At 42.1% G+C, this 576716-nt stretch overlaps 12 protein-coding genes across 42 annotated transcripts in view; 7 read left to right on the top strand and 5 right to left on the bottom strand.

The window, feature by feature from the left end:
* LOC115020102 (male-specific lethal 3 homolog) overlaps window positions 1-140743 on the top strand; it is a 411372-nt gene extending 270629 nt beyond the window's left edge. Inside the window, exons 2-15 of one of the 4 annotated variants that reach the window (XM_029450009.1) lie at window positions 3097-3244; window positions 132209-132291; window positions 132498-132593; window positions 132907-133001; window positions 133086-133183; window positions 133559-133687; window positions 133811-133968; window positions 134169-134327; window positions 134421-134656; window positions 135040-135129; window positions 135692-135801; window positions 136054-136153; window positions 136298-136382; window positions 139038-140743. In XM_029450009.1, coding sequence (XP_029305869.1) covers window positions 3212-3244; window positions 132209-132291; window positions 132498-132593; window positions 132907-133001; window positions 133086-133183; window positions 133559-133687; window positions 133811-133968; window positions 134169-134327; window positions 134421-134656; window positions 135040-135129; window positions 135692-135801; window positions 136054-136153; window positions 136298-136382; window positions 139038-139137 — 1572 coding nt within the window. In that variant the 5' untranslated portion in view covers window positions 3097-3211 and the 3' untranslated portion in view covers window positions 139138-140743. Of the gene's footprint in view, window positions 1-3096; window positions 3245-101527; window positions 101568-130679; window positions 130923-131867; window positions 132115-132208; window positions 132292-132497; window positions 132594-132906; window positions 133002-133085; window positions 133184-133558; window positions 133688-133810; window positions 133969-134168; window positions 134328-134420; window positions 134657-135039; window positions 135130-135691; window positions 135802-136053; window positions 136154-136297; window positions 136383-139037 lie in introns of those variants that run through there. The other 3 variants (XM_029450017.1, XM_029449991.1, XM_029449999.1) reach the window with 3 other exon arrangements.
* LOC115020080 (E3 ubiquitin-protein ligase Midline-1-like) lies at window positions 7706-54114 on the bottom strand. 3 transcript variants are annotated; one of them, XM_029449971.1, is made up of 11 exons: window positions 54091-54114; window positions 53902-53984; window positions 28636-29429; window positions 21427-21522; window positions 17022-17129; window positions 15268-15416; window positions 14602-14729; window positions 13328-13471; window positions 10572-10733; window positions 10138-10345; window positions 7706-10044 (listed from the first exon to the last, which is right to left on the bottom strand). In XM_029449971.1, the coding sequence occupies exons 3-11, from the start codon at window positions 29359-29361 to the stop codon at window positions 9696-9698; spliced, it is 2070 nt and encodes a 689-aa protein (XP_029305831.1). In that variant the 5' UTR covers window positions 29362-29429; window positions 53902-53984; window positions 54091-54114; the 3' UTR covers window positions 7706-9695. The 3 variants fall into 3 exon arrangements, with proteins under 3 accessions (XP_029305831.1, XP_029305824.1, XP_029305839.1); XM_029449964.1 differs by lacking the exons at window positions 53902-53984; window positions 54091-54114 and adding an exon at window positions 40264-40505; XM_029449979.1 differs by lacking the exons at window positions 53902-53984; window positions 54091-54114 and adding an exon at window positions 29813-29919.
* Window positions 75245-127994, bottom strand: LOC115020065 (rho GTPase-activating protein 6-like). 3 transcript variants are annotated; one of them, XM_029449934.1, is made up of 14 exons: window positions 127334-127994; window positions 87734-87893; window positions 85494-85565; window positions 83316-83473; window positions 83066-83194; window positions 82763-82958; window positions 82602-82657; window positions 81332-81482; window positions 81082-81230; window positions 79330-79509; window positions 79106-79197; window positions 78771-79021; window positions 78515-78598; window positions 75245-77997 (listed from the first exon to the last, which is right to left on the bottom strand). In XM_029449934.1, exons 1-14 carry the CDS (start codon window positions 127826-127828, stop codon window positions 77408-77410), a joined length of 2763 nt encoding a protein of 920 aa, XP_029305794.1. In that variant the 5' UTR covers window positions 127829-127994; the 3' UTR covers window positions 75245-77407. The 3 variants fall into 3 exon arrangements, with proteins under 3 accessions (XP_029305794.1, XP_029305804.1, XP_029305813.1); XM_029449944.1 differs by having other exon boundaries at window positions 83325-83473; XM_029449953.1 differs by lacking the exon at window positions 127334-127994 and adding an exon at window positions 105338-105694.
* A 34140-nt stretch (window positions 140744-174883) lies between the features above and the next one.
* Window positions 174884-196012, top strand: LOC115022028 (FERM and PDZ domain-containing protein 4-like). The gene is given in 17 exon segments (XM_029452821.1): window positions 174884-174930; window positions 176136-176258; window positions 179456-179607; window positions 180563-180665; window positions 181333-181378; window positions 182469-182573; window positions 182809-182916; window positions 183991-184122; window positions 185486-185605; window positions 186077-186213; window positions 186609-186735; window positions 189186-189275; window positions 189423-189605; window positions 189730-189868; window positions 190273-191292; window positions 191611-191987; window positions 191989-196012. Coding segments are annotated over 17 exon segments (6015 nt in total). The 3' UTR covers window positions 194995-196012.
* A 1053-nt stretch (window positions 196013-197065) lies between these two features.
* Window positions 197066-200814, top strand: LOC115019944 (uncharacterized). Of its 2 annotated transcripts, XR_003833519.1 has the most exons (7): window positions 197066-197494; window positions 197806-197910; window positions 198236-198366; window positions 198522-198683; window positions 198971-199197; window positions 199594-199675; window positions 199976-200814. XR_003833519.1 is itself a non-coding variant. In XM_029449701.1 (6 exons), exons 1-6 carry the CDS (start codon window positions 197428-197430, stop codon window positions 200076-200078), a joined length of 795 nt encoding a protein of 264 aa, XP_029305561.1. In that variant the 5' UTR covers window positions 197068-197427; the 3' UTR covers window positions 200079-200814. The 2 variants fall into 2 exon arrangements, 1 of the variants encoding a protein (XP_029305561.1); XM_029449701.1 differs by lacking the exon at window positions 199594-199675 and having other exon boundaries at window positions 197068-197494.
* A 2031-nt stretch (window positions 200815-202845) lies between these two features.
* Window positions 202846-447292, top strand: LOC115018292 (interleukin-1 receptor accessory protein-like 1). Of its 9 annotated transcripts, none has more exons than XM_029447255.1 (14): window positions 202846-202930; window positions 218756-218831; window positions 254822-254909; window positions 269200-269293; window positions 325882-326161; window positions 342619-342805; window positions 343904-344057; window positions 370255-370329; window positions 423379-423511; window positions 429055-429200; window positions 432748-432894; window positions 438664-438834; window positions 441448-441492; window positions 443822-447292. In XM_029447255.1, the coding sequence occupies exons 4-14, from the start codon at window positions 269212-269214 to the stop codon at window positions 444556-444558; spliced, it is 2157 nt and encodes a 718-aa protein (XP_029303115.1). In that variant the 5' UTR covers window positions 202846-202930; window positions 218756-218831; window positions 254822-254909; window positions 269200-269211; the 3' UTR covers window positions 444559-447292. The 9 variants fall into 9 exon arrangements, with proteins under 9 accessions (XP_029303115.1, XP_029303132.1, XP_029303096.1 ...); XM_029447263.1 differs by lacking the exon at window positions 202846-202930 and adding an exon at window positions 217413-217560; XM_029447272.1 differs by lacking the exon at window positions 254822-254909 and having other exon boundaries at window positions 432751-432894.
* A 6854-nt stretch (window positions 447293-454146) lies between these two features.
* On the bottom strand, window positions 454147-455305 carry LOC115019938 (nuclear receptor subfamily 0 group B member 1-like). Its single transcript, XM_029449687.1, has 2 exons — window positions 454768-455305; window positions 454147-454391 (listed from the first exon to the last, which is right to left on the bottom strand). Exons 1-2 carry the CDS (start codon window positions 455303-455305, stop codon window positions 454147-454149), a joined length of 783 nt encoding a protein of 260 aa, XP_029305547.1.
* Window positions 455306-464832: 9527 nt separating this feature from the next.
* Window positions 464833-500648, bottom strand: LOC115016988 (peripheral plasma membrane protein CASK). Of its 11 annotated transcripts, none has more exons than XM_029445157.1 (28): window positions 499102-500647; window positions 489608-489720; window positions 484912-485017; window positions 483721-483798; window positions 483526-483598; window positions 479095-479197; window positions 478771-478946; window positions 477733-477873; window positions 476989-477072; window positions 476655-476754; window positions 475676-475693; window positions 473971-474092; window positions 473731-473808; window positions 473452-473532; window positions 472017-472205; window positions 471699-471777; window positions 471375-471460; window positions 471113-471181; window positions 470960-471028; window positions 470793-470828; window positions 470322-470360; window positions 469654-469850; window positions 469429-469544; window positions 468036-468101; window positions 467709-467789; window positions 467412-467614; window positions 467246-467329; window positions 464833-466697 (listed from the first exon to the last, which is right to left on the bottom strand). In XM_029445157.1, exons 1-28 carry the CDS (start codon window positions 499164-499166, stop codon window positions 466521-466523), a joined length of 2829 nt encoding a protein of 942 aa, XP_029301017.1. In that variant the 5' UTR covers window positions 499167-500647; the 3' UTR covers window positions 464833-466520. The 11 variants fall into 11 exon arrangements, with proteins under 11 accessions (XP_029301017.1, XP_029301027.1, XP_029301010.1 ...); XM_029445167.1 differs by having other exon boundaries at window positions 468036-468116; window positions 477733-477855; window positions 499102-500646; XM_029445150.1 differs by having other exon boundaries at window positions 468036-468116; window positions 499102-500645.
* On the top strand, window positions 480485-483611 carry gpr34a (G protein-coupled receptor 34a). The gene is made up of 2 exons (XM_029445228.1): window positions 480485-480843; window positions 481306-483611. Exon 2 carries the CDS (start codon window positions 481350-481352, stop codon window positions 482607-482609), a length of 1260 nt encoding a protein of 419 aa, XP_029301088.1. The 5' UTR covers window positions 480485-480843; window positions 481306-481349; the 3' UTR covers window positions 482610-483611.
* A 23-nt stretch (window positions 500649-500671) lies between the features above and the next one.
* On the top strand, window positions 500672-505310 carry cenpl (centromere protein L). 3 transcript variants are annotated; one of them, XM_029445251.1, is made up of 6 exons: window positions 500672-500699; window positions 502777-502810; window positions 503572-503746; window positions 503853-504104; window positions 504254-504841; window positions 504933-505310. In XM_029445251.1, exons 1-6 carry the CDS (start codon window positions 500687-500689, stop codon window positions 505005-505007), a joined length of 1137 nt encoding a protein of 378 aa, XP_029301111.1. In that variant the 5' UTR covers window positions 500672-500686; the 3' UTR covers window positions 505008-505310. The 3 variants fall into 3 exon arrangements, with proteins under 3 accessions (XP_029301111.1, XP_029301102.1, XP_029301119.1); XM_029445242.1 differs by having other exon boundaries at window positions 503850-504104; XM_029445259.1 differs by lacking the exon at window positions 500672-500699 and adding an exon at window positions 501991-502009 and having other exon boundaries at window positions 503850-504104.
* A 542-nt stretch (window positions 505311-505852) lies between these two features.
* LOC115017074 (FUN14 domain-containing protein 1) lies at window positions 505853-509705 on the bottom strand. Of its 3 annotated transcripts, none has more exons than XM_029445272.1 (5): window positions 509539-509705; window positions 508910-509078; window positions 508630-508705; window positions 507917-508051; window positions 505853-507131 (listed from the first exon to the last, which is right to left on the bottom strand). In XM_029445272.1, the coding sequence occupies exons 1-5, from the start codon at window positions 509561-509563 to the stop codon at window positions 507054-507056; spliced, it is 483 nt and encodes a 160-aa protein (XP_029301132.1). In that variant the 5' UTR covers window positions 509564-509705; the 3' UTR covers window positions 505853-507053. The 3 variants fall into 3 exon arrangements, with proteins under 3 accessions (XP_029301132.1, XP_029301149.1, XP_029301141.1); XM_029445289.1 differs by having other exon boundaries at window positions 507923-508051; XM_029445281.1 differs by having other exon boundaries at window positions 508910-509075.
* A 326-nt stretch (window positions 509706-510031) lies between these two features.
* On the top strand, window positions 510032-533006 carry LOC115016978 (histone demethylase UTY-like). The gene is given in 31 exon segments (XM_029445137.1): window positions 510032-510657; window positions 510795-510858; window positions 516905-517013; window positions 517203-517252; window positions 517720-517778; window positions 518187-518307; window positions 518443-518497; window positions 519645-519679; window positions 520217-520310; window positions 520394-520520; window positions 520686-520784; window positions 520913-521132; window positions 522481-522618; window positions 524735-524866; window positions 524964-525035; window positions 525124-525231; window positions 525619-525999; window positions 526407-527263; window positions 528110-528239; window positions 528437-528542; window positions 528628-528833; window positions 528938-528999; window positions 529124-529198; window positions 529320-529329; window positions 529331-529469; window positions 529592-529706; window positions 529797-529984; window positions 530339-530480; window positions 530563-530689; window positions 531156-531326; window positions 531786-533006. Coding segments are annotated over 31 exon segments (4401 nt in total). The 5' UTR covers window positions 510032-510478; the 3' UTR covers window positions 531816-533006.
* Window positions 533007-576716: the final 43710 nt, after the last annotated feature.

Here is a 576716-nt window from a genome sequence, read left to right as displayed (position 1 = left end):
CCTTATATATTTTTTCCAATTACTTGAGTGCACAAAAGCCTGTGCCCATTCGGAGTGCAATAAATTATCGTCTCCTAATTAGGCAGGGAGGCGGTAAAAGCATGTCCGTCCAAGTTTGTTTCAACCTGACTGAAGATTTTATGATTGAGAGGTGCAAACTAATTGGATTCTTGACTGGCTGTCTGGGTAAAATTGCTAGACTATCAAAGTGGGATTGAGTGAGTGATTGAGAAGGCACAGAAATGCAACGTGTGAGTGAGTTTTAAAGAAGAGAAATACAGATTGCGAGAAAGGAAAGTGAGACATGGCAAAGGATGGAAGGACATGGGAAGCAAGAAAGATATTGGCATAAAGATTTACAGCATTTAGACATGGAGAGAAAGAAAACATTTTGTAGCTCTTTGGACTCAGAGTTCAACTTTTTACTTCCTTGCTGAACTTTTTCCAAAAAGCATCATTAGTAAAGTGATCATTCCTTCCTTTGGGCCTAATTGTGCCACGGGCCTTCTCTGATCAATACACTAAATTGTTTATCACAAAAGCCTTTGGTGCTTCGTCTGGTGCAACAGATTAGAATGCAAGTCTGGAGCATACATAACAAGTGTCTGATTAAGATCAAATGCAATGAAGAAGAAATGAGACGTCTCATTAACAAAAAAATGCTATCACAAGATTTGAAATAGGTTTTGGCAAGAAGGGGGTATGGTTGCGTGTTGTTTGGGAGGTAGGGGGAGTTAAGGAGAGACCTGATAAGAACCTGCGCCAGACCCCATTCTCATTAACGACCATATATATCTGTTTGCTTTCCTCTCAGGGGATGGTGAGCCTGGGAATGAGACTAAAAGTATTGTGGGAGTAAGGAAGTAGCTGTTTTTATTTAAGAAGCTAGTGTTGCTATTAAGTCATGAGCTCCATAACTGAAAGGGAAAGACACATTTGTTGAATTGCATTGATCTGAAGCAAGGCTTAGTGGTGCTGAAAGCCAGGATGAAAAGGCAACACTGGGATACCTGATACCTCCAAATCCCCCAACATCTAGCCTGCAATTAGCACGGACTGGGTGAGGGCTAATTGCAGGCTAAAGCAGTGGACTGCTCACTTTTTTAGCTTTCCAACCCAACATCTTGAGATTAAAGCTAGGCAACGGAGGATTTTCCTGAGGTCAGCAGTAGGTATAAATGTCCAGACAGCCTTTGGGCCCTTGTGGCTACTCCACCTCCTCAAAGGAGAGGCCCAACTAGCAGCCGAAAAGCCTCGCAGCAGTCTCCCAGATGTACTTAAGCCAAGTGAGAAGGGCGACTCAAGATCCAGAACAAGCCCTGAAGCGCTAGCAACCTGGCCTTAACGGATGTCAGCCAAGATCCTGGATTCTTGATGGCAGCAAACTCCGCAGCTGACCAGAAGGTGGAACAGTTTGGCAATAGCGTGTCAAAGGTCAACAGTGACTGTCTTCAGTGGTGAAACTCACAGCAAACGGCAGACCATAACGCCTTCCATTCACTGTCGGACACTGCATTGTCTCCTCGTCTCTGCTAATCATTGACCTGAAACCTGACAATGATAATTTAACAGTGTTTCCATGCACACAATGGCATTTTTGAAGGTGGTATGGATTCAGTTTGTTGCTCAAGGACATCTCAGTAGTGCTGTATGCTGGAAAACTGCTTGCATAAAGATTGAAAACACCCCCATTTTCTAAATAAGACTTATTAATATTGCACACTTGGTTTTGTAATTTTGTTCTATGTGAGCAACTCAGCCACAGGCACACAACTGTGTAAATGCAAATGATTCACCTCTCAGTTACTGTTTGCATAAGGTGATACTGATTGGCTGGAATGATGAAGTTCTTCTGAGTTGCGAAGAAGTTCTTCACCTCACTTGTTAGGCTAGAAAATGTATGCTAAACTTGCTTCCAGTTTAGACCAGACATATATGCCGTGTTCCTAGAATGCTACGTACAATTAGCATGTTAGTGCAGGTTGAGATCGTACACGGCGACACAAACACACTTAGTGACTGAATCCCCTTTAGAAATAAAAATGACCAACAACCTCCTGATTGCATATTTATCTTTCACAACACTCATGAAACATTATGACGACAGTCGAGGCTTATGACTTGCTCTGGAACATTTTCCTCCGTCAATGCCAAAATAGACACAACCATGGTCTTTATTATTGCTTGTGAATAATGGATTTAATAGACAGTGACGAATGCTTGATGGAGGTCCAAATGAGTTACTGACACTTGCACATAAGACCTGCCCACATTTCATTTATGGATTTTACCCCCTTATTACGTGCAATAGAGTTGAAATAAAGGTAAGACATGTGATAAATGGACCTAATCGATTTTTGTTTGCAAAAGCCAGACGAGAGGCCTCAGAAATATTGAAAGACATGACTATCGTAGATTATCGTAGATCAATACATTTGTCTCCTTGGAAAATATCTTTTTCTTTGATAAAAGCACTGACACACACACACACACACACACACACACACACACACACACACACACACACATCAGGTCTATCCTTTGAACAGAGAAGTTCAATAATCATTCTCTTTCCAATTACTGTTCAATGACATTTATGTGGAGGGCTTGTATGCTTATTTTTCTGAATCTTAACAGTGACATCTACTGGGCGTTTAGAGGATTGATTCTTCCATGCTACAAGGCAGCATGGAGAGAAAAACCTTTGCATAGCCTTGTATCTAAGTAGTTCTTTAAATCACAAGTATTTGCTACATTTAAAATAACATCTGTTATAGTCAAAAAGCGAAAAACTTTGTGAGAATGAGACCAAAGAAAGGAGACAAATCAGCATCTCTAGCAGCTGCAGGTGTGCCTACGGCTGCAGGGCTCCATGTCCAGACAGGTGACAGGTGAAGTTGCATACACCTTAATTACTGATTAATGTATCAAATGGTGAACACGATGTTGCGGGACCGCATGCTGTGTTTAGGTAACATGCTAAATGCAAAAAATACTCATGATCCAGCCGTGATTTCTGATTTCACTGACAAACTTTTACCTTTAGTGAGGTGTGTGAGGACTTTCTACCATTTAAGATGTTATTCTTTGTTACAGCTGTGACTGCAGACGTTCAGGACAAACGCACAGTGGGACCGGGAGGCCGATCGGACTGGTTGTATTCTGGATTGAGACGATCCGAGAAGTTGATTCGACTGTGGAGGACTTTGCGATGCACGAGACTCGCAGAACGACCTTCAGACAGGTGAGTTCAAGAACAAAGTAACTTATTGTTGTAACTCACTGTTCAGAGGAGAGCGTTAGCAACCGCCGCGTTGCCTAGAAATGGTGTTTATGTGGGTTTCTTGTGTTTTATGTTGCTGTTGATTGTAAGTGTCCTATTTAATTAATGTGGATTAATAATAATAATATATTTTATTTGGAGGCGTCTTTCAAGACACCCAAGGACAACGTACAAAATACAAGACATAAAAACAGCAGGACGTTGGAAGGGAGAGCAAACAAACAATACGATATGAGATATGGTTGAGACACAGGAAGAAAGCAATAAAGAGAAAAGGGGGGGAGGGGAGGAGGATACAGGATGATTGATACTACAGAGGGTAGGCCAGTTTGAAGAGGTGAGTTTTGAGTTGGGACTTGAATGTTGTAACAGTTTCGGACTGTCGGATGTGTGGAGGGACGGAGTTCCAGAGCTTGGGAGCAGTGCAGCTGTAGGCCCTGGCACCCATGGTGATGAGGCGTGATGTAGGGATCGTCAGTAGACCAGCTGAGGATGAGCAGAGGGAGCGGGATGGAGTATACTCCTGATGATGATGATGATGATGATGATGATGATGATGATGATAATGATAATGATAATGATAATGATAATAATAGTAATAATGCTTGTTGCATCCAACATGTGGTGTCCATAGGTATTTTTATTTATTGTTGGTCATTTCTCTATAACTTTTGTGGTTGATTCTAGAGTAGCAGGATTGTATATTTCTAATTGTTAATCTGTTGTATGCAATCTGCAAAACTCTATAGAGGAGGAAATTGTTTAGGTTTTGTGTTGTGATGATCAACTACAATTTAACAGAGCGAATTTACTTGTATTTGAGTAAAAAGCACTTTTAATTGTGTTCAATATTCTTATACTCTCAACAGGTGCCGTGTTTAATTAATGTGGCTTAATGATGCTTGTTGCACCCGCCGTGGTGTCCATAGCTCTTTTTGTTTGTAATTATTTTTCATTGTTGTTGTTTATCAGTTGTATGCTCTGGGTTGTAGACGTTGTCATTTAATGCAATTTACTTTGTAACCTAAATCTTAAATTAATATTGCTATCATAGCATCATAAAAAAAAACATTTCTACATGCTTTTACTTTTCCTTGAGTATGATATTCTTGTATTCTTGTCATTCCTGATAATTGCTGATCAGAATTTCATATGCACACAATTTTGAGAGCAAGTGCATCATTTTCATCGAAAACGGATGAGTTGGACCCAGTCTTGGAATAGTTAGACTTTATTTTGTCTTTGTTGTTACCGTGCTTCTTTACCACAAATATTTCCCATGTTGCACTCCTGAGGGAGTTACTATTGCTTCTCTGCTAATGCTGCCATTGCCTCTTTGCTTGAAATGCCACATTGTCACCAACTAGCTACTGATACATGTGTTTGTTTACCACATAAATATACTGTACATCAGGACCTCAAGGGCCAATGGAATACAGGCTCAGCTCCCCCAGGAGCACAGATACTGTGTCTCTTGAAGTCTCTCTCTATGCTGTGGCTTGGCTGTAAAAATCCTCTGGGGAAGGCAAAGCCTCCAGACTGCCCATACAAATGCAGTTGAAGTGGTAGCAGCACAATTGGCTATGTTCAAAAGTAGGCCAGTGTTTGCCTGAAGGAGAATAGAAGGTCAGTGGTTCAAATTTCAAGATCCACGGGGAAAAAAACAAATGACTAACAGTTTCTGCTTCTTGCTAAAGAAGGTGCCCTTGAGGCACAGAAAGGAAAAAAAAGAAAAGGCCTGAGCTCTTTAAGCTGTTGGATCGTCACAGTTCTCAAGTGTGAATATATTGGTGGTAAGTCATTGTATTTGAACCAAGGTTGTGTAGAGAAAACAACCCACAAACTCAACCCTTGATAAAGGTCATCCCTAATATAATAGTTGATTCTCAACCTTTGCGGGCCGTTTCAACCAAACAGCGAAATCCCAAGAGACAATAAGTTACTGTATCGATTGTTTGAAATGTCACAAAGTCTTGCATGTGAACACAAGAAGGTCAGTAAGCACTTTTAACTACTGCACATAGCTCAAATTGGAATACATTGGTGGAAAAAGTAAGAATTTAGGGTTAGGAAATTCTACTTTTATTTAAGTAAATACTATTGTTTTACAATCTGAAGGCATCTTGCAGTAGGCCAACAAGGAATTAATTATCTCATGTCATGTAGGGAACAACACGTCATTGAAGGACAGATCCGTGGCATCCTGTATATGGAAGGTAGTATCCGAGGCAAGTCTTCGGAAGATAATTGCTCTCTATGGACATCAGCATATCAAGAAATGACACAATTCATGCTTGGCTTACTCCCTTTAGAGAAGCACAGATGGTCTAATATTCTGACTCGTGATTTTATAGCCTGCATGCCATGTACAACAATGATAAGAATGATAATAAATCATGGTGACGTACATAACAAACTGTATAAAATAAAAAAGGATGAAATAATAGTAATAATTCCTATAGTAACATCTTGCAGTTACTGTGACTTAATAATAATAAATTGTATTTGTAAAGCGCCTTTCAAAGCTAAAGGTAATCTCAATGCGCTAAAATGTAGGACAACAACAGCAACAACAACAACAACAACAACAACAACAAGGTTTTACGGAAAGCTTTTTTGAAGAGAAAGGTTTTTAGGCCCTTCTTAAAGGAGTCGGTGGCCTGTGGAGCCCTCAGGTGTTCTGGGAGGGAATTCCACAGGTGAGGAGCGGCTGGCAGGGCCCATGAGCTGTCTGTTGAGGTATGTGGAGGTGGGGGCACTGGTGTCAGCGGCAGTAGGGGGAAGTTGTTATTAGGTGGAGGCTATGTCGTGTGGTTGGTGTTGAACGGGTAGGTGAGTGATCTTGATATATGGGGCCCAACATCTGTGAATTTAATCGATTTGGCTGTTTTTTTTAATGCTACTTTTCTTTCTGTTGAAATGTTACTTGGATTGTAAAAGGTGTCACTATACAGTGTGTACAGGTGTCGTTGTCTGAGTCCCATTGTGTGTTGTTTATATTGTGTGAGGTGAAATCTCTGTTGAAGTTTGGAGTGACGGGTCATTGAGAAGCCATTATTGTAAATGTGCATCTAGGAGTTGCTATCAATGGTGACAGCAGGACATGGTTGTCTGTCAGCTTTTCTGAGTGGCTCTGACTTTGAGTTGGTCGAACAATTGGGCTGGTTGGAGAATGTTGTAAGTTTGCTGATTTTTCCTTTTTAAACATGTGAATAGTTACAGAACCTGTTACCACTGATGTCGTAGCTCTGTTCTTGTTTCGGAATAAATGGCTGAGCTGTGATCAAATGAGTGTTCCAGATGTTTAATTCCAGCTCTTTTCAATGAATTGCTAATGGTTTGTTTTTCATCTGAAAGACCGGGTTGTGCCAGATTGGTGAACATTTATTTGAAGTGTCTCATACAGCAGCAGTTATAGAGAGCTGCACTAATTACTGGTTTCAATGCTTTTGAAAACAACAGAGACGTCTGTCCATGTTATCTTTACCCTCTGTATTACAGGTTCAATTACAGACAAACACCTCTATTATTTGCAGATGGTGACCTGGAAATTGTCTTTATGGTTTGCTCAGTGGAGCGCTTGTCAAACTCATTTGGTCCACTCGCGCAACTGAACCGTGTGAACAACTCACACAAAGCTACAGCTAACGCTAGGAGTTCAGCGGCAGACCCCCACTGATGCCTGGCATCTAAGAGCAATTGCTCCTAGAAGAATCCGGAAGAGCCCCCGACGGGAAGTTCACATGATAAACTCAACAACCTCCTCTTCCACAGGACACTGAAGTGAACTGAACAAGTGGAGGTCTCAACTTAAAGTGACATGGTGCCTGGATGATTCATCATGTTGCAGTATCTTTATTTTGTAGTTGAAGTATCTAATAATGTGGTTACACAAAGGCTAATTACATTATCCCTGTATAGTGCAGTCATGGGGTTAGACCCCACTTTGCTAGATAAATCTAGCCACTGCAGGTCCTTTGTTAAACATCTAGGGAAAGTGGATGAGTGACGATAGCAGTGTTTTCCAACCTATGGGTTGAGCCCAGAGTTGGGTGATGATTATCGAGGGACCGCTTTCACATAGATGTAGTCATGTGATCCATTGTTAATACAAGAATATTCATTATAGCAGCTTTAAATGTCGGATGATTGATAGTGTCTGACCTGCTTAGAGCAAATAATGCAGTTTCTGTCCAAAGAGCACAAGTAACTTGACACAAACCAAAATGGCAGAGTCTAAACTTATTGAATATGGAACTGATTGAATCTCTTCATATTGTGATATTTGTTTGTTCGTGCCCCTAGAGAGAAAACCAGAAATGACTCCTGGCATTTCACCCCGTCCTGCTTTTACGAGAGCGGCTCTTGACATTCTCACACCGCTGTTTTGCCTCACCGGATAAAGAATTGCACACTTAAATGTGAAAAGGAACAACGTTTATTTTTGACCTTCTCATAGACTCATCTCGGACGACAGTGATGCAAGCACTCGTATCCTGTTTTCCATTAAAACGTCCACAGAGACTGAACATAAAACACCATTGTCATAAAGTTGAAATGGAAACGTTAAATTATGCACGACATATTCGTATCAGGTACAATGAAAACATACAGTTTTATTAATTTCCAAGGAAACACAGAGTTAAAGAATAGATTATTTGTCTTCATACTTTTAAGTGTACCAGGTATTGAAACAAAGCGACATTGAGAAATACAACTAAATCTTTGTATTTACACTGAGGAGTGCCTTTGTTCTCATTGTCATTTAGAACACTATAGCATTATAGGATATAGTATTGACAATATTCCCATGGGAGGTTTTGTTGTAACCTTTTGATTAATGATGGCCGTTTTGTCCCTTTTTTTTTTTTAAATAACCAGCCAATGAGTGAAGAGTGATGTGCAACCTAGTGACATCATCAATGTGCAACAAGTCTGAGGACAGCCCCCTGTGCATGGCTGTCTCCATAAAGTGAAGGATGGCGTAATTGAACCTTTTTTAAACAATAAGCTGCATGTAGATTTTTCCCAACACCTCAGTGTACCTCAACAATATTTTTGAGAATGGGACACTCTTTGTTAAAAACAAGTTAATGGAGTAGGCCAATTGGCACACCAGCACAAATATGTCTCACTAAACAGGAATATGCTTGTTGTACACAAAAGTGAGAAAAATCACACCCAAATGTACAGTTTACCCCTCAGCTCCAATAATAACCTGGGGCTACAACTGTAACACAACTCGGCAGGACTTGTCCGGCTGCCAAACAAAGGAAATTAACACAATAATTCAAACAGAACACAACACTTTCCAAATATAAATGCATGTTAACTGCACCAACATATTCTTTTAAGCTACAAAAGCATGAATAAAGTATAAACAATGTGCAAAAACAAGGTCTACATTTAAGGGAATCCTCCATTTAATATTAGCATAATTCTATTTCTTCTGTCACTTTTAAAAAATAATTCAGCATTTTTTAACTCATGTAAAATGTATGTAAAGACATCTTTACAGACAGCAATGGCTACTTTGGTTCCTTTTTAATGAACGAGGGAAAGATAAGGGGAGATGTGCGACGAATTTACAAAATATACATCTGTTATTCTGCTCTTTCCAGCAACCATGATTGATTAAAGTTGGGGTGTTGTGAGTGTGTGTTTGCACATTTCTGTGTGTGTGTGAATGCAGTTTATGTGTTTGTACTTTCAGGGATTTTTCAAAGTGCTATATCTGATAAGAGAAAGGAAGGAAAATTAAAAATTGATTTGTGGCTTGTTTCCTGTGGTACAAATGCACCTATCGTGGCCCAAAGTGACTTAGAGTAGCAATTTCTGGCTCAACTCTGTCCATTTCTCCTGGTTTCTTCTGGATTGGCTCCAGTTTACTGTCATCCATCTTGAAAAGTCAAAGATGGCCTGAACCAGCGGCATATTTGCAATAAGAAATCATAACTGAAAATCACTTTTGAGAAGCGTGATAGAAGATAACACTCCAGGCATCTCTCCTTCTTTCTTTTTCTTCGTATATTAAAGCTGCACTAGGTCATTTTGCACAAATGGTAGCGAGTATTTCAATTATCTGGATTGAGAAAGAGATGTCATTGGGCTACTCGAATGCTCATCACAACAGCCGGTGTGATGGCGGAGAAAACCAAATGAGAAAAAGAATATCAGACACAGGCATCAAGCTTTGTTAGGACAGTGTGCCTGCTGTTTAGGAGGCCGTTTGTATTTCACACATTGTTTTGTCTCGGCCTCTGGGTGCAAAAGTGCACATGTCCAGAATTGCATTTTGGTAAATAGAGCAGATCTGACATAAAAAGGGACACTCCTCACAAATCCTGCCCAGTGCAGCTTCAAGATAGTTACGACCAGTTCACGCTTATTTATTCTCCTCCGTCCGTAGTTTTCAGTTGTCGAGCTCCAGTTCCTCGAGATGGTCAGGGATAGGTAGACCCGAGAGAATCGTCAGACATTTATTCCACACGTTGAACACAGGACACACGGGCTGAATGAAGGAGACGTGGAATGTGTGCAGGTGCTGGGAGCCCACGGCGTCGTAGAACGTCACAGAACCCACGTCGTAGTCCAACAGGATCCCGACGCGACGCAGGTGGGGCGAGGGCTCGATGGCCAGCTCCTTGCTGTTGTGGCGAACCACCCAGGAGTTGTTGCAGCGGCAGAGCACCCAGGAGGCCGAGTTCTTGCCGATCCACTCGTGCTTGGGGGCTGATTTGTAGGCTATACCCACAGCGTACCTGAGGGGGATTGGAAGATTTTGTTAGAATTGAACCTTTACGAACAGACTTCGCGAAACGCTGACTAGAAATGTGTGGTTCAGTCAAACTCACCATGTGCTCCCTCCAATTAAAGCCTCCCAGTAGTGACGACCGCTGTCGATGTAGACGTTCCCCACCACGCCGTAGCTGTTCTGGCTGGTGAAGCGGTCCTGGCTGTGGCCTTTCTTCGACGTGGTTTCGTCCCGCTCCACTGTCAGGTTATCGTGGGACACTTTCAACTTCTTGTGGGCAGATTTGGGGTCCAGCTTGAATGGCTGGCCTTGTAGAGAAGAAAGTGAGGAAATGGAAAAATAATTTTGAAATGTATTGCGCAACATTCTTTACAGAACAGCTCATTTATTTTCGGGTTTTTTACGGGGGAAAAAATCTTCACAGCAAGTGAAAATAATAAAAACCAATAATCTACGTATGTGTGAGTGTTTTAAATATAAATGGTAAAGGTCAATCTGATATTTAGTGATCTTTTTCAGTCGTCTTGTGCTTACTGTTGGTCTTAAGAGTCCCCGGTTCGCTGCTCCTGCTTCCCGCTTGGTTAATGGCCTTGACAACAAAGATATACTTGGTGCCGCTCTGCAGACCGTGCACCGTGTAGTGGTTCTGCTTGATGTTGGGAACAATCATCCAGCTCTCCAATGAGTTACACAGACCTGGGAGGAGAGGGGAAAGGAGGGCACGATTGGGAGAAAGAGGCACAGATGCAATTCTATAAGAAATTATATTTTCCATTCTTTAATGTTGCTCAAAAAATGCATTGATTTTTAAAGGACACTGTCAGAAAAACAACACCCGAACACAAGAAAATGTATTTACTCTGTAAGTTTCCTGGAGGGGAGTAATGTACAGTACAGTGTGAAAGGATCGTGTACTCGATGATCGGTAGTGTGCGAGCCTGTGGCAGTGGGAACAGGTGAGAGGGTGTGAAAAGGCACAAGAGGAAACCGGTCACACCTCGTTGGCTTCATGACTGCACAATGCTCTATGTTTGGCCTGTGATTTATTCAATGGCACTTCTGTAGTGCAGTACCGCCTCCTAAGGCTTTCATGTATGCATTTTCCTTCCATGTCGGGGATTCGTTCGCCTCAGGAATTTAGAAGGCTACCACCATACTCTTTGTTGGCCACCCAGAAGTGAAAATAATCTTTCATAACTCTGTTTTCCTTTTTGTCAGAATGTCACATAAAGATGTGTTCACCACTTTCTCCTGAAGAATTCAAGAATCGACAAGAAAGCTAAAAAATACCTTTTGTAGGCAGTTTCTCTTTCTATTCTGGGAAGCCTGAGCACTGTCTACATTGTTTATAGCAACGATTTCTTTTGGGGGGGGGGGGGGGGGGGGGGGGGGGGAGTAGAATAACAGCCTGAAAATTAATAAATACATTTAGTAGAACTTTTTATATCAGCCTGAAAACTTTAATGCATGTATCCTTTCTTGTCTGTAGTTGAATTCCTTGTGAGAAAGGAGGACTATATATATATACATATATATATATATGTGTATATATATCTCGAGCAGATGCATTGAACAATAGTTGCTCCAAAAATGCTCTAAATAGTATGAACATTTTTGCTTAATTATTTTGTAAATCTTAAGAATTACAACTTTCTACTACATATGCTTTTATGTGTTCTAACCAAGCACGACACTAACAAACAGTGTGATGAACACAGATGAGGACATTATGATTACGGCGTCATACTGCGTACGCGAAGTTGATTGTGACCATTAAAGTAACTACTGCTACTATTCCTACTGGTATGCACTTAATGTAAATACATTACAATCAAACAAACTGTGATAGACTACCTCTTTCTCTCTCTTTGTTTCATAATCACACACATTCCCCACAGGAAATCTAATTTAGAGGGCTGCGCCAAACAATTATGCATAACAGTTAAGCATGTTGTTTTTCTGTTTTCTTTATTAAATCAACAAAACAAGAAGACTTTCACTTCTTGCATCGTGATTCATCTGAATTTCCCCTGGGGGAACTTTCTGGCGTGTGACTCGGATGCCAACAGCAACACCTCTGACATTATCAGATGTGAAAACAGGATGTGAGAAAAATCACAGCGTCTCGGCGAACAGAAGGAGACGGGATGTGAAGAGGGGAAAGAAAAGGGAAATGTCACATTGGCTTAATGGCTGTCTGTTCTAAACACGCTTTAAACTGTAAAGTAATGAGAAGGTGATGACAAAGGTGTGACCTCAGGAAGATGGGAAGAAAGATACAAAAGGAGGAAGGAATCTCTGAGCATGCACACTCCATCGGTGCTACTTAAACATCTAGCATGTATAGACGTAAGAACTCTTTTTCATCCGCTGAAGTCGTTCACAAAGCCCAATGTGAGTTCTCTGCTGCGCTATCGTCAAACCTCATTCTCCTTTTACACACCACAAGCTACTGTCACTTCATGTGTGACAACATCTGAGGGTGATAGTAGCATGAAGGCCAGAGGCTTCACTTCAGGAGGTTCCACTTCAACTACTATCTCGGCTTTTAGAAAAGCACTTTAACTCCCAGCTGCCTTAGGGTAGCTTGTGGCCATCAGTACAGCAGTGTAATTGTACTTGAGCACATCTCAGGGCTGTAAAAAAAAAGGTTTTTAAAATGCAAAAAAAAATGTAGTCTGTGTAGCACGTCTATTGCAGATGTTTGCACGCAGGGAGCGGGACATTGGCCAGTCCACAACACGTCTTTGATTATTAGAATTGTTATGCTTTATTTAATTTATTCGGTCAACTAATCGATGACTATGTAAATTTTACTTCCCATGGTCTAAATGCTGTTTCAAAGCCTTCTCTGGTTGCCTGATTTTCCATTTTACTGTCACTTCAATGGTCCCAATGGTTTCCCATCTGGGAGGGGTTGGATTTGTCACTAATGGTTGATATATATCCATCCAATCTCTGCAACGTTCAGTCCACAGGAAAGCTGCAGTCTTGCTCTCTATGGGCAGTTGGCATTTTTTACATTGATCAAAGAAATATGTCGATTTCAGAGTTGTTTCTTATTATTTCTTGACAATCTCTTGCACGCTAGAGGCCATTTTCATGGTAATTATTTTGCCCCAATTTTTGCGGCCATGGAACAGGAAGAAAAATTCACCTGCAAAACCCCATATCTATTTGAAACACCCGAACAAATCTGAGATGTGGAATAGACTCCCACCGGGCTGCTAAACACATACATGTGTTTTCCCATCTGATTGGAGCATTCTTTCACAGCCACACATACTTACTGGCAATATTAGACTGTCCGGTGAAGATGGCGTACTGGAGCTCATAGGACACCACTGTGAACTCGTCATCAGACGTCCAGTGGACAGAGATGGTGTCGTAGGAAGCCGTGCACAACTCTTCCCTTATGCACGGAGCATTCGGAGCTGCAGAGGGTGAGAAATAGGAAAGTCATGCAACAAGACCTAATGCCAATTGAGTATAATTGCAAATTACACTATTCCAAAAATGATAACGCTCTTGTCAGTTGTTACAGCAAACAGTTGCCCCAATTAACCTCGTACGTGTTTGTTTGTTTCCATTTAAGAGTGCAAAGACTTCATTACACACAGCACTGAAGATGTTCTTTCCACTAGAGTGGTAGGTTGAGCATTTGAAAGCAGTGCAGAAGAGAAATAATGAAATATTCACATAAAAAGAAACTCACATTAACACAGCGGGAAGAGTAAATATCGCAATCCTTTTTGGCAGTAACAAATGTAAGTCGTTGCATAAGCAGAGACGCAGGATTGGCTTTCTTACACTCGTGTTATTCACTCTTCATGTGTTCTTTATGTTTTAGTTCAATAGTGGAATAAATTCAATCTATTCACAAAATCTTTGGTAGAAAGAGAGTGGACTGAGGTAAGATACAAAGACACAGCTTAAATTGATTGTCAAGTCACTTACTATCTCTTTCTGTGTCCGTCACTCTCCCCCTCTCTCAAGCTTTCTGCCATGAGTGGCTGCACATAGTGGACTGATTCACTTAGTAAAAAGGCCCTCCAGCGAAGCCCTCATGCATCGCAGAGAATAAATATGAGCCAGCCATTTTCACAGACCTTCAAATCCACTACACAGGATGCCTTGTATTTGTCTCTGGCGCGCTCATATTTCACACTGTGACATGTTGATGGGCCCCTCGCAAATAGGACACCGGAAATTAATGTTGAAAATTAATTTTTCAGTTAATGGGCTGCTCCTTCAAACGCAATGCTTGAAGACGGCAGCAACTTCAAAAGAGCGAAAGGGAGGAATTGAAGTGTGATTAAAGGCAAGGTTTGGATTCATGGTCAGTGAGGAACTCAAATGAAAGGGCTAAACTGTAGATCTGACAAAGAGCAATTTATTTTAACCGGGGGGGAAAGTAAACATCAAACGTTTACAATGCACACAAATTAAAATGGCCACTCATTTTGACTTCGCATTAGTCATGTGAATTAAAAAAAAACAAGGAGCTTAAATCGACGAATGTCCCTCTGAAGGGAAAGACTTGGATGAAAACATGAAGGTTTACCTGTGAGGTAATCCAGATTCTCCAACAATTTCTTCTCTCTGGTGAAGTCCAGGGCGACGGTGTCGAAGGAGTCCGTTAGGTGTATCTCAGGGATCAGCACTTGGGTTGATGCGGTTGCCATGGAAACCCTAGATAATGATCAATCAAAAGAAGTGTTGTATATTATTTTATATTATTACATTACTCCAAGATGTAGAAATAAGGAATTTTAGCATGTTTAGCTGATGGTGTAAGATATATAAAGTATTTACAAACTGCCCCAACAGTTGCTTAATTAAAATATAATACAATCCAATTAAATCAGCCCCCTAATTAGTGAGACTGCAGATTAAATTCTGATTGAAAGACTGCTTTTGTTTGAAGGACTAAAAGATAATGATTTATCTTTATATTGCTCGCTCCTGAGGATGCATGCATTGGACACCAGGTTTTGTTCTCAACTTTTTAAATCAATGAGTCAGAAAGCGTGAGCAGTGAAATAAGAGCAGGCTAAATAACAGATGGATTCCCTCTGCTTGAGTTTGCTGTTGGGTAATTTGAGTGCACAAAGTTCTAATTGTTTTTCAAATTATACGTGTGCACTCTTTGCCCTATCCCTAAAGCTACACTTTAGTTTGCTTGGCTGAATCATTCCAACATGGATGCTCAGTGTGGGGGCTTTCTGACCTCTCATTGATGCACTTGGCAGTCTGCAGGAAGCGAGCGTGATCGGTTTCCTTCAGTGTCTGATCGGCCTGCGTGATGAGGGCAGAGGACCTCTCGATGCACTGCTTGCAGTTGGAGATCTGTTGGGCGAGCTTCCGAATCCTTTGTGCCTGGGAAAAGACGGGATCAAGTAATCAAACCAAGAGTGCATGAAAAAGCTCTCCTCCAGATTAAGATGTTGCGGATCATTAGGGATGAGAACGTAATCGGATCTGACGACAGGAAGTGACCCAAAAGAATGGGGTTTTATTGGTACAAGACGATAGATGTTAACATTTCGAAGTCACTCATACACGAAAAGGTCGTTGGATGAACATAGTCATGTATTTCCTCATGTTTTTTTAAATTGGTATGAACATCAAAGATGGTGAATTACAGCAAAGGCCATGAATGCGCCCATACTGCTTAGCTTAAGAGTCGGGGACTGACATGTTTTGGCCTTTCTACTTGTTTTTTTTTTGTCGCGGTTCTCTTGTAACTCTGATGATAAACGAACCAGACACTTCAAGGTTAACTGTTTATCTCTATTTTGTAGAGCAAGTAAAATAATCTAAGCTTCATATGAAAGTTGAAGTCTATTGAAAAAGAAAGAGAAAGGTACATAAATTAAGCTTCTCCCATGTCCCTGCTGATACTAGATTTTTGTGTTGCGTTTCAATGATTCTATTGCACGCAAATCTTGGATTTCATTTCCTCTCATTTGCCCCCCGGTTTCATTCGCTCTCCTTACAGTATGAGAGGAAATGTTAAGAGACAGATTGAGGTCAGTGGTTGGATTGAGGTTAAAAGACATTTCATCAGCAGTTTGGCTTGTGAAGAACCCAAAACACTGTAATCTCAGTCCAAATCCATTGAGAGTGCAAAGTCGTCATTGTGTTAAAAAATAAGGACGACTAACACAAACTTTGTCTCCGAAAAGATCACTTTGAGTTGGTGTTGCTTATGATCGAGCACTCAACCAAACCAAATAAATCCAAGTCTCGGTACACACAGCTATTAAAAATGTTTTATCCGGGTTTAGAGTACAAGTACACGTGCCGTCCCATATGCTCTGAGATCTACTTTTGGCCGGTCTGAGTGGTTTTCCCTTCTGTTCGGAACGTGTTGAAGGGTTCGCATTTTAGGCAGCTGAACAGTTTGCCTTCTGTTCACAATATAAGGTCAAGTGGCTGTAACAAAGTATTGCGTTTGACAGAAAAATGGAGTCTGATGGTAACTTAGTGTTTTCAGTGCATGCGTTTAAATAGTGATGAATAAACGAGATGACGTTAGCAGTCTGTTGCAATCGAGACCTTTTGACTGTGAATGCCAGATACTGATTCGTACCACATTTGCAGATTACATTGTATATATGCAGGAATATTGGTTTTTATTTTCATGCACATGACTGTTCAGATCTGCAGACAGTATTTGCCTCGTGCTGACCATTATACCTGCTGAAATGGTGATGGAAAATATGATTCTTAACACGTAGGGTGACGTAAATGAATAGCTATAAAAACATTGCTTGTTTAGCATCCGTAAAGAAAGTGTATCCAGCTGTTTTTGTGGCAAGTGGCTCCATAGTAGCTTTATAAACGGACTACACATTTGAGCTTATTCACTGTTTGCCAGAGTGACGGATGTGAAGTGAAAGATGGGTATGAAAAGCAGCAAAAGAAAATAAATGGTAACTGCTGTCCCACTCCTCGCCCCCCGTCGAGTATTCACTTCACCTTCCCCTCCTTGATCTTGTTGCCGATGATCTGCCTCCTCTGCTGAATAATGTCAATCAGGACATCACACTCCTCCAGGAGCTTGCCCTCCTGGCGGGACGCGTTCACCTATAGAAGCAATTCACAGGGATCATTAGATAAATAAAGGAATTGATGGATGCTGGGAATATAGAAGGATGTATAAATTAAGTGGCTCCACATCATGTCGGCCGAGGGACAGGATGCCATTTCCATCCATCAGCCGGCCCTCCTGTCTGAAGCAAACACTTGAGGAAGATGAGGCATATTCAGCCATTTTGCTTCCCGCTGGCTTGAGTGCTGAGTGACAAGTAAAACAGGCAGGAAGCTCTGTCGCTGTGAGAGAGCAGACATGACACTCAGCTATATGCCGAAGAGTGTGAGAAATGTATTCAGAAATGCACTCAAGAATTCCCAAAATAGATTTCAACGTGTTGCATTTTATAGATGGGAAATGACCGTTGTGACGCTCAACGGATGATGAATGATTGAGTGATAAAGGAGGAGTCCTCTCTCCCATGGTAACCATTTTGAAGTTGGGCAATCCTACTTGTTGACATGATGGGAATCAGACATTTGGCATTTTACACATTAACCATTGGAAACCATATTAAAAATAAATCTGGCTTGATATAAAATCACATTGCAGGGTCATATATACACTTTTAGAGGTAGAAACTAGCTAACCTATATATATATATATATATATATATATATATATATATATATATATATATATAAAGGCCATAGCTCTCCTAACTTTGCTTCTAAAAACATCTTTGGTTCTGTGGCAGTGGGTTCAAACACGTGTTTGGCTCAAAATTGAATACTGATGGCAATTGAACTTAAGGGAAATGATTTCACTTTGTTGGAGGGTGTTTGGGAATGTGCTCTGTTGATTACATTCAGGGTTGTTCTACCATGAGGGTCTTTAGAAGGAAAACAGCATCCAGCTGCATTCTCCGAGGTGTTTGATTAACTTGGAACCTTTACAGCCTAAGCAAGACTATAAAAGTTGTTCAACTGCAATTATAAGACTGCAGGTCCTACCATAATGTGTAATCTTTCATTGTGGTCATTTCCTCGTGCTCCTTTCAGCACCTTGTAAAGTGTTTTCTTTGCCGCGGCAAAGCGATAGCACAGGGAGCAATGAAAGGGAAGTCTGCTGTGAGTGTTGCCAAGCCAACAACTTATTCATAGACTCTCTCTAACACACACAAATGTTGACAGGTGTTTTAATAATGACATCACAGGGAGGCATTTGCCTTTCCTCCACAGAGCCCAACAAGGCTGGAAAGGACTTCCTCAATATCCTCAAAGTGGCCCCTTAAACAGCATTTATGTGGTTTTCTGGGCGTGTGTTGCCAACAGAAACAATTTGCCACCTGGATTACATCTCGGTGCGTGCAGTGTGTGCAGGCCTGCTAAGCTGAACGCCTTAGCTCTGCTGTATAGAGCAACGCCGGTGCTTCTGCCTTTTCAACACTGCTAATTGGTTCCTTCGGCATCACGGTGACAGCTCTGGGGGAAGCTTGAGATGTAAAACTGCTTACTCTGTGAAAAGCTTGTATATATGTTATCTCTTTGTGGCATTTTGTACACCAATTAGCATACTTTATACAACTCTTAATATAATGGGCTTTGGGGATGTGAAGCTTCTCTGAATGTAGACCACAAATACACACGTTGAAGTTCATCTGTTTTGGAAGTCAGCTCTTTTAGTTTCCAGCAGATTTCGCTTATTTTGCTGTGCTTTTTAATGCGCCATTGGGTCGTAAATAGTTTCCAACAACACTAAAAATAAAATGGAACTGTAATGAAAGTGTTCTTGACTGATTCACGTTCGCCGACATTTCATGACTCAATGTGAGAAAAAAAACGATGTGCCTCCAATGAACAGCCGCCCACAAGTCACAGACACACACACACACACACACACACACACACACACACACACACACACACACACACACACACACACACTGTGTTCACTCCAAATGTATGCATTCCACTAAGAAAATTTATTTTAAAATTCAAAAGGAAGATGTTTGGCAGCGTAACACATTATAATAGTCAATCTGGAGGGAAATGGTTGACACAGTAAAATGATAAACTATCTAAACGTATACACACACACACACACACACACACAGTCTGTGACCAGAGTACATCATGTGCCATGTAAAGATGTGGAGCATCTAATGACTGTGGGCAGAGCCCTCTGGAGCATATGATCAGTATGACAGATTGCACCCTTGCAGGAACATTAAGTGATTCATTTAGTCACAGAAACACACACGCATACAAAAAACGAATCAGTTCTCGAGGACATCCAAACTTTGGGAAAGGCACACAAACTGAACTATCCTCAAGGGGAGCTAACTTTACAAGCCTGAAACATTCAGTGACGCGACGCGTGTTTGTACAGCAATAAGCCATCAGATATTTCTTCTTCTTCTGTTGCTTTTGCGACAATATAAGTATTAATCATTTTCTTTATTGTGTTTTTTTTTTATAAAGAAATGACGCCTCTTTGACTATGTTATTATAAAATTAATTTGAATTAAATATGATACCTCTATTTTTCATCATGCAAATGGAGGCATGTGTACTTTACGTAAATTATTATGCACATACGTTAAAATAAGTCAACGTTGACTTTTGGTTCAACACCAACAGCGTGGGTGAAAGTCTTAGGTGTGCGGACTTTGTTGCTCTTGAACTACGTCACTTGACTTCCTGCTTAGCTCCTTTCACAATAAGAGGTTGCCGCCTCACAACATTAAATGTAAATATGGGTCGGAATAAGCCGTGCAAATAAACAACCTATTTTTTTTTTTGCTTGGGGAGGATAGTCTGATTGGTCGACAGTTTGCCAGCATTATTTAATAATGCTGGGATTTGACGTAATGCGGTGCAGGAGCATTAAATTGTGGGTACGGCTGAACCACAGCACATTTTTATGGATGGACATTTTTAGAACACTAGCCTTATTCAACTCGAGTTTTCTTTCCTAAGTTTGAATGAACAGTGTGCATTCTTTTAATACAATAAATGGAGTCTAGGAGATGTCTGAGAATATCTGCAGCCATCACCGGAGGAGCTTTGGAATAGATTAATCTGATGTGAAATATTCAGAAAGCTTTCCGTGTAATGCATGACACTGTCACATTCATCCCTCTCATGGAGAACTGCATGCCAACAAGATCACCAGTTCCATCCTCTACTCTGCAATATTATTATTCTCACCTTCAAACAAAGTGTTATCACTGTACACTCCACAAGCTGCTGTATGTGTATAGCTGTGACCGTAATGCACAGGGGGGGGGGGGGAATATGGGTCAATATTTGTTTGCCCTTTCACATAGGCATCATTTATTCATTTCTGATTTTGTGTTTCCTTTTTTTTTTTGGTCTGGAGGATTGAAAGGATCAAAGAGGGTGTTCTTTTTATTTAAAATCCTTAGCTCACCGAACAACATCTGTGCAGGATTGAGACACATACTCGGAAAATATGCACACAGCTTTTAAGCAAAACAAAATAAATAAATAAATATATCTCCTTCATAAATCACAACCTCTTTCCTTGCAGTTTGTAAATGGCTTGCCATGCACAGAGGCTGTTTCCATTATTTCCAAGCTAAGATGTCACTGCTTTTTAACCCTGTGGCATTGCTTTATTTAAAGCTTCTTAGTGGGCCAGCGTAACATGAACAGGCAGGCTTAACAAAGAGTCGCCTTCAGTAAAGCTAAAGGCACACATTCACACACTTTATTATTCTAATAACGAACATATCAGACAAGCCAGGGTGTTCTACACAAATAAAGCAAAAGAAAGTGTATGCCTGCCATTGTTTTTAATATAAAGCTAAAGTCCATATTTTCTCTACAGTTTATCTTGCACCATGTTCACATCTGAAGTTTGCAGCTAACTATTAATAATATTGTTTTGTATTAATAATTCATTGGTTAGTGTTGTCAGCAAGCACATAGTCCCAGGGACTAAGATGAGATTTTACAATATTTGTATAACAAAAACAAAAAAAGCAGCAAGTCTTCAAATCTGAGAGGCTGAAACCAGAGTTTTGGCCAAGCGTTGATAAAACCTTTCATTTTTAAATTGTATAATTATTTCTTATGGCCTTTTTTATAATGTTCTAGTTTAGATGCTAACCGTAGCTACATGCTAAGCTAAAGGATGCTGCTCTCAGTCTTGAGTCATCGGAGATGTTTCAGTCTCATAATCACTGCAGAATAGCAAACTAATGTTATTTGTAAATAAATGAAAATATAAAATGAGATTTTGTATAAGAACAGGGCTAAAAATAAAAATGTAACATTTAGACCAGTCAGAGACGGTGACCTCAGAGGGACCACTGGGACTCACCTCTACATGTTGGCAAGTCTGGATCAGTTTCCCCATAAGAGACTCCAGTTCATTGTTCCTCTTGATCAAATTGCTGAGGTTGGAGTCCAGGGCTTGCTGTAACAAACACAAAACAACACAGAGAGTGAGAAACAAAAATAAATAGTTGGGACATAAATGCGAAGACACAGACGTGGAGGGCAAAGCCGTAAATCAAAGGAGGATAGAAAAAAGAATTGTTTTTCTCCTTTAGGTTTCTCTGCTTACAAAGGCCAAAGAAGTTGTAATACAACCTCTGGCGCTGCATCACATAACAAAGTTTAAAAGCAACTGGAAAACAACTCCATTCTACAAAACGCAAGACAAATCAAAAGATGTTTGATCCCTCAGCAGCAAAGAGAAGTAATATTTTCCCTCAACTCTTCTTCTTCACAAGCATCCCCAAGAGTTGCACAGTTGTCTTGTTTTTTTCTGAAGAGGTGCGTTTAATGTCCACGTACCTCTGAGCGCGGCTGATAGCCCTCATCCCTGTACTGCCTCCTCATCCTGCCCGTCCAAGCCTCCGACAGAGGAGCCTACTCTAGGAGAGGATGTGACTGGGACAGCCACTCCACTGAGCACCAAGCCAAGCGCAAACCCGGCCAAGCAGCAAATTAGGCATCAAAAGCTTTCCCTATGAGAGCACGAAGCAGTGCTCTCGGCTAACGAACCGGCAAACAGGTGACAGCGCGTCAGCTCTGTCCCCTTAACGCTCCTCCCTTCTTCTTTATCTTCCCTCCCCCTTTTTTTTTTTTTCTTTTTCTTTTTCCTCCTTTGCTGCTTTTCATCCATCCGGGCACAAGCTGTCTACTTTGCTTCCCAGACCATCACATTATTGCCAAACCGAGCGTGCTTAAGCCGCTCCGATGCCCCGTCTCCACTGTCCTGTTCAAAACTGTTTTCCCAAAGAATTTCAACTCCGACTCGCAGAATGCTGAGATTTCCTGCATGTCTCGAAAATGTGTTAACGGGCATTGGAGCAGCAAGGCCGGACTGTCAAATGCCATAGATGGCTTTCGTGGGGAAAGCACAGGTCTTTCGAATGCATCTTGCATTTGGGTAAATCCTTTGCTTTCTTAATTTAAAGTGAAGAGATGTGCAGTCTTAACGGAAGCCAACTCGCTCAATATGCTACATTCCATTTCAGTTAACCTTTAACCACATCTTTGCAGCCAGGTTCAGACGTTATGTGGAGGATTAAAAAGCAGTTATCTCCAGAGGGAATATTGAATAAACAACAACATCAGTAAACACAGATAAAGGCGGTGGGGTTTGTGTGTGTGTGTGTGTGTGTGTGTGTGCTGTTGTGGCACGAGGGGCTTAATGGGTGGCCTTAATACAGTGATGACACACAAAATCAAAAGCAGCAATAAAAAATCTCCACATGCACACACACACACACACACACACACACACACACACACACACACACAATCGTCAGTACATGAAATGCACTGTGACATGTGCACATGGCAATAACGTACAACATCTCAAGGATTTAAAAGATACTACCTGCTGTCAGTCTCCATGCCTCAAGTTACTCTTGTGAGTGTTCATCAGGATTGGACTAGAAGGGGTTAACCCACATCTACAGTGTCTATGTTGCCGACTAGTATTAATCTTTTGGCGCTGAGCTGCCCGCCTGCCCGCCCGTCACCAGCCAATCATCCTGCTTGTTTATTCTGAGAAAAGCTCTCCATCTCTGTCCTCCTGAAAAATGTGCTGTCAGTTGGAGGCAGATTTGTACCTTGTACCGTGTTGATTTGATGAGCTTTCAGATACACAGTAAGCCAATGGATTCGGATTAATTAAGTGTTAAGCTGCACGGATGCAACATCATTTCTCACACTAAAACCAGTGGTGCCAAATACATGTACTCAAGAGCAGTACTTAAAGGAGCAGTGTGTATGATTTAGGGGATCTATATGTAGAGTGTATAATAACCTGAAACTAAGATTAGTTGTGTATTCGTTTTCTTAGAATGAGCCTAGATTACTTGCAGATTTTATAAAATACTCTGCTTTTTTTCTTCTTTTTTAATGTCATAAAAAATGATTGGCATTATTGGGAAAAGTATTCAAATCCATTACTTAAAAAGCAACTTAACAGCAGCTAAAACGTTAGTTTTTTGTGACCTCCAGTGGCCACTGGAGTGGTTGCTGCAGTGATGTACAAGTGTACTCCAGGGTGTGTAAGTACACTGTGACATAACTCTAGAATGTGGTTACCTTTTTTAATGAAACGTGCACATGAAAATACTCGTAAAAAGAATAACCTGGCAGGTCTCTAATGCTCAGTGATGTTCTTGGCAGCAGCCGATATTCTCCTGTGACTCAACTGTGGCTGACGAGACGAGAAGTGAAAACGCTCGTAATGTAAATATACGTCTAAAAATAAGAGTTGTGCGGTCAACTCACAGAGGTAGAACTAGCTCTGTGTGTGTGTGTGTGTGTGTGTGTGTGTGTGTGTGTGTGTGTGTGTGTGTGTGTGTGTGTGTGTGTGTGTGAGATCAGAGAAGCCTGAGTCACTCAGATGAAGACAATGAGACAGAGGGAACAAAGATGGACAGTTAAACATTAAGACAAAAACTTTAAAGGGGGCAGATGAAACTTTACTGTCGTCCAACCATCTTTACACACATCACATACGGGCTTTGTCATTAGACTAAAAGATATTTGGCCCACAAGTTATAAGCCTGTTGCACCTCTGACCACATCCAGCACTCGTGTGTGTGTGTGTGTGTGTGTGTGTGTGTGTGTGTGTGTGTGTGTGTGTGTGTGATGTCACAGTGTACCGACACACCCTAACGTACACTTCCACATCACCCAGTAAGGTGAGAAGTTGCAACACTGGAAAAGTTTTTCCGCTGCTCTTTAAAGATTTACTTTAAAGGCACGGTTGAAATGTAAAGGTGAAAGTTGTCAACACAATAGCATGGACTATATTAAGGAAGTGGGTAAGGGAATGTGTGTGTTCGCGATATGACAGATGAATGAAGACGGCTGGAGGACATTAAGGTTAATATCGTGCTTATCGGCAAAGCTGTGAATCACGTCGTGTGTCCGTTCATGTTTTATTCTGCATGTTGCCGCTTGATAACCCAAAGTATGTTGTTTCAACACTGAAGGGCAGATGAAATTGATTACTACATAAACACAACAAACTTATGATTTGAAACTAAAGCTGACAACGCGCACCCACACACACACACACGGCAGAGTCCATCTTTTTTCCTCAAGGTTCTTTCTCCTCAGACCCAGAGCCAGGGACTTTAAAAGCTATTTCCAGGCGCCTTCTTTGTCAATTTCCTGTGACGGGGGTAATTTTATCTCTGAGAAAGGATGGGTGTTCCCACAATAACCTCCACGGTTCTTATCAGACACTCCACCACTGCCACTGAAAGAGGGAACTATTCCAATCATCTGATATATATATTTTTTCTCCCTCCTTGTGTCGAGTGGGGATATCTCAAATTCCAGCAGATCAGTGCAAAAAGTGATATGCATGAAATGGTCCAGGAAATATGATCAAAACAGTTTCTACTTGTCAGACTCCAAAATGAGAGAAAAGCACCACATACGAGTTAAAAGAGGGGGGAAGAGGGGGCCGCCTGTAACATCTTAAGCAGTTCAAGTTCGAACCGTTTGGATTACCTAACAAACAGGCGGCCGTGCCTGTTCTCCGCCTCCTCTTTTAATAAGTTCCCCTAAAGTATTCTGTCCTTATGAATTAAAAATCAAATGTGTTGTTCAGCATTAATATTGCAGGGTGTCGGGTTGTTTTCCGTGGTAATTAGTTTAGATCGAGACGTCACTTTTATTTCCCTCCCCGTGTCTGTCGCTTGTTCAAACGGCCAACCATTTACCGCAAAAAACTTTGAAAGGCTTCAACGTCATTGCGCATGGAAAGAAATTTGAACATAAACGTGTTTAAAAGATAATGTTAAGATGACTTGGGTTATATAATCATAATTGAAGATGAGATTACTGTTTCTGTCAAGACGTGTTTGCATGTTATTGTGTGCGATGAAATGAAAAAATCCCCCTAGCCTTAATGAAAAGAATTAAGGTTAAATGAACTGACATGTACAGAACTTAGCTTTCTACTTTGAAACTGAGTTTACCCCGAGGCTGAAATATATTTTATTGACGATGCAGCAAAACAAGTCAGTGATTTTAATAGATTTTTTATATTTAATGTTTAATGTTCTTTTCCCACTTAAATGCTGAGCCTGGATTCTTAAACTCTGGGCTAACAGGCTTTAAACCCGTGGTGTGTACCAAACGCACGTCATGTGCCAGCTGGCTGTCGTGAGGCTTTTAGGGGCCTAACAGGTGGTCAAACCCCCCCTCAAGCTACTGCTACAAAAAGCACATTTGTTTTCCGTGTGAAAAAGGAGTTGCTGCCCGTGTCTGTCAGACTATTGTAACGGTAGAAGGCAGATAGGGGGGTCTCTGGTGTATCTGTGTGCAGACACGCATGCCTGGGTGTGCATGTGTTTGTGTGCGAGACAGACAGAGGGCATGCTTCATGAGTTAATGAAGCAGTCATATGTGTTTTTGTTTCTCCATCTGCGCTCGCTGTCCTCATTATGACTCCACATATAATCCTCAAAATAAATAAATCATAAATAAAGTAATTTCACCTGTACAACAAGACCTACAAACTAAATGTCAAAATAGTCTGTGTATTTAAATAATAATAATAATAATAATAATAGCCTCCTTTTTATCTTGAAATCAATATAATAAATCAATCTAAAATCCTATGTATTCAAAGATTGTGATTTAAAAGTAGCTGAATCACAACATCTGCTACTCTGCTAAGCTACGTAGCTTTAGCAAGAGCTGGGTGTTCTTCACTATTGTGGTTGCAAACTGCAATCTCATTCAGTTATGACATAACTAACTTAAGTTTGTCAAAATGCATACTTTTCAATTATGTATGACAGCTAAATTAATAAGTAAATGTAGTTTCAGCTGTGGCTATCTCACCAGCTAGCTTTAGTTTGATACAGCTCTACATACAGTCTTTCTTTAGCTCACTAGTAAGTGCATCTCATTTCTAACCGCTTTAGATATTGAAGGATAATAAACTGTTATTTTTCACATTCTCCCAAAGCGGTTCACCCAAACTGTTTTATTTCAAAGTGGCTCAAACTGTGAAGGAGCCACTAAACAGGAATGAGTGGGTCCTCGGGCTATTCATTTAAATTAGCACGTATAGCGTGAATCACAAGTGGACCTGCTCATGCAGCCTTTAATAATGAGATTAATTCTACTGAAAGTATTTCTTTGGTGGGAGGGAATCAATATGTACTGCACGTTATAGTACACAGCGAGGATTCCCAGTATGTCACATAATGCATCTAAGAGGTGTTATGGTTGTGTGCAACCTGTGAGCATGTCGGCGAGGAGAAATCTGCTATTGCTTTGCTTTGTGTGTTACAGCAGATAATAAGAGGCTGGGTGCGCTGACCTGTGCTATGTTACGTTGTCTTTCTGGATGAACGGAGGGAACATGATAATTAGAAGACGCACTGACCTGTAGCTTACCTGCTAATTATTTCTCCTCTGCGTACGTTTGCTGATACACGCGAGATGAAAAGGTACAGACACTTGTCATCTGTGATGACAGGACATAAAGCCCGTCGTTGGAAGCAGAAAGGGCGGCTACCAGCAGCGGGCCTGTAATAACCACGATGTGTGGGATGTTGCTTTGCTTTTTCTTGAGAAAGAAATGTGCAGACGCTGAAAATAGATGCTTTTAAGCATTGCTTTTAGTTATTGTTTGGTGTTTTATTACTCCTTCATATTACTACTTGGAGACAATGAAACTATCTTATTACAAAGCTGCTATTTTCATATGGAGCCCTCATGTTTCAGTAATAAGTACATGTTCTTCTGTGGATATCACCCAGACGTATTACAAACAACCTCACACTTTTGAACATGTGTTTCAAACCTCTGGTAAAAGGAAAAACCTGTTTGTCATAAAAGTCACACCGCAGAATTTAATTTAAGCACGCTTAGCAGGGCTGAACAAACATGTTTCCGAGTGAGTGTGCAGGAGAGTAGCCTGCTGCTGAAAATGTTCCCCGGGTGGATGACCCTTTGGGAAAGTTCGATGCATTTTGCATTGTTCTGGGAGAAAATCTGTAATGTGTGGGATAATCAGAACGGTCCAAAATGTTTACGTTTGAGTTAATCAGCGCAGTGTCTGAACCTGAGGAAAAGGTCTCACTTTGCGTTCACCTAAATGGTCACGTTTGACCCTAATCGACTGCATCTGCTGTAATGTATGGGTTACAGAACTGGCATCAAAAGACACGAGTGTACATATTAGCCTGTGCTAAAGCTAACGTAGATTTTGCATCGTTTTAATAAGAGATTACTTTTAACGGCATTTGCGTTTGAGAAATGACTGAAACGTTTAATTATCGCAATTGTTGCCAATTCATTTTCTGTCAAATGGCACTTTGTAACTTTGCAAACTTCACCAATTGTCAGTTCACTGCGGTGACAATTCCCCAAAGTCCTTAAACTTTATGTAAGGCCTCTTACTCTTCAAGGGCACACTATTAGATTATTAGAGGAACAGCATCCGGTGGACATTTCCTTCTGCATGAGGTCTGATGTAGCGCACATCTCTATGCACGTACACACACACAGACATACTGACTCTATGGCCATTACCAGCAAACTCTAATAACCATGCTCAATTAAGCACACCTCCACCCTGCAGGCAATTGGCGCTCGTTAACCTGCAACCTCATTGAAGACACCATGCCTCGTCACTAATGACACTCCACATATTCCCTGTGTGTGCATACCTCCGAATACCCTCCTGCACACTGGCGGGGTGTAGTGATTATGCTAATTACTTAATTATTCAGCAGAGATAATAAGTCAGTATGAGATGATAAAATCTCACTTGATAATCGAGTAAGATAGCTGGGTGAGGATAATAGGAAATTTCATACTGCAGAGCCGCATAAAATTAAAGCTTAAAACACATTTCTTGTGTGAATGGAATAGAAGGTATTTAACTTTGATGTATCTGCCATTAAAGGCTGCAGGTTAATTAGAGTTCAGGTTTTGGAAAATTCTTAAAAAAGCTATATTATTCACGTCGAAGAGAATGTAAAGGAAATTGCAACAAAAGAAACGTTAATCAACTTGCTGTGCTCACCTTGAGTTTTTCATAACGGTCGCTCAGTGCTGCCACCTGGTGATCTCTGTGCCGTCCGACCAGCTTGCACAGCGAGCAGATCAGCTGATCGTCAGTGACACAGTACATGTTCACCTTCTCCTCGTCGTGCTCCAGGCACTGGAGCCCTCGGAGGTGTGAGTCTGGCATGGGCTCGATGAGCCGGTGGCCGGTGAACGGCTTCTTGTTTGGGTGCGTCGCTCGGAGGCACTCCTCGCAGTATGACACCTCGCACGTCACGCACGTTTTCACGGCATCCTGTGGCGGGTCCTGCTCACAGAACTGGCACTGGACTGGCTCAGGAGGCGTGCCAGGGCTGGACATGGCGGCACTGACTGGGACCAGGGCCAACCGGTTGCTCCCTTCCTCGCTGGGAGAGTTGGGCCCGCTGTGGGGCGCAGGCAACGCCAGTGGTAACGGGATCCCAGCTGAAGATGAGGCCCGCTGAACTCTATCAATAATGTTCTGCAGTGTCACGTTTCTCTTAAGTCCTTCTAGTCCACGCTCAGGACTCAGGGAAATGACATATCTACAAGTGGGGCACTGGAAGGCGCCGATGCTCAGAACAGATTCGTTGGTGGCACAGTGAGAGATGAGGATGCGATGGGCACAGCCGAAGCACAGGCTGTGAGCGCAGGGGAGCAGCAGCGGGTCTTCAAAGAGCTCCAGGCAGATTGGGCAAGTCAGCTCTGACTCCAGAGTGTCCATCCTGCTCAGTGGAGGCCAGGCGGGACCAGGCGCAGTGTCAGCGAAATCCAGAAGAGCCGCTCAGCTGTCTGCAGGCCACAGACAGAGAGATAGATGGTGGAAGGCAGAAAGAGTGGAAAAGGGAAAAAGAAAGCACAGGGATTAGTGATTAAATGGTGTGAAACGGCTTACTTCTCACTGCTTTATTTGGAGGACTTATATCTCAATGGGGCAGACCACTGAGTGGACTTAAAGAATGGCAGAGGGTTAACTGCTGGGTGGTCTAAGTCTGTGTGACATCCGAAAATGATGGACAATTGAAGACCAGACTTATCAAAAAATAAGTTGCGTATGTTTTAGATGAACAACAATGGTGCAATAATGACGACCAATGGTGGCCTAAACCCTTTTTCCTGTGGAACACCCAAACACTCTGAAAATACAAACACCATCATCATTCACCTACATTTACCTCCGCCTTCTGTTTCAGCCACATGCTATAGACATGCTGCGTGGTATCCCATTTGTGCCGATATCAGCATTGTTATTGTTGCTGACTCGGCAGTTGCAACGCTGTAGTTTGGACTAAGATGGGGTTAACGGGATTGCTGACTCTGTGCACCATCAAGCCAATGAAGTCACTTTGCCCTACTCTCGGTAATGGATATGAAATAGTTGCAGTGATATTGGGACAAATGGCTTGAGGGCATAAAGTATTTAGTTTTATAGTTTGTCCCCCATGTTGCCAATTGGCAATTATCGCTTGGTCATGTATTCCCTGCAGTAAAGGTGGACCTGCATGCCCTCTGAAAAACTTCTTGCTTTGATTAGAAGGGCGGTTAGAAAGTCAACTGTGCATGTCATTCATTCAAAACACAACCACCGGGGGAATAATTATGTTCATTTTAATGTTTAGTTTTGAACACTTAGCAGTGGTGTGGCAGTGGGGTGTAGTTTTGTTATTGGGTGCAGCAGTGGCAGCTGCAAGCACAGCTGTAGTCAACTGGTATTTAGTGCACATGTCCATATATTCCACCTCAGAGGAGCTCAATCTCCATTTCTGTATGACCCTGCGTGCCGAGAGTCACCTATGCTAAAGTGGTGGCTGCTGTTTATTTAGTTTGTGTGTCTGTGTGTCTGTAGATTGGAAGTCAGAGTGAAGTCCACACATTCAAAAATGACTTCAAGAAACACTTGTTATTATCTTGTAATGTAGTTATCAAAGCATTGGCGATGTTAGAAGTGTTAAAGGGAAGTTTAGATGTTTAGAAACATTACTTTTAGTGTGATAAGTTCAACAGTAAGCCGATAAATAAGAGTGGCTGGGGATCTTGATTGCTTCGTTTCCAATCACCCTCTGACTGGAAGTTTTAAAAAGTCTCTTCCTTCATGTTTGAACTTGGCCACAGGGCTGTTCATAATGTCAGTTACTGTGTGGCAGCAAATGGGAATTTCACAACTGCTCTCCCCCCCCCCCCCCAAAAAAAAAAAAGCTTTTCAAGATTAGATTAAATTCATACACACGCTTCAGGGAAATTGCATCATGTTATCACTGCAGAGGCAAAGAAAGCGATAGTTAGATAAGACTAGCACAGAAGGAATTATTATTGAAGATAACACAATTAGACTTGTTTGTGTGAATGTATGAAAAGACGAGCAGCAAACATAATGAAACTGTGTTTTTCTCAATTGGACATGCAAATGAATGCTATAAACAAAGTTCATTCCAGTAGAGAAACCTCCTGCTAATAATAATAATAATAATAATAATGACAATAACAAAAAGACACACTGCTTCCTGAATCAAATGCATGCATTTCTGAGGCAGGACAGGCATCCACTCTGGACGCAAAACGTTCAGTAGATGTCACTGTTTACTGAGCTTTAAGTCTTGTGTGCATCTGAGTGGACCGCCACACTCTTTATGCATTGGTGTCCTTCCATCCTCTGTGCTGCGATATCTGAGGCCAGATAACATTAATGTGCAGGGCAGATGAGCTGCAGGATCAGAAAACGGATTGAATAATCTTGGATTCATCGTAAAAAAAAAAAAAAACGGTTTGAGTCGAGCAACTTTGAAGTCTAAATAAAGAAAGGAAATGCTACATTTTGAAATGAAGCAGAGAGGATATAGAGCGAGGAGAGGACATAAATTGAGTGGGAGAGATGGAAGTGATTCAGCAATCACACGCTTCAAATGCAATGAAATGTGTTCGGAGGGACTGTAAACACAACGCATCCTCCGAGACACTCACATTTACACGTGTCCACACACACTCAAATCCCCTCAAACACACAGCATTAAGCACCAAAGAGGCTTCCTCAGGTGCTTCTGTTTCCACAGATATTTTGTCAGTCCAGTAGAACTTGGAGAGAACCGTGCTGTTAAAGAAACTTAGTATAGCGTTGTTTGCGTGCATGGTTACAAGCGTGCAGTGTTCTCTGCGTCATTATAGCGTACCTTAGCATGTTGCCACCATATGGTGACACCATTGGCCAGGACTGTGCCACTCGTAGAGAAACGGCCCTATGATGCTCACTCTGCAGGGAACCCTTAAGCAATGCGTGATTAATCATCGGGGACAAAGATGTCAGATGTCCTTAGTCATTTTGTACCCAGGCTGGAGCCAACAACACGAGGAGGTGCGACTGAAAAGATGATAAATGGTATTTAATGTCTTTTTAAAGCTGCATTTATCAGTGTTTTATGCAAAAAAGGGATGAAATGGATATATATAATGTTTCATATTTCATCAAAATCAATTAATGCACCTTATGTTTGATTTGAAATTCCAAACTTAAGGCGAGTAGTAGTTCTGTCGACAAAGAAGTTGATATTAGCATGTCTGCTCCAGCAATAAAATGCACCAGCAATGGTTCATTAAGTTGCCCTGCTGAGTACTGTTGAAATTGAGAAATAACCTAAAGTTAATGTTCTAACACCTGGATTTAATTACAACAGGTTTAATATGGCCAGAATCTTACCGAGCTAATTTCCCTTCTCACATTCTAACACCCTTCTTTAACTTGTAAAGTCCTGTTCCACAGTACTCTTATTGTATACCACCTTAACAGTGTTTCTACTTCTTTTTTTTATTTTAAACCCACGTCTGTAGCCTGATAATAAGGAAACAAATGTAACTCTTTATGAAAACCAGAGAAATCCCATGCAGTAATTGTAGGTGTATTCATTTTAGTTTTCTGCAGTCCATGCAGGAGGGGGAATCTTGTACGCGCTAAAGCACAAATAGAATAAACCCACCTCCATTCTGACGAAACGAAACGCACACGTAGACCTACATTTCACATACATACTCGTAGAAATCCAAAGTGGCAGGTGAGACAGGGTGAAATGCCTCGTAGCACACCATAGGTGACACTGTTGAACCACGCATTGATGTGTCAGAGCACAAAACGGAGAGGAGGAAAGAGAGGAGCATGGAACAGGATAAAAAAAAGAGTGGACAAGAGAACAGGGATGTGAGGAGACAATTCAGACTGGAGGAGGGAATCAAACTCAAGTTGTTTATTTTTCCCACCATGCCTCTTTGCAACATGACTTCTGTGTTCGCAGCATTGAAACGTCAGTACCAATAATCTTCAGTGGGGGGCAATACAAAGCTGAGTGAGCAGTGGAAGCATGCTCCAGTCCTGCTGTATCCCTCCTTCTTTCCCCCTGCAGCTGAGCAACATGTCTCACCCATTTCTACAATACATAGTCTGTATATTCTTAAGTAATATGCTAAGAAAAGTATATTATGTGAAGTGGTCATAATCATGTAAGAGAAGATACAAAGTGTCTGTATTTTGTACTATGGTAACATACTGAACATTTTCATTTTCTTTCATTACTTCCAAGGCCAATGAGCGTATCATCGCCTAACTTCATGAATCCCGTTCACAACCACTCCCGTGTAGTATTTCCCCCACTGTGTAGCAGCCGGGTCTTTAATTGATGTGGGTGAAGTTTTTGACTCCAGTAGCCCGAGCCAATAAGATGGCGTTACATTCGCCAACACATTTCTTAGTCCTCCTCCTATAAAATCCTTTTTTTCTTTTGTCCCAGTACGAGTGGAAAACACGAGATAAAGCAGCCAAACGGTGTCCTTACTGGTGAGGATGCTGAGTCTCTGCCTGCATGCAGCTTTAGCGTTAATCTTTTAACACAAGATCATATTTGTAGCCATCTAATGCATATTTAAGATGCCTTTTTTTTTTTTACAGGAGTCAAACTCAGCAGGAGTTCAATTATCTAAAGCCTGTTCTGTTAAATGTATACGTTGACTGACTGTTTTGTTCTCTTGTGAATAACTGCATGAACTAAAACCAATTTCCTGAAAGGAAAAAAAGAATATGGCACAGTATGATACTGCAATAAAATATACACATTTTACCGTTCAATGGGAAACTATACCAGGACAATCTAATCACTTAATCCACAAGAAACATTTTTGAATCCACTTTTACATTAAACCTTTTAACATGGCTGTAATCCAAGTTCCCTTTCTTCCAGTACACAGATGACAAAATCATTTCTGACGGATATGAAATGCTTTAAGTGTGCCTTAGACGATCTGTGCTGGAGATGCCCCTCCTTTTCAAAAAGAATCAGATTACTGTATCATCTTCTTTTCTATTCCTGGCTCTCTTTATTGCTCTGCTTCTCTCCTGTTACCGTGTAACCCAAGTCCAACATTTCTATTTTGAGGCACAAATGTCATTTTCCCTGACGCTTCCTTTCAAATGGTGTTTTTATTTTTGAAACAAAACTTTACTCATGGTCTCTGATCCATAAATGTCAGCGAATAACCTTTTGTATGGGAGCGTTTCCCAGCGGTAGAATGAAACCTCACTTCTGACAAACAAATGAGCACATCTCTAACTGTTTAAGCACTTTTTGTCTCTCTTCCTGTTTGTATTTGGGCAGAATACCCCATTAGTCTGCGCTCTACTCCTAAATATTTCATTGACTCCGGGTCAAAGGAGGTTGCGGCTCTCCCTTCCACTCGCAGTTTAAGCTGTTAAAACTTTCATAGGAGCTCTTTCTGTCCATTTTCTAAAAACTGATTGGACAAGAGCACGACGCAGACAAAAGCAGAGGCTGTGTTTTTGAAATGGCAAAGGAATGCGAGTGGTTCCTGCGGTTCTCCATAATACATGGAGCGGCTCATAATGCTCTTAGCAATTGTTAATAATTGTAGGTCTACTCGCTCTTTTTTTTTCCTTCTGAGTTTATAATATTTCGTCCTCTTTAAACTCTATTTCAGGTGGATTTTATTTCACTTTTTTCAGCTCAAATTAATATTTCAACCACATCGTTGCTGGACAAATTGAGCTGAAAAAGCTCTATTTCCAGATCACTAAATGATGTGACAAGAAACCCCTCGCATAATAATTTTAGCGAGCCGCCAAAAACTATTTAACCTGCCTAAAAAAAAAGATTTTGTTGGGTGGAGGGCGTCCATTTGGTGAGTTGATGTGAGCGGCTGTGGCAGTCCACGGAGCAGATTCTAGAAGTAGGTCATCCCCATTGACCTGGCTCACACAATCAGCATACACTGTGTGTGTGTGTGTGTGAGTGTGTGTGTGTCACTGTATGATTATGCTGTTCCAATTCTCTCTTAACTCACAGGAGGCTGAAAATAGCAAACGCGCAGCGAAATGTTGGTACCAAGCGAAAGAGGGCAAAGCATCTGAAGCTGAGCGTAAACACGGTAATATCTGACCGTCAGCTGCTATAACGCCACTTTGTCGGACCAAAATGTTCACAGTGGATCTAAAACGAGACTTTTAAAGAAAGAACTTTGGACATTTTAACACGACAGCTTATTGCAAAGATGTCAATATCTTGAATAACGGTTGCATAAACATCTTTTAGTGATTTTAGTGAAGTTTACGTCCGCTCTGTCGAAAATTTCTTAAAGATCCCTTAATCTCTCATGTGTTTTGTGATTCAGAAAAAAAGAAAAAAACATAATCTGCTTTTATAGCAGAGGCGGATAGCTCGCAACGAGAGCTTAACCTCGACCTCGCGTAGTCGTCGAGAACACGCCATGTTTTTAGGGTCATGCTTTCCGTGCCAACGTCGACGCACGTTTTCCTTGCAAAACATTTATTTCACGAGAAAAAGGATGGTCTTCCTGCGTACACTGTTTGGATGCAGCCATGCAGAAAGTGTGGAGGAAAGTAAAAATGTTATTACAGCGTTTCCTTCCTTAATATTTGTCTTGGGCACTGCTTGTAGGAAGTATAAATCATGCTGGAAGAAATTCATTTTATGTCAGCTTACTGGCTTGCAGGTCTAGGTGCTGAAAGTCCAATCAGGAGAGAGAGAAAAGTTTACTTTGGGGATGAGCCCAGAGCTAAAGTTAAAGAAGTCCAAACTACACTTTTAAGGTAGTGATAAAAAGCTTGGAGGTTTTAGATGTCAGAATCAAAGGAGAATTAGATTTCATAATCTCTCTCATCTCTCTTCACATCCCTCCTTTTCATCTTCCTCTCCTCTCCCCTGTACGGTAGCAAGTTCACAACACTAGCTGTTGACACACACTCACACACACACACACACACACACACACACACGCACACGTTATGTCTTTGTCTGATTCCAGACACCCTGCCATGTTGATCCCTAATCCGCTTCCTACCACACTAGCTGTGACCAATCACGGCCTTTCATGTTTTAGAAGCCGTCAGTCACACCTAACAGGATTGGCTGGTCGTAGTCCGGGATGCCGAGGCTATTAGTGATTAGGATGAGGGGTGACATTTGTGTGCGTCCGTCTGTCTTGTTGCTCGTGTGACCCAGATTGGGGATAGTGCCGCATGTGAAATTTAGATGTGATGTTTTTTTGTTTTGGGGGGGGGGGGGGGCAAGAGATTATACAACAGGGGACAAAAACAAGCCTGGTGTTGTCAAGGACATATTGGATCAGGGTGAAGGATCTTCATTCCCATGATGCAAACACACACGGTGATGAGAGAGTGCTTGTTGCAGCTTGAATAAAGCGCCACGGTGGTGGAACACAGCGACAGTTCGAGGTGTCAGTTATCGTGTCAGATGGGGAAAAGGCCGAGCACGACGCACTTCAGGATTTCACTTGTCTGCCTCGTATGTGATCTATCACTTTAAACAACGATCCAAACAGATACAGTGCCGCCTGTGATGAAGTATATTTCCTTTTTTAAGATTCTACTGATGTAGTTAATTGCCTCCCACTGTAATCACAATTATTCTATAACGCATTAATGTTGCCTCAAAATATGTGCTTAGGATCCCCTGCCGGAGATGAAAGTGATTAAACGGTGGTTATTCCCCAAAGTGCGAAATTATAATGGCAACTTCTTTAGATAATGAAATGTTTTCAGCATTAAAGCGGCCCCAGAGAGCTGGCGGCTGAGGTAAGCTAGTGAACGCATGTATGCACAGAGCAGGAGTTGGATAAATGGAAAGCATGCAGCTACAGTACAGTTTGCAGTTGCAAAGGGAGTCATGTGGCATATGAGGTATATCTTCTCATTTGAAGAACTATTAAATGCAAAAAAACATCCTTTTTATCAAGTTGTATTTGTTTGTACTTCTACAAAATGATTTTTTTCCCCCTGTGTTGGCAGAAAATAAGGATTTTAAGTCTCAATTATAAACAAAATCTGGATTTTTTTTTTTATAAGAGTGGTCAAGGAGTTCACTTAGAGTTCAATCTCCTCCCAAAAAAAGAAACAGTTGTGCGACCTCAGTTTAACCTGAGCATGCCTGCAATGACCCTGCTTCACAGAGCACCGTGTATGGTACGACAACACCCACCATATGGACGGCTTTGGAATATGCTTACAATTACACAGGCTTTTGAACCGCGCATTTCTTTTTTTTTTTTTGAGCAAGAACGATGACTTCTCCGAGTGAAGTGAGACTTGACATGATCTGTGTTTACATTCAATCCGAAGGCGAAGGAATGTCAAAAAAAAACAAGATGATATTGAATTCGAGAGGCCCCTCGAGTGGCAGATATTCCGAAATGATGTGATCTGACTTTTTAACATCTGCTGGTCTGCAGCAGATTAACCAAAAAACCCTCGATGCATATCAAATGGCCGTGACACATCTTCAAACTCACAATCTGGAGAGGGAAACCACCAACACGGAGCTGTGTCTTGACACCTGTAAAAGGTTGTTTGTCGGGCAGCAGCGCTCTCAAAGTATCTGTTGGTTATTTTTGCTTCTAAAGGAAAAAGTGTCATGTTTTTATCAAAGATTTCAAAGGAAGTGAGTTCTGCTTTGGTCACGTTTAAGGACAGGATTGGATGCTGCGCAGGTAGTTCTGCAAGTAGTTGCAACTTCTTAGCACTTATGCACTCAAGGAAGAAACAAAAACAACAATTACGTGGATTTTAAATTATACCAAAAAACTGTATTGGAGCCTTTATGTTTGAGCAATGCATGTAGTAAAGCAAAGTCTGCTGCTTTTCTGCCTTTTATCTCTAAAATTAGCATAAAAAGATCAAATATTGAAAGTTCAAATGTTAAGTTTTGGTCAATGCCACACTTTGAAATGTGCAAAGCTGTTCCAAAAGTTTGAGGAACAACTCATCGTGGACACAGGGCTGCACAAGCTGCCGAGTCTCAACCCAAGCAATTTCACTCATTGTCACAAGTTTCCATGGCAACATCTCACTCTCATCTTATTCGGTTGGTGATTAAAGAAAGCGCCGGGGTGAATAAAATGAACTGGAGTGGAAGTAGATGGGGGGGGGGGGGATGAGAGAGGAGAAAAAAGTATTCCAGTCTGTCTTTGTCCTTTTTTTTTTCTTTTTTTTTTGAAGGATGTTTAGATAGCAATTAGCAGTTTGCCCCTCAAGCATCTGAAGTGGGAGACTGCTGACGCTTTGAAGATCAAATTAGCCAATTATTGAGAGATGGGAGTCTCACCCCCCCATTTTAACATGTAAGCTACACGCTGGTGAGATAACAGGATATTTAGGGGGCAGCGTAGGAGGCTCATGCTATCAGCAACCAACAACAAGGTTTTTTTTTTTTTGTTCCTGGTGATTAAAGCAACAACACTCCAGAGTGCACATTTCCCTCCTACCAAGTCTAAACAAACAGATGTGCCCCCACGCAGGAAAAACAAATGACAATACCGCCATGGCTATATCTGTCCACACGGTTCCCACAGTCAATCTTCAGGTTTAAAATAACAGAAGGATTCGAGAGCTAAGATGCTTTTCTCAAGCCCGCCCAGGCTGACAATGCCACTAAAAAAGTGTCGGGGGGGGCGGGGAAACAGGAAAAGAAACAATACTATTGTTGCTATATCGGTCGGCATCGTGACGACTGCGAACCAAACATCAAAGTCTTTTTTACTTCCTAGTCTCTATTTGTCAAAGCAAATGTGGAATATGGCAAACTTCCAACTTATATGGATTGAAAGTTAAACTAATTATGACAAATTAAACTCTGTTTTAGAATAAACACAGTTGCTGTAGGGCAAATTTGATTATTTTTGCCAAAAGAAATATGAATTTTCAAACCTTTAGTACAAAAATGGTGCAATATTTGGACTAGAATCTAAGGGAGTTGCCACGAAAGTCGCACATGCTTCTATTTAGTGCATTTGCTCCGGTCGACAATCATCCTTCCTTAAACTCTTCCCATAAACTGCACTTAGAGTACAGTGGCCTCGCTTCCTTGAGTCTCCCATTGTCTCGCAGATCAAACGCTGAATCCTTGATCCCTGTGACCCGTAGCAGGTGAACAAGGATCAGTAGTAGCACTGAGCCTGTGTCAGCCAGCTGTCACACACACGCTTCGCCGCCCACGCGATGCATGTACACTCATACACACACACACACACACACACACGTGTGCACAGATACTGTATGTATACCAAGCACGCCTCAGCACACAGGAGATGCTGTGAAATTGAATAATCTGACATCCCGGAAGCTCATTTAAACTCGGAGTTGTACATGAGGAATAACTTGCACAGTGTATAGCATGCACTCATGTGGATGTATAATCGTCACGCTGTGGTACCTTCAAATACCCTCACAAAAAATTAGAAAAAAGTGCCGTCCAGCTCTTCCTGGTAAATTAACACTGTCAGACTTCCTGCCTCTTAAGTGCATAAAAGACCATTCGAGACCTTTTAATGCCATTCATATTCATACACACACACACACAGATGCACACTCACACACAGCACTTTCAAGTGCACACACATTTTAAGCATCCCTCAAGGCACTGTCTCCTGTCTTTATGTATCTTGGGCTTCAAGCAAGCACCAAAACACAGTGGCTCTTTGAAATTAGGTCACACAAAACAGACTCTCACACAGGACCTAACCCCCCCCCCCACACACACACACACACACACACACAGCCACTCACGCACAGAGAATCTAATGTGTTATTCGGGTCAATATTCAAACATACCACAGTCGATACCTGTGAAACCACAGTTCCAAATTTCACAAAAACACAACCGTCGTTATCGTACATTTAGAGGGTGAAACATGGAGGATAACGCACAAAATTAAAGTTTTCGTGAAGCTGAAGTTGCTCAGAACTCAAAGAGTCGTAATCATATCAGAAAAACGTACTCCTTGTTATAAAAATAAATTGTGTTACTTCAGAAGTTTCTCCTCGAACATGCTACAGATGGCTCCAGAGCACTCATTGGCTGAGTCCCGAAGCCACTGCTCTATCATTATCATTCCAGTAATGCTGGCACTCAACGCTTCTTCTCCTCATTTCTACTGAGAATACAATCTGAGCTGAGATGGAGGGTAAAAGCATGCAGGAATCCCCCAGGGACTCAGAGACTCAAGTAAACTAAGAGGAACACAAACTCCCTCAGAGACAGGCCCCTTAGACAGTCTGCATAAGAAAACAAAACGTGCTCTCCACTCCTCCTCCTCCTCTTACCTTCCACATGATTACAATCCCATCATCCACAAACAAAGTGAAAAATAGAGGAAGAGAGAGAAAGTTGGGGAGAGAACTGAGGCTATCTTTGGCTCTCTCTCTTCTCTGTGGGACGCAGTAGCAGCAGTAGCAGAAGCAGCGGCGAGCGGCGAACTTGGGAGTCAGTGAGGATGTGGATATGTCTCCGTGGCTGTGTCATCACCTCTCATGACATGTTTCCTCCCCTGCCTGTGTAAGCCTTTCCATCCTGACCCGGCAGAAAGAGAGAGAGAGAGAGAGAGAGAGAGCAGGGACAAACTAGTGCACCGCCCCCCTCTATCTCCCCTCCTCCTCCTCCTCCTCCTCCTCTCTGTCCATCCCTCCCTCTCTGTGTCCCTGCATTCAAACCTGCCAGTAGGCTGCCCTGCCTCTAAGTAGGCCAATCACTGAACCACCGGGGGTGGAGTCTGGGCCGGCCGTGTGCAAGTGTGAGTTTGCAGCCATACGTGAGTAAGTGTGTGTGCATGTCTACTTGTCCTCGCTTAAATGCCAGCTTGCATGCAAACTCGTATGTGGACATGTGTGCGTACGAATGCGGGCCAGGTTACATCATCATTTGGTGCTTTGAGCAGAAGGACCTTTGATCTTCACCCCCTTTTACCGCATATTAAATGTTATGCCCAGCACAAATAAAGTACAGCCAGTCCCCAAGTCCTGAAAGTATTTGCTCAGTCTCCCATTCACTTTAATTGAAGACCAAATGACAGATTCCAGCACGTCTTTCCCGTTTTAGTTCAATCTCCTTTTTCTTGAACTTTTACCCGCATTTGCACAGCATCGCTCTCTCACGCTGTTTGCAGTTTGAAATCTCTCCGATCAGTATTCATTACCCACATTGGAGTCATGACATCCATTTTCAGTGTGGGACAATTTTGTTGAACAGAAGGCTCGTGTCGCATCTTTAAAAAGGCAGAACATTGGTGGGGTTGAAAGTCTGCACGACTAACGGCTCACATGGTTGATTTAGAATAATGCGCTAAACTCGATTTTACTGTATATTACACTGCCTCCACATTTGCATCCATGACACGTCATCAGCAGCAATTCAGCCTCTGTATTATTTAATGTCTCTCTGCTGTCTTTCTCTCTACCTTTTTTAAAACTTCAGCTGTTCTGGCCGTTACTCATAAAAACAACCCCCCTTTTTTTTTTTATTGCGGCCCACGAGGAAAGCAACTTAAATTAATCTCTAGTCAGTCGTTCACCCTCCCACACAAAGCACGCTGCCCTGCCAAACCGAGTGCAATGTTTGATCAGAAATCTTGAGCAGTCATCAGCTGTCTCGCGGTAAACGACACCTCCCGGTCATGTCTGCTGCACTGTGGATGGTGTTCTTTGTCCTGCCAATTGTGCATAACAGAAAGCAGCACAAAGCCAAACAACTAAAAGAATTGTCTGTGTGATGTGAAAACTTTGAAAGCCGGCTGCTCATCGGTTGCTAGATCCCAAATAATCCCTAAAGTGTTGCCCTTGGGGAGTGAGTGCTGTGTAGAACATTGCAAAGGTTTAATTCCATCCTGCGTCCTGGACTGCAGGATCCCAGAGACAGAAATGGCCTTTTGGAGAGTTTTGACAGAGAATTTGACTTATTCCAATGATCAATGGAGGTACATTATGTTCTAACAATAGGATGGTTAGTGCTCTGTGTGTGGTATTGTGTGTGTGTGTGTGCCTACAATATGTCCATGTAAAGTATTTGGATGTGTGTGCCGTGGTGGGGATTGTGGCCGTGTGTTTCTGGCAGTTGGACCGCGATCAGTCGAGGTGAGGCTGCCGCTAAAGAATGCTCTTCTGGAAAAGGACAAGGAAAGAGTTTCCATCTCGGGTCAGTTCTCGGCAACAGCAAGACCGCTAACTTTCTGAACACTCTATCAGTTCTCCAAGACATGATCCCCCCCCCCCCACCACAGCAAAAAGGAAAATATAGGCACACACATAGTTATGATATTAATGTCATTTTTCTTTTCTTTTTATATAAGGATATTATGTTAGACGTCTAAAAGGCTGAATTTATAACCTGAATTTTTCGAGTTGGTAATTTGATATTTTGGGTTTATGCAGGAGCTTGATTTTACAATGTTCCTTTTTTTTTTTTTTTACTTTAGTGTAAGTTGGCAGGTATACTAAATAAATAGTTCATACATACCTTTTTTTTTTATTATTTTTTTTTTTTAGTAAAAAAAAACCAAGGACAGACCTTTGCAAAAAATAAATATTTTTCTATCTCAATGTGACTTCCTGATAAAAATAAATAAATAAAATTAAGTTTTACCTGCAGGGTGACAGTTATGGAGGCTGACATTATTTCATTTATGCCACAATGCAGATGAGATGCCGCACAGGTCTTCGGTTATTTTTCCTCAAGGTTGGAGTTTATCCAACAGCACTCTTCAGAATTAAAGCCCACAGATGCCTCTTGATTCATTCAAGTCTCTCATCATCCTTCGCAACTGAAGCTTTGCCAAGCGCCCTCTACGTCAATACCGCAAAGTCAAGTTTTTCACCTTGAACTATATGTTCCTGTCTGGCCCCGGGTGATATTTCGGTTGTGCTCCAGATGACATTGTGCAAGTAGAGATAGAGGGTACTGAGTTCACAATCCTCATTTGTCAGGCAACAATGGGGCAAGTTTATTTTTTAAGGATTTTTGAGCTAAAGGAAAACTCAATACCAGGAAGATGTTGTTGCAGTTATTTTTGCATACTTTGTCATGATTTTCACTTGTAATGGAACCAAAAGAATGAAAGAGGTTGTAACATAAAAGCTTTAGAGAGCAAAACCTCTTTAAACCTTTTATTGTTTGCTTAACTTTAGTTGCTGCATTTCTTTGTGCCATGTAGGGGAAAAAAAACCTCCTTTTCAACCTTCCAATGACCACTCTCTGAATTTAGGAAAGCTGGCCTCCGCTGACTTTCGAGAAGTCTTATTTTTAACAACCAGGAATGAGCGGAATGCAGTGGAGTCCATCTCGCCTCTCAGGGTGAGACCATTACAGGGATAAAGCACGACAGGGTTACGACCAAGACCTTTGCAGAGGTCACCGACGCTGTGGGAAGTCTGGGATTTGAAGGATTTACGTCACACATATGTGCAGATACACGTGACCACAACACTCATCTTTTGAAATGGGTTTTAGTTCATCTCCCTCTGGTAAAATACATGCTATAAGACACATACTGTAGGATATCCATGCAGGTCCTCATCACTTGATTTGAACAACCACATAATTTACACATATGATCTGCATATTATCTTTGTGACTCAGATGTACAGTGTCACTGATCACTATCTTGGCCAGCACGTATTATGCATTCATATCGCATGACTCATGGGATGCTGGGAGATTTTCTGTAGAGTCGTTCTTACATATATTAGCTTCGGAGTGCCGCTTGAAGTGTCTCACAAATGTGACCTTTTTCTAGCCTCATGGAAGTAAGTCAGCGTTCAGGCCCTTTCGGCAAATGCCAAACATTTTTTCCCCTCAAACTGACCTCTGACCTTCTAAGTGGGTTCACATGCGGGCAGGAAAAGCGCTGGCTTCAATCAGCGAGGGGAAGATGTACAGCTGGTACCAGCCGAGCCGAGACACTGCAGCTTCAGATTTTGTTGCAGAATCTGCGAGCTATCTGTCTTGGTCAAGTGACATCAGTGAATAAACTGATCTAATCTGAGAGAAACTAATACAGAAAGGCCCCGAAAACAGATTTTAAGAGGGGGAGAGAGGGGGAGGGGGAGCAAGACAGACAGATTAAGAGATATGGAGAGAGAGGGGTGGGGAGAGCAGGAGATAAAGGAGCTGCACTATTTCCTCTGAAACAGATATTTTTTGGTATGCAGTGAAGAAGAAAAAGGTAGAAGAAAAGTGAAACAATCTGGGAACTGACCCTTTAAATTTGCCCAATGAGAGTAGCTGCAAGCGTGTGTGTGTGTGTGTGCAATCAAACCTGACAAACATTCCCTCAGGTGCTTCAAGAGTACAGACCATTAGATTCTCAGAAAACAAAAAACGAAGCATTGCTCACATTACTGTGAACGCCATTGTGAGTCAGAGAATCAAAGGGGTCCGCCGATCAACGGGAATATTTTTGAATCACTGCATTTATTTATTCATTTCCCTCGGGATGAATCTATCTATCTATTGTTGCAATATAGCAAGGAACGCGAGGCAACGGAGGTCAAAGTGAGTAATGATAAACTCGACAGTAGACGTAAACATCTTCACTCTGCCGGCTCCTTTCAACTGTGACACCAAAGTGGACAACAGCATCATCCAGGACGATAAAGAAAGGGCATTCTGTGTCACGTCTTATGACAAATTTGGTAGCATCCAGTAGTGCTTTTTATACATTATGCATGCATGCACACACACACACACACACACACACACACATCTAGGTCCATTGCCTGAATCTGACACATTCACCAGCAGCAATGGCTCAAGGTCGTTCTCTGTCACACCAAATACATTCAAAGCAGCCTCATTGATGCTAATGCAAATCGGCCCATACACAGTCGAGCCCAAAGACACATAAATACCCAAATGCGCGCACACAAATCCATGCACGCAAGGACACACACACACACACACACGTAGATACTGATAAACATAAACACAGTCACAGATGGACATAAAGACGCGGATATATATGGGTGTCAGGCAGCATCTTCATTAGCTGTCAGCGGGCCCAATGTGTCCTCAAACTGTCACAGAAGCAGTCACATACTTGCCGCTCGACTTCAACCCAAACCAACACCAGCTGGCACAGCATGACAATACTACATAATCCCATAGAAAACAGACTCAATATCATAAAAATCAACCAGAAAATGCATGACTGCATTAGAGCAAGTATCAAGAGAGCTTGAACAAAGAAGATAAAATAATTTAATTGCAGGTCAGGTATCATTCAGGATGTTTCTGACATTTTCTAATTAAAGCTAATTTTAAAAAATGTGCAAAAGTGAGATTATTTGACCTGCTATATGCCTATTACCAATCCCAATCAATCAATAGACTCTTGCTGGTTTAACACGAGACGATTGCACACCCACTGCATATAATAAGTCACTTGATATCAAGCACAGCGTGGTTAGAATCAACTGTCACACACAGCTGAGTTTGTCTTCAAGCTAATGTGCTATTTCAGGCATCGCTGCATTATCTATTAAAATGCTCACACAGAGTAAAGTGCAGTATAGCTGCCTTGTTGTACTCAGTGAAATAAGGGTGTGATGAAGCATGAGAAATTCCCTTCACTTCTCTTCCTTTGAGTCCTGGGTATAAGCTAATCTAATTTAAAAATCTACGTGGGTTTCATGGGAGAAAGGAAGATCATTGTGTTCTTCTCGTATTCTCCTGTGACGTATTGTCATATTCAAACTAAAATCCTAATTATGTCCAGCGTGAAACCCTCCAATTAGTGCATGACACACACCTCTCCACAATGCTCTGCTTGTTTTTTTGCACCCAATCACCTCACCATGTGTCCCTGGAAGTTGTGTAACTCGAGCTAAATTCATAAAGGACAGCAAACATCATTGGTCGGTGAACAAGCGTTGCCTTGTTCCTCTAGCAATGCTTGTTCGTTGGTAATAGCATATCAGGCTTAACACAACACTGTTAAGAAGAGATGGATAATCAGAGCTAACTTGAATGCTACAGGTTCCGATGCATTTCTGCAGAGGTGTTCATGACGCTAACCATTCGTGAACTCCGATTTGAATGATTTCTATTGAGGAAGTTGTCCAAACTTCTTCTTCTCTGTTTCGACTGGCTGATAAGAAGCACTGGTGACCTTTTCAGGTTGGATCTCTCCAATACAGAGCCAATGATTCAATCAGCCGAGCCTGAAACTGCTCCAGCTGCGACACGGATTCCTACTATTTGCTCAAATATGCATTGATAGTACCATACCACACTTTAGAGAGTGCAACTTCTTTCCATGTGGAGCCCTGAAGGAGGTAATAGGAAATACTACTTAATGATGTTTGATAGCCAGCTGTTATTTTAAAATCACATACTGCTGCTTAAGATGATCGTCCCCGTGGTGAAAAGACTTTTTCCCAGTTGTGCTGAATGACAGCGTGAAGCATGAATAAGTTATAAGTGTCAGACTCTCCGACCTCCCCTGCTCTCGTCCCTGCAGTGTGTGTCTTGTATATGTGTGTGTGCTTAAGGTAATGTTAAGGTTAATGTACGATAGTCCACCTGGCAGTGAGAAAATATTCAGATTTATGGCCCTGCCATCAGCTGTGACAGGGAGAGTGCACACACTCACGCGTCACACACATAAAAAGAAGGAAGTGGGAACATCTCCCTTTGCTTACAGTGAATATAAAAGCTTGTATCGTCTATTGCCATAAAAGGAATCAGAGGTAAGCTGGGAATACAAATGACTGTGAAGATTCAGTGAGAGAAATTGAAAGCGGGAACATTAATCAAAGGACATTCATTTTGTATGAAGGTGGGGAGGGGGCTTCAGTGTGATGGCAGTGTGACTACAGTATAACACAGCCATGAATTATATATAGAATAAATGATGGTCTCAGTTGGATCGTTAATAGTTTGAATTATTGAACACAACCCCTTTGGGCTCAGGTGTGATTTGAATCATTCCTAATGAGGTGTTTAGTCGGTTTAGAGATTTTAAAGGGCATCTGAGATCCAAATGTAAATACATGTGTTTTTCTGACTGGAACCTTCTACCTTCTAGTGCATATATAGTCCAACACTCGTTAATTATTTTTTTGAATGACTGAATCAGGGAGTGTAGATATCACTGCACTTTTTGATGATTGATGCAGTAGCGAGTCGGTGAAAGAGAATCTTCACGACCTTATGAATATGCGTGCATGCAAACCTGGTCGCCTCGAAAAAGCATTTACATATTCCTAATTTGTACCTCTATTTAGGTTTTGATGGGACACGTTCAGTAGTTGCATTTTTACAAAGTGTTAAATTAATTTTCCTGCACAAAGCGTAGGATGGTGAGAGCAGGGTTCTCATCCAGGTTCCTGCTTGCTGTTAATAAAATAAAGAAATGGAGAAGGTTATAAATATATATGTCACTTCTAATGCAATATTTAGACAGGCAGACAGTCAGGCACACAGACAGGTGGATGTGCTCGTCCTCCGAGGTGCATCCCAGCGGACAGAGCTTCTTAAAGTGAATGACATTTGCCCTTTCTACAAGTCTTGTTTATCTATCGAGCTCGAGCTGTCCCCTCAGGCTGAGCTCACACCTCGTCTCTATTCTTCTAACATCAGCACAGATAAATACTGCCAGCCATGGACACACGGGGCCAGTCTCTCTCTCACACACACACATACACACACACACATTGACCTCAGAGGTTCAATCAATAAACTACCTTCAGCTCTTTTCCAACGCTTGGAAACAGACATTGTGCGACTGCTTGTGTGTGCATGTGTAGTTACTCCTCTTTAAAAATAAACAAAGCAAACTATAAGACCATTAGTGATATTGCAATGCTCTGCCTTGAAATGTGCAACTTCATACAGCTCAGCACGCGCTATCTGTTTGCACAAAGCAATCAGTTCTTAACAATGTGGCTAAAAAGAGAGAAATCGGTGTTCTGTTCAAGTGTTTGACCCTTCCATGGAAAGAGCGTCCCCTCCGAATGTAGCATAGCATATGTCATAGGAATGCACTTAGTGGTCACTATAAATATAGTACAGCTCAAAAAATAATAAACCCATGCCTTAATCTACTCAGTAATTTAAAAGTCAGAATGATTTTCTACATCATATGGGAAATGCATTTGTATCCACTGTAGCGAGTTACACCCTAATTTGGCCGATGCAACATTATTCTAGATGCTTTTACAGTTCAGATTGAATTTAAATAGCTGTATCATCCTCCAAGATATTGAGCTTAACTCCCTTTTTTGCAGTGCATTTGGGTACAGTTTTCCCAAACAATGTGGTTTCTAAGTGACTGTGATCCTGCTGACTAGACACATTCCTTCTGTGGTTTTTCCCTCAAGACCAAAAGTGATCAAATCTCCCCCGACATCTATCGGACCGCTTTGCTTTGTTCAGACAGCACACAAATCCAATAGTTTTTGTATGACCGGTCATAAAGGCTGCCTTGTCCACTTTGTATTTTTACAAGCCTCCACATTTTGATTTCTCTGTTTGGACAGCAAGTGTCTGTTCGGCCAATTGTCTGCTTTGCTATTGTCGCTTGTAGCTTTCTCAAGAATCGCTCATCCAAACAACTTCACACTCAACGCTGTACTTCCTTGAGTCCTCTGCAAATACACTTGGCAAGTGTGAAGTAGATCAGAACAGACATACAGACGGGGACTCCTTCCATTTCAGTTAGATATAATCTTTTGCTGTTATTTCTATATTGCTTGTCTTGGTAACAATATATTTGTACATGCTGACTATGATCGTGGTGGTCCTTGGTGTGCCATAATGTTGGCATAAATTATTTTTGTCTCATTTGCTGGCTAGTCTTCATTTTTGGCGTTTTAGTTCTTTCAGTTGAGCGGAACAAGTCGAAGCACAGCTCGAATTTTTGTCGTCACCCCAAAATATATAGTTGTCATGAGAGCACAGTGGTATGCTTTGAGCTTTTGGTTACAAATGACAACGTTGCACTTGGAAAAAACCTGCTCCCCATAATTAGAGAGCACCTTCTTCTGGAATCAGCCTGCTGTAATATTATAATACAGAGATAAAAGTGCTCGTTTGCAGCTGCATTTGTAACGTTGAACTCATCTCTTTTAAACTCTGAAAACGGCTCTCTTGACACTGCTCTACGAGTTTATGAATTCTCCACGCGGACACATCGATCCACTTGTGCTTGTCGGCCAGACATTGACTCTGAGCTTCAGCTAATCAAAGAGCCAATTAATGCAGGCAGCAGTGTGCACACTGAGCTGCAGCGTTAATCAATAGCTTACTAAGCTGCACAGGCACCGATTTTGTGAACTCGATGAGACAAATAGTGTCAGCTTTTATGTCGTTGAGAATGATCTTCAAATTACCTTTTGTTGGTATTTAGGAGGTCCTTTCTGTTGACTTCAACAGCTACGATAACGTTCAGTCAAATCAATGTCTTTCCTTCAATGCTAATACTCCAGACACTGCTGATCATTCGTTCAGTGCTTTAACTTATTCAGGGTCACATGGGGCAGCATCCTATCGCATGATCAGCAAATAGGCAAAGAAATTGAGACGCATGGAAAGGTTTGTAAATTAACCATTTTGACAGAACTTGAAAAATAATGATTGATCAAGGCCCCACTTTCCGATTTTCCCGTATGGACATGAATCAATAAATGAAGTTTCCTTTCTGTACACTCCTCATGGAGCCTTTTGGAGAACTCTTTTTGTCCAGTACATTTCTGTAATTTATCGCCAGAATATGTTTTCCTTGATTTATCGCCAAGTAAAGACCGTCTGTCTGGCCACTGTGATCTGACAGTTGGTCCTGAGGACAGTTTACACTGCACAGGAGGTCAGAGAGCGGGGTGGATTGGACAGATGGATGCTTCAGTAGCACTGACATCTTGTGTCTGGTGTGAATTCATTGTTAAGCTGTCTCTATCCACTGTAGAGAACAGCGCTGTGTAAAAAAACGCACTAAATCATTTGTCACCGCTGAGTAGGCTCAGCAGGGGTTCTCTCGCGGATGGCTTCGACTTAGACATACAACAACTGTCAACTTGGCTCCATCTTTTCGGCAATACGTGAAATTGCACATTCCTGGTAGATTACTTTGTAACATGAACTTTACTTTTACCTGGCGACTGTGATTACTTTCCAGAGTTGTAAATTCTGTCTCACAGTATTATTATCACTGTGTAGTGTCTTGACGTCTGATTCAAAGCCATAAAACTAACACTCAAATCTGCCTACCTGGATTGTATTCAATGTCTCAACGGTACCAGAAACTGCATACCCCTACTAGCACAGCCCTTTGCATTGCTTCAATGTAGGGCTGGTTTCTGTCTGAATGCCCGCTTACATGGTAAAACTACATTCTTGCATGAACTGCGTTACAGAATTGTAAAGCTAACTAAATTCTCTTCAGGGCTAATGTAGAGAGCAACTCCTGAAATATTATATTGTACCCTATTCTATTCTATTGCAGATTATTGTCATTCTGTGTGTGAGTTCTTGTAGCAGTAGTGGCATCTTCACATGGTTCCCAGCACATTTAACAATAGTAAGACTCCACTGTTGTCCTGTAGTGGCTGGCACCAGCACACAATGTATTGAGAGAAGTTGGATCGCCTACACAGCCAAAGCTGCAGAGGAGCCAAAGCTGTGAGTTTAGCAGAGACGGAACAGAACAGGGCACTTGACTAGTTCACGGTCCATCTCATCACCAAGTGTCTTTGGCTCTCTCAAGCTTTGTCATTGTGCAGATAAACATTCAAGTGCCATGTTTGGTCACCCGGAGAACAAACCAGCCCATTCATACAGTCCAATACCCCGAGGGTGGATGAAAGAGGGTCATTGCAAATAAAATGCCTCTACTCGCATTTAAAACTCCCTTGCTTTTCCCCCAAAAACTCCCCCCCCCCTGTCCTTTCTCTCTATTCAAACTCATTTTCTTGAGCTTTGGTGTAAGACAAGGAGGTGGCAAGGAGCCATAGTTCGGCTGCTGGGGAGCTGAAACGTGAATGCCAAGCTCTCCAGTCCTCAGCAGAGAGATGGGATTTTATAGCTGGAATGTGGGGGGTTTGGCTCGGCATGAAAAAGATTGGACACATTGGCAGTCGCTGATGCCAAGGCCTCCTAGCTCGAGACCCTGCTGAGCTCCAAATATGGCAAAGAGGGTGTTATAACGGGAAATAATTGGAGCATACTGCAGATAGTTAAGACTTCAAAAGGAACATTTTTATGTGTAATTAAATATTTTAATATTCAAATCCACTGTCTTTTTCATAACGAAAAAAAGTTATTTGCATTTATACATGTTTTGTTTTTTAATGTGAGGAATTAAGAGGAAAGGAACTGCTTAGCTCGCAGCAGCAGCAGCAGCTATCTAACAAAGGAGAGTGTTTCCTCCAGAAACTCAGCCACAGCACGATTGTGCTCGCCAGGAACCAGAATCTCGTAGACGATTGATTTAATATACACAAAGTGCTTTTAATGAACTATCTAGCAATCTTTGGCTTCTCCAACACCTTTACTCCTCACTGTGACAAGCCAGGAACTCACATCTATGCTCTGGGAGTCTCATGTCTCCAAACCTTCCTCCACACACCGTTTCACTTCATTTTAGCTCAGTGCCAATAGCTCCAGGTACGTAACTGTCACATCCTGCTGCATTCAGCAGCACCTCACTCTCCACATGTCAGGACTGATAAGGGAATGGAGTGTGTTGAATCCATAATGGGGAAGGGAGGGACTGAGGATGTTATGAACTGCGACTACGTCCATGACCACTGCGGTAATGGATACCTCAAACGGTTTCTGTTTGCTCGGCTAGAGGTGAATAATGAAACATTTCATCCATCTTGAAGTAAAAGGTCAATGCACTACCAGGACTCCTGAAAACGTAATGTACAAAGAATGAGCATAATTTAATGTGTTTCGGGCTTTATGAATAAAGTAAAACAATTCCTCAAAAGATTCATCGCCACTTCCACGTAAAAACCTCATAAATTAGACACATTACTGTCGGTGATTCTTCAAAACTTTCTTCTGGCTCACAAAACCATTTCCAAATGAAAGAAACATGAAATGCCATTTATCTAAAAGGCAAGGTTGTTTTTTCCGAGTTTCTGGAGAGGAAAAGACATTTCGATGATGCATAGTTTTTTTTTAGTCCACAGCGAAGATATGTATCATGCACTTAAATTTTATATTCATGCTGCTCAATCAGCCGAACCCACCGGCGACTAAATCAATTTTACATCATTATTCCATATTTGGAGTTGTGTGTGTTTGTGTGACGGCCTCTAATGAACCAAGCGCTTAGCAGTCCGAAAATAACCCCCACGGTGGCGTTCAAAGCAGAAAATGACCAAATGTACCTGCTAAGGAGAAGTGTAGGTAAACACACATGCTCAGCATAAAGCTCTATGTTCAGCATTCAGCCTAGTTAAGTTGTCTATAATTGATAAAGGAGTGTATACACTATTTGTATTATTCATTGACCACGTCCGTTGCGATTCACTTCAGACACGTTGCATTGCAGTGAAGCATGAGGAGGATGCTTAGTGCTGAAACCTCACAGAAATTCATGCAGACCTGAAGGAATTTAGACTGCTTATGATATGAAGTTGAAGATGAACTGTACTTTGCAGAGAGTGAGAACATATTTGCATTTTAAGCCCGGCAGCACAAAGCAGTGGAGGAACTTTAATGGAGAATTCTCAGTTCGGAGGCATCCGAGAGCACAATGAAAACTGAATAATTCCACAGAAAACATCATTATAGTACAATATAACGAGAAACATAACGCCCTGTCTGTCAAGGCTGTTGCTTTTATAGAAGAGTTAAGTGCGCTTGGGCATTCAAAACATTTGCTTACATTAGTTAGCATGTGCAACTCTTGACAGCTCATGGAACAGAGCGAGGAGACTCCTTCAAGTTTCTACTTTAGTTCCAGACACGAAGACTTAAATTGATACGCATCTTCTGTTTGTTTTTGACTAAACGTAATAAAAACTCATAATTTAAAAGTACTCTGAGGTCACCACGGACTAAGAAAGCCAACAAACGAGGCCTTATTAAACTGACAAGCAGAAGATTTAGCTCTATGATAAATCCAGTTCAAATGTGGAACATTGGCTTCCATTATACGGACATGAGTCCAAACAAGCATGGTGTCCATTGGGTCATGTACACAGAGAACGCAGAATGAATTGGATGATATGTTGGTATATATAAACGATGGCCTTCTGGAAAAGCTAGTCTTTAACATGCAGCACAGAGCAGAGAAGTTGGCTGAAATGTGTACAAGTACTCAAACACACACTTGACTATGTTATTGACCTTGACGAATAAATACTACGCAGGTACAAATGCATCGCAACCCGATTGTTTAGTTAATGTGCAGGCACTTAATGCGGACAGATTACATTTTAGTACCCTTTTAAAACTGTGTATAACCACTTTGAAGTAATAGCAATAAGGCATTAAAGTCCCTAATTTACAGTTCTGTTTAGTTTGTTTACATAACAAACTACTGAATACATAAAAATGGTTGTTTTTGTGTTCTTCTACTTACAAGTAAATGAAAGACCTTGCAGATCTATGACGAACCATTTTGATTTCATGGTTCCCAAATACAAAGCCAACCAAAAGTCAATGAACAACACATGCAGCAAATTAAGTTGAAGACTAAAGGACAAAGCTGAGCAAAAGCTGCGCTGAGACAATGACAGCAGCAGAACACGTGCATACAACTCCCACGCTTGGACCACATGGAGCAATCAAGCCCCCTAAACACCCCCACCCTATCCCATCCCGACCCACTCCACCTCTCTAATGTATGACATCCCATTGTGCATGTGCTATGAGGAAGAGAAAGAAAAAGACCCTAAACCCATTGCCTCTAAAGGAATGGTCCCAATGAAAGTGAATTAAGCAACAAAGGAGGCACTTACATTCAAGAGCCTCTCATGGTCCTCCGACAGAAAAGAAGAGAAGCGTGCAATGATTCCAGTCTGAGCAAACAACAGTGAGTAACCTTGAAAAGAGAAAGAGAGACGTAGAGAAAGTGAGAGGAACAGCGAGAGAGCATAAGAGATGGAAAAGAAAGGTGAGAGAGGACGCAGATTCATGCATCCACACACCCAGCGTACTCGCAAATCAAAACACTTAGGATCTCTCCTTGCATCTCCCCTCCTCCTCCTCCTCCTCCTCCTCCTCCTCCTGTTCAGCTTCGCCCCTCACCCCCCAACCCATGCCTTCGGGTTTTGCTTGTCATGTGTTCAGGCTCAGGCGAGCGTGAAGCAGGCTGAGGAAACCAGCGCTGCAAGTGCTTTGTCCAGCGGTTGGGAAACTCATGCTTATAATACGTGGAACGTTGAGCTTTTTTTGGAACCTTCTGTGCGTTTGATCCTGAGCAGATGGATTGGTGAGGCAGGAGACGATATCCAGCGTCTTGGCTCGTCCATCACACCTTCCTGAAATCTCTTCCTATAAATGTGGAAAATGTTTATAAATCTCGTTCACAGGCAAAAACACTTGGCAACAACTTTACATCTCAGTAAGTTGGTCCTAAACTGCAGATGCGTTCAAATCAACTAAATTAAGAGCTCCTGTTGCAATCGTTTGCTGAATACACAAACTATTACACTCCTTGTATCCATTTTTCCTCTCTTACCAGAAATGCTGATGCAAACTGCCTCAATTGTTTGTAATGTTTGCAATTTTCCCCAGCTTTGAGTTGCATTTAACTTTTAGTCGTGTCCCAGGAAGAGAAGCACACATAGTCCAAAACTGTGTTTTTAAAGACTAATATAATATTTGAATTACCAAAAGCTGTACTTTGGTCTTGGTGGGAATGAAAGTCATGGAATCAGCATGTAGCCCATCATGGGGACACTGAAGCTCAGGCAAAAATGTCCCAAAAAAGTGTCTCTAAGATTTATTAGAATGCTTTTAATTATATTTCACTGCTCATGTCTTTAATTAAGCTGCTCTTAACTGGACAATAACTCCAACAACTATACAACAAAAGTATTTTTATTCAAGACTAAGTTGTCTCTTCTTTTATTGTTATTATACTTATTACATGAATAATACAGTAGATGAAAAGAGGACGAGCACCTGCAGTATTATTCCCATGATTTAATTTTATGTGTAACCTCAACTAAAGGTCCCCCTGTGAGCTTTTCCTGAGCTTCCACCCACATAACCTCACGTCAGGTCATGTGGTAACAGGTGGTTGTGTATATGGAGAATGTCCTATAACGGGTGAAGGTGAACTGTAACACTTTAAAATATGATGTATGTATAAACAGATTACAAATGTTACTTACTAGTATACTATAGTAAGGGTTGAAAAAGCAGTGTGAGGGCATGTTTGCTTGACTGACAGATGTCTCAGACTATTGCAATCAACCGTGGCATATTACTCCACCTCAGCGTCTCCTGGCTTTCAGATTATTTTAGTAGATGGTGAGAATAGATCAAATCCAAGCTTCAAAAAAAAACCAACATTTCAACTTCAAATATGTCAAAACGTCTAAAACGTTCCTCTCCGCTGTATTTTTACTCACACTGTCCTCCCCTCTGATGTCTCCGATGACAAAGAGGCCTGGGGAGGAAAAATCAGGCTGCAAATCAGTGTACGGATTTACCCACACTAACCTGGCCGATGACATGAATCTCAACACAAATGCGTGAATGAGGATCCTGTTTCTTTCAGGTTTGCATCGTTTTACTGTCATTAGGACAGGAATGCATATGGCTAAATAATCCAGATTAACCCATTTACCCATATTGTGCTTCAGGAAAGCAATTTGGACCCCCCCTGCTGACGGTGGTTAGGATTTCAATGACCTAAGCTGTTCCAACAGCCCCTAACAACCCGATTAGCAGCTAAGTCAAGCCTCAGCAGGGAGCATAAGACCTGCTGATGAGGGCAGACATGCCTAATCATCTGCTGCAGTGCTAGTGGGGGGGAAAGAAAATCTGATTAAAGCGAATATTGAATGTGCAATGCTTTAAAGAGACGACTATACCATACTCCGTAAAGATTAGAGAGGAGCTGATTTACATGTGTGTATCTTCTCTCCCTCGTGCCTGTGGACATGCAGGGACTACAGAGATACATTTAAGTGCTGGTTGTCAGGGAAGTGGTCAAATAATCGTACAAACTATCCAGGAGAAGGCATTCGGTTCTCCCTCGTTAGAATTATGCATGTGCATCCATTTTTGTATTTGTGCAGCAAGGGAAGCTCAAATAAATGGCCCCCTTGCTGCACATTGCTTTGTTAAGGGCAGTGCTCGCGTAACTGTAAACAATGCCGAAGGAGAAATGATCGTTGAGGGAGGGGTAGTTGACGTACAGTGTAGTTCTCATGAGACATTCAAAGACCTTTCAAAGCATTGTATTGCTTTTGTGTTTGTGTGGGTTGCAGCTGTCTCAATATCTCCCCAGAGCTCAAAGATCAGTCCTAATATGTCCCATGCCAACCTCTGGCCCTTTTTTTTAATGCTTTCATCCTTGTTGCAATGGAGCATATTACAAAAGACCTGTTGTGTCTTACGTTACTTCAACCTTGAGGTGAGCGGGGTAAGTTTTCTTTCATTCTATTACCAGCGTACCAGCTGCGTCAGGCTGTTGTGGTTTAAACGATTGGCACGTGTCCAGTTCGGGGTAAAGATGGGAATGGTGGGGGGGGGGGGGGGGGGGGGGGGGAGGGGAGGGGAAACACTCAAGGCAGATGTACTCTTCAAAAATAAAGAAGATGTAAAACGTCTGCAGGTGACGTTAACACTGGCTGCGGGAATCGCACCACATGCCATATAAGGTCAACCCGCTGTCAGGTATCATTTTCACGGTGAAATTCTCCGAGATATTTGTATTCACACGAAGCCAGCCAAATGTGAAGAGGTCTAAAATAGAAGAAGAACATCTTTTTTTTGTTCAGATGCACATGAAAGGATTGAAAGATGCGGCTGAAACGCATCTGTAGACATGAGTTACAGCATGCAGATAGCCAACAGCTGAATAAGTAGTGATTTTACTGTGTGTGTGGCTCGACCTCAGGGCAGCAGCTACACTGAGGTCGTGTCCTCTGCGTATCAGAGCTACACATGCTGGGTATTTAGTCTAATTCCATTATTGTTAGATTTACTAGATCTGTTCTCCACCAAGCTCTGTGGATGAGCCTTTGAAACGGCATTTACACTTTCACATTAGGAGATTAAATCGACCAAACATACAGCTGTACAGTTGACTGAAGGAATACAATTATTTGATAAATTGATCATCGGTGCATTAAAGGGGATTTAATCGCTCTAAAATGTCGGCTTTGGCTTTGTGCTACGTGTTACCAAGGGAAACAGGAGCTCCTGGGCTACTGCACCAATTTCTTATTTAAGGGAATCACATAGTAAACGTGCCTACCACGCAACCAACCACATCTAATCAGGCATTTATCGAGCTTTATTACACTCTGGATAATCTTTGAAAAGCTTCTCAGATTTAGCACATGGTCTCAAATTCAAAATCCAAAAGAGCTAGGACAGAAGCCACGAGGAAGAAACTTTGAAGACGATACAAGATGCAGTTTAATCACATCTTGGTGAGTGACTTGTGTTGGTTACCTCCAGGTGTAAACCTGCGCTTATACAGCAGGAGTTTGCTTTTATAACCTCTTAAAATACTGCACATCAAAGAGAATAATTAATGGGTTCAATATCCAGACTTGGTTTATTTCCAGCTGTGTACTGTACACCGTTTTGAAAGTGAAACAAACGGGTCAAGGCTGCCTTTTAAAGTGAGCATCAGCAGCTTTTTCTCTGCTGAATCTCCACAGGCAGGAGGTCAGCTCCTGACCACAAGGGAATCACTGGCACACATGCACCGTCTGTTGACCCATTTAGCCCATCTGTACTGTAGGAACAAGCACATTACTGGTACTCGGTTGGTTGGCCGTTGTCAACATTACGTCCTAGCGACTGCTGCCTAATGAAAATGCCAATTTTAACAACATCCAATCGAAATCCATCACTCTTAACAGCAGGAGGGCTGCATGTTGGCTCAGAAGGGAAGAGAGAACATTGTGGAGACACACTTTTAAAACTCTTAGTTTGAATGTGTAATGCTGTAATTTAACATTTTTATGTTTGAAGTTTTTATGGAAACATTTTCTCTTCCTTATAGCAACAAATAAAAACAACTAATGCTTCACTACAGACATGTGTTCCTTTGTTTGTCTTCAGGGCAGGAGGAACATTAATCCTACGTGTCGTCATATATATTTACAGTAAAACATGGAAGGGTTACATTACGCCACTGAGTCATTTAATAAATATGTTCCATACTGTATCAGCTGAACCCCTATTAATAATATGTTATGTTCTATCTGAAGAGCGAGGTCATTGCTGCACAGCCATAGGAACATCACGGCTCGAGGGCTGCTCGGTGCAACAAAGGAAGTCAGAAAGGAAATTGAATGTTTGCTAATACATTCTTCTGATGAATTGTGGAAACAAATAAGGAGATGTTTTACATAATATGTTCTAACGAGACAGATGGACTGTGACCAACAACATGGACAAACAAAACTCTCTGTTTGCTCACTCTTTCCGTCAAGGGATCTCCTTAAATAACTCAAATAACTCAGCAGGAGTCAAAGGCCATGATAGCTGAGGGGTGAGGCAGAGCACAGAAGTCGCAATGTCCTCGTCATAATAGGTAACACATGAGATGACTGTGTTGCCTGTGGACCATGTAACAATGCATGAGTGACTTATTTGCTCTCGGTAGTACGATATGTTTACACGTTGAAAACTCTATGAAATGAAGTGACGCAATATGTTCTATTTATACGAAATCGCAGAACATAAAAAACCATTTCATAAGCAGTCAGACAATAATACAGGTTTTGAACAAGCCGAATGTATTTGGAAGAAGCGAACTGAAGGACTATCCATTGTACAAATCCTTCTCATCTCTTCTCCTGGTGTCTCATTAACATTAGATCAAGTAGCAGACGTGTTGGCGATCAGCATTGGTTGATTGGGATGTGTAATTATCATGTTTTTCCTCTTTTTCTTTCGGATGATTAACAATTAACATTCATACTGAGCTATTTGCTGCCTGTGAAAATCTCCACTAGAATTTAAAATACATTTCCGTGACTGCACAGCATTGGTTTGCAATGACTGGCCCACTGGCAGATCGGCGAGGTTAAATGTATGTTTTGGCGTTGTTGCTCTCTCATGGTCCATTGCATTTCTCTTTCCCAGCACTGTAATGCAACTACCACAACAGAAACTGGGCATTTACGCTCTGCCTCTACGATGCCCAGTCTTCTGTGGCTTTTCCACTCGCCGTATTTCTCGGCATGCATGCATCTGCTTCTTCCCTAAGCCTTCATGACATCGGGCCATGCCTCTGGGCTTTGGAACATGTGTAGGGGGAAGGGCATACATGTCATGACCGCTTACTCAGCTTGTCGTGCCCAACTCCCTTGACCCTTGACTGTCTTTAATTATGCTATATGTGACGGGCTAACGCTAGGCAGCGAGACTCAGCTGTGAGAAGCAAACGAGCGAGCTGACCTGGAAGGAAAAAAATGCCTTTACTCTGAAAGGGCCTGGAGGGTTTAAAGGGCACTATATAGGAGAGCGGCTGGCAGGGCTGAAAGCGTTGGCAATATCGCTCCCATCAGCCCCGGTTGTGTTCGCTCACAAGGATGCTAGCCTTCATATTTAAGACCGTAGCAGTGCTGCTGTTTTGCTAGTTGCCAAAAGACTTTGACTTTCTCTTCACTAAATCCAGATATTATAAAAGTAAGTGAAGGACTCAGAGGACACTTAAAGACCTTTGAGCATCCCTCTGGCTGTCATTCTCATTAGATAAGGGATTGAACGCTTGCAAGTCTCTGTTTTACGGGGCTATCCTACAGCTTCCTCCTCGAAGCGTGGGTGGTAATTTAATTAAGTCCACTGACTTTTCTAAAGGGCAACTGCTAGAACCAACACAATTAATAAAATGGGTGACTCCTCTGCTCTTTGCTCTTTGTTGCTCTTTGTTGCTCTTTGTTCCCCCTTTTCTTCATTCGAGTGGCTCAGCACAATCGCCCCACGGCCCCAGACTTCATTTGCATTTAGAAAAGTCAAATCTCGCTTCTCTCCTGTAATTATTCATAAACTTTAAGTACAAAGTAAATAGCACATAAAGAATTCAGCAAGTGGAGTTCTGACAACTTGTCTTTTACAAATGCATACAAGTGCATGAATAATTTGTGTGCCAGAGGAAGGACATAGAGGCTATAAAACTGTACGTTTCTGATAATATATACAATAAAAAAACATGTAAAATGTGCTAACTCTGATTTTAAATGTATTGGCTCAATCTCAAGTGATGGTGTAAATGCTGGTGTGTCAGATTGTGGCTCCAACACATCCATGTTCCTCTGGGAGTCTACTTATCCTTCTCAAATGTCAGTGTTAAACTGAAGATGTCGCTTCCAAAATGGTCGCTCCTCTTTGGGATGTCTCTCTGAAGCAGAGGGTTATTAGCAGTCTGGCTGCGGCTCATAGATGGCTCAGGGGTCCCATAGGACAGTTCAAAGTGTAACGAGGTTAATTAGCTAGAATCACGACCTAGACTAAAGAAACCTGCTCATAATATACAGCGTGGAATGTGTGTGTGATTTATGACGCGGTGATTTAAGATTTGAGAGAAAGAACTATATAAATCGAACAATATCGTTTTTTATTAATCTATGGTAGGGTTTGACTGAAATTGGTTTGTCATGGCTACTGCCAATATATTTTAATAGTGATTTACTTTGAAGAAAGTCATATTTGATCAGATTTGACCATATAAAATTCTCAAATCAAACCTCAATCTGATGAAAATGACAAATTGCGACCAATTCTCACTAACGAATGTGTAGTTTTGATTATAAATATGCATCTGCAATACATCATATCATTGCACACGATTCTTTCTTTTTTTACACATTTGGGATTAATCCATGGGCAAACCAGGAGAAAGTCCACACTTCCTACTGGACACACATGACATTATAGAACTTGCTGTTACACTTCTGACATCCGTCATAAGTTAAATTTAGAGCTTGACATGCAAAGAGGACAAGTAGATTTGGATTTCTATAAAAAAGCTTTAAAGAAATCATGCATACGGTCAGACAGAAACATCAACAAGGATGAAAAAGAATCTGAGCACACACAAACATAAACACACACACACACACACACACACACACGAGTCAATAAGGGTGGTTTGAGGATACATTGGTAACGCAGTCACCAGTAGAAGGTCAGCGTCTAAAAGACTCCCCACGGCGGTAAAGAGAAAGGTTCTAAGGTCAAACACAGAACAAGCACCACACAGAGAAACAGACAAATAAGCTGTGTGTGTGTGTGTGTGTGGCTGGACGGTGCATGTATGTGTGGTCAAATGTCAAATATTAACACAAATACAAATTACTGCACGTGTGGTCTTGTCGTTAGTCCTAGTTGCTGAACATTTCATCATCTTTTCTTTCCGCCTGCAAGGCTTTATGCGTTGCACATGTGTGGCACTGTTGACACTCTCGACCTCGCAGGATACCAACATCTGTTTTCCATCGCACGTCTTGAATTTTCTATCTCCTCTCACCTGCTTTCAGCAGAGAGTCAGTCGCACTGCCTTGCAAGCATTCAGTACATATGGCTCGCGTGTGTATTTCTCTACGTCGGTGAATTTTTGATGTTGCAGTGCACGAGGAGGTCACTTGTGCACTTCATTATTTAAAATGACAGCAGTCATTTGTCTTTAAGGTCGTCAATCAGCATTTGGGAAGTTTAGAAATCTAGTAGCAGATATAATCATATTTTTATGCACTGCACTGTAAAGTCCACCCTTTGTTCCTGTAGTAAAACCATAAAGGTGTTCTGTTGTCCCATAGCATAAAATAGAATTTCTATATTCGCTTTATCGTCCGCCTCGAATTTCCCAATTGAGATCATGTTGAGAGCTTTTCAAATAAAAAGGCAAACCACAGCATCCACTTCCCTCCATGTATAATTAATGCTCTCTGATTCTTTTACTGTATTTCTACATCTGTATAAGTCTATATTTTTACTTTTACCAAGCAGGTCCTCTGAACAATGCAGCCTTTCGCTCTTAGGAAGCATTAAGGTCTGTCAGATGAATCGGAAAAATCACGCTTGGAGAGAAAATGAAAAGCTCTCAAAAGCCACATGAAATCTTAAACACTTTTTTTCTGCTCTTTCTCTCTCTCTCTTTTCATTCGGCGAGCGCTCGCACTGAGGAAACTTCATGGTCTCCCTCGGTGGGCGTACAACCTTTATTTTTCTGTTTGTAGCTACTTTGACTTGTTTTCATATCGGGCGAGTTATGTTGACTGGCAGCGGCGCACAAAAACCCAAAAGTGTCTAAGCACGCTGAATGTGCTGAATGTAAGGAGTTTGTTTTTTGTCACTTAGAAGGTGTGAAACCCCCCCGTGCATGGTTTTATGAATAAATTGGAGATTGTACTGCACTCTGTCACATTGATGCCCCAGAGAAATGTAATTTGAACTTTTTCCTTTTTTAAAAGGTACTTCAAGTCTATTGAGAGCGGAGTCTACTCATGTGCAAACCTTGCACTTCACTGTCACGTTATTCTCTACCTACTTGTTCTGCCTATCGATACAATACAAACCTTTTTTTATTATTATTTTCCTTATAGTTCAAGCCCTACTGTTTAAGCTCTTCAATTTGGTAGTTGACCTGTTAAATGGAACACAACTTGTCAGCACATTTTTAAAGGAAATGTACAATCTCAGATGCTCATATTAGGAGAACACAGGAGAAAATAGTTTGTGTAGGCATTATGTTTTTATAGCTGCCGGTCAAATGTTAACCTCCAGACCTTTTCTATCAATAACCCTTCAGAGGTATGAAGTGAAACTGCTCCAAACCAAATGCTTTACTTGAACTCAAGCTTCACACCATCCATGAATTCTAAATCCTTTTTTGAAATACCTCAAATATCATCAAAAACGTGGCTGGCAGGTCATTCAAAGGGCAATTCATGCAAACCTGTCCTATAATTAGTTCCACCACAAAGTTTGCAGAAAATCCTCTCGCAAGAGTTGATTTTAATGAGCTTATATTTTGGTGCTGTTGCCCCTGATATGGAAATGTCTTTGGCAGATGGTGCGCCCGAACACGTTGCTCTTTCTCCGGGCATGCTGGTCCTGTGCGACAGTGCAGTGTGCTGTTTGCACCGCTAATGAAGATGACACATACACACACGTGCAAGAGCATGGTTTGCGTGTGTACATGCCAGAGGACAGAGGCGGCCTGTTTTTGAAGTAAACACACAACTTAAGTAAATGTGGAATTGATGTTCAGATCTGTTTGTTTCACTACGCAGAGAAGTATCACGGTGCTCTGCTCACTTTTGAAGCATGTGGGACCCAGAGCGAGGAGAGAGGATGCATGCAAAGCTTTTTCCCCTCAAACACTTCCAATCTGTGAAAGATTAAAAAAAAAAGAAAGTAATTACAGAACAACTGAAAGGTAAAATCTTTCAATGAAACCTCCTATCGGTGATCAGAACAGATCATGAGGACGTAATCCTTTATTGGAACTGATCCCAATAGAGGATTGAGATCTTTGGTTATTTGGGCTCGACTCAAACACACACACTAGTCACTGTTTCCACTGTATTACCAGCCTGTGGCCATCTTAAGCCGTTTTCTGGCAAGTCTAAGGCCAAACAATCTTCATGTGCTCCAACTTTCCAGTTGTCATCTTCGGTCTACATGTAGAGTCTTAAAAGGGAAATTTTGAACCCGGCTTTGTAGCGTTGCAATGTGGGTGGTGGATTTCAAATGAGCAGCGTTTGGCTTCCCTCTGTGTTGCCGCTGCCTGGAGCTCATGTGGTGGCGCGAAAGTCAACAGTGTGACCAGTAACAAGTGTGAGATGACTTTTAAATGTTTGCGACATGACTGCCCTTTACATGACTGGAGCAGAGTTCGCCTGTCTGATGGTTCACACAATGGTAGGTGGATAGCATTTGTTCTAGTGGTATGGCTCTCGGATGAATGGTTTTGCCATTCAATATTGAATATACTTTTGAAAAACTATTTGTCCTGTACTTTGGTTTATTGCTAAATACCTGCAAAAACTAATGTAATTTGTGTTCAGTGCTGATTAGTAAAACTATGACGGTGAACACAACATAAGCATGTCAGCTTTGTCATTGTCTGCATGTCGTCATGCTGATGTCAGCGTTTAGTTCAAAGCACCACTGTGCCTCCGGCCTCAGAGCCGCTAGCTGTAGACTCTCCCCCCCCCCCCCCCCCCCCCCCCCCCCCCTAAGGCCGACAACATGATTCCAAAATAGTTATAATGAATTCAGCACTGCCACCTAATTATAGTGTGATATATTGTATCAGAACTCAAAGTAAGCAGAAAAATATGCCTTGTAATGTTGCCTCAATAGTCTGCTTAGCAAACAGGAAAACTTTCACCGTAATTCTATCCAAGTAGCTGAGCTTTTCTCAGCATCTATAATTACGTTAAGTAAAAGCTTGAACTATCACAGAAAAATGCGAATTTGCATGAAATTGCTCACTCTTTGGGAGTCCACAAAGACAGTTTCTCATTCATTGTTAGTATGTTAAACAGATACAGAATCACACAGCACACTGAGGTCCTGGGGGAAAAAAAAGCACATTGGACACAAATCGTTGGCAGATGTGACTTGAAATCTATGTTTGCTGTCCATAAACTGCGACCGAATGATCACTTTGGATTTCCATCAGCAATTGACAGACTGAATGTTTGACACATTCGAAGCTACAGAATCATATGACTGCGGCCGTGGTAAACAATAAAACGGTTGCGCTCCAACAGGGAAATAGAAAGGCTTGGAAGCCGATGCAGTCTCTTCTGACTCGGTGAAAGACCACAGATGTGGACCGACACACCCCTGCTCAAACCGCACACTGGATATTTCCACTCGCTGAGGACACGAAGCATCTTAACAGGCACCACTGAAAACAGTAAAGAAGCAGGACTTTGTTTAACATTGATCATACAACTTTTGCTTTGATGCATGAAGGTGATAAATAATGCAGCAGTGTTCTTGTAATGCTCTTAAGGTATTACAAGTGGGGGGGGGGGGGGGGGGTTCTAAAAGCAACTGTGTTGGAAGAGAGAAAAGCATCTCTGCTGAATGTGCCTTTAGCAAACCGGGTCTTTACACAATACTTAAATCGGCTCTGCTTTCCTGTCATTCATCGTCCAAGGATGAAATTCTGTCTTTGGGAATACGGCGAGCAATATTTAAAAAGTCTGTCTGACTAAAAAACAACGTCACGCTCCATCAGCCCTGAACAGCCCTTTGTATTCCTTTTAAGCTTTGAGGTAAGAATCTTCAATAAAATTAAAGAAGGTTGGATGAAGCCACAGGTTGTGTTGGATCTGAATCCACAGTAGATATATATTCTGCTTCCGTACTCTTTAAATCCTCAGCTCCTGCTGCTCATTCCTGCTACAATTCTGTCCAATCGACACAGAGCTGTCCGTAAGAGCTGTAAATTGGTGTTTTTATGGTGCTGTGTATAGCATTTTAATGTCAAGACATTCATTCTAAGACATTTGTAAAATTGCTGTATACTAATTAAGCCCTAGCCTATAAGATCAGCATCCATTAGTCATCTCGCTGGCTTCATTGATTGACTTAAAAGAAGCACGCCCTAGCTGCTGAGTTTCAGTCTCACATTTGCTGACCTTGCAATATCTACTGCACTCTTGTCTTTTTTTAGCGTCTCAATTATCGTCCTTGTTCTTGCTCTTTAAACAAAGAGCAAGACATGGGGCATTTATCTCTCTCTCTTTGCGTAAAAAGAGCATTTATGGTTAATGCAGTCCTATTTTCTTTTCTTTTTTTTAAACACATAAACCAAAATACCTTCTGTGTTGACGGTTTGTTTCTTTGCGGGGGATCTGAACTGGATCTGAAAGTGGTCTGTAATGTGCGGTGTGCAAGGGAGCGATTTAAATTATAAAGGCACTGCTGGATCTTATTTTGAAACGACAAATACAGGGTACCAGTGTCCCCCGAGGGGCTGTGATGCTCAACACAATGGAAAATAAGATTGTTGGGTGTTTTGGACCGACTTTGTTGCCTCTACAGCCACAAGAGTGTCTCGAGATAACACGACAAAAGGATCGTATAAGAGATCAGACTCCCAGAGGCCAAAACTCCATGTGTAGTGAAATGTGCCATAACCAGAAAGCAGTTCAGTAGATGACAAGCTTCTGTGGCTTCTTTGCCTCACAGTTAAGTAATTCATGAGGAATCCTTTTCTTCTCTTCATGTGAGAACGTGGCGGCAAGACACTTGGGGAAAAAGACAAATTAAAAGGAAAAGTGGAGGTTGGAAAAGATGAAGGAAAAGGAGATGGAAAAAGTGGAGAACGGACGACCCACAGCAATGAAATATTAATATGCCCACTGTGTATGGCATGGGCATCTCTGCGCTTCTCTGTTGGACTCATTTCCTGTTGTAAAAAATGGAAGCGTGCTTATATTACACTGCACGTATGAATCGGGTTAAATACATTCTCACAGAGCCACATTTTTACTGCAGGAATGTACATTTCTGTGCCGTTTCCTCAGACTTTATAAACACAAGCCCCGACGTGGATGTGGAACAATGAAGATGTCAGTAAGTTTCCCCCCTTCCCAAGAAAAGCAAAAGGTAAACCAGCAGTGTGACGCTTGACTCTTCTGATATGCTGGGCACAGATAGTGGGAGGAATGGCATGCTAGGAAGAGGAAGGTATTGAGGAACAGAAATAGAGGCGCACATCAACGATGAGCGGAAGCCATACGCTTATTTGACTGGTACAGCTAGCTTTATCATTAGTGTCTCTTTATGCTTGTCAGTATTGTGAAATTGTTATTTCTGAGCATGAAAATGAAGGAGTAGGAGAGGAGAAGCAACAGAAAGTGTACCCTCAAAAATGACTGTTGAAAAAGGATCCTGTAAAATAAGGAAAAAGGCTCTGGAGGAGGAGGGAGAGGGAGCAAGGTAGCGCTAGGCTAAAAGAGGAGCAGCAGTGACAGCCAGGTTCTCATATCCTGTAATTATAGCTCTGCCATCACTTCTCCTGTCATTCCTCCTTTTTAACCCCCCAACCTCTCCACAATCGCCGTCTCTCCCTTCCTTCCACCTTTGTCGTCCGTCATTTCCATAGCACTCTTCCTCTGGCCTCCCCCTGCTCCTCCTGGAGGGATCTGGGCCACTCAACGTTTGTGTTCACCCATGGGAAAGGCTCGGCTGTTAGCTCACCCAGCGGAGGACTCGAGGACCGCTGTTTAGTCAGACACAACTGATCTAGCGAGGCAAAAATCCAGCTGAAGAGGTGCAGTTAACTCTGCGGGGATATTTCCTTTTGTAGTTTTCAAGGTGCCATGTGTCACATTTTGATGTAGATATATACGCCATTGCCAAGTTGTTATGTAGTATTATTATTATTATTAGTAGTAGTAGTATTTATTATGTATTATTTATTATGTATTATGTATTATGTATTATGTATTATTTATTATTATTATTATTTATTATTATTTATTATTATTTATTAATATTTATTATTATTTATTATTATTATGAATTATTATTATTATTATTATTATTTATTATTGAAACGGTACATTAAAAGATTATACACGTATGTAAATAATCATTACTAATAAATAAGACAATAGAATACAAATTATTCTCAACATGAAAAAATAATATTTATATATTCACATAGTATATACATATACTCCAGTCTAATACAATAAATCTGCCTTCATGAAGTTTTCAATGTTCTATTTTTGTTGACATGTTGTTGATGGTCGTTCGTTGCATTTACTACATTTATAATCTATTTATCAGATTTCTAGATTTCTGGGATTTTCTTTTAAATCAAACTGCTGTTTTTAAGGTCAAGAATAAAACTAGTCAAGCTCCACTTTATGTCTGCCCAATTCATACACAATATTCCAAGTACATATTCACACATATAATATGTGCAATTATCTATTTTTCACTTTACATATTAGCCCCATTTACTGTAAGAGTATATTCTTGTATCTTGCGCCTCTTTTGTTGCCTGTTAAAATGCAGCTATCCTGCCAAGTTTTGAAAAACCAGTCTTGAAATAAACGCCCCCTCGTGACTTGTCAATGTCCAATAATGTTACCACGTGCCATAATATTGCAACGAGTCCAATCTTAAGCATCGTTCTTGCCGTCTTCGAGTATGTGCAACTTGAGACAAAAACCAAACAGCTGTTCTGTTAGCTTGTTTCTAACTATCAAGTATGGTGTATTTCTTTCACCTGTTACATTATGTCTTGTTTTGAAGTGTTTAGGAAATACAATCAGACGTGAAGCTTGGATATCAAAGCTGAAGCGTGTCCGTCTGTCCAGAAAAGAAAAAAGGGAAATCTCTATTCACATCCTACAAGCTAGCCAACATGCACACAACAACTTTTAAGAGGTGAATCAATATTTCACATAGTCCCCTGCGCTGCGCCCTGGGCTGCAGAGGGCCTTCACCAAACAATAGGATCCTGACCTGCATTATTCATCTCTCACTCATTCACTCCTCTTTACTCGGGCACAGCACACACAGGAGGATTCAACTTTCCCAAACTAAACTTCAGATAAGACAACCTTTCAAAGCATGTGCCCCTCCATCCTCGAATCTCTGTGGTATTTGGAGTCAACTCGTACCATCCCTAATAATGTTAACCACGTTGAATAATGCATCGCTGATTCATATCACACCGTCGGGCCGTGCCCGAAGACCCTCGGTTCGACTGAATGTCAATGAGTAAAGCCAGCTAAATTCATTGGGAAGTTTAACTACATCTATAGGAATTACATTCCCTAATGGTGATGAAAACAAACCCAGCATGAACCAAAATTGCATCACAAATCATATTGTATCAGAAATGTGTAAAAAAGACTCTGAGTGTTGGATACGGATCTATATTTAGAAGTGCTCTAATCATCATTAAATCTAACTTTACGTATCCAATATGCGTAACTCAGTTATTACAAAACGGCGGCAGATTTTTAATGAACTTGACATTTAATGCTTCATGGCTTTTAGTAGGGTTCTTCTAATGTCTTTTCATAATGTGTAATTAGGCACAGACTTTAAATAAGGTGCGTGCGCAAAGGTTCCTAACAGAGGGGACGAGGATAGCAGCCTCAATCAGTGTATTATCTCTCTGCTCCAGACCATTACTGAAGCTGGCTACCTAATAGCCTCTGAATTAGATGTGGAGCTGATTGCACATTGATTACAAGTGAATGAGGGCAGAGGATGTCGATAGCGAACATCCAAAGTGACTTTCAAGAGCCCAGACGGAGACACCAGAAGGTTTTGTAAACGCAAAGATATGGCAGGTTGTATTATACCCTTCAGGTCCGTCCCCTAAACTTAACCTAATCTTAAGAAGCATGCTGTAAAAGTGAGGCCCCGCCAGAGTAAAAGCACCTATCTTCTCTCTGGAGGTCTTAACCTCAAACTGGTCTCATTTGTATAACTTCATGAACTACAGGTGTGAAAGCACCTCATTTTGTATTATTATCAATGCGCTTTTGTTGTTATACACCAAACTGTAACCACAGATTTGCAGTAGTTTTTGAGTGTGCTGTGCTGGCAAAGTGGATGGAACGAAAGAAGAAGGGGAAAGAAAGAGAGAGATTTCATGGAGGAACCATTTCAACCCTAATCCTGCTCTATGCATCAACATTTTTCCTTTTTCTCTTTCCTGTCCTCATCGCAAACCCACCTGAGAAGTACTTTAATCCCCGGTGAACGTTCTCCACAGCCTGGCGCTATGAACAGGTGTCACTCATGAGAAATCATAAAGGACCAAAAGGGAGACCGATGGGAAGCGGTGGTTCTGTTGCATCAACATGGCACCGGTCCCCGTGTCCTGATTTAAAAGCCAGCAGGTGAAAGAGGGGTGAAGCGACCTCAGCGGAGCTCTCTTTGGATGGCGGTATCGCACGACGCAGTGCAAATGGAAGCCAAATGGTCATCTGTGATGATGTGCCAGAGAGTAACTACAGACGGGATCTTCTCACTATCACAGCTCTGCACACAGCACAGCGGAGGATTCAACAGAAACCAGCTGGCAGCCACGCTCAGAGGCTCATCCGTCACTTGGATGCTCAGTTCATCGGGATTTTCAAAAGGTCCTTTTGGAGACTCAAGACATCAGCCCGACAATGTTTTAACAACAGCCCAAAAAGGGCTAAAAGAAAACGTTTGTAGAAATTGAAATACAAACTCTTTTTAAGGTTTATAAATTGTGTTAATTTATAACATTTTAAACTTTAGCTGACACATTAAACAGCCCCTAAAGTAAGCTCTTCATCTGCAATTTATAAATCAAATGTTTAATTCAGCTACTTAAATTTATGAATGGCAAACAAAGATCTTCCACTTTCTCTCTCCCACACATGTAACTACAGTATGAATCACCCGGCACACATATTTTAACAGGAAGTGGAGTGAAATTTCAGACTTCAAGGAGAGCAGCGTTTCAGTGTGAAGTCCTTCACATCTGGTTTTAGTATTCTCTGAATACGTTCTCGTGTTCTGGATGGAGGTAGTTGCACGTATGTCTAAAAAGTCACTCGACTCGAGAAAGACATTTAAAAAGCATTGGCATTGGACCTTTAAAATACTTACAAATCTTCCCCCTGGTGATAGGATTGATACTTTCTGTGTCTAGTTACATCAGGACAATTCATTCGACATTATTCATACAATCTGACATGCCTCAATGCTATCGTTGTGTGTCACTCTTCTGCATTTGCGCATGTGCGACTGTGAGTCTCTAAGCACTGAGGGAGGGAGGGATGTCTGAAATGTTTGCAACATTTCTGCATCTGCAAAAAGCCGGATCAGAATCGATGGCATATAAATCCGTTGCATGACGAGACCGTCGCTCGCCAGCACAGAAAACAATGAAGCATGACCTCGTTAGAAATCCAGCTGAACGGAAATAACAAATTGACTGTGACAATTTATCCGTCAGCATCCTCTTATAGATCAGGGCCATGTGGTTAATTCATTGCACATTACTTTCTATAAGCATGAGCTGCCGAGAGACTGTGTGTGTTGATGTGTGTGTGTGAACGTGAGTACAGCGTTCCAGAATACTCCCCAGGGCAGATCAGTAAGTCATGGTTGGTTGGAGAGTGTCCTCCTGTCACATGGCTACAGGAGTCACACTCATGACTGAACAAACACTGGGCAGAATGAAGCATCTTCGCCACATGCACCGGCCTTTTTCATCACACCATTATTTTGTTGATTAGTTTCCCATCTTTTTTCAAGTTGTGACATTTGTGTATCATCTGTCATCCCAGTCATCTCGACTCGTCTGCAATGGTGGCTCATCAGATCGTCGTTTTTGAAGCCTTTTTCCATCAACGGCAGCACCTTATTGTTGAGTGACACATGGAGTTCAACCAGGAAGTAGTCCATTTTGGGCTAATTTCTCTTCCTGTTATAGGTTTATGTAAGGATCATTACCTCGACCAATGAGGTTATAGCTCAGGTCCAATTGTCCAAGGACAAGGTGATGAGTATCTGTGCACATCAGGGAATTTAAAGGTTTAAAGGGATACCTCAGTGCCTTTAATGCCAACAAACACATGACAAGACCAAATTAACATACTCACACATATTGTAGGATGGACTTGTTGGTTTTGTTTTTTGTATAAGCGATCTCAAACTTTAACATTTCAATAGGGCATAATTGAATTTCTTTGCAGCTTGGTGGAGGTTTGCAATCTCTGAGTACCTTTTAAGGTAAATCACTTGATCCTCCTCTTGGTAGTGATAAATGCATGAGGGAGAGAGCGCTGTGTATATATGAAGCGGTGATGGGTTAATTCAGGTCAGAAACATTTTGTACACACAGTTTGTGCACTGCGTAAAGCAACACACGATGATAATGAATGGAACTGTGTCTGTTAATGAGAACCTTGTGCGGATGAATTCCTTTCAGGATGTGTGTGACCATGTGTTTCTCAAGTAAACAACAATTGTAGTGCTCATAAAACATGCACTGCCTCGCATGCCTGTCCAAAATGTGATAAAACAAAGTGAAATCCACATTTTGTTTACTGATGAGCTTGGATTCTTAACTCCCTCTAGGAGTGGGCCTGAACTATTGTACTGGCAATTACAAGTGTCTCTCTGTGGATGAGTTCATGCATACCTATTTGTGCATGTGTATTTTTCTGGCATATTGTCTTTTAGCTCGGCCAACTGGATAACGTTACTCCGGGCCAAGTCATTAGCCACTGAAATAAAGCAGCTTTGTTTTGTTGTCATGGTCCACAAAATTCTATTTAAAATCAGGCTTCCTTCCAAAAAACCGACAAAAAGGGGACAAAAGAAAATAGAAAAGGCGCACTCGGAGTACTGTATCTGAAACCAACTGCCTCTCCGCTTTCACTGATCACAATTAATCAGAACCTCCTTGAGCAGAACATGACATGCTCATTTCAAACATCACTGGCACACAGCATAGGCTTTAATTGGTGTTGTGAGGGATGGACGCTGGAGTGCATTTCCTCAGATAAATAGTGGGCGGAGCTAAGGGGAAATGGGTAGCTAACGAAAAGAGAGGAAAAATGCAACTTATATAAAGGTGCTCCGTTTGCTTTGTGCTTTCCAAAGTTTCCAGATTTAGAGTTGATCAGAACTCTGATAAGCTTCTTGTAAGAGAATAGTTGAATTGTCATCACAAGGAATGAGAGAAAGCAAGTGTCCCTCACACACAGAGTTAAACACGCAAATGCTCATTCATTACCTTTTTTTTTCAATGTGTCTCATGGTCTCCCTGCAGCTAATTTCACTTCTCCGGGTGTCTGTAAGGTGATTTAATATGCTATCAGCAGGGGCCGAGGACATTTGAAACCAAAAGCCATAAAATCTATTTAATCTTTGTCTTTTATTTCCCCCGTTTCCCTTTTCTTTTCTCTCTCCATCACCATACATATTCCTTTTTTAAACTTTGCTATAGACTTACCTGTATTTGTCACCTTCTTTAACTAGTTTTGTGCAATTAATTCTTTCTAAAAATGTGGTTTGGGTGAAAGAGAAAGATTAGTTCATCTGGCCTAGATCTCAAACATACTTCAAGAAGCTATCCAAGGCTCTTGACTGACCTCTAGTGGTGGAATTGGGACATTACAGGCAACACAAAATTCAGTTTTCTGAGCTATAAAATATTCCAGATATTTTCCCCGGTACTACATACACATTTAATGAAGGACAGTTGCCCAAAGAATGAAAAATATACTTTATTTAGCTACCACATACTGTACAGTAGACCAGTGGCTTTCAACCGTTCTGTGGCCAAGGCACACCAAAGACCAAGCTAAAATCTCAAGGCACACCTGTTTTCATATCTGGTCACAGTGGTTGAAAATCACTGCAGTAGACCACCACGACAGCTTCATGAGGCTTGCTTGAGTTCCCCTGCAGGACTGTGACATGTTTTTATCCACAAGAATCTCAATTATTTGGTATTTTGGATGTATTTGTTGGATAGGGTTACCACTCTTGCCAATTCCCACATCAAATGATCCACACTAACATAACAGCCTTGTGTTTATTAGCATGCGCCTTTCCTGTGAAGGGGTAAAACTAAACAGTCGGACGTTAACTTCTCTGCCGGGAAACGATCTTCAAGCCTTGTTGACTTGCTTTGGTCCGAGCCCTGCACATTCTTCTTCTGCCTTCTTTAAAAGATGACTCATCTGAAATGTTTCCATTGTGCACCAGACCGCTGTGTCCGTTCTCTGCACCCCTTCACTGGCAGACTTGTATTTTTCAGGTGTAATAAGGGGTTTTAAGCACGAAAGCTCAACCACTGCTGCGTCACGCCTGAGCAGAAGAAAGAACCTTGTGACAGAAATGCACAAAATTCACCTCAATGCACATAACGCACAGAAGCAAGATCAAACACATAATGAATGTGACTGATTGTGTGTGGGGACATTGTGTCTTCAACAATTGTACAGGTCACATATTGACTTATATTGCATTATGTCATATATGTATTAAAACATGACATGCAGGATCAGTTGCATCTTGTTAATTGTCCGTGTAGCTGGCACGTTGTCCTGACTGCAGAGCATGTTCCCTCCAAACGGAAACAGAACAGAACCTTAAAGCAAGGAGGTTGATGTTTATCTTTAAAAAAAAATTAGAGATAAGTGATATGTCTGGATCCCTGTATGTTACCTGAAGGCCACCGTAGGTTCTCTGACACGCCTGTAAAGGCAGGAGTGAGCGGAGGGGTATTCACTTGAGTACAATCTGCAACCTCACCACTAGATGTCACTAAATCCTACACACTGGACCTTTTAAGACGTCACATGTTGTGACGGGAAGATAGTGTCACCAGGGAGCACCAAAAGCAAGTTTTGTTTTTTGATGTTCCCGGCCGAATTGTGGAGCACACAAACCAATGGCTTAGTGTCTGTTTGGAATAGTCTAAAGCGCTTACAAATCAGAAACTGTGTGGAAACAATAGGCTATGACCGCAGGATTAACTATATGCAAGCTCAGCTGCAGCCGATTGGTTCAAAATGAAAACACAGCTGATTACCGCTTAGGCTACTTTGTGGTGTTCATGATGCATCATGTTTTAGATCTAACCTCAGAATCATCTGTGAAGTTAACGATGTCATCATTGAAAGAGTTAATACTTTGGGATAGAGATTGATGACCTGCTTCAAGTTCAATGCATGTATAAAGTTTACCTTGACCTTGAGTACTTTCTCTGCACGATGGTTACTGCCACTCTTTAGGGATCTTAAACAGATGACCTAACCTTTGACCTAAAAATAAATAGTGTCATGTGCTTTTATAGAAAATATAGCTACAGCCCGTGGTTACATATCTATAAAGAGAATAAGACTCACAGAACTCAACACACTGCTCATTTACAAACCGCCTTATCAGATAGAAATGGCGGAAAGCTTCATTAGCGCACCGAAGCAGCACTGAACAGTAGAACAGGTCTACATTGACATGTATGCCCGTGAGGAAGAATATCAACAATGCAGCGAGTGTGCCACACGGCGTGACAGAAGATCTAAGTGATGTTGAACATGTGTGACGACGGACAGGTTGGTTCCAAGAGGTCATAATATCTGATCATTACTCTAACACATGACGAAGACATACAGTGCAGCGTAAACTTTATCATATTTAATTCCATTGTAGCATATTATGATGACACGTGGTACAAAAGCAATTACCAGACTTTCCATTACAACTTGGACCCAGTAAACCCCACCACAAGATATTCACAATAAACACCATAACACCACATTTCTCTCAGACAAAGTTCTTCGTCTTGGTTTCGGGAGACAAAAGCGAGGCCCTGTTATTCCCTCTTCTTTCTTTTTTTTCTTTTCTTTTTTTCCACCCTACCTTGAATAAAAATTGTTATATTGTATTTATATATTACAACACTCGACAGAAAACGGAAGTAATACAAAAACAAATTCACAAAATATGAAACCTTGAGCAATGCACGGAGAAACATCTTTTAAGAGCGAGACCTATGGCACGTTTATTTCCTCGTACGGATTAACACATTGTCACAAAAAGGTGCTTATAATCGCAAGCTGAACGATTCGTAACTGAGCACAGATGGATCCCGTGGAAACGGTGAACTGTGGAAAGCTGCAAAATGCTAGTACACATGGTCTGACACTAGATGGCGCCACAATCCTTCCACTTCTTGCACTTGTGAGGCTCTCCTATTGACTTTTCTAAGTGACACGCAATTTAAAAGAGGCTGAACCATCAATAACGTGTCTCTAGATTTAAAGCCGACTTCACATGAGCAGATATTACACCATGACTTGGGACAATGTGAAATATTCGCCAGCAAATACCCACTTGACTGACGCCAGAGAGGATTTGGTTGGTTTGTGGGTTTCTAGTTCTTCAGTTGGTCTTGCATGAGAGGTGTAACATTATGGATCAGTCAGAGAGCCAGTTATGTAAATGTGTTGCTGTTGATATCATCATGCTATATTGTGTTGTTATGGACCATAATTGTAGAGCTGCTTTTTTATAGCTTCTTGATCAGGTTATGATCTCATACACTCATAAACTTGGGAAATGAAGTTATATTGATGTAACCAGGTCAAATAATACATTCAAATTAGAAAACCAAATGGACTAAATGTATAGAATATGTTTTACATCTAATTACAATACATTTACACACGCGACAATGATTACCAGCTATCATATATCTGATATCCCTAACCCAACATTTTTGATATTTATCACACGGGCTAATTAAGGCTTCATCTTTCTTTACCTTTATTCACGATTCAGTCATTTTATGTCTGAGATATGATCCTGATAAAAGATCTGAAAATGTGCTTCCTTACTCCTTACACTTGTGCGCTGACACTCCCGACAAACACGCGCACCAATGTCACAAGCTCTTGAGTCTTTGCTCTGAAATGGACAACTGGATGAAATGAACACAACAAAAAAGAGACTTTTTGGCACATTTTGCAGCAAGTGGCAAGAGCACAAGCAAAGTTACAGCCGAGTGAAGTATTCAACATTACAGACAAAAACACCAACTTGTAGACCGTTTAAAGGGCTGACTTACTTTTAGTAGTTTGGCAAATTATATACTTTACATGTCAATTTACATATATATTGTTTATGTTTGTCTATATACACCAAACACTATCTGTAAAGTAATTCCACATTTGATCTTTTTAAACAGGTGTGGCTGCACTACAATACCAGTACGCACACAAAGATTCTACATTTAGCAGCAGTTATTAACGGGTACATCTTAGTCTGTATGGTGAAAAAAAATCTAAAAATGATCCAATAAAAATATAACAAACCAAATGCACAAATGTGTTCCTATTGTTCTCCATTGAGATGTGAAGACTGAGCTCGCTCTCGGTCGTGGTTACACTCTGAGGAGTTGTGAAAGGATCTTTTTTTGAGGTATTTCTGGTGGGAAATATTTTTAATGCTCCCAACTCAAGAAGTCATTCTGGACAACACATATGGGCTTAGGAACAGAAGCAACTTTTTCCAACATCCATTTTAAACAAGAAATACTAGTGGCTCTTGGATGTGAAAGTCTGAATAAGGCAGCAGCTGCACACGTAAACAACAACGCCGTGGCGCTAGGATGCAGGAGGAGCGCAGAGGGTTCATGGAAAGGATGAAATGCACGGATTTATGAATGGATTAAAGGCCGTCTGAGAGAATGAAATGAAGGTAGGGGTAAGGAGTGATTGTCATTGGAGGAGTTTGATCATGCTCGCAGAAGGTTAAGTTTGCGGTGCGAGATCACACCAGTGTTTCTGGCAGTGCGTCAGCACTGTCCGAGGACAGCAGCTGCCAGATCTGCCACCGGTCCCTCTGCCAGTCCTGCCACTCGGGGCTATGTGGCACCATCTGGTTCTCTGTCATTGAGCCGGAGTTACTCTGCGCTACACTCAGCCTCGCGTGCTGCGGAGGGGGTAGCTGACCTGTTGCTAGCTGAGGTGTACTTTGCGAACTAGCCAGTCGATGGTGGGCCTTGTAAGGGGGAGGAAAGCGGCTGTCGTTTAGCACAGCAGGGCCACCGTCGCCAGTGTTCCCCCCGCCTTGAGGTCTGGAGGTCGGGTTAAGTCTGTGCCCGCTTGCTCGATGGAGGTGCGTGCTGTTGAGGTGAGACGTCACAGAGGGGTTGGTGTTGAGCTGCAGGCGTGGTTGTCCCGACTCCACGTGAGGGATGGCACACACTCTGGTGACCGGGGGGTGGGGTCTGCACTCGGCGATGCCAGGCGCCGTCTGAGTCCGTTGCAGCATCGCTTGCTGCCTGCCATCGCCATGGAGTCCGTCGAGGCCTTCCTGTGAGCTGCGGGAGCTTCCCTCTGACATGTTGCCATGGGAACCTAGAAACAGTGGAATTAATTAGAGCTTAATGAATAACAAGGGAAACATCACTACATAAAAATGTGTAAAGAAAGGATTTCATTGACAAACCTTTCGGCAGGCCTTATTGCATCTTTTATGGACAGATAGAGAAATAAATAAAATCCTGTTTGGTTTTTTAATGCAAGGTAAATGAACCTCTTTGGAATTGTTTAGAAAATTCACACGTTGGTACTGTATTCAGACAGTGTACTGGTGATTTTCTGCCCTCCAAGCTTGATAATCAGTGAAATGCATTCACCTGGTATCACAGCTGTACATGAGTTGCTAATTAAATGGAAAAAAAACAGCAGGACTCTGGTTTCTGACGACCAGCAACAAAAGAAATCACAGAAACTGCGGTGATGTTCGGTACTCAGAGCTGCTCCTTGATTTTTAAATGCCCTGCAGCTTTTTGTTCCTTCCTGATACTTATTAACCAGCATCACGTGCCAGGCACTTACAAGGCAACCACTAGAACTGGAGCGAACAGTTTACCTGTGAATGCTTGGTCCTTGAGTGTTGGTTTCAAAGTAGTGTGCCACGTCCCCCAAATGTTGGCATGCTCCTCTGATATAGCATCTGAGGGAAGCAGAAGACTCACACATTGAACAAAAGCACATAGAACGGACTTACATCATCATATCTATTTTTGTAAGCCAAGTAAGAAACATTGAAAATCAAAATTCTAAAGTGAGAGAAGAGTATATTTCTGATATGAACATCCAATGAGTCCTAAGCACTGTACATTTACCTTTGGTACCCCAGGCGTCAGCCCCAGGCTCTCTGCTCCAGCCGGCCACTTGCCCCACCAGAGTGTACGGTTCCGGGACATGGAAGAGCGTCTCGCTGCCCGGGCTTCCTGGCTCTCCTCTCCGCTCACTCAAGATTGGGGAGTTGTTGTCATAAGGGGACACCTCGCCGCTAGACACCTTGTTGGAGTCGCTGGAGGAATGGCCCTCGTTCGGGGTGAAGGGCTCGTCCGACTGCAGCAGGTCGGGACTCCTGTGGTTAACGAGGGACACAAATAAGGAAGGCGGGCAGAGAGGGAAACGACAGACCACATGCATGTGAGCGCCTTGAACTCACTGTGATGCTTTTCTTCTCAGAAGGTAGTCCACCACATCTGGATCCGTCTCCAGCAGATTCATCAAAACCTCATTCTGCAGATCAGGAGGCACCTGAAAATATGTTCACTATTAACAAAACAATTTGTGCGTAAGTGAATGTAAGACTGTGTGTGTGTTCAGCGGAGGAGTGGACCAATGAAATGAGGAAGTGAGAATCAATGTCAGCAACAAGAAATGACTGACCATGAAGAGAGTTTGGTAGCTGGCGATCATCCTCTGCAGCACGGCGATGACGGCCGTGCTCTCCTCGGCCCTGGCCGAGCTCTGGACGCTGAACTCCTTGTCTGAGTTCTTCTGCTTGTGGAGCAGGTTTGGGCCAAAGATGGTGGCCAGGTTCAGAGACGTCATCTTGTTCCCTGTGATCTGTATGTGGAGAAACAGAAACGGGCAGCCATGTTAACGCTTGATCATTGTAACCCATTGAGGAAGCCTTAAAAAACGTAAGTCGCTCCCTATATTTACGAAGTTTCTGATCCAACCGACTTTATTTTCAAAATAAAACCATATTTTGACAAAGACAATATTTACTTTAATGTGTTTTCTTTCATTTTATTACAACAAAATACTAAAAGGCATATGACAAGTACATCATCTGTCCCTAGTACATGCAGTATGCATACACTCGGGGCATACTCCTTGCGCAAAGGATTGTGGGCCAGAAAAGTGTTATGGCTTGAATGCTCCAAAATATGACTGGATGCGTACTGCATTCGACATACTGTGTATTGGGACAAGTGTGCATCTCCTGGAGAGTCTGTCCTACAGCCATGCAAGTGGCTCTGTGAGGGTGTAAAACCTAAAAAGTACTGCAGACATGACATCACACTGTTTTGCTGCAATGACATGGTTCTTGGACACATTTCCTCTCCTCCCTTCTGACTCTTCTTCTCTCTTATTTCTCCTCCAGTTCCCACTTACATCTCCATCATCATGACTTTCTCACCTCTGCAATGTTCCGTCTCTTGCCACGCCCCCCCCCCCCCCCCCTGTTTTTGTCACTTTGAGCAAAAGATGGATAAAGAGTGGCATGTGAGGTTTGTAGGAGTGTGTGACAGCTGAATCTGTTTCTACTCGTGTTGTGTAATGTTGTGTAACATCCTGTTGTTAGAGAAGAGAGAAATTAATTTTTGATTTTCTCCCAGTTTCCTCCCTTTCCACTCCCAGTCCCAAAGGAGAGACTGGGAGCCATAAGCGGACAAAAGTATTGATGTGTTGTTCCCGGGGCGAGTGTGAAATGCTCCTACTTCCTGTCACGATCTCAGATACTGGAGACGTGAAGTCGTGAAGGGAAAAAACAAACACACATCAATGTTTGAGTCCGCAAAACACACTTCCATCTGCGCACAGAACACACTCTCTGCTTCTCTCTCTCTCTCTCACACACTCCCTTGCATTGCAGTGGTGAGATTTATACCCACACAGATTCTTTCCTGACACACACACACACATGTGTGAATCCACGGTCTGGGAATTAAACTAGGCTAAAGGTAGCGTGTGGCTGGGAAAGAACAGAGTGAAATATAAAACAAGACCATGATGTCACTTCCTCTATCCTGACCTTCCCCTTGTGTCTGCTATCACAGGATCAAAACAGTTTAGTTTTCTAACTTGTAGTCTTCAGCACACACCCATGCTGACTCAAGTTACATCACTTGAGGCAATTTATCAGATTCAAGTCCCCCGGGGGCCCCAAAGGCTTGACTTGACTTTCTTTCACAGTAGTACTCCCTAAGACCTGAAAACAGACTGCTCGTGCTGTTTCAGGCCTGACAGGCATGAAGTAGTATGTGTACATACCAGGCACACTAACTGATGACTATCGCCTCTTTGGTAATTTCCTCCCAATGAGGTGGAAACGCAAGGCAAACAAAATGCTCGTACGCGGCCCATATGGACATGCTTGCACGCGACTAAAAGCTAAAAAACGGCGCTCACCTCCTGACAGTCTTTGTCCTGCCGGTCGTGGGCGTGGTCCGTCACCGTAGACAGAAACTCCAGGAGGCGTTGAAGAGTATCACTGTTGCATGCTGGGAGCAAGTAGACCAGTAGCTGAGTAACATTGTGCTGCTCATCTGGATCCAACACTGCAACAGAGATTAGAATGGACCGAGGTTAAAAAGGGAAACTGGAGAAAAGAGAAACAGAAGGAAGAAACAAAAGGAGGTCAGGGGAAGATAAAACGTACACGTGGTATTGATGAAGGCCGTGTAGAGCTCCTTGGTTAGAAGAGGGTCGGGCATGTCCCTGAGGAATTCCTTAAGCAGAGCAGCCACATCGTGAACGCTCTGCTCCTCATCCAGCTGGACGTCAATGGCGCGATCAAACTCCTCACGTAGCTGAAGTTGGGGGGAAAAAAGGAAAGAGGGCCAAGAAGAAAGAGAGGAAAAAGGGGATTCAGAAACATCCTCCACACATAACAATGGACATTATATTCTAGCTAGTGCACACACACACACGCACACCCACGCGATCACTTCCTGTTGGTACTCCAAGTGACCTGGTCGACTAGTTCTACCAGTATGCATCTTAATCTCTACCATGTGACCTTTGGATGATTTCCAAAGAATAAGTTTATTGTCGGCCATGATGATGGATATATATATATATATATATATTTATATAACCCTAACCCTAACCCTATATATATAGGGGTCGTCTGCGCCGCATACTCACGGTAGGCTGACAATGGTGGCAAATGCATAAGTGTTGACACTGGATTATATCAACACAGACCAGTGGAGAATGCAACATGGATAGTTATACTTGTCACATGAAATATACAGATGTGTGAATACAAACCATTTCATTTAGTGAGTTTATAATAAAGATGAGGTGTGGTCCATCTAACCATAATTAACATATTACTATTATGTTTATTGGAGCCGAATATGTAAATGTTTATTTAAAAAAGCTAATTTTAATAAATAATTTCGTCTTCTATTTGCATCCTATTTTAAATGTTATTATTATATAATAAAAGAGACAAAGTGATTAAATCAAAGGAATTAATATATTCAAAAAAATGAATGTATTAAGTGTGGCCTGTGCTGCTTTTAATCAAATGTTATAATTCAAGTGAGACATTTACCTGAAGGTCAAAGAAGTGTGCTTGTTTGTGTGAGAAAGAATAACCTCCCCTCCCACAATAGCAAATAAGTGGCTCTACTCCCCTGTAATTACTACAAGGGGAAAACAGTGTTCTAAAAACATGAAACAGAAAAGATTATGTAAAAATGTTGCTGCCCACACTGATTGTTCCATGACCCTGATGTATCTTTTAGCTGTGTATTCACTGGAGTCACAGGCGATGGATAATGAAAGGTGTAGGAGGAAGTAAAACACCTTCATGCAACAGTGTGAGTATTGGACTGGTAAGAATATATTTGCTTGGAGCCCAACCCATTTGAACACCTGCGGGAGATTTTGAGTGTCCGTGAGCACTCAAGAACTCTCACCTGTCGGACTCTCTTCTTGGAGCTTCCCACTCGAAAGATCCCCACAGTCTGCAGACCTGAGTAGAAAAAGGAAAACACGAGCTGTCTCTAGCACCTGTTGTTGACACAATAGAAGACGAATGAACGTACATGTTGGTGACAGTGGTAGAGAAGCATCTCACCGTATTTCTCGATGTGCTGACAGCAGCTGTCGACCACCCGGGGCACCTGACGGTAAATGGGGTTGAGACTCAGCCTTTTGTCCCGGTGCTTCTCCTTTTTGCTCGGCGTTTCTGCCGGCAGAGACAGCTGCAGGGCCTCGAGTAGGCGGGACTGGTTGTCGTCCAGGTCGGTGATGGAGTCCACTGACATGCCTCCCTGGAGGTTAACGATGCATTTCATTCAGACACCTTCGTAAAACACAAGCGCCTCAAGCTAACTCTGTAAACTCCCAGAATGGGATTCATTATCATATTTTGTCTCACCCTCCTGCGTGCTCGTGGTGCAGCTTCAGGCGTATTGGGCGACGTTGACTCATTGGCTGTCTCCGATGTAGAACTCAAAGAGGAGTTACTGCTGGATAACTCCTTAGTGGACGGCCGCTTGGTGGCAAACTGCAGGAGAGATGATCCAAGTTAGATTTGTTTGTAACAAATTCTTATTCTATATAGTTCAAGATAGTAATATGCGTCTTTTTAAAAGGAATTATCCCAACCAAGGGGGAGGCAAATGAACCTGATAGACCTGTAAAATGGACGAGACGAGGTCAGAGGAATCCTTGTGCTCCTCGCGCTGTGGAGGGTCCTGGCGATAGCTGTCCTGACGCTGCCTGTGCGTTCTGTCATTAGCAATGACCTGGGAGAGCACTATACTGAAGGCCTGGGGTATGCATTCTGGGGTGGTGGGGGGAAAGAGGAGGAAAAGAGAATAGGAAGGGGATGAGGGCAAAAAGATGGGACAGTTGAAATAAAACTTTAATAGTAAATAAAATAAGCAACTTCCACAAATAGCTCATAGACTCTTTGAAATTGCAACCGGAACATCAAAAACATCTCAAATAAAGTTCTGTCGGAGGTCACAATTCACATGCGATATAAAAAACCTCCCAGCACGTTTACTATGTCAGTTAAAACTCTTACGGCCCTACTGCAGTACATCTGTTTTCCAAAATAAGACATCACAGGAGGAAAGCTGGCAAAATAAATGTGGCCGTGACAGACCACTAACTCGACTGCCTTTGACCAAAATAACACAAGTTTGATTCCTCTCACCCACAAGCCATGCCACGGTGCTGCTCAGCACTGACACACGTGTGTACGTAACAGCTAGATCTTATTCCTTTGTTCTACTTGCTCTCATTTTAAAGTATGACGAGAGGTGGAATGGCGTTTGTTTTGGCAAAGAGTTGCAACAGATGTATTCTAAATTGAGCAATAATTTACAATCTGGTGAAGCAAAACTATAGCAATTAACTTGGGACTTGATGTCATACTGGGCCATCACAGGCCATATATTCCATTATACCATTATACAGAATCCCAAAGCCCGAGCCAACAGCTGAGAAAAAACAGTCCAGCTGTTCAGTGTGTGTGTGTGTGTGTGTGTGGAAAAGAGGCGAAGGAAAACTGAGGGAGAGAAAGCAAAATGCATTCCACAACCACAAGTGAAAGGCTGTGTTCATGAACAACATGACCACTAACACTGTGACACAATGAATTTGCTCTGCAGCCTCACAGCGTTTGCAGTGCTTATGTAACCCACCCACCCACACACACACACAGACATGCACATACACACACTCTAGATGTACAGTGCATCTACAGACTGACCATATGTCAGATTTCGGTTTCAGCTCTTTTTCTTATATACGATGGGTTCCCAAGTGAAAGTGCCAAAAAGTGTTTTAGCGACCAATTTGTAATCTTAACTTTGGCTGGCTATTGATACTAACTGAGGTAAAACTCACCCATAAAGTACTCAAAGCATAGTACATATTAAATCTTATTTGCAATTATAGTTTGACGGAGGTCTGGTCACAACAGCTCAGATTACTGTGGCTGCATCAAAGAAGCCAGCGTTCTCCTTTTTTCTCTCTCTGTTTCTCTCTTGCAGAGAAAGGGCTGAGCCTTCTTCAAAGTGAAATGCAGGGCTGGTATTCAGGCACCCTGGGAGAAAAATTCAACTTAAAATCCACTTGGCAGATTAGACCATGGGTACATCTGAGCCATATGCTCTGGAGTGTTAAAGACAGACATGTAGTGGAGGTAAAAAGCCCACCTACACAAGACTTTAGAGCGTTACCCTGACATAAATGAAACATGAAATATGTCCTAATGTCCTACAAATGGATGTTTTTCTGGGAATTAGACTGATTGTTTGCCTCATGATAATCAACTAAAGGTCAGAGTCTTTTTTTCAGACAACACAGCTGCGACATACTGTAGCAGCATCGTCATCATTCCAATATAACACTCGACAGCTGTTTCTCATAGCCTACTTATTGGAGCAGTAACTAAGATAGCGCTTACAAAAAGTCCAATTTTAACAGCTTAATGCTCCAAAATATGAATGAACAATTGACCTCTACATGTGTATTTGTTGTAAATTAGTCGAGAAAAGCCCGATTCATTCCACTTCCTGCTCCTCTGTGCAACTGGGCTCCTTTTGACTAATATGCTTTGCTTAGTGCAGCAGAGTGGCTGCTTCTCAGTGCCAGACCCCTTACAAGGAGTCCCTCCACTTAAGCTAAATATAAACTGTCAAAGCCCAGTAAACAGAAAGTGTGTTTTTATAACCTCGCTGTTCACCTGCCTGAGAGCGAGATGTGACAAACGCAGACTGAAAGGAAGAGTTATAGAGCGGAGAGAATACCCTGCAAAAACTGGCAAAGTGTAATTGAAGAAATTGGCGTACCTTTGTCTTTACTCTTCTCTTTCGCTAGCGCGTCCAACTTCCTCCGTAGCGACTTTTTCCTCTTTTGTCCATCTGCGCCGGGGGGAAAAAACAAGAAAATAAATCATCTGAAACAAATGCGTTCCATATCTGCTATATCTTATCTCGCTTATTATATCGGATAAGATTATGTCAGGAATGCAGACATAAATTAACCACGGGGGGAAACCTGTCTGAATCCATTTAGCTGAAACATCAGATGGTATTAGTCATGCAGCAGAAAAACATATTAAACGGCTCATATTGACCACACTATGTGTTAAGGTATTGTACTGCAATGCCATCCACGTGTAATACCGCATGTGTGACCGCTTTACATCCAGGATTTTGGGCCCAGCTGTCTGCTGTCAACATGACAAATGCCTCCTGATTGATGATGAGGGAAGTCTGAAAAATGTGGCACATGCAACTTTAAAGTCTCCGAGTCTTCGCCTCAGGCCAGGATGTCAGTTTGTGAAATCTCAGCAGCTTTTAATGCCATAATTCAGTCCCTGTGCTGCTTGGTTTTCTTTGGTATCCGAAGCCAACTCTTTCACACATCAGATCATTGTGAACTTGTTCTTTGCTTTCATCTGCTGGTTTAGCAACCTCAGTTTGAACCCCCCCCCCCCCCACCTCCCAGATGTTCTCTTCAGCTGTGTCAAAATGCATCAAGCCCCAACAAACACGCCTGATGGTAGCCTGTTGCGCCACGGAGCAGGTTAGATTCCCCCATGTGTCCAATCGTGTCTAACAAAAGTTTAACATTGCTGCCGTTGTTTGAGAATCGATTTATTGCCACTGCAGTGATGTACGAGAAACTTGCGTGTCCTTGTAAGACTCCGAGCTGTAAATAAAACCGCAGGAGGACAATAAGTGAAATTTTAGAGAGAAAAATAGGTGGGGAAGGGGTGTGAGATGAGGGAAAGAAAGCAGATGTTGTGATGGAGAGTGAGTGCCGAGAGAGAGAAGGGAGAAGCAGAGATAGGAAATGGTTTGGATTTTTGACAGATGGCTTCCAAAGCCGTACGGAAATCCCCCAAACCTCAAACCCTCCCCAGTTCAACTCCTAACCAGTCTGATGAACCTTTGCTTCTTCTCCGTCTCATCAAACCCTCGTCCCGTCCCACTTTGTCTCTTTCGCTTTTATCTCTCTTTAATCTGTTTTTCCGACGAACACTAGGAACATGACCCATGGACTTGGACAAATATGAGAACCAGCAGGTCTGAAAAGCCAACATTAGCTGTGCTGAACACACACACACACACACACACACACACACACACACACACACACACACACACACACATGCACATGCACAAAACTCTTACACACAAGTTGAAATATTTCCCTAGCTAGCACATGGCGGCCGTTAGGGGCTCTGGAATTCATAAGCAACGCAGACAAGTACGTATTAAATCATGGTGGGGAGAGGTTTAACCTTCAGCTGGAATGCAAGGCCCCGGATAATCCACTGACTGCACTATACTGCTGCTATGGCGGTCACTCCACTCCCATACAGTGCAGGGGAACAAAGCTGCACACTGCGTGATGTGCATCTGTGTGGGCACAGACTGACCAAGCTAATACCAAGAGTAACACTATCAAGAAGTCCGGCGGGGAAAGAATTAATGGTGCAGACTCTGGTTGTAAACAAGCCGATCGTTCAACCAGACTATCTCAAGCAGTGGATCCCAAACTGGGGGTCAACCCCCCAATACTACTTGTTCAGTACTGAATCACTGGAGTATTGATTTAACAGCTGAGTCATCCGCTGTATGTTATTCAATCTGATGAGAGAATTATGAAGGTTGTTAACTTGTTGTATCGTGCCCACATGTTTACTTTAAATGGAGTGGGAATATGTTTATTTTCCTTTTCTATCTATAAACTGTGATTCATGCAGACATTTTTAGCATGGGCGGGCCCAGTCGGAAAAAAACCACCATCTCAGAGCTCTGCCCATTTCTGGATTAATGTGTCTAATTGTGTCATTTTCTAAACCCACATTCAAATAATGGTTTGGTTTAACATTATGGTTTGATTTTGTAACATTTAGGACTTTTTGACTGCACTCGGCGGAAAGGGAGTCGCGTGTCGTTACGAGGAGACGTCTCCTGTCACAGTAGATGTTAGGGTGTTGAAAAGCTGATGCTATCTGAAGCAGTAAAGCTTAACTCGGGGGTCTGCAATATGCGTACAAACACACACATGCTCCCACCTTTTGGCATGGTTATCTGACATCCGAGATCATAGTCCTGGTGTAAACGGGTGTAGGCTACTTCCTGCAGCTTGGCCCTCTCCAGCTCTGACAGGCTCTGGATGGCAACCGGCGCCAGACGCACGCTCCGTCCCGACAGGCTGCTCCAGGTGAAATCACCCTGGGGTGGACAAAAGTCAACACAAAGATTAGGACACACACACACACACACACACAAAGTGACCGCACTATGTATTTTTTTATCTTGAAAAACCATTAACGGAATAATTTAAAAGTAAAATACACTTTTTTTAAATCTTCAATAGCACATTAAGGCTCCCTGGGATTGATGCATGTGAAACTAAGTAAACCCTTGGCCTCTGCATTCTTTCAGTAGTCAACAAATATCATATTTGTTATGTGATTTTTATAGACGATGAACTTTGTAGTAGGTTCTATTAGATAACATGAAGTACAACCGACGAGTACAAAACAATATGAAAAATCTGCAAAATCCAACACGTGTGCGGGATGTTTCTTTTACAACCGTGCATGAGCCAAACTAAATATAATTGAAGTATCCTCCACAGACAGACAGACAGACAGAGACGGCATGTACCTAGGAAAGAAGGAGCAAGTGAGGCCAGTACGTGGCCTTGCACTGATGGATTTGCAATATGCTTTCCACACACGTGAACCAGAATGCATATGTGGCCAGAGCGTATAGAAAGCAGTCACCGCACTCATTCTTCAGCCGCAGACAGGTTTACTTTGCAGCTTTGGCTTAATCCGTGATAGAGGTGGAACTGAATTGAAGTGAATTGCAAGGAATTGCTGTAAACCCGGAAAAAGCGCGTTGGCTTTGATGAACATTTCATCTGAATATCTGTTCCTGCATTCCTCTGTGTCTACCGAGAGAAGAGGTCAGAGAAAGAGAGGGGGAGAGACGGAGAGGAGACAATTTATCTAATGCCTTATCCAGACAGAGGGCTTACAAGTGTACTCTAATGTGTCTGTGTTTATATGGCCTTTATTTTGTGCTGCTGCAAGTAGCGATAAAGCATCAGTTTATATCTTGAAACAATTTCATTTCATCACGCTGCCCCTTGAATGATGTTTATTCTGTCTCTCTCCGAGACACACTGAAGACTTTGTGTCACTTTGGCCTCCATCAACATTATTTTTTTGAAATCATTCCTCCTGCTGTCAACTCTCTTGTTATTTGACCCCGGTCGGTGCAGTGAAGCAACAGAGCCACGATTCAGCGATGGGTGGAAAACGAGATGTGGACACAGGCAACCTGGAGAGCCACCTGAGTGTGTGTGTGTGTGTGTGTGTGTGTGTGTGTGTGTGTGTGTGTGTGTGTGTGTGTGTGTGTGTGTGTGTGTGTCACGAGTCCAAAGAAAAGCAAGTTCCATGTTGTCCTTTTTAATAGAGCATTTCATCCAGCTGTTTGTGTGTATGCCATTCCTGATCGCTGGCTGAGGAAACCCTTTTGCCTGACGCTTGACCTCACACACAGCTTGAGGGGGCACACGCACATGCCTGTACACACACACACATACACACACATGTACACACACAGCTAAAGAAAAGACAAACAGTTGGAAAAGTTAAATAAGAGGCCTCTCCTCGGTCAAGCTGGTTCTGTCCCAGCAGGATTTCTGAAGGGGATGGATGAGCTTCAGTTCTTTAAGTGTCAACCTATGAGACCCGTGGAATGCTGACAGAAGAGCGAAGGGGCCAGACTAAAGCCTGGTATCATTGCTGGACTCTGGCAACAATGAGCCAAAAGCTCGTGTGACCTGCAGGGACGTTCCAAAAGCAACCCGAACAGTTGAACTCTTGACAAAGTAGATTCTTGTTGAATTTAAAGGAGTCAAAAAGACACACCACATCTGCAAACCACTGTCTCGTATATTTATACCCACTACTCTGGGTAGTGCTTTACTACCTTTGGCTCACAATGCACAACCGTTTTGTTCAAACCTGTTGCACGTGTCAATTTAGTCATTTCGCACATTGAAATCGGCAGCATATTATAATGTGAACATAAAATAGTTTTTTTTGTATAGCTGCATATTTTAACTTTTGAAACGGTTGATTAAATTGAACGACAGACTTCAATATCTGACCCTCAGAAATGTATTGTATTTTTAACTGTTCTAGTCTAAAAATACTCAAATCAGCCCAAAAACACGCACCAGGTTGTTTGTTGTAGGATGAATAGAACTTTCCCGCAGGACAAAACAGTGTTGGCAGCGGCCTTGTTCAACACCGGAGAAACAAAAGACGCCTCTGTGGAAAGGGAGGGACAGAGAAACTGTACAAAGACAAGGATGAATATTGTTTTAGATTCAAGCACGTTGCAGAGGTACAGAGTTTAGCTTTATATAAATCCCTTCTTCACATTATCGCTCCACTTAATGGAGCAAAAAACACTGATTCATGTTTTTTCTCATCCTCCCCAGTAAGAAAGCACATCCAACAGTCATCAAAGCTCATTAGTTTGGCTCCAACAGTGGAGTTAATAAGCTACCAAGCGTACGTAGATGACATTATCATAACCAGTTTTCTAATGTTGCACTCAACAAGGTCAATGAGACCACAAACCACATTCAAAATCCATCCGTGCATTTCATTCACTGCTCACAGATGTCACGCGACAGCGCAGCGTTACACCGAATGCCTCTGGAACATACAACCAAAGCATTCATTATCTCGGACCTCAGTGTGACGTGGACGCTTAGTGAGATGTAACACTGTTTGAACAGCCTGTATAGAGACGGATCTGCCATGCAGCGACTGTTCCAATCCTTTAACTGCGAATGTTTGTCTCCACAATAGAGGTGGTTGCTATGCCTTTACACAACTGCCATCATCTGTTTTCCTCTGTATTTATTAGAACTATCGAACCCCACACACACACACACACACACACAGATGTTGTTTGTTGGAATGGCTAAGCAAGATCTAATAGGATAATCCCAACTTTAATAAATGGTATTTACTTCCAGTTTGCTACACTTAATGCAACAACGATAAATCATGAATCTGCTTTTGGAGCAAAGAGGGCAAAACAAGGATTAGACACGTCGGGTAAAAGAATGCAAAGAGTGATTTAAGTGCGGGGTTCATCAAAGCAAACGGCTCGGTGAGAAGAGTGTGGGTGTTTATTAAATGTACTGCTTATAAAGGCTGAACGGGGGGGACGTGAAGTAAAGTGCATGTTATGTATATACAATGTAATGTAAAGCCTTAGTTAAAAAAAAAAGCATCGAGTCAGCACTTTGTTGTGTTGTCATTGTTGCGTCTGACAGATGCTCCGCTGGAAAGATTAATGACTTTGCTGACTGGACTGGCACCGTGCAGTTAGATGACTAATGCCATTTGGACATACAGCATGTGGTTCCTGTTCTATTTTAGATGAAGGGACAAAAGGAATAAGTCAGTTTCCGTGGCAACGCATACACAGAAAATCAAAATGGGCAGGAAGTGAGAAGAATATTACTATGGTAACCTGGAACACACACACACACACACACGCACACACGAATTACTTGCCGTAATGCACTGCGTAAATCATTTAAAATGCAAGGTGAGTAACATCCCTGTGATGGAGACCTTACAAAAACAACTAGCGCTGTTAATAATAAGCATTATTAGTTATAAAGTAGAGCGTTAATATATACATGTCTTTCTACAGGGTACTCGACATGATCGTCCTCTCCTGATCATTATTGTACTCGATGATTTATCGACAGCACCATGCAATAATGTAGCCAATACTAAAGCACGCAGACGTCGAGTGTGAACCATTATCGGCCTGCAGTGGAGACGCGTTGACATGTGTGTCCCAATAGCTTTTTATATAAAGCAATCCATTGCTGTGGTACGGTGAAAGTGAGGGATTCATTGACTTCCACACGATAATATTGCTTTTAACAAGATCACCATCACCTTGCAGATTGAAATATCCCAATAACTTCTATATGGACTGCCATGAACTTCTGTGCAGACATCCGTGGTTCCCAGATGGTTACTAATTACTTTGGTGATCCCCTGACTTTTCCTTTTCGCGCCACCATTAGATCAAGCTTCGCTGACCTGTGTGAAGCGATCGTTTAACTTCTCCTCTACTGCTACCGTGAAGTTGGCATTTGAGGTTTTTTACAGATCTGCCGGTGGGAAGAAAATGTCTTTTCTACAACCACATGTATGGATACTCACACATGTGTGATGGCAAAAATCATGCCGGCTGGCTTCGTACACACTAAAATCAAGACTGACGTGCGTGGTGGTATTCCAGGAAGGTATCAGAGGCCCAGGAAGAGATCACTTATAATACAGACACTAAAAGAACATTCCAAAATTCTTCACATCGAACTTCTGGTTTGTTTTTCTTTTCCCATTTGTGTTGCAGCTGGCTTTTAATGACCCTTGAGTCGAGTTTCTGTGCCACAACACTGATCCAGAGGAATGCACTAGTATTTTTCAACACTTTTCTTTCTTTTTTCTTGCCTTTTTACATGTTGGCTTCATGCATGCATGTAATAGATTGCTTTCACTGACCTGGAACCTCCTCAAGGTTTACATCTGCTTGTAATTAGTGACCACCCTCACTTGTCTGTTGTGTGTGTGTGTACATGTATCTGTCACACAGTAACGATTAATAGGCTTCACCTGTTTTGTGTTGTCGCTGACGCTGCCTGTGGGGGGGGGGGGGGGGGGAATAACCAGCGGATTATGGATCCCTGTTATCCACACACACGTGTGTGTGATGTATGGGAGGGCATGCAGAGTGTGTGAAGAAAATAAGATGTTATGGTTGTAAATGTCCACAGTACATGCAGCTATACGACACTTTTTAATGTTAATTAGTGCTCAAATTATTGATTTTTATACCATAAAAATTGCAAAATATTTGCAACTTTTTCTGTTTTGAATGATTGTAAATGAAACATCTTTATACTCACACTCTGGGAAACTGGCGGAATTCTTCTGGCATTTTAAATGACACGAGGGGAAGGTGGGGAGTAAATAATCCAGGGACAGGTCCAATAAGTATTTTTTCTTATGGTACATACTGTATGGAAACAATATTTACATTATGGTTACATAAATAGCTTTTGTTCTAGCCAAGAGTAAAAGTGAGCATGCTGCAATAAAATACACGTCCATAAAATCAGCAGAGAGGAAAATGAACTTACTCACACAATTAGCCAAGTTACACAACGTTCAGCCAGCGTGTCCTGTGCAGCGCGCGGCAGAGAACAATCTGTCCAACGTTTTCATCTGAGAATCACATTTTGACAATAACAGTGCTGTTTACTTCAGCACATTGTGGTGGCAATTCATCTCGTTTTCAGAAAAAGGAACCGCAAAACTTGGCCGAGCGCAACTGTCAAAACAACTTTTGTGTTGACTTCCACACTTGACGCTTTTGATAACACAACTTGTCCCAACAATGCACCGCTTGCAGAGGCCTTGCACTTTACAGAAGTACTCATTTCTTGTGGATAGAAGCATACATTTAACTACAATAAATGTGTGAATATTAAAATGTTTCTGGCTGTGTGTGTGTGTGTGTGTGGGGGGGGGGGGGGCACCACCATACATGAGGGTATTATCTTTCACTGCATATTGTTTTTTTTGCCTGTCTTTGCATTTAATGAGGGTTTCCTGGCTCAGTCGCTACAATGAGCAACTTGGAGTGTGTGCTCCAAATATTTCCCCCGATCATTGGCAGGCACATCTAAAGGCTCGGGCCAACTTCAAACATTTTAAAGACAGATTAATATGAAGGGCCTTCAGTAATAATTAGGTCCGACCTTGAAGATTTAGGGTCTTGCATAATGGTTACACAAGACGCAAGAGCAAAGAAAGTCAGGTAGTGCATCAACACATTTGATAGTAGAAGCAGAAGTTGAGGTAATGTGTGTGTGTGTGGGGGGTTGTATGTGTGTGGGGTATTGGCGCAAAGCAATGTGTGGATGGCACTCCGACCACAGACTACATCCAAAAATGTGTCAGCTGTAATTGGCAGACTGGGTTTTTGTTTGCAACAGTGAACTTTATGTACACTAACCTCATGTCCGTGCACAGACTGTACTAACCTTTTCTCCGATTATGCCCGAAATTACAACTACTTACTATTTCTGTCTGGTAGAAGTTGTCATGGCATGAAATATTCCTTGTTTCTGTGCCGTGATGCTGCACAGTTCTTTCGCTTTATGTGTGAATTGTGGGAAGTGAAACATCAGAGCTCGAGTGTGAATGTCGGCTCCTGCTTCATATAAACTCGTCATTTGTCTTTATAACTCTATGCATGGTATAGAGTGATGTGTCAAAGCTACAATGCTGATTCCTGTGTTAACATAAGGTTAAACCAGGGTACGGTGGAGGAGAGCACAGCTGTGTTTGACGTGCATCCTCCCTACTTTGCCTTGCAAACCATTGATTTGCTTGCAAAACGTGTTGGGATTGGGAAACCTTTAAATATCTTGGGATGGTCCAGCAGCACTTTAGTGTTTCCTCTCCTGCACTTTCTTCCATATCCACGGTTGTCGTTTGAGTAAAGCGAGTTTCAAAATCCCCTTTTTTTTTTTTGTCCCTCCCAGTTTCATAGTTTAAGTTAGATGTGTTTACTTAAATTTCAACAAAAAGACATTGTCCTCTTACTGACTCCATATAAGGCTTGTTACAGTGCGCACACAGCATGACAGTGATGTCTTGTTGAGGCCACATGCAGCCTGATATGAAGACAATACAATTATATCATATAAAGATGTGGCATGAAAAGACACAATCCAACATTATCTGTCATTTAAGCATCAGGTTTCTAGTCGTTAAACTGAATGTTGTTTTAGATTTGATTTGTTTTAGGGTTAATAAGAAACTCCTACAGCATTATTCTCTTAGAAAACACAATACCTAATCTGCTCCTAATGTGTTATTTGCTAGTTTAAAAAAAGTATGAGGAAGTAGAACCCATGACTTGTATCCTGGCAGTTCTGCATCCTTATCCATATCTATTCCCCTTCTGCCATTATGTCCTCCAGCATTTAATCTCCCTTTTTTGTTGGACACACACGCATCAAGCCCTATTCAGCTGTATACAAGTCTATAAATTCTCCTGCTTTCTCTCTCTTACCAGACTAGCCAGCTGAGCTGATGAAGCTGGTTAATCATTACTAATCCTGTATGGAGAGTAGAGCACTTTAAATTATTGTGTGTGTGTGTGTGTGTGTGTGTGTGTGTGTGTGTGTGCGTGTGTGGAAGGTAGTGTGGGGATCATGTGTGTTTTAGTGGAAAGTGGAAAAATGCTTGCTCCACTTGAGCAGAGACAAACTGATTGTGGCCTGATGGCAGCAGTGGAGACGGTCTGCGCAATCAGACCTGTGTGTGTGTGTGTGTGTGTGTGTGTGTTTATGTGAGTTCCTCCAGGGCTCCATCTGTGTTGTGGAGATATTTGAAACTCAAATCAAGGTCACAACTCAGCAGTAGCCTGACCAGTGCCAAACAGAACTGAGCAGATGACAATTGCAGTTGTTCTACCACGAGGAGGTGAGCAGGACTTTAGTCCACAGACACTTAAAGCTGAGGAAATGGACGGATTATATGTCAGGAAAACACAAGAGCCTGTGTCTGTGGTGATGATAACCATACATCTTTTCATCAATCAATGCTTAATTCAGATGCTGATTATACTTTAACAAGTTGCAGACTTATTTGGTGTCTGGCATTTCAAGCTGCTTAAAGAATGTTTTTCTGTGATGGTAATCGGCTCCAGCCAATCAGGAAATAGCATCCTCACAAACTGGTTTTACAGTTAAGACTGTAGACTGTGCACTTATTTTTCTATATAAAATTCCAAAACCAATTGTATGGAGAGATTCATGCTCCCTAGTCCACTGACAAAAATACGATCCCTCAAAGGCTTCCCAACTGTGCATGTGCTGCGTCTAATAACACTCCTGAAGTGCAGTTGCTGCATACTGTAAATGTTACCAAATATTATAATAATCATAACATTTTGTGGCCAGATATTCTCCTGTATATGTGTGTTCAGAGGCCAAGGTAACCTATTCAAATTGCTTCTTTTGTCCAACCAGCAATGCAAAACCTAAAAGATTCAGTTAACTATGATAGAACGCAGAGAAATCAGTCAATATTCAAATTTGGGAAGCTCGACAATACATTTTGGGGATTGTTTTGCCTAAAACGGGCTGAAAGGAATCCATTCACACATTTGATGTTATATTCTACAGTTGCAAATGAATTTTCTGTCGTTCAATCGACAGTCGTTTCTGCTCCATGTACAGTTATGGAAAATAATTGTTGAATTCAGTTTGTCTCCATTAACACGGATCGACATGCAATACACACGCAGTACGTCGTGTGTTTGTGTGTGTGCACTTTATCTGTCAATCAGTCAAAACGGTCGTGTAAGTAGCCCCATGGCAATTACTTTCCCATCAAACCCTTTGCAGTCTGAGCGCTCTACTATGTCAGCACCGTGAGAACGGGCTCACACACACACACACACACACACACACACACACACACATACACACACAGGCTTCATAAAAACCACTCCCAGAGAAATAATGTACCACTCCATCAATCCTGGAATGTTAAATAGATAGACCCAGAGATTAGGACTGGCATCTGTGCCAAAAGTCGGAACGCATCGGGCCTCTGATGCAAAGTGGGAATGCGACTCATGTAGCGATGGCCGTCATGGTTCCTCATATCTTCACACCTTCTGAGCAAGAACTTTCTGACAGTTAAAATGTTGAAATATTTCAGCACACCCATACACGAAGATACACATTAACAGTTAAACAACAACCATACCAGAGACCCAGACAACTTTGTCCCATAGCTTCCTGCTGTCCAGACAGACACATGACAACTATGACGTTGGACAAAAGAGGGGGAAGCCTTTTCTTTTGTTTTTAAAGTGTGCCTTCAACAAACAAACAAACAACTACAGTTAGAATGTTTGTAGTGACCAAAGGTCTTCCAGATGTCTTAAGCACTTAATAACATTTATGGTTCCAAGCAAGTAGTGTCGTTAATCTGTCATTTCTGAAACAGCTGCTGCCTCCCGAACATTTTTCCCTGCATGTCGAATTTCAGCGACAAACCGGATTTCACACAGTGTAGCTGTTTGAGTTGAAGGGCGGTTTTGCAACAAAGCACTCGGCCTTCTCCTTGCCTAAGAAGATTTCCTCACTGAGAACGTCCACGCAAATAAACTTTGTTTGTCGGATGAGTTGGTGTTTTTTGAGGAAGTGGGGTTGCAACTGTCTTTTAAGATAAGTCTGACTTCTGACTGAACCATCTCACAAGCCCTATCTTGAACTGGAGTTTGCATGTTATCTCAGTGCCTGCGTGGGGCTCAGGTTTCCTCCGACAGTCCGGCTCATGGATGGTGGATTCTTGAATTGATAAATGCCGGAACTTCAGCTGTTTCAACTCATCTGTTCTGCATCTATGTGCCTCCAAACAACCTCCATTATACCAGATCAGAGAACATTTACTCAACACCTCAGTCTTTGTTTTTCATGGATGTCAGCGTGTGCAAGATTATATGTTCATCCTATTAGGGAATAGTTAGTTTATTTTTCACCCCAGAGGCAAGAACATGAGCCGACGAAAGTACAGCACATTCCCCTTAGTTTTTTCTCTCTGTGCTTCTTCCAGCGTATCCATTTAACACAGCAGGATCAGAGCAAAGTCTCCATAAGACTCTTTATTTTCCACATGGGTGCCAGATCCCCCCACCACCCCCAGTTAATCCTGCGAGGTAGTTAAAGAGCGGGGGGATTATAACCTGCTGGTCCGCTCCTCAGAATCCGCATGGTGTTGATGGTGAAGATGACAGAGTTAAGGCAGAGCCGTGGTCACTTTATGAGACACATGGCAGCGTTTACGCACAACTTGAATGCAAAGTGCGCACGAGCCACGCGAGCAGTAGCGTTCAAAAGATTGCACTACACTTGTAAAGTCAGACAAAACATGTATGTGCGGAGTAAGAGACTGTAAAGAAGGAAGCTTGCATGTCTGGTCCGAGCTAACCTCCTTGTCGCTGTTTTTCATGAATGGGATCAACGTGTTCTATTTTACTTTTGACCACAAACTATTTAAGGGGCCCTTTTTATACCCCAGGGCTCTTCCTGGACTGACTTTTGAGAGGGGATTGAGAGTCTTCCATGACCGGGCTGATAAAACGGCAGATTTCAGCCTCCGGGGTTACTGATTGCTGAACATCGACAGAACATGTTGTTCTTGAAGAAAATTGGTAAAAAGCTGAAAAACAAGTCTTTAATATAATTGAACCGCTGACTGTTCTCAGCTGAATCACAAAGTGATGTAAACCCATTCAAAAGCAATGAACCACTGCATATAAGAGAGAATCAGTCCAGGAAGTTTTAGCCAAGTGTGACTTCCTGGAGACCCGCGCCACACCCATCACTGCCCAGCGATGCTTTGTTCTCTCTTGACAGTGGATGGGACACTGCGTGTGTGTATGTGTGCATGCCTCTGTGCATGTGTAACGCAGGTCGTAGTCGGGTCAGCTGGTCTATTATTGATTTCCTGGCGGAAAGAGAATGAACACAGCACTCCAGTGCCGCTGTCCTGCCCAACACATAAACCAACTGACCGAAACGTGTGTGTGTGTGTGTGAATATGTGCCAGTAAAGAACCCTATAATGACGAGGTGTAGAACACTTTAAGCAGAGGCTGATACGTGCTAATGGGGTGTTTAATTAACACGGTAAACTACTTATCACCTTGCCTCTGGCACTGCTCCGGGAGAGCAATCAAAACTCAAACAAAGTCTGTTTCTCACTGGCTGCTGTTAAGTGCAGGATTGATTGGTGGTGAGTGTTGGGAAACTAGAACCACAAAGGTTGTACCGCCAAGGGTTCCAACAAGACCCAGCACTGAAACATTACATCCAAACGTCGCTGCACAGTTCTTTTGCCGACACTTTGACAAACAGTGAGTGAAAGTAAATGGAATGATGCTTCAAAGGGAGAACGTGTGAATCTATTATTTCTGTACTAGAATTTTTTTTTTTATCTGGCAAGGTGAGTGAAGTTGACACAAAACATCTCTGTACTTTCCAGGAATTACGTTTCCCCGTTTTCATCAGAGCAGCAGAGTGGGTTAGTTAATCAGATATTTTCAAAACACTACGAATGAATTGGTCAAACTTACAAAGTCTTACGTTGGACAATGCTTCTTGTAGATGCCAACTGTCAATCACCACACGTGAAATATTTGCAAAGGACATGGCTGCATAAATGAGTGAAGATGAAGCCTTGCAGAAGTGAAACGCTGCAAATACAAACGCCACTTGATGGATGGAGTCATTCATCCACTCATCCATCATTCAGCGCGTGCAGGTCCTCATGTTTCCTGTTTACATACTCTCGTCATTTTACTATAAACAAGTGTCTACCAGCGCACATGGTGATAACGCTCCCTTGAGGATTTCCCATTGATTAAGCTTCTTCATTCATTCGTCCTTTATCGTTTAGAAAAGACACGTGGAAAAAGCACACTTGTAATTGAATTGACAACTCTGTTTGCGTGCATCGCTGCACCTATGTAGCTCTCTGTGACTTTGAGAAATGATAAAAAAAAATGCCTCCTGCTCTGGTTTCATGAAATCCAATTTCGCCTACACTCCCAGTGAGAAAACAGACGGGGGATATTAACAGACTGTAATAGACTGGAAGGTAAACAGTGAGTGTGCTACGAGTTGTTGATCATCACATTCCGACTGGCAGCCTTGAGAGCAGCTAATCCAGTCTTAGTCAAAAGGACCCTTGAACCTGGGTCACACTTCTTCTGCACACACACTCACAAGTTAAATGCATGGGCACACACATTAAATGGGTTTGCAAATATGTGCACACCAGGCACATGAATGCACACAGTTGTTGCACATATTAACAGTATGCATGGTGTCTTCAATGTGTTAATCCTGGCATCATCTGTGTTAGTCCTTGTCTGAGCCAGGATATTTGCTTCAGCCAGGCTCTCTGAGATGCCACCTGACTGGAAATGTGACTTCCACCTTCCTGTCAGTCAGCTCATCTGTGTCTATCTGTCTGGACTTGATAACATCAGTCCATCTGTCTCCATAACTCTGCCTGAGTTTGTTTGTGTTGCGTATGTGACCTGCTGACGGGAAACGATCTCCATCAAGGCACTGACTGGGAATAAGGCTTCTTATTTATAGCAATAAATGTTCATGGGTACCTGCTCACGTGCTTATTATAATAGCTCTCTTGAAAAGCTTAAAACTGCATTCTGCAAAAATGCAAATGGTAAAAAGTTATTCCGGTTTATAGATGATGACCTGCAACTTGCCAATTTTCAACCCATTCCAAATCTATTCGCTATCAAGTACGTTCGTCATTGCTGTTCATGAGAACTAAGCTACGCAAATCAAGCTTCACATGTTCGTCACAACAGCTGTTCTAGGCTTTCTTCCCATGTTGTTATGGGGTTCTGTCCCAATCCCGCCAAGCAAAGAGCTCTGCTGTGCTGTTGCATCAACAAAAAACATCCGCAGGGCAGTGTCATACAGTACCACAGGGGAACATTGTGTGTGCATGCTTCTGAGGTTGTTTGCGCTTCTTTCCAATGCATTGGCTACGTTTTATTTCAGGAATTGTGCAGAAAGCATTGTGAGATAAATGCAATTTCAGCAATGTTAAACTTTGGGGACACAGCACATTAGCTGGGGAGAGCTGAAGTAAAACCACAACTTCCAGTTTCTGTTCCAAAAGTAAGAAAAAGCCTCATTCTAACATGTGACATAATGCAAATGACTAAAAATCATTTCCCTGCGACCGAAAGCTTGTTCCTGGAAATTTCTAACACCCTACAAAAATGGGATGGCTAATTTATTTTTCTCTCTGCAGCCTCAAGTCTGCAAGCATTACTAGTCCTATTAAGTCTGCTTTGAGATGCAAATATGCTAGTTTTTGGCGTAGCTGTGTTGCTAAGGTCAACAGAAGAGCAACAGCTGTCTAACGTGTTCAAAACAAAAGCAGAGATCTCTCCATCGGACAGCACAATCCGTTCTTATTATTAAACCTCTAGTTCTGCTTTGTGTGCAGGACTCCAGTGCCTCCACGTGTGGCTGTGCGGGTATCAGTGAACACATCAGGGTGTTTTGAATTAGTGGATTATAAAACTCTTAGCGCCCAGGATGGTAAAATGGATTAGTTCTGTATTTGTTCCGGTTCATTACACCGTTTTTTGCGGCAAATCAGGGAGAACACGCTGTTATGGTTCTTTCAAAATCCCCAAACTGTGATGTAATGCCCTCATGGCTTACATGTCTCACCTTTACTTGAACCTACTGACCAACTCCTTGAACATTCCCAGAAGCAAGAAACCCTTCTGGATGAAGTAAAAGGAAGAAACAAGGGCAAGAGCTTCAGCTGTAAATCAAACTCCTTTTAAAACATATTTTGTTCAGGCCCAGAGAAAGACTCCTGCCTCTGGTAGCACATCCTCCTCGGCAGCGGATCAGATCTTGCCAGAACTTTCTCTTCTGCGTTTCCTCCGCTCTATTTTCCCCTCAGCCTTCGACCATCTCCATAAAAAGACAAGTCTTAGGGAGGGCGGACTTCTCTTTCGCTGTTGATAATAAAACAAGTGCCTTTCCCTGACAGGGTCTCGAAAGAAAAACGAGGGACGGACGGAGTTGTCATGACGAGCCAGACGTGACGGCTGTGGAACGTGGAGAGGCCGTGGAGAGGCCGTGAAGGAATGGGACTACACATGCAGCACCGGAGCAAGGATCCTTTTCAAGTGGCAGGTTAGCGACTGGAGAGGGCCGAGTGTCTCACAACACGACGTGCATGATAAGAGGTCAACATTGGACTTGCCTTCAGTATCTTTGTGCGCAACAAAATGCCCACTCAAGCGAAGTTCCCCCTCTGGGTCAGAGTGTGCTTAGGAAAGCTTGTGATCAATATAAATAAACTCTCTAGGCTGATGACTAAGAAGCCGCATGGACGGTTGATGCCGTCCACCCACACACACACACATGCATGAGCACAGCTGTTCATTACAGACGCTAGAGCATCAAGAATGGGCATTCGCGCCAATTACCTTTCGCATAACACTTCACGTCGATTTATTCATTCATCTGTTTTTTATAACCTCCTTTCAATTTGCAATACCACGGAAGGCTTTGTGGCTTTTTCTGCCAGAGTTGTTTGTACTGGGAGTGGCAGGGGAGTAAAACAAACACACCTACTGCGTTAGAACAAGGTCAACAGGTAAAGAGAGGGGAGTGTGTTGTAAAAATGTTTGCTCTTAGCATTAAGGAGTTTGAGAGGGAGAGCAGGGGAAGAAGAAGAATTTGACGTTTCTGAGTGAAATGTTGAGAGAATCTGCAAAGAGGAGAACAATTGGAGACAAAGGGGGGGGGGAATCTGATGCTTGTCTAAACAGGTAGCTGCACTCTGGCGGACAAGGGTCCCTGGATGGCTCGAGGAAGACCGGGCAAAGATGGACAGAATCAAAAGAGTGGAGGAGGGTAAATAGTTCCTCTGTCTGCCTTCTTACTCCTCCGCCACAGCAAGGGCACATCTCTCAATTCAGATAGTCTGAGATCATTTTAAAAATCTATTTCAAATCTTTTCACACTCAAGATACTCTTTGGTCATTTCTGCGGAAGGATGCAGCATTGGATTCCTATATAAATCCTCCATTTGAAGCCTGCACAGAGTGGGGAAGTTAAACAGTTTGCCAACACCTGTAAGCACAAAACAAGGTTTCAGGACAAAGACTATCATTATTTGACTATTGGCAAAAAGCCTCCGCGCTGGCTGGCTGGCTCCGCTCCAGGATTAGCTCACTTACACCAAACTCCTGTCTTCTAAAACTTCCTTGTTCATTCATTTCTCTGTCGTCATTATGTGACATCCATACGGCATATTGCTTTACGGTGCACTTGTATCCTGCTCCAAAACATCCAGTGCAAAAAGCTTTCCCCGGCGTACTTTTAAAAGGATCTGTTAAGTAACTCGTTTATCATTTCTGTGTCTGCAGATGCTCATTCCTTAACAGACAACTGCACGGATATGATGATGATAAACATTTGTGTTATGAATGATTTGTTCCTCGTTCCATCACCCTTGCACGTAAGGAGTCTTGCTTACGTCGACTTAAAAAGCTTGCCTGTGTATCATTCTTATAATCCTCGTGATGCTGGAAAACAAATTCCTTCCAAGACGGGACCTGAGCGATCAATCTGTTATATGTTATCCCTGATGGTATTCCATTAGTACAATACTTTGGCGATATAAGCAGAACACATAACACGTCACTAGACATGGAATAAATGGACGTCCGCCTCGAGGGAGGATTAAACGTTTACGCACTGGCAGCCGCGAGGTGATGTTACGCATCTCTCTCGCTTCTCTCTGGCTCTGTCTCGCCGTCTTCTCCATCCCCGTGCGTCTACAGTCTGGTAACCTAGAATCTGAAGTATTTATCTGCCTTGGCAGGAATGACGAAAGCCCGCCCGCATTTGTTTATCATCGGCGGACGACGAGCGGCTTGAAGGGGCATAATCCTCCATAAACACAAATGCAATTTTATTTGGAACTGCTTCTTTGTCAACAGCATTCTCGTACCAAATTCCAACTAAGTGTTGAGGATTGATGAGACGGCAATGAGCATGACTTCTGTTTTAAACACATTTTCCAAACCATATTCGCTTTTGCTGCTTTGCAAAGTCGCAGTGCACACTTCGGACGTACTTTGCCAGATACAAGTGTTTTACTGCTTGCCCATGACATGTAGAGCATCAACGGAATCTTCGCAGACGTGTTCATAAGCCTTCGAAACCATTCACGAAACAATCTGATCAATCACAGAGCTGGGACACTGTCTCTGAGAGGTTGCCATATTCTTGATCCAAAGCTTTTTTTTAATCTACTGTAGACGAGCATTTTGAGCCGTCTGATATCCTGCCACAGTCACCACAATGCTGACTTGGAAAATTGACAAAGAACTGACACAAGGAATCGATTAGTCCATTAAAAGCAAATGAATCTGCAAATATTTAGAGAATGGATTAGTCCTTTAAGTCCTTTTTCAAGTAATAACACCAACATTTCACTGGTCTTAGCTCCTATATTGTGAATATTTGCTGGTTTTCTATGACATTAAACTAAATATCTTTGGGTTTTGGAGCTTGAAAAGATGCCATAATCGTATTTCTACACATGGTGGCTGTTCATAAATAAAGCTGCCTTGCTTCGCCTTAAATGCTATTAAGTCCAATTAGATCACCCATTCTGAAGGCCCTTAGTATGATTTTCCATCATGTATTAATAGGATTCACAAAAGGAGGCCAGAACTTGAATAAACAAATAAGAGCCCCGATGCATCAAATGTAATTTCTCCAGAAAAGATGACACGCACTGTAGTGGAGAATGCATCGGGAACAATTTGGCAAGTGCGCTGAAGCCTCATCAGCCTGTGTTGGATGCATTTTAGACACAGTTAATGTGGGCATGATGTGGCGACGGCTTTCACACCACACAGCCACGCTACAAAGCACAAATCCAGACCACAGCGTGCCGCCAGCCGAAGCCAAAGAAAATTGTATTGTTTTCCAATCAATGCTTGTAGCTTTATGAGGCCTTCCAGCCACAGAAACATTGCTCATAAAGAGGAGACAGACCGCTGGAGCACTCAGCAGAGGATTCCTCACCACCTGAGAGGAGGAGAAGGGGGGAGAGATGGAAACAGAAGGAGGGGGCCGAGAAGAGAAGGCGGATGATAAAATACTAGCATGTGTGCATGTTTAAATCTGTGTCCAGGACACAACTCGATGCTCACATTTGCATGAACCTGTTCTGCAATCTGTCAAATAGCCAAATATGAGCTCCAGAATGCTGAGGATTTCATTTTCAAAGTGCAGTTCTCATCAGAGCCCTTATCGGTCCTCACAGCCTTGACCCATATCTGTGTGTTTTGCCCTCATGTGGCCAGGGAGAATTGAGGTGTAAAGTGTCAAACACAACACCTGTAGCTAGCAGCAGTCTGCTGCAGCTTGCAGTGTCTTTGCTGAGCTGCTTTTCATACCAAAGGTGTCCTCTTCAAATCGGGAAACGTGTGTCGTCTTGTGTGTGAGCTTTATACACCACATGTCACTTAAAACGTTTCATCACACGAAGTGTTTGCTTGTTGAGGCTCCTTTTCTCTGCTCAGTGAACAAATGCTGTGTCAGAGTCACTGGTATAGGAAATACCTTTAATTTGTTAAAACACTTCATATTTATTCATTGCACATCCTAAAATGCAAGCAAGTGTGCTTACTAAAATACAGAAAAATAATAGGACTTCTGCAATGGCACAATTATAAAGAGAGGCTTTAAATTCAATATGCAAAGATTCATTTTCTTGCAGGAAATAAACATCTCTGATCCTCACGCAAGCACGCGCACACTTACATACAAGACATGCACGCGCGTTACTTGACAAGACAAGATGTAAGCCCTCAAGCCGCGTTATCAGCACACGTCCGAGTCATTAGAATTCATTAAAGGCCAATAAACCGAGTACTTACAAGATAGGAATTTTGCCTGTCGAGGAACACGGAGTCTCCCATGGTGCCGAATAAGTATCCACATATAGTAAACGCCCAAAAATATAGATGCAACAAATGATATCCCGTTAGAAAATAAGTCCAAAAAAAGTGTGTGTGTGCGCGCGTCGGAGCGGAGCGTAGAAAAACAAAAGTCACCTTCTTCTACAAACAGTTTTCACTAAAAGTCAACACAGTTTTAAGAGTTAATGTCTTTGCACCAGTTAGAAGCGCGTGTCAGAAAACCATCTGTGTCAGAAAAGACACCATAGTGCGTAATGCGTAACTGATCCATACTGCGCGCTCCGTGGACTCTGCCGAAGACAGATGCTGAACCAAGCGAGGAGAGGCAGAGAGAGAGAGTACTCAGGTCAGCGACAGTATGAGTTAGGGCTTCCGGTAGAGATTTTCAAAATACAATCACCTTTGGTCAGGGTTGTATTTTTGAAACACATATCTCAAGACGGAGAGGAAGACAGAGAATTATGTTCAACATGTAAAATAAAGTGAAATCCAGAAAATAATAGCATGAGCATGAATCAATGCAAATTGGAAACAGAACAATAATAACATAATAATCATAATAGAAATATTGTTCGTTTTTTGAGTAACAAAAAATGAGTTTTTCCAAATGCATGTTGTGTTTGTAACTTTCAGGCAGCATGACATGTGTCCAGCATGTTATATCTTATGCTCCTTAACATCCAGCAAACCTGTCGGCCCTACGTGTTTGCATGTATTATGTATTCTTTGCATTTTAGCTACATGTTTATGGTATTTGGCACTGAGAGAACAGTGAGGCGACGGTGGGGAGGGGCGGGGCACTAGAGGAGGAGGACTAGCAGTCGAAGAAGCTTTTGATTATCAACAGCAATGTTCAAATGTTTTCATGTCAGTGACCCACAAATGGAGCTCCACAGACACAGTTGATAAGATTTGACTCTGTAAACTCCATATAGGGAGATTCTAGTTTTGGGATAGTTGATAGTAAAGACCTATAACTGTTTTAGCCGTAGGTGAGGAGGAAATAGTGTGAAGAATTACACATGTATGTTATTTTGCAAGTCTATCTTAAATGAAAACCATTTCCTTCCCCCTGCGGGAGTGGGGTTTATTGAGAAAGATGCAAACTTACCTCTCTTTTCTCTCATTTTAAACGGCACGTGTGAACGAGTGAGTGGGTTTATGAGCGAGAGGAAGGCAATGAATCCCTCTTTGCTTATCAGACAGCCCTGAGAAGTTAAGAGGAGCGCTTGCTTTACTCTGAAATCCGACTGAGCCACAAACCAGGCGCTCTGCTCCATGTGTGTATCTCTCACACAGGCGTCCTCACACCCTCTCGCAGTGTTATAAAGTTACAAGCAACAGAAAACCTGTTCTTGCAGAGAATAGCTCTTTGATGGCTTATCAGATCTTGTCTAAATGAGCTTAGTCAAACATTTGAGGTGTTGTATAAAGTTGCTTGGAAAATATTTGTCTTGAAGGTGAAGCCTTTAATTCTCTATTTTGGGTCACTTTAGCCGCATGCGAGTTTCTTTGGGTTGGGAATGACTTGTGATGTGAGGATATAAGGAAACAGTCTTGTGACAATGCACTATTTTGAACCTGAGAACCAGTTATGTTTGCATATATGGTTGATTCAATAACACTACAATAATCATGGACATCTAATCCAACATGTAAAGCTTGAATTAACTTAATCAAAGTGGATCCTAGAAGATGGAGTTTTATCAGACGTGTGATGTATGCAGCTTTGTGTCTTTGTGTCTGATGCAATTAATCTTTTAAGAATAACAACAAAAAAAACTAAATTAACCCGTAGAAATAAAATGAACTGACAATAAATGATTGTCAACTGTCAAGAACTTGCTATAAGAAGAAAAAAATAGTCCTAAAAAAACACACATGTGAAGAATATTTGGCTACATTCCTGGGGATGACGTGGAGGGAATACAGGAGAGGAGAAAGATGAATGTAAGCTTTTTTCATCTTAAAAACACTGAAGTTCAGTCGTAAGGTTAGAAACTGTGTTTAATGATCCTGCAGGAGGTCCATTGTCTCCAAAAATGGTGTTTACATTGTCCCAGTATGACCACGGCACACACACACACACACACATATTACACAGAACCTGTGGGAGAGGGAGGGAAGCCTGGAGGAGCGGGGGCACAAGAAGAAGAAGAAGGGAGGAGAGGCCAAATGTGTGTTTTTATGCATGTTGCAATTGGCAGGAATCAGCTCCTACTGCACGTTAGAACACGATGGAGTTGTTGGCGAAGGCTCGCTGCAACGCCAAGTCTGAATGTACACGTCCCGTCAGCTGGCCATCACTTCTCATATCATCTTGAATTTGTTAAGACGATGCTGAAATGAGGCCCTCTGTGATCGTATATCAATTTGAAAAGCACGCTCAGGATTTTCCACTGTTGAATTTGGCGCGGCCTGTTTGTGTTGATGTATCACATCGCTGCTATTAAGTGTCGATCTGGAGAAGAAGCAGCTTGCAAGTGACAGTGAGGAGTAATTACAGCAAGTTAAATCTTAATTTTTCTCTTTGTAAGCCCAAATAACCTATTCTCTTTTTGACATGAATTATTTGTACCCACACTGCTTAAACGCACACTCTTGTGATTTCCAACATTATTTTTCAGCGAACACATGAGGCCAGCCTTCAACTCCAGAGCTGCGTGGTGAAGGCGGATCTGCAAAACGCTAATGTTTACATCGTTCAGGCGGGAGGAGCAGCGCCCTCCTTCCAAAGGCCGAATGCCTGAGTGGTGAAATCATTCCGTCGGGTGGAAAGTATTCTGTTAAAGTGCTTTAAGACGATCCAGTAAATGACAGAGAAAAATCCTGCGAGTCCTTCGATCTGTTTAATAAACACTCGTGAAATAAATGTCGCAGGGAGCCGATCGAAGCATTTGCGTGCGTTGCATCACATGGGTGAAAAAAAACCTGTGCGCACAGGGTCAAGAACCATATCTCAGTTGGAAACGTTATCCTCAAGTAACCTATTACATGTTTCCAAATAGCAGCTGATAGAATAAACGTGCAACTTGATGTCTCCGATTCAGCGGTACCATCATCCGTATATGTTTTATATTACTTGACCCGTATGATCAACTCAACAACAACTTGAACGACCAGCCGTGCCAGGAGTCACCACGCCAACAAGCCTCCAGAACCAAACATATCGTAACGATGCTCTGCTTAATGTTGCTATGCACGTTTGTGCCTTTTAGCCTGGTTTCCACAATATTCACAAATATAACTTCCTGCCAATAGTCGTGTTTATGAGTGAGGTATCTTTAAAATATTCCTATCCGTAAGAATCTCGTAAAATATTAATAATTTAATAATTAATAATCCCGTTCTATGTGATCTTATGCCAACAGTTGCCTAGTAAATAAATATATGACCATCATGCGGAGGATAAAAAGCACAAGAGAGCGAAACTACGGATGTTTTCCTTCTTATTAGCTTGTGGTCTTTGGGTTTTATCTCTTTTTTCTTTCAGGCAATGAACTTTGACCTCGGTTTCACAAGACATCCCAAAGAATGGGTATGGGAGAAAGCAAATGAGAGAAAGGGGAGAGGGTGGGGAGGAATGGTAAAAACTGGGCCCGCATAAACGGATTTACAGCAGGAGCTGCACAAAGCAGCTCTGGGGGATGACCTCAGAACTGGGGAATGTGAGTGTGTGTGTGTGTGTGTGTGTGTGTGTGAGTGTGAGTAAAAGAGAGAGAGAAATAGACAGTACTTCACTCCTTCACTTGGGAGGTAAATACAGAAGACACACATACGCAAACAAATATATTAACAAATGATGTCTTGTCAAGGTTCATAGACCACAATCTCCCGCCAGAGACGACCACGTCCAACGGAAAACATGTTTTTTTTAGAGGAACTGATCACTCAACATCCTCAAAACAAAGAACACACAGAAAACACACACACACACACACACACACACACACAATATGACGACAGCGCGGGTCTGGATTCAATCTGGATGCTTCTATCAACAGGCCAACCCAGTTGTTCTAAATCCCCATACTCTGTCCTGGGGGCCAATACACAGAGAGAAGGGGAGACAGGGGCAAAGAGGGGGAGGGGGGGGGGTACTACCCCAGCTTTGCTATATGGCTTTCATCTCCATACTACCTCCATTAGACCGTGCTTAACGCGTCTGCAGGTCAGGACCACTCTGCAGTGGAAGTGCTTGGCACTGACCTGAGGGCTACTACATTTTGGAAGATTAAGAAATACGTTTAGCAAGAGGAAGCATTAGAATGTGGAAATATCAGAGTAGAGAGGTGCGCTTTGTTGCATTTTATGTTGCAATTTGGATGAAAACTGTTTACTCAGAATACAGTTTCCATTTTTCATGAGAAAAACTAGATTTTGACTTTATTCCTTCGCATATGTTGGAATTTTCAATATATTTGTCGCTTTTGAACAATTGGAATCCTTCCCTATGTCGACACTGTTGATTTGCAATGAGTGTGGTGTCGTGCGTTGTGGTGTGCACTTCCAATCCAATTGGTTGTAGCTAAATCTAAGGGTGGGACTCTTTATTCAAGAGCCTGAGTCTGTTCGATACCAATCTGGGCTCGTAATGTTGCACCTTTCTTAGTTTAATGATAAAGAAATCTTAAAGAAGCACATGACTATGTTCCTTTTACTCCGTACCGGGACAACCAGGACACTGTATGGCGTCTAAGGAAGTTCCTTAACATCATAATCCAAAGATCCACCATGGTCACAAATATTGTATCTAAAACTGACATTCAAAACTGCATTTAGAAATCTCCTCATTTAAGGAAGCATGTGAAGAAACAATAAGTCTGCACCCGGACGGCGAGGGCCAGCAATTCATTTGAGTAATCTCACATCATCTATTTTAGTAGCTGGTGATGAATAATTGATTGAAACCAAGTGGTGCGTTAGGAATTGGTTTTGGCAAAAGAAAAGCAATAAAACTTGCCAAGTCTTATACAAACTTTCTTATTGTAGTTTGCCTGTTTTCCCATTTTGTTTCGCCAAGCTCTCCAAACATGAGGAACAATTTGCACTTCAACATTCATCCTCTTATACCGAATGCTTTTCTGTTTTGGGTCATTCCTTGTCGTTGCTTTGGCATTTCGTTGCGTGCCCTGAATGCACCATCTGAGAAAGCACTTTCAGGGTCGACGTCAGATGACAGTCTTCCTTCTTAGATAAGCGATAAACGTTGTTTGTTTTCCAAGAAACAAGCGGGTAAATGTGTTCCTGGAATGGGTCCAGTTGAAACACAACTCTTTTAAAGCAGTAGTGTTGACTGTCACCTGATGAGTGCATGTGTAACAACCTCTCAAACACTGATCATAAGGGCAGCGCTTCAAGTTAAGTGTTCAATCACAGCAGATTCAAATAGAAGTCACGCAAAAATGGATAAATGTGTCCTCAGAACTTACCAGAATGTATTTCAATACTTGTCGGTGGTCAGTCCCAACTTTCCAGCACGATATATATATATTTATATATATATATATAGATATATATGAAACGAGTCTGACTGGCGGTTGAAGTGATGACATGTTCTACTCACAAGACCAGTACCAGCATGTGTTTCTCAATGTTTTCTGTGCGCGTGTGTGTGTGTTGGCCTGTTTTCATCACCAGACTTTAAGTAACGTCATCTCCAAGGACTCAAAGAAATCAGGTTTTTGTTTGTGAAGTCGGCCTGCGTGTCAGTCTTTCCACTCATCTGTGTATTATGTTTATCTGCGTCTGGCCTCATCTGTCTGTGTCATTGTCTATGTATATATGTGGGGATCTGACCTTCCACCCCTCGAGCAATCTATCCATCTTCCAGCCTGCCGCTCTGTCAGCTTGTTTGCTTGACTGGTCGTCTGGCAGCTTTCTCCCTGAGAATCCCTTAGTGATGCTGGCTCGGTTTTCTGTTTTGGTCAGGTGCTTTAAAGAGAGTGCTATTACTTCACATTATTATCTGCTATTTTGCTATCTAACTCTTTCACAATGGTGGATTGAATTTTACAAATGTTCATAGAATAAATATAGTTATAATAGAATAGAATATATATAAATAATACCTTATAATCATTATTTTGTTGTTTTTGTGTGTAAATGTTGGGTTATAAGGGTCTCTGATCCTGCATGCAGATCATGTTAAATATTTTGTATATTTAGTGATTATTTATATTTTTAATAGATACATATATATATCTATATATTTATTTATTTTATTATGTACATATTTATTTGTATACATCACAAACACAACCTGTTGGTGCCTCAAGTGCGACTGAATGTGTCTTGCTGTCTCTGTGTAATAAGGACTGTTTCACATGAAGACACCTCGTCGTTCAGCTTCAGCTCCTTCACCTTAATGCACACACACACACACACACACACACACACACACACCAACACACACATTGTCCTCCACCTCCCACGCCTCCTTAATGTTTTCAGCCCCAACAGTTGCCATGGTGTCTAATCTCGCCAGCTGTGCTGAACAGCACAATAACAAGTACGTGTGTATTTCTGCGATAGTGTGTGTGTGCGCGTGTGTTTGTATACCCACATGTCAGCATATAATTTGATGTGCTAATGTAGCTAAATGTTGCACAGTAATGTGCCATGATCCCTCAGAAACCAGCAATTATACATTTCACATGTGGTCAAATATCAGCGTAACGTCAAGTCTGACAAAATAATAAATGAATAAATGCAGCTTTCATTCCTGCCATTGAGAATTATTTTCACATCAAGCCAAACTGTTGAGAAAACATTGCAAAAGGGCGTGGGAAAATAATTGCAGAGATTTCTTGTATTCTTATGCTGTGTGATGCATTCGCTGGCAGCAGGAAAGCAGAAAATAGCCTTTACTTGTTGCCATAGCACCACAGTGAAAGCGTCTGGATCATTATGGGAAACAAAGAGAGCGATGTGAGATCAACGTGCTCACAGGAGCTGAGATTTGCAGGGGAAAAGTCACAAAATTGGTCTTAAATATTTCTTTAAATGAACAAACTCTCAATTTGTCCGGACATGAGACTAGACATATTCTTTAAAAAATAACGTTAGGTCAAAATACGGCGTACTTATTATCTCTCTCTTGCAAACTAACACAAAACATGGCTTTCTTACAGTCAGACATTTTTCTTTAACAAAAGGTGGCAGTACTTAAGAAAACCGCAGCTTCACACCTGCTTTAATACATCAAGAGATCCACGCTTTGAAAAACAACAACACAAACTCATTTTCACTTTGTCGTCCTTTGTCACCGACACAGTTCTGCCTGACGTAGAAGGTTTAGACCGAGAGTAAACTAAAGGAACAGCCGTTCATCTCTCTCGCTCTCTCTCTCTCTCTCTCTCTCTCTGTGTTGAGCAAATCTCCAAAGACGTCTGACAGGAGGGTTTGGAATAGCTTGAACAATAGAATAAAATGCCCACCGAGTGATGTGACGTCGGTGTGTTGGCTCTGCCTCCTTCAGCTGAAGGATAGCATCTCTCTCGGCACATTTATCCAAACACTTTGTGTGCCCGTGTGTGTATTTGCACGCAAGCGATTTGTTTGTGTGAATCTGCCATCATGGATGTTTGAGATGTATTAACGACCATTCTGGGACTCCTGCTTAGTGTTTGAATCTGAGTTTGACTTTATGAGTATATTAACTGGTTTTACATAAGCTCTCTTAAACTAGACTTTGCTTTTTGGTTTTAAGTATTCCAAGTTCAAGATGTCGGCCAAGGCATTACGTTACATTAACAACTGTGCAAAGCGGCAAACTGCCCAAGACCCCTAGAGGCCCGAAAAGCTCGAGATTCATTGTGTGTCGTATAGTTTTTAATAATTAAATGTATTGCAAATTTGCACCACTAAAGTACATTATGAACTGAGGCAGAGTCGACAATTTTGCTTAGTTTTGAGGCTGAACAAACCATGAATTATCTGTTTCCAGTGTTTGTGCGATGCTAAGCTAAACTTCTGCTGCCTGGAACCTTATATTTAACAGTGGGGGGGGGGCGTTACATCAAGTTGTGTCAGCGGGATCCCTAACAGTTTAATCCAGTCATAATGTTGAATCTCAGGACTTAGAACATAATGTAATCAAAGTGCCTTAAAGTGATCAAATGGCCCTACTAGCTAACAGCTAACAGCTAACAGCTATCAGTGCCATAGTGTGGACAGTGACGGAGCCATGTACAAGGAGGGGGGGGGTGATGGCACATCCAATTGCTTGCTTGCTTAGTAATGTAATGAGTTTGCGTAGTATTGCCAACGCTTTGTTTAATCGCTTTGTTTTTTTAAATGCAAATCCAGTTTCAATGAAATCACCAGAGGCGAGGACATGTCGACAGTATGAATGGTTGAGTATAGCATACTCGACTGCCTTTTATTATTCTGCTTGTTTTATGTGATAATCAGCTCAATCTTGGCAAACATTTTACCTGCTTACGATGCAAATCAACTTGTCTCGTGATTTCTCAGGTGTTTCTCGCAGCTTTTACTTAAATAGATGCAAAAAAAAAACAGTACGAGACAGTACTCAGAAAATCAATCAAAAATCTAAAGACTTGGAGTACCTGGAGTCATATCTCTTTGTCTTCCACACCTTCTTCATATTTGTACCTATATGTCTTTCTGTCTTCTTTCTTTAGTTGGTTGTGTTTTCGGTACAGTCAGTCCCACCCTTTACCCCATTTCACCCCATCTCGCCTGACAATTGTTTCTCTTATTTGCAGAATGGAGACCAGCAGATGTAGTGTATGTCAGTGTTAATCTGTCAGTGTTACTTTGGTCAGGCCTACTACGAACTCATTTGAACCCTTAGAGCCATAACAAACGAGCACATTGCTTGGACGTACCCTTCATCTGTGTTTATCACAGTGTATGTTTTAGATACCTAAGATATTTTTACAAGAATGCATGCATGTATGTATGTATGCACACGTTCAGTACATGCATACATGTGCTTGTGCATTCACAGACACTGTTTGCATAGCTGTGTACACAGTCTATCAATGTGGCTATGTGTGATCTCTGCAGCATGTAAGTCACCTGGCCTAAAGCATATCAAACCTTTATCAAAGTCAAACTGAGCAGCCTCACTTCTTCTCAGTTCAGGGTGTAAATATTTAGTCTGCAGTATAAACACAGCAGCCTTCTAGGAATGCTCTGTTCTCGTATGACAGCAATGACCTTATCGTTACACTGATAATATGGGTTAAGGGACAAAACTGTTGATTCATCCCAATATGCAACACGTGCAGCTATGATGTGATATGTTTGCCAGATGCCTTGAAACAAAGCATGCATCTATCCTCGCTATCATTATTTATTGTGCTCCATACTAATACCTTAACATACGATTCATATGAGATGGCTTAAATATGACTCGGTGTAAAACTTTGGGATTACCATTATCTTTAAAGTGATAAAATGTGAATTTGTAGCAGTTATGAAGCAAAATGTTAGGGAATCATAAATAATGTGTGGCTAAGTTTTGCTGATGTGTGAAATAAATTGCTGAATTACATATCTGCATCTTTTACTGCTGCCTGTCATTGCACAGTGCTTATTTTTCATTTAAATGTGTCACTAAGAATTTTTAGGGACTATTTCCAGCTGTGGATGAATACACATGTAGTGCTCCTGTGTGGGAGGAGGACAGTGTGTGTGGGATTGACTCAAAAATAACTAATGACAGAGGGGAATAAGATATATTCAGCTTTGGAAAACTGAATATCTTCTTCATGGGATTTATTGACAAAAAGAAAAATATAGAATATCGACAAAATTGTACTTTAACAAGTTAGTTCACCTGCCAGCCAACCCCCTGAAACATTTAATTTAAAGTACACACTTGAGTTTTGTTATGCACTGAAACGCATAGTATTTAAGAAGAAGAAGAAGATTTAAGCTAGATGGCGTTTTGCACCTCAACGTCTTTACTGCTATTTTCTATTTATAATTTCACTCGATGTTCTTCATGTCTGAGTTTTCCACCGTCGAGAAACTTGCACTAACTGCGTCAGAGCCTTTTGAACATATAAACTATCTCCTGATGCTTACGTTGGAGAGAGGACGCTTTCTTTGTTCTCGCTCCTACAGCCGGGGTCAGCGCCGCGTTTGCGTCACTGAGACAGAAGCTCACAGTCACAAAGAGGAGAGTCTGCAGAGATAGATTCGGGGGAAATCCTTGAAAGTAATGTGCAGTTCATTTCAAGTAACCCTCATTCAACATAGTGCAACAAATGCAGCTTTTCAGATATTAAAACACATGCTTTCCAACCACCCAAACTTTGTTTCATGCGTTTATGTTGTAAACCCTCTTTCATTATCAGATTTTTAAAACTCTAAAACATCGATATAGGTCTCAAACGCCACGAGGAACGTAATGTCCAATGTAGACTCCCAACTACATCCTGTAAACACACCCAATGAACCAAACCAAACATCTCTTTTGTGCCGTTGTGATTGCCCAGAATGTTGGATTTTCTTGGATGTCAACTGTCTACACTGTGCAAAATGGAAAGATGGAATAACTTCATGAAGCCAAAAGACATGAGGACATGCAGGTAAAAGTTCAAAACACAAATCCAAGCACACACTCTGCACACATACACACACCCACTGTAGCACTGCGGTAAGTCATTTCAGCACCTATTAAATCTCCATTAACACAAAGACTCCCTGCGAGCCTGAGCTAATCCAACCCAGGTGTGTGTGTGTTTGTGAGGGGTTCATACCCCATCTCTCCACTGCTCCCTCGTTTTCCTTCTCTGCCGCTACTTTCTCTCCGTCTCTTACTACTGTAATCCCTATTGTATCCCCCTTTTCATATCTCTGCTCCACCGAAACTCTCCATTTCCCACGCTCTCTTCCTTAAACCCGGCAGCTCTGCACTGAAAACCTCCAATTAGGTCAAATTAAGGCAAATTGCAGCTCTCAGCGGGAAACCAGACTGACACACCTCTTTGTTAATCATATTAAGCACAGGCATCTCTATAGTCACCTACAGTCTGGAAAAGACAGACGTAGATTTCTCCTCTTTGAGTCGATTCGTCTCTCTTCCTCATCCGCTCGGGTTGTGAGGGCTTCCATTGATTCTTTAAGTGTGTATCCCACATGCTAATTGACACCTGGGCTGCTACATCCATCTGTGAGCTCTTTTTTGCCCCTTTATGTTAATTTAAAGTGTCTGAGAAGACAAAGCATCTGCTTTCTATTGAGCAAAGTGCTTGAATAATGAGGCTGAAAGATGATGCACAGTGACAACAGGATTATAAAATAGACGAAGCGATGAACTGAATAGAAAAGATGAAAAGATGAATGCTGCCTTTATCCTGGGAACAATAAAAGTGGAGACACAGTAGTAGAGTTTCTCTCCTTTTCTTTTAAGCCACGGTGGCCATCGCTTCTCAAGTCAACCACCCGCTTCTTCTTCTTCTTCTGTTTATTGCAAATAAACCGCTGGTGCGGCTGTTAGAACTGTAAAACGCATCACTTCCTGCACTAATGGAATTTTTCCAGGAAAGACCTACTTGACACCAGGTGTCCAGAAAGGTAAAAACCCTTCCTGAGCTGGCATTAGGCGGATTTGCTCTTGTGTTACAGCAATCATCCATGAAGAGTCATAAAAAAAGAACATTTAATTATTAGAAAAAGTACTATAAATAGGTTTTTAGCTTACTTTTCTTTCAACTTTAGATAAAGAAAACATATTTTTCCCAGTCTTAAGTCCAAAAAGTAGGTCAACTCTACTGTTTTTATTAATGTGGGAGATTACTGGTTCTCAAAAACGAATATCTTGTGCACACACACTCCCTCTCTCCATCTAACACACACACACACACACACGAATATTCTGGGAAGGTACTCTGCAGGAGAGAATATGATCTCTGCTTGGAAGTGACGCTGTTCCCTACTAAAGCAGTACAAACACACATTGTTGTGTGTGTGTGTGTGTGTGTGTGTGTGTGTGTGTGTGTGTGTGTGTGTGTGTGTGTGTGTGTGTGTGTGTGTGTGTGTGTGTGTGTGTGTGTGTGTGTGTGTGGATATGTGGGTGTTGGTGACAGTGTAAACATCTCTCACCAGAATACTTTGCAAGTGTGTGATAATAACAACACACATGCCCACATTTACCAGAAGGTTTTATTGGCTAAATTGTTTTAACAGGAGGGGTGAGGGGGGGGGGGGGGGGGTATTTATAGGAAATCTATGCATTGCATTGGTTAAGCGCTCGACAGACGACAGGTCCATTAAGGTTTATAGATAAATGTTTGACGTCAACAACATATTGTCAGCTTGTAAAATATCCTTTTAAAGTGAACACATTTCAAGGACTAGGATCAAATTGTTCCTCCCTGTCCAATGCATTTTAAACAGTTTTATTTGGCCCCAGCGCTGTGAAATATGCTCTGCCTGTAGCTTGTATCAGCTTTTGTAATGTTTTTGTAAGATACTTATGACATAGAGAGGCCGTGGAGACAGATGTGCGCAGCTGTGACGGGTCACAATGCAGCCCACCCACATTTTTACAGTGATTTATTATTTGTGTCCAGATAGTGCTGAATGTTCCCGAAATCCGTTCAACTCGTGGGATGTTTATTAGAGGCTCACCGGCGCCCTCTGGTGGCAAAAACAACTGATTACATTCACTTTTAAACTGCACTACATGATGGAAGGTCATGAAGAGATTTCTTTTTAAATGTCCACTAGGTGGCGTTAACACATTCTGATAATAACTCCCATTCAACATTCTCATCATAATGTCTGATAAGTTTATGCTTTTTCATTAACTTTGCCCTCAGCTCCTCTGACTTTAATGAAACACACATCACATTTGAAGTGGAGGTTTATGCATGAGCTGCACAATCCTCAACACACACACACACAGACACACACACACAGACACAGACACACCTGCAACCGATATGACTCTCCCTGCCTCGCTTCTGGAACTTGAGTGTTCCTCCGCTGAGCTATTTTTCTATTTATAGCCGCAGAGCTCCGGCTGTGTCTAAAATGCCTGCTGTCTCATTCTGTTTCGCTCCCTCACTGGAGCAGGGTGAGAGGTTTATATCACTTTTCTTCAGGGGCACAGAGTCATATTCATATATCATAAGGGTTCGCTTTCATAGAGGCTGGTGAGATAGGCAGTCACAAAAGAGACGAGAATCAGAAGAGTCGTTTGTCTAACCGATGCTGAACAGATGTTCAAACGATCCATAAGAAAGTATAGTGTATCTGCGCCTGTGTCACTTGAGTATCTGCCTTTACATGACTTCACTTCTCATCCTTACACCCGACTGACCTCTTGACCCTTAAAGGAAACTAAAAGCCAACGTTTGTGTTGTGCTTCGTTACATAATTGAGTTACAAATCAGTGTTGTGAATCACTCCCAAAGACAAGTCCAATTGAGTCCAGTGGCGGCCAATGTGTTTGAGCCCGAGTTTGCTCCCAGCAGATAACGGTGACTCCTGCCAGGCCGGCTGAGAGGAGCAAGGAGAGGAGATAAGACGCTGGGAAGAAAATGTCTCTCACTGACGTAAACACAATGTGTGTCATTGTGGGGAAATCACAGGAGACAAGTTACACTTGATTATTTGTAAAAGTCTGATTGTCTTGTCTAGTTGTCCCCCGAGTGCCGTCTGCCTTCCTCCTCCTCTCTCTAATAGAAGGGAACATTACGATTCATCCTCTGGGGACTAGTTCTTTACATGGAAATTGAGTTTAGTGTAAGAAAATATGTGGAAACTACATAAACACTGAGTTTTATGCAGCAGTTTAAAAGATGACACTGATTTAGCCGCCCTCGGCTCCTCGGGCAGGTCAGCTCAAAGATGCCTGCGTGTCGGAGAACAAATTGCTGCATGCTTTCAGGACAGTCTTTGAAAGGGCAAAGCTGGACCTGTCCAACAAACTCAGGCTGTGATCCCAACTTGTTTTTTTGTTTCCTCAAAAGTCAAATCAAGCTGGTGTGATCTCATGTTTTTGCTTCATTTGCTGCACGAAGCATAAGCTGGAGAAAGAAAGGGGGTTGGCCGTCCTAATGAGATGGAGAATAGAGCCTGGATGTGTATAAAAGTTGGACAGGAGTAAGCTGTGAAGAAAAATTGAACCAGGCAGAAAAGAGATGGGTGGGAGAGGAGAGGAAGTTAAGGGGTCACTCGGTCAGTAGCAACCCTTCTTTCAGTAGGAGCCCTCGGGCCTCTGCATGAAGCTCTGACCTGGAATTCCAAATAAATAATTCCCTAAACCTCCCCACTGAAGAGGACTCACACACAACGCACACGCACACACACACACAAAGGAAGGGGGTGCACCAAGCAAAATGCACAATTACTCCAAAAAACAAAGCTTATTTAAACTAGTCGTCCAAGTATGTGAGGGTATATTTGATCAACGTACTTGATAATTCAGCGAGGTAAAATCACACACTCATGCATGCAGGAAAGTGTACGCACTCACAGGTATTAATTCTCAAAGCTTAGCTCTCAGAGCAGCCTAAATCCTGCATGTGTTTGCAGGAACATTCGGTTAAGCCTTACTAAATACAGCATGAAACCGTTTTATTCTGTAATAAATGGACAAAGGGACGCAGGACACTACGGTGAAATGTTCTGCAGAATGTGCAAGTAATTAATATGCACAAAACAGAGGAGAGACATGTTGGACAACAGAAACAACACAACGTTTATAGCACATCTGTGAGAGCTGTGAGCAGCATGTCCAAGGCTGCACTGAGATGTACCAAGTTCACAGACCAACATTCAGTAGCTTGATAAAATCAAAAGCAAAATTGGATTTTATTCCTTTGGGCTCATTTTTCAGCAACGGGGGCAGGATATGAACATGCAGTGTCCTCTTGATATTCCTTATGAAGAAACACAGACCTACATCCATTAACCTGAGCAAAATGTCGGCACGGAAGAATCATCTCGGTTGATATGATTCGCGAGATCAGCTTTGTTGTCCACATTCGGGATGAAGGTCAACTGTGGGACGGAGGTGGCAAATTCAGACAGAACAACAATATAAAAAGACTGGCCTCGCTGAATGGTTTGTCATCATCCTGCTGGTACCTGAAACACGCCCCCCAATACGTTTAGCTGAACTTGGTGGTTGTTTAAAGCTGTCTGATAGTCTGACCGCTAGTGTTTCTTACCCTCTCTGAATTCTTTCTCAGCAATTACCTTGGGAGCACAATGCTATTATTACTGACAGAAATGATAACTACAACAATATGACCCTAGCTGTAATAAAAGTGGACCAGTAAAACAGTGTGTACTTGTAAAACAGGTGTTTCTTGAGGCTTGGTGACTCATTGAACTCTCGCGGAGCTAGTTGGTGAACTACTGTAGCAGCTAGCGAGCAGGCGGCTAACACGCTAGCACGCCTGGAAACATGCTAGCACCAGTCAGTCACCAAAAGTCTACTTCATATCTTTCAAATCTCATTATTTATTATTAACTTGCAGGAAGCACGTTTCCATTGCTACTGTTCGTATTGCGTGTTTCTTGCTAAATGTATGGCAGGGAACTTAAAAAACCCTTAAAATAATTCTGGGCTCACTAAATATACTCAACCATTTTTTTTTCGCTTTCCATCTTCCTGTTGCTGTTCCAAGACTAGACAAAGAGCAGTTGTGTTGGGGATGTTGTGAAACGTTTTCGCCCACTGAGAGTATCATATCACGACAGTTTACACTGATTGAGACACATACATAAATGGGAAGTTGTAACTTTAACACACCATGGCAGATGTGAGAGGATCTTATCCATGCCTTCCCTCTGGCCTGTGACAAACCACATTAGAGAGAACATTAGTGGACATAGGGGTCACTGTAATGCACACACACAAATACACAAGGGAATGGCCATTTTTGCCTTGAAGACTGAGAAGTGTACAATTAGATCATCCACCCACTGGCCTCGGATTCTCTCCCACACACACGAAAACACATTAATACTCACTAAAAGAAACTGGACACTGCTGCCTGCTCACTGGAGGAGAGGTTTAATCTGCACCAGGCACAGAGATTCTGACTGAGGAAATTAATGTTTACTTCTCAGCCGTCTCTATTTCAAACTGCTCTCTTTTTCCTTCATTGTTGAGAAAACATCCCAAAGGACATTGTAAGATTGCTAAACCAAAACAGTGCCAAACAAACCCCACTGTTTCATATGGTTCTTTTCAGCTGAATATCATGAAAACTTGTCAAGAAATTGCCCTGAGAGGTATTATGTTTCTGTGCACAAATGAGAAGAAGCTTAAAATATTCTTACATTTACATTATGGTGGGGTCTCTAGTACATCTCATTGGACGTCATATTATATTGGCCTATAAACTGCATTGTATACTGTGTTTTACCTTGTTAGCTTATTAACTGCATCTGCAGCTAGCTAACATCGCCGCTAAAGCTACACCAGAGCTGATGTGCACCTTGTTTAAAAAGTAACTACACATCGGGGCTGTAGGTCTACAGAGATGCCATGTGGGGGCTGCTTGTGTTTTCTTCAACAACGGGTGAGATCTGTCACTGAACTTTCAATCAATATAGGTATATACTGCAGGGCTGCTGCTGCTACAACCAGGCCCATTAAACTTAATAAGGACCCTAATCAAACTACAGCCCAGGCAGACCCACATGCTCTCTTCTCCCCAGAGGGGGACTGTACTAGAACATGCCGCAGAGGTCATCAATGCCATATCTAAGAATGTTTAGCAGCCGGATCTAAAACGATTTTGCAGAACAAAGTGAACACATTATTTCAACAGGTCACATGTTCACATGCAAAGATGAAACATCCACCCTAAAACCAGTGCTTTGTTGACATTTCTAACAACTGCATGATGCTTTGCTGCAGAAATGATCTTTAAATCCTACAAGTACGACTTGAAGAGTTTACAGTGAACAGATCAGAATAAGAAATAAGATAAGAAATAAGAAACTTCTGCTGTAAGCCTTAAAGTCACCCTGTCCAATGTGATGACATCCTATATTTGACTCCTTGATCTACTCGCTCTGCGCTCTTGCTACAGTGATACTGTTTGGTTTGAATATAAAAAACAGTATCTCTAGATTTGTAATAGTTTTTCCCAATACTTTGTTTGAACTGTGTGTGTGTGGGTGTGTGTGTGTGTGTGTGTGTGTGTGTGTGTGTGTGTGTGTGTGTGTGTGTGTGTGTTAGTTTTTAGATTTGGTACGAGCATTCCGAAGATGTTGAACGATCAAGGTCTTGTTCCTCCAACGCAGCCTCCTCTCTTTGAGGGAACTTAGGGAGGAAAATCAGGGAGGAAAGGCAAAATGGATGGCTGTTGAGTTCATGAAGTCAAACCAGAGAAAATATATTGCATATCTGAATTTCCGATATACAGTATTAACTGTAAATAAATGGATTTTGTGTGTTTGAGTTTTGATTTTCATTGGAGTCGTTGAACCAACTCAATAGTTGGATGTGTCTCCTTGCTGAGTGTTTGTGATTGATGAGGCATGTTTTCCTAGAACACTGGGAAACATTTGGATTAGTATGAATTATATACTGTATGTGTGGCTGATTTTGTGGCAATGAAGGGACTCTTTGATTAACTTCCTCCATTAATCGATCAGCAGGAAATTAATCAGCAACCTTTTTTTATTTTTATATAAAGTTACTTCTCAAATGTACTTTTTAAAAACCATTTTCTGATATTTTATAAACTGAACTGTAATAATTGGAGAAAACATTTCAAAATAAAGTTACAAAAAAATGGTTTACAGCACACAAAGATACACAAGAATGAAAAGGCACATTGACAAACAACGATGGACAATAGCAGGGGGGGACTCTAAACAACAGTATTGTCATAAATAAAGAGATTTAAAGGAATACTCCACCGATGAACGCTCACTGTCTGTCTGAAAATATGACTGTGTGGTACATGTAGAGCATAAAGAATCTCACGGTGCAATACAAAAGTAACAAAATCTTAAAATTCACTTTTCTGCAGCATTTCTTTCCGATGCTCAGACCATGTGTTGCTTTTGTTCTAAACACTTTGATGTGGACTACTTCTGGTCAACAGCGCGACTGTTGGCTCCTGGCAGGAAGCCATGACCCGTGTCAACGCACCAGCTTGTGTGCTTCATATCGCAAGCAATGCGCCAACATGTTGCAGCAGTTCATACGGAAGGCTTTCTGGAAACATGGAGAGTCAATCGGAATGCATGATTTCTGATCAATGAAACGCAACGGCAGCAGCTTAAAAAAAAAAGTTTTTACAAAATGAGTACGCTTCCAAAACAGATGTTATTTTAATTAGATATTTCACATACCAAGTGGGAGATTCTACACGGGCCAACAAACTGTCTCCAATCGATTTGGGATTCTGGTTGTGTTGAGTTGTTAACATTGGAGGATGTAGAAAATATTACCTTTTTAAAGGAACGACTTCAACTTCAATTCATGGTGCATGATGGCGCGAGAAGAAAGGTCAGTGGATCACCAAAATTGTTTGGGTTCACCCTCGGGGATATATGGATGTGTGTACCAAACTGTGCGCCAATCCATGCAGTGGATGTTGATATATTTCAGTGGTGGACTGAATGCCCCACCAACATTGCTATATGGAGCCGTGGAGCTAGCGTGGCTTAAAAAAAACACATTTTACGATCCTAAGAAAGCAAACGATAAACCGATCTCCAAGCGTGTTCTTCTCTGAGCTCTGAGTACTCTGACATAGTTCAGCAAAGACGCATAAACATAAATCAACACGGGGGCATCTGGAGAATTTTAAGAATGGTAACAACATGTCAGCAACTGGCATTCTAAATGTTTAGTATTCCAAAGGAAGACCCTTGTCAAATACTGACACTTTGAGAAACACTCAAATGATTTGTTTTCTCTGCACCGCACATGTCTTTGCGAGAGTGATTTGTGCTGCTCTGGAAGCTTCGTTAAAATGCACCTAAATGGAAAACAGTGAGGTTCTCTTTGTACAAGCACACAGAAATAACCACCTACTGTATCATCGTGGGTGTCACTAAACCAATCAAAACAGATAGGGTTCAGGATTATGCACACTAATAGCAGCTCTTTAGCCTTTACGACTAACATTACCTCACTTGATGAGATTACTCGAGAGGCCAGAACAAGCAGACAATCTTTTAGAACAAGCAGACAATCTTTTTTTCCCCTTTCCTTCACTTTTACTGCAGTTAGTAGCTATAACATTTTTATCGCGCTTGTGCATGCATGCAGATTAGCAGAAAACAAAGCTCTGACCTCAACGAACCCTTGCTAAACTCCTCTGTTATCAATCATTTAGAAACACGTCAAAGGTTTTTTTTTTTTTTTATGATGCAGATCTCATTTTGGAATGATTTTCTTCACTTGGTCCTTCTTTTAAAGCATTAGGGTAAGTGGCTCTAAAAATAGACTGTACAATGTCAACATTCTGGCGTCCCATAAACAACCACGATCGAATTAGCCGACTACTGTTTCATCTCCGAGTCCTTGTGTGTGTGTGTGTGTGTGTAAGTTTATATGAGCAAGGTATTGTGGGAAATACTGTTCAGTGTACGTTTCACACGCTAAGGTTACAAATTCTAATTCTTCACTGTTATTTCACTGTTTATATTATTCAGCAGGAACATGTTGATATAACACCCGACTCAATCACTCCACAAGAAGAACCACTTCCAGTCACCGACTCTCCTGCTGTAATAACACCGAGGGTACTTTCTGAAGATTTTTTTTGCGTCATTGTTCTTTCAACATCAACAACCTGACCATGGAAAAATGGCTATTAAGCAATCATGGCCAATATAACTGTCAGACGTTGCTTTTTGTGTAAACTATTCCATCTCCACGTAGTCTCTACCTCTCCCTTCCACTCTTTCTCTCCATGCCTCTCTCTGTCCATGTCTCCCTCCTTAAAAAGGCATAGCACGAGACTTATCTGCACAGGTTCCCCTACACAAACACACACACACACACACACACACACACACACACTCAGTGGTACACATGCAAATCATTTAAAGTGCTACCTATTCGTAGAACTTGTCTATCTAATGTATATTGGAATAATTCAGACAATGTCTTTAGCTGATAAAGCCGCTATTTTCCTTGTTCAGTGAAATAGGATTGGGGATTTGGGATATTGTATTCCTTTAATCTATGAACAGTATTTTATTTCCAGAAAAGTTCATAAAATAACATACATATTGGCCACCATAGCAGCTATTGGCTGCCATTAAGTTAGGACACTATGAAATTGAACTTGCAGAGATTTAATTCATAATTTTACCACCTTCATTTGTTTGAGCTATCTCCTCATCAGGTTTGTAATGGAGTTTACAGCTGGGACCATTTTGGTAGCCAGACAAATGAGCACTTATTACGCAAACAGGCACAATTTGAAGTACATTGCACCTAAATCAGTCTACTTTCACTACATTCCTAACATAAAGTCTTTGTTTAGTCTTCATTTTTAGGATTTTACTTCACACCAAACAGTGTGTGAAACCTCCCAGCAGACCAGCAACACTTCTTGGCTCAGTATTTTAACAAACACTCTGAGGTGCAATAACTTCACGGTCCAGATTGTACTAATGACTCCAAACTGATGGCCTCATGTTGTCCTCGGTGGGCCGTAGCAGGGGGTGAACCAGCATGGAAAATAGAGCTGCGTGCGTGCGTGTGTGTGTGTGTGTGTGAGAGAGAGAAAGAGTGGCACGCTGCAAGGAAGTGAAAGAGTGAGTCGCTTTTTTTTTTTTGTGATAGGAAATGTTGGGAGAGCTGTTTTGAGGGCTGCATGTTTTTGACCCTGTGACCACTTGCAGTCGTGAGAACCGAGTCCCAGGGCCATGTGTCCTTAAGTCCCTTACATTAGCGCACGCAGGCGCTGCTGCACGTACACACATACTTACACGCTGTGTGCAAAGACGAACAAAATACGGAGTTCACACAAGAAGCAAGGAAATTATCATACCTTCTCACCAGTGCATGTGGACCCGTGCCAACTATGCAGCCTATAAAGCCCCCCCGCTAAAAGTAAGTCGCTCAAGTATGTTTTGATAAGGATTTCATACGCTGCCTTTCCCTCATTCACACTCAATTTGAAGCCTATATGAAGACAAAAGACCAACCTAATGCCCAATGACAACAACAGTAGGAGGGGGGGGGGGGAGGATTTTGAGGGGGAAAAACTTTTGTTGGATTTATTTAATCTGTAGATCTCCATAAGAGTTTCTTTAGCTTTCCCAGAAGAGCCTTTTAGCAAGGTGTGACTCTCACAAGGACTGAAAACACAGGAGAAGAATCCAAGTGGGAGACGTGAAGCAGTGCTCTCCCTCCCCCCTGTTAATTACCCATGTGCCCTTGGGCAAGACCAGGACAACTGCTCCAGTTGTAGTAGTTTGATACTGGACGGCTTCCAGGTGCAGATGTCAGTGCAGGGTCAACACTCCCTCTTCAAAACCCATAAATCTTCCAATTAGGCTCTGCCATCTCCATACACCTGGAGCCATGATGTCTGATTTGATAAACAGCGGAATTCCACATGCACAGGTAACTTTCTGGGTCCAAGACTAAAGAGTCAGAGTCTGGCTGTGCTGAAAAGAGATTTTCAGCAGATGTCTTCTGGCATGCCTTGCTCCTCGCAGAAATAAACAGTGTGCAAAGTCTGCTGATTGCTTTTTCTAATTGTTCCAGGAGCTGGTATGTAGTTGAGATCAAGGGATGGAGTTGGACCTAAGTTCTGTTTAGCCACTTTTCTACACTAACACAGCATTTTAGTGTGTAGGATATCCATAATAAGGAGGCACTGCTGTTCATATACAGTTTCTATTTAGCATCGCACTGAATACAAACTCTTCACTGCAAACACTGTGGCACACATTATCTGCGTGATGAGTGGATTAAAACCACAGAAACGTATGTACTGCATTGTAATCAAAGTTTTAAAAGTTTACCTCTGATTTCCACACAACGTACGCGTGAGAGCTGGACGGCTGCACTTTCTTCTGAAGCCACCTCCGCGGGGAGAACAGAGTGCCAGTGCTCCCGGACGGCGTTGCCCCGGTCCCCCTCACCAGAAACGGTAAATCCCCGGCGGTATTCCTTTTGGCACGCTTCACTATATCATAGTCAAAGTGGAAGTTGGACGATGGAGAAACATCCAAAGGTATGGAAGGAGAGGATAGGGACGGGGTTATGGGCTCCTTTAGAGTCGGAATCTTGGTGCGTAAAGCCGGTTTCACAGCCAAGCGCTCCGAAGACGCACCTGCGTCCGCACCCGACGTTCCAAAAAACCCTGCGCCACTTACTCCCTCTGTCCCGGTGTCACAGTATCTTATAATAGCGGGGTCCAGGCTCCGGGTTTGGCGTAGCCTTCGTTTGGTTATGGCTTTTGAGGCAGGAGAGGAGCAGGAGAAGACGCTGTTGAGAAGTCCTTGAGCGGCAGACATTATGTGGGCTCTCACATCAGCGCTGCTCAATGCGTCCCTCTAAAGCTCCCCGAGAACTACAAGACTCGACTTTACGGTTTCCCCATTAAAAAAAGAAGCTGGAATGTTTCGCATCTGGCTGCACACGCTGCGCAAAGGGGAAAGTCTTCTTTTCCTCTGCACGTTGGTCATGCTGAAACTAGAGTGAAGGGAAGTGAGAAGACAGTTTAAGAGAGAGAGTGTGTGTGTGTGTGGGAGGGGGGTTCTTCCGAAAACGTGAGGTCATTGCTTGCATACTGTAATTTTTGCTTATTTGACCAATTTCTTGTCGAAATATATTATTGTTTAACACTTTGATTTTACTTTTCAACTTTTCAGGTGTTTGCATTTATAGTGTCAACTTTAGATCCCCCATGGCTCTTATTTTTCCTTTGTTCATGACGTGTAAATGACCTCCATCAGTGGGTGATCACTATCCACCAATTTCCATTCAGAAAAGCATAATTTCATCCTCATTCGCCTGGAACAATTTGCACCACTTGTCCTGCTGTGGGGTAGGATATGTTTCTATAATTAATAAGTTAATTTCATGAGGGTAATTAGGAAAGTAGACAGACACAATCATCAGACAGGCGGAAGGTCACGCACAGAGACAGACGAGATGATTTAGCAAGAGATGAAAATAGGCCTATTATTCCCAGACAGCGAAGTGGATTAATGGGAGACAAGGATTAATATGCCTATCAGTGAAGCCTGCTGTGTGCTATTATTATCTGAACAATAAGTGAGCCATAGGATTAATAGCCAATGCCTTTCTTTATACACTTGTACAAGAGGCTATATTCCAGACATGTGTTTACACAGATGCTTGTGGAGGAGCTCAGTTATTTCAGTGTGTTAAGAGATGACTGTGTGAGTGTGTGTTTAAAGAAGAGAGTGTGTGAGAAAGAGGTAAACAGAGAGAGAGAGAGAGAGAGCAGGACCCAGTGTGTGAAAGTATGGGAAAAATGAAAAGGGACAGGAGGAGTCTGGAGAGGAGGGTGCCGGACGGCTGATAAAGGAGCTTATGAAGCTGCGCCGCATGACACACTCACACACATACACACAACACAGCATGACATGACACTGATAACAGCTGAGATAGATTCGACCCTTCTAAAAACAGTCTGCAGGGGGAAAGAATGAGACACAGACTGAGTGAAAACACAGAAGCAGGAATTATAGAAAGAAAACATGGTGTTTCGCATTACTTTATAAAAACATTTATGGAAAGAAGCCAGCACCTGAGGCATTACTGCCCTGAACTGTTCCTATATTACTCCTCCATTTGGGGATCAAGCCAAAAACAACATGCATATGGAACAATAGTGCATAATTGAAAATATATTATGTTCCCATTCCACAGATTTAGAAAATATAGTATCAATCAACGGGGATTCACTTCAGCCAGTCACGTTCAGTGTTATACACACACTGTCCATATTTGGTATACAATAGTAGAGCAGCTCTGCCTGAAACCATTTAAAACTAAATGGGCCTAGATTCAGCTACAGCTGTAGAGGCATGGTTTCCTGTGCCGGGGATCAGTGTACATTTCATTGTTCAAGTCTGTAAGACAGATATGAATGAAAAGGTTGCAAGGTCAGGAAACAAAATAAATCAAATTACTTGTAGAACTAGATGTGAAATATGAAACAATAAAGCAGTGATACAATGTCTATTGTTATCTGTCAACGACCATTAGAGAAGTAATATATATTTGCAAACATGCAGGACAGTCTAAATGTAAAAACACACACAGTACGCACACTTATTGTAGCCTCGAGCGACGTTTCTATACAACCAAAGAGTTCACGTGTTTCTTGCTGCACGTGTAAACATCCCCATACTGTAGAGCCACCATATTGTTCCAATAGAGGAAGATTAGATTATTGAGACATGGGGAATTTTATTTTACTGTTTTATGCCTCAAGGAAAAGGGTCCTTCCCTAAACTGTGTTGACTCAATAACAAAACATGTTTTGCTCCTTATATGGGCTGTATGATACCCGAGTTGCTTCTTTTGTATAGGGTGGTTTAATGTAGATATTGTATCTTATATTATAATCAGCGGACTTGCAATTGAGGCCATTTGCAATAGTCCAATAAATCGCCCGCAGGTTCTTAATAATTTTCATTTGAAATGGACCCCTAAACAAACACAGATGGCTTCCCTCTGTGGTGAGATTTTATCCAAGGGACCCTTGTCGGACCTATTTTTTCATATGGATGTGGAGATTACTCACCTGTTTGTTAGGCAATACAAGGCGCCCTTTAAAGGCCCAGGTGTCGTGATGTCACTAATACATATGGTGGCAGACATACTGTAATAGGCTACCCTTTTAGTGTCTACCCTCAGTGTTTTGTGCTACTATACTGACATCTGCTGGACAGTTATTGAAAGTGCACTACTAGTACGGTGTCCGTGAGGGACCCTTTCAAATTGCTTTTTTCATGCTGCCTTCAGTGTTCTGTGAAACCTCGTTAATATAAAATGTTCATACATAAATTAACCAACAAATCAGCAAAATGGTACACGATGAATAAGGATGTGCATTAGTAGTGTATTTGCAGCCAGCTACACTCACACATGAATGGCATGAAAATAATAATTTAATGAACTCTTAAAAATGTGGTGCATTTACTTATTAAACAATAAACTTAATGTTGAAATTCACAAAGCGAATGTACATGTATGTTATGTTTAGTGTAAAATTGGTTTTGTAGTGAATGTGTATTGCACAAAAAAAAAATCTGTTCTATTGCATCTAGAACTATATTAACCCAGTGCCTGAAGCATGTAAGGGGGAATTACGAGGAGTCAGTGAAGGCAGCAAGAGGATGCTACAACAGCGCCATCCCTCCAAAGTGTGTTTTGGTGCGAGACTCCTCACAGAAAACTGTTTGGCAAGGAAAGGGTTACGGAGCTTATAGGGTCCAGATCGATGCCCCTTCTCCCACACGTCGCCATGAACAAATGAATTCGCGGGGAATTAAATATCCATTTCACAAAGGAGAAAGACTCCTGTGCTTTGAACCCGACCCCTCCAAGGCTAAAGTGTTATATGACGCTAAGGTAATGTTTTGTGCAAGTAATTTAGCTCTTCGCTATTTCGACTTTGTCAAAACGAATACTTTATATTGGAAAAGCCGGGTTGTTTATGTAAAGAATGGGATATATGAATCGACCGTGACGACCACTTAGGCCTCAGAAAAATAAACTTAACTGTGATTACAACGCCAACCGTTTGTTGCATTGTTTCCGGGTACGTTTGATTGCACGTTTCTTCTTGAAGCTCATTATTTAGTTAAGTAACAGTTATTTAATAATTATGATATGTTGTAGCTGTTAGCTAACCTCTAAGGAGGCTGCTTAATAAAAGCTAGCATTTCAGCCAAAACTATAAATAAGGCATGAAATAACGTATTATAAACTAACGTTATATATATTTTATAAAGCAGTTAAGTACTCGGGTGCTATCATCTGAAGTAGTTTAATGCTAACAATAGCAATAAACAAACACACCCACATATCTGCCACGCTAATTTGAACACTAGCCATTTTCATGTAGTTATCACCTATTAACTTAGTTACTTTCTATTTTAAGACCATTACATGATAGTTAAGAATATAACGTAATGGTAATGTGTTTCAAACTAACACAAATGCTTTAATTTCTTCTATGTGCGCAATGTCGTTGTCACTAGCTAGCTAGTTAGCAAGCTAACGCTAACAGAGGGTTTGTTTACATCGAGATTTCAGCTTGACTTTTGCTAATCGAGGTTAGCTAACAGTTAGCATTAACTGCATGTCGGACAGTGGCTGTTGTTGTAAGAACATTTAAATATATAGTATTTAAGTACCGATACTAACGTTAACGTTTTAATGTAAAATACCAATTAGCAACTGTCTTCTGCATTCAACATTTGTGCAGCAACATGTAACGTTAGCCACGAGAGACCTGCAGCATGAACAAAGCTTAGACTTTACATCATTTTTCATGAGGTTATGATCAATCTAAATTGGCCCTATAATGACTAAACGTGAAATCAGGAACCAGGCTAATGTTATGTAAAATAGTGATTTGCAAAGTAACTAGTAAGTATAGCTAGTAGCATGAACATAGTGCAACAAAAACTATAATGCTTCCTGTTGAAATGAAAGTATAGAGTCTCAAAACATGGAAATACTCAAGAGAGCATGCTGCAGAACAGTACTTGAGTAAATGCACATACACCACCTCTGCTGACTGGACCAAAGTGTTTGAGTAATGACATTTATCTGAATTGTGATTTAAAATAACTGTTCTTCAAACCACAGAAACCTTGAGCGAGACTGTTTTTAATGTGTTCATATTGCAGGTCATTGATGTCTTGATTGGTACAGATGAACATGGAAGAAGAATCCCAAAGTACTTGATTCATTTCAACGGTTGGAACAGAAGGTAACTGGCTCGCTTTGATTAATATTCAATGAACATGTAGTCACTGCCACCTACCTAATTAAATATATCATACTCATTGTAGTGTTTATCGTTGCACAATCTCATGTTCATCGACTTGTGTGATGATAGCTATGAAAACACTTCTGTCAAACCATGCTGGTCTGTGTGATTTTCTATTTTTTAAATGTGTGTGTGTTTTTGGGTAGCTGGGATCGTTGGGCTGCAGAGGATCATGTCCTAAGGGACACTGAGGAAAATCGTAAATTGCAACTTAAACTGGCTCGCAAAGCTCTAGGTCGCATGTAAGTTCATACTATGTTCATTCAGTCATGACCCCATCAAAATATATAACCATTGAGTATATTTTCTTGTATGTGGATCACTTGCTTGTAGGCCTCTTACTAGAGAGAGTAGAATTGTTGAATGGCTTGTGTAACTTGATTATCAGGCTGTAGAAAAGTCTGTACATGACACCTGTAATTTTAGCCACAAGTCAAGTGTACTTCATGTCAGGTCTGTTTCCACATTGTTTTGGATGTGACCTTTCTATTATGTTGTTCTACCTTTTAGACGAGACTGATACAAATGGTGCTTTCTTTTCTTTTCTGTCCGTAGGAAGAGAAAGGGATGGGCGAAGAGGCGGCGTCGTCAGTCTGGTACTAAATCTTCTCTGAAGACTCTCCCTAAGGAGGACGACAGTGATGACGCATGTGAGAAGTCTTTCTCTGTCTTTTGTATTTTGCTCCCAGCTTCCCTTAGCAATCAAATTAATCCCTCCAAATTTTTCCGTCAAGGTTTGATTTCGTCTTCGGAGAGCAGTGACGGGGACGACTCCGACCCTGAATCTTCCAATAGCGGGGACAGCACCTTCTCTGAGGATATCAACAAAATGGTGAAGTGGATCAGTTCAGTTTCAATCTCAGACAAAGGCACCCAACATTTACATTTAGGCTTTTAGCTGATGCTGTTATTTGGATCAACTTGCAGTGAAAACCTACCAGAAAATAACCTCATTTTCCTTTTTTCCCTTGTAATGTCCATGCATAGTACATTCATCGCACACCTGTGGCCTTGCAGGTCAACCATGTTCTAGATCTGTATTCACATCAGTTCGGAAGACCAATATTATTTTGCAAATTGGCTGATAGACCCACAATTTAATAAGCCAAACATGGCTTTTATGACCTTGACTTCTGTCCACTTAACACTGTATCCTCTTAGTTTCTATAGACCGTGTACCTGAAGGTTCATGTCTTGTTTGTTTCAGCGGGTTGATCCAGACATTACTGTTAAAAGGGAATGTGAAGAGAAGATAGTCCACGTGGATATCAACATCCCCGATATCCTGAAGAAGAAACTGGAGGATGACTGCTTTTACATCAACAAGAGGAAGAAGGTACATGCAGTAGATATCAAGCATCGTTTAGATTCTGATACTGGTACTCCTGGTGGCATGGCAAAATATTCTTGCTTGAATTGACTTGAGGCTCGCCCATAATCATCCATTTTTCTCTCCTAGCTCGTGATGGTTCCCTGTCAGACGAATGTCGTGCACATCCTCGAGTCCTACGTCAAGCACTTTGCCATCAACAAAGCCTTCATGGCCAATGAGAGGTACCGACGTCAGCAGAACGCCACACAGAACACCAGCCCACAGCCAATCCCTCCAGAGAAGAGGTGAGTCTCAATATTATTATTATTCATATTATGGTATTTCTTATATTTGTATTATGTTTAACAGTTCCATGTCTACCTAAATCTACTAAAATGTTTTTTAATGTTATTTAAAATGATGGGATTAATCTCTCCAGCCCAGCTCAGACTGCATACGTGGTTGTGAACTTGAACTAATCCTTAAATTCCTTTTTTGTTTAAAGTGAGGAGTTGTGTAAAGAGATGGTCGACGGGCTCAGGATCACCTTTGATTTCACTTTACCCATGATCCTTCTCTACCCCTGTGAACAAGCTCAGTTCAAAAAGGTCAGCTCCTCCAGGCTTTTCCTGGCCGTCAACGAAAGCTCCCCCTGCTCCAGCAAGTAAGTGTGCCATGACAAATCACGCTTATGACTGCTTGGCTGTGATATACGCTGCATTAAGCTATAAGCCTCTTCTTCTGTTGTGTTTTGAAGCGCCCAAAGAGAGCGCAGCCCTAGCCCGATGGGGCACAACCCACCCACCCCCCAGTCCACAGACAGCCAACCAGCACTGAGTGACATATCTGCCACTACGCCCACCGCCCCAACACCCACCCCGAAGCGCCGGCGTCACCCTGACATGGACTGTATCTCATTCCAGTCCCAGTCACTCAGACGCTCCACCAGGAACACATCTGGAGGTGACCGACCAGCTGAAGGAAGCAGTGGAGGTAATCACTTTTCACTGCATTTGGTGCCATTTTGAAAATGATACAACAATACAGTACCAGTTGTGACTTAATGAGAAGGTGTGTCCAAACTTTCCCAATTTCCCAAGTGACACTCCGATTGGGCTGCTTTTATTTGATGTATTTGTGGCAATGCAAAACATTATCGCATTAACACATAATGTGAAACATTCTGGAGCAATCCACTCGGGGGTTCTTCCCCTTTCACCAAGCTTGGGTTTACTGTCAAGATGACGATGTGCAGAAAGTCCTGATCTATTATGTTTTAGTAGTTTATATGCTTTGAGAAACATATTGCAACGATTATTACGCGTGTGATCTATTTATACATACTGTATATTAATACAATGTATTTAATGCTCCAGGTGGAGGCAGTGCCACAGCATCCCCGCAGCTCAAACGCCGTTTGATCGACACCTCATCGCAGCCCAAGTTCTTCCTCAACCTCGACAGAAGTAAGATGACGCTCCATTAAAAAATATATAACGTCAAATGAAAGCTTATTGTGATATTACGCTAACTGTAACATTCAATGACCTTTATTTTGATCTAAATAACAGTATTCTAGTCAAGCTTTCACAATGGTTGGTCATAGAATAGTTCCATGTTCCTGTTTACAGCTCATCCTTAATGTTTTTGTGTTTTTACATGTGCACACAGAGTATCGACCTTTTTAAAAACAACACACAGTTGGCTTATCCTAGCAGGGAGATCACAGGTGCAATTAATGACCTTAACGATGGCTCTGTTGCATCGTTAAGGTCATCAGCTTCACCTGTGTTTAAGTTGAGAGGCACACAAACATTCAGTTGTAATAACCAGGTTTGGCCAGTAGATGGTGCTATCCTACTTATTTCCTCACACAATGTAAAAGCTCTCAAATCACTGAATGTTTTGTGGCTTGCTTAAATTCTTGCTGCAATTTAGTTTTATTTTGTTAGTCATTGTCCATAAGTAACACCTTTTTTTTTTTAGAAGTTTATCTATCGTTGTCGTCTTTTGATTCTCTTTACCCAGAAACCCCGGTGCACAGTGGCTCATCTTCCCCGTTGCCCTCGACGCCGAGCAAAGAGCGAAGCGGGCCTTTCTATGGCCTTGAGAGCCGGAGAAACAATGAGCTTAATGAGGTGATGAACTTGTGTGTGTGATGATCGTACTAATAACTGGAAGGGAAACAAAGCGTTGCTCAAGGACACGCGGACAGTTACATAAATGGCCTTCCTCATTGCAGGGGGAGAAGTTAGGCAACCTGTAAAATACCCAGTGTATTCACCCAGGCCCATGGCACAACATATTGAACATTGACTGTAACCTTTGTACCATGTATGGCATTTCAAGTTTCAGTTTTTAATGCTTTTTTCCTTTACTCTGTCTACCAGGTCCTAAGTTGGAAGCTGACTCCCGATAACTACCCTCTGCAGGACCAGCCTCCCCCACCCTCCTACCTGTACGGCTCACAGCACCTCTTGCGTCTTTTCGGTTGGTGTCTCGGATCATTTTCCTCCTTCGTGTTCACTTGTTAAATGATCGTGGTGGAGGGGCAAAATTCAATCTTATTTTAGGATTTTTATATAATTCTCGTCAGTTTCTCGTCCCACGCTCACTGTCTTGCTATTCTTCCAGTGAAGCTTCCTGAGATCCTGGGGAAAATGCAGATCCCTGAGAGGAATCTCCGAGCCTTAGTCAAGCATCTGGAACTCTTTCTCAGGTAAGTGATAATCAACTGTATCAGTACTTTTACTTTCACGTATAAGGGGTCTCAGAGGTAAGCGCTTTATTAAGCATTGAGAGGGACAGAAACTATTTAATTAAAATGGGCTAAAGAGATTAAGTACTCGTTTCAAGTTTCTTCACTCGGGCCGAAAGGCTTACAGTTTCTTCACTTAAACATTCAGGCATAATATTGAAATCTCACCACCTTCTTGAAAAATGGATTGTGCCGTGGGGCGGACAGGAACTGTGTGAAATCATGTGTAATTTCGATTGGGGGATAAATCATTAAAAAGACAAGGTGCTGCATTCAAATGATGGGACATTAAATAGCACTTTGACTTAAAATGCACCTTGGTGGCTCATTAACCAAGGGTTTGATCTAACTAAGCATTAAAGCTCAATAGTAACGGCCAGAGTTGAGCTGCAAGAGGTTCTAATTTCACAGGGAGGGAGGGGCTGGAAGCTATGAGTCTTTAGAACACCCTTGACAAATAAGTTTTATGGCCAGTACCCCAATGTAGTGTTTGGTCAGCCCGCTTCACTGCAGCATAATAAAAGCAAGACGATTAAAAGATGGAGGACAGCAGTAGAATCCATAGAAAGACAAATATAGTGATTGTCAGGAAGTGTTTAAAGAACAAAACTAACCCAGAAACACCAAAAAGGCAAGGAAGAGTAAGTAAATGAGAGCATGGAGGGGATGGAGGGGAGGGTGAGAAAGAGCATGTGTTAGAGGGAGGGAGATGAGTGGGCGTTACACAAGCGCGGGAGTCTAATCTTTAAATCCTCCCTAGCGATCTTCAGTTCAGCCGGTCCCAAACCTGGGGGATTTAGGTCCTCTCGTTCTCTAATCAAGCACACGCAGTACTGCCTTCTGCCACCAAGCAGTGCTGTGGAGCAACACCTCTACTCACCGTGGAGTGGGCACAGGGACAAACAAGTCTGAGAGCCAAAATTACCTCTATTCCACTACTCGGCCACAAAATGTATATAAATAAATAAACTGGTGCTCAGTACTCTGTGCCATACAAATGACGACGGGGGCTTCTGAGAATAGCTAGAGCTGGCATTCATGTCCGTTAGTGGGAAGAGAGTGGTGTGCAGTATGATTACAGCATTCAATTACATATGTGATGCACAGTTGTTGTTGTTTTCTCACGCCGGAACATAAGGGCTCTAAAGCAACATTGTCAACACGGGACTATAACTACTCGGCACAATAAAAAAAACACCTCAGTCTTTTCAGCAGCATTAGCACTTCCTCTTGGCAAAGCATATTGTGCAGTGTCATCAGTAGTTGGGGTAGAAAGTCTTTTAATTCACTCCAGTGAACCTGCACTGCAAATCCCCGGCGCATCTCTTGCTATGGGATATTATTCTGCAACATGGCACAGACAATAACGTAGATTCACATAGGAGCGAAGTGCTTAAAAGTAAATTACTTTTGCACTTTCAATCTTCTCTGTGATGAGCTATAAGTCGCTAAGGCAGGATAGATGGTGTTCAATATATATATAAAAGAAAAAAGATTCTCACCAACTCATTAATATTTCCCCCGTGTTGGAGACTGAAGGACACAAACCTTAAATACTGATGTGTTTTGGGAAAGCCTTCAGGCCTTTTACTCTGAAATCAGCCTCATGGCAGATTGTGCAGAGCGGGCAAAAACTGATTGATGTCGCACAGACTGAAGTGCAGTGCATTCTGGGATTTGGCCACAGTTGATCTCTCACTCTCCCTTTCTCCGCAAGAATGATTAAGTGTGTGTGTGTGTGTGTGTGTGTGTGTGTGTGCACATGTGTACGCACACGTTATGCTGATTTACAATGTGTATGCCGAAAGCGGCTTGCCTTGTGTTATTACTGATCTAACCGCTATAAAGATTAGCACAAGCCGGAATTTCTGGCACTAAAGAACCACAAATAGAAATATGAGATTAATAAATATGCATTGAACCCTGCCCGTTGCTTTTCAATGAATCTCTTTTTTTAATTTGCGGTAAAGAATTAAGCTTAAATAAAGTTGACTTTTATACATTTTACAGGGGGGGGGTACTGGCAGATTCCCTTTTATAGTCCCATTAGGTTGTCTTGTTGTTCGTTGTCAAAACGTTCTTAAGTTATCCTTCCGATGAAGATAATTTGTTTGCATTGAGATTAGGAAGGCCGGTGGAGCTAAGATGAGATGGCAAGATTTAGAGGATTTGGCCGAGTAGCGGATACTAAGAAGATTCCGGATTAGTTTTCCCCGCTACTGATTAGATGGGAGGAGGGGGGGGGGGGGGGGGGGATTTTCACTCTTCCCTCCCTGACTGTTAGTCCGTCGTTCTCGGACTTTCTGTCACAGCGATTGGTTCTGTGATGGTATAGGGATGGATGAGGGGGGCTTTGTGTCCGACATATATACCCCGTGCAGAGGGCAGGGGGTCCGGGACTTATGTGAATGAGCCAGGGATATCTAGGAAAACCAGAAGTGGACGTGAACTGGGATGTGACCCTCCAGATGCTTTACTGTCATTGCTTTGTGCACGCCTATTGAGTCCGATGACTGACAAACCGCTTATCTTGAGTATTTAACGTGAACAGAGGGCTTCACAATTTCTCACCAGATTTCCATCTCTTGTGCTTCCCCACCCCGCCCTCTCTCTTAGGTTTCTGGCAGAGTTCCAGGAGGATTTTTTCCCTGAGTCCGCATATGTGTCGGCATCAGAGGCCCACTACAGCATGAAACAACCGAAGCCGATTTATTGAAGGAGACGTCGGCCATTGTGTTTCCTTCCCTTTGCTTGTCTCTCCCCTGACCTCCCCTCCAGCTGGTCTAGACTGACCTGTCTGGGCTCGTGCTCAGACGAATAAACTGCAGCTGTCTCTGGATTTTTATTAGCTGTATTGTGTTTTCCTGGACTAACCGTTCCTTGCCTCTGGCCTAACATTAGTTTTCCTGCTGTTTCCTTGTGGGACCAGTTACTTCAACCATGCCACTAACCCTCGCCCACGCTCTGTTTGTGTGTCCTGCATGTCAAGCGTCCCCGGGCCTCACTTTGCTTTAACGTACTGTTTCAAGGCATGCCAAGTGCAACGTGTTGGCATGCGCTACTTTTTCTGTCCACCTCCCTTTAGGTTTTTATATCAGAGGAGACCGCTACTGCCGACTCTCCTTTCCAAGTCTTTCCTCGTTGACATGTGCGTTTTTGTTACACTTTATAAGACTGGAAAGTTCTGTAGCTCTAGTTCTCCAGCTTTGAATCACTCAGCTGTGGAAGCACACACACACACACACACACACACACACACACACAACACGGCACTGCTTAGCAAAGCCTCTTTGTCTCTCGCTCTGACACTATTGTGGCCTGTTCATCGAAGGGAAACGGATCCAGATTGAAACCCGTGTTCTTGTTCTGCCCGCCCAATGAACACATCTTGGATACTCTTTAGGGCATCGCAGGTTTACCTGTTTGGTAGCTCCGCCCCCCGGCAGTGATTCCTCTAAAGCTCCTGTAGGACTTTCTCCTCCCGTCCTGGAGATGCATCGCTGCTTTCGCTGAGCAAGTTGAATTTACTGACTCTTTAAAAAAAGAAATCAGGAATGTTTGTGTTTCCTGTGTCTCTCTGTAGTATTACACTTTTCAGTGTCCATGAGAAATGTTTCTCCTGTGCATGTCTGATACATGTCTAGCTCCTTTTTTTTTTGTCTTCATTTGAAATGTTCCTCTCACCGTGGCTACCTTCTAGCAGACAGGATGAGGCACAATGGTGGAAGAATAAAAAGACGATGTTCTGTGTTCAACATATCTGTTGCTCCTTCACCTTCACAGCATCTTGTTCTGAAGGTGATCTTTGGCAACAGGTCATGTTAATATACCATTAAAGACCGTAGCCTGTTATTATTTGCTAACATTAAAGATTGTTTGAGACCAGCTCAGTTCATTGAGCACCAGGAAGATTAGACAATCCCTTAAATGTGTCGACTCGTGCCATTTTATTAGAAATAATGGGGTTAAACAAATGCCATGTTTCTCGCCATGACAGTGTGAAAATGTAAACACAAAGCGCCAGTATAATATTTATTTTTCTTTGCACACCACTGGATCACTCTGTTCATGTGTTTGTTGTTGACACGGCTCATTCCAGACCAGTTAATACACTTTGTGTCTTTTCTCTTGAACAAATGCATCTGTCTGCACAGTATCATAGAAGTGACTGTATTGTGATACACGTGTATGTGGAATACAATGGATCTATGTATGTTTCATGTACAGAAGCTAAGATTTGTGTAGCCTTGTTTTTTTTTAATATTTGAATTGTCAAGCTCTGTTTTCTTCATAGAGTTTAAATAAAGACTTTCTGAAGCTCATCATCTCATTCACATTTAGCGCCATGACGCCTACCTTCACTGATTTCAGTTTCCTAAATGTGTCGCACTATCTCTTGCTCATTCCTTGCTGCCTTTTGTACTTTATCACTGTGAGATAAATCAGCTGGGAGCATTGATTTGAATCACCAAAAAAGCTCTCAAAGCTCTCCTCTATTAAAAGTTAAATGCAGACAGGAGTTTTTATCAGCTACCTTGACCTTCCGTGTCCCTGCACTATAGCTGAGTAAAACTTAGACCCGTAAAATGTTCTGACATTTTGAATCTGCCGTCCTTGTTAACACGGCGCCGCTGTATTTTGAGCCAACCTTTGTGAATCCAGCGGTGCTCATTTAAATGAACTTTGCACTACTTTGGCTTTTCGTCAATCATCCTTGGAATAAATGGTGACAAGACGGACGTGTTGTTGACGTGGTAATGATACTGTTCCCCTGGTGAGCGTCAGTGAACAAGAATGTACCCGTGTCTGCCGAAGGTGGATTGTGAGTCTTCTAAGTGGGGTTGTCCTGAAACCCCACTGTGCTGACGGTTTATTAAAAGTCTAATCTAAACTACTGTCACGCTTCATTTGTAAGTATTCAGTGGAGTTAAAGAGTTTGAGGTTATAGGGTGACCTTGTCTCACTCGCGTCCCTCCTGCAGCAGCCATTGTTGTGTAAACCAAGAGCTAGATGTGTGAGGGGGTGAGGCCCTTAAAGGTCAGTTCCAGTGAATAATTTCCTGTTAAAACGCTAATTGACATTTCTGTTTGTGTACGCGTTAAACAAATGAGATCCAATATGTTTTATTAATCGGCTTGAGAGGTGCTGCAAGTCATATTTTTGAGCTTTAGCGAGCACCACGGGAGCCGTTTGCCCCTGCTACCAGTCTTTACGCTAAGCTAAGCTAAGCCAAGCAACTCCAGGCTTTAGCTTCAAAGTTAATGAACAAACACGGGCGGGCATCAATTTTCTCATCGAACTCTCCGAAGAACAAAGTGCGACCTTGGGTATCCAAACATAATTTGAGTAAATCTAGTGTATGATGCAGTCGTGGTGCACCTATATACTGTATCTCTACACTCTGCAGAACAATGCTCTTAGTCTATTCCCAGTGTACCTATGGGAGGCTGGCTAACCTGGCTTTCCCATTTCAGGGTCCTAATGGGTGTATGTGGTGAGCCCTAATTGCATTTGGACTGGGTCAGACTTCTTGTAATAAACTACTTATCACTGCAACCTGAGACAGCACTCTCTTGCCTGCTGCTATCATGTAGCCACAAAAGCCACCAGTTCAAGCCTCTCCTCGCATCTCGCATCGATTTCCCGTCCTGCTCCGTCTCTATCCACTTACCACATGATTCAATTTTTATTTTGGGGGGGGGGGGGGTAAAATGGGATGTAATGAGATGTGAGCCATCGCCTCATGAGTGCTGCTGCTCGCACCTTTCACCTGATTCTGCCTCTTTCTGTTGTTTGTGTTCAACCCTTCCCTCTGCCCATCTCTCCACCCCACACTTTGGTGTCTGGCTTCCTCTTCAGTCCCTGAGTGGTTTTCCTTTCCTGCCCTCACATCCATATCACAATCTCTTTGGTCTAGTGTTTCCTCTGATTGGTCTTTTGTCTTTCCGTTCCTCTCCTCACTCTTCAGAACTCTTGAGACGGACGGGAAGAGAGCGAGAAGCCTTTGGCAAGTAGGAGTGTGCCGAAATCTCTTTCCATTTATTTATCTAATTTTGAAGTGTTTTCCTTTATTTTCTTCCACTCGAAGACTTTTGCTTTATCAAGCCACACTGTGATGCATTCATCTACTTACCCGTCTTCATCCAAGTCTCTGTTTGTCATTCATTCTCCATTTTCTTTCTTGCGCCATGGACCAATGGAGATGGATTGCAAGAAGAGAACTCGGAGACCAGCCCCTCGGCTTCCTCTGACTCTTCTTGGACGTCCTTTGACATCAGCACTGACCTCACATCAGTAAGCTCTGACCAAATCTTGACTCCTCTGACGGCTCCCGTTGGCTGTAAACTGTTCGAGGACCAGTGCCCGAAGAAGTCCTCTTCGGCCATGGTCTCTTCCGAATCGAGAACTAGGGATGTTGCAGTGGAGGGAGACGTCTTTTCTCGGAAATGATGAGTAAGCACATTATTGTAATAACTAGAGAATCGGGGACGAGCGTTGTCTACGTGGGTTGTGTAAATTACAGATGGATGGACAGGTATCACCATCTCTAAAGTCGCCATGCTTAAGCACAATCGGTGCATTGAGTCGGTTCTTAATGATCACTTCCTGTGTCGTGTTACACTGACGTGGACTCCAGCGTGCTGTAACGAGTCCCTTGATACAAACATAAGGTCTGATCGATATGTTTTCATTAAGCCCGTCAATATCAAGATGTAGTTCTGCGTACTTGTGATCGCCATTGACGTTTTGAAAAGGCTCCTGATTGTCTCGGCCATTAAAAAGAGTTTCATTTTGTCCGGTGAAGGTAAGGTTTGTTCTTTCCCTCCCTGCGCTTGAGAATGTAGCGGCAAGCGACATAACGCCGACCTCTCTAGAAATGGCGGGAAGAGAAGAGGATTAAAGACCTCCACCGATGCGATGCGATGCGCTCACTGAGACTTTGCTTTCAGCCCACAGTGGCGATGATTATCTGTTTCATCTGGTTTTAAGCACGAGAGGTTCTGTAATGGGACTCTGATTCCCAGTGGCGGTGACTGTGAGAGTGTATAAAACAAGCACTGCATTAGTTTCTTTAGATGGAGACCATAAATCACCTCCCCGTGAATTCTTCAGAGAGTCTCGGGAAGAAACGCGGTGTTGTTCGTCACGCCTTTCTTTTTTTTTTCTTTTCTTTTCTTTACTCCCCGATGCCCCGATAACACATAATTACCCTTCCACAAAAGTCTGAACACACTCGCAGGCTGACACTCTCACCGTGTCTTTAAATCACCCAAGCTCCCCGTGGAGCGTTATCTCTCGATATCTTCACACGGAGATTGATTAAACTTTGGTCGAGGAATATTTCAGAGCCAGCTGAGGAACATAAATGCATTTGTGCTCTTTTTTTTTTATCTGTCTTTGTCAGTAGCTGGGGTTTCCATCTTTAAATTGTAGTGTCTCAATAGAAGAAGAAAACATTTTCACATTCAGGTGTGAAGAAGCACAAATGTAAATCTTGCTGACGATACATTTTGCAATGCCCTGTTGTGCATAATATATAACAGGATATACAAAAGTTACATTTGCAACATAAACTTCATTATGTTTTTTTTTAATAATGCTCCCTAAGCAAAACGTTTCTCTTAAGAAAACCCATTGATTCCTTTATTGATACAGAAATGGCAAGATGTTTCAAAGGTCTCGGGAACGTCGGCAGTGACTCTCCACTCTTTCTGTGCCTCCTTCCGTTCGTCTTCTCCAAGCCCTCTCTTTTCCACACTCTCGTCTGTGACTCAGCAACGTGCAGGGAAACAGTTAATGTTCTCGTGCCGTATTTAAAGTCTAAAAAGGTTACAGCGGTCAGTGCACTTAAACCCTGTTGCCTGGTGCGTTTGGGGGAAGCTTAGCCACGATTGGACCATCTGGAAGCCAAGATGGGACGCCTCACGTGAAAAATAATAATATAATTACCATTTCTGGACATAAATGACTTGCAATTGAAGCTAAAAAAGCATCTCCCCAGATGTAAAAACAGAGAGGGAGAGAAAGAGAAGCAGCCCTGAGGATCATACCACAGAGGGACGAGAGAATAAAAGCATAAAGTGTGATTGAGCCAATATCTTGCTGCTGAACCACCTGACCCCATCACCAATCCTTTGCACCCTCTGCCCTATATTCCAATCTTCTCATTGTGATATTCTCTTCCACTTTATGTTATTTCAACTGCTTCACAACTCCAATTTTTCCCCCCATTGGTCACCCCCACCCACACTGACCCAAACATAAAGTCATTTTGCTGCAGTTGTGGTTATTATTTTTATTTGAGCCTGCCCCTCTGCTGGTGGCAGCCTGAGGATTAGGATACAGTCGGGCGGAGAGGTGCAGCATGATGGCCATATCGAGTCATGAGGTAGGATAAGATATAGCATGTACTCGCGTCTCGTGCTCCGTGTCTATATAATGTAATGATGAGTGTACTTCTATACGTTATCTAGTGTAGTGAAGATGCACGGGATGTTTTTATGTCTCTCTGGAGGGAGTGAAAATTGGTTCTGATTGAGTTTTTTCCTGTACATTGTTTTAAGATTGAACTAGTACAGATTTACTTGCTCAAAGTGCTATTCAATTTTCCGCCCTTATGGAACAGCCTAGATAATCAAACATGGCAGCGTATCTCCATGTTCCAGTGCGGAGGCTACAAACGGTTCGGTCTTCTGGAGAATTTTTGGAGGAAGTTGTTTTTTTAAAATCTGTGTGTGGCAGGCAGACATTTTCACAGTTGGGTGGAGGCACTCCCTCCCACTTATCCTACTGGAGTAACTGTGTGTTGTACATCTTTCAAGCTCTGTGGTTTTGACATTAAAACATTGAGAAGATTTCTTTCAGTTCGTTGTTTTGGTTTTTACGTCCTTCAACTTTACTGTTTTAGCTCGGGCGTGTGTGCCGCTCATCATCAACCTTGTTTTTAGCTGCAGCAGGTAGCCGTTTCCAGCACAAAATGTCTACACACCCACTGTTCAGTACGTGCCCAGTGCCGAACAACAGGCAGACAATGTTAATGACCAGCCGGTGAACACAGTGGAGCACGACGCTACTAAAGGGAGAAACACCAGGCCTGCGAGGAGACTGGATATTGGACACAAACATAACTTCAAATGAATGTTGGACCCCCGTGTGCAGGATGTGTAAATAGATAGGGATAATATGGCCAATGAATGATGGCAGACAATATATGAAATGACGTCAAAGAGAAAGGAGATTGAGCATTTCAAGGCTTTTCTTATCTGATTAGAATTATGCAACCGCCCTTTTGAGCATCTGGCTCCTTTTTAATTAGTCTATGGTTACACCATCGCTTTGGTTGCACAGTAACACGGTTACACAGTAATGGCAGTGTGGCCTTTACGATCCAGTCACACTAGATAACGTTGTGTTGGTAGGTCTTGATCCGTTAAAATCACATTTTGCTCACACTGGATGCTTGAAACCACATATGGAATTGGCAGAGAGGTATGTATTGATTGATTGGTCAGACTGGAAGCAGCCCAGCCACAATACAAATGAAGCATTCGAGAAGTAATGAGATAGAGCTTTACTAGAACTCAGATATCAAAATGTCTAAATCCCTCCAGTGTTTGATGCTACACATTTGGGTGTAAAATGTTGCCCTTTAATTGCCCCTCAATGGACCACCAGTTAAATGTGTGAGCATGGCTGGATGTGTGTGGAATACAAACTGTTGAATGTTATTTGACTCTCAAAAGTGACTTGTCATTAGCCAATTACGTGATTTACACAGTAAAAAACCCGTCTTTTTCTTTTTAATCTCATTAATACTTGATGCTTTGGCAATATTGTCTCCATTCATGCCAATATAGTGTTGAATCCTGTGCTTTTATTGGGATAATACATGCAAGATTCATCGAACTAGAGCAATGCCGCATGAGACGGCACATTTAGTCTTTTTGACGAAGTTTGGACTTTCAAGCAATAATTAGATTTGGAGGAACGTTAATGAACTCACGAGTTGTTGAGCAGCTGTAATGGTGCAAACGAGCGACAATATAGAAAAGTGAAGCAACAGATTGTCTGTACTGGTCAGCTGGGCCGGGGCGTATTATGACCGATGGGTGTAATTAAAGAGAGTATGAATCCCTATTCTCTTTTTAATGAAACAGTAAGGACTTTTGGCATTCAACAGGGAGCCGTCTGTTTCATCAAATCCACCAGATGAGACTTTTAGCTGTGAATGAGATGTGAGTGATACGGATGAGAAGTGATCACAGGTTATTGCTTTTGTTCTGAATAGGGATGACGTCGTATTTTGCCAATTAACAATCCCTGCACCCTGAATTTAAAATCCATCATTTTTTTCATGTAGCACAATGAGTCATCACCAAGTTCTTCTTCCTTCCCTTCTTCTCTGAATGTATTTGTTCCTCCCTTCTTCCCCCCATATATTCCCGTCCTTTTTTCTCTCCTGCATTCCTTGTGTCCTGCCTTTCCTCCCGTCTCTCGCACCGCCGTACCTTCCTCCCATCCTCTACTTTCCCCTACAATCGACGTACTACACATGAAATAGAGCTCATTGTAGTAAGTGGATAAACAGATACATTGCCTTTACTTGGGAGACTCTTTTGCTTGCTTTTCCCAGTAAAAGAAACCGGCTTACATAAGGTCTACAAAGCCTCCAGATGGACACGATGGAGGTGCAGTCATTTTGGCCTTTCCAGCATTACATGCACACACAGACACACACATATGCGTGTGTGTCTGTGTGTGTTTTTAGGGAATTTAGAATCTTATTCTCATTCCTTAATCCCATATTTGTGGCCTACACGCTCACCTTTGCCCCCCAACCTTCATTGTAACCTTGGCTTCACTTTAATTCCAAATCTTCGAGCGAACACATTTATTTCCGTTCAGGAGGATATGTAAGAACAATTTGGGGAGAAAGAAATGGATTTATTTGCAGTTTTTAAAACTGGTTCATGTAGATGTGGCCAGGGAAACACTTACACTACATTTGATATTGACACAACATAACAGATGTTTTAGTCTAACATGCATTTTTTGTTTATTGTGCCGTATATAGAATTAGACACACAGGGGTCATGTACAAATCAGTAGCCATGTCTACAGGGATAGCTTGGCCAAGAGTCGGTACCAGGTGGCATCTCAGAGGAAGCAAACTGAGCTGCCAATGAACTGGAATGTGCACGGCTAGCATTATGTCATCATGTCATCGTTGAATTTTGTAATGCAAACAAACTCATATTGCAATGTACAGAAGCCACATGCAGCTCTTGTAAGAATGATGTACTCGCCCACACAGGGTGACAGTAGAGGACATTAGACCTCGCCGTCATACATAGAGGAGGATAATCAGACGGGCAGCGCTTCTCACCTTCATACCGGCCAAAATACTGTTGGAGGCTTTTTACTGTGAGGTAGGATGCAGAGCACCTCAGAGCACACAGGCAGTGTGTAGCATAGGTCATTGACAGTGTGTTCCAGGTCATATGGATGATGAATTTGTAGACACGTGGAAAGATTTAGGGATGTAAATGCAGAGGGAGTGAAGCCTACTCTGCCTCTAATATAGAGCCAGTGCCCTACTCCCCCACATACACCAGACAGATCTTACAGTGTGTTTAAATAAGTTCCTATTGTTTTGAGAGGCCGAGACACAAAAGGGAGGATAGAAGTAGTTAATGTGATAGTGGTGAGCATACATTTCCTTTCTCACTCTACACAATCAGATTGTATTGTCCCCAGTCCTTGTTTATCTCCTCTGACTCAGCAAGGACGACGGCACTATTAATTGTATATACATTATTGCTGTGTTAATCTCATGCTGTATGCCCAAAGGCACAGCTGACCTCTGCCTGCTCTGACAGGTCAGAAGCATGTCACAATTATTGCTTCTCATTCATACGTCTATACACATATATACAAGAAATGTCTGCTCACACACACACACACACACACATCCTTGCTCTGTGGCACCGGGGTTTAAGAGTGCCATCAGACATCTTTGTGTCTGAGATACACACATACATGCTCGCGCGGTAAGTACAGCTGCTGATGTCTGTGCTTAGTAGCAGCTCTGAAGTTGGCACACATCTGTTCATGCATTGATCCACCCCGCTCTGTGTGCAAGCTGTGTGTGCGGGACAGAGAGTGTGTGTGTGTGTGTGTGTGTGTGTGTGTGTGTGTGTGAGAGTGTGCTAGTCATACTGTATATCACACATCTTGTCATCACTCTGATGATGCCGTGTGGGGGGAGGTTTTCCCAACACTGTCCCCTTCGATCTCACACCGCATGACACTCTCTGCATGCATTGTGTGTATGCCGTTGTCCATGCATTTGTGTGTGTGTATGTGTGAGTGAATGAAGTTTATCCCCGCTGGCCCAGATGCCCCGGCTAAATCCATCACCAGCGGTGCTGCACAGCGGTGCTAAGCTGGAACATTTGGCACCAAGCTAGGAATGAAAAAAAAAAAAAAATCAGGAAACACACTCAAACATACACATATGCACACGCACACACAGAAAATTGAGTTTGGGGATTTTTCTTTAAAGAGATTCAGAGGAAGTGTATTTTTTTAGTGGAGGAGTTGGACTCGGGGACAAGGACAGGAGCTCTCTCTCCGACGCTCTGAGCCTTTTGGTGGTGGTGGGGCCGGGGCGTCCATCCCACTCTCTCCACCCGTTCATTCCTTCATCTGTCCGGTTCGGGTGACAGGATGGAGCCGTGCGACGACGATGACGAACTGGGGATGTTAAACGCTTTCCAGTAAGTTCTGGTGTCCCTCGACGCTTCTTTTTGTCCGTTTGCTGTGGTCTTCGCACAGAACGCATGGCATCGTCATGTTGGACTTATTTGCATACATTTTTAACCTTTGCCACCTCGTTCAGTACTTCCTAATCAGAGTGTTAAAGCTCTTTAGCGAGGGCTTTGTTGATTAAGCTCCATGGGAGGTTTACATGGAGGTTGCTGCTGGTTGTTGGAGCTTGTGAAGGGCCTCTGGCTTGGGGTCACATATTCTTTATGAACATCTGTGCTGTTTTGAGGCCCCTTTTTGGGGATTGATCTTTTGATGCCTTTCCTAATTACTGTTTTTCTTTTAGTCTAAAACGTGTATTCTACATGGATTAAGTGTTTTGCAGATTCATTTTGTGTTTGTTCCTCTTCTTGTTAGCCAAAGTAAGCTCTGCATTTTTTTTATAACAAAAGTTAAGGAGTTATATTCAGTACTGGAATAAATAAATATAAATATACTAATCCTTTATTATTATTTATTAAGTAGCAATAACAGTATTAAAGTGTTTGCAACAATATATACTTATTTACTTACTTAAGTATTAGTAAATTATTATGTGTTATATTATCATATTATTGGATTATTAGCGGCACTTTGATGATGTAATTGGTCAAGGTGTAATTGCATCGACTTCTTATACTGTTTTGAACTTGAATCTACATTAATTCATCTTATTTTTTAAACATATATGATGTAGTGCAGTATAAAGTACAGCATCTCCCTCTGAAATGTGGTGGATTAGAAGTATAAAGTAACACAAAAACACAAATACAAATGAAAATACTTAAGGCACACGCTTACTTTCTACCACTGGCTATAAGCGAACAAACTCCTTTAGGTCAAAAAGCATCCCCACTTTTTACTTTGTCATTTCTTGAATGTCACCACAGCTGATCCGCGCAAGTCGGTGGATTTAATGTCCGACTGTCTTGCTGCAGGCTTTAAAGCAGCCATATTGTAATCTTGCTCTTTGAATTGACGGCACGTGAGTGGTCCGTTACATAAGGCTGAGGTGGCTCCAAGCAGTAGAGGAATCCAGGCCCTTGTAATTACTGAAAACACTTAGAGATTACATCATGGATTGAGGGGTTTAGCTAGCTGGCTGCTGGGAAGTGTGGCCGTGTGTGTGTGTGTGTGTGTGTGTGTGTGAGGTGTGGTCGCATAGAATGTTTTATAGAAATATTCTGCCCTTATATTTGTATGCATGTCGCTTCCTACACTGTGCACATTCAGTATGTTAATGCAGGCTGTACAATATGTATGCATGCTGCATGTGTGCTGATGCTAGGTTAGCGTACTGAGTAACTGAGGGTCAGGAGGGGAATTAATTGTTTCAATATCGTCCCTTGAACAGCTGGATGGTGTGTTTACTGATTGTCATTTGAAGTGATAATCCACATATAAACCCCTACACACTTTTGAATCATGTGATGGACTTCTCAGCTTCATTTTTGATTTGTAGTAAGACTTTCGATATGGCCTAGCAGTGAATGTTGACATGTGTCTAATAGTTAATTAAAAATACTTTTCTCAGACGCTTCCACTGACAATACAACCCAAGTGCTTTAATCCTGAGAATCACAATGTTGTCTTGTGGCTACATATTAATTTAGAAAAACGCAATAAAACTTAATGTCAAGGTATGTTTTTTCACAAACAGTTGGGAAAGAAAAGAAAGAAAGTGAGCTTCCCCCTTTTGTCTCCTTTACTTTCTTTCTACCTAAACATAAACCCATGCTGCTGCTCAGAAGTGGACTGTGGGATTGAGGAAGCGCCAGATCGCAGCATCATTGTCGAAGGATTACAGCAACGAGGTGATAGGTCATTGGCCAGGAAACATGTGGCCCAGAAAGCAGACAAATGAAATTTGATTCAGATTCAGACTTGGCGCTGCTGTGTCAGTCAGACAGACAGACAAACAGACAGACAGACAGACATACAGGCAGGCGTAGACTGATTTATTTTTTTCAATCTCTCCTCCTGCTGTTCCTGGTTTTCAAACCACTGATATTCCAAATATTTAAATGTTGACTAAGCACCTGCAGAATGAGTGACACACATATTGGGATACAAGTGAAATCAAGGGAACCTGCTGTGCTGCTTTTCTCATTCCTCTTGCACTAGTGACGGCTTTCAACAAAACTAAAATATGTAACTTCGTTCTCTATTCTGGAAAATGTGTCCAATAACCTACCAAATAAGTACATAACACAAACTAAATTTGTTTGGCTTTTCATTATTCAAAGGGGAAATATTAGGTTAACACCAATATTGTTCCATCTGTTAGGAAGTTGTCGTACTGTAGAAACTATGTTGGTCACATTTAGTTAATAATTTATATAAATAGCAAAAAATAGGAGCCCGAGAATGGAACCCTGGGGCACACCTTTTTACATACAAATGCTGTGTCATGAAAACAATACTTCCAGAATTTCACGATCTCTCTTTTCCCATTTCACCAATTTCTTTCTCATTGCATTGTATATAAGAAGGACATCTAATCCTTAGCATTAGTCATACCTCACATCCCGAGGTATGGCAAACTTCTTATTAAGATTTGGGTCCGAATTGAATGTGATGAAATTCAGTTGTTTCGTGGAGACACTGTCGCTTTTTTTTATTATGCGAGCACTAATACACCTTGCCTGCTTTGTTAGAGACAAAATCCAATTATCTCACTCTCCAAAAAAGTGCATGGATTTGTGTGTCTATTGAAATTGCTCTTCCTTTTATTATAATCTGCTGTCGCTCCACCTCGGTGCCCCTTTGCACTGCAGGATGTTTGTGCTCAGATTGGTCGGGTCAGGCTGGAAGGGACTTGAGGCCAAATCGGTCATAGGCCGATTAATTTGCTGGCAGGTGCTCAAAGTCTAGTCCTCCTCCTCCTCCTCCTCCTCCTCCTCTTCTTCTTCTTCTCCTTCCGCCAGTCAGATGGAAATTCATGTAAATTCCCTTTTGGCGGCAGAGAGCAAAAATAAATTATTTGAAATGCATCATGAAAAACACCACAATAACAATCACATGCTTGGCTCTTCCAAAGATCCAGCATCCCGAGAAGGAAATGTAGAAAACAAACACAATAGCAAAGTTTTAAAGGTTTGCAAAATAGTTTTGTATATTGTCGCTTCCTGTAAAGTACAAGTACAGGGTTGCAAATCTGCCAAAAGAAATGTGGTGTCAGCTGCAATTTGATCCAACAGAAAATGTCTAGTAAACTATGTGCTGCTGTTTGCATCCATACAGCATGTGGCTGACTAAAGTTTCTGCATCTGTAAATGCTTATATTTTAATAATCGTTATGTAAGATGAAAATATTGCAACGTGTTCTCTCCTTTCCTTCCCTTCCCAGTGTGACACGTTATCAGAATTAAAAGCAAATTCCTGCATGCACCAGGCTCTATTTAATGTGCTGTAAACACTTCTGCAGTTGTGCTGACGTGTGTGTATGTGTCCTGTAAAAAGACAACACACACATCTGACCACATCATCGACCAACAAGAACCATCAATACTACATTACCAGCCAAAAAGCCTGTTTGCGGCTATGCTGTCCGATATTGACGAAGGCGTCGGCGGGATGTTTGCTTGTTATTCTTCGTTGGTTGTTGGAGCTGTGCATTTATTCCACTTCATTGTTGTTTGTGCACGAGCTAATGGTAGCAGATGTTGATAATCTTGCTGGGAATATCCACTTACACACCACAGTTATCGTGTGCGTCTGGACCTGCGGACCAGACGTGTTAACCGCATGTTGCACTAAGTGGGGATTTGTGGTGCAAATCCATCATCTGTTTCTAAACAGTCAGGGATCTTTCAAAAAACGTCACATGAGCTAATGTGAAAAGCCACAATCCTTTAATGACTGAATGCAGATATGGCAGCAGTTAAAGAACAGTTACAACAGGGTTATCACGTGATGTTTATCTCTGCATGTTGATCGTAGGAACTGTTCGATGTATACCACGTGTGCCACTCAGTTGCATCCTGATCTGTGTTCTCTTGTATGTTAAACTACAACAGATGGATGAGATTTGGATTAACACGTGTTTGTTTTTGTCACCCATAATGTTGGTTTGTTACATTATATTGTGACAACTATGTGTAGTTGCTCTGAATCTTGATTGGAACCTTCAGCTGCATGTTGCAGGAATATGTTTAACAATTATGTCATTTTGCTTTATTAGCATTTAGACGACCTTTTTAATTCGGCATCAATGAGCCGGTAGCAATAGTGTGTTTCAAGACTTTTACAGCCAGTTCTCAAAATCTGTATTTGTGAACATGCAACTGTGATTTACCATGAGAGCGGTATCAGTTTATAGTGAATATTTCCCAAAATATCAAACTATTTGTTTGAATATTGAATGCCATAGGAATGTATTCATCGGCTAATGTCGATTGTGTTTTCAATCAATATTTACAGCTTGTTATCACCTTCTCTGCACGCTCTGACGGTGGTGCATTTTACAGTTTGCCGCTTTCTGATGCAACCCTCCATGGAAAGTTTCCATTATTTACACTATCACAATGCAAACACATTCAGCATATAAAATGGCTTTAAATGTGCAACACAGGAAAACACCACAATATGGCCTCTCAGCTTCTGTTCCATGGAGGGGGGGGGGGGGGGGGGACTGTTCCCATCACTGGGAGTTCTGCCCAGTTATGTGCAGCAACATTGGGACTGTAGCCCAATCAAAAAGCCCCTCGAGCCACTTTGCCATCACACATTATTGGTCCTTAGCCTGGTAATCACACTCTATTTCTCCTCAGTTGAAAATGTCAGAAAACGTTGAAATTGTTTCTCTATATTTTCTCCTTTTTATTTGATTAAGCTATTTTCTTTTTGCTTTACGTAGTCATGGGGGTTTTTGTTTTCTGCAACAGATTATTACTGCAGTTCTATAAAGAAATGTACCATTATCATGAGCTCGTCAACAAAATGTGTACATGTGTGTTTGCAGCCGCATGCTTGTTTATTTTGTTTGTGTGCGAGTATTTGGCAGACAGACTATTGGCTTTGCTGGTCCCCTCAAGAGACGTGGCTCACGGGGTGGGGGGGAACACATCTCTCGTCAGCATTAAAGCTTAGTTAGTGTGTGCGTGTGTGCGTAATTAAATGTCACGCTGGGCTTCAAGAATAGCTAATAGCGTCGATCAATTTGTCCAGTCTGCACATGGGTCTGCATCTTGATGTGCGTGCACGCCAGGCACGATGAGAATGTGTGCAGGGCATGCAGTCAGCCAGTTAATATATACTCCAGAGGAAAACGTGTGCTCTTTGAATATGTTATTTGGGTGTTTACAGCTCATGCTTGCCTGCGTGGAAGCCCATAAAAAGCGTACTAATATGCAGTAAGCAATGCTGACAAGTTCGGTTATGGAAGAGGGACGTTTAGTAGAATGACAGCGGGACGCATGAGGAAAGAGGGAGAGACAGAGAGAGAGAAACAAAGAGCCAGATTTATCATTTGTTTAAACCCACATGGAGCGCTCAACAGGTTTAATGCTTCAGAAACAATCTGCTTGCTGCCAGGTACAGCAGCTATGCCAGGCAGATAAAATAGCTCAGCTGCTCTGGGAGAACATGAGACAAACTTTTTAATATAAAAACACAGTTCAAGTTTGACATGTTATGTACATATATCTTCTCTTTTCTCTTGCCATATAGTCCCTTCCCCTCCACTTCATCCTTCAATATCCTTCTCTAGCAATCTATCATCAACGCCCACTTCACACCTTCGTCTTACAACCCCTCACTTTCGAACATCCATCTCTCCCTCCATCCATTTTCCCACCCTGACCTTCACCCGCCTCCCCTCCCCTCCCCTCCCAACCCTCATCATCTCTCCCAACATACACCTCCCTCGCTCCCCCTTGTTGTTGTATCAGTCTAGTCCATTTCTCCTCTTTCTCACACCCTCCCTCCCTCCATGTCCCCTCCCCGCCCTTCCTTTAGGGTTGTCTGCCCTATCAGATTAGGCCTGTGTCATAAGGAAAAGAGAGAAAGAGAGAGATTGCCGCTTGGATTAAAGGCGGACGGGAATGAAATTCTATGATCTCGTTGTTTAGACGAGTCACATAAAGTTGCTGTGTGTGTGTGTGTGTGTGTGTGTGTGTGTGTGTGTGTGTGTGTGTGTGCGTGTGCGTGCGAAGGGTGGTGTCCGCTTTATCCCCTGTAATGACAGCGAGCTGGCCAGGAACGCCTGGCCCTGCACTGTTGCATGCTGGGAAATCACGCATGTATCTTTGGTGTGGTGACAGAGAGTTTAATGTCTGATGTGCACTTTTATCATTTCTCATACATCATTATGATTGAGTCTAGATCAGACAGCGTGTTAAATTACTGTTTGGTGATGGATTGAGCTGCAGAGGCGAGACATTACAGAGCAATCAGGTATACACTCAACGAGGTGATAATGTCATTGTTTTACCATGTCACGTTCAGAGTATGACATATTTTATTTATTCTTTTTAAACAATAAATCACCTGTAAAAAATAAAAATGTACCTACCTGTGAAGTAAACACACAGCGACAAAAAAAAAGCATTATGTGTATCCTTAAAGACTAACACACGCGTTATGACTTTCCTTCCCTTCCTATCGCAAAGCTATTTTAATGTTTTAAATGTGCTGTTTTCTTCTTCTCCTTTTTTAATTAGTGCATTGCTTTTTACGATCAACTTGCATCACGTTACTCATCGAAGTGGTTGCTCGACAGCACAACTAGTGGTTGAAAACTCCACAGAGAAGCTTTAACTGAAATATCATATTCGTTTTCTGTACCGGTATAAATTAGTATTTAAACAATGTACTTAAGTAAAGGTGATCCGCTTGAGGTTACTAAAGCATGATTCATATTTTTAGGCAACTCAAGGACGCTGGTTAAGGTTCTAACTTGAGGCATAAAATAATACACAATGACTTTGTGTTTTAGTTGCCTCAACCCAACCATATGCAGGATGCTAATCCTCAGTCTTGTGATTCGTATGCTGCTTCATCCACACTGTCCTCCTCCCTGTGACACTATAAAGATGTCACTCTAAGGCAGTAATAGCGTTTTTCATCAAACCATACCATTTCTTGTAGCAGATAGGGTTGGCTCTGTATAAATTTGTCCGGGGGTCTGCAGAATACAAAACAAGTAGTGAGATGTAAGTGGCTGTTGCAAAAGTGACAGCGATTTATGTACGAACACCAGAACTCGCACTCAAAAGAATGTCTCAGTCATCAATGTCCAAATTCCACAAAAAGAAACGAAGATGATCTGTTAATTTCCTATAATCAGCTGATCGGCCATGTGTTTATTATATGATCAACTTTATTGTTCTTAAAGCAGCCTCTAGATGAATACCTCTATTACGATGCTTATTTAGTTAGACATGCTTAAAGGAGACAGAAGAGATGTCTAGATACACACACATGCAGGGTAATGATTATCTCTATGTGTGTGTCATCATAGACCACAAGGTGTTGAATGCCAATGTGATATGCAATAATGCAGCACACATGCTTTGTCTATCTCCTTTTTTTTTTCCTCTCTCACACTTGAATAGTGACCTTGGGCTATATTGTTATTCATTAGTGGACTGATGCTTCTTATCTCTATAGGACACAAACCAGCAGTGGGATGCGAGTGGCGTGCCTATCTGTCCTCACTGAAATAAGAATCGCTGTTTTAAATCAGCCGAGTGAAGAGATCAGACGGCAGCCTTGAAAGATAAATGAGAGGTCCCGCTGCTTAACACCTGGACTGTGAAGATTATTGCTTTTTAAAATAATATTTTAATTCACAATTTGAAAAAGGAGAGATGAACAAAGGACAGCTTTGGATAGGTCGGCTTTTTATCTGGCTGAATTGGCAGAAACAGTATTTTGGCAGAATTGGCAGAAACAGTATTTTCTATTACAGAGATGCATTATTATGGACTTTTTTTCAAATGTATTTATATATATATATATAACATGATTTGTCATTTCCGATCGCTTTGACATTTCCGTCAGTTTTTTTTGGTTGATCATCATCAGAGTCTTTGCATCCAAATGTGACAATCTGAGGAACCATCTGCTGTCTGTCTGCTGGCCTGCACTGCCAAATGCACCTTCCCCTCTGCTCACAGAACACGAGTGAGTGCTGTTGCATTGATTCATCAGTTGACAGGAAAAGTGTTTTTAGCATTACTTTTGGGGCTTGGGGAAGGATATCAAGTCATTTCAAAACAAAAAGGATAAAAAGTGAAGTCACGAGTCATTGGGGTTAAAAGTCAAGTTGCTTGTATGTGTTGTAGTAGTGCACCGTTTGAGTCCGTCCAAGATGGAACACAGAGATGCTTTGATGGCCAAGTCCTTGGAGGCTAAATCAGTGAGGTGTTGAAAATGGCCATCTTAGAAATAAAAGGTCCTGCACGTCCTCCTTGGGGGATAAGTGGAAAATATCATGGGTTATCAACTCACTCGTTGTCCTTTCCTTCGCATCCCTTTATGAAACAAGTTATAGTAATAGAAAATGGAAATTGGTGGACCCTGGCAGAAGCTCATTCAGTCCTTCACGTCTTCATTCATCCGCCCCTCTTAGCCCTCATGCGTCCCGGCCTCGATTCCCCTCCCATACATCCCCCGCTTCCCTTTATTATGCTGTCAATTTCAAATTAGGCAACTCTTTCCTCAATCACTTTATCCAATCTCTTAAGCCTAAAGGTACCACTCCTCTCACTTACTCACACAGGAACCAATCGTTACTCACCGTTTCCTTTGCCAATCTAATTAGCTCCTCCTGCAGTGCACTGCTTCTAACTCCTCCGGGAACAAACTTGCATTTTTATTTTTCCATCATGTTGCAGAACGTATGCATTGCACACGATGCTTGTTGTTCTTTGCTCTTTCTGTCAATATGTCAGACCAAATATATTGATGGAGGATCAATACGTTTGTAATTCAGTCGGAGCAGATCAACTGAGTTGCTGCATAGTTGGCTCATTAATTCCAGCCATTCAAGCCAAAAGACCAGGATTGATACCTGAAGAATATTATCCCAAAGCTCCCATTGATACACAACACTAGATATCCCAAAATAGCTTCTATCAGCAATAAGTTCTGACAGGAAATTGAATGTACCAACAGATAAAAGGAGTCCTCATTCATTTGTCTCGACCTGAGAGGAGATGTGACGAAAACCAGTATGGAATTATGAAAGGGCGGTAAAGCCTTTTATATATATTGCCACTCACAAAGTGCGTTTGATGTATGTGGATGCATGTGCTTCTGTGTGTCCCTCGGGGTAGGCGAGGGTCAGCAAAGAATCTTTGCATCAAAGCTGCCTGATGTAAATCTGCTGCTTTCTGTGCTCACTGCTTTGCACTCAGAGTAAGAGAGGGGACAGATGAGATGCTTTTGTATTTACAGACACACAATGAACAAGAGTTCCTAAGATTTGTGAGCTCATGGTTTGAATGAAGTTCTACCTTCAGGGAAGCCACTGGTTTCCATTGAGTTTGGGTCATGTGAAAATCTCCTCGCAGAGACTTAAGATAGCTATCATTGTCCACATCTTGTTGTCTTGTATTTGCTGTCAATGGATTACATGTCTATGAAAGTATCTTTAACAAATATACTCATAATACATAGAACTACAACACTTTTACGTATTGCTTGGTCGTTCTCCCATGGTAGAAGCGCGTCATCTGGTGGACTTTACAAATGAGCGGGGAGCTATAGGTGCTAGCAACCTTGAGTGAAGTGACATATTGTTCATTTGTATTATATATTACCTACATTGTAATGATTCAAAGCTAGTTGAAAATCGGTCCACCGGTCGTCCTGTATCTGTATCACTGTTTAAGATGGTTCCTGTATCCCGGGACAGTCTGCGCAATATTCTTAAAAACTTTTCTCTTAAAAAAAGAAAGTCTCAAACTTTTAATGTGATCAAGTATGCAGTCTAGCATTGCTCTCTGGAGAACCATCCAGGCTCATAAATAATGATTAGGTTGTCCTCAAACATCAGAATAAATTGTATGAATTCTGAAATCTTGTGGCGTTCAACTTGAGGATTTCTGCTTCCATGTCTCCTCTCTGCTGTCCTGATCTGACAGCTCTGTAACTACACATTTAAGAAAATGGCAGGATCCAATCTAGTGATTCTCGTCACGTAAGACGTGTCTGTTTACATTGGGCGACAACAGGCCCCGTGGATAAAATATCCCGCTTGCTGTCTTGCAGGTCTGTAGCAACCGATATAATGAGAAAGAAAATGTGCTCCTTCCATTCATAAGATAAGTGAAAATCATGCACTGTCCTTTCTTTAGTTGAGAGTTGAGATGGATTACATGGGATGCTATGCATACTTTCCGCTCTTCTGCGTTCAATTAAAATTCTCAAAATGTTGTTTGTGCTTTGGAATAACATCCAATACAGTGTTTCATCCATAAATGCAAAAAAACATAACTAAAACCAAATGTTCCTCCTGGATGGGCATGAACAAGGAAGCTGTCCGTGATCTATCAGACTAATGCATGCTTGCATCATGGTGATGGTGTGTTGGGTGCATACAACTCACTCAGTAGTGGGGAGAAAAACCTGAGAGACGGGGTCTTGCTCCCATCAGCGTCTCATTCTGCCGAGTCAGCTTTTCCCTTCCCATCCCCGCGCTCTCTCTCTCCCCCCCTTCTCTGTCTCTCTCAGTTGCTTTTCTCTTTTCAACCAAAGCACTTTTACTCTCCTGTTTGTCCCTCCTCCATTTTTCATCTTGACTCTTGTACTTGTGCATCCTCTCCTCTGCCCTGCAAGGAGACTTGCAGCCCAGATGAACGGAGGGCAAAGCCGGAGCCAGAGAGCATCCGTCATCCGTTCGCTTCGTCCCCCCCACCCCCCTCCCTCCTTCTCTATCCCATCCCTCTACAATTCACTGTCCCTCCCTCCTTCTCTCTATACCCTGCTTGCCGCGGCTAGGATCACTGCACTACTCCATGCGTTGAGATGAAGAGCACACACAGTGGGCTTATTGCAGCTCAACGAAGCCAGGTGGAGAGCAGCAGAAAGGGCTGACTCGTCCCAGAGGGTGGAGGGGGTGGCCCTCACTGTCTATGCCATCACTTAAGAAAGACAAGGAATTGGACTGTCTGCGCACCGGATGGGGCATTTGGGAAGGGTGATTCCTGCTGCCTTTTGAGTGTATTTTCTCAAACTGTGAGAAATTCTGAATTCTGTGTTGGAAAGGCTTTTGTTGGCTCTTGATGTGGATCCGGGTTGAAACTGGATTGTCTTGGATTTGGATGTGGATTAGAATGCTGATGTGGAGCACCTGAGCTTTGGGACTGAGCTTGCTGTAGCAGGACCACATGGACATGTTTGGTTTCTCCAAGATGCCAAAGCTGTCTGGGTGAGTTTGTGTGTGTGTGTGTGTGTGTGTGTGTGTGTGTGTGTGTGTGTGTGTGTGTGTTTCTTATTCCAAATTCCACTTCTTTGGGAACAAAATCACGATAATCCATTCCAAAAATATTCCCTGTGAATTTGTGTAAACAGTGGAACATGTATTGCTGTGGTTGTCAGTTGTTGCAGGGTATACAAGTCATGCATCCACAAGTTTCTGCTTGTAAACGCAGAGAAATGCACTCGACAGTCAGGTTGTCCACTGGTGTGTGTGTGTGTGTGTCATCCATAAAGTTACAATGAATGAAATGAAAGTGTTTTTAGTGACAAGACTAGAAAGTGTTTGATGATGGAAAAGAGGAAGCTGCATCTGATGTGTATATATCGCACAACACAGATTTATATTTGTGCTCTGCGCTGGTAAAAGTAGTTACAAGTGAAAGTCCTGTGTTCAAAATTCTTCAGTCAAATATAATTAAGGCAGCAAAATGGCTCCTTTCAGAAGGTTTAATTCTGCAGCCTTCACTTCCCCGAAAGATGATTTTATGCACACAATAATAATACATTTTTATCCTGTGCTACACAATGTAAAAATTGTGTTGGGGGGGACTTCACAGCCTCTCCCAGGGATGTGGGCCTTTAATCTATAACAATAAGTTGATCATGTGTTCTGTTGCGCTGCCTGTGGTGCCTTAATATGCGAGGCATTGCATGATGGGGCACGTTAGGGGTTGCTACTCGTGTATTCTGCTCTGACTATGACAGCATTTTTGTCATTTATCACGTGTTATTTTAGTTGGCTAAGAAATGTCGCGATCTAAGATATGCGTAGTGACAACAACAACAGAGCGAATGTGGGAAATAAAAGGCGGGGAGTAGACTCAGAGTCCAAGCAGCGACCAGATAGTGCGAGTGATTAAGGAAGAGACAAAGAAAGAAGAGAGGACGGACAATGGTTACTGAACAGGAGGGCAAAGTGAGCCAGTGGAGACCACAGAGCAAAAGGAAGACTTGTAACAAGACTACCAATTACTTCAAAAGACAGAGGTTTAAAACTCTGTTCCAGAAAAGGAGGTTTGACCCTATCCAGACCCCATCCCGCACAGCCACGTCCACTTACGGAAAGTAAACAATAAGTGCACTTAATAAATAAAAAAAAGTATTAAGACAGAGGAGACTCTTTAAGTCGGAGCTGCAGCGATAATGACTAAACATGGACACACATGTACGTAAATACACGTGTGCATGATCCCTAACTCTTGTGTGGTCACATCTCTAAGCCCACTAAACATGGCTCATGACAAATCTCTTAAACCTGCACACTCGGAGGCTAGCATCTGGAGTGCATCTTTTACTCTTCGAAGGAAAGTGAGTATTAGTGAGCATAAATAGTCCAGTTTTGAACATATTTTGTGAACGCTTGCAGTTGTTTTTCTTATTTTATTTGAGTCGTCCTGATTCATGTCAAGTATATCAACACATATGACTCTTGCACGCTATGGCGAGACCGTCCTCTCGAGAAGAACGACAGCATCAAGTGCCCCAAAACGACATATTGACAAAGCCGTTTAGCACCCTTAGTAATTACGCTGGGAGCAAAGAAGGAGGTCAGGTTGTTATAGAGCCATAAAGTTCACGTAATGAGGTGTTTGGGGGTGGATATGTGGGTCAACTAACCTGTCGGCTTTAACACAGTAGACTGCTGTTTCATTCCCGGTTCTTACGTATGACTGTTCCCTTAAACCTGTTTATTAGTGTAACCATGATGACGAATGTCCCCTAATCTCAGAGAAGTAGCCCTAACCTTAACCATTGTCGCATCATATAAAATGGATTTGTTAGAGTTTTGAAAGGAGCGTCAGATCAGAAAACACTTGAATATGTTGAGGGTTTACAGGACAAGGACAAAAAACATATCTTGTGGTTTAATTTGGAGGACACTCCATCCTCCTGTCCTTATCTCGCTTTGCAGTGCTGTTGGCTTTGTTGTAAATAAAACAAACATCGAGTGCCAAAGCGACACCCTGTGCTCTCCTGTCCCTTAATGTGAAGCACAGTGTTAACATCCAGAATCTTCCCCTGTAAATCACGAGGAGATAAACAGTCGACGTGTTGTTGAAATGACTTTTTCCCTGGACTTCATTTTCAATGACTATTACACACAACACATAAAACACAGAGGCAAATGCCTAAAGTCTGCATCTGCTGCACATTATCACAAGAAGTGATTCCTCTCCCCTTGATCTCCACGAGTTTCACCCTCCTGGGAACGTCTTGCACTTCTCCTTAAGCCGTTCATAGTGTTCACCACACCCACTTACACACGTTTGGCTCCACACGTTGTGGACAGACTGTAAAAAGGGCGAAAAATTAATAATGGCATAACGCTAACAGGCACCGAGAGGCATCACTGGCAAGTTTGCCGCGCTTTGCCTGTACCCAGATGGCCCTTGTGTATCCGTGAGCTGTCACAATGCAGTTTTGGAGCCTTCTGTTTGCAGATAAGCGTACAAGCCAAGTTTGCTTCATAAACCTTAATGAGAAGTTGTGGCTCATTCATCACCTTTTAATGCTCGTGATAAATCATTCATTGTACGAGGGGAATTAAAACAGCTGCAGCAGGTGAGACAGACCTGTGATCCTTCTTGTTGGGTTTGTTGTTTTTATCCCGACGATGGACTAATGAGAGTTTTGTCATCACACATCTGGCTTTATTCCGGAAACATTAACCTAATCTCTCTTATCAATGCACCCAAAGCACAAAGACGGGACCTGAGTCTGTGTTTGCAGTGTGGGAACATCTTGGCTTTAGTGTGTCGGAATTTGGCAGTGAAACTAGCAAGCAGGGCTTGTTTGTGTTCTGAATATCAGATTACAGTAATGCATGCCAAATTGCCTTCTGCTTTATGCCAACGCGTGCTGCTACTTCAGAGGGCAAAGTTCCGTTGCACCGAGAGCCATACGACAAGTCGTGGCTTCCTGAAAGATATGTTGTTTCATTGCTTTAAATGTCAGACATGTAGTGACACGTGGAATCTAGTCAAGTATATATATATAAAGCTGTACCCAGGACACAGTTAGCTTAGCTTAGCATAAAGACTGGAAGCAGGGGGAAACAGCTAGCCTGGCTCTTTGCAAAGTTAAAAAAAGAATCCGCCCTATATCTCTCTACCTTCGGACAGGTGAGCTGTTTCCTCCTGCTTCCAGGCTTTACGGTAAGCTCTAGTTTTATATTTAGAGACATGGGACATGGACATCGATCTTTCAAAGTTGAAACAAGCAGTTTGAGCTGGTCAACTAAGTCTGCGTCATTACATAATAACTCTTCCAATGTACATAAAAGCATTTCATGTTGTCATCCAGAGCAGCACGTCTCCCTATAGCTCGTAACACGAGTACACTTTTCCACAAACTATTCGGTGCAGCTGGACAAACTCATAAATCAGAGGAAAAGTAACATCAGGCGACAGCGTTACCCCCCCCACTCCATTTCTCCCTTTTCTCACTCGCTGCCCGCAACCCTTAAAGTTGCACGATTTTCTTGATTTGAGTCTGGATAATCCTCCTAAGGGATTTGGTCGGTGATCACTGCAGGAGGGGGCTGGCAGAGCGAACACACTGTTTTATTCAGTATATGAAATCACAACACACAACTGTCTCTATCTCCCCCTTAACCCAACCGTCTACTTCTATGACAGCTCATCCATCCACCTCCCTGAGTATCCCTGTAATTTAAACCAGGCACAATCTGCTTTCAAACGACTGATTTGTGATTGTGTCAGGATGCAGATATATATATATATATATATTTAACACATTTTGCAGCCACAGTTGCAACTTTAATTTTAGAATAACACATGTGTTATATTTCAATGCTTATTTGATAAAAGATACCAGCTCTGACAATACTTTAATCAGTCATTCCTTCTTCTGCAGGGATTCATTTCCTGGTGAACACTAATATTCTGTTATTTTATGATTACCACATTTTACTTCCCATAATTCCAGTCATCTCTCACAGCAGACGATACCGGAGCGATGCGCTTCATGCTTCCGCTCCCCTTTCACGAGAGAACAAAATTTGATCAATTATGCAAATGAAGCAAAGCTCATTTTGTTTCCTGCTCCGTTCAGATCCCAATTTCCTTCCGTCTCTGCTTCGCAAAAAAAAAAAAAAACTTTTTGATCAAGCGTCGTCTCTCAATTACGCTTTAATTCTCAAACAGTGAGAGCTGTAAAGTTCAGACACAATACGCCAGCTGATCATCAAAAGGTGACGCCCACGGGAGTGCGTCATACACCATGTGTTTCTCTGTTAGCACTTTTATGTCTCATGTATTCTGCATGGAACCTGCTAAGTGCATTATTTAATCATACAGTGGTGCATAGGCTTTTGCTTCACAAATGGATCACTGCGTTCAATTCAAAAGCGTTTCTTTTCCTTCTCTTTTCCCTCACGCCCAACATAACAAGGCACGTAATGCTGTTTGCCCTTAGGTTGTACTCCATAAAAAAAATCCCTGAGAACAAGGCGCATCAAAATCATCCACGTGTCCCACGATGACTCGCTCAAGTGACTGATCTTCTTTCTGAAGTGTTAACTTCATGCTAGCACTGCAGGCTACTATATGTTGAGCTACCAGCTGGCTGCAATGCTGCATCTTTTAACTGAATGATCTGGAATTACTTCAGGCTACGTTCTGTACAGGGAGGTGACAAATTAAACATAATAAAGATGCGTCATATGTGTCTTGTTGTCAACGTGAGGATGCCAGTCAACCAGCAGAGAATCCATGAATCCAGCACATAACCACCCCCCAGATTCCCAATGCAACTTTTTTTAAATGCAGACATTTCCAGTAAATATCCGGTGTGAAGTGAATGTTCACTCTCCACACCGTTTACCCTTACAGATGCTGTTGTTGCCTTTTCAGATACATGCTCATGGGTACATTTACTTGCATAGTGTTGGCATAAAATGCAAAGGACAGCTGGGTGATTTTGGCATCTGTGGTTCTCATTACGTATTCTAAGTAACTCCTGCAAAAAACTGTGCATTTCTTTAAGTGATCTCTAAGCTTAAAATACATGCACGTCTTCACAGATTTGACCGCTCGCATACTGTCAAGCTAGAATGCCGCGACGAGTGTATGCAGGTTGTTTCACAAACGCAGTCACACTGTACATGCCTCTTAGGAAGTGCATACTCAATAATTGATCGCTTCGGGTTTTACTACATATAGTGAGCAATTCTGTCCTTGTAGGACAGAAGGGAAGTTAAAAGTTAAGTTTCTCTCCCACACACACACACACTGTTATTCTGGGTGAGGTTAGCAACAGGGAAGAAGACAGCACTGTGAAAGAAATTGGAATGAATTAATCCTTGTCATTTATCTTTAATGGCAGTTGTCCAAGCTGAGAAATGGTATTTAGTTGCAGCCATTTGTATTGAGGAAGTGGTTTCATACGGCGTCACGTAGTTGTCTCCGCCAGCAGTGGACATTTGTAAATGCAATAAGCAGGATGGCGTTACATTTCTGGAATTCAGGCGATGGAAAAATAAGGTTTAACGAAATATAGTCACCAAGAGATGTACAATGAACTGAGTGACGAGACACATGATGGATGAGATCACACTGACTTCACCCAGTTTGTTTGCTGATACATCTGTTTGCTAAAGAGGCTAGCGGAGTGATTAGTTCTGCTCCAAATGCTTTCACATAAGTGCCACTGTGCATTCTCGGGGCAACACTGTCACACACACACACACACACACACACACCCAATATACTGTAAACCTACATACAGTACAGTATGCATCACTTACGCATGCATGCACTTGCACTGGGACGCATGTTCGATCGTGGCTTACAGTATATGTGGGTCCTAAACAAATGACTTCTCTTGCACTTTTTGTGTATTTATTTTTACAGCAAAGATTTTCATTCCAAATTGATGATTCAAGCAGACATGAGTGTTTCCTATCCATCGTAATGATCGCCATCCTCCTGTGTAATCTTATATAGCATCTGCCGTGGTATTTTTAGCCTGCGGAATTACGCTTGTTCTACCCTGTGTGTGTTTTTTGACATGGACTGAACGCACCCAGCGACAAATGAAGTTATTCCAGTGTGTTTAGCGTACGTTCACTCACTGGATTATGCGACACACAAGCAGATATGAATGCACACACACACACACACACACCGTGCTCTTTCTTTAACCTTTCGGATTGACTTGAACCAAATGGACGGAGGTAGTCAATGCTCGGTCGTCATTGCATCACGCGAGTGCAGTCGACCAACCAGAAGCTAAGTGGTAGTTAAACTCCCCATAGGCATGACCTCAGTTAAAGCACTACTCCCCAGTCCAAATATGAAGATTAAAGGGCTTTGACACAGGAAGCAACAAGATTAAGAACAAATAATATTATGTCATGGATACAACTGATTTTAAAATTTCATGTGAACAAATCGAGATTCATAATGCAAGACCGTTAAAGCCCCACTTGACTCGTGTCTTCGTTATGATGCCTTCACTGAAACCAGACATCCAAAGAAACATCTAAGCCCCGACTTTTCGATTGTTTTCTTCATGACAGATGGAATTCGGTGTCCTAATATTAGTTCCTCTGAACTGTATTTGACGTGCTCAAACTGCGATTAGAGACATTGACACATATTGTAAGTGCAGACCGGCAGAATGCAGAAGAAGTTGCTCTACTCTACTGTGTGTTTTGCCCTCGACAGTGACTTCAAGTGCTGTTCCGGTGGGTGCTTTGGGGTTTAGGGTTACACATACAGCATCAACATAATTCAAGGAGACACTCATCAGATTTATTTTAACAACATAATTAAAAAACTGTGCTTTGCTGCCCTTTGTGTTTTCTGCCGCCTGGTTCCACTGGGCTTTCTGTGGCATTTACAAAGAAATCAATGGGGTGTTGTGCTGCGGACTGTGTTGTCGAACAGAAGACGCACTGCTGTGCCGCAAAGGTTAAAAAGCAACACTGTAAAGTGTTTGAGTTCTGCCTTTGATACAGAGGCAGTGGCGCAGTCACAGTTTGTAGACATGACTGACCTACACGCAAGATGACCTATTCCTTTTGCAAAATATATTTCCTCCCTTTCATCCTTTTCCTGATACAAGTGAAGGCCATTTTCTGGTCCCTTATTCACCTAATCTCTCTTTGTCACATTCCCAAAATTATAAGTGTGTAAAAGAAAGTTTATCCCAAAGACAAAAAGGTAATCTGTCATCTAAAGCAACACTGCTGGCTGAACAAACCCGACGACCATTTGCATTATAAGGGTCAGGCTACTTATTGATCTTTCTTTCAGCTTCACCGTTTTCATCCCACCGGCAATCACGTCTGTCAATCAAAGCTTTGACTTACATGCTTCCCAAAGGGCAACAGCACAACGCTTTCATTCATTCATGTCTAAAGTGTCAGATTAAATGTTACCAAGTGTTTCCTGTATTTTCCTCTATTTATACTCATAAGTACTTCCTTTAGTTACCCCCCCCCCCCCCTTTCTTATTCTTCGCTACAATATCAACCTATTTGGCAGCATACATGCAGGTAACTCCATACATCTTTAAACATCTCTTTAATTGATCTTCTTTTTGATGCTTTCTAACTTATTTATATTCCATTTTCATCTCGAGGTTTCATCTGATATCGTCTTATCTTATAAATGAACAACACTTGTAGCTGCACCTGCTGTCCTCCAGCCTATAGCTGCTCGCGCCCCTGCGGAGAATTTTCATTCTGAAGACAGATGTGACGTTTGGAAACACTCACTAGCTCGCCTCAAGCCGTTAAATTGCCATTTGGCGGTGGAGTTGACGACTTTGAGTGGAGATGTGTATGCGTATAGGCGCATTTTGCCACGGTTAAGAGTTTGGCAATCAGTCTGTGGAATAGTCCAAATCTTTGCATTGGAGGACAGTTCTAGTCCGGTACACTCCGTGTGAGTGGGTGAGAAAGAGAGCGAGAGCAACGCGGGGGGAAAAGTCAAAGATAACGAATGAGTGAACAAATAGAGCTGGAGCCTTTAAATGTCTTTTCCAGATGGAGTGTTTACAGGCTCCGCTCATATACTCTATGATGGGAGTTTGTGAAACGAGGACGCAGTGACTGGAGCTTTAACTGAGCTGGACAGCTGTGATTGATGCAGCTGACTGTGTACTTATTGACCTAACCCTGACAGCTCTTTGTGCTCGTATATTGCTGTGTGTGTGTGTGTGTGTGTGTGTGTGTGTGTGTGTGTGTGTGTGTGTGTGTGTGTGTGTGTGTGTGTGTGTGTGTGTGTGTGTGTGTGTGTGTGTGTCAGTAGATAGAAACATGATACATTATTTTTTGCACTGTCAGTCAGTGCAAAGGAAATCAGTATTCCCATCCTGAACAGTGCCGCACAACAGAAGGGGAGCTGTCCATGGTGCTGAAATGCACGCTGCATGAAAGCCTGAATGGAGCGGCTCCCTCGCTCACCTACTTTGCTGTCTTTGTAAGGAACAGCTTCTTTTTCTTTCTTTTTTTTATGTGGGCTTTTAATTGATTTCATCACCACACGCCGTTGGCATGTTTCCACATCAGTGAGAGCAGCCAGTGTTTGTAAGGAGTGTCATCTCTAGAGGATACAAAGATCTAAATCCCACTAATCAGCTCAAGTACAGTTCAGTCTATATTATGATCTCGGAGGACAGTTGATTTGCAGGGGGAAGACTTTATAGCAAACAGTGCAGCACAGTGCAACATGACAAATGCAACATTTACCCGCAACCATAAAATAGCATAATAGCAGTGACTCAGTGCCTCTGCAGTTAGTGCTGATGGACTACGGTCTCGGTGGCTGACGGGGAGGTTCAAATCATTGCATAATGGTGGTGTACTGTAGCCTGAGCCAGATGTGAGAGGACAGGGGACAAATGCATTTACATGGTTTAACAGAATCTCCGTTTGAGTCATTCAACATCAGCATTTTTCCAGATTAATGCCATGCTGAATGTGTATACTATATCATTTCCAGACTTCAGAATGATTTTTTCAGATATTCATAGTTCAAAAAACAACCAACCAATCAGAGCTTTGTTTGTGGACTTAGCCATGTACATCCTTTCATTCAATAAAGAGTTAACGAAGAGGTATAAAAAGCTCTTTAAGCCAACGACCTTGCTAACTGATACTTAGTTGAATGACAGTTTACAAGCTACCTAAAAGGACAATAACTCAATGGGACAAATAGTTCATTTAAAACACGTATTTGTACCATTGACTCGTGTTTCATCAGTGCCTCTTTGGTGGAGTAGTTTAAACTCCAACAGAGAAGGTCAAACACAACTGAATGGTCTCCGTTTCCACAAACGTCTGCGGCACCGTCAAGACGGCTCGCTGTTAGTCAATGATGCAACATTCGGCAATGTTGAATCGTGTGGATTTACTTGCCCTTGTCAGACAATTCACTGATCGAAGCAAATCCATTGAAATGACTTGACTTTGCCTCAATCTAATCTAAATGTGGTGTTTAAACGGTAAAGTTTATGAGTGAAGAAGATTGCTGCAAATGAACAACTTGGTGAAACTCTTGCTGTTTTTGTTCTATTGAGTTCTGCTTGTTTAGCAAACATCTGCACTCTGCAAGATGTTTAGAGTGCATGCAGACCTGGAGCTTAATGTGCAAGGGGTTACACAACAAAGAAACCATGTGTGCATGATGTTTTCATGTGTGTGTGTGTGTGTGTGTGTGTGTGTGTGCTCGTGTGTATATGAAGTGCACTGAGAGCCAAAACATGTTGTCTTTAGATAGTAAAGCTATATAAAGTAAGAGCACTTTCATGGCAACTTTTAACAACGTGCACCAATGTTTCATTTATGAACTGCGCAAAGTCGTAGAGGAAGACTGAGGGAGTGAGGGAGAGTGGAAAAGGACAAAACATGGAAAGAGGCTGTGCAGAGGATGTGGATCGGACAAGAAGAAGGTCAGGCGTTGTCTTGCTTGGAGCTTTGAGTGTGTTAAGTTGGGACATTAATGATCATAATGAGTGAGACGAAGAGGAAAGAGGCTCCATTAGCAAGCGAATTAGGAGATGTCTAGTGACAGATCAATGCCACATTGGACAAGTCTACTGACATCAGCACAAATCCAATTAATTCAGCTTCAGCTGTAACTGTGTAAACCTGCCGCATTACGTGCTTTCAATAATTGATCAATCCCTTGTGATAGGGCTGCAGCTCATGATTGTTTTCATTATAGATTATTTTCTCGATCAAGTTGCCGCACCAACATTGTAATCACTCATAAACACATGGATACCACATCAGTGTTCATATATTGTTCGTGTTCTAGTTTCTTTGCCGCATTTTCAAGTCACGAGAACGTATGGATGCCGCACATTTCTCCTCCTTTTGACATCGTAGTGTTGTGATCCCCCCCCCCCCCCCAGCCATACATCACACAATCCAGCGTGCTTCAATTGATTTCCGCCTGTCTGACACAGATTGCAGTTGACATTTTATTATTACACAGTGTGACATGCAATTAACCTGTAAAATGTTATCTCATACTGTTTATCCTCTATGTTATCCTCCTCCTCTTCCGTTCCTTTTCAACCAGAACCAGAGCTTTTAATAATGGAGCCGCTTGCTATGTTTGAACATGATACATTCTTGTGTTACTTCAGGCTAAATGTAAAAGTTTTATAGAAAGTTATTTTTCTTCATCTATTTCTTGCGATTTCCGCATTCAGATAGACTTTCCTAAAGCACTTAAGTCATTATAATCAATGTATAAAAGAAACACTGTTGTTAAAATGAATAATCAATGAACCAAATAATGTTCTCTGTATATGTCACCCAACACTTAACCTACATGTCCTTGTATGCTGAGAGGAGTCCTCCGCTCCATCAGCATGCAGGACACTCAGCAGCTGATGCTTTCAGAAAGACGACGAACAGTTGTGGAGCTTAAATTACCCGAGTTCTCGCAAGTGTAAAGTGGTGAGAATTGGCAGGGAGGGGGGGTGGATTTACGCTACTGGCTGTAGTAAGCATTGTATATAATGTAGGTTAAAGCATCTTGAGAGAGCTCTTTGCTTTTTGTGCAAATCCAGTCAGTCTTGATAAAGATCCTCCGGGGGTTTAACAAGACATTACGTCTGTGTGTGTGTGTGTGTGTGTGTGTGTGTGTGTGTGTGTGTGTGTGTGTGTGTGGTCTATTCAACAAAAAAAAGGAAGGTCAAACTCCCTGCAGTAATAAATTGCCAGGCCTTTGGCAGAAACACTCTTTCAAATGACCTGGACATCTCCTTGTTTAAATTACAATTCAAATTCTGAAGAGGAAAAAGGCAGAAATGCCCCAGTGACTCAGATCCCTCTCTGCTCCTGACCTTCATTTGAAGAGACAGAAGCTGGCTCAATGGCAGAGGACAGTCCAATACTAGAAATGAGTATTAGCCACCATAAACTACTGTAGCTGCAAACCTCCTGCGATGAGAGGCAGAATTTGCTTTTAGGCGTATCCAAGATCAATATCCACCCTAATATCGCCATGCACAACATTGCAATGAACTCAAGTGCATCACTTAGATTGGACTGTCTGTGGCAACTGTAGCTGTTTACTTTGCACAGTGTTTCGGCTGCACGGCGCACACACAACTGTTGGCAGCCACATTTGGCTCATGTCGTTGAAACAATGCCCGATGTGTCATCACAATTAACAGCCGCTAACCTGCTGCTCACACGTTCCAAACTGACTGAAGTAGCCACGACGAACCTGTAACTTCCTTTGCTGCACTTCCAGTAATGAATTATTAATTTACGACTTAGGACATGAATACCTATGTTGGCTCGTGAGTTGCAGAATTCTCCCTGAAAGCCGCAGCAATCATATTTACTGTAATACATGTCAGAGAAAAAGGGGGATTATAATCTACTCTGATGGACTATTACATATTAGGCTCATGTGTATGTGGTACTATAGATACTACCTTGTCTGAACCCTGTCATGGATTACTTCACTGGACCGTAGCAATCTGAATCGGAGCAGCGGTGTATGGGAAATGAAACATTTGTTGGGAGATGCACCCAGAGCTCGTGCGTTCTTGCTGACCGGAGCATGCGGCGGCTGAGCAGGGGGAGGTCTGTGCCAGCTGGCTCGGCTGCTTTCCGTGATAGGAAGGTCTCACATATGATGCAGCAAAAAAAAAAAAAAAACGACGAGCTCCAGAAAGCATCATGTCATGTTACTAAATAAGGATAGGCGTTGGTTTTGCGAAATATATTCAGGGGGGGGGGGGATTTGTATTCTTGTTTCACACGGTGACTGTAGAGGTTACGCCTTGACGTGCGATACATCACTGTGATCCAATCTCCGTCCCTTCGTGTTTCAAACAACCTAATGAAAAGACAGCGAGGATCAATATCTGTAGTGGCAGTCTATGAGGGACTAGCCATGACAAATCAATTAGGCAGGCGAGGTTTTACACGTGAAACAAGCGTCAGAATTCTAATTTAGTCAAAACCATTGAATTGAGACAAGATATGCTTCTCTGTGGATTTCTTAAAAACAGGTACAAGCTTGGTAGTACCTGCACAGGCAGTCTCTCTACTATCAACCTGTCCAAAACAATGAATTACTCTATTATCTATAAATATAATAAAGCCAATGACATACTTACATCTTAATTGCTTTGTCCTCGTTCGATCATGCTACTACATTTACAAATAATTTAAAAATAATTAGCAATTTTCCTTAAATCCTGTCCCACCTGTTCACTGAAAGAATTGTCAACCCCAAGAACAAAGCACCCTGCTGCTTCTTTTGGATGCATATATTTGGATGCGTGGTACGTTGAAATGCATGATATCGGGGGGGGGAAACGGGAACTCTGCACTTGGACAAAAACTCTGCTGCGTAGTTCATCGAGGAGGCAACTTTCATGAAGTGAATGCAGGGGTTACATTTCTAGCGACAGTGCTTTGTGTTGTGATCTGTCGATGTTTCTGCACAGAGATTCTTTTTGTCAGTCACCTTTTGCACTTCTAGTGGAAGGAGCGGAAGGTGGAGGATAGAGGATGCAGCTGTTCCTTGTCACATTAGTGTTACTGTCATTGTAATGAATGGTAAACACAATTATCGGAGCAGGTTTGAGTTTGTAGCTGCATGTCCATCCGTACATTCTGCATTCAGCAAGTGAGGGAGGCAAAGGAGCATGACAGTGTCGAAAATATCCCTCCTAAAGCCTTTTTTTATTTACAATATGGCCTTAAATGTATCTTTGTTTTGCCTCTAGGGATGGCAATATTAGTGGTTTGGTGCCTCAACTATCCTTTTCATCTTACTGGCAGAACCATTTGCCCTTTTCTCTCTCATTCTGACATCAACCAAAAAAGACTTATTCTTTGCTGGAGGAAGAAGAGTGAAATATTAATGCCATCCAGGTGAACTTTCAGAGTCAGTTTCCTCTCAACGCTTCATGCTGTGTGGCTCCAGCTCTGAGATGCAGCGATGTTTCCACACACGTAGTTGCTCTCCGAAAAGCCTCTTACTCCACACACACACACACACTCGCACATACATGCACACACACTCTCTCTCCCTCGCATTTTCTCATACACACACATAAATACTCATACTCTCTCTCACACACACACACACACACACACATAGCATGGATTTGTTTTCTCTGTGATGAGAGGGATTATGGGATAAAGGAGGCGAGGCCTCGGCAGTTTAGTTCAGTCTGGACCAAAGCTGCTCTCAGCAGCAGCAGCAGCAGCACAATGACAAACACAGATGAAGGTCTGACTTCACACTGGAGATCTGCACAGCCGTTAACACCACGGCCTCTGTATATTTTGAGCACAAGAGCCTCTGATTGGGATTCTGAAGTGGCGGTCGATCTGTTTTTTTTTCCCCCGGATGACTGAACATCAGCAGAAGCACAAGCGTCTGACTGAAAGCCTTGCATGGCAACAGAATCGAGAGGAGTGACACTCCAGAGGGTTGAAACGGATCTATTGCCTTTTTGTTTTTGTTTTCCGTGCAGCTGGTGTTAATGGAAGAATGGAAGATATGTGTGTTGAGACAACTGAAGTATCATAAGTACACTTTTTATTTCCTTGTACATGACAACTGATCAGCAGGATGAGTGAGAGGGTCTGAACACTTTCCCCAGAACTCCAGTGGAGCTCGTTTGACATCTTTCATCAAAGGCCACTTTTCTTTTTCACACACTGCAAGCTATGACATGACTGACTGATGTATTCAACCCGTCCACAGCACAATATGGGAATCGATCAGCTGGATTCTTACGGTGATGACGTCCTCATCTAGTACGCCGTTGCTTACTATTTTAAGAACTTCTATCGACTGCAGAGCTTTATGACGGATCAATCGTGGCCTTTGCTTTTAATGGGAAAAGGCCCAAAAGCACACAGTGGAGAATATCCTGCGTAACATATCATTCTGAGTCTTGTTACTGAAATTCCATTAATCTATGCATTGTTACTGCAGCTGTGCGTCAGCTTGCTGTCTTTGATTTGAGATCAGGACAATAAACTTGTCCTCGTGCTTTACGGCTTTGGGAGGAAGTGTTCTCCAAAATACATCAAATATGAGTGTGAAGTGCAGAGATGGTAGAATTCAGTGGCATTCCTCCAGCTTGATGATGTTTTTATTGCGTTTGTGATTAACTCCGTGGAGAATTTTACGATCTGTGCATGATTAGTCGCTGTAGTGTGTGAGACTTAACTCGGCACGGTAGATCCAGGAGGGTGGTCCCTTTCGTTCTCATTAGAGGAGGAACAGTCTTTTGCACAATTCACACTGAGGTGGACTCTCCTGTCTCCGCCCTCTCTGTCTCTCTACACTCACCGTTCTCCTCAATGACATCGCAATAACCGAATCAGCTGTCACATCGGTGCTCTTTCCTCACCGCAGCACTTGGCCGTGCATGCAGCTGTTGATCGGCAATCTACGGAGCCGATGAGCCGTTATTTGACTTCGGTCGATTGCACTAAGCGGCGCTATGTCGCACTGCATTGCCACACACCAAGAGACAAGAGGTCACACTAATTGGGCTGAGAGGGGTCTAACCAGAGTGGCTGTATCCAGAGAGAGGGGGGAGTGCTGTGATGTTTATGTATGACTCCTGTTCTCGGTGGATCATCTCCATTTTACCAGGTTCAGTCTGCATATCCTCTCATATCTTACCAACACGAGCTATCGGTGCCTTCTTTCAGTCTAGAACCTTTTTTTTAGGCAACGAAACTACCAGGATAGGTTTAGGAAAAAGATCTGGTAGTTGCGTAACAAATAAGTCAGCGGTCAAGCCGGGTACAAACAACTTGATTACGTGAGATGCATACAAATTATTCCGGACTATTGTCTGCTCGGCCATGATTCAAGACAATGATCCACGTGTCTGTATTTCCAAATACAAAAGCGTAAGAAGCGGTTGAACTCCACTGCTTAGAAAGTGTAGAAAGACGATGTGTTACGATCTAATGCTGATTTCTTCCCGTCCTTTCTGTTTCAGCCATAAGAACAAAATGTCGGGCTGGCCTCCCCCTGGGCCGGGCTCCTGGGCCGGACTGCAGGGGCCTCCATACAGCTGGGACAGCATGAACAGCACCAGGGAGGGACGGGACTGCCTCACCAAGTATGTACAGAACGATCATAAACGCCGGCGAGCGTCTGCTCACGTGTTTGGATGATGTACAGTCATCATTATATAGTGCCCACAGTTGCATATGGTTGCATCACGAAGATCCGCAGCAGCAGCAGCAGTGGTAGTGCAGAGTTTAAAAGTTGTTTTACACGACTAACATTGTATTTTGATTTGGTTTTGTTTTTTCCCGAAATCATCACTTTTCCCCTTTCCTTATATCTCCTCTTTCTATTTTAATATTTTCCCCCTCTTTACCCGTGTACGTCCTCCTGTCTCCTCCTTTTTCTCTTTGACCTTTCCTTCCCTTCTGTCCTCATATTGGCTTTGACCCCTTGACATCAATTCCCTTAGTTCTTCTGCTTTCCAAAACGCTGGTTTCTGGGCTTCAGTGGAAAATTGCAGCACTGATAAAGTCACACATTCAACACTTAAGATTAATTGCAATACTTCTCCTCCACCTTCATCTTCTGTTCTTGTTTCCCTTTTCTCTCCTGTCCTCTTACGATACTGTATACCTTTTCTATACATTCTGTTGTTCTTCTTTTAGGGGATTCAGCTCTGGTCATGTGGCTTTGTTCCCAGAGAAAAGCTGTTGGTTTTAGAGGAGGTGACACAGATTGAGTATCACAATTGGATTTCTGCGAGACAGACAAAGAAAGAGAAAAGAGAGCGAGAGTGAGCAAAGCCAATAGTTGATTTGACTATAGTGGACAGATAACTCCCCTAACCTCACCTAACCGGATCTAGCAGGTTATTCAATGCTGTTCACCACTCAAGTGTCTTTGAAATCCCTGTAATATTTGCAGCTTGGCTGTATTTATTTGCACAGAGTATAAAATGGCCATGTGACAAGTTGTAACAAGTTTGAAAATAGTGACCATTGTGCAATGAAGTTAAAGTGGATAAGTGATTTTGCAGTGTGTGTGTGTAGAGTAAGCATATGCCAGCCTTGAGGATGCTCATTAACATGGATAGTTGCAGGTGTGTGTGTTCATACGCTTATCTGTGTGTGCTTTGTAAACTCTGCCAACTGTTCTGGTGCAGTGTTCCCCGCTGACACCCAGTTTGGTCTCTTCTTCATTGGAGTTACACTGCAGGGTGGGCGATATGAATAAAACGATTCCTACATAAATTATGATATCGACGTTTTCAGACACTGGACATTTCTAGAATTTCATTTTAGAATCCGTCAATAGATAAAATACCAGACAGGAGTGCGTATTTACATTACACACGTGACTTTCAACGAGTGCATTCATCCTCCATAGAAACACATTCTAAGCATACGGTATGCCATCCAAATAGACTCGTACTAAAGAAATCATTAGTCTACTAACACTCTACTTGTCTAATTGAATATAGTCTCCCAGTATATATCATAATACAACCCGGCCCTTCTCATATACACAGGTACATGTGGTGCCAGGTGGCTGAGCGTAGGTCTATTAAGCTTGTTGCGTAACTGTAACCTACTACTTTTTGTCCTACATTACATCTCTTTCGACTCATGGTCCTTTTGTAGCTTGCTCTCGATAATGTACTTAAGCCTGAACTGTATTGTAGCCGTTTTCCCTATAATAGTTGTCTCACCTTAACAATTAGAACTGACGAGAACCTGGAACGTCAAGGTAAACGCATGGATGTGCGTGCTTTTTTTTCTTCCCTCCATTATTCCAGGACTGGCAGCAACACCCGGATTTAACCTTTTGTGTTCAGCTTTACCCTGACCCCCCCTGACATCCTAGTTCTGCCCTCTCCGTGGGATTAAACCCCGCTGACCCTGACGGGGAAGATGAACCCACATGGCAGATTGGAACACGCTTCATTACAGACAGATTTAGTTTGAGATTTCTGCGCCGTATGTACAATACAGATCAATGTGATAATGAGAGAGAGAACGAGAAAGCGCAAGAGGGAAAGAAGGTGGCAGAGACTGATCCGGATAAAGTCGCACTTTATCATCAGGGCAGATTGGTCATGCAAAATGTAAAAACAATATAACGTGATGAAATGAAGCAGAGAAATGAGTTTCTATGCGAAGGGTAGGATGGACCAGGCAGGATTCGTCTGCTCTGCCACAGTATATAGACAGTAGAGGAAGACAAAGATGGAAAAGATGTTGGCCAAGTAACAACGGACACCCTGTACTGGACTTAATGTGCAGAGAGGAAGCATCGGCTGCCAAGGGAGCTTTTTGAGCTGTGAAAGAGGGAGGGAGGTAGAAATGGAGACAGAGAAAGAATGAGCGAACCCCACTGAAAGCATATATCACCTCTTAATTAACAGGCACTCTGCATTCTCAGTGTCCCGATCGAGACAGACGTCTGAGGTTCAGCAAAGCAGGAAGGTTTCATTTAATATGGCACATTTACATTTAAGTGGCGCTCTTATTCTGAGTGACTCTCAATAAGGCACGAGGGATGGCAATTGATATACGCTTTTATGGATGCCAATGCCAGCTTCGATTCTTCTTATAGGTCCGATGCTTTACCAATTCCCTGATTTGAATTCTCATCCATTTCTGTGTGGAATAAAAGTAGGACTACGCAGGTTTTTGGAGCCTATTTGAAAAAGGAAGAGGAATACATGCTCTCTGCATGTATCACTATTGATATTGCTTTATCCATATGAGCATAAAACTGAGAACATGTGAATCACATCCACATTGTTATAGTATGAAACTAAACTAAAGTCTTAAATATAGGATATTGTGCTAATATGGCAATAATAGCCTTTTTGACCTTTACACATTAATATTGAATAGTTGTGACTTGGTGAAATGATCAGTACATTTGTATTTGGAATGCTCTGCAGACATGTATATGGATGTAAGAGGCAAATTGGTTCCAGATTGCACATTATGAATTCAGAACCTGTGCTCTCTTTTATAAGTGGCTTTTAAAGCATAATATGTTGCGCTAATGATCCTACCTGAGCCAAGGCTCTGACTTCTGAGCAGCTGATTGGATGGCAAAACAAGCAAGATTGGTTTGATCTCGGTAACAGTTATTGTGCCCATTAACCGCTACATGGCTTCTCGAAAGTTATCTGCTGACTCACTTTAACGTCACTCTGGATAAGTGTGTCCGCAAACTGTATGAGACTCAAAGTCAAAGTGAACTGTGTGATGTCCACATTTTAGACTTCTCCTCGTCACCGTGTTCCTCCTCCTCTCTTGTCTTTTCCAGCCAAGTGTCCCAGAGCAGCTCCCTGGAGGAGGTCCACCTGGATGGGGTCCCCCCCGCCCCTCGCCTGGTGGAGATGAGGCGAGATCCGGTCCTGGGCTTCGGCTTTGTGGCAGGCAGCGAGAAACCAGTGGTGGTCCGCTCTGTCACACCGGGTAGGCGCTATGCTGTGCTGGCTTTGTTTACTTTCTGTTACTTCAAGTTTCACTAAACATGCGTGCACATAACTGTGTTTTGGCTCGCTTCCTGTGGGAGCCCATGGTTATATTACATTCACACAATCACTTGAATAACTGCATATATTTTCCTAAAGAATACCACATGGATCAAGTTTATAGAGTTTGAGAAAGTGACTTCCTGAAGTCCGTTCACTCCAGTGGGTGTCTGATGATTGACAGCAAGAAGATGAGTGTTCAAAAAAAGAAAGAAAGTAAAACAACTTTAACAAAACAAAGTATGAAAACAAGGCCTGACACCTCGAGCTATGCTGCTGTAGTGCAGCAATCCAAGAGTTTGCATGCAGAGAGATTACACTGAGAGATTCCATTAGTTACTGTTTGCAAAGTGCTGATCAATGCAAACAGTTGCTGTAATGATTGTTTAGAAGGAAACCGTGCAGACTGTTGCCTATGATTGCACAAAGGAAGTACTATTGACGCCACGAAAGAAAGAAAATAAACACAAATTAATGGGTTTTATAAGCTGAAGTATTGTTTATTTAGGTTGACTGGCTGATTGCCAAATTACTGCCAAACCACCGCTTACAGCCTCCTGTCGGCCGTCAGCTCGAGTGGCTGCCCCGACGCACGCGGTGGCATTAGGCATCTCAATAATCAATCCGTGCTGAATTCCAAGCAGACAATTGAACTAATGAATATTCTATTCAGAGGTGTTTGGCGAGGAGAGGAACACGTGTGCTTGAAGACAGCAGCGTGTCGACGCTCACGACGGTTGCGCGTGTCAGGACACGGACACGCTGAGATGAGCTGCAAGCCGAGACATTAATATGCACAAAGTCAAGCCGAGACAATCTCCGGCTGACAGGCTGAAACTCTTCTATGAGCGGTGTGATCAACTCTGGCTTGTTTGCATTTGTTTGCGTGCATTCAGGCGGGCCATCGGAGGGGAAGCTGTTGCCAGGCGATGAGATCATCATGATCAACGATGAACCCGTCAGCTCCGCTCCCAGAGAACGAGTCATAGACCTCGTCAGGTGAATGCTGTCATAAAGTATAATATCCCATGTTTGACGTGTGCAGTTTTCAACACCTAACTTGGTTTAGTATTCCAATCCACAGGCTGTAATATTGAACTTTGTCATTGTAAAAAAAAGTAAAGCAGTTTGAAACATTTTAAAAACCACGTTTAATACCGATCATAGCAGACAAAGTCACAGTGAAACAAAGTCATTATCATTAATTAGCTGTTATAGAAATCTCATCTTTAATTTCACAAAACTGTGTGAAACTCTAATGAAGTGCTTGCCAAGTATTAGTCATGCTTTTCTCATTTGCTCATCGCCGAGGCTTTGTCATCATCTCGTAACATTTGATGATGAACATTTAAATATTCAGAATTAATAAGAAAGACAAAGCTTTTTGCTATTCCAATGCACTCAGTTTACCGTGACTGAAGTCTTGTTTTGAATCGCCTGCAATCCTGTCACATATTTCACGTTTTTTAAATGGGAAACTAATGAGTGTGTGCGTGCGTGTGCGTCTAATTTTAAACCGTGTCTCCTTTGTAAGTGGTGATTGCCAGAGGCGTCTCATTCCATTTCAGCCGAGCTAATCAAGTTCCTTCCACTTATCTGCCATTGTTGTTCGCTGTGATTGTTGTTTTCTGACGATTTTGTTGACTCTGCCCTCTTCTCACTTCAGGAGCTGCAAAGAATCCATCATGTTGACTGTTGTCCAACCATATCCTGTGAGTACAGCAGCTCTTGCAAATGCACCGAAAGGATTGTATGCAGCTCTCCTCTGAATTCTCATAACCGTAATAAATTAAACTCCTTAAATGACATTGTCTTGACATCATATTTAGGGAGATAAAGATTTGTGGCTTGTACCTTCAATGTTCTCAAACTTGAAGCAGGCCTTGGCTCTCCTCCAGGCCTGTTAAGTTCTGCCCTGCACTGAAAGGATAAGGCCGCGCTATATTCGATATTTTTATTTGTTCCTGCCTACAAATCCCATGAAAGGATCCTAGTAACATAACGTCTGTGTAGACGGAGCCTGATATCTTATTCCTCTCTGCCATAAACCTCAAAGACCATTAAAACACACCAGTGAGCCACACAATCACACTCGGTAACTTTCACTACCCTGAACACTGGAGCTTTCTATCATATCACATGAGCTTCATCACCGGATTGAGTTTGCTCCAAGGTCAAGAATGAAACTCAACATGTTCTACTATCTAAGGAAGTGACTGACCAATGTTTCATTAGGAACATATGAGCTTGGGGTTGTGTGTGACAGAAATATGGAAGTTAGAAAGTACTGAGAGTTGAACTAACAAATTGGATTTATTGAAAAACAAGTAAAATAAAGAAAAACAGCAGCCGCTTCCTTTGAAGGAGATTAAATAATGATCCAGCTACTGTAAAAGCATCCATCCTGCTCCATGCTCTTCTGAAGTATGTGTTGTGTTGTACCAGGGTCGTGTTTCTGGTCAAATTGCCCATAAATGTTTTGCACTTTGCGAATTTCAGGAAATTAGATGTTGTATTAATGTTTCATTGATTTTGCCAATGTTATGTAAAGCTAATGTGCTGTTTTTCCCCTCTCCGTTTGTGCATGTGTTTATGCTTCTCTTTATCTCTCTCCCTCCATCTCTCTTTCTCTCTTCCTCTTTCCATCTCTCTCTCTCTCTCTCTCTCTCTCTCTCTCTCTCTCTGTCTTCGTCTTTCCATCCTCTCTCTCTCTCTCTCTCTCTCTCTCTCTCTCTCTCTCTCTCTCTCTCTCTCTCTCTCTCTCTCTCTCTCTCTCTCTCTTTTTGGACGGTTGCCTCTCAGTCCCCTAAATCAGCGTTCATCAGTGCAGCCAAAAAAGCCATGCTCAAGTCCAATCCGGTCAAAGTGCGCTTTGCAGAGGAGGTCATTATAAACGGCCAGGTTCCAGTGAGTTCTACCACACACGCACAAACACACACACACACACACTTATGTATGACCTATATAGGCAATACCAGATGGTTACCACATAAGACAGACAGTTGAGTGAATGTCAGCTGGATAAGACTTCTTTAAAAGACACTTTTATGAAACAATTTCTCGTACTGAACCTCACCTGTGTTCTATTAAAGGGAACTGAAATGCACAGGATGAAAATACTGCTCATATTCCTCCTTTGCAGAACCTGGTGAAGGACAACTCTATGCTGTTCATGCCAAATGTCCTGAAGGTCTACCTGGAGAACGGGCAGACCAAGTCTTTTCGCTTCGACAGCAGTACCTCTATCAAGGTGTTTGTGTGTGTGTGTGTGTGTGTGTGTGCTCTCTATCCCTTAAGGCACACTCGGCAAAATGATCCGTCTCTGCAGCATCTATAATTACGAAGGGGGAAATTAATTTAGAGTGCAAATTAGTGTGTCTTGGTGTGCACACACACAGACCATGAAATTAAATCACTTAGTTCCATTTGTTTGAGCAACTCATTTATTTAGGAAAGGTGGCAAAGAGCTTATTTACATTTTTCGACCTGGAGATTCAGTTGTTATCCAAGTGACTCCCAGCGTATAGTTTAGGAAGAGCTGAGTCACTTAAAGTCAATACTTTAAATGTATCTTAACGAGGCTTTTAGTTTAATATTGATTCATAAAATACATTTTTCGTCATTGGAAACTCTTTGATAAGTGGGTGTGTCAAAAAGGACCCGCATTACAATGTTCGCATTAAATATATGCTATGGTCACGTCATTACTTGTACTACAAGCGTGTTCCTTAATTTAGTAGTCAAATGATCAAACTTGCAAATTACAGATTATTTTCGTTATGCTACTATGCTAGCTAGCTAGCTAAGCTAACAGTTATCCACAACTACAGCAATGTAACGTAACATTCGTAACATTACAAATTGAAATAATGTATGTGAGCGGTGATACAATTGAAAGGTTCGATGTGGTTCACAGTAAATACATAGCTAACAAGAGTAACTGATAAGATCCTGATAAATGCACATATTTATTTTGAACTCACTTATACAAAAGAGATAGGGGATAGGGAATACAAAAATTTAATTTATTTTACATATAAAAAATTAATGGGCTTGAATTATTTACAGGTATACTAGAGAACAATAAATGTATTCTACCTAAGCTTAATACATGCATAAATTAACTGTCATATTTTGACCTTGTTTCTATCGTGTGACACCTGAGAAAATTACCATCTGAATACAAGACATGTCCAAAGTTATAAAGATTTATCATCTTTTGATATTTATATTCAAGGTTTCTGTTTTTGTGGATGCAATAGCAAGCACAGCATCCAGATACTGTAACTTTGCTATACTATATTTTTTTCTGCTTTTACTTCAGGATGTGATCCTGACCCTGCAAGAGAAACTGTCAATCAAATGCATCGAGCACTTCTCCCTGGTGTTGGAACACAGGACGGAAGGCTCTGGAAGCAAACTGCTCCTCTTGCATGAGCAGGAGATGCTTACTCAGGTAGGAGATGTTTCTCCTCTTTGTTTAGTTTCTTTGTCTCCTTTGGATCCCGACACACACACACACACACACACACTCACACACACACACACCATCTTGCAAAAAAAAAATCCTGCTCAGTATTCAAGAAGCATTTGGACCCCAGTGTCATTTATCAGCTCTGGCACAGCGGGGACGACAGCTCACATTACACCTACCTTCCTGCACACACACACACACACACACACACACACACACACACACACACACATACACACACACAAATACCACACACTCAGCCATGGTGCCAGCTACATTCTAATGAGGTTGCAGGATCAGAAAAGGACAATTTTAATATTCATACCACACAGTTGAGATGTGAAGTTGTGCACGTGGCATATACGCTGGCAGTTTAAGAGTCACTGACATGCTTGATAAAACACACACTTTACTATAATACAGCTGAGTGTCAATCTTGGTGACAGGTCAATGTGAGAAGACTGGTAGTCCTTGAAATAGAAAATAAACTCCCTTTCCCTCACTACACTTGCACATTAAATAATGTATCAAACATAATCAATATTTAAAAGATGATGCTGGTCTTGTGGTTTTGTCTTGAATAAGAAATGGAGTCAAATGCACAGACAGCCATCGCGAACAAGTCGGCTTTCTCAGGGTTATTGCTGCTGAATTACACAAACCATGTATTTAGGCTTTAAGGCGGTTTGAATAACACTCATGTAGCACTATTAAAAAAAACATCGTCTTCTACAATCCTCAGGGGTGGAATATTATTATTATTATTAATGTTAAACAAGGACCATGCACGTTAGCTATTGGCTCATTTCCATCCGCAGTCCCTGGGCAGGTATATATATATATATATATATATATATATATATCTATATGTAGATGTATATAACTACAAACATTTACATATCGATACATACACACTTTACTTGAGTATTTCCATTTTATGCTACTTTTACTTCAATGCATTTCAGCACTTTGTACTGTTTGTTTGACATCTATTGTTACTATGATCAGTGCTTAGAATATGATAATTATTCACATACATACAGGAGCCACCCTGCTGCATAATGAATACTTTTGAGGCTTAAGTATATTCTGCTTGAACGGCTCATATGATCGGATGCAATTCAGGCTGACAAATCCTGACCTTTAGTCCCTAGTATAGGTCAATCGGCAATAACCCATAATGCAACTCTATAGTGTCTTACATCAGACCCTCCCTGCCTTGAAAATGCCCACAACAGGCTTTTCTTCATTTGCGCCTCTGTTAATGCTGCTGCTCATCTGTGACCCTCCACATGATGTCTTTCCTCCTCGTTCCCTCTTCTCTCCCTTCCTCTGTGACTCCCAGGTGACCCAGAGGCCCGGCTGTGACAAGATGAAGTGTTTCTTTAGGATCAGCTTTGTGCCCAGGGACCCCGTGGAGCTGCTCCGGAGAGACGCCGTGGCGTTTGAATACCTCTACGTACAGGTGAGCAGAATCACCAGTAAAGTCATAAAAAAACAATTCTGTAAAATACTTTGTCAACCTCGAGAGGGATACGATCTAGCACATGGTTGGGAAATGATTTTTTTTAGGTAATTAACAAAGTTAATGAATACTGTCAAGACAAAACCTTCATTTGCAAATAAAGTCCTCAATTAAACGCAATCGTGTATAAACTACTCTCTAAAATAATAAAATGCTTCCCCGTGGGTTCCTTTGATAATTAGTCAAGTGAAATATCCTCAGAGAACAAAAGCTAATCATCGTTCACCATTTTGTGCTTCCGAGTCCTTCATCAGGGACTGGAAACTGTATCCCTTTGAAGGAAGCTCAAGCCACACAGGTTGACAGCTACTGATTTCCGCTCAGCAAGGAAGCGCCGCTGCGACGGAGAGATGAAACTGCACTTCACAAGCCCAAAAAACTAATGCAGCTTTGCTTCCCGCTTTGCCGTAGAGCTGTAACGACGTGGTCCTGGAACGGTTCGGCCCAGAGCTGAAGTACGACGCCGCGCTGCGATTGGCTGCTCTGCAGATGTACATCCTCACCATGACAACCAGACAGAGCCAGAAAGTGTCCCTGAAGTACATCCAGTAAGTTTGTGTGTAAGTGGCGTTTGGGTGTGTTTTTGACATAACAGGCTGACTTAGACAGTTTGGGTTTTTCTTTTTAAAGTTTTTTATCAGGTTTGGTTGGAGACATATTCCGCAAAACGACAATTTCTGGTTAATCAAATCACATCATCTAAAGAAATGTCAAACATAGGGCCTCATGTGTCAAACACACAACAGTTAGGAACATTCGCCGACATGTTATAAACAAGGTGTTATTGAGGAAACACGTTGTACAGAGAAAAGTCCTCCCTGAAAGTCAATTCAATGTTCTGTAACTGTCCCTTCGTCTGAGAGTCTTCCGATTTCTAGCTTTTGACTGCCAAGTATTTAACTCCAGTCTGGTGGAATGCTGAAAATCAATCTCCTCTCAACAGGAAGGAGTGGGGTCTGCCGCTGTTTCTGCCTCCCGTCGTGCTGACCAGCATGAAGGAGAAAAACATCAAGAAGGCTCTGACACACATCCTAAAAACCAACCAGAACCTTGTGCCTCCAGGAAAAAAAGTAAGCAACTCTTTTTGTCTTTCTTTGCCCTTGTTAATAAACTTCTGACATGCGCAGAAACACCGTCTCCCTGTTCTGATGCTCTATCCTAAAATAGCATCGCTGCCATACTCAACCTTGTAAAGGTTCTCACCCTTGTCAACCTGAGACCCTTTGTCAAGCCAGACCTTGAATACTAATGTGAGTAGAAGTCATTGGCAAACTGTGTGCATAATAAGATATTCATATTCACACACACATGTCCAGGTCAGGGGCCACTTCTCCAACTTCAGCTCAACTTATTTTTAGCTCTTTGTTTCACTGTTTTAATGATACAGGCCTTAATTCTGTAACAGCCATATTTACATTAACCCGTGCAACAGTTTCAACTGTGCTATCAGCTGTCATGTAAATAAGGTTAGCTGCATGGGAGTCAGTTCGACTAGCTACAATATAGTTGCGTTATTTTTGTCTCAGAGAAATCACAAGTGCTGCTTGTGGATGAGGCAGAAAAAAAGTACTGTAGTGTGATTAAAAACACATCTGTGAGCCTTAGTTTCTTGGGCCGCACAGTTTATTTTGAGACAATCCCACATACGCCATCATGCTGCCATAAATACTCACAAGAGCACCAAATACTGTATGTGTTAATCCCGGCTAAATGTTATGACTGCTTACTTCCAAGAACTACAGAGCCCAGCTGTTTTAGGAAATTACTTTCCTGACGCTACATATTTTAAAGATGTACATCTTCAGTAGGAATGAATGAGTTTGGGGCTGAGTGCTACAGACAGGGCAGGGATGCAGGAAAGTACTGAGAGAAAAACTAACACAACCGTCAGTCACCAATATTTCACATCAAGACATCCCAATTCTCTTGGTGTGTCTGAGCTGTGGCAGGTTCTTTGACTTGACCGTAGCATATTCAGGGTGAAATGTGCAGTTTTATAAATTAGTAAATCAGACACAAAATCAATCATCTCATCCTTCAGTTTTACGACTCACAGCTTACATACATAATCATAAAGGTCAAAAGTGTATCCACAACAACATTATGTATATGGTTACATCCTTTTTATGTATCCTGCTGTAGTAGCGCTTCTTTTCAAACCAGTGCATGTTTGGATGTTAAACCAATATAAAGGACACATGACAGTATGTTAATTAATGCCAGGGTCCCCTGTGATTGGTTTAAAAGTGGCAGAAAATAAAATTGCATATATATTCTGAGCGTTATTTACAAGGTGTGCGGTCTCCGAGCCGTGAAGCATTCACTGAAGCCAAACGTTTGGGCGACATCACTCATCAGCAGGCAAATTAGCATGGCTCGATGCCCAACTTAATCTAACTAACACAGCTTCATGTAGTGGATGATGGGATGTATTTCATGATAAACACACCTGAACTCCATTTACGTGTATAAAATGTCAGGCTTACTCGAGGGGTATTGATGTCTTCCCCACAATCTTCGAGCTGTAAGATGTGCTGGTTCATCATTCGCATTCACAGGTGACTTTACTCATTAGGGAGAACTACAACCAAGGAACACTAACGAACACGACATGCAATTCAAAACACTGACGCTCCAAATTAGCGTCTTTTGTGGAAAGGAGGTGGTTAAGAATTTAATATAACCAAATATTATTTTTAATGGAGATGTCTGGCGAGGTCAGACATCTCCATTAGCCTTTTGTGTCTGAGACTGATGGTAATCTTAAATTTAGTTGCAACATCATTGTAGTTTAAAATCTTGAAATAAATAATAACATCATTTTTTTATGTTGCAGTAAACATTTTGGCAAAGTTTTTCTTAATTTTTGGTTATTCTAAAGTTGGTCTTAAATTTAATTCCAAGTGGCATTAAAAAAAAAGTCTTTAAAATCTAATTTGACTAATTTAAACCCTGTGTACCATATTAGTCTGTTGAGTGGTTATAAAAGCAACTTTGTGTATGACACATATACAAATAACTGTAGTTATTTTTATTCAACTGCTTTTGAATTACAAATGTATTGCCTTCCCTGAGCATGTGGAGCTGAAATATAGGGACACTCAACATGCTAGTTTGCATATAAATGAATGAAAAACGCTATATCTGCGCTGTATAGAAGTGAAGAATTAACAATGAATACATAAAACATGTCAGGTCATTAATAAATATGCCTCATTGCAGTGCAGGCACCAGTACTTTGCAGAAAGGCACTTTCAAGTTTGAATGTTGAAAATCCCATTGACCCTAAATAGCTGGTGAGGCACATATCCACACAAACCAGCCATAAAGAGTACTGCAGTGGAGCAGCGCTTGAGATTTGAATCCAATTTAAATGACATGATGGGATATAATGGAAAATCAGTGGTCCAGATCAAAATGGCTGCAGAGCGCTTTACATCCTGGCATTAAAGACAATGGTTCAGGTTGAAGTGTTTCCGGTTTGATTGCTTACTTATGTACTTCACTTCTCTCTGTGCAGCTGAGCGCTTTGCAGGCCAAGGTGCATTACCTGAGGTACCTCAGCGAACTCAGACTCTATGGAGGGAGGGAGTTCAAATCAATACTTTTGGTAAGGCCATTAATCCTGGAAAGGATTTGTATAAGTTTGGTTTGGAACTGCATCTCTGTCAAAATCTTTCAAGATAAAACTTTTAATACCTGATTTGTTTTTTGAATGACTTTTAACTGTCGTATGCATACACACTACTTTCTGTAGCAAGGGGAGAAACAGACAGATGTGATGCTTTTAGTAGGCCCACGCTACGGCATCAGTCATGTCATCAACACCCGGACCAACCTCGTGGCCCTGTTGGCCGACTTCAGCCATGTCAACCGCATCGAGATCCTCACTGAGGACGAGACCAACGTCCGACTGGAGCTGCATGTTCTGGATGTCAGGGTGAGCGCCGCTTTGTCTGAAAACAAAAGTATCAGCAGACATTATTCCCCCCAACACAAATGACAGCATCTGTTGTTTTTCCTTTCTCTCTTCCACCCTTCTTTTCCTTCTTTTTTTTTCACAGCCCATCACGCTCATCATGGAGTCCAGTGATGCAATGAATCTGGCCTGTCTAACAGCAGGCTACTATCGCCTCCTAGTGGACTCAAGGAGATCTATCTTCAGCATGCCCCACAGCAATAGCACTGGAGGAGATGACACTAGTGAGTTATTATTAACTATATGTGGGTGATTAAAAACTGTATGGACTTGCTACTTATTTATACAAAATACATGCAAAGTTTACAGTCAGTGTTTAAATCATTTCCTGTAACAGATGAAATTATTTGCATTTGGGTGAGAAAATGTGTTTTCCGGCACAGCTTTACTGTTGTGAATGTTGTAGAAACACGATCTTCGTCCTGGCAGAACACTCCATATTTCAAAGAAGTTGGGAAGAAAAACACTTGAGGCTTAAACATTGATGCTTTACAGTGCAGCATAAAACCTCAAAAGTCTTGGAAGGGGAGCACTCAAAATTCTAGTAAAGATAGCCATTTTAAAATTTTATCAACATGAAATATAAAACGCATAAAATAATTAGAACTGTTATTTCTGCTGTCTGCAGGTCAGGATCGTGTCCTGGAATGGCCATACAGCACATCTTTGGGGGACAACGAGGAGCCATCACCAAGCCAGGGAGAGGTCTACAACAGGGCCTCTGAGTATTCAGACAATGGGCAGGGAGAAAACAGCATCTCTCCTTACTTCCATGAACCCCAAAACCAAGACAGAGACCTTGGGACACGGAGAAGTCCGTTGCCCCCTCCTCTTCCCCCCGCTACCAGACACAAATCTCAAGACTCACCACGGAGCGCCAAAGTGTCATTTATTTTTGGGGGGGACCCACCCTTGAACCAGCCTAAGAACTTAGGCTATGAAAGACTGATGGAGAGCCCTGAGGTACTCGAGCACAGACCGCCCTACTTGCACAACAACACAGACTTTCGGTCACAGGACAGGGTGCCATTTCAGTTCAGTGGTCTGACACATGTGTATAGTAACATAATAACTGAGGAAGGTGGCGAGGAGCCACTGCTAAGGGATCTGTTTTATCGCGACACAACGGACGACGCAGAGGATGACGACGACGCTTCCTGCGAAGAAGACTCCACAGGTGGGACACCGGTGGGCGACCACAGAGGAGGTGGAGATGAAAACTGCCGCAACCAAGGAGGGTTAGCCACGGCAGCCGGCAACGCTACCTTCCTCACGCTTTCTTGTTCTACCGATGACATCATCGACCTGACGTCACTGCCTCCTCCTGAAGGCGATGACAGCGTTGACGACCATGAAGACGACTCACTGCTGCAGACACTCAATCTTGCAATCGCAGCTCCACCACCAGGCTTTCGGGACAGTTCAGACGAGGACGCGGCACCCGAGGGAAGGCCGCTAAGCACATGCGACATTGATGATATCCCAGTATCGTTAATTGATGCTGTTCCAACACAGGGGGAGGGGGAAGGGAGCAGAGGAGTGGAGAGAAGGCTGGATAATGCGGTCATGCATACTCTACAGGCACTGGAGGCTCTGTCTGTCTCTGAACAAAGGCCTCCACCGCCGCCACCCAACAGCAACAATCCAGGTCTGTTGAATACTAATGCAAGCACAATAATGTTTAATCACTATCACTTATCACTTTTTACCCACTGTGACTCAACCAAAGGTCTAGGTTTATGGTCGTCTGTCCACACAAAAATGTGTGTGAGTTTAATTTATTTATGTTTGTTTTATCAGAGAAAAGTTGAACATTATTGGGTTGCTCTTTTGTATATTTGTTTTGTATTTAATGTGATTCATCTCCACAATTTAGCTTTAATTCTGTAACCTATTGTCTCCTTTATGTTAGCAAACTTAGTTTACTTAGTGACCCATATTTAACTTTATATCTCTTATCTTCTAGGTGTTTACACGTCTCGAGGCTTCAGCCCAGAGTCGTCCTCAGATTCTGGCAATGAGACCAACTCCTCAGAGATGACTGAAATCTCTGAACTGGCTGCTTCTCACAGGCTCAATGAGAGCCACATGCGTCTTCTAGTGGCCACAAGGGAAGGGTACCAACCTTTACTTGAGGAGAAAACTGATTTCCCTGCATCACCCACCCCAGTAGGAACGATACAGAAGAAACCCCGTAGTCCAACACAACATCTTCAGCCTCCAGCAGTTCCTCCAAGACGGAGCCCCCTATTGGACACCGCATCATCAGGGCCAGAGACCTTGGTGTTGAGGTCCCAGACCAACCTCTCAACCACTCTCCAGCGCCCAAGTTCCACCACACCAGGGAGGCAAGCATCACAAAAAGTCTGCGGACTCCAGTGGGAAGTACAACACCTTCAGCACAAGGGAAGGGCATCGAGGTGAGAGTGCTGGGAACCGTATCCATCTTGAAATGGACCAGCGCACTTCATTCTGTGAACGAGGAGAAAGTCAAAGAAGACAGAATTCTTTTTTAGCAGAAAGTTCTGCAGCCGAGGGCGTCGGAATGAACAGCCTCCCCCGTGACCATGCCAGACTTCCCCGCCCTCACTCCGCGACCTCTGAACACCTATTAGACGTTGTCAACTTAGGAGACTGTGGTGCAGGAAACGGAGCTGCAGCTGTTGAACAAGATGAACATCTAGTTGTGGCATCATTGCTGTCCCCAACTAAAAAGTCCAGATCAGGGGGGTCTGAGCAGGGATCGGACATACAAAATGACCATCAGCCGATTTCTAGACAGCAGAGTGTTGCACGCTTGTGTGAGTACCATCTAGCAAAAAGGATTTCAAATTTGCAAGGAGAAGCCCACAGTTCACTACAGGGTTCTCTGTGCTCATCCCTGGATGCTGGTGGCAGCACGAACAGTAGTGCCTGTGCCACCCCGACTGACTCACCCCTTGGCCCTGGTGCGGTTGAATCAAAACACCACCATTTGCAAAGGCATCCGCTTTCTAGTTCCTCCTCCTCATTACTCAGGGTGCTAAACTATGAAGATAACAAACCTGGAATGCCTCGTGGCATCTCTAGCCAGAGCACTCAGGGAAAAGACCTCCACCCTCATGCAGACCCTGCCCTCCTTCGGAAAATGCTGCCCAACATTCACCCTCCCGCTGCTGGGGCTGAACCAGGTCGTCCCTCCTCAGCCACACCGTCTAAGCATAAGGAGACCACAGGTACTGGGAGCAAGAGGCCCCAAAATGATCTGCATGCTAAGCAACAGGCCTGTTTTAAGGGGCTGAACCAAAAGGAAGGAAGTGAGGCCTACAGACAACTGATTAACTATTTGACAGTCAGCCAGATGCATCAGGGAGGGAAGCTGCACAGTGCAGGCTTGGGAGGGGCAGTAAAAAAGGACACCAGGCGCTTTATCACTAGTAACCCTCAGCTTGTCGAAATGGTTAAGAATAGGGGCAACAATATTGCTCGCTGCCCTTGTATGCCATCCTCAATATCATCCCCATTCCTCAGCCCAAATTTAGTAACGCCTAATGCGACCACCATGCAGCTGGCAAATAGAAATCCACAGTCATACCATTCTGCCACACTTCCTGCCAAACTCAAAGGAAGTCTTGACATGCATGCTCAAAGACTGAATGAGAGTCTAGATTTAAGGCCAGCTACTGCCGAGAGGAGAAGCTCCTTTTCTGGCCTGGAAAGTGAACTAGAGAGGAGTGGTATGGACCCAGAGCACTTCCATTCACTGTATAAGAGAGAGGGCTGTATCAGTCGTGACGGGGGATTCATTACAGGTGGAAACCGTGAGGGTGGGGGTACCACTAACCGTCCCCCACCTCGGTCAAGAAGCCAACCTAGTAGCAGCACTGAGGACTGGTTCAGATCAGACCCAAGGGCAAAGCATGCAGTTCGTCAGTCTCCTCATTCTCGTCCTAATGATTCTCTTTGTTTCTCTGCCGCCAGTGTAAGTGGTCAACGAGCAGACCTCAACACCATCTCACTAGGAAGGGGAGACCACCCTTCAGCTTTTATCAGGCAGACATCTACTGGCCCTAGGGCTTGCATTACATCTCCAACTCCCAACCCTCAATTTCCACCTCCTCCACCACCTCCCACGCCACCTCCTCCACCTCCTTTGTCTGCTCCCTTACAAGCCAACACCAGCTCCAGCAACTCAGGATGCACGCAGGATACCATCCATTCCATCCAGTCCCGGCAGATTCAGAACCACATTCAGGCCGTTAACCCAACCCTATTACAGACGGATCCCTTCTGCAATAGTCTGCAACGGGGCCGGGAGCTCAGACGCAGCTCCAGCAATGTGACTGCCAGTTCTGGGAGTGTGGACGTTCTGTTCGATAAGCCCACTCGAAGCCGGAGCCAGCAGCCCTTGTCACCATCTGTGCCCCAGCAAGGTGAGACCAAAGTGCAGCGGAGGCCAACAAGGAAGCGGCTCTCAAAGAGCTACTCCCAAGGCTCTGTATCTTCCCACACATGCTGGTCTACTGGCAGTAGGATAGACTGTAGAAGGGCGTCTGTGGCATTTCCATTGCAGAAAGATGCTAAACACATGAAGGGGTCGCAAAAACTGGACACCAGTCCCTGGAGATGCAATGGGCCCTTTAGCTACTGTTTCTTTAAACGTAAGAATGAGGGAGAAGAGGATGATATTGAGTGGGAGAGGCCCAGACGAAGCCGCGGTGGGAGCGATATTGATAATGGCAGTGTCGCTGCATCAGCCATATCGCCTTGTGGCTCAGCAGTGGATGTAGCTGGAGAGCAGCTGTATGGGGAGGTCCTCAATAACATGAGCTTTACCGACCGTCTCGCACGAATCAACGCACTAAAGGACCGCATGTATGGCTTCCCTTCCGGCTTCATCGATGTCCGCCGTGACGCCAGTGAGCTCATCGCACTGGTGAGATCCAGCGTAGGTCGCTGTGATCGCGGAGCCCAGATGCCTCTCCAGGATGTATCCCAGTTCAAGCAGCTCCTCTCTGTTGAATCGAAAGAATTAGGCCGGGCATGCCGGAGGATGGCACAGGCCCACAGTAGTCCTGAGGAGATGCTGCTTTCTGTAACATGTAGCTTCCAGGTGCTATGCTGTCTCTGCGAAGCTTGTATGTGTCTGGTTAGGGGGCTTGGAGCCTCAGCCTCACACCAACAGAGAGAGGTTGTGGCAAAAGTTGACGAAGTTGTTATGAACTATATCTGTCTGCTCAAAGCAGCTGAGGCTGCCACCGTGGGAGCACCAGGGGAGCACAGCGTGAAAGCCCTGGTCCGCCACTCTAGTACCATGTCGGCCATTGCTAACGCACTCACCCGCTCCCTTAAAACGCTGCTTAGCAAGTAGAGGCTACTCTTTATGCTTTATAGTGTGGCCTACGCAGTCAGTAGATCTTGGGTCTGCTGGAAAGTCATATATTTTTCATATAAGGTCTGGAAGAGCTCCATATCCAAATCAATAGGTATAAAACATTGCATTTCAACTTAACATTAAAGTTACACAAAACTGAAACTGAAACAGTCCTATCTGACTGTACTTGCTTTTTCTGATGACAATATTGTAATGTATATTTACAAAGCCGTACTGTCACAGACCTTTGTAATATCATATGTACCTAATAGATACCCTTTTACCTGTGCATTATGTAACTTATCTAAAAATGTATATAATGTACATAAATACAATATAATTATATTATTTGCCGTAGCAGTGTGAAGAAGCCATTGAGTATTCAGCTTAATTAAATATTGTACCTTGCTGGAATGAATTCACTTTCAGTTCAATCATTAAGTGCAGTTTTACTACAGATATTTGTAATTTATCTATGGAAATGTAAGTAAAATGTGTCACTGTAAGTCCAGTGAGGAAATTGTTGCTATCATTTTATTCACATAATTTAACCTAATATTAGGTTGAATTTCTGAATGACAAAAGTGAACTGATTTCAGTCCTTTTGCATTACAATGCAGTTGTTGTTGTTGTTTTTTGCAAGATGAGAGGAACATTTGTTAGACATGTTAAAAATACAGGGACACCACAATTGCACTGCATTTACCACTGCTTCATAATGTACCACATTGATTAATTTCAGATCAGAATAATAAATAAAACACTATTCCCACCAAATTAAATATATTAAATTCTAAGAATACGTTATATATAAGAATAATTTAGATATTCTAATTTATTTATTACAAAATATGTCCGATTGACCACTGTGTTAATTATATCTAATCATTTTTAAGTTTTTGTGTTTTATTATCATCTGTTTTGGAATAAGTTCTGTGCTTGAATGATTTATTATTCCACACTTTATCAAGATGCAATTATGTCTCTTGAGAGGAACAATTCCTGTTCTTATCCACCAACCTATTAAAAAACGTTTTACAGATATGTTTGTGTCTCTTACCATGTGTCTCTTGGTTTTAATGGTTCACTGTAACATACAATAAGCACACAAATACAACAGCTAAAAGGTGTAATGCCCATTTCATAAAACTACTGTCTGCTAACATAAAAGTGTTCATGGAAATATAGGATGCAAGTTGCAGAAGCATATATTTTGATACTATTCACAGAAACATCATTTATGAGGCTGTTCATATTAAAATAAAATATACTTTATGGATGAAGCATCCACTTTTCAAACTGAATGCTACATTCACATCTATTTGAAAAGTTTTTATTTTGTCATTCTAATCTAGTTCAAGATACTTGGTTTTTAGATGCATTCAGGATACAGTAAAGAGGGCATTTCAAGTTTAACTTTTACGGTTCTTTTAACTCATTCAATGGTCCATGACAAGGTTGCAGATGGTAGAATTCAAGCCTATCCATGACCTATTAATTTGGATCTTTATTATTTTTAGTAGTAGTAGTAGTAGTAGTAGTAGTAGTAGTAGTAATAATAATAATAGTAGTAGTGTCTTTATATGATGTCCTTTCTGTCTCTAACATTGTGTGGTATAGGTCTCTCTTGAGAATGATACCCTCAATGAGGTTACCTTTCTAAATAAAAGTACATTAAATAAATAAGATATTATTAAGGATCATTTGACATAATGTCATATTCTGATGCTGGCCTTTAACTGGAGCATGCAGGTTTTTGTGTTAAGCATCTGACTAAAATGTCTTTGACATAATATTATATTATTTGAGATTTCAAATTTCTGAAAAGACACAAAAGAGAATATTGATACTTATACATGCAGTTTATGTATACATACTAATACTATAATGTATGGTGTGTGTGCGTGCGTGCGTGAGTGAGGGAGAGAGAGACACCACGCGCACCTATGATTGTGCACAAGCGTATGTTCATCACGTGATCTTTTTCCCAAGAAGCAAAGCTGTGGGGGAGAACCTGATTTGCATATTGGGCGCCTGTTCGACACATCCTGCGACTTTAACCAATAAGGTCGACACATGCAGCAAACCACGCCCGCGCGGCAACTCGTGTCGCGCGCCTCATCAGCATTGTACTGGCGGTGGAGAAGACAAAAGTTGTCAGTCACTCCTTACCTCTCAGGGCAGGTTTTTCAAAATCGGGGACTTTTTTTTGTATTAGTTAAATTGAAGTTTGTGTTTGTAGTGGATAACAGAGAGCTCGGAAACGACATTGACGCCTATGAAGAAGCTGCTGAGTTCACCAGCTGAAGCCAATTTACGTTACCGTGGAAAAGTTACTGTTGGGTACCCCGTGGGGTTTAAAGTTCAGCTAGCGTCACTGGCAGCTAGCAGGTAGTTAGCTCCATATTGTAACAGATTAGTGTGGTCACAATGGCAGCTGTGTGTCAGCCCCGACGTGCCTTAGTGGAAATACCTGCTCCACAGCCCAAAATTGCAGGTAAGTCTAAAATATGACCGCTTTAATTTAGGCTTCAAAAATTGCTGTAACTTAGGTTCTTTGTGCAGAACGCGCCACTTTGCTATCATGCTAATGTTATCTGGCGCGCGCCAGTCGTTTAGCCGTTTGTTATTTACAATTATTTTTCGTTTGGACAACTGATAAAAATAATATTGTACATTAATAATATTGAAATGCATTATCCTGTCTTGTTTATAAGATGCGCTTCTCTTTGCTGTGTGTAGTAAATGACATTGTAGGAAATATTACCAGGAGCCAATGTCAATTTTGTGTTCTTTTTTTTTTTACAGCTCGAATAAGGAGGTCCTATTTAGACATTTTAAGTGCTCGTTTGGCTCCATCTCCATTTCCAAGAGGGAGAAGCGCAACTACAAACACAACACGTGTGCACTCATGTAAGTACAAAGTGAAACCTCTTTCAATTGGTTTAATGGAAAGGGATTAAGTGTAAAGACTAGTAGTTTTGAGTGTGCTGTCTTCCACCACTCCTGAGTCCCTTGCCATTCAATGTTTGGGAACCTGACAGCATGCATCAATGAAATACAAATAATGTTCTGATCTGCTTCTACTGGTCCACTAAGAAAAAGTCTGAATGGAATTCTAGTACCCATTTTCATTAGTTACTAGAAATGCAACCATCCCAGTTACCTATAGGGTTTCCCATTCCCTTGTTTGATGTGGCCTGTCATTGTTCTAATCATATCCCTTTTTGTTTTGCAGTGGACTTGTCCATTGGTGGGGTGTGGAGGGGGAGGATAGAGGAGCAGTGTGAGAAGATGGACGGGCACCATACCCCTCTCTCCAAACAGCAGCTTGTACAGCTAATCAGATCGCTCATCCTGGTTGAACAGGTACACATCCTGGCCATTTCACATGACCATATTAATATATTTGTTTTATCCCAAACCAAATTTTAGCAGCAAAGATGTAATGTAAAATATGCTACCTGACTCTGAGCCTTCACTACAGTGTAATCTGAAATATGATGTGTTGCATTTCACCCCAGAGCCAAGAACCCAGGATCCTAGCATCTGACCTGAAGTATCTCCAGGAAGACCTGCAACTAAAGAAAGCAAATGTTTATAGGTCCATACCTTACTCACGGCTTGGCTCTAACAGGGACGCTCGCTGCTACAGAAAGGCATATCCTCACCTGGTGGCATTCAAAGTGAGTATCAGCTGTGTTAGACTGTTTGTGTAAATAATACTTTTTAATGTACTTGTATACTGTCCAATTCTCATTTGCAGAAAAGTGATGCATTTTATTTGACTTTCAAAAGGAGTTGTTGGCTATTTAAACTCACCACTGCTATTCCTCTCATTGAGCGTTTAGCCTTCATAAAGGGAACTTTTGTCACTGATATATTAAAAGCTGCTCCATATGTTACCTGGCTCTGTGAGCGGAGTTTTTCATGGTGTCATCCTAAGCTGTTACCTTCCTATGTTCCCCCTCAGGTTTCCTGTCAGGAGTGGGGCCAAGTTCTTCTGAGGAACAATGAGTGGGACGCTGTGTTGGAGCACACATTAATGGCGTGGCGCTACACCAGCGAGTTGCCGCAGTGGGATACAGCAAACCATAATGCTCTCCGAGAACAGTGTTACAGCATTTTGGCAGCTCACAGCCTCACTTGTCTCCAGCACTACCACCCTGAACCCAACAGAGGACGCGAGCTGCTCAGAAGGTAACGCATCAGCACAACACGCACAGATCTTAAACGATACATACATTGATAGTGTGTCAATATACACACTAATTATATCCTTTATAACCAGATTAAGGGAATCGGAACATGGTATTTATCATGTAAACCGCTTAGTTTGGGTGATTGTCCACATGAAACTAAACGTTTTGTTCGATCCTTTGAATTATTTGGGTGTCATTTTATTTGTTTTTCCGTCACAATGGAAAGACTGGAAAGTCAGAGTGAACTAGATACTAAATGTAGTGCCTTTTTTAAACAAACTCACTTAACTAATGACCTGATCCATAAAACAAAAACGGTCAACTCGGGTTATTGGGGAAATCCGGCTACAGCAACCTTTGCCTTACATTAATTATCTTGTGTGTTACATTACAGTTCATTTAGCTGACACCTTTATCCAAAGCGACTTACAATAAGTGCAAACAATCGTGGAGTCCTGTCTTGCCACCTGTTGAATGTAAGTTAGCTTGGTCTCTTGGCACTTCTTTACCACCAAAGTGTTTACTTCAGCTTTCACTGGGATGCGTACAATGTGTTAAAGCTTATCATTTTTAATTATTCTAGCGGCTAAAGTTGGATTCAAAATGCAACATTACAATGAAGGTTAGGTACAATCTGAGGTAGCTGGTAAACTAACTAGCTAGAAATGTGCGTTCTGTTGTTCCATAACCTGCAGAAAACTTAACTAATTCTTTAAATTGAGAAGGTATTGAGGTGAAACATGTCTAACAGATGATTCTTCTGTCTCTCTGTTCAGGTTGAACATGGCTCGGTTGCACAGCCAGTCAATCGTGCATTGTATTCAAGAGTTGCAGAGGATTATGGGATGTGCTGATGACTCATCCATGGACACAAAATAACACAAACACTATCAATCCAGCTGGCTACACCCCAGTGACAAGTGTTTGATAGATGACTTAAATAATTTATGTGGTACTGGGCCAAAAACATTGTACATGGTAGTGTTTGTTTGGAAAAACCACTACAGTATTCTTCCAAAGGGCAGAGTAGCAGCTGGGAATGTGCCAGATGATACAAGTTTCAAAAGGTAATGAGAACCACCTTCTAAATGGTTGAAAATGCAATAAAACCTCTTATTTAATCACATTGTCTTTTACATCAGCTGGAAAGTATTATTAGGAGTGTAACATTTGTTGCACGGCTTACCTCATAATGTATTTATCGTTGGTTAATGTAACGAACAGCCTAACAAAGATGATTTCATTCACAATCTGAGAAATGTTGCGTTGGTGCCGTCAGTGCTGTATATAATTACAATGTATATTTTTAGATTTTTGTATTTAATAACTTTTGCATTGACCATTTGAAATGTAAAAGTATGAATTGGCCTTTCTTGTGGCTTTATAAGGGTATGTGTATGTATGTCCTTGTTACTGTTCCCAATACTTGAAACTGTGGCCTTTGCTGTCTTTGACGATCGTTATGTTTTTATATGTTTGTCTTGTTTAGAGGATCGTCTGTCACTGATTTCACTGTTGCCATTTGTCCTGAAAACTTGAAACATTTTGATAAAATAGAGCCCTAATTTCAATAAAGTGACTTTGTACTATTGAAAATCTAGTTCATCAGTTGTGTGTGTTTGACGTAACTATCATTGACTCCTGTATACCCTTTTAGGAAAGTTAATGCATTACTCGAAGCTTCAGGTACTTGATTTGATAAATGTACAGGGACTGCAAAGAGCAAACCGGTGACCAATGCGCCTCACTACGAAGTTGTCATTAAGAGAAAATGCAATTTCACCTGAATATGCATCTAAACCTGTTTGTTAATTCTTTGCAGGCATCTTAGAAGTGAATTTAATTCTGACTACAATTACATGTTTCATTAAGTGCATTAGCCCATTAAGAGCCCAAGCACTGAGTGTTTTTGTGGGAGAAGTTGCCATTTTCTTTTCCTTCCCACCAACCCTACACATCTGTTTGCTCACTTTATAGTGTTGTAGTTTGTCTGAAATCTATTGGTAGGCTGTAATATCTGATTTGTTTGTAAAGCACCTTGATTGGAGACCATTATAGGAGATAATGGGATTAATCAATGCATTGATTTCTGGCTGTGTGAGCTCTGCTGCGTAACTTCCCATGTTACACCACTAGGTGGAGCCCATGTTGCACAACTTTCCAACATCCAGTGTCACTCAGTCAGACTTGTGACTTCAATAGAGAAGTAATGTTAATACCGCTGTAGAAACAGCTGTTGCCATGGCACTCTGTAGCGTGAATATTACATTTTTAAAATGCTATTTAGGCTTCAAGATAATGAATGAGAGGCTGATGGGGTGAGGAGCTGTTTGCTGACATGCAGACTACCTGTTGTGCCATTTCTGTCAGAAACAAGTAGTTGGCTGTAATATTACTTTATTACACATATAGGGGCATCTATAGTTTAATTTGTTTAATTAAATTTACAGTTTGTGTATAGGAAATTACATCTTAGTATTTGGTTTTGATTTTGTACTTTAAGAATGAATTAATACGGTTTGTCTCCAGGGTATTGCACGGGGTGGAACATAGTAATATTGCAGCCATGGCAACTCAATATTTGTAAATTTGGTCGACCCACTTATAGATATTGTGTTCATTTATAATCTGTAAATTGGAGATTAAATTGGTTGGGCTCTGCCCACATAGTGTCCTACATTAGAGTTGTTTTTTTTAGACTGAGAAACTCTGGCTTGCTCTATCTTTTGTTGCCTCCAATTATAGAAATAAGAATAATGAAATTGGGGATAATACCAGTGTTTGTCTAAGCCATCACAATAAATTATGCATGGCCTGGTTCTCACCTGAGCTTAGTCCTCCAAGCAAATGTCTCTTAAACTGGGATCCAGGGGATTTCCTGGGCTACTTTAGAGGCTAGCAAGAAGTCCTTAGCAAAATGAGAAACACAAAATGTGCAACGAGGAGTGTTTTATAGTAAGCACTGAAGCTTACTGATCTTGGCAACGTAGAATAAACAACACACTGCAGTAGTGTTGAAGTTAAATTGCTATCATTATGACATGCTTGCAAATGTAATATGCAAAAACAACCCAATGCATTACGGTTCCCCCGTGCTTCCCCTGCAGTACAAGATCAGAAAGCTCCCGACAACAAAGACAGACCTCCCTGTAAATTCTGTATTTTACCTCGAACACCGCACACAGTTTTATGCTCGGCTTCCATCGTCATGTGTGTAACATCAGGAATTTGTAGCAGACCATTGACCAACCTGACTAACTCTGATTAACGTGTAAATATGACAGACACATGGTGTCTCTCCACTTTACTATCTGACAAGAACTACAGTGGATTAGAGGATACCAATGGCCCCAAAGAAAACATCTGATTTGTAGGAGCCATTGGAATAAAGCAGTTTTTTGACATCGACAGCCCTGAACTGGAACACAACAAGTGAGTTAAAGTGCGTGCGCAAGGAAGTTGCAACACTTCATACCAAAGTAGCTCCTGCAATGCCCTTGACATCACAGATGGATTGTGGTCCTGTGGAATGACTAATTCCCTCTCGGTAAAATGTGAGGTTTCCATTGGTGTTTGTTTTTAAATCCTCCTCAGGCGTCTAATAAGGGGCTGATTTACACTTAGGATGCCAGGTGAGTGTAATTAACAGGAATTAACTAGCTGTGTGGATAGAAAAACAGCACTTCTGAGTCCCAAGGAGCTCCGGAAGCGACTGAGATTGAGTGAACGCAGTGAGTGTTTGTACATGATTTGAAAAGTCTTGCATAGCTAAAGTCCTCTCGCAGACATCTCATCTGCTCTGTCATTCAAACGTCTGTCGCTGCAGCTTGGGCTAATAGCTGAAAGAGAGAGTTATGATTCCAGGCTGCCGGAATTACAATGATAAATCCAAAGACCTGTGCAGCAGGTACAAAGGACACTGATAGCAGCAAGGACAAGATGTGCTGCCAAAGTACTGGAGATGACCTTTACAGTCTTATTTTCTTTAAAGTGGAATAGTGTCTTACAATAGTAGCTTCTCTTTAAGTTCCTTTGGTTCAAATTAGCAGAGCTGTGGGCCAGTCTATTATTTAATTCCCCAAATGATCACTTAGATATACTGCATACAAGTGTTTATAGTTTAACCATCTGTGACCTAATGGCCCCCCAAACAGTTATCACTTTGGAAAAGCATGCCACTGATTGTCAGAGTTGCCTTGAAATGGGCTTTTAGAGTATTCAGTTGGATTGGTGAATATTCATTGCTGTCGGATTTCTTTTTTTTTTAAAGCAGCAGCGGGTCTATATAATTCACAAGGGATTGTTTTTGAAGTCCAACACACAATAAATGGTTGACTGGACTTTAAACCGTGAGAAAATCTGAATGGTGGTCCCACGGGCATTCATTTGCATTTATTGTGCGTCCTAGTTCTAAATTAAGTAACAGAGCTTTCTCATACCAGACCCGTCATAGCAGGAAAATCAAAGGTGTAATTAAAACAAACACGGGCCGCGTCCCATTTAGGTGTAGGACGTTTCAGAGCCTTTGGTATTGTGCATGCTGGTTCACTGTCTTGCCTTAGTGGGACACTTAAATGGAACAGAGCCATTGTTCATGTTATTTGTAACACTTGTGCTTTTTCTGCCGTGACAACTTTAAAATGCTGTAAACGAGGTTGTTGAACAAAATAGCTAATAGCTGAGTTCCAATGATGTACTACACGCTAGTAGTTTACAGCATGCATGTGCCTTTTTTTTATTTTATAGTTCACTAATGTTGCAGTTTTAGCTCCCTCATGTGCATTGCATTGTGGGAAAATTGAGTGCACATGCAGAAATCAAGTGAATTCTGTATGAATTCTGACTTTTGCTAGTTTTCCAGTGTGAACACAGTAAATACTCAACCTGTTTAGGATTAATATAATTTGGATTTAGGTCAAAGTTGATGTGTTGTGTGCAGTGCTAGTAGAGTTTGGAACAAGTGATTGAACGCTTGTTGGGTTGTGAAAAGTCCATGGTTATAGGAATAGTTGGGGAAACGAGCAACATGCTTGTATGTGGATTGTGTTATCTTTTGGACGGAGCTTAGCTAGCTCAAGCTTCATAATGCATATTAAATACACAGATATGAGAGAAGTATCTGGTTGAGTGTATTTCCCCCAAAGTGTCAAAAGTAAGTCACGGTATTTTGACTTCCTACTTCACATTTAAAATAATATGTTTTCAGATTTCTCCTTGTGGGATTACAGTATGCAGTTCAAATGAGGAAATTCACATGCAAATGTTATCAAAGGCCTTTTCACTTCAAAGCGGCACAATGGGACACTTAATCCACTTTTTATTTTTTTTTACCAATATGTCAATTTTTATTTCATTGTTGGTTTTTTTTTAGCATGGATAAAACATTTCATTTGTACCCCTAACAGTGGATGTTTCCAGTGAGCGAGTCCAGTATTATTAGTTGAGAGCAGTTCGGTTTTTTTTTTTCTGTTGAAGAGCGAAGCAATTTGTTCGGTGGCAAAATGTCAAGAGAAATGAGTGAGCGCTATCAAACCCTGAGAACTAGTCCAGTGGGAATCGAAATACACAGTAATGTGTAGTTTCCACAACGAGATTCCCCCTGTGTTTTAAATTGATTTCTGCTATTTCTTTTTTTTTTTAAGGCCCTGAGGTGGAGAAAATCTGATAAGATTGTTGTTTTGAGCACCAAAAAAGGTCATCCTGTCACACTCTTCTCCACCTACGTCGTCAACATCGCTGGTAACTTGGCTGATATTTAGGGTGGATGAACTTTACTTGCTCCAGGACTCAGATATTTATGTGACTTTATATTAAGATGTCTTTGACCACGGACAAAGAGTGAGCATCTTTCATCGGGATGTGTTTCTAAAGGGACTAACTGACCACGTAATGGCCCCGTCAAAACTAATTATGTCAAGCTGTTTTAGATTACTCTAAAATGTTTGCCTCCCAAATCCAGTCTCTCAACTGCAAATGTTTAAAATGCAAGTTGATTCTTCGTGCCCCTCAGGTCATTGGAAGCAGGTGCTCATGAATAAAGAGGATATTAAATATGTGTGAAGTTATTAATTACAAGCCAGATTTTTCTTTTTTACAAGGTGCTTCTGTATTTTGGCTTTGCTAGTCGGGCACAGCTGTCAATACATTTCTTCTTGTCTTGCTTAGTGTCTTCCTCCGTCACCTTCTCTCTTCCTCATCACCTTCTCTCTTCCTCATCCCCTTCTCTCTTCCTCATCACCTTCTCTCTTCCTCATCACCTTCTCTCTTCCTCATCACCTTCTCTCTTCCTCCCTCAACTTCTCCCTTCCTCCCTCACCTTCTCTCTTCCTCCCTCACCTTCTCTCTTCTCCCTCAACTTCTCTCTTCCTCCCTCACCTTCTCTCTTCCTCCCTCACCTTCTCTCTTCCTCCTCACCTTCTCCCTTCCTCCCTCACCTTCTCTCTTCTCCCTCACCTTCTCTCTTCTCCCTCAACTTCTCCCTTCCTCCCTCAACTTCTCTCTTCCTCATCACCTTCTCTCTTCCTCCCTCAACTTCTCCCTTCCTCCCTCACCTTCTCCCTTCCTCCCTCACCTTCTCTCTTCTCCCTCACCTTCTCCCTTCCTCCCTCACCTTCTCCCTTCCTCCCTCACCTTCTCCCTTCCTCCCTCACCTTCTCGCTTCCTCCCTCACCTTCTCGCTTCCTCATCACCTTCTCTCTTCCTCCCTCACCTTCTCTCTTCCTCCCTCACTGCTTCTCCTCTTCCTCCCTCACCTTCTCCCTTCCTCCCTCACCTTCTCTCTTCTCCCTCACCTTCTCTCTTCTCCCTCAACTTCTCCCTTCCTCCCTCACCTTCTCCCTTCCCTCCCTCACCTTCTCACTTCCTCCCTCACCTTCTCGCTTCCTCCTCCCTCACCTTCTCGCTTCCTCATCACCTTCTCTCTTCCTCCCTCACTTCTCTCTTCCTCCCTCAATTTTCTCCCTTCCTCCCTCACCTTCTCCCTTCCTCATCACCTTCTCTCTTCCTCCCTCAACTTCTCCCTTCCTCCCTCACCTTCTCGCTTCCTCCATCACCTTCTCGCTTCCTCCCTCACCTTCTCGCTTCCTCCCTCACCTTCTCTCTTCCTCCCTCAACTTCTCTCTTCCTCCCTCAACTTCTCCCTTCCTCATCACCTTCTCCCTTCCTCATCACCTTCTCCCTTCCTCATCACCTTCTCTCTTCCTCCTCAACTTCTCTCTTCCTCCATCAACTTCTCGCTTCCTCCCTCAACTACTCCCTTCTTCCCTCACCTTTTCCCTTCCTCATCACCTTCTCCCTTCCTCAGCACCTTCTCCATTCCTCCCTCAACTTCTCTCTTCCTCCATCACCTTCTCCCTTCCTTTATCACCTTCTCCCTTCCTCCCTCAACTCTCTCTTCCTCTCCTCACCTTCTCCCTTCCTCCCTCACCTTCTCGCTTCCTCCCTCACCTTCTCGCTTCCTCCATCACCTTCTCTCTTCCTCCTCCCTTCTCTCTTCCTCCCTCAACTTCCCTCTCTTCCTCATCACCTTCTCCCTTCCTCATCACCTTCTCCTTCCTCATCACCTTCTCTCTTCCTCCTCACCTTCTCTCTTCCTCCCTCCTCCCTCAACTTCTCTCTTCCTCCCTCACTTCTCTCTTCCTCCCTCAGCTTCCTCTCTTCCTCCCTCAACTACTCCCTTCCTCCCGCACCTACTCCCTTCCTCCCGCACCTACTACCTTCCTCCCTTGACTTCTCTCTTCCACCCTCACCTTCTCTCTTCCTCCCTCAACTTCTTTCCCAAGGTGGACTTGGGGGGGGTCCCCGTCTTATCCCACTGACTGCCCCACAAAACGGTCCCAATGAAGAAGTTGTTTATTATTCATATTTGATCATATTTGTTTGTGTTATATATTTTCCAGCACGTAGCGTTTGTTTGGTGCCTGGAGCCATGAGATGATGAGATGAGAATGCAAATGCATCGTGGCACATACAAAACTTAAAGCTTAAAAGGATTGTTAGTTTTTCTGTTGACCTTTTTATCAGAGATATTTGACAAAGCTTCGTCTCCAAAATACATTCAAATGCATCTTCAAGTAATTCCATTTTGTGGTAAACACAATGTTTATGTTGAACTAAATGGAGAAGATTGTCAATGCTAGTGTTGAGCTCCATTGTAATGCAGCGTAAGGCGGTTGCAGAGGTCATCCTAACCTTGTGGTTTAAGCCGAAGCATACATCAATCATACTTTAGCTACGGCTGTAATAATATTGAATAATTGTAGTGGCAGTGCACATGTGCAGAGAATTTCATATAGATATAATGTGTAACATTTCCATAATAGCCAGTCTAATGCAAACAGAGACGACACTCTTGCTTGTTTGCTTGTAAGGGATACACATCTTGTACTTTGTTTCTACGGACGTTGAATGTAATTGGCTTTGGATGTAATGGTAAGTATAGTAAAACATAAAGACAGCATTTGTCTGAATGTAGGATAATAATAGTGTTTTTTGTGCTTTTGTTTTTGGCTTGAGAGCAGAAGTGACTTTGCTCTGGATCTGCTGTAAATCATTTAGCATCTGACGGTGTAAAGAGGAGGGACGGCGGGTTGTGGGTGCTAGAACACTCGGCACAGCAGCTGGTGGCTGGCATTCATCAAATATGTGATGGTAATTTGGTGCCATGGTTGAGTAGAAATCGTCCTGATTATGGACTTGGCATTAGTGACGTCCTCCTTAGATTTCTGAAGGCACGTTTTTGAATAATGGAATCAGGTTAATGGCTTACTTCTGTCTTTGTAACTCATTCAGAGAGAAAAATAAATCTAAATGTTGGCAAATGAGCTGGAGCTGACTTTGTGCATAACTTAATATCTAATTTAATTAAGAATTCATCAACACACTTGAAATTGTGAAGTTGGTTTGTTTTTCCCATTGACTAGAAATTAATAAGCATCACGTTGGCTTTTTAATATTCTGCCACAGTCGTTGCTGCCTCATTGTCCATTTAAATAAAGTCAAGTTCAGGGTTTTAAATGAGAAAGGCTTTGTCACAAAGTACTTTTCAGACAAACGGTGGGCATGAATAAAGAACAATATTAGAGAACACATGGAGAATGGCATCACAATTACTGCCACTGAAATGCAGCGTATTACCCAGAACATTGCTGTCATAGTAGCAGCTAGACAGGTGAGCACCTTGGGTTGAGAGGGAGTGAAAGGCAACAGAGATGGGGCAGTATGATGCTTGATGGTGGGGGTCTTAAAATGACAGGCGAGGCGCTGACCAGGCCCCGAGGGAGGGAGGGAGGGGTCGTGTGTCATTAGCGCGGTCTGATTTGGTGGCTGACTCCGAAACGGCGGAGCAGCGGGGACAGGGATGCTGTTTTCATGGCTGAGTGGAAAGCGCTCGTGGCCAGCGCCTGTCCTCACTTTGCCTCTTTCCAAGGGAATAAGCTCCATCCAGGCAGCGTCAGGCAGGCAGAAGATTCCTCCTACTCACTCGGCTGCACAGCCAGATGCTTTTGAAGATGCGCTCGCCTTATTTTGACATAGTTTATGTTGTTATGAGTGAACGTCAAAAAAAAAAAAAAAGCTAAAATATCGGTGTTAATTACTATCTGAGCATAAAAAGCATCACTGATTTAATTAGCCTGTTTCCATAAGAGTTCATTTAACACATTTTAAGCAGCTATATCAGCTGTGTGAATGAATGAAGTAAAGGCTTTGCAGTCAATTATTGTCGAGCACAAAGCGATACCAAGACAAATAGGTCTGCAAATACAGACTGTGTGTAGGCACAATGCATACTGGACTCTCCAAACAACACCGTTGGAGATGGAGTCTGCATTCGCTGTCCGTCTCTCTGTCGTAGTGACGGTCCTATTTAAAATTAGATCATGAGTCACGCTGATAGGCGTGAAAGATCCGGAGTGAAAGCTAAATTACTGCCACAGAACCTGAACACAGAAGTGCTGATGGTGCTGAAAGTAGAACACAAAAGTAGAGAGCTGTCGAGCTCCGAAATTACACAGCAAGCTGGGTGAAAAGATGATTACGGGCAATTATGCGCCAGCAAATGTCCTCTAAAGGGACACCGCATTTCAGAGGTTAGGGGGAATGGACACACACATGGCAACACAGACGAGCATCTGCTGTGTTTGTTCAACTGTCATACCTCACATTTGAATAGGATTACCTGTAAGTGGTTCTTCATGACGAAAACAATATATAATATAGCATTAAGAGCTAACGCAGACCATCATTACTGAATGTAGTACTGTAGTGTACGTTACTTTTCCATTTGACTGTACTCCACTACTTCTATATTGTAGCTTTAGTTACTTTGCATATTACGATGTTATATGATCTATATTTGAAATATTATGCAGAATAAACTGTATATAGTTAAAATGAAGTTTAATCTCAGCTACAATATTATTGTTAACATGTATTTGTATAGTTGTGATAATGAAATGTATAATAATAACATTATAGTAGTTAATATAGTCATAACACTATATTACAGTATACAAGAAAGGCGTGTAGTTTGGTTTAAAAGAACCAATTAAAAAATAAGATAATGTAATTTAAGAAAAACAAAAGTGTAATCTAAAAACAATTAAAAAATGCATTGATGATGTTAAATGCACGGTGTGTACTTTTACTTGGGTAAAATGTTCCTTCCTTGTAATGAAATATTTTTTAAATTGGGCTAATAAAAAATGTAATTCCTCCATAGATCACCAATCAAACATTTATAGTGCATCTTTGAAATGTCTCTCCTCAACATACATTTCTTCTTCTTTTGATGCTCAACTAAAATGTTCAAAGTGGCTCCAATCATATCCACGGGAAACATTACAAATGGCAACCCTAAGCTAAGACTTAAAACAACGTAACTTCAATCGAGCCATAATCTCCTAAAGGACCGCCACATGCTTGTTACTGCTGTTGTTGCATATATTTGGATGTGTTAACGTTTTAATTGCTTTTTGATGTGCAGTACCGCCCACACTCATTTGTGGGTGGTGTGTAATAATATCATTTCACAATAATTATAGACTTGTATGGGAGGCATGTGTATGATATTCAGATCAAGGTGTACCTGGCAACATAATAACTCCAGTACAGTGCAGGCGTTCAATGCCATGTGAAGCTGCTGTACTGTAAATGTACTTCTCCGTCTAATGAAATTGGCAAAAGGTTAGCTTCTATTTTTTAGTATTGGTAGATCGAAACAAATATACTTTACTATAACAACTAAAACCTTTAAAAAACAATGCATATGGAATATAAATGGCTAACATAGCGCTATTTGAGGTATTGTGTTTGTGGAATCTTGTGAAGAATGATTCCTTTTGTCAGCATCCCCTCTTTGGAACTTTTCTCAACTCCCTTTGAGAATTCATGTCAACCATTACTTCAGAGAGGCCACACAAACTGAACATTTATCACATATAAAAGCATCAACATCCGCTGTTTTTCTGCTTCCAACTGCACCTTTCATGTTTTCAAACGGATTGTGTGTTTCAGCCCTCCCTACACGCCAGTCTTCCTTCCCAGACAGGAAGTCATTACAGGGGCTCTCACCCCATCGCAGATGGCCATTTAACACATCGCTGGCAACTGCAAATGAACCAGGAGCAGCAGACGCATGACTAGACCCGGCCGACTTTGCACAAATGTTTATCTCTCACTCACCTGCTGTGCTGGGATGGGAGGTGCACTCTAACCTTGGTTCAATTTTGACTTTATTTATTTAATTCTATTTGTTTGTCACAGAGAGAAGACACTTTAAATGTTGCAAGGTTGTGCAGTTTCAACGGGATGTTATTTCCTCACACCTTGCTGAACAAACACCATTTAGCATGGTTGCGGGGAAAAAAAAATGTAGCTTGGATGAGAACTTCTCTTTTGTTTATTTGATGTATTTTCTTTTCCTTCTTCTTTTGAGTAACATGGAAAAGAGCTGATGCACGGCCGGCATTTTTTCCTCAAATCTCTTTTTGCTGCCCCATCGAAATTTGTAATAGCCATATTTGCTCTGTCAAGCTGCCTTAGCCTTTGGTGCGTTTGGAGTTCCATCGGTGATAAAACAGATAAAGCCGCCTTGACAAGTTAAAAATGAGAAAGCAATTGTGGCTGACACCCTGGAGACAGCCGTCCTCTCGTCCTCCCTCTGCCTCCTCCTTTCTCTCTCTCTCTGTTGCTATGTTCTGTTTGCTCTTGTTCTCTGGAAATGCCTTGCTTGTTATTTACTATCTCTACTGAGTAAAATATTAACGAAGATACCTCTTGAGGATGTTTGCAAGTGCTGAGTGATACGGCTGTAGCCAGGCTATTAAGGAGGAGAGCCTAAGCAATCAGGAATGTAAACACATGGCCTATTCATTAGTCCCTTCCTATTATTCCACCACTTTGGATTTAATACAGTATATTTGCTTGCCCTGTCTGGTACAGGTTGTTATTGACATGCATTGGGAATACCTATTAAGGTGCGAAAACATCTACAAAAGGGAAATATGTAATTATGTTTCTGTTTGCGTGCAGGAATGGCAGAATGTAAGGTCCAAGCACGTTTGCGTGTGAGAAAATGCACACGAGAGAGGGGAAAGAGGGGGGGGGGGGGGGTTGATAGTGCAAGGCTGGGTGTCTAAATCACGGCTTGGAATGGACCCTCGACGTGGCGATAGGCTGTCACAGCCACAGATGGAAGACGGCGCCCACAGGAAAAGGATAAACTGTCTGATAAGCGCACCGTGAGGTACAGGGCTTCTGCTGGCAGACAGGCTCTTGAGAGGGGGGGAGGAGGGGGCAAGAAGATGGGACTAGAAGAGGAAAACGAGTCAAGAGGGAAAAGGCAACAGATGAATCTCCATCTGTGTTCAGAGGCAAGCAGCGATGGCAAAGAGAAAACAAGCCAAACAAACACTGAGGTGCAGCTTTGGTCCCATACCTCTTGAGGGTTTACCCCTCCGAAGGAACGCTTAAGTGCATTTTGACATTTCCCTTTTCTGTAAAGAAATAAAGAAAGGGGCGATATACCCTTCTGTAATAACGAGCTGGGATGAGTGGCATCAATCAGATGCTTGAGTAACGGAGAGCAATGCAGCAGCTGCAGCACTGGCAACATGTTTACTTAATCAATACAAATGAAAACGAGCAAATTGCAAGGCGGTGACTGAAATGTCCTGTAAAACTAATGACGATAGCTCTATTATGTTTTTCTTCAAGTCGTTAAAACGCCCTATGTTTTCGTGCAAAAACATTTACCAAGTATGCACACTCAACGATCCTCATGCTTTTGCAAATCCATAGATTTGTGTAGTTCAGAGCTTTAGGATGCATCTTCACATGATGTCCACCTACTTGCACTGCAGGCTACTGTGTGTGTGTGTGTGTGTGTGTGTGCGTGTGTGCAGCAGTTTCACAGTAGAAATATAGATAGTGTGGTAAAATGTGTCCTTCGAAGAAACATAATAATATATCTAAAGTAATCCAAAGGGATCTATGAATGAATCCACATACAAATACCTCCCAGATTGACAGTCCTATTTGTTATTCCCACAGCCTGTTTTGGGTTAAGTGGCTTTCTCTGTCTAAGTCCAAGCTGTATGGAGTTGGCTCTTGAAAGATGATGCTTATGTGGGTGTCTGTTTGTAATATAATGTGAATTATAGAGCCATCTATTGTAGCTGCATCCGATAAAGTGACCTCAAAGTGTTATTGCCTCCCTGATGAGCAAGAAAGAGACACAATAATAAAAGGACCAGCAGAAGCTGTTACCTACACAGAAATTACAAGTCAATATTTATGCTTTTTTGTCACAACCCTTTTTGCTGAGTATTTACTAAACATTTATTGGGGTCACTTCATATAGAACTACAACTATCTAAACAATGGCAATAAAGAAAAATTATGTTTTTGTCTCTGGTTTTTAGCTTTACGATGCCTTATGTCCTTACTTTCCTGTGTGCTTCATTAAATCTCGTCTTCAATCCAGCGAACACCACGTGAAGAACAGTTTGTCATCAAGCCTGACGACTGCTTGTTAAGCAGGAAACGTTGCGTGTTGGGGACATTAACTGTGTACTGAGTTACTTATTTATGACTTAATAATATAACTGCTTGATTCAGTGACTTTCTCCATAGTGGTGACCTAGAATTTAAAAAATATACATTGCGCTTTTAGTTGGAAAAGTATCGTCAAACAGAAAAGTTAGATGGCAGGGGACATTTCCTGTAAGACTGGAGCATCTCTAGCAAGAACTAATATTCTCATCCAACATATGAGACCTTATTATATTAAGATGAAGGCCATGCTATTTTAACCCCAGAATAAAAACTCACTTATTATTAAAAAAAAAAAAAAAAGATTCCAATATCAACACAGCAGCGAGTTAGAGTTGTGGAGTTAACAGCCTCTCAAGCACCTTTTCGCTCCTCTGTGTCAAGTGGGAAGAGGCCAGAGATGAGTAATGAGGAGTTAAGCTCAAGTGCCAAGAGTCATTTACATTCATGTGAACAGTAGAGGCATCTAGTTTGGCTTATATGACTGTGATTGTGTGGAATCCCAATTACAGCAGGCATTTGAAGACAGTAGGTCTTGGCAGAGATTGAATGCTATTGCCGCGCTCCTGTCATATTGTATAGAACGTATTCACAAGCAGCTGAATAAGAAAACATTCTCATAAATCCTTGACTTGTAATTCCTATAATATCTCCCAAGAATAGCCAATTTACGTCTAATTGTCTGCTGCGGCTATAAGGCTAGCGGTGAGGGTATCCATCTTGGAATAATGCCCCCAGCAAGTCAAAAATAATGGGAGATTTTCTGTTCTTCTGCTGACATGGTGGGACTGCGGCATATACACCACAGCTGTCGCACGTCAGTGTGGTGACGGTGAAGTCAGCAGAGTCAGACAGTCGGAGAGGAAAGTAAAAGGAGCAGCTTCTAACTTAAGTGCAGTGTGGTCAGAGTAGTGACCCTCGAGTACAGATGCTAAATCAAGATTTCCTCGCAAAGTCCTAACATTTAAAATAGCAAAAACAAAACTCTTACTAAAATAATGCAGGCAGAAGACCACAAAATCAAACTATGACTGTCACAGTACAGTCGTAAGGCTGTTCAAAAGCATGTGTCACTAAAACTGAATTAGCCCTCACTACCCATAGGCTCAGACTACATGTTTAAGCATGAATTCACACTGTTGAGTCTCTATTGTTCTGTCTCAATAGCAGCTAAATGAAGCTTAGCCCGAGTTCAATCAGGAAGATTGCCTCATTCACAAATCTGTGCCCTCTACTCTGTCATTCAGCACTCATTCCTAATCAGTTCAAGCTACTTCTGGCTACATTTTCTTCCCACGAACCACAGTTGCATAGCTGAAGATTAGAGTTGTAGACTGACGTTGATTTTAAGGGTGTAGGATCAGACATGAAGTCACTGTGATTGTGCTTTATATTAGAAGTTTAATGTTTCGAAAGGGACTCTTTGTGTCATGTAGTTTTAAAATGCATTACTGTCTGCTGGTAAAAACACAACAAAAAACACTTAGCAACCTAGCTAACCTAGCAAAATACCTCGACTTTAGACATTTGTTGTATGCATTAGGAAACTGTGTTTTTAACTCTTTTTGTGCTACACTAACGATAGTGCATGCTTTGATGCTGTAGAACAAGTTTAAAATAACAAAGAATAGCCAGCAGTCGTGACCAAATCCCAATCCATACCATAAATAATATATTTCTAAAAAAGAACGTTTGCAGGTTTCTTAGTGTTGCAATCTTTCATTTTCACAAAATACCAGCAAGGCATCCATTCCCAGCTTTATTGTCATAGTATAAAGGGTTTTCTCCTCCTTTTTTATGCCAGCTGTAGATGTTGATAGCAGACAGTTAGATGCTGTTCACAGTGCCACAGTCTGGACACTTATTCCACTATCCCTTGGCTATATTGTATGTCAGAAGATAGGATGTGCAATATTCTCAGACCACGAAATGAATCCACAGAGATTTCTTTGTGGCTTGTCCAGATAATCCTTTTTTTGGTCAAAGAAAAGGAAACCCTCTGCTTTCGCTTGAGGCGTCAGTGGGATTCTCGGAGGAGGCAGTTTTCATTTCAATTGCGGTCCACACAATTGACGTCCGTTTACCATGCTCCGATCCAGTTTAGAGATATGGAGTGAATGAACAAGTAGCTCAAGTAGAAAGCACTTCAGGTAAATGGGAAAAAATCTATTTAAGGATAAACTTTATTTTTTTTCGGAATAATTGAAGCGATATGCTCGGCAATGTCAAGACGAAGGAAAGGAAAAGAGTGGAAAGGACCTTATTTTAAGCATTCCCTCTGCAATTTACAGTCCAGGGATGAGTAAATAACTCTTTTTCATTACTTTAGTACCCTCGGGCTGTCGGCATCCAAACCACTAAGATTTTAACAAAAAATATTGTCTGATGTGACCTGAATGCTGAATAAAACTGAAACCATTTCCTTATCTGAGATGTGTTCTTGATGGGACAGTCTCCGTGTGTGTTTATGCTTATGGGCATGCATACAGGCGTGTTTGTGTGTGACAAGGCACTGAGCTGCTCTCATTCCAAGAAGCCCCCAAGGCACTGGGGAGCATCTGCAGCCCTCTCTTTTCCATATGCCCCGCGCCTCTCAGTCTCACTCAATCATTAATTCAGGGTGATTATGAATTAACACGCCACCATCAGTCTTTTTCCTGTCAGATCAGCCTGATTTTTTTCATCCCTTTTTCATGATTTCGGCATAAGGAGAGAGCTTCTAATTATGTAGGCAAAGTTGTCTCAGGTGGACGCTTTGGCATGGTGATGCTGCGGATGCAGTTGCTATAGCGATACAGGATTTTTCAATTAGAAAAACGTGTTAGTTAGATAATCCCGTTGGAAATTCTCCGTCTGGGTGTAGGAGTCAAAGAGATGCAGTTTCATGTAACAATGACAACAAATGTCACCCTAAATTTGGGCTGATTAGACCACCAAATGTCATGTTCGAGAACATGCATACAACCTCCCTTTTGTCCTACTGAGTCGGCCGAACAAGCCGAATACGGCTAAAGTGGGAGGGTGGAAAATAAACGAGCAGAAAAGTAGCCAGAAGTTCATTTTCTTGTGTGCACCAAAATGCTGCAGAACCATACATAATCTTCAGAGTATGTGCTCATCTCACCAAAGTTTGTGAGACAGTGATGGAACTCCTCCCCAGGTGGCAAAGAGAGCAGACCTCCCTTGAGCGTGCCGGGGTGTCACTGTGTCACTCAAAGAGTCACAGCAACCGGGCAGATGCTTGCCAACACGGGTGCCTGGGCACAGCGTGCTCCAGTTGAAGGGCGGTCTCTTTAATCACCATGACACCCTACTGCTCTGGTGTTTCGGAAAAACAACGTAGAAGCAAACAAACAGAGCAAACATGATTAGATGTGTTCTGTTGGGAGTGAGATTTACAATCTTCAAGCTGCTTTTATTTGGGGTGTCTAACTCTGACAAATGGTAATTCACAGGATCTAATGAATCTGAAAAGTTGGATGCATGGATGCTCGTGAAACTTCAATCTGGTGCATCATAAAGTAGAGACGGTGAGAGTGAGAGAGTGGGCACCAATTTAATTTAATTGAGTTAACTTCACTTATTCAAGTACAAACCCAAGACCAGGACTAAGGCCTGACTAAACAATAAATGTGAGAAGACTTGACTCTTTATTTATAAAACATATCCACATTGAATTCTTCTTTTTCATAAACATAATACATATTGTCATATTCTGCTTTTCTACATTATGCTCAAAGGCTTACTGCTAGTGTGAGTTACAACAATGTAAACTTGCTTTATTTTGGTCGCGTTGTCCCCCTCTGCTGGACTCGATCAGTGGAGCTGGCAACAGCTACTGTGTTAAAGGTTTAGTATGTCCTCAGAGGCCACCGTACTGTAGCTCAAACCGCGATTTGTGATCCTCATATTCATAACACAAATATTAGACTCAATTTAATATAGTTTAACTTCATATCTAATAATTATAAAACAATATTGAAATGCTCATACCTAATTTATTGGCTAATTTAAAATGTTACTTGTTGAGGCTGAATCAAGCTTTGTGGCTGGTGAGGCGCCGCACGTGCAGCCTCCACTGGCCAGCTGATACTGTCATTCAACTAATTAGTGTTGACAGAAGTGTCGTAATATTACAGGACAAACACGTATGTTTGGCGGATGTGTTTCAACCTAAAACTTCCAAAAAAGCTTATTCCGGGACTCAAAGAAAAACATAAAACTGACGTTATTTGTGTGCAGCGCAAATTTCTGCAGAACTACGGATACAAAACAAACCGAAATTGTAGTGCATGACGCTCAGCAACAGGTGAGTGTTTTCATATTTAATTGTGAAATGGCTGTAAGATATTGTACTGTTACAGCTTGCTATCTGTACGTGTGCACATGTAGCTTACGTTAGCTTGTAGCTTACGTCAGCGCGTGCAAATAGGTCGTTAACCAGACCCTCGCGCCTCCAGTACGGTGCACAGACTGAAATACAGAGTTTCTTATAGTCAATGAAAAAGAAAAGAAAACAGCCCTATATAAAAACAATCATTATTGGACACAATGAGGTTGTTTTAGCATTGTAATATTAGAAATGAGAATAGAAGAGTTGTTACCTCAGGATGAATTTTATAACCTCAGCAGAATGTTCTTGACCTTTTGAGTAATGTTGGGTCTGAGGCTTGCTCAGTTGCTGTCTCAAAATTGAAAGATGTTAAAATATAGGTTGAGCTGTGTTTTTTTGGAGAGAATATCTTTGTAAACTGATTTGATTGTCTCTATAGGAATACATTTATTATTTTTCACGAGGTTTGTAGCGATTGACCTATGCCATGTCTGAAACACCGCACCACCTGCTCCTGCTGCTCTCTGCACCACAGCTGGCAACATCTGCACGATTTCCCTCAGCACACACGTCCCTGCATTCCACTGCATCGAGAGATCCGATGCCAGGGTATAAAACCAGAGGTTGTTTTATTCTGTACAGATTGTAAAACCCCTTCAGGCAGATTTGTGATTTATGAGATTAGACCATATAAATAAATTGGACTTTCCCACCTTTCTATAGAGATTCCAGTAAATGCCGTTTGAGTGGGACAGGTGTTTACAAAATAGCAGTTTGCTACTTTTGTAGTCAAACAGTAGACTGTCCAGCACATTACAAGTTGCATACACACAGCCTGGGAGAACGGGGGGAACAAAAACAAATCTGTGCAATCTGCTGTCAGTCGGGTGGGACGGAGCCAGCTCGCCCTGTGCAGACCTCTATTACTAGGTTTTGATGTTGCCAGGCTCGGTGAGATTAAATTATGTACATGTTGATGGTTATTCTTTAGGGCAATATTTTCCTACAGAATTCAAGGACACCTTGACTCTTCAGTGTACAGCAAGTGACACCACATTGGACTCCAGTTGAGGGACTTATAAATAACTTTTGAGTTTTTTTTTTATTTAGCTGTTTACAAGAAAAATACTTTGTCTCAACACATAAGTTATTCTGCTCTTGTCCATCACAGGGAATTAAAATGATGACGCTGCAAGACTCTCTCGCTCTGCTGTTTCAGCACTTGACCACAGGAAGCTGCATGCATGGTGAGTCCCAAACCTACTTGATGCTCCCACGGGGCTATATCAAAGTTAGACAGGATATGTAGAGATTCTAATTAAATAGATACAGTATGTGGGAGAAGTAGTGAATAAAAGTCAATAAAAGGCACACAGTTATCACACAATAGAAAAGTCCTGAGAAGTATGAATGGGGACGGAGCCGGAGGTAGAGACGGAAACACCAAGGACTCACAAGGTTATGTGAAATCTTCAACATCATCCAATTTAAAATGTGCCCTTTTCTTCTTTCAAGTTCTGCATGAAAGTAAACTAGGAAAGTTTGTAACCTGACCTTAAAGGGACAGTGTGTATGATTTGGCAGCATTGGAAAACCAGGTCTTGCTGGGAATCGAGACATAAGGTCCGACCTTAGTGAGCAATAAGTGTTCCTTTTAATTGATTCTCTCATTTCGATGTTTTATTACCGTTTGCTTCCAAAATTCTTTTTACACACAATTCTAAATTGTTTATTTGTCTTTATGACAAAATAAGCTCAAGCATAGATGTTATGGACCTAATCTTTCTGAGTATTTTTATCTCTTAATCATGAGCCGATACATACATTCCTTCATTTGGTGCCTATTGCCTGGCAACAAAACAGTGAATTCATTATTCTCTTCTCTATGTTTTTACATTTTCATAACAATGTCCAAGCAGCATACTGGTGCCGCTTGGTGTCACTTGTTGTTATGCTGTAATATTTCAAAATTATTCAGCCTTTTAATGGAAGACGATACCTAAGTCACCTTACGAATGATCAAGTATGTTTCTTATTGTTTTTGTTGTGGGTTTGACTTTGCGACTGCTGCCAGAACTCATATTTTGGATGCCCAGGAAACACAGGAAATACTTAATTGTCTTTGATCAAACTACTTTCCTAAAATGGCCGATTTGGTTGCATTCTGATTATGTGTTGAACGGGTCTGTTTTAATCACTTTCTTGGTTCAACCTTTGGACCTCTGTGTGTGAGTATTAGATACGAGTGCTACCTTCTAATTCGAGCAACATAAAGCGAGGACATTTTAAGCACCGTCAATAGTGGGATTGTAAATAATAGGAGGATAAGTCCCAGGTCAAAAACCCTTTAACTTAAGCTTTTTCAGTTACCTTTTGCTAACCTTTTAAATTAAAACGGTCCGCTCAGTTGGCACATAATCCTTCCCTATGAGAAAAGCAAGCACTATTTTCATTATTAATGCCCACTGCATGAAAACGGCTCAATTTTAGGAGACGTGATTGGACTGTTTTTTGTACTGACCAGAACGGACGCTGGGAATGCAGACACAGAAATATAAAACCACCATTTTTATCTGTGTTGTTAAATTATGGATTTTCCAGTCAGTTTTGTTTATGATATAGAGTTGTGTAATCCTACTGCTGTTATAGCCGTCTTTATACACTATCCCACATGCTGGCTTTGAGATGAGAAAGCAACGCTGAGTGAGAGCTGCTAACCTTAGATGTGATGCATCGTCGTTCATCTCAGCGAGCTTATGATAACGGCTGCAACTTGTTTGTGACTGGGTCATGTAGCTTTTGGGCTTTTTTTTTTTTTTCTCCAAACCTCAAACTCCCCAGTTCCCTCGCACAATTCTTCTCTAGAGGTTTAAATCATTGTTTCTGGGTGCACGGCCGCAGATAGTTTGATTCAGACAAGGGAAACCATTAGGAGCACTGTAATGCAGTTTTTGGCAAGACAGAGACCCGTGCATGCATTACACTGGTCTTTATTTATTTAGGAGCAAATTCATCAGCAGGCCCTTGTCATTTAAGGGCAAAAAAGCAGTTTTTAAAAAAGATTTTATTTGTCTTTTAAAGACTAGTTGCCTGCGGGAGAAAGAATGGAGCAACATCTCAAGTCTGCCTTCTTCATCACTGATGTATCATGAAGATAAATTAAGGAATACTCTACAGATTCTTTGGCTTGTGTCCCCTTTTTATAAAACGAATTGGGAGGCCTGTTCAACCCTGAATTATGCATTTAATTTTTTCGCTCAATAGAATTGCACTCATAAAACACAGTGCTGAAGTGAAGATTTTTAACATGCCAAATGTAGCCTGGCTGTAAGAAAAGTGATTGCTAAAACCAAATGAGAACGCAAGAAAATCATGTGCTATCACCACTTATCTGTGACTGTGTCAGTGGCGCTATAGCTTTGAATGTAAGGCCGTGGCATCTATTTTTCTTATTATTTATGAGGGAGAAGAGAAGAGTGGCTTTTAGCTTGCAGTCTAAAGTATTTGACAGCACTAATACACAGTATTCTTCTGTTGACATGAAAATAAACTCTTCGTTCCAAATGAGCATCTGTATTCCTCTCCCCACACACTACTCGATCTGAGTGCCTTCTCCTGAAATTGCTGCTTGCTCATAACAGCCTCTTTTCTTGTGACGTGATCTGGTAATCCATCTTCAAAGCCCCCCCCCGTCTTTCGCTCTCCTGGGTTAACGTAGGCGGATGTGCTGTAGCCTGAATATCATATGCATGAAAAATTTGCCATCCCTGCACTTTTTTGCTTCATATGTAGCAGCGCAGCAGTTGATGGATAGAATATGTCACTTGGTGCAGTGCTCAGGGCAAGAGGCGAGCTTTTGGAGGTTGGGGTTTGTCCCTGAGAGTCAGGGGACTGCAGACTGGAAAGTAAAGGCCAAAGACCTGGCAAATCTGTTCTCGTTAACTACCATGACCTGACAGAGACACAAAATTCACAAGAGACAAACATGTCTCTAAATTATCTCGGATGAAGCCCCAGACAAAAACATATATTATTTAAACTCGGCTGCCGCATCGAGTGATGACTACTGACCTTTTGCACCACAGACGACACCTTTGCCACATCTTTTGATGTGTTGAAGTTGTTGTAGTTTAGCTTTAAAAGTTTAACTATCATTTGAAATCTTTCTTATGGTCGGAGAGATGATGCTGCTGTTGAACCTTTTAAAATGCTCAACAGCAGCTCAAGATGCATTCAACCATAATCATACTTCATTAGCTAAATTGCAATACAAAGACGTATAATACATAAATACATTGTGTGTAGACTACTCTGTCCAGAGCTACATTAATGTGATCAAATCCAAACTGTATCACCACAATGAGTCCTCACAAGATATTCCATTCAGGACCCGGCCTCAGAGCTGAGTGTAGTCACGACTCGTCATTGTGAGCAGGCAATGGGCAAGGCGGCCTTCAGCACTTACAGGTCCTGATGATATTATTTCAACAGGCTCTTAGTGGTGTGGAGAGTCATTGCAGTGGGTGTGAGCTAATGGGCCAGATGTAAGAGCCACCTGTCCAGCGCCAGTCCTCCGTATGCTGCCGTTGACGGAGCCAGTCATGCAGAGCTGAGGCTCCTCGCTGTTTCTCAGACGCGAGGCTTATTGCAGCTCATCTAGAAGAGCAACTGTGCTCATCACGGGGACATTCTTTTAGCAACTTTTTTTGTGCACCCAAGTGTGAAATCTCAGCTGACATTTAAAAGTAATGCTTTTGGTAATTATAACTTAAAGCCGTTAATAATATTTCTTATTATCATGACATTAACACAGCTTGATCTGTAAAAATAGAGTTCACGGCGCAGAGCTCTGAAACTATATTTCATCACTTTAAATCAGCCGCAGGCAACGTGTAAATGCACTCCAAATGTATGTCTATACATACCCGAGTCGAAGACACGCTGCTATGTCTGGTATGTGGAATGAGCAGTGCTTTTGGCAGTCCGCCCATTTAATTCATTTAACACTGAAGAAAACAGAGCACCTCTGGCAAACAGGGCAGTGGAAAATAGAGCTGTGAATCTTGATTGTGGAGGTAAATGAACAGATAGGTCTGGAGGTGTGTCATCTGTCTGTGAGCAGAGATGCATTAGAGTGGATACACCCCGTCACTTCTGCGTCCCCAGTAACCTCACAGAGAAAAGTACATCAAGTGCGTGAGGCAGGTATTTCTTTTGGATATTTTCTCATCTCATGTGTCACCAGAATGTGTCTGGATATTCAGAAGATATAAAGGAAAGTGTCCAAAGTTGCACTTCCTTAGACGAAGGCATAATTCAAGCGTAACTCCAGGCGAGCAATAATGTTCTAGACAATGTAAGGCGTCACGGTATGTACAGTATGTATACTTGTTTAAATATTCATGGCAAAAGGGCAGGAGTGGTGTGTGGCTGGAGTGTGATTTACGCCAGCAATAAGTTTGTCAGTGCAGAGGTCGACAGTACCCCCGAGCAAACTTACAGCGCTGTGCATAGCAAATGATAGCCTCCCACCAGCGATGACCTCTTAAACTGCTCGGCTATTTAAAATACTCTGACCTGTAAGTCCAGGCTTTTACCAAAATCACAATCATTTGTACAAGTTTTATATTTATCTCAACGGAAAACAATTTTCACGATCAAAATACACAGTGTGGATTGTATAAAGTATAAATGTTATAGGACGCTGTGCTACCCCTTAGTCTTGAATCTACAAACACGGCAATATGGATAAACGCTGTTTTCATGAGATAAAACAGAAAATGCACTCTTTAAATTGTGTGCACAAGCTTTCACATCTATAGATAAGCATATATGTTTCATTAATAGATCAAACACCTGTGTCTGCTCCTCCAGTCTCAGTGAAAGAAAAATGTAAAAGTAAAAATGTTCATATAATGACACACATTCCTGTATTAATCAAATGTGCGTGTAAAAGCATCAGCGACACTGTATCTCAACAATCAAGCATCGTAAAGGTAATCAACAGTCATTTTGATAAGTGCTTTTTAAGATGTAAGATTTTAAGATTTAGTGTGCATATTAATTTGGATATTACACAGCGCTTCAAAATAAAGTGTGCAATTAAGGTGCGCTGTTAATTTATGGGAAATGGTGTATTTAAATGGTGTATTGCCCCTGCAATGTGTGATCCTGCAGCAAATAGTTTGCTAAACATTTGGCTTTACAAAAGTTGCACATTTTCCCGTGCACTTTCCTCATGTGGAGTATGTAAAGGTTTGTGAGTTATTCTCAAAGAGCAGAATTTTAGATCAAACCTGAGAGGAGGTGCAGAGTTTATTCTGAGTATCTAACTCGGCAGGAGTAGATAGGTTCCCACATTAAATAATGATGATATTATGACATGATTTAATATTAATAATATAAAAAAATGCATGTACAAGGTATGCTCTTTATCGATCTATCTCTGGAAGAAAAAAAAAAAAAAGTCACAAGGCACCAATGCCTTTCTCACCCCAAGCCCTTAAAAGTGCCTCAGTCAAGAAGACAAACTGCTCTTTGGAGATGTTCGCGTGACACGTAAACACCAAGGTACATAGGCCCCGTGTGCATCTACGGCACTCCATCACCCATCACTGTCCGGGCCTTCCGCTCAGTCTTTAAATCCAGAGCGACAGGGTGTCACTGCGAAAACCCATTGAGCACACTGCGAGACGATGGCTTCATGCCCTTCTCCATCACACCTTTGTCCCATCCTCCTCTCCAAGCCATGACAAGGTAGGGGACGAGTTATCACACCCGTCAGCTTTATGAGTCCCTGTCTGGTTGTGCCGCGGTAATAAAGTCATTGTGCTGCTTCTTCAAAATGGGGTGAGTCAGAGCAAGTGATGGGAATTGGTCAGCAGAGTGTCGTTGAGGGGCAAAAAAGTGCATTCTGTGCCAGTGGCTTCCTTGGATGCGCTGTTGGTTTGATTAATAATATAAGGAGAAAACCCTCATTCCTCCCGAGTATTAACCACCTGAGACACATGAGCTCAAATTAGCCCGAATCCCTCAAAACTCAATGAGAGGAGTTTGTATTTCTATTGTCAGAGTGAATTCCCTCATTTAAACGAGTCCATATTAAGACTGCTGCAGGAATCAGGAGTATTATTTGCTCCCTGATGACAATTAAAATCACAAATGACTTTACAGTAACTGTAAATAATACCCAATTATCCATAGCCTGGCTATTATACACTGCTGTCAATCATATACTAAAATCTCTGGGTTCAAAGTTCACACACATTATTTGCCGGTATGAAATTAAATGCCCACTAAGAGGATTAATTCTTTCAGCAGTGCTCTGGAGGTTTTTTTTTTTTTTAGAGAGACGCGTTAGACAGAATCTCAACCCGACGGCCTGCTGTGCACTGTGAGCAGTAGTAATTGTGTGAGCAGTAATTGCACTCTCTGCATCTGTTAGGGAGAATAAGGACCATCATTGGGTCAGATGCCTGCCGCCTCCGGGAACATTAGTCAGTCGCAGCCATAGATGTATATATGGTCGCAGCACATGTGAGTGATACATTCAATGCATATGTACAGTATGTAGAGTAGTGCAAAAAATAAGTTGCTTGTATAAATACGACCTCAAATGAAGTGTGAAATTCTTTCATACCAAAGATGTTGCCTAAAGTCTAATTGTATGTGATCATATCCATTTCACAGAATGATTGTGTGAGTTTCTCTGAAGGTGCCCTCTAATTATTATTATTATATACTAAACCCACCTGCCAGAGCTTCAATGAGAAAGTAGTTTGTTAAAAGCATTGCATTCATGGTTAAACTTGCAGGGGGTGTTGTGCGCCTGCATATGAGCCCATTTGTATTACATGTCATGTTACTTTTGAAAAAAGGAAATAGAGCATTAAAGTGGCTGGAAATTGCTGCACTGCTGGAAGTAATGGTACATGGTTAAAAGGTTTTCTCTCGTTCTGATGAGATATTATATCATACTATATGTATATATGTAAGCCTCTATTCAAGTGAAAGCACATGCAAAGTATCTAAAGTGAATAAAATAAAATAAATGTATATCAATAACCTATTGGACAACTCTTGACAATCATTTAAATGTGTCTTTTTCGTTTTATACTTCAGCCTTCACGTGTTTTGGTTTAATTTATACAATCGACAGATAATAATAATAATAATCATTAGTCACCGACCTAAACCATTGGATGGAATGCATTTTATTTGGTCTGTGAAAAACTCAAAGCTTAAATAAGAATAAGCCCTAAAACATAATATTTATCCTGATGCAAGACAGTTCAGTCAGTGTGTCTGACAGTTGAATCCATCTCCCAAAAATAGAAGGCTCAAGTCTGTCATGCTGTCAAAATATCCATCCTGGTGGAATACTAGTGACAGATTAGGCCGCGGCATTAACATAACTGTCACCTTCTGGACCAGAAAAATGCAATCGGTTCCTCCTGTGTCTGCATGAGTCTCTAATTTATTATCAACTTTCAGGATTTGTGTTCATTTATAAGAAGCTACACAACCATAATATACTGTTTTTATTGTGTATTTGCTGTTGTTACTGTATGTTATTTCATTTATTGTAAATGCTGAATGGTTTCCAAATGCCAGAGGCGATACATGCTCTACAAAGGGAACTAGATTGGAGGCAATTGGAACAGCATCTGACACAGTTGAGTGGACCCAGCTTACTGGATCAGTTTGTTCATATCACTTTTGATGAAGTGAGACTGAAAAGCCACCGAGGGTCATTTATGTTAGTCTGGTAATGGCGTTTTGTGTTTGGATCAGCGACGGATGTGTTGTTTCCCAGCTGAAGCATTAACTTGTAGCTTTTTTGGAATGTAATGTGACCCTTTATATTCTGACTTAGATGCATGAGGCTAGAGCCAAAGAAATGCATTTAATAAGAACTGCAAGATTACAATGGATTGCACAATTCAATCTGATTTCTTTCATTAAGTGGTTGGAAGTGCAATTTGTATTTACGTCCCATTTTGTCACTCTTTTGACCTCCTTACTTCCTTCCAATCTGTCAAAGTGTTTAACAAGAAACAAAGACTGTAGCATGTGGAGCGGGGGGCCCTGCAGAGGTCGAGACCTAGAAGATTGATGCAAATTCATTCTCTCTCCTGCTCGTTTCACGTCAGCCTAAGATATTGTACATTAGAAATAACAGACAACCTGGTCAACTGTCCTTTCAATGGCAGCACTCTGGGGTAGCACTGACGAGTGGAGGTGGCTGAGGTCAATAGAAATGGCACATGGTGCTGGAAATGGTCCATAAAAGCTCTTTCTGACATGACGGAGTAGCACTGCAATCTTGCCAACAGACTCTTTTTTACAATAGAATCCTGCGGTGCCTGTCATGACTGAGGTCAATCCAGTGTGAGTTACTGTAATACAATATCCAAACTGCTTCTTCTTAACTTAGTTAGTAAGCCATCTCTTCTGGAAGCTGAGTAATGTGAAAATGATACAAAATGACACGATGCGTGTTAATTTCTTGACAAATCAAATCTGGAACTTGAAACTGCCCAACTGTTAAGACATTATAGGTTAACTTGAATTGTGACAAAGCCTGTGCTTTGCATGTTTGGCACTGTGTTGGAAACAAGGCTACTGCGAGCTGGCGTGACTCCATGCCCCTTTCCCTGCACTCCTCGGAAGAGTGCAGCACATATGGCCCCCTGGGCTGTATGGATGGGTCGCTGCAATCAAAGTGGGAAGACACGAGCACAAGAAATGTCCCATCTGTCATGATGTCCTCTGTCTCTAAAATGGATTAATAACGGTTGGGAAGAGATCAGTGAGTAGAATAAAAGCATCAGAATTATCTGCTACAGAATGAGGGACATGACAGTTATAGATATATATTTCTGATGGATTTCAAAAATCAGTTTTTTACTGCTCCTTTTGGGCTGTTGATAGGTTACCCCATGCCTTTTCCATATGTGTGTCTATCTCAGCTTGAAAGTGCCCTCACATTTAAAATATATAGCCAGGCATTAGTCACCCTGCAGTACATCTGCGCTACAGCTGCTAGCTCTGAATAATGGAACGGCTAAATTGTTTTGAAAGCTCACATTCGCTTGAAATACTTTTGTTTTCTTGCAACAATTTTTCTTTTCTTTTACTATACTTAGAGCTCCCCAGAGCTTTGGTAATGCAGACATAAAGCTGCCACGGGAAGAAGGTGTTCAGTGATGGCCTGATGATGTGTTAAGCCCACGCTTGTGAGTCTCGTCCAAGTCATGCTCGGATGTTTTACATTTATTAAGAGAGTGATTCTTCCATTGTGGAATATGCTGCAGTTCCTCATCAGTACAAATCTAGCCTTGTACCACAGTAAACATCACGTTTACCGTAAAGTGGTCTATAATTAAATCACTGTACATATTGGTAAGTTGCCAGGCTAAAAGAAAAAAGGCACATTTATTTACATAGCACAATCTATTCTCAGGGAAGTTTCAAAGTCCTTTACAGAGGATTTTTTAACAAACTTTGAATGTTTGCTAACTCGATGGCAAAGTAAACTATATACTATCCTATCTACAGAAGCGTATTAAAGGTTATGTTACGGCCAGAGCCGTACCTCATTACATTGTTGTCCTACTCCTTCTGTGCCCTCTGTTTGTGTGTCTGAGGCATGGGCGTGTCTGATGCATGGGCGTGTCTGATGCATGGGCGTGTCTGAGACATGGGCGTGTCTGAGGCATGGGCGTGTCTGATGCATGGGCGTGTCTGAGACATGGGCGTGCCTGAGGCATGGGCGTGTCTGATGCATGGGCGTGTCTGATGCATGGGCGTGCCTGAGGCATGGGCGTGCCAGAGGCATGGGCGTGCCTGAGACATGGGCGTGTCTGAGGCATGGGCGTGTCTGGTGCATGGGCGTGTCTGAGGCATGGGCGTGTCTGGTTCATGGGCGTGTCTGAGGCATGGGCGTGTCTGATGCATGGGCGTGTCTGAGACATGGGCGTGTCAGAGGCATGGGCGTGTCTGATGCATGGGCGTGTCTGATGCATGGGCGTGTCTGAGACACGGGCGTGTCCGAGGCATGGGCGTGTCTGGTGCATGGGCGTGTCTGAGGCATGGGCGTGTCTGAGGCATGGGCGTGTCTGAGACATGGGCGTGTCTGAGGCATGGGCGTGTCTTTCCTTCATTCACCTCCCACCTCCCTGTCTTACTGCTATTAAATACTCATAACTACCATTGAATCATTTGTCTGTGTTCTGGGTCTGGGTTTTATATATATATATATATATATATATATATATATATATATATATATATATATATATATATATATATATATATATATATATATATATATTGAGGTGCTCATCTCATTTTCAGGTTGTGGTTGTGCCAAATTTACATTTTCCCCACTTGCTTATATCAACCTAGGGCTGACATTATTCCTGCGTAAACCTAACTCTCAATGCAGTTACATGTTCCACGCTGTTTATATTGAACTGTGGGCTATCAGATAATCCTGAGGTGATGCTGTCCACCAACTGTGGTGCTGAATTCTACACACATACACACGTGTTTGAGTCAAACAAACAGTCGTGTGGTGGTTATCAATTAACATGCATTTAATCAAGAAGCCTGAATTCCCTTTCAGCTAAATGTAACGTCTCATTTGTCGTTATTATGTCGCATAAGACATTTACTGTCCTTTGGGTTTTGCCTTGTTAAAGTTGTATGGAAGATTATAGCACAATAAGCTTGCATGTTAAACATGTAAACAGGATGTTGACTTTAGTTACACCTATGCTGACAAGGAATTGCTTTTTGCAAAGTAATGGGAAAAAGTGCTGTAAGCGAACATAATAACTGCTTGAGGAGAGTACAGAAGTACCCCTGTGGCCCGTTGGGCGCTGTAGAATCATTGTCACGGGGAAGATGCATTTTCAGCAACATTAAAAGCAAGTAGCTAATCCTGCAATTGTGCATGTTAACATCAGGGACTGTGCAAAACATGTTTATTATTACCAACCAACCCTTTCGTTGCAAGTTTTTGATCTGACTCTGTGCGAATGGAGGATTGTCCATAACAAACACCAGAAGAACATTGGTGCTCACAGGGCCAGAGTAGATAACAACTCAGCCTAGTGTATCTTGAATCTACTGGGAACAATGATGTTTGAGTAAAACAAATATAATCTCCTTTCCCTTGTGGTTCTCTGCCCACTTTAAATGGCAAGACCCTGACAGAAAACCATTTCAACCTCTACCTCTGATCAAACCCCTATCGCTTACATTTTACTGTGTGGCTGTCCAGTCGAGACAATTTGTAGACGTTATCTATAGAGAGCTCATAACCCTTTTTCCCCAGCACCAATTCATTCAAGAGTGCACTTTCCTGTTGCATCTGTCTGATCAGTGAAGGTTTAATATGCTGCTTCTCCTCTCAGAATCGGTAAATAATCAAATAATCCATTTTTTACTCCACGTCGTGTGGCGAAATAGAGGGTGTTTTTCGTGCCACATCTAAAGCCGAATCACGAAGTGAATATTTTTAGCAGCCAAGATGGAGTCACAATAAAAGGATCACAGCAGAGGAAATTCATATTCATTGAAGCCACTGTTATTGACTGTAAGCTACACTGAAGGGGCGCTCGGGTACAGAAATAGCACATGGTGTGAACAATGAAATTAAAAGGGGGAGGGGCATGTTCCAATCTAGAGAGATTTCTTTAATCACTGATAAATGGGAAGTAACATTAATGTTTCACGGTAAGGTACAGTAATTACTGCTTATTAAGGATCCTGCATATAATGCACACTGAATAAAATGCTCTGCATCTGATTAACATGCCACTGTGGTTTATTATTAACAATTAGGTGAAGCACAACACTTTCTCTGTATTTACGGGCGTGAATACCAAACATGGATTGGTGTTTCCACATGTTCATAACAAATGATTGTAACAGTTGAGGAAGGCATGTGCTGCCCACACACCTTTTTCTGAGGGTTTTACATCAATTGCACAGAATGTGCTAAAGGCAAAGGCAGACATATCAAATGTATTATAATTTTCAATTTTAACAAAGCCAAATTTCATATCTTCTCGGTGTAGGAAGCCGCCCACGCAGAGCACACATTGAGATGTGAGGCCTGCGCCGCAATAATTCAGCCTCACATGGATAGCAGTGAGTATAGGTGACTGAGGGAAAAACACAATATTGCCCATTTTCTCTTCATCATTACATTACACTTGGCATTCATACCATCTTGACTATGAACATTAGCTTTTACATTTGACTATCCAGCCATGAGCATCTCACATTCAAAGGTTCAATTTCAAAGCAGTCCCGCTGCCACTTGCTTCTTGATCAAGTCGCTGCCCAGCTTTAATGTTAAAGTGGACACTGCTTCCTTGTCTTAAGGGAATCAATTATTTTCATGGACGACATAAAATGTGAGAAAATGATGAGCAAGAGCTCCGACAAATGAGCAGACTGAGCCAAAAGTTAACAGCAGTCAACATCCACGCTGTAGTAGCATGTAGGATGTGTGCACTTTCCTTTAAGTGCCTACTGATTCAAATCTCGCAGGAGATCTGCGCTGATTTATCCCCAATTTGACCTTCCTGACAATTTGAAGATAATTTTGGCCTGAGGCGTAACTTTGTGTCGATGTACGATACAGGATGTCTTCATATTTCTGGTGTTCACCAATAAAACGCTGACAGAACTGCTGGCAGACTCACGTCCACAATGATTTACACAAGTCAGTTTAAATATGGATGTTCTGTCACTGCAGTCTGATTATACCCTCTCGCGTGGAGAAGAGGACTTGGTGGAGCTAGAAATGGTGGTGATAGTGAGCTTTGACTTAGAAGTTTCTGTTTTCTTACAAGTTTTCTTTATAGCTTTTAATTGAGCTTTTGATTCTGCTATTGTGGGTCTGTACAGACAGATCGTAGATGATGAATTATACGATTCCACTTGACTTAATATTGATAAAGTTGCTTGACATTTTAGTCCACTTCTTTACCCAAGCTCTTCCCACATGCTATCAGTCCGACACAAGCTGGTAACATTGATTAGAAGCCCAGTATTTAACAAGCCTAGAAAGTAAATCATTAGTGCGGGTTACAGTTTGATGACTGCAGAATGCTGTTGATATACCACCAGGCATAATTCCAAAAGCACAAAGCCAGAGGAGGTGATGAATGAGAAGAGTGGATGCTAGATGTATTGATTAATCACAGCTAGACGGTGCAAATATCACAAAGATCTGCCATAGTTTCTGAGTTGACTGCATATTTAACTTGACTGTTCTGGAATTGCACATCACTTCTGTATATGTAATATTATTTCAGTGTGAATACAACTTGTGGGAGAACATGATGCTGGAAAAAATGTCTCTAAATGTTCACATTCTGTAAGTAATAACACACACACACCTTCTGTTTTTAATATCGCTTATCTCTGGACTCCTCAAGGTTACCAGGTATGGTGCAGGAATAATGACAGCTGTTGTTAGAAAGTGTTTTTTCCGTTAATCCAAGTGGTTTGCACATCTTTGATTAACCCTCTCCACAGCGATGCGCACATCTTGTAATTACCGCACACCCACACACGGATGCTCTGAGTGACAGATCTTTGGACTAAACTAGCCGCCCTCGTTCTGTAGGAGATGAGGGAAAGATTCTGCAGGTGATGTAACTTTAAAGCTGACAAGTAGCTCCGAACGATGACGAGCACAAACGTGATTTACTTTTTTCAATGTTTCACTTTAAGAAAAGCTTGAAGCATGTTGCAAAACTTTATTTTTAAAGGACAAATTGTGTACTATCTCCAAATTACTATAATCAGTTGTGAAGAACAGCACATTGTTTTATCAACCATCCTCTTTTCTGTGTTGACAATTCCTCATAATTTATAATTTCTCCACCCCCGAGACATGTCCAGTGACAGCTTAATTAGTAATAATTAATAATGATTCAAATTAAGTTTTAGGATTGTTGGATTTAGTCTGATAAAGTTATTGCAGCATTTTCAAATGCTGTCGGCATTTGTGCAATTCCTAACCAATCAAAGGGACATTTTAATATTCTGCAACATGTTGCCAAGCGAGTTTCCAATCTGCACCAGCAGTTAGGAGAGGGAGACATAAATGACAGTTGGAGGCAAAGACAAGGTGTAGAAATTATGAGCAATGCAAATAGCATGAGAAACAAACAAGACTTAAAGAGTGTAGGAACAAGGAGAAGACAGGAGGGAAAGATGAGGATATGGAGATTAGAGGACAGCAGCTGGTGACAGTCAGGGGTCTTGTCTCTGAACACTGGTGTAAAGCGATGACACCTGGCCGGCATGCAGAGCTCAGCATGACCAGCCAGTTCTGAGACCTTTTTCTTACTAAAACATCTCATTAAGAAGGACAGGGACTGTTAGAAGATGAGAGACACAAGATGTATAAAGTAGAATAAAAACATTTCTTAAATCCAATAAAAGTAATGTTGAATTATCTTGGACAACAGCGTGTATAGTTAAAGCTAGGCGACTTTTATTGGAAAGAAACATAGAACGTAGAAGGATACTGAATGAGCATAATTGTTAAAAGTTAGGAATATGTTAAACTTGCTTGATGGTCATAGAGCAGCTCTTCTACTTCAGTGTTTAAACTATTTTTTTTAAAGTTAGTAGTTAGAGAGTTCAGTTGTAAAAGCATACTGCACCATGGAGCGTGGCTGCGGATAGTTCTGTTTTTCATTTCCCTCTGGGTGCTTTGTTTCCCTCCCAAGGTTTCCAATTTACATAAATAATATTTCTCCAAAGCAACAACAACATCTCCAAATTTAGTTACTTTTAGAAAATGGCACTTCCTTTCTCTGAAACCAAGTATGAACTCCATGGGAACATCCAACCGTCCTTACTTCTAAATCTTCTAATGCACAGTAACTGCACAGTATGTTTACCATCCTCCAATGCCATGGAGAGACATTATTCTTTATCCAAATACTCTGAGCTGATGGACTTGTTTTGATTAAAGTTAAACATGCAAAGAGTTTAAATAAAACATGACTCATACAACTGTAAGCATGGAGTTGACCTTCATGTCACGACGGCTAATGTTCCATCTTAATCCTTAATCCACGTTACATGCTAAAACGCTGTAATCAGCCCAGAGCAGCCCATTGCTGATGCTTTGTCATCATGGATGCTGCTTACATTTTCAGTGGGTTGTCTACAAGCTCGGTGAAGTACAAAATAATTACCAGCACAAGTGGTGCACCAGCGCTCTGTGTTGTGTACACTCCACATGGACTCACACGGGTAATTAAGTCTGTGAGTTGTAGATAGGAGAAAATAGACAAAAGACAGGGAAACGCATCTACACCTAATTTGTGCGGGAGAAATTGCATTAAACAATATATGTTGTCGTTTCAACTGATCTGTTTAGTTTGTCACACCTTTCACTGCCCTGCTGAACACGCAGCGATGTGCAGGCAAGGCAATTTCATATTCTGTCGTCACCTTGTAGTAGAGTGGTAAAACGGCATGGAAGATACAACTTTCAATACTTGGAAATGAAGTAATACGACAGGGAACTATAGACTGGTCGGCCTGTAACAAACTACAGGAAGTAATTGGGCACCTTTTGGTTTAGATTTGACAACGTTTCAATTCACCACCTTCTGTGGACGGACATCAGATAATCTGTGACCAGAGCTTCAATTAGAAAAAAAGCGAATCCACAGGCCTCAAGGAAGCCACGCTTTTTCATGTTCTTGTCCAGAACAGCTTTCAAGTTTCACCACATGATCAAAGCTGGTGTCATGCTGGCACTTCACAACAATAGCTTGAGTCTCTCATGCTTTAGCGTACAAAGCAATGTAGACGTGCGATCGATTTTACGTGGAGATAGAAGTATAGATGGTGTAAAAAGCCATCGGTCCTGGTTCGTGGTTTACTGAACTCGCGGGGAAGGCACGATGTCGCCACACTGACTGGTGACTTCAGGGAAGCACGAGGATTTTCCAATTCAGTTTCTTCTCCGACACCTCCGACGAAGGAAAGTGCTGCCGCAGGCTCCCTGTAAGCTATGCTGTCTTGTTTTTGAGGTAGTTTTGTTTTTTTTGTTCGGACGCATGCAAGTAGGCGAAGGTGGAGAGAAAAATTAAATTCTGGGAGAATTGTCGGTGAAGAAATGCTACAATTCCTCAAAACCCAAGCCAAGCTCCCGTGCCACCGTCTAATTAAAGTGAACGGGGTTAGCCCCGCAGTTAGCAACAACGACTCAGGCTGACTTAGAGTCGGCTGAACTGAATGAATTAATATGTTTATTTGTAAATGTCCAACTTTAATCCTAAATTAATTCTGAAAATATTCCTTTCATGTGGACTGCACTCTGGGATTCACACACACACACACGCCCAGCACACCTCCCCCACCTCCTACATGCTATGGATGAGCGGGATTTTTTTATTGTTTCAAGGCTGTAATGTGCAGTAACACAGGTGTCACATTACTCTGTGTAATAGTTTATATACCTATTTGTCAGTTAAGAATGGGTTTAGTTTCCTCTAATTTGGTCACAATTTTAATGGTTTTCGAGGCTCCTCCCCTATTCCTCTCTCTCTCTCTCCTCGACTCTCTTCCTTTCTCCTCTCTCTCTCTCCTCCTTCTCCTTCTCGCTCTCTCTCTATCTCTCTACTTTCTCCTCTCTCTCTCTCTTCTCTCTCTCTCTCCTTTCCTCTCTCTCTCTCTCGCTCTCTCTCTCTCTCTCCTCTCTACTCTCTCCTTTCTTCCTTCTTCTCTCTCTCTCTCTTCCCTCTCACCACGCACATATACACTATTGTTACTCTCTTTCACACGGGTCTCGTGGCAGATAAATTATAGATCACAGCTTTGATGGGCCATCGTTGTGAAGAGTTCAAAGAGGAACCAATATTGTACCTACCCACACACACACGTGTGCGCACGCACATTGAGAGACAGCACACATCCCCTGTAGCTACAGACCTATATATGACAGAAATAAATACAAGTGAGAGGAGGAGGAGAAAAGAGAGTAATGTTTTCTGTACAGTGAATGAACAGAGTGGAGAGTGTGGGAGGACAAGATAAAGAGCTGAAGGAAAAAACAAAACTGCGTAGAGAAGAGAATGTGCCATCTCCTTTGACATATTGTTGTCTTCATTGGCTGATTTTGCTGACATTATATCTTTGGCAAAAAGGCAAACGACGATATGACGACATATGACAGCCATATCAATACGGCTACAGTGTGCTCTCAACAGCAGCATTGCTGCAGAACGCTCCTTCAAATGAGAACAGGATTATGACCGCATGTACGGATTACAGAGGAAGAAACAGTGTCCTTCAGCTCCTCTTCTACAAGGTTATGTAGTGATTCCACAGCTCTTATGCAACGCAACCTTTTGACTTGATTAACTGATGGACTTTATGTTTTAAGTATTAATCTTTAACCTTCTTAAGTCATGCAAGCTGGCACTTTGGTCCAGACAAAGATATATATATATATCTATCGGATGAAATGCTCTTCATCGTTCATTGTGTTTCGAGGATGAATCCTCAGGTCAGATTGTTGTGAAAGAATGTCAGTGGAGCTCTCAGGACGACCTGGAAGTTTTAGGATTACAGGTTTATAAGTGACAATTGCTTTGTAAAGCGTCTACTTCAGAATCAATAGCAGCAGATCATTAACAGCTAACTTTTAGACCTTCGGGACGGGCTTTTTAGTTTTAGCTTAATTGCTGCCGTTTCAAAAGCAGATGGCACGGTGCCAGAGGAAAGTTTCACATTAACTTTATTAAAGCAAGCCCTCAAACTAGGGGAAAAGTTCTTTGAATGCAGGTTGTGAGTTTTGAGGTCAGTACTTACTTTAAAATAATGTTCAAGGAAAAATAATTTGAGCTGCAAGAAAAGCATTGGTTGAGCTCTATCGGATGAAACCAAAGCCGGGTCGGATGGTGTTTCAGCGACCTCATCGATAATTAAGTTTTGGTTTGGCTGAAACCATTCCCGCGCTCATTTTCTGCAGGTGTGTTTAAGCATTTAAGGTGAGTTTTGCTTTCTTCCAACCGCCTTTTAATCATCTTTGCCACTGAATTACATGTCAAGCGGTTTAGGAGCAACATTATTAAATATTCTTTGATACAACTGATGCAGTTTGTCAAAGCCACAGTTCCCAGGTGTTTTTTTACAGATAAAGAAACTGCAATCTTGAGATTGGAGGAGACCATAAACATGGCTAGAGAGTGTGTTCAGGGTGTTTATGGAGTGGCTCATGTGTGACGAGCTGACATTTAATGACTTTATTTGATGTGCTATAAATGTTAGATCATATCTCTCCAGAATGTAACCACAACACAGTATTGTTAAATTATTTTTTGAAATGATTTCAGTGAAAAAAAACACGGAAAAAGGAGCTTGCTGCTTGCTGAGACAGAGTTCTTTTATGCAGTTAGTGCCCATCTGAAAGCTGCAGGCAGGAGCAGTTTTAAAATGCAGGCTCCAGGGTGGACAGTTGCCATCTTGCCTCTGGCTTTATCAATGCTGGCATCTGACACTGGCAGCAGTGCTGGAGCTCAACCCTCTATTGAAGAAGAGGAGAGGGTCACGCATTTTCACTTTGCCCTTGGACACTTCTTACAAAGACATTGTCTGAACTATATCTGGAAGGAGGGTAATGAAAAGTAAATCTGCCCTTCATGGAGGTTGCAAAGTGTATTTTGTCTTTTATACACAACATGTCCACTTTAGCAGCTTGTCACCAAAGACTGACAGAGAAATTAATCAGATGAGAAAGTAAGAGGTTACACTAAGAATGTATTTTGGGACTTTGATGCCCAAAACCCCAAAATGCTCACAATTGTTGTTTTCGCGTTTTGTGTTCCTCCTCCCATTTGTATTTTGTAACAGTCTGCCATAATACAGTCGTGAAGAAAACAGTGTCTCACGTATGTGGCGAGCTCTCTTTAGATTTAGGGCTTCCATACGGTGAACACAAAATAAAATATATAGCGCGTTAGGACCGCTGTGCTGCTGTCACAGTGATAAATCCCACGTCTGAAATGTACTTATAGAAAAATGTACCTAACCTAAGGAAACAATTTCTTCTTCACATGATGTTAAGAAATCCATTTGTTGCAGAAGGCTGACAATACCCTGGTTACTTGTGTGCACTCAATGCATTTAGTATGCCTCAAGGCCAAATGTAAAAAGTTTGTAAAAATGAACGAGCGTTGACTTTAAGTGAAAGACTGTGACAGTGTTCTGGTGATTCGCCGAGCGGCTTCACTTCCTATAATTCGCTTGTTATTGTCTGCATTCCTAGTGTACAGTACAGCCGAAAGCAACAGGCGAGCTCTATTGAGAATACAGGAGGTGCATAGCAGGTTGTGCAAGTGCTTGGCTTTTTTTTGTGATGAGATAGATGGAAAACTGTCACATATATTTACATATGTTTGTAAGGATCTTATGCATTTTAGAAGCCGGATTCTTCTTGTTTGACTTTATTCAGGTTTTGGTCTGATGATGGCTTGTGGTCATTGCTACAAGAACATATTGTTATTACACCATATAAGATGGACATTCTATGTCGTTACCACACTGTTTGATGGCACCGGCGTAAACATGCAACGTAGTATTTCTCAATAACAACCGAGATAGTGCCACCTGTCAGATATCCAAAGTGCTTTTGATAAACTATGCAGAAGACATCATTCATCCCAGGTGATGTGCATCAGTTTTCCTCCGTCATGATTTCTCCTCTTTAATCCACAATGATTTATGTGATTTCCCGCCCATTGTTTTTTTTCCCCTCACCTTTCAGCTCAAGCTCTCATGTAGAATTCCCCTACTTTCCTGTTGCCTGTTCGGCTATGTGCAAGACGGCTTCACTTTACAGTGAATTATTGATCAGATATTTTTCTCGGCCTGACCTGCTCGGTTTGACTCACATGTGCTTTGAATTTCATAAGGAACATATAGCGGTTATTAGCGGGTCAAATTGAACTTCTGCATTGATTTGTGATTATTCTGCTGATTTCGAATATGAGGTAGTGCAAATTTAAACTGCATTTTAAAGAGGTACCTGAGTCTACATTACCACTGTAATGTTTCTTAATTTTTCATAGCTACAGCCAAGCCTCAGTCCTTTTACTATGAGTAATTATGTAGCTTGTTACTATGAGTTCAGAGCAGGTGCCCTCCTGAGATTCTGACACACACTCACGCCTTGTGAGGTTTCTATGTAAGCTCTCATCTTGGATCACAGGGGACTTCAGATGTTGATCATGTGTAATGTGTTAAGGTCGGCTGTAAAGATGGCGTGCAGAGAGGAGATCCTCATGCTTCACATTTTAAAGAGGGTATCAAAGCGTTACACCTGCTGCTGTATTTCTACCCACCAACAAGTTGTGGATCTAGGATCGGGAAATACTGTCGATAACAGCAGTTTGTGTCTTTGAAACACAATGATGTTTCAAACAAATACAAAAACTAACATAATCATTCATTCATTTTCATTGGAACTGCTTTCTGCCAGAGAAATAGTCCTGGTGAAAAAGAGCATTTATGTTGATCATATTGTTTATTGGGCTGCTCCATTGGTGCTATGCCACAATAAGCAGTATGCACACACACCCTCTAGTATTTCTTTTGAACTTCTTTCTCTCTGTAAAGCTCCCATTGATGTGCTTAAGTATCACACAGAAAGAAAGAAAGAAAGAAACACACGGATATTGTGAAAATCTGGATGAAATAACAATTTGGCCGATTGCCAATAAGATAATTTATTTCCCTTTAGTGCCAACAAACAAACACATCTTTTATTATGAATAAATAAGTGTTTTAAAGTTCATTCAGCATTCAGAATGAGCACAAATCCAATCATACAAATTATGAAGAAGCTTTAATATGATCTTCTGTCATATGAAAAATATAATTTTATTTATAAAGAAAATCATTGTGTGTGTGTGTGTGTGTGTGTGTGTGTGTGTGTGTGTGTGTGTGTGTGTGTGTGTGTGTGTGTGTGTGAGAACATGAGACATGCACACCCTCTGCATCGAATGAAGGAGGATCAAAAATATTGCTACTGTTTGAGATTAAGTAATGCTCTCTATAAAATAATGTTATTGCTTGTAGACCTGTGTGTTTATGTATTCAATTGTGTTATGCTTGACATGAATATTGCCCTGCAGGGATACATTTAAGTTTATTGGTTTGAATTGAAAATATAATTGAGTTGCCTCAAAATAGGCTGGAAAAAGTTTCCGATACTAAATCATTAGAGATCTGCCCCCCAGTGAACCGCTGGAGCTGCTATTGCTTTGCAAGGCATCTTTGCTATCCACAAATCTGGGGCCATATCTGCGTACCTGTGCTGAGTTGGGAATTGTGTCAGCAAAATGACAATAAAGATAACAAAAGCTTCAGAGAGCTCTATCTGAGATTCTACTGAAAGAAGAATCCATGGGCCCAACTTGGCCTCTTACCAAAACTGGGAAGGGTTCCAAGGAATCGTTTGCATTTGATCACTTTTGATCAATTAACGTTAATACAATCCGAGGGGTTATTTTGAGAAAGATGGCTCATTACAAGTCGTATTAATAGCTCAAAAGTGTCTTGCTTGCAGAAATTCTATGAGGCTATTTTTTACTCATCACATTACGGAACTGTCAACGCAAGAGACCTACTCATCTCTTTTCAGTCTGTGGCCCGCTGCCCATGTTACATTGAAGCTTGTATCCGATGCCAAAGCATTGAGACTTTTTTTTCCACTTTCTTCTACATGTTACACAGTATTTGCGTCGCCCACAGAAAGCAATGGCGTCTAATCTGTATGCTACACAAGTACCATATATATTATTACATTACGCAATTCACAATATTCAATGCAGTTGTCTTATGTTAGTGCAAAGGAGCACAGATGTACGTTATAATGGAACACTAGACAGAATGAGTTCATTCTCGAATGCTGCAAACATGTTGCATGCAGCCCGCCGAGATGTCACGCCAGCAAGTACCAAGACGTTTCTCAGCTGTGACTGAGTTGATGTAAAGTATATTAAGGATGGCTCCAATTACCGTATGACATGCACTCAGTTTCTGCTCATGGAGTATTGATTTGGCCAGTCTTCGTGGAAACAAAGTGCTCACCCCTGTCTGTCACGTGATTTAAGCAGAGTGAAATGTTTTGACCACTGTCGCATGCCATTCAATCGGCACACACTCAGCATTCATTGACATTATCACTCTTCATTTAAAAAGCATGTTGCGTTTACATGTGTTTCATTTTCAAGAGTAGAAACCCACTTTTGATGGATTGCATTAGAGCCAACTAAAAGCTTTTTCAAAGGTTAAAAAGAGCTCCTGGAGGTACTATGCCCTTAAACACATTAGTCTGAAGCAGATGAAAGTAGTTATACAAATCTGGAGTGCTACAGTTTTTTAGTTTTCATCATTGGTACAACATTCAGTGCTTTGTTCTTATCTTAATTCTTCAGACATCTTCTATTGGTTACAGTTAAGCCATTACCTTTTTAGAATAGAGAAGCTGCAGTATATAAAGGTATTAAAGGTTGACATGATAGTGCTGCTTATGAAAGTTAATATCGAGGTAAAAATCCACAGGCTTCTTCGTCGTCAAGTTTTTACGCGCATAGCAAATTACGCCCATTAGGTTTTTAACATTATGTTGGTATCATTACCAATTTCGAAAAATGTAATTGATACACAAATACACTTTAGAGCATGACATAACATCCCTATGAATGGCCACATTGGGAAGATTCTGCAATACTCGTGTTTTTATGTTGATATTGTTGCTTCCTGTTGGTTTTTTCCCCTCCTGCACATATAAACCTTCAGATCACACAAAGCAGTTATTCTTATTCTGATTGATATAATGAGGATCGGAGGGATTGTGGTGTTGACGGGAATCAAATCCAAGTGACCTTTACGGCAATAACTCTAGCACCTCTCATCCCCCAGTGATGTTAGGGTTCAAAGGATGGGTGATATCAGAGGGTACACTAAAGGCCTGAGGGTCTAATGCAGCTGCACACTCTACAGCGCTGATAGTAGTTACACCCCACAACTGTCAAAAATATCGGTGCTTACCAAGGAAATCATTCGACAAATAAAGAGGAATTATTCTACACCAGAATTGCAAATCGGGACATTTTGCAAAGTCTTGAGTATTGTTGCTTTTGAACCGGTCAGAACAAATTGTGAGAGGAAAAACTGCTGCGTGGGGATGTAGCTTGTTAAGTCAGGAATGAATCTCCGTGGGGACATCCAGTTAAATATTTCATCCTAGTTTGTGCATGAAGTGCCAGAGTCAGATGAGGTTCTTGCAGCACAGAGTCTTTCAACAGAAAATGTGTCATGATCAAGAACAGATAAAACATGTCCTTCCGCTCCCTGATCTTCTAAAAGATAGCCCTAAAATCTGATGCTCATCAAAACCGAAAGGCCTTACATGAGCCACAGCACCAGTGCTTCTCGTGTTGTCATCTTTATTTTTAACTTTTGAGGATTTTGTGTTGATAATTACAGTCAAGGGATAGAAACAAGCAGTGGTTTCCATCAATAATAGATAGTGTTGGAGTATAATTTGGACAAGCTCGGTAAGACTTTTAACAAACTTTCCCATAATGTTCAGATGGATATAATAAAAAAGAGACATCTTAGCTTTACTATGTTGTGAAAGGACTACGGTTTATTTTGTTATTAAGCGTTGTCTCGCTTAAAATTGCATTTTTTTATCGGCACCTTTTTCATTATCAAAGGCGGTTCCCACAAATGCGCCATGTCTGCTTGACTAAACATAGTGAAAACTTCAAAACAGTCGCAGTGTTTCATCTCTCCCGCAGCCTGACGATCGTCTTTAGAAGCGAAAGGTCAGGATTGTGTCGGCTTTTATGAGGACACCGAGATTCCATCAGATGCTCCTCTTAATTTCTCATTTTACATTCAATTCTTTGGCATTAACAATCCTTGTCGAGATGCCTTTAAACAAAAAGAAAATGCTTTCTAGTCCTCTAAATGAATGTCTTATCAGATAAGTGAGGTAGAAACCATGATACAGTCGAATCTGAGACGAATGCAGATTTGACACATTTTTATTTTAAGGCACTTGTTATATTGTAATTATCTTCACACAAAAGAAATGATGGCATTTGTCGTTTCGACAACCTATTTTTACGTTTTCTCGACAAGTGACCTTTCTTTAGTTGTGCGAATAGTGTATTTCCTCTCGTAGTAAGGTCGAAGTAGCGTGACATTGTTATGCTGCCACCAAACCTTGCGGAGAAAAGGTCAGGGTGGCTGGCTGGGTTCACAAAGTGTGGACTTTGACATTGGAGTCCGCCGTTCTCATTACCACAATCTTTCCCTGACCCGGACAAAGTACGTTTAGTTGGCTTAACTTAAACCTAAATCCAAAAGAAAACCGTCATATCTAACTTTAACTGTTATGTCTCCCTGTCAATAGGGGCGCCGGATTAGAAAACAAATGGTTTGTATTGAAAGGCAATGGAAAAATGAAAGAAACTGACAGCTATGCACATTTCAATTACACAACTTATGCCACTTTATTCAATAGCACGGAACTCTGGCTTTCAACTTGGCTCATTTACTGCACAACTGTCCAGTATGAGTGGCGTTCCCTGGGAGACTGGCTTGAAAAAGTCTCAACATTAAAAATGTATCGAAACAAAATGTGCGACAGAACCAGATTTCAGAGAAAATTCTTTGCGGCACAAAACAGAAAAGGCCAACAATCGCTGAGTCCTTGTTGAGTGCTTAGTGTAAAGAACCTGTACAAGACTGTAAGTCAAACTTTATTGCTTTACAGAATTTTTAATTGGTGCTTCGTCATTTGCTGTGAGGAAGCTGAGCAATCCATCATGTTCCAGTGTTCTTTTAAATTTGCACCTGCTATTGCACACAGGATATTAAGAAGCAGAGCCGAACGAGTGAAATGGCCAGGACTCCAGCCAAAATTCAATCCCACACACAAGGCTACAGTGTGCGGTTGATTTTCCATGAAAGAACATTCATTTGCTGCACTCCTGAGGCTCTCTGTTTTCCACTGGCATCCAGAGGTCTGACAGAGTTTTTCAAACCGGGTTTCTAATGAATATTTCCACACGGCGAGAGGTACTAGTGACAGCTGATGTTACAGGATTAGGCAGTAGCGCAGGAAGGTTATTTCGGAACAAGGCACCTGCAACTTGGCTATCTTACTGTACTTGTCTAATGATGTCAGATTACACGGTCACCTAGGAAACCAACAAGACTGGAGCAGAAATAGCGAAGGAGGCTCAGTTTCTCTGACTGACGGGGCGAGGTAATGCTGTGCAGTATGCATAATTAAAAACATAGCACACTCTGGCTCGTTGAGTCTGCTGTTGAGCTGAAGACGTTTTTTTTTATGTTGTTCTTGTGCCTTCGCTCTAGTGTACTCTGCACCGACAATTGTCCCCTGGGTGTGTGGGAAGGAGAGAGGACGGGAAGAAGGGATGCGAGGAAAGAGGTTAGAGATGTCTGGCTAATGCCTGCGTCTTTTTTAGTTGCCGCTTCATAGATACGATCAAAATAAACATTGTACCTCAGAGGCACCAGGCTGGGTTCAAACGAGTGTTAGTTTCTTGTTTTTGTGCAATTTTGCGTTTCTTTTAGTCGTACAAAGGAGTACGAAGCCAGATGGCTAGAGGAGTAAGACGACAGACTGGAAGACATGCAGACGGGCCATGTTGCTGAGCACAGGGTTCACCTGGGGTTTAACCTGTGTTGTGTTTCATGGGTCAGAACATGCACGGTCCTTCCCTGCAGGAAGTTCAGGGAAGGTTGTAGCCAAAAAGCAGGAACATGATGACCCAAATCTCTTCAGTATTACTACACGTGCTTATTTTAAGACTTCTTTGGACAATCTTGATAAACAGACATGCCTATACTAGTCATTATTTTTTTAATCCCAATTATTTTCTCTAGAAGACTTTCAAAGTGATTTCATGCCCTCACACTTGCAGGATTATGCATTTGTTTCATCATTTGTTAGTTTTATATCATCCTGTACGGCGTCTCTCTTTCATTTAGCTCAGGAATCACTCCGCCGCTCAGCCTTACACCTCCATCTTAGGGGACAAACACTCGGGGAGTCAAGAGTTGACACCAGGAAAAAGGGAGTCGTCTGCGGGGAAACCGAGAGATGCAGCAATGTGACTCTGTGCCAAATGTTTACAGGCGAGCTGACATAGTTAGAAGATGGAAAGGGCTGAAACGAGGCTGTCTCTCTCTGCACTCTTAGAGGAAGGAGAGATAGGAAATCTAGGTCATCGCCACTGATGCATTGCAAAGCGAACTTCAAACAAACCTGGCCTTTAGCGTGATGGCTCTCCAAAGCTGTGTTACATGCCATCAGAGACTGATCGTCGTTTTCCCGCCGAGAGCTGCCACGAAGTGATGAATAGAGTCGTACTCGATGTGGACAATGGGCACAGGCCGACTCTATCTGTCAATCTTTTTGTTTATTTTTGTTTACATATGGTAGCTTACCATTTGTATACAAAAATCACGCTTTTGTATGTGGCTTTGTAACCAATTAGTTGGCCTGTAGTTAGACCACATGCTCGCTTTCTATTCATCATCTGCCCTTCACTCAGAGTTGCCTGAGGGAAGTCTTATCCGTAATCATAGCCCGGGGAATTGTGGTAAAAAGCTTTGTTCTACTATTGAAGACTCGATCTGTCTATTTCAAGGGCAGCTGGTTAAAACAATAGTTTTGTGTTGGAAAATATTCCTTTCGGAGGCAATTCTTTTTTTATTAATCACTTTTGGCTCTTTACACATTTTATTCATTTATGCCAATGAATGAATAAGTTAGTGAGACAAAGAGAAAAGGGAACTATTTCAAATGTTATTCCAGATCTACTGTCTTCCCTCAAATCCAGTTGTGAAGACAACATTCGAGGCTTAAGTGACTTCACTAGTAGAACTTTTCGAAAGCCTCGTATTGGAGATGCATTCTGTTTTAGTCGAGATATTGCAAGCAACATAAAAAGCTCCCATTAGAAATGTATGAGCATAAAGTCCAAATGAACTAAGACCCCATTAAAGAAAGAACAAAAACACAGTCATGTAGTTCAGAGCAGAGAGTGTTTTGTGCTCAACCTTGCAGAATCATTTTAGAATAATGTTTTCTCATGTGCTACATTGCGTGAGCTATAATTGATGGCGAAAAGGCACAGGTTGTGGGTTTACTCATTGTTGAGTATAGGAAGGCTTTCTGACTAAGTGTTAAATAAATGGTGTTGCCCGCTCTTTGCTAACATGAAGGCTGAGTGCTTGGATATAGAAATGGCAAAAGATGCCATTGCTGGACTTGCTGTTACAAAGCAGCTCCAAAACAACTGCACCAGTGATGCATCTGCCGATCATCAGGATCAGCCAGTTGGCAAATAAGATGACATTCGCAGATGGCGAGGCGGATGTTTATATGTTGTGTGGCATACATTTTGTGCCGGCTAAATACTGTGTGTGGTTATTTGCGGTCGGACTCGGACAAAGCTGGGATACCCAGCTGCTGATTCGGAGAAGTAACCACTGGCTGGACACGAGTCTGGCATGACGTGAGAGCGCTGCGGGTGCACATTTGGTTTGCTAACAAATAAAAATGAAATAAAATGTCGCCTTTCTAGAGATGCAACTGACTATTAAAGGTTGCTTCATAACTTTGAATGGTTGAATTTGTGCTCACTCAAAGGTAGTGCTGAATGACTAAAGCAGTTCAGCGACTTACAATAAGTGCAAACAACAAACTCAGAACAGCAATAATCTTGCAACTACATTCGCGTCACATAGGAAGCATTCAGCAGACTTTCATCGTGAAGCAGTGAACACAAGGTTAGCTCCAGAGATTGTTCATGAAAGCCTTAAACCACACTTAACACCTGTTACCAGCAGGTATCGCCAACTCCCAGATACTTCTAAATATCACCCACCTCCTCTATTCCTCGTCTTCTTCAGTGGGTTTCACTTCATTACTTCGTTAGACTGGGATGTTGAAATGCTGACTTTCATCGGTTTATAGGATCATTTGTAAATCAAACGTATTTGAAGACAAACAGACGCATCAATTCAGGGCTTTCCTCACAACCCAGAGAAGTCCAGAACTCTGAGAAGCCTGGCTGCTTTCTCTGTATTTATCAAATACAGATAGTCATCCATCAAATGTTCTTTGGAAGAATTAGCTTACTCTTCCTCCTTCCACTTAAGAAGAGCGAGGAGGACTGGCCAGTGTTGATAGCTTAACTGCATTTATATACAGTATTATAAGGATTTGGCTCTGGAGACACGACTCTCTTTACGATATGGATACCAGTTTAGAGGAGAGGATTCTTACAGCAAGGCATTCCCAATAATAGATGGAGTAATGTACCAACCTCCTCGTTCTTATGCCAACACAAACCAGTGGCTCTTACTCATCTTTGACAGTCTCACCGGGTGATATATGCCCTGCATAATATCTTAAATTGGATAATCCTATACCTCACACACTTGGATGAGAGCATGGCACTTCCCACTGAGCAGCAATCGATATGGTAAGATCAAGCTCTCCTGCCAGCTGTGTGGGAGGCATTGTGCGTTTTAGGAAACAGCCATTTGAATGGTCATTTATTAGTTACATGAGATGCCCACATCATTCTAATCCGGCACCAAAATGGCTGTTATTGTTTGTTGCTGGGAATATTGCCCATTTATAGTGCCCCAAAATGCATTAGAATCCCTATCAAGTGCTCCACTCGCAGCTCATCTCGTCCTCGTCAGTGTTAATGAATATTTCTTGTTTCATCTTGAGGTGCGCATTTCAAACATGATCTAAGGTTTGACATCAAGCACACGTGGACCACCTGGGTCTATTGCCATTAATTAAGTGAAGCACGGTGTCCATATGAAGGCACTGAGCCTTTTTGTTTCACCGTGCTGAATATCTTGATTGCACCTCTTGATGCATCATTCATAAATCAAAGTGCAAGGCCTGGATAGCCTGGTTACCACTACAAAGCCTAAGAGAGCTCACCGGGAATTACTTATTATTCATATCACTCTATTACCCCCGAAACAACATTTCAGGGAAACATGCAGGACACTGTGGATAGATCAAACCTGGCGCATTCACATTCCATTAAACACAAAAATACCAGCGCAGGTTGGCTTTGAAGTTTTGACCCATATAGTTGAAGCAATAAAACATGTCCATCAAGTCAATTTAACCTTATTCGGTGTTAAAATTGCACATACATTTATACATTTACAAGTAAAATTATGATTAATAATTACGCTTATATGACCGTCTGAGTGGTATTTTTTAGTTGGCTTGTATTAAAATCAACTCTTGGCTTTGTTATTTTAAAGAAGAACTAAATGGGCATGGTGTCTCTCCTTTATCTTGATCATTAGATAATGTTATGCTTTTTAAGTCTAGTTCAAGATTAAAAGTTTCAATATTGGATAAATCCATATCCCATTTGGGAACTTAGAATCATAGCAGATCAGAATGGCATGTTATTGACTAGATTTGTTACTGTATAGGACATTAATCAGAAGAAACCCAAAGAAGAAGAAGAGAAGGCCTTTCCTCACCTGGCTTTTATTAGGGAGTATGATAGTTTTACATCCAGTCTCATGTATATTTAACCTATTTTTGACTTTAAAGAGATGTGAAGGAGTCCAGAGGGACTGCTTCTGCACAGGGCACAGGAATCGTTGCTACACTCCCGCCTACATCCATGCGAGATTAAACATCACGTCAAGTTGTACATCCTCTTTGAATAAGGATGTTAAGCACATATCTGCCTCTGAAATCCTGCCGTTCATCCCTCCCTCCCCAGTGTATGTATATAGTAGGGTCTAATTTTCATCTTGAGCTGCGGCATTAAAAAATGATTAGAGGGCTGCAAACGTCTAAGAATTCTGTTTGTATGCAACTTGTTTGCATTAGCGAGATGTGTTTTGGACGGACTATACAGCCCACAGCTTGATTTTTCTGTTTTATTCAAAATATGACAGTCAGTTCAAATATATTTACGCTGGATTTCTTTTTTTCTTCAACCTGGCAAAAATAAATCTGAATAAATGTGACTTCCAACACTTACTAAATTCATTTTACTTCATCATATCCACATGTAGCTAAAAGGTTATTATTTGGATATGGATAAGGTTGCCAATTATGTAAAATGGCTTATGCGGCTGACAAAGGGGTCAGTCTATGAGCACACTTTGCCCATTTAAGTATTTCCTAAGGTTAGCAGGTTGCTCACCCTCTTCGCACTCTTTACTCCATCCCCTAACTCTAAAGCTCAAACGTTTCTGTAGAAAGTAAAAACTGTAGAGCGCTTCAAACACCCGCAGTCAAAAAAGCCCTTTCATCATTTCCCAGCTAAGCACAGCAGCTTAGTCTCAACTGTTCGTAGACCTTTTATGCCGTCATACAGAGGCTGGGGTTGAGGTGGGTGGTATACGGGTAGTGTTCGGTGGCCCAGCGGAGGTCTGCCAATGCTACAGTTTGTGTTTATTTAGTTTAGTGATGCAAAACACTTATTTGCTCTCATGCTATAATTGGTTTCATAAGGTTAATTCGGCCCATTTCAAAGTGTACCTCAGCGGTAAACAAAGCTCACTTTGGAGTTTGGGTAATGGCTTACCCAATTCATGTGTCTGTAACTTGTACAGACACTCTGTAACCTGTTCAATAAATATAAGGAAAAGCATAATATGAGTTTATATGAAAGAGGACAGAAATCTACATTTTCAGATGCAGTACAAGTCACGGGCGTTTAACCCCACGTTTTCTTGTTTTGTTGCGTTTGTATGTGCGGGTGAGGCAAGGTCGTTCAGACGAGATCAAGAGTAAAACCGCTTTAAGAGTAAATAGTGGCTCCCTGACAAGAATTACCATTTTGAGCTGTCAGATGTAGGCCAGGAGGGCTATAAAAATATCTGCAACCAGACATACCTCTGCCAGGGCATGCAAGTGTTTATTTTAGGAAAGTAGGTAGTCAGTTCAGTGACTTCTTCTTACATAAGGTGAGAAAGAAAGCTCTTAAAAAGATCCAGGTGGGATTTTGTTGTAGACCACTGAAGGTGTGTCGTTATCACTATTTTAAGATGTTTGCTAACACGGCCCAATGTAACAGAGGCAGTGAGAAAAGCTCCACTGAAGAAAACAAAAACATATTTATAAGAACGCCTCGCTCCTCAGTCGGTTGTACGATTCACTATTAAATAAATACACGGAGATTTCTGCTGTCAGATAAATCAATGTTCATCATGCACAAATTGTCTGGTCTGTCTGTGTTTGGCACAGCAGGGATTCATTGTGGCTCTGCAACACCCGATGTGTTGCTTTCCCTCGAATGCTGAAAGAGACACGCCATAGAGACAGAATATGCTCGCCACTTGGTGCCTCAACAATACTTCAACGCTGTGTGCAACAGACTGCAAGTGAACTACACTGCTGCCACAAGAGAACTCTCCTTTTAATCGATAACAAACTCAAACTCGCTTACTCATACTTGCTTTGTCGTCTTGAAAAAAACACAATTTTACAGCGTTATATTTACAAAATGCAGTACAAAGAGCATCAAAATCATTGCTTTAAACGTTTTAGAGATGGGAAACGGCACTCCGGTTTCCCACGCACGTCCAAAACGAGCGCCTCAGCAGGAGCGCTGTGGACTCGGTGTTATCACATTCAAACTTACGTCAAGTCGCATCTCATTAAATCTTCTCGGAGCTGAACTGAATTGGAGATGAGTGATGAATAATGCATCAACTTTTGAGATGACATCACCTCAAAAACAAACACACACACACACACACACACACACACGCATGCATGTCTGCAAGAAAGGTTATGTCCTCTTATTATCAGAATCACACAACCCTGTTATTAGAGGAGTTTGACAAAGTGTGTGTGTGTGTGTGTGTGCAAGTTCAACTCGTGTGCAGGTGCAGATGAAAATATATTTTATTGTTCCTGGTGCCTCCTGTACATGCAAGCGTAGGAACAAATTAAAACATGCATTATTGGTTAAATAGGAACGGTCACGCTTTGTTAATCTATGTGGTATGACATGTTGAGATGTTTTCTGCTCAGTCCTGTTAGTACTCTGTGTTTTGGTAGGCAGTAATTGGAGAAGGGCTTCAAGGCTTCCTCCAGTGACCTCATTACCCCAATTAAATTTGTAGCCTTCTCAGAAAACAACCCATCTCACAAAGTAATGTCTGATTATTACTCCCAGTCCAAATGAGGTTGAAACACGCAGCTGAGGAAGCGGCGCAGGGACATATGGCTGTGCCTTTTTTTTAACAGTTTGCTGCAGTGAGTTCTTCATCCTAAGTTCATTCCACTGAAAATAACTGTATTATATTTAAAACAACCCTTGAAAACTCTGTAGTTATACGCCACGAAAGATCTGTGAGTACTGCATCAATGTCTGGTTAGAATGCTAATATTAAAAGCGGCATTCTTTATTAATACGGGTGACTCATTACTTTATATATTTGCAACTTCTATAGTTTGTTTGCAGCAACCAGGAAGACTTGGTTGCACTTCCTGTAAAAGTGGGGAAATTGGTGGGTTGTTTATGTTCCTTAAATAAAATAAACTAGCCTCTTATCATATAACCCTATACCTATACCCTAAACCCTAAATTGGAACAATCTGCAGACTTACTTAGATATTGTTATGTCTCATGCTCAATCTTAAGCCTCGTCTGGAATCGCTCCCTGTACCCAGTGCATGTTTACTGTCCACCATTGTACTGTGTGTTTATTGAGTGTCTGGATTCTTGGTGTGTTCTCAGTACATTTCTGAGGAGACTATATAGAGAGCATTGAAGTGCAAAGATCTGCCTTTACCCTTGGTTTGTTTTATCATATAACCTTGCTCATTATCAGTATTTCAGCATTGTTTTAGTTATTGTGGTTCCTTAATGGTTGCACCAATGTTACTTTTGTTCAGTATATTTACATGCGATCAAATATTAGCTCAGTCCTGCAGATGCCTTCAGTGTTCATTCGCACCATTAGATAAGATGCATTAAGAACATCTTCCCCTCGTCTCATCATCTTTCCATCACTCCAGAGAGTACACCATCACGCACAACATAACACATTTACGTAAGTAGCGGCTGAAATTTGTCCTTTGAAGATATTCTGCTTCAAGATCTGACTGAGATTCTCTGCTTTTTTAAATTTATTTATCGCTGCAGATACTGTTGTGCTGGGTTTTGTGTGTGTGTGTGTGTGTGTGTGTGTGTTTGTTTATAACATTTTACTTAAAGTGAAAGTCAGGTAGATACTGTCTTCTGAAGTTTCATTCCAAAATGCTACATCTTCACTCTCGCAAGACCGACGTAACTTCAAGTTAATGGTTCAAATGAGTCTTTCAAAGTTTCACAACAGTTTATGATTCACACACTGAGTTTCACCTCCATTAGTTCATAATTTTGGAAGAACACGTGACATGTTTTCCACACTGTACATCAGTAGATCTGTCACTTTTAATTGGAACAGTGTAACGCTTCATACCATTGTTGTCGGGTTGAAATATATTCCGAAATTGTCAGCTTTCGAGAAGGTTAGAAAACAACCTTGTTTTGAGCTCAGTGATGTGTTTTTTAGTTTATAAATTGGGTTTTGAGAGTGATTCATAAAACCATTAACCCATGGAGGAGCATAACTGAACAAATCAAACATGTACTATAAAGAAGTTACAAGGATAGTTTTCATTGCAGCGCATAAGAGAGAAAAGGAAACGTTATGAACGTTAAATGTTACGTCACAACTGCTCTTCCAGGCCGTCACACAAATCCTCAAACCAGCAGAGAAATATGCGGTAAACAATCACTCGACAGTTGTCCTCGAAGTTGCACACTAACCGGTTGATTGAGTTGAGGCCATTTGCGGACGACAACCTCAGATGGAAGGAAGAATCAATGCTGTGTTTGTCCACTCCTTTGCTCATTAAGGAACCTTTATTCATGTCAGGGTCTGTATATGACAAAGAAAGCTCACAAGTGCACATTTTCAGTCGGAGGAGGGTGTTTTTTTCTTCTTCTCAAAGCCCTCCCCTCATCGTAATTCGCCTCACAGAAACGCTGTGCCAGACGCCAAAGATTTGACAGGGGTAGCCCAGTGAGAGGGAAATCAAACGGGTCCGTTTTTTCATGGGCTGGCTCGGCGACAGAGAGGCCCGCTCACCTACCAGTCCTTAAACTGTATCACACCTTTGCAAACCAGGAAAAAAAGCAGCCTTACTTGTCCATTCATCATCTTCAGTGATGCAGAGTTGTGTCTCTTGCCTGTTTAATGCGAGTCCTTGGTTACTCATAAATACTTGTAATGCCTGAAATGTGCAGGTTGAAATCCTCTCATGCTTCTCAGTAAACGTGCCACCTTCATCTCAGTGTGTGGTTAATATTGAACAGAAAAGGGATGTTGATGCAATAGCCTGGGTATCAGATATGAATACGGAGTGCCCACTGTAAAGCAAAATAAATAAAAGTAGATTTCTCGATATTTGTCAGTGCAATCGGAGAGTTTTCTATATTTGGACTTTTTTCTATTCAACATGAATATATGTTTGTGCAAGGCCATGCAAAGCTTCTGCACATAATTAAATGGGATTTGGATGGCCTGCCTTTCATTTCATTCGACAATATTGGTCTTCAGTTCCTCTAAATACTAAATATAATATAAAACACACTATAGATGTCTGTAGCCACTGGTTCTTCAAAATAATTGGCACAACATTTACTTTCATATTAGCGACAGGAAACTAATTATTCTCAAGCCATTTATTTCACTTTAATTTCAACAATTTTGAAAAATAAATATTAGTACATATTCTAAATATTCTACAAGGAAGAATGGGGTTAATTGACAAACTGCTAAAGGCAATTATATATGTTTTTTGATTATTAATTATTTAGTGGTCTTCGTATAAGATTATATTATATAATATATATATATTATATAATATATATATATATATATATAATATAATTTCCCCCAGGTCCTCTTTGTAGATTTTCATTGGATTCTATTGGCACATATTTCCTATATTTTCTGCGACCATAGGATAGATTGACTCATGTGACTTTCTAAGTTTAAGAGTAATGTTTGCTGTACATTTCAGTCCTTTGCTGTTATTTCCATAGGGCGGCAGTGCGTCTGCCCTCAATCACTGCATTATCTGCCTGCCTGTGCGCTCTATCCAGCACTCTATCCTCCGGATAACCAAGTAAAAGTGATTCCCACATTGCAAATTTATTTCTGGAAACTGCTGCATAATGAGGATTGATTTTCCTCATGTGCGTTTGTTGGGAAGGTTTCAGTCAGTGCGCCATGTAGAGGATAAAGACTCCAGAGGAACGCAGGTCTGACTCGGAGCGTTCACGTTGATGCCAGTGTCAAGCCAGAAAGAATAAGCAAACAACGCCTCAGACGTGTTCTTCAAAATAAAAGCCGAACAGGAAAATACATGTGTTTTAAGAACAGCACATGAGGAGATGGAAACAATAATCCTTTAAAACATAACCTGTAACATCTGAACAGGTTTGGCAAGACAGTACACCAATGTACTGTTGTTACTATGTAGCGTCAGCAAATACTAACGCTTTATGATTTGATGACATATTGTGCGCTTTTTATTTTGATGGCAAATCCCCTCGTGTCCTGTGCTTTCTTGGTCAACTTATGCTGACTTGATGCATCTCGCGTTGGCACAGCGGCACTCAGAGAGAGAGAGAGAGTGAAGGAGAGAGAGAGAGAGAGAGAGTCGGCATCCGATGTGTCGTTTTCTGCACATCACTTTGGAAATTTGCGCTCGTGTAGTCCTGCTTCAAGCGGTGCTCACCTGCCGGGGCTGTGTGGCTGTGAGCAGCTGAGCAACTGATTTAATAGGATAATCAGACTAATTGATTCCTCTGATATTGCCCTTCATTGATTCTGTCGACCATTCCTCTAATCACTGTCATGATTTTCTTCATTTTCTTCATTTTCTTCTCTCCTGCTGTTTCAAAGTGACCGGCTGCAGGTGTTTTTGTGCTCCGATTTGCGCCGTTCAAGCCTGGCAATATGTAATTTTGGGATAGACGCTGCGTTCTTGGAGAAGTGGACTATTTCACAGCCGGGATTCCTTGTTTTTTAAAAACGTTTCTGCTTTACTCTGTAGACCAGAAAGGACTCTGATACACCGTGATGGTTTGGGGCTATCAGAACTGACAGCAGAGTGTACGCTATCATTTGGAAACTGCTTGTGGGTAAGTTCCATTTATGTTTGGTCTTTACGTTTCCAAAGTTGGTTTGATGCTCGTGCCGCTTGCTGTAGATATGTTTAAACCAGTTTGTGGGCACCAGTGATTCATTTGGATGACGCTGACATTTCATATACACAGATTTGCGTCACTTATCGACGCGCTTTAACAAAAGGATTCCTGATCTTCTAATATGCGGCACTTAAATGCGCATTTGGAGTGCTTACCCCTCATTTACGCATAAATCCCAGTCGCTCTCTTTTGCTTTAGTTGCGGACAGAGCCTTCTCAGTGGATGTTATAGTGAAGTGTTCACGGCTGCAGTACGACACTGAAGTGGACTGCAGAACTCTTCTGTATTCTTTAGTAAAACCTAATTATCCAAGCACAGCGATTCCAGTGTGCCAGTGGATGCGAGCTGTTAATTTTACGCAGTATTTTTTTCTCGACGTTAAATAATACGTGTAATAACACTGTGTGCATTTGCATGTCGCTCCGGTGCGTCAGCAATATGTGTGGTGGGTGTGTGTTGTGTGTGTGTGTGTGTGTGTGTGTGTGTGTGTGTGTGTGTGTGTGTGTGTGCGCGCCTGTGGAAAGTGCGCGATTGCGTGCGTTTGTCAGTGGGTGTATGCGAATATGTGCACATGCATGTGTCAGAGGAGGGAGGTGAGAAGAACCCGGGCTTAGTTATTTCAAATTATTTCTGCTGAGTGATTGCTTGACGAGTCAGCTCTCTGTGTGCCTCTCCTCAGTATTCGCTGGTAATTCCTCTCCTCTCCCCTGCTTGGATGGATGATGGCTTATGATTGTCCAGCTGGATGTTGGAGCTCCACTCTGGCTCTGACCAGACTGGAGTTTGCCATAAACATATTTGGGAATCAGGAAATGATACTGCTGTAAAGTTAGAGCAGATGCTGTCTTAAAAAAAGGGATAGATAGAGGGACTTTCTTCTTCTTCTTCTTCTTCTTCTTCTTCTTTTTCACCCACTACAAATGAGTTACACAAGCTACTGTAGCCTTGCAATTTGCAACTCACCATTTTATTGAGTGAAGACTGCTGCAGAGATGCTTCTTCTCTCATGTCTTTCTGTAAATCTATCAGAAACCAGAACCTTCGACGGCTAAGACCCACAGGCAGCGTTAGCCTTACATTCAGCCTGCACCTCAGGATTAATCACATACAATTGTCTACTTTAGTCAACAGTAACATTTGCTCCCCATTTCCACTGCTTCAAAATCCATGCGCTGAATCTCCCCCCCCCCCCCCCCCCCCCCCCCCCCCCCCCCTTCCAATTTCTTCATGACATTTCTGCTTCAGGTGATATATTCTTGGTTTATGATTTTATTTTAACAACATCTTTATTCATCTCCAATATCTGAGGTTAAGCTTTGCCACAGGAGCAACCCGCAGCCCATGAATTTATCGGTAAGTGGCAGTGGCCACTTAACGGAAGCCTGCAGCTAAATATTGAGCAGAGTCGAGTGCTCTCACACAGAAATTGATTTAGACAGAGATTATGTCATCCAGCATTGGCACTTTTTTATGCTGGTCAAGTTTACCCAGGGGCATTGAATTCCTCGTCTTCTCCCTGATAAATTAAGTCGAGGTTTAAAGTCGTTCTTTCATTGGCTGGTTATTTTCAAGCATCATTTTTTGTACTTGGTCAGCATTAAAGCGTTACCCTGTAGTTTAATTCCCACACTTTAACATCAAAGCTGCACAGATAGTGTTCAACTCAGTACAATGATACAATGATCATGAAATGGTCAACTTTGTATTTTTCCCACAATAATTGACATTTCAATATCTTTCATGAGGCAAACCCCACCTGTATACCACTTAAATACAATACAACACACCTTAACAGGCATGTGCAAATATCACTTTCAGCTTATTCAGGCATCACAAGCTTTTTCCCTTCCTGTCTTGATTAATACTTTTAATTTTCAAGGAGCTGTCACCAATGCCTATTGGCCTTAGCTTTGCAATCAAGGGGTAGGCAGTCAGAGGCTTTCATATGAAAGAGTTCATTAATATAGTGGGAAATAAGGGTTGTCTCGCTGTGCAATATTGGCTCTGTGTAAGGAGTGATTGGAGCAATTGATGAGGATTTGTGAGGAAGAATGTTGGAGTGGAAGATGAGAGGGTTCACCTTAATCATGGATATTAAATTACATTAATAAGACTACAAGGGGAAATCGAAATACCCGGAGGTGATCCAGCTCGTGTGTGTGTGTGTGTGTGACGATCGCACTTGAGCATGACCACGTTCCATGCTTGCTTGCCACTGCTGTGCAGACTTATTGACTGTTGTGAAATCTGAGTATTACAAGCTGTAGACTACATGCATAACAGACATGCTCTCAGTTAAATCTTTTTGAAAATCCAATTCCTGTGAAGATGAGATTCCTCTTTCCCCATGCCTTGTTCCATTTTCCATCACAATCATAGGGCATCGATCTGATTCAAAGCTATTTATTTTTGTTGCAGCCATCATGTCATGAATTGACAAGTATGGTAGATCAGGTAGATTACAATATGTCTGGGCAATGTCGTCTCGCCCATAAAAGAAGAATCATGACCACAGAGGGTGAATACTAAAATTTCAATCGATCCATCTGTACATTTTCAGGCATAACTTTCCAGTCATTGTTTTAAATAAACTACACTAAAGTGCCAGATTATAGTAAGATATCTTTCTTTAAATCAGTGTGTTGTGGCCCCTGTGAACCCTTTTTAAAAAAGAAGCAGTTTCTACTCATGACCCCATCTCAGTTTGCAGCAAATTGTCGTCTTTGTTTCCCTCTCAGACTCCTGGGGCTGTTACATCCACTGTCACCAGTGTAGTGCTAAATTAATTAGGATCATTTAAATTAATTATACAAGAGGTGGGCGATATGATGCCTAAATTATACAATTGATATATGTATATTCTGATCTCCATTTCTTTTTAATTGGATACAACAACATTTGGAAATCCAAATGTCTAGTGGGCCTCAGCCTCTCTAGGAGACAGCAGTCCCTAAAATATGTCCTTATTTACATTTCTCTAACCCCAATGTAGTTTATGTCAGGTTAAGAGTTCAACAGAAGATTGCTTTGTCTTCTAATCTGTTTCCTACTTTAACGGGAAACTCACCCTCGCTTCTCTTTCAGAAAGAATATAGCAACCATGATCCGAATGGATAAATAAATGGCCTTCAAAATTAGTTTGTGGCCCTGCGGTGCTCTCTGCGTCCGTCCCCGCTGTTATTCAGCGGGAAGGTATCACAAAGAACGGTCTACCTTTCAAATCATTGTCATGGGCCACTTATTTTTGAGACCTTGATCTGAATGCCTTCATGTATGGATGTGAACTGAGCATCTGCTGCTACAATGCTACCTTTTTTTACATTCTGCATGTAATGACATTCCTACCCAAACGCTTAATACCACAATAAAAGCATGATAATGGCATCATTTCCAACTGTCTCTTTACATTGCTCGTGAACGAAATATGCAATTGTCTGTGTATGTATGTGTTTCTTCAGGGGGTTCAAAGGATAACTTTTGACCAGAGTCAAATGCAGTTTAAAAGCGATTTATTTTCCCATTTGTTAAAGCGGAAACTAAAAGGACTCTGGGTCAGCCGCAGAGCAGCATGCCCCGGAGCATGAATGTTGTCCTGGTCAATTGTAACACAGCTAAAATGAAAAAAGAGGGGATGGGATACTCGTGTTGCACTTCCTGTGATGAAACGGCCATCTAATGCATGATCAATTACCTCAATATATAGTATTTTTCTTTGCTCGGGGCAAGTGGCGTTTAAAATGTATGTTTTTTTTTCCCTCCCCTTTTTAAATAGGCAGTAGAATGAGAAGCCCATTGCTATAAGGAAGAGGGCTGAATTATCATTTTCATCCTTTCTTTTCAAGCCCACTGTCATTGTACCATGTCTGGAGGTGATCCTCAGAGGCCCATCCAGCCTAGAAAGATGAAGTTGATGTGTTTTTAGATAGCTTTTAGAGAGATGTGGATAGAGGATGGAAATTGCATGCCAGGGGAAGCAAAATGAGCAATTCTTCCTCCTATTTCCCCTCCTCTCTTCATCCGATCTGTGCTTACTCATTCATGAAGGCTTTGTTGTGAAATTCCATACGTTGGTGTGGAGATAAAAAAACAAAAAACCGCACAAAGTGACAATTGGCAACAGTGACGGGGGACTGTGCAAGCTCATGCATTTGCAGGTTGGCTAACTGCCGAAGCGACACATCTGTCTAATATTATCAAAACACTATCAACTACTTTATTGACATTTTGACCTGCGTTCTAAGTGGCTGGTGGTGAGATATTCAGAGTATTCAGCAGATCCTTTTCCAAGCCCATTTAGGGTTGCATGGTCTCAGCATTGTACATATCCATGAACACAGACCATTTGCAAACAGTGCATGAGTGCACACATGGGTAGCCTCTGTAGGAAATCTCCCCTCTGAGCCAGGCAGGACCTTAAATAGAACAGCTCCGTCAAGGGATTAATGGTGAGTGAAGTCAAGAAGCGCTTCATTAGCAGTTCTTCGTTTGTCATTAGCCACTACACATGAGACCTGGAGCAACATAATATTATGCTGGTGTACATCAGAACCATTCAGACAACAGCTGTGTCCAAAATGATAGCACACCACTGTTGCTGAAAGTCCACAAATGCACTTTGCTGGAAGTGTGGAAATCCTTCTCCTCACTATAGAGTAAACTATTAAGTGTTTTATCAATCATTGTATCCTCAATGGCTGTGATTTGTGACATAAACAATACATTTATTCCTTTTATGTTATCTTCCTGGAATGCATCACTTTGATTGGCCCATGCAGTGCTTTGCCAGGTGATGATTGTAGCCAGTTATTTTGGGGGAAATCTCATTGAAATGAATGAGGACGCAACGTGTTTTCATGCAATGCCTGTCAGTCCATGCTGGATTTTGTTAAACTGGCTTCTTTTCTTTGATTGTCCTCCTTTTATAGCCCTCCTTACTGTATTGTGTGAACTTTGAAATGTAAAAGCAGCATTAAGAAATATATGCAGTTTGACCCAGTTCAGTTACATGCATGGCTGAACACCCTGAGCCGCAGCATCATCTATATATTCAAACCTAGCAATTCCAGTAATAATCCGATCCCCAGTTAGGCTAATGATGGTAATAATTTTATGCCGCTAAGACGTCCTTTGCTTTACAACTGAGGGGGTTACTGGTGAGCCTTCTTCCCAGCCAGAGCGCGGCTCTGTTTCCCCCCTGCTGGACCAGACCCACAGAGAGAGGCTCTCAACAGGGTTCTTGATTTATGGACCACTTTACAAGAAGGGCCTGGGGACGCAGCACTCCTCGTCTTACGATATTGAATCTCGGCTGCCTAGCATGGAGATGTGGGTCGTCTGTTATTGTGTGAAAGCTTATTTGCATTGCGCCGTTAAGCTTTCAGTGGTAACTACAGCGTGTCTGCTCACCTTAGCACTTAAGTTTATTTTTGCTTGCAGGGCCGTTTGGTTCAGACATGTGAGGGACGTCTTCGGAGGAAAGGGGCAGTGAAGACGATCAGCTGTCACGTTGAGGTGTTTGCGTGCGTGTGTCTGCTTTGCAATAGGAACTCTTGACTGCACATAACATTTTTAACAGTTATGTTTTCTGACTTATGGTGATATGTATGCTTTGTTTTGTTTGATTTAACCTGCCATAACACAATGTATTGTATATTTCAATCATATAATTGTGAAGCCATATGGGGCACATCGATCGTTATCCTTGGCATCGTGCATTCATCAATGTTGAAAGCTGAAGTACTTTCGAGCAGTGTACGACTTCAACAGACACAGTCAGATAAATTGACTGTACAATTTCATGCACATTGTGTGTTGGAAGAAAGACTTTGATTATTTCTTCAAAGGCTTTGTTTGTTGAGTTGCTGTTGGCTGGATTGTGCATGTGCTCTGTTTTTGGCTCAAGTTGATTCTTGCTAGTGGTTGATTTACATTTTTTATTTGTTTATCCGCAAGATAAATGATTAGCAGCCTTAATGATTATAGTTTCTGTAGGGTCGGCGTTTATTAACTTGTGTTAATAATCTGACAATCCTCTTTTATTCCTCATTAAATCAGCCCATGGTACTGCTGCTTAGATAAGACGGTATATCCAGCTGAAGTGAGACACAAACTGCCGGAGCATTATTTCTCCTTTTTTAGGCCTTCTACTTAACCCTAACCCTAACCCTATTCTTTATGATTTAAGAACATTTGTGTTAGAATTGGTTCGTTATTACGTTTCCTTGTAATCTATAAAATGACGCTCTGTGCTGGAGGATCTCGACCTTCCTGCTTCCTTTTTTTAATGGACAACCAAAAAAAAACATATCCAGTGGAATTTCTTCCTACTGTTATACTGTAAAATATGCAGTGTTCTTTTACTTTCTTAAAGTCAGTGCTCCTTGAAGAACTCAGACTTTGATGCTCTTCAATGAATAGCATTAGCATACTGTAGCGTTAGCTAGGGACTCGTCGGTTCAGCGGCAGATCAGTCTCAGTGTCACAGATTTAAATTTAGTAGCAGTGTAAAAATGTGTGTTTGAGGTTGTGTGTGAGAGAGAGATAAAGAGAGATATGCTTCAGCCCATGCATATCTCATCGCTGCTATTGGAAGTCTCAACTTCTGCTTGATGGAATTTCATTTTATTTAGCATCGGGAATGTTGCTCCGAAATACACCTACTGCTGCCAGATGTAGCGAATGTTAGACTTCAGATAACCCCGCAGCATGAATGTCATTCAGCAGCTACTGTAGCATGCTTCCTCTGGAGGTGAATCCTATTGCAGACCTTGAACTCTGACCGTGTTTGAGCGTTTGATTGACACCTGCACTATAGATCAAGCCTCGGGGTGGAAAAGACATGTGATTGATTTTAACCGACTTGCCGGATTTTGTTACTGCTTCAACACACGGATCTTCTCAGATAGCTGCTGCAGGAATAAAGTGCAAGTTGTTGGATGAGCAAGGTAGAGCTAGAAGTGTACAAAGGATGTTCTGATAGTACAAAGAGAGAATTCTGCTCTGTCCTATATTTGTAGACATTGATTGCCTTTAACATGTTTACAAGCAAAGTGTTTTGAGGCTGATGCTTTTCAAAGAGCGTTCAACGATCTGCGATGTAGCAATAGAGCAGAATCATAAGTATTAATTTAGCTGCGTGTGAATCATCACTGTGCTGTTTCACTATAAATCCATACGCGTCAGTCAATTCAAAACTTTTAGACAGTTTGAATAGCAGCTTTAGTGCCAATAGAAGCTGGGAGTGAACAAAACAAGTCTTCGACGACCACAATAACTCTCCGTGTTTTTGAAAAATCAACATCTATTAACGCTGGGAAATTTGTTATGTAGACGCAACAAATTGGTTTAATAATTTAAATCACATCAACACATTTTATTATAGACAGTTATAGAGGCAGTCAGTAAAACTGAGATGTTAATCACTGGGATGTCAAAATATAGATAGATCGCACAAGCCTCAACAGTTACCAAAATAATCCCCAGTTATTTGCTTCTCTGTTTATTTCAATGCCCCGCCGCTTGGCACCGTCTCGTGATACTGCCTCTCATGGTTGCCTTCTCCTCATCCACTATTCTTCTCCCTTTTCTAGCGTTCATTCATCCTCTCTTCCCCTTTCACCTCTTCCTCTCAGTGATTCCAGCAGGCTCTCCCTTGGTCCGCTAAGCCCTGGCCTAGAATATCCAAAGAGAGAGCTCCGTTCATTTAATGTCATCCTTATTTCCCTGACAGCCAGGCAGGATAAAGAATCTATTTAGCAGGCGGATCAGGTAATGGGACTAAGAATTGGACGTGACTGAAAAGACAGTTTGTATGTGCGTGCGCGGGCCTGTGTGTGTCCATAGAATTAATTTAAAGTGGATCTTTCCAAGCTGACTGGTGGCGAACAGCTTAAAAATAAAACCAAAAACAAGAAACATATATTGTGTATTATATCCTACTGTTTCTGCCATATTTCACCTGCAGAGAGCCGTTTGTGTCACTTATACATCGTTTACTACGTCAAATGACAAGCTCATCGCTCAGTTGGCTGTTATTTAGCCGTTTGTTGAGTTCAATTGTCCACAACAAGTACAACCCAGAGGCACAGGGTACTTTACCTGATGCTAGCAAGCTAACAGCTAGTTGTCTGTTGCTGTATATCTAAAGTTGTAATTTTTTAATTGCAAACAACACTTATCTTAGATCAAATGTCTGCCAAACTGACTGGTAGTGAATTTAAATCCATTGTACTATTGTAGAAATATTGCCTTAATGTGTTTCACGTTAACTCTTTTACAACTTTGGAAGTCATAATTATGATCTTACTAACTTGTGCTGAACATTTAGTATTAGTACCAGGGATGAGAATAGCATTGAGGACACTGATGTCATGTCATCAGTATTGTTTCTTTGAATTTGAGCGTTTTACCACCAACCTTTGCATTCTACAATTACGCACAAATTGCACATAGTTTGTATTTTTTCAGATTCTCACTTTTTTAGCCCCAAAAATAAGTTAAATTCAAGGTTTTTATTCCTTCTTCGCCAGAGTTGTTCTACAATCGTGAAGACGGCTTTAAAACAGCATTTAGACTGTGATGCAGGGAAATTAGTTAATCCTCATTATGGCCCTGATTACTAATGATTTTGCATCTCCATGGAAATGAAGAGAGCTGTGACAACATATTGCAGCTGTGTGCTTCACTGCTAAGAACAACACATTTTAAATGTTCATCCAGTCGTTTAAACATGTCACTAGGCGGCATCTCAAGTATCTAAAATATTTAAAACTGTCCCTGAGTTTCTGAAATTGAAAATGTCTTTTGTTGCCTCGCAGAGACTAGTTGACGAAGCTGCACTATTGCATAACTCCGCTACACACGGCAGCGCGGCATCTTTTTGTTCCTTTTTCATCTGCTTTTTTCTACCCTTCATGCTTTGTGCTGTTTTTATTCTCACTGTTGCCGGGGAGGAAATGGACTGAGAACATTTTTACTCTTAATGGTGGAAAAACGTTTATTAGAAGACATTCGCTGTGTTGAACACGTCTAGAGATGTCGATTGCTCGCGAGAAGCAACCTCTTCTCTCTCTCTCTCTCTCTCTCTCTCTCTCTCTCTCTCTCTCTCTCTCTCATGCATGCATATCAAGAACATGGAGGTTTGTGGTTGCAAGGTTATTAGATCGTCCAAAATGGAATAATTCAGTGAGGAGAGCACAGACGTGTGTGTGTGTGTGTGTGTGTGTGTGTGTGTGTGTGTGTGTGTGCGTCAGCCAAGGGTGTAAGGGCTTGAAAAGTGTTCCTCACAAATAGAAATGTTAATAACTCACCGAGCACAGTACATATCATTCTCCCAACTGTAGGTAGGTGGTAAGAGGCAGAGGGCTGACATGGGGAGGGGCACTTGAGGGTGGGGGGGAGATAATGGCAGAGACAGAGAGGGTGTAAGTCCATACTGCAACTGAAGTGTTGCAGTTCCAATAGGTATGTGAGTCGATGCATGTGAGCCATAATGCCATTTATATTTGAGAGCTCTGATCAGAATTAGTCAAACGCAGGGGTGTAGGGCCTGAAAGAAAACTGCTCTTCTGCCATCTCTTTAAAAAAATAAAAAGATAAACGGGTGCAACAGATAATCATTGAAATTGAAAGTCACACTCAACTAACGACAGTACTGGTCAGTGTTGCCAAGAAAATGTGGCACCCATTACTGCCTGGCTGTGGCCTTGTTTGCACGACTAGACACAAGACTGGAAGAACAAGCAAAGAACAAGCAAAATGTCAAAGTTTTACACCTTAATTCAATCAAAATTCCAAGGCGTAGGACAGAAATGCGGGAGAAGTGTCGGCACAAATACGGATGTCTGTTATTGCCTCTTGCTGTCACTTCCTGTTGGTATCTGAAATAGGTAACGTCCTACAAACATGTGAACAGTCATCCAAACAGTCATCCAAAGTCCAAGTCCAAGAAAATGTGTGATGGAGCAAGAGAGACTTGAAATGAGAGATCCGTATAAATCATCATCTCAATATCCCCCTGATGAGCTGTAGTAAAGCAGTAAAGTCTCGATCGTCGATTGCTGAAAGTGTTTGTGTGCGAATGTAAGAGGGAGGGAGATGCATTCCTCGGGGCCAACTCGAGCCCAGAGAGTGTTGAGAAAGTGCCCCATTTCTCTTGCTGAACCCTCCTCGAAGGTAATTGAATTTCGGATGAATCCGCTGAGGAGGAAACACTGTCATGGCGGGGAGAAAGTGGATGCTTGAGGAAAAAAACAATCAAAGAATGAGAGGCAGGTGACAGAACCTTTTGGATGAGCTTTTCTTTAAAGAACGGCGCTCTATGAGATGCTTGACAGGATAAGGTTTCATTGTAGCATTTTGAAGAGAGGGCAATTTCTTTCTGAGATTCCATATTTCTTTGGACATCTAGTATCCATTCATTTGTTAAAGGGGGATAACTCTTGTTGCTTTTTTCTGCTCTATTGTGTCCATGATCGTATCACTGACAGTTAGACAGCTGCACTGAATCTTTTAACTTCTCACTGGCTAATAACCATGTGCCAAGTCGTAAGACAGATGGCGACAATAATACATTGACACCCATTTAATGATTACTGATAGCAAATTGAGTGTTTGACCTTGATAAGCTCTTTGAGTAGCGCCATTTTTAACATTATTTACGTTTTCTTAGAAGCAGGGAATCAAAGATAAAGCACAAACTTCATTATAATATTTGGTCAACACTTGGCACTGGGCAAGAATTTCTATCAGTAAATTTTCACAATTATATCACTGCAAACATTCCTGGTGGCTACAAACTCTCTCTGCCTCCATCTTGAACAATCGGACCGCTTTCCTCGTCTTTTCTTGCCAGCCAACTCCCGGCAGATTAAGAAACTCAATTCATCAGTAAAATCCGTTGTTACATTTTGGACAGATGGATTTCTTCAGCTTGAGTGTAGGGCCTCACACATGGTAACCAAGAGAACCATAACAACGAAGGGAATACGCATCAACGGTTTGATCACAAATTAGCTGGTCATGCTGTGATGACAACGACAATAAAGTCATTGGGGGTGAGGGCTGAGTTGGTGGAAGTGTATAACATCACAGGCGCTAGAGTCAAAGCAGCCATGATGGTTACAAAGTAAAAGCATTTAATAGAGTCCTGAAAGGCCACTCAATACAAATAACAACCGTATAGATGTGGCGGACAATCATGTATTATAAAGGCAAGAGTGCTAGCAGAAGTGAAGCCAGCCGTGTACTAAGAATAGGAGCTCAACATTTAGTTGATGTCCTAACAGACAGCAGGAGCACCTCACCTGCAACAACATACCAATATTTTCCCTTCTACTTGAGAAGTATGCAGTGTCATGCCTGGACAATTACCCACCTGTGGCATTCTCCCTTATCATTTGAGAAGCTAGTTGTGCAGCATGTCAAAGATCCCCAGCTGGATTGCACTCATCTCTACTTATTAAAAATAACAGCACCTTTTGTCTGAATCTCGCTTGACAAGCTCAGCGGTCTGAGTACGACCTTAATTGGATTCTAGACTTCCTCACCGACAGACCACTGTCCATAAAATACCACTAAATACAAGTGACATGAGCTCCAGATCCCGTCAAACTCAAAGGCATCTCGAATCCTCAGGTCACAACCTGGATCTGCAGTGGATGCTGAAATCCACCCAGAGCATCATCATTATGGTATCGTTGCCCAACACTGGCAAGATGATGTGCGTGTGCAGAGCTCGAAGAGCAGTTAAAGATCTACCGGGCAACAACAGGGTGATTAATCGATAATAAAAATAATATTTAGTTGCAGGCCTATATTAAACACGGCCCTATTTCAAGGCAATATATTTTCTACTGTTAGTATATAGATGATTTTGCATGACTCTCCCTTTTTGCATAACCAGTATTATTTAATATGCCACAGTGTGCAGTATATAGCTGTATCACACTCTGAATAATGCCAGTCTCTTTTTTTTCTCAGCTGCAATTTGGCATATCATTTGCTAATGTGCTTTTCTTAATCTATATTTTCCGTTTATTCATTTGTTTTGTTTTACAGTTTATAGTCTTTTATATTTATATTTATATATATTTTTATATATATATATATATATATATATATATATATATATATATATATATATATATATATATATATATATATATATATATACTGGTATTTCAGTTGCATTGTTGGCATTCAAATATATAGCGTTAAACCCTTTACTTCTCTATTGCCCATGAAAAAGACACAAACAACATGACTAACCTTGGTGGGAGAAAAACCCCCAGTGAGATCAGAGTCTTTTGAAAGGGCTTTGTGAAACCTTACTTCTGTAGTCATTTTCCTCTCAACGGCTGCACACAATCTTAAAGCACAGCACGATGGCATGTTTTCATGTGTGATTCTTTAATATGTTTAATCCCATAATCCACACATTTTGCTCTCTGCACATATGCAGGCATAGTGTATGATCAGTGTTCCCAACAGAACATGACTTACTGTAGTTGCTCATCAGTATAGTCGGTATCAACAAAACAATTAATTACTCTGCATCGCATGAGCACTTTGTTAACCTTTTCATTGATAACGGGGGCTTGCTTTAATGTCGAGCAGTCCAGGATATCACTGTAAACTGGAGGAATACCGAGCAGAACTGGCGATTCAGTCGATTCCTCTTTGTTGAAACCAAGAAAGATACCACATCCTTTGTGCGAATGTTGCAGAATGCCCAACAGGGAAAACTAATTAAAAAGATAAGATTTTTGTGTGGTGGCGTTTAGCTTTTCTGAGGTGGCATTGGTTGCAGAAAGCAAGGGCTGACGACAATAGGCCTTTGACGAGGAGAACACGGCATCTTTGGCTAGTGTCCAGTTTCGCATGCCACAGTGAGTTTCTCAAGGGTTATTGTGGCTTTTCAGGGTTTCCCCTCAAAGGCTTTCTGATGCAGCTTTGTGGAATCTATGTGAAGCATCTTTGTCGCGACTGAAATGCCAATGTAAGCGCCTCTGTAACCTACATGGACATCTTGTCGAGCCGAAGCAGAAACTGCATTTTTGCTTATAGCAAGGAGATGAATAGCCAAACAAAAAGAGTTACATGGAGGGATCTAATGAGTGTATCACTGGGGAAAACTGTTAGCTGCAGGCAAAATCTGACTAAATACCGACCACAAACTAGTTCCTATTTTATATTGTATAGAGTTTGACTCCAATGTCATCCCCAGTTCTGATTAGCTAGAGGGTGTTCACTATTATCAGATGAAGCGCATGATTCTCACGTTGCAGCCTTGTTATTTTTCTTAATAACTACCCATAGTAATGTTTGAATAACTCACCTGTTTAAGTTGTATTGAAGCTTAAAGTTACGCATTATTCAGGGTGTGGTTTAGCTATAGGTGACGTCACGGAGACTACGTCCATATTTTATATGGTCTATGGATAGAACATATTACCACTCGTTATTTTTCCATATCCGCAACGGTCGTTGCACTGACATCAAACTCATTACATTTATAAATATGTTTGAGGACCCCTTAAATATTTAGTTTGAAGGAATCGTGACCGTGATATGTACTGATCAGAATACTCTCTGTACTGTAGATACTGTTTCTATAGTATCTGTCATTCTTTGGCATTCCTTTGATACTGACTGAGATAGAAATGTCATGTTACTCCCATGATCGTCATCGCCATCTACAATTTTAGTAGTTGTCGGTATACAGTGTTAGGCCATATTTATTTTTATCCACCCTCTCATACAGCTTACCTGTATCAAAAGATGTATGTTAACAGAGAGATATCCTGATCTAAGTGAGGACCTGATTATGTCATGTTGATAGGCAGAGAAGTTGGATTAGTGTTGTCGTTGACAAAGCTGCTAAGCCAGGTCCGTCTTGATAGAGATGCATCTTGACATTTGTATCATCAACAGCCTACCCCTGATTATACAGCAAGTCCCTGAAGAGCCACTGGTATAAATAAAGCCGAGGCAGACAAACACTTTGGTGAACAGAATTTGCACATAGGGGTGTTGGATCTTTTTCCAGCTGACCTTAGGTCTTGTAAAAGTTCTGTAATTATTGGCTCAGAACTTGCCGTTTCTTTTATATTTGAGCTTTGATCGAGCATTTCCTGCCAAAATCATTTGATGCTTCGGACGGATTTAGTGTCTTCACAGGCTGTCTCAGTCCAAAATAATAAATCAAGCTTTTGTTTTCTTACAGGACTGGTGAAAAATGAAAGCTCCCGTTCCTCTTCTGATCCTGCTTCATGCCGTTGTGGTCCATTGCTCGAAAGTTGTTTGGAAGAGAGGCTCAGGTAAGGTTTTCTTTACCGGTACCACTGTATCTTCATTCTGTTCTACTAACAGACCGTGTCTATTGTGTCTATTTTACTGAGAGTCCCATATATTAACATCTACATTAATTGGTACAGGTTTGAATCCCTTGAACCTGCCAAGATTTCAAGGCTCTTCTTCTTCTTGCCTGAAAGCACAAATCATGTTTCAGTCAACAGCAGGGGAATCACATGTCCTTGTGCTGTTGTACTTGGGGACTCCAACCAATCATGATGAGAAACAGGTCTGTCCTGTCTTTTAACAGCTTGACTTTCAAGTCCACAAACTCAATTGAATTTTGAAGTTCTGTGAGTAATGATGGAATATTTTGTTCTGGCTCTTTGCATGGTATAATCTTGCTTTCTCATTTGTTGTAGAAGATCATAAGAACACAGACTTGTTCTTGAAGAGTTTGCGACATACCATACGTTACATAATGAGAGATCACAAACTGTGTGCAGTTACAATGCACATACTCAGATCGTCTGCTTTCTGGATCTATGAAACACTTTGCATCTAAGGCTGCTGTTGTTGCCTTAATGGGAATATCCAAGTATTTGCATGGTTGTGGCACTTATACCCCATGACTCTCCAGACTAAGAAATAATTACTTTCTACAGGAGGATAGATGCAAGGTAGAGGAAAAATCCACACTGGCTAACATAAAACATAAAGGAAGTCTTTTGCAGTCTGTTCTTTCTTCTATCCAGAGGCTGCTTGCGTCTGGGTTTTTACCCATGCATATTAGACACAGGTGCAGGAATGGCCCAAGGCTCATCAAAGGCTTTTTTGCTTTTCCAGCAGAAGTCCCTACGGGCTATCTCATCGGATGCTTCACGAGCCATTGCCTGTGGCAAGGATTTGAAACGTGTCCACTGATAAATGAACACCACGTCCGAGCAAGACCTCCGCCCTTTGTTCCTTCTCTTTTAGATTGTACGGCTTTATTAGAAGCTGTGCTGGTAGCAAGTCAGAGCACTATTGTAAAAGGGATTCTGGGCAATGAAAGCCAGTTTTTAAATTGCATGACTTTCATTTTTACGGAACGGAAAGAAACAGCGGGGGCGGGAAGGTGCATATCCTGGTGTCATAGCAAGTATATTTTCAAAGAAACGTTTTTCAGAGTTTAGGGTTCCTTTTGTTTATGACATGAAACTAGTTTCATTTGGTCATATTTTCATTGCAGATTGGATAAAATAACACTCACAGTCTCATTTAAAACCTGACCTGCGGTGCGGCTCGCTGATCACTTGGCACAACTACTCCCCTGCGAAGGTCCAGTTTATACACAGTCGAACAATATGTGTCAGTTTAAGTTTTGGTTGGGTCATGCAGTTATGAAGGGCATACTTGTAATGTTTGTATTTTCCCTATCAGAGCCAATCACTCTGACATTAAATCAATTTAAATCAAAAGCCTTAAAAGCCTCTTGCTTTTTATCTACAATCTTTCAGGAAAATATGGGCATCCAGTTGAAATTGATCAAACAAATGACTGATTTTATCTCTAAAAAAGACAAACTGAGCTGTTTCGAACTCTGTAAACATGTAGTGCTTTTCATTCGTACCTTTTTATAAAAATATATTTACTATAGACAATCGAACCTGTAAGTGTCAGCCCATTAAAGGGAATTAAATGGCTTGATTGACTCCCTCAGGAACAATGTCTTACTTGTTTTCTCTTTCACTGGGCTCACACACACACACACACACACACACACACACACACACACACACACACACACACACACACACACACACATCAACTCCAGAAACCCCTGCACAGTGCTGCATGTGCACTGCTATTATCTGTAGATGATTAAATTCAAAACACCCGTCTCTGAGTAATGCTTTGTCTGCATTTGTACTCGGGGTGGAACAGTGCAAAAACATACAATGCATAACTGCCATACTAATCCTCAGCATACATAAGTAGGAGAACATATCCATTTGTCCTCTGCTGTGGTTCCTCTTTGTAACAATGCTGATACGGCCTGAATGGCTGGGCGAACAGAATAACAATTACGTGTAGGTTTGCTTAATACCGCACATCAAGATGTTGAAGTAAAACCCCACTCTTGGATGCTTTTACCTTGTTGTATACTATCAGTCAGTGATGTACAATTCATTCCAGGACATAGTTTCGTAGTTTGCGTTCCATGCCATTTATTCTTGTGTCTTGTGGCCGCAGTGCATTCTGGTTAATTGAGGCTATTATCCGTGTATCCATGTGTTTCTGACAAATGTCGAAATAGTCTCCTGGCTCTTTGATTACGGTTAAACTGACACCAAAATAGATGTGATTTGATGTCGCTCTAAGAGATTTTCTCCTCTTCTATTTTAAGGCCCACTGCATGCGTGTGAGGCTGTGACTGCTGCGTGTGCAGAAGCCGTCGCAGAATTCCTCCATCAATGCTGAGATCTGTACATTTTTACATTTTTAATCTTGGTTCACAGCCGGGACTTGAAATGCCAGTTGCTTGTAAATCAGTGTTCGTAAATTGTTAGTAGTCAGAATGCACGTCGCAGTTTAACAGATTTGGTGCGATGGCAGAGGTCTAAAGAGAAGGGAAGTGTGCTTGTCGCAGCGGAAAAATCTGTGTTGGGAACTACTGTCAAATTGGCCTTCAGCAAGACACTTAAGAATGATTTTCTTCTTTCTGCAGAGCAACACTAGAGTCCTCAGTTTGTACATAGCAGCTCACATACATGAATGTGGTATGAATGTACTGTAAGGGTTGTAAAGTTCCTGGAGGTAAGCAAAGTAAAATACTAATCTGGTCATGTGGATATGAAGATATTTTCACACTTTATTGAAAGAAGGAGCACAGAGTTATCTTTTTCTCTGTCGCTGTTTTTGTCTTAAACACACAATCAGCTCCCTTGTTGACCGCTTGTGACATATTACACAATAGATGCTTGGAAAAGCCGTCCCTAAAACTGCCCGTCTGGTTCCTTGGCAGTGAGCAGAAAAGAGCAGAATCCCTCTGTCTGTGCACCACACAGCTGCATTTAATTTGATATGAAACAGAAATCCGAGAGTTCATGTAAGGTCTCACTTTTGACTCTTCTTGAAGTAATAACTATGCATTTATTCTTCTTCTCACCTCTGAACATGGATTACAATCAGAGTGAGAAGGAGCTTCGGATACTAAATATGGCTTTTGGCAGATATGCATACAGAATAGAATAAAAAGGGCATGCACACACTTTGCAAAAGCAACTTAACAGAACATTTCCTTAATACTGTAGTAGTTTTCTCATTTATTTCATGGGCATCGGCATTCATCTGCATTACGTTGGGAAATCTTCTATTCTTCTTATGTTTGGCTTTCACTTTTACTTTATGCAGCTTCCCAAACTTGCCAGGCATCAGGAGCGGCTGTTATCCCCAGGGATTAACTTGCTTAACAGCCCGTCTGTTGACAACACACTTGCTGTTTTAAGGATCGGACCTGCTTCCATTTCTCATCGCAGCACCACAAAGACAACATTTGAGCTGTTAAATGATCTGGCTTTCTTTTTTTTTGGGCCAAAACGTGACTAATATTCAGTAAATTTCCTCCGAGTCCGTGTTGATTTATTTTACCATTCATCTGATTTGTAAGAAAAGTGAAAAGATTGTGTTTCGTGTCCCAAATCAACACAGCAGTTATGAAACCGACTCTAAAAATGGGCTCGCAAGAGTTTTTATTGTTGGTAGATTTCTAATGAGGCAAACTAGGGACAGTGTCACTGTCAGACACCGACCCCCATTTACCCCTATGGACACTGCAGGGACAATAGCTCCGTCTATTCTGAACAATCGCCTGTCGTTTTTAAAAACAAGCCGCTTTTCAGTTTTCCGTCCAATGATTGGTTGCCTCAGCATTTAAAGTTTACTTGCTGCAGTGCAGTAAAACCTTCTATTTCTATTCACTAAGAGTTACCCCTTAACAAAACTGTTAACACATGTCCGCCCAGTGAAAACTGATGACAGTTGTAGATTCACAATCATATTCCTTGACACTGATTGAGACACATTTAGCTTCTCTCCTCCCCTCTGCTGTACAGTCATTAGTCCCAATTTCTTCCCCAGACATTTATGAGTCCCCAGACAAATGATGCTTACCTTTCCACAGTCTCCCAGTAATTCCAGCGATATATAACCCTCAATCATAGTAAATGCATCATTCTGTTATTCATGCATATGTAAAAAGCTGGTCTCCAACATGTGTTCCCATTTGGAAATGGAGTACAGTATCCCTTCTCTGCTCTGCTTTCTATTAAGGATGGCCCAGCGTGTCACTCTGATGAAGAGTAGCTGTAAATAAAACACGGCACCGCAACAAGACCTTGGTTCCCATTAGTGAGCAGCCGCTCATCATCCGTCTCTCCCCGTGTATTTATCTACTGCCGCTACAGTAGGTCCACAACATATATTTTTCCCTCTCTTCCCAGACTTTCCGCTCTTGCAGGAGAAAGAATCAAGGACATCCTGGCAGTCGGTTAAATTTACAGTCTTCACACCCATTGCAGCGCACAACTCTGGGAGAATGTCAACATTAATATGTCAGTTAAGGATAAAATCTTCCCCCCCACATTAATGGGGCTGCTCGCAATTTGGCTAATAATAAGGCTCCTCTTAATTGGACGAGACAGTGATTCCTAACAGGGGACGTCAGCGCAAAGCACAAATTCAATTATGGCAAGCCACTTGACTTTGTAATTGATATTAAAGGACGTTAAATATGGCGAGAACTTTGAGGGAGACGAGGGGCACAGCAGCAGCGACCCTTTCCACTATGCCATTTTGAAAACTACTGAATGTCAGATAAAAGTAATAAAATAAATGCATTGTCATTAATATAGAATCACATCCACGTTACACCGCTTGAGGTTGTCAGTAAAACAGCTTGAGATGTAAAGGCTGGAAATGAACTTTAAAATCTTTCCAAAAAAACGAAACTTAAACTGAGATTGAAAACTGAACGCGGAAATCTAAGCCCTCCCTCCCTCTCTCTCCGTCACACACACGCGCAGAGGCACAGATCCGTGCATACCCGCGGTTCATCTTCCCTCGGTCAATACCACATACCTGCCACGAATGTTGAATGATTGCCTCCACTGCACCGCGCGTTCATTGCGGGGTAGATTGATCACACACGATATTAGAAATGAAATGGCTTGCCACATGGAGTTGTTTTCCCTCCCGCTGCTCGGAGGAAGAGGGAGAGAAAGGGAGAGAGAGGGAGAGAGAGAGAGAGAGAGAGAGAGAATCGTCTCAACAAGTGTGGCAGATATAGGCTACTGGGGTTACTGTGAATATGTGTTCCACGTTGGGGACACATGCCACAGCCCTCCTTGTGGGATGGATGACGATCATTCACCTGATTTATGAGCGGAATAGTCTCTCCGTGGCCTGTTTCCTGACCTGTAATAATGTTTCAAGCACCATAGCAATTGAGAAAAATGCCAGGGAAGGCTGTAGTTAGCTGCAGCTCAGTGAATATATATGGTGTGTAGCTGTAGGTTGAGGTGTTTAAAGCTCAAGTGTGCTGTCAAGTGCTTCCGTGTGTGGATCAAAGACGTATCAGATTACAACTATTTCTATTCTTTGATGCATTTGGCTTTAAGGCATTTACTGTAGAAAAATGTCAGCGATAGGCGTATGAAGCCGATGGGATGATTGGATTTGGGTTTTACGAAAATCCAGTATTTGGGAAATGGGGAGGAAGTGTGGGTGGAGCTAAAGAAGGTCAGGCACCTGTCAATCAAGCAGATATGTCCCCAAACACACTATCTTTTAGTGCATTTTCTTTGCTTTTGCAGCATCTTAAAACAGAATGAGAGTTAGTTGTTCTGTATGTTCTGTAACACTGAGGGGCGAATTCACAAAAGGATTGTGCGGCTTTTCGCTACAGCTAAAACCGTGTCATTCTCAAAGCACCCGCAAAGGGTGAAATGCACCTCGAACTGCGCTTGCCAAGCAAATAGCGTCTCAGTATTCCTGTGCTATTTGCACGTATTGAAATAAAGCTACAGGGAAATTAACTTAAGTACATCGTTTTACCATTAGCACTCTTTCGACAGCTTTCACAAATGTATATTTTGTCTGCCCTCTTTTAAAGAATTCACAAGTTATTTACTTCCAATGTTAATAGAAGTGTCGTTGTAAATACAGGAATAAGAAGTCTTCAGTAAGTACACACTGAAGGTCTCCCTTTTGGTTATAGTTTGTTATAAAATGGGACATTCTTACTGAAAACTAAAGGTTTAAAATGTGAAATATATACAAACTTTGAGTTAAACGCTTAAATTTTCTTCCCACCTTCATGTGTTTTCTTCTATCTGTTCATTGTCTTGGAACCACTGTCTACATTAAATACAATATATTGCATTATCCCCAGTTTAATATTTTCCCTCTGACAGATAATACGTTCATTTCAGGCTCCCTTAGCAAATTATGCAGCCCACTTTAACAGCTGGGGCGTTTGGTACCAATTTGAGAGATTATATGTGTGGATGATAATGAGCTTTAGTCCGAAAGAGGATTTAAACATGGAGAAGGCTGGCCACTGCTTAATTCAAGAAAATCTGCCTCTCAGGTTTAAGGAAGAGGACTTTAGGAGAAACCGAAAGAAAAACTGGTTAAAGGAAAAGTAAATAAGTAACATTTGTAATAAGGTTAGCGCAATTTGGACATAAGCAGTAATGGTCACTGGACATTACTTTAATTCCTCTTGACTGCTTGCCTGTCACAAAGCTGAGCAACGGGGGGACATGAAGCTGTACAAGTTCTCAGCACTGTGCAAATCGCCTGGAGGCGGCGATGGGACTGTACCCAAAAATATCACATATTTTAACCTGGGGCTACACTGCATGATTAATCCTTTCGGGTTCTCCCCCTCCTTCTGCGTCACTCTTTGCATGTATGTATCTTTCTGTCTATCTAGCAATCTTAATTCTCAAGTGTTTATGTTGTTGTGTGTCTTTTCCTTTTTGTCACACTTGAGATGCTCTTCTCTCGAATTAAAAAAAGGGTCCTTCATCTCAATGGCACCGCTGTCCCTTCTGATCTCTCCGCTGTTTGACCTTGCCTGTCTTTGTGTTTCACGCAGCGAGTCTCTTCAACCTCATGTGCATTGAAGTGATAGTTATTGCTGCTATTGATTGACAACTTTCTCCTGGAGGCCAGACAGGATCACCGGGGAGTCAGATAGAAGTCTCGCTGAATAATTAAAGCAATACACTCGTGCCTAATTCCATAATCATCATTGCATTTGAACCGGTTTAAACCAAGAGGCTGTTTTATTTATGTGCGCACACCTCTCTGTACCATCAGCTACGATTTCCATTTGTAGGTCTATTTAGAAAATACTCCCATCGCCTAATATGTATGCAGGAGACCAAAGTCGATGCTTGCGTCTATAAATTACACACCTGCATTATCTGTTTGAGTGTACTAAGATTGGGATAAGTGATAGCTCACATACCTCCTTGATAAAAGGTCCATCTCGAGAAGTGAGGGCAGACACTCCTGTTAAAAAAAGACAAGTATTGAGTTTTTTTCTCATCATTTGTAAAAAACCTGGTAATTTGATTTCCACTTGTCTCAGTCCGTTGCAATCCATCAGACATTTGATTCTTTATTTCTTGATTTCCAGTGTTGCGACTCACTGAGTACGCTGGTTTTCTATTGATTGAAGCGCTAACTTTGTTGTGCGCTGATGTAACTCTGTTAAGTTTGATTTCTGAGGGGAGTTCATTGATTCGCTTGGCAACGCTGTCTCTTATCATTTTCCAACTTTATCAGCGACTATAATTAGCCTCACAGTTCAACTGCTGGTTTTTCCTACTTACAGGACAAAAGCATTAAAAAATAAACCACTGCTGATATGTGTTTACAGAATAGCATTTCAGATGAATAGTTTTCAAGAAAGAAAAAGCATTAATCTACTTTTCTATTACGTTTTAAATGTATTTTTTCCTCCATTATGAAGCGCATGCATTGCTTTTCCAGCCATCTGTGTTCAACAGATGGATTGTACGACTTATAGCTTTACTCAGGGACCATTTCTTCTGATTGATAGCGTGGGACAAAAGATTAGATTTTCCTCTTTTATCTTCACCACTAATACATACACTAGTTAATCTGTGTGTACTGCATATACAGTATTTGTTTGAGGAGGTTACTGCCCATGTGCAGGAATCACAGGGTTAGGGTTTGTATTGGTAAGGTGATAAGTACATCAATGGAAAGACTATTTACAGTGCAGGGATGTAGCTCTCTATACTAAGCAGGGATTATAGACTATATATATTGTTCGATACTGTAATGAGTATGATCTTCCACACACAGAGAGTTAGGGAGTGGAATCACACTTAAATGCACATGCCTTCGGTGTGTAAGTAAACGGCTTGTGGTACATTTTCCTTGCTAGACATATCAGACTGTTGACACAAGAAGGATCCTCAAAGCCAGAGTTCATTCACTTCTTTGATTAACTCCCTCAAGACAGAAAAGTGAAAATATCTACTCTCATTTTTAGAGTTGAAGAATAGATCTTGAGAAAGCTCAGACATTCATACCTAGTTTTAACATGTAATCTGCCTGAAAAAGCATGTTGAGAGGTCACGTAATTTCTGGTATTTCAGGCTATCTGTCAAAAAGCCACAAACGGCTCTTTCATCGAACGTGGCATTTCTTCGAGAGACTCTCAGTCGAGGGTCACGTGAGCGGCGGGGCTAACTGAGATAGCTCTAGTGTTTGCAAGCTTTGGCTTCTGATTATCCTCTTACAGTATAGTTCAGTCAGTCTAGGTAACAACGGCATCTGACTGTCTCTGCATGTCACATGACCCTCACATTGCATGTCATAGCAGGTTCTTAAAAGATCGTCCTGCATGGCTTCCCTTGACCTGAGACGCACCATGTTTGTCAGGTATAAGGCCACATGATCAGGTTAAGCAGGAACACTGTAGGGTGCGATGACTCATTTTATTTCCCCCCATTTGACCTTGTAAAACCCATTATTTGCTTTGCCAGAAATTCAGATGACTGATAATGTCACTGGATGGGAGGTTTGTGGCCTTTTCCTGCCTTCAGTGTTGCCGTTGTGAAAGAAACTGCATGAATTGCGATTTTTAATTAGCCTAACCCGCACAATGAGGCTGTGGTCGCTTGAGAGGTGAAGTTTTGTGAATGCAGAAAGCCTCCCAACAACGTAGCATTTGATGAGGCTGTCAAGCCTTCTCGCGTCAGCCAGGCACTCAGCGTGTGGCCTTTTTCAATGTTCCTTTATTGGAAAGTTTGAACACATCCTCTCTCACTGTGTTCATTCCCTGTTCACAGTCTCCCTGTCGCTCAATGACAGCTAAGAACAAAAAACACTACTCTCTTGTTCTCTTTGTACATTTTTCTTTTCTTTCCTTTTCCCTTTTTATCGCCTTCTTTTTTTAGTGAAATTGGGATTGGTCAAAGCACAATCACCCTATTTCTGCAACAAGCCGAGGCACAGTGAATCCTTATAGGTCTCAATGGAGTCCTGCCAAGTTTGCGGCTTTTCAGTTTTTTTTGCAAGGGAGAAAGGATGTAAGCTCGCTTGCCGAGGAATACGCCTTTGTTGGTTGCAGGAGACTGACGCACTGCAGGAGTTCTGGAAACAAACCAGGTTGACTCTATTCTCCAGGCCCTGGCTGCTTTTCTCACCACTGTTCAGAAGATAGAAGCAGGTCCCATTCAAATCCTATTGCTTAGCATTTTCATTATAATTACCCAGGAATCACCTGGTACCCCCCCCCCCCCCATAGCCAAAGTACCTATTGTTTGGGGAGATAAATTGTACTTTAATTAAGACGCACCAAATTTGCTTTTAAAAAATCCACTCTGCTTCAGCTCAACTATACCCTCTGAAAATGCCTTGTAATTTAATTTGGGACGATTTACAGTGAAGTTCCGTCACATATCTCCCTGTTATGTTTATTGCTTCCGTTTTGATGTGGCGCACGGTTGAAATATTTAAGACCTCCTTGTTTACGATCCTCCAGAGCCCAAAAAAAATGGTAGAAGATGGCAGTTGATTTCCCTGCAGTGCAATGATCGATAAATTCTACATATTAATTAAGTTCCACTGTCATCTCGAAGGCCTCTCCCAGGGATAAGCCTCTCGCTGGTCTCTTATCAGCCAATCACAGTACAACGGGGCACTGCACAGCCTCCCCCACAGCTCCTCTGCGTTCACAAAACACACATATGTCCAGAGGTGCTGCATTAGGAGTGTGTGTTTCTCTGTGAGGCATGATGAGGTAAGGGGGGGGGGCATCATCATCTGTAATTTACAAGAAGTGCCTTTCATTTATTTATTTTTATGTGACAGAAAGTGGCAGCTCTGTAAATGTGAAAAGTTCTCAGCTGTGGATCAAACAGCCATGAAATGTTTTTACAACCCTGGTGGCCTTCTAAAGCGATTAGATTCTGTTAACCTGTGAAACGTAAATAAGAGAGATTGAGAACGTGAACAGATTTCAGTCCTGAGGATGCACACACTTTGCGTCTCGTTCTCATTTCTTAGAGCTAAAAAGAGGAGACATGTAGAGGGAGCGACTGCCATTATAGAAGGAGCCTCTTAAATCAAAACAACGCAAGATTCCTGGTTGAAGAACTGTAGATTTACTTCCATCGTTGTGACAATACAGAGGCTGCTGCATCGAGTCTTTATTAGCATGTCCTTCTAACTAGAGATGTTAGTAGGCGTTGGATCTCTATATCCTGCCAGTAGCCAAGCAACACAGCGTGCCGCGACCTCACAATCCGAAGTGTTTCTGCGCTCTCAGCACATCCCTTCACACAATCTCGCTTTTCGAAACGGGATTAGAAATCTCCCTCTCTCCGCAACCTCTGCTTGTGTTGTGCATGTGATCTTGCCAGAGGGTAATTCAATTGTTTCTGCTCCGTTCAGGGTCTCACGGAAGTTTCCCCCGTATATCATCTGACATCAAAAAACACTTAAAGTAAATTGCTGTAGGAAAATGCAATGTTGTGGCAGCCAATTAAGTTTGATTCTTGAAGTGCACTACTCTGAGCGTATGTAATGAGGCCCCTAGTTAACTGTGAAGCCTGCTAGCTGCAGAAGTATGTTTCTTTCCCCCCCCCCATTCACATGGAGCCTAATGAGTGGTGGAGATGCTATCGTTACCCATCAACAAATCAGATGATGGAAGAGAAATAGATCAAATAGCCTGATGAATGATTAACACCCCTTTTACAAGGGCCGCTGACCTTACAATCCTCTCCGCACCTGCAAAGACACTTAATTAAAAGATGGTGATTATTTAGCTGTTCATTAAGATGTTGAATTTACTTGCAACCTAGGGCTTATTTGTCTGGTAAATTTGAATGAAAACACATCTGGCAAAACAGCTGGGACAAGGGTAACAGAGAAAAGCAGTTTATGGTAATGCCGTTTTGATTGTCGACAACAACAGTCTTCCCAGTTCCAGCCTTGAAACACTCCAGTTCAATTCCAAAATAAAAAAAATATGCAAATCTCACCTTTCATTTGCTCGGCATTGAAATTCAAATATGGCCTGATTATAATGTTTAATGTGCATGCCACCCTCAGCGATTTTTAAAATGTGTGATGTAGGCATTAAAAGGGCCTCCTTTTGCCATTCGCAACGCTCTTTAAGGCTCTCTGTCATCTTTTTGTGCACCAAGTGCCTGGTCTTGAGGAACACAAGGACAGCTAAGGATTATGCTTCTGTATGTGTCTTTCATTGCCTTTAATATGCAAATAGGAGATTAGTTTTGGAAGGAAATTGTTTGGCATGGGAGTTATTTCTACCAGGAGGGTGATGCTAAACATTCGCACCTCTTTTTCTTCTTTCTCGGGATCAGTCTTAACCATTTCAGCAAGAAATGTCAACCGGGAGCTACGCAGTACAATGAGCAACACAGTCATATGGCCTTTGGCACAAAGAGTTAATATATTACAGCCGTGACTTGCATGTAAAATGCAAGGTTTCAGTAACATTACTATTATTAATTTAAGTCAAAGGCATGTGTCAGTGCTTAATTTGAGCCACATGACAAAATGTAAATGTCTCAGTACGGCTTATACACATCAAACAACATAAGAAAACTACATCTCTGCAATTCATTGCAAAAGCCAAATGCAGCCGCGTAAATGACTTTGGTATTACACTGTCAGAAAACCATTTCAAATGTGCCATGGGAAGCAATTCCAGCATTTCTTTTGATCTCCAGTGCTGAGGGGAGGAGGGAGGATTAGGAAACATTTCATATCATGGAATTGTGATCCCGGCGTTACAGCTATACAATGCACATGCAATGTCAACATCTATAATTGACTGATTTAAATGACCTAATTTTTGCGAGTGGGCAGTTGTAGCTGAGTCAGAACGTTTAACCCTTTCAAAGTGTGCTCCGGGGTGACTAATGGTGGATCTAAGCACCCATCTAGAGCTTGCTGCTTCTCAACCTCCTCTAGGCGTGTTTGTTAAGTGACCCTAAACGCTGTTCACCCATGAGAACAGGAGATCAAGACACTATGTCCTGCAGAACACACAGAAGCGCTTTCCAAAACAAAGTCAGTCAAGTCAACTATTTGTTTCTCCTGAAACTAAGTAAATTGAATTAAGATTGAAAGCTCCCCGCACGTATTGAGTCAGCGTTCAGGCTACACACACCTCCGTTGTTTGCAATATTGATTCTGTGTGCATACACACATACACATGAGACAGTTAGGCGCAGATTATCCGATTAAACATCCATGCTGACTGTGTACAATTGATCAGAGTGCGTTTGCTCGGGGCTGACAACCCAGTGGGCATTCATGGCTTCTCTGACTGGCTCGGAGGGGGGTTGAGGATTATTGACTGCGGGATAAAGGAAATAGAGAAATCTACAGAATAGTCACCAAATAATCGGATTAAACAAACAAATTAGCCCGCTGAATGTATAAACATGAAGCACCCGAAACACTTCCTTGCTGGACTGTTTGTGCCACTGAAAGACAAGCTGTTTGAATAACAACTTTCTAAACCAGATGAATGCTCCAGCAACGACCAAGAGGGATTGTCGAGATTGTTGCTAACTTTAAAGGAAGACATGACTCTTGCTTTGCTTTTCACTCATGTCGTTCCCTCCTAATTGGTCAGTGTGTGGACATTTTCCCCACACAGGTTTTGTGTGCACATCCTCCCTTAATAACATAAAGCATAAAGGGAAATCTGGCCTTTCATTCTCTGCTAATGGAGGAAATGGCTCTGTTTTATATGTTCCTTGACCTCTTTCCGGCCTACAGAATGGAGTCAGTGTGTGCCTTAGCAGCTTAATTGCGTTGACAGCACTGTCTTGCCTCTTGCTCACATGCTTGACATCCAGCTATTTGACAGCGGCATGCCTCTGCACTCCTTTGACTGTCGGAGGTAGGGGCACTTGAGCGAAAGTTTAAACAAGCGATCATTGACGCCTCTGCGCTGTTGACTTCAGCAAACACTTTTTGAGTATTTGCATTTTTTATTGTTGAGTTGTAAACACTTACAAACAAAACCAACAGTGGATGAAATGTGGCTCAGAGTTAATGAATAGATTTTAATGGACACTCTACGAATGTTTGTTAATTCTCTGTCGGCGCACATATCCCGCGCGCGCGAGAGGTTTTAATGAAGCTGAATGAATTGTGCATCGGGTTGCTGGTGCGTGCAGCATGACTATGTCGAAGATGTTCTCTCCGTTGTGAGGTGCCAACAGTTTAAACAAGGCTGTGTAGGTGGAGTGATGTGGGAGGGGAGGAAGGGCAAAGGGAGACAAAGGCAAAGTCGAAAGTACGCAAGCACGGGCTTCATGAATTCATTTCCCCTCTCTCCTGTGTCAGTGAGACCTCGTCTGAACCCATTACGGTGGTAACAAGGTGACAGCGAGCGGTCTTGCTATGGGTTCTGGCCTCCGGAGCTGTCTGGCTGCCCGTCTATGTTAATTAAGGGAGAGAATGAAAGTGTGAGGTATGGGGACACTGTTAGACAAAAACGTTTAACTAGATGGTCCGAATAAGGACAGAGTTTCACTCTTTCTCTCAAGCGAGTTTGCCGCTTCGAGGTGGAGCTAAATAGAGAGCGATTCAAGCTGAGACCCTGATTCACATATAGGTAAGTGAGACATACAAATCTCCCCACAGGCACTCAACAGAACATGAATTATTGAGACTCTGTTAGGCTTGTCATGTTGAATTCTTTAAAGTTAGAAAGATGGGCCAGTTTCATTCCCTAAATCCATTTCCCTTACACATTATTTAAATAATCGGTGCTCTTCTGAAATGACGTCCTCAATCAACCTTTGCCGGTCATTACAGATGGACGGACTAAAAATGTTTGCCATGTTTGTCGAATGGAAAGCCGCCTTCTCTCTTCTGTCTCCCAGCGACTGTGGGAAAAGTGGCATCATCTTTCTGCGAAATGGCACTGGCGAAGTTCACTGGGAGAGTGTTTTTAGTGCAAAGTAAGTGGGCGATCAGGAGATGTCATCAATTCCAATGCATGCCAGTTGCCACGGAAACAGAAGTGGAGAGGCTTTTCTCAAGGATCCTGTAAAACATTTAGAGTGTGCAGAGCTCAGAGAGAGAGAGAGAGAGAGAGGTGTCGTGGACAATTGTCCATCTTTTCATCTGTATTTTCTTCACTTGGATAATAAGTGGGGATTATGTGGGTAAATGTGCACGATTCGTTTTCAGTTAAAGGTTCTGTTTCTACTAACCAAGCAATACAGTTGGAAGACATGAAATTATACAGCTCAAAAACCTCCAATTTACCTAAAGGCATCATTTTTACGGTACACTTGAATTCGCTAACTCTGCCAATATCTCCCTAATATCTAAAGTAGAGGTGAGGTGCATTTCAAATAGAATATGAACTGTAATGCTGCGATTTCCTTGTCCTAATAACCGCTTATGTAAGACATGTTTTATACCCCCAGCACCCAACTTTGCCTTTATCTGCACAAGTGACCAAAGCTGTGGTCGAGCTCGGCTCCAAAGCACAACAGTTGTGTGGCGCCTCCTGATCGAGGAGCCCTTCACCAGCGGTAATCTCCCAGCAGACAGGCCCTAAATGGGAAAGGGCTCTTTGCGGTAACGACGTGGGCTCAGCAGATAGGAGCTCTGTGTAATTCCTGTTAATTACTGTTCAGGAGGCGATAAGACCTGGTTGGAGAGGCTAAGAGAGGAGATAAGGAGGATCAGGGATTCACCTAAAGGATGTTCCAGCCCTCGGGTAAAAACAGTCCAGTTGTCCAGAAATAGTCTGGAGTTTAAGGCTGCCCTGAAGTAGTTGTTGTTTCTTCTTGCAGAATATAACTGTTCTGACACTCATTTACGAGCAGTGGCTCTGGGTGAGCCTATCTATTATTGAATCTGAAAGAGTTTTCCAAAAGCAATCATACTTGCTGACTTGAGATGGCAATAACGTTTCCATTTAGTGTTGGAATTCTAGCGTGAATTTCCAATAGGTGAAAGTGAAATGGGAATTTGTCTTCATTATGTGGATATTCTTAAGAAGGTGTGTTGTGGAATTTTTCCTGCTTTACTCTGGAGAGATGTATATAAAGTCAAATAAATGGTGATAGAGACAGAGTTGTCTTTGCATTTATTTGAGATCTCAAATGGCACCAGTTCTACAGAATACAACATAGTCTGTAGGAGGGCACAGTTTGAATGAAGATACATAGACAATTTATACACACACTTGTTCCTTGACTTTTTAGTGACTGAGTCATAAACACAGCAGAGGACAGGGGACAAACTGCTGATGACCTATAGAACAATAAAACATCAGTCAATAGATGATTGATCAGCACATCTGTTATTCACTGTAAACAAGCAATAAACCAAAGATGATCTCTATTAGACAAGAAAAGGCAGTTGACCCTGGCTTGCTAAGGGAACTTGTAAAGTTGTGCAAATGCATGAAAAGAGAAATAGGCAGATCATCACTTGTAACATTATTAGAACATTATTTAAACAGTAGACATTTAAATTGCTATTACAGGTGGAACAAAATAACATACGTCTTCTGTAAACATGTCATCATTCCACCGGTTGATCCCACCTAACATGGTACTTATGTTATGTTTCCATCAGCCTCAAACCTAAAGCAAAAAAAAACACAACTGACAAAACAACTCAAGGTTCCCTTACTCACTTGACTGTCACACGGTCTTCATCCGCAGGTTGAGTTTGCTCAGTTATGTCAGAAATTCGATGTTCCATGCTTCTATGTTAGCTTAAAAGTTAGCAGCTCGATCTGCCAATGAATACCATGTGGTCAAAAGCTGGCGTTTTTTGACCACAAGGCTAAAAAAAATATATATATTTTAAATATTGAGCACATTAATTCAAATGAAATGATAAGTTATTAAATCCTGGCGATCCCTTTTCCTTGCTAACTCAAAAAGCACATCAAAACAGGCGTATGGAAACACACTTTTAGTGCACTTGAGTAAGACCATTGATGCCACAGCAAATATTCACAGCATGACTTGAGGGATTTTCTTTTAAGAATAGTTCAAAGCAATTCGCCAAAAAAACATGAGCCCTGTGAGACCCAATTCATTTTCATTGCCACATTCCAAACCCCTATTATCATGCGTCGGGGATGAATCTCACAAGTTGTCAGTCACCTATGTTTCACTGTGAAATCAGACTAAATCCCAGTTGCTGTTTGTCTGGGTTTCACTGCAGAGATAACCCTTTGATCTGATAACAAACAGGCCTTTCACTCGTGCATCGAAAAGAACCAGTAATTTGTGACACTGTAGGATGAAAAATATGAGGCTGATAGGAGAGGACAAGGTGTGGTTCTTTGAAGGAAACTGAGCCCTACATGGTAAACTGCGATGGCTCTCTGGGGCTCCAAGTGCAGGGATATATGAGCTCATATTTGAGAAACGAGGCTTGTTGTCTAAATGCATTACTGTAATAAGACCTGGGAGGCAGAGTGGTCCCGTGTATGTTGATGTTGACCTTGTTAGGTTCTTGAATCACTCTCGTGGGTGTGCATGCTGGCAGAGGTGATCTGACTCCTCTAATTTCTTACTTTTTGGATTTAATTCTCTTCTTTGTTCCTAGCATAAGGAATAGTGTCGTCTTCACTCGGCAGCTCATCATTAGCAGCTGAAGTGTATTTTGCCCGGGTAATACACAGAACACCAAGACACTAATTACCTTTCAGTCACCAATAAGGCTTGGTTTTACCCCCTACTTCTCATTGAACAGCCGCCGCTGGAAGAAGAATCTGTTTCAGTCAGGCGTTTGTGGAGCATCTATACAAATCACGCATAATATGACAACCATTCATCAATTTGATAAATGATTATCAAAGAGAGCTACTGAGAATATGCAAATTCCCGTGCTTAGAGATCACAGTGTACCTCACTCTTAGTGATTAGAGAACACACAAACATAAAGTTTCCCACAAGTAGGAATAAGTAGTTTTTGATTACCCAGAGGGATATTGTTTTACGCTGAAGCAGTACCAATGGACCGGGCAAATTTGATTCTAAAGCTAAAATGGATGTAAATGCTCATAACTTCCAGCTCCTCTATCTTAAATGGATACTCACTCCATCATATACTGCGATTAAATTAGTCAAGTCTGTGCACTATGCCTAATGGACCTTCTATTGTTCCAGATATTAGACAACACAGACAATTAGACATAATCCACTTGTCTTTTCCAATGTTAAATGAGTAGTGTGATGATTCCAAGAGTCGCTGTTTCTGTTTTTACACAGAGAACAACCTCCTGTCCGATGTTGTGTGTTGCCGCGGGGGGAAAGTACACATTATTGTGTGTACTTCTTGTCTGGGGCAAGACCTTGTAGTTCCATTAGCATTCAATGATATTCAAGATAAAAGTGTGCTTGCAATTTTGTGGCAACAATTTTGGAAAAGTGGGACATTATTTTTCCCATTTTGGTGTATAACAACTTGACTGGCCTGTGCAAATCCCTGACCTCAACCCCATCCGACATCTTTGAAATGAAATGGGATGCCGTATGTGAGCCAGACCTTATTACCCAACATCAGTGATCAACCTCACTCCTAGTGATCCCAGCATCTCTGTTCAGATCCGTCTCAACATGTTTGATGTATATGTGCTCCAAACACACGGAAAAGGATCCTGAACTTCTGCATATATTAAAATGTTCAACTGAAATTAAATTCAGAATAAAGGAGGTGGGTTGAGGGAGCGAGAGAGAAGATACAATGCTAATGGTCGGGTCAGTGAGGGGGAGAGACTGATGGATGTGTGCAGAGGCTTCTGTGATGTTAAAGAAATAGCAGGCTGCATTCTGATGGAAAGTGGACAGTGAGGGAGGACGGTTCAGTGACTTTCTCGTCCGATAAAGCCATTTTGGCTCCACATGACCCAGTTTCCGTGGAGCAGATTGGTAAACGCTAAAACTAAACTTGACATGCACTCGCTGAAATATTTAAGTAAATGTGCAGGGTACAGGTTGTAACGATCCGAAGCAAAACAGTGATGTCATGTTTGTGCATGCATCACGACTATGAATTCATCCTTTGTGATGCAAGCATTGGTGCAGGAGGCAGAACCAGGTCCATGGTGAGGAATAACATTACGGATGCTGATACCTGGCAAGAACATTGCATTTCACTCTTTAACACCTCCATGAATTTTTCTGGTCACATAACAGGGTCTCAATCTCAGCAGGCTTTCGTAATGATTGGTGTGTTACCTGAGGGGGAAGATTGTTTATACAATGCTTGACATGTCTCATGGTTTATTATGGAAATTGCTGTTTTTTTTTTTATTCTTTATGAAATGAAATTTACAGCTTTAAATATACAGCTACAGCACATCATGTTGTGGAAATGTGTTTACTTGTTGAGTGGACGATTTTTGTTTCCTTTCAACACTTTCTAAATCATTAAAAAAAACATTTGACATTGCACAAATGAAAAAGATGCATGTAAATGCTGTGCAGAGAGACTGCATTAGAAATGTGGATGTTGAGACGAGGATATATGAAGCAGATATAACAGGCGGGAAAGCTAATATTGTTGTGGCAGTAAGTACCAATTTACAATGAGTTTCATTATGTGTAGTTATGGACGTACTTCTCTAACAAGTCAGGTCCTGCTTTTCATTTTATTAACGCAATTATAACTTAACTTGCACTTCCGACGCAACAACCTATATCCAGTTTTGGTCTCTGAGCCCCAAACAAGTCCTTTGGTCCAGCTGGAATGATCCAGGAACGACTGTTTCTTGGTCTTTGCAGTACTGAAGGTCACTGATGGTCATTTAAACGATAATAATGTGACTGATTTTCCCACTAGTCTAAAAAAGCGTGCAGGTTATAAGAGAGAGAGAGAGAGAGAGAGAGCAAAATAGCTGCCTTTTGAAAGTCTCCCTTTCCACCTCTGCACGTCTCTATTTCGACATCCATTGAAGCATTATAGTTGCACAACAATGCATTACTCAAGGCATGATGAGTCTGTTGTTGTCTTGTCACACACAGAAATGTACTGTCTAATGTGCCTAATCTTCATGGTTCCTGAGATGCTGTGAAAACAAAAAAAAAAGGAGCATTTATTTCCTGAATATATCCGTATTCCTTTCTGACACCCAGCAGTTATTAGCACATTTTTATTATTAACACATTAGGGCTGATTATGTAGATAAAGCAACTAGCAGGGACCTCTCTGCAACAAGTGTGAGACATTCGACAGCGGGGAGGACTGGGGAAGATGGCGCCGTCTCGTTCTGCTTTTCTACACAGCAGTATGTTTTTCTGTAAGATATTATTAAAACTAATGACCTGGATTTTGAAGCATCCTTTGCCTTTGTGTCACTCTAATAAACACCCATGAAAACTTCCCGACAGACCCCAAATCTGCGTCAACACAACACTGGTTAAATTCCCTCTGCATTGACAGTTCTGATGACCTGCAACCCCCGAGATCTCCTCAATCTATGTAAATGACTCCATCGTGTTTGTGTGGTGCAAATAAGGGGCAATGAAATAATGCAGAGAAAGATGGGGGAGAAGTATGTACACTCTGTGGCTCTGTTGCCCCAGAGTGCTCGGTGAATTATTTATGAAAGTGCTGACAGAAGAGGAGCAGGTTCAACAAGGCGCGTTTCTCTAGGGGGCAACAACAGCCGACAGTCAGGTGGGGCTTGGTTTGTCTTGCGGCCCCTGGATTTTAATGATGGTCCAGTGGTCTCGTTATGCGAATCTACAGTGTAGCGTTCCTCCTGTGTCAGCTGAAAAGAGAGGTTGCGTGCGAATCTGTAATCTCTGCTGTGGCTCCGCTCCCCCCATTTTCTTTTTCTTATGTACTCTCGCCCCATCGCTTCCACTCTTATTTTTGCGTCTTCGAGCTTCCGTCTCCATTTCTCTCCCCCTTACCTTGCACACTTTGTCATTTCTCATCTAGTTTTCATACATCCCTCCTTCAGTGTGTCTATTTCTGAATTGCTCTCGTCCCCTCTGTCCGCCTACTCCCCACTTCCATCTCATACATCTCTGTCTGCCTCCTTCTGCACACTCCTAACACCATCGCTGATGATTGACAGAGCACTAAACCAAATGTAAATCATTCCTCTTAACCTACATTAGCTTAATTGGAAGTATTTATACCTCTCTTCTTGCAGTGAGGCAGAGAAACAAAAAAAGGTAGCTTAGCCTTGAAACAACTTGTTTTCCACTTTAATTTTCCTGGTATTATTTATGAAAAGGCATTCAAACAACTCCACAGGAGCAGAATGTATTGGGAATTACAGACATGTTGGAAATTAGAACACTACTGAAATAATAATTTGCCTTCATTGTACATTGTGTCTCCTTTGTGATCGGAGAGCCGTAAGAGTAAGACATATCTTTGGGAAAGAGATCCTGAAGGAGCTGCCCACAGTGGAATAAAAACACTTTTATAGAATTACAATTTACAAACATCCCAAAAATTGAATAAGGTCAACAGCGTGACCCGACAACTTTGAAGCGGAGCAATGGGAATAACTAAAGTATTTTTGACGTTCAGTGAATTATTGATGGCCTGTCTGAATAGATTTGAAATGAATGATCGTTTGTTGTTTTAAAACCATTGACACTGTGAAACAAGAGTAATTAGTAGATGCAATGCTGTTCAGGAAGTTCCACATTGATCAGAAGTAAACATACTGTTAGATATTAAAGAATTACTTAGAATGATGAATGTGATGGTTGAGTGGAGAAAAAGTCTTTCATCACATAACAGCCAGTCCTGCTCACACAGTGACGCTCATGCATCGACGGTACACACAAAAACAAACTGGGAGAGAGAATAATGTTTCCTCTTGGTGCGTTAGTGATATTTAAACTGCTCTTTACACAATAACTTATTACAACGTTGTGTTGCTTCCTGTCTTTAAGTATCATCATCAAGAAGGATTACAATTCACATTTTGCAGCCCTCTGACACCAAACGGAGTGTGTGTTCTTGATAACTGTGAAGCTCCTCTTAATTAAATTTTGTATCGACCTCACTAAACTGATGCTGCCGCGCTGACTGTCTCGTTAAAATTATTACTTGATGTGCTTACCGGTACAGATTGAGGTATTGTAAAAGTTTAGTGTTGTGATGACTCACTCTGTCTTTTTTGTCTGGCTTCTATCTCAATCTCTCTGCCTTACGTTCTCCAGGGTGTTTCATTGTCCTTGGATCTCCTCGTTGCACACACAAGCATATGTACACATAGGTACACCCAATTACTCAACAGTCATCTTGATGTGACCTTTTCACACGTGTTCCCGTCTCACAAAGTTGAGATTTCGATACCATGGACACACTCCATATCCCATGTGATCTCTCCAATCATATTCCCTTAGAGAAGCTGAGCATAAATGGCTGCTTTTCAACAGTTATCATTGAACGTATACAATCTCACTCTTCTCACGAACCCCCCTAATGCATTGTGCCTCAGGGCTGCTGCATAATCTGACAGCAGCTCCGCTTATAGGTCTTCTCACTGTCAGCCTCGCCTCTCCAGAGGATGGACACATCACACGTCTCTTCTACCACCATCTCCCACAAGGCTCACTTGTCAACAGGAGCAGCACCTCCAATGTTTGACCCCAAGAGAGCTGCGAGAGGAGAGGAAGGAGGGATTGGACTGATAAGTGTAGATGGATTAATACGTGTTTCTCAAATCGGATCAGTATTAAGTTTTACTAACATTTCACAGTCTTACTAATACGTACAATGTCGACTCACAATCTCCTTCCCCAGGTTCCATTATGAATAACTGTAGGCAATTCTGAAAAAAACATAATCGTTAAGTTGGGTAACATGCAGTAAGAACATCATATGGTGAGTTACCCTCTGATTCCCACTCCTGTTGCCTGAACATAGTTGCGTTGGAGTCGTGTGGTTGCGTCGTGTACCAGGCCTGTGTGGCTTTATTGCAGCTTCTTTGGAGACCTAATGTGCCAAAGTATTTTTCTTGGTTGGAGCATAACGGGCTCTCTGTGGTTCTGCACAGAAAACACACTTTTCTTTTTGAATCCAGCCGTCTTATCTCCTGTGTTGGGTACAAGCTCTCCTACAACCCTGTTTACATGGAAGCAATGTCCTGCCCTTCATATCCCTCGTATATTCCACGCTGAAACCCGCCTCAAATTAAAGTCACGACTCGAGCATGAACTGCTTCATTCAGACGGCCCACATTTCCAACTGATAACAAAGAATTGTTCTTCCGTATCACATTTCTACCATTGTGGCCAAATCTCGCTCCCTGCAGTGCATTTTCACAGCATACATCTATTATTCCTGCACTATTCCACCACGATCAGATATGGCACATCCTTCCTGAAAATCCCCAACTTTAACCTTGTGAAAAAGCTTTCCAGATTGAACTATCTCAGCAGTTCCCAGCAACTCTAAGCTGACAGAGTGTCTTCATAGCAGTTCAGGCCTCCTCGGTGCCCGTGGATCTGTGCGTCATCCGAGAGTTTGACAGGCAAACGCGCAGGCGCCAACGCACGTGCACCGACACACATACACAAAAGCACTCTCTGGTGAGAAGCAGGGGGCCAATTATGGGCTACTGTGACAGGGAACGGCTGTAGGGAAGTCAGCGTCCCCCCAGGCTGGCCACAGTGCACCCGACACACTGCCAGCATGTCCACTGACAATGATAGCGATCCCTATGATACCTCAGTATAGAAAAACAAAGGCACAATGGAAACCTTAAAGCTGTTGTGAAGGATATGTTGCCGGTGTTTTCTCTGCAGACACTATAATCAGATCATATTGAACTGTGCTACACTGTGCTCACTCACCCACTCACTGTCTTATCAAGATAGAAATTATCCCATGTTCTCTCATGAGAATCTCATCTATTAGACTAAAATCAGAGCCTGTGTGTTTAAAACAACTTCTGCTTATGAGTCAAAGAACTCATATAGGAACTTTGTATCAAGAAGCTAACTTTTGGCAAATTTCATTAAAAGACATTCTGGGCACTAATGTATGTCTACTTTCGTGTTTTATTTTGTTAAAACTGTATCAACTCAAATTAATGCACTACTTTGAAAAGATGCCTCTATGTTCATGTATTTGTTTTATACTACACTAAGTGCACCATTTATTTATTTAAACTTGTTGACTGCCCTGCTCCACATTCTAGGAAGAACTGGTTTTATTTTCGCGTCGTGCCGTAAGAGAGGCTCTCCGCGGCTTGAATGAAATGTGGAGGTTAGTCTAAGTGGGCAAAGTAGATTTAAATGGAGGCTTAACATGGGCACACAGTCATATTCATATACTGTACATTCACAGTGTATTGAAGTACAAAAATAGGAGACACTGTTCAATGAAATACCTTGTATTGAAGGCATGGGTTTTATAGATTATTAAATTCACACAGATGTCCATAATGCGCTCTTTCGAATGCATCCAAAGCGTGATATTGCAAAATGCAGAATAGAAGGTAGTGTATTGGGTAAATCACATGTATTTTGACATGAATGCAAAGTGTCGGGAATGATGCCAAGACATATGAGGCAGCAACAAGTGAGTGTGCTCAAAATCCCTTTCGCCCCCCCCCCTCTGCTTAATTATCTTTGCCAGAGAAAATAAATTACCATCTTCCTCAAGATTGATAATATTGCTTTGTGGGGTTTCTGGCCATGAGTTGTGGAATAATGAATAGTAAAAAGACTTGATTATGAAAAAGTTGGGGAGTTTGGAGTTTTTTCAAAGTTTTGCTGATTTACTTCAGTGACAACTCTGCAAAGCTGAAGCACACGTAGCGCTTTTGCAAAATAGCTATTGGTGATGTGCACACTACATCTCTGATTCCCTTTTGGCAGCTCTGATAAGTGACCAAACAGGCAACATGACATCATGTCCAGATTTTCCTGACATTTTCGCCTCCTGGGAGAAAATCATAGTGGAGGTGGCAAAGATACCACTTTCTTTAACAACAGTAGACTCAAAAGCCCAGAATGCAATGCCAAACCCCTTTCCTGAGAAAATAAAATATCTTCTCCTCCACTTTTGCTATCGCTGCTGCTCTGTCCACCCACACGTTAAGTACAACCCACAGCTCAACACAAGTGTTTGTCAAACGTATAAGGGAATCATTACTGCAGAACATGCAGGAAAATAAGATGACACATATTCAACAGTGTTGGATTGAGTGGCTAAACTCTTAAAACTCTACCCAGATGAAAACAATCTTTGAGATATAAGGGACTGGACTTGCTTAGGCTGCAGGAAACAATTGAAGAAAGTGATGACGTGCAAAAATCAGCATATCACAGCTCATCATATTTGGGTCTAACCTCATAAGGATTGTTTCTAAACGCAAGGCAAGTCAACAAACAGAATACTTGAGTACCCTAGATTATGTAAGGATATCATTGTGCATGGACGTGACTCATTGCATGTGCAACTCAAATAATCCCCACAGTGTGAAAGATAATATTTGACATTTTCACTTGAATGGAAGCCAGTGAGTCTGAAGACAATGAGGGCAATATATCCTGACAAATCTGACATCTGCCAGTGACATAAACACAACATTGAAAGGGAAATAGCTTTTCTATAGCCCTTTTCAGGGCTCTCGCATAGTGTGTTCTGTGAACATTTTGTAAAGTTGTACATTTAAAACTCGAAGCTTGTGTACCGCCTTGTTTCTTAGTAACAAATAGGCCTTTCCCAATTGCACAAAGAGCTGTATATGTGGGCAAAGGGGTGTCTGACAGCTCCAATGCCCCCTGCTCCTTCATCTGCGGCTGCTGGCATGGAGTCTCCTGTCACCAAAGCCAACCAGCACCCGGGGACAGGGCACACGTTTGTTCCTCCCTCAACCAATCACAGCGAGGCTTCACCCTCAGCCTCCCCTGTTTATTCTCTGTGAATATCTTTGTCTATGTGTGTTTCCTGTCTCTACACATATGCATCTCGTCTAGTTTGTGCCATCTGGCCTTCTCGGTGACCCCTTCCTATATACACACACACACACACACACACACACACACACACACACACACACACACACACACACACACACACACACTCCTTTCCATCTGACTGCATCCTGTGTCCCTTCTCTGTCCCTGCATCTTAAACATCATCAGAGATAACTGTGGTTATGTGCACCGCTGCCTGTCACAGATCCTGCAGAGCTCTACTGTATGTTTGTCCTCACTTCACTATGCAGGCCTCTATATACAATATACATTTCTGCTTCAGCAGCCCCCCAAAGTATGCCGCCGCTGCTCTCTCCAGTAATAGAAATGTTTCTTGAGTGGTCTTCCAAGGCCACTGAGAATAGAGGCTTAAGCTTAGTGTGAATGTGTCTTCGATGCGTCAGCAAATGCAGGAGTGTTGTTGACAGCACTGCAAAAACACTTGCAGTGTTCATTGTGTGCCCTTACAACAAGTGCCAACACTGAACGTCATGTAAATGCAGTTTTTTTCCTTAAATCGCAAATATATTTTATTATATTGTTTTGGAGCTGAAACAAGTTCTGAAAACAACACTGACCAATTATCAGCTTTAAATTGTATTCATGCTTCTGGACACCTTTCATATGTGCCAAATGCTCCACTAACTTTGTCTGGTGACAATCGCCAGTCATTTGATCCATTGTTATTTATAAAATATTGATTATAGCTGCAGTAACATCCAAGTCTCAAGGTGCAGAATAACATTGTGTTTGAATAAACCATCAATATGAATGAGAGATGTACAGATTGGTAACACATGAGGAGTGTCTTGATCAGTCCATTGTGATGACATCATCTTCAGTTGACGTAGTTACTTTGAAATTCTGTAAATAGTACAGAAAGTACTTCATGTTTTGTGTTTCTGAGCCTATAATGTTTTGAAAAATATATTGTGGCACCGACTCTGTTAGAAACCGAGTCTGGAGATGTTGAGGATCGTGTACTTAAGTGTTCAAAGTAAAAGTAATCTTCAATGGAATGTCCTTAGAACTGGGAAGTGTTCCATCTTTTATGCACTAACCTCTTTGGATTAAGCTAAAGGGGTCGATGGTCCATTTATGCTCGCTGTGATTGCTTCCTAAATGGCACCGAGTCAGAAATGATAATTATCTCGAACAGCTCACTTCCTTAAAGGCAGTGTGCAGCTTCAGGTGTCAGTTAATATAAGTAAATACTGTAGATGTCAGATTAGATAGCACAGTGAAAACACAGGACTTTTAGCTCGAAGCATGCTGGAGGAAAATGATAATATCTCCTAAACTAGCCACAAATGGTTCAAAATCTCAGGCTCAGTAAAAGGCTCAGCTTCAATTGCTGTTTGTGTGTGCTTATATTTATGTGTCCTCCCAAAAACATATATATTTTTGTAGATTTACACAAGTGTGTCTGTCTGAGCCTTTGAGCATCTGAAAAGGCAGGGATCATTTCCCGCGGAAAACGTTTCCCTTGAATATCTTTCTCTGCGCTTTGAGACTTTTTCTCGAGGCTTTGCAGACATATACGAGTGGGCGGATGTGCAAACATCAGGACGCAGCAGGTGTCAGCTCTCACACGTTTGCTTTGCTGCAACAGTCACACACTGAACGCGCTGTGAGTTACACCGATGCATCCGTGAACACAGACGGAGCATGCGCAGTCACTCCACCGACAGTCAGTTACCCATCTTGACCCGATATGCTTGCACTAAGCTCTTTCTTCAACTATTAAGTCTCCATAGGCTACTTCACACAGCTACACTATCTTTAAACCGCAGCTAGCCCGCAGCCCTCACTCAACTTAACCCTTTTCACTCGCACCTTATAGACCCAGAGTTTGCTTCAAGCCGAGATTCTAGTCATGCTCTTTGCAAAAAGAAGGTTGTGCGATAGATAATGTACGTCTGGAGAGAAAGTGTTCTCCTCTTGTAACCTCAGACAGCGCTCAGAGGTGTTCTCACAGTCCCTTCAACTTCTCATCAAGCAGAGAATACATTTAAATCTATTATGCTGGCTTTGCCTGCTTTTCTTCTGTGCTTTGAAAAGAGTTGTTCTCTACAGACTTTTGACAGGAACGTTTAGAGAACTATGCAAGTCTTTACATTTGCCGGCTCGGTATAAGGAAACATCTATTCAACCGCTTGCATTATGGACTAGTCGCCATGGATACAGGTCACAAACATGTGCAGTAGTTGAGACGACAACATGGAGCATTTTCACACAATGCAACTCCTGCAGGTGGTCTTCTTTTGATTCCTGCAGTTGAAATAGATGTGAACATGGTCATTTAAAATCATTTGCAGGGTTTGTTGCCTGCCAATGAACCAAATGAAAGAAATGATTCCTTAGAAATGTGCAAACCACTGAACGTTTTGCAATTTAGACTGAGGGGAAAGAGGCAGTGTCTGTTGGCTGCTGATCTCTTTCCTGCGTTCTATCGACTCTATATCTAACTGTTCTTTCGTTTTTAGTGGGTAAACCACAATTGATCTGCAGCTTCTTTTCTCTCCTTCATCAGCCAGACTCAGGAAAACCGAAAAAAGCCCAAATGACCTTGTCTGCAATACTACAACAAAGACTTAAAAATACTGATTTGCTTTTGTGGTTCTAAATCCCAGAAACGTCAATGTACCTGTCTTTCCTTCGACATTCACGTTTGCCAGTTAGTTAACTTTCTGCTTCCGTTTCTCGGCAAGGTTTACCGAAAGCATCCAGATCATTTCATCCTCTCGAGCAGACCTGCGTCCGAGAAATGTTTAGATAACTCAAACTCCCATCTGTCAAATGTTTGTTTTGAAATACATCCATCAGGCCCCTTCCTCTGCGCTTCACTTCCTTTCCATTCACAGGTTCATCCTTGCAGCACCAGACACACTGACAATCTGCACTGCTGATTTAAAGGAACTCGTTCTTACTTCTCTACAAGAGATTTGTGCAGTATATCACAGCTGGGGAATAGTTCAATACATCTGGCTGACTTAGCAACACCAGTATACACACACACACACACACACACACACAATCCTCTTTTACACTTCAATTTTTAGACCTCGTTTTTGGATTTGGTAATACCCCGTTCCACCTTATGATGGTCTCTCATCATTGACAATCTGTTATCTGGTTCAGTGATTTCTTAGCTTCTCATCTTAAATGATCTTTATAAAAGACTTCGACGTGAGATATATGCTGTATTTTCTGTATCTTGTTGTCATCATTTTATTTCTAAATGATCTTGTAAAAGTGTGCAAATACACTAAATGAACTAAATCACACATTCACAGCCATAGATTAAAAAAAACAGACACAATAATGAATTACTTGATCGTCCTTGTCCGCACTAAAGCGTGCAATCATGTTGTATACTGTAAAGGAAAGCTGACTCAAAGTTAACAGCGTGGCTTAAAGTAACCATAGCTACAGTTTTTCGAGGACACGGTCTGTTGGCTAAAACAGTAAAAACACAAACCGGTTTAGCTGAATAAAACTAATGACATTAATGTATCATTTTTTAATTGTTACCCTTAGTTTACACTGAAAACAATTAACCCAGGGTTTATTCCATTATCAGATTATAACCCTCTATAAATTGGGGCCAACCCTCTTCTGGAACAAAGCCACAGTAGAATCAGGTTTAACCTGCCTAACCCAGAGAAAGCTATACTCTGGGGCACCAGGAACCCTGGCTGAACACAACTGTGTGTGTGTTTAAACTGTATATATATAGATAGATAAATACATGTATCTATATATATATGTACATCATGCATTACCTGCTTATAAGAACATACAATTGCAACAGCAAAATAGAAATGGAGGCACAAAAAGAGGCCCGTTGAGCAGTTTGTGAGACAGAGATAGTCTGGTACTAGCTTTGGGGAGAGCTTCCTGCCGTGCAGATTGGTTCCAGTCTGTTAGAAAACCAATATGAAGTTTTGGGGCAGTGATAGCCTAATGGAAGGGGAAGTCTATTTGTGGTTAACAGAGTAGCTTTTTCAAATCCCCAAAGCAAGAGGCACATTTTGCATGCGGGGACTTAAAGAAACTCATACTGCACATTCCCTCCGTGGCAGACAAATATATTTCCAATCTGCCTTTGAGCAAAGCATTTTTACCCCGTTGGCACCAGTGGCTAAGATATTTAACGGCCGTAGCAGCAGTCTCTGCAGAAACTCTGCCAGACTGTCACTGTGAATGAAAGTGTGTTGTTAGTCAACCTGCCTGCTTCAATAAGGTTAGACAGTGGAGTGTCACTCCAAGTTTGTCAAAGGCGAGTAGTTTATTAGCTGTGCTAATGCCTTTCTTGCGTGTAAGCTATTCTGTCCACAAGGGAAAAGGGCAGCTCTCAAAAAACAATGATAACATACTTTGTATTTAGTGAGAGGTTCCGGTGAAATGCGTTTAAAGAACTCTGATGAGGATAATGTGCTGCTCATGAATATGTTTATTTAGCTCCCATGTTCAGTCCTTCTAATCTTTTTGTGTGTACATATTTTGCATATGAGAGAAGAACGAATCAAAAAGAAATGCAGACCGAATGAAGCCTGATCTATATACCAAGTCTGTCCTTGAGAGAAAAATAATATCTTTGTTATGTTATGGTTACATTTTCCAGACAAGCAACCTCGTGCAAGTGTGTACACACTGCGTACGTAGCAGAGCACTACCAGAGTAGTAGGTGGACTCCACCTCTTTTAACCACAGCCTTTTTCTAACCTCAATCAAGTAGGTGTAATTGCCTTACCTAAAGGACTTAACCATTGACGTGACAGATAAGAAAAAACTCATATTAGTCATTCATGTAAAGGTCATACGGTAATATAAATAAGTAGTGAGAAATAGAAGGTGATTATCAATATTTATTGAGGGTAGGACCACTAAAGGAATTAAGCCCTTGGACTCTATCTATATCAAACATCTTTATTACCTGTAGGCCCGTGGGTACCGGAGAGAAGTCCACATGCTGGGGATGGTGGAGGACAGTCCTGTAGAGCACGGCGGTGATGGAGAAGGTGGTGGGACGAACAATATTAGTTCTGAAATGCAGAACGATAGGATCACAATGACTTTTTAAAGAGCAGCATCCAAAGTCTAACTGATGAGTGCCCAGATTTTATGATGTAAGAATTTATAAATGACGGGAGCTGTGACAGAGATGTTTAAAGTGAGGGGAGGGGGGGATGGAAATATCCCAATAGACAGAGCATGTGTTTCGGAAGGCACTGACAATCTATTCCCTCATTTATTTAATGATATTTTGTTGCATACCACATGGTCGTAATTAGGGGTTGGGAGTCTCAAGAGGCTCATGAGACTGATTATTTTCCATTTAGCAGGAAACCTTCTATCAAGTCCGTTTAATGTGATACATCTCAGGATTTGCTTGTAAAATGCAGAGTGTTTTTTAAGCCTCTGATATCCAAATGAAACCGCTTAGAAAGGTCATCCCTCGGCTCAACTGTTTACTACTCTGCATATGCAAGTCTGTGACCGGGATTGAGAGTAGTCATTGTATTGTTTAGTGGGCCTGAGTCACATTTATGACATTTGAATTTGTGTGTCGTGTAAGCGTAAACATTGTGACGTGGCCTGGGGATTTCTGATACCAGGACACCCAGACAAATCAAGAACGTCGGCTTTCTCCGCACAGCTGTTGCTTTGAATATCAACCCAGTGAACCCATCACTGTCTCAGCCGCTACCTCCACCCTTCCGGCCTGCTTGCTGTCTGTCAGTCCAGTTGAGGGAGCGAGACGAGCTGTGACTCCAGCATATGCCCTGCGTTCCATCGCATTTTAAGTTAGCCCCGAGATTCTGAGGCTAACGTACATTAGCCGTGTTTATACCACAGAGAGGGCACAAGTTGCAGAAGGTCAAGGCAGTAAGTGGCCCGATGAAAGTGTCACTCTAGGGAAATTTCATCCTCGCGTCGGTGGAGGGTCAAAAATGTCGGCTGGCAAATTCGTTCTGATAGCCCTAACTCGAAGAGATAATGTGTGAGGAGGCAGGGAGATAGGGAGAAGGAGGGTGGAGTACAAATGCAGAGAATCATAAATCTTTCCTTTGATCACAGATAAAGATGTGGGTGGATTTGTTGTCTCCGCCAGCATGCCTTTTGGAAGTGTGTCATGTCATTTGCCGCATGCCTCCCTCCTCCTGACAATCACTTCTCGGGCGGTCTCATCGCTCGGCATTGTTATCTTCTCCTCTATAAATAAAATGGATGAGACTGACTTTAAAAAGAGTGATGTCAAAACAATGCTCTTTTCATGTTACTTTTGTAGCCTTGACCTTTTGATGTGTTTGCAATCCTTTTGTTGAGATCCTAGCAAGGCCTTCAGGACGCTGGGGACGCTTGCCCTTTTATCCTTATATCCAAACTCATCCCACACTAACAAAGGGAGAAGTCAAAGGCTACTCCTGTGATGAATTCTGCACAACTGTAGCGGCAAGTGAAGCAAATGGACACCAGCCCAATGACGAATGCTACTGTGAGTGAAACTCGAGGGCTTCACAGTCGGACATGCTATAATGAGCAGAGAAGACCCATGTGTTTTCCCCCCGGTGCTGGAGCAAGTTTGGCCATTTATTTGCAGCATGGACGTCACCGTAGGCTAATGGTTCCAACGGCAAACACGGGCACAAATGGAACATTATTGCAATTGGGAATTGGTGAGAGTTCTTCTAGCATGTTTAATCATATCAAATCATTTAAAATTATCTTAGTTTCACTTCACATGATCAATTAAAAAGATGAAGAATGTACAACTTGTAAGCTACACACTGCTGGTGAACTTGAACCCTGAACATTGCACTTCTAGTATTTGAAGCTCCTTCTTTTACATACACCGTTATTCTACTGCATGCTGCTTTGTGTGAGATTCTGGTATGATTTAAAACACTTAACAATGCATCTGTCTTGTTAGTGTTCCCCTCACTACTGTGCAGTCCGCCATTTCTTTCTGTAAGAGAAAAGGACAAATGCTCGCGGTGCCATATGCTCCAGGATCACGCAGAGAAGCAGAGTGAAGACAGTAACCATTACGATCATATTAGATTCCATTATAGTTTGTCTGATGGGGCACTCAGGGCCACAAGCTGCAATTAAACTCTAAATAAAATATTATTTTCTACCCTCTCTGTGTGCAGTGGGAGGAATCCAAATTCTGTTAGTAATGCCTCATTTAGGATCCACAGTTTTCCCATTTGGGCACTTGGACTCATTTAGGACTGCGGCACCCATCCTGTAGCTACAGTCTTCAGCAGTAAAACCCAGCGTGCCGGCTTGCAGGCCTCATTTAAGGTTAGACAATGGCCGGTGTTTGTGTGCATACGGCATTACATAATTGCTTATTACTTCGCGTGCCTGCCTTTCTATAAACATCAGCATCATTGTGTTGACGAATAGGTGCATTAAGCAAAGACACCGGCTTGATTAGATGCTACCTGCCACCAAGAGTTCATCACTCTGGCTGACCTTTCCGTCGCTCCACAAGACACACTCCTCAACTGTTCATTCTCATCAGACCTTCGTTTTGTTACATCTATCTACAGCAAATGGCTGAATAGATTAGTGAGCACAGTGCGAGAGAACATCGCTCAAATGACGAACTACATACCGCTGTCACATCCTTGTACAGCTGGTGACAGAAAACTGAATTTAATCCGATGTCTTTTAATGATGAATGGCTTTGATTGTCTTGTCTGCTACTAACTTCATAATCAAATGAATCATTACAAGTGACATTTTTGTGAAATTATGCAAATGTGAATATTTCTCATTATCTCTCTGACTTTTTATCTGATATTTATCAACCAGCCTCATTCTTTCTTTGATAACCACGGCATTTTGAAGTCCCGAATGTTCCACTAACACACTCTATCCCACATTGCTACCATTAACTTTGTCCGTCTATGCATTTGCATGTGGCCCTTATGCTTTTATTTGCAATCAGTGCTTCAGTTGAATGTAAATGTCAAGAGCACTCCTTAAACCTGGCACAGTGGGTGCTAGAACAAAGTGGTGCACCAATCTGGAGTTTTCTTAGCAATTTTCATGTTAATGACCACAATCACAGTCAGAGGTGAGATGTAAATGTGTGGCTGGTGTCAAGGCGGCACAAATTCACTCGGATGTGTTCCACGGCTGCAGATTAGAGGACCGTTGACACCTGTGAGTGGGAAGTTCCATTTTGCATCAGGAAACATTTCCCTGTTGGCAGATACATTCAGCTCAGTGAACATCTGAAGACGCCAGTTTGACTGACAAAACATATTCTCCGTATAACAACAAATACGCAAAGGTGGGTCGACGTTAAAGGTTCTGTAAACGACACTCAGAGCATGAATGTAGCATCAAACAACTATATACAATATAATGGAGTGTTATCTACCTGAGCAGAGAATGAAGTCATGTTCCCCTGTGTGTGTGTGTGTGTGTGTGTGTGTGTGTGTGTGTGTGTGTGTGTGTGTGTGTGTGTGTGTGTGTGTGTGTGTGTGTGTGTGTGTGTGTGTGTGTGTGTGTGTGTGTGTTGTATAACAAGCCTCTCTGTGCTTTGATTACGTAGCATGTGAGTCCCTGTGTGTGTGCCCCACTGCTCTGCACAGCGGTTACCTCACACCGCCTCGACCGACACGTAACGCCCACCCTCAGGTTAACACCGTTAGCTCTATCAGCACTGTTGCTGTGTTTTGCGGTGTCTGTGCTGTTTGCCCCGTTAGCTGCGAACCATCGCCATGTTGAGACATTCCTTCAATCATAGATATGCTCTGAATTCTGTAAAGAGCGTCTTTAAGGTAAAGTTGTTTTTGTTTTAGTCTGACTTGTGCTTGGTCGTGGGTCACACCGATGTAGAGTTACAATTAAGAATACATACCACCCCAAGTCCTCCCAAACCACATGCACACCCACCCACACAACCACAACAAACACTAATTTCCTTGCCGTGTTGCCTGCTCTCCTGTGTGTGGCCCAGGCTCATGCTTTTCATCGCCTTCTTTGTGCCGCAGCATCGCGGAGGTGAATCCTCTGCTGCCAGGAAACGGTATAAAACAATGGAGTCAGTGAGACATAGCAAGGCTAATGGATTCACCGTCGCCTCTTCCCCACCTTCGCTTTTCATGTGCAAAAGTATTCATCGAGTCTTGATGGCGCCGGCCATGCATGACACTGATTCATTTAAATGCCCCAGGGGAGAAAAAAATGAGACTCTTTCACACACCTGCAGAGTTGGCAGAAAACAATTTAGGAGGGGTGTATTGAATCAGCATTTTTATCTCGAGATGGTGCAATTGTTTGTTTACTGGTTTAATGCGTCCTGTTATGGCCCTGTTATAGTTTTGGTAGATTCTTACCGGTGATGATTATATTCAGCGCTTTATCCTTCACTGTCACTCAAAGACTCCTTTATTACATGGCGGGCAACATCGGCTGGCTGGTGGGTAAAAACTGTTTGCGGGCCAAGCGGTTTTGTTGACTCCACAAAACAGAATTTTAACGACCAAGCAAAACTTAATTCAGCATTTTTAAAATAAGGGAGAAAACATCCTCTTATTCTGTGTACCAATAATAAAAGTTTATCCGGAGTTCTTAAGTTGTGCTCTGAATCAGCTCTTAGTTAAATTATGGATCAGGGCCAAGACGGAGCTGGAATCCTTCTGTGTATTCAAACTGTATCTCGTTAGAAAACCAGGCTGAAGAGTTAAGAACAGACGATGGCTGACTGTACAAGCTTGACTCTGGTTTTTATTATTTATTTTTCATTGGGGTGCACTAGACTGAAAGTTGTCTCTTTCTTTAGCCTTTATTTTGGCCGTTATCAACTATGGAGGGTTAACGCTGTGAAATACATGTAATTTAGTAACTTAAAAATATATTTCAAGGGAAAAAAAGCTGCATTTTGTTGTGTTTCTCCAACTTGTTCACACCCAAGTGGCTGGAGTGCCGGTTTTCTTCACACATTAAGTTTTCATAGACTTCTCAGATGCCTAACCTAGTATGCTGCTATTGTAATAGAGACGTCTGGGATGATTTTTTTACAGCTTTCAGAAAAGGTCCAAAGCATTGTTGTTCATATAAAAACATCCACTGTATTCTAAGAGAGTTTGCATGCAGTGTGAATAAATTGCTTTTGCTTCCTTTGAGGTGAATATAAACAGACACATTATTCAATTTGCCTTGCTGTATAATATTCAGTGACTTAAAATACAGTGAGGCTGGCAGGGTAATTTGATAACTTGCCACCTTTTTTAAAAAGAAACCCAGATATGTTGAATATTCTACTTTGTGTAGTTAAGCAGCAAAATATGCTTAAATGGACTGTTTTCAACTCAGGTAGCATTGTGGGTAAATCGGTAGGATGCAGACGCTGTGTGGCCTCTCTGGTTCGTTGCTTTGCTTCGATGACACCTAAGATTAAATGGTTTCCGTTGGCTGAAATTCAAAGCTCTGCAGTTTGGGACTATACCGTGTGCATTCCTGCTGTATATGACCCACTTTGCTGCTTTAAGATAGTTTCTGCGACTTGCCATGAGGCACACATACTGTACTGACCAAGCAGAAAGTGTTAAGACAGTGATCACATTGTTTTGGCTGTGAACTCCAGCACATTAGATTTGACATGAAACAATGACTCAGGGGTGAAAGTGGGGACTTTTAGTTCTTACAACCATATTTGATGACCATTCCAGGACTAGTACTCATTTATTCCCTAATTTGAGATCAGTGGAGCAGGAATGATTATTCATATTGAGACAAGGTAACCGTGACCTCACCTGACCTCAATTTCAATTGAGGATGTGCGTCTCTGCGGAAGAGCAGACTGAAAGGTAGAATGAAGCATGAGGAGAAGCTGGACTGACAGAGCGTCACTGTGGAAGATACCAGGTGCCTCCTGAAGTCTGTGGCTCACTTCAAATACTTAACTTTATTTAAGTTGAGGTTAACTTCTCCAATTACTTGTCTCCCCTAACATTAAAAAGTACTGCAATTCCTACAAGCTCAAATGAAAGAGTCAGGGTACAGAGCCCATACAATGAAAAATGTGTCACTGCCCTACTGCCTTCTGACTGCACTGTATATAATGGGAATAATGAGTGCATTGTGCACAGATGCTCCCCCGAAAAAGTTGCTGTTATACTATTGCTATGAATTTCAATTGAGAATATGAACCAAATATAAACACATATGTGTGTATACACACACACCTGGAGCCGGTCCATTGTATATATTCTACAAAATGCAGCACAGTTAACGTTTGCCATCATTAAGACTGGTTGATTAGGTTCCATTTGATCATTTTGCCTATTAACAGACCAATTATTTGAAGTGGTAATTGGTAAACATACTTTATTTACCATAATTCATTAAAATGTCAGAACAAGAGCTACAAAAGCTGTGAAATGTGTGAAATAATTAATGTACGGAGCAGTTGGCATTGTAAATGTATTAATGACCAGTTTTAGACCCATCAGGTTTTCATGCAAACGTCCACATCTGCCAGTGTGCAGCAACTTGCATTTGTTGTTAGAACCAGAGAATTACAAGTGTTGTTTCAGATTATCATTCCCCTGTGCAACAACCCTGTTTCTCTGGTGCATTAAAAGTCACAAGAGTGGAACAAATGGCACAATTTCCACAATCATTCCGAATTAATGAGTCACTCCTGCAAAGAAATGCAAATTTCCAAACGCTAGATTGCTTCCTAAAACAGGACTAAGGGAGGGAAGAAAAAAAAAAATCTTTCAACCATTTTAGAAACAAGCTTAGCATGCTTTTCTCTGGTATTACCCATTTTCGCAGAATGCTTCCCCTTCATAATGGAAGCGTTATTAGCTTTGGGATGTCAGAGCAGGGGGGGTTAGTATGTGGAAAATCTACACAGTTAGGCATCCGTGCCTCGCTGCAGTGCAATGACGTCAAAGAGCCTCAAGAAGGTCAAATATTTTGTAGACAAAAACAGTAACCCCATGAAGTGGATTTTATTGTTCTGCTAAAGTGACAACAACTTATGGACTGAGATGGTTTTGGGACATTGTCAGAAATTCATATTGGCGCACTTCATAGGTACACACCACTGTACACATTTTGGATATTAAACTTGCTTCATCTACCTGCTGGGACACTTCTCCTACACTGCAGCATGTTGTCAACATCAATAAAATGTCTTCCTCCGAAGAAACAAAAACATAAACGACAAGCAAGAAAGCAAAAAGAGAATCTGTAAAAAGCCAAAAGCGGATGACTTTGATGCTGAGCTTTTTAGAGGCCGGCCAGGCAGCGCCTCGTGCTTTCATTTCTTATTTATTACGGAGAATACTGCTGTGTCAGTGTGTGCATGCGTCTGTGAGAGATGACTCTGTTGTGTGATTGGGGCCCTGGCTGCTGTCGACTCCATGTTGGGCATCCAGATCTCAACAAGGACTTGGCCCGTACCCCAGAGATGCATGATGGGTGAGACAGAGATGTTTGATGTAAACTGTCACATCGCTCTGCTGGCGCCTACCACACAATGCACCACCAGTGGGGAAGAAACAAGCACAGCCCTTAATACATGGGAGAGCCCTGCACTGATTAACCTTGAGCTGCCGTCCATTGTGGCGACACAGCAGGTTTTTTCCCCCATTAAATAATGATAAACCCATCTAAGAAGGAAGGCCCCTGAAAGGCAGCCCAGCATGCACTTGTGTAGTTAAAAAGCACTGCACAAGGAGGTCGTCAGGCTAACTGTAATTCGGTGACCTTTTTTGGCTTGTGAAACCAGCATTGCCAGAAGCAGGAAATGATACAAGCAGGAATGCAACTGGAAAATGTGTCATTGGCATTTGTCCATTACTTGACAAATAAGGGCACAGCACAGGATGGATCTCTAACGCAGGAGTTGCTGCCCTGCGTGGCGCGGTGTAATCCGGCACAGCCGCTGTTTTCCTAACCTGTTCATTAGCTGGAGACGGGGGCTTGTCCCATTGTCCCATAGCTGCCTCTACTTTCTCTCAGCTACACATGGTGTGGTGAGTGTAGGACACAACAGCTGGGCTTGTTTGTGCCGCATGTGTGTACATGTATACAGTATATACTGTACTGCCAGGGCCTACTGGATATGTGAGTTTGCATGTTCAGCACATGCAAATGTGTATGGGAGTGAACAATGCATGCACATCTTCACAGTTTGCACAGTGTTTGGCTTGCTCTTGTGCTGGAGGATTATACAAGATTTACATGGCACTGTAATAAGCAAGTCCTTCACCTTGGGACCTTTTTTAATCTTAATTAATTTCTGATAATTCCTCATTAACATTGCAGACATAAGGGCTCCATTGCCAAGAAACAACCATGCTAGACCACATTTAGTGCAACGCTGAGCCTTAACTCTGCCCAAGAGACACAAACATAGGGATTGACGAAAACTGAGTCAAATATGAGGGAGATGGTGTGTTTTACTGTGTGTGCACTGACCCAATGAAAGATACTGTAAAGGGGGCCCAGACAGAAAAATATTAAGAGAATTTGACATTATGCCTGCTCATAATTTTCAAATCTTATTTGACTTGACCTTGCAGGTGTTCATTAGTGTCAAATGATTTGATAACATGGGTTAACGTTGTACATTCCTAGCCAGAGTCCTCCACTCACGAGCAGGTAGTTGGGTAATGACTAATGCCTCCGCATGACATTATGGAATGGTGTTTTAAACAGCGAGAAAGGAAGAGGGAGAAGGAAGAAAGAGACACTGGCTGATTAATAATTCATGCTCTGCAGATGATCTGTGAATAGCAGTGGTAAACTGGCTTTTAAATCAGCTATATTACACTCCTGCACAAAAAGGAAAATGACCAATGACTCCATTGTTGGTGCAATTCCAATTCAACTTGTTGTGGCAAGCAGAAAAAATGAGTAGCCTCATGAATGGGAAGCTCGACTTTGTTATGATATGCGTTTGGAATGCCTTTCGTATCTGTTGACGAGGGGATATTGTAAGTGGTGCACCATTAGGCACCAGAATCCTTTTCTGCTTCCACAATAACTCCCTTTTGATGATTGATAATGTGGAAATAGGGCCGTGGCGTGACAGGCATCAATTTAATGGTAATTGTATTGTTTTTTCATGAGGAAACCTCCATCAGAGAAGTAATATCGGGAAGAAATTAGTTTGCGCTGTGCCACACAATAGACATTATGTAGATGTGGCGGTGGATATGAAAAGGAATTGTGCAGCATTTTGTCTCTCCTGTACTGTAATTCAGCTGGCTAGCTTGTTTTTGATCATGCAATGAGGCAGGATTCAACATCCCGGCTGCCAAAATGGCCCTGCAGGCTGTTTTGTACTTGTATTTTTAGTTATTTTTAATTTGTGGTTGCAGCCCCCACCAACTACATATCTCCTCCCCCTTTTTTTTCTTCTTCTTCATCTTCTTCTTCTTCTCTCCGTAATAAGAACATGTAATGTGTAAATTTTTTATAATGTTATATAAGAAGCCCCGGCACCCCCAGAGACCCGTGTCCTGGTTCTGGTGTGTTCAAAACAAGCACACGAGAGGAAGAGAGCAGAAAAGAGAAGAAGAGGTGGTGCGGGGGGAGATAAGAGTTAAGAGAGGTTTCAGAGGAGAGGGAAAGACGGTGAGAGGATTGCAGAAGGGGAGAGCGGAAGGAAGAGGAAAAAGCATCTTGGAGGAAAGAGCAGAGGAGAGAAATGTAAGAGGAGCAGGAGAGGAGAGAGGATTAAATGAAAGCAGGAGAGAATGCATGCAGTAGAGGAGCCTGTGGGGGGAGATCTTCCCATTAAGAGGCACAGTGCTCAGCTCTCTGATCTCCGAGTTGTGTTGTGATGCCAGACAAGAATACTCTAGGGCGACAACCACTGCCACTAGAGAAACAGCTCCTTAGTGACTGATATACAAATACTGTGTACAGCTACAGTGAGGAGAGGAGAGGAAGGACGCACAGGGAGTTAAAAGAGAAGGATTGAAGGAGAGGGAGGGAGGGAGGGGGTTGAGACGGGAGGTGATAAGCCAGTATGCCAGAGTGCCATTGTATGAAAAAAGCTATCTTGAAGTGCGAGCGGCACTCAAACAGTTTGCACTAAAATCTTTTGCAGGTTGAGCAAAGTAATATGCGAATACAGTGTTTCATGTAACGCTGAATGTACATGCAACAAGAATAGTGCGAAGTATTTGTAGAACAATTCAGTTAAAGATGTTGCATCTGGAGGAGGCTGAAGTTCCTGTATAACTGAAAACAACTTCATTTGGTTAGTTCAGTTTCAAAATCTGATCTGATGTGAGTGGAAATATTATTTGCAGTGCATATATATATATATATATATATATATATATATATATATTAAAAGCATATTCTCAGCTGTCCTCATGAGAGGACCATGTTTACTGTAAACTTTAGAGAAGAGTTTCTTTTTGCAGCAGCAAAACAAACTACATTTTAATTAATATGTGGGAAATCCAAAACAAAAATGAGCATAAACGGATTCATTATGTTTAAAACATTGTATTTTCACTAAAGAAATTAAACAATGATATTCTATACTTGCTGGATTTCAATATTCTATTCTATCTAACCATCCTTATTATTTTAATATGATATTTCAGATACTCTTCTGACTGCCTGAGCGGAGATATAGAAGCTATTCAGGAAATGGATAGGTAAAATATGTGCTCCTTTCTTAGAATATATCCGCCTTCTTGACAGAAAGATTAAGCATCTTTGACAGCTGGGCTCCATTACCCAATATTGGGTTTTGGACAAGCATTGAGGGTAGATAAGTCATCTAACGAGGTGAGACATACAGTCAGTTTGACTTTTTCCAGGTGTATTTCAGTGCCCAAGCGTCCTGTCTTTTTCTTATGTGTTGTAAATCTTCAGGAATATTTCAAGTGAAAAGGCGCTTTCTGTTTTCCTGAAACGTTGAGGTATTTTTGCTTTTCTCAGCACAATGTCGGTGCAGTAGCCGCTGAAAACAATGCTGTAAAGAGCAAAACATTTCTGATTATCATTCTATGTCAAAATGTATAGGAAGTAATGAAGACAGGATTTAATACAGTGCTGATAGCCTAGCCCTCGGGACCTGTTTATTTCATTATTTGCCAACTGACATTATCATGATCATTATGTCCGTGCCGCCCGCATGATCCTTACATGAGATTGCCCTATTCCGGCTAATGAAGCTGGCTCTGCGAGCGTTGATACCTGTCACCCTGCCAAAACCCTGCCTCTACCTGATCGCCTCGGGTCCAAGTCATTTATTTGTTTATTTTCATTAACAGAAACATTAGGTCTCTTTTCTTACCGAAATACGTTAATGAACATGCCAGTTAAAATGAAGATGAAAGCACCGGTTAATTATCTCCTCCAACGTTCTGCGAGACAGATTCATTCCAATAAAAATAGAGAAGTCATTATATCGCCCGCTCAACTTGTCAATGTGTTGATCTGAGGAGCTGTAGACAAGGTTCATAGGATGAGGAATTAAATTGAAATGTACTGCAGGACCTCATTATACTCATCATGCCCTAGTGGGGGACTTATTTAAGAAGGAAAAAAGGTAAGTTACTCAATTTAAATTCAATAAAACTGACCTGAAAATGTGACTCCTGGCTACTGGGGTACACGGAGCATGATAATGGTGCTACTCTACCAACGCCTTCAAATGAAGCACCTTACATTTGAACAACTCTTGTAAAGTACCTCAAAATTGTACTTTGCTGATTCATTCGTTCTGCCAATTTTTGTTTTGGCCAAACCAGTAACCTTTAATTTTCTTACTCTGTATCCAGGGATCTATTATTCTTGATGGTTTCCTAAATGGTGGATGGCAGATGAAGTGGGAGAAGGAAAGACCTTTAGAAATGGAGCTGGCATTTTCTAATCTGCATGTTTACTGCTTTCATTAGAAGATCATCAAAGTGTACATTGGATTGTGTCGCAGTCGCTCAGCAGGGAGCCGTATATTCGGATACTGCGGGAAACTCTTGTTAATCGAAAGGAAGTCGTGCGCTGAGGATGTCTAAAGAAGCTCTGGAAGTGTGTGTGTGTGTGTGTTGGTGCACACTTTTTATATAGCACCACTCACTTTGTCTGTGTGTGTGTAGATCAGGTTGTTCGGAAATAAAAAGGCTTTCAAGTACATCTGTATCTATTTATGTGTCTTCAATCCCAGAGCCTCTCTGAAAGCTCACGTGTGGCGTGCGACCATTGTCTGTTACCAGCCGATCTTCCCCATAATGCTTTATGGCATACATGTGTATAATATCCTAACCTGCTTCCACAGATGAGCCGGCACGGCGAGCGCTAATGGGACGTGGTGGCCTAAAATAGCCCATTAATGACACAGTTTGTTTAATGGAGGTGATTGAGGGGGTGTTGAGGGTGGCCAGAGGCTCCTCTGCGATTGGCGGTTGAAGTAATACATTGACACCAACCCCCACCACCCCACTCTTTCCTCTCTGCCTACGTCCCTCCTTCCTTACTGTCATCCCCACCCACATTGCTGGGAGAACTGCAGGAGGGAGGGAGGGAGGGAGGGAGGGACAGGGTGACAGCGAGAGAGACTGTGAAGAAGTGCCAAGAAACTCTGTCTTGTTACATCATCACAACCCCCCCTGGTGTTTTGTGCCCCGTGATCAAAAATCCTGTATTCAGCCCGCCTCCCCCTCGAGCGCATCACTGAGAAAGTGACTTGTTGGTTTATTCGCGATCACCCATCGGTTTGAGCCTGGACTCGTGCAGACGCAGGGTGGGAGAGGTGGCGGGGACTGATAGCACGGATGGATAGGTTGATGGGAAGAGCAGAGGAGGGTGCCCTCTGTAATCGTTGCCCAGCCTGTTTAGTCATGGTCCTGGTAATCTCTGGTGACCTTGGCTGCCGGCTTGCTGGCTGGATTTCCGCAGTGCCGCATTAATATGCACGCAGTTAAGAGATGGGCTCTCAGCCTGCCTTTGAGTCCGTTTCTGTCCGTCTTTCTCTATCCCCCTCTACGCACACTCCCTCTGTGTCCATCGCTCTGTCTCTTGCTCTGCATGTGTGTCTTTCCTCTCCTTCTCCCCCTTCTCCTTCTCCCCCCTTTTGTTTCTCCCCCTTTCATACATTACTGGCAACCATCTCGCTCAGCCATTTAGCTCACCTCCTCCCATACTGTCCATAAAAGAATCACAGACTTCAGAATTTATGACAGCATCTCTATTGGGCTGTTGTCAGAATTTGGCAGGCTGAAGGGTGTTTTAAAGTTATTATTTTTATGGCATTTCTGCTATATTAGATAATGTGCAGCCCGGCAAGATGGCAGCGACAGAGAGAGATGGATGGAGAAGAGGAGTGATAAATGGCTGAAGTATTTTGTCAAACAACAAACAACAAACTTTGATATTTATGTTTCTTCTTGTCACATCATTCATTTGCTTGCTTGCCGTCGAAGAAAGGTCAGAGGTCAGGGTTAGCTACTAAATATCAGCCCTGTGTCTTGCTCAAGGACACTGGAGCAGGAACTAAGAATCTTTTTATTCACTATTACACTATACTGCTCCTTATACACTGGAGGCGGATTTCAGACGAATGTGACAGTGGTTTGCAAACTACAACTTTTTGCCATAGTGGAGAAAAAAAGAAGACAGTGTCCCCCTAAAAACACTGACGCTGCACTTCATATTATAATTTTCTCTGCAGACAGAAAAAGGGAGATGACAACTTGGCCACCACATTTAATTTGCGCTGACAGATTGACAGAGAAAAGGAATCTGAAGTAATCTTATATGAACTGTGGTTTTATCTGTGAAAGTGTATTTATGCTAACAGAGAGAATGCTACATCAATCAGTTTTAACGAAACTCAACATTAGCGCTTGTCAGAGTCTAACAATGGCTTTTTTTTATCACGTCAGACATCTGTTTCCTTTAAACGGCAACACAAACCTAATTCAATTTCTTTATGACATCCTCTTCGTCCCAGCAGGGGAATACAAGTTTTCTCTCGGCTATCTTAAAGCCTAAAGCCTTTTATCATGTGCTTTTCTTTGTCTAAAGTCCGACCAAGGGCACTGCCTCCTTGATTTTCCTTGATTGCTGGTGGAGGGAAAGCCAAGAGAGGACGAACGAGACGAGCAGATTAAAAAAGAAATATTACTTCATATTGCCAGTGATATCAAAAAGGACTAAATGTGTTGGAGTCAATCCAGTTCGGCGCACTTTACTATTGATGGCTTAACAGCAGAGATGGTTTGGTGTGATTGATATGCTGCAGCGTATATGTCTTAGCATTTGATCAATATCAGAGCCACTGCTTTTTATCCAGTGCAGCTCCCGCACAGATATACTGGAGTTGTTTTACTCAGACCTCCAGCCCTTTGCAGTCTTATCTGTTCAAGTAGCCTGGGGGGGGGGAGAGGAAGTTCTGCATGCCCAAGTATAGCTGAACTTATGATGTTCAGTCTTTACGAAGATTACTTTATAGCCGCAGAAGGGAAGTGCAATTTTTCTCTTCCACTTTTTACAAGTAGCTTCATTCTACAGCAAGGTCAGAGGATGTTGATGCAACCATCTGGTGTCCAACTATCAATGCCAAACAACGGCCACTTCATCATCGGTCTGCCGTTCTGTTTCTCGGCCCATTCTTTGGAAATGGGAATAACTGTAATGAGTGCAGCTTATTTTTTGTTGTCATGTTAACACGTCAGTCTTTAGTGGAAGCCAGTGAACTGAAGTGTTCAAACAAGGGTTAAGAATAAATACAAAAACAAGATTTAAGATGTGGCTGTCAGCTTATTCTCGACAAAGCAACAGCCAATCACAACACGGTATCTGCCCTGTTTCTTTTGATTGACAGATGAAGACGTTGTGAGAAAAATGTAGCGTTAAAGGACATGGGGGGGAAAATGGCCTTTAGAAATAAAAACAGGCTTTAGCAAAACGTCATTTTGAAATAAAAGAATACATTGAAACAAGATTTCATAATAATGAGCTGAGTTTCATAATTGAATTATATCAAATATATATATTATATGTATTTCTTGTAGTACTACATTTATCTGATCTTTTTAAAAATGATTTTGCACTGAAAGAAATCCCTTTCTTACAGCATTTGCAGAGCTGCCATATTTCAAATTAATCATTTTTATTGACAAAAGCGATGTTTGGATCAGATACTGTAGGATGTTTGATGATGTGGCCGGTCTAACAGATGTGAAAATCCCATCCTGATTAACTCCCCACAGTAATATTAGCAGCTGCATCTCCCACTTTGACGTTTTACTTCTAAAACAAACTGCTTTAATGAATTCTAGATCTAGCTTGAGTTATAGACTCATTCCCGCCAGCTCCCAAACATTTTCCTGCAGCTATAAACAAAATGTAAACCAGAATATATGAAAGGAAATATGAAATAAATAACCCTTTTTATTTTTTACCGCTACTGTTGTTTTTTGGAAGCGGGTGACACCTTCAAAGGCCTCACTTCTCGGCATGCCCACATTCAGCGGCTGCAGTGGGAGCACTTACCAAATGAGAGAGCCAGACTGAATAGCCGAGGAACAATTGCATTAATTTAGTGTACTCAACCACCTCTGCGGATAGTTTGTTTATATTGGATTACCCCATTGTTACCTTGCCCGAACCTGCGATTCTTGCTAACAAGCCCACCGAGTCTTTCACTTGAGGGCTTTAGATTATTTTTGAGTTTTGTTTTGCTGTTGTCAAGCTAACTGAGTGAGTGCCGCTAATTGGCACTCATCTCTTTTTTTTTTTTGGGTCATACATATAATACAGTGTGCATGTTTAAACACCAACATTGATGTGTCAGTGAGTTCAATCCAGGCGATTATTCCTTTCCCTGAAATGCAAATCACCTTTTCTTTAACCTTTTTTTTTATTACTGTTCTACTTTCCGTAGCTCCCTGGTTTCCCCCTCAGACGGTCATCTATCTAAAGCAGTGAACCCCGCTTTAATTAATTATGTATATGCAAATGTAGCTCATCGTGCCAAAATCTCCATTCTCATTTTCGTGGCTTTTTTCCCTTCTCTGCCTCTTCTTTCTTTTTCTTTTTTTCTCTCCTTCTTTTATGGCAGATCCAGGTGGATTTATTGTCAATTCAATTTGCATTAAAGTTATGCACCTCACCACACACTCCCCCTCCCCCCCCCCTCCCCAATGCCTGAACTATGGTCATGCATTTGGAGGGAGAAGATGGGGTGCAGGCAGCACATGGTAATGGAATTCTTACTAAGCTTCTAATTGGAGCAGAATGGCTCATTTCGCATCAGGAAAATGAACTGCTTGTTATCAGCCAGTTGGCTTAGAGATAAGGGAATTACAGTTTGTGTGAGGGAGTTGTTTTTTTTTAACGTGTGTATTGAGTGGAACATATAGCTATGTTTATGTGTGTGGCTTAAAGTATGACTGCACGGTTATATAACTAAAAAGTAGCTCAGAATGACCAGATTGGGCTCATGTTCATCTCTTATTTAATTAGTTTCATAGTTGAAAGTGTTTCTGACCTAAATACAAGTACTCCCCATTTGCAGTGTTTTAATATTATTCATTTAGAATTTGCATTATTGTAATTTATTTATTTATTTGACAAGGGAAGAAACTATCAAATTAAAAATCATATTCTATCGTATTTTACTTGCTCGAGGTTGTTTCTCTCGGTCTCTTTCGCAGAGATTTTGGAACATTTTTATTCAGACCAGCTTTTAATGATTCATTATGTGAACACTCAAAGCTTGACTGGTACAATAAATGACTCACTCGCCTCTGTAGATATACAGTATGAATAAGAGACTCTGTGATTTGCAGGTAATTTGAGTTTTAATGTCAGGAGAACCTAATCTCAAAGGTAAAATTAGTTATCATAGTTATTAGTTATTAGTTAGTCATCGTTTGTCTGTGAAGAAGATTGGAAATGTTTTCCTTGTGTCTGTGCATGTTTGCCGATGGCCTGCATTATCAATCAGGGTTGGAATAACTGCTTCCCCTCACACTGCTGCCCTCGTCATTAATAACTCCCAGTCTTGGCCTGAGGAGGGAGTAGACCACAATGTTCCTCTGCACAAAATGTGCCAACAGTTTATTATATTTTTCTCCATATAGGCACCTATGTAGCAGCTAATATGATGTGCTAGTTGACACAGACATGATCCCTCATTGGCTTCCCACCTGCAAACACTGCAAATTGTGTTCAATGAAGTACCTGAAGAGTGCTTTTACAGAATCCTGCATTGCCATTTAGGAGCGATAACTTTTTCATCGCTGCCGCACTTAATACAACCAATTAATTTGATAAGAGAGTCAATGCAAAGTTAGTAGAAAAACACAAACATTTAAACAAATGACCTCAAAGCTCGGGTTGACTTTCCGCTCAGTACTCCATTACAAAACTAAGGGATGGATTTATTGCGCAAGATGTGAAGCTTTGTCGTCAAAATGTTGCATTGCTGTCAGTCATGAGTGAACTCCACCCTGGCTATTTATTTTTCAATTGCAGCTTTGATCCGTTTTATGATGCACTGATCTGATGAATAATGTAAAACTTGACCCTGGTCCAACTTTTTATGGGAATGGCAACCAAGGAATTCATTTTAATACTGTGTTTGTTACGTTCGACAGACGGGGGTATTACACACCCTACTGGGCTGTGAGGCCGCGCTGCCACAGCCACATCCAAAAAAAATTAAATCAAAGCAAATTGACATGCCGGTAAGACAAAGCCAAAAATACCACCACTGGTGCAGAGATATGAAAAAAAAACCTGCATCGGCATTTTCGGGAAACATCTCAACCAGCTGTCCTCACTTCCCCATGTCACTATCTGAACGCTGTCACAGAGGATGAGCGCAGTGTATCATATTATCTAGTTTGTAATTGAATTGTAGCGGGAGGTAGGTTGGTAATCAGTGTACAGCAGGTCGTTTTAGTTTCAGTGTTTGACAGTAATGTCCTCTAATGGGAAGCTCTGGCTCTACTCTTGTTCCAGGCCACTAGGTTTCCCTGGATTCCTGGCTGCCTGTGTGAGTGTGTGGCTGCAGTGTTTGCCTTGTTGTGTGTATTGAATGTGTGTGTGTTTTTGTGTCTGGCAGAAAGGCCTTACCTCTGAATTATTTTCAGTATTCCATAAAAATGATTTTCGACCTTGAAAAACAATCCACCATCCACCTGAATTACTGACGATTGTTAGTGGCGAAGTGACAGCACGGACACACTTACTTGTGTGGCGTTTGGGGACCTTCGTGTCCTCGCTGATCTGCAGCTTGAATCATTTCTCTATCATAATCTTCTTCCTCTCTCTTTGCACTGCCGTCACTACCTCCCCTCACCCTCCCACTGCTCTGTACAAGAACTGAAGAGCTTTGAGATAGAGGAAGGGTGAAACAGAGACAGAGGAGGAGAGAGAGAAGTACAAAAGAAAAAGATGATGCTCTGGTAGTTAACAGTGTGGGAAAAAATGAGAGACAAAAAAATAAGGTCAGAGTTGACGTATGAGAGCTGACACCAGCGCCCATCAGGACGCTGCCCGCTGCTTGCTTTGTTACATATTCTTGCCATCTTATCATTTCACAGATGGCTGGCGCAGAGGCTGATATGACAAGGCTCTCTATCCATCTGGGCACGCTCTATTTTCACCAACGCTCATTTCGCAGGGGCACCGGAGCTCAACACCCAAATGGTGTGTCGGTGTCTGTAGTGGACCGGCGAGGGACTGAGTCACCGGCTTAGCGCACCCGCACCGCCATGATACAGCACAGAATAACAGGCTGACAGGGCTGCCGGCGGAGGCAGCGCGGATCATGTGGCCCGCTCTCCTCGCGTGTGTGTTCTCGCTGTGTGTTTTGTACCTGTGTGGGTGGCTGAGAGTGTGTGGAAAACGTCTTATCCACACACACTCTTGTCCTATGTGTGCAGTCATGTCTGCAATGCAGCACTTGGGTATTTTCTTTCTGGAGTCAGTATTGTTTATGTTGTGTGTCTCAATGCCTCCCAAGGCTGTTTGTAGGATGAGAGGATTACTGGCGCCGTGGGGAACAGAAGGATGATTTTCCGATTATACAGTGCTCTCTCTGGAGTAGACACCCCAGCCATAACAGGATCACTTTTACATCTGCTCCCTGTCAAACGTTCCGCTGGAATGGGCACAAACTGAGAGTAAGCATACGGATACAAATCAATTTTCATAGTTTGATTGCCCAGGAGAATCAGAAACGCTGTTTGGGCGACATAATCACCCATTTAAAAGTCAGAGTAGATGTCATCACAGATTCTCACACTGAGATGATCCAATAGGATGATAAAACACATTGTCAGATTCGGACTGGGATGATGGCTTTCTCCTCACAAATGTAAAATGAAACTGATTTACATATTGCTTTAAAGAGAAATGTGTTTCTATTTCTACTTCATTTGCAGTTATGGACTATTCTGCATGCTCATGAATGCACTGAATGAAATAAAATAAGGGAAATATTTATACAGGTTTACCCGTTTATATAACACGGATTCGGTCGATACACATTTGTTGAACGCTCGTACACTCGTAGGGTTTTACCTCTCTGTTATTTAGCATGATCAGTAATAGCCACTATACTGAGCAATGAGTGCTGCCCTTTGCAACAACAAATGACGGACAAAAAAAAAGACATCCCAGAATATATGTGTGTGTTTACTTGCCTTGTTCTCCTCCCTGCAAGGGTCCATCCGGGCCAAGTTAGCCTCGTCCCCTTTTCCATTAGCTACCCCTCTGTGCTCCCTGTCCCCGTCAGCATTTAACCCATGATTGGAGACAGCAGGCGCCGCTCTTTGTGCAAGCTGTGTCCAATCAGGGGAGCTGAATCTGATATGGAAGGGAGAAGCCGGCAAGATTGCGGGCAATGTTTATTTTGCGATAGGACGAAAAGCAGTTTGTTTGTTTTTTTTCTTCCCAATCACATACGAGTATTTGCATATAAATGACAGCCCCGGTGGCTGTCAAGGAACAGAGGGAGTTGGGGAGAGAGACAAACGACAAATGAAGATGAAGTGTCATGAGAGTAAAGTGCAGGCAAGACGGGAAGAGACGGAGCTGTTTTATCTGCTTGTGAGGAACTAGGAGGAGGCTGGGAGGTAAATGTCACTGCAATCATGAAATTAACTGGGCAGCTGGAGTCGCCCTGCAAAAATATCAATCGTTTCATCTACATAAAATGTTTTGCTTTTTCTTATTTCTGAAAAGAGAGACAGAAATATGATTATAAAGGTTTCTTCTCATTTGAATTTAAAAGTTAGATTGAATATTTTGGGAAATACACTCATTTGCTTTGTGTTATTGTTTAACCTGCCGTTTGTTTTGAACCTCTTTCACTGTCCTACTAACGGAAATACAACCTATGTTGTAATAAGACATGCAGTTATGGTTAGCCTAGCATAAAGACTGGACGTGAGGGGAAACAGCTAGTGAAAAGAAATGTGTTACCCGTAGCTATTTGTAGCTACTTCTTGCAGCTTCCAGTTTATCCATCCGTGCAGTGCTTCTGTGCAGCACAGGTTGCTTGACACAGTCAGTAAGCACAGTGTTTAGGTTCTGGACTTGGTAGGCCGAGCTGTTCGCCCTCCGTTTGTATGCTAAGCTAAGCTAAGCTAAGCACATCCTTACTTAAGCATAGTTCCCAAAATGTTGGACTATTCCTTTAACTTTCTCCCTCCTCTGTACTGTCCCTTTCTATATTTATAGACCTCTGTTCACTCCCAGGTGGTTATAGATTCTCCTTTATTTCACCACATGCACAACAATGCTGGTCATTTTAGCATCAGCAGTTCCCTATTGTTGCAGTACCATTACACCGGCCCTAATTTCCCTCCTACAATTATTTTCTCTTCACGCACAAGGCCTGAGTCTTACTTATTGTTCCAGAGATGTGTGTGAACATACTCTCACATGCAGAGGCCGTGGCTGATTGCTTTATTGGCTGATGACTCATTCTCTTTTTCAACCTGCTGGAGGTACTTCAATCATGCAGGTAATCTCCTCCTGTACGCCGGCAGCCGAGAGGTTACCATTCCCACACATCAGAGCTATTTTCCTCATAATTGAGACCCACTCTGCTGCGACAGCGTTTTCACAAGGAGAAAAATGGCAGGTCAAGATTTCGAGACATCTTTCTCCTTCGCAGCCTCCCTCCCTTGGCAATAGTGGCTGTGAAGTTGATAAGTTCCTTTCGGGACCCTGGAGCCAGGCCAGCTAAGACACTACACTTCATGAGGGCAAATAAAGGTTGATGTCGCGTCACCTCATATAGTGTGTGTACGTGTGTGTGTGTGTAGATGCTTGTGTGTTTATCCAATCAGCCTGGGCCCAATGTATGCGCGCCTTTCTGATTGAATTACACTGAAGCCTTTATGGAGAAAAATGGTGGTGAACCATCTCCTTGAGTGCTTATGAGAAAACAGACACTCCGCGGTGACCTGACTCAATCTGCATACGATTACCCCTCAGCAGACCTGTAACCCAATTTATGAGCTGATCACCTCCTCTGCAGAGGGAGCACATGCTTGTTCTCAAGTGACAGTAAAATGGAGCAGGAGCACGATGACATAACATTTGTTTAGCTTTACTGTGGTGCCCTTTAAAACCTGAAATGCATTATAGTTGGATTTTTTTAATGCATGTTTACTAGCATCTTAGTCGCATCTGTTTAACATCTTTTCAGCAGTCGGTTGCACAAAAGATTATACCCTGCCCTATATATTCAATATAAAGAAGCTCCATTAAAATAGGAAAGCTAGGTTCAATAAAACAACACGCATTATAAAGCCTTTAAAATTCAGAAAAGCAACTACAGTAGATTTCCAGTGTGATCCTTTTCAGAGTGAGGGTCAAAGTAACACAATGAATATTGAATAATGGTGTATAGCATGTATATTTTGAAAGCATAATTAGCTTTAAGACTCAAAAGACCTTGGTAAAAGCCTTCTTCGACTTAACCTTGATTTGAATATTTACGTTGGTGTACATTTCCATTTAAACCTTGGGTTATTGTGTTTTAAAGATACATTTTAATATGGAAAAATGCATCAATGCCGCCAATTACCTTTGGCAACAGAACCACGTTTTTTCTATTTTTCCTTTTTCATATAAATCACATGCTTGGTTTTAGTTTTGGCATAAAACATGAAGATGAAAGCCTTTTTATAAATGAGGCCCCAGCCCTTTACACAGTTGGACAAATGAGACAAACATGACCGACATAAAAACAACGCAGGCCTGACAAATAGCCCTGTCTTTGTTTATTGCCGTGGTTAAATCAGGATATGGCTAAGAGACCCCGTTTTGATGTGATGTCAGTGAATGTGGCTCTATTAAATCCTCATTTCCATGCAGAGCGACGTGCAAACATTTGTTCTGTGACCATTTGGCAAAACAACTGACATTTACTAGTTACCATTTTTTCCAGCTGACAAACTGAATAGTTTGGACCCAGGAGCCACTCAGGGACAGCGACTGAAGAATTACCCTTTTTTTTTTTTTACTTTTGGGTCCCGCGTAGCAAAGCCGCAAACGCCGCTTATGCCTGATGGTCACTGCCGAGCTGCTGGAGTTGTTATTATCACTCAGCAGATTGGCCGATTCCCTCACCAATTGTGATCCAGCAGAATGGAAATCTGGTGAGCAGGGAAATGTTAATCGAGTTCTATTAGGCTTTGTACCATGTTTGTTTCCCGCCAACAGATTAAGCAGAATCCCCACCCTCACTTACTGAAATGAATGATAACCCCCTGTCAAAAGTCTGAAACGGGCAATTTGAGGATAGGTGGAAGATAACGGATATTGGCACTAGCAAAGCTCCTCGTGGCAGTATGAGAGATAAATACAGCAAGGCCTTTGAAACAGTTGGCTGGAGTTCACTCTTGAAGGGAAATGTATTTCCTTTTTCTTGAACTTCTCAGTGAAACTGGGGATATTTTCAAAACCTTGAGCAGAAATCGAATGCCGTAGGGCGGTTTGAAAGGTTTTGCAGGTTCTCTCTGTAACAGTACAGATGTATATAACTAAAGGTACTGAAGTGTCTAACGTCAAAGCAGAATGGCCACTTTCTTTACTTGTAAGCATCCTTTTGATTGGTTTCTGTCGTCTGCTAATTTGAACAACTTTATGTATTTTGAGGTAGTTGAACCTTTCATAAATCCAAAGTCCCTCGGTCAATTGGTTTCTCATTATTTGCTAATTTGTCAGGGAATTGGCACGACTACAATGTCAACATACGTTGTGCTCATGGGTCATGTTAAATGAAATAATGCAGCACTGGTTGCACTGGACTTAATGAGAACTTGGTGACAGGGCACATACACATCGCACATGGGCCGGCTATGTGGGAAGCAAATCACTGCACCGTAAACTCCCCGATGGAAAAAACCACATGTTTAGTATTTTATGTGTGTTTTGCGTACACGTACACCCGAGAGACGAAGGACTAATGTTGTTCTCTGTTTGTGCCGCCGCCTCCTTTATGACCTTTTACACTCCCCTGCTGGTTGTATCAGTTACGTGAGTAAAACACTTCAGACTCTCAATTAGGACACATGATTAGAAGTGAAACCATCTTGGCTTTGCTTTGTCTTACCTTAATCCTTCAAGTTATTATCGTCCACAAACTAATTAGCAAGTTCTTGATAAGCGAGGGGAGACCCTTTGTTGCCATGGCAACAGTTGGACTTAATCACCGTGGTGTTTGGTAGTTTGAAGAGACACACGCCATGTCCTCTAGCATTTGTTTTTGCTTTATTTAGTTTCTAGTTATTCAGTCTTGACTCAATTCATTGTTTAATTATATATATATTTGTTATTGTATTGCTCCCGGGACGACCCACTTAATTGAGAAAATCCACAAGAGATTTAGATGTTGGTGTCAAAGCGTTGCATCTCATAAAATGAAGACTTAGGATCATGTCGGATCAGAGAAGGTGCTGCAGATTTGGCGCTGCTGTTACGAATACAATGAGCTGTCAAATCTGCCTGACAGTGAAATAACAGAGCTAATGGCATATTTAGTACTAAAGGAACAATTTACTTTCAATTACGCTAAAGCAGTAAATTTAAAATCTTTGGTGTTTGGTGAATTCCAGGATCAGTTTATGATAAAGTGCTGTTTTGGCATTTTAGCCTCATAATTTTGTTCAGCAGATTGATGCATTTAACTTGTTTTTCCAATGGCATGCAACCCACATGCTTTTCATCTTTTTGTTCAGCACCTAATGCAGTGTTGCTCCCAGCATGACCTACAGTACATGACCCTTACAGTATCACACAATGCAATGCAATACAATAACAGCGTGGCTTAATCAATCCTCCGCCGACACCCATCCCCCAGTTACCCCCAACGACTGCGGCACGCACTGTACCTCGCTGATTGGCGGCCGAGTTGCTTCTTTGGTAAATAAAACATTTATAGAGGCTCAATTAGCGCAGCCTGTTGAGTCTGTGGCAGCTGTGCTCGCCAGCTGTTTTTGAAGGAGAAGCGATGCAGCGAGGTGAGGCGAGGGAAAAGACGATGTCAGGAACAGGAAGGGGAAAAATTGATAAGGTAAGATGAAGCAAGCAGAGAGCTTGTCTTTGATTCGGTGTGGACCCGGTTTGTTTTTCAAATATATAAAACAACGTAAAAGAGCAGAGAGAAATAAACAGTTTCATACTAAAGAAAAGACAATATTCACAGAATCATCGTGTGTTATCCTGAGCTGATGGAAAACGGGTATAAAAGCAATCTGCACTGAAGAATCTCTGTCAGGAATCCAATTGGGAATTAAAGTGAGTGCAATTATGTAGATATAATCACCATTCACTGGGCTGTTTTATTGCAAACCTCATTGTAAAGTTGTCACTCCTACGGGATCCCAACATGGTGATCCTCCAGGAGGCATTCACCTGATCCCCTGAACCAAACCTGCCCAGCAGCAGGTCAGTTGTGCAACACGGCTTACCGTCGTGGTTTAACCCAGATACAAGTGTGTAACAAAACAGGATACAGCTTCACGACACAGTGACAGTTACTTTCTTCCCATCTTTAAAAATCCACCCTGTTGCTTACTGTACCCGTGCCATTTTTACACAGCTTTTTACACCGCTCAGTATGTGTGAAACTCTCAATCGGCAACCCAGGACTTGGTTAGTGTCTGTGGGACTTTTCACTGGTGTGTCAGAACTTTTTGAAAAGTGTCCATTTAATGGTATTTCTCATGAATCTTATATACACCCAAAGATGGAAAATAAGTATGAGGATCAATACCATCCTTTGCCTGCTGCGCATGAATAATGCAGTATCTCAATCTTTGCATTTTCTTCTTTGATTGACAGTCAGTGGGTTTTATTAGATGTGTTATCAGGAAGACCCTCATTGCTCCGCCGGCACAATTTGAGACGAGCGACTTTTTTCCATTTATATGACTAAAAACAGCCTTTGAGACGTAAAAGAAATGCATATTTACTGCCGCTTCTGATGTTCTCAGGTCAAATGCAGATGAGTGCCATCACTCTAATTTGAACAGATATTGATGGTGGCTTATACGCAGTTTATTGCCAATAGACTGGATTTATGTGTGAGATGGTGACACACGAGTTAAATATAAAAGCAGTAATGTTTGTTGGGGAAGGCAGGGTCGGACGGCAAACAATGATTGAATGCAGCAATTGATATGTTGTTTAACATTCAAGAGGATATAGTGGTAATGAAACCCTTAACACAACATATATTTACATTATACGCTCCCTGTCCTTTTTTAAATTAGCTTTGAAGTTGTTTTGGGACATGTCACATATGTTAATGTCATGTGGTTTGTGTTTTCTTGAGAAACACAAGAAGGACACGTTGTGTATCAGTGCTGCATGGAGGAAAGGAGCTTCTTGATTGATTATGATACAAGGATTGCTGGCAAAGCACATGAACAGACCGACTGATGCCAGCACCGAAAGTGGTCTTGTCCTGGTTGCCACATACCCTTTTCATGATTACAAATCGCCCCTGCTTGGCTTGGTGATGATGTAAATTGGCTCCAAAACTATTCAAACCCTTTTCTAGTAACTCCTGCTTAATTCCCCTTTTCTCTGTGCTTTTCTTTCAGTTGAAGGCTGCACGGATTGGTCAGTGGACTACCTGAAATATAAGGTGCTTCTGGGGGAACCTGTACGGATTAAGTGCGCTTTATTCTATGGATATATCCGGGCCAACTACACGCATGCGCAGAGCGCAGGACTTAGCCTTATGTGGTACAAAAGTGCAGGACATGGGGACTTCGAGGAACCCATCAGTTTTGACGGCACAAGAATGAGTAAGGAGGAGGACGCCATATGGTTTCGACCAGCAGAGTTGGACGATGTGGGGTACTATTCCTGCGTATTAAGGTAAGTCGATTTAGTCTTTAGTTTGAGACATACTGTATGCTGCTCTTTTCATTTCTATCAAATGTAATTTGATATTTGTATTGTTTTTCCTTGACTTAGAGCAAGCTTTCATGAGAAAATCTTCCACCATTTTGGACTTGTTTTGTCAGTAGTGTGTCAGTATAAAAGGTAATGGGAGTAAATAACATTTTCTGGATCCCTGTGGGCATGAGTAAAGCTATTTTAAAGTCCTCCCCTGGGGATTTCTAATGAAGTCTCTCTCATCTATGGCCAAAAGAGCACAGGTCCTTGGTCCACAGAGCATCTAACAGCATGAGGCCTTATATGCTAAATTATTTCTTTATTCCCCTCTGGGGGACAGTAAGCCATTAGGTGCAATTGGTAAATCCATAATTCTTCTGCTTTCACAAGTCCTTCTTTTGGAAAGAGCCGCAGTGAGATGAAAGAAAATGGACAATAATTCAGCACAGGAAGACTGAGGAAAGGGAAAAGTCAGCTAAGATATATATATATAAGAGAGCGTAGGGAACTCCCACTATCTTCCTTTCCACTTGCCTGATGTTGGAGGTAGACGATTGTTTGATTTATGAGTTCTATAATGTGGTCACATTTCTGGCTTCCTAGCTCTTATTGGCAGGAATTCTCATTAACTGTGGAGGTTGTCTGTGGCCAGTCAGATAGAAGAGGCAAAGCCGATTTCTCAGAGCACATAAAACACATTTTTCACATGACAAGGGGAACTTTGAAACACACCTTCCTGAAAGATAGGAGCATAATCTTTTTAGAATTCAGAATTTTTTTTATTTTAACCTAAGCGCAAACGATTTAGTACACTGGCAACAAACAGGAGAATAATATACTCTTGAGCAGTGCCACTCAGCACAGGTCTCCTTGTGTTTCACAACCTCAATTCTAAGAGGTTTTGGCTATTACTATTCATCACCATTATCACTCTCCCCTTTGCTGTGGCGGCCGCCGTGAATAGAAACGGGCAGCACCAATCCAACAATTCTCCATTCAGCGACATTGGCAGCATTTTTCGGGAGGTAGACAATCAGTCAGCTCAGAGTTATTGTGTAATCACGCAGAAAGTAGAGCCATGAGATTTGATTTGGAGGAGTAGTATTGCTTTGTCGCCAGTCGCCACCATTCACAACCAAATTAAGGGGCAACACTTATTTGCTCACCGTGGAGAGAAATAACAATAGTTCTGAATACAGAGCACTTTTCCATCGCACAGGATTTCTCTCCGCAGACATTTGTTTGGACTATTGTTGCTTTCCGCAGGTTTTTAAGTCTGGACAACGTTCAACTCCACTGGATGGAATATTTACGTCTCTGGCATTCATTTACAAAGCCAGCATTGACGCTGCAATCAGCTCCAATGATTTTCAGTGTTAATCAGAGCATCCGATGCAGCCTTCACAGTATTGTAGGAAATAAACACGGTATACACTGATTAGTTCCAGCACTATAAGACTGGATGATGCAAATGTTTCTGTGTGTGATTTCTTTGTCGATCAGAAGTTTTCAAAGTGTGAGGTGGGCCTCACCAGGGGGGGCTCCAAACTGTTTCAGGGGAGGCTCAGTGAACGGAACTGAAATATTACAGTAGTTATTATATGAGTTAAAAGGAAAAAACATGTAAATAATGATAATCCTTTAGGGAATTAAGTGAGACAAGTGTGCAAGGGAACCAAGGGGCGTAAGGTGGCCTCCACAGTCTGAGGCTGTGACAACCCCTGATGTAGACCAATGATGAAATAATATTTAAAAAACACCATGTTTACCGCCACTAATTCAATGTAAACATATACAATGAATCACATTTTCAAATAAATCACTAAATTATGAAATAGTGAGCCAAAGATCACGTCAAATATTCATTTTTACAATGATACAGTATAAAACAGAAATGAATTGTCCATTAATTCTTGTCAAATGAATTTTCTAAAGCTGCATTAATCACATTTTGAGAGATGTTTTGTAGAGCAGGATGATTATTGATAATGTGTTAGCTGTTACCTGTTTCCAGCAGACATGGAGCAACAGCAGCACTCTTTTGCAGCTGTGTTTCTGGCCACGATTTTAAATTCACAGTTTTGGTTTCCGTCAACTCCTGAGGAATAAAGCTGGTTCTGTAAATGCTTCATTATGTTCACCAGCTAACTATGTACACCTGTGTTTTGTGCCGTGCAGGTAGCGATTATCAGCCACAGCTGGAAAATGAGCTTGATGAGAGAAATGAGACTGAACCAAATCAGTAAAATTGTGTTAAAACAAGGGACAGCAAGCTGTCTTAGAGCTGAGTGGAAGTTCAGATTCAGGTGATAAATCTTGGCAGGATTTCCCTAAAGTTAAATCCACCAGCTGTATTAATTGAACACCCAAAAATACAAAAAGATTAATTTGTCACAAGGCGTTTACTGTCAGTTTTGCTACGTATGAGTTGAAGAAATAAGCTAGATTATGTGCACATGCTTTATTATATAGTAATAATTTATTAACCTTGTGGGTAAAAGGGTATTTTCTCTGTACTGGCTCATTAGTCCGCTATATACAGACATACGGTGGCTTTCAACAGGGGGAAGGGTTTAAAAGGCTTGGTAGATTAGGTTATTGGATTGTGTGTGGATTGTGTGTGTGTGTGTGTGTGTGTGTGTGTCACATGTTTGTTTTTAATGCAGCGTTCGGAAGTGAATCGCAATGCATCAGACCACGTGGGTCCATCAAATTGGAAGGATTTATAGTCGTGTATTAGCATACAACACAATAATAAGGCCAACGGCTCAGTCCAGATGACTGACAGAGCTTTGGTTTAAGGGAAACGGGCTCTTTATTGCTTCCTCATACTGCATATCAACTAAAGCTGGATCTGTATTTGCTAGAAGATGTCTGAAAATGCCCCAAAATCACAGATGGTCACATGATGTTATTCTCAGAGCGTAAAGAGAGACTCTCCAAAGTACCTGTGCTGTAATAACACTTGAGCTACCGCTATTAAAGACTAAGCTATTGACCCTAAACGGCTACAGTGTGACGTTTGCAACCACGTTTGCTTTTTTCCCCCCACATTATCTTCATTCCTCACTCGAGCGTTGAGAATGTCTTAGAAATTGCAGGAATGGATTCATCCAATTTTTTTTACAACCACATTGCAGCGCTGTTATGTCGAAGTGACTCATTTCAATTCCCAGTCACCGCAGCCAAATCAGAGGATTGCTCTTCTCTTTTGTCTCAGCAGCGTGGGTCCTATAGATGATCAGCACTTGCATATGTTAACATATCACTTTTGGATTAGGCTCCTGGCAGTGTTTTTACTTGAGGATCCTCACCCTTTTGAAACATGAAGGGACCTCGGGAATTAGAGCGTTGAGCGGTGGAACGAATGAATCACAGCGCAACAATAAATCATCTCTCACTGGATACATTTCATACTTGAGCATGTTATAACAATTCAATCCCAGTTACTATGGGATCCAATGATGTTATTGTCTATTCTAGTGTGTCCAAGAATGTTACGCATGGATGTTACTTGAGTGCTTGTCCTTAGACAACATCTAGAAATGATCTTTTCTCTGTGTTTTGTGTTTAGTATTTGTCCTCATTTACCTTTTGTTTTACCCTTTCTCAGTCTCTTAAGGAGATTACAGCTGGGAAATGGTTTAATAGTCTTGTTTAATCACTCTTCAGTCGAATACTATAACAAGTATTTGTGGGGTCATCTATAGAAATCCTAAAAATCACATTCTTGTTCAACCATTTACAATAACACACAAAAATAACTCATTAAAAATGCATGCAGGTGGGAAATGCTATGAACAAGTTCTCATTCATAAAAACAGAAAAGTATAAAGAAATTAGTGTTTATATTACATCCCTATAGGATCCCTTATCTTAAATATCTTGTTTGTTTGGTGACTTAAGTAATTGTTCTTGTCATCAGTATTGGATTATTATCTTGTGACTTTATCCACATTAAGTTATTATCTCGCACTTAAATAAATACGCAGCAAATTAGGTCGTATCCTATAATAACAGACTTTCCGTTGAAGCGTCTCAACTGTGAGTTTATGATGTGATTCTCATATGGCTTCAGTAATACAGGGACAGTCAGTCTGTGTGTGCTGTCCACGGGCTCTCCAGAGATGTCTCTGCCAGCTGTCTGTCGCAGGTGTTTCTGCACAAGGCAAAGCTTAACCGTGCAGGCTGAATGTTCATAATACACCCACATCAGCACGACCGCAGCCACACAACGAACACTGCTGCAGCGGTATTTGTACACTATTGCTCGTTTTACCGTCTCAGAGGCCAATTCTGTTGACCCACATTAACGATTCCAAGCAAATTGTAATTGAGTTATTTAGGTATTTGTTTTTCCACAGAATATTCATGTTCATATTATTTCAATCATATCACCCAAGCCTTGTGAGGTTTAAAGATATGTGTTGTTTTTACCCAACCCTAATTACCCCCAGCCCTGTGAAGTATGGGCTGATAGAAAGATGCTTTGTGAGCAGCTTGGTCTTGTGGCATAATATAGATGGTGACAGAGACGCATCTGCACGGGGAGAAAACACAAAACATCTTAATAAGTTTTGCGGTTAGCAAAGTTTCAAGTCGGAAAAAGCAGCTGGGGGGGAAATGTGCTAACAGGGTGCGGAGGAATTATCTCCACTTTAAATCATCTAGTTTCAAGTCCTTTCTTAATCAAGAGGCATGTTCTTAATAGTGTTTGAGTCATCTTCTCCTCCTGTTCCTTGTTTCCTTGTTGAGTTGTCTCACAGCACCAACACACATTAGACTAAATACGACATTAAATTGCTTGTCGGACGGATTTCTTTGCAATGTAGTTCCTCATTTATTACATCATTTATTTCCTTCGTTGTCTATGCTGCAGTGTCACACAAATAACATGTATCTCCTCTGTTTTACATGTACTTTATGGTCCTGTGACTTTAAACTTCTCTTAACATGCATGCACATAGAGCAGTGTCCCCGCGCTCATCACTTCTTTGTGTATTTGCTCAGGTGCACTTAAGGGTGTCAGAGGGCATCGTCGTACACTAACACACACACTCACACACACACACTCAAAAACACGACATATCAGTTCTCTGCTCCTTTGAGACTTGCTGCACTGACAGGAACTTAATGTGCCTCCAATCTGTATGTAAAAGCAGGCCAACTACACACTCATGTACACACTCAACATTCTGAGCATGTATGCCTGTCTCTTTCGCTCATGCACAAGCACACACAGATCTGCATGCATTACGGACATATGATGTGGGACCGCCACATACAGTCTAGGAATGGAGGGGAGCAGATGAGCAGTGATGTGTGTCAAATCGAGGTTTTTCAGATGTTATACCCTTAGGAGGTCTGTCGTATGCAGAGCAAAAACATCTGCAGAAGAGTGACACAAAACACACACACACACACACGGCCATCCGGGAACTTGGAGGATAGCACTAACTCCCCAGCCCTGCTGCAAGTGTCTCTGTAAGCCTATTAGCATTACTAATTCCTGCTATTTTTTACCAAGCTGACAGCAGAGACAGCCGAGTGAAAGCTGCTGTGGCTAACAGGAAAAAGGAAAAACATGGAGTAGGTGTTTGGCAAAGATTGACGAGTGATCTCAAAGTACAAGATTTGGATTTGTGTCTACAATATAGTGTATTTGATAGATATGATACGGGTCATTTGTGTGTGTGTGTGTGTGTGTGTGTGTGTGTGTGTGTGTGTGTGTGTGTGTGTGTGTGTGTGTGTGTGTGTGTTCAGTTATTCAAATTGTCCCTCTTTCACTTGTAAGATTCTCATTTTGTTTACAACTGGAGGACCTTCCACATCACATGTGTAATATTATATATTGTTTCTAAATAAGAAGTACGTGTACTGTAAGTGAGCGGGTATTATTTTATAATTGCACGCTCCTGTGGGACTTCTAGGAGTGCCGAGCAACAGTCGCGCTAATCATCTTTTCTGTATGTAAAAAGTCATTCTGTGTGGGGTCTCCAGTCGTCGTAGGTTTCCGTAATGTTTGGGTGTTTCCCCAGCTTTACATTAGCTTAGTTGTTGCTCCACCAGCTTTGTGGAATCGTTAACTGTCAATAGTTTACAAAAACATCTAGCTCTACTCAAGTCATGTGCAATGCATGATGGTAGATGATGGTAGTGACTGTTGCTGTGAGCGCTTCATTCTTTTCTTTCTTCTTTTCCCTGCTCGATGTAACATTTTCAAGAAATCTATAAAAACTTTTAGAAGTCTTTCTGCAATTTTCCGCTAAAGTTGTCTGTGATCCGACAGCAGCGGGTCAGATTTAGCAATTGTAATGTAATTATTCGACGGTCTTTAAATGCCGTAATATTTCTCAAACGGTTTTCAAATCAACACAACTCTTGCAGAAACCAAAAAAGCGTGCACCATATACACACACTCTGCAGTTAAAGGCCAACAAATGCCGAGACACATATCCACAGTGTATCGATCGGTGTGGAAAGTGCTGGGGTTACAGTGTCAGATTAAGGACAGATGTAGCGGCACAGAGAGAATCCCACTTCTTGGCAGGTAGCTAATGTTTCACCTTTAACCCTGTTCACCGGTGTTGGCAAGCTGCCACTGTCCCAGGCTTATTAATGGGTTTCCTGCATGCCCTGCAATGCCTGGGCTGTCACCAGCAAAGGACAAAGGGAGGGGAAGATAACAAAGGAGTGCATCTGTGTGTGTGTGTGTGTGTGTGTGTGTGCCTCCATTTGCTTATTTAAGCCTGCTGTGGGCGCACCTCACCTGGCACCTGTGTATACGTGCACACCAGGGACACACACGCTTTGAAAAACCACTTCCAAACCGTCCCAGACTGCGGCCATGTTGACTGTGTTAGTATTCGTGGGCAGGAGTCGCTGGTGATCTCTCAGGGAAGTGACAGTCAGAATGGGCCGTCTGGAACACTCTGTCATTCAGCCCGAGTCAAGTCCTGTCCAATTGATCCAGCCCAGCTGTCAAAGCCAATGAGAGACGCAAGACTAAGGAGCAGCAGGGATGGTTTGTGCTGCCAGGGGTTATGGATGATGTATAATATAAGGGTGGTGTTTGTGTTTTAAGATACCTGGCAGGAGACAATCAGTTAGCTGTGGCTCTGTGGAAAAGCTTTGCAGAGGAGGGCTATAACAAAGACGCTCTGATGGATGTTTATTAATGGAGTTTTTTTCTGAATACTGGGCTGTGCAGAGGAACATACGGATGAGGTTTAGAAGTTTCAATGAAATTAAATAGGACTTCTCCATCCAATAATCGAAGCGTGATACACACTCCGCCCTCGACAGCTTGAATGTGGCACCTTGGATCTTCATGATTAGAATGTATTCATTTTTTAATCATTTGGAATTTGTAACAACTCCAGGTGTTGCACAAAGCATTGGTTTATATTGTACGGGATCGTATTTGCAGTGAGCTTTCCAACAGTTTTATTAAGAAATGGGAAGTCATTTAAGCATAAAGCCTTTTGAAATGACATTTCCTTAAGACTTTAACTGCTCGGTACTAGATAAAAATTCAGGAGATTACCAAAGTCATTAAGGCGCATTGCGTTAGAGCCGTTAATGTCGGTATCAAATTTTGTTCAAATCCATCAAGTGGCTGTGGAGATATTTAAACGGATAACTGAACATTTAAATTAAGCATTAGAGGAACTTCAATGGATCAACAAAGATCAGTGAACATATCTGTTCTCCGGGGATTGCACAAAATCCGTCCAATATTTGCTGAGATATTCACGGATTCACGGTCGAGCTGACCCCTGACCCCTGACCCCTGGAGCCTGACTGCTACTGTAGTGTAGTACCAGTCGTGCACAAAGGTATCGGGATGTGTTTTATGTGTCCGGCAGCAGTTAGTGTGGAGAGGAAATGTACAGTTAACATGATCTGTGATGACCATAATGGCTAAACAGGTGCTACATAAACTTGAACACGAAAGTAGTGCAGCACCGACTCACCTCAGCAATGAATGATGGGAGGAAAAAGCATCTTCCACAAACTACTTCAAGAGGTTATGGAGAGTTGGTGCCAGATCTCTGGCAGCAGTTATTCGCGGTGCCCAGGTGGGGTTTTCGTTAATTGTGTGATATGGATTTGAAGCTGCTTTATTCACTCGCCAGGGGTTATTGATGATGCTCCCTTATATTCTTTACACCTGTACGGAGAGACTGCTCTGTCCACACAGTCTTTGGACAGCCTTTTAGTTGGCTCTATGTGGGTTAGCAGAGGCGGTTTTCCAGCAGCTATTGTTCGATGATGTATGGGCTGCTGTTTGGGCTTAGTCCACCTTTCACACTGTGCTTTATTCAGCCGTGTGATGTAGCGGTGTGAACATAGCCACATATTCAGTGTGGACGTCTGATGTTCCAATGGCAGTGTCAAAGAGCGTGCACATGGAAACGTTTCGGGGTCAGGTGCTGGATTGTAGTAGACTTCCATCCATCACACAAATGGAAAGAAATCTGTTCAAAAAATACTGTTAATTAATTTCCACCTTTTTTAAATCAATAGTTTGCTTCTTGTTTTTCACCGATTCAAACTCTTTCATCATAGCACAAATCACAACTATTATAGCAAAGCGTCACAATTTGAATAGTTTCCCATGTGTGCATTATAGTACAACAGTATTTATTGTATTTGTTTTGTTAGGTAATGGGCTAGATTCATATTTGAATAACACAATACCATTTTCCTGTGTATATTCAGACATGTCAGCATTTATTACTTAGAATATACAGCCACAACAATTTCATAATCCAATCATTGACGCTCCCTCTTTTAGAGCCAGAGAACCTGATTACAGTGTTTGACAGACTGTAAATCATGCTATCTATAGCTGCAAAAGAGGAAGAAAAAACCCAGCTCTACAGTCTGTTTTTGTTTAATTTCTTCATTTCTCTGGCAGCTACAGTATTTTTTTAAAGCCTCATGCATACCATTATAATTCATCCATGGCCATCTATGAATGTCCGCTCTAAGTGTAGTGCTTTATTTCCGTTCATGCCGTGCTTAACCTGGACACTTCAGCATTCAGCCTATCCCTGCACATATCACGCATGCTGCGGACGAGCAGTGGAGTTCCCTTACATTGATCACCACTTAGCATAATATGGAAAACCAGAAGCACTTTTTGGTTTGTGCTGTCAATGGGAGGAAGGCACAACATTGACTTATTCTAAGTAAAAGATCAACTTTTCTGATGCAATTGTATATTATTAACCTCTTTTTAAATCCTGGATTTCTTTAATATCCAGACAAATCATTGATGTTCTCCTCTATATAAAGAAAATACAGAATTGTATCAATCTCTTTAACGCTAGAAACCGTTCACATGCTTGAGTACTCCAACACATATTCTTATATTCCAGATATCTCATTTTCAATAACTGTAAAGGTGGGATAGGATATTTTCATGGGCCAAATTAAATTGATATCGGTTGTGTTTATTAAATTGTACGGCAAAAGTGACCAACATTTCTGACTTCTAACCAGCCCCTTTTGATGTACGTTGGGTGCTCTTTCTAGAAATTATAATATAAATGTAATCCACCATGTGCCTGCATTACGGTCTCAGCATATTTCATTGCATGCCCTTCACGCTCCTTCTGATTGGACATTTGTCCCATGCTTGATTTCATTTGATTAAGCCAAGCTCAAATGGCTCCTGGCTACCGGGAGCAAACAGAGAGAAAGGTTGGCTGTGGAAAGTTTATTCTGGGAGACCTCTTGAATCAAATCAGTTGTCACAATCTGCATGATTACCCAGGGCAATTGAGCAAAACATCACATGTGACTAATGTTAGTTTATTTATTTGTTTAGGATTATGTGTTAATCTTAAACACATATTTATTTCAGTTCAATATTTTCACATAGCCTGAAGTGAGAGGTTAAATATGTTGTTCAGTCACGTGCTCAGTGTTGCTTCCTCATATAGCCAACCTCTTGGCTCTCCTGGCCCACACTGAGCGGAGCAAGCCATCAAACAAGATGCCAAACCATTGCTATCTGATAGCAGGGACACTGACCTTCTCGTCCTCATATCTGATGGTGTTTTTTTATCTGCCAGACAAATGTCAGAAATACCATTCCCCAAGCACAATCACTTTGGCACCACAGCCAACTTTTTCTCCCCGCTCCCTGCCTCCCCTCCCTTCCCACTGAACTGTGAACGGCGGGGCTCCAAGCTAGACATCTGCAATACCGCAGCTATCAGTCAAACCGTGATATAGGAGAGAACTCACAGCTTGCCTGAATCCTAAGGGTGAGAGTATAATAGGAGCTTCGGGTGTGGGACAGAAACGTCATTAGAATTTCATAAAACTGAAAGAGGTCATTCAAATTGAATTGGAAATGTTATTGTTAAGCATCTCTCAAGGCACTATCACTGTTGAACTGGCTTTTTTTTTTAAAGACTAATTCATTTTTCAAAAGCAAATGTATTCATTACAGGTCATTTGTAGCTCCTCGAGGAATAAACCTTCTCCCGCTGCCCGTTCCACCAGGTGAGCTACCTGGGAGCCATTGAGAAGAAGCTCTGTACACAAGTAAACAGAGATACAGATACCTTAGCAGCTAAAAAGCTGGAAACCAAACTTAAAGAGAGTGAATATATAGGACTGACATTCGCCAGGTGGACAGAAACACACCTTTTAAATGAATAACAATGTTGATGATATGGCAACGTTGTGTTCACAACTTGTTTCTGCTGCCCTAAAGAGGCCAAAAAGGAAAATGACTACCTCTCACTCGTGGAAATGACTACGTCTGGTTGACGTTTGTTCCCCCGATATGGGCCGTTAACTCAATGCAACATCCCATTCCAGCAGCAGCATTGCTAGTAAGAGACGGTTTGTTGGATTTGATATGCATAGCAGTATGGCTGCTCATACATTACACCCTGAGGGCCTGGGGACCAATGAATAAGGTCATGACAGAGTTAGAAGAGAATACAATAGAGACAAATTGTTTATGCTTGTTATGAAATCAGGTTGCTAGCATAACGATGAGTGGAGGATGTCGTGGAATGGAAAATGAGTTCCCTAAAGGCATCAACTAGGAAATGACTGACTAATGCATTTGCACACAAGAAGTGCTTCTGTCAGTTTGAGACAAACAACTTCAGGGAAGGCTTGGAGGAATCCTCAGACTTGTTGGAAAATAAATTATTCGGTAAATGTGGGATTATGCGATGAGATTATTGATTTTCCAAATATATATGTATTGCATTATGTATATTTAGAAGCGTAGTTTTAAAGGTGGTGGTTGGGGTCTCTGTAGGGTTATTCCAGGGGCTCCAGAGGATCGTCAATGGTCTTCACTGGAAATGCCTTTAAAGTCTCTCCATATTACCTATTTCATATTATCATTACATTTACTAAGTATTTAAGATAAGCTGAGCCTCCTTTTTCTGAAAAAATTAACCTGCAGATCTTTAAAAAAAACCCAGATGGTCCTTTTCTCACCATCTGGTTGGAGAGAAGAATCGTGTTTCCTGCAATAAATAATGTTTTTTATCTGCTTCTGAAGTTGTGACTCAATTCCTTAATCTGAAAAAAATATGTAATTATGGTAATTACAGGTGTCTTTGCTGAATTTATACACCATGAACCAAGTTTTATTATCAATTTCATATTTGTCTCTACTGCTTTTACTTTCCATTATTTTTTATTTTCATCACCGCTGTGACTCGAATTCTAAAGTGTTTTTAAAAAAAGAACAAACTGGGACTACATTTGTACTCTCGTTTTATCAGTAAGAGTTTATGTTTTATCGTAGATTCCTTCCTCTTCAAGTTAATGTGCTCGATTCACACCTAGTTGTAAGGGTTACATATCAATGCAGAGATGCTGCTGGTCTGTTTTTTTATTTCGTGTTGGTGCGTGCATGCTCGTATGTGTGGATGCAAGTTTGCAGGCTTGAGTTTTTCACAGCGTGGCAAAACTTAATTATCCGCAGAGGTGTGTGTTCCTCCCTGAGAAATTGTGTACTACAAGACAAGAGAGAAAAGGGCGAGTGGAAGCAGGGACATGGACAAACCACAAGCAGAGGGAGGGGGAGAAAAAAGAAAGGGAGAGAGAGAGGGGAGTGGATGGATTATAATTGAGGCAGGAGTCGGTTGTTCCAGCATGGCAGACAAGTGCCACACTCTTAGACAGAGGCTAAGTAGGAGCAAGTTGGCCCACAGTCGGATTTGGGGAGCCTGTGTGCTTAATCATCCCGGGCTTGGTGCAAGAGTTGACAGGTGAGTTATGAGCGGGCGCTACTGGTAGGACCCCAGTCTTCCCACTGCTTACTATGACCTTCGCTCTGGCCATAAATAATGCAGGGACCATAAAATACTGATTTAGGATAACTGGGCCGGCCCTATCTTGGTGTGGACATGGAAGGTAGTACAGACTACTGGGGGCTATATGCTATGTTTGTATAACTGCAATACTTGAGTCCAATCCCAGTCTCTAGTTCATCATTGAGAATACTTTTCTGACCTCTTAGTCTTTTGTAAGTTTGGACTGGGACATGTCTTGATCTCCGCCACTATTTGATGCTGACAATTCCCTGCCTGTCTAAAGCCATTGTTGCATCTGTCTCTAAAGCGACGTTGCACATCCAATCATGCCAGGCTGCATTAACTGCAGTGTGTGCGCCCTCTCAGGAAAGATCTTGGCTGTTTTTACATCTGCCCTTCACATCCTGACGTAGGCTCGTTTGACTTCCGATCCAATCTCAGGTATATGCTGACGCAATTGGCAACGAGATGGACCAATGATGTCCCTCATACACTTGGCCCTGTTGACGTGATTCCCCTTAGCTTTTGCTCCACACGGGTAGAAAGTCACTCCTAATTCAGTTCCAGCACTTCCAGAATCAATCTGCTCACTACAGAAACAGGACACACTAAACGCACATCTAAAACGGATCTGAGGAAAATAATAAATGCAGATGCTTCGATGCTTTAGGGGTCACTGAATGCTTGAATATGTCCTTCGGTCACCAGATTGGAACCTATTTGAACACTTATAGAAGATATTCAGATACACTCTCCATCATGTCTTTTGAAAGTATGCTGTTCATCCCTCCAGTTACTTAAACATATGTTGTTTTTAGCTATATCCCCCATCTGTAGCTGCAGCAGTGTAGCCAGACTGGTCTGGTACATGCTGGTCACAAAGGTTGTCTTGAAAAGAGAAGTGTCCTTTAAAGACTGCATTCATACTCTCACTTCACTCAATACAAAGCATGCACATATTACATAAAGAATTACAGTCAGTCAGGGCTCCTTCCTGACTCACTGCCTCGACGTTAACCTTGCCCGTACACTGCAGACACACACAAGCGCACACACATCCAGTGTGCTGCTAAGTAACACGGTAATGATTCGGCAGATATTAGCAATATGTCTACTGAGCCTGATGACAGTAGGAATATTTCTGTGACGTTTTTAAAAAGCTGCAGTGATGGAGGATGTGCCTGGCTGGATAGAAAAACCATTTAAGCCGATGAGACATTTGGGACGCTGCCATATTAACAATGACAATCTTCTCAAAATAGGCTGATACATACAGGGGTTTCAGTAGTTTGCAGTCTATTGCATGACTCTTGTAGACATTTTAAAGTTATTGCAAATATTTATTACAGAATGATTAGTATTTCATAACATCTGTATGATAAAACTCTATTTAAATTCTAATGATGTGCTGAGTCAAGAGCTTAATGTTATGGTACAGCATAGATCAACATCCTGTATTAAATATTTAAAGGCTCAATATATGTGGTGGGTTTATTTTACGGCCCTGTAATGACATTATTCCCAGGCAACCTTTCAGTAACCTTTAGACCTCACGCCTTGTGATGTACGCTCTGCACTGAGACAATTCTCCGACAACGGTATTGTTAGTTGAAAGTAAGCTCTAATGAGTAATCGCAATTATTTCAGCATCCAATTTCTATTAGAGAGGAGTTATTTTAATTAACAGATTCATTAAGTTAGTTCATTAATTTCCCCACAGGTGCCATGGAGTCTCGGGAGATTTTCAAATCAATTCGACTGCTTATTATTTAATATCAGAGCGAACGGTTGCTGAGTTAAAGGGCAGGTTCCATCTGGTTTTATCGTGTGGTGACGTACATTCATTGACAGTCAATAGAATCAAATTGAAATATGATGGATATTTTTTGTCAGGAGGGATCTAACTAGCAATGGCTTCAGAGATAAATCTATGAATTAACCCACACATTTAACCGCTGCTAAATCTTTCAGTTAGGAGAGACTGCAGTGTTTCTGCCAATCATTATACTCTCAGCAACTTAACTCCTTCCTGACCAATGCACATAGTGTCACTGCATGTCCCGCATATTACAGCTCAAGTCCTCTGCCTGCCCTCCAGCTGTATACAGTAGCTGTCAGCCTGAGCCTTCTCTCAGCTGATGTATTCAGGATGCTATCTATCATTGCCACGACATTGCATAGCCCCTTCAGTTTGACACATTTGACAGACACTGTCTGCCATTAATGCCATGGTATCACCTAGGTTGTTATCGCTGTATCTGCAGTACGCAGAGTGTTCCACGAGCGCTGATTGCCTAGTGTGTAGTACACGGTTAACTCACTTCAGTATTCAGTAGTAGGATCATTTTCCTGCCTTCTTCTTTGTATAGGCTTCATGAATATTATACCTTCTCGGTGAATAGTCACGAGATCACCTGGCTCTGTAGCTCAAAAGGCATCATGATTGATGTGAAATGTTGGAAAGACATCGTAGGACAAAGTGTTGGCCCACACCATCGATCACTCTTGCGGAGCAGATGACACAATTCTCTCTCTCTCTCTCTCTCTCTCTCTCTCTCTCTCTCTCTCTCTTCCAGTGGGCAAGTTTATCAGTGCTGCCCAGAATATTTAACAGGGAAGAGAGCGCACCCGTGGGATCTCATTTGCACAGGTGTCCATCTGGTAGAAGTTGTCTGGGATAATCTCCACATCATGTCACATTTGCATCCGGGCTTCATGAAAACGGCACGCTCGCTGAAAGCAGAGCGCTCGGCACTGGCCAGTTCGTATGGCGAGGGATTGTTTGCCGACACTGTAGCTAAGACCAGTGTGTGTTGTACTAATCCACGAGGCAGTTAATGCTGCGCAATTATGTAAGGATTTAACATGTTTGTAATTGTTTGTTGGTTCAGCTCAATTTGTGTAACCAGCTTTAGTTGGAAAATTAGCAATGAGATTTTCCTAAACACTGCCAATTTGTTTGGTCTTTTAACCAGCAGGGATTTGCTGCAGTCAGGCTGGAGTGCTTGTCAAATATGACATCTTATTAGCCACTGTCAGCAAAGAAAAGGTGCTCTTATTCAATGCATTGATCGTCAAGGACCTTTGATTCTGTTCCCCTCCTTCAAATAACACAACTTTCCCAGTGAATCAATCTATTCATTGACGCCCCGTGTTCTGTTAAGAATTACGCATTGAGCAGCAGATCCAATCTCAAAACCGCTGTCCCATTAATGACCCAAACAGGAACGCTGTAAATGCTGAGCAGCTGTATCTTTACCTCTCATGTGGCTGTGACGCATCACTCTCCTGGGCAGGAGTAGATATGATCAGATTCTGTTCTACACATGATAAAGTTCAACCCAGATTGGTTTAGCATTTAAAGACATGTGTTCCCAATAGAGGGGCCACACAAATCACTGAAGGTATTCTGCCATATCGAGCATTAAAATAAAATGTTTCTTCCATGTATCTGTGAGCCCAGGAAAGCATCTAGTCTTCAAACATTACAAGTAATCTGACATTTTACTCCCCTTCTCCCTCACGTTATAAATTCTCTTCTTTATGTATATGACCTGAGCAGTTGCAGTACATCAATTGTCGCAAGTAATTTTCTGCTAGCTCGCACTGTATCTGCTTAACACGTGAAAACAAAAGGCTCAATCAATCTTCAAGTGCTGTTGACATTCAAGGCTGTTGCTCCATGTTACCACCCGCGTCCCTGCCCCTTATACACACACTTGTACACTATATAGAGTGTATATACACACACACACACACTTTCAGTTGTTCATTAATAGTTTGCAGAGGTAGGCTAATCATGCATTACTGGTATTCATACTGGAGCGGATGAGAAAACATTTTAAGAATCTCTAATTGTCTGGATTAAGGGTCATATCGGAAATGATGATTCTACATTCAGCACTAAAGGACAGTTATCGACCCCCCCCCAAAAAAAAAAAAAGACAGAAAATTATTAATTGCTTTCAACAGGGAGGTTTCTTTACCTCTCCCTCTGCGGCATTTAGCGATTCGTGGAGAATATATGTGAAACCACAGATGTTTGTTCTGTTTGCAGCATCTGGCAAGACTTCAATATGACATGAACTCATTTCTTTCTCCGACTGATTCATTAACTTTGTATTTTTGCAGGAACTCCACATACTGCATGAAGGTGTCCATGTCTCTCACAGTAGCGGAGAATGACACAGACCTCTGCTACAACTCCAAGATGAGGTTCTTTGAAAAGGCAGAACTAAGCAAAAGCAAAGATATCAGCTGCTCGGGCATTGAGGATTATCTACTGCCAGGAGTGGAGCCTGACGTTGTGTGGTACAAGGTAAGATGCACCCTTATTGTTTGCAGTGTGCAAATTGTCCATCACCTGAAACCCATCATGAACAATTTTAGAAATGGAATCTTTCAAATGAAAAAGCTTCTTCACAGGGAGTTGTTTTATTTTTCTGAAGAGTATCCTAGTTCAGGTGCAGCTACATATCCATGTCTTGTTTCCTCTTCTTCCTCACGGAGAGTCGTGACGCCAACAGTGTAACTGACCCAGTCAGACCTCCCGTGTCCCACAGGCCACTTTGATACCGATGTTAAGTGAAGCTCGGGGGCCAATTCATCAAATGTTAAAGTGTGCTGGATTAGTCGGCCAACAAGCTTCTTCCTTTTCCCATTGAATCGAATTAAGATGGCAGATAATGACTGTGGGCTTCACACCCTCTAGTTATTGGCTTTGGCTTTATCAGTGGGGGCTGATTGAATTCTGCGAGGCCTGTCTTGGACTACAGCTTCGAAAACCAACCCACAGTGTCCCAGTTTCCTTTGCCTCAGGTGTTCTGTGGCCCACAATCTGCCTATACTTGGTACTGTAATGGGCGACAGTGGTGGCCAAGATCACCATGATCAAAAAGGGTTATTTTTGGAAGTTCGGTAACAGCTTTTGATGCTTAAGTAACTTCCTGTTTACATACTTTATTGCTTTTGATTCGGTTGCGCTTAAGATGTTACCTTGAGTCTTTACTAAGACATTTCGAGACATTTCAGGTATCGACGGTGCAACAGGATTTAATACATCACTACTTTGAAACTAGCAAGTAGTTACGAAGAACTTAGTGATGGATCTCCAAGGAGCTAGTGCAACCCAGTCCAGTACAGTAGTCGAACATCCATCCAATCCAAAAACTCACAACTCATTTGAGAAGGTGTGTGCATGGTTACAGAGGTCTCTCTACAATAACTATGTGGAAAGCTTCTCTTTTTGACAGCATATTTAGTAACATAGGACTCTCTATGGACTTAACCTCAATATGCTTAAAGCCCAGACTATAAAGTCTCATGTCAAGAGTTACACTTGAAAGCCAAGAGTGTATTTTCTTTATTCTGACATTCTGTATCCTCATATTCTTTTCCTGTGTGTTATACAATAAAGGAATGCAAGACAAAGCAGTGGAGACAAACCGTAGAAAGGAGGAGGGACACTCTGTCCATCAAAGAAGTACGGGAAGATGACATTGGAAATTACACCTGCGAATTACAGTTTGGGAACTTTGTGGTACGGAGGACTACTGAGCTGTCCGTCACAGGTAAAGAAGATTTCCGTACATTTCTTCAATGCTGCAAATCCTTTGATTGCAGAGTAATTTCTGCATACTTTTTTTTTGGGATGTTTAAACACTGTAATTTACTGTAGGAGGTGCAGTAAACCTCAATCGCTGCAGTGCTTGCGACAGCAAAAAGGAATGTCAGTAACTGCACACTGAAAGTCTCAATGCAAACCTATTTATATCGAATGCATTTCAAAGCAAAAGTATTTCCACACAACACTTATTGTCATTGTGGCTCATGCCTTTGTGCACGGTGTCTGGTGATTGTTTTCTACAGATTAGTTTTTTTACACTGTGGTCTCGCGAAAAAAACAAAAAAAAACGTGGCTTCAAGACGTTCTTGTTACAGAAATGAAGCTTTTTAAAGCTGATCCCTGCACCTTTTGCCAAAGTGTCTCAGTCAATAGCGTCACTGTCTCTTTGTGACTGCTAGGCTGCTTTAATTGCTAAGTAGTGGAATTTACACAGAGCCACCTCAGCACTTTTTCTTAAGGCTGTTGAAATATTTAAGCTTGGGCCTAAAGTGGGTGACAGATTGCTTGCCACTGACACTGCCACAGACACGGTTGACACAGCAGGCACAGTGGATAAGGAGAGCCCAAAATGTACGACTTAATTATGCACACCTCTTCTTTTTAGGTCATAGGATTGGAATTATTTCTAGATGTTGCACTAAGAGTTTCAAAATGCTTCTTTGAATGTGTGATAAATAAACAGCAACACATACAGTGGCTAATATTGACTTAAAAATTGTATTTTGATAGCGTTAGCTTAACCACACTGCCAGCTTTGAATGTAATGCATCATCAGAGAAATAATAAAAGTATCAGGGCCACTTATATCACTTAATCGTGGATTACGTCTGTAAGAGTACGAACAAATGCAGGATGACGCAGACTGAAACAAAAGGGAGAGAAGTGAAGGCTTTGGACGGATAAGAGGGGCTGTTACATTTCAGTGCAGCTGCCATCGTGCAATGTGGGTGTCAGGGTCAGACATAGTGTTTGCTGTAAACTGCTACTTGATTACACTTTATAGTCCCTTTAAAGAGACACAGACAGACTCCAGCGAGGGGCAAGCTAAGTCATAAATCATTTTCTCACCAGCCTCAAAATGTCATGCTGGGGGGAATAGTCTTAATCTCTCTATCTACTTTGGAGACATTAAGCATTTCAAAAGAGGTGGCAAAAGATGATTGATGATTGGTCCATGGCATTTACGATTTTTTTTTTTTAGACTCTTCCACCTGTGTCTGTCTGGGTTTACTCCCACATGCGGTTTGCCTGTAGGTGTGAACACGTCTCTTTTTAGCCTTTTGTTAGACCAGCGATCTGTCCTGAATGCCCAGTGCATGCTGGGATAGGCTCCACCCCTCACAACCTGCAGGATAGAAAATGGATGAATGAATATAAATCAAGTTTATGTGATGCTTTTAGTGATTGCAACATGGACATTGAGGTCTAATTAAAGTAGTAGGTTATAAACTGTACTGGTACAGTAGTTTATTTGTGTACTTAGATGACCAAAGTTAACTTTTACTGTAAGATACGATGTTGCCTTGAGGTACCAAAGTGTTTTACAAGTCCTCATTGTTCTTTCTGAACTCGGAGTGGTTTTTATCTTTGGAAAGCAACGCCAGCGTTCACTCTGGTTTCGGCTTGCTTGCTTTCCTTTAAGGCAGAATTGCTTTCCTCCTGAGTTTTGGGATTATTTGTTTATTTTCTGTCTTCGATTGAAGAAGTTTTGAGTTTTTCGTAGGTGGTGTTTTCTTTTGTGCAGCCACGGTGGCTGTAGTGATCATGCTAACTACCTAATTCTTTTGATCTATATTCTATTTCTGTCTGCTGTTGCGGCTTCAGTGCACATGAAACGCATCATGTTCTATAAGGAAGGGGATTTTGTTCTTTGAAAAAAAGAGCTTCTGTGCATGCTGTTTAGCAAAGTATTTCATGAACTGGGTTGAACCACTCTACAGGCGTTAACACTTTCATTTGCTCGTCAACAATTAATGATGCAACACCCTGTCAGTCTACAGGATTTCCAGTTTCCCTCCAAAAAGTTTATTTTGATAGATCCTCTGGTTTTATATAGAATCAGTGTTCTCCAATAGTTGTAACACTCGTTTTTTGTGGGTGCAAAACACTCAAGTTTGTCTAATCTTCGTAATTAATCATGATAACCAGCATCCTAGGGATGAATTGTTTAGGTAATTGATAGCCATGTATCCCCATTGTATACACATCTAGGCCAGTGAGAAGAAGTGTGAAATTAAGAAACTTTATCTTTTATATGTATATAATTACTTTCTGAGCAGCGCAGAATTTTTAGTTCCAGGAACTTGTCCCCAAAAGGTGGAAGCAGAACCTGAATGCAACACGTTACCTTCTTTTTCTATCGACAATAAGTATCCCTTTATGTAATATTATCATCAACCTCCTACGGCTAATTCCAATTCCCCGTCAAACCGCCTGTCACTCCCCTCCTTATCAATAGCACACAGGCCCCTCTGACAGCAGTGCAATGGCACAAAGGTCAGATTCTGTGTGATTATAATGAGCACTACTAAAATCATAATGAGCTCCCTTGCTGGGTAATTTGAAGCGACATTTATTTTTAAATAAATGTTGTGGTTTTATGACTTCTTTGTAAGGTGCAGCGTTTGATGTCTTAGATTAAACACGGCAGAATAAAGCAGCAGTGATGAAATGGATATACAGGGGAGCGGCAGGTTTGGTGTGTAAAATAGACTGTCAGTGTAGCTAATGAGCTGGGACTGATGCTGTTAACCTGCTTTTCTTATTTTTGAACCGGCACGCACTGAGGTGTGGTTTGTTGAGGAAGGGAAGGGGCGAGCATGTAAATAACCAAAATGCCTGAGAGGTTGAAAGCAATCAAGAAAATATCTCTCCACATAAAGTCCCTCTGCCTTCCTCCTTAAACTTACTGATGCACCTGATAATCGCCATGTCCGTAAAGTCTGAGTGTTTTGAACAGACGGATCTGATACTAGCTTTGTGGCTCAGAGCAACATTGCACATACAATAAAGAAGAAAACTTTAAAGATGTTAATAATGACACCACTATAGACTGGTCTCAATCATTGACCCTATTTACACCTGTATGCTATTAGCATGCTTTGTATCTGGATATTTTATCTGGATCAGAAGAAAGTGCACGTTAAATACATTTTAAAAAGAGATTTTTCGAGCGGTCTCGCTGCGGGAGACTCTCGAGGGTCCCTAACGTGCAGGACGAGGGTCGCATGTGAGCTAATACTAGTGTTAGCAAGCTTCTCCTTTAGCATTGATTCACTTTCTACCTCATCTTACATTGTAGAGTTACCTTGAGAGTTGTCTGTATTGCTTCCTTTGACTTGGGACACATCATGTTTCTATGTCCTGTCTAATTTACAGATTGCGATTCAATTACAATGTGTACAGATACAATAATGTTATATAATAACCCAAACACTTATTAATACTAATTCAAAAGCACAGGCTCAAACCAGACATTGTATCCTGATCTTTGATCTTTGGCCAATTATATGTAGATGTTTATACATAGAAACAGATTAAAATGTCAAATATATTTACTCACTTTAATGCTTTGTATTCTACTTTTACATATTTTAGCATTTAGGCTCGTCTTTACAGGAACACCGTGATGCTACCATGCTACCATCGTGTTAGCGAGCTAACAAATCATTCACAATATGAAAAACATTATAAAATGTTAACAGGGCCTCTCTGTCCTTGTTACTCCTAATACACAGTTTACCTCTTCAGTGCTGCATCTCATACACCTCTATTCTGCAAGGTGCATCTCCTGCCAGCACCATTTGGTGGCCATTACAAATTTCCTCTCCCATCCCTGCGTTGACTCATTAGCATATGAAGGAGGTTGGAATATAATTGGCCCTTTAATTGATGGAAGATAATTAATCTGGCCACCGTGCTGGCGGGAAAAGAGGCGATGATACAGGGGCGAGTGGATTCAGAAAGTAATCCCTTTTTTTCACCTTGTGAATTAATACATGTGTAATCAGCAGGTGCTTGATGAGGTTTAGTCATTTTTGCATCTTTTTCTGTCATAACCTTTTTGATATTTTGTCACTTTAATAGAGAACATACTTATAAATAAAGATGAATCTTGTCATTATCCTGTAAATCTTCTGGGATTTGAATGCATCGTCTCCTGCTGTGGCTACTTCAGCTCTTGGAGCGTGAGCTGTTCATTATAGCACGGCGTGGTTAACTTTCTGAATTTAAATGTCTTTGTGTAGCCATTAGATGTGTATTTGTGACGTTACCTCCAAGAAATGCACGTACAGTTCTCAGTGCTTGTTTCGTTTTATATATGTCATACCCTTGGTATAACATTATGATCTTCACTCCCTCACGATGTTCTGAAGCCTTTTAAAAAGGTATTTCCATTATTGCATTTGCAAAGTAATTAGCTCAAAAATAACTGCCTTTCATGACCATAACTACAGTATGTTTCCTCTGATGACAAGTTTTGAGCACTTTGTTAAATATCCGATACGGTAAACTCGATCAATCAGTCGCTTATTCATCAATCAAGAACTTACGAAGCTACAATAGCATTCATTCCAAATCCTTTTAATGACCACGTCTGTTCAATTGTTTCTTCGTTACATGCTCCGCTATGTTCACCAGCTAGTCGCTAACTTTGTTTGTGCTGTTAATGCCGAGCAGGTAGCGTTCAGTGGGTTTAAGAGCTCCACAAGGGATAATTATCCGAGGGTCAGTGAGCAAAGCCTTTCACCTGCAGTCATTTGTTCCATTGTTGATGCAAAATATTGATTTAAGCAGCTTTAAAAAACTATATATATATATAGAGGTTTAACCTCAAAAGAAAAGGCAATCATATGTTTTATATTTAAATGTATTTTGTTTGTATTTAAGATGTTTTGTGCAATTTGGTCTTAATGAGGTTTTTATTTATTTCTTCCACTTTGGGAGGGAACAACACAATTGACAACTGATAATCTTGTATAATAAATAAAGTGGCAGAGTGATAAAGGGTGCACCTGGATTGAAGAATGGACACCAGCATGACTCATAGTTTCCTGTCACCATGCAGAGTCCCTGCTTATGAAATGCACCTGAGTGAAGAGCTCTTAAAGCATGACGGATGGGTTTATGTTCAATTGGAATGATTCTTTATTTTATTTTTGCCCCGCTGCTTATTTTCCTGAATTAATGAATGGAGGAGGGTCTCTGGAGAATATAATCAGGACATCCCATGCACATTGTATAGGCCTGCCTGTCGAGAAAACACTGAATGCAAAGAAAACTGTAGGATAATGCAAAGACATGGCAAGGTGTTTTTGTTATTGTAGTGTTAGTATTTTAAAATTTACGATAGCATCTTTTTTATCACCTTCTTTTTCTGCCTCAGCCCTTGTCTCACTATTTGTCACGTCCCACCTCTGCCATACTCTCATACCCCAGTCAAGACCAAATATCAATCAGAGGTGGAAAGCAGAACCTGAGGCTTTCTTTTACAGCCAATAATAGAAAGTCTCAAGCTGCGATTTGACACTGGCCTTGTCTTCTTCCTCTTCTTCTTTCACTGCCGCCAACTAAATTGTATAGTTAACTATGGGACCAAATTAAAATCTTGTTGCAAATGGACATAGCCATGATAACACCCTTCAGGGATCCCGATGACATATTGCAACATGAGGTATCTGACAGTGCTAAAGTGAATATATCAATGCAGAATGAGAGAAACATCCGACTTTGTCGTGCAACTGGAGGTTTTAACAGAACAAGTTGTTATCACTGAACCAGATTTAGACTGGAAAAAGGTCAATGGCATTTCTTATTTCTATTCAATAGAAATTGATGTTTTTCCCAAGCGCTATCTTCCTCAGGCTTGTTTCTTTTAATACAATGTCCTTGACCTCCACTGAGAAAGTATAGACCCCCGAAAGGGATTTTGAAGGGAAAGAAATCGAAGGTTTGAAAAAATCATACTTCTGTGAGATCTCGCAAAAACCTTAAATATGAAGACAAGAATAAATGAGTATTGAGTATTAGCTAGCTAGCTTACTCCCCGCTGCTAGGAGATTACCTCGCTGGGAGGAGAGCAGGCGGCAGCTCTGGAGAAAGACCTTAATCTATTCAAACCTGCACTGGAACACTTTAGAGAGCCTGAGTGGCAGCGACAGTTATCTTTGATTCAGCGTGTTGAAAGTCGTTACCTAAAAGTCATGTGACAAATTTTCCTAATGGTTGGAGACGGCGGAGGTTATGACGAAATTATTTCAATTCATTACTCGTGCTGCAGTGAAGATTAGATAGCTGGGGGAACTAAGATGCAGCTTAATCAGTAATAGCAGGTTCTTGAAAAAATATCTCATGATATGATATAGATTCATTGTTTTAGTTTATAAAATGTCACAAAATAATGCAAATTAAATTCCATCACATTTAGAAGATAACTACCTAATGGCAAGACCGGGTCAAAATGCACTGATCAACCAAGAATGCCTCCATTCCATACTTTTGCTCTCCTCTGTACTTTTCCCCACATGTCACACTTCCAGTCAGCGCTGTATTTCCCTGTGTCCAGCTGTTTGCCATAACTCCCATGTTTTCAGCGATGCCCCCATCCCCGGTGGTTTGGCAGGCTGTTTGTTATGCGTTCCCCTGCCATCACCACCCAACCCGGCGAGTCAACTCAACCCTGTGCTCTGATCAATCCAGCAGCAGTGTGTGTACACTGTAGTGCGCACTCAGCATCCCGGTGGGCTTCCACCTGCTGGCGCCATCAAAGGAGCAGCTCGCAGGAGATGTGATTGCCGAACTTGCAGCAGGGGGAGGAAGTGGGCGAAACAGGGGAGAGAGTATCTGAGCATGAAGCATCTGCAGAGCACAGTGTTCACAGAGTGGAGTGGTTACTTGGTATATCAGGCTGTAATTTTACTGAAATGTGTGTATAGCTGTCAAACATGTGTTTTGACTTGCATGAAGAGGAGGCTTCAACGTGAATCCCTGAGCTAAAGACGACATAGGTACAGAGCTCCTGTATCCCTGCAGATTCTAAGGTCAAATATCTGTTTGTGTGGTATTGTTTGCTCCTGTGAAACAGTGACAGGTAATTGGCAACATTGTTTCTGGATGCCTGTTTCTTTTGGCTCAGCCATGGCAGATCTGAGCCCCATGAACAAACTGCAGAGGAAGAGCTCCAGGAATTAGTTTGATTTGGCCAGCTTTCCACAAGGTGAGATGACTTTGATCAGTCTCCCCTTGTTTGATGAGTTGGCACTTTCTGGGCACAAATGCTGTTTTAAGCAAACAAAGGACTATCTCCCTTGGCACAGGTTTTTGGGACACGGGGCTAGCAAAGGTGGACTGGACCATTTAATGCATTTTTAGTGCGAAGTATTTGCACACTTAGAGTTGTATAGAGGTACAAATCATCATCAGGAATGGGTAAATAAAGTATCGAAAGACCGTCTCATGCTGCGGCGTTTCCTGCCATCGACGTGCATGCTGCATGTTTCCTCTGTGTTTTTATACCTTGCGCAGTTATTTTGATGTATCAAAGATTGAGTAGCGAGAATAGACACCCGTGTAATCCTTTTTTGTGTTTGCGTCTCTCCAATTTTGGCAGTAGTGGCATTATTGTCGCGTGTACTGTAGAAGCAGCCCAAGCTCCCGCTCGAGACATATTATGGAACCCAGTATCGTTAGAAATTGTTCACAGAGGGCGATTCTGCAGTGCATGATTTACATCCAATGGCAGTGCATTTGCAATGTAGGAAGTAGTGTGCCCTTTAAGTAATGAAGCAGAAAGTAAAGTGCAGCACATACTGAGCGTGTCATGCCATACAGAGACAAGTCATAGTCAGGGTACAGTAGCAGAGGGATGAATCCACAGCTGGAGAAGGTATAGGACAAACTGCCTGAGGAAATGATTCATCGTCACACCCACGTCTCTATTTATTCACATGTGCTGCTCATCAATGCACAAAATGGCAACAAAAATGTCGGTTGCTCTCCTTGATTTTGTCATCGTGACAGATCCGCTTGCGCTGGTCTTTGTGAGCGGGCGACTAAATCAGCGTGAAAATAGAAAATCTAAACCCGAGAACAGTTCTGAGTGAATATTTAACGAAAACCTCTTTGCCTGAGAGACGCAGTCTTCACGGAGCAGGTGAAGCCGAGCAACAGATGTGATGCCGGTTTGAACAGATGGTGCAAAAATGCAAAAAGGTCAGGTGGTCTGGTGCCTGTGCTGCAGCTCGTAGATTGGGCTTTTTATTTATTTTTATATAAAGGAAGACAGAATCACTGACAATAATCCCCCTGCATGGATGCACGATCAAGAGCTTACAGCCCTAATTACTAACAGTGGGCAGCGATTTGACCGATATAATGATGCTTTTAAAATTAGACAGCTGGCACTGAACTACAGAGAGGAAATGTATTCTGTCTGGTAGTATCTATTTATTTGTACACTATTAATAAGAATGCACAACTTCTTCCTCCTTTAACATGATTCACCCACAAAGGAGTTATTCCATCTGATTTAGGATATCTCCACCGACTGTCACCTGACATCTTGTCTAATATCAATCAATAAGCAAACTGTGCTTACAAATGCTCCTCTGACACACTGTACGTCTGGGATTGCTAATTAAGATGACGTGTTACATAATTAATGTCTTCGCTCTGCTAATTAGCGCTTACTTAGTGCCTTAGCTTTGGAGATGTGAAAATCAGTGCTAAACTAGTGTTAATTTAATTCCACACCACAGTGATGTGGAGCAAGTTATCAAAGTAAGGGCTTTGGGAAACCGAAAACGTTTTATCACTTTGAAAATGTTTAGTTTTTGTATTATGTATAATGCTTATGGCTCCTCTCAAGGCCATAAGTACATGTGTGTGTGTGTGTAGCCTTGGAAGATGTTCTCCACCTCTTTTCCTGCCATCGCTATCTCTGACAGTTTGTAGAAATGTCCCATCAAGGACACTTCAGCCACATGTCAATCCCCTGATTCCACCAGAGAGATAAGAAGGTGGGATGGGACTGCTGCATAATTTATATTGAGCAAAAATCAATTTTGTGGCATAAATTACTCTGCTGTTAATTAGTTGCAGATTGGTCTTTTAGTAAAGGTGCATTCTAAATTACTTCAGGGAGAGACTCGCTGCACCGAGACAAGGCTGAATTGTTCAGCTGGTGATCATTTCACATGATGTTATGATGGGAAATTAGGCCGGTTTCCTTATTCGGTATATGACCAAAATGTTTTTTCAGAAGACAAAATGGTCTCTATTAATAGAGAGTGTAAAAAAGATCATTAATATGTTCAGTCCCTCTACTGGTAAGGCAGGAAATTTACGGAGGGAAATGGAAGCTTGTGTTAGTGCAGTCAAGTAAATCTCTTTGCTCCCTACTCCCCCATCCGCGCTCCTTCACACGCTAACAAACACCCTTTAAACTGTACACACACACACACACACACACACACACACACGCCACCACACAAACCACCCTCGGTCAGGGAGATTGCTTACCAGCGCTTAGTTCAGTGGCGATGCCCAGTTGGGTCTTGATGTAATGGAAATTGATTGCACTGCTCCCAGGCTACACTGTCATGACAAGTTATTTTAATGGCACTAAAGCGGGCTTATGTTGAAGTTTAAAGGAGGGGGCGGACGCAGCACAGTGACTCGGGGCGTATTTACAGCGTTGCAAGGCTTTTTAAAATTTTTTTTATGAAATAGCACAATGTTTCTGAAGAAAAAATAAATATAGACGGCGAGTGTACAATGAGAGATTGAGAAGGAAATGATGGGTCGTGGGTGACAGTTCAGAGCAATGGTTCCTGCCAGCTCCAGAGTTACTAACCTCAGGAGTGGACGTAGTGAGCAAGGAAAGTTACTATTAAAGAATGATTTGTGCCGGTCAGTGTACACGTAGGTGTCAGTTCTATAATGCTATGGTATAGAACATACAAGCCATATACTGTGCACGCCTATTTATCCTCGCAGTAACCTGCCAAGCAGGGAGGATGGACATTTTCCGCCGAGATGAAGTCTGTTGTTTATCGGCCTCACGCGGGTAATGGTTGCAACACAAGAGTAGTGACAGACAGAATTTACCAGCTTCTCCTTGTGCCTTTGGTTATTCTTTTCTTGCTGACTTAGAAAGAAATAACAACAATAAAGATGGAAGTTTTAGCCTTCTGCCATTTCTTCAGTGATGTGTGTTCACAGGTGAGGTCATTTCCTGTTAACAAGTTGCATTCAGGTAACTCCTGGCGGAGGTCATCTGTGGCTTGCTGGGGTGTGCATGTGTCTATTGAAGGAGACTTGGCTGTTCTTTGCCATGGGCAATCTTCTGCAGAAGTTGTTTACTCTGTCTGCCATCCTGTTTCCTCTTCGCTTTCTTTCCACTGTTTTTTTTTCTTCTTCCTTTTCAGTATGTTCAGTTGCTATGTAATAAACAAAAGTATTTATATTCTAAGCAAAATACATGCAGGACATAACGATGAGTACTCATAACACGATCAATTCCTTATTTATTTTATTTTAGTTTCAGATCGCAATGTCCGCATAATAAATTACGATGGCTCATGCATAAGCTCTTCAAGTAATGTGTTTCCCTCATGTTTTGTCCGCAGGCCAATTAAGGCTCACAGTGTGACAGTTTGGCCAAATCAAAAGGTCCCCGCACTGCTTGACAGCTAAAGCAGCCAATTAAAATCCTGCGCCCGGGCTGAAACAGCCGTCTCCGCCCACCATGAGTGATCATAACCACATATGTGGGTTGGACGGAATCCGTGGGTGGTGTATTGATTGCGATGGTGAAAACTGATCTGGCGCTTTGGCCCGAAGGGGTGATGCTGTCACGCTCAACAGTGATGAAGGTATCAAGCCGGGTTTTGAGAAAGGTTGCAAGCGGACACATGCACGTGCATGATTTACGTTGTCACTGTCCACTGCAACAGTAATCCTCATCACACAGGTCAGCAGAGCCAACACCTCACTCGCATACTGCTTGATCATCTGAACAAGTCCGGAAATTAACTTTGATGTGGAATGTCTGTGGGCGAGCGGCTCAGGTCCACGAGGGGGGAAGAGGGGGCTGGTCAGCTGCGTCTGTGGGCGAAATGTGTTTGCCACATGCAGAGATATGAAAGAGAGAGGAGTGTGTGTGAGAGAGCGATAGAGAGAGAAGCCACCCCCACATTCTCAATGAGGAGACACTCGTCTCCTTCAAATATGCTTAATTCATATTCGACTCACATGGAGTTGTGGGCTTATAGAGCTAGATTTAATACATCTCGGCTCTCTCTGTGACATATCTGGAGCATGTCTAAATTATACTGTAATTTCATTGAACTATCTCTTACAATATGTGCAGGGGCAGACCTATCATTAGCACTAAGTGCCCCCCTCTGTGGCTTTACAAAGTGCTTTTATCTTTGTGTTTCTTCCTTTTTATGTTACCGCGTACACTGTTTGTCACAAAAACTGTGAGCTTTTTTTCGAAACTGTCGTTAAGGCTGCACCTGTCAATATTTATTCATTTTTAACAATTGATCTAATTAATATCTGTAATTTAAAGGGATCCTTTTTAGTGGCAAACCCCACTGTCACCCCCACTCTCAGCTCTATGGAGGTAATTAACCTCTTCTAACTCATTGTTATAGTTTTATGAAGCGCTCATCAACTTTGTTACCGGCAGCTGTTTTCAGTGAAAAGCCTCAACAGTCAACAGTTAGCACTAGCATGGGAGGAAAGAGCTTATGAGCCAGATTCTCTGTAGTTTGAGACCAAAACAGAGCGAACGCGAGAGCTAATATTGCTCTTAAATATGTCAGGTGATGCTGCTGCTGTCTGCGGGATGTGCAAACAGACTATTGTTCAACACATTCACAACTTAGCAAGTCATATCATATGTCAGGTGTTGTGTTTATATCTTGTTCTGCTGCCCACAAGTGGTAAAAAACAACAATTAATGCAGCTTCAAAGTCTCATCAAAGTAGTACTAATAAAAGAAATCCCCCTAGAGACGTAAACCAAGTAGTGTAGTCACAGTCTGTTTCTTTATTGCGATTAACATCGTGAATGTCTTAGTACAAGACAAATCATACAACACAAAGTCACTTAACAGGAACAAAAAAAGCTGACTTTAATTTAAGACTCTCATCATAATAAAAACAAAAAAGGCCATAAAAATAAACCAAGAAGGATGTGAGGAGATCTTACAATGAGATGTTCATGATGGCAATGAAAAGCGGTTTCTGTGTGACCCCGACATGAAGGCAGTAGTGCTCTGTCCTAAATGGCCTGCAGGGGTTGCTGCATAGTTTTACAGGAACGCATGTTGTGTACAGTCCTTGTATGCGTTTCCATTGGAGGCCATGTTGTCATCTTGGAAATCTATTTATATGTTGACATTTGTGCAAATGCTACAGACATGAATGATTTCTATGTATCCTTTAGCTACTATGTGGTAAAATCTGCTTCTGTTACTGAGAATATTGGACCAATAGCATCTCACTGGACTCATGTTATATACATTCAAAGTTTCTGCTAGAGTTAACCTTCAGTCCGCCTGCATGTGGAGCTACTCTGACCAGACTGACACTCATATTGCATATGCTGTCAGTACATCTCTTCCTTTGTTCCTCCTTTTTTCAAACACTCCTCTGCCAAGACTTTTTAATTCAAACATAAAAAGCGACCTTTAACTTTGACCTTTATGAGGTGAAACACTCAGTTTTATATTTTAGTGTCAGATTTTGTTAAGACTGTAAGTTCCACGGAGCCATCAAAGAATTCTTTTATCACAAATTTAAAGAAAAAACTCACATTATCCTTCTTAAATATTAGCATAAAATGTTATGTCAGATTATCATGACCTGACGGGCATTTTACGAGGAGAAACATTATTTTATACGGTTTTTTCAAGTGAGAAGAATAGTGTGCAGGTTTTTATGTCAACTTTTTTAAAAATATTGGAACTATATGGAACAGAAAGTGCAGAAAGTCTCCAATATTTCACAGTTATGTCTGCATGTCTTGGTAGAATAACAATGTGGCATTGCGAACAAGAAATATGAAAAATGCCTTGCTTGTAATGGTTGCACTCTATTTTTGCAGAACCCTCAGTCTCAGTTTTCCAGGGGCTTAAATCTTGCATAAATGTCTCTCCCTCTTTCCTTCATCTATGTATAGCACTTCTCTCCCCAATGACTGCAGGGGATTTAAAAGGTGAAATCAATGAAGGTTCACAGCTTTCACCTGGCTCATTGTAGTTTATGGAAAGAGCAGGCTGTCGTCACATTGTGCACACTTGTGGTGTTACACTGTCGTCTTTAATTAGTGTACTTTCATGCCATTGTGACACGGCTCAGATTTGTTCATCAAGCCTTAAAACCCCTTTTCTTTTCAGAAACAAAGAAAGGGTGTTTGCAATACACTGCATGTAAATCCAGCATCTCTCAGCTGAGCAGTACAGTTAAGGCCCTGCAGCTCCCTTGGGGACAACGGATTCAGGAGGGTTAGCGCAAACCGACGATGTAGGGCACCACAGTGGCACAGCTACCCCGGCTGGCACCCGACACCAACCACTGACCTGTTTAAACAGCTGGAACGTTTGGCACTGCCTGCCTCCGGAGATTTGCAGGGCCACTGGCAAAGGGGTTGAGAGGAAGGAAGAGGGGGTGTGGGAGGGGAGAAGGAAGGGGGATGGGAGGCATTGTGGCGGAGCTGGGAGGAGGGATTCATAGCTCGGCAATAGGGGACCACTGTGCAGAAATGGCACCAAGCAGGAATTAAACAGGTCGCTGGCAACAAGTGGAGGAGGAGGAGGTTGGAATAGAGTTCAAGTCCAATATACACAGATTTTAATAGGGGGCTGGCCAGTTTGGGGATCACTTTGGATTGCGACTACAGGACAAATAATAGATTGTTGAGATGTCTCTATGCCAACTGTTTTGTTTTTCATTAAGACAAAACAAGTGTGTGTTTTATAGGGGTCTAGGCTGCGTGTAAGGGGCGTGGGAGGTTACTGACTCTCACGAGGGAGCACCTCGCCGCTTGCAGCAGGGGTTTAACCAAATCAAAGCAGTCACTGGCAGGAGGTTGAGTAGGACAAATTGGCTGCAGTAAAAATAACTATGCTGCTGTAGCTTTACACGACCCTGATCCAAACCCAGACCCTGGTAGACCTACCTAAGTGACGCACATACATTCTTAAAGAAAAGGGAACCAAGGACGGTCAAAATCAGCCGAAAATAGGCCCAAGGTAATTAGACCCGATCCAAAATGTTGTCCATCGGACCCAAACAGAGAGAGAACACCAACACTGGCAGCAGCATGATGCGCCATCAATCAACAAGCAGCCGAGGTCAGAAAACAATACGAAGAATTGTTCCACTTGTGCATTAGACATATTGGCACGGACTCTACCCCGACCCAATAACACTGAATGTTATTTGTAGCCAGTCTGACTCCGATAGTGGTCATTCGGGAACCAAGTGGACCCATGAAGACGTGTAGACTGCTGCACATTGTTTAGTGCCAGTGACAGACTGAGTAAGTGTTAACTCAGGGTCACTCAGCCTCTCCTTGTCCCTTGATCACAATCATGTGCCTGCTGGGTCACAGTGTCATTTCGAACTTGCAATGATGATGCAAGAGGATGTCAATGACAGCCCAGGTTCACATGTTGGTCCTCAGCTAGAGGGCTGTATGGAAGGTTGGATGTGTGTGTGTGTGTGTGTGTGTGTGTGTGTGTGTGTGTGTGTGTGTGTGTGTGTGTGTGTGTGTGTGTGTGTGTGTGTGTGTTCGTGATAAGGAAGGTTGAACTACAGTAAGAGGACAAGGTTGAGAGACTGGTGAGAAAGAGTGAGACAGGATATCGGGATATTAAAATATTATCATATATAGGAGGGTCAGTGTTCAGCATTTGAGGTGAAATGCAGCTGCACAGTTATTGACTTATTTAGAAATTGAAAATGAAGGTAATACTGAACCAGTCACAATGCAATAGCTGCCGAGGGACCAGCAGGTTTTGGCTGCTTCTCAATAGATGATGTCATGCCACCTCTGAGATGCAAGCCTCCTCACTGCTCGCTCGGCCAAGGATTTCTTTTTTGCTTATGTAACATCCATTTGAGAGCTTTGTATTATTAAACACGATCATATCCTTATTTATGGACTTGCTTAAGCCTACTGGTTTAATGATATTTCTATTCAGAGGTATGTTTGTGGCAGCTTTGATGAATAATGCAGAGAGCTTGTGCTATACTCAATGCACATTCCAAAGGATGTTAAAGTGCTGAGTCGAGTGCCACACACATTGGCTAAAACCATTGCAGGCACCAGCAATCGGACCTTGTTAAAGTCACATGCCAATATTTAACCAACCCAGTTTGTGTGACTGGAACGTTGCGACAGGAATCATGTTTGTTCAAGTCCAGTTTGGTTGTATTTGCTCAGAGTTGACTGTATAGAAACAGAGGCTTCACAGACTGTATCATATTACAGAGGTACAGACTGTTATAGCAATAATATGTATCTGCACCTATTCATTGCGTCACCATCACAATTGTTCCCCCGACGCTTAGTATAGATTTCATACCGTGGCCACTAACACACAAGGGGTGGATTGATTGCTGCAATCAAAGTCTGAGGCCCTTTCTCATTGGGTAACATGCCTTCCCTCCATTAATGATGACAAACTAACAGCCGTGGTTACAGCTTGGCCCACACAATACAGTACATCTTTTTTTCCACATTATTTATACGTTTGTTTGTTTCCTGCAGATGTTCTTTGTCCATCTTATACAGAATGTTTATTGCAATGAGTTTTGCTTTTAAAGCTCATAACAGTGGTGTCTGCCAGACAAGCTGACACTTACTGATGTTTGGTTGGTATACACCTTTAAGTGGTTAGTGTTGACATGATGTTATTTACAAACTCTCTTGTATATGAAATATATAAACTGCACGTACAGGCAGTGCATGTTTTGTATTGCATGTAAAGAACAAGATTTGATTAGACATGGCAACAGTTAGTACAGTAGTCTTTGATGAATCACCTTGCTGGTTGAAACTAATGTGTGCTTAGTATAACAATAGCATGTACTCTCTGCCCGATAACTAATTTTACATATTTAAATGCATACATTCTTGTTACCAATGAATCATTCCCTCAGCTGTCTTCTGGTACAGTAATGTGTCTTATGCTTAAGTTTTTCTTCTTCTACTTCACGTTTGTACTATTACTTGTAACCAATATTGCACGGAACTACAAGTAAACATACTTATTGAGCATGACATCAATATTTAAGCATAATTACACGTGGAATTGACGCGATGGCACATCAAAGTACCGAGTACATTTGGTGTTTTGTGCAGCTCTTGTTGTTATAAAGTGACTTATTGTGTTGGGATTCCTAACAGCACAATTAAGCATCATTACCCACCATCACTTTCATTGGGCTGTGAACGAATGGAAAAATTGAAGTGGAAGTAATCGACCAGTTAAGCATTAAGCTTTTTACGTTTCGAAATGATCGTAACACAGACAGTAAGTTTAAAAATTTGATTTCTGTCGAGCTTGTTTCTGTAATATAATTTGATTGTGCGATTACACCGACGATAACTTTACTGAAGCACCGTCCCTCTAAACAATCTCCGTTAGAAGGTTATGGGGATCCTCATTATATTGTCTGGGATGTGAACTTCCTGCAGCACAGGGTAAATAAAAAAAGTAATCCTCAATACAGATGAGAACTCCAAGATGTGTGATCTGCCAAGCTAAACAATGATATTATAATTTGTCCTGGGAAGCGTGCAGTAGCACAAAAAAATAAAATTGAGCTGGAGGAAGCAACTTGTAAAATCTTAATTAAAAGATTGTATCAGACATGGCTTTGCTTATGGAAAATAGGGAAATAATGGACTTAAAAGACAAGTTTCTACAGACGGAGCAGAGAAATAATTCACTATGCTGTGGTAGCTGCAAAAGGAGAGAAGTTATTTGCCGCAGGGAGAGAATTGGCATTTTTAATATCCACAGCAATGAAATCTCAATATAGAAACTGTGAAGCTGCAGAGTGTCATTTGGCATAAGATCCTTCATTTTCTATATTTTCCTCTGCTGTTTGTCTCATTTTAGTCCTCATTATGGCAAAAAAAACAAAGTGTAATTAACGCAATCATGATTAATTACAGCACACAGCCTTGGTTTACACATCTGCCTAATTGCAACTTTCTTTCACTTTATTTCAAATGTTCAAGTAAGCAGAACTTGTCACATTAGCAGTGCTTCTTCTCTGTTCTCTGCTCTCCTGCCCAAAGTCTATTCTCTGCCCTTTTGTTTCTTCAACTTTTCCTCGAACATTTAAAAAAGACATTCCAGCTAAACAGCCCCGCGCTCAAATACTCCCACACATGTTACTCCCACCGTCCCCTAAACAGCAGCCGTGTCCACATATAGAAGTGGAAGACGGACATTTTGGAGGATAACATGACAAACAAAGTGGGAAGTGTAGCACTGCCAAAGGCAACCTGCCAAGCTGATTCCCACAGCGATGTATATACATAGTGGTGCCACTATTGATTGCTCTGAATACATTTATTGAGGGAAACCAGAAAACAGGCAAATATGGGGATTTATGACAGCTAGCACTTAAGATTAATTCACTTTTTAATTACAGGGAAGTACATAGGTATTGCCTGTCGAGTAGTTAGATTTAAAGCTAAGACAAATGGCAAGCAATGCCTGCTGAGAACGCAGTATATGGAAGAAAGTGTATGAATCAATACGACATTTTTCCTCGTCTCTGCCTCGTAGAAATCGCCGGCGTCTGTATTAGATTCTCTCGCATATTCAAGCTCATTGGAAAAATGTAGAGATCTGCTTCACGCGTGTGGTTAAACTCCATTATTTCTTTTCTTTGCCTTGTACAAACTCTGTTCTGTAAAGTGTCAAGCTGACTATTCTTTACACCAACCCCCTTCATGAATTTCCTGTTACATATTTTCCATTCTGTCTTTTTTTTGTTGTTTTCATGCTGCAGGAATACAATTCCCCTGCAGAGGAGAACGCTTCCCAGAATGTTAATGTGTTTTGTAGGCCATTGAAAGGCAGAAACCTGCAAATTAACACAGTTTAGTGCGTTTGAGCCTGAGACGACCATCTCCTGAGTCTATTTTCACACCAGAGGCACTCTGCAGACGAGCTATTAGGGTGTTTAAACGGTAATCAGAATTAGAAAAACTTTATTGATCCCCGGGGGGGAAATTGGGTTGTGTTACAATTGCTCCATTCTAGAAATATACAGTCCAAAGAGAGAAAGTATAAGAAAGAAGTATTTAAAAATATGTGCGTTATACCAAAATATGAACAAAAATGAATACGGAAAAACACGTATACAACAATACAATGACAGACTAAATAATAATAACCTGTGTGAAAATGTTGGATTTCATCTAAAGAGCATGAACCTGAAAGTTTGATCACCTGCACGTGGAGCTCAGCATCACACCTGCTGCCTCGTCATCATTCATGAAGGCCAGCTGGCGTTTAAGCCTCAGTCAAAAGTCCCATGTTCTCCTGAGTGACGGTGTAAAGGGCAGCACTCAACGAGGTGTCGTGTAATCGTATGTGATTAATGACCCCTGCAAGGACCTGTGTCAAACTAGCATTTTTATTTTTTAAACAGAGGCATGTACGGAGGAAGCACACGCACCTGTTGCTATGCAACCTTATGTAATAAAGAGCTTTCCAATCCAATCAGGAGGCAAACGGCAGTCGTGTCAGGCAGGCAGTGTCACATGCTTACAAAAACGTATGCTGGGAAATGAGTTCTGAATATCATTTCCCAAATAAAATCTGTTAGACCTTGTTTTAAATCCATATATTTCTCTTGGTATTCCGTGCTGTGCTCGCTTCACGGGCACTGTTGCACTGTATCATTTCTGTTGTAAAGGATCATCAATCAACGTTTTCCTTAGCATCCCCAAACATCTGCAACCCTATTTTAAATGTGAAAACCTTCCTATACGACACATTGAGTCATTTACAATGTACTGTAGCTTATTTAATACCTAAACCTCTCCTCGCCCTGCTTTCAAATGGTTGCTTGAGATAAAAGGCCATGATGGCAATCAGCAACGTGTTAACCCAGCTGGCTTTCCTCCTTCAACTTCCATCAGTAAGCATGTTCACGCCCAAGCAATGACCCATACCGCCTCCCAACACACACGCTTTCCTGTCGCAGAAGAAGCGCCAAACAGCATCTTCACATCTCATCTCATCTCCATTTTTTTCTCTTCTCAGCTCCCTCTCCCACTCTATCTGCTGCGAAACCCTTTTCATAAAGCACCCCAAGCTGTCTTGTAGCTCCACTTCTATTCCACCAACATCTCCTTCCTCTCTGACTCATCCTCAACTCCACCCCTAAGGGATATTTTAGGCCATGCGGCTTGAAACATATCACCATCCCTCCCACCTCCCACCCTCCTATCACTGAGTGAATAACACGTTTGTGAGGCGGGTGGCCCCCACTGAGGAAACAGGTGAGTAATGAGTACAGGCCTCTCTAATTAACAAGCAACTCTTTCTTCACCATGCATGATTAGCTGAACATGATCCATGTGTGGACAGGTTTTCTTCAGCGGTGCAAATATTTACAACGATGCACGTTTCTAAAAGTGTGCATCGGATCCAAATAGACATCTCATTACAGCTCAAATCTGAGTGGACCATATACGAGCACTGTGAGTAATTATGCGGAGTGCCTTTCTCTTTCACAGCCGTTCACTGGAGAGTGAAGTCGCTCCAGCTATTCCCAATTCCTGCCGATGATTTATATGATTTCCCCTGATGTATTGTGCCATCCTTTGGGCCCTCTCATATTCAATTGTTCTGATGGATCTCCTAAACCAACACCTTTTTCAATAAGGAAATATCCCCTTATTATGTTCTGTTCAGGGTTTTCTATATTGGTATTTTTTAACAAGTATCCTCGGAGAGTATCGCGTTGTCATTTCTTTAGGGTTCATGTTTTTCCCAATAGTATATTTTTCAGTTCTTTCAAATATCACCATTTCAGCTCGGGGAGTCTACCAGAGCATCTAGCTCATTTTTAACAAGCAGCATCCTCTTTCAGATAAAAGATTTATCTTCTGCACCTCAGAAATATCCATCATAACAAGTGGCTGCAACTCAACAAAGCACACAAAGGCTCCGTTACATTTCGACTACATATCAGAATGGGTGAGAAAGAATTTGATCTACGTGGTTGGTGCCAGACATGGTGTGGGAGCGGCTGCTCTAATGGCGTTTCCGGTCGCGGCAGTACATAGAAGCAGTTAACATCGGTCCTAACGGGGAAATCATGGAGCAGGGTCAGAGATGAAGATATTGGTAGGTGCAAATTAAACAGTGGTGTGCAGAAGGACATGTCAGCAATGAGGGAGATCGGCACAGGTTCCACGCCTGTCGGATAAGAACAAGCGAATGAGGTCCCAGTGGGTACACCATCACCACAACCTGATTTTCTAGCAACATATGTGTATAATAGGGCGTAAAAATAATGAATCGATGGAAGCATTCTGCCTCGTTTACAGCCTGGCGGTGGGAATGTAATAGTGTGGAGAGACTTTTCCTCAAAGCCAACTGAGCATTTGTTGATCCGTGTTCGTGGCCATAGCAAATGGGTAGTTCCTCATCATCTCACAATGGCTCTGGGAACATGGCAGCAGATTCAATTTACTCCAATAACCTGCACAGTCTACAACTCTAAAGCCAACAGAGCTTTAACAGGAGGTGGACCAGCGGGTTGAAGGATAAAATGGCAGGTGACAAGCAAACAAATGCAGCAACATTTTGTTCCAAAGCGCTTTGTAACACAAGTCTGTCCATTTTTAGAGAGGTCTGGTCTCCAGCATGTTCCCCTCATGATAGTGGAAGCTTACAAACAAGTGATCAATAGGGAAGTAGATTCTCTTTTGACGGGCGTCTTTAATTATTTATCTGATTAAATGTTTGGTATAGGGTTACTGTACAGTACTAAACACTAAAGTGACACTGGAGACTTCCACTTGGCTTCATTATGGGGGTCCAGTGGATAATTCAACCAATCACTGTGCAGCCTGGAATATTACTGCAAAAAGAATAATATTCTGACATGTTGAGACAATTGACTTGTCCTGCATGCAATGCTGTAATCACATTGAAGCGGGAAAAAACACAATATTCTCGATAGAGATTTCCAATTTGCAAAAGAAGTAGGGGGTTTCTGAAGAAATTACAATCCAGGTTTCTAATACCGTATGTACTTCATAGCTCCCTAGTTAAACGGCATCTCCTTCTGCACTCAGCCTGACTTTGCTTCATTTCACACCGCTTGCCTCCAGCAGATGTTTCCGGGGCCACAGCCACGAGCTCCTCCCGCTAAAATAACACTTATTCCTCCAGAACCATAAAGTTTAACTGCCACGCGGCACCATCACAGGCAACAGCAGCAGCAGCAGCAGCGTCGTTGTTTTCATGAACACTGAACTGTTCTGTTCATCTGACTGGTTGTGCACATTTTGTGTGCCGTCGTTGAAATTTGAAAATTGCACCGTTTCGGTCGTGAGGTAATGAAAGCACTTTTCCTGCAGCTTGAGGTCACATTAAGAATTTACAATGGCATTTTTCCAGTCTATTGACCTGTATATTTAGCCATGAAAGAGAAAAGTGCTCTATAAAACCTTGTAAGTACTTGATGACTGCCTCTCAGTGAGTACATAATAATAATAATAATAACTTGACTTATTGAGTTCAATTTGCTGGTTATCTGGAACGGTGATCCATTTATCCCTCCTGCCCCGAGGAAGCCAGTTACTTTTTCAGAACTTTAACAGTCCCTGACAGCTGCTGACAAATTTCTTCTCCTTCCGAGTTCTCAGGAGCTCCCTTCGGCTGACGTCCAGTCTGAAGACATTCTGCCAACTGATGCAACACATTACAGTCCTCCAGTTGCATTATCTCTTTTAGATTCATTTAAATGACGTATCCTTTAATATATCAAGTGTCTGCCGTGATGGTTTGACAAATTCCATTTATAAAAAACGACATTTTTAATGGCCACACTTCAATAATTAGTAATAATATTTAATAAGTTAAACCAGCCGTGATGAGTTGACAGCGCAATTAGATCCTTTAAGATCATTAGTGCATGCGTAAAAAAAAAAAAAGCTCCTCTCTTTGATTTGATTGTCAAATTCAAAGGATTTCTTCAAAATAAAAGTTTACTGAGCCGAACATCGACATCTTGTTGTTGTTTGACAACTGCCTTCATTTCTTTTCAACTCACACTGCATCTTTTCTTTAACAGTGTGAAGCTCACAGACACACACACACCTCCTCTTAATCTATGTCTGCTGAAGTGGTCTTTAATGAGGTGTGAACAGAGGACCACAACCCCCTCCCTTCCTCCTTTTTCATCTTCCCTCTCTCTCACCCTTGAGAGCGACAGAAAGAGACAGACAGAGTGACAAAGACATGCAGCGAGCGAGCGACAGATAGGGGAGGGGGACAAGGCGATGGGAGAGTTAATGGGAGAGAACAAGGTCTTTTTTTTCCTATTTCATTACTTCATCCCCCCATCCATCATCATGCGATCACAGCTAGAGCAGATCACAGGGCCTGTGAGGGACACTTTAAAGATTCTCTCCCCAGCTGATACCAACGTGAGGTTTTTTCGATGTTTATGTGTGCAGGAATGTTTGTGTGTGTGTGTGTGTGTGTGTGCTTCTACTGTTTGCGTGTAGGGAAGCAGGTCAGGCTGGATGTGTTTCTCGCCCCTTAGCGAAAAGCCTGCCCACTCCCTTTTATAATAACCCACCACAGAATTATGGTTTTGTAGTTGAAGACCAGCCAGCTTCACTAATGCATCTCAAATTTGTGTGCGTCTGTGTGTGTGTGTGTACGCGTGCCTTTCAGAGCGGTGGGCTCCCACCGGCGTACAGCATATCAGCAGCGTGCCCTTGATTTGGATGAAAGGCACTATTTCTCCTAGATTTAAACAGCCTTCTCCTACTTTTCTTTTACCTTTTAGCTTTAAAATGAGCTTATTAAAAAATGTGCCAGAATGTTGTTTACCTTCCGTATTTGGGATTTCACCTTAAACTGGCTCAGTGCAGCCTGCATATCAAAACAAGACTTTTAACAAAAATTTAAATGCATCAATCTCATTAGCTTGAATTGTAAAGTGAGGTTACCGCAGTGAGCACCATGTCACGACTTTTTAATTGAGACTCAATAGATATTTGCTCAGTCGTCACAGTCGGAGGACGTGACTGAAGATCCTCTCCCGACTATAATGGACAAGATGTTGTCCAGTGGGTACTTATGATTCGATTGTGCGGAGGCTGACACCTCCACATTTCAGGATTAATATCCAAACGCTTAATTTTTGTTCAGCTCATGCACATATAAAGTGTCAGACACCAGATGGCACGGTGAACTTAAATGTGCTGTGTCGCTTGTGTTGTATTAATAGCACGTGACTACATGTCTTGGTATAGTCGCCAGGAGCAGCGTTGAAGCTTTGAGGTTATTTTCAACCTGGCTGCATTTTCCATTTTCCAGTTTTTCCACATCCTGCCAGTGATTGTGTAACTTCAAACACTATCATGCTTTCCTACCTGCAGGTGCTACTGGAGGCAGTTGCTAGGAGTGCTTTACTATAATGCATAACACTTAGCCAAATAAATCTCCAACAGTTAAAGAAATAGGGACACATTTAACAGTCCTGCAGTTATATACTGTATAAATACACTTATTCTATTCTATGTATTCTTGTTTTATCATGGATGCAAACGTATAACTTTCAAATTCACTTTAACAATATAAGCATCGAGCCGTGGCTCCATGTTTGATGTTTGTATCCCCAGCTGAGCTCTCTTTTCATGTTACTATAAATACATGCAGCCACATCCCTTCCCGTGCATCATTTCCTCTCTTCAAAATCCAGCATTGTCTTGTGGAAGACAAACCATCAGAGTGGAAAAACTCTTTTCAAGTCATAATGAAACAAAATAATATGAGCATATTTCATCAAGAAAAAGGTAATTAAGGTAATGAGATTTCTTTACGCAGCACTGAGACACGCCAGGCACAGGCAAAGGCATAATTTGCTAAGGTTCTTTTTTGAATATGTAATTAATGAGCTCATATAGGTATTTTTGTTCCTGCTTTCAGCCCACTCTTAACAAATTGCATGATTATTTATTTGAGGCCACATTATGGTTTTATCCGTCAATGGATTGGACATCCTGAACAATGTGTTCTTTAATCAGCACGAGTGAGTGCACACCACTGACACAAAGCGCCTTTTGAAATAAGAAGAACATCCAAACGAATCAAGAGCAGCTACCAACACACAGGGAAAACATCCTCACACTGAATATGGTCCCCTGTGTGTTTTAAATATTTCGCCGATAGCGTTTGGTATTTGGAGTTGAGCTGCTCGTCAGACGTATCTGCTGGAACAGTCTGCAGACTTTTGTGGTTTTCTAAGATGATGCTTTAAAACTCTGCAAAGCTATAAGTCTCATCGTCTTCAGCTGATTACATAGTGTCAATATAAATCGAGCCAATCTAGGCCTTTCTGTTGCAATCAGAGGCTCAGCATTTGTCGTTCAAAGGCTTGAAGTGGCCTATGTTTAGGTTTACCCGACAAGGAATATGTTCAAATTTAGAAGTAACATAAGGTTAATCCAGAAAAGCTGTCAGGAGGAGTAGGAGTGATGCTGAATGGATGGGTCAATGAAGCACCACATGGGTCTTGAAGAACCACAACAAAGGTCAAAGTAGTTGAAGCAAAGTTTTGTAACTGGCCTTGTCAAGACAGAATCACGCCTACAGAATCCAACTTAGTTGTGGAAAAGTGCATTTCAAGGGTCTTGCGGTTGCGTTATGAAACTCTCAGCTGTTATGTATGGCAAAAAAACATGACACAAAGTTATTCATGAAGAATAACTGAATATATAAACGGACGACTTGGAAATGAAAAAGAATCTGAAGAATGTAAGTCTGTTAATCTGCAGTTGTTGGGATAATAACTGGCCCCAAGGCTTTATATCAACATGCAACTGTAGCTAACGCTGTCTGCTGTGGTGAATTATATCACCAGAGAGCTGCAGCGTGAACTCTGAAAACCTTCCTTCCGTCGCTCCTCTCACTCAAACGCGGCCGGTTCTTCCAGGTTTAGCTCGGCAATCGCTGCTCCAGTCAAACCACGAGTCATTTGTACTGAAACGAGCCTCATCCCTCGGAGTATTTCCGAGCATGCACAGATAGAAAACCTCTCCGATGCCACTTTGAAGACTAGAACCAATTAGGGAATCATTATAATGAGGAGCCTCTAAGTGCACGTCTTTTGTTACTCAGCAGCTGTCTAATTGGAGTTGGAGTATTTTCGAAGGGCGTTGGGACGAAGGCTTTTCTAATGTAACTGTGATACACTTTTAGATCAGCAGCAAGCCACCGGCTGACAATTTGAGAATATCCACATCGCTTGTGCAGAAGGTTATGTTTTAGCTTTTTGTCTTTTTCATTATTCTTGTTATTCTAAAAGTTATTGTAATCATTTATATGGTACTTCAGGAAACCTCCATGTTCCGGTCATATTAGCTGCACGCAGCTGAAAATACTGCATCTCCTGCAGCAGCTCTTAACCTTCCCATGCCCACTGCAGCTGTGAACAATTTGTACCTTAGGGTATACTGTAGATTCAGAAATGGTTGACTAGTTACACAGCTGCAGTATATACAGTACAGTTTGTATTGCGGTCCATGTCAAAGCCACATACATTATCACTTACACACTCATTTTCACGAGCAACGAATAGCATTAGTGTTGAAGCGGCTGCTTCTTTGAAAAGCGTGTGCATTGATGTTTTCAAGCTTTGAGTGGGTAATTCTGAGTCATAGTAATGCATCCCTTTCTTTTTTCTCTCCGTCCACTCTTTAAATATTATATTTCCATGTATTTGTTCTCATTTTAGTGCAGCCTTTATTGTGGTCTTTAATGAATAAATCATTCTCCCACTGTCCACGGGGGAGAAAGATGTGGAACTTAATGTCCTCTTCCTTTCTCTCTGTTTGCCTTTTCACAGCTCCCCTGACAGACAAGCCGCCAAAAATCCTCTTCCCGTCGGAGAGCCAAATGAGCGTCATAGAGATGGCAATAGGTAAGGAGACTTGTTATTACTCGCACTGATTATTCTCTGTCCGTCCATCGTGTCATACTTGTGACATATGCCTGCTCGTCACAATGGCATCGCTTCAAATTTCTAGATTATTCGAAGCCATCGAAGCCAATTCCCTGAAAGTAGGTCCCGTTCTACTTAATGTTGGCTTTGTTTGAGCAACATGTCAATTCCTTCCTTGCTGTGCATATACGGTGGAAATATTGGGGTCAAGTGATTGTACCTACTGAAGATTCTTTATATAAAGACGGGGCCTATATTCCTAATTGCCCCTGTTTTCATTATAGGTTTACAGTAGTCGATCATGTTTAAGTAAGGGTCGTCCCTGTTGTCAGATCTGCTCCCATTTTAATTTGTCATAAATGCCGTTTGCTGTTTATGCAAACTCATCTTATCCTCCGGGTTCACCTGTTGTACCGATGAAATTAGTGCCGATTATCCCAAAATGTTCTTAACAGAATCACATTACACTCACCACTCTGTTGCTCCGAGTTTCTCTTTGATTGAAATGCAGTTTTTAAGCACTAAGTCATTGAAATTGCTTCTACTTTGATGTTTTTTTTTTTTTCAATCACTGTTAAGCCACTTAATACTCTCTGTACAAATGTTTCAAATAAAAGACTTCCAGCAGGTCTTTTAAGGTGAAACATCTGCAGGAAGCCACTGAGAGGATCTCAAAGAACCAACACAATAATGGCAAAGCAGGATCTCATGCCACACGTGTGGTTCAGCCTTTTACTGCGTGATACTTCTAGGAGTTGATACCAAAGTGCATGTTCAGTCGGTTGGAATGAATTGTCATCATTTGTGCATGAAAAAGAAAGTATTTCCGTGGGTATGAAAGCCACGCCTGTTGCTTTTTGTCCTCCTGTCCTATGGAGTGCATCCACATAATAATTACACTGATCACATTTATCTTGGTTAGCTTGTGCAACATGGATGCTGCTTGTGCCTGTTCAGCTCTAATGAGTCAGTAATGAATCCAAGTGGTACTTCTGAGAAACCGTACACAATCTCCCTTCGCATTACCTTCAAATTTACGACGTGAGCATTGCTTCAAATGATTGCCTCCATATCATGTGGCTGCCTCGGAGCGGCAGTCTCCCGTTTGCCTTACCAGCTTTTGATGCACAGGGGCTCATGGGAAAATTCCCGCTTTGTGCCTTATTGGGTGAGAGCTCAGCTGTTGGTGGAAGGAAAAATGGGTCATGATGGAGGCTTCCTTTGAAGTCAATTTGTCATGGGCGATGAACACAACTGGCTCGCTGAGGTAAAAGGTGGCAATCAGGAAAATAGGCGCAAATCATTGTAGCTTCAAATTGATGATGGATAAAAGCCTCTCTGGCTTTTTTCATATAATTAAGTTTTTGATAGAGATGTTCCATCCATTACCTGATAGCTTAGAGAACAGGCAATAATGGTCCTACCAAAAGACATGTTGCTCCTTGTTTAGACTATTTTGTAACTACTTTTAAATTCCCTGTACGAGAAGTTCAGTTTGGATTTTCCTCTTGATTTTTAGTGGATACGGATTAGCAGACAGCGTTTTTATGCTGCTCGTTCACTTATGCAACCATTGATATTCTACGCAGTCAGCACCTCTGTGTACATAATGTATGAACAACTATTTGATTCTATTCCTGTACAAGCCTCTATCACTTCCTCTCAATGTTGGGCTAGCGTGCTCTTGTCATCCACAGAGAGCCCAGTCAAATGCAGCGTGGCAGTTTTGGCGGAATTTTAATATTCATTCTCCCCTGAAATATAGAAGCGTAAAAGGCTTTCGCTGACAGTTAATTAGGCAGGTGAGAGGGAGAAAGCGAGCGGAGCGGGGAAAGGCGAATGTGGAGAGACACTTCTCAGGCTCTTGTTGTGGAACTCAAGGGACGGACAGAGGGATCTGTAAATGGGGGGCCCCAATTAATCAGAACACATTGTCTGTGGCCCACTCTCTATTTTGTCTCCTAATAGATGAGGTTCCTCAGGTTATAATTGATTAAATTTAAAATACTTGATTAAAACATGTTGTAAAAATGCTCTTCTCAGCCCTCGGCGGACATGTTTTTCCACTGATTTCTCTGTGGGACCGATCAGTTACAGTTTGTGTCTGTAATTCGGGCTGAGAGTTCAATGCGCACTGCTTTCGCTCTGTCTTGTGCAGATGTAGAATAACTGTCTACAGTCAAGCCAAGCAGATTAACTGCAGTGCAAGTCTGTTTCTATTAGAGTGCTAATGTGAACAGTTTCTAAACACTAAACACTTTGACAACGGGGGTGATTTATTTCCTTAAAGGTTCAAAAAATGATATCTTTGTGTATTGTATTCTGTAGTTATATATCTCTCTTCTAAATATTAAATATAAATAGGACACTCGAGCTCAGCCAGAAGAAGCCCTCTTCACATTCTGTTGATGATATGAGTTTAATGTTTTAAAATCTGGCACATCTTACACATCGAATCTTTAGTGCATTAACATGTGTGTCTCACGTTATGTTGCTGAACACAGACACAAACCTGCTTCTTTAGACTTTATGCTGCTGCCAGGTTTGATTTGTTATAGTTTTCTATGCAGGACTGACGAGTCACTTGCAGCTTCACTTGTCTACCTATTCTGACATTTTGTTTCTAGTTAGATTGAATTTACGACCATTGTTGCACTCTGTTTGGGATGCTCATTCTGGGAATATCCAGCAAGTTCCCCCTGTGATCTTGATTGGCTGTTAAAACTTCAAAACCTTTCAACTTCCTGAAGAAATCACACTTCATCCCCTGACACTTGACGTTACGACAACGAAAGCTAGTTTTCTGAAATTGCAGCAGGGAAAGAACAAGGTGATGGTGTCTGAGTCTCTTTGCTAAATTTCCCCCGAAATCCACTTTTAAACTCTCGCATCTCGCTTTTCAGAAGCCATGCACCTTTTGTGTCATACTGTTATGCATCAATCTGTAATATCCAATGCATCCCAAGAGTTGTTTTGTGTTAAAGTAATTGAATTTATTCCTTTGGTGTGTTCACTTTCCCCAAAACCGCCTGGTTTTCTTGCCTCAGTTAGTAACTTGTTTTGTTTCCCACAATGCCTTTTGGGACCCCTTTTTAGAGGATTTGTTGTTTTCATTCAATGATGGGAAGTAGTGCGGCAACTAATTGTGAACACAGGAAGGGCTCAAAGGTCACAGATACACCTCAAAACACAGGCTTTTACTCCATTTAGGCTTCTGTCCACTGACTATCTCTGCATAACTTCAAATGACGTTTGTGACGAACATCAAAAGATGCTTTGTCTCTTTGATTGACATCAAATCTACATATGTATCATTGTTTGCTTTTAGATTATTGAGTTATTACATATATATATATATATATATATATAGTTTGTTCTTGTACTGCCAAATAAGAAAATGAGAGCCAGAAAGTACACAGTGGCGCAATAACCTGAGATTCAGCGAGAATTGTTGAAACTCTTTCAACTTGAGCTCCCTGCAAATCCCTGTCATATTAGTAGTAGTAGAGCATCCAACATATTAATTTTCGCACCGCTGCCGAGTATTACAAAAGGCATTCTTTTAATTACATGGTTTGGAAATGTGTATCACTTCCTCTTGGAAAGGCTCATTGTGGAAATCTCTTTGTTCTGCGCAGCCTCTCTATAACAATCTGACAATCTGCTCTCCTCTCAGAGGTTGAACTTTCTCATTTGTTGCTTGCTGAATAATAACAGTGTAAACTGGATATTGGTTTTCAGTCAGTCATCGGAAGGAGTCGCATTGTTTAATGATAGAGTATGAACAGAGGATGCCTCAGAAGAAAACCATCATTATCCTGAATTGAATTAGAGTTTGCAGTCCTTTGGTAATGACGAGGTTAGCACATCAACGTGTTGTTATTCTGGTGCAGGCCAGGGTGTTATGAGACTCCCATTTCCTCTAAACCATCACATTAAAAGACGAATACAGATCCTTCTTTAAGTATATCTCTACTTCTCCTCTGCAGAAACAGAACACCATTAGGAAGAAATGATGAACTTCTACTCACATAGAGTATAACCTTTACTTGACTTTATCATGAATGTTGAGCACGCCATTATCCTGGAACATATTTCTTCCTGTAGCTGTATGGATTTGATCTCGTAATGGTGTCATGTTTGGAATCTTGTCACATCAATTCAGGCTTCATTTTCAATATCCAACTGCTGATATTGATGTCTTGGACGTCCTGCTGACGATGTGCTGTGGGATGAAGGCGCACCATGCAACAGAGAAGTAGACGTGTGCAATAGATCATGTTCAAGGTAAATACCAAGAGTCCTGGAGAGATGATGTAAACGTCAAAGGGTCAGGAAGGCGTGATTATCACTTGTGGGTTTATTGATTTTGTTGTTATTCTCACTTGTAACATAGAAACCATGTGTTGTCTTCACATGCAACTGCCCACTTTGTAGCTCAGCTTTTGACTTTGTTTTATTATTCTTTATTAGGAAAGGCACATTTATTTATATAGCACATTTTCAAAAAGGCAATTTAAAGTGTGTTACATAATGTAATAAATACAATATATGTTTGAAGGGCACAAGAGACGAGAGCTTATGTCTGTAGCTAAGGACAAGGATGAAAAGTATTTGGCCCTAATTTACATAATGCTACATTAAAGATAACTTTGAAATTAAAACATTTGAACCTAAAACCCACTCAACTTTGCTTTGATATGTACAGAATTGTCATTTTTTATTTATGGACGAGGCCATTTGTGTTTGTTTTCACTTTAACCCAAAAACCACCAGCCTTCATGGCACAAATACAGACGTGCTGACATTTTCCCGCTCAAATTTGAAATTAAGCTAATTTTTAAAAGCATCAATGCAGCAACTCTGTGTTATATTCAGTACATTCTGCAGCGGGTAGTCTCGATAAGTTCTAATCGAACCAAGAGATACGTTTTAGTTTCACAAAGAAATCTCACAAAGAACAGCCTCAGTAACACCTATCCCCAATATCACACGTACACACACACACACACACACACACTCTCAGTCTCGCATACACACCAGCTATCCCTCTAAATGTCACAGACTCGGCAGAACGCTCCATCGATGCCAAAGGTTCAGAGGCCCTAGGATCAATATTACATCATTTCTCTCAATTAGGGCATATTTATTCCCCTCAAGTTATTGTACATCTGCGAGTGATCCTATCTGTATTCCTGGCAACTCTCCAGATGAGTCGAGGCCCTGCAGGAAGGGGAAGACAGAGTGAGATAAAGATGAAGAGAGAGGAGGAAAGAGAATGAGAGAGAAATTAAGGGAAGGGGGAATTTGGGCGAAGAGTCGGAGCAAGGGAGAAAAAGTGAGCGAGATCATTTAAGATTCACAGAGGGGATGAAATATGGTGGTGTCTTACCTTGAGTTATTACAGATGAAAGTGGATACAAGACAGCACACTGTCCCTAATGGTTAATATGCCCTGCAGCGTGGAGGCATAAATCGTGACTGTCATATTATAGGGAGGGGTCGCTGCTGGTGATTGGAAAGGATTCTTGGCAAAGGAGTGCTCCCATTAGTGTTTTACATAAGTACGGTAATGAGGGGGACAGTCTGTGCAAGGGCTTCAGGAGACCTTGTTGGCCCGCCGGACCATAAGTTTACTCAACACTTTGAGGAAACTCTCCAGAGCGTGACCGCAAGGCCGATATCATGTCCCATTAAAGGTCGTGATTGACCTCCAAAGTGAAGCCGTCGTCCCACATTGACTGTTCCCCGCTCTGCTTCCTGTCAGCGGCTCCCACCTGCAGCCGTGCACCTGTCTCCGCGAACTAAGAGGAAAAATGGTTGAAGGCATTTGCTCTTCTTAGCAGAAAATAGCATCAAGAACTGGCCGAGGCACTTGAGTATTAAGATATACTGCCTCGTGTCCGTGCCAGCCGTACTTCTCGTCTCTGGATAGACCTATTAATCATACATTGGGCTTTGGCATGTAGTTTACAGAACGTCTGCTTTGTTGTTGTTTTCTATTGCTCTGTTTAAGGGCTAAAGTGTTCCTGCGTTGCACTTGCATGTAGGCAGGAAGGTCACGAAACTTCTGCCTTTTTCAGACTCTTATTGTTTAGCAGATTGATAGATTATAAATCAGCTGGGAGGGCAACCGACCTACTGTCAAAAGAACAGGCGGTCCATGAAATATCTCAAGTGCAACTCGAGTAATGTGGATGATTAAGAAAAACTTGGTCGTGGTTTTGACGAATCTGCCAGCTGATTTTGCGTAGACTCGTCTGGTGTCACCACAATATCAATCCTCAAACACTACAGCGCTATTGTTCCGGTTTAAAAGTGTGATACCCCTGCAGTCATGGTGGCATTCTTTCTTGTGCATTCTTCTTTGGTTCACACGATACATTACAGTTCACCCCAGCTTAAGATTTAACAGCTGTGGACGAGCTGTTCAGGCTGTCAGAGCTGCAATAGCGGTGTGTGTACGACCTGATGTTTCAGTACAAAAACCCCTTCAGGCGCTTGCTCTGATTGTTACTCTGGTGCTTTTGGGTTTCTTTCAGCACAGTGTAACTTTAAAGCCGCACACTCTTTTGGGTTATCATTGAATTTTGCTTTATTTAGCCTTTCTCTGACTCGTTTCTTCAGTGCTTCCACAGCACATATAGTAACCGAGTGCGGTCTGTGCAGTTCCCATCCAGCTGTTGCGCTATCAACAGCTGTACACTTCAGATCTGAGCTAGAATTTTTAATTGAAAACCCTCCTCCTTCCAAACACACACTGCCAAGTTTTCTTATGCTTCTTCCAGCACCGTCATGTATCAGTAGCTCCTGCACTCTAGCAGCAATACACCCCGTCTGATAGTCAACTTCATTCAAACACCGGCATATGGATTGCCGACAGGAGGAAGAGTCACTCTGCAACTTGTTCAGCACTGTGTGACAGCTTGGCACCCGAGAGCCACCTGCTTTAAAGTTAAACGCACCTTTTTAGTGTGGCAGCTAAGCACAGCGCGTTTTACAGCCAACGAGATTAGCCCTCAGTTTAACCTCAACACAACGGTGTCACCTTGCTCCTTTGTGAGCCACTATTCAAAATCTTCCACTGTTAGCAGGCGGAGGAGACATTCATTTGCTCTGGTGACTCGGAGATAATCTTTTCATTCTAATTTATTAGGTTGTTTGATGCATTTTCTTTTGTAAAGATTTATTTTATCCATGGATTTTGTTGAGCTTTTTCCCCCCCTGAATGCTAAGAGAAGCAAAGCAGTTTGCACTTTTACTTTTCAACAATGTATCACCGTCTCAGGCAAAATGCAAACCCCGCAAACTTTCCCCTCCTCATCATCATTCACTTGACGGTGCATGTGTGTTGCCTGTTTGAACTAATCGCCCTTGCTGTATTTCCAGCCAAACAGGTGGCCATATTGGTTTCCTTCCGGCCACATTTATGTCCAGGTTGGACAGAGATGACAGTCTCTCCTCTACGCCCGGAGTGTGACCTTGGTTGGGCGATGCTCCCCTCGGTACTGTCTTTGGTCTCACATTGGTATTTTGGGCCAACTTCTGATTGTGTTTGTGCTATTGTGTGTGTGTGTGTGTGTGTGTGTGTGTGTGTGTGTGTGTGTGTGTGTGTGTGTGTGTGTGTGTGTGTGTGTGTGTGTGTGTGAGAAACGGAGAGAGATAGGGTCGGCGTCTGATGTCTAGCCAGAAAGCTAGAGGGCCAGGATTACGGTCAGGAGGGGAAGGAGATGACAGTGGCAGGAAACTTAGCAAGTGACCCATAAGAACGCATGAGAGCACAGATCTATGATGTCATGACACACACACACACTATATTTGTGAATAAAAATGCAATATTCTGTATACAAGCTTCGAGGCACAAGCTAATGTTCAGCGTTCGTCTCACACTCACACTCACATAAACAAAGGGTTTATGAAGCTTTTACCACCTCACGCTGTCACCTCAAGGGATTTCTATTTGCTAAAGCGATCTAATATGCTCCGATTTCTCCGCACAGATACAGTATTTGTTCATTGCTTCTACACTTGAGGTTCTCTGGTTGGTCCGTGGGCAGTCATGCTACACGGAGAAAGAATGTGTCGGAAGAAATGTTGTGGATATGTGTCTCATAACTGCTGTGAGTCAGCCAACACCTTGTTTCTATACCTTGGGTAAAGACAAAATAGCAGTGGGTGGGATTATGACACGCTCAGATAGGCCCTGACCTCTACACGACCAGAATAGAATAAAATAGAACAGATATAATAGAATAGAGAGCGTTATACTCACCTCTACAGCTTCCTGTTATGCATCATGATGACATTTCTTGCACTGATTAGTATTATAGTAATTTTTGTGACCTGGTTCTAACCACTATCAGGATTTAAGAGTGCCTTCCACCCTATTTAGTGACTTTAGCAACTCAAAAATAGAGCAGTCTCACTCTGCATGCTAGCTTATGTGCTTATATGTACATGTATATATGCTAATTTGTCCGTTGTGTGCAGTTGAGCCATAGCTTATGAGTAGTCAGTTCCTCCCCGAGCATTCTGGGTGAGAGGCAGGAGATGTACTAGCCAATATACAATTCAAAATTGTTACTTCACAGTTCAACATATCCCTTTTGGAAGGGACCAAAATGTTCCAAACAATGAAACCAAATTGCCCAGAAAATGTTTTGTTGTAAAAAGATTTCATTCCCCCCCCCCCCCCCCCGGTTCCTCGTGAGAGAAACCACAGCCACTGAGCCAGCAGTCTTGGCAGCACTCAGGTTTAATCTCTGAGACTCAGGCTAACCGTAACATGGAAGCCTCCCTCTATTCTTTAGCGAAAGACACACAAGACTATTCCCTCTCCCTGCCAACCACAGGGCCGATGGAAGATATTGAGCATCCTTCCATGCAGTGACGCAGTATTGATATTGATTTCAATTATGACGGCAACATACTTAAGACAAAGTGTTTTTCCGAGGACTTGTGCATCGGTGGATACTTGTTCCATTAGTTCCTGCAGCTGGTGGAAAGGCGTCAACAACAGATATTTTCTCAAAGTAATTGTCCCTAACAGGACTGGATTGGGCTTTTTTCTATTTCCTATCACTTGCCTTCAGGTTTTGAACATTTCCGACGGATCTACTGTAAAACGTTAAATTGTAGAAAAAGCATAGAAGGTGAGGAGAAAGTAGTTAAACCACTTTCCTCAGACACAGGAAAGAAGACACGGACAAACCACGACGAATTACGTGACTGGCTAAGCTCCCTTAAGGCGGTATGGTTAAGTGTAAAACCGCTTGGATGTGGTTAGTCAAAAGGGCGTCATCGCGGTGGCAGTCGCATGGTTCCAGAAAGGTTGTCCAAGTATTCGCTCCCCTTCTAACACCTCGGTCTTGATTGCTTTAATCGCTGCTTCATCTGTTAACATTTTGTGCTCTCTGTCTGGCACACTTTGGTGATTTGATTTATTATTTTACGACTGAGGAAGGTTTACCTCCTTGAACACAGATACATAAAAACAGACAGGAGGCTCGTCGTACAGACAAACAGGAAGAGCTCATTATGTCTCTCCTTTTACTTCTTAATTTGCTTGTCTGTCACTTTTACTGTCTCTTCTTCTCTGACAAATAATATTACAAGGCAAACAGTCCCATATGCAGCCATTATCATCCAGATCCAATTCTGTCACTCACGCGGAGTTTGTCTGATTGCCTGAGTGGTTCTGTGCTCTTGCTGTAAGTGCAATGTGTTTGTGTTGATGCAAAGTGTCTATGTGTATATCAGTCACTACAACGGGTTAAAGAAATATGCAGTAAATCAGTTTTATTTATCTATTTGGAATGCTGTTGAGCATTAGCACACACACAAAATGCTAAACTTCTCCCCAAATTAGAAGTCAAAGAGCAAATATAGAGAGAAACCAAACTTAACGAGGACTCATGTGCTGCCAAGGGCTTTTTTCTCTTCTCCACCACCATCTCCTCCGAAGAGTAAACTTAAAGATTCAGAGTCTGCGTCTTCCTGACATCACATGCATGTTTTATTGATAATGAGGACTTGCAACTTTCAGCATCCAAAGCGTTATCTCTTGTTGCCACTTAGGGCCATCAAAGTGCAGAAGTGCCCAGTGCAGCCTTAACAAAGAGCATAAAAGTCGGCGTTTACACCACAAAGTTACACCAACAAACGTCTTGAGTTTAGTTTATTTGGCAAGCAGAAGTAGAACTTGGCCGGGCCATCTTGCTGTGCTCTTTCTTTTTATACAGACACGCAGATTATAAATTCAGTGGCATCAGAGTATCATAAATAAATCAATACAAGAGGAAAAGTATCACAGAGGCAACATTTGGATTGAGTTGATGCTACTGGGGACATTTACGCCTTAATATTAGGTCCACCTTCTAATATTGAGTTGTAGAGCATTTGCATAATCAATAACCTGTCTCCAATGATAGGGAGAGTAGATAAGTAAGGTTTCCCTGATAAACCTAATTAGACCATTTCATAGACCAAGCAGGTGGCGCTGATATTCAACACACTAAGTTTTCTTGGATGTGTGAAAGAAAAATAGCACTAACCTATCAACACCAGGCAGCTTGAGAGTCCCCAGGCTGTGAGTCGATTGCTGCCAAGTCGCCCCTCTGTGTGTGTGCGTGCGTGCGTGCGTGCGTGCGTGCGTGCGTGCGTGCGTGCGTGCATTCTGTGTGTGCAAATTGGTGCGTCTGTGGTGCTCTATTGTAAAAGCTGTGTGTGTTTGTTGAGTATGTGGATTGTCCCAGTTTAGAAGACCCAGAGCTATGACTCATCAACTAATAAAGCAGCAGGCGAAAGGGTGTGTGTGTGTGTGTGTGTGTGTGTGTGTGTGCGTGTGCGTGCTTGTATTTTAATATGTGTATAAGGGGAAAAAGAAACATAGCAAGAGTGAACCAGGGGGGGCGGTCGTGATAGTGCTCTCACTGCTGTAGCTGTTACACCTATACACATTCCGTGTCTTGCTTCCTTTCTCATTAGTTGATACAGCAAATCCATTAAGATAAATACTCAAACAATGTGGCACCCTCTTATCATTTCCCTTGTCAACTTGTCTGTGTCCTTAGTCCTCCTCACTCTGCTGTCAGCTGAGCGGTTGCTCTTACTCTTTCCTCTGACAAAGATGTCACAGGCAGTACAGTAGTTGCAGTGTTATGAGAGGTTGTGGATTTGCCAGCCGATGTTTACGCCGATAACATTTCCTGTTTTAATGTCTTTGCTACACACGTGGCTGCTACAAGACTGATAGAGACACTAATGTAAGGTAATTTCTGCTTCTTAGTGTTTGTTCAGTTGATGCTTAGAGTTCATTAGTCACCATTAAAGGTGCAATGCGTACTTTCTGAGCGACCTGCTCCAAATCAATAGGGGTCAGTATTTGACCTCTTGTTTATATTTCAGTTGTAAGTTTGAGAGCATTATAGTATTCTCCAGCTATACATCTCTCTCATCTAGTGTTGATTTACTGTGTATTTCTTCACTCCTGTCAGTCAGTTCATGAGACCAGATAAGAGTCGGTCTAAATAACACCGCTATCTTACAATCTTCATGTGGGGCTAAGATATCTGTGTTTACTGTGGCACTGGGGGCTGCGCGGTCCGTGTAACGTTCCGTTTTGATAGTTTGCATGTTGGCTTGGGCCGCCGTATCTCGCACCACCGGGAGTAACAGCGGGATGATGGAACTCTGCGTCTAACCTGCGTAACGGCAGCAACAGAAAGTCTGACAATCTGGCGAGGAGTCGGCTGAATCGGTGCTATCTGCCGACTGCAAACGGAAGATCTGTCCGTCTCCCGTCTCTCTCTCACACACTCTACTCCCAGCGGAGCAGCCTCCTGGCAGCGGTGGGAACGAGGTGAGGCGGCGAGTCCTTTTCTCGTTTCTGCCACTTTGGATTTAATCAAAACAAACTGTCAAACGTGCAGGGATCATGACTGTAATGTTGACAAGCCCTGAGTCTGCCCGAGTCAGGCAGCTGTACTTCTTCTCCCTCTGTGCTGAGCCGACTGGCGCTATAGTGGCTCAATATTCATCCTAGACATTACGGAGCAGAGCTGTCCGTTAGATTTCAGTAGATCTCTCTGCAACACAACACGTAGACGTCTTTGACATAAAGTCAACTCTCTTACCTCTCCACACTCTGTTTTAATGTTTAAATTCTGGAATATCTTACACATTGAACCTTTTAAATACAGTTAACATTATTATCAGTGTTCTGCAGAACGGTCCATTAAATATAATGGAGTCCAATTTCAAGTTGGACTAGCTCCAGCGTAATAATAGAGCAATGTTACATGTCACTACTTACCCACTGTTAAACGATAACATAATGCAGTTGTTGAAACAATGAAAAGACCATGAAGTAGTATCTTAACTCCCTTAATATATTGTATTTCTTGTTGACACTGAATGCTGCAGCGGTGGTATAACACTGAGAGGCTGAAGACGAGAAGGCAGCATGTCTGATAGCAGAGTAATCTCACACACAGAGTACAAGGCCTCGCTTCACAGAATCTGTCAGAATCTGAAAGTAGGTTAAGGCTTTCGCAGTATTGATGTTCCTCCGTTAGACAGGACGTCCAGCACAAACATTCTGACGGGTTATCATGGTTGTTACCATTTCAACTTGGCCTTCACTAGCTAATTTTCTGAAGGTGGGTAATAATGTCCGCTAAAAGTCACTCATGCTGAAAACAATGGTTGGCAATAGAACTGGAAAGTTTAGCCTTGTTGAAACTGACTGCAAAGTTCAAAGGTTATCTCTGCAGGAGTTCAGTAACATCTAATAAGCTACGTCTATATTTGACAAAGGGAGATTGGACCTTCAGTGTTTGGCCTGGGGTAACATTGATTCTCATGATCTACTACCGACTGAATTGAATCTGTTGTAAGGTGGACTTTGGGCAGAGCTCAAGACATCTTGCATTAGGATGGAAGTCACGTTAATATCAACATGTGTCCATAGTGATCGGACGTTTTGTTTGTAATAGCCTTACTATTGTATCGCACACAGCATCCCGAGCTCCCGTCTGTAAGCATACCTTCTCTGGAGGGCATACAAATCAAGGGCATACACCATATCGTGCTCAAACACTACGTCATTTTTTTTAATCTACAGAGGTGAATGACTCATCAGCTGACAGGCAGAAGCAACGCATCCCTAAAGGCACGATCGGTAAACACTGAATCAAATTGGATCGTGCCGTTCGTCTGCGTACGTGTACATTTACGGGTTTCCTCTGTAAATGAGACGGCTGCATGCGTACACAGCGGCATCGCATCTTTATATCTCCATGTCATTTTTGTCAGGGGAGCATAATGCGGCGTATCTGCGCTCATCCAACAGCTGTCAATCTGCCAGCCGCTCGACATTCATCCCACGTGTGGTGAAGAATACCAATGCACGTCCTGGGGTGCTTTGTGTGGGAATATGTGTGAGCTCACCCGGTTAGACATCGCGTAGTGGAGCACTGTAGAGCACACGCACAAAAGAGATATGTGCAGAGTTTAGTGGAGAAGGGTAGACGACCGCCACAGGCCCACTTCCTATCGGCCATGGGGGTTGGTTTCATATTATAATATAATGATATTGGTTCAACTCACTTAATGAGTCACATTATTTCTTACGTTCAAATGGGTTCTCAGGAATTAAATGATATGGAGGAACTGTTGAGTTCTGTATATTGCCATCGCCTTAAGCATGAGAGAAAGAATAAGAACTGTTCCTTTACTGGCTGAATGCTCAAAGATGTAAGGTAGACGAGTCCAACCCCAACTTTAAATAAGCTCTGATCACCCTCACCAATCTTGCATTATATACAGGATATGATCGCTCTACCTTTACATACATATGGATGAATCTGCCTCCTTTAGGAGATTTAATTTGCATCGGGACTTTCCCTGTTTATCACTTTTCCCTCAAAGATGAATTTGCATAGATTACCATTACGTTTTCAGCCTCCTTTTGTGCTCCATCCTCAGGTGGATAATGAATCCTAAAGAGAGGACAGTTCTTCAAAGCACGAGAGCCAGCTCTGTTTTGACTGACCATCTAGCATAGCTCCCAGGCTTCAGTGGTTTGTTCTCCTTTGGGTTATTTTTGGGTCTCATTTTTTGTAATTTAAGTTTTGTCTGTCCTACTTACTGCATTCCCCAAAGTGAACTTGAGGCCTTTTTCAGCCTGATCCAGATTTTCCTCCCTCTCTCTCTCTCTCTCTCTCTCTCTCTCTCTCTCTCTCTCTCTCTCTCTCTCTCTCTCTCTCTCTCTCTCTCTGCCCGTCGTTCTCTCGCTCTTTCCGACTCCCTTCACAGCCATCTGTTCATGCTTGTGGCATCTCTCTATCTGTCTCCCTACCCTGCCATATTTCACTCTTCTCCTCTCAACTCTCACAACATTTTTATACTTGCTCCCTTTTGTGTAGTTTTCCTTTTGCTGCCTTTCACATGTTTGTGTCATTAACAGCCTTTCTGACTTCCTTCTCACAGGCATTCATAGTTTCTCTTTCACTCTCTATCTCTCTCTGGTAGCATTCAACAACCTTTGCTCTTCACGTTTACCTGTAATGTGTCACTGTTGTACTCCTCCAATATGATTTCCTCCAGGTTAAAGGAATTATTGTACCTGTTACCTTCACGAAGAAACATCCAGTACATCTCACAGGAAATCATCTCAGCATGTTTCAGTTTAGTCTTTTGGTTATACAGCCTGTGACTTTACGTTCGCCGCTCTCATCAACCACGTTTCCAGATGCAGCGGGCAGACTGTAAGCCCAGCACAGAAGAGCAGACAGACAAAGTTAGCAACTATCAGGTGAACATACAGCCAGATATTTCTCTCAGGTGGAGATTAAATTACCTTCCAACCACGTAGGAAGACCAAAACAAAGCTAAAAGAGAGAGAATATTGGACATTGGAGAACATGAATGGTTCTCCAATGGAATAGCCATGCTTTAATGTGTCTGCAGGATAAGTAGAGATATGAAGACAATTGTACAGTTGGTCTTCGAGTCGTTCTGCTCGCTAGTGGTCAGAAGATCCTCAGTGGAGCTTTAAATATAGAGGGTGCAATCTGTTGGTATAATATCTCCTTTAAAAGCATGAAGCCAACCATCGTCATCATTATATGCCAAACAGAGTTGACGGTGAATGACGTTCATTTAATTTCTCCATTGATCTTTCAGAATCTGACACACTAAATGTCCTATTGTGTCAATCATCTTGTAAACATGTGTCGAATATTGTTTCAGAAGGCCGATATCTCTTAAACAAATGTTTGTCTAAAGGGCACGTGAGGTTTTGACGAGTAAGGGGAAATGCATCAGCAAGTATCTCTGATCCATGTTGGTGGGTGATGTCTGTGTGACGTCGTCACATGCGTTACAAACTGCAGAAGCTGTTGCCATGGAGATCCTTCTTTTTTTTTTTTCACTAGTGAAATGCGGTCAGCGCCTGAAGCAGCGAAACAAGTGTGTCAACCTGCATAAAGGCAAAGAAGCGGCACAGTGGAATCTTTGAGCGTCCTTGTTTTTGTATGTACGTGTGTTTATGTGCAGAAATGCATGTGCGCTTTTGTGACATTTCTGCACTCAACCCCCGCTCACCTCTCTTGGCTGACAGTCCACGCGCAGTTGTGTAGTGTCTGATTTGGTCTTGACTAACGCTGTGTTGACTGGTAAATAAATGGGGGCTATGTATGTGTTACTTGGCTCCTCAAACTCAAAGGAACATCCAAGGTCTGTGTGCTGTCGTTTTCCCCCGTCTGTGAGTCTTTGAAGGCTGTGAAATCTGCCTGTCGGCCAGATGTATTCGTGTCATGTGGGATTAGCTGAGCGTCATATTGTGTAATCTTAAAGTGTGTGTGTTGTGTCTATTAATGTAAATATGTACGCGCGCGCGTGTGTGTGTGTGTCTGCCTCTATGCACCACAGGGATGGCAGTTTTGTTAAAAGAAAAAGTGCAGATTGCAGCGCTCAAACTCATCCATCACACAATGTTAACATAACAGATTTGTATCCTTTTGATAACAAGGAACATTCGCAATGATGTAACAAAGCGTATCATTGTACACACACACCAATATTCACTTGGTCTTTGCCTGCACTTAACCTTTCTTTCGCTCCCCGTGCGCTCTTTCTCTGGCTTTAATGCAGCCACGCGCACATGCTCTTCGCCCCTCTTCCTGCTTTGTTTTTGCAATCTGCGGCAACATTAAGTCTCTTTTGATTAGCAGGAGGTAATCATCAATTACACATGCAAGTGCAAATGCGCGTGGAACTTAATGGACTGCACTTCCTCTGGATTTAGAGGCGCTGTTTTCTGAAACGGTTGATGGTAATTATGGCTCCATTTTGTCACACAGTGGGAAAGATAATGGTGCCCAATGTTTGTCCCCAAATCTTTGCTGCAATTACAGCCCAATGGTAATCAATTTCACCGCACAGGCAAACAATGGAGGACGAGCCTCTTATGCAACTGAAGTCATGAAACAATAGAGCAACGATCAAAGAAACTTAGCTCGGAGTTGTTTGGCACTGCAGCACAGAGAGCATAAACATTTTAGACACCTTGTATTTGTTGTATGCAGAGAAAGGATTCCATATTCTGCTCAGCAATTAAACATGATTACACATCATTTATTTATTCTGTCTTGACAAACATTTGGCCCATCCTACATGGGATTACAAGACCCCACTATTTTACACACATCTTCAGGAGCACAAAAGAAATGGAATCCTAAATGAGCTGGTGAAATTGAAAAAAGATATTAAATATGTCAGGATTATCCCAGTATATGTAGTATTTATACAGTTAACTGCCTTTTAGATTTTTTAAAGATGTAACTTTCCTGATAGTTGGAAACCAAAGTGGAAATAAAGGAGATAGAAGTGACTCCCTTGAAGTTATACAGTCATTCACCATGTAAAGTATATTTTGCCTCCCTCAGGTGTTCAGAGCCGCAGCGTGGCCCTGACATGTCACCCGCACCGTACTGGAGGTCTCCATCACCTTAATGGGCTGTTAAGCATCATTACAGCCTCTGTGACTTTAGCTAAAACACAGCCAAGGTTATCGATTCAAGGTGTTCGGGCGGAAGCGTGCGTCACAGGCCACAATCGCAGCTGATTTAGAGAGTGCTGGAGGAAAAAGTTAAAGCAGTTAAGCACACATGAAATGGTCTCACAGAAAACTAGCGTTTACGGGTTCAAGAAGAAATTAAGCAAAGATTAAACGAAAGGAAGTTAAGGAGGCTTGTTATGGGTATTGATTGAGATTGATCTTGTCATCAGTGTTGTTATGATACTCGCCAGGACATTAAACTAGGGAGAAATGCATTTCCTCATGCCTGTTTTCATGCCACCGTGCGAAAGCAGCGCCATCTTCATTGCTTTGTCTCCTATTTTGGAGTCGTCTCTGTCTCTCATTCGGTGCCTGTCGGTGTGCTTGATACGTCACATTGTTTAACGCACATCATTTCTGATTTAGCGCACCGTTTAGCATCCAGGTCAGTCGCGCGCTCCGAGCGTCCTCCACCCCCCCCCCCCCCCCCCACCCCTACGAGGCAAAAGGAGACGGAGACACAGTTCACCAGCGTTGGGTCAAGGTCATAACTCACTGACCATAATATACAAAACACAGGAGAAACACAAGACTGGGACAAAAGTTCTTCTAATCACAAAGCAATAATAAGAATAGACGTAAAAAGAAATATCATGTTGTTTTACCATGCTTTTAAAAGATATGCACTGATGTGGCTCTTTTGCATAGTCGAGTAGCAACAGCCTCAAAAGCACCGTAACCTTTATTTTTAATTGGTATGTTTTGAGTAGATAATTTATTCACTGAACATTGCAATTGTAAGGTTATTCTTCCCTGCCAAACCTCAGCATCAGAAACAATGATGCCTCTGTGTAGTTCAATGGCGGCAATTACGGTGGGCTGTGACAACTCCACTGAGTTATCTATAGCCACAGGTAGAGATTGACAGAATTTGAAGGACTTTTCTATCGAGCAGAGCACACCCAAGAAACAGAAAACTCTGATTATCCCTGGGTTTAACAGCAGGGTTATAATCTTCCAGCCCAAGGGGGAATGGCTCATTCATGGCTTCCCCTTCTAATGCGGTCCACACTCAACAGTTGCATTTCAGTATAACAACACAGTAATTCATAGTGATAAGGGTGCAGCAGTGCCTGAAGTTGGTCTGCTAACTGTAGGACGCATGTGTAATTTGATCTGATACTCGGGGATTTCTTTGTGAAATATAAATACAGAGGAATTTTATGAGTCACTCAAATATATTTCTTCTAATTTGACAATAATAGCCACGCCAGTGTCACGATCCAGTAAGTCATGAGGTCTATTCGATCAAATTATAGCAAGTAATATGACCTGGAATTGCCTCATTCTATCAGTTATCACCAACACTCTCCATAATTATTGCTGGTATGTCTTTTGTTGCTTCGTATCTGACGAGTCTGTTAGTCTGTCTCGTGTATCACCAGCAGGACCACGGCCACACTTTCTGTTTGAAAGGTTGTGCTCGGGCTCATGTTGTTCTTTGTATTATATTGAACAGCAATGATTCTTCAGGCCAACTTGCAACTTATTCAGCCTGTTCTTTCTTTAAAAAGCATCCTGCTTCCCATTGACAGTTATACACCTTCTCACGTGAGGACCTTTTTAAAAGCAAAGTCTTCTACACAGTTGGCCATTTTGCAGCTCCGCGGCAGCAGTTGACGGACATGTGGCATCGTCAAGGGAAATGTGCAATAGTTGTTGAGGGCTGGGAGACTGTTTCCTTCATTGAAGGGCTTGACAGCAGTGCAATCTACATTTAATGCAGTAGACACTTCTATCAGTTTTATTTATTAAATCAATACTATGAAGTCTCCAAAGCTTTCTCTGCTGCCTTTGGTGGATAACACACAGATTCTTTTAACCTCTTCTCCTGGTCAGATGTCCCCCTTTGTACATTTCTGGCCACTCCATCATCTCTCTTTTTAACACCTGAGGTGTTTGAAGAAAATCCATATTAACACTGGTTGCTTTCAGGCACTAGAAAAATAAACTTTAATGTCCACAAATGTACGAGGGGGGAATAATGTTGTTTTGAAGTTATGGGTCTAAGCAGATTGTTAGTGCTTTGGAAATGTGGAACTTCAAAGTGACCCAGTTTTTCGGATAGCCCTTTTTGAGTTCTTCATAAACGCTCCTGCAGCATAATGAAATTTGACCGGAATTCTTATTATGGTGCAAATCTACAATGAAAATGAATGAATCCACAAACAAGCTGATGGCACCGTGGTTTCTCAAACAATAGGGCGTGCGAAGGGCTCGCCGCGTTTGACCGGTCCAATAATTTAGCATGCATAACCTCGTTTCGAGATAGTGAGCAAACACAATTATTTCCAATTAACAGAAAATGGGTGTTGCTACAGTGTGCATCTGTAGTCTGGGAGCAGCGTGTGTGTGCACATAGGAGTTTGTTTGCTATTTCAAGCAGTTCAAGAAGCTGGTGAGATTGCCAGGACTTTGCACAACTGTGTCAATTCAGTTAAATTCAGTTCTAAAAAGTGATGGACTACTGTAAGCTTTAGCTGAACTGGACTTGAACTTTGAAGTAGAGTCATACAAATCACACTGTAAACTAACTTCAGATACATATTACAGTGTAACCATCATTGCTGATGAAATTCACTCGCTCGTTTCTTTTTGTGATATTGTTACAACGCAGCTAAACACTTGAATGATCTTCACAAAAGTAAAACAAGTAAACAACCCGTACCTAATCAGGAGACGTGTTTCCCGCTCGTGATCCTCTTCCACGCGCTCGTCCAGCCGTCTAATGATGATGTCTTTAAAGCAACATACTCAAGAGAGCCTTGGGAAATGTAGGGAAATTAAATATGCTGTTGTCATGTTTGTTCGGCAGAACATATTCTGCCTTTAAGTGAATACAAACGTGATTTTCTTCTTCTTTGCTAAGTGTGATAATGGTGTGACAGTTGCTACACTTTGCATCTTCACCTCTACCTGGCATTTTATCTTCTTATATAAGAAGATCTTGTCAGTGACTGTGTTTCACAAGCGTTAAAAACTGATCAAGGTCTCATTTAACGATGCTTTGTAGCACCGAGGATTCTCGATCGACGTGAATTCCTATGTGTCACACTGTTGATGTTGGCAGCCCAAGGCCAGTGCTAGAATATATCTTATTTTCTCTGCAGAAAAGAGAATACAGAGCCTGCTGTGTCTGCTTTAATTATACAACACAGGAGATGATTTAAAAGCTGCTTTTGTTATTTCATTCACCTTGCAGTATCCGCTTTAATGTCATTGCCAGGACTGTGGTAAGAAACTCCATATTTCTATGACTTTATGCCATAACTGGATTAAAACCAAGCCATTATAAGAACAGAACAATAACCTTAGTTTTTAAGCTTTCATCATTGGTTTTTACATTATTTGAATTGTATTGTTTTGTTGTCATTTTTTGCCTTTTTCATGTGAAGCACTTTGGGCTTTATGTTTGTATGAAAGGTGCCATATAAATAAAGTTGAGTTGAGACTCACCCCGGTGAGTAGTAATTGTGTTCCCTTTTTTTTTTTAATTTGCCTCACGGTGAATTGATTGAACAGCGCCTGTTGAGTGGAGGAGTGGGAGGTAAGGCGAAGGATAAACAAACAATTGTGATTATTGGGAAAGTTGATTGAGAGGACACGTAAACGGCAAACAGTTGGAGAGCGGCAGCTGAGTTTGCGTCCACTGCTTAATGAGAATACATTCTGCTACTGTGAGCTGTCGCGTGGCCTAAGTGAGATGGCAGCTGAGGCTTTTGATCATTACAGTGTGGATTTAAATAGATGAGTTAAAACAAATAAGCACCCTAATTTTCCTGTCAAGGCATATTCCCGCCTTTCTGACAGCCGCTTATTGGTTGATTTTAAACCACGATCTTAGGAGAGGCTTTATCTGCCTTTATATTAAACCGATTATCCCATCCAGCACAAATATAGAACATTTGTGCCACATTTATTCATAAAACTTACCTGGCAATTAGGACTGGAAGGCAAGCCAAACTGTCGAATTGCTTACCAAAGACTCTTGCAGTGTGCGTTCAGCTAACATTATTCTAAGGCCAGACATCATTAAATCCTTTAAACTCACCATGAGCCTTTTAAGCACACTTGTCTGGAACTCTTAGGTCCACTTGTCTGGCCGATAAGACCTTTATGAGACTATATTTCATGTTTTACCAGAGCACCGTTGAGTGTCAGGGCTAATGCGGGGTGGCATTGATATAGGAGTCTGGTTTGCACAGATTACAGCGCGATGGAGAAAACAAGGTTGCTCATAAGAAAGTAGATTATTGTAATGGTAGCGTTTGCTGTGCGATATGAGGCAAAGCAGCACAGCAGGTCTGCAGAGCTGTTTACTGCGAGATGGAAGAGTTGATGGAAGGTGCCCTATTTGAACAAAAGAAGAAATGCGATCTGTTTTTCACAAATGTGATCGTTAATCACAAAGAAACATATTTTACATTTCGCCCATAGCAACTTCTCCCCTCACCCTAATAATATAATTTAATTCATGGGGCTCAACACCTCCATTATCTTGTGATGAAGACGCATGAAGTTATATTCCCCCAGGGGCATGTGGGGGAACATGTTTTGTGATGTCAACACCAGATATGGATTTTTTTCTCCAGACTTGTCCTTTAATTAAATATTTGTATTTACGTCTCGACGCTTATTTGATGCGTTACGTGTGAAAAATAATTCTTGACATTGTGAACATTACTTCAGAAACTCAAAGGTCCACTTACAAGATGTTTCTGGACCTCTCATGGTCTTCATCAATGGATGGCGTTTCCTCTGTTGTCATGGAGCTGATGGAGAGTGTGGGATGCAGTCGGAGGCTCCCGAGTTAAGATTTGTTGTTCATTTATTATTAGATGTGATGTAACCGCATCACAAATGAGTGCAGGAATTGACTTCCATGTTCCTGTTGTTGAAACCTTATGGCACTTATTAAAACACAATCTCCTTTGTGTTCTTTCCAAATGGTGGTAGGACAGATGTTTCTTATCGACAAAAAATGTCAAATGTCTTTCTTGCCCATCAATCTGTTAAAACTAAAGTCGACACGTTGACATTATATACATTTTTATTGTAGATAAATAAGTTTGAGAACAGGGCAGGCTTACTGTCATGCTGTTTACTGGATTTATACAGTTTGCCCACCCACATCCTCTGTTCTCCTGTCCTCCTTCTGAGGGAGGATGTGGGCTGATTCTTGACCTTTCAATGCACATCCCTCCCACGTAAACACTCACTCACTCATGCACAAGATATGTGTGTGCTGCCTAAGCTTCAGAGCCAGGGGACTCGGGAGAAGGCTTTAGCCCTGACTTGATGCCCCCCACTTGAAAGTCAGCCTCCTCTGGCCCCAGTGGTACCAGTATGGAAGATACTCTCGCTATTGAGAGGTTGACACGTGTGTCAGCAGGAAGGGGAGAGCGATCGTTATCTTGAGAAGAAAACGTTCTCAAACACTGCAGCGAAACATGCAAACTTGCTTTTGTCGTCACGCTAAATTAAGGACCATATTTTTCTTCTTCTACTTGCTATCACTCAAACGAAGACACATTTTGCTGCTTTATGTGGCATCTCTGCAAAAAAAAAAACACAACAACTCGCTTGTGCAATTGACTGCAACAATATAATTAGCATGCAAATTCTAAGAAGAATTAAAAAGAGCCGTATACATTTAGATGGGGCTCTCTGTTCTACCAGGGGCACTCTTGCCTTTGCACTTTCCCAACTTCACCAGAAGAATACAATTAGCTAAACTCTTTGGAGAACCTTTTTTTCTCCTTACGCTCTAAACAAATTATCCTGCAGATTTTTCGGCCCAAACCTCCGCAGTATTCCTCTCCCTCATTAATGTGGAGCTCACCACAGCTGAGAGCAATAATTGCTTTTTAGTATTCTTGCTGCAGTATGCTATGGGCCTCATTTTCTATAAGTAGATAAGACTAACTACTGTGATGGGATCTGCATTATTAATGTTAGTGTTCACTTGATGTTGTGTTTGGGGACGTGAGACGGAGCTCCTCTGGAATTCAGTTTATTAACGTTTAAAAATAGGCCGCTCGATGTCCACATATCCGTGGTTGTGCACTCGTGCATGTCACTGGAGAAAGAGAGAGAAACACCGTGCTTGCGTGCTTTGTTTGTGCATATCTATCTGTGTGTGCATGCTTGGGCTCATGTGTTTGTTAAATGTAAACACCAGTCTTGTGTCTTTGCATTTTCTGCTACACTGGCTGTATGCAGGTTACTTTGCCCGCATGCGGAGCGGCCGCTTCACAACAATGAGAAGTGACAGAAGAGAGAATACCTCTCTCATTTGTGGCCAAGCTTGGCTGGCTTTGTGAGGCCCAGAGCTCCCCGGTGACAGAGTCCTTATTTCTGGGAAGATGGGCCTGTAATCGGACTCATATACTTCACACCTCTTCCATGTAATTGGACTCTGATTTAAACCACAGCTGCCAATCATTTCATTGGGAGGAGATATGGACAAAAAGTAAAGTGGAGAAATGGAAGGGGTCTTTTTTTTTGTGATGTCTGATAGGGAGCGTGCGTGTGCGTGTGCGTGTGCGTGTGCGTGTGCGTGTGCGTGTGTGTGTGTGTGTGTGTTTCAGTTAACTAAGCTTAAAGTCCCAACATTATTTTGTACCTATTTGCAAATCTTGCATCAAAGTTCATTACATTGAAGTTTATTTAAAGGGCCAGAACTCAAATCCCTAAAAGATGGTTCAAGGATATTCTACAACACAGGGTTGCACAGTGAAATGCAATTCTTGCTCATGTATGCTACGCAAGAAACGCGTGATAAAACAAAAGCAGTAGTGCATTCTTGTGTTGCATTTTTTTTAAATTTGCATCAAGAGGAATGGAATCTAAAATCTCTGATGCCATGTGTCGATCCAGTGGAGGCCAAGAAACACATCTTGGTAAAAGGTTTTCGTTTTTTGGTAAATAGAATATTTCCAGTGAAAACTGTTCACAGTTGGACTTTGTTTCTAGACAGAATTTCAACTTTCAAATGTCATTCTACAATACGTTTGGCACAATTCACGGCCTGTAAGTCCAGCAAGTATGTGTAGTCGTGTGAAACACCCCTATATGCAATCCTCCAAAGACATGAAGAACAATATAAAGAGAAGAGGATCAATTAGCTTTTTTAATTAGGCTAATTTGAGTCTACTTTGTTAGCTCGTTTACCTCTTTGACTGATGAAAAATGCAGCGGCACACAGCTATTTGTGTATGCTAATTGCGGTTGTTATATCAATGCAGCGTTGAGTCTCTTTGCACTGACTGCACATACAGAAAGCGATAGACCATACCTTCTTCTCTGTCTGAGTATGTGTATAATCACCATAGACCAGTGATTACACTGCTCTAATTACTGTGGCACATATTTGTTGTTTTTTGGGTAATGAGGGGAATCAGCAGCTGTTTCATCACACACATATTTCATTTTAACTTTAAAATGTTTTACTCAAACTTGCATATTAGTATAGTTTTCCTGCTACAGTATGAATAATTTTTTTTTAATATAAGGCTGAAACACTAAGTGCTCTAATGACAAAGACAAGTGAACGTGCGGGTCTCCATGCATGCTAACTATACACACTATAAATCTCCGCTGCCACATCCATACACCCACATACACCGAAGAAACAAGTGCAGCCTGGGGAAGCTTCAGCACGTGTGCACAGCGTAAATTATCTGCCCAGATTGCTTTTCTGGAGTTAATCATCTCCTTTTATGTTATTCATTTGTCAATGGTTATTGTTTGTCAAAGTAATGCAGTCGCCGCACGATATGAAGTGGAATGTAAATTTTGTTTGGGCAACTCATCGTTATGCACAAAAAGAGGGTAGCCGCGCTGCAGGATTTACATTTACAATTACAGTCATGATACAATCATCTCTCATCATAATTCCTCTGCCCAGGATGTCAGCTCCGATAGAGAACAGGCTTTACACACTGCATACCAAACAGCTGCTTGGCAGGCCTGGCACCATGCTTCAGGCCCAGTGATTTACACCACGCAAAGCCTCTCTCCCCCTCTCTCTTTCTGTCTCGCTCAGCTTCTGTGTACCTCTAATTCTTAATGTCTGTCTCTTTCAGTGTCTCTGCCCCTGTAATTCTTCCTGCTTGTCTCTCCTTGTCTCGCAAAACACAAAACACATGCGTTTGACCGGGGCCACTTCTCTGTCCGCTTTCTGTTGTGTAACACATCATCGAGTGTCCTGGTGGATCTTCCCGCTGAGCCCAACTTGCCAAGGAGTCATAATGTCATTTGTTAAGAGTCAGCCAGTGTGATTGGTTATGTGTTCAGGCTCTAGTATGTCTTCTTGCTTTTTTTTTTTTTCTCCTGGAAGAAAGTGTGAGCCAGCAATATATCCTGCAGGATGTCAGAGGCCTGCCGAGAAATAGAAAGTTATGCTCTTATAGGATGAAGAAAAATTTATCTGTCAGCGTTTCTTCAACTGACGGAACTATGCACGTCCCAAAACTATGTTTCGCAAATAATCCCATTCCACATCTACCTGATTAAAAGCTTCTTTCCAACAGAAAGCCACTTGACATTACCAAACCCAGAGTTTCCGTTTCCCTGATTCACCAGCAGACTCTCGGGTATCCACCAAACAAGTGTGTGTGTGAATGTATGGAAAGACACATGGCGGGTTATGAATTGTTGCGCTGCTTTTCAGGTGATTCATTTCTCTTTATAGACTCAATTATCTTCACCATAAAAAGAGCTGTGCAGGCTGGCACAGTGAGTAAAAATACATCTGAGTGTGACGTGGAAATAGTGGGATGAGCCTCCTCGTGAACACTGAGTACTCGGCGCAAACAGAAGAACGGACACACAAACCTCTGCGGATACTTCCGTGTCTTTCATTTTTATTCACCAGCTATCACTCAGGTGTAGTGAGAGGCTGCATGCAGCAGTGCGCTTGTTAAATCACAGAAACTTGACAGCTTCATCTTTGATATCTTCTTCTGCATTTTCCTGCTGATTTGCACTTTTCAACTTCGACCAGGGAATTGTTAGGATTCTTCTTAAAGTATATCATAAGAATAACTTGGGAAAATACTCCATCTCAGCAGTTCTAATGTAAAACAAAAACATATGTCATGGATTGATAGAAGTCTTTTGTATCCATACTGAGCATGACACTGCACATCACAGACTGTGAGGCTCGGTAACACAAAGTGATCTAACCCTTACTGGATACAGCGCACGTAACTTTGTAACTAATACCTGAGATAGTCGGCTTAGACATTTATCATATTCCTATATCTTACTGTTTTGTGGAACAGCTGAAAAGAGCTTTTATGTGACCTTTGATAACACAAAATCTTAGTAATCATTTCTCTGTTCAAGACTTTTACAATGATTTTATGCTCAGAATTGCGTGTTCCGGGAGACTGAGTGTCTGGTCTCGCTTTCATGTGGATTTGAAGTGCACTCGCAGCCATTTCTTCTTTGTCAGTATTCAAGTGTTGCCTTGCCCTGTTGATCTTATCAGGGGGGTTAGAGCACAAATCCGCCGAAAGCAGCTTTATTTTAATGTCACAGGTATTAGATTTGCTGAAGAGCGAATATTGAAATGGGCTTGAACTTGGCATGTGTAAGGGACTTCGCCTCCGATCTGCTTGTGGTGCAAATCTGAGTTGGGGAAATTAGTTTTTCCCCCCCAGACCTGCTGCTAGTCTGGCACTCTTCCTTTTCACTTTTTACTTTTTAGAAAAGCCTTCTCTTTCCCCAATCGCACTTCTGCTGAATCCCGCAGACCGTCTGACAAGGATTTTATGCTAATACAAGTAGTTCAGAGAGGGGGGGGGGTGAGTGAGGGGCGATGACAAGGGACTGGGATTCATCCAACAGACATCTTGTAGCATGTAGAACAGAGCTCCTCGCCTCATTTGAGGTTTAAGCTATTTCATTTTATGTCCAAAACGCTCCTCTTAAGGCCTAATTATACACGAGCTGCCAGAAAGTAACAATGTAAAGTACAAGGGTTGGAGAGATTGTAAGAAATGTACTCCCTGTCCTTTTCCCCATCTCTCAGTGAAATTTGCATAGATTAAAGAATAAAGAAAGGGTCCAATTACCATAAATACCAATTAACAGAACCTATTGGTCAAGTCAGGTCACATTTTATTCAAACAGGACTTTTATGTAAGTCAAACCTTCCTCCGACGCCGAAATGGACGAAGATGATGACACAACAATACATAAAACCGCTTACATTTAAACACAATACATTATACCTGCAAACATGATGTAAAATGAAGAAGATGCACTCTTTACGTTGTCAACCATCTCACTCTGTAACATCTTGTGATTCATTATTTCTCTGGTCTCAGTTTCTGCTGCTGCGTAGAGGTCGTGCTTCTAGGATGCCAGACACTCTGTTAAAAAAAAAAAAAAAGTAATTACTTTCTTGCCCTAGTTCCCGTCCAAACCCACACTATCATGAGGCCTGAACGTTTGGACACGTTTTAGTGGGTAAATTAGCTCAGCAATTTTGTGGAAATATCAAGAGGGTGTCACGAGGTATGTTCCTGTGTAAACAAGGCATTTGTATCTGAGATCCCATGAGTGATTCAAAAGCTCCATTGTTAAGCTCAATTAATCCTTTCACCTAGTGTTGTAGCTTCAGGACTGCTTTCCCCCTTTGAGTCTGGTTTTCGAAAATTACATCAGGCTTCCCGGGTTTTCCCCATGTGGGCGGGGGGGTTCACTGGAGCACATTCAGCCCAGCCCTCGGAAAGCTCTGCGGATCAAAAGGCTGAGTTCATTAAACGAGAGCCAACTCGAGGGAGAGGGTGCGTAAAAGTACACCCGGCGACAGTGTGAGAGGAGAGCCATCGGGTGACCCAATCTCTGCCCAGCAGCTGGCCACTCGCTCCCCGGCCAATTAGCCCGGAGAGTTGAGATGCTTTCACTCGCCGTGATAAGACCCTGCCTCTTTCTCGTCGGTCCCCTTTAATCAACCTCTTCCTGGGCATCAGTCTTCAGATTAAGGCTCTATCAGCGCCGCACAGAGGAAGGGCCTGTTCACTCACAGAGGCCCCACCTCTTAACAGGAGAGCAGCGGCGTGTGAGGGAGGGAGGGAGGCATGGGTCGACAGAGATAAGATGCCGGTGAAGCGGGATACAAGCAAAAGAAGGGAGTCGAAAAGGACTAACAATTTAAGCGTGGTCAGTGAGTCGCAGGTGTGTGTGTGTGTGTGCAATGCTGATCATTGTCTTGTCTTTTCATTGCAAATCATTCATTTTCCAGCCCGAGTAATGCAAACAGACAGGAAATTGTATTTCCTGACGTCTGCCGTTGACCATCTATGATTGCACCGCGGCATGAAAACACAGTGTAGTATAATGTACTGGACATGCACACTTCAAATTATCCGACTGCACTTGATCTGCCCTTGATAAGAAGAGAATATATCTGGAGCCCTGCTACATTCAAGGGAGATTTGTTAAGGTACATCGCGTTTAATCCCAACATAGATTTAGCCGCCCTCTGAACAGTGGGTATTCAGCAGGATATCTATATGTAATTCCTTTCCACATGCAAGTCTATTGCTCTCGCTTGAGTTCCCTTCATTCAGCAGGCGTCTTACAAGGGCACTTCACAGAGAGAAGGAGGGACGAGAGACTTGTTGCAGGTCCGACATAGTCTTGATTTACTTGTCGTCACAAAAGAATCCTCTCTGTCCCCTCAGTATTGTACATTATCCCAACAATCTGCTCAGCATCCACCTCTCCGGGTAGCGTGAGATATAAGAAAGGCAGGTTTATTTCGTGCTACCTGCAGAGACTCGTGTCCTTGTGCTTCACAGGATGTCAACTCACTTCTTCCTTTGGTGGCACAGAATGGCAAGTCACAGGGACTCCTGCTGGGATGTATTTGACAAAAGCTAGGAAGCTGTTAAACATTTGCCTTTGTTCAGCGTCATTAGAGGTTGTAGGTGAAACATACTTTCCATTTCAAATAAGAGATTTGCATTCGTCCTTCCTTTAGACAGTATGATTTGGTTCAGTTTTTTGTGACTTCGGACTTCAATGTCACGTTTTCATTATGCGGCAGCTGCCTGTTGGTATAGTGGTACTGATTGTTTTTTGATGACAGTTGAGAAGGTGACTTACATATTTAGTTGATGCTTAACATTGGTCGTAAGTAAGGGCATTGAAATGTGTTGGAGTGAAAGTGCAAATTTGCAAAGCTGGCACACGCTGGCACCACATAGCACCCTAACCTTTGAATGATCATGGACAGTCCTGCCTCCGGTTATGTATAAAAGGTCTGCTTGCCCTTTTAATATTTTCTCATGTACATTTAGACCTGATTCAGCTATGCAGATACTTTTAGCTTTTGGCTGCTGCTCTTTGTGCTTGTTAGGAAAAGGCATTGTTTGGAGGAAATGAGCATAAGTAACAAACATTTGCATAGACGACAACACAAGTGGTGTTTGAACACCAGCAGAAGCTGTCACAAAGATACAAATTAGGCTGTGCCTCCAGATTAAGTCAACAATCTTTAAAGCTAAAGTGCCATTTAGGGCTGTGAGCTTAAAATGTACGAGATGATCAAGTAGAATTTGTGTAGAATTTGCCTCTCCATCCTAGTTTTCTGTAGCGACACCCCTGGGACTGGACCTAGGCTCATAGAAAAGAACAGCAGCTCGGCTGAGTGGTTATCCATCACGCTTCAGTCTATCTCCACGGGGGGAACCGGTCAAAGAAGCACACACACACACACACTCAGTTTGTTTGCTACGATTGCCACCTCTGAGAATATCCTCACCAATGACTAAATTGGCTGCAGGAAACACTGTTTGGAGGGAGTGCAAGCGTGCCCATTAGCAAGGAAGGCAGGTGTGCTGTTTTTCTCAAATCCCAGGATTTATTCCACGGTCATCAGACCCAGAGGCATAGATTGTTATTTGGCCTTGTTTCATTTTGGGGGGGGGGGGGGAAGTGAGGCGGGTTAAGCTAACTGGGACTTTGCTAAGCCATCCCCATCTCATGTCATTTGTTTGCGTCCTCCGAGGTTTGAATCTTGACATAAAGAAGCCATTTGAACAGCAGAGCTCATTTTTATTGAGTGCCAACATTTAGTTTAACATGCATCTTTGCCGCGCGTATGTCTACATCTCTCCGGGGTCGCCCTGAGTGGCCTGTCAACTGAATGAGGTGATTATTAATGTAGACACGCTCTGACAACGCACATGTACAATGAATGGAGGAAAAGCGCCAATTGTGTCCATAGCGCTCCGGAGTGGCTTTTAGTACCCAGACAAGGAGATATCTTGAAACTGACTCTGACACACATCCACTCACACTCCTACATCTACATGCATGGTGTGTTTCCTGTTCAAGTCTTTGATTACTTTGTGGATGCAGTGATTGTAAGGCCACCCTTGATTAGCTCAATTTATTCCCCAGCCATGCCAGAGGGCCATTTAGGGAAGTTTCTGCAGACTCTTTCCATTTATCAAGATGGGAGGCAGACATGATTTGAATCTTAATATGTCCTTGCGGCAGAATACAATCAAGTGCATGCAGGCAAACTCTGTCTGCCGGTGTGTGTGTGTGTGTGCACACATACTTCATCTTTCAGATGAAAGAAATAAGAAACAAGTCTTGGAACATGATGTTTGATCAGCTTTGTTTCATGTGTTGGTTTGTTTTTAGAGATTTCTTTGTGTGTTACTGATGTAGAGTCGGCGCTCCACACCCCTCGACTCCTACTCTCTGAAAGTCAGAGTTGACGAGTGGATGGTGATTCAGTGAGTGGAGCAAGTTTGATCTTAGATAACAATGGTGTGTGCTTCAAAAAGAATGTTGCTTACTAACCAATGCTGACTAACGGACAATTATTCATGCATCGATAACGCTTTTTCACATGATTACCACCACTACAAAGTGAAAAAGGAATGGGTTGACCTGCAATACTGCAGGAAATCAAATTGAGAAACTAAAGTTCAACATAATTGACGATAATCTGTATGAAATACCAAACGTTAAATGGTCTGCAGATTTCAAATGTAAACAGAAATAGACTTGTAATAGAGTATGAATACAGACATTTACATGTATTATTGATGAAGTATGGATTAAGTGTATGCTTTGGTTTGGTTAGTCAACATGGGCTGACCAACATGAGGAAAACATCATTTTATTCTGCATTATATTAAGATTATACTCCAGACATGCATTATTCATAGTTTATAAGAATGTATTCAATATTTCCTTCTGCTTGAATCGAACAAATAATGCAGTGGTTAGTTGTTGAAGTCAGAGACTAAATTTCAATATAATGTACAGTCCTGTAGTACTATGTATGTAGAAAATATATTGTAGAATAAATGTCTATTTGCATTGAAGCTGTGGACTTGATTTGTGTGACAGCCATTGAAAGACTTCCTGGAGTCATGCACCACTGGCATTGCTCCACCATTAAGGTCTAACTTCATGGCCAGGTTATACAGGAAGTGTTTAGAGGAGGGGTTTGGGGGCTGCCTTAAAACAGGGCCAGTGTATCCTCCCAAATCTTGTCCTTATCTCCGGGATCAGCCACCCGGGTTTTGGACAACGAAACAGAGGTTAGGTAGCCAGTGTGAGGATTTGAGGGTTTAAAATTGGCGAGGCAGTAGATGATGTTTTGATTTCCTGGCATCCGCGCCGAGGTTGATGGCCTATTTTCAGCACTGGGGCATGATGCCGGCTATACGCCATTGTCTCCAGTAGTCATAATCTGTTTACACTGCCTCTCTTGTCCCCTGTTCTGACGATGCACACGCATCTGAAGGGATGAAGAATGACGGGGACAATGCAGTGGACATTAATTCTCTTTCTCAGAATGTCTTATTAGTCTCGAGAGGCAGTTTCCAGAAAATGGCTCCAGATTTATCTTGCTCCACGTCCAGCCTGATGTTAGGGGAATTCTTTACAATGACATGATGAGAACACTCATCAATTTTGTGTTTGTTGAATCACAGGCTCTTTTAAAGAATGGCCTCCTGGGAAATTATCTCCCTCTCTACACATGTTGTGTTTAACTTGCACCTTCTTACCTGCGTCTCTCCCAAAGGTATCCACTCGGTCCGCATGCAGCTACTGTTTTCGTCTTTGCATCGTTTTATTTTTCCAAAAGCCCCTTTCTGCAACTCTCTGCATTTTTCAGTCCGGAAATAGCGGAATCACAGGAATGTGGCAGGATTGAATCTCAGCTGGCTGATTGGATTGTCTTTTGCTCTATCTCAGGCTGCATTAAGCGGCTGAGGCTTTGGACGTATAAAAAGGTGATGGATGCCTCCTCCTTATGTCTGGACCGCTCGGAGCTGACCTCAGCAGAAGGCGAGAAAGGCAAAAAAAGAGAGGGAGACTGTGATTTACTGACCAGGCTGGTGAAAGCAGAGAGGAGGATGAATGCCACTCAGCTCCCTCGGCTGACAGCCACAGATGTAAAAAAGTGCTCTCATTGCTTCTCTGTTTGTCTTTTTGCTTCACTTTTCTCCCTCCATGATGTTTAGAAGGAGCATGGAGAAATTACGGATGGTAATTATCATTCACTGGAAATCATAAGATTTTGTGATTAGCTATCAAACCCATTTCATTCCTCATCTTTGTTTCCGGTTTAGTCGTTCTCTCCCTGCTAATTAGTCTGCTCGGTCAGAACGTTATCTGCTCCCTTCTCCCCTCACTCCCATTATTCACTGCCGCCTTTCTCGTTTGAGTCCTCTTAAGGTTTTAACATTACAAGAACATCAAGATCAAGTGAAGCAGTGGTGGTTTTAGTGCTAAGTGGGTGCATCTGCTGTGACCCTGCCATCCATCTGTCAGTAATAATTAGGATGCTAGATGGATATTCTTACGGGTGAACCCAGCATTCTTAGTCTCTTCAGTCTATATGCTGATGTCTGTTTGACTGCTTGAGAAAGCACAATTATTCACGCAAATGCCAGAGAGCCCATTATCCTGCATACAGTGAGATGAGTCACATTGTCATTATCATCATTTCAAGTGAACATCCTCATCACAAAGCTGGACTTCAGGGATCAACATGTTCCTGACATCCCTCGGACTATTTAGCGTTTTTGTTGCCCTGCCATGGACAGTCAAAGCAGATTAGGGATTATATGAGTAAGCATTATGAGACGTATTATCGTGCCTACATTACTCACAATGCAACTGGACAACAGTTCAGTTGGAGATTGAGATGTGTTACTGGATGCTAGTAGTGACTAACGTAACCTTTAGCCAGAGGTTAGGGTCGTGTCTAGATGCTAACCCTCGATGTTTTATATTCTCACAAGATTGGGTTAGGGTTAGGTTGAGGTTAGGCATTGACCTCGAATGGTTGAGGTCATCAGTTGGCGAGTACCACCATGTAGACACAACCAGTGGTTATGTGAGTGAGTAATATTTTTTAATTAATTACGTTTTGTTCTTGGAGTTACCCGTGGTGCTGCTCTGACTTCCTGCTCCTGGTGATCAGTTTGGCTGCAGCACCTTGAGCTAAAGCACTATTGTTGGGAAGTCGAGTAAAACAGACATTACCTTAATCTAATATATCTTTCCCATTCAAACTGGAACAAGCAGCTTCTATAAATGTCACTTATGTTAAGTGAAAACACCCCAGATTTCTGACCTGCTGACTTTGTTTAAGAAAGACGGATACCAAATAGCAATTAATCTCTTGCCTCTGAGCCTTATTAGTGCAATCCTAAAGTTTCTCAGCCTTTGTTTAGATGTCGAATGTGTTGGGGCATCCAGTGCTCATTGTCAGCCGTTCACCTACAGTAACATCTTTATTAAAGCCCGTTTGGTTTGATAGGCAGTGGAAACTCATGAGAATGGAGTGTAGGGAACAATTGGAAGACTTTGGCTGCCGTATCATCGCCTCAAGTGAGTTCATGAGAAGGAATGAGAAGGGAACTTATGCCCAGTATCTACAGAATATATGTGCTGGAAGAGAGACACTGGATCAGTCAAGTAGAATAATGTGTTTTATCTGTTAAGGAGGTGGCAGATGGTGGAGTAAACCCATTCACTTAGAACATAATCTGAACATTATTTATCATGGCAGAGATGTAGAACTGTCTCAAAAATGTCATCGTGTTGTTACAGCTATTAAGTGTGTTTTTATAGATTTCATAACTTGCAGATTAGCCTTTTCATTACTTGCGTTCAGCCTCACAGCAGGTTCTCTGTAACATCATTACCATTTCTCCAGGGAGCGTTTGGTGTTCCAGATATCTTTTTAGTTTGTGTCTGTCTATCAGGACATAGGGAAAATTCCCCAACAAAGTTTCACATGCTGACAAGAAGGGCCATTTAAACTTAGTTTATTCAAAGATCAAATGTCTGCTGCATGTGCAGGGTTAGGGTTCGATGCTTATTTAGGAATTAGCCTTTATTGGAGTGGTTAGAGAAACAGATGCAGCCATGCATGCAAACAGAAACAAATTTGCTTCTGCTTAGCCTCGGTGGCCAATTTACCATTGAAATTCTTTAATTTCATGCTTTTAAATATTGATCCACTCCAGAATCTCTTGAATGTGTGTACAGTTGGGATTGTTTGATTATCTCATTGGGTGGATAATCGATGGGCTCTATGAATAGGAAGATTTCATCCAAATCCATATTCACCGCAGGCAGCACCGTTTTCTGTTCTACTCCTATTCTGCACAATGTATGGATTAAATGTGAAAACAACCCAGGATGTTCACCACCACAGTAAGCTGTTTGGTCTGCAGAGATTGCACAGCCTGGGAATGCACTGCACGGTACAGCATCATTGGCCCAGCGGACACATATACCTGTAATGGAAAGAAAAAACATTAGCATCAGGAGCAGGTGGAGTATGAAGATATATGATGTATAAGCACATTCATTGGCCGGCTGCTGGCCCTCCTGCCCCCGTTTTATAGCCTGACTGTTATATCAGCTCACATCAGTGTGCGTGTGTTTACATTAAAATATATACAGTGTATGTACAATGTATGTATATGGACATATCGATAGACACACACTAAAGCGAGAAAAGGCTTTTCAATTGCCTCATGCCCACCACGCTGCCCCGGCACAGCTGGGGAGGAGGCCACAGACATTACTCAGCTATTAAACTGTTATCCGCAGGTGTCACCCTCAGCAGGGGCTGTGTTGATAGAGGCGGAAACGCCCTCAAGGTCCACAGCTAGACACACACACGCACATATTCTTAAGGCGGGGGTTATTGAGGTCCGGGCTCATGGCTGTGGCTCCCTGGCTTGATGGGGCGTAACAGGGGCCATAAGGGGAGCATACGGGTGAGCCAGATCAGGCCGGGAGGGGGCAGCGGGACACCAGAGGACAACGGCACTGGGCCAGTAGGGAGGCCACCTGCCACTCCATTGCACCCGTGATGAATCGGCCTGGTTTCTTTACTCTTTGCCTCGTTTCTATTGGCTTCAGTCTGAGAAGTGTTGTGAAAACTGTTGTATAATGTGTTTTGTGGCTCTGGAGGAGCTTTAAGTCAGATAAAATTACCCTGATGATGTCATAGTGATGTAATCTAGTAAAAGTGGTATCTAGCTTGATTTTAGAGACTACTGGTGGTGCGGAGTTTCAAAGACACAGGCTTGTACAAGGCAAGGAGGGTGTCTAACAAAAGCCTCTATCAAGTTGGATTATGGGAAATGCAGGATCCAACATTTTTGGAAATTGACCCATTCTTGTGAATAAATATGCACATATCATGGCTTTGATTTGACTGTTCCTTTTATTAATCAGCCTGTCACAAGTGCCCAAAAGTACTAGACTAAATTGCTTAAATTGATGTGCTTTCAGTAGATATTGTATAAAATATGCTATTTGAATAAATTCGATTTAACTTTAAACTACCAAGAACTCTCTACTGTTTCTTATATTAAAACATGCAACCAGGGTCAAGTTCAGGCGAAAGCGGAGCTGCGTCAAACCTTCATCCAAGGTCCAGGTCTGGTCAGGATCGTGGCGTGTCAGCAAACACACATTCAGACATTCAATGTTATTTTAACTCGCCACATTGTTTTTCTAAGAACGTGACTCATTTGTTCCACTTGCATCTAAAAAGGAATTTAAGCCTTTTGTTTCTACTTATCAAAGAGCTATTTGTCTTCTTTCATAATGAGTTGGACATTAATAGTCTGGCATTTACGCCAACAACATTGGTGAGCGAGACAGAACCTAGCTGATAAGTGACTCTTTTTTTTCCAGTCCATTATGCTCCAGCTGTGCGAGCTGATGTTTTCGGAAGCAGGTTCATTCATTACCTGCTTCATTAGTTCTGTCCCTCAAGGTGTGGCACCTTTCTGTGTTTCTCTCTTTTCCCTCTAACACCACATGTTCAAGACTTTTACCAAAAGATGCGAGACAGGCAGCTTCCTGCGCAATGTCCCTCAGGGGCTTTACCTCCATGAATATCTCAATCTGCTTGACTGAGAATGGGGGGGAAAAACCCAAACCTGTCTCCAATATGGCATAATCATAATTGTATCTGAAGTTCCCTTGGTGTAGTCATTAGAAGTGTTATTGTATTATGTCCCTGCATCAGTACAGCAGTCAGTATATTTAAAACCAAACTACAATTTCCGTTATTAATCTCTCTCAATATAATAAGTACCTGAAGAACAACTGGCACCTTCTGAAAACCAAATTAAGATTTATCAGCTCGCCTTGTCCACAGAGAAAAGTCTCAGCACACAGTTGTGTGTGTTTTGATCTATTGCAATCCAACTTGTCACCTCTTAAACATTCATAGCATGCAGAAGCAAACGCCGGTTGATAAATCGACGCGATAAAATAAGAGACTCGTCACAGCAGGAAACATCCTCTCAGCAACTGCTGCTTGTTCAAATCATGTTGGATACTTCTTACAGGGTGATCACAACATGTTTTAAGCCTATTGCAAACAAAGAAAAAAATATTCAAGAAGTGCTTACATTTCTAATTATGCCTGGAAGATGGGTTAAAATGGCTGAAATGTCACCTTTGATTGTGTTTACCACCCATTGATCTTATAATTGGTTCCCTCTAATGTATACAACATGCCCGTTCAACAGTTTGTTCAGCCAAAAGATGCCAAAGTGCTAAAGATGAGAGGTTGACCCAAACCGCACCCTACAGAGTAGCGGAGAGTCATAAAGACCCCGACTCTGGCAAGATGCTTGGGAATGTGAATGCAGCCACACAAACACCCATCATCTGATATGCTGGAGGGGTCCAGAGCTGCTGGACTGAGGCCTGAATCCTGTCGCTGGGGGGCCGACGCTGGGGGCCAGTTATGCTTTTTTGGCACGCCAGTTAGACTGTTATCGCAGAGCCACACACACTGTTGCTTCTGCATGTTCCAAAATCAGTAGTTTTGTGGGTACAGTATCCAACGCCACCCTGGGCTGAGCTTCGTTAAATCAAGATGTATGCAATGGAACGCAGCGATGACACTTGTTATTCCCCCAATGTTTTTTTTTGCAAATCCAATTAGTGCCAAGATACAGTGTGTGACAACCCATGGATCTGTCTTTTTGTCTGCCTCCTCCTACACTCGTAATGTGTGTTACATCGACGTGATGGTGTACACTTTCTGTACCAGGACGTGACATGACGGGACGTCTCTCAACAGTTATACACTGATAACATCTTATTATGTTGTCAAATTCAATCAATTAACTCATATTTTAAGTGAAGTCAGCGAAGACTTTGTACTTTTTGAATGTCTGTGAATAGAGAATACAAAAACATGATTCACCTAAAACTGTTGTGTGTAGTCTTTACTGTTTGCAGTCTTTCTATCTGCACTTACTCATTCTGACTCCAACTCAGGATCAGAACCCAAAGCCACAGTTGATTGAAACTCAACGATGCTATAAGCTGCAGCTCCTCTTCCTCCCACGTTCACTCCCACTTGTCTTTGCACAGCTCCTGTACATTATTATTTGCAGTTCTGTTGTGTCTCTTGGCTTCCTTGTAGCCGTTCCTAACAGTGTAGCGCTCCTTCGTAATAAGAAGCTAATGCACGGGGTTTTAGCGCTTTGTAGAAAATGAAATGTTGTTGTTTATCTGCTGGTCTAATGAGACACAAGGAGGGATATCTGCTTATCTTCAGCAATCACAACGAAGAAGCTGCACATATACCCTGTACCCTCTGTGCATTCACATCATTGCACTTAGCTAATCATTCACTGCACTCAGTGTTAGATTTGCTTTGCTTTGAATGATACAAACTTCATTTCAAGGGCTCAGCAAGATACAACACTTAGTAATTAAGCTCCAGCATCTGAAACTATTGACTTTCCTACCAAGTCATGTTTAAGCAAGTCAGCAGGTCCTTGAATATTATTTGAGAAACATTCACACCTGGTTACATGCTGCCAATCAGCACCTTTTTAAACCTCCATTTTGAACACAATGCTTTACAATTAGCTGCTGTCAGTGCTCCTGTCTTCATGTTCAGCGTCGGCCAACTCTTTATCCTTTACATACTAAACAGCAAAGAGCCTGTGGGCCCGAACAGAGACTGCAGAGACTGTGTGTGAGTGTGAGAGGAAGATAGACAATATGTGCTTAGGTGAATGTATAGCATGTTGCCTGGGGGATGCTTTGATGTGTGCATGCATCCCAAGGGGGGGGATATGGGTTTGTACAGATATGGTTCATCACCACACATGCATACAAACACACACTCACACAGGCATTGCTGTATCGCCTGGAAACAAAGCAGGGAGACTATGTGTTGACCACTATGTACACCCTTAATCCCTGTATGTGACCTTTGAACTTATTCAAAGAGGATCAAACGAGTGACTGTACAGGGAAAGTGCAGCATAATATTGTATTGCATAACCCGTGACACATTGTATCTCTGAACTTGAATCACTGCCCGGCTCATGTGTGAGGGTTAAAAAAACACAAGCAAGACGTAGCCCTGTCATATTAAAGCAGCCAGCAGCAAATTTCACATCCAGGCTAATAAAAGCGACAGGGAAATTGCTGCCAGCAGATTTCCTCCAAATCTCCCCAGTAATTCCCCATGAGCTCTGGCATTACTGCCTCACTACCCAGTCTCAGCTTAACCCCCAGCCTCACAGCAATGCAGCTCAGGCCTCCAGCAGGCTAGTTTAGCCTCCTGATTACAATGCTTGTACATTGTCCTTTTGATGTCTTCAAAGGGGCCTTTTCTTTTCAAATACAGTTTATTAGCTCGTAGCATTGTACGGTCACAGTCTAGTACCAGTATTGTAACTGTAATTTGGGGTGTTGGCAGGTTTGTTTGCTTTTATTATCATCCTATCACCCTACTTGGTGCTTTTCTGTGCTATATCATTAAAATACGGATTAAAATGATGATAATAAAGCAGCCGTAAATGCAATCGACCCCTGCAGATGTGACTAATTCTATATGTATCCCGCTCCATAAAAAAAAAAAAAGAAGATTTCTCACAGAACAGCCACCAGAGCAATGTACCCACTTTCCTCCTGTGCTCTGACTCCACCTCATCTCTGTCTCCACTCCACTCCTGAAACCTTGGGGTCAATTGGCCCGCTGCGCTTGACCTCTGACAGCGTTTGACCTCGACCCGGTGTCCAGCCCCTCACTGGGCCAATCGCTATTCAGTACATCGTCTCTTCTGTTGGTACCCAGCACCAATTCCAAACAAGCCCGCAGTATCCCAGGTTGCAGTGCGGGATGAGATGATTTTGCACGTCAGTGTTACTACACAGCAACTGATATTAGAGATTCTGTATTAGACCGGTTTAGGAAGCCTAATCTGTGTTTTATGGATTCTCTTTCTTCTCTCACTCAGACTGTCTCTCTCTCTCCTTCCATCCCTATTGATCTATTGCTTTAACTCGCACTCTCTATCTCTTGCTCTCTCCCTCCTTCTTTCACTTCTCTTTTAGAGGCAGAGAGCAAAGTCTTTTTTAACTGGCTCTAGGGATGGCAACATCGCTCTGTCTGTCCACCACTTTGGTTCAAACTGAACTATCCGAAAAAGTAATGGATTGATTGCCATGAAATGTTGTACAGACGTTCACGATGTCCTGAGGATAAAGTCCACCGACTGCTGATTCTTCATCTAGTTCTACCAGCTGGTCAAACCTTTAGTGTATCCAGTGAAATGATGAATCTTAATATCTTTATGTTTAGTGCAACATATTAACACATTCAAAAGATGGTTAACATGGTGAACCTGCATGTTAGCATTGTCGTTGTGCGCATGTTAGAAGCATTTAGCTCAAAGCATTGTGTCTAAGGCATGACCTCACAGAGTCCTCTAGCATAGCTGTCTGTCTTGTTTTATTACTCTCCCTTGTTATTTCTTACTTTTCTTAAATCTTTCTTTAAAGTTTTTGATTTATAGGATCCCTGAGTCAATATTTCAAATTGATGTGAGTGAATGTTCCAGTGCCTCTGTCAGCTGAGGTTTTAAAGTATATAATTGTTCAGCAGGGGCTCCCTTTCAGCACTGTAACTTTATACAGTATGTTGCTATATTTTAAGTAAAAATGCTGGAATGAAATATACCTGCAATAAACTCTGTTGTTGTGAGCAGAATCAGTATAATTTAATGTTAATACAACGTATTAAAAGTCAGCTGTGGTTATAAAATGTATTGGATTATTATCACATATTATATAGTATTATTTAATTCATCATGTCTAAATTATTTAATATTGGAAGTTCCCATACCTATCAACATAGAGATGACCAAGATGAAAATAAAATGCCAGATCGGTGCCCAGAAATGGTACGATAAACAAATAACAGCAGCATGGACTGCCAAGTTTCCTAAAATAACATCAGTGTTTCGTCCTGTTAGAGTTGGCAGTTAACTGTTCGCTCATTGACTGCTGAATAATACGTCAGATGAACGAGGTTTTTTATTTAGCGTTAGACTTGTTTAGATCCAGAGGCGTCCACCTGAAGTGTGATTATCCCCAGGTGGACTATAGAATGAAGTATAAAGCACATAAGGTGAGGAACATGAAGGGAAATGCGTCTGATAGCTGTCCCATAGACGAGGCAAAGTCATCAGGAGTTGAAATAGCGTGGCAGCAGCCAGTCGGAAGCATCGCTCTGTGGAATAGTGGAGTTGTTTACCAGCAGGGAAAAGAAAGAGCAACAGGCACGATTGACTGAAAGACAATCCAAGGGAAAGAAAGAGAGTAGGCAGTGTAATTTGATCGGTGCATGCTGGGAACTCATCAATATGCTGCGCGTGTACGCCCCCCGCCCCCTGTGCCACACACATACACACACGTATGCACACGAGTTGCACAACGATGTCAGGATTGACAAATAACAGACTAATGTAATCATGTAAACACTCCATCACTCTCCTCGTCGCACAAATTCAGCTTTCCATGCACAAACACACGTGCGCACACACACACACACACACACCTCAGTTATTTCCAGATTCTCATGTCTACTTGCTTTTACTTATTTTTAGAGTATTGAACCTCGATAATGTGTCTGGAGCAAGCTGCAAAATGTTCCCATGAAATGCTTGGTTGGATTATTAGGGTTGTTTACTTCAGGAAGTTAGGACAGAAGTTATTTTTAAGTAATAAAAATGACATTTAAAGTTGATGTATTTAGCAATTTTTACGTTGTTGTTTTAAGAGAAAAAGACAAAAGATTTTCCACAATTAATTAAATTAAATTAAATTAAATTAATTAATATTAATAGCAACTATACACAGCCCCACTTTCCTTTTCAACCCCTGTCATAATAATATTTGTTATATATGTTTTAAGGTGTAATCCAGTGATTTAATATTGCACTTTCCTAAAGTTTGGAACTTGCGAAAGACAGAAACTTTTTGAAAGAACGGTCAGAGTTGATGCATCAGACTGACTTTAGTCCTCTCGTGGATCAACCTTGAAAAAATGCTGCATCATTCAATCTTCACCCGGTAACACCCATGTCAAACATGTAACGCTATTGTTAAGAATTTGACAAGTCTAAGCCCAAGCTTATGTAACCCTGATGACACCTCGATGGCGTCGCAATTACATCATCAGAGTTACAGCACTACTTGTTCTGACTTGTAAACTGACCTTTACGTGTACAGTTGGTTTAGTGCTTCTTGTAAGCAAATGGTCACTTTCAGTCACACCTGCAAAAACTCATCCCACACATATTCATGTTGCCCTCCAGGCCTCGTGTGAACTGCTTATGTGGGCTTGAGAAGTGCATCTGATACCTTATATTCTTTCAGATTGTATTTGTAATCACGCTGTTACAGTATTAGTGATATTTTTGCGGATTATCACTGAGCAGCGATCACACGGTGGATTTTTTGGGAGCGCTGCCTAAGTCTCTACAGTGGAGAAGCTACTAGTCTAACAGTGGATGAAGCGAATAAGCCCAAAAGCTCCTCATGCGCCTGCTGGTTTACAGATTATAACAGATGTTTGTCAGTCTGTTTCTGTGGTGGCTGCAAACAGTGATAAAGGTTTTTTAGGTCTTGGGCACTGGGAGGGTTTCCTGTCATATTTGACTACAACTGCATCTTTAATATTCTGAACTTTTTCCCCGCTTCTCATATATGATAATACTATCAATGAAAGGTCACCAGACTTCAGATTATTCCCCTGTGCCACACCAAGAAAATGTTGTCCTCATTCATCATTCATACAATTTGCATTTTTGTGGTATTTACAGCATGAAATATGCCATGAAATATGGATGTATACTGATTCTCAGTCCCCCACCATTCAGGCACCAGTGTATGATTGACAGATCAGCACTTGCACTCTTAAATTTATGCACACACCATGATATCCCCGCTTTTAAAATGTTTTCTGGCATAAAGTCATAATTTACCGTGCCTTCAGTTACTTCCTCTCCTCCCTCCCTCCCACCTCTTGATAGCATTGCTTTTAATTTATTGTATTGTTTTTAATTAAATGGATGGCAAGCGGGTTTAAGTGCCCAGCAGTTCCAAGACGTACCATTTGTTATCTGATTTCTGAAATCCGCGCCCACCTACTGTAAAGCGGGACTATAAAGCTAAATATGTCCCAAACCGCTGCGCTGCATGCTAGAGGGATTGAACAGTTAAACAAATGTCACCTTTAGAAGAAAGGAGCGGGGATAACAAAGCAACGGCTGCAGAGTGGTGAATGCAACTTCAGAGACATCGGGACACCACAGATTCAAGGCTCCAGCGGTCTGGCTCGTGTATTTTCAGTCTGGCGTAGAGGATCAGAGAGGAAGCAGCCTTGGATTACAGAGATGCTTGCCCTGATACAGAAGAACTTTAAATTAAATGGAGTCACAGCAGACTTGGTGCAGTACTACTTCCTTCGCCGAACTATGTCCGCACATAATGTCCTAAGAAAGAAAATCGCGAGAAATTAGGGTCATTTCCTGTCCTGTAAAAATGTATTTCCACTATCTGTGTATGAGGTTCACATCCTGTCTCTGACCTCTACGTCCACTCCTTGCAGCAAAAACCTCACAGGAGCATGGTCAGACAGCCGGAGTGCTTAATAAGGAAAATATACTGCAGCAAGGAGACGTGGGTGGGAACGAGCAAATCAATTCGATTATCCACAGTGCAAGCTGAGATGTATGTCTGAATAATCAGGGTGAGCTATGGACTCCGAGGGTTTATTCTGTATGACTGGCGTTAAATGTGATTTTCCCTATATATCAGGTCATTGGAGAGTGTGCATCAAAGGTTACGTCATGGTAGCCGTTCACGAGACTCTTTCTTATTCCGATGACAATCTGACATTCAACAATCATGGCCTGACGACCTTACTGACATTACAACATGTGCAATATTTATTTTGCAAATGCACCATTCATCCGGTCACGTCAGCGCCCCTGAGGAGTTTTTGTCGCCTTTTTCACGGCAGATATTTCCGATCACAGTGACATTTTGCCGTCCCCAGACACTCGTGTCAATCTTGTGGTAATTTATCTAGATGGATACTCATGGCATGTTTATTAAATACACATTACACATTTTTTTTCCGGAGTTGGAGCGTGACAGTTTTACCCGAATGGCCCAAAATCCCAACATGCCCTTTTCGAACATGTGAGCATGAATTTATTTACCTCCATATGTTCATGCTAATTGGAAGGACAAAAGCATAGGCAATACAAATCACTGAAATTACCCTGACTATGCACCGCTCGTTCAGACACACACACACACAAAGGCAGAGATCTTACACTGTGTTTTTCTGTGAACATGACGGACAGGGAGAAAGCAGCAGGACGCAGTGTAGATGATGCCTGCTCTCACCAGAGCGTTAACCTTTCCCTCAGCATCCTTCCTGCAGAGTCTCTCTTTCCTCCCGGCCCCTCTGTCACACAGTCCTATTGTTTGTCCCTGTCCTGATTTGGCAATCATTTTAAGAAACCTGTTTATGCACAAAGCTCTCCCAAGATATCCTGCAAGGCATGAGAGAGAAGGAGGACATGTGAGGTAGAAGACAAAGGAGAAGAGATGAATAGGATGAGATGAACAATGAAAAGAGGAACAGATAAATGGAACCGTACCATGTGACAACTGATATACTGTTTTTGATGTTTGACAATTTAGTTAGCCAGTTATGCAATTACCACCTGTAAATGACGCTTTATATATAAAGTACGGCTAAAACAAAGAGAGTTCAGCAATTCTCGTAGATTTATAGTCATAGATCACTCCCCAAACATCCAACTTGTGACGGTTTTATACACGAAACCATTAATCAGTTAATCGTAAAAATATATTGATAGATTGAAGCTGCAATAATTGGGTTTGTTTGGTTGTTTTTGGCCCTTTTGGAGCAGAAGAACTTCAAAGCAAGGTGAAAACACAACATCTAACATATTATTACTTAATAAAGTTGCCACGATATCATTAGCAAATTGTCTATTTACACATCCAGCAGACATGGAGAGACATTAGATTGCATTTGGAATGGTGTTTCTGGCCACCTGTCAATTGTATGTCCAATATCCACTCGTGTTTTACCTTTTTTTTTTTATCTCCATTATCTCCTAACGGAGCTTATTTTGGGGTTTAGCTCGCTTTGTTTGACTCAACAGCTAGTTGCTTTATTTGTCTATCCACCGTTGGGTTGTGGGCCGCATTGCACATAGTTATTTGATTCTTTCTAAACACATTAGTGCAGCTTTAATCAATAATTAAAATATACATTCGAGGCTGCAAACCTACTTTGAAATCTGTATGAATCTCAAGCTTTCCTACTAGAAATTCTGATTCAAAGGGCTCGAAGGAAAACCACATTTTCTATCTTTCCCGCGTCTGTAACCTGCAATATAATTTCAAGAAAAATATGATAAAGCATCATATCCACGTGTATTTCTTTGCGAGAACATCTCCGTACATGCATTCCTACCACTGGCGTGCCACAGTCACACCATGTCAGCCCAGTTCTCTGCTCTTCCCACCTTCCCCCTGGAGAAATGTGATGCAATGATTTCCAAACCCACACTGGCTCCCTCCCTCCCTCTGCAGCTAGATTTAAAGTGATAAGTTACAGCAGCTTTTCCTCCTGCTTTTTCAAACCTATTCCACTCATTCACTTCACGTCACCGCCTCACTTAAGTTGCTGCCTGGACCTTCTTTTTCATTCGTCTCACGTGCGCTGTGGATATCCAACACTGTGCCTCCTGAAATGCTGGGAAAGCACCTACAGTCCCAACCACTCTGCTGTGTCCTGTTTTCATTACATGGACTCCCCAGGAGAGGGTATGGATATCGCAGCTCTCCGTTGCTCGCCACTCACCAATCTTTCTCTCTCTCTGTCCCATTGTCTCTCTCGCTTACCGAGCACAGTAAGCTGTCTTGATCTTTGCTAGTGAGTTTGCTCCACTGAACTAGATTCTTTTCACTGATGGCTTAAGAGAGAAGGTCTACTCTGCTGCAACAAGGTACATCCAGTCAATGCTTTGGTGAACCTAGAGCATGTGAACATACAGCATCATGGAACATGGAGTGGTATATGGCTGGACAATCAGGTTCAGTGCAGTTTTTAAAAGCCATGTTTTCCAGGTTTGGTGTGAAAGAACTTTACTGGCCTGTATACAGCTGGGATCATTTCGGTATGCTGACCCATCGTACCCGTATGAGCCAACCTCGACCAATACTTTGCAGGATAACAACTGTCAAACAGCCATGCTGTCGAGCATGTCGGAGACCTTGTTAAACTAAGATAGGTTAAGACACTGACTGTTAACCACAGCATCCCTAGTTTGAGTCCATCTGGGGTTCTTTGTTGCATGTCGTTCCGCATATCTTTCCCCCTCACCTGTCTGCTGTAGACTCACTAATAAAGGCATAACCCACCCCCACCCCCATGCATGCCCTGAACCCAGGTTGCAAAGGATAACCTGACTTTCTGTGGTGTCTGACACTTGTTTGTTTTCCTGATGACCATGCATCAGGACATTTCCCAAATGATCTTGTGTAGTCTGATCCCAGCATAAGAACAATATCATATCCAGAATGTTTGCCTCTGCAGCATCTGAAATGTAAAATGAGATTTCTTTTTCCATGTACATGAAGTGACTCCCTTCACTGGGAGGGCATTGACCTGTTATAGCATGTGTTAGTGTGAGTAACACAATTCTACACTGCTGTAATTTGTCACGAATGAGCCAGACTGGGGCTAAAAATAGCATTTCTTAGATTCGGCAACTGCCATGAATCATAGCATTTCATCACTAACAAGCAAATTCTAGTGTGCATGGAAGGCTGGATGGAGACGTTCTGAGCAGAAATCCTCAATTGTACAGGAGTAGATGTTGTTTGCCGTCATGTAGTGGAGGAAAGTACATGAAGGCGTGTGCCGTGTGGAGGGAGAGAATACTCTGGATACCCTGGACAATAGTTAGGGAAAAAAATCATTGAAAGCGTTGCTAAAGTGGGCCCAAGCTGAGCATCTAACTACAGGGAGCTTCAGCTAGGAAATGGGACTGTTGGGGGTATGGGCACGCTTCAAAGGTAACCCAGCAAGGTCTCAAGGAACCTGCTACTTAGTCCCATCAGTCTCTTTCTCTTTCAATCTCTTTTGTTTCCCTCTCTACAACCTTTTCCATTTTCCCCGATCTCTCTGGCCTTCCATCAGTAGTGAAACTACATGGTGCCATTTAGGGAATCTTGATACGGTTCGTGGTTCTGCACTAAGCTCACCATGAGTCCTTCCTCTGCCTGCATAGCCCTCCACCAAAGCCCGGTGAGCGTTTCAGGTCCTGATGGTAACCAATCCTTGCCATTTCACTGTCTTACAGCAGCATCAGCATTTCAGACTGGGATTTTAACATATGTGTCACGTTAACTCTTTCCGCTGAATCATTGTAAGTGCCAGGCCCATGTATTGGATCAGTAACGACATGGACTGGAAATGGCAGAAATAACCGATGCAGAACAACAACCAGTAAAGCCACAATAAGCACAGCATATAAAGCTTTCACAATACCTCACGAAAATCATAAGCTAAAGTAGCATCTGTTTCAAAGTTGGCATGGCAATTGCATCATCTTTTGATGCTTTTCTAATTGTGGTACAACCTTGTTTCCTCCATTCAACGTGGCATTTGTCTAATGTTATGTGAAGTATGCTTTAAGTGTTTCATTAATGTTTAATTAGCTTTTCATTAGGAGAATTCAACTGTGACTCCATGCAAGATTATAAGCAACACAATGTTTAGAATTGATAATGATTCTTCGTCGGATTGGGCGTCGATAATAGGCGCTGCTTTTGTGCTGAAGAACATTGTATTATGAGAACGTCACTGCAAAGAGTGGGTGTTGATCTTTGCAAATGTCATGCTCAGTTCCACAAGGCTCAAATTGGAGTTGTTATTCACCCAACCCCCAGCCTGTTTGTTTCCCACTGCCCTGTAATATTAAATAGTACTAGAAGTATTTAATTTCTAAACACGGCTTGTCCTTGGCAAAAGTAACACGGAGCAGAGAAAATTGTAATTTCACAACACATCATTGAGCAGTTCGCATAATGATTGCCACATGTTAACATGCCTATAAAATTCAGAAAGATTGTTTATACATTGTATTGTGTCTCTTGATATCTGCTTTACCTGCATTAATTAAGGAGAACAGCAGCAGCAGCAGTTTGCCTACTTAGCGATAATGAGGTGCAATACCAAGTATGAATAACAGGAGATTGACCATAGGCGGGCTAAATGAATATTGAACACAGCACAGTCAATGGCTGCCTTAAAATGCGTGACTGGAGAGGTTCGGGCTGTGATGAACAAAACAAAGTGAATGCTGAATAGAGAGACAATTAAACTGCCGCATCTGGCAACTCGGATGTGAGTGGGTACCCAGCCACCGCTCCATCTCTTGTGTAACCCTTCACTGCCTGGATGTTGTGCTGAGCCAGATGATAAAGCTAATGCTCACTCTCATTCAGAGCCTGACTGTTTTTAAGAATTGCCCACATGTCCCGCCGAATCTGGGAAACCTCCGCTCGCCGTCGACAATCACATTATCAACTGATTCAATTCCTGGGCTTCTTCTCAGTCCAGATCAGTCGCTCGCTATCCTGCTGATCACAAGCTACGGGGCAATCTCAAGTCCTTTTATGTAGAGCCCAGACGGTTGCATTAAAGGAAGGACTAATTAAAGAGTAGAGGGAATATCATTTTGGCTGGATGAAGGGAGAAAAGAGGAGTTTTCCACCAATGCCAGAAGTTACAGAAATGTCATTCTGACATTTTGTGAAGAGGTTTTGGTTGTGCTTTAAAAGCAAATACATTCAGGGCTATAAACAGATGGGTACAATGATCAAATGAAAGCCCAAAATAATTGCCTTGGTAAGGTCTCCAGAACCGCATCAATGCTCCATTGCATAGATTCCCCAAGATTTCTTCATTTGGTATTTTGACGATGGTATTCCAAATGTGAACAGTTGGGTTAAGCTCTTGTGAGCGGGGATCAGCTGTTTGATGTGATTGAAAGCTCCAGAACAGCTACTTAATGGACATTGTGGTTCCAGGCAGCCATTGGCCTCCATTAATATCAACAAGGTATATAACTTGCAGAGAACTCAAACATTCAGGTATTTGAAAAGTGTGAAGTCCTTGTGCAGCATTTTTTGTCTTTAAATTGCCAGCTGGTAGATTGCTTCTAATTTTACCAAAAAACATTAAAGAGGAAGCTTTGTGTGTCCTCGTTGCTGTTAAGAGTGCAAATGCCCTTTTCAAAAAAACTCAGAAAAAGCTTAATCTCTTCCCTCTCTGAAGTATTATTCCTGCTAGCTACAGGGCTTCATTTATTTAAGGTTGTTAAAAGCAACAAAAAAAAAAAAGGCTTCCCTACCCAAGAGCTGGATTGTTTGGATCTGAATGGGAAGCATTGGTAGATTAACTCGACATGGATGGTGCAGGCTCTGCATGCGGATGTACTGATCTGTACTCTGTATGTCATCTTCAGCGCACAAGGATGATACAATGCCGTATTCACTCTGTGTTGGAAGTCTTACAATTCTCCACAAAGAATGGCCTGCTCTCCCATGTGTGTGATTCCTCTGTCATCCACACTGACAATCACATATGCCCTCTTTCTCTTACAGTAGCCTATACATGTCACATGCATACAGATGCATACATGCATACATGCATACATGCCGGATCTCTGTTCCACTCTGTTCTCTTACCCTGTTTCTCGGCTCCTCTGTGGTGTTTCATGGTTTCATTGCATCCAGTCTGTCTGCTTAGCCACGGGAATCTTAGCTGACGTCTCCGTCCTGCAGCCACAGCGACTGTGAGAGATGCTGTAGAGGCAAAAGCAGATAAGAGAGATGAGACAATTGCATTAAGACTCCTTACCCCCCTGACCAAGACCAGAGGTTGGGATTTGAATGTTAGGAATCTGTGCACTTAAATCTCTGCATGGCTGTTGGTGCATTTCCCAAAATGAGCACACAAGCTCTCCCCGTGCAGGATTAGCTGTTCACAGTAAAGCCGGCACAAATTAGCATGCCATCGTTAAGGGAACAACATGCAGCCATATGCATGAGAGCCCCTTGGAATAAGTCTTGCAGAGTGTCATCGCGGTTGTTGTCAGCACAGCCGTGGAGCTGTCAGTGCTACAACACAACATGCTGTTTGGATCCATGGGTGAAGCCTCTTGACATCAAAGGTGGCACACAAAAGGATCCGTGTTTTCTTTGACTGTTGCCTACACCTGTCAAAATGGTGTGTTTGGTTTTTTTGTTGTCGTTTCATGTGTTCCTCCTGCACACCGGCCCTCCTGCTTTGTAGCACCACAGAGACCCCTTGTGGAAGTGAGAAGCATAGCAGTGTGTGTGTGTGAACGTGGGTGTGTGTGTGTGTGTGTGTGGGTGTGTGTGTGGCCCAGGACAGATTGCAGCCTCCCTAAAACTCTCTCTCTCTCTCTGCTCTCTCTCTCTCTCTCTCTCTCTCTCTCTCTCTCTCTCTCTCTCTCTCTCTCTCTCTCTCTCTCTCTCTCTCTCTCTCTCTCTCTCTCTCTCTCTCTCTCACACACACAGTCCTTGATTCTCAGCAGTGGACAATATTTTTGTTGGGTCGTGAGACAAAATGCTAAACTGTCCTCCAACTCAGGGCACCAAACTAGATTTTCCCTGTTATAGCTATCATCTGAACACGCTAGACTGCACTAGAGGGTCAAATTAGAGCAGGCCTTGGTAAAATAAAATCCCTATTATCTTTGAACTAGCAAGTACCCAATTATACGCCACGGTTATCTACCATCTCCCAGACTTCTGAGTCCACGCCATAGGGCCAATGAGCAAGGAGTGCTAATGAAGAGATGCTGAATCACCTTTTTGCCTTTCCTTAACTCACAACTGGTGGAGCCTCCTTGATCATCGGCGTCTTATTTATGGATCAGAGTCATTCCCAGGCTTTGATGATGTGGCTCTTTTCTCTCTCTCTCTCCCCCCCCCCCCCCCCCCCCCGGTGAGACTGTCACTGAACAGGCCACACAAACACGGATGTGCCGCCGGCCACGGCATGTGTGTGATAAGTGTGAAAGAATAATGAGAGGTCTCTAATCCCACGGGTTTAAAAGGAGTTTATCTGTCTCCAGTCAGATAGGGTGTGTGTTCAAAATGAGCCGAGCAGAGAGAGGAACTCCTGCTGAGGGAAAGGCAGGGGATTTGTCTGTTGATATGTGTTTTCTCTGCACTTTCATACCTCTCTGTTCCCGTGGTCTTCATCATCCCAGGAAGCCTATCTGTATATCACAAGGCCTGCTAGTACAGAGAAATGACCTCAAATGGCTTGATAGCTGACTTTTCTCTTTCTCTTCCATTTCTCAGTGCTCTTCTCGTCTTTTATTCCCTCAACTGCCTCCATTTTTATCATTGCTGTATTACTACCACACAAAAACATTTCAAATGCACACAAGAATCAACATTTTAGGACATTTAAACTGTACTTTTCAACACTTTTGCATGAAGTATTTGCGTGCACCAATCCATATGTTTCCATGGATCAAATGACTGTGTGTAATGTGAAAGGACTTGCTTGTAGTGAGGACCCACAGAGATCACTAGTCTCTGCAGCGCCCCTCAGCAACCCTCTCTTTTAAGCTCATTGTCTTGGTTTTACGGCCTGCTAAATACCCATTATCCCTACGCAATCTTCACCATATCATCTCACCTTACTTGCACTTTGTCGCGGCTCTTGACCAGCAGTGGAAGAAAAAAAATGCACTTGCTATGATTAAACCAGGGTGCAATCAAGCCTTTGCATTGCAACACTGCTGTCCTCTGCTGGCAATGCATAGGCACCCTTTATTTTCTCATCAGTTACACGCTGAACTGATCTGTGTGGTTTGTGGAATGAAGGTTGACTTAATCGCAGTCCTGTTCAACGGACCCACAAAGGCAGACAGCTTCCCCTCATAGTCACAGGATAGATTCAATAATAAGAGTCAATAATGTGCAATATTAAGCTTAGTGTGTATAGAAAATGGAGAAATCATTAAGAATTGTGAGTTTTACATAAACTATATGAATTCATTAACAGTGCAAATTACGATCCGCCATACTTTTGTATTTAAAATGTCCCAAAGTACTTCCTGCAGAATACGGTGATTGCAATTGAAATGTAGGGTCTGATAGAGAAGGGGGGGGGTGCTAAAGAGTATGAGAGCTTTTATGAAGGTACAGCGGTGCAGCAAAAATGCTGTGAAAGAGGGTTAAAGAGGGTGTTTTTAAAGTTTAAGAGGCCATGAGGGAATTTAAAAGGATCTGGGATGGTTTTGAAGATGGCCCCTCTGGAGAGCGAGAGTTTAGGAATAGATGGAATCAAGGATGCTGTTATGGAGTTTTTGAAAGGTATGATTTGGAAAGAGAATGGGTTTAATAACAGGAAGCACACACTGTATGTGCGTAGGTGTTCGCGGCTGGTACTCATTGATGCAGAATCAGATATGACCAGATGAGAGCTGCATTGATGCTGGGAAATACAACAACAGTGTATCACAATGGCTGCATCCTGCACTGCTGCTGTGTGTTGTCCTTTTAGAATCACTTTCTAGCGACCTTTGGGGGAAATAAATGGGTTTGATGTTGGTAGTCATTTGGTAGCTGGAAATTATGTTAAATTATTTGAATAGAAAACTGACTGTAGCGGCATCTATGGTTTCCCCTGCTGCTTTTCTTATGTTGTTAATCGCAATTGGAAGAAAGTTCCAGCGATCTGCATCAACATACTCTGCATATTACCTGTTGTGCAAAAGATGTATTGTTGTCACTTTATTTTACACATGCAGTGTTGGAAAATAGTGCATCATATGCTATGAAATGTGAATATATAAAGAACTGCGTATTCAACAAATTGTTGAACATATATTTAAATGAAAAAAGGAGCGCCAGCACTAACAATCTCACAACCCGTCTCTTGTCTCCAACAGGAAGTCCAGTCAACCTGACGTGCAGAGCGTTCTTTGGATACAGCGGAGACGTCAGTCCACTTATCTACTGGATGAAGGGGGATAAGTTCATTGAAGATCTGGATGAGGAGCGGGTTCAGGAGAGTGACATCAAGTAAGAAATGAAACATCACACCTGAGCTGAGTGTAAATCCTAATTGCTATTGGCAATTAGGATTTAAGACACAAGCTATAACACGCCCAGTCTCTAGATTTGGTAGACTAAACCTTACATCTAGTGAATGAGCATATGTTCTCGTCCTTTTTAATATTACAACAGAGCTTGAGCAACATGTTATAACAAATTCATGAGGTACATCTAGTCTATTCAAAAGCAGCAGAGCACCCTGGGGCAGAACTGGTAAACACCTAGTTAAACCCAGTTACCACAACCATGTGACCACAAATCCACACATGGAGAAATAAAAAGGAAGTTTTCAGGATCAGGCTATCATTTAAATGATATTCATGAATATTTCATGTGGCTGTTTAATAATGTAGATAGCTATGCATTCTTTATCGTGTACAATATATATGCACAGTCCAGGCATTGTTCTATCAGTGCAAGTGATCAGAGATTACTGTGCACTGGAATCAAAGTGGAGGCATTAATAGCAGAGCTGCACAGCAGATAGAAACTGAATGTCTGTGTTGGCCTCCTTTTTTCTTTTGCGTGACCTCCATCTTTTGGCTCACACTAATCTCTGGAAACAGAGATCTGTTTACTCCAAAGTCAGGTGAAAACCTGACAGCCAGGAACACAGAGCTCCCGAAGCTGGATGGCCCTCCAACATGAAGCTGCTTTTTTAAAGGGGAGCTCTCCTTATGATATATTCAATTCATACGGGAAAAACTAGTTTATTTCTTTACAAAATGTTGCTATAGGTGGTTGGATCCCCCGCTTATTGAACTCACCAACAAGTAGAATCACATTTCAAACAAAACATCACATACACTTCACAGAAGCTAGACGATGAGCTGATCTCAAGCGCTATTTATTATCCGTTATATTTCACTTTTATTCACGCAGACAGGTTGATTGTGATCGCATTGTCACATGAAGTGGGAGCACAGGAAAAGAAATGAGAGACTTCCCGAAGAAAAGAGGATTAGAAAATATCAAAAAATGAATCAAATGAACTGAATACACATCTTGACAGACATCAGAAGTAGGAAAGGTTTCGCTTCCGAATTAACATAAAGTAACTGAATGTGCTTGTGCAGTGGTGTGGTCACAGTCTCCCAGATGTTGTTATAAAAATGTGAGCAACAAATAATCTTTCATCGACTTTTAGCAGCGAAGGTGGATGAATGTAGGTTTTCTTTTGTGCTGCTGCCACCACCGAGGATTTCAGAAAATAGGGCGAAGGAAGGGAAGGAAACAAAATCATAAGAAACTCTTGATTGTTTAGTGGTAACCCATATACAACCTGTAAACAAGGGCTAGCAGTGTTAAGGAATCATTTATCTCACTGTTGAGCTAATTATCAAGCTAATTATTTGTTCAGATTCACATTTTTGCTGAAATACACACATCACACACCCTTTCATGTCCTGACAAATGCCGTCCAATGAAAAGGTTAACTGTAAGCAGCACGACAAGTCTGCAGAGGAGAGTTAGCGGCCCAGTCAGTGACCTGGCATTTGGAGATGTCTCTATTAGGCTTCGAGCACATTCCATCCAGCTCTCAGCACCGCTCTGTTGTGAAGGACACCGGGCCAATTAGAGCCTACAATACTTAGGGCGGTGGTGGAGGTGGGCGGGGGCCGGCTGGTGGCGGCATTGGGTAGGTGGTATAATAACGATGAGAAGGAAGAATAACTGAGAAGTGAGTCAAATGTGGTAACAAGCCAAGAGATCAAAACGTTGACCCTGAGCTGCTTTGTGTGTGTGTGTGTGTGTGTGTGTGTGTGTGTGTGTGTGTGTGTGTGTGTGTGTGTGTGTGTGTGCCCACAGTACGTGTACGTTCAAGTTTTTCAATTGCATATTTTTGTTGTTTACCACGGCGTGATACTGTCTCCCTATGTGTTTTTATTTATTTTATTTTTTGTTCCCATTTTGAATGTGCGCCACTTCAAACCCACTCCCTGACATCATTCCATGCGCTTTTAGCTTTGAAATGGAAATGAATCACACAGGAGTATTCCCTGAAGGGCCGCCTGTAATACATGAAATGGTGCTTTTGGCACAATGTTTCACCACTGAGATTCGGGGTTGATATAAAATTGTGTGGCTGCAGAACAAGACTTCATGGATCTCCGAGGCAAAGTCACAGCGTGGAATACAGATTTAAATGCTGCGCTGCTGCACTTTACAACCAGAAGTTTCAGTCCCTGGTGCACGGTCCTGCAGCACCCGCATGAGCAGCAGTTCAAGTGTAAAATGTCTAATTCTTATTAATACTCTTATAGATATATTCATGGTGAATCAGGGCACTTCCAGCAATGCTTCCACCACCTATTGTCGCTGCGAACCTTGAACGTCTCACCTCGTAAGATTATTGCAGGTTAGCATCAAGGTGGCGCAGGCTAGCTGTTCCCCCTGTTAAAAGGCACATTTCAAAACTCTCTCACTACACTATATTCTGTTACCACAATTTCCCCACATACCAGCCAACCTTTACCCGACACAAAGTAGTCTCAGCATGCCCATTTTCTATTTATGCATTTCTTTGTGGGTCAGGATCAAGAGCACCAGGGTAAGCACAGCAGTCCAGACATCCTTTTCTAAACCAGCTTTGTCCGGCTACTCGAGGGCTTGATCGTGCATTTCCATGCGGACAGGCGGACATATTCCCTTTAATGCCTGCTGGGTTCTCCCCAGTTCACTATACCCCTTTAAGTCCCCTTAAAGTGGAAAGCTTCCAGAGGATCATCTCCACCAGATATATCGCCATAAGAAAACTTAACTGCAGGTCAGAAGATAAATGTATCACAAAAGCCGTTCCCCTGGAAGACCCAAGAATGCTTGACATTTTGGGCAGTCTGCTTTTTTTAAGTGAGACACATCACCTTAGTCTTTGAAAACCTCTATTGGATAAAACAGTATTGAGCAGTAATAGTTGTTTGCCGTGAATCAATTTGGCAGTTTGAGAACTGGAACAGCACTCACTAATGCTAACTCCAAGCTGATTGGGTGATCTGTCATTGTATCCAATTTTACATTTCAAATCTTTTTTTAAGAGCATCTGCTCGATCTAATTCAGATCCACCTTTGGGGCGTAGTCAGGAGTGGTGCAGACAGCGGCAAAAAACACTTTATGGAGCCACAGCCAGTGAGGCATTTAGAAATAAAGCAAAGCATGACAACTTGGCACAGTTCAAAAGTTCAGGTGTCACATGGAGGCTGCTTGGACAGATTGCACTATTTGATATAGAGACGATGTTAGGACGATATATGATGCTGCTGTAGCAGAAGAATAAAAGTGTGTTCATGTTTGATATGAATACTGATGATGTAATATTAAACCCCTCAGCCATGAGGGTGCTTTCACAAAACCAAACTCCAGGATGTTTCAAGTATCCTCTCCATCTGACTATTATTGTAACCACGCCATGTGCATTCATGCTTCATAGGAACACACACTTTCTCCAGCTCCTGATCCTTATCTCAAAAACACACACACACACACACACATGAATCCTCACTTGTACACACAAACCCTTCAAACTTTCACCAGCGAGCACGATGGAGTCTTTTTGTAAACAAAGATTGATTTTTCTTTTTTTTTGCCAACACCTACAGTGTTTTAGCCTCAGTCTATGTTGAGTCACACATGGCTGCCACCTCTTTAAAAAGCCATCAGCATTGATCTATATCCCAACCTTGTGGAGCCCCGTGACTCTGCCTGACTGGCCGCACAATGGAGAGGGATGAGCGTTGGAAAAGCTAACAGGAATTATAAGAAACGGCTAAATTAATTTCCTGCTCACACAAGCCAGGATGTAACTTGTGTGCTTTCCTCCAGAAGCTTAAGGAGCACTACTTCATAATTAGTTTTTATGAAGCGGCTAGTCTGTGTAGCAACACAATAATTACTTCTAATGTTTCTTCATTGTGCTTGGTCAATGAAAGAACTTTCACTGTGATGTTTTCTATGTGGGATTCCAATTATTAGCAGCACATTGTACGGCTAATGTGAGATATGCACTTCACAATCTGCTTTGTTTAGTCAATACATAGAACAGCAAGAGTTAGAGGAGTCTCATATCCAGATGCCCTGCGGTGGGCTGCACTCGTACCTTTTTTTGCACTATTAGGCCCATGCATCATTAATCAGGGCTCTGAAATAGCTGCAATTGCTGTAATGTTAAAAAGATTATCTGCCTATATATCGTTCCTACTTTTGCACATCAACGCAGCGGGAGAGATTCAGCTCTTCTAGCGTCACCGTGTTCCTGTTAAAAATGCTTTAATTAAATATGGAAATAATATGGAAACTTACCTGATGTTAGCAATGAGGAAAACACAGCTGTTCTTCTGCGCTGGAAAAGGCTTTGGCTTTGACCCCAGATTATTAAAAAGCAGCCAGGCTCTTGTTAAAATAGCGTTTCTAGGAAAAGTGCTTGGTTTTTGTACATTTTGAGGTGCCGTCATTGAAGCCAGTTAGCTACGGCTTGATGCTGTTCTCCCTGCTTATTCAAATTGAGGAAGACGCTGATAATGAAGAGCAGGCTGCTAATGGACACAACGCCCTGCCAAGTGTCCAAGAAAAATAAGCATCGAGTACACTCTGATCAAAGCAGGGGCGTCTGGTCTCTGTGCATGTGTTGCAAACATCAAAAGAGATTTCTCCTATTACTAACCCTCGTGACAAATGGTTTTGTGATAGGTCTGCGCTGTAGTGCATCATGACAGTCACACTATTGTCCCCGAACCAACATGTCACAACCAGTAAACATCAAGAGCCTCAGCGAGTCAACGAAGGACTGTTTTCCATGGGTGAAATCTGTCATGACTCATGTGATGCTGGCTTCTTGTCAGTCACGCACTGTCACCTTCTAACTTTTGTGTCATTGATGAACTGAGAGGGTTTTTTTTGGTACAGATTCAGAACATTTCGTCGGACATTGGTATTTGGAATATGTAGTCACAGAGCATATGCTGACATTTGCTCTACAAAATCAAAAAGATATACAGTATATATTCCTCTCTGAAGTTCTGAGTGTGATTTTTCTCTCCACGTGTTGTCCCATCCCAATCCGACTTCTTAAACGAAGACTTCTACTGCAGAGGCTACTTTGATGTACACCTCACGGTCAGTAATGAGGCGGCTGGACTCCGTTTGGCCAAATGTGTTTGAAGTCATGTTGCAGTTCAAATTTCACCAACATGCTTGGTTTCGTTTTAACAACCGTTTGTCATAAAGTTGTAAAAGCTTAAAGCAGACAGCGATGCATCAGTCAGCCCTACCTGGTGAACTGATGGTCGCTATCCACCGTCAGAAACGTCATGTTTAATACTCGTCTCTGGCTCAAAACACTGATTTCTCCTTTCATTAACACCACACACGTCCAGTGCTGTCTGAGCTGTCTGGTAATTCAGTCACATTCAGAAGGAAAAAAAAGTGATGAAGTCACAAAAACACTTGTTTAGATAAGGGTAATGCATCAACCACCAGCAATTCCTTATTATGTCCTCTCTGTCGCCCCCTGCAGGACAATCCGGGAGCACCTGGGGGAGCGGGAGGTTTCCATCTCTCTGACCATCGACTCTCTGGATGAGAACGACCTGGGCAACTACTCCTGCTACGTGGAGAACGGCAACGGGCGGCGACAGGCCAACATCCAGCTCGCTAAGAAAGGTGAGGCGAGCACATAGATTTGTAAAATTAGAAAGAGTTATTTACTTCAGATACATAATTTAATCTAGCAGAGGGATATAAAAGCCTTGAGATTTAATAATGGCATGTTACAGTATTTAATACCACAGGCCTTCGCTCTCACAATAGAGGGAATCTTTCGCAGCAATTTACTGAGTACAAAGAAGAACAACTAGCGGGACTCTGGGAATTGACCAGTTGTTTCTCGTCTCAGGGAGAAAAGAAATGGGACAGTGTTGTAGATAGTGCAGAAAGCCAATTCATCCACCTCAGCCTGAGGAAGCATTAGTTTGAAGAGAAATAAAAATGTCTTTCGGAGAGACGCAGCCTTCGGCGTTATGATGCCAGTCAAGCTGTTTATCTGGTAATGACCTCCATCTCACACACACACACACACACACACACAGAAATCCTCCTTCGATCGCCAAAGTCTCACTCAGACTTTTTTCTCATCTTTCATCACTGACTGCTGTTGCTTCTTCCCCTCCCCCTTGTCTTTTTTATTCAACATTTTTGAGTTTTTCCTCTGATTTTGCGTCACTGAGGATGACTGTTTAAAAGTTGATTCCGTGATGATTTCAAATACAGATGCACACTTTCCAAAGTGGTTATGTAAGTGAGTTTTTCTTTATATATATCTAGGCTGGGGGGGGGGGGGTCTCTGCAGCCTTAAAGTTGTCAGTGTTGAATACATTTACATAAGATATTTTCCCTCTCTTTTAAGCTTGCAGCTTTGGATCCAGCTTTGATGGCAGCCCAGTTCCCCTCCATTTGCTATATTAAAGGGGTTTATGCTGCACAGTCAAATCTCAGAATAAACCGCAGAAGATTAGCCTGGTCCTCACATGATTGCTGGTATATGAGAAATCGACCGGGTTCCCATGTTCCTATTTGCTGCGTCCATGGCCAGTCAGTGTTTATGCTGCCTTTCAAAATGCGTCAAAGTTTTCCTCGCTTGCCTCTTGAAGCTGTGAAAACAGCACGACACTCCAAATGAATTTGGTAGTCTCAGCGCAGCATCAAGCAGAATATGTCTTCACTTGTATATAAAGTGAGAGCATGGAGATGTGTCCTTATTTTCACTTGTTGTACAACTTCTTGTAGTCAAGAAGTCCTTATGGCCAACTTTTCCTGCAGCTCCACATCCTCAGATACATCTCACAGCAGCACCATCAACGAGTAGGCTGCCTATACTATATAATAACTAGCATCTGGAATCTTGATTTGTGAACATGAGAAGTAGCAGACTCGGCTTTCACCGTTCTTACTGCCGCTCTTCTCTTTTTTTGTTTTACCATTCAACCCCCACTCTTGCCTTTTCCTCGTCTCTCTTTTCATCTCTCTCCCTAGACAACAGAGAGAGAGACTCGGTAATAGAGGGGAACAAGGGGGTAATGAATCACCCAACGCCATGTGGCTTCATCAAATCCAGCCTTCTCGTAGTCAGGAGCTAATTTGTCTTAATCCGTCCCACTGCAGTGCTGCTACAATATGGATGCCGGGCAGAGAATAATTGGCCTCTTCCACTGTAATCTCTGCTGCTTGAGGAGCAGCTGGCTCGTTACACTGTCCAGATATCTGAGGAGAGACGCGGTGTTCAGTGAGGCGAGAGGGCAGAGTGGAGGTGGAGAGGACAATGAAGAGGGAGAAGTAGAGTGGCTCAAATCCATCTTCTGGTAGTGCTTGTTAGCAGCAACAGCCCTCTCTGGAAAGTAAACTACTTCAGGATGATTCCCTGGCTGAGGGGAGAGAAAGTGAGACAAGAGGAGGAAGTCAGAGGCTCGACATGGAAACCTGAGCTCATCCTGCCCCGAGTTTGTTTGCTCTTTTGTTTGCGTACGTCCGTCCGTAGGTTTGGCTGAAGGTCGTCGCCCAGACAGGTGTGATGAAGCGGCCCGGGCCTCGCTCGTTAGCTCTCCAGAACATCATCCTTCATCATGGGAGCTGTCAGCCTGATGGCCGCTGCAGTGGAATGGGCATTGCGCACTCCAACGAGGTTAAATGTGCGTCAGTGATGGATGGTGATGCGCGCGAGTCCTCTCCGTCCACGCTTATGTGTGTGTACGGCATTGCGGTGATTCCAGCCTTTTACAGTTGTCCATTAGTCAGCCAATGAAGGCTGACCACCCAGATTTTGTGAGGCGTAGCCAAGAGGAAATGTTGAACTGCGAAAGATAGAGTAACACCCGACAGAAAACACTGTTGAAAAAGAAAAAAAGCCTTGAAAAAGACACAAGATCATGAAAAGACGAAGCAAACGACTTGGTTTTCAAGGAAAGTTACTGGACCAAGGAGCTTAATGGAGTCCATTGTCCTGTAGTGTAAAATATCTCCTTTCACCCACCTGAATAACACCAGCAGTCCTGCTCCGCTCCTTCTTGGAATACTACAAGCAAAACTGAAATATCAACAGTGAAGTTCTGCAGTTCCTTGAATTTAGCTTCCACTGATGCTTCTCATGAGTTCACTTCAGACTGCAGTGATGACGGATGGCGGGGCGAGCGGACCGCTTCGTCCTGACGATGAACAGGCGGTTCAGCTAACTGCCCCGCACCTCTCTGCAGCGGCACACACATGTAACCAATCTTCATAAGTGTGGCAGTCGGATCTGTCATATGCTGTTGTCACACCAGTTGCCTCCAATGTGATTCTTTTCATTTATTATCCGATCAAGCCAGGAGGCATTAAGTGACAGGTACAGAAGTGGTTTTACTCTTTCTGGTTAGAGTTATGTGTCATGTGGATACAATCCTGCCACAATGAGATTACAAGCGGGAAAACCAGCACAGAATACAGCTGCAGGAGTCGCCTTGTTCAAACAAACATGGAGATTGAATCATGGAATCTTTTAACAATAGCTCGGGCAATTCTTCTCATCCAGTGTGACTGCATCATGCATTCTTTCACACGTATTGATCTTCTGCAGTCGGATTTTGCCGAAAGTATAATCTGGTGCTCAGGCCCTGTGGCTGCAGGCCAACTTTAACTTGCATAAGAGCATAGAAATAGGACGGAGAGGAAGATGGATAGTGACGAGTTACTGTGCAACTCTCTGACATTTTGGAGAATCTTAAGAAGATAATAAATTCACAGCATCAAATGTCTAAAAGCCATTAACATGATGAATGCGACAGTAAAAAGGGTCATCTTTCACACTGTTCAAACTAACTGCAGTGCATATAAATGTAATGATTTAAAGCAAATGTTGTGTGTTTGCTTTTCTGCCATTTTGAAGGGGAAAAAAAACTGAAATAGATCATAAACAGTAAATCTGCTTCCTGCTGTATTCATGGGTCATCGATGGCTGGAGACAGCTCTGTCCACGCCGGCACTCATGTTCTAATGTTCATTAGTTTGTCTTTTACAGAAATGTGACTGCATGTGCAACAAAGACGGGGACATCTCAGGATCATTTGACAAATCCAAGCCCGTATACACACTCGAACTATTCCAGGCTGCTTTTTTTCTTAGTTTCACTTGGACAAGTTAATAAAAATGTCTCTTCCTCTTACTGTGTTTGCCTCATTAGCAGAGCTCATGTACACGGTGGAGCTGGCCGGAGGTCTCGGAGCCATCCTGATGCTGCTCATCTGTCTGGTGACGCTTTACAAGTGCTACAGGATTGAGCTCATGCTCTTCTACAGGAACCACTTTGGCAGCGAGGATATAGATGGAGGTGAGATGAGACATAATTGACTTTACACCGTTATATAATAATCCTCCATAATCTGTGACACCGCAGTGTTTCCTGTTAGGTGGATGATTTCTAAAGCGCCTTCCTCTGCTGTGAAAGCATCCTTTCTTTCCTCAGTAGGAATGAAATCCCTAACCTGAGCAGTATCAGTTCTGCTCTGCACACATATTTATTTTTACTCAAAAAAAACACCTGGGCTATTTTCTATATCTTAAAACTGCATGTGGCACTGTTCTTTTGTAAATATGCACCTGTTGTATCACTCTAAATGACACAGAAAAGAGCCTCCCATCGTTCCTTATCCAGAAATGTTGGCATCAATGTCGGGGAATCTTCTCAACCCACTGAGTTAAATCAAAAAACTTTATGCAAAATATTCTCTAAACAGCAGCAAACGATTCGCCAGTCTTTGATGCGCTTCTCTATTTTCATCCTTGTAAAAACTAATCACGAGTCAGCCTTGTAGAAATGTTCACACTGGGTGCTGGTTTTCCTGACATCCCATCGCATGACTTCTGGGTAATGAAGTTCAGGTTTTCAAACGGTTTCCTCTCGCTGCGTTTCAGAGCCTCCAACAGGCAAAGCTGCCCAGTTTAGCTTTAAAAGGAAAAGCGCAGCCTTCATCACTAAAACACTGCGAATGCTGCAGCTGAAGGTAAACTGCTTTGTATTTCAGGGTACACACGGTTGTCTTGTATTTTTCTTATTATCATTCCAGCTGATAACTAGCGAATACACAGGCAGACAAAACACGCCGTATTTACTGTACAGTCTGTCACTGTTGTGCTGTTTGTATCTTTGTGTCTGTGCCTTTGAATCAAGCAGCCAATGGATTCAATCCATTATAGTAGAGAATTTTCTTCCAATGGCCATGTCCTCAAAAGACCTAGAAATACTGTGAGCGCAGTAACTGTCCACAATGCTGTCAATGCCAGCCTTTTACAGAAGACCCGCAGCTCTCTTGATCACTCGTTAAATCTGCTCTAACCGGGTTTTGTTACACTGCAGTCGTGTTGGGAGTGACTAAAAAGAAGACCACTGTAAACATGGCATCAAACATCCCTGTTTACAATTGCCTGGGCTCTTCTTATTGCACCCGGACAAGCTACCAGTTGTGAGCAACTTTACTGGGATGAGGAGGAAGAAAGTCATAAAGAGGCTGCTTTATTCTGGTGCAGTGGTAGTTTTTCCTAAGTAGTGCAATTACATTTTAGTCAATGTCTGTACTCTTGCTAAATTGAGTAACTTAATGCACATTGTCTTGAGTTGGTGGTATGGAAATGTGCGCTTATGAAGAAAACATTAACTTAAGAGGTGTGGGGTTGTGGTGCTGCACATGTATAAGTGTACTGATGGTGTTCCATGTGTCTGCATGCAAACTGCACATTAGCAAGTGCAAGAGTAAAGGGATCATATATTCTGCTGAACACTCTATAAAGCAAATCCAAACACAGTCCCTGTGCCAGACAAAAAACATTAACTCTAAGGCCCCATCAGCAATAGTAAAACAAAAAAAACCCTCTGATTGGTCCTGGTGGATGAGTCTTGGCTTGAGAATGCATCAAACTGAGACAAGGAGCAAGTTTTAATTTGATTCCCCTGTAATGAGTCTCTCAAGTACCCGCGCTGCAATGAATTCAGGGCGAATGAGATTAGTTGGGAGAGGCTGAGGGACTGTATGTAGTGGAAACAGAGACAGCCAGAGAGTTATGAGTTTTACAAGGTAAAAGGTATTCTGCTCCTCTCCTCATACACTCGCAGCTCTGCTTAGCTGTGATGGCTGCTACATCAGACATTTCAATGAAAGTCATTACCTCTGGCTGCGTTGGGCTCTCGGCCCCGGAAAGCGGAGCTTGGGCCGTAATGGATGGCTCGGAGGCAGTCGTGTTGAGAAAGGGAAGGCCTTGAACCTAATGCCAAAAAGCAATTGTCTCCTTTAATTGTGCCACCCGAGTGAGTGCTTGGAGAGAGAAACAGATTTTCAATTTGTTCTCCAGTATAAGGGGATCAGGTTCAATAAGACACAGCACGCTGCCTCCGGAGATCTCAAGAGACCCCGGATACTTTCCTCCACGCCGCGGTCGATTACATCACTTCACTGCCACCTCTGCCGCATTCACAGGCGTTCACACGCTCGCACCTGCACCTCATCTCTGAGCTCCAGCGACGGTGTACTGTAGGTGAACGGAGGAAGAGTTAAATAGGAAGCAAACTGGAAATGGTTGCCAGTCGAGTGGAGACAGCGGTTAACCCATCTCTATGGTAACCACTGCACTGACAGGGAGAAGTAGTTGCATGTAAGATATTGATGAACATATCTTTCATTATTAAAGCCCTTAAGCCAGTGTCTAGGATGCATAGAGTATTTTACCTCCGACATAAATCTGCACACACTGCCAAGAGAGTGCTTGTGTTTCATCGTGGCCACTCTAATTGAACGCCCGCCTCCCTCTTCTGCCAGATGTAAAATTGTAAGCTTTACGTAACAATAGGAGGGACTGTCAGCTATTTGTCAGCGCCGCTATTTAGTTAAAGACCGCTCAGTTGTCACATTGTGTGGGTGTCAGTAGAATCAATAATAGGCTTCATGATGACAACAGCCAAGCGAGCTTGTCAAGGAGGTGGGAACTCATCAACACTCTGCCATGAAGAGGAATGTCAGTGTTGTCAGCACTGCGTAGAATTATGAGGCTCCGTCTGCGTTCAGTGTAGTTTGGAGATACTGAGCATTAATAGTTTTTCACATCTCGCACACAGCAACTGCAATGCATCACGTTTAATCTGCATATTGAAGATGCGGAGGTAAACATCGCAACGTAGCTCATTTGTAATCAGAAGGTCAAACGGTGTCTTGTTTTCCCCCAAGTGAAAGTGTCAAATGTAACGGATAAACAGGAGACGCATGGAGAGTTGACACTAACTAGCTCCTGTTGGGGAGAAACAGATAAATATATAGACACGTGTGTTCCATTTTAACATAATTCAGGCCTGTTTGTTGTTGGAGATCTTTAAATTCTTCTTTATTTAACATGTATCTAACATTTCTTTATTCCATGATGACCCCTTAAAGAGCATATGGAAATAGTTACATGTGAAAGCATCATCTCTCAGCACCAAAACCAGCACAATGTAATATATAATTATACTCGTCACCTTCATCTCCCGTCAAACAGAGTACAATGTGACGCTCTCTCCCTATAATTAGCTCCAAGTTAAATACAAAACATGTCTTGGAAATGATTCTGAAATACAAACTAGAAGACATTCTGATTATTAGTTAAGGAAAACAAAAGTACAAGTTTAGAAATACTCAGCTGCTCGTTAGCGCTCGTTTGTAGCTTCAGCGTTAAGTATCAAGTGTGTTGCTGTAATGGAGCACAGAAATATCCCACAGATTACGCCTCCAATTCTCTTGGCGCTCTCTAGCGCGAGTTCAAGAGTTCACAATCTCACTGTGGGCTCTCTTTGCACGTGTATATATTACCCCGCCCCTCCAAGTGCAGTGAGCGTCGGTCCCTTCGCAGTCGGCATGTGAGACGGAGGAGTGCTGCGCCTTCAGATACACCTCACCAGTCTCCTGTAAGGAGTGACTCCTCAAGGTGCAGCAGCAGGGTCATTCCGCCTTCGAGATTCACCCTCTTCCTCTCCCTTCTCTCTCTTCCTCACTACTGACGAGTGAGTCATCTCCACTGAAATAGCCCCTGATCTGCCTACACAGCTAGCAGAGAAAAACAGAGAGGGAGATTTATGTCACCGAGAAGAAGAATATAAACCTCAGAGTTAGTTACACTAAATGATTATGAGGTTACGGTTCAATTATTCTTCCATGTCCCTGATGTTGTAAAATGAATTGTGTGGTATAAAAACGAGTTTGATTAATTACATGGCGTCATGTATCAAATATCAAGATTACCCACTGGGAAGTGAGTGACTCTTGACTGTCTCGTGGCCCAGAGAGAGGGGGGAGTGTAAAGTACAGAGGGTATTTAAAACCACATGAAAGGGATACTGTACCGAGGATTGATCCCTCCGCTTGAACCCAGCTGCTCTTCTTCTCTTCTCGACCCGACTCTCTCATCCTTCAGCTCCCTTCTCCTCCGGTGTCTTGACGGGTTAAACATCACCTCGCAGCGTTTGCACTGCAGGTGGCCACTATAAAGCATAGGGACCAGAGTCGTAATGAAGACAGGAACTCACAGATCCCAAGCCCGCGTGTGTCTCTAATGAGTTTACCTCAAAGGCTGTGTTCACATCACAGCTCAACGTGTCCCAATTCTGATTTCCCTCTGTGGCACAGATATAAGGCTTCTAGAGAATAAAGAAACACATATAATCTGACATTTTTGTTTCTTCATGATGTATGACCCCGATATATGGCTTGCGTTGATCTGATGTAACGGGTTATTCAGAAAGGGCTAGTTCACCGACATCGTGGTGTTTGGCTTGCAGATGGAGTCAGTTTGATGCACAGGGACTATTTCTTTGGTAGAAAGTTGTTCCATTAAAACGTTTTCTCTGTGGATTATCTTGAGTAACGGGGAAAACGCAATCCTCTACAGAAATCTGAGACACACCTAGACAAATAAATAAATAAAATCACTACATTTGCTCCCATTCAGCCACAAGAGCGTTCGTGAGGCACTGATGTTGGGCGATAAGGCCTGCCTCATAGCTGGTACGCCAACTCATCCCAAAGATGTTTATTCCACATTTATGGACCTGGCTTTGAAAACTTTAACTGTTGCCACAAAGTCATCGTAAGACTGCGAGTTGCCTCGTCGAAAACCAGGAAAAGAAATCCCAAGATCAAAAGTGTGTGGATATGTGGCCAATGTTCACATTCTTACAGCCATGTCTAAAACAGAGCCTCCAGGTCAACGACCAAATCACTCTAATGAAGTGTTGTTCAGTCAGCTTTGAGCACAGAATTGGAGTTGAGTTGTTACTGCAGGAGCCGGAGGCTGTTATCTCCTTCCTGTAGTAGTCAGAGGCTCTGGGGCATCTCACTTCCACGTCTTCCATCTCCACCCTCCTGACTCATTGTACTGAAGTGCTTCAGCTTAAAGTCTTCCCTCACTTCTCACTTTCCGTCTCTCCGCTCAGCTCTTTCAAATCCTTCATCAATCAGAGCTTTCATGTGGGTGATGGAGCCACGCCATGCGTCGGCCTAGCAGGCAACGCTGGGCATTTAGCTCAGCCTGGAGTCTAATTTGTTTTGCCTGCAGTGGGCAAAGTAGCTATCAAGGTAACATTATTCGTCAGTAGGGACGGAGCTGTAATGAAAAGCACTCAGATGGGCAGAAGTGCCCAGAGGTCAGTGTAATGGAGGCGTCCTGTCTCAATGAAGTCTCCCAGTGAATGAATAGCTCTCTGTGCACCCGTATGAAAATAGATTGTGAGCATCAGGGGCATAGCAGCGAATAACTTTGCTGACCAAAGCAGGAAACATTATGCCCAAATCATAAAACATAAACGCATTTAATTGGAGCAAAGTGGTTTTGGGAGCTTCTTAATACTCGTACATGAAATGATGCATATATTCAAGGGAACAGACTTTCTTTTATTCAGTTTGCTGAGACCACAGCTTTGTTTTCTCTCTCTGCACCTTCTTTATAGCGGGGACTGAATTAAAAGGTCTGGCTGGAAAGATCTGAGGATACTAAAGACTCTTCTAACAAACCCGTCTGGTGGATAATCAGGAGCTGTGACGTGTCACCCATCTCAGTGTCTGTCTCCCCCCTCTACCTGCAGATAACAAGGACTACGACGCGTACCTGTCCTACACCAAAGTGGACCCGGACCAGTGGAGCCAGGAGACCCGAGAGGAGGAGCGCTTTGCCCTGGAGATCCTCCCCGACGTGTTGGAGAAGCATTATGGGTATAAACTCTTCATTCCAGACAGGGACTTGATCCCCACAGGAAGTAAGCTCTCTCTCTCTCACGGCGATGTGAAGTTGTGTCGAATGTTTTGTCGCTTGGTGTTGTCAGTGCCGTGGTGATATGCCTTGTTTGTAGTTTTTCTGTGATGCATTTGTGTTGTGGCGTAACTGGACCTCTAAAAACCGTCATTGTTTTTAATCCGATCGTTATGAAATGAGCTTTTTCTAACCACTGGCTGAACTGAAGTGGATCAGTATTTAAAGGCATTTAGGGGTTCTTCAGTTTTACATTTTTGTGGAAAATATTGCCAAACAAAAGTAGAGTGTTACACTGTTTCTTTTATTTCTGTAGTTCATTGAACTCAACCTGCATATGAGCAATAAGATATGTAGTTAATACATATCATATTACAGTTTATTAAGGGGGCAAAGTTGCATTTATGGCACATGCAACAGACATCACATAAGCAAGACACTTTGCACTTTTTAAGCGTCGCAGTCCTAAAAGCAGTGATTCCCAACCGGAGGTTCTTGTTTGCTAACTTTGCAGTTAGGAGGCACGTGCACATCCATGCATTGTGAGCAGGTGCACACACACTGTTCTCTTGCTCCTTCCTAGCTCTTCTTTACTTCTGCATGGAGCACAAATGGTCTTCCTCGGGTAAAGCCTGGGTACAAGAGGGCAGTGTGCAGGTACTTCTTTCACTGTGTTGCTATTGCAGCTGCCAGTAGGTACGTGGCTACCAGTAATGAAAAGATAGTTAAGAGACTAAACTAAAAGTAACGGATGAACAACGTCCAACAAGCAGAAACCTGAACAAACCAGCGTTAACGTTATCATTTCAATTGTATAAAGAATATATTGTAGCAACATGACGCGTCGTGTCGATGGAGGGATTCAGTATGAATTCATCTGATAGGGATGTACGTAGGTTGGGAACCGCTGCTCCAAACAATAGTTTGACTTGTGGCCGTCCAAGGAACCTTTAGGTTATCTTAATAATCTTTGTGAGTGTTGGAAGTATCCCAGTGTTCTCCGCAGTGCCTCTGAAGAACCCCGAAGTTTAGCTTGCCTCTGCTTTATTGCTCCGCATGCTGTGCAGGGAGGATATATATTAAGAAACAGAGTTGACCCTCTGATTACATGCAGCGATGTTTCATGCATCCGACACTATAAATACAAACTTGGTAACTACTCTTTAATAATCGCCTGACTGAAGCAGTTTTGCATCTTAATTAATGTAAAAATGTTTCGCTCGTAGCAGATAGTAGTGAAGAAAACCCTTAGTGGTAATTACATGATGCAATTTTTAGCTTGTACATGTTAATAGATGAATCATACTTTTAGCAATTAGCTCACGACTTTACCGGTGGTGGAAAATAACATTACTCAAGTGCTGTTTTTCCTTCATTTTGATTTTATGCTACTTTATACTCTCTGTGCTTTTTAAACTACATTTATTTAACAGTTATGGTCAAAAACAAACCTTGTTATGGAATAAACTAGCCAGAAGTATATAAAGTAGGTCAAATGTTATACAGATACCTGCACTTAATGCATCAGTTATAATAACCAATAATATAATGTGCGTATAGTAACGCTTTGGAAGAGTCCAGATAATTCTTAACTGACTGTACGTTTACAGTGTAGGAGGAAGGACTTATTAGCTGAATCTTTATGTATATCGACACAATGTAAAGCCTGTGGGAGGCATAACAGCCTGAATTACATACACATAATATAATTATATAATTGGCGGGAAGAGCCGACCTTATTGTTACTGATCCAGCTCCAAACTGTACCTCTGCATGCTGCTGTGAAATGGTGTCAGCTGTACAATCAAAAAGCTCTTTATGCATGAATATTAATGCATGTTTTGCCACCGTATATTTCTAATGGAGCGTCTCACCATGCCCCGTGCTTATCGTTGATTAACTCATCACACAGATGAGTTTGATAATATCATTATGTTATTAGCCTCCATTTGAACACTTTGCATCTGCCTGTCTTCCCGCACATACCACCGCTACTAATAATGTTCCTCTTCGATGGCACCGTGCCAAGGTTGTGAACTGAATCCCTTGATGTGATGATGTGCTTGATGCGAGGGGGACTGTTGTAATATGGGAAAAATGGCATAAAAATGCAAGGATTGAGAGAGCGTCTGCCTTTTTGCGGCGCTCGGTGGCACAGCTCGCTCATTGCGTCTGTGTATAAACATTCAGTTCCCATTGGGAATGTATTAGCATCTCAACAGTTGATATAATAAAGCGTAATCCACGGCTATAGATAAACACAGTTTGGCCATTTGGGGTTTCAACACATGTCAACAATCCTTCTCGTGAGCTGTTGATAAGCAACGTGTTATTCCCCAGCACGCTGGCAAGTCTCACCGTTCTGATATTTTGTACTTTATGGCAGACTGGTACAACTCCTGCCATCAAAATAAAAGGCTTTTCCTTTGCTTTTTTATGCTACACGTCCCATATTAAACTGGAATAAACTGGTCAGCACGATTAGCGTTTTACAGTCGCCAGTGAAACACGGAGAAACACAGTTTATGCCAGAGCCATGTCCCCACATTAACAGAACTGTTTTTACAAATACATGCCTTTCTGCACATCTTTTGATCATACTTTAAATATCTATGTTTAGGTTTCACCAATGATCATTTCCAGGATGACACAAGACTACTTAGAGGTACTTTTCCCCCCCCCCAGATGTTTAACGCTTGTGTCGACACACACACTGATGCAGATTCTCTCATCAAGTCATGTAGAAAGTGATTTTGTAACACTATAATAAGTCATAAATGTGTAAGTTTATACGTTGTTACGAATGGCTTTGTGAGTGGTTAATAGCGTACTGATCTAGTCACTCATAAATGAATCAATTATTTAATAATTAACCATTTATAAAGCCATTAGTTGCAACTTATTAACCCTGCATAAGACGTGAAATATTTGACTCGCATTGTTTTTTCTTTGTGTTTTCCTTTCTTTGTGATGCGATTACAAACGTCCTGTCAGTCCCAGAGATATATTGAAAATGTTTTGTCGTGTCTTTATAAACTACACATGGTCCCACCAACCAGACATCAAATACGTACCACCTGGAATCACGACGCCTCGAAACACATCGGGCGCACGCACAACCTATAAAAAGACGTCTTTATAGTCTTGTGATGATCTGTGGCTCTGTTGTGTGGAGGCTGAGGAGAGTTGTAGCTGAAATGTCACAACCTCGACTCTTCCTCTGAGGGTGTAGCTGTTGTCGTTGGAACAAAACTGTAGCTACTGATCGTGCCAGCAACTAAATGTGAGCAGATTTCTGCTGCATGGCAGTTGGAAGTCAACATTTCAAAAGCGTTTCTACATATTTACACCTCAGCAGGTATTTGTTGCTGACTCCCAGAGTAAAACTGTGTAATATCTGTAGTTAAATCAGGACTCTCCTGCCTTACTTTCCTCTGTATGACTTAGATCTATGTCAGTCCAGCATGATTAGTTGTCACGATGGGCTTTCCCCTTTTAAAACAAATTGAGAGAAGCTATAGCGAGCAGGGCAACAGCGATTTTCTGCCTTATGTAATTTAGAGTTGATTTTATTTTTTATGCAGAAAGGAATCAATTATTACACATGCACTACTTTGATTGTAAAGCTTGTGAGGACTCTGAAAGGAGGAATTTAATCTATAAAGCTATAAAGTGTTACCAGACAGCACCTCAAGAGGGGAGATTGACTTTCAGTTTAATCAATTCAAAACATAAAATGAATCCACACCTCATTAGCTAATTATATAGTATCCATTTATCCATTCCCATTTGTGTTATTCACGATGAGATAAAAGAAAAACTTGTTTTCGCCTGATTTCTTGAACCTCGGGGAGTTTTAGCTCCAGGGACACATTGTGACGAATTACGGCCCGTTTACCAATCTGCAAAGAGATTGAGTTGTCATCGGGAAGTAAAGGGCGACTTCAAATCCAAGTTTACTCTAATCAGGTCTCTCACGGCGAAGCCTCAGGCAGAGCGTGACATGAAAGAAGGAGTTCATTCTCAAGAGACATGGAGAGGAGGACAGAGAGGAGATGTGGTATTTGTTTGCTTGAATAACACACACACACACACACACTATATATATATATATATATATATATATATATATATATATATATCGCTGTGTCTTGGCTAAAAGAAAGAGTGAGGAAGAAAAACAGAAACATCATTTTTCTCCCCACACAAGAGGGTCGTAAGCCCTGATTGGAAAAGTGAAGCTCAGTTAATCCCGTCTACCTGCCGGTGAGGATCCACTCTGTCTTTGTCTCCAACAAGAAAAGGCTAAAAGCATGCATTAGCTGCACACACACACACACACACTTACACACACTTCTCTCCTCCTCCTGACGCCCAGGACAGGCCCGGGGGAAACACTTAATCACGTTCATTATTACGCAAGCAGCTCAGTAGGGACGTGAACACACTACTGTAAACTCACATTTATTTTATCTTGAGGTGTTAACATGTAAATGTAGGTTCACATAGGCTTTCAGTGTTTTATGTGTATTGTCATTTTATAGTAAACAAGTCATCCCCTTCCTTTTTCTTTTTGTCTGTAATTCTGTAAATGCTGCAGAGGCAGAGTTAGAATATATATTAATAATATTATATTAATTATATTTAATGTATTAGTGCATTACTGTTAATGTTTTAGAATGTATCAGATGTTTAATATAAACTTAAATAAATAACAACACACTTTTTTTCGTGTCAAGTTAATTAGATGTGGTTGTTTGAAAGTTTGATAAAAGGGATTAGTTAGCAATGAGGCCGAGAGAGTTCTTCAAATAGACGACGTGATGTTTCATCATATTTTCATCAACCATTAGTTCTGTGTACTTTCATGTCCAATTAAAGTTATTTTAATAAATATAGTAAACAACCAAGTGGAAATATGTCATGATAGGGAATATGGTTCTCATTTGTACTGCTATTTCTACAAAGTTATCTCTATCTTTGTCTGTATTCAGCGTACATCGAGGACGTCGCGCGCTGTGTGGACCAGAGCAAGCGCCTCATCATCGTGATGACGCCCAGCTATGTGGTGCGGCGGGGGTGGAGTATCTTTGAGCTGGAGACGAGGCTGCGCAACATGCTGGTGACCGGCGAGATCAAGGTCATCCTGATCGAGTGCGCCGAGCTGCGCGGCATCATGAACTACCAGGAAGTGGAGGCCCTCAAACACACCATCAAGATGCTGACGGTCATCAAGTGGCGCGGGCCGTCCAGCAACAAGCTCAACTCCAAGTTCTGGAAGCAGCTGCTCTACGAGATGCCCTTCAAGCACATGGAGCCCCTGAGCATCTCCCACGAGCAGGTGCTGGACGTCAGCGAGCAGGGCCCCTTCGGTGAGCTCCAGACCGTCTCGGCCATTTCCATGGCGGCGGCCACCTCCACCGCCATGGCGACGGCACACCCGGACTTGCGCTCCACCTTCCACAACTCTTGCCACACCCAGATGAGGCAGAAACACTATTACCGTAGCTACGACTACGACCTGCCGCCAGGCGGCACGCTCCCGCCGCTCCCACCGCTCGCCACGCTCGGCAGCCAGCACACCTACTGCAACATCCCCATGACGCTCATCAACGGACAGCGGCCGCAGTCCAAGTCGCCGCGCCAGCAGAGTCTTGAGGAGGCCCACAGCAACAACGCCATGCTGCCACTGCTGCCCAGAGAGACGAGTATATCCAGCGTCATCTGGTGACAGAGACGGTGCCGAGCAGGATAGACTGTGGATCTATACGATGTCCGTCACAGGGAGGACTCACCACTGGCACTTGGACCCTGAATGCACCGGAGCCAGATGGGCCTGAATGGCACTAAGCTACTTGCTGCTGTTGAATTTGCACCAGGAAACATCAGGGGAAGGGGAGGGAGGACACACGGGACACATTGGGGAGGTGGTGGCAGATTTTTCTTCTTTTTTTTTGGTCCAATAAGAGCTTTTATTGAAACTGAACAACAACAAAAAAGAAACAAGGAGAACTGTTTTGTATGCCTGTATACACACTCACGTAACACAAGCCAACACCTATGATCATTTACCCAGAGTCAAGGAATACAGGGTCCTGTACATACATTTTTATAATTCTTTGTAGCATCAGTGTTTGAGACTTGTTTCTTCTTATGTTTTATCATCAGTTGGGAAATACTTTTTTTTGTTTCAGTTTGTACAAAATTGAAGCAATGGCCTGTGAGATGTTTTGGATAAACTGTTGTTATCTTTATTTTTATTTGTTGGCTGGTGTAGTTTATAAAGCTTTGGGATTTTTTCGGGGAGGGGGGGGGGGGGTAAAAGTCGCAGCCTTCAAGGAGATGAGAACGATTTGATTTTTGATTTCCGGGAGTTCCAGCTCCCCCCCTCGGCTGCGGTAAAGGGTTGAGAATCTGGACTCAACCAGAATATGCAAAATATGGATAAGATGTGTTTCACAAATCGATCATATTCGAATGCTTTCGGACAGGGCGTATCTGTGAAGGAGGATATGAAGAATATGGTGCTAGGCTACAAATCTCTCTGTTTCTCTCACGATAACATTTACTTTAAAACAAAAAAAACAAAAAAAAAACAGCCTTGCTATTTACCTTAATAGATGATTATATCACCGAAAATTAATTATGTGTATTATTTTATGAAAAAAGAAAAGTCTATTTTTGTAACTGAGGGATATTTGCTTAGAGATGTCAAAGTTTCTGATGGAAGGAATTGGGGAAACATAATAAAAAAAAGAACAATGTTTTGTTATGTGGAACTGCACAGCTCACGAAAATCGATAGGTCATTCACTAAATGTCTTACCCTTATATTGCAAGAGTAAAAAAAAAAGTTTGTTTGTGTTTTCATCATTAAAAAGAGGAGTTTTGACATTTCAAACAAACCACGGATTGCAGCTCAGCAGGCTTTTTATGTTTGTTGATTTCACAGGCATTGCAGCGATTCACTGTGGATGATGTCAGTACAGAGGGAGGAGAGGAAAGCCAAGTGTCACCTGAAGCATTTACTCTACCTGGCTTCCTCTGAAGGACCAAACAAGGCTGTCCAGGGCTAAACAAGTATCTCTGTTATTAATTTCCTCTTAAATGACAGCTCTGTTATTTGTTCGCCATGTCCCCTTGTCCCCTTGTCAGCGGAAAGTGATTTGTCGGTTGATAAAGGAACATATTCACGATGAAGAGTTTCATTCCAAAATGAGTCTGAAACACCTTAAAAGCGCTGATGACTAGATGATACAGTAATGTTTAGTTATTAATATCAAAAAGTAATATTTAGGAGGGATGTAATCAATTATATTTTTGACCTACTGACCAGTAATGGGGTGTATTCTCCTCACAATCAATAACCTTGCAAGCAAGATGTAGTTTGAAAATGCTAATAAAATCCTGGAGTATATGTTACTATACTATAGAAATGCTACTTAGAGCAAGTTAGACCAAAGCAAGCTACAGTGAACCATTGTCGCAAAATGCTCCTTTTTTCTTCTTTCCATCGCGATCAGTATGATGTCATCAAATCATACAGAAAAAGAGCTATTCTCACACGCTGTGAAGACGGCCTGTGAACTCCTCCTGCAGCTGTGCCATGTTATTCCTTTTTTTTTCAAGAAACTAACCTCATACTAAAACAACTGCAGCATCTCCTAACATAGAGATGTTTCATTTAGTGCCATAAAATATGCAAAGTGATGAACTCGCAAAACAATAAATGAAATATTGTGTTATCTTCTTGCAATCTTCAGTTATTGCTTTTTGATTTTACTCTTACAGAATATTTCAGAACAGGCCCGTATTTTAACTTTCAAAGTGTTCATTTCGGATCTTTCAATCAAACAATAGTTTGTTATTCAGGCCTGGTTTTTTTTTTATAAGTGTGTGGTTTTTAATCCACCTCAAGTCAGAGCTTTCCCCCGTATGAAAAGTAAGATATGAAAACGTTGAAGAGCAGCATTTCTTAACAGAGGAGTTTGTTGTGCTCTATGTCTTGGCATTGTGTAAATATAATCAAGACAATAACAGGATCAAGATGACGACAATCGAGCCATATTCATGAAACCGATGGTCATTATTCACAAGGCCTCTCAAAGTAAAAATACTAATCTTGACTGGAGGTGAACTCGTGGAATCGATGAGGTTTTGACGGGCGTATGGCGTCAGCGCTCCTGCTTTGGGAAGCTGTGTGAATACAAACATTTTCTAAGTGGGCCAATAACACATTTTTGTTTCATGATGAATTTGAACATTTCTGGCGACGTGGCTTTGATGATAAAGATGATGATGATGATGATGAAATAACAATGACAATATATAGCACAGAATTATTCCAGGCACTTTCACGACTCTTGAGATGACGTCTCTCCTATTTCTGATTTATTTTCTATTATGTATCTGCAATGTTCATTAAAAGAGATACTGTTATTATTAATAAAACCACATTTACGGTAATGTGATTTCTCTGTGCAGTGTGTGTGAGTGTGCAGTGAGTGTGCATGTGTGTGTGTGTGTGTGTACAGAGAGAGAGAGAAAGGGCTGTATTTGTTTGCAGAAAACGCCGCCCGGCTCACTTTGTTTATGGAGCAGCAGCATAGATTGCTGACGATGCCCGGATCCCTTTTCCTGGCCGATGCAGCCCCAACCGCCATAACTCTGCCGTCTCCCGTAAAACCTTGAAACAACAATCAATACGTCTCCTTATTCCACTCAGAGACTGGATCAGCCCGGCCTCATTTTAGAATAAGACTAAATCAGGAGAGTCAATGCATTGAGAAACAACAACAACAACAACAAAACATGTGGTTTGACCTTAGTGACAAACACAGATGGACTCCCAGAGCAGGAAACAGACTTTAGTGGTAAAGATGCATTTTATGATGATTTTAGATTTTCACTCAATTGGTTTTTTACCAATAGATCATAAATCCTGAATCTGTCAACATGTATCTAGAACTCAACCGAAGATGTAGAGACTCAGTGTCCACTGGCTGTTTCAGTGGAAACGACAGGCAGGTTTGCTCAGTACAATTGTCACATGTAATTTCTCTAAGAAAACAGGATAATTTCCCTTCCAGCACGCTTGAAGGCAGATAAACAAAGCTTTTCTTTTTTTCCCCTTTAAAGCGCTTCTGCCCATAGTGTAACCGTGTACTTAGTTTTGCTGTGATCAAAGCAACGGCATCGTAGAGAAAAGACAAAAGCACATGGGGGCAGAATCTTAAAATACTTAGAGACAGTTAATTAGCCTCGATGTGTTCTTCTTCAACGATGAGAAGTTGTTCATGTGGTTGCACATATAAACTGTTGCTTTCAGGCCTTTCAGGATGTGCCTCCCAGCTCACTGATTAACACCTTATATTTCACTTGTTCACAACGTTACGGGGGTTTTTCACCTAGTGTTTCCAAAGATGTAAAACTAACCTGTGTGGCAACAAAACATGACTCATGTCGTCCACCGTCTTGATCCAGTCAAGTAAGGAGCAGAATTCCCTTCAATTTCTACAATTAGTTATACACAGAAGATGCCATTTATTTTACTTCACCTATTTTTATCTAAGTGAAAATACTGGTATAATCTGAGGGATGTATTGTGTGGTGAAGCTAAAGATTGTTCCACACTGTGGATGCATAAGGAGCAGCAATATAAAGAAATCAAAATATTTTCCTACGGGTGAAAGTACTTGAGTGTTGTTCCTCTTTATAGAGTAGAGCAGCTGCATTTTGCCGCGTCACATCCTTCACACGCCTTGTGGAAGCATGATGTTCACTACAGCCATCTTGTTTTTCTGCTATGGCTGTAACATGAGGCTGCATTCTACTCATCCGTGCCTTAGAGAGCCGCCAGATGTTTTCACCTGCGCCGACATGTTGCCATATTGTGTGAGTGTGTGTGTGTGTGTGTGTGAGGGGGAAACGGGGAGTTCCTAAGCATTTACACTTTTCCCCCCCAAATTAAATCATTTTCACTTTATTACAGTGTCACAGCATAATAAGCTCCCTGAACAAAAGCCTGTGACATGGAGGGGGGGGGGGGAAGTGGAGACAGTTGAGGCAGTGAGAGCAGAGAGAGCAGATCAGGCTACAGGCTTACACGCACAGATGTTTTGTTTACTCCTCTGCCTACACACACACACACACACACACACACACACACACACACACACACACACACACACACACACACACACACACACACACACACACACACACACACACACACTCTCACACACACACACTAACTGGTAAAGAGTATTACTCACTCTGGCAGGTATACCATGCCCCTCCATGTCCCACAGGGCCTTGTTACTTGGAGCTGTGTGCTCTGTGCCCTGTGTGACATGTCTTCCACTTGAAGAACCAGGCCAATTGTCTGTGCATGGATAGGTGGCAGTGGCGGTGGAGGCAGTGTGTGTGTCTGTGTGTGTATGTGTGTGTGTGTCTGTGTGTGAGCTGAAAGCATTTCGAAAGTGGATGCAGGCAGCTGTTAACCCAGTTTTGGAGTAATTCTGAACTCGCCATGGTTCAGCACGGCATAATTGCCTTTGCATGCAGAGTGTGTGTGTGGAAGATGCAAGTCATGGATCACTGATCACTTACCAAGCCCTACAATTTACAGTTACTTCCTGCAAGAGCGGCTCTGTCTTTAAATATTTATTATTTTACAATAGTATCGACGTCTGTGGTGAGGTTGGATATTGATTTGACTGCGGATACAGCTGAACTATCAAAGGATACTTCACTGCTTTCTCCGTGTCTTAATTGGACAAATCATAAATCGTGTTACCTTATTATAATCAGAATAAAGAAGTTTCTTGAATTTGAGCCTGTTTCTGTCCTCCATTTAAAAGATGCAGAGAGAAAACCGGAAATTCAAAGTGAAACGCTGCCATCTGCTGGACATACTTCACCCTGCACCTCGGATCTTGTAAGGCATGTCAATTTAAGACTGCTTTCCGTCAGAAATCAATCACTTTCTGACCTCACCCTTTTGGATTGTCAAACTGGTCTGTCAAGCACACATGAATCCTTAATGATGCACATGGTTTTCTGTTTCACCTCAAAAATTACTTTTCCTATTTGTTTATCATTACATGACAGTAGACCAGCACAGAGTTGATATATGATGGATATGCTACACTATGTTGTGTTACTGTATATAACAAATAACAGATCTATCTTTGTGTATTTAGGAACATGGGGCTGCAGATGATTTTATTCTGTTGGGACTGTGACCACAGGATTTAGAATGAGTCCTGGCTCAGGTTTTGGTATTTCAATATTGTACAGGTTACGTTTGACTACTTTTCCAAACTTTAATCTGTCATGTCCACCTCCACTGACAAATACATGGCACTAATTGACAATTTGGGTTTTAAATAGGTACTGTCAGTGAGGCATCCTATCACGCTACATTAGCTGATTATTTATGTAGCTCTATTGTTCTGGAGGGAGGCCTATCACTCTTAGTGTAATAACATTTTAATGGTGTATTTTGTTGATATCATTTCAAAGTGGAAACAATTATTCGACAGGAATGTGAAAATGTGGTTGCAAGGCATTGTGGGTAGTGTGTAGAGAGCCTACCCGGATGAGAACAACGCATCGGCTCGTGCCATCTTTCGTGGATTATTGTGTCAAACAGGTAAGCACGTGCACGATATCATTTAGCATTTTAATACAAAAATAACCTAATGTTCTTTGGCTTGTTAACCTTAAGTTTTATTGAATGTATGAAACAAATGTTTGTAGTTTAACACGAGAAGAGACCACACGCGCTTTTCGGAAACTTAATTTTTGTTTAACGGAAAACACCTGTGAACTGAGCGTAAACACGTTGCTGGCGTAACGTCAGATAAACATGGAAACAAGCCTAAAATAGGGTATTTATATTTAGTTAAACCTTTCATAAAATGTAGCTGGCAAACAGTGTTTTTTTTTTAATGTCCCTTATTTGTTTATTTAGCTAACAGAGGGGCAGTGCGCGTGAGTAAACACGGTAAATACGTCAGTTAGCTATTAGCTATTAGCTATGCTAGTTTTCATATGTGGTCTCTCTAACAATAAATTCTGTTTAAAAAAACATTTTGTATACTAGGAAACAGACAAACAAAATCAGGTAAAGTAAGATAATAAATTGTCCCAATTAAAAATATAACGCAACATAACAAAACAACAGTTTGAGTAGTAATAACAACAACTTAATTGATATAGTACTTTTCAAAAACAGTTACAGAGTGCTGTACATGCATTCAACAGAAGAAGAAAAAAAGCAATATAAGATTTGGAGAGAAGTAAAGCCAGTATTAAAAGGGTGACTGCAAAATATGAATGTAAAAAACAAACAGACAAGTAAATAAATGTCACAAATGTTGAAAACAAAAGATACTAAAACCTCATATTTGCTCAAGCAGATATGTAATGAAAGGATCCGTAACCTGTGCTAGAATGTATTAACATATTTCAATAACGTTTATTATTTGACAGGTGTATAAAGACCTCATGGAAACATTATTTACCGAGTACTGTATACCGGTAATGTTCAGAAAGTTGTGTGGCGTCCTTTTATTGATGACACATAACATCAACATATGGGTTCACATTGTCAGAACTGATTGCACGGGATTAAGTTAGACTGCGAGTAACACTGATTGTCATTATCGATTCATCTGCTGATTAATAATCTCAATTAACAGATTAATAGTTAGAAAATAGTTTCCATTACTCACAATTACTAAAAACCCAACCTGAGATCAAGTTTACCTGCCAGAAACTGTAACTACAGAATGTTTGTCAGTCTGACAGGTAAACAATTAATATCAAAACAGTCGCAGTATAGTTCTCTGTTCTTAAATCGTGTATCTTGGGTTACAGGGCTATGCATCTGTTTTAGGTTAGGGTTTCATTTATGGCAGTGTAGGAATATTTAGTGGGAAGTACAAGTTTGCGTTACATAAGATCAGTCTGTATTTCTGAGATTTTGTGTTGAAGCCCACTGGCTGTGTTGTTTGTGATGTGAGATCCTGCACCAAAAGGAAACTGCAGTAATCTGAGACAAGCTTAGCTGGTGTTAGACTCTGTAGCTGAGAGGAAAAAAGCCGTTAATGCAAATGCTTGGAAGATTGCGGTGCTAATACTCAAGGCTAAGCTTAAATGTCTATTGCTGCCTTGAAAGGCTGCATCCGCAGGAAAGAAAAGCCCTGAGAGAACAAGCTCAGAAGCTGTACTCAGCATTTGCTCATTGTCATAAGCAGCAGAAATATGAAGTTGGTAACTTTTAGACTTTGATACCTGACTTTTAACAATGCAGAAACGGTTGCCTTGAGGGGAGATTGAAAGCTTCCAGTGAATACGTTCTGGAAATGCCAAGTGGTCACTGAATACAATGCTGCAGTGTTGCTGTCATTTAGTGAGACAAAAATAATCCAGTGTCTGTTTTCTAAGAGCACTACAATGCATGTATAACTTCCTGTAGGAGTCAGACTGTATTTATCAATCCACAATAGCCTGTCTGCAGTGATATAATCTACCAACTAAATTATCATAGCTTTTATCATTTTAAACTCAAATCTTTTCCTGTTTTTGGAAAGAAAATTGGACTGAACGGCATTTTTAAAATGCCTCTTTGGGCTTCTGGAAACTGTCGTTTGGCTTTAACTGACAGCTGGATAGATGATGACAATTAATAGTTGCAGCTCTTACAATGAGCAATTGGGACACTTTTCAATCCATCACAACAGGTTTAGCTGTTGCATAGTGTTAAATCAGTGTATCATGTTATAATCACTTCCAGTATTAGAACTTTAAATAGCATTGAACACAGCTTCAAGTTACGACAAAGATGTGGAAATAAGTGTGTATCATGAGAGGTGATTCAGCATGAAATGTTAGTTCACATTATGAACACACACAGTCCCGCAGCCTCTGTAGGGATAATCTGCAGTTTCATTTCATGTTGTTTAATTCTGGCTGGTATTTCCCAGGTAACAGCATCCTCCGACACCTGGGAGCAGCTCAGCATCAGCGCCGGGTACAGACGATATTAAAGAAACGAGGCGTCGAGAGAATCGTCGCTGAGAAGAGACGTATTTACTGAAGCTGTCAGGACAGAGAGATGGAGCCCAAACCTCGGGTGTGTTACAATGTAGCCTCTCAAAAAGCTGTTTTAATTGACACCCATTAACTGTTTTTGTAGGTGTTGGATTGGTGATGAAGACGGTATGGCTGTATATGTGTGTATATATTATTTTTAATGAGAAATAAACTTTTAGAGCTGTGAAAAATGTGACATCATGCAAGTGCTAATGAGATTTTGAGGGCTGCTTGCAAAATGTTTAAGTGGCGATAGGTTGGATTATAAAGCCCTGAAATGGCCACAATATATCTGCAGGAGCGTAATAGTATTGTTCCTTAATACAACCAATACTTAAGAATTCTAGCTCACTTGTAAAACAAAATGATTAAGATACTTTCTATCACACTTTGTAGGCTATACATTTATTTTTACTTTTAGTTTGACTAGTTTTTATTGCTATTTATATCTTTTACTAGAAAGTGATGGGTGATCGTCTCCGCCAGTCAAAGTGACCGTCAATGGTAGGAACTGCTTCATCATCTGTTTTTGTAAAGCAGTGATGTACATTTTTAAACGTGTGGGTTCACATGAGGCAATGCCGTAATATTCATGCCTGTTGATTTATATTGCACTTGTCTTTGGTCTCGTTTTTATGGAAGCTTAAATTACATTTGTTTGGTGGAAGCAGAAGCTGTGCAGCTGTTATTGATGTTTTAGGGAGTTTGAGATTTTCTCGCAGGGGATTGATGGTATTGAGCTGAAGGAGACGGGGGAGGCATGTGAATGGGTTGATGTCGACTGCGAGGTCTGTCACTTTTAACAGATGTTTGTATTACACTTTTGTCACGTAAGTAATGCTCTTATTGAGACCTTATACCACACTGATGAGCAACCTGGTTTCTACAGTCATCTTGTCTCACAGTAAAATAAAACCTCTAATCAGAAATGTAGCACTTGGAGCCGTACAGCATATTTGTGAAGTTGTGCTTGCTGTTGGCTCTGATTACTGGCCTAACTGACATGAGCAAGCCTAAGGACTGGAATATGCCAGGAGGTAATCAGGGTCATTATTATTGTGCCACAGTCTTTTATTCAGCTCTCGTGGCCGGAGTGGACCTGATGTGCAGGTGATGCTCTGAGTAGTGAAAGCTGACAGTAAATTGTTTAAATGTAAAATAAAAACATGACTTATGTAACAATACATGATTACATTAAATTAAAACGCAGTCTTCCTTTATTTTGGACTCCATCGTTCATAAAACAAAGCGAGCACGTGTTCATCAATGCTGCCGGTCCCGGATCTGAAGAAGAGTGCTGCCACAGCATTCGGGTCCATGGCCCGCAGCGTGTTCAGGGCCGCGCGCAGTCTGCCGAACCGGCCGGTGTCACCCCGGTGCACCGTTCTCACGTGCTCGTAAAGCGCGTGCTCAGCCTCGCTCTGAAGCGCGTGGATGTACTCCCGACACTCCAACTCTGTTACTTCTGCAGGACAGAGACACAGGGAGGGACATACAGGCTGACATTTGATTCATTCTTAAACACACTACACTTACGCACTTGATGATTCATGGAAAAGGGTCCTATAAGTGGGCTAATGCCTGTTACCCTACATGCACGACTGTATTACCCTAAACACACGTCCAAGAGAGAAAGATGAAGTTACCATAAATACAGCCTATGTATTTATATATGTAATGAAATAATAAACTATAAACACTGGCCTTATAGTAATATTACTGTAAACTATTAAGCAAAGTCATACAGATGAACAACTTATGTGAATCAGACAGTGCTTGATTATCAAAATGACCAACTTTTAACTGCGTTATGTGCTAACTGGAGTATTGTTTCTCACCCGGGCTGAATAGTATCGCTCCCTTCAGAAAGGCGTGTTCTCTGACGCTGATCCTCAGTCTTCTACACTGGACCAGAAACATTTGGATCCCCTCTGCATCACTCACGGGCACTCCTGGGTCTTGAATCTCGGTCGGAGCGCGCAGCTGTCGCTCCTTGCTGTGCGTTAAAATCCTGTGTAACAGACTTGGCTGCTGCGTCTCAACCGTGTCGAAGTCCACGGAGTACTGCACCATGCCCAAAACCAGCAGCGGCGCCCAGCTGTTGCGGACCAGCCGTAGCTGGTCTTCCGCCGGCAAGCCGCGAAAACACGGCACATTTTTCACGAAGTTGAAAGTTTTCACAAGTACCTCCGAGGCTGCTTTGAAAACTAATTGCGGAGCCCGAATCACAACCAGCTTCCTCTTGGACGCGCAGGAGCAAAGCTGTTGCGCAGCGGGCGTCTCCAAGTGTGCCTGCGGGCACTTAGCGCCTCTGTTCAGGATGCTGTACAGGATGCTCCCCCCTGCTGCATCTTCACTGTCTCTGCAGCACGACATGACAGCTGCAAGATTGATTGTGAGCTTGTTTTGGCAAATATAATCTTTTTTTATAGCTTAGACTTGGAGCACCAGCCCTCCCTAAATACATACAAATATATACTTCCGTTCAGTATTTTCACAATAAACTGCCGAAGCAGGTAAATGTGCAGGAGTAACTCAAACGTCAGTTCTCAAAACAATCAAAAGTCACTCATACTTTATTACAATAATATGAAAGTATATATAATGTATATATATACATATATATTATATATATCTACATATATATATATATATATATATATATATATATATATCTACATATATATATATATATATATATATATATATATATATATATATATATATATATATATATATATATATATATATATGTTTGCCCATAATAGCTGTTGATGGTTAGTAAAGCTATTCTAATTCTAGTCTGCTTCCTGAATAACTTCTTAATTTAACCGCAAACGCTATAGTGGACTAAATTAGCAAACAAGCAAGAAAAACTTTATTTATAAAGCACAATTCTAAAATGTACTGGAAGCCATTGTTACAACCTTCCAAAACGAATAAAGCTAAAATGTCCACTAGAGGCACATTTTTATTTCATCAGTTGCACATCTAATTAACATCTAATGCATTATGGATTCTGACCTTGTACAGCCTTGTAGGTGAAAGACATTTTGGAAACTTTAACTCAAGTTATGCAGAAATGTTTGAGAGGAGGTCAAAACTTTAGCAAAATGTTCTACTTTTTGTCACACTGTTAAGGACAGTAAATTCTAATCACACCTGATCTGTAGTTTGTAGACAAAGGCATGTAGTCATTAGAGTTTGATTCCATTTCCTCAGCCAGAGGTTCTAAACCAGCAGTGACACAAGCACAAAAGGAAAGCTGTCCTCGCTGTGTAATCACCTGACAAGGCCAGAGAAGGTACAGGAAACAGTTTCTATAGTAACGAACAGTAGCAGAAAATATATGTCTGAATTCAAACCAAGAACAAATTATGATTATTATACAAAGATCTTTCTGGGACATAAGTGGGATGAATATTATGCAGGATTCTGAAGGACTTAGACGAGATTCATTAAAGATTTTCTGGCAAATGATCCTTTACTGTGTTTCTCAGGGTTGTTAAAGAAAAGTTTTATTCCCCATCAGGGTCTTTCACGCTTTTCAGATATTGCACTTAAACAAATTCAATGTGATGTACCTTTTTGCTATACCGCTTTAAGTTCTAACTTTATTTAAATGTGAAGGATGTAACTTTTGCAAGAATAGTTTGTTTAAGAACAAGTTGCATCCATTTCTTTTGTTTTTTAAGCAACTCATAAACATGACTGGATTTGGCAAACCGTTTGAAAAATATGTATGTACATATATGAATATATATCGCACAACTGAATGTTTTGCAGATCAGATTTACAATTTAAGCTTTAGTCAATAGCCTGGTAATTTACCTTTATCATGTATCACAAATCAGTTTTTAATCAGACTTTTCACCACTTTGTCCCCAGAAATCTCATGCAAGGTAAAGCTGCAAAAGCCCCTCTTATTAGGCTGCCACAGTCTTTGCACGGGTGTTATTACTGTAGCTCAGGCAATATCCGAAAAAGAAAAAATGCTTCCAATATCCAGTAAATCCAAACAAGACAACCATGATGGTTCACGAGTGGCTGCTGACCTCTCATTCTAGGGTTTCCTGCTTTCTAAGCTCAAAGCAACCGATTCATGACTGTATGAACGAGCAGTGACTGATGTGTGCTTCAGAGTACACAGCCATCTCTGCAAACACAAAAAAAACAACAGTCCGCCGTGAAGCGAGGCCCCCGAGATGAGCCAGCAAACTCCCCGGTCCATTTAGCAGCGAGTTATTCCATCAGGCCTGTCTATCTGTCCCCTGAGGTGAAACATCCGTCACCTCTCAGCTCACGGCGAGACGAGACTGATCGCTTCAACCTTGGACACAAAGGACAGCAGGCAGCCCATCACCTTTTATCTCCAAACTGTTTCAGGAATCTAGAAAAAACTGTCCTGTTTTAATTGACAGCCGTGTTTGAAGAGTGCGATGAGTTTGGACAGAATTAAGACTGTTAAGAGTTAACATTGTCTTGAATACCTGGATTCCTGCTCGTCTTTTTCGAGAAGCATCATCACCGTGTGATACTTAGCACGTCACTCATTTCTTGTTGACTCATTTCTTGTCAAGTCTGATTACCTAGCATGTGTTTGTGGTGTGTAAATGAATAACATTATCTCTTTGATAGAAAGTAGTTTTATAAAACGTGTTGGCAGTGAGAGCTGAGGATTATCCAGAGAAGTGTGTGCTTTGTATGCAAGAAAGATGTAGCTGTTGAATTAAATGTAATTATTTATTGCTGTAAAACGTTGTGTGCTGTGATTAAGTGACATACAAACCAGCACTCCTAGCTGTTGTCTGGTTACAAAGTAAGTTATGCATAAGTAAGTTAAGCCTAGTGGTACAGCTTCCAAACACCAGATGGTTGTGAGTTCAACACCAGGGCTGCCACCATTGTCCTGTCCTGTAGTCAGTTCACTGTAAGTCACTCTGAATAAGAGCGTCTGCTATATTACCTGTAATGTAATACTTTATTTCGACATGGTATACTATGACTTTATTTCATTTTTAAGTGAGTAAGTTATTCTTAATCAAGTTAAGCCATCACCACCACATAGATGTTGATGGTCTAGTTGTACGGCTTCCAAACGGAACACCGGATGGTTGTGAGTTCAATACCATCCTATACTATGACTTTATTTCAACATACTATACTATGTCTTTATTTCAACATACTATACTATGACTTTATTTCAACATACTATACTATGTCTTTATTTCAACATGCTATACTATGTCTTTATTTCAACATACTATACTATGACTTTATTTCAACATACTATACTATGTCTTTATTTCCACATGCTATACTATGACTTTATTTCAACATGCTATACTATGTCTTTATTTCAACATGCTATACTATGTCTTTATTTCAACATGCTATACTATATCTTTATTTCAACACGCTATACTATGTCTTTATTTCCACATGCTATACTATGTCTTTATTTCCACATGCTATACTATGTCTTTATTTCAACATGCTATACTATGTCTTTATTTCAACATGCTATACTATGTCTTTATTTCAACATGCTATACTATGACTTTATTTCAACACGCTATACTATATCTTTATTTCAACATGCTATACTATGTCTTTATTTCAACATGCTATACTATATCTTTATTTCAACACGCTATACTATGTCTTTAATTCAACACGCTATACTATGTCTTTATTTCAACATGCTATACTATGTCTTTATTTCAACACGCTATACTATGTCTTTATTTCAACATGCTATACTATATCTTTATTTCAACACGCTATACTATGACTTTATTTCAACATGCTATACTATGTCTTTATTTCAACATGCTATACTATGTCTTTATTTCCACATGCTATACTATGTCTTTATTTCAACACGCTATACTATGTCTTTATTTCAACACGCTATACTATGTCTTTATTTCCACATGCTATACTATATCTTTATTTCAACACGCTATACTATGTCTTTATTTCCACATGCTATACTATGTCTTTATTTCAACACGCTATACTATGTCTTTATTTCCACATGCTATACTATGTCTTTATTTCAACACGCTATACTATGTCTTTATTTCCACATGCTATACTATGTCTTTATTTCAACACGCTATACTATGTCTTTATTTCAACACGCTATACTATGTCTTTATTTCAACATACTATACTATATCTTTATTTCAACACGCTATACTATGTCTTTATTTCAACATGCTATACTATATCTTTATTTCAACACGCTATACTATGACTTTATTTCAACATGCTATACTATGTCTTTATTTCAACACGCTATACTATGTCTTTATTTCAACATGCTATACTATATCTTTATTTCAACACGCTATACTATGACTTTATTTCAACATGCTATACTATGTCTTTATTTCAACATGCTATACTATGTCTTTATTTCCACATGCTATACTATGTCTTTATTTCAACATGCTATACTATGTCTTTATTTCCACATGCTATACTATGTCTTTATTTCAACACGCTATACTATGACTTTATTTCAACATGCTATACTATATCTTTATTTCAACACGCTATACTATGTCTTTATTTCAACACGCTATACTATGTCTTTATTTCAACACGCTATACTATGTCTTTATTTCCACACGCTATACTTTGTCTTTATTTCAACACGCTATACTATGTCTTTATTTCAACACGCTATACTATGACTTTATTTCAACATGCTATACTATGTCTTTATTTCCACACGCTATACTTTGTCTTTATTTCAACACGCTATACTATGTCTTTATTTCAACATGCTATACTATGTCTTTATTTCCACATGCTATACTATGTCTTTATTTCAACATGCTATACTATGTCTTTATTTCAACATGCTATACTATGTCTTTATTTCCACACGCTATACTATGTCTTTATTTCCACATGCTATACTATGTCTTTATTTCAACACGCTATACTATGTCTTTATTTCAACACGCTATACTATGTCTTTATTTCAACACGCTATACTATGTCTTTATTTCCACACGCTATACTATGTCTTTATTTCAACATGCTATACTATGTCTTTATTTCAACACGCTATACTATGTCTTTATTTCCACATGCTATACTATGACTTTATTTCCACATGCTATACTATGTCTTTATTTCAACATGCTATACTATGACTTTATTTCCACATGCTATACTATGACTTTATTTCCACATGCTATACTATGTCTTTATTTCCACATGCTATACTATGTCTTTATTTCCACATGCTATACTATGTCTTTATTTCAACACGCTATACTATGACTTTATTTCCACATGCTATACTATGACTTTATTTCCACATGCTATACTATGTCTTTATTTCCACATGCTATACTATGTCTTTATTTCCACATGCTATACTATGTCTTTATTTCAACATTCTATACTATACTATGTCTTTATTTCCACATGCTATACTATGTCTTTATTTCCACATGCTATACTATGTCTTTATTTCAACACGCTATACTATGACTTTATTTCCACACGCTATACTATGTCTTTATTTCCACATGCTATACTATGTCTTTATTTCCACATGCTATACTATGTCTTTATTTCAACACGCTATACTATGACTTTATTTCCACATGCTATACTATGTCTTTATTTCCACACGCTATACTATGACTTTATTTCAACATGCTATACTATGTCTTTATTTCCACATGCTATACTATGTCTTTATTTCCACATGCTATACTATGTCTTTATTTCCACATGCTATACTATGTCTTTATTTCCACATGCTATACTATGTCTTTATTTCAACACGCTATACTATGTCTTTATTTCCACATGCTATACTATGTCTTTATTTCCACATGCTATACTATGTCTTTATTTCAACACGCTATACTATGACTTTATTTCCACATGCTATACTATGTCTTTATTTCAACACGCTATACTATGACTTTATTTCCACATGCTATACTATGACTTTATTTCCACATGCTATACTATGTCTTTATTTCCACATGCTATACTATGTCTTTATTTCAACATGCTATACTATGTCTTTATTTCAACATGCTATACTATGTCTTTATTTCCACACGCTATACTATGACTTTATTTCCACATGCTATACTATGACTTTATTTCCACACGCTATACTATGTCTTTATTTCCACATGCTATACTATGTCTTTATTTCAACATGCTATACTATGTCTTTATTTCCACACACTATACTATGACTTTATTTCCACATGCTATACTATGACTTTATTTCAACACGCTATACTATGTCTTTATTTCAACACGCTATACTATGTCTTTATTTCAACATGCTATACTATGTCTTTATTTCAACACGCTATACTATGTCTTTATTTCAACACGCTATACTATGTCTTTATTTCAACATGCTATACTATGTCTTTATTTCAACACGCTATACTATGTCTTTATTTCAACACGCTATACTATGACTTTATTTCAACACGCTATACTATGTCTTTATTTCAACATGCTATACTATGTCTTTATTTCAACATGCTATACTATGTCTTTATTTCAACACGCTATACTATGTCTTTATTTCACACGCTATACTATGTCTTATTTCACATGCTATACTATGTCTTTATTTCAACACGCTATACTATGACTTTATTTCCACACGCTATACTATGTCTTTATTTCAACATGCTATACTATGTCTTTATTTCAACATGCTATACTATGTCTTTATTTCAACACGCTATACTATGTCTTTATTTCAACACGCTATACTATGTCTTTATTTCAACACGCTATACTATGACTTTATTTCCACATGCTATACTATGACTTTATTTCCACATGCTATACTATGTCTTTATTTCCACATGCTATACTATGTCTTTATTTCAACATGCTATACTATGTCTTTATTTCAACACGCTATACTATGTCTTTATTTCAACACGCTATACTATGTCTTTATTTCAACACGCTATACTATGTCTTTATTTCAACACGCTATACTATGACTTTATTTCCACATGCTATACTATGACTTTATTTCCACATGCTATACTATGTCTTTATTTCCACACGCTATACTATGTCTTTATTTCCACACGCTATACTATGACTTTATTTCCACATGCTATACTATGACTTTATTTCCACATGCTATACTATGTCTTTATTTCAACATGCTATACTATGTCTTTATTTCAACACGCTATACTATGTCTTTATTTCAACATGCTATACTATATCTTTATTTCCACACGCTATACTATGACTTTATTTCCACATGCTATACTATGACTTTATTTCCACATGCTATACTATGTCTTTATTTCAACATGCTATACTATGTCTTTATTTCCACATGCTATACTATGTCTTTATTTCCACATGCTATACTATGTCTTTATTTCCACATGCTACTATGTCTTTATTTCAACACGCTATACTATGTCTTTATTTCAACACGCTATACTATGTCTTTATTTCAACATGCTATACTATGACTTTATTTCCACATGCTATACTATGACTTTATTTCCACATGCTATACTATGTCTTTATTTCCACACGCTATACTATGTCTTTATTTCCACACGCTATACTATGACTTTATTTCCACATGCTATACTATGTCTTTATTTCCACACGCTATACTATGACTTTATTTCCACATGCTATACTATGTCTTTATTTCCACACGCTATACTATGACTTTATTTCCACATGCTATACTATGACTTTATTTCCACATGCTATACTATGTCTTTATTTCCACACGCTATACTATGTCTTTATTTCCACACGCTATACTATATCTTTATTTCCACATGCTATACTATGACTTTATTTCCACATGCTATACTATGACTTTATTTCCACATGCTATACTATGTCTTTATTTCAACATGCTATACTATGTCTTTATTTCCACACGCTATACTATGTCTTTATTTCCACATGCTATACTATGTCTTTATTTCAACACGCTATACTATGTCTTTATTTCCACACGCTATACTATGTCTTTATTTCAACATGCTATACTATGTCTTTATTTCAACACGCTATACTATGTCTTTATTTCCACATGCTATACTATGTCTTTATTTCAACACGCTATACTATGTCTTTATTTCAACACGCTATACTATGTCTTTATTTCCACACGCTATACTATGTCTTTATTTCCACATGCTATACTATGACTTTATTTCCACACGCTATACTATGACTTTATTTCCACACGCTATACTATGTCTTTATTTCCACATGCTATACTATGTCTTTATTTCCACATGCTATACTATGTCTTTATTTCCACATGCTATACTATGTCTTTATTTCCACACGCTATACTATGTCTTTATTTCAACACGCTATACTATGTCTTTATTTCCACATGCTATACTATGTCTTTATTTCCACATGCTATACTATGTCTTTATTTCCACATGCTATACTATGTCTTTATTTCCACACGCTATACTATGTCTTTATTTCAACACGCTATACTATGTCTTTATTTCCACACGCTATACTATGTCTTTATTTCCACACGCTATACTATGACTTTATTTCCACACGCTATACTATGTCTTTATTTCCACATGCTATACTATGACTTTATTTCAACACGCTATACTATGACTTTATTTCCACACGCTATACTATGACTTTATTTCCACACGCTATACTATGTCTTTATTTCCACACGCTATACTATGTCTTTATTTCCACATGCTATACTATGTCTTTATTTCCACACGCTATACTATGTCTTTATTTCCACACGCTATACTATGACTTTATTTCCACACGCTATACTATGACTTTATTTCCACACGCTATACTATGTCTTTATTTCCACATGCTATACTATGTCTTTATTTCAACACGCTATACTATGACTTTATTTCCACACGCTATACTATGTCTTTATTTCCACATGCTATACTATGACTTTATTTCCACACGCTATACTATGTCTTTATTTCAACACGCTATACTATGTCTTTATTTCAACACGCTATACTATGACTTTATTTCCACATGCTATACTATGTCTTTATTTCAACACGCTATACTATGACTTTATTTCCACACGCTATACTATGTCTTTATTTCCACATGCTATACTATGTCTTTATTTCAACACGCTATACTATGACTTTATTTCCACACGCTATACTATGTCTTTATTTCCACATGCTATACTATGTCTTTATTTCAACACGCTATACTATGTCTTTATTTCAACACGCTATACTATGTCTTTATTTCCACATGCTATACTATGACTTTATTTCCACATGCTATACTATGACTTTATTTCAACACGCTATACTATGACTTTATTTCCACATGCTATACTATGACTTTATTTCCACATGCTATACTATGACTTTATTTCAACACGCTATACTATGACTTTATTTCCACACGCTATACTATGACTTTATATAATTGTTTGGGACATGCTATACTCTGAACAGGACTTTAGCAGTACAGGCCTTGGATGGAACCAGTTAACCCTGAACTGACTGACGCTTCTCTCTCCTTGAAAACAGCTTTGAATCAACAGATAGAAAGATTGGTTTATGGCCTGCTGCTGTGTTACTTAACCAGAGGTAGCTGTTTGAACTCCTCAGTGAAGAATGTGATTTGTATATTGACCTTCATCGTGCTTTCCTTGTGGGCATGACATTGTATAAAAGAGTAGAATTAAATAGTTGTGTTCGTGAGAGCCTCTCATTAAAATCGGATCTTTGAGAAATCCAATGGACAAATTTTAACTCGTGACAATAAGACAATAACAGTCTTTTAAAAAGCAGTTCTTAAGTGCGTTAAACTGAATTCAATCCCTGTCGGGACATCAGAAAAGAAGACGAGGCATATTACTTTAAACACGTAAAAGGAAATATATTTTTTTTTTAAATGAAATAACAAAAAAGAACAACATTTCATACAGAAGAGCTGCTTTTGTCATTTGCAGAGGTAATTTACACAGGACTTGAAATGAAAAACCTTTTACTTGAAGTGGAACAACAGCAACCACACTACGCAGTTGAAAATATTGACTTTTTGTAAAATCATTTTTTGTCTAAGACCCTTCAACTGATGTGCCTACTGTAGGTGGGGAGCGTGGTGCCACTTCTGGTAAAGCATTAAGAGGTTATGTCACATACTGAGCTTCTTTTAAGGGTTAATATACACTGGCTCTTGGTATTTCACTCGTATGACGTACGCACCATTGAAACATTTACACACAAAATTTTGAGTTATTTTCTCTCCCTCAAAACAAGAATACTCTTTTATATTTTTAAAGACAACAGTTAACAGTTCCAAAATGGTGGCTCTAGGATTGGATTTATCCCACCTACATGAGGCCCTCCCCTTCCACAGACATTCCTATGAACACTTTAATTTTAACAAGCATGGCTCACTATTTGAGTGTAGGGAAAGAAGAAAAAGGTTGTTGGGGCGGTCTGCCTAGCAGGGGTGTGCATAGGTGTTGCAGACTTCTTCCCCGAGGCTCTGATAAGGCAGTTCATTTTTTTTCTCCTCTCCGATGTTTTTGTTTTTGTCTTCCAGTTCAAGAGCCATGTTTAGTGGTAGATGCAAGTGCTTTTTCATAGCTGATCATGCCCCAAGAACGGTATCCCGGGTCCATTTGTCCGCTGATTAGCTTTACGGAGGGAGAGGGGTAAGGACAGCCAGAGTAGGCGAGATGAAATATAAACTGTGACGCAGTGCACGTCTTCTTCATTGTCCATTTTGTGCAAACTGAGATGTAAACAAAGACCATCAGAGGTTTGGAAGGGAAGCATGGTACGATAGGCTACAGCAACACAGGGACAGACAGCGTAGAGGGATGCAGTGTGCTCCTTCAACAAACTGACAGGCACAGAGGGCCAGTGAAATAAATAAAGGGCTGGGGGGGGTGGGCGGGTGGGTGTCTGAGGGAGAAAGAAACTGCCAAGTTTCCTGTGCTTTCTGCTTCACTCAAACTTGCATTTGGAGCTGAGGGAGTTACTTGTCGCCACTGTAGCAGCTTCTAATGTGCTTTAAAGTCCGGCTTGTTTGTCACAGGGGCCGAGGAGATTAGGAGTGTTGGAGAGGAGGACAGAGTACCACAAGAAGTGCCTTTAAAAAGGTCAACACACACACACAGGCACCCACATAAGACTGCTTTATGGTCATGCTCGCTATTGCCTTTCCAATATTACCACCCATCCATCAATTACAAAAGAAAAGTACAAAATATCTACCACACTGCCCCTCCACTCCCCACTCCCCAACTAGGACAGAACCATATTCACTTAGTATTTTTATCATTTATATATATATGTATATATGTACACAACCATATGCCTTTGAGGCTGTTGAGAAAAAGGGGGTAGGGGCAGGATGAAGTCTCTGTAGTGAGGCGTCAGAGTCATTAGTTTCTTCATTTCCCTCTTTTTCAACAACAGTTTATCTACAGAAATGTGTGATTCTGATGAGAGACGTGATTTAGGGGGATTTGATCCAAGTGTTGGATCAGAGATGGATTGTTGACGAGCTAATTGCCGTTGAGTGTATGTCAGTAGACCCAGGAGACGGGCACCCACTGAGTGGTGGTGGACACCAGGTCTACAGCCTCCTCCAGCAGTCGGATGGTGTCATCAATCTCATTGTTGATGATGGTCTGGTCAAAGTAGTGAGCGTATGTCCCCTGAAGCATCTCCGATTCCTTCTGGAGCCGCTGCAGAGAGTCGTCCTGAGAGGTGGGATTGAGAACAAGAGTGTGTTGTGGATGTTTGTTACGTGTGATGTGCTTCAAGGCTCCAATCACAGTTTATAATTAAACAAATAATTCCCCCAAATCTTCCAGGATACAGGGAGGAAAGGCGATAATGATGCATCACAAATGAAGATACCCCACACTTAAGAGGATTACTAGAGGGATGAGGAGACTCCGCTAGACTACTACTAGAGCTACACAAACACAAAGGCCAGATTTGCCTTTCTAAACTCACATTTAACCGGTACTTACAGGCAGTTTCTTGCACCACTTTGGAATCTTGAGTGCAAATGAAAAATAGGCGTGCCAAAGAAAATACAAACATGCGTAAAGCATACAGAGCAGGTGCAGTGAAAGACACTTTGAGCAAAGCCAAAAGGGATGAGAGGAATTAAAGCGGTTTCTATGTTTACTCACAAACAGTGCAAGTTCGGAAAGTGTTCTTATCATCACATTTAGGACTGAATGAGTTAGTGAGTACGTGCAAATGAAGGTAAACAGCGAGAAAGTGTTTGTGACTGTACCTCAGTCATGCCTGGGGTGACAGTGGGAGCTGCGATGAAGACAACATAGGGAGCAAAGTCAGCTGTCCTGAGGATCTTTAGTGCCTGGTGAGAGAGATAGAGACATGTTTAAAACAAGTTTGGGTGAAAGAGCTTCAGAATTTCAGTAAACACATGACTTTGTTACCTGTGGTTCGACATCCAGGATAGAGACCATGCCCTGTGCATGGATCTGCCTGATAGTCTCCAGCCTGGTTCCATACATGGCATCCTCGTGGCTGCCGTACTCCAGGTAGTCGTTGTTGCTGATGTCCTGCATCATCTGGTCATGAGTCACAAAGTAGTAGTTCTTTCCATTCTCCTCGTCCTTCTTAGCAGGCCGAGTCGTGTCTGAGCAGAAGAGACGGAGGGAAGGATAGGGTAACATGTGCGACATACTGTTTTGTTAACTTGTGTAGTTATGTTGGAGTGTGTTTCTCCTTACGAGGGATGGGGTAGGCGAAGCGGTCAGCGTGTTTGGTAATGAGTGTGTTCTTGATGTGCCTCCGACCAACTCCATGTGCACCTGCATGAAAGGAGACAACAGAGATAGTTAAACACTTCTGACATTTGTTATGGCATACTGTACTATGACTGTTGTTTTGAGTGAATTGAATGAGCTAGAAGAGGTTGACCTTCACACTACCAGTAGTGAGTGAGCCATCTGACTCGAGAACAAACAAGGGTTTCTTTGGTTTGACTCTTACTAACCTTATCTACCACAATACAACATCTCTTAGATCAGATGTCTCAGGGTGATGTGGTCACTTACCAAGCAAGACGAGTGTTTTTCTTTTGAATGATGGCACTCTGACCACTTCCTCATACGTCACCAGATCTAGTTGGTCGAACACTGCAGTACAGGAGAGAAGCATTAGTTTAACACAGCATAGCATGGTGCATCGTTGTATAACAAATAATATGAAGGTGAATTAAGAAGCAAATGACTAATATACACACACATACAAAGTTTATCATTATGTACACAAACATAAGTCTACAGTATCGATTACAATTGTTATTTATAGTAAGTTTATGTTTTTACACTTATTGACAAAGCATAACTATAATTATCATTAAGTTGAATCAAATCCCCTCATTTGACCTTGAAGGTGGGATTTATGGCAGGTTGTATCAGACTGCATTAGTTTTAACTCGAGGGACATACACAAGCGACTGACTGGGGTTGTAACGGTAGATTCTTACAGTACAATAACCATTTCAGAAAATATGATGTACAGTATTACATTATTATTTAACTTACAATGACCCTTAAATAAATAAGAATATAAATATGATTTTAAAAATTGCATGTAATTATAATATGTTGAATCAAAAAACATATGTCCTATGATTATAAATATAATTAACTGTAGAGGAGCGACCGGTCGGTGCCTTTAACTCACAAAGCAAATGTACACGATGCGATATACCGTTACAACCATAGTACATACTTGTTGTAGTCACAATATTATTGCAACAATAGTGTAAATAGAAAATGAATGCAGACCTAATCGTAGGGCACACTATCGTTCCAATGTTGTGTCCCTGTGGCTTAAATCGAGCGTGGACCTAGATAATGTTTAAATGATGCCATATTGGACACCAAGCAGACCGGATGAAGGGCACATTCCTGGAGAAAGCATTAAATACTTGCTTATTTGCACAAACCTTGGCTGAGAAATTCTAAAGGGGACTAGCATCTCGTCAATTTGAATTACATCGCTAACTAACAAACCAAACAAAGCAGCAGTCATTCAAAATCTAAGGAGACGTTAGGAAGAGGAAGAGGACGAAAAACACAGAAGCTGGACGCCAGCTGTCTGGAGTTACTTACATGCAGCCATGTCATTGGGTAAGAGACAGCATGAAATATGGACAAAGGGTAGGAACGGAAGGGGTTAATAACAAGACACCATAAAATTAAAACAAATTGAACAAACTTGTAAAACATCAAAAGCTGTTAATTGCATCACTGTTAGTTACTGAGAAACAAGGCAGTAGGAGAGGTCTGTCACAGGGGAAACGCCGCAGGCGTGCAGAAACGGGATTATTTACCCCACAAAACGCCTTCAATCCTAGCTGAGCTATCAAATGTCATTCTTAGTAGTGGGTTATCTTAGCTCTGTTGCACGACGTGTATGCTACGTCGTTCGTTGGCTTACCTGCATTGTGCTTGGCCAGGTACTTGTCTTTGTACTGTTTCTTCTTCTTGCCAAACCAGGTACAACTGGCCTGCTGTTCCTGTTTGGTCTTCTCCATCGCTATACACGCCACGCGCCTGGAAAGAAAACCGTGCACCGTTAAATGAGATGGCCTCGTCTGAACAGTGTACGTGCACAGACAGGAAGCAGATGTTGTGTCCAGATGAAAAGCGGCGTCGTCCTCACCACTCCTGCAGCTCAGGTGACGGGATGAGGCCTGCTGTGCCGTTCTTGGTGTTCTCCAACTTTCCCTGCCACCAGTTGTGGTCGTCCTTGGAGATGATCTGAATGATGTCCCCCACCCGGAAGGGAATGCCCGCCTCCTTACATGGGATGAGGTCGTCTTTCGCCGGGTCATACTCAAACTGAGCACGGACGTAAATCTGGAACGGCAGGACAGTGACAACAAATAAAAAGTTAGGTGCCGACGCAGTGGCAACGCGTAGTGTTGCGATCATCGGAGGTTATATGGGAAAGAACATGACTGGCCAAGCTGCCCACATAAAAAAAGAGACTGGCTGCGAAGTAGTTAGAAATGCTGCGTCGACACTCGTCATTAAAAGATAAATACAGCAGCAGAGGAAACACAAGAGCGTGTGAGCCGAAGCAGGAAAGGTCACAGACATTTAGGTAAATGAAAAGCAAGACGAGAATGATCGTACGGCGTACGTTTCCTTTTTATCGCAGCTTATGCACACACATCCACATTTGTTTGTTGCCTTTTAAGTCCACTGACGAACCAGATATGAAGACACTAGATCTAGACACCACTACGATGAGGGACCGCACGTTGCGATGGGGATGGGAGGAGTTGGGATCTACTTCTACGAAGGGTCCACTTAGAGACATCTTACCTTGATGGACAATTTGTCCTTGATAGCAGGTCTGGAGATCTATGGGGTTGAGAGCATCACACACACTTACACATGTATCATGCAGTAGAAAATGTTGGGCATAAACAAGGGAGGTGTGATGAGGGACCCACAATTGGACGATAAATTAAAATGTTTGTGATCTCAGAGCACCGGGAAACAAACAAAAAGGACCGAAACATCAGGGTTCCTAATACTGTCCATCTCAAATGTTACTTATTACGGACGTAGCAATGAAATATGTCATCAAGGCCACTTTACACTACGATGCAGTATTTTTCTGAGGGGGGGAACTATCAACCTTTTTCCACAAACATCTGCTCAACGGTGGACGAATCCTTTCCAATGTTCAAGGCCAGAGTAGAAAACTTGATGTACATGAGTGTTAGTTTCATATCAGTGGTGAATTGTAAAGCAAAGGGCGGAACAAACAGTTGAATTAGAAAATCTCACCTGACGGCCTTTGGGCTGGATCGTCGCTGGCAGGTCCTTCATGGGAGGACACAAGTTTTTATCTAAGTATTTCATTTCATTGCACAACAAAATATGCTGTGTGTGTGTGTGTGTGTGTGTGTGTGTGTGTGTGTGTGTGTGTGTGTGTGTGTGTGAGAGAGACATACCAGGATGGAGCTGGTGACACTAGCATGGCCATTTGCAGGCGATTGTCGGGACACATCTGGTGACTCTTTCTGCAACAGAAAATACAAACTGAATATTTTTCCTCATAGAATATACAAAAGAGTGTGTGTGTGTGTGTGTTTTTGACTCCCTACGTCGCAAGACATGGACTGGGACCGGTAACTGGGCACAATCTTGAAGGTGATGCTACCCCTCATCTCCCTCTGTGGGAAAAGAAATGCATGTTACATACGAGCTTTTAATGGCAACAATACTTCTATAATAGCAAGATCATAAAGACACGGTCGTAGCCCTGCATCACAGCTGGTGACTTATGTACATGCTCAGAATACGGTTTGGATAAAAGCTAAATGTGGACAGTGAGGAGGAGAGCATCAGGGGGCCTGTGGGACCTACCAGCATCTTTTGGAGCTGTTCAACCGTCTGATTGGCAACGCTGATGCCATTTATCTCTCGGATCTCATCTCCTACATGCAGAGTCCCTGGAGCAGAGAAATAATTAATTAATAAAGGCTGCAAATGAGGTTTGAGTGTTCAAACAAAGCAGAGATCAGGAAAACCCCAAAGGGGTCATTGAGATAATAACTAATGTAAGGAAGAGTTATCGTCATCTCCCAACTTACTTTACAACCTCTGTGATTGATCTTATTTTGACAGAACGAAAGGATGAATGCATGCGTGGTGTAAGGTTGCACACAGTATTTGGATATGGATGCATACCTTGTCGATGAATCATTCCACCGTGCATGATTCGCGCCACAATGCAGTGGTTGAGCTCGTTCATTTTCAGAGTAATGCCCTGGAAGAGACAGCGGGTCAGAGGGATAACTGAGAATACCTTCTGCTCCAGACAGAATCGTCCCGGTACAGCACAATGACTGGAAAACATTTACTGTGAAGTGTTTACTAGAATGTTCTAACACTTTTGGACCAGTTTTAAACATAGTAAACGGAACCCGTTTCCAGAAGTAAACTGCGTTGATCTCAATTCATCCATAAGTGACGTTTAGAGCAATTTGTGCGTTTGGGTCTACACACCATGGGCTCGTCGGTGTTCTTCTGAAACTGGACCAGGCGAACCCGGGTGACGTTCTCCAGGTCCATGTCTCCGTTGGTGCTGTCTGGAGAGTCTCCGTTCAGGTACGGTGAGGTGGGTGGGGGCGTCACCCTCAGCGCATCGTCGCTGTAGACCTCATGGGCCACCACATCGTGGGTCTGCATCAGAGCCTGGAGTGCACACAGACGGTGAGACTCATGGATCATGCAACTGCACAGTGTCTGTTTTCTCTGAAGGTAAACCCAGTAAGAAGTGTTAAGTGAGCTTTACACACGGCAGCCACATGCTGGGTCAACAACTGTTGTTGGTGGCCTTGAAAAGTGTGTTAAATAATGTGGTTGTACACATGGTATCGTCGACCTGCGGGTGTGAGTGGATAGAGTGTGGCTTACACTAATCCTCTTTGGCCACAAATCATGTTACTGACACACGGTGTGTGTGTTTTTACAAACACAACTTTCCGCGTCTGCCAAATGATCACATCTGCTCACCAGAGCGACAACATGTTCACTGATGATGCAAGACAGACCGCTCACACAGCTGGCCTAACAAGTGCTTCACATTGAATACCTTCAAAATGACTCGTAATCAACAGAACAAAGCACGTCCAAAATGAAGTCATGCACTACACAGAAAAGCGTTTAGAATGAAGGAATAGCTAAGAGAGGCGTGTGTTCCTCATGTGCTACCATGCCATATCCAGTCACACCCATTCTGCTGAAAGTCTGTGGCAGCATGAAACCCCCAGCCGGTCAGGTCACAGAGCAAGATGGGCTAATTGGATTTAACGAAACCTAAAGGCGTGACTGTGACGACTCCATCAGTCTCTTGTGCTAAATAAACGATAATCATCCTACATGTAGCTGCTGTGCAGGGTTGTCAGTAAAAACTAATGAAAAGAACACAATACAACTTGCATAAATCAAAAGTCTAGTCATCCACTTGCTGAAATGATAAATGTGTCGATATACTGTTGAAACTGCGGCCACAACACAAGCTGCACTCCTGTCAGTAACAGACACACAATGTTCTACCTTTGCGTGACATCCAACACTGAATTCTTCTGCCTCCGTTTTCATTTCCGTCAAATTGTTCTCCCAAATTGTTCTCCTCGTCTCAGGTCCGTTTCAGCCACTAGACTCATCTGACAAACAGGCTGAAGCCCTGCTGCTCTTCCTGCTGCTCTACTGCTTCCATCTCCGTTCTTTTCCCTCTGCATGTGTCCATCCCTCGACAAGCTCAGGTGCTAAGCAGCTTTGTGGCCGAGGGGTTTATGTGAATTTCAAAAGAACCCTACTTTCTGACGCAGTATGGTGTAATCTACCACACCAACATAAGCATGCTCTACATGCACAGAGGCCGTCAAAACAACGGGGATGTGTACGCTGCAGAGTGTGTGTTTCTGTTATGACGCACCATGAAGTGTGGCTGCGTGAGGATCCTCCTGAGCTCCTTGGCCTCCATGTTCTCTGGGTAACAGGAGAGGGTTTCCAGTACCTGGTGCAGAAGATAAGAAGGATGTCACAGTACAGTATCTGATTCTGGTCGTTACTTTACTTGCTTTGCCTGGACAGCTTTTTAAGGAAGCGTCACTCATTGTTGTCATTAAAAGCCACATGAAGGACAGCTTGTGAATGTGTGTTCTCATCCTAAACTGTCCCTTCATTTAGTGAACCCAAGCGGTGAGATCCTCACCTCTCTGGCTCTCTGCACTCCGTCACTCGGAGGGTTTCTGATCTGTGGGGACGACCTGGTGTTGATTTTGTCATAAAGCTGAAACGACAATAACCAACATGTAAGGGCAGTTTCACTTCAGAGTGTACGGGACAGTAAATAGAAGGTGCATATTGGACATATACTGCATGTAGCCAACTCTTAACTTGTGTTGACACCTACTGGGCACTTTTGGTATTACAGAGGACGAGGATTACTCACATCTAACAGGGTGTGGAGGTTCTGATCCTGGAAGACACTGTGGAGGAAGTCCATGTCTTTCTCACTGCAGTCCGTCAAGGCATGAATCTCCTCTAGACTGTCCAAAACCTGTGATACTGCCCCTGTAGAGACACATGTAGAGGTTACACACACAGATGTAAACTGAATGAGTGACACGGTGCAGTCGCTGCAAACATTCAACTCCACACGAAAATGCAAACACTGAACATGACAGACGCGCGTACGATCCACAAACACACTTCATGTTACACATCAAACAGGCAAAAACAAACAAGAATAACACGCAGAACAAAAGACAAAGCAATGGACGTGACAACAGAAAACACACGTAGAAAACACTCAGAACTATTTAACCCCAAGTACCTTCTGCATCGCCCACACATGCAGCAAAAACAGCGGTATACGGCATCAATACAACATCAGAGGGAAGTCACTTCAAAAAAGTCAGCGTGGATGATGGGTTAGGAGCAGCACGCCAAAGAAAGATTCTGAATATATATATTTATGAAGAGGGAAATGCACTATTTGTCAGGCCTGAAGTGAAAACATGGGCTGTATGTAATATATGCGTTATGTATCAATGTGCAGCCTACATAGTAAACAGGCTCCTTGGTGATAACGAGAAGAAGTGTGGTCAGAAGACATCTTCCTCTCCCCGACACAGGACGCTTTATTACTTTAAGTCATTTAGAGATGAGCTGTGACTCCGATACATTTGAACCCACAAGCTGATCCTTAAATTACCACAGAGCGTATTAGTGGAAGGCGAGATGATATTTCACCGACCAGGGAATGACCTGTATTCTCTTACACATGATTCAATAAATATTTCACGTTACAGTCATACACTGCTCTTTCCTTAAAACATAAAAAGAATAGTTAAACATGGTGTTCGACAGGACAACAAGCAGAGTCTGCGTTCTGTAAGCCCTGGAACGACAACAGGTGAGAGATGAATATGGAGAAAATAATCCCATTTACACACATGTATAATGTTGGGAGAATAATGGGCTTTGATTGAACCATTACTGCGAGGCATGACAGAGGAACAGCAGAGGAGAAAACATAATTTAAGCCGTTAATAACTTTGGGAAAACCTCGTTATAGCTCCGTTTAAATGCATCATACTACTCCAATTAGGGAAACTAATTTTAAACAATTCCCCGTAATCGATTTTCAGCCGTGTACAAATCAATACTAATTGGTTAATCACTGGAAGCCTATGAAATACAAATTGAATTTTATTCCTCGAGGAAATCAAACAAAATAATATTGTACTTTAAATGACTGCTGCCACTCTATGTAAGAATATTTCTGTCTGTTCAACCAGCAATTTATAATAACATCCCTCTTTTAAGATGCACATATGCTGGAAGCTTTAGCAGAGACCTGATTAGGAAAGAACCCCATTGTAAGTCAGGACATAAAGTAACAATCTCTCTATTTAGTTATTCTGTGTTTACAGAGCTTCCTGTGGTTGGAATTGCAAAGATGCATGTAAACAGAATATCATCTTTACAGGGGGCAGGAGAGAAGACAGAGGGAGACACAGAGGAAGCCATTTTGGAGGATCAGGACCCACATCATTTAGCACGAAGAAGGAAAAATGCAACTCAAAAGCGAGTGAAGATGTCATGATGATATCACACATCAAGAGTCTATGGGCGGGGAGAGGGATACGTACTTTCAGCAGCTAGCAGTCCTAGAGACAGCACAGCAGAAGAAAAACAACACCAAACAAAGATTAGAGGGGGGTGCACTGCAACTACGGATGTAGAGTTTCACATCTCACAATGAGAGAAAAGAAAGAGAGAAAAGAGAATGGGCAGTGTGGGAGGCAGGTAGGCAATAAAAAGGAAGCAGAGGAGAAAGAGAGGAAAGAGAGAAAAGCAGCCACGTGTATGAAGAATCTGCCAAACTGCTGCAAGCATCGACCACAGCAGTGAATCCCAACCTGGGGGACGTCTGCAGGTACCAGAGGGTTCAGGGAAACATTTAAGTGCAACTCATTTAATTGTTTTTAATACCATAACAACGTTCTCCCATCCTTTGGCCAAAAAATACTGTCAAATATTGTGAATAAAATACGGTAACAACATTGTATAGAGCTGTGTACTGTACTATACAAGTGTATCACCGGCAGCGTCTGGAGTGCTACAATGGCAAAACTAAAGCAGGACTGCAGCAGACTGCCAGCCTCAGCAGCACATATGTGGTGGTATTAGTTTATCTAGATTCAATAGATGATCGCCGCTCGTTTGCTACAGTTCATGAGACGAGTGGTTTCTGTATGCTGATAACTACAGACAGGTAAAGCCTGAGGTCTCATCAAAAGGAAGTGAAAGTCTCTGAATGAGACAGGGAAGTGAGGCTGTTGGGCAACATCTGTCTTCTTCTAAAGAGAGGAAGCTCTACGCAGACAGCTGGAGGGAGCATTAAGACACTAGAATAGAAACAGGGCTAGAAAGTGAATGTGCACTTTCATCTTTGACCTTTCCTGACACATCAGTGGATATTGAGATATCAGAAGACCTGTTATTTGTACACGAACCACATCATCTATTTAATGTCCTTTACGTTACCCAACAAATCAGTGGCTGTTTTCACTTATTTAAGTTAGTAACTAAATCTCTGTTATAAATACATTTGTTTGTGTGATTTACCTGAGGAGGTGGGGTCATCTGTGAAGTCGTGTAGCTCCTCTGGGGGGTCGCCATAGTAGGAATTAAACTTGTGGCTTGAAACAGCAGCCAACACGGCACCCTGCGATACAGAGTGGGGAAGCCACAGCTATTACATCAAGTCTCAAAAGAGCTCCATGTTGTGGGTTGTGTGGACATGCTTTTAATTATGTGTTTGTACATGAGGCCTGTTTTAACAAGAACTTCATGTGGGTCATGAGGCGCAGCTGCATATAGGATGCGACACTTCTTATGATCAGATTTCATCTTGTTGAATCTGTACATTTTGAGAGTTTAACATCTACACGCTGCTGACCTTCAGCTTCCTCCTGGCGTTGAACTTCCTCAGCTGTTCCACCGTTTCAGGCAGGTGGATCTTGTACGCATACCTGTCCCTCTCCTACACACACACACACACACACACACACACACACACATCAAACACACGATCACAGAAATCCACATTAGCACAAGTAGAAACCATAAACACACTGGTGGGAAACACAGACACACGTTAGAACAATCAATTGCAGAACGGATGTGAAAGCAGCGCTGTGGTTCAAAGCAGAAGGAAGGGTACTTGTGTCAGCATCAGTAACACCAGTGGTTTAAAGGTGACACTGAATGACAAAAACTCAAAACACCAAATATCCACATCCTTTTCTTCCTCTCTTTGGGTACGTGTGGGTGGACATGTGTTACATCGTTACATTACTTGGAATTTAGCAGACGCTCTTAGGGACAGTCTCCCTGGAGCCACTCGGGGTTAAGCACCTCGCTCAGAGGCACAATAATGTACACAGTGATGTAATGTGTGGCTGGGAATGAGATGAATCTTTTATTTGATATGTATTTAAATATGCACCTATTTTACTTTGTTCATATTTGCACACTGAGCTTTCATTTTATGAAACGGGGCTACACAAATCAAATGGACTTGACTTTTAAATGTTAAACATCATCACAAAAGTTCAATACCGCCCAAAATCCACAGTGAGAGCTCCTAAACTGGAGTGAATGTATTACTAGTGTACGTGTGTGTGCGTGTGTGAGATCTTGCCTTCAGCCAGGGGTGGTTGAGGGCCTCGTAGACTGTGATTCTCTCAGCTGGGTCCAGCATCAGCATGCGCCTCACCAGGTCCTTGGCGCTCTCCGAGATGTGGGCCCACTGGCGGGGGTTCATCTGGACAAGTAGACACACCCAAACACGCACAAACATAGAAGGACACTTTTAGACACATGTAAAACGTTGACCACCAAGATCCTCGTTTCCAGGTCGGCGATGGTTATTATGGATATTATGGATATTGACGAATCCTTGTTCTATAGTTATGATTGTAAAACCAAGATGCAGTGCAGGTGGAGCTCACATTTTATTGTTCATAATGCTGTGCAGCAGCAGCTTGATGGAGGCTACCACAGTGTGGTGTGTCTGCATCAGACTAGTGCACCAAGCAGGAAGTTCAGCTCTCAGTTGAGAACAGATCATTTAACAGGCTGATCAGATTACTCATCGCCCGTCACTGGCTTTTGTACAGGGGAGACTTATGTAACAACTCACTTAGCATCAAATGAGGAATACATATGAAGTCATAGTAAAACAAATAGCGGAGAACAGACATAAATGAATTAGGGCTGTATTGAATCGTGTCTGGTTGGCAGAAAGAGAGGGAGAAAGACAACAGGAAAGGAAAGACATGATAATACAATGAGAGAAACTATGATCTGCCCGGTGCCTTTCAGAAGATTATCACTTTATACCACACTCTGGTGGTTCTGAAGTCATGTGGAGGACACACGCACACACACACGCCTATCTGTAACCTTGACACACACTGCAGCACAATGACAAATAGGACTTCACCATTGTGCATCGCTGCAGCTAAATGGCGCAGCAATAAACATATTCAGTGTGTACACTATATTCGCATTTGCACTGCATGGTACGGCACAGTACAGCATAGCACCTGGTACTTTTATTGGTACCACCTCGGTTCTAAGCGAGCTGAGCCAATACTAGGAGGCGGAGTTAAAAAAGTTGAGTGGAGCCGTACCATGCAGTGGAACCAATGATGGCGTCCTGTAAATGAGCTGCTACCTTGTATTTCCCCTTAATGATGGCCTCAAACAAACGCTCCTTGGTGCCGTAGAAAGGGAGGCAGCCAGAGAGGAGGATGAAGAGGATGACTCCACATCCCCACACATCCACCGGTTTGCCATATGGTTCTCTCTTGACTACCTCCGGGGCCATGAAGTGGGGAGTACCGACTCGACCTGAAGAACGCAGACAGAGAGCAGCGTGATCAGTGACGGAGTTTCATGCGTTAAGAAAGAACTGTGGAAAGGGCATAGGGATGCATATATGTGGGGCTGCAACGAACACATTTGTTTAGTGTGAGTGGGACAAACTGTCCTCCTGTACCTCCAGCTACTAAACCAGACTCTCCCAGCTGTATCGCCACTCCAAAGCCTCCCAGCTTGACTGGAGCAGAGTTCTCCTTCGAGGCGAGCAGCACACAGTGAGGCTAAAGAGGAAGACAAGAGGCGGGTCACACAGGGGATACGATCCACATATTTCAACAGGTAAAATGAGGGGAATGACATTCACTCATTAAACTAGAAAGATGCACAAACTCTATTAAGTTGTTCTTTGTTTTTTTACTGACCCAAAAAAAAAAACGTTCTCTGCAATTTACAGTAACTGTGCGGCGCATTGAGTCACTCTTTCTGAGCAAAAGTGCAAGATCCCATGTGTTCAAATGCTGGTTAGTGAGCCTCGGTTTCACAATGATGAGACGAAATGAGCATCTGGAACCACAATTATTTTATGTTGCCGATAAGATACAGGAAACTGTTCTCGGTCCAGGATATAGTCTGTGCAGAAGAGTTCTCAAGAATCTAAAGGAGTTGCAGAGTTTTTCGGATCAGTGGCTCTCGGGAGGCTGTAGAGTCGCATTCTGCCAATGACTAATTATGTCAATGTGCTATATCATATCAAACATCATATTTCACATCTAATATTTACAACATTCAGTAGAAGAGAATTGTATTTGTTTTGCTAAATTTGTCAACAACCTTTCCCCCCCCCCCCCCAATGACTGTTGACTAAAGCTAGACTATAACTATGAAGGATAAAAATGACAAAATGTACTAAAACTAAGACGCACTTTCATCTAAAGAGTGAGATTAAGACTTAATCTAAATTAATTAACATTGCACTTGCATAAGATTTATATTACAGCGGTAGGCAGGTAATAAAATACTAGCTGTGCTCCAGAGTACAGGATAACATCAGCCACTGCTAAATTACAGAAGGCTTATATAAAATATATAATAAAATAATTACTTGATAGTTAAGTTCGTTTTAATAATCATGTGATGCTCTTGCAGGGTCTTTGTCTATGAATGGCGTTTATCTTTTTCCTTCACAGGACTCTTAATTTGTGTTAATAAACTGGAATCAGTAAAGCAAAAAAGCATAAACAAAATATACTATATGCAATAGAGAAAGATTTACGTCACCGATGTGTGCATGCAATATTAAAAACACCACACCTTACCTAGAGAAATTAATTCTGTTTAAATTAAGTATTGTTGCCAATTGAAGTCATTTTATTCTGAAAGGGACAGTGCAGGGTGGGGAGAGCTGTGAAAACAGGGTAACCGGTGTGGTGGGCTCGTTTCCTGTGCTACTTTTGCACTTCTCTTAAATGGGGGAATTGAAGGGCGTGGAGGATGTGGACTGAGGAGGTGCAAAATTAGAGACGCAGCGAGAGGGAGAGAAAACAAGAAGTAGAGACAAGAGGACCGGCAGACGAAGCAGTCCTATCTGAGAGAGCAAGTGAGCGGAGAGATTGAGAATAAAGAAAGAGAGGACAGCGACCAATACAGAGAAATACTGAAGACGAGCTGAGAGGACTGGGAGGAGGATGTGAAGAGGAATAAAGAGAGCGCAGGATTTGTGACTCATTCAAAGACAAGTGAAGATAGCAGAAGAAGAAGAAAGTGTGAAAGACGAGGACCGTCGTCGACGCAACTCAAGCTTTTAAACAGATTACAGTTTGATGGAGGAAAAACACACAGTGGACCGCTGTGCTCACACACCTCTCTGCACTTTCCCACGCATTTAAAGTGCAGCTGTGCGGACATCTCTACGGGAGGAATATTGATGGTGAGTGTTCTGCCTTAATCCAAACATCTGTGCGTCGCAGTCAGAGAGCGACCATGTACGAGCGTGCGTCTACACTCACACTCCTCTGCTGTATTGTAATACCATGGAGTGGAATTTATGTGTTAAATAGGCATGGAAATCGCATTAGTCATGACTCCCACTCGTAAATAAAAAGAGTGACTCTGTGACCTACAGAAAACAGTTGTTGTTCAGAGGGACATTTGCATGTTTCCTAGAATATTCTGGAGCTCGTATTTTGTAATGCGCTCTAACTTTTTCATGCCATTACAGGAATTACTATAAATTCTCAGTATTACAAGTGTGACCTTTAAAACTACAGCCCACATGGTGCTCATGAACAGTTTCACAGTGAGGGCACTAAACTTTCTCTTGCCTATAATTTAAGCTGTTAAAAATCTGTTGAATGAACTGACAATTGTGTGTTTCTGTCTACCGTCTCAGAGCCAAATGATCAACAACCCTGAAGCCGTCACTCCTCAGACAGAATGACTACCTCCTCCTTCCCAGCCTCTGTGGCGTCCAACTCCTCTCTTCCTCTCTCTACTTCAACCCTCCCTGTTTCGATGTCAACCTTCTTCTCCGCCACCTCTCTTCCCCCTTCCTCCTCTACGTCAAACCAGACTGTGTGTTCCTTTGATGACCCCACTCTCCATCTGGTGCTGGCAGTCCTGTACTCCCTGTTCTTCCTCGTTGGGCTTGTGGGTAACCTCTTTGCTCTGTGGGTCTTCCTTTTCCTACATTCAAGCCGCAACTCTGTGCGGGTGTTCCTCATCAACTGTGCTGTGGCTGATCTGGTGCTCCTGGCGTGTCTGCCCTTCAGGGTTTTCTACCATGTTAATGGGAACAAGTGGGTACTGGGACATGTAGCCTGCAAGATGGTGGGGAATCTGTTTTACATGAACATGTACATCAGTATTACTTTACTGGGGTTCATCAGCCTGGACCGATACTCGAGTATAAAGGGGAAAGGCAGAGCGCGGAGAGGCATGAGGATGACTCTGTGTGGGCGCAGCCGGCCGTGGAGCTGGGTGGCATGCGGCGCTCTATGGGGTCTGGCACTGGTGGCGCTGGTGCCCATGATCGCTACAGCAGAGGACAAAGAGAACAGTGGCAAATGCTTCCAATACAAGGGGCGAAGCAACAAAGCCAAAGGGAAAGCCTACTTCAACGGGGTGCTCGTGCTGATGTTCTGGCTCGTCTTCATCCTGCTGGTGGTCTCTTATGCGAATATCGCTTCCCAGTTGCTGAAGGTGTCACGGGACAAGCCGGACCTTCCCAACGCCCAGAGATACCAGCGAACCGCCAAGAAGTCCTTCTTTGTGCTCTTTCTGTTCACCGTCTGCTTCGGGCCCTACCACGCCTTTCGCCCAGTCTACATCCTCTCGCAGCTGAGCGAAACATTATCTTGTGACTACTTGCAACTGGTGGACCGCACTAATGAGGTGATGCTGTTATTATCTGCCTTCAATAGCTGTTTGGATCCTGTCATGTACTTTCTGTTATCTGGCACAGTGCGCAAAACCGCTCTCCGGGCACTTGGAAACCGACTTGGCAACCGGCTTGTTTTCCTAAACGAGGCGACGTCAAACAGCTCGACAGAGTTAAGGCGAGCATCCGTGCCTATGTCTTATCCTAACTCTGAACTTAACACCCCCTCGGTCACCCCCAGGACAAGTATCTGCGTCATGAACTCCACCCTCCGCCGCACAGGATTGACCTTGATTCCACCTACTGGCCAACAGTGATCAGTTGGTCCGACTGCATATAATGTAAACCTGAACACACGAGAAATAAGTATTGGAGAATGTTTTTTTAACACGGAGTGGAGTGGTTGGCTTATTCCCTGTAAAACTGAGCAAAGTATTTCTACACATACCTACTTATTTTGTATTTGGCTTGTGAACACCTGTGCTGCGTGAGAATCATTGTTTAACCTCGAGTTTAATGCCCCAGTGAAAGACGGAGCTGCACTTCAGTGACTGACAGAAGTGTTTCTAAGAATACATGCTGGATCTCATCACAGAGAAAGACGTAAATGTGTATATCGGTAATAATGGTTTGAGAGTATCTGATGACTAATGTTAAAATATACACATTTTGCACATTGTTTTTAAATAAAAATCCATTTATAGTTTTAATATGATCTTGCGAAGACTCCGACAGAGGTCGAGCTTAAATACCATACATGTCGTACAAAATAATGAGTGCAGATTTACCTCGGACTGAAGACTTACTAGTCTCTCTGAATTGTCCTGATTGAGTTAAAAGCCACCCGTCTGGCACTCCAAGTGCGTCAGAACACAGGGTTGTCAAATTGTAGCGATAGTGTGAGGATCAAGGGCCATCTGCTGCTTGGTGTTTGTCGCCTGCGTTAGGTGGCTAATCCTGTTGCAATCACTGGTTGATGCTAATCTGACTATAAGAGCTCTTAAAGGACCGGACTAGCATTTGACATGCGCTTCAACCCGGCATGATGCACTGGTTTGCGAGCGGATGTGGTGTGGGATGCGTTTACTGGTAGACAGATTAATGCTTTCGTCACAGAGAGTGAAGCTCACGTGTGGGGGTATTTATTACCCTGGTCATAACAAATAAAAGTTTTACATTTCGTTAACTGCGGTCAGATAAAGTGGCACGTTTGGTGTTTCCAGTGGATCTCACCTTTACATCGCGGTGAATCACATTGTTGTCGTGGCAGTACCGAAGTGCCTCCAAAATCTGCCTCATGTAGTGGCTGGATGCACAGACAGCAGAAACAGACAAGGGGGGGGGGGGGGGGGGGAATTGTTGTTTATTTCAGACTTTATTAATATTTAAAAAGCTCTACACCTACAGCTCCCAGACTGTGTGTCCTACCTGGCTACTGCTTCGCTGTACACAAAGCCAGCATCCGCTCTCTTCACAATTTCAAAACACAGGTCTGCGCCGTCCATACTGAGAAAAGAGAGAGAGAGACAAGTCAAAGTTAGATTTCCACCGAGCAATGACGACAGTTTACTCTCGAGCACGTGAACTAGCATCTCTCCGAATAGTGTTTAAGCAGAGTGCATAAATCCACATCCACCAGGAAGCCATCTTACGACCTGCTGTCACTGGCATAAACACACAGGCGCTATGTTTTCATTGTTATTGCCACTTTTCAGCCAGTAACAATCCCGGGGAAGCTTTCAGGAGGATCGGGGATACATGCATAAAATCCTAAAAAACTAATTCACCAGGCAAGTTCATTAAGAAAATTATACATAAAACAAAAAGGGCCGGGGGGGGGGGGGGGGGGGGAGAAGAAGCAGAGCGTTATTCTCTCATTCTCCAACGTCTCCTGTGGATTTTATATTTAACAGTGATGCAAACTAATCAAATCTCAGACTCGATTGTGTTGCTAGTAAAAAAGCAAAAGTTTCCTAAGATTAAGAAATGTACTACTATAGATCCATATAGAGCTGGGAGATGTTAGCAAAATAGCATATTAACAATTCATATTTCTTATCTATTTGGATATAGATATATATATATATATATATATATATATATATATATATATATATATATATATATATATATATATATATATATATATATATATATATATATATATATATATATATATATGTTAATGATTTCTTTCATCTCCAACAAAACATGTACCATTAATACTTGATATGTTTCCAAGGCATAGCTCTTCAGATATAACTTAACACCTTACTTATCACACATGTATATATATAATTTGTTTCCACCGAGGCTACTGATACGCAACCACTAAAAATTCGGGGGCTAGAAAAGTGTGAAATTACCAAGTTTAACAATCTGCCAAGTGCTGATTAAATTTAGTCTGTGGCTGTTGGAGTCGTCTCCTGAAGCGGACCACCTCTATATATTATGTTCTGATCAGCATCTGAGCAAAACCTTCTTGTACAGCTCTGCAGCTGTGGTGGTGGAGGAAACAAAAGGCATTTCCTGTCCTGGTTAAATAAAAGTAAAAGATCCTTAAAAAAGGTGTGAATTGCACAGTGCATCCTGCACGATGGGCGTGCAGCGCATACTTACTATTCAAAGACCATGTAGAGCATGCCATCAGAGCTGTAAGTCTCCAGCAGCTCCACGATGTGGGGGTGTTTCAGCATGTGGCAGATACTGGCCTCTCGCTTCAGATCTGAGAGATTAAACAAGGAGTATGATGAGACACTTTTCACGTCCAACAATTAGTATTTCACTCGAGCATAATTAAAGTCCAGGTACAGGTGTGTGCGTGTTCAATTCTATTTGATTTTCGATGTAATTGTGTGTCTTCTGATATGATTTCATTGAAAGACGTTAATTATATTGAATTGCCCAGTCCTATTGTATGTATTAAATGTATTAAAGTAATAAGCAAGATGTGCCGATGCTTTTGTTACAGTTACCTTAGAAGCACATGAGGACTAAAGTGAAGAGAAAAACAAAAGCCTCAAACGTAGTATGGGACATTTAGTGCCCCATCAGTAACTCTCCTCACAAACTGCATCAACAACTGGACTCACTGGAGCCTGTTCATCAGGTGCCGGCTGAAGAAGCAGACTGTACGTCTCTACTGCACACTGAAACAATCCGATGCATCGGTTTAATTTCTCAGAGCTTTCCAATGAGCTCCCTCTCTTGGCTCATTCACTACATGTACTCCGTAGCATCAGTAGTTCCGGCGGTAAATGTCTTGAATCCCTTTGTAGGAATTTTGTTTTGTTTATTTCCAACCACTTACTCAGCACCGAGGAACAGATTTGGCTTTGTGCTTTGTGCTATTCCCCCCCCCCCCCCCCACCCCCCAAACATAATATGCAGAGCGGTGAACAGAAGAGGCGCTAATACGGATTATGCTGCAGCACAAATTAGAGATGGTGACAAACCAACTTGAACAACCACACCCATAACAAATACAGTGTTGGCTGAATTAGTTTGTTGGGGGGGGTTTAAGCACCTGCCTTGCTCAGAGTGGTTACATCATCATGTCTTTGTTGTAAGGTGGAAAGCACAATGATGAGAAAACACAAAACAATCAGATGACCTTTGGATGAGAAAGCTCCCTGACGTTCATTTGAGAGCTTCACCACCAGAGGGCGTTACAGAGCATTTCATTCACACACACACACACACACACACACACACACACACACACACAAGGATTTCACTCTCTATCGATGCCAAGCAGACGAGGTGAGCTTTCACATGTTGGGCAGACACACAAGCAAGCTGGTGTCTAACGGAAAGACAAGTAGAATCAGATGCAGGGCCACTACACAACACCATTTTAAATGCACATCTGGCTCGCACTCATCAACATCATCCCCTCTCATTATCATCCGGATCACACTGCAAAAACAATTACGACATTACTCTGTGGCATTCCTCGTCTTTTGACTGCCTCATTAAAAAAAAGGGGGGAAAGAAAACCCTGTGAAGAGGAATGGACAGTGTTGTCTCTTTAAACAAAAGGAAATGGACAATATTGAGCTGCAGCAACTGGAGAGACAAGTGTTAGAAGAGCGTTAACGCAGACTGCTGAGGAGAGCTGACTGACATAATGTGCTGTTGTTGAGCTCCGCACTCCATAAAAACCTCATTTACACACTCCACTCCCCATCTGCAAGTCTACTGATCTATGTGTGTGTGTGTGTGTGCTCATTGTGTCGTGACAGACCAATATCATTATGCAACAGAGAGAAATGACGCCGTGTCCCCGCTACAGAGCCCCCATTCTACTGTTCCTTTGCTTTCATTATTTCTCTCCTCTTTACGCTCGTCCTGTCTCATTGAGTATCTATTCTTGAATGTAACAATGCTGCCCAGTGTCCGCACATCACCCAGGAAACCACTCAGACACAGCGAGGGACAGCCAGAGAGGCCTGGAACGGTCTGAATGAAAGCAATGCCATTCACTGGGCCGAGTCGAAATCAATTCTTACATGCAAGGTCGAGGCTAAACTAGGGCGATGATTCAATATGCTCATTTTTCATATTGCGATGGAATCATACATCGAGATATGCACAATCATGTCGTCTAAGTTGATAGCAAGCAGGTTCTCTCTGCATAATCGTGGTGGAGAATAATTGTGTAAAGGCCAACGTGGAACCTAAATGTTGGTTTAAATAAATTGGGAGAAGTGTTTTCCAACCGCAGTGGGCAGGACTTTCTTCATTCAGCTTTATTGTACAACTGCCTGCGTGCCTACACCCAAGAACTCTGCCCAGTGGAGTTAAATCAAACTGTTGTCTTATCCGATGACTCTGCATCTGTATCTGAAGACAGTCAGTGCTTAGCTTGAACTATACACGGTTTCTTTTCCCCTTCTTGAAACTGTTCTGTTCATTTTGCACTAAAGTTCTTAATAAAATTTGAAAATACTTTTTATTTGTCAAGTATTAAATTCACAAAAGAGTCTTTGCCATGTATAGACTATTTATTCATGGCGTTAGCAGAAAACATGCTATAGTCGGGATATATATCGTTATCGAGATATGAAATTAATAATTATAATAATTTATAATTAAAATAGAATATTTTAGCCCCATCGCACAGCGCTGGGCAAGAAAATGATTTGCGATGCAATTCTTAATAATTGCACTCGGTTTGTTACATGAGGTTATTTGCATCTGATGTGCATCCCATGGCTGTGGGACAAAACCAGATTACATAAATTGGACAAAAAAGCTTCATCATGCATGCACTTTAGTTTCTCTGGGGTACTGATGAATTTCTAATATGTTCATTACCTAAAACATACAATACACATCAAACTAATAACTCTGCAAATTGCACGTTTGTACTTTCAAGAGCCATAAAGCTTTAATGTTGATTGAGAGTGCTCCCTTCATCAATCGACAAATCCAGGCGCTCAGTCGTTCTGCTTTTGTTCAATACTCCCAAAATCTCTCAATTACACCATGATGTGTTCGTCCACCTCCCTCACACAAACACACATCATATCTACCACTGTTTGTTACTCGGCTTGTCGCAGCCCTTTTTCCTCTCCCCCCCCCCCCTCACATTTGTGCTGACGCAGTTTCTTTCTTAACAAGCTAAGGTATGTGGTCCCAGGAAACCGCTCTCCAGGTCTGGCTGCACTCCAGCTCTCTACGCTGCCACTTTGAGTCCACTTGGCTATTTCTTCTCTTGTGACTTAAAAAAAATAAAATAAAAAGTCAGGAATGTGGGTGTCAAAATTTTCTTCTTCTTCTAACCAAGGTGAAACTTTCCGCGGGATTCAACCAGAAGCACTTAAATATTCACTAAATATTTAAGATTCAGTTCATGATAAGACAAGACGATCCAAAGTGCATCTATGATACACAATTAATTGTTCAATAATTGTTTTCACTTGTGCATCAGTTAACCACACAATAACTATTCTCACAACTAATGATTGTAAAAACTGAATGTTTGTAGAGCGGAAACGATTCGTCTATTAACCAATTAGTTGGTTGACAGAAAAGCTTAAAAATCTACTAAATGATTAATAAGTTGAATGTCAAAAACAAAATAATTAACTGGTTGCAACCTACCAAAAATCAGGATTTGCTGCTTTGTTAATGTTATAAATTAAACAAGCAGCTTGTTTTTGTCATTTTAGAGATGTAAGGTAATTATCTATAAATAATAAACAGATTTCTTTTATGGAATCGATCAGCTGCAGTCCTAAACATGCGTTATGAAAGGTAATTGATAAAATGCGCTGCCGTGATGAGCCATTTCCAAAACACTGACAGAAAAAGAAAGAGACAAATCTTGTTCATTTTGTACGCACAGAACAATGCGTGGCAGATAGAAATGTGGCTTATTGAAGTTGTTTATTCTAACAATGATATGAAACCGATTAGAACAGCAACATCCTGACATTTGAGAAGTGACCCGAGTCTCTCAGTGTGACAAAGCATACAATGAATTATTGTTATCATTCCCTGAATTAAAGTTCCATGACAGGAATGCCTTCATAACCATCATAAGATCCACCGATTGTCCATTTGAAGACTTCTGGATATTCTTGCCCTCACAAAGACTGTGGGCAAGCTAAATTGTTTACCATGCAAGAGATCACTTGGTAGATTATTTATATTTTCATGTCAATGCATTTGGTCTCAGGATAATGAAAACATACTAATGTCTGAAACGGTTCAGGACACAGGTTCTCGTCCTTCATTTCCTTGCCTTGCTGTTATTGGCTACCAGACTAATCTCTGACTGGGACATCACAGATGGCATGTAGTGAACGCCAACACACACACACACACACACACACACACACACACACACACACACACACACACACACACACACAGCATCTCTCTTTCTTTTACACACAACCGCACACACACACAAAACCACATGGTCACACACACAACCACACACCTGGGTGCAGCATGTGTGACATTATGCCTCATTTATTTGTGTGTGAGAATGCCATTATACTGTGTGTGAGGCTTGGTGTTTGATATCTGAGACAAACTGTATTCTGCAGAACATTTGTTGTCACCCACAAGAAGAACAAGGTGAATGGTTTTGCAGTACAGCACATGAAACGGTTCACAAGCTCGTTTCAAAGATGTCGGTAAGAAAGAGTAAGTCTCTGTGATTGACACCATCCCTGACAATATCCTCTCTTGTCCTGATTCTGACGTTAACCCCACCCATCTGGTGCTCCAAGTGCACGACAACAAACATTTGGATATAATTTGCAGCCACAGTTCAAACCAGGTCTGGGGTGTTCCTCACCTTCTGTGCTGAGGCCAGGGCTGGAGGTGAAGCTGGCCACATCGACGATCTTCACAGCAAACTGCTGGCCTGTGTCCCTGTTGATGCAGCGCCTCACCACGCTGAAGGGACCCCTGCAAAACACATACTGAGTTAGTGACAGACACAAGCCCCTGTGCATATATACGATGTCTCGGTTTCAAACACAGGTATAAACTCAGTTAGCACTTTACACATAACATGCACATGGCAACACATGCTTAGTGCAACAGGCAGACATAGTTCCATCTCTGAACATACTCTGGATTTACAGTGGTTAGCTAGGCATTGTTGCAATGCTCGTGCCAGTGGGAATTATAGAGCCGTGGTGTGCAGCACAGCTGTAAAAGCTAAAAAAAAGAAGCTTTATTATAGGAGACCTGAGCAAGGGAGATCTACCCAACAAGGTTTATTTCTGGACAGATGTGTTCCCTGCTAGAACTGCAATGGGGCTGACATATGGAAGCTAGAAGGCATGTTTTCCTGTTGTGTGTCCGACAGGATGAGAGTAAAAAAGGATTTTGTGTCAGATTTGAACTTTCTAATAGAAATGTTGTGTTTTTTAATGAGAAAATCAGCTCTGTTGCAAAGGAAAAGTTCAATCTTTCAATGTGACAATTCCCAGAAGAGAACACACACTTTAGCATATTAAAACCCCATACATAATTAATGTGGTTTAATCCTAATAAACAATGATTTTTTTGCCATATATGAAACATACACCACACTTTTTATGATCCTATTTTCATGCATTTTCTGAAAACCCTAAATATATCAACAAAAATTGCATCCTGCTGTATTACTTCTTCATTATTGCTCGAGTTGCATCTCTGCTCTTATTAACTAGTGAACTTGTTCCTTAAAGTGTTACTAAGTTGTATGACTTATAAGACCCTGGACAGACCTATAAGTAGAACAATCCATCCCCACTAAGTGCTATTTCTCACATAAACACACAGGTCCATGCAGAAACTATAATACCTTGTATTTCATTAGTCTCACACAGGTGTATATGATAATTCTTTCTCATTATGCCCAAGCATGACATTAAGTCAGTAACAAAGTGGCGGGAACAGGCACTGAAAGGTGAGAAATGTACACATTGTTTTTCTCCTAGCCCACAGAGTTACAGTCACACACAGACACACAGCCCTGCCGTGCTACAGCTGTCTCTACATCTCCCAAATCTTCAATCCTCAGAGGCAGAACCAATCCTACTGGACACGCACACACACCGCACGCACACACATTGCTGAAGCAAAGTGCTGCCCATTAAAAGTTGGTTTAACTGAATTAGCAAATGAGCTTGCCTGCTAACGTCAGTGTCAAACAAACAGTAAAAGCTATTTAGCTTGAGTGTCTGTGCATGTTGCGAGTATGGAGGCTGCAGCTGATTTGCTCTCACATCTGCTGTAATGATTAACCCATACAAACAAAGCAGGCAGCATGTGTGCACGCTCTGGGCCGAGAAAACCGTAAAACACGACACTCTTCCCCCCACAGTTCACAGGAATCCTGATGATGATGATCTCACAACCCCCCTGACCTTTGCCCCCCCCCCCCCTGGGTTGATGTACTGCAGCAGCTGTGTATCCCATTAAAAAAAAAAAAAAGGAGGGCCTCAAATTGAGGGGTGCATGCTGGAACTTCTAGCACCGCTGTTCTAACATTACAATAGTCTGAGATCTGTGTTTGACCGGTGAAGTCAGAGGCTGCAACCACAGGGATACAAATGATGTGTGTAAGGCCTTCTTGGCACTGATCTAATGTGTGTCAATAAAACTCATTAACACCATTAAGCAATGAGGTGGGGTTGGGTGAACCTGCCAGATTTTATGCATTAAGCTCATTTGTAATCTTGGCTGTCAATTCTGCAGAGCTGCATGGGAAATGATTCAAATGCTGCATTGCAAGTAGAAGGGGGGGGGGGGGGTTGGGGCTGTTTTTAATTTAATAAATTAGAATACAATTCATCTCATCATCTGGAGGGAAAAAAAGACCATTCAGCCATGTACAGTAGCTATTATAGAGGCATGATGAGAGAGCAAGAAAGTGTAAGAGAGAGAGTCAGTGTGTGTGTCTGAGCGTGAGGAAGCATGCCGTACTGACATCACCGCAGCTGTGCCGAGTGGGCTCCTACAAAACGCCCACACATGGCTCACATCCGACAGTGGCAGTCATCAAACATTAGCCCAAAGTGGCAATCTTTACAGACTGCTCCCAAGCTCATCTCAACTCTGCTCTATGTAAATCAACGATGGGATATTAGGTGCATTTTTAACATCCACGCTGGCCACTGAGCCAATTTCCCTCTCAGGTCTGTTTTTCTCCGTCAGACACAGGACACATCTGCAGCTGCAGACTAAACATCACCAGTACGGCTCTCCTGAGAACAACCATCTTTGCTTATAGCTGCATTTTGCTCTTTAGCTGAGGCCAGCAGCTAGCATAATTCACTCGGTTAGTCCGTCCAAAATATGTTGGGGGGGTGGGGGGGGGGGGGGGGGATGTTTGCAAAGATGCAAGATACAGAAACATCATTTGAGTTTCTCAGGTAGGCTCTAATCCCAAAGCCAGTAAATAGCATCTTATCTGGTCTGCACATTTTCATCAGTGACATATGGTGACAAGCTTACTGCGGTAATTTTCTCCACATCATCATTTTAAATATTTTATGAAAACCCATCAGCAAACCTCACTACTAACAGGCCACGGGATTATGATTAATCACATTCACACAGTGGAATCAAGAGCAATATGTCGAAAAACAGATTTAGTGGCTTCAAATGGGTGAAAAGAATTCAGATTTGGCATGTATGTTAGTGATATGATTTCATAAAGCTTAAAGCTGAGTTGGTGGTGATGACCATGGATACACAGAACTGATAATTGTCTATTTATACATTTGTACCGAGGCATGTGCTTTGAACAGGGGGGGGGGGGGGGACATAAAAGGAATCCAACAGAAGGCTTCTAGGATAAGTGCCGTTTGCCCTATTGCCCAAACTGAACTCAAATGCAAAGCTGGTAATTTCACAAGTTCAACAAAGTTCAGTGCTGTTCAACTGTAGCCTGTGAATGTCTAAGAAACAATAATCCAGTGTGCTTACTTATGCAAATTAAAGATCCCTTTGAAAATTAGCGGGGAAATTAGTATTCCGGTTGCAAATTGAAATTTAGAGCAGAGATACCCTGAGGAGGTTCTAACGCTTTGGCAGAAAATCCTTTCCTCCACATAAACCAGAAGAGGATCCAGGTTTGTTTAAACCACCCTGCTGCGGTCTATCTTTTTCGTCTGGAAGAAAGATTCAACTTTACAACATCCATTCACAACTATTGATCTACTGTGTGTGTGTGTGTGTGTGTGTGTGTGTGTGTGTGTGTGTGTGGGCAACTAAAAAGAAGCATACTATGCATGGAAGTTCAAAAGAAAGACAAGAAGTGCTGTAGTGCAAGAAAAGTATTAAGATGACTAGGCAAAGACAACACTTACATAACAAATCAATCATATTTACCAGATATATTTAGCAACATTATTGTTTTATGGCACAAACTACTCTCTCTTGACATCGTCCTCTACACAACAGATGGGGAGATGACACACACAGCAGGAATCCAGTGTCTTGCTTCAGGACACTGCAGCTCAGTCGATGCTTGCCAAGCTGGGGGCTTGAACCTCAGGGTTTCTAGCAAAACGATACACGTGCAATCCAAAATAGCACAAACACCAACTATGGACTCCCAAATCACTACAGAGTTGAATTAACAACTCTCTGACATAATAATGCTTCACAAAGACAGGGTGTACTGCCTGCTATTGCCAGGGACTGCATACAGGTGTACCTCATAGACTAAACAGGTAACCAGTGCAAAATCCTGTTGGGTTAGGTTAAAAGTATTAGCTCTGAAACAGTCAGTCAATCCAATTACAGGTTGGATAAATAACAAGCAACATTTTTGTGATCAATAAATGCAAATAAAGTAAAGATGCACTAATACCTCCCAGTTCTAGCTTCTATAATATGAGGATTTGTAGCTTGTGTTCATTTCTGCTAATCTGTAAATATAATATATTTTAGTTTTGGACTGTTGCTTGGAAATTAAAATAAATGATGGCCATTTAAAACTATTTTTTAAAGTAAAGGATCATTAATTAATAAAATAAATAATAATAATAATAATAATAATAATAATAATAATAATAATAATAATAATAATAATAATAATAATAATAATAATAATATTCACACTGTCGTCTGAAAATTAAATCAGACTTGAAATAAATTCACAAATACACTGTTGGGTAATATTAAATATTTCCTGAATAATTGTCCCTTATCTATTGTGCTGGTTAAAACAGCGTAAAGCATCTGATATATGACTATTTAAATATTACTCTACATGCTACTAGTGGCTTAACAATCTGCCTTCCTGCAGCAAAGCATTTTGTGTGTGATTTGTATGCTAAAGGTTGCATCGGTTTGGAGATAAACTTTCATTACACCACTAAAAACTATCAAAACAATCAATGAAAATTTAAGATTTAAATGTTGTCCAAGCAATTTAATTATCTAACTCTATATAAACCAGAGGGCTGATCGCTTCATTGGTTTCGAGTGAGTCGCACATCCCAATATCCTTGGCTGTAATGAGCACCCCAGGGCCGAAATAAAGAGCACTGTGACTCCAATCGCGCTTCTCAACAACCTAAGTCCTATTCAAACAGAATCATTACAGACAGAAATGGATTAAATTGCTTCACTTCAACTTGAGCTGAAATCTCAAAAACAGGCCTGTGGTTAGCGCATCATGTTCACATTAGGGCTGAACAATTTGGAAAACATATCTAATTGTGATTATGGTGTCTGATATAGCAATAGGTTTCACAATATGAAGGGAATGATCATTTTTGCATCGTTGTTCTCATTTTCGTTCATAAATGTATTAATGGCGTGATGTTTTCCGAAGATACTGCATGTCCCAAACAAAGATTTCTTCTGAAGGCTGTAGAATATGATTTGTAAACATAGTTGACTTTAACAAATATTGCCCCTCTTGTGTTATTGTACTACTCCATATTGCAAATGACAGTACAATCCCCATTAATTGTTCAGCCCTAGTTCACATCATCATCATCACGTATTTACTTAAAACTACAAACAATGAGCGTATAATGGGCGGCGGCGCCTGCACAGCCTACGCCTGCTCAGTAGCTTGTGTCATCTTTCAACGGAGTTACGCCCGTCACAAGATGAACTGACACCTGACCTGTTTGATCTTCCTCTATTGAAACCAGGCTAGTGTAACCACAAGGGAGGTGAATGTACATTTACATGCATGAGCTGTAAAATCAGACGGTCCATGTGTCTCTTGATAGCCATGCTACAAACACAGACATGCAGCTCTTGCTGTTGCCATGCAACTATAAGCCCTGACGAATCAGGGGTCCGACTTGCTAAAAGTTCAAATATTTTGGGCTTTTTGTTCTTCGGCTCTCAGTTCTGAAACCTTGCTAAACTCTCGGTGCTCCCTGCGATGCAAAAAACATCTTTCCGTTGCGAAGAAGGAGAAGGAGAAGGAGAAGGAGAAGGAGAAGAAGAAGAAGAAGAAGAAGAAGAAGAAGAAGAAGAAGAAGAAGAAGAAGAAGAAGAAGAAGAAGAAGAAGAAGAAGAAGAAGAAGAAGAAGAAGATCCACTGGACAAGGAGCCTCTGTTGATACTTTAGAGTGCATTCATACAGTGCCTTCAAAACAATCAAAACTTTAAATTCTATACTATCACAGAGACAGCTTAATTAAAAAAATCTAGTACAAAAGTGCCATGCCTCTCTTTATTACTGAACAGTGATGGCGTCCCCAATGTTCTCAATCCCACCAAGCCAGGCTGCTCCTCTCATACACAAGCCGATCAGGGACAATAATAGACAACTTCTTTGAGCAACAATAGAAGTCTGAAGGAGGGACGGACAGGGTAATAGGGTTTATGTATGAGTTTGAAAGGCGCTGAGGTCAGAGGTTAGCAAAAGACACGAGTATACAACGTCACCCAGATCATCCAATAGAGACAAAGCCAATCGAGTCCCGCCCATACCGGAGGGGAAAACAATTCATCGCTCTCCAATGACTATTGTGTGAAGGTGCCTCCCTGTCACTTTCATCTGCTGTTTGCAGGGATGCACTACCAACAGGGTAAAGAACCCAGAACGGTGTTTTCATCAGCTGGCAAACTGAAAAGCTGAGCCTCTAAGAAGACAAACGTGCAGAAAGCATTTCCAAATGTCAGTTTAATAATGTGAGACAAGTCACCATGACAACTCTTATATTATATGGCAGGAGGTAAAGGACAAACTAAGTACATAACTGCAACGAGCTCACTAGGAATGCAAATCAATAAGAGTATTTTTCCATTGTTGTGCCCTGATCAACATTTTCACCTACAAATATTTCATGTTGGTTAGATATTTCTGAAATACCAGATGAGTCTCAGCAAAAACATTTTCATGTAGGGTGGATGATCATGAAAAAAGGTTATTAAAATCTGATGGGGGTCAGATTATCATCCTCAGTTACAACGATCCTTAAAGGATTGAGAACAGAACATGTTAGCAGCACCATTGCATGTTAAATTAACTACTAAATGAAAAATAAACTCAGCTGAGAGCTTTTAAAATAATGTCCCATGATTATTAACGAATATTCAATAATCCTGAATTTCCCTCGGGATAAATAAAGTATCCATCTAACAATTAACATATGCTGTAGGTGCGCAACAGCGAAGCCCGGCTGCTCCAGTCTGTACCTTTAACTCAAGACACACACTTCTTTTCTACCGTCGATAAGCAACTGTACACAGTATGATATAACTGTCAGTTTTAATACCATGGCAGGGTATTTCTGCCAGAAAATGTTGTCACATGAGAATAGACAATAAACACAAAACCTTTGCACAGAGTTATTACTTTAGTTTAATAAACATCTTAAAAACACATTTAAGAAAGATGCTTTGTCGTAGCAGGGAGTCAATTTAGCCAAGCTTGCTGGTGGAAACCCCGCACGGCATACAGTGATATCGGTAGATGGTTACAGCCCTAGTAGAGATAAATCTTGCTATCCCCTTATGCGCCAAAATGGACTGGCTTCTGTCAAAAAACAGCAGGAATATTCCCTAGCCAGAGAAGATAACAAGGAATAAGGTTTTTAGGATTGTTTCCTTTGGCTATGAAGCATTTCCATTTCAAAATGTAATTAATTACCATCCTCAGGTTTCAGCTGCCACGTTGTCCACTACCTACAGTAGTGCCAACAGTAAAACATGAGGTCTATAACAAAGTGGGAGATGGCAGAGTGCTGCAGTCAATGCCTGTTGGCGTTATTTATATCCTTAGCCTCAGGGCCATCCCATTCCCAACTCCACTTGTCTCCATTGATCTGCCTCAGCCTCCACTCCCCTCCCACCTCAGGGCTGAGGAAAAATGATCCCCCCCTGCTTCCTGCAACACATCCCAAGACACCAGAACTCAACACACTTGATCCATCAACTGCAGACAGTTTCACAAAAGCACTGGCAGGATAAGCGGGATGTACTGGTCTGTCCTGTGACATAACTGTGGCATCTTGCTTCTTTACTCAATCTTAAAATATGCTCCAGACTATGGTTTGCTCATGTATTACTCTTCTACTGACCATACCCTGCACAACTGCTCAAACACTCAAGAAGTAATTGCATATACTCTATTTGTCAGTGTTTGTTTAGGGCTGCAGGGACTACCAAACTGATGGAGGTTACTACAATGTGGCTATAAAATGAAGCCTGGATGTATTAACCTCTACAAATGTGGTACTGCAGGACATACAGGTATTGCCATGCAATAATTGCAGAAAAGACATCATATAGAGGCTGGCATCTATTGCACAGCTTTAATGCAAAACTGGGCAAACTCACTTTTTCATCTAACATTTACAATTGCCTGTGGATTCAAGTTCCCTGCATTTACCACCCTAGATTTTATTGTCAAATTAAACCATACAAAATTGTAGATGATCTCACTATTTCCGCTCTAACTCTCCCCAGTGGCTCCTTGCATCCGTTACTGGGACTCCAAGGGTCCTGGACCAACCATCAATTAGTAACCAGACAACAGGAAGTCCCTGGATATAGAACAGGGCCTGAGGGTCTGGAGAGAGTGTGCCTCTTTCCCCTAGAACAAACTTAATGGACCCTCAGACTTCCAGTGAGAGACGCTCGCAGGGGGGAGGGGACTGGTAGCCCAGGACTGTGATGGGCCTGTCAGCCTTCCCGCCTCACTTCCAGCAGGAGGTGTGGAGCCATCTCTGACCACACATAAGTGACATGCATACTGAGGGAATGGTTTCCTTTTCACGGCCCCTTGACCCTTTTCTTCTAATTGTTAAAGCATGGTTTATTTGAAAACATAACCAACTCACAGAAAAGCTCTGACACCCTCAAAGACAGCATGTTACTGTATGCAGGTATGGCTACTGTCAAACAGTGGGATGAGGAGAAGCAAAATCCTGTCTGCAGACATTTTAGTGTGCAGCCATATGATTCTTCCACATGTCCTGTGTCTCACACTCAGACTGCCAGCCTGTCAGCCAAGAATGAGAATTCATTTTGTCCCCAACGGCAATAAATGGCATTTACGTAGAAAAGCAGCAATAACTTGGGAGTTTTTCCAATTGCACTGCATAGACATTTACTACTCCATATTTGAAACCAGTCATCAAAAAAAGTTAATGTCGGACACAGGTGCCTGCTCAGTCTTGTAAATTCAATTTCCTGCATGGAGGTCGTGATTGCAGGCACATTCTGCAACTCCTAATATATTAGGTAAGGTGTTTTCAAAGTCTGAGACTGCAGGCCTCCCCTCACAAATCTTAGTTTTGCTCAATTCCTGGATGCCCATCAGACCATGCTTATGTAATTTGATCCCATAGACACAATATATAGCTTAATATTGCTGTTTGACATACCTTCAGACTACACCAAACATAAACAAGGTCTGTCCTAAGGCATTTATTAGTTTATGACCGAGAAACACTGCAAAATTCCCCAAAACTACTGAATCTCTGAGCCATCTCTTCAGACACATGTATGATATTCTGTGTGATCCTTTGATAACTAATGTAATATGTTTTCACTTCCAGTCACTGAGCCTCCCCTGAAACAGTTTGAAGCCCCACCTGGGGAGGCCCACCTCACACTTTATAAACCTCTCTATTATGCATACAGTCCATGGTATTAGGTTATTATGTGCTTGCTATTAAATGACGTTGTAAAGTTAACACAGCACTTTGAGGAGCGACCTCACCTCACCCACCCAGTAAACTTTCCCCTTGAAAGCCCTGTGGGCCTAAACATTAGAACAGAGCCCAGCCAGCCAGTATACAACAACATAAAATAATGTGAAACACCCAAAGACGTGCACACAAGGGAAGTGGTTAATGACTTAGTACTCACTTTCCAATCACCTCGCACAGCTCGTAGACATCCTCGAACAGCACGTCGTCGTCCGCCATGGTCATATAGGTAAGCGAGGATGCTCTCCTCAAGATATTCCACCCACACGGATTTAGGAAGAATCAATGATAGCGTGCTTTCTTTGGGATACTATTGTGCCAGAGTAGCACTCTCCTGGTAATATAACCCCCACCAATGTTAGTGACAGGAAAATCAGTGGCCACTCTTAAGAGTCAAAGTTAGCCAGCTAGCCACATTAGCTGGCGTCCAAGGCTGTCACTCCGCGGCCCCACCTTCTCTTGAGCTACGCTCCCGGTAGGCTGGCTAGCCAGCGAGCTAGCTAAATAGTAACCACAGAACAGACCCCAGGGCGTGGAGATTTCCTCGCTCGTTTGCAGAAAAACACCCCTCTTTTCATGCCGCGGGTTTGTATCTTACTGTTGGGTACCACCAGACACAGGACTCCCTCCGCAGCATCCACGGCCACTTTCCGCACCGACCAAGATGCTGCCTTCACCGCAGGCTAACGGGACTCTCGAAAATGGTTGGCTAGCTGGGTTAATATGAGCTAGCTGTCGATGGAATAACCGGTTGGCTCGCACCGTTATTGCGCTGTGCACACCCAGTGTATCACAGATGGCTTATCCCACCGAAAACGTAATGTGTCCGGTCTGCAATATGCTTCAGCTTCCCGAGCCCAAATGGAACACCGTCGCGTGCATGTCGACGACTACTTTGTTGCATACACCGTCTGTGCTTGTGAATATTGAAATTATATCGTATTCCAACACAGCCAACCCTTCGTCCACCGTTGCTCCAGTTCCTCCGTTGGCTCAGATGCTGGCTGGCTTTGACTGGCTGTTTCTCCGACTTCCAGAAATGCCAGGCTCCTCCCTCTATCGTCCAAGAAACTAGTCCGCCCAGAGCCGAAATGGCGATGCAGAGCGGAGCCCAGACCCAGATTTGTATTCCAGTGTCGCTCGAGCCAAAATGGCGTCCAGTGGGGGCCCGATTTAGGCGCAGTTTCCTAATCTCTTCCAACGGTTTCATCCAGTGTAGCCCGCGCAAGCGTCGACCATCCAAACCCCATCACCTTACGTCAGCCTTTCCCCTTCTTATCTCCATCCATTTACCAAGCAGTTTATTTCTCTGTGTTGTCTCCTCTGACAGTAACAACGCATCCCCTGCATATTGACTGCCGCACAAATAAACAGATGTGTTTTCCCACACAGAATATTAAAAAAGAATGCAAATTATCATGGGTATTTGGGTGGTTCCTCAGTAAAATGAGGGACGCTGGCAGTGGGATGGGGATACAGGTAATTATGGTATTATGATCTTAAACTCTACCCACTGGGAGTTGTATGATTCTAGCAAATCTCAAGCTTTTTGGTAACAGTTTGGCAAAAAGGCTCTGGAGAACCGTGTTAAAGGCGATTAGTGTGTAATAATGTGAGGATTAAGTCGATTTACTTTCATGTAATCTTTCTGCAGGTGCAAAATTCCTCTGGTGCAGGTGGCAGGTGCAGGGAAGCAGGTGGAATTACCTCAGGTGTGTGAAGATCAACCCTGAGATGTGTTGGTGATGCCCCCTGGAGGTGATAAAAGGAATCGTATACGTCCCACTGCTCCATTTTGGACATCCTCTAATGAAGTACAGTACATTTCAACACAACATGAGACAAATTGAAATACATTATTGGCAGCTAATTTAGATTTTTTTTGAAAAAAGAAGAAAATATAAACAGGGACAATATTTTATTTTACCCTCTTTGTCATGAATATTACGTATAATGAGCTAAAACCTGTGAATATATGTGTTTGTATAATATATACAAGATTGGCCATTGCCAAAACAATTTGACTGTTCATTTGGGGAATTCAACTTTTCTACTATACCTACAAACACTATGATATACGCTACAACATATATTTTACTAAATCATTTTTGTCAAGAGTGGTGGAATTTAAAGTTTCACTGTTATGATTTTATACATTGGTATTTTGCTTATTGGTATTGTCCTAGCAGTGCCAAATGTCATACACTACCTATTCAAATCAGGTTAAGGCAAACTACCAATTTAATAAAATAATATTGAATACTGTGGACAAGTCAGCCAAGTCTTTCCCCAGTGCCCATCAGAAACAAAAACAAAAGTAACCAACGAAAAAAGTTTGAGATGGGAGACAAGGCCACACAAGTACCCTCAAACAGAAAGGTGGACTAATCCATGCAGACAGAGATACACAAAGACATCTGGTGCCACTAGAGTGCGCTGTTCTCATATGGCACTCTGCAGTTTCTATGGCTGCATCCCTTCTGCTCACACATCATCTGCGAGCCTCCCCCATTGGTTGAAGCCCACCAGCAGCTACCGATAATCCGATTGGCTGTTGATGTGGTCATCATACTGTATGTATGGCAGTGTACGTGCTATTGAACAGTCCTTTCGTTTAATACACAGGTGCTTGCAAAACATATGCAGCATGTACAAACACAGGGACACAGGCTCACACAGATACAGGGTAAGGGCCAATGCAAGACTAGAAACAATGAATATGGAGGAAAGTGCATGCTAAAATGGGGAAGTGCCGTACATGGGGAGGAAAAAAAAGTAAAGGGCACAGTTTCCATGGTAACAGGGAGGGGAACAGTTTTGGTAGTTGCATGTAAAACTGGCAGCTAGTGAAACATGCGCGCACACCAATACACACTTATTTTTGGATATTGCATTTACTTATATTCATTCCAAGGAGACTTACCCTAATATTAACTATAACCACGACACACCTAACCCCACCTCTCACCCCAACCATAACCTAACTCTTTAGCCTTAACTCTAAAATATAATGTTTATCTTGTAGGGATCAGCTTTTTGTCCCCAAATGGAAGATGACTTCACATAATGTGAGTAACACAAGTACACACGCACATAATGTATCTGCACATTCCTTGACTTGTATATGTCCTCCACCTTCTGTTCATTCATTGCCTCTTTTCTTCCTTTCTAAAGCTACTTGGAATCAGTCCTAATTGTCAAACTTTGGTCTTCAGGCTGTATAATGTATAAAATCAGTATTTTATAAATTCACTCATGATCTGAAGTAGCTTATCTGAAGCCGGTGACAACTAGCAAAATACACTTAACTTAAACACAGATGGTTTTATATTCCAACTATTCAAAATTCTCTATTAATTTATTCCTATGTTTATTTATCTTTTTGAGTCAGACATGTCATTCATGATTGGTAACTTTATTAGACTTTCATTCACTGACTCTGCTAAAGTTTCACACCAATTAAATATGATACAAGGTTGATGATGTAAATGCAAACAGAACAAAAGGTATTTAATTGATTAAACCATTAAACCACCTCTGCTACTTTAATATCAATAGTATTATTTTGCATAAAATCTTTCCATGATCAATTGTTTAATTGTATAATTTGTGTCCTTCTTTTTTCCAGGTCACCTGCCTTTTCTCTTTCTTTCCCTTTATTTAATTTAGAATATTACTTAACATATTTTATATTTAATTTACTTTGAAAAATATGTTCGGAAAAAAAACAAAAAAACACTTCCTGTCAGGATTGATGTGATTGGCTGATCCTAACCGCGCAGGCTCCTGGGAAAGCGCGATTTTTAAATTTGTTTCCGGTTTCTTTCTGCTTCAGCCGATACGCCAGAAATGGAGCGACATCAAAACAGGTAGAACTTTATCTAATTACGTGCTAAAATTACTTTTTTTTTCTAAAGTATGTCTGCATTTGCAACAACAACAACAGTGCACCTTTGTCCGCAACGTGTAACGGCTCCAATTCTTGCCGTTCTCGTCCGTATGAAGCGACAGTCACGCCAAATAACATTCAATAATCAAGTTGTTTAATGTTGCCTTGCCTTTCATGAAAGGAACCATTGTTCAAATAATGTACGATACATTGTTAGATCCGCCTGCTCATACTCTTCAATTCGGCAAGTATCCTATGCCTAAGGAAGAACTGTACTAAATGTAACATTTATAATAGTTTCTTCCTCCTTTGTACGTCAGCCAAAACACTAGTAGGCTACTGAAGCCGTTTTGTATTCATATACTACTGACACAATGTACAGATCAGGACGCTAGTTCTATGTTATTGCTAACACAATAAAAGAAATCCATAGCCCTAACAGCTTTGCACTGGTTGCTGCTGCTTGTTCTTAAAAAATAAAACATCCATTCAAGTGGGACAAAGTGATCTTTTCAGATCTTTCTTTTGAGTATATCCTATTCACCCCATGTTGGATTGACAGATTGACAGTGGTCACTCGTACAACTTTACACATAGGAAGGGTATTTCCAAAACAGTCTGCATTATTTGTAACACAATTTGCTGATATAAAGAACACTGCAATGACTATCTGCACCACTTACTGGAGCAATGAACACCAGATGAAGCTGATATGATGATCCCTCTGTGTTTGATTTCCAGTGTGACGAGGACTCCCCTCAACAGTGTTGTAGTTCAGAGGAGGAGCAAAAGTAAGAGCTACCGGCTGTCATACCGCAGCTGCTTGGGTGCTACTTCACGTCTCTGCTTTACTCCAGCATTGACAGCACGGAGGCTAAACACCAGCAGAAGGGCTCCAAAGTCGCACAATATCACTGTGAGTCAGCCCGGGCAATCGTTCTCCATGTTTTTATACCATTAAACATTATGTAATCAATAGCAACGTGACGTGATTGCCAACTTCTCTTTCCTTGTCAAAGGAGAAGGTGAATCCGGAGAAGCTGGCCTTGCTGGTGAAAACGGAGTGGCAGCTGTCGTACGTTTCTCCTCTCTATCAGTTCAGGCACACCCAGCTGAAGAGCTACTCCAGGCAGCTCTCGGCATTTATTGCTGCAGAGAAACAGCAAGGTTTGGCTGTGGAGGTGGAGGGACCACAGAAAACCTTCAGAGTCTCCTTCTCTTTGGTGCAGGGGATGGCCGAGTCGGACGATGATGCTGAGACTGTCCTCATACAGGTGCAGTAAACACAGTAATCTAATCTTTGCTGAACGAATACACATTTGAATCATTGTTCATTGAATTGTTAATCATGGACTAAATTTCCTGTATTTTGTGTCATGAATATGCTTTGTGCCGTTTCTAACTGCTCCCTTTCCCACCACAGATCCACTCAAAGCCTTTGTTTGCCAGGCAGGACGAGCCACAGAGGCCAGTATGGAGCGGTTGGCTGACCTGCATCAACGGAAACCCAGACTACCTGCGCTCACTTCCAAAGGACTTTATCTGTCTGCCGCTCTTCGGCAGCAGCGGGGCGGAGGCTTTAACTACTTTGGTCAAATCCTGGTTCCAGCAGTTCTTCGACTGCTGCTTTGGCCCCCTGGAAATCAGCCATACGTGCTTACAATGGCTGATGGCATTATGGACTAACTGCCACACAGAGTCCAGCATCCAGCACCTCAAAATGATTTGGACTCTTCCAGTTGTGCCACCGCTGCAGGTCACCTACACAGTTAACTCCGAAGACGCCTGGGAGCTGTGGAGCAGTGTGAGAAAGGAGAAGGAGAAGGAGAATAAAGCAGGGGAGATGGCGAAGGATGAGGAGGAGAATAGTATCGACATTGAGGAGGTGACGGGGTTCATGCAGGGGCTGAAGAGCCACTTCTACAGACACTTCAGGCTGGACCTGTCAGCTGGCAGCCTGGACCAGGTCTCCACAGCACTGGGCTCAGCCAAGTACAAGGGTCGGATCAAGGTACCGTCTGACATAAACCGCTGTTCTCACGAGACTTTCAACACACATGCAGTATATGTAATGTAGTTATACTTGTTTCTTTGTGTTTCAGATCTCCAACAGCAGATACATGATCACCACCCTGACTCTACTGACGGAGTGCGCCCTCCTCAAAATGCCCATCTGAGACGTCTAAAGACTTATCCCCACCAGGAAATGCAATATTGCAATAGCAGCATTTGACCCGTTTCTACTGGAAGTGCAGCTTTATATTTTTAAGTTTAAAGAAAGCCGAACATCTTTCTTTCAAAAGGAAATCGTATTAATTGTAATTATGATTGAGTATCGAGGAAAACATTCTAGTTTACCGCGTCGTCTGGCAAACAAGCGTAGGTTCCACCTCTTATTGTAAATACTATACCGTATACATTCTTGTCCAGCTGTTTTATATATTGTCCTTTTTATAGTTGTAAATAAAAGTAAAAAAGGAGGGGTGACTGGTGCATGATAAGAACATCGTTGGAGGGCTAGCTGAAGTCTACATACATGTATATTATTACCATTGTCTTCATCTAAAAGGCACGGTTATTTCAATTTAAGTCCATATTCACATGCAATGTGAGGATATGTGTGAAAACTAAAGCTTTTTTTTTTTTTAAGAAACATTTAAAAATACTACTTCCTGTCCTAGCATTTTTAAATATTGATTTAACATTAATATACCAAGTAAAGCCTTTTCTTTCCTTTTTTAAAAATTGAATTACTTCAATGTTTTTAATGACTTTAGGGATCTGTAGGAACCGTGTACTATATCGTCAGAACTTTTTGCATCAATTAACTGAATGTTCTACCGCTGCATTAATTTCACCCTTTATACACCATCAAATCTGACAGGCTTGTTATCAAATTCAGTCACCATTTAAATTGCCAGATGGTGCAACTCCCTCATAAGGATATAAATACATAACTTAACAGACAAGTTAAAGTGTCCCTCCCTCCCCCCCCCCAAAAAAAACCACTTTGTGCTCAAAACAATATCAGGCAACTTTATTTTAAAAGAGACACACAACCAAATTCATACAGCTCATAACAACAATGAGGGAATATGAGCATACAAAAAGCCAGTTGGAGACATGACCTACGCTCTGTAACACTGAATATTGCACCGGTAGAAAAAGGCCAAAAAAAACTAAATAAGCAACTCGTGATCAACTTAAGCGAACTCCAGTGTGGACGTTCAATCTAGATCATGTGAATAAGCACGACACGGCAGCGTCTCGTGTTATTGCTATAATGACACTAAATGCACAATGACAATAGCGAGCGGCCGGGCGTAGGAGTCACAATCGCTGCTCCATTACGCTCTTTAATGACGGGACTGGTGTCGCGTTAGATGTCTGGCTTGTGGCGACAGTAATTATCATCCTGTCATTAAAGGGCATTGTGGCGCTGAGGATTATGGGAATAAAGGATCTGTATTTAATACTTCCTTTGTGGTCAGTGTAAAAGTACAGTAAGGGAGCATACACAGATGTAACATTTAATTGTGATTTATGATATGCGTTTTATATTAACATCTCAGCGTGGAAAAATAACTTTAAGCCCCCAGCCAGTGTCCTTACATGCTTAGATGGCACATTAATTTCACAGCTACATAGAAAAAGCACTAGACTGGGGGATGGTGTTAACTTCCCACTTTTGTTTATATAATATTGACCCTTTTGTGGGTATTTACACCTGAAAAGGGGTTGGCTATGCATTTACAAAGGTGCCCACGCATGACAATTTATAACAATCTGAGATCAGCGCCCACCAGGCAGATACACGAGGGGATCCAGACTCACATCAGTGTTGAAGAAGCAGCGAGGAGTCTGCTCGTTTATGGCAACTTGACCCATTCAGCAGTCATTACGGGTCCCACAGAATAAAATCTTCACAGTATAATCCACTCCGATCCCAACTAAACCACCACACACACTTCCGAATGTGCGCTCGGTCCTCCCAGAAGGAACTAATGACCTAGGTTTGATTATAAAAACGGGGGAGTAGAACAATGTTACGCAGTTAATACAACAGATCATGCTTTAATGTTCAATATAACCCCTCCCCCTTCTGTTCAGTTAGTTAAATGGTGAATCGATGCACACACGGGGCCGAGGTAAACAATGGAGAGGAAAGTGACCTCTGTAGCGATGATTCACAGGAAGTGCAGGCTGCAGCGCGTGCAGAGGATTTAGGAGGCCAAACCCAGAAAGAAGCCGCCGACAAAGCCGCTGGACAAAACGATGTTCCTTTTTAAAAAGTCTGAGGCCTGCGGAGGAGGGGAGAGAAGACGGCCAATTAGTCGAGAAGAGCTTAAAAGTCATCTTACGGCATCAGCCAGTGAGCAGGTGTTAGCTGCTGCAGTGTTGCTGGAGAAAGGCTGTACCGATGTCGTTTTACATTTGATGCTTCTGTTAAGGATTTTGAATGTCTGTCGTCATCTTTTACGTCAAAAAATAGATATTTATTACTGTGGCTGTAAGAGCGGCAAGATTGTTGCTAGACCGCTACGTTAATGCAGGTGCGTGTCTGCCTTTGTGTGGCGCTAGATGAAAAACAAACAGTTTCAAGAGAGAGAGCGAGAGATCGAGAGAGAGACACACACACACACACACACACTTTATCTTCAACTGTGCAGAAATACCAGGTTTAAACAGACGAATGCAAGAAACAGAAGCTGCGTAACATTCAAATGTTGATTTAGAATCTCAACGTTTTTCGGTACAGCCAGTAATTTACAGCATGCTGAGAACAGATGCATCACAAAATGTCCACACGGGTATTAAATTGTATTGATCGCCCATCTCTCTTCAGCCTGCTGTGTCACAGCTAGTGGGTGTAGTATGGCTGACAGTACACTAGAGGGCAGTGCTGGTTTGCAGATAAAGAAATAAGCCAAATCAGACAAACACATGCGTTTAGTTTAAATTAAATACATGTCAGAAGTATAAAGAAAATATAAAATACAAATTCAGAAATGTTTGATTCAGTTTAAATGTCAATAAAAAAAAAGGTAAAAAGCGAGAAACAAAGAGCCAGCTTTGTTACAGGTACCTTTACCTCCTCAATGAATGTGTTTATTTCAGGAGCTGCTTTGTTCGCTTTCTTCTTCAGGTGTTTCTTTGCTTTGTTCACATCCTTCTCCACCTTCTTCCAGTCCACCTGAACGTACCCACTGTGATTGGCGATCTGGGGACAGAAAAAACTATTCAGAACTGGAAATATTTCTGTCCCAGCTTCCACTTTGAAGCACTACGTTTTTCTGCGCTATATTACATCACTGCCTGATGATTCATGATGTCTTTTATCGAGACCACTAAGTTTATGTTTTTATTTACGAGTAGCTCTGCAGGTCAAATCATTTTTGGGATTTAAAAGGACGAGGTATGATGCATGAGCCAACATCTAAATATATACATAACATTTCAATGACTACATCTAAACGACTATTTAAAATTGTGAGCCTGTGAATGAAGTCAACTGGCCGTCTGTGGTGTAGTGCACTTGTAAAATGGCTACAAGAACATTTTAATTTCAACACCCAATAAGCATCCAGATGGCCTGCGTCCATCTAGAGCCAGCTAACACACAATGCTCGTCTTTCTGCTGAGAGTAGACATAGCTGAGCGTCATGCTGTACAGCTGGCATCTTCAGTTGTCAAAATGTGGATCTTAGAGAAGGATGTACTTGTTTTGTTTTTTATCACTTAGTAGTTATAAAGATCTAAATGACTGAAGCTACATAAACTGTGTTATGGTACTCTTGCCTGTAAAAGAAGGAACCCTCCTCCAACAGCGGTAGCAGCTATCTTCCCAACTCTCTGGAACAGGTAACCAGCACACCTGGATGTATCGAGAGGAAGGGAGGCGTGTTCATTACCCATGCGTACACTCAAGACATGGAGATTATGCATGCGTAGCTGGAAGATCTTTACAGACAATCTGTTCTTCAAGCATTATTGAATCAGCTAGGTATAATGGTGGACAGTACTTTAGTCTCTGTTGTTACATATGTCTCTCATGAGCAGATAGATCCTCATGCCTTACCATCCAGTCACCCCTCCCATCGCGATCTGAGTGGCCACAGAATACTTCTCAGCAATGGGGCCGGAGTTGCTCCCAAACACCCTGCTCCACCACTGGTGTGTTCGGGCATATTCTGTCAGGTCCACAACCTCATAAACCTCATCTTCACTCTCTGGGTCGTCCTGACCTGCTAAGATAAAAGTATAACGTTAAGATATAGTGCAACCAGCACTTTAGAAAAAGGGGCTCAAATGCACTTTAAATGACACTCAACCCTTAAACATTGATGGGCACTTACATTATGGACATTTTGACAAGCGCCCTAAATGTGGTTGTTCAAACCCAAAACTTAAAAGCCACCTTTTAAATCTATTACGCCCACTGTCAGGGCAGTTCGGCTACCACAGGCTGTGAAAGCTGCTTGTTTATTCTATGCAAATGACTTGGGAAGCTAATTGTAACTGGCTAGCGTCAAATGGCTACCAATCCAATATCGTGCAGAAAAAACTGTTATAGGTTTGGTTTTCGGATTATTTTAAGTATCGAGGTCAAGACCACATCCCAATGTCATTATCGCTGGGGGAAAAGTTCTAAATTTCAATATAAATTGGGGTAATAACGCCGCATTTCTAACAAACAAAATCACTCACCTTCTCTTTGGTCCACCGTCGCCATTTTGGAGAAACTGGTTATGTCACCAGGATGTTGACAATACTAAGCCACGCCCACACTATGACGCTCGGCCACGTCAGTTAAAATGCTCTGATCTCGCTTGATTAGGCTCAGCAATTTATCAGCGTTATTACTAAAACACTGCAACTTTTTCTTCGGATGAGGAAGATGTCAAAGAATGATGATGGGACTTTGGAAAGTGCAAACAGAGGTTGCATGGTGGGAAAGGCTCGGAACGAATGATGCATTGCAGTCATCGTTTAACCAGTCTGTAAATGAAAACGGTCAATTGACAACCAAATGTCAATACAGATTACTGACTGGGAGATTATATATTCATATATCATGTATATATCATGTTGAAATGATTGCATTTCTCAGGAAAAGTAAGATATTTCACTTTAATGCACATGGATGACCTACACATTGATAGAATAAATACTTTTGAATATGCTTCCAGGATAATCGTGTTATTAGAGAAGAGTGGTTTGCAGGGAGAAAATGAATATTTCAGATTAAAGAATGATAAAGCAGGGAAGTCATATGGTGGGGTGCGAGCGCTCCTATTGGTTGAAGAGGGGGGAGAGGGCGTGGCTAGAGCGGCGCGTGGGTTCGCTTGGGTGACACAATTATAACAACTTTATCTTCGCGGCCGAAACGCATTTTATTGTCAAATACTCACATCTTGGATTCTGTACTCAGTTATTCGCATTATAATAGCGGCGCAATATCACTTTGTGATGAAAAATGTGACGTTTGAGGAGCTACCCGGAGAGCGCTTCTGTCCCCCCGAAAGGATTTACTATATCGAATCGCATCTTTTCATCCTGGGAAAAAGTTTTTGATCATTTTGTTTTCCTCAGTTTTTCTTCTTTGATTCGGCGGAGCAAACCGTTTGTCCCCGCGTCGCGATTTTCCATGCAATCGTGCGGTGTGTCTCTCGCCGTTGCTGCCTGCGCTGCTGCTCGGAGTCTCGGCTCGGCTTCTTCTAGTGGTGATGAGGGAAAGAAAATGGCGGCGGGAAAAGCGAGTGAAACAGAGGAGGACTTTCCGACACTGACAGCCCAGGAGAGGGACAGTTTGGCCGGGATCGACAGGTCGGAATAGTAACCCCGTGCACTCAAATAAACGCACACTTTGAAAAATAATTGTTTTCTTTCCTTGCATGTCGAACATGTTTCTGATCCGCTCTGCAAGTGATTCTGAGCCGCCTATGTTGTCTTCTTGCTTGCAGCTCACTGTTTGGATTTCAGAAGCTTCATGAAGATGGCGCCAGAACGAAGGCCCTGTTGATGAAGGTAGCAAATCTAACTGGATGTATTTTACAATCAAGCAGCACCCTGATCCCCGGGATTTACTCCGACCTCTCAACTAGCGTGCACGGCAGAGAATTTGCTCTCAAAGTAGCAAGCCAGTCTGAATGCAAGTGGCCCACTCGCTAAGGAGACCAAGGCCAGCTAGCCGCAGCCCCTCTTTTAGCCACTCGGCTAGCTTGCTAGTTAGCTACTCTCATCCGATGAACAGCGACCCTGCACCTGCGGTGTCGCTAGCCAAGTGCTATGGCTCTGTTGGTGTAACTAGCTTGTTATTAACGTCAACATATGTTAACGTTTGTTAGACAACTGCCCTTCCCTGTTAGCTTGATAGCTAACGTTATTCCCTACAGTGTATCCTTATGTACTTGCAGTTGTACCACCAGCAACACAACGTCGTCACGTTTTGTGTAATAGCACATTGATTACTGGAAACAGTGCACTTGAATGAGAGCAGTTTTATGTCGTGGCAATATTGTTTTATTGCGACATTATACTCTCACATCTAAGCTTAAACTCATACGTATCCTTATTTGGCTACAACTGCTTTGCCGTTGGTTGAAGTAACGTTGTAGCCTTCTTCAGGGTGCACCACATACAGCTCACCCCCTCTACGTTATTTTAGGCTAGCTAGTGTCCCTAGCATTTGCATTGGTGTGGTGTCTCGGCCACATTGTGCTAAGTTGTTTTTGTGACATTGCATTGCTCCACGTAATGTACTCCAGCACGCATTCTGGCCGTTTTCGTTTCAGAGTGAACGAGTTGATAAACGTTACAAGTAACGTTAATGGCTGGCTGCCTGTCCAAGATGGCGGGACATGGCGGAGTGACACCGATAGCTATATAACCCATCTGATATGAATATATTGCTCCTATTCCCTTGTGTGTTGCTCAAGTGTGTCCTAAATGTCCTCTCGGGTCTATGCTCTTTGTAAAGATGTGTTCCTCTTGCCTACCTAGGTGGTGTCGGGGTCCTTTGTTTACAGTTTTAATTGCCCCTGTATGGCTCTGCATGTGCTCTCGGACTAGAGAGCTACATGTTAAACAGACTCAGTCTACCTGTACATAACACACTACTGGGCTAACAAAGAATATGTACGTGAATATATCTTTAACAACGCAGGATGTAGAGAATATGGTGCTGTTGACAGCTCGTGGTTTGAGGGACCATCCGCAAATCTGCTCGCTAGGTGGTGTGGGATACCTAGGAAGTGTTACTACCCATCTAGCATTAGCTGCACAGAAGCAGCAGGAAGCTCTGCTGTGCCATACTTGCTACATATTATGGACTGTGCAATGCATTATGCTTGAATTGAACTGTACAGTTCCTATGTTCAAAGTAGGACGAGCTCATACACATGTTACTTCTCTAGTAGAATTTGAACCTGATGCAATGGGTTAACACACAATTTGTTGATTAATTTATTTACGAGTCATTTTATATGCTTTGTTTGGTGTTCCTGCCATAAACAAATGCTCACCTGCCCTCTTGGAACAGCCCACCCTGTCATTAAAAAGTCTGTTTAGTCACGTACCCTGTGGAATCAGTTTAGTGTCAGGGTGCGTATTATGGGCCATGCTAAAACATGTGCATGTCACAGGTTAGTTTGTGTCTTACGCAACTCATTTGTTGCTGGTGGTTATGGTGGCAGTAACGATTGAAACTCTCATAAACCAGATCTTGCTTCATAGTTGACTTCATCTGTTGCCAGATGTTCCTGTTGCATTCCTACTCTTGTACACTCTGGTATAGATGTACACAACTATAGGCCCAGTCCAGCTCACAGCCTCAAACGTCTTCACGTGTAGGGTATTGCAGTCTGATCGGGACATGAGACGGATATATCAGGTAGCTAGCATGGCTGATATAATGTCAGGCGAATGGAAATACTAAGTTTTGAGTGTTTTTCTGTGATGCACAAAATGGATCTGTTATTGGGGCAGGCACTGACCGTTCTAAAGCATCTGCAGAATGTGACCGATCTACACGAAAGACTTTACTTTTGGTTAATGTCGTTACAACATTGTAATTGTAACAATTTTACAAACCTCTATAAGTTGAGAAGTAATGTCTTCTTATAGCGGCAGGTTAACTTCCACATACATATCTTAAATTAAAAAATAATAATAATAATAAAAGAGAAGAGAAGAGGGGGCTGGTATTGAATATGCTAATACCCAGAGTTTGGGTTTTGAGAGAGGAATATGTTGGATCCATTGTGAGCAGCAGACGCAGGAGAAAATAGCATCCGAGACCATCAAATGGTACGGAGCACAGTATCGCACGTTATGGAAATGGCTGATTGCCAGGTCGGTTATCAGTGTGTCGTTTTCGCTTTCTATTTTCCCCCAAAGGCAAAGAAACCATTTGGTGTTGGTGTCTTAGAATTAAGAATCCATTCTTGCGTTAGACACTTTGAATAATTGAATAGTTGTTTTTTTTTGCGCTCGCCCACGAGAATGGCTTATGAAAACAAAATGGAAAATGGACCAGAATGTGGCCTCTCGAACAATTAACCTCAACTACTCCAATGTCAGAAATGCTGTATTTGAGTCTGTAGAGAATTAGTCTTAAACTTTCTCTTTTTTTCCCCCACATTCTTCATTTTGTATAAATGTTCTGCTCGTAGCTTATTAGTTTTGAATGACTACCCTTGTCTGGCACTTTTGGCTGCGTCGCTGCACTGTTGCTCTATCTACATGCAGATAACTGTGCGTTCAACATTTCTGACAGATCTAGGTCACTGTATCATCAGAAACGAGGTGGCAATGACGTAAACTTGCAATAGCTCGATGGGAGATGAGCTTTGATCGTGATTGCTTTGTTTTCTACATGTGAGAATATCCGTATCGGTGATTCTGTTGCCGGCAGCCTTCTGCATTACGTGGTGTCGCGTACTGCTGCAAGAGATGTGGAGTTTGCATGTTCTTCCTGTGTTTGCATGAGATTCCTCCAGGTTATGGAAGCCACGGCAAAAGACACTCATGTTAAGAATCAAGGCTGCACTTGCATTGCCCTTCTTTAATAAGGCACTGGCCCGGCCGTGGCACGGTGGCTGACCTGTGGTTAATACTTAAGATGGAACATTTGCAGCGGGCCGTTTCTTTCCCACTGGGATTATGAAACTGTGACTCAATTTTAAAAGCAATTTACCGTTGACACAAGATGACTTTGTGAGTTCAACAGCAAGCCAGTTCTGAAGAAGTCAGTGTATTCTAGTTGCTTAGATCATGCTGCAGATGTAGCATGAAATTGACAACATCGTGCTGCATGGACTCCGTGTTATTCACCCCCAGCAAGAAGGTCCTAGGATGAATTCGGTTAGGGCACATGATGCATGGATCTCCTTGCAGTTATCTGAATGGTGTCTGCAGGTGATAGTTGTAACCCATAGCAAAGAAACTGATGAAGTGTCGCTCACTTTCTCATGCAAAGCTAAGATGAAATAAAGGGACAGTGTAGCCAGTCGGCAATACAGATATCCTGTGTCATGGATATCTGTATTCCATAAAGTCTGTGGCTAATCAGTGAGAAATCCAATATTTACATTAAACAGTTGTTGAGAGCACTCTCAAATCCTGCGCATTGGTTGGAAACATTGTCCACAATGGCCTCATGCACTCACAGATGTGAATGGTAGGAACCGTCTGGCACACTCTGACGATCGAGAGGTTATTGAGTGCAGCAGGGATTCTTTGCAGAAGAAAATTGCCCGTGGAAACAAGTTTATGATGCTTGCAGGTTTTGTTCAGCAAGACGATCCTCGCGTATGAACAGCGCGTTTATCATTTTTGGAAGCGTAAATCTCCAGAAGCTAACGTTAGGCTATGAACGAGCTACACCAGGGTCGCACCACGAAGCTTCCCGGCTTGTGGATTTGCGGCAATCGAACAAAAATGACTACAGGAGAATACTATAAATTGATAAATCTACCAGTTGGAAAGTTTGAGTTAGAATAGTTTGCAAGCGCGCGAGTGTAAACACAACAAGGCTGTAAAGGCGACTAGTGATGACGTTTAATCTCCTCGACAACCTCGGTAGTGCCACTTGGCCACTTGTTGGTAACTGCCTGTTTTCACTGACGTGATGAGACTCCATAGTCCCCAATGGTTCTTATGTAATGCTGCCTAACTAGCCTATTACTTGGTGTTTGCCCTAGTTCTCGACTCGTATCATGAAGTCTAATAGCTGAGGACAGTGTTTACTTCATTTGGGTTCGTCCTTGTCTAAAAGCATATTTTTCTAAGTTAACCTAGATATTCTCTTAGATCTTGCCTCCATACCTCTAAAGAACTATAGAGATTATGTACCCATGCCGTGGGCTAATCTGTAGCTGTCGTGCACCTCCTCAAAAACATGGAACTGCACGTAGAGGCCCTCCAGTGATCACGGGGATGGCATGAGCTTGTGCTTCTTCTAACAAGCTTCCAAGGCCGGTGGAGATTGTTGATCGTGGAAGAAAACTTTAAGGGAGTCGAAGAAAGGCTTCCATTAACCCCTTCCTTTCAGGATCATTCCAATTTTTGGGACCGTTATATTACACATAGCAATTTAAAGTGATGCATTCATCTGTGTTTGCCAGTGAGCTGACCCAGTGAGCCCGTAATGCTCTGTGACAATGAAGAGGACGGCGGTCTGACAGTTGTATTTGTTACGGTGATCTTTAAAACCTATTTATGAGTCTTCGTAGCCGTCGCTTAACTCGCTCGGCTTCAGGAGAGTTTGTCCCTCTTTCTGTCGTGGTGTTTGTTTCTACATCTGCAGCATGTTGTCTCGGGAAAAGATCTTTACTTTTCAGTCTCTTGATAATGTGAATTAAGTGCTTCTTGGCAATGACGAGGGGCAAACGGCGGTTCTTTTCTGTGCTTTGGAGGTTAAAGGTGACGGACAGGGGCTTCAATGTCAAGTAAAGCTGCGAGATGAAGAATTATCCACTTCGGTATAAACCTGGAAGTCCTTTCTCAGCATCACTTGCTCATGCAGCTGCCTCTCTTTGGCTTTGAATAGCACGACAGTACTCCACGTTGGGGACCAGCTGAGCCCATCTCTGATGCGATCTCAGTGAGTTAAGTCGGTCTCTAAGTTTGTGTGCCTTGGTGACCTGGTCAATGTACGCTCGATCTCTTTATACAAGTCACCTGGGCTCAGTCGTCTCAGACGTCAACAGTTATTGTTAATTCTGTGAGCTAGCCTGATGGCAGTACGAAATAAAACTGTGCTGTCGTCAGATTTATGCGCTCTGTGCAAGCCGGCGTCTGCTGAAGAGCCTTTACGTCATAAAAGAAGCATCACTGAACAACGGTTTCTGTATCTGCAGATAGGATTGGGGCCAAAACACACTTTAGCGTGACTTTCTTTGTGCCTAGGACAAAAAAAACAATTCCCCCAAGTGCTGCGCTGTAGCGGCTCTGTGTGTGTTGCTTTTTGTTTTAATAGTTCTAATTGTTCAAATGCAAAGGACAAGTTTCCCCACAATGACGTCGCTTTAACTTCCACCGTGTCAGTGGTGATGATGGTGTTGTATGTCTGAGCAGACGCTCATCTGAAGGCACTAGGATTGTCAGAAAATGTGGTTAAATGTGGGTGGAGGGAAAATAAATTGGTAAAACGCATTTATGTATGGTGCTTTTAACTAACTTAAGGTCTCGTAGCGTGAACGCAGCTCACAGGCAGCTTTGTATCTCTCTTTTTTTTTTTAATCAGGGTAGGGAGATCTATAATGGAGGTTTGAAAAAGAAAGCCTCAAGCAAAAGTCCTTATCTACAGCAAACCTCATTCCACCAAGTTAGTCCATGGCTGATATTTATCTGCGGAAAAAGAATGCGAGTCGACTTGGTCAGAATTGAGGCGCTGACGTCAGCCACGCTGTGACTTTGAAAAGTTCTGAATGATTTCCTCTCTCCAGTTCCCCGCGCTCGCTGTTCCCTGTCTTTGCGCAGTACAGATATGGATGATGCATGTTGTCCCCCAACCCCTGTCGAGCACCGTGCATGTATGCATGTCTAATTAGTTTTTTTGTGATCTCCCCAGGCTGTTCGCTGCTACGATTCGCTCATCCTAAAGGCGGAGGGCAAAGTGGAGCCTGAGTTATTCTGCCAGCTAGGCCACTTCAACCTCCTCTTGGAGGATTACCCGAAAGGTGAGTAATCTCTCTTCACCTCCACTCGAGTGGTTTGTAGAGTCCTCGTGTGTTTTTCTTTTTGTTCAGAGACACAGCGTGAGCATCTAAAGACGAGCAAGTTGGCTCCTCACCAGCAGCACATAAATGCTGACTGCTCACTTCTCCTGAGTAGTGTTGTGGTGACATCTTCCCTCCTTTTCCTTACAGCATTATCGGCATACCAGAGGTACTACAGTTTACAGTCAGACTACTGGAAGGTAAGACACAAGAAACACACACACACGTGCTTACATACTCACTTTCTCTTTCGGCCAGTGATACTCACACCCTGGCAATCACACACACACACGCACACACTATCTTTTTTTCTTCCTCCCACACATGGCTCACTCACAGGAAGCATGTTTGGTCTCAGTTTGGTTGCACGCTGGTGGGAAACGCGGTTTCAGGTTTTCCTGTCGCAGTCATTTTGAGCTTCAACGCTGTGAAGTTGACACGTTGCGGTGAGATTGAGAGCCAGTTATTGTTTTTGTTTTTTTCTTCTTCTAAAAACTGAACCACGTAGCTGCAGCAAGGTTATGTAAATATCAAAAAAACAAGGACACGAAGGGTTTTCAGGGACATTCGATCACATTGTGAACTGGGAGTTACATTGTATCCTGATTCTTTGTTGGTCTTTATGGTGTTTTATTCGCACTAATGACAATTCCCCTCTCTCCATCAGAATGCTGCCTTTCTGTATGGCCTGGGAATGGTCTACTTCCACTATAATGCCTTTCAGTGGTGAGTACCATCTATCATTTCATTAGCATACAAAGTTGTATCAAAGGTCGCGATGAATCACATTTCCTCTGGGAGACCTGTCGTTGATGCCAGACAGAACTTGCAACTTGTACAGGAGTACACGGCTCAGTTTTGGTTTGTATACGTTTGTTGTTGCCAGCCGTCCTACGTTGTTTCCACGGAGAGGAGTCGTCTAGCTGAAATTGCTGGACAGATGAAACAAAAAATGTAAATGGCGCCAAGCATCACAGTCCAACCGTGATATTTCACTTAATTTGAGTTCATATACATATTTGATCCTTTATCAGGGTTTTCATATGTGTTCTTCTCATGTTTTTATTCCCTCCTGTCTATTTTTAATACTGCCCTTCCTCCGTCTCTTCATCATGTTCTCCGTTGGTCCCACAGGGCGATCAAAGCATTCCAGGAGGTGCTGTACATCGACCCGGGCTTCTCCCGGGCCAAGGAGATCCACCTACGCCTGGGTCTCATGTTCAAGGTCAACACAGACTATGAGTCAAGCCTAAAGGTATTAATACACATTTAGAGTCGTGGAGTAGTCTCAGTGTAAAATGTTTCACCCAGCTAGCGTTGTCCTTTACATACAGCACTATGCTGCATGGTTATTCTTTGTTTCCTGATCTCTACCCATGTTCTCTCACAGCATTTTCAGCTGGCTTTGATTGACTCCAACCCCTGCACTTTGTCCAAAGCTGAAAGTAAGCACCTCTCTGATGTATTTCATATGTGACTTACTCCCTCATTAAAACCTTATATTATAGAAAGAGTAGATTTAGTGGCTGAAACAATATGCCGTGTATCCCGCAGATCCTTAAAAAGTCTTAATAAGCATTCATTTAATTAATTGGCTTTTTTCTGCCGTTGCATTGTAAAAATCTGAGAATAATTGGTAACATCTTTTTAAAAATAAATCTTATTGACCAAATGCCTCGAGCATTAAGTTCGTTATATCCAAAACTTAAGATGAAATTGGTCTAAAATGTCATATAAAAATCCACCTTGCCTTAAGCTGTAGGACCCCTGTGTGTAACGCTGTTGCACAAATACATTATTCCACTATTTACTTTACATTAGCTGATCCTGGTACGTCTCCTGCATCTTCTCAGACGGCAGCAGCACCACTGGAACATCTTATTGTGCTCACCGAGTGTTAGATTGTGTTCAGATGCTCGGGGTTCAGCACATTATTTGATATGCCGCTGCCATCTCATCTCTCCCGCCCCGGTACCTGTTACCTTGGCGACAACAATATCCATTTTTTTTGCCCGGCGTCTCGCTGTTTGCCTTCGCCTCACTGTGTCCCCCTCATTCCAGTTCTCACTCGCACACACAGACGTAGCAAGGGCAGCCCCCGTCTTTCTCTCTCTCTCTCTCTCTCTCTCTCTGTCTCTCTCTCTCTCTCTGTCTCTCTCTCTCTCTCTCTCTCTCTCTCTCTCTCTCTCTCTCTCTCTCGTCTCTCTCTCTCTCTCTCTGTCTCTCTCTCTCTCTTCTCTCTCTCTCTCTCTCTCTCTCTCTCTCTCTCTCTCTCTCTCTCTCTCTCTCTCTCTCTCTCTCTCTCTCTCTCTCCATCTGCTCAGAGTCACTCAGGCAGCTTAGATCAGACACTGCAGCGCTCCAGACAAAGGAAGGTGCCGCCAGGAGCACAGCTACCTATCTGGTCTGTTACACTTAAATGTAGACGGGCAACCTTGGGTTTCTGACCCCTATTTATTGACAACGCGGCACTACTTTTCAAAGACTTGAAAAGCCTGTGAGGAGGACTAACTCTCAGTAGGGGCTGGGGGACCTTTCTCAAACGCTAAATAACCTCTACCTAACATGTGTCCTCTTCTTTCCTTTCTACAGTTCAGTTCCACATTGCTCATTTGTATGAGATTCAGGTATGTACCTTTTTATTTATTTATTTAACCTGCTTTCTCCCAAGGACACAAGACATTTGTTATTGTGAAAATATGCGCTGGATGCTGATAGAATGTCCAAGTATGGAGCTCATAACCCGGCCACCAGTGTAAAGTCAAGGGGCGTGTGTAAGCGGGGGGGGGAGAGCCCTGTTTTATTTGTGTTTTGAACCAGGTGCTGACAAATCGAGGAGGGAGCAGGGTGCGCGAGTGGGTGGCACGCGGGAGGGGATAGATTACTTTCAGCCGATCGACAGGGTTGCCACGGAAACAAGAAAGTCTGTCTCCCCCCTCTTTTGTATGCCGGTGGTCTCTCGCTCTTTATGTTTCAGTGGAGGAGTACAGTAGCTGTAGCCAGCTCTGGGAGTAGCAGCGCCTCACGACTAACGCGTGTCCATATTATGTCCAGTTATTGTCATAATTTGTGTTTTATTCTCTCATCTCCCTCTCTCCCCCCTTTGCTCTTCTTTTACCTTTTTTTTATTATCCCTCACTGCCCCTCCACTCCTCCATATCCAGAAGAGATACCGGGCTGCCAAGGAGGCCTACGAGAGCCTTCTGCAGACGGAGGATCTTCCTGCACAGGTGAAGGCCACTACCCTGCAGCAGCTAGGTAAGAGTGTGAAACTCAAAGGATGTTCTTGGTGCCACGTGTCAAAGTTGGCCCGTGTTTGATTTAACGTCGTGGGTCTCCAGGCTGGATGCATCACACAGTGGAGCAGCTCGGGGACAGAGCCACCAGGGACAGCTATGCCATCCAGTGTCTGCAGAAGTCTCTAGAGGCCGACCCCAACTCCGGACAGTCCTGGTACTTCCTTGGCAGGTACGTTGGCAGAAGATGATGTAGTGTGAGTGTGTGAGGAAACCCTTCTGTTGCGTGCAGTCTGTACAAGTTTAAATGAAGATAATGTGTAGAAAGAAGCTCTGTGTATTAGTTAAGTGTTTTCCATGTCTGTAGCACAACCCTTACAGCCTGTGTCTCCTGCAGGTGCTACTCTAGTATTGGGAAGGTCCAGGACGCCTTCATCTCCTATCGGCAATCCATAGACAAATCTGAGGCCAGTGCAGATACCTGGTGCTCTATAGGGTAAGGGTTGATTTGATCTGCCGTTACATTCTCAAGTGTCTATACGATAGACTTTGTGGGGGAAAAAAAAACCTGAATGCAAGCTGCTGTTCTCATCGTCAATTCCCCGCTCCCCCCCCCCCCCTCAGGGTGTTGTACCAGCAGCAGAACCAGCCCATGGATGCTCTGCAGGCCTACATCTGCGCCGTGCAACTGGACCACAGCCACGCCGCCGCCTGGATGGACCTGGGCACGCTCTACGAGTCCTGCAACCAGCCGCACGATGCCATCAAGTGCTACATCAACGCCACGCGCAGCAAGGGCTGCACCAACACCACCGCGCTCACACATCGCATCAAATGCCTGCAGGTGGGTGGAGAGAGGAATTTAAAGCAAGAGGCTGTTTGGATGCAGCTTCAATTTCATAACCCTGTTTATGAGGAAAATGTAGACGTTGGAATGCAGTTGTCTCGCAGCGACAGTATTTATCAGGTGTGGTGCACCAAGAGAAGTAGGGATGTCCCCATGAAGTCAGTGAGGCAGTTTAAGTGTTTGACGATAAGCACGTGAAGCATGCGTCACAGCTTTCCTACAGTCTTTGTTGTCGGTATAAAAGTGTTGAGAGAAGATCATCCGTGGCTCTCTGCTTAAAAAACACTTACTGACACACTGTCGCTGTCATGTCATTATTTGAAACGGCTGGCTGCGGTTTATTTAATTTGCGCACTCCGCGGGTCACTCATTCGCGACTCTGTTGACTTCCAGCGTTTTAACAGAGCTCAATGGCTGAATGTGACAGCTGGGCGTACCCGCGACAAACAAAGATTTATACAGCAGATACAGATCTATCAGGAAAGAAGAACAAGGAAATGCCTGGATCAGTTTGGGACATCCCTAATTGAAACTGCTGTTTATTGGTTCAAGCTCACTAATAGCTGTCTGCATCTCGTGTGTATCGTGCAATTAGTGCCACAAAATGTAGACGAAACACGAACAGAACTCTGACCAATAACCGCATTTTCTCTCATTATGCAACTTTTCATGCACACTGAGAATAGCACAAAGAGACCTTTTTGGATAAAGGACGGGGCAGTTTCCTCTCCTGCCGTTTCTCCTGCTCTTTGCCAGCGTCCCAGTGCAACGACGTGTGTTTGAATAAGTCTGTATATTATTCCACGGGGGTATAATTTAGAGTATCAGGCACAAAGGAAACTTTTGAACCCAAACGACCTGAAACGCTGCAGGAAGAATTTTAACGATGGCCAACTCAAACCTGCCCGGCCATAGCTGTAACAACCGGGGCTCAAACTATCCCCATATCTCATGTGTTAATTTATTCATCTATATTTTTGTCAAGCGATGTCATTCCCCTTTACATATGCATGTTAGCATAAGTTCATGGCATTAAGACGAGCTCACAGGCTCGTTTTAATGGGATTGTCACTGTGGGATTACTGTTTACTGAATGTCATTCAAGTGCCTCCTTGTGTGGTGGATGCCGTACGTGACGTAGGTATACGAGCCAGCCCAAGACACAAGTTTGCATATCGATTCCAACCTCACTTGTGTTTTAACCTCTACCTATTTACCATTGCTGATCATTTCCTTGTTTTGAGGTCATCGTTTTTTTTTTTTTCTACCAAAAAAAAAAAAAAAAAAAAAGCCTTGTGTTTTATTATTTTTTTTTGTTTTTTCACGTCGTTTTCCATTCCCCTAGGCTCAGTTGAGTAACCCCCAGCTCAGTAGCCTACAGGGTAAAAGTAAAATGCTCCCTCTTATTGAGGAGGCATGGAGTCTACCAATCCCAGCAGAGCTAACCTCCAGGCAGGGAGGCCTGAGCAGTGCACCACAGCAGGTGAGAGACCAGATAGAGCAATTTACACCTACCTCCTCCCCCCCCCCCCCCCCCTCAACCCCACTACCCCTCCTCCCTCTCCTCCCTTTTGACTGAGTGCACACAAAGGCACAATCGTAATGTACACGCAGACATACCTGCAGGTCAACACATGCGCATGCACTGTTGTCCATACTGATGGGTAACAGTTGAGCTGAACTCCACAATCAGATGTCTAAAGAAGCCACACAAAACAAAAACCCCTCCCACATTTCTTCCCTCCACTGCGACATTAATCGCTTGTGACACTCAGATTGACTTTTAACTGCAAGCGCTCTGTTTCCCGGTTTTCCCAGAAATTGACGGAACAGGTCATTCATCACGCACGATTTCAAGTGTAACGTGTCCAGGCTGCTTTATGGCATCTGTTTTGAACGAGGAGGGGTCCAGCCAAGTGTTACCCAGCCCTGCACTCCCTTTCTTCTCCACAGCACAAGTAGTCACTCGGCTTCACCCATCACACCTCCGTTCAATTAAACCAAAAATGAAAATAGAAATCAACAAAGCACTTTGTGCAGGCTTTTGTTAATTCTTTCCCCATTCAATTTCTCCTTCTATTAATCCTGTTTTTAATCCAATGTGGTATTCAGGATTACCTCCCACCCCCCCTGCTCCCCTCCCCACCTTGCAGTTGATTTTACAAATCCATTTTTCCAGTGGCAAACATGTTGAACATGCACCACACTGCTCTTAATCTGCTTTGGGTTAGACCCGGGAGAGATTGCCTTTCTGAACAGATTAAAAAACGCTCTAATTTGAAGTCAAGTGGCTGTGTTTCTAATAATTCTCACACTCGTTGACGTTTTGGCCCCCTTTTTATGGCTTTTTTTGACCCGGCCCCAGTGTGATCGGTGAGGTCGTGCTGCCTGGAGTATTCCCTGGCTTCCCATTGGCTCTGTCCATCTTCCTCCCCCTTCCCCTTTCAGTAGTTGACCTTAGATGTCCTGCAGCTGCTCACAAAGCCCCAGCGACGCCCCCTAGTGTTGCATCACCACTTCACTCATTTCATGCCCATCATACAGTAGATGCGAGTAGTTCTGTCGTGTCCCATGTTTGTGTGTGTGATCACTGTTGTGTTTTATTGACTTCCAGCATTGTATGCGATTTTATCGGCTTTGACTTGGTGAGAGTCAATTCACCGTGAGAGCTGATCCTCTGGGGGATGGGCACATGATGGATGGATCGTTTTCAATGGGTCAGATGTGACTTCAGACAGATGATGTGTTTTTTTTTTTTTTTTTTTTTTTTTAATCTTCAATTCTGGTGTTTTCACCCTCTCATGAAACATGCAGGATAAGAAAGACTTCAGAGGAGAAGTGTAGTGTAATTAATTTTTTAACAGATCAAAGCCAGCTAATGCTACTCCCCGTTTTAAAAAAAGCCACTGTGAGGTTTTGTTGCACTAAATTCCTCGGTAGTCACATCTGGCTCATAGGCTCCCTCAGGTAATGGTAAGGCTGTCGGTGTGTGGAACGTGCTGTAACCTTTACACTAAAAGAGTTGCTGTTGTGCCCCGAAACGGCTGCTTTTTTGATATCGTCTGGAAGCGCAACGAGGACAATATGGAATTGCTGCGAAGGATCATATTAGGAGTTATCATGAGGGCTGCAGGTGTTGATACGAAGCATTAGTGACGAATTTCCAGCACCACGCCTCTAAACACTCCCGCTGCCCCGGGGCTGTCGTTGCCCTATGACGTGACACCTTCACACAGGAATGTGTTTTGCTCTACATGTCCTGCTTGTTTGTTTAAGCGCCAACACCGAATCACAGTATTGCTCTTCCTTTTCTCTCTTTTTCTTATTCTCCACCCCTTGCTTTGCTTTGTCCTCTTGCCGTACTTTTGTTCTCTCCCTTTTGCTACTTGCTAAATAAACACGCTTGATTTTTTTTATATATATATATACGCTACCTCCATTTTTCTTTTCTTCCCGCTCTGTTCCGACCCCTCCTGTCCTCCATGACGTTTTTGTTATGTCTTTCCATTTACGTTCTTTTCCTCCTTACGTTTTCTTTTGACACCCCCCCCCCCCCCTCCCCTCTCTGCCTGCGCTCCCGCTATCCCCCTCCCCTCCAGGCTTGTAAGCCCAATCACAGTGCAGAGGGCGGGGGCTCGGGTCCGTCTCTGCCTCCACACGTGGGCCCGCTGGGTCAAGCGGAGGACCAGTCCTGCCCGGCCAAGAGGAGGAGAGCCTCCAGTCCTTCCAAGGTGACTACCATCATGGTACTGCTGCTTTCTTCTTACAGTAGGAAGAGTTACAGAAATCTGAACGGTGTCCTTCATTACATCTTTACGTGTTTTTCAGGGTGATTCATGGGTCAGTAACCCGCCACAGCAGCCAGCTCCCAACTGGTACCTCTCCCCGCAGAAATTACAGGTCAGTAATGTCGCTTCGCTTATATTTGACTTTGTTTGTTATCTCCTGCTTTTACGTCAACTCCTTTGTCGTTGCTGTCCGTCGTCAGGTGCTGGAACAGCTGCGGGGTAGCCGGGCCAGCCTGAAGCCCCCACAGCTTCAGATGTTGGGGCAGCTGGAGGCTCAGCTCGCCATGATGCAGCAGCACCAGCACCAGGTGAAAAGCCCTCGCATACATTTATCAATAAAGGTCCGATGTGTGGGTGTGTGTGCGTGTGGGTGTGTGTGCGTGCGTGCGCCACGACATTACACTTCCAGTAACGTGTACTGGGTAGTAACTAATCCAGAGTGTGTAAACGTGATTATGATCCTGCAGCGGTATTCAGGCCCGACTTAGTCAAATCCTTTTCACGGTGTGTTGTGGCATGCGCAGGCATTCGACAGTTGTGGTTTGGCACATGATGCAATACATGTAAGAGCAGGAAGGTTTGAGGGAATGTGAGTTCACCCATCTGGTTCTCTCACCTGGTTTTAATAAGCACGATGCATGACTTGCAGATACTAATTATCCATTGCATTTCTTTATGGTCGTCATCTTTTCTAGATGAGACAGAATGCCTCAGGAGGTCAGGTGCGCCCCTCTCTCCCCAACGGCCCCACCACCAACTCCCTCCCCTCCCCCAACCCCAGCCTCCACCCCACCCGGCCCCACCTGGGACCCCACCGGCCCCTGTGCCCGCCTCAGACACTGGCCAACGGGCCTGTGGGCCCCGGGACACACGGACACTCAGACTCCCTCCCTGTGGGTGACAGTAGTAACAGTAGTAATAATCAGTCGGGGCCCACGGCCACAGGACCCAACGGAGACGTGCCTTACCTGCAATCTGCCGGCAGCGGCGACGCAGCACTGCTACCTCACACCTGCACAAGCACGCAAACACAGGACGCCACGCCGCGCCAGGCCCTGCACCTAAACTCCTCTCAGGTTAGACATCGGCTCTTCTTTTTTCAGTGCCAGTTCTCGGCTGCTCAGCTAAGATATGGATATCATTCAGTTTTATCCTGACTTCCATCATGATCCAATCCATCAAGTGGTTTCATGAAACAAGCTGTGAAGTCCCTCCCATGAAACTCTGTCATTTAAAGTATGCATGGATTCTTATGCACGTCCCCAATGTCTGCTACAGAGCAAGGTATGTACGTAGCACATGTAAGAATAGAAAAGGGTCGGGCTCACAACTTATTTTATGCTTCTATTTCTTAAGTTACATCCTCCATAAACACGAGGATCATCTGGCAAAATGTGGTGAAAGCTGGATTAATAATGACATCATATATAAGTGACCCCGCCTGCTCTTTCCCTGTATAACGGTTGCTCTCTTCCTCCTTCAGGGGCTTCAGAAGGGGTGTGTTCCACATGCAACGGGCTCCAGTAGTGAGGGGATCCTCTCTCACCCCCAGACCCCCAACTCCATCGCCCCTGTGCACCCCAACAATCAGGTTGGACATTCCACTAACGCCCCATCGCCACGACAGCAGGCTCACAACCACCTCCCATCCCCTCCCTCCCTCCCCCACTCCTCTACCTCAGGTGGAGCAGCACCTGGTGCGTCCGCTACCAAAGATAGCAACACCGCAGCCGCATCCCTCGGCAACGGGGGCTCCGAAGGCAAGACGCCGTCGCCGCCGCGGCCATCCGCTGATGGCAAAATGGCGCAGGCGGATGGCCTAGCCAATCACGTACACTCGGGGGATGGCAAGGTGGCAGAAGGCGGCGAGAAGCCGAGCCTTAGCGCAGACAATCCTAGACTATCTGCCCTGCTGGCAGGGGGGAAGGGCCCTGTGGAGGGTGAGGCGCCGTCACAAGGGACTGCACCCACCACGTCCGAGTCCCACAAGAAAGTCAACAACATCCACCCGGCCGTCCTGCCCTCCACCCCCCAAGCGCAGGGCAGCTCGGCCGCCTCGTCGCCCATCTCTGCCATATCCACCGCCACGCCCTCCCCCAAATCATCAGAACACACCCAAACAGGCGCCCACAGTCCCGCCACCGCCGCCTCGACTGCACCCGCCGTGAACGGTAACGGCAAAGGAGGAATCTCCGAGGACTCTCAAAGCCCGCTGAAGGCCGAGCCGCCCGCCGTCGCCAGTCTCAAAGCTACGCCTCCACATGGACACAGCTCCTCCTCCTCGTCGTCATCTTCGATATCCATCTACCCCAGCTCCACAAACGTGCTAAAGGCCTGCAGGTGAGACCCCTCGTTGTTTTTCTTTCACATCATGGTGTCCTGCAGATGCACTACTGTGTAATTCCTCTTGGCAGGAATGATGGCGTTGACAAAAGCAACAGTAAAGCCATAAAGGAGCTTTAACACCTCCACTAGATTTACAGCATGTGGCACATTTCTCTTTTTGTAAAATCCTGCACACTCAAGCAGAGTTTTACAATCTAGGCTGAGTTGATATACGTCCCGGGACTGAGTTTATACTGTGTGCCAGGTACAAATAGAAATGGTGTTGATTAGATGTAATGGGTGGTCCGAGGCGTGAAGCCTGACGATGTGCATGTCGCATGCAACATGTGAAACGCATGAGCTAAATGCTGTGCAATGCAAATGTAGTATGTTGGGATGGATAGAAAAGTGTTCTGGCCTGAAGTGAAGTGAAGTTTGGTACTTAAATGATCATGGTGCGAATGAGAGACGGATCTGTCGAGCAGTGTGGTTTCTTTTGAAGATGTCTCCTCCCGGTGGAATGTCAGAGTAACTACACAACTAAAGGCAAATAATTATGTAACCGTAAACAACACCGAAGGCTACTGGGCAGTCTTGTTGCCATGCAGATATTATTCAGCGCCGATTATTCAGTTGAATAGATTCTTCCATTTGGTAGCACTTCTCCTAACAAATGGAAATGAATTTGTTCCCCTGTTTTACATACGATTGGTAAAAATGTGGCATCACTCTGCATATAGTTCAGAATCTCCAGCTGGACTGTTAAGAGTATTGGATCTGAGGAATTTACTGCTGGATTGTTTTCCTGCCTCATTTATTTGTCTGTGTTGTGTCACTAAAAACATGTTCTGCATTGTGCAGGAACCTGGGGAGGAACGGTCTCTCCAACAGCAGCATCCTCCTCGATAAGTGCCCCCCGCCCCGGCTGCCCCCTCCACCCTCACCAGCCCTGCCCAAAGACAAGCTCAACCCTCCCACACCCAGCATCTATGTGAGTATCACTCCAAGGGCTGTGAGCGTCTTCTTTTTTTTTTGATGACTTGGCATTTTAAAGCAATGTTCAGAAATAAGCACGGGCAGGTAACGTACTGCGACGACAGACTTCTTTTTACCTGATGAGTTTTGTTCATTAAAGCAGGTGGTTATATACATTTTCCTTTAACTTCCTGTTTCCTGTCTGTGGACCAGCTGGAGAACAAGAGGGACGCTTTCTTCCCCCCGCTGCACCAGTTCTGCACAAACCCTTCCAACCCCGTCACTGTCATCAGAGGACTGGCCGGAGCACTCAAACTAGGTAAGTGCGATGTGTGCGATGTGTATTTTTCCTTCAATCTCAAAGACTTCAGTGTTTTTAATGATGTATTTCCGCTGCTCTGCAGACTTGGGTCTGTTCTCCACAAAGACGTTGGTGGAGGCCAACCCGGAGCACCTGGTGGAGGTCTGGACGCAACTCTCTCAGCCCGCTGATGAGAACTGGGACCCGGCCGGCACCAAGAAAATGTGGCGCTGCGAAAGCGCCCGCGCCCACACCACCATCGCCAAATACGCCCAGTATCAGGCTGCTTCCTTCCAGGAGTCCCTACGGGTCAGTTATGCTTTATCTGCGTCTCACTGACTAACTTAGGACATCGAAGGATAGAAAACATTATAATTACTGCTGGTTTAATGCGTTTCCTGTTTGTTTTTCAGGAGGAAAATGAGAAGAAGGCACTAAAGGAGCCCTCGGACACAGAGCAAGCGTCAGCGGAGAGGTACCTAATGTTGTTCTTTATGTTTACTCGCCTTACGTTTGGTTGTTTAGCCCCATTAGAAAGCTCCAGGACTCTGATGTATCATTTTTAAATTCTCTTTCTCTTTGTGTGTGCGTGTCTTCAGTGTTGCACGCAAAAGAAGGGGACCCTTAAAGCACATCAAGTTTGGAACCAACATCGATGTGTCGGACGAAAGGAAGTGAGTGTGGATCTGGACCTGTTGCTGTCTTTTAACATGCTTGAAGCAATCGGCGCCGAGCATTTCAAATTAAAAGCGCTACACTCTGATCTTTTATACCGACCGCTCGTCTCTCCTCCAGGTGGAAACAAGCAACTCCAGGAGCTCAGCAAACTTCCGGCCTTCGCTCGAGTCGTATCAGCCGGCAACCTGCTCAGCCACGTGGGTCACACCATCCTGGGCATGAACACAGTTCAGCTCTACATGAAGGTCCCTGGCAGCAGGATAGCAGGTTAATACACACACTTAACACTTCCTTTCTGGGACAAGTGATCACTACAGCTGTGTGCAACCATTTAGTTGTGTGTGTGTGTGTGTTAGTACATTTAAGAGTCTTTGTGTACGTCTCTCCAGGTCACCAGGAGCACAATAACTTCTGTGCCGTCAACATCAACATCGGACCAGGAGACTGTGAATGGTTTGCTGTACCAGAGCCCTACTGGGGAGTGATGAGCAACTTCTGTGAAAAGTAAGACGAGCTGCAAGAAGGTGTAAAGGCGGATCTCATCCCACAATCCCTACATCCAATCACAACCGTCTTTCCCTTCCTCCCCTCCAGGAACAACATCAACTTCCTGATGGGCTCGTGGTGGCCCAACCTGGAGGACCTGTACGAGGCCGACGTGCCCGTCTATCGGTTCATCCAGCGTCCAGGCGACCTGGTGTGGCTCAACACCGGCACCGTCCACTGGGTGCAGGCCATCGGGTGGTGCAACAACATCGCCTGGAACGTTGGACCTCTCACCGGTACGCCGGGGATTATGGGATATTTTGTAATGGTAGTCAAGCGGCTTTCAGGACGGTCTGTTTTTTTTTTTTTAAAGAAGCCAGAAAATCGAACCGTTGTGAACACATCCTGACATCCTCCCACACATTTATTTAGTGTCTTTTAGCACTTCAGGCACTAAAACAACATCATGTCTGATATGGTGACCTTTACTGCGATGTTTGAACGGCTGATTAGTGACCTTCTGAGCTGATTACTGCCGGATGTTATTCCCCGTCTTCAACAGATGCATTTTTCAGTCAACTGTATGTTTCCATATAATCAGGTGCTCCTCCTTTCTGACATCCTGGTTTCTTGCGTTCATGCTTTTTCAGCTCACCAGTACAAGCTGGCCGTGGAGCGCTACGAGTGGAATAAGCTCCAGAGCGTCAAGTCCATGGTTCCCATGGTGCACCTCTCCTGGAACATGGCACGCAACATCAAAGTGTCCGACCACAAGCTGTTTGAGATGATCAAGTGAGTGACAGAGTCCCTCGGCCGTTATGTTATATGTCTGCACAGGCTGGACTTGAATTATTTACTTACTCACTTTTTCTAGGTACTGCTTGTTGCGGACGTTGAAGCAGTGCCAGTGGGTAAAGGAAGCCCTGGCGACAGCAGGCAAGGAAACGGTGCTGAGGTCGAGGACTCGGGACGAGCCGGCCCACTACTGCACCATCTGTGAGGTCAGTAAGCACACGGGGGGAACAGCATTTCACACTCACTCATACAGATAGCGTATATTCATGCTACAACTCCACATCCTTTTTGAGCCGTATGATCAGCTGGTCCATTGACATTGAATCAAAGGCGGACTCAGTTTTGTGTTCGAGCTAATTAATGGCTATGCTAAATGGATTTTATTTGAATGCGCGGCTTTCGGGCTGTTTTACAGAAATGTGTCCATTTTCATTGAAATGTCTGCTGCCATTGTGTCCTAGCAATGAGTCTATTATTCACTGTCTTTAGAGCAGCTCTGGGATTTGTCTCTAGATGACATCATCACTGCAGTCTCTGCTGTTCAGCTTCCTTTCAGATCTCACAAACCAAAGCTCAGTGTCGCAATATAATAGAAATGACATTGAAGCCATTCTCCTTCCTCCTTTTTTATATATATATATATATGCCTGTGTGTCCGTGTACTCTGCACAGGTGGAGGTGTTCAACCTGCTGTTTGTGCGCCGCGAGCTCCTGTCCAAGAAGCAGTACGTGGTCCACTGCCAGGACTGTGCCAGGAAAGGCAGCGCCACGCTGGACAACTTTGTGGTGCTGGAGCAGCACAGGATGGACGACCTGATGCAGGTCTACGACCAGTTCACATTAGTAAGTCACCAGACGGAGAAGGAGGAGGGCTCGAGGCGCTTGTTTCGTCTTTCAAACTGAAGGAACAGTCCAGTGCATTCATGTCAATCAATCGAACAAATAATGGTTTATTTGAAATTTCATTTTAAGGTAAAAGTATGACTTTTGTTTGCACTTCAGGATTTCCTATCAATGCCTTTTTAACCTGCCTTCCCATTTTACATGCGTCAAACAAGAAAAGCAGGATGTAATATAATGGAGAAAGTTTATAGGATGCCTGGCGAAGGTCGGGGTTCCTCTTGAAACTACATCAGTACAGAAAGCTAGATATTAATTGCCAACACTTATCATAAAACACTTTATAAGCCTGTGGAAGTTGAACATAATACCAAGAAAGAAGACTTATTTTGTGTCTGTGGTATGTTGAGCTGATGGATTCAATGACTTTGACTAATTATTGTGTATCCTCTTCCTCCCCAGGCCCCTCCTCTTCATTCATCTTCATCTTGACATTAGGTGACGCCTCGTTCTTCTTCTGCTGTGGAGCCATGAAGCCCATTTACAGGAACTTGTATTAAGATTTTTTTTTTTAAAGAACAAACAAACATTTACATACGCGGACCATTTCTGATATTCAGGAAAGCCAAGGCCGTCTCCCCACCCTCACCACCGCCCCCTCCCATTATGGCTGGTCTCCATAGCGACGGCTGGAGGCTGAGGCGGCAGAGTGTGTCTGTCTATGCAACCTGTTTGAAGTGCTGGTGCCGGGCCCTTCCAGAGGGGGGCGCCACCGAGCTCGCGAACAGGACTTGTTTCTCTCTCCTCCCTTCCCCCCCGCCCAGCCCCCTCTAGTGACAATGGTTCAGCCCTGTTTTAATGGAGGACTTAATCAAAAACGGTTGGGAACAGGGGGACGAGGGGGAGGAGTGGGATTCTTAATGCGTGATAAAAAATGTTTTGTAGATACTTGTTAACTGTCACAACTGGCAACAACACCCGTAAAAGACTACTGACTTGACAAGCTTTCTCTCTCTTCCTTCTTTTCGTTTTCTATTCTGGTAACAGGATGAGATGTTGGCTTTGATTTATAGAATTTCCCCAAAATCTTCTTCAGTTTTTCCTTCTAAGGAGCACTAGCCTAACTGGTCTTTTTCTATGGTAGATAGTAATTTTAAGACTCTTTGGACAGCAAAATCTCCCAAAAAAAATTGTAATGTGAAGAGTTAAGGTGATTTTCTTTCTTTTCTTTTCTTTTTACAGCTTTTATGTTTTATCTTTGTCTTGTTCTTTTCAAAACTATGACGTTTTGTTTGTTTCTTAGGTAAAAAAAGGAAAAATGTAGGAAAAAAAAAACTTACTAGCCAAGTCACAAAGAGAATGGGTTGCACATAGCGTTATGGAATAAAGTTTAATTTGTGATTTTTGTTTTTCGTTATGTTTCTAATCTTGATGTAAATTTACACTATTTATAAATACATATTTATTGCTTGAAAATATTTGTTGATGGAATGCTGTTATTTTTTCCAGAGTACCTGCCATTAAATTCGAAGGAGTTTTGTCATTTTAACACAACTCCTCTTACATTTTCTATATATAAATAAAATTGCTTAGCAAGCATTGTACAGAAACGGACATTTAAAATTGTTTTATTGTTTGAAGAATGTTTTATGATGAGTCAATAAACACAAAGTTGTCAAATTATTCATGCCTCATGTTCCTCAACATAACAAAAATACTTTCATCATCATTTACAGAAAATAACGAAGAAAAACAACAGAAACACTTGTAAAACATTGATGTGTTTGAGTGTAGGCCTGAAACCCAGCAGACAATGTAGCTGTAGACTGACACACAGAATCCTACACTGAATGCCAGGTCCAGAACATACCCGATATCTCAATATGTCATTTTTATTTATAATAAAATTCCTTCCCATGCAGTGTAGGATTAACTCTCAATTCAAGAATGTTTTTTGGGACATTTAAAAGCTCACAAGGAGTGTTTTGAAATACACATAGAAAACACAATTCCAAATACATCTCAACAGAGTACATTAAAAAAAGAAAACACATTAAAAAGCTGCATTTCTGAATATCATGGCTGCCAGCAGAGACCCAGTAGCCAGATGTAGCTGCTGCCAGCCCCACAGGATCTACACTGACTACTGAGCAACCGCTGGGCGCCCTGTGGCTCTGCAGATCCAGTTTGAGCCAAAATGGCCGCCCGGCTGCCGCATTTCATCCAAGACAGGAAAAGGATGAGGGGAAACTTCCTCTTGGTGCAAAGTGAACATGACAAACAAGCAGGTTCCCTGGGTATCAGATGTGTCGTCAGTGTTGGCCACTGCTCTTATGATACAAGTGAGGATGTGAATAAGAATATAGTTTGTAATTCAAATCTGTATACTGTAACACAATAAAATACAAAAGTAGTATATTGCACCTGAAACCATCTTAAATGAACAGACTGAAGAGGAAGAAGAGTTGCTAACAATACAGCAGACATAAGCCCCTTTCCCACTTGCACCTTCACCCATAATGCTCTGCCAATATCTTACGTGTCAAGAAGACATTACTTAATTTTTAGTTCTTGTAAGACAAACATGTTGAGAAACACTGGTGTAAATTATGTTTATGATGAGTGCTTTGCAGTACGACGTCTCTTTATGGCTTCAGCTGGACTGCTAACATACACGTAATACTACTATCTGCAAAGAAATATGTGCTGTTTACTGCTAATTAGCAAGTGTTAGCAAGCTAACACACTCAACTAAGAGGGTACACCTGGAACATTTGAATGGATCTCAGCTGCACCTTGTTTAGTGCTAACTAACAAATGTTTGCATGCTAACACGTTAAACTACGAACCTGGTAAATACTTGCAAAACATCCACATGTTAGCATTGTCGTTAGCATTTAGATCAATGCACTGAAGTGTCCTACAGCCTCACAGAGCTGCAAGCATGGCTGAAGACTCTTGTTAAATTAAAATGTTCAGCACAAGATTGTTTAAAACATCAAATCAATTAATGTACAGATTTAATAAAGAGCATTTACAGATGCAGGTGCATGCAGCAAAGAAGCTAAACTGCCATTTCCCTCCTCATCTCTCTCTTTGCCCTTCAACGTTGTACAGTCGCTCTGCTGAATCCAAGATGGCTGTCCGTTGCAGCGTCCATTTTGACTGCCACAAATGGACGATGGAGGACTTTTCAACGTCTTTCCTGTTTGAAGTGTGACAGGAGACCTGGAAAAGAAAGAGTTTGGTGAGAACCACTTCATCTGAGATGTTAGGACATGTGTTTGTTTGTTTGACTCAGTCGGGAAATTAAGAATCCAACATTTCTACATTTGGAAATAGCAATAGGAGCTGAATTCTCTCAGCGCTCGTATGTTGGCCTACTGTATTTTGCTGCAGTTGTCTTTCTGTTATACTTTATATTTTGACACTCTACCCACCCAAACTCTTTTACTTTAGCGGAGGCATACAGGAACAAAACCAAGTGTGGGCTGAAAAATCGTGATTCTAGGAAACAAGATGACAGTTTTAGAGCAGGAAGTCTTCATCTGTTAAGACGATGAAGACTTCCTGTTGGCTGTCTGAAACGACAAAGGCAGGAAACTTGAATTTTCCGATACAGTGACGATAGTGTTGTATGTTAAGGGAGAGGGGGTAGGGGATGCAGGTGGCAGAAGGGTTATGCAATTATTTACAAAGGAGTAAAAATATAGGTATATATAACATTATGTATGAAAGTGTTGCACACCTCACAGAAAAAACCAAAACTCTGTCATCACATGAAAGGTGTTCAATGGGCTCAGTCCCAAAAAAGTTGGACTACTCCTTTAAGTCTTCCTACAGATCTTCCACCTATATCCTCTGTGAAATCTGGCAGTGATCCAGCAGAGAGGTATGTGAACTCTGCTTGGCCCAGACCACCAACCACCCCCCCTCTCCTCAAATCCAGAACTCCTAACAATGTCTCCCTGTGTCGCAGTGGGGGGAAATTCAGGAGAGAAAGAACGAGAGAGAAGGAGTTAAACCAGTAGTGTGATCAATGCCCTCTGCCCCCCCTCCTCATCCCTCTTTTCCCTCCTCTCCTTCCTTCCTGTTCCCTCCATCCCTGCCCTGCCTGCTCTGGCGTTTCCGCTTTTGTGAGAAACAGACAGGTGGCCCTGACTGCTAATTTTAACCGGGCCGATTGTCTGCCTGCGTTTCCCACAGCTATGTATAGATGCCTGCAATAAACCAAGTAGGTCAGTGTGTGAGACTCGCACACACACACACACACACACACACCTGCGGACTCGCACACACCGGGCCCTGACCTCTAAAAATGTCTGACTCGTCCATTCATACATTCCCGCCTCTGTCGCAAATGATCCTCTCCGATTGGCTGTCACTCTCAGCCAATGGCAGAGCTTCCTGCTGCCCATTCATAAAACCCAGGGTCATTGTGTTTAATGAGTAATGAACCGAGGGCCCCACAGGCCGCGATCATTTCTCCTTTTTGTTTTGTTTTCTCAGGCTATCGCTCTCTCTCTGCCCCTCCATCCTTCAGGTTCCACTCAAAGGCTCAAACACACACTTCTTGAATCCTATACAGAGTTGTTTTTTCCCCCTGTAATTACAACCCTTGCTAGTTCTCTGAGCCCCCCCCCGCTCCTCTCCCCTCGAGTTACACGTTACTATATGGAGACGTGTGACTGTGTCAAAGTGACTCACTTAGACGGAGCCTAATGTGTAACATCCAGAGCACAGATCGTGAGGGAACGATGAAAGGGGGGGGGGGGGGCGGCATTCATTCATGCCAGCTGAATAGATCCTTTTATAATAACTTGAAATGTCCCCATTGAATATACAATTCCTACTACTAATCAATTAATTATTCATATTTTATGGTAATAAATGCGATTCCATCTGTTCTGGCAGAACGCAGTGCTACGAAGGCAAATCCGATTTTAATGTCCGAGCTTGTGATTTGTAAGGAAAAACATTTAAAAGCTTTTTTTTGTGACATATTTATGACTAAATAAGCAAAGATTAAAGTTATAGTTAAGGAAACTGCCTTAGGTGTTTATTTATTAAGAGTTTAAGACTCCAAATGTGTGCAAAACTCTTACCTTTTCACCGACACATACTATAACCAGAAGTTAAAAGGCATTCTGGGAAATACCTGACTCGGGTTAAAACATGCACATGACTCAAAAACATGCAACACTTCATCACAAAAGAACTCCCTGGAATGAAATGACGAGCATATTGTAGAGAAGGTTTAAGAAACACCAAAAGAAAAACTCTCATTTTGTACGTTCTTGATAATTTGGGGGGATGAACGTCGATTGCTTCATTGCGAGATAAAATCCATCCACTCAACAATACAAACTGTCGCCTCAGTCGCACGATGAGATGTGAGGCATGTTTGCGATTGGCCTATCCAAGATAACAAAACAGAAGAAAAAAAAAGGTGCTACCCATTGCCATGGAAACGGAGAGTAATTAGCACAGAGTGCTGTTGAGAGAAAAGGAGAGAGTGAGAGGGAGCAGGATTGTGTGTGTGTGTGTGTGTGTGTGTGTGTGTGTGTGGGATGTTGGCCTGCTTTCAAGAGATGAGCAACGAGAGGAGGAGGAGGAGGAGGAGGAGGAGGAGGAGGAAGAGGAGATGAAGTAACAGTTGTGCAGGTTTCAGGTGTTGAGACAATAACTTCCTCTTTGCTGACTCAATCTTTTGTTTTGTATTTGATAATGAAATTAGCACTTCTGCTGGAGGAAAGAGTCGGATAGATTTCATCAGTGTTGCTCTTCTCAGCCCCCCTCCCCCAGCACCCCCCCCTCACCCTCGCTGCATGTTTAAACAGGGACTGTAACTGGATCTGGCTCACGCTGCGACAGTCCCCCATGTACTACGGATGTGTCTGTCCATCTGTTGGTCACGTGACGTTAGCTTCACTCGTGTGATTCTTGACGAGAGGCTGCCCACAGGACGCGTCTTGAAATTGTGTTCCAGCATTCGAACAAAGACTATGCTTTGCTTTTTAATTTTTTTATTTGATGCATTCGAGCAGGAGGGATGGGAGATTAAGATGCCACTCAAGAGTTTGTTTCCCAGGATATAAAAAGTAATTTGGATTTAAAATGCTTCTTTTGCTTTGAACATTTTAATGGATTAGATTGAAGGTGAAAAAGTCACTTTTATTTTTATTGTATATTATAAAGTGCACCTCGTCACTGATCGGCATCATTCATGACATTATTACTCTTAATTTCTAAACCTTTCATATAGAAATGTGACTCAGACCCTGCTTCAAATTCATACATTTCTACTTATGTGTACAATACAGCAGCAAGCTGAAGGTTGCAGGTTCAACGCCTCGCTCAACGGCTCCTAAGTCGACCCCTGAAAGTGAACTTTCTCCCCCTCACAGCTGCTCTGCCGCCTGCATGAGTCAACAACAGATCTAGTCTAAAACAATGTTTAATATAACAATGCTTAGTGCGTTTCCACACAGTACAGACACACACACACACACACACACACACACACTCAAAACACCCACACAGTTGGCTCACAATTTGCGGCTGTTCTTCAACCACCGAAGGACTCCTCAATCACTCTCTTCTCTGCAGCAGCTAATGGCAGCCAGGAGCCCACAGACGCGTAGATGCTAAGAACAATTATGCAGATGTGTGCTAAAACCACTTTGGTGGTATAATCCAACAATCAGTCCATTATAGTAATTGTCATTAGCGAGTGGGCGATTACAGGCAGAGCTCCGCTGGTTTTATGCAAATGTAGCAAAAGCCCAATTTAATATGTCAGATGTAATTTCGCTGTGTTTCTGAAGTTGACGCCTAACTCGGGAGAGAGTGTGTGTGTGTGTGTGTGTGTGTGTGTGTGTGTGTGTGTGTGTGTGTGTGTGTGTGTGTGTGTGTGTGAGTGACCACCTGTGGGTTTACAGGAAAGGGCTGTTAACATTTAAAATAATTTGGTAGAAATAATGAACTGAATTCAGGTTTTTAAGGGACTGTGCACAAATGATTTGAGGGAAGCTGGGAGGGGGGGGGGGGGGAAGGGGGAGGGTTATGTCGTTTTTCTTTTTTGCTGAAGGGAGGATGGTGTGGAATTTTTGGGAGGGCAGAGAAAGGTCTTTAATTATTCCAAGCTCCAGATTTATATATATTTGTCATTCTTTTCTTGCGCAATTTGCTGTGAAAAAGGTCACAGGTTACTTGCATTTTGATACCAAATATTGTTAACAATGGAGAGGCGTATGTCCCCTCCCCGCCCCCACACCTTTCATACAGTCCCTCACAAATTAGAAAAGAGAGTGAAAAGGCTTCAGTAAATATACAGCAGGTAAATTCATTAGCATTAGAAAGATGTTGAGGCTTCAATGGTCGTCTGTCGTGGCCGTCAGTTGAATTTGAGTTTTTTTCTTCTTCTATCACCAGAATTCTTTTTTTAATGGGACTTCTGGTCTTCCTGTGGTATCTGCGTATCATGCCAATCAGTGCTGAGGTCATCTGACCACTTTGTCCCGTTTGTAATGCATCAGTTGGGAGCGTATGGGTGTCATGTGAGGAGGCAACATGTCAGCAGCTCCAATAATGTGGTTAACTTAAAGAGGAAGGCGAGGAATGTATCCTAAACTCAACCCCGGTCCCCCTCCTCCTCCTCCTCCCCTTCAGTCATGGGTTCTCCGCTGGGTAATCGCATACCAAAAACACAAGAATTTCCCCCTCTCTCCTCTCCAGGCACCCCCCCCCCCCCACCTCCTCCCTCTACAGCTGTCAAGCTGGCCGTAGTTCAACAGGAACAAACCGGAAACTGCAAGCTTTTGCATTAAACTAAAAGCATCTATTTTTTTTATGAAAGATTAAGATATTAAGTGCACTTAAAAGTAAGAAACTAAAATGTTATAATATTATATAACATACCTGCACAATTACAGACTTTTGTTGTGGCTAAGAAATAAAAGACATTATATTATATATTATATAAAGAAAATGTTATATGGAGTCCTAGTGCTATTTTTCATAGCGTATATCAGAGTTGAAATATTAGCTGGATAGGTTTTGGAGTGTTTATCGGAATACACCGATACACCGGAAGTCAGTTTTGACTTAAATAATAATAAAAATAATAAATCATAGGCTTAATCTCGTTTTGAAAAAGCACATCACAATATTTCATAAATAGACTGCTAACACAAGACTATATTCCTGCCACAAATGACAAAAATATTTATTTTCTTTTTTGCCTAACTGTTGCAAGTGACCCTTATTTTGAAATATGTACCCGGATGTATCGTATTGCAGCTACCTTGACGCTCGTGGCAGCGGTTCAGAGAGCGGTTCCCAAACTGTTCCTAATGTGAAAAATACAGAGAAAAACGCCGGGCGCATTCCTGAGACCCAGAAACACCCATGCCCGACCGTGACAGACGGAGCCTGTGTGTGCGTGCGTGTGTGCGCGTGCACATGTGCGCGCAAACCGTGCGTCTCTGCGGGGGTGGAGAGCTTGGAGACCACACACTTTGCGCATTGACCCCCCCACCCTCCCGCACACACACACACACACACACACACGGGACCGAGCAGCACACTTTGCCCTTGAAGTAGAGAAACATTTAAGTTGTGGAAAAGGAAAACACAAGTGATTGTTCACTGTAGACATGAATATAGGTTTTAAAAAACGACAGTTTGGTGTGTTAAATTGCCCTTTTTAATCCAAGTGGAGAGAATGAAATGTGCTCCCTGGAGAAGCCCCGCATGGCCAAAGCTCAACTCAGATGATGAGGTGGACTTTGGTCAAAGTGCGCGGTTTGTAACGATACTAGAGTTTAATAAAACAACAATACCGAATTGTTTTCACGTTTTTCAGTCCGATCGCACGTCGCGTTGCGCAATCTGCATGGATTGGCTGCGATCGGCGGAACTGTGCCGACGAACGAGAAAAAAGTGTATTAAACTACCTTTTCTCCAACACGGGCAACAACAACAACAACGACAGACGGAGGCTGGAGAAAGTTCTTAAACCCCACCGGGGGATAAAGTGCCGTATGAAAAGTGTGTCCACTTACCGTGGCTGCGTCTGCTGGCCGCATGTCCCCATGAGAGTGTTGTGAGTGTGTGTGCAGGAGACGCATACTGATACTAGTGGTCGGAAGCGCAGCGCGACACGTCAACGCGCGTTGCTTCCATATCATAAGGGGGATTCTTCCGCTGCTGCCTGGCTCAGTGGTGCACAAACTGGGGTCCGGGGACCTCTGAGGGGGCCCGATGTAGCAGAATGAGGAGTGTAGGCCTACACAAGTTAAAAGTGTCTGTGGTGATGTAGAAGAGCTCAGAGGCAATGTTGCGTAAAATCCATGTTAACTCATTAAAGTAAGAAGATCCAATCCCTGTGTCTAATGGGCTGTTAAATCAGATTGAAATTCAAATTAGAGAATTGATTGGTTAGATATGTGATCAGTTAGGACACTAAAGCTGTATATGTTGTTTTTTAACATATAACTTTCATTTAAATTCGGTGTTTTGCGCTTGATCTTTGGTCTCTGAAAGAAGAAACAAATCTTTTGTTTTGGAAAGTATAGTTTTTAAATCTGTTTTTGTAGTTGCACATGTGGGGTTGTTGGCTATTTAACAATACTTCAGCAGAGACACATTCTATATTAAATAATAATATATATATATATTTTTAAGAAGTCGTATGAATGGTGGTCTTTGAGGGTCATGAGACTCACTGCATCACCACCCACTGCAGCTATAGATATATTATAACCAAAATTCAATGCCCTTATGAAAAAGAGAAAATCCCTATAGAAGTATTACCATAGGAGCGACAAGAAATACCAAAAAGTACATTTTTTTGTGATTGAGTTTGAGATTAAGTCACTGTAGGACCACAGTTCATACAGTGCAAATATTTTCAAAATTGAAATTGCAATATTGTATAATGTCCCATATGGTGACTTATTTAGGATGTGATGAACAATGCAAAGCATCAGTCAGTCTGTCAGCATCACATCAACAACACTAAAACGCCAATTCATGCACACACACACACACACACACACACACACACACACACACAAGCTGCAACTGGGGAATATCCTTCTTCTTTTTCCTCACAGGCGACAACTTGAATACACACAGAAGTCTGTGCGCTGTTCCCCACCCTAACACTTTCTGGAACACACACGTAGACAAACGCATGCACACAGTCTGAATGAATCCTGCAGCAGCGGCGGCGGTGGTGGCGGCGGCAGCCCGGAGCACGCTGCTGCTTTTAATTGAACAGATAACAGACTGAATGGTTTTGTCTGCAGTGGAAAAAGGAAGCCTGGAAGATTTGTACTCCTGCTGCTGCACTGTGAAAACAAACGACTGGCATCTCTCTCTCTCTCTCTGCAGTGCAACACTGAAGCATGGGCAGCACGAGACACAGACAGGCATACAAATAGCACATACATGGCACATAGAAACATTAAGAGCTTACCATCAGGCTTCATCCAGACTGTTAAAACCCAGGGCAACCCCAGACGCCGTGATGTGCCTCTTTAATTCTGCCTCATCTCTATCTCTACACACACTTGTCTCTTTCTATCTCTTCCTCTCTGTGTATCTGCTGCATGCTACAGGACCCCGGTATCCTCCTCTCCATCCCTCTCTCTGCTCTCCACCAGTCTCTACACTGATCTTTTAAGTCTACCATCCTCTCCACTGATCAATGGACAGCCGGCGGAGCGAGCGCTGCTGCCTCCACCTCCCCCAGCTTTGTGTATGTGTGTGTGTGTGAGAGTGTGTGTGTGTGTGTGTGTGTGTGTGTGTTTTTCGCTGTGAGGAGAGGAGGCTTCCAACCCACACACCACTCTCCAGAGCTCTCAGCCTCCACAGTGCCTCATCAGTTGACCACTCCACACCCCTACGCATCAATTGTGTGCATGTGTGTGCACACTTACACACACACACACACTCAGTAAAAGCTAAGCCCATATTTTACTGTCACCTGAAGTTGATTTTTTTGTAGGGGGAATGTCTTAAGAAGGGCAGCAAAGCATCCTCAGCTGTAAACACCTGTGACTCATGTTGCTTCTCAAGCCTGCAATTGTATCCATTATATGCATAAGCAGGTGGCTTAGCGGTTGAATAGCCAGCTCCAGGCCATGCGGCAACTTTGGTGAACAGCTTATCATGTTGTGATGCCATCCGCGTAGCAGAAAATAACAGAAATACTCACTTTTAGTCTTTTGTTTTAGCACGAAACGTCGCCAAAGATGAAAAAAATACTAATTTCACAGCCTCACAGAGTGTTTTTAAAGATTAGAGATGAAAAAACAGACAGCTTGATAGTATGTTACTTCAGCCCAAACTCAAAACGATGAGAATCTGAGCAACCTGCACTGCAATAGAGTTATAAATACTGATCTAAACTCATCCAGTACCTCAAGCTGTGTGAGGCGGAGAAGCCATCAGATGGGAATTAGCGCAGGCGATGCAACGGTGGCACCACGAGCACTTAAATCTAATAAGGGCAGAGAAATGACTGGTTCGAGGCCCCGGAGTGTCACGCTTCGATCGAGTGTCAGCAAGCTAAGAGAAACAGCATTTCAGAGCTTTGAAATAGAAATAGAAGGGTAAAAAAATATTTAACGTTTCATGCATGCAGTAAATATAAGACGCAGTGGGTAATGAGCGGTGATTGGCACCATGGCTGAGCAGCCACGGAAGGCTGATTGACAGGTGACAGATGCCAGGCAAAAACACATCATAATGACGGGTGCTTAGGAGCCAAGACGGAGGTAATATTTAAAGAGACAATTAGCATAAAGCCACTTTTTTTTATACAATTACAGTTATACCAGCAGCCACCTGTGCAAAATGGCAGAATTTTGCCCCTATGGAGATGTATTCTTAATGCTATGGAGGCTGAATGTTGCCACCAGGAGGAGGTCCTGGCAATATTTTACCAGGAACGCAACCTTTCCCCACCGTTAACGTTATAATCCTTCAATGTTTATATTATATTAAAACAACATTTTACAGTTTATTGCCGGTATAATCAAAAATCTGACAAGAGTAGCTAATTATATAGCATGAGTCATGTAAATCATGAAAGGAAATGATCATGACCATGCCTGACAAAGATCTCCGTTGAATCGAAACATTGCTCTATTAAATGAATTAAATATCTCTTATTATTCTGCTGCAGCCATTCAACATAGTTACACTCATTAGTCACCTCTCTATAGAGCAGTTTGCAATGTCAGCGGCGGGGTCCGCCATTCCCACGCTGGATTCGAATGGCGAGGAAAACTAATTTGCTTGGGTACTTGTTTAGCTGCAGCAATTTATAAAGAAAGCATTACATTTGTATCATGCGATGTGAACACATGTACGATTTTAAGATGAGTTTCTCAACGCACGTTTCCTGATCTGTTGCAGCTCCACACGTACGCACGCAAAAGCTTAAAAGAAAGAAAGAAATATTTGGCAATCTTACTTTATCTTTTAGACGATCTGGGGTTATTTATCAACTCGCTCACACACAGCTGCTTCCTGACTTCTACATAGCAACAGAAGCTGTCTAAATTGAAATCCATGGCAGGTGTTACAGGTTGTCAGTGGATCACGGCATGTATTTAACACAATCACAAGCAGCTTATTAATTTCACCATCGGAGATAACACTCGTGTCAGTTTAATTCGAGATACATCTGTCCTGTCATACTAAATAGAATATTTGACCATGAGACAGACAGAGAGAGGGAGACCTATTTGAGCTTCAGGCATCTGAATGTAAACAAGTGTAAATAAAAGCAAGGACCTTCATGAATAGCCTGTAAGTAGTTGGCGGAGCGTGGGTGGCTTTGCAATCTGAAAACAATCTCAAACTGCCGGGATAAAAAAAAAAAGAAAGAAACCGCTCCTGTGGCTCTTGTGCTGGTGTTCAGCTGTGATACACTGAACCACAAAATAAGACTGTTCACATGTCAGTGCACAGAAATGCTCACAGAACGTTTGTATTTAATATTGCCATGACACTTCATTGTCCGGTGTTTGTTGCGCCGTGGATACCACGTCTAATGAAATTGGCCTCAGCTCTACCTGCTCTGTGTTCAGGGCAGGCTTCATTAATAAACTGGAAGACTCTGAAATACTCCCTGGACATTTTCCAAAACTAATATAACTCATCTAGAAAACTGGGCTTGTAAGTTGTAAGGAAACACTGATTTCATTTATGAGCCTGACTATGTCTTTTATAATAGCATAAAAGCTCATTTGCACATTTATTAATGACCCCACAATAACACTTGCTGACTCATTCATGCACACGTGGACATATGTAGATGTGAAGATGCACATGAACTGATTTTCCTGAACGTAACTTCAGCAGGGATGTGATTTTACATGCATGTAAAAGCATTAATTTAGTCACGGTGTAGGAGAGGTGGTTCTGCAAACCGCCTGTCTGAGCTCGAATCATTTACATAGGTAATGGTAGGGGTAGTGCTAAAAAATGTGAGGGGGTGGAAAATATACAATCCTCCACCAGCATACAAAAACAGCCAGAGAGAGAGAGAGAGAGAGAGAGGGAGGGAGATGTAGGTGTCAGGCTCCTGAAGCACTCTAAAATGATGGGTAATTACATTTCAAATTACCAATGGGAACAAGAGCGAACTCCCTGACTTTGGTCCGCAAGGGAAATGCGTTAAGAGCTGAAATCAGTGAGCAATAGGTAATTTCTAGAATTCTTGTGTTTAAGCAACGCTGATTTGCATAGCTGGAAATATCAGCTTAAAGGGCCACTTCACTCAACAACAAATCTGATTTGTTTTACATCTCATTGCAGATGCTTATTCAAACTTGTTACACAATTTCATTTGACAATCGGCGGAGCTGATCTATATTTCTACTTAAGTTTAAAGCTGCACTAGGGAAGACTTTTACTTTTTTTGGACGCTTTTGTGCCTTTTGATGATATTACAGTTTTGGGAAAGGAGGATTTGAATGCACTGCAGCAAGGACTCTTTGTTTGAGCTACAGGGAAACATTTAAAATGTTCTAACCTTTTGAAACGTTACATCCGTTGTTTACATGGACGAGCTTCTTCTTCTTCTGTTATTTGCAGGTACTTACAGTAGCTACATTTCTTTGCCAGCATGGTGACAATAATGTATATATACCAGTAATCTCTGAGTTCACTTGTTTTTAAAGGGATCACATGTTAAGATAAGGTGAATATAATGTGTGAGCTTTAATGATTTTTATATCATTCTGTGGCTCCTGGTAGTTATCCATACTATGCACGTGTAGGTCCTGTTTGTGCATGTGTGTGAATATATATATATATATATATATAACCACAGAGTGAACATTTTTAATTTACCCGTGCAGGATTAATAACGTGTGCCTTCCTTCTTCTAATATGCAGTAATTATGTCGATGAAACAAAATTATATCAATTAAGCTGAGCTATTATTAGTGGTCATTAGTGGTTTACAGTTGTACTCGCCACCAAAACACTTAAGGAAGAAATAACCATAAAATCCACTAAATGCATTCAATCAAAAGAGCGGCAAATATTTAACCCTTTATAAACTGTACATATGCTTTACCCTGTGATGTAAGACATTTCTTTTTACTTTGGAGTAGATATCTTGACTACTACTAGTGAACAGTTTACTTCGGATGAGATCTTTAATCCTTTCAGGACACTGGGAGTTACAAATAATTCAAAGCATTGGAAATCTAAAAGCCAATGAAGCGAGTCTAATAAATATTTGGTTTTGTGGCCTTTGGGTAGTAGGTGCTAAAACAAAATGTGTGCAGCAGAATAACTCTGCATGTGTTTCTATACCAGTCTGAGGTGGGATGGGAGGTTGTTGTTTTTTCACCCCACTATATTTCTTTTCATTTATGCGGCTCCCTGGCTGACTGGTCAGATTGTTGCTATGGAATGTGCTGTGGGACAAAAGGAGCGGAGATCCAGAAACTCAGTGACCTCCTGGAGAGGCCTCTCTCTCTCTCTCTCTCTCTCTCTCTCTCTCTCTCTCTCTCTCTCTGTATCTCTCTCTCTCTGTATCTTATTCTCTCTCAAAGCTTGTTTTCCCTCTCCGCTCCTCTCACTCACTCCTTCTCTCTGTCAGGCTGCTGCACTTTGATGTGGAGCTGGCCCAGGTACTCTCGCTTTGGCCTCTTTTTCCGTACCCTCTCTCTCTTACACACACACAAAGCATGGCTATATTCTTAGCCTGCAAAGACACAGGCTTGTGCATGCACAAAGACACACACACACACAACCTTAAATACACACTCTCACAAGCAGGAATGTGTGGGAATCTCCCTCTGGCTACCTCTGTAACCTGCATCTGAAGCTGGTGAGGGGCCAAGAAGCCAACAGACCCAGGAGACTAAATGCAAATAGTGGAGAAGCTGGTTGGCTGCCTGGCTGAGATCAAAGATCCTCTCCACATAGCTCAACTCTACTAGACATGCATGAACAACATTCTCTTCCACACACAGGCCGCACGTGTAGGTGTGTGCGTGTACTGCAAGTCTGCCTGGTGTGTCTACGTGTATGTGTGTGTGTGTGTGTGTGTGTGGGCAAACCAACAGCGGGATTGTGGGGGAGCGAGTGTGAGAGCACTAACACTCATTTTAACATGAGTTCATACTTTCAAGGAATTTGTGCTTTAGGCAAATGAGTCATCCTGAATAAATGATCACTGACCTTGGAGGAAGCGGTTTCAAACATGCGCTCTCGGGTAAATAAATAAGATCAATCAAATATTTTTTATTCTATACTGAGAAATATGTCTGTAATTATGCCCAAAAGCTTTAAAAATCCTTTCATCGCTCTCCAACTGTTTGCCGTCACCTGCGTTTTTGAGATTGAACTGTTGAAATCAATGACAGATCACAGGTTTTTACATGGTGGGGTTTGTCTTCCAAGACGCAGCAGGTGGAGCTCGTATTGATCGCACTGGGTGTATGAATCGCTGAAGTTTAAATGTAGACGCACACAGAGCTAAGAAGCAGGAAACGTGTTCTCCCCCACTCCTACGTTCCCATCGACACCACTCATTTACCACTGCTATTTTTGAAATATTGTCTTACATCTTAGTTCGTTTGCTCCGTCTATATGGCAGAGATCAGACATTTTCCTCACAGGATGAATTCGTGTTAATCATATCTGATGTTTTTAACGTTACTGTCCTATTAAACCAGAATAAACCTGGATGTTGAGTGGCAGATGAAGAAAGAAAAATCACAGCGTTCCATGAAGCAGGATTAAATATATTACCTTTTGCAGTTGCAAAGACAGCGTGCACAAATGTGTTGGAATTTTCCATCCACCTCGGGCAAAAACAGCATCAGTGTTGTGATACAGGTAGGTCAATTTAGCTTTTAATTGGATTTAAGTGCTTAAAAAAATAAAAATAAAGCACTGGAGGGCATTAAGTAGTTAATTGAAAGCAGCAAACAATTTAGATTTGCAGAGATGGACTGAGGCACGTAGAAAACATTGACTGAAAGTTTACTTCAGAACTGTATGTTTTCTGGACAAAAGATCACGACCTATGTGCAGAACTTTATTTTATTTGTGTGTGTTTTATGTCTAGCACATATGCATCAGGTTTTTTCATCTATTCTTTAAAAGAAAAGCAAATAGAAAGTCAGTTTAAAAAAGATCATGACCTGACGTTTATGCATTCAAGACAAGAAGGATGTCTATAGAGAAGAGTTACTCTCTCAGACAACGACTAAAGCGACTTAGCATATAACAACAATTCCTTATTTTCAAAGGTAGAAGTACTTATTCTTCATCATTCAGTACATTCAATATAAAAGATATGGTCATTGTTTGCTACTTTTACTAATATTTGAAGATGAGAATATTAGGAAATATCCCACTTTGAAAGGAAACTAGATGGACAGATAAATAGATGCCGGAGTATATACTGTATTCTTTAACATCATCTTTAGCCTCCCCCTATGGCGACAGATTCATCTCTGCAGAGGGTGAATTTCATGTATATTGAAGCATTCTTATTGTGCATCTTGTGTGCAACAGAAGCGAACAAGAACACATGGGGCGCGTGGGCGTCTTCTGGCAAACAACAGCCACATTGCCTCCTTTTACAACAAAGACCAGAAATGTTACATTTCATATCTGCCAGTAAGATTCTCAACATAGAGCTGAGAATGTCACGTTTAACTTTTAACACTTCACGGAAACAAATCCGGCGATATATATTTTATTTACACGGGAATTACGTGTATTGAGTGGTGACCTTGTCGAACAGGAGGGATCAGACGGCCAAATACTCACATAATCCTCTTTTATTAGAGATCCTGCTCTCAAAGAAAGACATTGTGTTGAACTTTCATTTGCTTGTTTCCCTTGACAGGGTGGACAATCACAAACTGTTTGAGTCTGCTCTTTGCACACACACACACACACACACACACACACACACACACACACATACACACACATCCTGGCTATTGAGTGCAAAGTGAATCATCGTTCCAGACAATATCTTTGTCAAACACTCCGGCCTTGACGGATAGACATCGGCAGATTCGCAGAGCCATGGCAACAGTCAAGTGTGAATCCCGCTGATGAGAAGAGTGTGTTTGTGCTTTACAGAAATTGGTTGGTTAATTCCTGCACAGAGGCTGCTGCAATTGCTATGAAAAAGCTGCCAAAGCAATAAAGATGGAGAAATTAGATTCCCAAAAAATTAAAAGGGAAACAAAAAGCAATCCATTGTTGGCGTGCACAGAGAATTCACAATGAGAACAAAAATCCCGAAACATAAATGATGATAATTCTGCGAAGGATTGTGCAAACTAAAAGTAACCAAAAGATTACATGGACAAATGCAATATTTAGTTGATCCCATTTTAATATTCCAATCAGCAACATGTAATGGATCACAATTTAAACTTTCAAATCCTGCCAACACCTCTTGTGTTTCTCAAACAGGGTGAGGAGAGATACACCCACTCCTAGTGTACATTTGCATCTAAATCACATATATTTAGAGTGCTGGTGAACCAAATCTAAGCAGCTATTTCTTGCTTCTTTAAGGATGATAATTAACATATTTGTTTATTTTCCGCCAGCAAAATGTAACATGACAGCAAATCCTCTTCTGTACCTGGGCAGCTCCCAGATCCTGGCTGCAAGAAGCCTCGTAGAGCTCTGCAAAATACGTCAAAGACTATGTAAAATAGGGGGAAATATGGTAAAATGGCACACACAAGTACACACTCACTTAGGCCAAGAGTCGACAAAAGCTGAGCGTGGGTGGAAGTGGTGAGTAGGAGGAGGAGGCAGGTGATGAAGAAGAAAGGCAGCTCGGCTGTTTTCAGCTCAGGTCTGATGCCGCGGCGTTCAGGCTGTGGCACATTACCTAACAAAGAGGGAGAGTCGGCAGTGTCGGCAGTGTCAGGTGAATAAATGGTTGACTTTATCATGTAAATGATCGCAGATGAATAAGTCAGAAAGTTGGCGAAGCGTTGGAAAGCTGAGTGAATCCAGAGGATCAACACTGACAAAAGGGCTCGAGGGAAGTCTGATGTACGAGACGCATGCATGTATGTAGAAGTACATTTAGTCCATTTACAATCACGTGTTTTAGATTTGTGGTTTTCTTTTCAATCGGCTTCCATTTGTTTCCGAACATTATGCTAACCCCACGATAGACTCGCTATGAGATAATATAGGGCAGACTAAATCAGTCATTCTCAACTAAAGGTATCCCAGGGGGCACATTGTGGAGTAGTTCAATGTATTCTTATATTCGGTCAGCCGTAGCATCTAACCGAAACTATTATCTGAGGACAGCTGTCCTTCAGTGCAACAGCCGGCTCCTGCAGACACTCTGAACAACATCAGGAGGATACGTCCCCTACAGACCCAGAAGGCGACGCAGGTCCAGGCTCTTGTCATCTCCCTCCTGGCTGAACTGCCCACATGTGCCATCCGACCTCTGCAGCTCATCCAGAACGCAGCAGCCCGACTGGTCTTTAACCCAAGTTCTCCCACACTGCACCGCTCCTCCGCTCCCTTCACTGGCTACCGGCGGCTGCCCAAATCTGCCTCAAGCCTCTGGTGCTGGCCTACCGTGCTGTGAATGGATCAGCCCCTTCCTACATCCAGGCCATGATTAAACCAGACACCCCAACACGTTTACGTCCCTCTGCATCGGCCAATCAGCTCGTGTAATGGTCATTTTTATCCTGACTTGTACTCTCCTATTCTTTTAGTATGCTGATCTTATGTTTGTCCTACTTATAGTGATTAGGACCAGAGCAATGTGTCAGCTTATAGCCCTTGTATCAGCTAGATGTGCGTAGCTGCACAGCCGATTGTCTGTAAACATTGTCGCCCACTTGGTGACTATATAATCTAATTGTCTTCTCTGTTCGCAGAGCTTCATGGTAGAGTGTTTGAGCGTTACACTAGACCGTTTGACACTCTGTTTTGTTGTTCCATTTCTGCAGAGCTCACTTCTTTAACCGAGTATCTTTATTTCAGTATAGTAGATTCACTTCTCACAACAACCCTTTGGTTTAGTTTGTATCGGCAGAATTCCACGACACTCGCTACTCCCTCACAGCGAGTGGAGCCCAGATTCCCCTCAAACAAAACCACCGGTTTGCTATCCTGGTTCCAAAATGGTGGAACGACCTCCCCGTTGATGTCAGGTCAGCAGACAGTCTTCACACATGATAACCCATCTGTTTCAACTGCACCTCGGCGAATAATATACAGTATATATATATTTCTTTCATATATATAGCTCAAAGTAGTGAATAAACTAAACTAGAAGGGCACTCGGAGAGACATTCGCCAAGGCCAAAATGCCCTACCACTATGTTAACGTGGAGTGAACATATGAAATAATGGACAAATGGTCAAAACAAACAGTGTTCCCTCACATCACGTTAAAATCATTTACATAGCGAAAACTAAAATCCCTTTTTTGATTTGTCATTAAAGTGATGAGGGGAAAATGATTTTAAGGTAGCATAAGGCTGCAACATAATAAAATGTGAAAAACAAAGTGATGCAGTGTTGGTAAGGGCATACAGTTATATTTAGTGTTAACTGTCCTTTCCTCTGACATTATAAGTGATTCCTTTCCTTCTTCTCTGAGATCATGCTCTTTAGTTTGTGGAAAGCACTTTGCTTTGTGCCATGAAGGAAACAGCAGAACACCTTTTTGGTTTGAGTCTGCAGGCTGTCAGTCTGTTTATTATTTCACCTTTAATCATCTCTAATTAAAATCTATTTTTTGTTTGAGAGTGTATTCATTTGCCTTGCAAAGTCAACTCCACACTAGTCACGACTCACGCCTAAAAGTGTGCGTGTGTGTGTGTGTGTGTGTGTGCGTGTGTGTGTGTGTGTGTGTGTGTGTGTGTGTGCGTGTGTGTAAAACTCCACCCCACACCTGTATGCGTGTGTGAGATCAGCAGAGTCAGAGAGTGTTCGAAAAACGGGATAATTTGCTGTCGCACTGACTTAGCGAGCGACAGGGAGAAATAAAAGGATATGATGAAGATGATGATGATGATGATGATGAAGACAGAGAGAGAGTGAGGGCAGGATGGCAGATAAGAGCAGATGATCGCCCAACCTGTGAAGAAATCAGCACGGCTACAAATAACCATGAACAGCCCACGCCACTCTCTACCTCTATAAAATACATATCAGTACATGCACTCAATATTATCTCTCATGCACAGCGCCAAGGAAAGATACAAAGTACAAATCTGTGCACTTTTCCTACATGCACACACACATATCCAGGGATCCAGTTTCTAATATTTTAAAATGGAAGAAAAAAAAAAATCAATACAACCCAGTATTGATTTGTTTCCCCCCCCAAACTTTATTCCTAACTTACAGGTCATGCCATGTGCTTCTTCCCCTTCTCAAGTATCAAGGTCAACAGTGAGGCTTTCAAGATTTAAATACGCTCACACTCACACACTCCTCTTTCAGAAAGTAGCATCTTCTCGCATCAAGCGCTGCTGTTGCCACGGCAACGGCTGGAGAGCAGTCATAGGTGGGTGGCGATGCCCGGCAGCGATCCGTCTGGAGGGCTCTCATTGGCCTCTCCATGGTTACCCACAATCCTTTGCTGCATTGATGCACCCCCTCCCCTCTCCCTCTTTGAATGTGACCCGATGAGGAGGTTGGTGAGGAGGTCAAAGAGGAGGTGGAGGCGTGTGTGTGTGCGAAGAACATAATATGACTTTTCTTTATTAAATGTATTAAAGTTAATACATAATTGTGTATTTTGAATAAGTTTAGAAAGGAATATGTGCTTGTCTCGCATCCGTCCATAGTGGACGAAGAATTAATTCAAGTCAATGGGGGCCGCGTTTGACAACCACAAAACTGTAACAAAAACTATGGTGCAGAAGAACCTAAATCTCATTTATCATATCAAGATCTTAAACACTTCAACATAAAGAGTCTCACGCTCGTGTGTGTTTTAAATAGTAAGGTTTCAGTGTTTGGGAAGCAGTGAGCACACGCCTGAGACTTGGATTATACTTCATTGATCACCGTGGAGGCATTCTAGATCATCATCCACTCCTTGTAGCCTGGAGTGCCCCCCCCCCCCCCGGACTACCTCTTAATGCTACATATAAATATAGCCCGCATACATACTTGTACTTCTGCTTCTTCTTTCCACTTGTATTTTTAGCTATGTACATATATATTTAAAATATGTTCTACAGCATGACGTGCAGGTGTCGATGAAGTCGAGCGCTGAACATTATCAAGTGAAACTATCTGATGAATGTCAGTAGCTCTGTAGTGTGAGGTGATTGCCGTCACTACTTTGAACTGTTCTTCAGGCTACGACGCAGGTTAGTCAAAGGGAAGTTCATCACTTCTAACCCGTGTGCAGCCCCGAGGTTTTCTCTTGAACTGAGCGTTCAGTTTGATCCAGTAGTGTAAGAGAGTTCACTTTCCCAAAGGTAATTTAGTTTGTTGCTTGTTGGTGGTCCACAGATGGAGGTGCCACAGGCTAAATCTAAGGCTGAGAAACACATGCTTTAGCTTATTGTGAGTTTAGAGCATGCATATTGTGTTTCTAAAGTGAAGATGCAAGAAAAGCAGGTTATACTTTATTCAATATTGTGTCTCCAGTGAATTCCTAGGTGAGCCAGGTAATATTTGCGCTGTTGAGTCTATAAACAAATGTTCTGTGATCTTAAGCAGGCTCGAAATCTATTTGAGACATTTTCTTGAATGTGTTTTCGTTCTGGCGGGGTGGTCGACCGGTGTCCAGTTTCAGGTAGCTCGGCTGTTCCCAGAACGTGAGCGGGCATGAGCTCTGGGAGCCACACCGGGACACTCCGGGATCAGTTAAATTCCCGGCATTCCTCGCATAGTCCCTTTGAGGGGAAAGCAAATAGAGAGGGGTTTAACGGCCCCCCTCTCACACCTCGACTCGGCTGGGGAGAGGAAACACAGGGCTTATCACAAGATAACAGCAGTACCATGCAGGGCTCGGGTCAATTCCCTTTAACTCACTGACAATACTTCAGTGTCTTTGTCTCGTGGACTTTACTTGATAATAGAAACTGTGTTTTTCCACCAACTAATGTGATTTCAGTCGCTCAATTTAAAAGCTACAGTTGCAACATTCAGGTGGCACAGTGTCTAAATAACAGAAGCTTGATTTTCTTGCCTAAAGATGACACACCTCTGCATATATCGGGACGGTGTTTTCAGATGCTTCGGATCAATAATACTGCGCGATTGTTATTCTAAAATGAAGCCACACACACACACACACACACACACACACACACACACACACACACACACCAGCTGTATACACTTGTTGAAACAGTGTTATGTTATGAAAAGCAAAGCAGCAGAATGTACACGACTAACTTAAAGTGTTGAAAACAGTGCAGCGGTGGATGATTACATACAGTAGATGCAATCAGAGCCTATTGTGCAGCCCACCAGCAGTCAGAAGAGGAGGACTCACCTGACTTAGTCACAATGGGAATGTGGGGTTTCTGACGAATGTTGAATTTAAAGTGGCTTATTTTGGAAAACACACATTCTAACAAACAATACCAAATTATTACACTTTTTGAATAGAGGTAGGAAGAAAAAACACATCACAGCACCACCCACCAGTGGAAAATAACTAAGTACATTTATTGACGTGCTGAAGTACAATTTTGATGTACTTGATTCTTCTACTCCACTACAGGCAACTATTGTACTTTTTACTCCACTACTTTGCAGATTCACATTAATACAACATAAAAATAATACATTATGATGTTTTATTATTAGATTAAACTACCCCGCATTGTATGAAGTTACTCAAATGTGCACTTTTACCTGCTGCAACATTAAAGCGATAAACATTGATGCATCAATGTTGCAGAACTTTTACTTATAAGAGAGTATTTCTCTGTGCTATTACTAATTTTACTTTAGGAGATCTGAGTTCTTCCTCCACCACTGCCACCCACACTATATGATTGACAGCTAATCACTGGGAAGTGCAATGCAAACACTCAAAGAAAAGGATGAGCTCCAAGTGCCAGACAGAACAAACACTGCAAATAAAGAAAAATAAAGAAGGATTAGAGCTCTAAAGTAGGGTTACACCAACAGGACTTTTAACCTGGATGGATATCAATCGATAATTCAGCTGACCAGGGATGAGTTTTCATCCTAGATTTGTCTGATTTTGATTTAAATGTGTTAAGTGGACACAAGTTAAGCTTTTTCTGAAGCGAGTGTAATGGAAAGTTACCAGACAGAGCTGACAAATACTCCCAAGAACCTCAAGATAAATGAGATTAATGATCACATATATAAAATAGAAAAGAGATCTCAGCCCTTACTTTTCTCTGTTCTCTTCTCCCCCCTAGTGCAGAGGGGGAGTAATTACAGCAGCTTGTTGTGCCTCTGCCAAGGTTGTTACTGTGCAGTTTAAAGCCTGCAGCACAGACTGAGAGCAAACACTTTGCGTAAATAACTACAAGTGTTTGATTTTCTTTGCTTTGAAAGAGAGGGAAGTAGAATGTGTGCCAGATATCCATATAAAAGGGTATTACACCATCTTATGGGGGTTATCATAATGCATTGAACAACCACTCAGCTACTCGTTTATTATCAAATAATAATACTTAAAACAGGATTGGATCCAGATCTTTGCAGACGAACAAATATGTATTTTTTTTTTAAAACTAGGTGTGGGTATAATTTAATATTGCAGCTTCAGAAGGTCTGCCTCCCTCTAGTGTCAAGAGAGCACATGAAAGAATTCTAATTTCATTATATATATATATTAATTAATAAATGAATGTAACATTTATCCTTATGTGACTTTTATTTAATTTTTACATGTAAGAAGACCGTTTTAAACTTCCCCAATCACCTGATTATTCACCTGTTTCCACTTTGCCTCGTCTTTCCCATCACCTGACCTTTCCCGCCCACCTGCTCAGCTGTTCTTCATCTCCCTCGTTATGTGTCAGTACAAATAGCTACCAGCCCATTTCACCAGTCATTTGCCACATTGTCAAAGCTGCGTTGTTGCTTCCCGCCCAATAAAACAACGATAAGACGAGTACATTTGATTAATGAAAATGGAAAACAAGGAGACGGGACATCATCCACTCTTAGAAAAACTCAGCTTACTCTGGATAATTCACAGATCTCACTGTTTGTGGTTCCAGTTGTAATGATTTTACAGAATATAAACATTGTGCTCTGCTGAGTATCGGGGACGTTCTAACTATTTAACTCATGTAAATAATTTCTCTGTGTTAAAGGGATTTCTATCCACTGCCACTGGAGGGCAGTGTACATCTTTACAACCTCCTCCAACCTCCTCTTTGTTTCTCTGTCACCCTTTCATGAATATCGTCTTTTTTTGATAATATTAAGCTCCAGCTCTTCACTCACACCTACTCATAATCACTCGATACTTTCTGGAACAAACTACCTGCAGATACCTACCAAATGCAAACCAGCAGTGAGGGCAAAAACAAAGACGCTGTACACAACTTAAAACCACGACCACATGCGCATTACTTTGCATATTGGGCCACTTCAGTCAGGTGCAGTAATGAAGATGCTCAGTTTTGATATGTTCCTGTGGTGAACACAGGCCATACTCGGTGTTAATGTCAGTGCATTTTCAATTTTCTCAAATCACAAGATGTACCTCAATCATTTTAATTCACACCAGGCACACGGAGTCTGAGCCAGGAGGATTTGAACAGCTCCGTCACTGAGACTTTCTTCAGTGTTGATACTAATAGAGACTGAGAGTACTGGGATGTTTAGTTCCTCATCCCCCCTTTAATTACCTTTCTCAGATGTCAGAGACATCTTTATGCGACCAAGACAACTGGCACGTCAGCGTCGGATTGTTATCACTGCGAGCACAGCGAAAAGACAACTAATCCGCATCTTGGACACATTTAATTTCACTGTGATCTTCTGTGTTTCTGGACTAGACGCGATGTTCTGGACTGGGAGATTTTGTCAACTTGAATCATGGTTTCATGTGTTAAACTTTGCTGATTTTCAGAGATAACTAAAAAGAAAAAGATATTTATTTAGCTGTAAGGATGTTTATTTATTTAATTTCACCTGGGCAGGTTGCCTCAGTGCACAGTGTTGTTTACAGGAACAACCTGGGGGAAAAGATGGAGACACACACACACACACACACACACACACACACACACACACACACACACACACACACACACACACACACACACACACACACACACACACACACACACACACACACACACACACACACACACACATTCACACCTGGGAGCTGCCCAGTGCAACCACAGTCTCACCCTGTTGACCAGTGGACAGCTCCACTGCGGGGTTTGGTGTTAGTCCCAGGGCAACTGCACAGGAGACTGTTTCTTTTATTCCTACTCTTTACCCGAGTGTTTGAACAAATCCAGCTTTCTGGCCACAAGGCTAGTGCTGCTGCCTCAAATTACAAGCAGTAAGAGTTTATCCACAGAAAAGAGAGTCTGTAGCAATGCACATCATACGTTATTTGCAGTTAATGGAATAAAATGGACACAAACACAGATACGATGAGTGGATTATTATCTTATCGGCATGGATTGATTACTGAAAAAGGACGTACAGGCCAAGAGGCCCAACGTGTCAGGGCACCGGTAGCCTTCGCCTACAAAATGTCACTCAAAGAGACACCAGGAAGAGACTCAAAATGACCTCAAATAAACATAAAACGACAACAAAGAGATGCAAAACAGCTGCAAAGAGATGCATAATGACTACAAAGGGACACAACATGCTCACAATGAATAGACTCATAGCAACGGCAATGAAAGGGGGCAAAACAAACAGAAAGAGACACACAATGACTTAAAAAAAAAGGGCAGAACAACCACAGACAAATAAATAACTACAAAATGACCAAAGCAATAACAAAGTGACATCAAACAACTACAAAGATACACAAATGACCACAAAAAGACACAAAACAACAACTAAAAGAGGCTAAACAACTATAAAGTCTGTGTCTGTGCCCAGGGGCCCATTGTCTCATAATCCCCTCAAGGCCTCTATTGGTGACTTGTGGGAACTGCAACAACACTGACTCTCTTCTCTTCTAAATAAAGCCAGAATCATGCTTCTCCTAAAATACATGTGATGACGTTTTTGTCTAATCCATAAGAATACATTTAATGTATGCGCTTGCATGTTGCATCTCGGGATTTGAAATGTACTGAATGAACACCAGACTCTAATTTATTTTCTGTGTACTTTTGGGTGTTGCCATGTAGGAAAATATGAAGAGTCCCGGGAAGTTATGATAGTCTCCCAAAAGTATGCAAGCCTCATTTAATAACAACTGTCTTAATGTGGCAAACCCCACCCATTTTCTACTCCAAAGTATTAAAACAAACACAAAGAATTCTTTCGGATTTACTATTTCAATCAGGCCTGATGGAGAACAGACCACACGGCCCAGTCATGGTGTCAGTTTGTGGCCAGTTGCAGTCCCAGGACAATCCAATAAGCCTCCTATAAAAGTCGCCCTTTGAAAACAGGCAACCGCAGCAGCGCTGTAGGCCTTCAACCTCAATTTGACTGCTGCAGAGGGGAACTCAGAAAAACCCACAATCATAAAAGTCAAGCATCTCAAATGAAGTGACAGACTCAATGCAAACAACACAAAGATGAAATGTGTTTTGTTCAAAAGAGTGTCGGCTCGGAGTGTTTTGCCTTTATTGGGAAAGAAAAAGATGTAGAGAGTTAGAAAACTAGAGTAATGCAGTCAGAGTAGTGATTACAAGTCTCCAGAATCAGATCCAAGAGTCCAGTTGTTTACATTTGCCCGTAAAACAAGGTTTTAGCCAAGCGGCAACCGGGTCTGATTCTATAGAAGTCTATGAGAAAATGATCACCTCCTGTAAACGTTTTACAACTTTATGGTCTGAATAAGTCTTCTTCAATACAGCATGTTGTTTAAATGTGTTTTATAGTAAAAATAGACGATAAAGCAGCATATTCTTTTAGGGCATGGCTACCTTGTGATGACAGGTTGCTACCACACTATTTATGTTTAACTTAACATTTTAGTCCCCAAAATATTTCAAGTTCAGCGGTTCGGTTGTACTTAGCTCCACCTCTCGTGTCACCTCTGGTTCCAAAAAAACAAGATGGCGACAGCCAAAATGCTAAACTGGAGTCCACAAACAATGAATTCCCAATTATATTAGCTGATTGACAGCTGCTTATGCTGCCGGAAATCATAGTTATGCAGGTGCACATTGCTGCCATGACACTCCTAACTTACTACACTAATGGTCATATCATTATAAATGTCGTGTGTGTGTTTATAAAGTACATTTCCGTGCAGGTATGAATGTGTGTGTGTGTGTGTGTGTGTGTGTGTGTTCTTTCACAGAGGGTCATGTGAGCCCATCTCATTGTTTTGGGCTCAAACAGCTGTAGGTTGTTAGGGTCAGCCTTGCGTTATAGCAGAGCCATGGGAGGAGACTGTGGGGGAGGCGAGGGGTCGTTAGGATGCTGACAGTGTTTGTGTGTGTGTTTGTGTGTGTGTGTGTGTGTGTGTGTGTATGTGTGTGTGGGTTGGTTGGGTCTAATAAACCCGGTACTTGGTTTACGTTCAGCAAAGCACCAATAAAAACAATAGCTGCTTCCTAATTGTGCCCTAGTGGTGCTCAGTAGACACACACATACATGTATATATCCACACACACTCTTACCTCTTTGCTCCATTATCACCTTGGTCCCTGCTGCATTACTGTCAGGCCTGATAAATCTTCTCCCGGGAACACACCAAACATTAATAAAAGGCTTTTAAGTGTTTCGGCTGTGTGTAATTGCTGGGATATATGGCTAATCTCATTCACACTTTTAATCTTTTACAGGAACAGATATAGCTTAACAAGACAGGGTGGGGAAACACGTTAAATTTACAGGCTTGTCAAAACAATCTGAATGTATCTCCGGGTAGATTTGCGTGCGTCTTATTGAAGGAGGTTTGTTTTCGCGGTCAGATAACGACCAGACGAAGCGTGCGAGCGAGCGTGTCTGCAGTTGTTTGTGTGCCCATTATGTATTTTTCAAGACCCAGAAATTAAACTGAACCAAAGTCAAATCTTTTTGCTACCGGCGTCTGCTATTCCAGCTTGAAACAAAGATCGCTTCTCCTCCTTTGCTGCAGACGAGTGTTTAAAGGGAGGAGAGGACCAGCTAATGTTCGCTTTGAGGTCAGAAACAGTCAGAATGTGATGTTCTGTTCTCCAAAGCAACACAACTGGGTCAGATAGACTTGTCCTGCTCCTTTTCTACATCCCCTCAAGGAACTGTCGATGCGGAAAGAGATAAGGTTGACCCGCACAGTCTACAGTTACAGCTCAGCTCAGGAAGTTTAATTGGTGTGAACAATACACCCAACGTTTCTCCCTCCTCCTCCTCGTTTTCTGTCTGTTCATTATTCTTTGCATGGCTATCTTTTTGTCTTCTTAGGCCCTTTATGGAGAGTATAAAGGAGACTTCAAAGGATTTAAGATGCACAACTTTTTTGTTGCTGTTGTAGACATTTTTCTTTTCGAGATGTCATTTTTAATCGCAGTTCTTTCATGTTGTTAATTTTCTCTCTGCTAGGATGGTAAGGTTGGTTGGTTGCTCCACAAACATGCTGTACATGTTATTGAATCCCAGAATCCTAATCTGTGTTGTGACATTTCCTCTACATTGCACTTTATTTCATAATGTAACTATAGACCTTACATTTGTCTTCCTATGGACTTTAAAGCACAAAGAGACGCTGCTTTATGGCACAAAATCTAAGCTAGAACAAACTTATGTCACCAGAGTTGAGGGTTTATGGGAAACACTGGCTCTTCTAATACCCCTGGCATGAAAAAGCCTACAAATATCATCTGTTTATGAACACTGTGATACCGAGGTATTACAGTTAATTGGACAATGCTACACGCTGCACTCTTAACTGAGCTTGAATCCAATATTGTTAGCAACCGTGACTCCAAGAATGATTCACAGTAGTAGTAGCACTAATGCCTCGTTGTACACCCACCACGGAAAGTTCACGTTTGGAATTTCCATTCAGGACCGGGGTGGCTTGACTTCAAGCTTGGCGCATCGTGTGCTTCTTCGCTTTTTTTTTTTTCTGCAGTCGTGCCCACATAACTGACCTACAAATGTGTGTGAAAAGTACACGTGCGGTGTATGTGACCTACTGTAAGAGATGGAAATGTGTGCCTTGCCATCACAAAGTATTCTAGATTGCAGGTTTGACACAATGTTGTGGGTGTTACTTAATGGTCAACGACAGGTAGCATGTGTGGTCTTGGTTGAGTCAATAAATACAACCAGCGAAGAACGATTGTGTTCCACATGCTTAACATTAATGTTCAGTCAATATTCTGCTTCCTGGTCTTAGTCTTTAAATCTAGTTTTGTTTACAGCTCATGCAAAGTCAACCACAAGAGTCCAATATGTATCAAACACAATTAAATGGGAACAGATTATAATGTTTACATGTCCGACTACGAAAATCCCAGAAAATCAAAGTTCTGAGCTCTGCGAGTTCCTGTAAATGAGACAAAGCACAACACTTTAGTCTAATTCAACCATAATTCAAACGCACTCACTGACTTCCAGAAGAACAGTAGTGTCCTCAGTGAAGGGTTGCTTTTGGGAAACCTAGGTCTGGCTCTTTGGCAGCGGGAATCACCTATTTCTGTTTGACTTCTCTCTGGAGAGGAAGACAGCGGTGACTTTCCACCCCGAAATGAGCGCTAGCAAGGCGCTACGCTCCCGCTGTGCGACAACGTCAGTCCGACCAAAGTCAACAAGGCCCGCTGTGCGAGTGTAACTAAAGGAGGGACGGGGGGCCGGGCGGGCGGTGCACGACTGCGACTCCTGTGTGACCACACAATGCCCAGAATAGAGTATCATAAGCATAATGGCTTCATTCAGCTCTTCTCACACACACACCTCCACATGCTGTTTTGACCTTGTCCGAGCGCCAAATTCTCGGTGTTTCCCACTTTGGGGAAATTAAGACAGAAAAGTTTTCTAAGGTGACTTTTGATTGTTGAAACTTCTCTGGCACCCATTGTGTTGTTCTTCGGGGAAAAGTTCACCCATCTGGCAGTTAACCAGAATAAAAACAAACCCTATAAGCACACGCACACACACACGCACGCACACTTCTTTGCATGCAGAGCAGGGTGGATTTTCTGTGACGGGCATGAAAACTTTCAGAACTACATTTATCACAGCTCAGGCCTCAGGCAAACCCGCTATGCTTGCACGTGAATATGACTGTTTGTATGCATATGTCCAATGATGATGTATCGTTCTCCTTTCTCCAAGCATATGGCAAGTCACCGCAATTAGGCCAACATCCAGGGGGAAAAGCTATGAGTCAGTTGTGAAGCCTGCAAGAAGACTCGTTCACCCAAAAGTGCCCACATTGATCCTTTTCAGGCATATTTGCATTCCTGCGAGTCGAGCGCCAGCAGCGATTTGCACGTTTTGGGATATCTCGATGAATTCCTCTCAATCGCTTCTCCTTTTCTTGTTTTTGCTCTTTTCCAGCTCATTTCACACACTGACAGGCTACCCTGTGCTTCAGATGAGTTGGTGAGCGAGTGTGGCAGGGCGGCGGTTGAGCGTTAAGTGTGTGTGTGTGTGTGTGTGTGTGTGTGTGTGTGTGTACACGTCTGCATTCTTGTATTAGTTCATGCACACCAGTATTTGAGTATCTAGTTAGCAGCGCGTGTCAAAGCGTCTGTCTATGCAAGCAAGCATTTCTACATATGTGTTTGTGTCTAGACAAGGCTAAAATGTGACCGAGTGTGGGTACGAGAGTGTGTGTGTTTGTGTCTGCACTGTGGTTTTTCACAGCATCACTCTCTCAAATATAACCTCAAAATCCGAGACGGTTTGCAAAAATCTACATTTTATTCAATTTATTTCGAGTCTTCTCCTCTCTCTGAGCTTTTAAAAACTAGCCCGTTAACATACTTGCCAACCTTGAGACCTAAAGAATCGTGTTCTGGAGCTGTTCCAGAGTCTCAGACACATTCCTGCATTCTGATGACTTTTAAAGAATGAAAATACAAAATAAGTACACTGCAACAGCATTTTTATGTGTGAATCTCTGGGTTAAACCAAAATTTATATTGTTTTACCCCTACCCCTTAGAGAGTCTGTGCACGCCACTGCCCTCTCACGCCTCCCTTTACATTAAAACTTCCTGTAAGAAACATGAATTCTTTTTTTCCAGGACATCTGAAATTTGTATTTTTCTCTCTCAGTGCTCTCCATTTCTTTCTCCTTCTCTCCGGGTGGAAACACACGCTGTGCGGTGCCAGGGACAGGTTGTGATAACAAAAAGGACATTTTATTTTTACCGGGAGAGTGCAATGAAATATGGGTATCCTGGGAAAATCGGCAGGGTTGGCTTGTGCGCTAATAATTGATTGAACTCAACTCGTGATGTCGGGTTGCAAATGTGATTAAATATGGACTTCTGCACCCGCAGTGCACAAGTAATAAACAGCAAGTCAAACAATGCCACATTTTTCCTATATACTGTACATAAAGAGTGAGTGTGTGTGTGTGTGTGTGTGTGTGTGTGTGTGTGTGTGTGGTTTATCCTGCTCTACTGCTGATCCTCTGCCAAGTGGGTCAGTCTCACTGGAGCAGACAAACACTGATGGAGCACTATAGATAAAAGTAAAAGTAAGAAAGGAGGAGAAATAAAAGGAAAGGAAAGGGAAGGCTGGGCTGTGTGTTTATTCGCCCCCCCCCCCTCGTTGGGAAAGCTCCTTACTTTTCCTCGAAATCTGTTCACGTTTTACAGAATTGAAAACGGGGGGTCACGGGCCACAACAAGGCCTCGGTACAAAAACAAATGTACATCGCTGATGTAGGCATTTTCCTCTTAGTGGAAATGTCTTCTGTATGTATGGATGTGTAAGGGGATTTACTGTGTGTCTGTGAGTGCGTGGGAGACTATGTTGAGCGCACATGCTCACGTCTTAACCGCTGCCAGACTCGTCCCAGATGTGAAGCAGTGTGAAGCAGCTGGACAGTTTCTTCAGAGGTGGTCAGGGCCACGTCTGCACAAACAAAAAAATACAATGCCTGATATTCTCAAGCGTTCTCATGCACGGGAGTAGCCATAAGCTATACAATATGTACACACATGTATGAGGGCACACTAAGCGCTTCCATTGTTGTGGGTTTAAAGTGTGAAATATGAATGATTTATGAGCTAGCTAGCTTCTTAAACTGCTCAAATGTCACGATAATATGAGCTGCAGTTGAAAAGTTGCAATGAAAGAAAAAGAGAGGAGGGGCCAAATATAATAACATAAGCATTGTTTGAGTTTCACACAGGGAACAATGTTTGTAATCCGATTAGGGATTTGATTTGACTAAAAACAGAATGAATTAATGTGCTCTCAGTGTTGGAACATGCTTTTCCATTATTAATCGCTTCTGGTTCAAAATGACTCATCAAATGTATGACTAGTGTGTTTTTATTTATTTATTATAAGTCCGGGCAAAAATATGACGTCGCTGTTGCCGCACATGTCCTCTTAAAGAAATAATGTTTTTAGTATTTCACTGTTGAAACGTGAAGTTTGTAGCTTGAAGGACAGCAGCTCTGGTTCAAAACAGTTACGTTTTGCGATGGAAACCCAGCGTCGTCCATTAAAACTTCACACAAATCAGTCATACAGCATAGACGTCTTCAACGGGTCCAAATCGAAATGGACCGGTGGAAAAGTCCCAAGCTTTTAACCAACTTGAGAGAAAACAGAGGGACTTTTTCACCGATGCAAAGCGTGAGATTTCTGCAACAAGGCAAAATGATCAATTTTATATAAGCATAAAAATACCACTGATTTAAATGAATTATGTCATTTGATAATCCAGAGCAGAGCTAGTAATTTCAGCCGCTTTAATACCAGTGTAGTAACTGTTGCCATGATGACCAAATGTGCAGAGTCAGCGCTGCTCTGCTGTCTGCTTCTGGTTATCTGACACTGTGTAGCTGCGCTGTTGATATAGCAACATTAATCATTTAAATTCAGGGGATTTTCATGCAGACTTTTATCTAGATGTGTGTGTGTCTCTGTCGCCATGTAAATGTGGATACCTTGGTCAGAATGATGAGCTCAGCGCAGAACGGCAGCTCATAAACAAGCCAGAGCCACAGGGCCATGACCACTGCGAACACACACGCGCCAAATCGTCATTTTATTTCTCCACCACACTCATACATACAAGGACCAACAGCTGAGGCTCATTTGCATTTGAACACGCCGTCCTGTCCCGGTCAGTCATCGGCCGTTGACAGCTCATTCAATTTGGATCAAGATGGTGCAACACGTTGTTGTTCAAGCCCGTTCTGTTTGACATTAGCTGATGATAGGTGACGCCGATGCGACGCCTCATGTGGAACCACAGAAGGAATCAGTTTCTACTGTTAAAACAAGAGCAGGGAACCATGACAGGTTAAGAAAGACGTCTGTTGATAAAATGTACAATCGAGATGTTTGGGAAGAATCGGGGCAAAGATGGAAAAAACAGCTGGATCTGAGGTCTGGATATGTTAATGCATACACACTGCAGTACACGTGAGGACTCATCTGAACAGGACGGACTCTAAGATATGTTGTGGACGTTGAAGTCACTGCGGTTGGTTCTGACTTTCAGAAGAGGTTGTTTTACAGGTCAGTGGTTTGGTTTAGGTTTAGGGTTCGAGTGTGGGTTTGGGGTTTGGGAGTGAATGCTGTCATGGGAAGGTGCCTCACAAAGGATGCAAGTGTGCGTGCAGGTGTATGAACGAGTGAATGGATTGCCATTCGACTTAGAACAGACATTCTTGGACCCTAGAGGATGATTCCTGCTGAATTTAGTCATCTAAATATAAACTGTAATAGAGTTGATGAAAGTCCAATAGTCAACAGATTGAACTCCTTGTCTGATCGTTTCATCCAGTGCTCATGTAGACGCTTTGGTGGGAGTCATTGATGGGATTGATTAGACGAAATCCTTCCATGTAATTGCAGCCAGAGTGTAAGGAAAGTTCCAAAAGTGAAAAATAAGTTTACATTCTTTCCTGAAACATTGTTATGTTCGCTGGAGAAGATTGTAAACTAAAACAAAAAACTTCTTTGTGAGAAGATTACACGCAAAATATTTTCAAAGACTGTGTTTATGACTGAGCTGTCAATCACCCGGGCTTTGAAATCTGTATTAAATGAGGCTGAATATCTTGGATTTAATACTAAACTGTATGGAAGATGATGCAAAAAGCTAATTTAGGATTATATTTTAAGACAAATTTAAGCTCCACAATGTATGTTTGAGTACATGTCCTGTACAAGTTGAGCACGGCAGTGCTTCAGATTCTTCTCACATTGTTCATGTACACTTTGTGCTCGAGCCTAAACCCTCTTTAAAAAAACACACAATTAAAAGCAGTAAAAACGTGACCTACTTTACGAGATCACAGCTGAAGACACGCGGGCCTGAGGATTAACACATATTCACTTTCCCTCCATGTTAACCTGGTAGTATACAGACTAATACGCACACAAACACACCCCCCATGCACGTCGTGTTCCCTCCTCCTGCCCTTGTTTGGCCCACATCGCCTCACATCTCCCACCTCTCCGTGGCCTCATGTCACAGCTCATTTGCAGAGGCCATCTTTGTTTCCTCCTCTCTCCCCGTTTGTTGGGCTGGGTATCACTGGCTCACGTGTTCCCCCCCCCCTCTACTATCACTCAGACTTGAGCATGATAATTCATGTAGTTGCAGGTACGTTGTTTGTTTCATCATATAGTGGTTAGTTACCAATAAAACATTTAATCAAAGCTAAAACAAATGCTGCTAAATATTATTTGGCCCAGGTTTGCCTCCCACATAGGATTACTGCAGAATGCCACCGTGTCAGTACACTGCCATCTAAGTGGGAGTCTGGCGGTTAAAACAAATGAAATAAAAACAAATCTTCCTCCTTCCCTGACGGTAAAAGTCTCTCTTGAGGAGTGATTCAGTTGCACGTAGGAGGTTTGGAAATGATCCGGCTTTTAAAATCCGTCAGAGACTTGTAACACGTTAATCCATTTCTATCAGTGCAGAAAGCCAAAGACAGGCAAAATTGACAAGTGGAATACATGTGGCTTCAACAAAACATCACTCTTCACCCACTCAGGGTTATATTTGTGAACACATCAGGTGGAAACGTGAGCCGACGTTTTCCAGAAGCAGCTGAGGCAGATTTCTGGATGGACTCATTGTAGAGACTCTTCACCTGTCTGCCCACTCAAACACACACACACACACATACAATCACACTAGGCTACACACACACACACACATTTCGACCCCGCACATTTTCCTAGGCTTGTGAGCTAGCTAAAGTGAAGCCGTCACAGCGCGGAGGCCGTTAGCACCGTGGGTCACGGTGGGGAAAGGCCGTCTGCAAAGCCAATTAGCCTCTCAGCGCACCATAAAAACAGACCCAGCCTGCAGCTCAGGGGAAAAGTTTCCTGGCCCAGAATCCACATGGAGGATTTTTTCCAATACGACAATTTGGAGCGATGGGCGGTTTAAAAAAAAAAAAAAGGAAAGAAAGAGAGTAAAAACAAAATTGTAACCCAATCTCCCCACTCCCAAAATATTTGCACTGCAGAGAAAAACAAAAGTGATCTGATTTTAGTTTGAATCCATTTTTGGTGACTTCTCCGAGGAGACCAGAGGGAAATGTGGAGCAGACACATAATCTCTCTTAGACAGGAAAATTACCCAATGAAGTCTAAATGTTTATACACTTTGTACCAGCGGGCGAAATACTGAAGCGCCGGGTAGAGAGGTTCACCAAAAACCAAATGGCTGCAGGCAAGGTCCCAAACAAACACCTGTCAAATGGGGAAGTAAACTTTAGAACGTATTCTTCAATGATGAATTACACAGTGCAGGTTGCTTGTGGCTCTGAGCTTCTTGAATCCACCAGAACAAGTTTCTTCTCCAATGACACATTGAGACACCTTGGATTGGTCTTGGAGATTTAAAAGGTATAACAGAAAGTCTATAACCAGCTTTGATTTTCTTTTTGTAATCTGTGTTGTTGTGGAAATAAAATACTAGGCACCTTTAATATTTCTGTCAAATCTTACAATGTAAAACAGGCCAGATGCTGCCATGTTGGCCAACATGTCCTGTTTGTGCCTCTAAATCACCTCTTTCCTACTATTCCCATCACCTGACCTTCTCTGCCCACCTGCTCACCTGTTCCCCATTTCCCTCAAGTACATTCCCACCCACACTTTACCAGAATGCAAAGACTTCTGCCCTAGATTCAACCTTTGTTTTGCCTGCCTGTCTGAACCACAGATGGATCATTCTTAGCTATTCTCTCTAATTGTCCTGTCAAGTAATCATCTTCCTTCATACGCTGTAAAAACAGAACTTGTTGCAGCGTATGAGCACTTCTCTCCGTGGTTATTCTTGGATCACTTTCCCCGCAACCATGTATTATGATTCATGTGCTCTGTGATTAGAGTACAGAAAGGTAGCGGGAGATCAACGCACACACACTCTGTGGCCTTTATTCAGTCCAGACGCTGTGGCTGATCAAAGTCAAAAACCAGAACATTACCCGAAGCGGCTTAGCATCTACAGAATGGCACACTTTGCTGATCCAAAGACGACATAAACAAAAAAAACGAGGTTGCCTTGGAGTTTTGCCCACCCACACACTGACCCAGCACAGATATGCGACCTACAGAACTCACTCTTCCTCCCACACATAAAGGCTTTGAGACACATGGTGACCCAGTGGTGTTTTGACAACAATCCCAGCATGATTCACAGAGCATGGACTCTTTTCTCTGACTTTCTTTCCCACTCTTTGTGTCGGCTCATGCCACTCTTGCTCAAGCTCTCTCTCTCACACACACACACACACACACACACACACACACACACACACACACACACACACACACACACACACACATGTTCTCTCAGGTAATCCAGATCACAGTGCCTAATGTGTCACGCTTGACTTTCGCCTCAGGCTCCGGGAATACAAAAGGGGGTATGAGCTTTCCCAAGCAACCTCCCAGGTTTAAACTTATACATATTAACTCTAGAAAATGAAAAACACCAGGCAGGTTTCTTTCTTGTTGTCTCAGAGTAAAATTAACAAGAATGCCTGTTCTCCAGTAAAAGACCATTCCTAATTTTGTTTCCCCTTTTCTCTCAAGCCATCCGTCCGTTGGTGTTATAATTTGTAAATGGAGAATAAATCAGGTGATGATAGAGCCATAACCCATAATGTCAGGCTCTGGAAATCAACAGAATAATACTTTAGAATTCGTACTATAGATCCTATATGTGATTTTATCCAAAACACCACGAGCTTGCAGTTTGGCGCCTGGGTGGCCCCGCTCCGTAATAAAATCCATCCTACACACTGATGACTGAGAGTCATGCTGACTACAATAGGACCCATTTTTGCAGCTGGTTTGGATGAACAGCTCCGTAATAGATGGCGCTATAGAGAATTGAATTTGCAGAGCACTTATACATAGTTGAATTTTCCACATCATATTTAATACAACGTGGTTTCTAACGTGTTCCATCTGTGAGAAACACTTCTCGCTTGTGGAGTCCAGTTTCTTGCTCCAGAATAGATCACGGTGGAATTATCACATACTGTTCCAAGGATAATGTCAACTTATTCAAATGTAATGAAGAAAAGTTACAATAAATGTTTGCTTTTCTGCGCTGCTGCTCTACGTGTGTGGCTTACATTAACTCGCTAATAGCCTCGTACCTGCTCGGCTAATTGCTTAATTTGTTTCAGGTGTGCCGTTTAACTTACTCGCATTTTATAAGCTCTCAGACAAACAGTTTACAGAAGGTTGGATGTTGGTTGTCCCCCCACTGATTCTGTTTCTACCTACGTCATGTCTAATGTTCTCGCTCCTTAGATAGTCACTAACTGTGCACTAGTACTAACTGGTGGTTTTTAAAACTTTTTTTTTAACTGAAAACAGCTGTTGGAAACCAATACAGTTAAGTTAAAGGACATAACAGAAAAACAATGAGTTGAAATGTGCTGAAACACACTCCTTTTTTTGCTTTCTTGCAAAGCGACACAGCTAGCGTAGCTCTTAAAGGCGCAGGTAGGCAGACCTTTAACCTTGTTCTTTTTTTTTTGACAGATCCAAGCTAGCTATTTCAACCAAAGCCAATTTGTTTTTAGTGGCCAAACTGTGCCCAATGTCATTGGGCCCAAAAAGGCTTTTTCACATTGACTTATATGTCTGTCTGTAAATCAGCGGTTTTAGGAAAATTAACTTCCCAGTACGAACACTTAAAAATGTAAAATGTCAAGCTATTTGTTTGGTTTATGTTCGATACAAACATAAGTTGCTTTGTTTGACAGCCCACAAAATTAGCGTTTTTCTCTCATACATGCATCTTCTTTGCAGCCAATTAAGAAAATATATTTTCAACTCATGTTTGCCCTCGAACGAACTGGCTAACAATATTATGCACACAGCCTTGCCCGCCTAACACTCACGCCTTAATGGGCCACCCAGGGGTGTTAAATCGCCCCAGAACTCGCAAGCCTCCCCAGGGCCATCCGGCCCAGCACAGGAGCCCTGCTGGAGATCTCTTTCCTCCTGGAGCCCCTGTCAAAACCTCTGCAACAGATCTGCCAGAGATCCCCTCTTTTAACCAGATGAAAGTCTGCTACCGGTAAGTAGGCCATAAAACCACAGGAAGGAGGGGGGGAAAAAGAGTAAGGGCCTCGGTATTCGATGCCAAAATACAACCAACCTCCCGTCCTTCTCTCCCCATGACTCCACTGTCCACACACACCCAGTGCATCCTCCCTGTGTAGCGCCCCCACCCTCAGCTACAGGCAAATGGGTCAGGAAGTCATTTGACAATGGGGCACTCCTGTGGTAACCCTGCTGGAGTGCAGGAATACAAGAGGAGATCCAGATTGGTAGGTGAGCCGCGGGGTGTCGGCGAGGTGTCACCATAATTACCCTCCATCATCACCCCACCCAGGAGAACTCTAGGCCTTTTCACGGAGCAATTGAATAAAGATGTGCGTGTGTGGGGCGTATGGATTTACGGAGCCAAAAAGGAAGCTCCCGACAGCTGCTCCTCTCATCGCCTTTAACTGACGAGGGGAAGCAACCTATCTCTCCCTTTCTGTCTCCATCTCTCTTTTCTTCTTCTTCTTTCTTCCCCCGTCCTCCTCCTCTGTGTCAACAGAGTGGATCAAATCCGAGATCCTTGACCTGTTATCCAGTCAAGAAAAGGATGTTCCTGATGAAGGGGGGGGGGGGGGGGGGCAGTTCCGGCGTCTATGTGTGTGTGTAGCTTATTTTCAGGAAGTGTGTGTCCTGCTGCACGTCTGTATCCTATATCATCATCATCATCCCCCCGGCCACTAGACTCCTGGGCTGCATCAGGGATAATTAGAGCACCATTGATTGTCATGGTGGAGCTTTAACTGTATTTCCTGTCACAGTTTTAGGTTTTGAGTTACAACACTCAGGAGACCCCTCAAAGTCGACCCCTCCAAACTTTAAAGTGCAGTAATTCCCCTGTTTTGCATTTCGTACCACTTGAGAAGACTCTTTGAGTGAATCTAAACTCGATCCGTGCGTGGACGATTCCTTTCCCTTCACTACCTGGCAGTCGGCTATGAGTTTGCTGAATATAAAAAGCTCTGCCAGAAGACAAAATCTCCGTGGGATGTGAGTTAAAATGCTGAGGCTGCAGACTCTGCTCCATAACACCGCCTCTCTTTATCTCAGCCCTTAATATGATTGGACACTTGGTACAGTGACAAGCAATTAGTGCATTAGTAAGTTCAGGGATGTTGAGGAACAGGTGACTCTTCGTCAGTTTCCCGGCTGTTACAGAGCTGCTGGTATCCGGTGGTGCCACTTACTCTGACGTCATTTACCGGACTGGGTGCACAGTTCCAGTAGGCCCATGTTAAGAGCGAGGGGCTGGCATTGGGGCTGTTGGCAGCCTCTGCCAAGAAGTACACACCAGTGAGGTGGAACACTGTCAACACCTTGGCTGTTTTGAGCTCGCTCAGGAGCCAGTGGCACAGCAGAGGTGCAGTTAGAGAAACCAAATGTTAACTGGCGAGGTTATCTTTAGGCGCTGCTCGTAGAGTGATGAGGTGATTGTTGACTAACCTCTTGGAGCATTAAGTCATCGGTTATGTGCCAGATCACCGGGGTGGAAAATTAGGCCTTTGTCATTACGTGCTGCGTTCTTGTAGATCTCAATCTAGGGGAGTTTCCATGGCTCTGTTGTTGGGTTGTGATGCAGCTAAGCCACACATGGAAGCTATTTCTGCCTATCTCCCTCTATAAGCCTGTATTTAGATTTACGTAGCAGGTTGTTGTTCATTTTCACAGGAGTGCAGAACATCGTTGGAAAAACACATGTCCTTTGAAACAGTTAAGCACAGCCTGTGGATATATAAACAGCACATATTTCTTAAACGGCCTCAATGCCATTGTGATTATTGTATTCCTCTTTGTGATTGAAAACCAAGATTGAAAACCACCAAATCCTCCTATTTTCTTTTTAAGTCATGCAGAGAATCCCTACTTAATGAAATAAAACTACTTCATGATATGTCAGAGAGTCATCAGCTGCTTTTCGAAGATGTGAAAATATCCCAGCACTTTGGCAGTCCAGGACTTGCACACAGGCCAACCAGTAGCTTAAGTGTTAGAAGAGTTGTTGGGTCAAGGCCCTAACAGTACGCCTGGGGCGCTGAATAGAACACTGGGCACAAGTCGGCGTTCTCTAAGCTTGTCTGTCGGACTCATGGATCAGCGTCATGATTTTGTACAACTCCGAAGGTTACAGAATGAAATGCCTTCCCACTTACTGAGTAGAAATGCCTCTCAGGGCCATGTTTATAGTAATCATAAGCAATACAAATATACTTTTTAAATTGGGGCATTCTTTACTCAGAAGTTTGGACTTAAAACACTTCTTCATGTGTCTTCGAAATAGCTTTCAGGCTGTTTCCAAGCTCTTAAAAAGACCAGCCAAAGTCTTCACTCTTGATAAAGTCTGAAAGTTTTTACCGTTTTAAAAGAAGGGGGAACATCTCAGATGTTACACATTTCAGACTTTTTGGAGCGGAAGCCTTTTGATCACCAAAATTCTGCCATCTACTCCAAGAGCATTGATCAGCTGGAGCGAGCTTTTATGCAAACAGAAGGTTGACCTCTTTTTGGAGACTCTGAGTGTCTGACTGTGGACCAAGAGTTAAACTGTAGATCGCTGAGCCTTTCAACACCCACAGTGGGAACTGCTGAATGCCCTGTTCGGATCAATTTGGCGAACTTCTGTCCTGACATCTTCAGCTATATTCTGTTCACTTCAATTCTAATTTTAGTCTATTCTTCTATATTTTTGTCCCATTGTATTAATTAATTACTCTTATCATTGCTCAGTTTTGGACATCCAGGAAGGAAAACTTATGTCATACCCTGAATTTGGTGTGTGAGAACAAAGTATTACCCTGCTTTCCCTGTCCGAGGAAGTTTTACTTCCTTGAAACACACCCTGACTTCACCCCATGTCCCACACATGAATGACTAACTGCTTCAGCTTGTGATGCAGGAAGGTTGTTGTTCTGGGACACGCAGGCGGGATGGTGAGGGCCACGAAAGGCTTTGCTGATGTTGGGCGTCAGGTGGAGGCTGAGCTGACCTCGACTATTCCCGGCATTACGCTCGGGGCGGGTGTCAGCAACCGGGAAGTGAAACTTTACAGAGAGGACATAAAATCTATGGCAGGGCGGTCAGGAAGTCCACCACAATAGCTTAACCTGCTTGCAGGAAATATGGGCACTGCATTGTGACTCAGCAAAATCCGCTATGGTGAGAGAGAACTGCTGCTATTTCAAATGAGACAGCGGAGTCATTCAGAATTTTAGCCCTTTCAAGATTATACTGGAGTCTATCTTTCATAAGGAAATTGCAGTCCATTTGATAAGCTTATCTTCCTTATAAATGCCCTTTTTAAGGTATTGTTGCTCAAATGACATTTACTTTTTCTACGACTTCAAAGTAAAAGTTGGAGGTCCTCCGAGTTTCAGTCGCAGACTTCAGAGCTCCAGAGCTTAGGTGGAGTGAAAGATGATCCATTTGATGTAGGAGATTTGGTTAGTCGAGGAAATTAACCTGCTGGGGAGCTCCCTTGATCTTCTGCTTCTACTTTAGCCTGTAATGAGCCCCGGCAATATGAGAGTTCTGTGTCAGAGTGGAAGACAAGTTCAGGCTGTGGAGATTGATTCACGGTCCCACTTGCATTAATGTCACATGCACGGGAAAAATGACACCTCTCTCCGTGTATTTCAACGTATATGTTTCACCCCGAAATATGGACCGTGGAGATGGCGAGATAAAGAGAGTGATGGAACAGGAAGTCCAAGAGGAATCAAGTATCTCAGAGGAGCTCTGGGTGACTGGTTGTCAAAGTCACAAACCCGTTCTGTCCTTAGTGCGGATGACAGAGAGCCTGACGGGGCTCATGGTCAGCAGGTCAGAAGCCTGTTGGTTACTGACTATAATGCAGAAGCCACAAAGGAAGTATGGCTTGGGAAAAAAGTTGCAGCTGTCCAAGTCTGCATCCAACTGTGTGATGGACGGGGAAAGGCAGAAACAGCAGGAAAGCATGCACATACACACACTTTTGGACCGAGCCTTGATGTACAGCAAATCAGCCAGATCAGCATCCCGTTTTAACCCAGTCCCGGTGCGCAGATGAATCAATCTTCATCAGAAGGCAGGATCAGAGCATCCCAGATCTGGAGAAGATGGCCCGCTCCAGCGGTTTGCTCTGTCTTTGATGAGTTGACAATATGCTTTGTGTCACTCCAAGGATCGGGCATTGAGTTCATAATACAACCATAACAACAGACATCCTACCATCTGTTAAGTTTGATGGTGAAGGCAAAGTCACAACTGGGTACAGCTCCAAAGTATTATTTAGTTCAACACTAGATCTAACTTAGTGACAGACATCTTCACACACATAGAAGTCATTCCTGGTTTTAGCCGTTGCATCATGCTCGCTGCATTTCTTAAGTTGCAAGAGCGAACAACAACTGCCTCGGTCTCCATCACCTGGCTGTTTTGAGTGGGTTTTACATACCCTTGGCCTGCAGAAGACCCCAACACGGGTTTTGAGAGAGGGAGGGGGAGACCTTGTTGAACCGTGAAGGAAACGCTGAATTGGACTTTCACACATGGGCTAATTTAAGAGAGCCCTGTTGTTTTAACGCCATTCCAAGGCCTTGGACTGTTTTGGGTGGAGGAGAAAAAAAGAGAAGCAGACAGAGAGATTCTTAACCCACTGCCCTTGGGATACCAGTCTGCATTCCTGCTATTGGCTTGACCACAGCAGGACCCCTGCAGTGGGCCGAGTGCGAGTAGGCTCTCATCGGAGAGGCTCCTGTTGCACTGTGTATACATTTCACTGTATTTATTCAAGAGTTTCATAGCATTAAAAAGCATACAAAGTTGAAATGCCAGAAAGTATCACTAAAAGTTTGAGTATTATATTTGGCTGAAGTGGAAAAGTTTCTTTAGGAACTGTTTCTTCTTCTCTGTTTAATTTCCGGCAGTGTAGACGCAGCATGTGCATTTTGTTGCCACACACCGCTACGTGCCTACACTTTGTCAAAGAAATTGACAAAAACCTTGTCCCCCTCTCCCTTTGTCAGCCCTCACAAATGTATTCATAAAAAGAAAAATATACATGTCTTAGGTCAGCAAGAGGAAGCAAAAAATGTTAATTGGTGATGGTGTGGATATTTACATTTCTGCGTGAAACCAAAATGTATTTATTCATCACGTAACTTCCTCACTAAAGTAACTCCACTTCCGTAATTATTTAATCCCAGACCACGATCTTTTCCTAAACCTAACCAAGTAGTTTTGTTGCCTTAACATAAGAAAATGTACTTTTCATAAGATACCATACAAACCGCTGTATGAGGATACTTTGCATAGGTAGATGTTGGATCGAGAGGCTCCTGCTGCCTGCTGAGCTCATCAGTGGGCTGGTGGGTTTTCACAGAGGAAGGAGGCTTGAAGTGCTATTAGACTTCTCCTCAGTGTGTTGGGAGCAACAGATCTACGCATGTACACACAAACTTGCCACAACTCAATTCTCTTTCCCAACCTCCTGCCAAAATTGTTGTTATTATTTGTCATCTGTTCTTGTTGTGCGCTCCTCAGCATGTTGGCGCACGTGTCCCCTTCAGTAAAACAAGGACGAGTGGTTTTGTCACATTGTAAAGTCATCAGAAGGTGGGCGAAGCAGCAAGGGCTCCTCTGCTGGCTCTTATGTCTGACTCGTTTCCACCGCCTTGTTATGAGTCTAACAGTCACATCCTACCCACTCACCCCATGGGAAGAGGTGTAGAAAAAGCAGAAAGGGGGAAAAATGGACTGAGAGATCTCAAATGATAGACGACTGAGAAAGGGCAACTAATACGAACGTGGATAAAAACGGGTCTGGCGTGCACGTGAAGCAGAAGGATCCCATTGGAGTTGATGACAGAGACGAATTAGAAACAGAAAGTGCTTCCGTCACCGGAGCTCCATCTTCACATAATCCCTGATCTACGTCATGAATCCTGATCCTGAGCCTCTGTGGTCTTCTGATGCCAACACTCACGCTCTCCCATCAGTAACAGCCTTTAAACAAATGTTTGCACTT

This window comes from Cottoperca gobio, chromosome 2 (assembly GCF_900634415.1).
Source record: "Cottoperca gobio chromosome 2, fCotGob3.1, whole genome shotgun sequence".
NCBI lineage: Eukaryota > Metazoa > Chordata > Actinopteri > Perciformes > Bovichtidae > Cottoperca > Cottoperca gobio.
Note: the sequence above shows the minus strand (reverse complement) of the source record. Positions and strands in the feature narration are given on the sequence as shown.

Bases quoted from the DNA above. Each gene is read 5' to 3' on its own strand.
- LOC115019944 (XM_029449701.1), top strand. From the start codon at position 197,428: ATGGCAGCTGTGTGTCAGCCCCGACGTGCCTTAGTGGAAATACCTGCT. The intron at 197,911-198,235 runs GTAAGTACAAAG...TTTGTTTTGCAG, and splicing joins CACAACACGTGTGCACTCAT to TGGACTTGTCCATTGGTGGG. The intron at 199,198-199,975 runs GTAACGCATCAG...CTCTCTGTTCAG, and splicing joins GGACGCGAGCTGCTCAGAAG to GTTGAACATGGCTCGGTTGC.
- cenpl (XM_029445242.1), top strand. The intron at 502,811-503,571 runs GTAGAACTTTAT...TTTGATTTCCAG, and splicing joins ATGGAGCGACATCAAAACAG to TGTGACGAGGACTCCCCTCA. The intron at 503,747-503,849 runs GTGAGTCAGCCC...TCCTTGTCAAAG, and splicing joins CAAAGTCGCACAATATCACT to GAGAAGGTGAATCCGGAGAA.
- LOC115018292 (XM_029447269.1), top strand. From the start codon at position 269,212: ATGAAAGCTCCCGTTCCTCTTCTGATCCTGCTTCATGCCGTTGTGGTC. The intron at 438,835-441,447 runs GTAAGCTCTCTC...ATCTATGTTTAG, and splicing joins GGACTTGATCCCCACAGGAA to GTTTCACCAATGATCATTTC. The intron at 441,493-443,821 runs GTACTTTTCCCC...GTCTGTATTCAG, and splicing joins TGACACAAGACTACTTAGAG to CGTACATCGAGGACGTCGCG.
- gpr34a (XM_029445228.1), top strand. From the start codon at position 481,350: ATGACTACCTCCTCCTTCCCAGCCTCTGTGGCGTCCAACTCCTCTCTT.
- LOC115016988 (XM_029445150.1), bottom strand. From the start codon at position 499,166: ATGACCATGGCGGACGACGACGTGCTGTTCGAGGATGTCTACGAGCTG. The intron at 472,206-473,451 runs GTGCGTCATAAC...TGTGCACTCCAG, and splicing joins TCACGCAGCCACACTTCATG to GCTCTGATGCAGACCCACGA. The intron at 470,829-470,959 runs GTATGTCTCTCT...CCTCCCATGAAG, and splicing joins GTGTCACCAGCTCCATCCTG to GACCTGCCAGCGACGATCCA.
- LOC115019938 (XM_029449687.1), bottom strand. From the start codon at position 455,305: ATGTCGTGCTGCAGAGACAGTGAAGATGCAGCAGGGGGGAGCATCCTG. The intron at 454,392-454,767 runs GTGAGAAACAAT...GTCCTGCAGAAG, and splicing joins AGCGATACTATTCAGCCCGG to TAACAGAGTTGGAGTGTCGG.
- LOC115020065 (XM_029449934.1), bottom strand. From the start codon at position 127,828: ATGTCTGCCGCTCAAGGACTTCTCAACAGCGTCTTCTCCTGCTCCTCT. The intron at 82,658-82,762 runs GTGAGATGCTTC...TTTTCTACTCAG, and splicing joins TCAGCACATCGAGAAATACG to GTCTGCAGACTGTGGGGATC. The intron at 79,022-79,105 runs GTGAGTTCAAGG...CGTTAACCACAG, and splicing joins CTGAGAAGAAAAGCATCACA to GAGTCCCGACCTGCTGCAGT.
- LOC115020080 (XM_029449971.1), bottom strand. From the start codon at position 29,361: ATGGACACTCTGGAGTCAGAGCTGACTTGCCCAATCTGCCTGGAGCTC. The intron at 14,730-15,267 runs GTCAGAAAGCCC...ATCATTATCTAG, and splicing joins GCCAAGTGCATCAATGAGAG to GGTTTCCATGGCAACCGCAT. The intron at 10,045-10,137 runs GTGAGTTTGACT...AATCCCCCTCAG, and splicing joins TTAATTGGAGGGAGCACATG to GTACGCTGTGGGTATAGCCT.
- LOC115017074 (XM_029445272.1), bottom strand. From the start codon at position 509,563: ATGGCGACGGTGGACCAAAGAGAAG. The intron at 509,079-509,538 runs GTGAGTGATTTT...CTTTTATCTTAG, and splicing joins GACGGTGGACCAAAGAGAAG to CAGGTCAGGACGACCCAGAG. The intron at 508,706-508,909 runs GTAAGGCATGAG...CGATACATCCAG, and splicing joins ATGGGAGGGGTGACTGGATG to GTGTGCTGGTTACCTGTTCC.